The 503780-nt window shown below is 40.7% G+C and overlaps 13 protein-coding genes and 3 long non-coding RNA genes across 27 annotated transcripts in view; 10 read left to right on the forward strand and 6 right to left on the reverse strand.

Annotated features, from left to right (window-relative positions):
• The first annotated feature begins 611 nt into the window (after positions 1 to 611).
• Positions 612 to 40614, forward strand: hdac7a (histone deacetylase 7a). Of its 4 annotated transcripts, none has more exons than XM_088356792.1 (27): positions 626 to 759; positions 9855 to 9991; positions 10672 to 10746; positions 22285 to 22463; positions 23078 to 23165; positions 23672 to 23792; positions 24159 to 24259; positions 24393 to 24515; positions 24602 to 24711; positions 25418 to 25519; positions 26474 to 26645; positions 27103 to 27308; positions 28332 to 28532; positions 29260 to 29491; positions 29610 to 29743; positions 29969 to 30089; positions 30338 to 30387; positions 31118 to 31225; positions 31375 to 31430; positions 31567 to 31654; positions 31730 to 31849; positions 31916 to 32013; positions 33503 to 33621; positions 33947 to 34080; positions 34267 to 34348; positions 34705 to 34843; positions 36440 to 39087. In XM_088356792.1, the coding sequence occupies exons 4-27, from the start codon at positions 22317 to 22319 to the stop codon at positions 36480 to 36482; spliced, it is 2895 nt and encodes a 964-aa protein (XP_088212918.1). In that variant the 5' UTR covers positions 626 to 759; positions 9855 to 9991; positions 10672 to 10746; positions 22285 to 22316; the 3' UTR covers positions 36483 to 39087. The 4 variants fall into 4 exon arrangements, 3 of the variants coding, with proteins under 3 accessions (XP_088212932.1, XP_088212918.1, XP_088212909.1); XR_015853233.1 differs by lacking the exon at positions 626 to 759 and adding an exon at positions 40528 to 40614 and having other exon boundaries at positions 9791 to 9991; positions 36440 to 36947; XM_088356806.1 differs by lacking the exon at positions 9855 to 9991 and having other exon boundaries at positions 612 to 759.
• LOC148402572 (twist-related protein 2-like) lies at positions 39579 to 43267 on the reverse strand. The gene is made up of 2 exons (XM_088356848.1): positions 41796 to 43267; positions 39579 to 40068 (listed from the first exon to the last, which is right to left on the reverse strand). Exon 1 carries the CDS (start codon positions 42772 to 42774, stop codon positions 42145 to 42147), a length of 630 nt encoding a protein of 209 aa, XP_088212974.1. The 5' UTR covers positions 42775 to 43267; the 3' UTR covers positions 39579 to 40068; positions 41796 to 42144.
• Positions 43268 to 47417: 4150 nt separating this feature from the next.
• LOC148402573 (E3 ubiquitin-protein ligase TRIM39) lies at positions 47418 to 54082 on the forward strand. 2 transcript variants are annotated; one of them, XM_088356826.1, is made up of 5 exons: positions 47418 to 47565; positions 48719 to 49147; positions 49912 to 50051; positions 52178 to 52345; positions 52889 to 54082. In XM_088356826.1, the coding sequence occupies exons 2-5, from the start codon at positions 48773 to 48775 to the stop codon at positions 53595 to 53597; spliced, it is 1392 nt and encodes a 463-aa protein (XP_088212952.1). In that variant the 5' UTR covers positions 47418 to 47565; positions 48719 to 48772; the 3' UTR covers positions 53598 to 54082. The 2 variants fall into 2 exon arrangements, with proteins under 2 accessions (XP_088212952.1, XP_088212945.1); XM_088356819.1 differs by lacking the exon at positions 47418 to 47565 and having other exon boundaries at positions 48481 to 49147.
• Positions 54083 to 54303: 221 nt separating this feature from the next.
• LOC148402574 (MICOS complex subunit mic25a-like) lies at positions 54304 to 79675 on the forward strand. Its single transcript, XM_088356838.1, has 8 exons — positions 54304 to 54531; positions 59197 to 59269; positions 59611 to 59734; positions 60361 to 60484; positions 68981 to 69064; positions 70894 to 70964; positions 74873 to 75008; positions 79097 to 79675. The coding sequence occupies exons 1-8, from the start codon at positions 54448 to 54450 to the stop codon at positions 79118 to 79120; spliced, it is 720 nt and encodes a 239-aa protein (XP_088212964.1). The 5' UTR covers positions 54304 to 54447; the 3' UTR covers positions 79121 to 79675.
• A 6924-nt stretch (positions 79676 to 86599) lies between these two features.
• Positions 86600 to 264689, forward strand: LOC148402575 (plexin-A1-like). 4 transcript variants are annotated; one of them, XM_088359936.1, is made up of 34 exons: positions 86600 to 86728; positions 102841 to 102990; positions 127409 to 128701; positions 145613 to 145795; positions 186069 to 186200; positions 197067 to 197167; positions 197269 to 197392; positions 197859 to 198012; positions 198466 to 198565; positions 205291 to 205405; positions 213753 to 213953; positions 222912 to 223008; positions 226395 to 226618; positions 229671 to 229822; positions 230842 to 230962; positions 231403 to 231539; positions 232987 to 233154; positions 235895 to 235988; positions 236454 to 236690; positions 237466 to 237609; positions 242764 to 242998; positions 243900 to 244048; positions 250459 to 250556; positions 250711 to 250869; positions 251680 to 251746; positions 254086 to 254232; positions 254561 to 254720; positions 255280 to 255383; positions 255468 to 255564; positions 257707 to 257897; positions 258584 to 258753; positions 259515 to 259727; positions 261195 to 261345; positions 262256 to 264689. In XM_088359936.1, the coding sequence occupies exons 3-34, from the start codon at positions 127547 to 127549 to the stop codon at positions 262349 to 262351; spliced, it is 5676 nt and encodes a 1891-aa protein (XP_088216062.1). In that variant the 5' UTR covers positions 86600 to 86728; positions 102841 to 102990; positions 127409 to 127546; the 3' UTR covers positions 262352 to 264689. The 4 variants fall into 4 exon arrangements, with proteins under 4 accessions (XP_088216062.1, XP_088216089.1, XP_088216081.1 ...); XM_088359963.1 differs by having other exon boundaries at positions 243900 to 244042; XM_088359955.1 differs by lacking the exon at positions 102841 to 102990 and having other exon boundaries at positions 86633 to 86728.
• An 83523-nt stretch (positions 264690 to 348212) lies between these two features.
• LOC148402576 (carbohydrate sulfotransferase 11-like) lies at positions 348213 to 361184 on the forward strand. Of its 3 annotated transcripts, XM_088369123.1 has the most exons (5): positions 348214 to 348438; positions 348508 to 348763; positions 357373 to 357449; positions 357784 to 357948; positions 358504 to 361184. In XM_088369123.1, exons 2-5 carry the CDS (start codon positions 348601 to 348603, stop codon positions 359182 to 359184), a joined length of 1086 nt encoding a protein of 361 aa, XP_088225249.1. In that variant the 5' UTR covers positions 348214 to 348438; positions 348508 to 348600; the 3' UTR covers positions 359185 to 361184. The 3 variants fall into 3 exon arrangements, with proteins under 3 accessions (XP_088225250.1, XP_088225249.1, XP_088225248.1); XM_088369124.1 differs by having other exon boundaries at positions 348213 to 348763; positions 357787 to 357948; XM_088369122.1 differs by having other exon boundaries at positions 348214 to 348763.
• Positions 349629 to 352758, forward strand: LOC148402577 (uncharacterized). The gene is made up of 2 exons (XR_015857133.1): positions 349629 to 351778; positions 351817 to 352758. It is a non-coding gene; the product is annotated as an uncharacterized LOC148402577 (long non-coding RNA).
• Positions 361185 to 364580: 3396 nt separating the features above from the next.
• On the reverse strand, positions 364581 to 375285 carry tmem201 (transmembrane protein 201). 2 transcript variants are annotated; one of them, XM_088369207.1, is made up of 11 exons: positions 375008 to 375285; positions 374220 to 374340; positions 373946 to 374140; positions 373688 to 373867; positions 372916 to 373256; positions 372647 to 372844; positions 369061 to 369278; positions 368678 to 368740; positions 367652 to 367942; positions 367326 to 367445; positions 364581 to 366536 (listed from the first exon to the last, which is right to left on the reverse strand). In XM_088369207.1, the coding sequence occupies exons 1-11, from the start codon at positions 375106 to 375108 to the stop codon at positions 366364 to 366366; spliced, it is 2001 nt and encodes a 666-aa protein (XP_088225333.1). In that variant the 5' UTR covers positions 375109 to 375285; the 3' UTR covers positions 364581 to 366363. The 2 variants fall into 2 exon arrangements, with proteins under 2 accessions (XP_088225333.1, XP_088225332.1); XM_088369206.1 differs by lacking the exon at positions 375008 to 375285 and adding an exon at positions 374540 to 374799.
• An 8390-nt stretch (positions 375286 to 383675) lies between these two features.
• On the forward strand, positions 383676 to 385641 carry LOC148402579 (uncharacterized). The gene is made up of 3 exons (XR_015853243.1): positions 383676 to 383703; positions 384442 to 384502; positions 385494 to 385641. It is a non-coding gene; the product is annotated as an uncharacterized LOC148402579 (long non-coding RNA).
• Positions 385642 to 398686: 13045 nt separating this feature from the next.
• Positions 398687 to 401110, forward strand: hes4 (hes family bHLH transcription factor 4). Its single transcript, XM_088369613.1, has 4 exons — positions 398687 to 398999; positions 399104 to 399199; positions 399300 to 399387; positions 400122 to 401110. The coding sequence occupies exons 1-4, from the start codon at positions 398892 to 398894 to the stop codon at positions 400694 to 400696; spliced, it is 867 nt and encodes a 288-aa protein (XP_088225739.1). The 5' UTR covers positions 398687 to 398891; the 3' UTR covers positions 400697 to 401110.
• A 34835-nt stretch (positions 401111 to 435945) lies between these two features.
• On the reverse strand, positions 435946 to 447634 carry LOC148402581 (uncharacterized). Its single transcript, XR_015857287.1, has 3 exons — positions 447060 to 447634; positions 437611 to 437755; positions 435946 to 436848 (listed from the first exon to the last, which is right to left on the reverse strand). It is a non-coding gene; the product is annotated as an uncharacterized LOC148402581 (long non-coding RNA).
• On the forward strand, positions 442095 to 447868 carry perm1a (PPARGC1 and ESRR induced regulator, muscle 1a). Its single transcript, XM_088369871.1, has 4 exons — positions 442095 to 442169; positions 442590 to 445381; positions 446196 to 446312; positions 446496 to 447868. Exons 2-4 carry the CDS (start codon positions 442615 to 442617, stop codon positions 446609 to 446611), a joined length of 3000 nt encoding a protein of 999 aa, XP_088225997.1. The 5' UTR covers positions 442095 to 442169; positions 442590 to 442614; the 3' UTR covers positions 446612 to 447868.
• Positions 447869 to 448389: 521 nt separating this feature from the next.
• On the reverse strand, positions 448390 to 461262 carry plekhn1 (pleckstrin homology domain containing N1). Its single transcript, XM_088369486.1, has 16 exons — positions 461061 to 461262; positions 459046 to 459136; positions 458813 to 458974; positions 457710 to 457790; positions 457146 to 457236; positions 455453 to 455586; positions 454948 to 455100; positions 453892 to 453972; positions 453722 to 453797; positions 452965 to 453110; positions 451882 to 452028; positions 451171 to 451377; positions 450706 to 450861; positions 450192 to 450443; positions 449926 to 449983; positions 448390 to 449082 (listed from the first exon to the last, which is right to left on the reverse strand). Exons 1-16 carry the CDS (start codon positions 461132 to 461134, stop codon positions 448898 to 448900), a joined length of 2094 nt encoding a protein of 697 aa, XP_088225612.1. The 5' UTR covers positions 461135 to 461262; the 3' UTR covers positions 448390 to 448897.
• A 4577-nt stretch (positions 461263 to 465839) lies between these two features.
• Positions 465840 to 476445, reverse strand: klhl17 (kelch-like family member 17). Its single transcript, XM_088366710.1, has 12 exons — positions 475965 to 476445; positions 474747 to 475011; positions 473068 to 473189; positions 472767 to 472988; positions 470694 to 470810; positions 470405 to 470618; positions 470166 to 470310; positions 469589 to 469756; positions 469430 to 469518; positions 469258 to 469331; positions 468977 to 469158; positions 465840 to 467821 (listed from the first exon to the last, which is right to left on the reverse strand). Exons 2-12 carry the CDS (start codon positions 474958 to 474960, stop codon positions 467593 to 467595), a joined length of 1776 nt encoding a protein of 591 aa, XP_088222836.1. The 5' UTR covers positions 474961 to 475011; positions 475965 to 476445; the 3' UTR covers positions 465840 to 467592.
• A 235-nt stretch (positions 476446 to 476680) lies between these two features.
• Positions 476681 to 490609, forward strand: noc2l (NOC2-like nucleolar associated transcriptional repressor). The gene is made up of 18 exons (XM_088366697.1): positions 476681 to 476904; positions 477194 to 477325; positions 477402 to 477591; positions 477667 to 477898; positions 478979 to 479069; positions 479174 to 479252; positions 479382 to 479492; positions 479646 to 479759; positions 479845 to 480033; positions 480711 to 480850; positions 480973 to 481084; positions 483355 to 483468; positions 484128 to 484229; positions 484801 to 484944; positions 486373 to 486486; positions 486661 to 486799; positions 488810 to 488893; positions 490340 to 490609. The coding sequence occupies exons 1-18, from the start codon at positions 476891 to 476893 to the stop codon at positions 490474 to 490476; spliced, it is 2238 nt and encodes a 745-aa protein (XP_088222823.1). The 5' UTR covers positions 476681 to 476890; the 3' UTR covers positions 490477 to 490609.
• Positions 490610 to 492012: 1403 nt separating this feature from the next.
• samd11 (sterile alpha motif domain containing 11) overlaps positions 492013 to 503780 on the reverse strand; it is a 45962-nt gene continuing 34194 nt past the window's right edge. Inside the window, exons 8-13 of one of the 2 annotated variants that reach the window (XM_088368858.1) lie at positions 498972 to 499087; positions 497580 to 497658; positions 496676 to 497430; positions 495688 to 495821; positions 494180 to 494290; positions 492013 to 493968 (exon numbers count right to left, since the gene is read on the reverse strand). In XM_088368858.1, coding sequence (XP_088224984.1) covers positions 493708 to 493968; positions 494180 to 494290; positions 495688 to 495821; positions 496676 to 497430; positions 497580 to 497658; positions 498972 to 499087 — 1456 coding nt within the window. In that variant the 3' untranslated portion in view covers positions 492013 to 493707. The remainder of the gene's footprint in view (positions 493969 to 494179; positions 494291 to 495687; positions 495822 to 496675; positions 497431 to 497579; positions 497659 to 498971; positions 499088 to 503780) is intronic. The other variant, XM_088368859.1, reaches the window with a different exon arrangement.

The following is a 503780-nucleotide window of genomic DNA, read 5'->3' on the forward strand; positions in this document are numbered from 1 at the left end:
TGGGTGTGTGGGTGGTGGTGGTGAGACTTGCGTGGGAGTCGAGGCTGACGGGTTGTGCTGGGAATGTGTGTAGGGAATATGACAAGAATTTCTTTTATTTTCTCAATTTTTCACTCTAAACTCATATTGCAATTCTGTGTAAAAAGTCCAATATTATCAGAATGCTGAATAAAAGCTGCCATCACACTCAGCAATGGTAGACCCTTTGTGATTCAAACGCTCGAACAAAACTCTTGAGGGCAAAAGGTGGGGACTACACCAACGTTTAACTTATGTCTAGTAGTTGGGCTGCGAAAATATCACTCTGCGAGCCACAAATGGTCCGCAGGCTACGAGTTTGAGACCTTTCGTCTCTCCAGTATTTCCATCACTTGTGTTTTTTACCCCCTCGTCTCTGCTCTTCTACCTTAACGCACATGCCGGTCAGACGCACACAGCCTGTGTTAGTGATATGACACAACATCTGTCTATGTGTGTGTGTGTGTGTGTGTGTGTGTGTGTGTGTGCGCATATGTGTGAGAGAAAGTGAGAGAGTCCACAAGTCCACTCTGTGGGGTTAATCGCATTCTCTCTTTCTCTTGCTCTACCTCAATTTCTCCCTCCCTCTTACTGCCTTTTGTTGCAGCCCCTTACTTTCTCAACATTTGGACAGAGAGGACTGATGCTGTCCCTTCTCACCTCTGAGGAGCTCCATGGACTGAAGTGTACTGGGATATGGACTGATGGGACCTTCATGTTGAATGACCACACCACACACTGGTAAGGCAACTGGACAGCGATTGACCTTGAGTGTGTTTTGGGTGGAGACCATTTTAATGCAACAGTTTGTTTGGTGTCTTCCACTTGGCAGAGCTCAACTGACATCTTTTTTTGGTCAAAGGCGTCTATAATACACCCCTGGCATCTTTCACTCGTCTTCTCCCCTTCATTCGTGTGTTGCCTCTCACCCCACCCCACAGTCTCTCCCTCTCTCTACCCCGGTCAAAGTTACTCAAGTTACTGGCTTCCTCCTGTTGTTTTGAGCCCTGTGGTTTTATCCACAGAGCTCTGAGGGCGCTCCCACGCTCTCCAAAAGAGAAAGAAAGGAAGGAAAAACAGTAACTATTTAAGAGCCTCAAAAGTAGTGGGAGAAGAATGCATGGTTTCATACCCGGTCCCCACATGCTCACATTTAAGACTGCATGCCTGCTTTGTCACTTTTTTGTTTGTTGTACACATTGCCCCCCCTCACCCCACCCACCCCTTTCTTCTAAGAGGTATTAGGGTGGCTGAGGTGGTGAGAAAATTGGAAACAGAGCCACCCACAGTGGAACTGAGTCAGCTCAATATTTAGTGGTGTGTTTATTTTGGAAATGGCAGAAATTAGACGAGCAATATGTGTGTGTGTGTGTGTGGGGGGGGGGGGGGGGGGTGAAGGGGTCAAATAGGTCCTGAGAAAAACAGAAAACAATGCATTTATGCTAGTATTTGTTTGAAGCATTGCAAAAATGTTTTCTGTTCTTTTTGCTAGAAGTGGGAAATGACGAGAAGCCAGAGGCTGTTTATAAAGGGAGGGAGCGGATTGTGTCCATCTGGGACAATCCTAGCTCAAAGCTTCCTCACCCTGAGCCCAGAAAACTGTCCCCCTCTGCCCCTCCCTCCCTCTTCCTCACTCTCTCCCACCATTGTCCCTTCATCAGGTGCATCTGGACACATTTGGATTGCAACCTGCAAACCTTGCTCAATCTTGCTTTGCACCTGTTGTCTGTTAGCCAGCATGTAACATACAGTCACTGAAAAAAAAAGGACTCTGTCTTTAGGCCCCTTTTCCACTTCACGAAACTTACAAGGCATCTCACTGATCAACTTGATGTTGACAAATTTCCATCGGTCAAACTATACTACCTTTTCCTGTGTCATACTCCGACCATTTGGTACTTGGGCTTTCAGTGTGGACTTTAATCTACCTTTTAATAGCAAATGTAAAGGTGTGATAATAAATCAATCAATTGACCATTGTTAATCAAATCAGTCGACTACGACCCTTGTGAGGATAAGCGCTTTAGAAATTGGATGGCCGGATGGATTACAGCAGCGCGATTCAATTGGTGGCTAATAAGTGCTATTTTAATTTTCACATTTTCCTGTCATCAGTGACCATCCTCATTCTTGAATTATCAATTGGCATCTCATCAATTATTGGTGTGGAGTCATGGGATCTCACTATTTGGCTAATTTTCATTTATCAAGGCTGCTTGACCGCCCTCCCTCTCATATCCCTTCCTCCCTCCCTCCCTCCCTCCCTCTCGGTCTTCCTCCTGATGCGTTGGCTCTGTAACCAGTGATAAGAGACAGCGATGGTAGCACTTCCTCTCACCACAGGAAGCAGGAAGTGTAGATTTCGACTGCAGCCTATCTGAGCAAACCCTGTGCTGGGTCCACTGGGATCATTATCTCTTACCCATATGTGTGCACACTTAAATGCAACCCACCGCCAGCCCACTCCACACACAAGCACGCATGCACGCACACATGCACACACACACACACACGCACGCACGCACGCACGCACGCACGCACGCACGCACGCACGCACGCACGCACGCACACACTGGGGTTGTTTGTGTCACCTGTCTGCATACAAGAAGGCCGCTATATTACTTTGCTAATCTGCCGGATGGTAAACCACCTGGGAACCAGCAAACCCTGTGTCACTTTGACCTCTGGGTTAGCCAGCAGGTCAAAGGATGATTGGCTAATTATTCCCCTAATCATGGCAAATGTTTGGTTATCTTCTGCTATGGCCACGCAGGTCGGGGTAGGCGCTGTTGAGCTTAAAAAAAAAACACAAACAACCATTCATCACTTAATGAATTCCAGTAACACCCAGGGGGGAGGGTTGGGTGGAAGAGAGGGACAGAAGCTGACAAGAAGACGATGTGGAAGAGACAAAGGGTGTCTGGGACTTTTCTTTTGTGCACTTCTTGTTCTCTCAACAGTTTTGGATATTGGGGAAGTAGCTTTTAGCAAAGAAGCAGGGTTATTATATAGTTAACAAAAATTTGGGAAATAATTACAATTAAAATTAAAAAAAATGTGAGTAAGAAAAATGAGTGCTTTAATAAAATCTAACGAAATGAAATGTCATTGTACTGTGAAACTTAAGTAAGGTTCACAGTCAAGATAATCTGAATGATTTTAGTCCTGATTCTCCCGTTCGGACAATCGTGGGTAAACCCGATTCTCATAATGGCGTCAAAGATAATCGTAGCAGATAATTCTGCCGTGTGTGGTGCTCAGACTATGCTTGGCCACTCGGGCGTACGTCCAACCTCAAACATGTTGAATTTCCTTTGGCCCGACTTCTCACCTCCGAGGACGAATAGTCACACAGCTGTTAGACAGTGACATGCAGCCAATCCGACAGCGAAGTGACAAGCACGGTGGGGAATCCAGAATTGTGGTTGCAGTCACGGCACAACAGAAAGTCCGTGCTTGCACCGTATCCACTCCTTTGACCGTCTTTTCTTTTTATGACACTTTCTACGAAGAACAAACCAAAAACAATCACTTCTTGGTTTGTTTGTTTGTTTGTTTGTTTGTTTGTTTGTTTGTTTGTTTGTTTGTTTGTTTGCTCTGAAGTCCTGTTCAATATTAATCTATTGCCGCACAGAAACAAGGTCAGTTTTTCAGGTATTGTAGTTTATGTTCTGTTAATACACAATGCTAAGTGACCTTTTTCACTCTACAAATACTTCATCCATCCTTCCATTCTCTGCACTGCTTATCCTTCATATATGTAAATAACTAAAAGTAAAACTATGCTTTAAAGATAGTTTTGTTTATGGTAGGCTGGAAATGACAAAAATAGTATGGAGGATATAAAGAGAAGGAAGACTTGGACAAAGGCAAAGCGGAAAAACACACTGCCCAGTGAAATAAACCAGAGAGAAAATCACAAAGGGCTATTGCTGAATCGCAAGAAAATGAGATTTGAAGCGATTAGGAATCATTGAAGATGTGAGCGTAAACTCTGAGCAGGTCACGGGTCAAGAGGGGTGAGCAGGTCAGAGTGGGCCCAGCAGCTCTACTTAGAACAGGATATCCTGCGAGGAAAGCCCATCTGTCTCCCTCTTACGCACTCTCGTTCTGCCTCTTAATGTCGCGCAGAGGGCATGGCAGAGAGGCGAGGTGTAGCCTTTCACTGCCAACACCAGTGAAAACACAAGCTGAGAAACTCTACTGTCATCAATCATGAGTGACAGAAACCGACAGACGTAATGTGCACTTGGTGTCCCTTTATGCAGTGGGCTAAGGTGGCCGTGCCATACTTGTAGCGCTTCCCGCGCTGTGGCTTGTTGCGGCAAATCACTTTAGCGGCCAAGATAAATTTCCTCGCTGGGACAACAAAGTAAGCGTATCTTATCTCAGGCAGGCAGACGGCGTGCACTCGCTCTGTAGCGTCCCGCTCGCGGTGGAAAAATACAATCATAGACCGCATGCCATACGCAGTACGAAAAACTGTGTCCATTGCTTTACATAAAATGCAAGACATGATCCTACTTGCATTAGTCTCAGAGAATCAATACAACATACTATTTTTGTTTCTTTAAAATACTACACTACATTAGAGATTCGACTGTCTTATGTGTATTTAAAAACGAACCTTCAGCCCCTGATTATTCATTCAAAGAGTCTAGTGGGCTTGGCTGACATTTTCTATATACAAATTATTTCCTTTGGAGTATGAAACAGGTAGGATTGGGCCCTCTGAATTCTGCCTAGCAACAAGTGGCAAGAGACGTTACATGGAAAAAAGAATCTGAACAATTTGGACCATACATACATACATACATACATACATACATACATACATACATACATACATACATACATACATACATACATACATACATACGTACATACATACATACATACATACATACATACATACTGTCTGCTAACACTGTGAAGTCAAAAATTCAACAAACTTTGATAACATTTTAAGTTGCGAAACAATATATTTTAAGTTTTGGTAATATAAAAATTGTCTTTCCCGCAAAGACTTAAGAGTTTACAGAACAAATTCTCATTTTTTATTGTCCCGCAATTTATTTCTCGTAAACGTTTGGGGGCTTCTTAAAATAGATTTCATAAACCCTAAGCCCAACTTTCAGAAACAGCAAACTTGTTTAAGCAACTAAATAACAGATACCGAATACATTGTCATAAGATCTTCTACAGACCATGAATTTGAAATTATTTGATTAAATTACCTTTTACTGGGAATCTGCCAACATTCATGATGAGAGCAGCCCTTATTTCTAGACTCAATTTTCTCATCCTTGTCTTTGATTTTTTAGTAGGTGATGGTTGCCGGATGGGAACATTCTCTGCTGTTTTTTTCCCCCGGCTGATTGTTTACAGCAATGTGGAGAGAGCGATGAACTGGCGGTGAATGATGGCTAACGAAAGCGGAGAGCTATATTTGGCGAGCATGGGTTTTTCCTACACACACATCACGCACGCACACACACGCACACACACACATACGCACACACATTGTGAGACTTTGTTTTGTGTGAGTGTACTTGTGCGGGCGCTTGATATCCTTGGGATAGTCTTGCGGTCGCTATGGTTTGTGAACAACTTGCCGCAACTCCAAACATCCTGAGGTTGTTGTGGGTCATAATGACTTGGTGAGTGCTGTCGCCGGGGTTGACCTCACTTAGTCTCAGATCAAAGTGTTTCGTCCAAAAGAGCTTGTAAATTGCTCAATATCACCCCCTGTACCTCATATGTGTCCCCTGCTTTCTCTTCTGCGGGATTTGCATGTTCTGTTCCAGTGCGGTTTGTGTTTGGGTGGCCCCTCCTACGCACTAAAGTTAATGTAAATTGTTGCCAGTTGGAATGAATAGATGTCTGTGTGTGCAGAGGTTAGTGCAGATTTGAATCACTTGACCTACAGTGGAGCTGGCCTAGAACACAATCTGCTCCGGGATGCTTTTCCTCTTCAGATTATTTTTCCAAATTCACACTTGGTTCATTGAGGTTGGTCCATTTTTTGAAAATAGTGTCGCTAAGACACCACAAAGGAAGAAGAAATTCCAAAATAGTTTATCTGACGATGCCCTTGGGGGTATTTTATAATGACCAAATTGTTTGGTCATAAGGCGATTTGATTTAGGCTGTTCCACATATATATCTGTTTCATAATTTATGCCGAACACAAATATGGAGAACCTCTTTGTGTTCATCGTTTTTTATCATGTGACATCCTGCTGACTGCTCGGGGTCTTCTTTAGCGATTTATACTCAAGCACCATATCTCATGATCATCAAATGACGAGTATGAGAATTTCGTGCGTGTTTAGTGCTGAGGAAGGAGTTTTTGGGTGGCTATTGCAGGAGTGACTTTCTGCACCAAAGAACAAGCATGGTCAAAAGTGCTTTGAGTTCTGACCACACCCTGAAAGTCATTCATCGTACCGCAAAAAAGGAAACACAGGTGTTCAGATTTCTTATCTCCTCCATTTGAAAAAAAATATTCTCCATGCACTTCTTTCTTCTCAACTTGTTTCCACCTTCCTCCACTTTGTTTCTTTCATATCAACATGCCCATTCTATCTCTCCCCCTGCATTCGGTCCTCTACTTTTCTTCTCAGCAGCATTCTTTACATTCCTGTTGGCTTCTTAAGGGGAAGGACCCCGCTGGCAGGCCAAGGCCAAACATTATTATAGTGCTCTCAACCTCCCTCCGTTTTTTTCCCCCCTGCTCTTCATTTCTTTCTTCCACCCTCTACCCCTACACTCATCACTACATCTCAATGCTTTCACTGTCTTTGTCTCCTCTGTACAATCTTGCCCTTATCCTTCCTACGCATCGGGCATTATAATTTTATTTCACGGACAGAGGCGGTTTGTACCAGCAATTTTGTTTCTAAAAAGTGGAAATGAGGGTCATCCACATACTTCCCATGTGACATGAAACTGGAAATTGAGATCATTATCCAAAGTTGTCTGCATTTAGTTCATTAAAACTAAGTAACAATGATGAGATTGTGGTTGTCTCCTAATGTAATTTAACAAGTGTATATTATTTTAATTTGCTAGCAGTTGTTTAGGCTCACTTATTCTATCAAAAGGCTTGTTGGAGTAGATGGGAGGCGACATTTACAAAACATTTGACCACATCCTGCCCCAAATTGGCCATTAGAATGATGCCACTCACGATCTGGTTCACACAATTTGAAGTAAACTATGTGCAGGGGTAGCAAAAGATAAACTTTGAGACGTGCTCTTATTCTTTGAATTTAGACAAATTTGCCCAAGCAGTTGATTTACAGTCTGTACAATAATGTTTAACTCACAGGTCTTATGGAGGAGCTTATCACATATTTTATTATTACATTTGCCAAAAGTAAGGTGCATTACATCTGTGAAGGAAATTAATAAAATTGATGTTCGTGGAAAATGGGAACTTAGTTGCAGTGTGTATGTATATAGAGTATCTCTCGCTCTCTCTGTGGGCGGTTTGCTTGCTGCACTACTTTTCTGTCACCATGTGGTTTTGTTATTTTCAGCTTGAAACCGGATGTGATTCAGACTTCATGGTAGATTGTGTCATTGAATGGTCTGCGCTTAGAGACTTGCACACTTATGCACGCCGAGCATGCAGCGCCGTACACCCACGCGGGGTGGGGGGGGGTGGGGGGGGTGTCTTCTGAGAAAGGTTCCCCCTCTGCACAGACACCTGATGCCGAGAAAGCGGATGGCGGACCCCCTAGTGACATCGATATATACGCGTCATTTGGTTTCAATATTGCTCTGATGCATCGTTTGGTGAGCCCGCGTACGCTTAGGTTGGAAAATAAGATGACAGGCACATAAATGGTTTTGTTTTGTGGAAACAATGAATCTGTTTAAAATGGGGCAAACATTGAAAAATGTGGGGGAAACTCACATAAATTGCACTGAATGACTGAAAAAAAAAATTCTGATATGATTAAGGGGAAAAAAACGAGAAGCGATGAAAAGATGCGTAATGCAAAAGGAAGACTATAGAATGAAGACAATGACATTTCTTGGATTTACAGTCAAACCTCGGTTTTCGAACGTCCCGGTTCTCAAACAAATCGGAATTCGAACGAAAAATTCAAGATTTTTTGCTTCGGTTGTCGAACAAAATTCGGAGGTCGAACCTTGCGAGATGAGCTGAAAGGACCCGAGAAAACCCGACCGCGCGGCCCGGATGCCGACTGACTCCGTTCGTTATTGTTTTTTCGTTACTTTGAGGATTGTATTAACCCCTAATCATGCCTCCAAAGAAAGCAAGTGGAAGCAGTAAAGCCATTCTAAAACACAAAGACGCGCTTAAAGCAATGCGACAGTGAGCGCCCGGCGCGCTGCGGTTGTGCGATTGGACCAAATTAAGGTCCCTGCGCACTGAGGTCCACTTACATTTAGGAAAGTACATCAGGACTTTAAAAATATTTTCTAAATTTCAGCGACGGCTCTGTCACAATAATGCGACCAGCGCGGTGCAGTTGCGCGGTCGGCGGCGCGCTATGGTTGCCCGTTCGGCGATGCGCTGCAGTTGCGCGATCGGACAAAATTAAGCTCCCTGCGCAATGTGGTCCACTTAAATTTTGTAAAGTACATCAGGACTTTAAAAATATTTTCTAAATTTCAGCGACGGCTCTGTCACAATAACGCGACCAGCGCGGTGCAGTTGCGCGGTCGGCGGCGCGCTACGGTTGCCCGTTCGGCGATGCGCTGCAGTTGCGCGATCGGACAAAAATGCGCAAATAATAACAAAAAAAGCTTAAAAAGGTGTCTTTTTTAGTCTTAGAACTGATTATTTTATTCCCATTATTTGTAATGGGAAGAATAGATTCGGAATTCGACCGATTCACTTCTCGAACCGCCTTCTGGAACGGATTGTGGTCGAAAACCGAGGTTTGACTGTACCGCTCTAGATTTGCTTTCACTGGAACTAATCAATGATAACAGTAAATGATCCAAAATGAGTTGCACAAACAAACATACTCCATCAAAACATCGCTTGATGTAGTGTTGAAAGTTTGTATCAGTATAAAGTTTTTGTCAACTGACAAAGAAGCCTGCATCAGATTATCTCAGCATTACAAGTCATTGCAAAAAGCAGCTTTATTAGGTGACATATAAAGTTTGTTCCAGCATAAATCATGGTGAAACACTGCAATCACAGCTTGTGAAATAGCGATGACTGGAAGAGGGTGTTTAATTTAGTGCCTTTTCTAAACCGAGCAACTACGAGAAATGGCAACATTGATTCAAGCTGTGTGGGGGACTATACGACGAGCTGAATTAATCGAGAATTAATACAGGGGACAGGTAGAAATGTTGAAAACAATTTCATGAAGTAAGAATGTAAAATACCCGTCATCTGTGGGGGAGTCCAAGCATTTTACAGGGGGCCTCCACCAGTCCTGCAGACAAAAGAGCCTTGAGGTCCTGACCTTTTTTATCCAGCTGTTGGGTGTGAATTTGACTGACAGTAGATGGAGCCACAGAGTTGGTTCCGTTGGTAAACTATGCGCTCACCTTTATGTTCATGATAATGATTATGATACACAATTGCACAATATTTCAATTCATGGCACATGGTGGTAGACGCTGATTGGCTGCAGATTGGATTGAATGAAGAAAACAATAATCCAGGTTCAAGTGAAATTGAGGCTATTTTTGGTGGGGCCCGCCTTGCTCGCTTGCTATTTCTGTCAGCAGAGGAGCGACGGCGGAGGAGGAGGAGGACTAGAGGGCGGACTAGAAGGGGGGTGGACTTTCTTTCAGCAACTTCTTCGCGACAACTCTCTTTTCTTCCTCCTCCTCAGCGCCGCTGTAAAGCCTGCTGCTGACCACCGCACCGCCACCTCCGCTTCAAATTCGGATGTCGAAACGTGAGTTGGACGTTCGCTGGATTTATCTCAACGAATTTTGAATCCACGCGGGTCGAACATTGTCTTCCAAGGTAGGGGACTGATGCACCAACAGCTGGAAGTTTGCTCGCCTATTTTTCCCTTTGCACGGTGTGGTACTTTTTGGAGTTGCAACGCTGTTTTAAAAGCGAGGTGTTGAACAGGTGTTTTCACCCGCTGCAGTTTCTCAGTGAGCCGTGAGACATTCAATGACATGTTTATGTGTAATTTTTATAGCTTTTTTAAAAAAAAAAAAAAAAAAAGAATATTCCAGCTTTTAGAGAGTTAACATTACTCAGTCACTTGTCACTTCAAAGCAATGTTTCAAAAACACAGCAACGCATAAGTAGCTCTGACGGATGCATTTCTTTTTATTTTGTATAAAGCGTTTAGAAGCACCCCTCCACTTCTCACCTCCCCATCAGCGCTTAGTTTTGTGTGCACGTGAAGCAACTTTCCTTCTGTTGGCCAAGCCTGCACAGACTTTGTGAAATTCATTCACTCATGTATGGCAAGTTAAATATTAAACTTTCATCATCTACCAAGTTGTATAATGGGGAGCATAACAACACCTCATAAACTTTCAAATACCTTTGTTGGCTGCCTGTCAGCTTTGCAGCAACTTCTCATGATTTTTTTTTTTAAACAGGCCAAATTAGTGAATGACATATTTTAATATTCCTTCTCTGAGTTGATCTACCTTTCAGCTTGTATCTCATGTTTTTCTCTACAGATGGAATCAGCACCTAATACAAACACCCAAAAGATATAAAAAAGGAGCAATCCAGTATATTTCATCCAGTGCCAGGTAAGTTCATAACACCAATGCCTGCGATGTTTCACCTGAACTCATGAAAAATGAGCTAGAACTGGCATCGTTGAAATATTCATGTTCAAAGATGACACCAGTAACTCCCCTCAGGATGACATCTTGTCCTCATAAGTTGTTGTTTTTTAACAGCTCACACATTGCTTATAGTCTCCACACGCCTGTGGTGACAGCACTTTTTCCAGCATGCACAATGATCTAAGTCGTTAGATTGTGACGGGACGGCAGTAAAAGCACAGAACAGGTGTTGGCCTACTTGGAAAGACAAATTCCATGATGTTGTCTTTTTCATTTTTGTATGTGCAGTCTTGTGATCCTATCTGTGATCTATTGTGAGCACAATAATGTGTCACGCTTTACTGTGTTCCAAATTTCCCTTTGTTGCTGTTATAATTTTTTCACATGATGCAGATTATAAACCCAAAATACAGTGGAACCTCCATCTGAACATGTGTTCTGTGATGCTTGATAACTTCCAGTAATCGTTTTTATGACTAACTCAATATGCAATGTTTTAACAAATGTTTTGCATTTGTTGTCACACAAGCATACAGAGAAGTTAACTATAGTGTGATAAAACTATCCATCCACTTTCTATACTTTTCATCCTGTTCAGGGGTTGAAGGCAGACAACAACCTGGACTAGTAATGACTCAATTACAGGGCAAAAACTAAAACTAAAATAAAGTTACATACCACACCTCTAGTTAAATTAAACACACAATTATAGGTTTTATTTAATTCATAAATTTGCAGTTCTCTGACCAGTTGTGTTATTTTTTTGCTTTGCCTCATTTGCCATTACTGGTTCTCCAGTGGCATCACCCAGAACGCCCCAAAAAACAGATCAATAAGCTCACCTCTTGTGATTTGGTGTAGTGTCTGATGATTGTTTGAACCCCAAGTATTGTTTGACTTTGAAACATACAGAATTTGTAGAAAAACTTACTTGAACTTCAAATTTGAGGTGTTCAACTTTGGAGGTTTGTAACATCTGTTTGTAACCATGCATGTCTCAGATCAAAATGTTTTGCTCCGCCCCATCTCAAACCAGCTAGCCAGCTGTTTTGTTTCTTTGTGTGTTCTGCTCCGAGAGGCACATACATGCCTGTGTGATCGCACTGTGTAAGATCACAATGGACCTCTGCCCCAATAAAGGCGCCATGGCTCGTTCTGTGCCAGCCTGCGACAATTGCTAACCCTACACGGCACTGCCTGTGTGTGCGTGTGCATGTGTGCTCCCGTGGAAAAAGTCAGTGAAGTCATGGCCATGCCTTACAGCATCTGGTTACATGTGTGCAATCCACACAGTGCAATTGACACTGGCTCTTTCACCATTGTCTCCCACTTGAATTAATTTTCCTTACACAGTCCATTGTTGGAATAGTTAAGTCATAAGGTTACAACAGTCGAGTCACATGCAAAAAAATGTGAAACCCTACGTACGTCACACATCCGTTCTTTATGGAAGTGCAGTTTTTTGCATTTCCTAGATTAACAGGGTAAATATCTATCTATCTATCTATCTATCTATCTATCTATCTATCTATCTATCTATCTATCTATCTATCTATCTATCTATCTATCTATCTATCTATCTATCTATCTATCTATCTATCTATCTATCTATCTATCTATCTATCTATCTATCTATCTATCTATCTACACGCACACGCGCATACACATTCATGGACTAGGGCATTAAGATTTGTATGTGTTCAATTAACGACATAGTGATGCAAATGGGAAAAGAAAAAAAACAACATTCCTCAATCAGTGCTGCACCAAACATTTTTGGAGTTCCAGAACAACCTAATTAGTATGTTCATCAGTTATTTAGCTTTTACATAATGACTCTAAAACTATCCATCCCATTTTCTATACGCTCGTGCCCATAATTTGCAACTTTGTGTATTGCATTTTCCGTTTAGTACTGCAAGTATCCAGATTTATCAGACTTCTGCCACACCCTCAGCCCAGTAGTTTTATGCTGAATTCTGCTTAGAAGCACACACCTCATGCTTTGCGCTTGACAGAAGTAGCTTTAGTCAGACTCAGAAATAATTTTCAGTACTATCTACGATCAGAAACAAAATGCTGAGTCCCACTGTGCACATATACGTACAATACAATGAGATTTATCTAAGAACCAGTCACTCCTGTCCCTGGAATGTCCACAAAGAGATTTAAAATTCTTGCTATGACCCTGTAACAAAGGAAAGTATGACTTAAATCAGTTCATATTTTGTGGGCGAATGCATAGTATGTTCTCTCTATCCACATACTGTATATCTCTCCACTTGTAGATGCGCATGTTTAGTTCAGGAGAAACTTGGGGCAGCGATAAAAACAGGCACAACTGATGTAGTTTTGGTGGCGCTCATGTTTCTTTTTTCCCCAGTCTTGGTTTTCACACAGTCCGAGTCAGCTGACCAAAATATTGTTCAGGCTCATCTGGTCATCAGCGGCTTATAAACTTTTCGACATTTTTGAGCTGTCCCTTACTTGTTTTAACATTGCGTGTTGCTTTTTGCCTCAAACCTGAGGCAGAATCGTTCAACTTTTGCAGTGTCCACAGGGGGCTCGTTAACCTTTGCTGGTCATTTGGTGCCACTACCTCCCTTGGGCTTTGTGTGCGCAAAAATCTTGCAGGGCTAGGTCTGGTAATGGCTGTAACAGTAGACAGCTATTTTTGACCCGCCGAACAAACGGCTCGATTGTGCTACCTCAAGGTGCATGAAATCACTTGATATGCCCAGGGTAATGTCTATTATACTCTCCAAGGGGCCACCGATTCTTGAGTGTGCCAGTCTTGTGTTTGAGTACAGCATTTGGAGCCTGCCCAGAACGGTTAATATATGGTATGATGTGAAGTAGAGGCGTCAAAAGTCTTTGATTAATTGACTATTAATCGATCATCAAATTTATCGACATCTAATCGTTTAGAGACACTTTTATAACTCAGGTGTCACCAATTTAGTGCCTGTGAGCACCAGGTCGCTCCCAAGGACCACATAAGTAGCCCGTGGGCCCCTTTCAAAGATATCTCACCAGTGTTGGGATGTTTGAATTTCTAGGAATATTGTGATCACAGATGTAAAAGGTGCAAAATGGTATTCATATACTCTGAGTAAATTGAAAAATAGTTATGATTAATAGCAATTTCTCCACGACCATTGACAGTACCGTTAAGGATCGATATGCCAGTTTTTTTAAAAATTAAGTCTGCAGGCACTTTAGTACCAGGGCTCAATAGCCATCATTATTCATCAGTAATGAAAATGAGTGGAAAATTCAGGTGAGTGGCCAATGTGCTCCCCAACTTCGGGAGCAACTTTCACAGAGAGGTGGATAAAAGACAAGCTTGCTGCTATTAAGAACAGCAAGAGACACGTGTTGATAGATATAGCAGTAGCACATGATTATGCCTAAAGGGCCTGTAGACATCATTCAACGCACAACCGCATCACTTCATCAAATCAGAGCAAATACATTGAGTAATTAGTTAGAAACATTTCCTCAGGTTCTTGTGTTTATTTCTACATACATTTGCAGTGTCCCTAACAAGTTCAAATCCTTTTCCCATTATCCTTTTAGTGATTTTGTTTTGTTTTATATGACGCTTTGATGATAATGCTTTACAAATGTTTTGGCACAGCACTGCACCACTTCAATGTGTCGGTTTATTTTGTTTTTTAATGTTGGATCCCAATATAAATCATTGAAATTTACCATCCGTGACACTGCAGTTGTTGTCTCCCATGCACGTTTTCATACAGGATTTGCTTAGCAGCAAATCAATATATCACAGAATGTTAAGCAATAGAAAATCGTCTACGATTACACCAAGGTCTAAAATAGGCAGAGGAAGGCCCTAAATGTCAACACAAAGTACAAGTAATATGGAGGGACTCTTAACAACAGGGAACAAAAGCTGTCCCATCATTGTCATCTCAAAGTTGCTAAGAGATCGTAGCTACTGCCAACATTGACTAAGACACTCAAAACTGGACAGAATGTTCAGTATACATAAATATGACAACATTGGTAAAGTTCAAAGGCTAATGAATGAATTGTCCAGACCCTTTGGACCTGGAATAAATGTGAGTACCGTGAGTATTCATGTGTTGTTCATCATCACTTCACTAGAAAAATGTTGTACTGTGAAAGTAATCAGCTATTTTTTTGTCGGGCATTAAATAAAATCATTAAAATTAAAGAAACACTATATTATGTGTGTGATATATATTTTTTTATATCTCCAGTATTTAGGGCTGATGGAGTTAAATCAAACTGGGCCAGGCCTGCTGGGGAGCTGAGTAGCTAATATGATAAGTTAATTCATAACACTGTGCTTATCTGAAATGCCTTCAGGAGGGGTTGGTTGAGCATATGATGATTTGAAAACAATAGTTTTGGCTTCAACATTCCAGCGATCAGCCTTTTATTAATAAGCAATTGAACCACGATTATGAAACACAACATTTGTTTCTTGGACATGGGTATTTTCGGTTGGTCGTGATAAAGGTTGCCCATCTGTGCTGTCTGTGAGTGTGTCCAAAGATAAAGCGGGGTTATCCTTAGTGTTGGCTGCTGAGTCGAGTGGCTTTATCTGCATTGTGTAATGTGTAGAATTTGTTTGATGTGGAGGGGAGAGAGCGATGAAGCTCAAGAAAGAGCTGTGGACATAGATTAAGGAGACTTAGTCATGATTTTTAATGTAGGGTTTACCTAGGCCAACGGAAGTTTCACTTAATGCCCTGTTGTAAATCTGATAACGATTTTACGTTAGACAGAAATGAACAGGAAGTTACATCGAAGAGCGGGGGCTTTAATATTAACCTAGGTATTTTAGTTTCCCCGCATTCCACTGAGAACTGTATTGTAGCTGGAAAAAATGAAATGTTACTATTAACTTAAAAATTAAGGATAAACTGACCTGTCCCGTATTTTCAATGAAACATTCAGTGACTCAAAAATAAGAAGGCTCTGTTTTTTTGTCTTCCACACAAAAATCAATTTGGTGCTAGTTTTGAAGCAGCATGGTATATGTTAACATACTCTAATTGGTTTTGTGTAATTGTTGTTTGGCTTTACATAATTCGCCGGGCCAATAAACAGTAGCAGTAAAAATGTGTCTAATGTCTGTCTGGCTGTCTGTCTCTGCTGGTTTAAGTTGACTATCAGGTGGACAGTGTACAGTGTTGTGTTACAGACAGCAAGCAGAGCTGACAGTGTCATCATGGCTGTGAGTGTACCACTTGACCGCGTGTGATGTCTGAACAGACGATAGCGTAAAGTGTCATTTGTCAATCCCCGGTTAACACCTGGAGGCTCTGACAGAGGCAGTTTCTTGTATTAGCAGCGGGAATTTAATGCTCCAGAGTTATGTATTGTTTCTACTGGTGTGGAATACATGTCTTTGTTGTTTTATATTAGAGTTATGAAAAATATTTTCCAAGGGTAATTCAATTCTAGCACAACTTGAGGGGTGTCCACTGTCCGGGCTGGTCCACCAATACTGTGTAGACAACTAACAGACAAAACTGTGGTGGCTGTTCACCTTATTACAAGCCAGCATATCACCTCGCTATATAATCACTTCGAGCAAACTGGTCGACTTCAGATTAGTTTGAATCATATGACAATTTCTCTGACAGGAAACAATAGAAATACAAATATTTACTTCCACTGTCAAACTTATGCAACTACTTACTCAAATCAGATTTTTAGCACCTCTTTGCAAAGTTATTTAGTTCTAAGAACTGAGCGCTCCAGCTTAAAGAGCATGTGACATTCACTTCCACTACTAGACTATTCATAGAGATCCTGTATTGTGCAAGACTTGTTAAGCAACCGCGTGTGTGTGTTTGTGGACTCCTTGTACTTTTTCACTAATTAGGTCTTATTTGTCTTTTACCTTGCTCGACAGGTAATGAAGCTTGAGAGAAGTTAGTTTTGGTCAGTCGAGTGAAAAATGAAAACAGGTTTTTTTCTTTTTTTTAGGATGAAGGTTCAATGCGGACGTTTCAGATTTTTCATGAACAGGTGGTCTCTGCAAAGCATCTGCCTGCAAATTTTAAAATGTGCACATGTTGCATTGTAAAACCAGCTGCAGTCAGCTGCAATGACCCACATCTTCTCTTTCATTCTTACAAGGGCTAATTGGAATGTTGCCAACCTAAATATTGAAATTATATAAGGTTATTTAAACCCTCCGTTTTCCCACAGTCGGAATTCTTGAAAATGCTTTTTCACCCCACATTGCTCTGCTGTGAGGACAACTGTTCATGTAACTAAAAGTATTTCATGAAAATACACAGCAAATGATTATGTATTTTTTCACAGCCATCACTGTGACCCAAAATGATTGCAAACCATACATCATATTTTCTAGCTTACTCAAAAGAAAGAGATAACAAAAGGAACCTTCAATAGATTTGTGCAGGTCATCTGTGGAGAAAATCTTTCCGAAGGAAATTCATTTTTAAATGTTATTTCAAATTTAATTCTTGACCAAAGGAACATTTCAGAACCTGAGCCCTAAAGCTGAAAAGCATCCGAACGTAACATTTGGGCGTTAGGATGGATGGGAATGTGGATGCTGTTAGGGACTCTGAAATCAGCATATTAGACTACTGCAGCTAACCGAGTCACTTAGTGGTGAAACTCTTCTTCGTTTGTGTCTGTGTGACTGTTTTAAACTGCCCCCAGTGAGGCCAAGGACGTATATCAGAAGGTTGCATATTCAAAAGCTCACTGGCACTATGGCAGCGGCATGACAACAACAGCTGGGGCTGAAAAAAGGGAGGAAATGTGCATCTAAACTCAGCTCTCAAACAGGAAGCCACCCTGGTGCTCTCATTGTTGTGTTTTTATAGACTTGACTTCCTGCTCGGCTCCACCACCGTCCCCGTTACCGCGGTTACCATGCGTGTTGTTAATGGAATGGATTGTAAAGATTAGGGGGCGAGCATAGTCTGATCTGTGCTTACTGACCAAAGTATGACACATGAGATTATTATCAAACAAATATCCTGCTTCTGTGGACATTCATCGTTGTCTTGTTTTGATGCCCAAATCTCTCTCTAAACTTAAATTCCATATGGCATTTGAATGAGAAAATCACAATACTGTCATTATGTTATTGTGATGATTAAACAGTTTTGGAGCAAGACGTAGGATGAGAAGGAGTTAAAAAAAAAGAGGATGTGGCAGTCTGTAAAAGATGACTAAAGGGGAGTGGCGGATAATTTTAGAGCCAGCTGTTAGTGTGACACCAGTGCTGCTGGCAGTTTACCAGACAAACACATTGTGACTTCTTTATGGTCTTCTTAGGGGTCCATGAAATTCTTGAAAATGCATGAATTTTAAAACCTGTCAAAATTTAATATAATCTATTTGACAACTATTTGAGTAATCGTTTAGAGACATTTTTTTTACCTTAGAATTGTCCGAAACCACCTATAACAGACTCCCAACAGTTATTATTCATTGATTTTTGTAATAATTCATGACTACAAAAGAGATTGTTTTTTGTGTTTAATCAAAACAAGACATTTGCAAACATCTGTTTTGACTTCGAGAAACAATAGCCTCACTTTTAAGTGAGTTTGTGTTCAATTGGCATAAAGAGACTGCATGACCAATTAATTTTTTCATGTCTGGTGTGTGAAGGGTTATGGTGCATATTCTCACATTTGTGAAGCCTGTCATTCTTTTTATTTACAGTATGTGGGCCTCATCAAATTAAAAGTGTTTATTAATGTCATTTGCTGCAGCAGAAAGATAGTGAACAAATTTGAAAATTGTTCTTGAACGCACATGAAAATTACTTGAAATGCTTGTACTGTATATGCATTTCCTGTTGGTCTCATGGCATTTAATGATAAAGTATTTTTTTAATACTACTTTACACTGAATATCATTTAAATTTTACAAATGAAAATGGATACATACCCTTCACTTTATTATGCTCATCACAAGAAAATAAATGACTTATTTTAATGAGAATGATAAAAACAAGCATACATTCATTGTATGTCTTTTTTTTTTGCACAATTGATCCCACTTGAACCTGCCGATTAGATCAAATCAGCATCGCTAGAGCTAGGTGCACACGCACTAATGAATATCCTGTGAGCTAGATAGCATGACGAGTGCCATTCTGCTGCTTCCTTTATAGCACATGAACACACTCGGGTCTCAGTGATTGACATGGATCAGTGTCGAGTCTTCCCTGATGTGTCAGCATGTCCTGTTCTGATTACATAATTGAAAATGGATACATTGAAAACTATTCTTCAATAATTTTGCAATATCTTGGCAAGGTGTCATGATTTCAATATTTGCATTTTCTGTACTGCAAAATATGATGTAAGATGAGTTATTACACAATACACAGCTCTATTGTCTGCCTGGTGGTTGTTGACTAGATGCAGAATAGATGCCTTCGTCGGTTTGCGGGAGTTGACAAGCCTGGCGGACCTGCAGCTTGTCACATTTCTACCCTTTTTGACATAGTTCTGTTCTGCTTTGTAATCTGTACCATCACTTAGTTATTGTATTGTTTTCTTTCCATTTTGTTGTTTTTATTGTATCGTGACAGAGCGAGAGCGAATGCTTTATCTCGGTCTTACCTGCTGAACCGGTTCAAACATCACACAGTGCCAATGTAGAACTAAATAGAGGTTGGGATGAAACTGAGCCAGAATGCTGTGTCATCATAGTATGATGAGCATGCACGTACACTCAACTTGTTGCTCTGTCGCATTATCTTTTCTTTATGATCTCCACTAAACACAAGTAGACGGGTGATTGTTATTTACTAACAATACTGCAATACGTCATGAATGCCCAACACATGCTTGCAAATCATTCCCATAATTATTAATTCCTCATTTCTTGATGTGTCTCGCTTAGGGCAGATTCAAAAGAATGGTTTCCTAAATCTGTAGAACATGCTTGGTGAGATGATAAAAAGGTTGCCTGAGATGTACTTGAACACTGGGCATTTTTCAACTATTCGCCAAATGCTCCAAAGATATTTGCTTATTATATTATATCCCAAATGAGTCGAAACATTTTGTAGGGTGACAAAACCCACATTGGTCTGTATACCCTGTGGCCACTTACCGATTCTAAATTCTAACTTGTCACATACATAGGCTTTAAGGTGACTAACTATCAAGTTTGTACCCAAGGGTGGCATAGTAATTGCAGTACAGACCGATGGAAAATTGAGTGCCACAGGTCTGGAACTTTTTCAAATAAGACAGTTTTAAGAATCACAACCACCCTACTCCCTTCCATGGAATTATTTGTGCTTATTTCTTTGATTTTGTTTCATTTGTTTAACTTCACCCACTCCTTTCTAAAGGCAAATAGGTCACATCAAGTTCCATTGACATAATTACTGTGCTATTTAAATGCAATCAGCACAACTGCGGCAGAATCCGAATATTTTCCTTTTCTTAGCATAATGTAAAAGTGTAATGGACTGTAATCAAATCTCATCCTTAAGCGAATATACTAACATTTTAGCTTTAAATGCCTGGTAGAAAAAAATGACAGCGGAGAAAATAAATGTGGTTGCAGAGGGTCACTGACTGAACAATTACACTGTTGTTTCTAGACTTAAAGTTCTGTTTCCTACATGGGAAGTGTGTTATTATCAGTTATTTTACAAGCTCAAGGACATTGTGTAGCCACTCACTGGGAAGCCTGGCTGCCAAGTGGTTAAAGAGACTATTTCTCCTCTTGAAGATCCAGTTCATGGATTGCGTGTGGTTTTGGTGCATACAGTAGTCAATGAAGGAGAAGTAACAACACCAGCATGTGCTTAATAGCATTATTTTAAAACAGACCTTTTGGCTTCCAAACAGTTCCCAAGTGTTCTAATAAGTCTCATTTCTGTGATATGCTTAGTAAAATACTCCAAGGATGAAGAATGGACACCCTTATGTTTGTAGTCTTGCAGAAATTATCCAGTTTCAGAGGAAGTGGTCTTCTCTGTCTCGCCAAAAACTGATATGCTAGAAAAAAAGGAAAGACATTTTTAAATCATTGCCAAAAATACGTAGGTTTTGTATTTTTGGTATTTCACAATCGCTGATTAAAATATTCTGTTGACCAGCGTTTTTTTTTTTGGACGACAACAGAATTTGGCCGATATAGTACAAACCTGCACTATGAAGTCTAAAGTAATGTTAAAAACCTCAATAGTCATTGCCAAGACAGCAGTCGCACTCCCAAAAATCGTAAAGTAGATGTGACTTGCAGGATTTATCTCTTGTGTGTGTCTACTTGCGTGTGAGGGCATGTTTATTGTTTTCCCCTGTAGACACATAAGACTAACTGTTAGTAAATGTTCGACTAGTGTGTATTTATAACCACTAGGAGTCAGGGAGAGATACTGGTATTCCCAACTGTAATGATCTTTGTGTGCTTCCTCGGAAAGTTTCCTCCTTCTTGATGATAAAGGCCTTATTCCGCATTACCATAAACCGTGTGTGTGTGTGTTTACCAAAGGTTTATTTCATTCTAACCGTGGCCTGTATTTGCAACCGCAAATATGAAGAATTGACACTGCAGCACCCAGGTCACATGAACCTAAAGAGCTCTTTAGTTTCTGTTCCACTCCACCATAACAACCCTCTCAATGAGTGGCATTTACCTCACCCTCTGCAGGTTGACATCTCACTACTGCCACAGCAGCACATCAATGATGTCATACCAAATGGCTTCAAGGCATGTGTGTGTTTTTGTGTGCGGCTTTGCGAACACCCCCGGCATTTTCCCAAACTGTTCCCTTCCTGGATTTTGTTTTCAGTGCCAGATGAGGCAATAGTTCCCATTGACTCAGCCCCGCAATGCAAATATGCCCAACAGCATGCAAAGAACATGGAAATATGTGTGAGTCGATGTCAGAGCCAGACAGCCACAGAGTAAAAAAAGTGTGCAAGAACGACACCAATGAGACTTTGGACTCTAAATTCAGCAGACGCTTAAAATTACAGTGCAACCTCAACAGTTGCAGAGTCGATTCTCTGATGTTCTAAACTTGGGTCTTGCGTGTCATACTGACTTTGTGTTGGCAGCAGTTTTGTACAATTACAGTTGTGTTTTTCAGGATGGCACTGGTAGTTCTATGGTTTATGCAGATGGGGATTGAAATATCTCTTTGTATAAATAACTTTTAGTTGCTACTAAGGGGTATGATACAGTGACAGTGGTTTTGTTAACATATTTGTGTGCTGGCAGCATCTTCGAATGTGAGTTCAATGAAACATGTACGGGCTGAGCTCAGAAAATATGAAAAGATACATACACTATGTGTAATGTGTTTTCACCACCTTCTGTTTTGTTATTGATTGAATCTGGTTCATTTGTGGAGCGGTGGAACAAAAGTTATGTTGCATGTGATTTGTATTATCAGTAATTTTGTCCACTTTAAGATGGAATGAATTGATTATAAAAATATGACAGAATAAATAGGCATCCTTTCTTATGTTACAGATTCCTGTGTATTGTGCGTCGTTTTGGTTCCCATGGACCTCAGAATTGGAGAGCGGGGGATGCGCCCCGGCTCTGACACGGCCCTTCTCACACCATTGCACCCGCCGTTGCTTCTCAGCCCATTTTCCCCACAGACCCGAACCTCCTTCTCCCAGCACCAGCTTCAACAGCACATACGGGTACAGAGAATCAATATTTTCCTCAATACATGTTGGGAATGTTTTTCTGAATTGACACCAAATTTCCTCAAATAGTGGTCCCTTCTCTAATGATTTGAATTCATTTGCTAACCAAATTACTCCTACCAAACCTGCCAACATTTTGAGATGTTAATGAAAACTATGGAGGCTTTCCGCATTTTTGGAAATGAGCTATCTGCACAGTGTTGGGGAGGATGATAAAATAATTCAAATCTATATAGTATGTTAAAAATCTGTTTGTAGTAAAGGTTGAACTGATGAGGCAACGAGCCAATTTTGCATCTTGTCTTTTTCGCGATAACATAACAATGCTGTACTGTGATGGAAACATTTCAATTTCAATGAAATCATCAACTTCAACTTGACGTTCATGTCGTTATGGCTGACTACAGAAAAATCTTTGCTTTTACTTACTTCATACGAATACAGGCCTCCTTGCTAATTAACACCTCCCCCAATCTGTAGTTAAATAAATGCCCCCTAGCCACTTGTGAGGAAATATGGTATTTTAAATTTAAATCAGTAACTGAGTTTTTTAAAAGTATACATTCCAATGGCTGTTTAGAAGTTTAATGAAAATCTTGAATGTTTAGTTTAATATGGAGCGGCGGCGTGAACAGGAACACCATGAGAAGCAACAAGAATTGCAGCAGCTCAAAAACAAGGACAAGAGTCAACAAAGTGAGTCTGTTATTCAAAAACGGACATAACCTCATGCACACACACACACACACACACACTTTAAAATCAGAGCACATCATTTTAATTTCAAGGATATTGCTCATATTAAGTTTGGTCATGTTTGGGCTTCAAGCGGTTATCACGCGGAAAGACTACATATTTACCTGTTATATTTGATTTGCTTTGAGTCAAATATAACCTGACTGGTGGAGCTGCAACACCTAAGTTAAATATAGCTTTGAATATCGGTACAAGCCTCTGGGTCAATATTTACTTGAACACCTTCTGTCACCTCTTTGTACACACATGCACTAATACGCGCACAAACGTACAAGACAAGTCATCTAAGCATGCATCACACATATTCACAAAATGTTGACGCAGAATTAGGAGTTATTTGCACATATTTAACAATTTTTAAGGTAAAATGTGAAGCATCTTCAATGAGGATTTCTTATGCCAACTAAACATCTGCTTTGTTCATGAACACGTCTGACGTTGGACAGGTGCAGTGGCCAGTTCACTGGTTAAACAGAAACTGCAGGAGGTCATCTTGAAGAAGCAGAAGCAAGCGGCACTGGAAAGAACTAGCTCCAATACTTTGACTTCTACGCCGGTGACATACAGGTGATAAAATATGCATACACACAAGTAGCACAGTATCTCTGTAATACTGTTTGGACTGTTTCGATAATCTATATTATAGGTTTTAGTCATTTTTGTGTCGGCCAAGTTTTGTGGTCAGTTTATCCAAGTCAGCAGTCTTTGTTACTGGTAGAGCTTTGTCAAATAATTATATAATAATCATAATTTTTAAATAATTTTCCTGACAGTAGTCTATGCCCTCAATTGGTAAAATGCGTCAAGTATATCAAAATCATAATTTATCCTCAATCCAATGGTTCAAAATAATATTCAGTTTGTCATCTTCAATTAAGATAAGTCACTCAAAAGCCAATTTGCTGAATATGGACTTGTGCTGTGTGTTCACAGAAAACTTGGACTGGATCAGAGTGTTTCCTCCCAACCTCCGGTCACATCTCCCACGCTGCCTTCGTCCGAGGTTTCAGAAGGGACACGTTTACGCAGGGCAGGTAAAATGCACAATAACTGAAGATGTTAGTGAAATGTCATTGGAATCTGAAGATTGTTCTGATTGTTCTGTGTAGCTAACATCTTTGTTACACAACCATATTAATAAAACTCCTCAATTTATTTTTTTATCAGCGTCTGAGCCCAATTTAAAAGTGAAGCACAAGCTGAAGAAACATCTCAACACCCGCCAGAGCCCGCTCACCCGCAAAGAAAGCGCCCCACCCACTATCAGACATCGAGTACCTGACACACTTGGTAAATCATTGATTTAGCACCAAAATAAACCGTCATCATCCGAATATGACTCACTTTTTTTTTTTTTGCCTCTTGTGTCCCAACAGACTCATCGCCCAGCAGCAGCAGCACTCCGGTCTCTGGTTGCAGTTCCCCCAATGACAGTCTTCCCAGTGAAAATGGGCTAGTGCCATCTGCAGGCGGACTTTCACATGAGGTGAGAAACTGTTCACATACATAGATTATAGTCACACACACTTAATTAAGCGGCAGGTTATCAGAGCTTTTCTCTCGATTTGATGCCAAATACAGTTCTAATAGACATTTACAGGTGTAGACAAATCATTTTTATAGAATAAGTGCAATCGTTCACATTGAATGCATCAACATAAGACAATGTATTAAAATGTTGACTGATGTCATTTTAAATTTTTAATATCTCTTGGATTGATGCCATTTTTTTTTACATCTTTGGGGAATTCTATTTTGTTCAGAGGGATGAGATGGAAAATTCAACACGTTTCAAACAAGCAGAGTTGTCTCTTGTGCATGAGACAATGAGTAATGACATGTTTAATGCAGCAGCACACAAGCCTGCTGAAGTGCTGAGTGTCAGCTGTTTATACATAACTGATTTAATCACAGAAAAGTCAAAAACATAGCAACCAGTGTGACATCTGCTCTGTTTGTGTCATTCATGAAATGTCTAATTAATTACATGAATGTTCTTACATTGCTCTAAAGCTGCATTTTTTTTAGGTGGATTTTACAAAGGTGTGAAAATGTTGGGTTACATTACAGTCTGATTATTCTTTCTGTAACAATTGTTTTCACATTGTGGGTCAAACATTTGTCTTTACCCTGCGTGTGTATTATTCTGTGAAAAATATATATGTTTGGGATATATGTTTGGGATTTACTAGGCACAGAAGCTGCTGCTCAGAGATGGCACTCTGGCAAACTTCACCATCCAGAGTCCTTCCACTCTGCCGACTATCACGCTTGGACTACCAGCCAATGCCAGGGTAAGCACAGCACTCAAACAAATGGCATTCATGAGACGCAACAACAAACAAAACAGATATGGGCGAGTACAGACACAAGACAGCCTTATTTCACAGTCTTGTTACTCACAATATTGGCCGATACTAGGATTGTCTTCTCTATCGTGGCTATTTTATGATCCGGAACTAGAAATTAGAAATTTGAGGAATGGCAAATTGCCGTTAATCAATTCAAAATTCATCCAAAATCTATATATTGGGATAAAAAGGTCTTTTGAAAAAATGATCTGTCATTGCTTTTTGGGGAAATTGTATTTATCAACAGTACTCGTGTTATCGATGCTTGGTATCAGTGACTACTCAAGAACTAAGTCCTCATACTGGTACCAGTCAGAAAAAATATGGTATTGAACATCCCTAATATTTAATGTATTTGTTTATTCACCATAGAATCTGTCATTGTATTCAACAATTGTGTAAGCTATGGCAGTCTTTGTTTTCATTAGCTTTTCTTATAATTTATTGTAGTCAAATTGACCTACATTATTAAGACAGGTGTCAGATATCACAAGATATTAATTATTCAATAAAAGTCAAAGGCCATCATTAGACGTGCTGTTTGTACAATTCTTTAATGACCATTAGCAATTCTTCAATTTATCACACAATGTTAATATGATGCTGTTTAAAAACAGTAAAAGAATATGAAATGTGCCTCAGAACCATTCCGACTACTGAATATGGAACCATGACTTAAAAATACTCACAACTACTTCAAAAAATAATTGCACACGAGCATGGAACCTGCTTCTCGAAATGAAACTGAACCTTCATTAAGCTTGTGTTTGTACTACTATGTACTTTTAATCAGTCACAATAGCTTCTGTGGAAAAGGTCTCTGGCAAAATAAAGCCAGTTCCAAATCGATCTGCCATAAATTACCATACAACTCATACGCATATGTCATTTGTGCAGGTTGAAGGAGAGCTGTCCACTCCGAAGCTTGGCCGAGGGCCCTTGGTCGCAACCGGAGCCCCGCAGGTCTTGTTGCCTCTGAGCAGAGAGGATCAAGCGGGGCAGCTCAGCTCACGACTTCCTGTTATCATCCTGGAGCCGTCCGGACTGGTTCATGCTCCACTACTCACTGGTAAGAACGCATACATACAAGATGTTGTTAATATAGAACATCCCACTAGGTCGATTACCAGTTGTAGGGTCTTTGAATTGCTGTCTTTATGCTTCACACAGAAATGTCCACCTTTTTAATATTTGTCAATGTATAAACGTGATATCAGAAAGGATCAGCCTAAACTTACTAAACTAACTGATTTAAAAACTCCAACTGAGTCATACTTTTTAGTTATCTATTGATGTTTTCATATAGTAGTAATTCATTTAAGAAATACAAACAAAAGGAAGTCATTTGTGGGTTACATTTGCCAGAAATCAACCAGGTTAAGTTCCAGCTCCCTGTGACCACATTTAGTTTATTATGGTCAAATCTCTCTGTAATTTATAGTTTGCTAATGTTCTATGTGTTTGCTAAATATACAATATGTTTCTTCTCATGTAATCTTGCCATCTGTCCGTTTGCCTCAAACTAGTTCCAACACTCGACTCAGTGCCACTACAGTTTTCTTCCCACTTGGACCAACTGTCCCCAGGGGGTGCCCAGGCCCACAAGCCCCTTAGCAGAACCCGTTCAGAACCCCTCCCGCAAAGCCCCAGGATGCTTCACTCACACCTCCTCCAACAGCACCACAACACGCAACTACTGGAGCGATTAAAACAACAGACTCACCTCGGAAAGGTAAGCGGGCTCCCTACAATTTTGGGGAAATGTCAGTGTAGTCAAGGTCAATTTCAAATAGAGAAATCATAAAAAAAGTTAGTTTACTCGAAAATGTGCCTCTTTTTTTCTTCCATTCCCAAAAGTGACAATTGTCTGGCCACTAATTGACAGCCTCTTTTTTTCGTCCATTCCCAAAAGGATGATTTAAAGTCAGAATTCCGAGAAAAAAAGTCAGCATTGTCCCTTTAAAATCAAAATTCAGACTTTAACGTGACAATTCTGACTTTATTCTCAGAATTGTGACTTTAAAGTGGGAATTCTGAGAAAGTGAGGATTCCTATTTTAAAGTCAGAATTCTGAGCACAAAGGCAAAATTCCCACTTTAAAGTCAGCATCCTGAGAATAAAGTCAGAATTCTGACTTTAAAGTCAGAATGTGGGAATTCTCACTTTAAAGTTTCTCAGAATTCGGACTTTAAAGTGAGAATTTCTTAGTGCCACCCAATGACAACTAGGCACTTGTGCCACTGGTGTTAGAATCCTGACAAAAGGTGCCAAATAATGGTTAGGTTAGTACATAACTTACAATACTGAACCAAACTGCTCTGATTGGTGAAAATGGGCCAAACCATCATACCAAGAATTTGTCGGTGTAACACTGGAGAATTGAAACTCAATTAATTCTTTGTTGAGCAAAACCCATTTGTACGCTGAGGTAAAGCGCTTAAGATGTGTGTGTAAATAATTTAATGTGTTGCAAAGTGTCCATCTTAGATACAAAATGAATTCAGGTTCTGTGAGACCTTTTTTAGCTGTTAAAATCTTACATGAGCACAGTGAACTGGAACTAGAGTTTATGATATTTACCAAGGACTTTGAACCTGTTCACTGATATCCTCCTTATTAATAACAATAAATGTTACGCAACTTTAATAATGATTTGGCAATTCCTTGAATCACAAAAGACTGATAACTTTGCCAGTCTGTGTGTTTTACGTGTACATGTGTGGGGGTGTGTGGGGATTTTTGTGTTTCCATACAGCTTATGTCCAAGTCCAGTGAGAAACCCAGACTGCATCAGATCCCTTCCGAGGACATGGACTCAGAAGATGGTGGAGCAACGTCGCCTTCGGAGCCAGCCTATCAGAGCAGACTGAGGCCAGATTCTCTAAGGGAGGCGGATCTAGCAACATCCAATAGTCAAGAGCAAATCAACCTGCAACATGCACTCATACTCAATCAGGTTGGTGTGCTAAAGTTGTAGTTATTACAAAACTTACAGTATGTCCTCCAAAGCTGTTATTCAGTTGACTGTCCTCGTGATGGCAGTATTATCCGCCTCTAAGTGGCTTAGATTCAACAGTGGTTGAATGAGGTTTAATTTGGACTCAAATGTAATTCTAATCATTCTACATTTGACTTTACATACAGTACTTATTTTTTCAAATCAGTGTGACTTCTGCTGTTGCCTTTGCAAGACCAGTTCAGATATGCGTTATCGCGAATTTACACGACATTCAGGTGTGTTCGGCCATCCACGGGGGGGAATAGCATACCAGCTCTGCCGAACCCCTGAAGCCGACTCACCAGGTTAAGAACCACTGTTCTATGCAATGTAAAGTGCAATATAAATATAATTTATTATTATTCAAGGCAATTTTAGCACAATTAATTTCTGCAAATAAAAGTTCTACAGGTAACTGTGTGACATTAAAAAAAGCCGTAAAACTCTTAACTGTAATAAATCACATTTTGTTGCATTTTGGCAATTCCGTTCTCGTTAGATCATCGTCACCACCATTTGTCTCGGCCTTGTAGTCATGGATACCCTTGTGAAAAGGAGCACACAAACAAAAATACAAAGACAGGCCAGGAAAATTGGATAACGGCAAATTACTTTGTCTAAAACTTATGTGGGATATACTTCCTCTTACATCTTGTCATGTCTTGACCGCTCTTGTGTTTCATAGTCACTACTGTGGGAACAACAGAAGCAGCTGCAGCAGTTACATCGACAGATGGAGACGCTGGCCGTACCGATGCTTCGTAGCGGCGGAGGCGGCGCGGTCTGTGGCGCGTTGGGTATGCATCGGCCTCTATCACGTACACAGTCGTCCCCGGCCTCTACATCTCTCACTCTGCCCGAAAAACCTCTGAGCCTAACTGGGCAGGAGTCAAGCAGCAAATCCCGCTTCACCACTGGTGAGTGGCACATTCTGTGTGTGACTTTGCCAGCTCTTAAATGTCACAACCAAAGCCTGATCGGAACCGAACCAACCAAAGAGGCGCAGTGATCACTGAGACACTTTTGCCTGTGCAGGTCTGGTGTATGATTCTCAAATGTTGAAGCACCAGTGTGCCTGCGGAGACAACAGCAGCCACCCAGAGCATGCTGGGAGAATACAGAGCATCTGGTCTCGACTACAGGAGAGGGGCCTGAGGGGGCAGTGTGAGGTATGACTCAAGACACACGCATGCACACACACTGACTCATTAGTGCTTGTTGTTGTCCAGAAAGTGATACTTTTTTTTTTTTTCTAGTGATTAACATTAAACCGTTTTGAACGGAGTTGTTTTTTCCCCAGAGATTGAATTATACATTGAAGCTGGCAACATCCTTCATAGTGCAGGACTGAGTTAGTCTTAAGTCTAACAATCGCCCTCCTTGTGTTGTCGCAGAGCATTCGTGGTCGTAAGGCAACTTTGGAAGAGCTGCAGTCCGTCCATACGGAGCGCCATGTTTTGCTCTACGGCACCAACCCGCTCAACAGGCTCAAACTGGACAACCGCAAACTGGCAGGTATGCTACATCTATTCATTTTCTGCTCCTCACGGCGTTTCGACCCAAAACTGTTTGCTGGCCAATCGCAGGACATAAATAAATAAATGACGATTCACACTTGCAAATTATATTTCGCTCATGTTTTTAAATAAACCTATTTTTTGGTGTTATTTCAAGTCAGCATCTGCAATTTCCTACTTGTATGGTTTCCCAAAAATATTGAAAATTGGATGTAATATTTGACTGTTAATTTGTTTTTTTCTCAGGAATTCTCTCTCAAAGGATGTTTGTCATGTTACCGTGTGGAGGTGTTGGAGTAAGTTTAAAACATAGTTGCTCTCACGTTGTACATTCTCTGTGGTGAAATATTTTACATTATTTTGCATGGAATGCACTGCAAAGTCAAAGTCAAAAGATCACTTTTTAGGACTGCAACAAATGTTTCCTTGACAACCTGACCATGAAAACCATGAAAGCAACATGTCACAAGTACAGATAGGTTCTAATATTGAGTTAGGTGGACAATAATTCTATTTAGTGCACAATGATAAGAAAATTAAATTAGAACAAAAACCTAAATTTTTGAACGGCTTTCAAAAACGGCTAGGTATTGTTGTCAGACCTTATGTGCTCATTTTGTCTATATTCAAAGGGAGCATGTTGTATTGCTTCAAGGTTTTTATGTCATTATTGGTTCATTTCTTTTTATACTTGTTAACATTCATAAAAATATTATACACCCAACATGTTTCGAAAATATTACAGTACGTATGTTTGACTCTTTACTGTTAATTTCCTCTCTCTTTGCTATTAAGGAACAAAAATATTTATCATCCTCTTTTTTGAATGTGCTCAACTGAAGCAATCATCTTGTGTATGTGTTTATCATACCTAAAAATGGAAAGTATAGTTTGGCACGACTGAAAAGTACTGCAGGAGCTTGTTAATTGAGGTGCTTGAATTTAACCTTGAGAAGGGTCTAAGAGGTCTGATGGATAGTCGTGCGTGACCATTGATTTGTTATCTTGTTTTCATTTGTGCGCCAGGTTGACAACGACACCATCTGGAATGAGTCGCACACATCCACGGCGGCACGCATGGCCGCCGGCAGTGTTGTCGAGCTGGCTGTCAGAGTGGCCAAGGGTGAGCTGAAGGTGAGCATTTTTTTTTACCTTTGTTGTTATTGTTGTTATTCGTATTATTAGGCAAGCCAGTTTTATTTTTATAGCACATTTCATACACAAGGTACCTCAATGTGCTATTTTTATAACATAATCTGATTCATACCCTCTTTTTCAAACAGAATGGCTTTGCTGTGGTCAGACCACCAGGGCACCATGCGGACCCCTCCAACCCAATGTAAGTGTCTATGGGTTTGAGTCCTCGATTGTTAAGATAAACATTATGAAGACAGTCAGATTTCAGAGTCACGTCAAACCACTGCAATCTTTCCATGTCATTATCTTCAACTCAAGCCGGCAATCTGTTTTCACAGGGGTTTCTGCTACTTCAATTCAGTAGCTATTGCCGCCAAACAACTCCAACAAAAGCTCAGTGTGAGCAAAATCCTTATTGTTGATTGGGTAAGATCACCACCTTTGCTTTATGTTTCACTTCAGAATTTATAAATGGTCTTTAAAAATGATTTTTGTTCCCAGGATGTTCACCATGGTAACGGGACCCAGGAAATTTTTTACAGTGACCCAAGTGTCCTCTACATGTCGCTGCATCGCTATGATCATGGCAATTTCTTTCCTGGCAGTGGATCACCTGCTGAGGTGGGTGGCATATCTTGGCCGATGGTCCATTACATTTCTATTCTGACTAAATCTTTATCACGACAGGTTGGCTTAGGTGCCGGGAAGGGCTTCAACGTGAATGTGGCATGGACAGGAGGTCTGGACCCTCCCATGGGGGATGCAGAGTACCTTGCTGCATTCAGGTAGGAAAAACACTTTTGCTTCACAAGACAATGTGTACTGTATGTACAAACGAAACAAGAACACTTGTTCAGAAAACCAAAACGAAACAGTTAAGTCAGCTGAATGACCTTCTACGGCCTTGTGCTTTTTGTTAGCACATAGGGGTGTGTGTGTGTGTGTGTGTGTGTGTGTGTTTGACTGTTTTTATCACAGTATGGGAATGCACAGTTTATCTCTGTGTCTATGAGCTCATGTTGTTCATCTGCATGCAGTCATGACAGCAGCATGTGTTTATGTGTGTTTGTGCGTGTGTGTGCAAAGATGATGATTGGGGGGGGTCTCCAAAGTCCCCAGGCAGAATAATGAAGGTAAATGGATCCCAGATGGACTGTTTTCCTCTTTTCCTCCATGTTGTCAATGACGTGAGGAGAGTGACAGGGCTCTAATAGGAAACAGACTCGCTCACTGCCTTTGAACTTTGCCGACTGCGCTGAGCTCAAGTCGAGTCTCGCCAACAGCTCTTCTCCAGTCTTACCAAATTGTTCGGTACAATGGAAACCTTCAACCTTTTTCACAAGCACAGAGCAACAATCAAACCTTAGAGTTGCTCTCAGGTACTTGCATTTGCACCATTCTATAGAATGGAACTGTTTTGTCAGCATGGTTTGAAACGCGCTCTTAGGTTATTCACACTGGTCACTCTGACTTGGGACATGGAATGTCACAGCATCGGGCAGAACAAGATGGAAGCTATACAAGCAAGATACAAGGGTTGTGGATTGAGAGGGGATTTCAACAGATTTGGTTACTAAACTTTGGTAAATTCAAAAGAAAGGGAGCCCACTCATGCTCTCAGAGCATACAGCACACACAGGTTGTGTTTATTGTGAAAATGCTGCTGTTCTTAAACATTAATCTTGCACTGTAAAAGTGAAAACATAAACACCAATTGTTTTGTTTTTTACCATTTTATTTATAATTATCTTCATTATTTATAATTCAAGTATTATTCATTTGCTCTTCTCCCAAGACATTTGGGTTGATAAATATTCCTGCTCACCAAAGATAGGGTTCACTTGACAAAGGAAAATGTCATTTTGTGTATTTTAGTGACTTCATATTTGGTAATTTCTTAATTGCTTATTCATAATTTAGTCTTCTCTCATTTCCTTGTTTTCAATGCAATGGTGAGCTGAAGTTCAAGTTATTTGAAAAAGCTTCTATTTTCTCTCAGTCACTATTGCATAAAATGTAGTTCCTGCTTGGACAGCAAGTCAGGAAAACAATTGCCGACTGTAAGCAGTAGCTACTCGGTTCCCTTATGTGCTCAGCGCTTGTATTAATAGACAACCAAGCATTTTGCACATGCACATCTTGGTGGAATAGACTCCAGTTCAGACAATGTAATATTTTTCGTAAGTCACGTGTTAATTCTTGCTAAACGGCACGATGGCTACTTGCCCCTCAACTGATGCCGAGCGAAATTTATGTGACTTTTTGCAACCGCAGGACAGTGATGATGCCCATCGCCCAGGAATTTGCCCCGGATGTCGTTCTGGTCTCTGCTGGGTTCGACGCTGCCGAGGGCAACCCGGCACCTCTTGGAGGGTACAAAGTTTCTGCCAAATGTAAGCAAGGCCTCTCACCACAACACTCTTTGCCAAGCAACTTTACATTCTGGCCTCTTGAGAGGTATTAATAGATTATTATACCTCCTGTCAAGTTTAGTCTGAAAAGCAGGAGTTGTGTGTTCAAGCATCCCTGACTGCATCTCTGATGTGACCATAATTACAGTGACTGCTTTTGGCATCGTGCAGCGGGAGGTCAAAATATATACTTGTCTTAAACAAATATTGGGAAGTGTAGTAAAGTTGACGTAAAGACAGCAAGGCAAACGTCACTTTGGTTTAATTACTGGATCTCATCAATATTTGTGTGTGCTGCATCTCATAGGTTTCAGCTTCCTGACTCGCCAGCTGATGTCTCTAGCAGGGGGCCGTCTGGTTTTGTCCCTGGAAGGAGGTCATGACCTCACAGCCATCTGCGATGCATCAGAAGCCTGTGTCAGTGCGCTTCTCGGTGCACAGGTGAGGCATGCTGGGTAATGGTGTTCTTTAAAAATCTAAAAAAAAAAAAAAAAAAAGAAATTGCCACATCCAACCACTTGACTCTGAATTGTCCGTGAGGTTTTTGCCTAATTTGGATTCCTAAATGTCAGACTAAACACGTTTCTGATGTATTTCCCCGTCTTTTGTGTCCTCTTTGTCCCGTAGGACCCACTATCAGAAGAGGTTCTGCTGCAGAAACCAAATGATAACGCTGTCCGCTCCTTGCAGACGGTCATACAAATTCAAAGTGAGCAATCCTTGTATTCGCAACCTTCAATTGTTAGTGACCTGACTCACGCATTTCATTTTTCGGCGTACAATGTAAATAAGCATCGAAGTGAATGAGGTACATTGTACCTCCAATGTACAATGTAAAATGAATAATTCTTCACTTTTAATTATGACTGTATTACACCGTACAGAAATTTCCTGGTTATAGCCGCTAACAATAATATAAAAAAATAAAGTAATTGTATATAATATAATAATAATAAGCACAAATAAAATAAAATACTATTTATGAATAACATGTGTACTAATGTCTGTCCAGTCACCTTCCACTGCATAATTTAGTCATTTATCTGTGTATGTTGTGTGTTTCAGGTCAGTACTGGCAGAGTGTGAAAGCATACAGTGGCTCCGTGGCTCTGTCCTACCTCGCTGCTCAGAGACGAGACTGCGAGGAAACGGATGCCGTCAATGCTCTGGCCTCGCTCTCTGTGGGAGTTCTTTCCAGTGAGAGGTACTCGACTCATACAACATTTCACAGTCATCAGGCAGTAACATCTAGTATGAGCAAATATTTAACCCACACAATTAACTTCTTCGGTATAACAAGGTACGAAGAAAAAAAACATACACAAGTTGATTTTTTTTTAACATTCTGATGTGAGGATAACAATGTGCAACAATAACGTTGCTCCTTACCAAAGCACAAGTGCATCATTGTTAGAGTTTGCCCAAGTTACAAGACACCGCTTAGTCAAATGCTTTTTAAAGTGTGCTACAATTAACACCAGTGATAGTTTTACTCAAGTAGTATGCAAATTAATCAGTAAGTCAAACTGTGCATTGTGTAATCAAGTAGGGTCTACTTAAAAAAAAAATGCAGTTAAGTACACTTAAGTACAGCGTATAAGCAAACCTCAGATACATCACCACTAGAAGGCAGCAAAGAATGACACAATATCCGCCCAGTATCAGGTCTCACACAGTTTGTAATTTAAAAAAATTGAGCTGCAAGCTTAGTCACAGGCTCACAGCACAAATTAAACTCAACACTTGAATGTATTTCCACCATAAACATCCATTCACCAAACCAATGTTCAATTCTTCCTAAATTGAGTCAACAATATGAATAATTTGGCTTTAACTGTAAATCATTTAGTAGCAATGTGACAAGAGCTCCCAGAAATGACCACCCACTTCAACCCAAGTTCAATACCAAGCATTTGGAAAAAGTGGATGATGACTTCATTATTTCTCAATGAATCTCTTGGACTCTTTCATATGGTCAGCTACTCATGGATGCCCCTTTGTAACAAGTTTCAGTAAAAAATATTCACCACTAAGGTAGCACAGGCTGAAACTCTGAAGACTGCTCCAAGTCGACATGTCAAATTGCAGCGGTTGAACAGTAGTGCGTCACTTGCCCTAGAAAAATTTATTCAAATGGAGTATTAGTCAAGAGAAGAGCAGTCATAATTGCTTTTTTGTGAATTTGCCATGGAGGACTTTAGAAGCGCTTGTCACATTGCCAGTTGTTCTTATCGACTCACAATGGTCAAAATGGCTTTAGATTTGCTTATTCTATACGAGATAGCAGCTCTCTTTTGCAAATGCAAGTGTGAACTCTTTCACCCGATATGCCAAAATCAATGTTTGCGTTCCAAAAAGCCAAATCTTGAAAAACAAGGTGCAGGGGTGATGATATGCGTCGATCGTCATTTGCTCTCAACCGACTCCAGAGATTCCAGGAAAATGTCCCTTAACAGGCTCCAGTATCATCATTTCTTTTTTGTATGAATCATATATTATTCCTGTGTGTGCATCATAAATTCATGTACAGTTTACAGTGAGTGAAAAGGGACTTTCCAAGGATGGATAATCCTCATTTGGAACCACAACAAATTTTATGCATTTACTGTCAAAAAAGTACCAGGAAGTGGGGAAATATCCGGGATCGGCACCTTTGCGTCCTCCCATCATACTGGCTCCTTGCGTTGCTCTTTTTTCCACTTGCCCCCAAAGTAGTGGCATCTCCTTGGCAGAGCTCGCCAATCAAATTTTATGGGAGGAGAAAAAGAGGCTGACCTCCAGTTTTCTGTCTTTCTCGTAGCCTTCCGGATGAGCCAATGGAACATGACAGTGACTCCATGTGAGCGCTGGCCTCACTCAACTCCCCTTCAGGAACTAGACTGGCGCCACTTGTAGCACTGGATCTCCAGCACCGCTCACCAGCATGACAATGGGCGGCAGGGGCAACAAGCAATCCATTCATCCATCCATCTTGCCTTGTGGCCACATAGACACACAAATGCGACATAAGCACCTCAACGCTGAGAACCACTCGGCGCCAACCTTGTGAAACCTCACCAAAGAGCAATACGAGATGTTTTATGAACTTGACTGATAATGAATTGTGCCTTTTGTACAGCTCTGAACACTCACACACGCACCATTCAAGTTTCTCCTTCAAGCACTATTTTGCAGATGCTGGCTTCCTCACCTCAACTTTGCCTTAACATTCGGACCAAGGACTGCGTCCATTGGAGGACTTTGGATTCCTCCCGCTTCATACCACTTTGACTCCCCCCCCCCGGACAAATAGAATGATTATGGAAAAAGTATGTAACATTTTGAGATTTAATAACGTCCTGACTGCAGTTTAACCACTATGTGACACAGCTGCAATTTGGTTGAAAAAGAAAAGGGCAAAAGTCCTTTTTGCTTAATTGCACTGTTTATTCGTTAATGTGAAGTGTGAAAAATTCTAAAGTCTGGGTAGAAAACGATGCTCCGATGCTCTTAAAAATGTTTTTTTTTTTGGGGTAATTGAAAGCTACTTGCATTGATCTTTACCCTCCAATGTCTTATGACCTCCTAATAACACCGATGAACCCAGATACTGTTGAACTTAATATTCTGCAAAGTAAAGCGGCATTTGCTTTGACTGATGTAGCACGAGGGATTGAGTAGTGTTTCTCATTCCATTGCGCCTATATGGGAAATGTCATCCAAGTCGAAGTGCCTGCATGAAAATACCCAGCTTTTGGAAATCAGGGCTTTAATAGGAACAATAATGGGGACCATAATGTATGCAAGGGCTGGGCATTTTTTGACTTCATTTCCCATGGTGAGATTTAAATATTTATTAACTATTAGTTGTTGTTTTTTTTGACAAGAACTGTCAGTTCATTTCCATACCAGTGGTGTTTTGGGCAGACGTGCGCGCTCCATAGCTCCCAGCATCTCTGCTGGTTGCAGTATTATAATTGAATTTAGTCTCATCTATGTTGCAATTTCTTATTTTCATAATCAAACAATTCTTGAAAACTAACTAAATGAATGAATTTACCTTTCCAAATTGTATACTGCGCTTATAATTCCGTGGGTTCAGTGAAGGACATATACCTAGGAAACTGATGTCCACATTTAGATTGGACTTTTGATTGTAAAAATAAAAAAAAAAATTCAGGGCCAGAAAACAGTTTCGTAGTATTGTGTACAAAAAACAATGCACTGTATAAATTTGACTTATTTTTATGCATGTTTGTAAAATCTAAGTCCTAATCTAACAAGTATAACCACTCAAGTCATGTTGGCAAAATGTTGTCTTTTGTGGAGAGAAAGGCTTCTTTGGCACATAATAGAGTGTAGCAAAAATGAATCCTCTTGGTAATCCTCATTTTTCTTCATAAAATTAGAAATCACTTCAACTTGGGGAACAAACATTTACATTGATAATGTGACCTTTAATCAGTATAATTCCACTAAAAAACTGACAATTCTCTGCCGGATTCAAGAATGCACAGTAGGCTGCTTGCAGCACCTCAGGACATAATTGCAATTAGCCTCATTTTGCCAGAAAATCAGTTAGGCAATTAGGATTGTAATATAGAGCCCAACCTTTTTAAAAAAAAAAAAAAAAAAAAACTCATATCAGATTTGTATCCACATTTGGAAGAGGCCTAATTCCAAATTTAAGATCTCCAATTCCATGCATTTTTTTGAAAATATGTCACTTGAATTCTGCAATGTAAATTCAGCCCAAGGCAGTACTTTTTTCTACTAGGGTTCCATTTAGTCTTCAAAGTTCATGAAAAGAACTTAATGCAATGACCAAACATATTGATTATTATACGGTATTTTATTACGAGCTTTTATTGGTTTCACTTCATCTGAGGTTTAATTTGTTTTGACAATTCCACGGTGGGATAAATGCTCTCACGGGCCTTACGTTCGCCAGCCCTGTTTTAAACCAACGACTGCGTTGTTTTAGTGGCTCTTCCACAGCTTGTGGTGTTCATGAAGTAAATGTGTCTGCGTGTGTGTGTCTGCGTGTGTGTGTGTGTGTGTGTCCGTACTGTAATTGCAGTACCGTTGTGTGATCTATTATCAGTGGATGTTGTCTTATGCAGAGGCCAAAATAGCCTCCCTTCTTCTTAACTGCCTCTTTTGCTGATGTCACGTGTACTCTTCTTATAAGAAATACACTGTAAATAGAATCTTCTAAGACCAAAATACACATCAGCTACGTGCCTTGTTGCATTTAGTAGGTTTATGCGTATTGGTAACTGTTTAACTAACTGGACTTGCAGTCATACTGTTGAATTGGATTTTATCCTGTCCTTTCCTAATGACCTATACTGTATGTGTTGTGTTTTCGTCCAATTTCTTACCATATGTATGTATAGAAAGATTTTCTATTTTGTACTTTTGTCTTTTCCTCCTGATTAAAAAGAAATACTTATTGAAAACGAAGAACTTGTTTTTTTCAGACTGTAAAGCTGCATACAATGATCAACTAATTAATAACGCAAAGCTAAAGGGGTTTGTCTTGCTCTTTTATGTTTTTTTTTTATTATTTGGGAAATTAGTTATTGGTGTTAGATAGTTTGAGTCTGAAGGGTTTCAGGCAGTTCTTGTCATTTGTACATTTGGCAGGGTAAGCCAAAGAAAACCCACACAAGAATGGAGACAGGATGCAAACCGCACATAGGAAAGTTGGAGCCAAGATTTGAACCCAAACCTTAGTACTGTGAGGCAACTTGCTTGTCCACTTAGCTGCCTCATGCCTCATTCATTTTGAATACAAATCATAAGTTAGTTTGATTGTTTACTACCTCAGCAAGTGCCCATTTGATAAACCATTGAAAGATACCATTGTGAATTACTCAGTTTGAGCATGTACTGTAGAATTTGTGGAAACCGAAGTGTCTGTCTTTTAAAAGCAACTCAAAAAGGCCCAAACAAGCTATAAATACTTCTGGTGCCTTTAATTGCGTATTAAAGAGCGTTATTTTGGCAGTATTAATTGTTCCTGACTGACCAGGCAAAGGAAGGCGTGCAGACTTCATTAACAGAAGGGGGGGGGGGGCTGTGAGACAGCATTTAACAAGAGGCTGGAGACAAAAAGGGCGGGGTGCCTAGATTAATGCTAGTTGCAACATCACCACCACGGCTGTAACAAAATAAGCCATGAAATGAACTTTATTGGCAGAACACTTCGATTTTGAATAATGTACCGATGTGCAAATATTGAAGCAAAATGCCTCTTTAATACAGATCCTGTTTTGTCATCTCTGTCCAAAATCTAGTTTTAACTGCACATTCTCCAATTCTTTATAGATCCATGTTCTCAATAAGACAGACGGTCCTCTCATGCCTGAAATTGCCAATCCAAGGTCCACATAGCAGGAATCGCAGAAATGGTGTTGCGCAACAGACAATTCCTTTTCCGAGCAGCTGAAAAGACAGAAAGGCAAACGGGTTACTGCTTTGAATACCATTGAAATGTTGATATTCACAGGGTAGTACAGTTACAATTGATGGAATTTCAGAGAGACCCAAAAAAATATGCAATGATTTTGATTCTACTTGTAGTTAGGATGTCAAACTATAAAGTAGCCCTAAAATGTGAAAATCTCTTACTATATTCACTGTTGATTTAATCTGTATGGGAATAAAAAAATAAGATTTGTACTACTTCTGGGCTTCCCTAGAGGTGTAAAGAGAAAATGCATGGACATCGGCAAAATGTTTGAAGTCCTGTTTATGTACTTGTCAGTCCTGAACTGTTTCTGTATTTTATTAACTTGTGCAAGAGGGTTTTATTGGTTTACATGTGTATGCAATAACATTTTTTTCAAGCAATTAATTTATTTGCGTGGTTCGTAGATCTCATTTGTTCTGGTTGTGTTTTAGGTAAACTCTTTGGGTTCGAACTGGGATAGCTGTTCTCTGCAGGAGTCTCAAGTCTAGTCCAGGGATGGGCAACTGGCGGCACCACAGGTGGGATTTGGGAGGACATTTTTTTTAACTGAGATAACTGTCATGAAAAAAAAAAAACCTCAGATAGAGGTCTCATATATGGTCCAAAAATTCAGATTTTGGGTCACCTTTTTCTGCGGTCTGATCATAGTCTTACGCTGCCTTATATATAAGTAGGCCTAATAGTTTTGTGCTGGTTTGGAAATAATGCAAGACAAACATAGTACCTCAATGAATTTGTGAATTTAGTTTTGAGATTTTTTTTTTTTACAAATTTCTGTTGTCTTTGAATAGTTTTTATGCAAGAGAGCACTTTGAGCTGGAACTAAATATTACAATATGTTATTTTGTTGTTTGCTTGGAGTGCTTTGTTAGTGGGCTAGGAGAATGCATCTTTTACATTTCTATACTGTACATCCATTGAAAAATATATTATGAAAACTTGAAAATATTAAGTGGTCAATACATGTTCTAAACCTAACGTTTTGCTTATAATAAATATTATAAGATTGTTTACATGAGCCAATATTAGGAAGCTTCCTGGCTGGTCCACCACAAAAGAACCAGCAGGTCTTAAAATCTTAATCTTAAATCTTTGATCAGGAAAATAGACATTGGTGCGTTTAGGATTGTGTGTGTTGAGGAAAGGGGGGATGTGGTGGGGTTACACCTATGCATGTGTGCTACATAAATCAGTTCTCACCTCCTCCATCACTCCCAGTGGTTTATATTAGCCCAGTGGGAGAGCCCCCACGTGGGCCTACTCCTTTGATGGCACCACATATGATTCATCGCTTTTTCTAAAGCCGTTTGTTTTCATTAGTCCTCGTCGTCAGCTCGCCGCGAATCTATCGCACTCTTTTTGTGCAACGCAAGCACATTTAGGGCCAAACGAGGGGAAAGAATTTGCGAGCGGTTGCAAGGGTTTCTTTGGCACGAGAACAAAGGAGGTCGGTTTGAGTAGAGACTGAAGACTGGCGGGCGGCAATGGGTGCTTTTTCCACTCTTATTGATAATGAGCAAAAAGGATGAGAATTCTAGCCTTCACACTGACGTGAGTTGGTCGGTTTTACCTATCGAACTGACAAATGACCTGTCTGGGATACAACCGCGTCAGCTGGGACCCTGGACACGACCAACAGTGAATATCAAAAATGAAAGGCTGGACATTTTTTTTTACAAGATAACTTAAGGATGCATACCTACGGTGATGGTGGTGATGTTGCAGTGCTCAGGATGAACGTAGAACGAGGGATGAAACTTCAGTTCCAGTGCCCAGGCTTAGTCATGAGACATATCATTTTGGAGGATTGTCAGAAAGATTGGAATTTAGCATCCTTGTTTGAAGGCAACAACAAAAACAAAAGCCCTCGGGATGAATCAATATCTTAAACTCAACAAACTAGAAAAGTGGATGTTTCAAGGAAATGTTCTCATTAAGAGTCATAGTCTTTGCCTCATCATCGAGCCAAAGCAATGATGTAACCTGTGACTGGTCAAAGGGCGATCCATTTGAAATTGAGTGAGAACATTGTTTTGTCAAAGACGAGGCTAGTGACTGGCAGACATAGTGGTCCAGGCCCCCTCCATCCTCCAGACAGAGAAGGCATAGCTTAGTCTCTCATGGGCCAGGTAGTTACAGCCACTCAGCTTTGAATCGATCTCGTCGCTCTGTAGAACCTGGTACAGGAAGTCAATGTAGCGCGACGCCAATTTAAGGGTCTGGATCTTACTCAGTTTGTCTGAAGGGAGCGTTGGGATTATTTTACGTAAGGAGGCGAAGGCTTCATTCAGGGATTGCGTTCGCTGGCGCTCTCGGATGTTGGCGATCACACGTTGGCCATGTGGGTCCTCCAGGGGCGACAACCCACCAGGACTTGGACCAGGAACCGGGGAAAGGGATGGCCCCGAAGAAGCGGGCAGATGTTGCGGACTCCTTTTGAGTTTTTTCAGTCCAGTCAGAGTATCGATGTGGATGTCGTCTCCCGGCTTGTTGTCGGTTGATGCCACGGCAGTGGCGACGCCCGCCTCAGGTGAGGCTGTGTGGCGTTTCCGCCTGCGGAATGCAGGCGTTGCCACGAGGACAGGACAGGCATTTGATGGAGCTTTCTCGATTTTCTCCTCACTGGAAACCACGGCTCCCACCAGATGATCTGCGCCAGTCTGCTCCTCGTCTCTCATACTCAAGTAACACTTCTTTCCTTGACGGCTACTTTCAAGTCCTCTTGTTAAGTCTCTTCTTAGATTGATTTTTAGGAACTGCTGAATCTTTTTCTTTGTCACAAAGGGCGAGAACGCAACATTCAACTATCCTTTTATCACCACGCTTCTTCATCCACATTCCCCGCAAGGCAGCCAGTAATCACCACATTGGTCGTCGTGTCCCGCTGCTCCTCGAGCTGCATGTGATCCAACAGAAACTTGAATCTGACTTTTAAAAAAGGGAGGGGACCTAGACGCTTTCGGCGGTCCGCCCATCGGAATCACTGATTGGTGTGCAAGTCTATTTTTTTTAAGGCTCGGTACAACAGGAACCCTAAACTATGGGGCACTGTGATCAAAGGAACAACGTTTCTGTTACAGCCAACCAAATCAAGCCTCAATGACGTTTTCTCCTCAACATGGAAGCTTTCCAAGTGTATTGGTTCCAGATTTCCTCCTAAACACGTCCTTGTCCCACCAATCCCCCGCCCCCCCCTTTCGCCGTCTCCACAAACTCACTCTCTGCTGCTCTCCCCCTCCCCTGCCTCAACACTGCATCGTTCATCCTATTTTTCTATTAAGTATACACGCACTATGATCTTTTTAACATTTAACGTTCCAGGAGTATGATGTAACAGTGTTGAAAAGTCTTGAGTTGGTCAAAGCAACAAGGCAAACACAATGGTGTGTTTTATTCTAGTTGGCTCTAATCATAGGCCTAGAGGGAGGAAGGAGCTGGCGTTGGCTCGGCACCGCACCACCGAGGTCCAATCAGACACTTAAGAAAAGAAAGAGTCGAGTGGAATGAAAAGAAAGACCTGCGGGACATAATGTTGCTTTCATCCAGAACCAACCTTGGAAATTCGTCCAACGCCAACTTTGCTGTCCAAATCTCTGAGTGACTGGGTGCCCAACCCACCTAACACACCTCCACACAGGAAAAGTCTGTGATTTTATTTTTTGCTCATCATCACCATAAAATATGTTGCTCCATAATAAAACCAAATATTTGGTTTTGGATGTGCTGGCTGCTCATGACTAAGTGGAAAAACTCCTATCAAAAATCCCTCCTTAGTGTGAGTCAACCCAAAGATGGCGCAAGTCCACCACAAGAGAAGAAACCACTTTTGCCAGCCCGCAGATGACGCACAAATAGCTTTCTGTGAATACAGGAATCATCTTAAAAATCAAATATATAATATAAGCAATTTGCCTCCAAGTACAAAAGACTATATCTTTTTTGTCAAATGTGTATTTACAGAACGATTGAGGAACTAGCCAAAGGCCACCACTAGAGAGCTTTTGAAGGTTTTTTTGGTAAGGCAGCCGCAACTCTTCCGGAGTATTTTCCTAACACACATGGATAATTATCCTGCTCTGTAAAAAAGATTTTAAAGTGTTTATTAGCTATGTTGTAACTACAAACTAACTGTCATTATCATCATGTTCGGTCGTGACACACTCTCAACCAAATGTATTGGAGCTGTTAGACCAGTTTTTGGACGGGTAGACTGAAATATTTGAGGAGAGTTATGAGACAATAGAGTCACAGCATTTCTGTTGTTATTTTTAGGTATTTACAGTACATCAACAAATACTTTGGATTGCTTCAAAACCCCTGGTGATTTTGTAACTTTGCTGACTTTCAAAGAAATTTGCACTTTTCATTTCATATTTACATATACCGTATTTTCCAGAGTATATTTCGTACCGGAGTATAAATTGCACCGGAGTATAGTTTGCCCCAGCCATAAAATGCAAAATAAAGGGGAAAAAACCCCACATATAAGTCGCACCCGAGTATAAGTCGGTAAATTTATTTGACAAAATCCAACCCCAAGAACAGAAATTAATAGGCAACAGGCTGACCGATACGGTATGCTAACGTTAATATGCCTGACGTAACATATTAAGAGTTATTCAAATAACTATGACATAAATAAGGTTATCGAACCATCTGTGTCACAACAAATCATTAAATCCATCGAAATCTTCGTCCTCTGTGTCAAACAACTCAGCTGACTCCAGAAGTACATGCAGCGCTGATGTCTGACTCATCGTCAGTTACGGTTCCAGTTATGCCACAGGCCTATATAACTATATAAACTATATATAAAATGACTATAACATGAATAACAAGTTTATCGAACCGTCCGTGTCACTCCAAGTCATTAAATCCATCGAAATCTTCATACACTGTGTCAATTATAAACAACTCAGCTGACTCCGGAAGTAGATGTGGCGCTGACGTCAGACTCATCGTCAGTTGCAGTTCCAATTATTCCACAGGCCTAGAGCGCCCTTATATTCCGGCTCCTTCATGTGTGGAGCTTGCATATTCTCCCCGTGCCTGCACGGATTTCCTCCAAATACCTCCCACATTCTGAAAACATGCATGGTAGGCCGATTGACCACTTCAAATTGCCGGTAGGTGTAGTTGTGAGTGCAAATGGATGTTCGTCTAAGTGCCCTGTGATTGGCTGGTGACCTGTTCAGGATGTCAGCTGGGACAGGCTCCAGCATACCCGCAACACTTGTGAGGAAAAGCAGTTCATAGAATTGATGAATGGATGGAAATCAGTATACAAACTGTTATAGAGTTCCTTTAAAAGTATTTTGCAGAAAAAGAAAACAACCAAAAACTGGAAAATAGAAAATGGGATGTGATCCAAACATTTTTTTTTTTTAGGTGAGCATCCGTCACAGTGCTTATTCATTGTGTTGTATGGGAAGATGATTTATAAATAAATCACAGTATGCTATATAATATTTCCACTGATGTTGAATTTTAGAAGGTGGCATACACTTTTAATGAATGTTTTATTCCTGGCTTCAGGGGAGTGTTGGAAGTTTGTGTGCCGGTTTACTGTTTGGCCACATGGGAGCACAGAACAGCCAGTTCAGGATGATCTGCTTTTAGATTTATGTACTGCACTTTCGTCTGTTGTTGTTTGTTGTCATTTACTAGTTGGCAATACCTGACCTAATATTTCAAAGGACAGTTAGAGATAAACAAGCTGTGACCGACACAAAAAGTCATTGGCTGAATTAAGTTTTCTGGTCTAAAACTAGGAGCACATGGCTCGGCTGGCCTCATGTCACTGGACTTTGTTCCTTGTAAAATTTAAAATAATTTTGTCTGATTGAAGCCAAGTGGTGCACTGGTTAGGAGGGTGGCGGTTCGATTCTACCTCCGACCCTCCCTGTGTGGCGTTTGCATGTTCTCCCCGTGCCCGTGTGGGTTTTCTCCGGGCACTCCAGTTTCCTTCCACATCCCAAAAACATGCTTGGTAGACCGATTGAGCACTCCAAATTGCCCCTAGGTGTGAGTGCGAGTGCAGATGTTTTTTCGTCTCAGTGTGCCCTGCGATCATCTGGCAACCGGTTCAGGATGTCCCCCGCCTACTGCCCGATGACTGCTGAGATAGGCTCCAGCATGTCCGCGACCCCCGTGGGGACAAGCGGTATAGAAAATGGATGGATGGATGGATGGATGGATGGATGGATGGATGGATGGATGGATGGATGGATGGATGGATGGATGGATGGATGGATGGATGGATGGATGGAGCCCTAGTCTGGAACTAGTCTGTAGATGCATGAAAACAATTATAACCCCACCTATTAAAGGGACACCATTCACAAACTAACAAGTAAGCATTCTCTGAAGAATAAACCGTTTTTTTTTTACTCTTTCTATACAACATTGTAAGATCACAAGATGGAGTCAAAGCCCAGTGCGCCACATTATTACTGGTATCCCAGGTTAAGATGTGTTTTTTTTTAAACCCTTAAAATAAATTAATTTTTTATTCTATTATCATTCTCTAACTCTGAATAATGTAGACATTGTTGACCAGACAGAATCAAGCTCCTCTCATTTCCCAGACCTCAACCCCTGTGGCAAAAAAACTGTCGCATGGGCTAAAGAGGAGAGTGCAAAGGACATGACCCAGGTTGCTGGATGGCTTAGAGAGATTGTGCAAAGAGTAATCCTCCAATCTTGTGAAACATTATAAAAGAAGATAAGGTGCACTTTGGTTGGCAACAGTACAAAAATATTAACATTGTCACTTTGCCAATCCCTGCTCTATATTCATCATGTTTTTACGTACCATGAAATGTAGGAGGCAGTTCCAGTATGGCAAAACCGGACTTTTAGTTCTATGGGAACTGTTGGTGAAATTCCACTTTCTATTGACAATGACAGAATTGAACAATATGGGGACGTCAGTTGTTGTATTTTATAAAAGAAAGCATTTCAATCTTGCTTCCTGCTAATCTAGAGCGGTAGGAGGATGATAAAAAAAGGGCCAAGAAAAAGTTGCGATCCTGTCTTACTACATTCCAAGTCTGTCGGTACATACGTGAGAAATTTGACAAGTTTGGAACTGCATCAATATCTGCTCAGTCATAAAGTTGGTGGCAGATGTATCTGGTTGCAGCCACATGACCAGGACGCTTCTTGTAAACAAGCTTCATGTCGCTCAATGAATCCTTTTAATAATTTCAGTGGTTGACAAATACTAAAACCTCCCTCACACATTTCAACAATATCCAATGTTATTGTAGGACTCACCCGGTGAGTCTTCTCCGATGATGTAATGCAAGCACATTAGTACTAAGTTCAATGCGAATGTTGCGATGTGCTTGTTCTATGCACAACGACGAGGTGGTCTTTTCAAACAAATCTCAGACTAATTTGTCTGTGTTCCTCATTCTCTGGTAGAAGCTGGGAAAGCCAGTCAGTTGGTTCAACTTCTTCTGCTTGTGAGTACAACCGACAACAAGCTACCGAGGCGTGCAAGACATTTTTTAATGCAATTATTGCTAAAATACAGTTCCTAAACATCGCTTCTGAAGCGAAATTTATTGTAAACAATGGGAGCATTTGACCAGAAGTCTGCTATCGGAAGTTCCTTCCATAGGTGTTCCTTCAGGACAGACCTCGGGAGTAAGGAGGATACATTGTTTTTGTCTGCTTGCTTAATATGCAGGTATTAATTACTCCATGTGTATTTTTTTAGTCAGCTTAATCAGTCAGAGCAGTCAATCAGAGTTCATTTTTTACTAAAACAAATCTGTGGAATCACATTGGACATTCATGATTGCCTTGCAAGTCGGAACCCTGTTCAGGGTCATGTCCTTGATCCAGTTGTTATTTAAAAAGCATTATCATATCGAGCTAATTCTTCTCTATTTTTATTAGAAGATTTTTCCACTGACACGTGAGCTGACAGTAACTGCTGACAGATTTTTATACAACTGCTCAGTGAAAACAAGAAGGGCTTCTCTGAGCTCTGTTTACCGGCAACATGAGTCATCCAGTCCATGTGATTCAGTTGTGTGCACTAAAGCAGGTTCCCACATTTACTGTTAGCCCAATTCCAAGCAATGCGTAAACGTTTGCTCGTGTAAAAGCATTTGTCTAATAATACAGAAATAAATAAACAACCAACGAAGAGAAAAAAGCTGATTCCACAGCGTAATCAGCAAAAACATAATTTTGTGTACGTGATGTTGTCTCTGACTGGAGACTAGCGGCTATTTACAGCGCATCCAGATTGAGAGAATACAATAAGTGTTGATCTGTGTTGCATATTTTTACCACAAACAACCCTCATTGTGCGGTAGCTCTGGAAAGGAATGTTGTTCTTCTTGGCGCATGTGCACATACTGCCTATCAAAGGAGAACTTAAGGCAACCGACATTTTCTTGTTGGACTTGCGTGCAGCATAGATCATAGTCTGTTGCTGCTGCTGCTGGTGCTGCTGATGCTGCTGCTGGTGGGATCGGGAAGATTACCAATGAGTTTTGAAAAGCTCTAAAAGGCAATCAAGGATAGAACAGCAATTATTCATCATCACCTTCCACCATGAGTTCTTCCATGCGAGAGGAGCTCACTTGTCCCATTTGCCTTCAGCTCTACTTAGACCCTGTGGCTCTCCCCTGCGGACACAACTACTGTCAAGTGTGCATGTTGCAGACCCTCGGCAACACCGATACGAAGCTGAAATGCCCCGAGTGTCGCCTGGAGTTTCCAGGTCTCGAATCCATGCAGAAGAACTTCAAACTAGGTAGTATTATCACTGGCTACCTAGCATCAAATTCCGGCAATCAAGAGGAGAACTTGCAGGGGACAGGCCAAGCGTCTGCACCTCCTGCAGACGAGGCATCCCATCTGGGAAAGGAGTGTAACATACACCATTTTCCCCTTGTGTACTTTTGCTCCACCGACGTTACCTTGCTGTGTTCCAAATGTTTCATGGAGGGGCTACACCAGAACCATGAACTTCTCACCTTCAATATTGCTGAGAGCGAAATGAGGCATGCCCTCGAGGTCCGCAGCAAGGTAAGTCTCTTGAATTTGTCACATTTAATAAGAACTACTAGTAATAAATATTGTTGGTCAAAAATACAGACCGCTTTTAGTGAGTCAGAATCAATGTTTGCATTTCAATGACCTATTCAACCACTTAATCCTTACTTTCACATAATCCTTACTTTCACCTATTCACCCACTTAATCCAAATTTTCACTTGCTTGGGTCATTATCATTGAGCTGCTCGTGAAAGGGAAAATTTATATGTAAAAATATTTTTTTTAATAATAGATAAAGTCTTCAAGAGGCTTTATTACAATTCAAAGGTAATCCGAACACAAACATATATGAGAACATGGCACTATACTAATTACCATGTTGGCTCTCCTCCAAAAACATGATCTCACTGAAGAGTTAATTGCTCATAGGTGAGTGAATGATTGTGAATGATGACCTCATCGATACTTAAAGTGCACTGCATTAGGCTAACAGTCTGTTAAATGAATTAATATTCCCTGATTGCAAAAAGAACACTATATTTTCTGAGTGGATTTCTATATGTGGAAAACACTAGTGCTTATTCTTTCTTTGGACAGTCACGCTATCAGTATACGTACATATAACAAAAATAATGTATGAGGGACTAGTGGTGCAATTTCGTTCCGTTGTGCTCTTTGTGGAAGCCGATTGTTGTCCCCATTTTTTGTAACAGGATTAGCATGCACAAGTCAGTGTGCCATACCTCTGTATATTGTGATTTGTAATTGACATCTGCAATAAATGTGCATTTGCAGGTTGTTTCCAACAGGCTACAGATGACAAATTTCCTGGTGGAGCGCGTCAAGGAGCAACAGGATCATTCTCAAGCCAATGGAGACAAACTAGTAAACAAGGCCATCACAACGGTGGAAGTCATGGCTAGGCTGGTCGAAGGGTAAGTAAACAAAAAAAAAAGGGTTTGTTCTTGCCAAGTTAGGAAAAAAAGAAGCCATACACACTTGGATTGAAAGCGTGCTGGGTTGCTGGTATGGACGATTTGTCTTCGCAAAATGTCACACCACACAAAAATGCCACAAAGTACCGTAATTTCCGGACTATAAGCCGCACCGGACTATCAGCCGCACCAGCTAAAATTCAGGGATATTTTAGTTTTTTTCTTACATAAGCCGCACCGGACTATAAGCTGCACGTGCACATGAGTTTTTTACAAAGAAAGACAGTAGACAGAAAGACGTAAAAATCCATAAATACGCCGCGCCGCCATTTAAGCCTCAGGGTTCAAAGTAACCTTCTGAATAAAATGCATTAAAAGTTCACATTCATTACAACTTGTTTTTGGTGAGCAAAATGTCAGAAGAATTGAATTTAAATGCTGATTGATTGGGTTTTAATACAATGCAGATGGTCCAAACAGCGCCACTGCTTTGTGTAATCTTCGAGTCACATGGCAGAGTAAGAGAAAGGGTTTAGAGCCCTTTGACGCAGGTCACCTAGCGTGCATTCCTACTAAAGCTCATAATAGTTACAAGCAACACAGCCAGAATAAGCAGCAGCCATAGTAGTGTTTCAAAATAGTATTTTTGTTGTTGTGTTTTTCTTCAAGATACCGCACAACAGTGGTCCATAGCCTTTTTACGAGTGTATAAAAGTGATCAAGTCATCACAAAAATCACGAAAAATATCTTCTATAAGCCGCACCTGACTATAAGCCGCAGGGTTCAAAATTTTGGAAAAAAGTCGCGGCTTATAGTCCGGAAATTACGGTATACTGAAATAATGAACTCACAAAATGTATTTACCCAGTGTAAACTGGGCCTGTTTAACTGAACACAAAGTTATTGTTCTGGTAGGTGAAGGCAACTTTCAAACGATGGCATAAATTGCACATCAAAGTCAAAGTCAAAGTCAGCTTTATTGTCGATTTCTCCACATGCCAAAGACACACAAAGAAACTGAAATTTCGTTCCCCGCTATCCCACGGTGACAAGACATGACATACATGACAGTATTTGTCGGGAATGTATGACCATTTTCTGAATTGAATGAAATTGGATAATCTTCCATGACCTCTTATAGCAGCATACAATTGTGTGTGGTGGGAATCATTGGATAAAAAGCAAGATTGTGAGTGGGTACAGTACATTGATGTTACAATATTTTGTGATACAATTAAAAATTTGGAGTTTAGGAAACCTTGCCATAGAAGAAAGGAAAAACTGTGGATCATTTTGACTCTCGTGTTACAAAACTGATGACAAGTATCCGTAATTTAATAGGCCTGTGACCTGCATGTCAAATGAATGTCATCTGTCTACTTGTTGAGTCATGGTCTGGCTCAAGTGCACGGAAGTAGACAACCTGTTTTTCAAAGTTTCAGACCTTTGACCACACGGGTTGATTTTAAGACAGCACAGGCCACTATTCGAGGGCATTGCCAGACATACTTGTCATACATGATTACAACTATCATGTCATGTCATATATTTTCCCATGAAGTACTTTTCAATTATTATTACACTACACTGAAAAAATAATTCCATCAATTGATTTCACGAAATACAAGCATCTGGATGTTTTTGGTAAGTCGAGTAGTAGACCTTTTTAAAATGTATTTGGATTCAAATGAACTTCTCACCCAAGTAGCTATTTGCACATGACTTCAAACTTGAAGAGCAAGACTCGGCACTGTTACCGATAAAAATGCATACCTGACAGTCATTGTAATCTTATCTTGTTTGTCTGCATTTCATTTCACTGATAATATGTCTATTTTCCGCCATGTCAGCACTGTAAAGATGTCTCCAGTCAAGTCACATGGAAAGAAAGAACTCATTGATACTGTTTGTTTGATGATGTATATTTTTAGGACCAATTAAAAGCTCTGGTATGATTGTGACATTTCACAAAAATATGACATCCTGTATGATTTCGCTTTTTAGAAGAAAAAAAACATATCACTATAGGAATAGCAATTCTGTAAGTTTAGAACCGAAGAACATTCTGGCATTATGTTCTCTGGTTAGTACTCAACTTTTCTTTATTTGGGGGGGATGTGCTCAGGTACCGCGAGAGACTACAGACGCTCCTGGATGAGAAGCAAAGCGAGCGTCGAAGCAGCTGGCAGGTGGGCGTGGGCTCACTGGAGGACCAACAGAAGCTGCTAGTGGATGCCCAGCAAAGTGCAACTGAGGCCCTCAACATGACGGATTCATGCAGCTTCATAAACCAGTATAATTATGTTTTTATTTGATGATTTTACATATTTACAGCTACCATCACCTGACCAAATATAGGTTTAGTTTCCACTAAGTGACGGTGTGAATGAATGCTTGTCTGAGCCCTTGACTAACTGGCAACCAGTCGAGGGTGTAGTTTGCCTTTCACATGGAGACACCTGGGATGACTTTATGACCTCGTATAGCATAAGCCATAGTGAATGGAAAAATTGTGGAATCGGATTATCGATCAAAATTGTAACTCAACATACAGTTCATTTTCATTTTTAAAGGGACTATCTCATAGAAACTTTTAACAACATTGACAATTGTGTAAATCTATTTTTATACATTATTTTTACTGAATTAACTTACTTTCAAACACTTAAGCACAAAACCTGTATTACAAAACACCCTATTCCTTTACAAATGTAACTCTTTGAGTTAAAGTCTTGCGAGACGTTTGCATGACAAGCTTGGGCTGTTTGAACAACTTACATACTTTTCTGATAAAACAAGGGACATTTGATAAAGCATTTTTCTACCTATTTTTTAGGTTTATAATGATAGACGAGAAGCTAAGGATGGCTGCCACAATCCCAATTTCCTGCAACATCCCCACAAACGCTCCACTTACCACCAAGCAACTGCAGACAGGCCTCAGGACCGAGGCCTTCCGAGCCGAAATGAGCCGCCTTGCTGAGTACCTTTGCCTCCTCTTCAATCCTTTGGAGCTCACCTTCAACTCGAGCACAGCCCACCCAAGCCTGCAACTGAGCAACGATCTGCGCACGGCAAAGTACAGCGAAACCAAGCAGTCATACGTCGAGAAGAAGGAGCGCTTCACCAGTGCCCCGCAGGTCATGTGCAACGAGGGCTTTTCCAGTGGCGAGCATATTTGGGTGGTGGAGGTGGGCCCAGAAAGCATGTGGTCCCTAGGGTTGTGTTACAAGAGCATCCCCCGACGCGGCGACCACAGCCGACTGGGTCACAACTCAGTGTCCTGGCGGCTCCAGTGGAAAAACGGCAAACTGACGGCGTGCAAGTCCTCATCCACTGTAGCCCTGCGTGAAATGGTAAGGCAGCCGCTGAAGATTGAAGTGGGACTGGACTATGAGAAAGGCACTTTGACGTTCCATAGCATTAAAGGCCAAAGAGAGCATCTCTACACATTCAACGTTGCATTTAAAGAGACTGTTTACCCAGTTTTCAGCATTCACTCCAACACACCAGACTCTTGGATCACACTCCAGTGTGGCTTGTAAGCATATCTGTTGTGTTTCATACGCCATGGTGAATCTGAGTGTCAGTTTATTAAAATGGCACCAAGGTGAAAAATCCTTGGTGTCTGCATTTTAGATTCATTACATTCACTCAAAACTTATATTCTAAAAATATTTATACTCCATCTAGTGCAACTACTGTTGTGTGTCACTGTAATTAAGGAAATACAACCAGAATCAGAATCAGCTTGATTAATTTAGCACGATAACATTAAAGCATCACTTAAAAAGAGCAGTCAAATCATAGTTTGTTTGTTTACAACAGAGACATTGTTCAGTATCATTATTGACTGTTTAGTTGTTTTGAATAATATTCTTGGCTTTCACATTTTTTTGTTTCATTTAAAAAAAATGTATAATGTTGATTGCTAACCCTCAGGAAATCAGCCATATGTTTTTCTTTTACATTATATTTACCAGTATGATCATGCATTGTGATTTATAGATACAAATAAATGATAATGATATTTCTGTGTTCAGTATTATAACTAAATATAAATACAATAATGGCATATTAATTCAACTATATACCCCACTAAAAGCATATATTTTTTATACACAGTTATTAGGACTAATTATTTAAATTGAACATTTTAAACCCCACTTCAATTTTTATTGCATTCACCTTACTTTTTCTCCGTATAACTTTGTAGGGTTAGGTTTAGGGTTAGGTTTATGGTTAGGTTGGATGGGGGATGATTACTACAGTCTGGCAACCCGATCCCATCTATTATTGGGCAGTACACGATTATCATTTAAAGTTAGAAGGCATACGCCTTAACTGTATGAAATAGATATAGAACCGATAAGCCATCAAATCACTCCAGGCGGAATGGGCTCTGGCGAAAGTACTACGAGAAAAGTGTCTTTCGGTGTGGACGACGAGGACAGAGTCAGGATTCTTCGCGGAGTCAAGGTAATGCTAAATCAGCTAGCGTTTGTTGATGAGCTATGCTAACTTGATCCATGACACCACGCGTCAAGCTAATGAACGGAATCGGAGCTATTTAGAGCTCGATCAAATGGACCGTGGGTAAGACTTTAACTAAGCAAGAATGATGCGTGTAGGATGCAGAAGGATGCGAACAAGGACGTACAGGTTGATAGTCTCTACGGACTCGAGGGGCCAAACTTCACTCTGCAGCATTTTGAAATTTGTCCTTCTAATTAAGAGTCAATAGATCATTAATGTCTTGTGAGGCGACAATGTCTTGCTTGCTTATCCATTCTGATAAATTCGGCGTAGTTTTCCGCCCAGTATTTCCCAGGTCTCGCAAGGGGGGGAAGCCGGTGAGTAGCAAACGCTCCTCCGATCGCCCAAACCAAAGTGTTTGCTACTTAAATTACATTTATATTTAAGTGTTCTAAATCAAAACACACATCCAGATGTTTGTTGTTAAAACATGGGGCTGAAATAATGTCCATATATCTAACGGAGGTCTGCTGTTGGGCTTCTGACAGCGGTGCCTTCAAGTGCTGTGAAGTGTCGGAATTTTGTAAACTACCCTGAAGGGCGTCAATGTCATCTCTCTGAGTGATGTCAGGGCGTCAGAGTGCATTTCCCAACACCCCCTGTTGACGGCAGCAAACAAGTTCCCATAAAATTTGCTTTCTTCAACAATATTTTCTTGAGCAGTATTTTCATTCCCGTCTTTCAATGTTTGGAGAGGGCATTTTTTTGTTTCCCCTCCTTGTAACTGCATGCGTCTCTCCTTTTTCTTTTTCAATAAAATTATTTTCTTGAGAAGACATCATCTAGTTGTCAAATTTTAAGAGGAAAAACATCTAAAACTAACCAAACTGTCATTTTACACGAGGTTGCACATTCTAATGTTGTTAGTCTTAGAAATAGTGAGTCACTGGGTTTGACGGTTTTTGGTGGAGCTCGACACAGACACGATCAACAGTAAAGCTCCTGTGATCCGCTAAAGAACTTTTGCTCCCAGATCATTTTCTTTCCAGCATTTGCAAAAAATTAACAGTTTATATTTAATAATAAATCTCTCTAACTGGAATCCATTTTTGAATTTTTTAACCTTATCTAGCAATAAAGTGCCAAAAATAATCCATCCATCCATCCATCCATCCATCCATCCATCCATCCATCCATCCATCCATCCATCCATCCATCCATCCATCCATCCATCCATCCATCCATCCATCCATCCATCCATCCATCCATCCATCCATCCATCCATCCATCCATCCATCCATCCATCCATCCATCCATCCATCCATCCATCTTCTTCCGCTTATCCGGGGTCGGGTCGCGGGGGCAGCAGCTTCAGGAGGGACTCCCAGACTTCCCTCTCCCCAGCCACTTCATCCAGCTCATCCCGGGGAATCCCAAGGCGTTCCCAGGCCAGCTGAGAGACATAGTCTCTCCAGCGCGTCCTGGTTGTCCCCGGGGTCTCCTACTGGTGGGACATGCCCGGAACACCTCCCCAGGGAGGCATCCGGATGAGATGCCCGAGCCACCTCATCTGGCTCCTCTCAACGTGGAGGAGTAGCGACTCTACTCCGAGTCTCTCCCAGATGACCGAGCTTCTCACCCTATCTCTAAGGGAGAGCCCGGACATCCTGCAGAGAAAACTCATTTCGGCCGCTTGTATCCGGGATCTCGTTCTTTCGGTCACAACCCATAGCTCGTGACCATAGATGAGGGTAGGAGCGTTAATCGACCGGTAAATTGAGAGCTTTGCCTTTTGGCTCAGCTCTCTCTTTTCCACAATGGACCGGTACAGAGTCCGCATTACTGCCGACGCTGCACCGATCCGCCTGTCGATCTCACGCTCCAACAAGATCCCAAGGTACTTAAACTCCTCCACTTGGGGCAGGATCTCATCCCCGATCCGGAGAGGGCATTCCACCCTTTTCCGATCTAGGACCATGGACTCGGATTTCCCGACCGCTTCACACTCGGCTGCGAACCGCTCCAGTGAGAGCTTGAGATCACGGCCTGAAGAAGCCAACAGCACCACGTCGTCTGCAAAAAGCAGAGACGCGATGCTGAGGTCCCCAAACCGGACCCCCTCAAGGCCTCGGCTGCGCCTCGAAATTCTGTCCATAAAAGTTATGAACAGAATCGGTGACAAAGGGCAGCCTTGGTGGAGTCCAACCCTCACTGGGAACGAATCCGACTTACTGCCGGAAATGCGGACCAAACTCTGGGATCGGTGATACAGGGACCGGACCGCCCTTATCAGTTGGCTCGGCACCCCGTACTCCCGAAGCACCGTCCACAGAACCTCCTGAGGGACACGATCAAACGCCTTCTCCAAGTCCACGAAACACGTGGACTAGTTGGGCGAACTCCCACGCACCCTCGAGGATCCTGCTGAGGGTGTAGAGCTGGTCCACTGTTCCACGGCCAGGACGAAAGCCACACTGCTCCTCCTGAATCCGAGGTTCGACCTCCCGACGGACCCTCCTCTCCAACACCCCTGAATAGACCTTACCAGGGAGGCTGAGGAGTGTGATTCCCCTGTAATTGGAACACACCCTCCGGTCCCCCTTCTTAAAGAGGGGAAACACCATCCCAGTCTGCCAATCCAGAGGTACTGTCCCCGATGTCCACGCAATGTTGTAGAGGCGTGTCAGCCATGACAGCCCCACAACATCCAGAGCCCTTAAGAACTCCGGGCGGATCTCATCCACCACCGGGGCCTTGCCACCGCGGAGTTTTTTAACTACCTCAGTGACTTCGACCCCAGAGATTGTAGAGTCCGCCTCAGAGTCCCCAGGCCCTGCTTCGACAATGGAAGGCGTGTAGGTGGAATTGAGGAGGTCTTCGAAGTATTCTCCCCACCGACTCACGACGTCCCGAGACGAAGTCAGCAGCACGCCATCCCCACTGTAAACAGTGTTGATGTTGCACTGCTTCCCCCTCCTGAGACGCCGGATGGTGGACCAGAATTTCCTCGAAGCCGTCCGGAAGTCATTCTCCATGGCCTCGCCAAACTCCTCCCACGCCCGGGTTTTTGCCTCAGCCACCGCTGAAGCCGCGTTCCGCTTAGCCATCCGGTACCTGTCAGCTGCCTCCAGAGTCCCGCAGGCCAGAACGGCCCGATAGGACTCCTTCTTCAGCTTGACGGCATCCCTTACCGCCGGTGTCCACCAGCGGGTTCGGGGATTGCCGCCACGACAGGCACCAACGACCTTACGGCCACAGCTCCGGTCGGCCGCCTCAACAATGGAGGCGCGGAACATGGTCCACTCGGACTCAATGTCCCCCGCCTCCTCCGGGACGTGGGAAAAGCTCTGCCGGAGGTGGGAGTTGAAGCTCTTCCTGACAGGGAGTTCTGGCAGATGCTCCCAGCAGGCCCTCACAGAGCGTTTGGGTCTGCCAGGTCGGACCGGCATCTTCCCCCACCATCGGTTGATCAGTTGACAGCTCCGCCCCTCTCTTCACCCGAGTGTCCAAAACATGTGGCCGCAAATCCGATGACACGACTACAAAGTCGATCATCGAACTGCGGCCTAGGGTGTCCTGGTGCCAAGTGCACACATGGACACCCTTATGTTTGAACATGGTGTTCATTGTTGAAAATCCGTGTCGAGCACAGAAGTCCAACAATAGAACACCGCTCGGGTTCAGATCTGGGGGGGGGGGGGGGGGGGCGTTCCTCCTAATCACGCCCTTCCAGGTCTCACTGTCATTGCCCGCGTGAGCATTGATGTCACCCAGTAGAACGATGGAGTCCCCAGAAGGAGCGCTCTCCAGCACTTCCTCCAGGGACTCCAAGAAGGGTGGGTACTCTGAGCTGCCTGACAGTCAGGACCCGTCCCCCCACCCGAAGGTGGAGGGAGGCTACCCTCTCATTCACCGGGGTGAACCCCACTGTGCAGGCGCCCAGACGTAGGGTAATAAGTATACCCACACTAGCTCGACGCCTCTCACCGTGGGCAACTCCAGAGTGGAAGAGAGTCCAGCCCCTCTCGAGAGGGCTTGTACCAGAACCCAAACTGTGCGTGGAGGCAAGTCCAGTCGGAACTTTTCTGCCTCGCACACCAGCTCGGGCTCCTTTCCAGCCAGAGAGGTGACATTCCATGTCCCGAGAGCCAGCTTCTGCAGCCGGGGATCAGACCGCCAAGGTCCCTGCCTTTGGCCGCCGCCCAGCTTACACTGTACCCGACCCCTTTGGCCCCTCCCACAGGTGGTGAGCCCATGGGAAGGGGGACCCACGTTCCCTTTTCGGGCTGTGCCTGGCCGGGCCCCATGGGCGAAGGCCCGGCCACCAGACGCTCGCCTTTGAGCCCCGCCTCCAGGCCTGGCTCCAGAGGGGGGCCCCGGTGACCCGCGTCCGGGCGAGGGAAAACGAAATCCATTTATTTTATTCGTCATAAGGGGCTTGTGTGAGCCGTGGTTTGTCTGGCCCCTCACCTAGGACCCGTTTGCCATGGGTGACCCTACCAGGGGCATGAAGCCCCCGACAACATGGCTCCTAGGATCATAGGGGCACGCAAACCCCTCCACCACGATAAGGTGACAACTCACGGAGGGGAAAAATGAAACAAAAAAGTGATAATAAAACATTCTGTTTTTTGTTTTGGTAAACATGCTTTCTACATCTTCTTCTAGCTTTCAGAAGATGTTCTCCAGAGGATGAGGGGTGTGGCCAACATTCCTCCACAGCCTGCACAGAGAGACACAGGTATAGTTGCCCCCCCCCCACCCCCCACCCCGTTCATGGCTGGCCCATATGTAAACACTATTCTCATTATTTTAACAGTTCAGCAATTTAGCATATGAAAATGAGCCATTGAACATGGCTCTTAATGTGGCTTTTAAATCCTTGTGCAAAGTGAAAGTTAGTTGCCATGACTATGTTGCTGTTTCATCATTTTCTTTGTTGTCATCATCTTCATCCTCTTCTTCTTTTAAAGACAGCAAAGAAGCACTTCCACCGAAATATCATGTAATATTACATAGATGACACTGAAAGTTTTTCAACCATTAACCTTGTATTTGCTATTAACTCTCTCATTACTCCAGGTTCCACTTTCAGTACCAGCTCCAACACCCGACCCCAGCAAAAGCCACAACCCCGGACCCAGTCAAGCACCCACTCCAGAAGCACCGGCAAAACAACTTCAAAAGTCAAGGAAGAATCGCTTAGGTTGGTAACAATCATTGAAATCCATTATTCCTTACTGTTGTTTTAGGGCCTATTCAGGGTGTACTCCGCCTACTGCCCGAAGACAGCTGGGATAGGATAGGGATTATTTCAGTCGTCTGTTCTGCAATGAAAATTTGTGACATTGCTGTGGAAAAAAGGACGTTATTTTGATTTTTCCTCAAATACACCGGTTAGGCTCCGTTTGGAGTCACAAAATAGTAGTATTTTTATTATCTTTATTTATATATATATTTTTACTTTTACTTGCTGATATGAGTACTATTCCCACTGGTCAGTATTCTGAGATTAAGGTCAGAATTCTGACTTTAAAGTATGGATTCTGCCTTTAAAATCTGAATTCTAAGAATTCACTTTAAAATATGGATTCTCCCTTTAATGTTGGAATTTTCTGTAAATACTGCAATGTTTTTTTTTTTTTATTTATTTATGTTTTTTTTAACTTTGAAATCTTATGGTCCACTTCCCCAATGAAATCTGAGTGATGGTCTATGCTGCCCTCTTGAGGTAGCCAGTATTGAGTCATTGTGCATTGAAGGCATCGGAAGTCAGACTTTATAGACGGCCCGTGGGCAATAAAAGCATGATTGTGTGTGTGTGTTTTCCAGGACTGATCGCCAGCAGAGTAAAGTGAGGGAGGACTTGGCCCAGATAAGAGAGGCGGAGACAATTAAGTCAATGAGTCAGGAGAGACAACACAATCGCCAGGAGGCTGAGAAGGCCAAACAGTTGGTACATGCATGCACGCACTTACGCACACACCTACGCACGCACACACGCACACGCGTACACACACACACACACACACACACACACACACACACGGTTCAAATTTATATTTTTTGTCATTACAAATGTAACCAAAACCTGCAACAGTCACACTAAGTTTTTTTTAAACTTGTCCATTATATTTTAGGCTTTTCTTTTTATAATTGTGATGATTATAACTGGCACTTTATGAAAATTCACCATCTCAAGAATTCTGATACTGAATTACACAAGGAGGTCACAACCTAGGTAGGATTTGACCTTATGAAAAGTATTTTTCCGTGACTATTTTATATAAACTTTTCACTTCTCGCATTGAGCTAATTAAATAATTTAATTTCACCACAACCTGTTCTAATGCTTGCAAAGTGAGTCACAGGACATTAGAGCAGTTTTTGGTTCCTTTCAATGATTGCCAACTTGCTTCGAGTATTGTCTAATTTAAACAACACCCTCAATCCTGAATTTGACTGAGTTTACAAATATTAAGATGAAATACTTTATTTTTTATTGACCCTAATATTTCAGTAGTTGTCAGCTTCATGAATATTCTAAACATTAATTTATTTACCCTAATATCTCTCTTAGCTAAAAGCATGTTTGTGTCTGAAAGCTATGGCTTTTTTAGGCACCATCTTGTTGGGAATGCATCACACCATGAAATTATATTCATCCATTCATCTATCCATCCATTTTCTATACCGCTTGTCCCCACGGGGGTCGCGGGAGTGCTGGAGCCTATCCCAGCAGGCATAGGGCAGTAGGCGGGGGACATCCTGAATCGGTTGCCAGCCAATCGCAAGGCACACAGAGACGAACGATGATATTCACGTAGGGGAAATTAAAAAGGAAACCTGTAACAACTTGAAATAAGTTTTATGTTTAGTTTGTATTAAATTATTGATGGGATTTTGTGCACATCTGTATAATAAATAAAAAAAAAAAAATCTGCTCATTTATGTTACTGACAAATAGAGCTGAATAGTTCCTGGTATGGATTTCTTTGAAATCCCATGTAGTGGCTCAAAGTGAGGGTCTGGATGTCATATGTAATTCCATTTAAGTCATCTTTCTGCCTCCTCTCTTTTTTTTTTTTCTTCAACATTTCCACTCATCTTGACTCCTTCCATCTGGAACTTGCTTTGCTGTTTTCTTTCATTCTCCTATTGTTCTACCGTCCCTTTTACTGTATCGCTCCTGGTCTTTCACCCTTTCCATCCCAACCGATCACCTCACGCCTCCTGCCCTGGAGAGACTGCATTATCAGCACAGTGCAAGTGGTAAATTGCAGCCCAAGAGTTTCCTGGGATTGGAGATAGCAGTGGTGTGGCGGTGGGTTGGTTGGAAGCAGAGTGGAGAGGTTGTTTTACACGCCGGCCGTGGCCCATTTCGTTTGACTCTCCTCCTCTCGCACCTGCTTCCCTCCCTCGCTTTGATAAGACGTGCTGTAGTGGCTGCCTTATCTTCACTCCAGCACTCTCCCGCTGTTAATAGAAAGTCACTAGAGGGACATAGTGAGCACAACAACTGGTCCAACAAGACTGGACGTGCTGATGCCAAAGGCGCCTTGTAATTACACTCTCCTGTGCTATGAATACTTATATGCACATGCAAGTCAAGTGTGTGGCAGCTTTGCGTTCATTCATGCGGAACTCAAATTAGATTCCTGTTATCGTGTGAGTGAAGGTAATGGCTCAACATTCACGCGCTGTGAATGCTCAAGCAGTTGAAGGTGCATTGCTTTTACCTTTTTAATTACTTTTTTTTGTTTTAAATGCATCATGGTATGGTCATCATAGCATAATGGTCAATTTCAACTTGCAGTATTAATGGTTTATAATGTCAGGGGCATGTGTTTCAAAAATTCGTTTTGTTCATTTAAATAACAATTTGTTATGGTACAATTATGCAAAAAGTCATTTCCACGCAAAGAGACACTACATTTTGGTTTTAATACTTAAGTAATAATCAAATATCGTTAATGTGCTTGACACAATACTGATGTGAATCTTTCTTGATCTCATTGCAAAATACAGTCAGAAGAGTGGACCTCAGCAAGATTGTACATTGTCCACATTATCCTCCCTCACCATAATGCAATGGGCATGTATATAGCCCATACAATCCTCCATTAATTAGTTTTAGTTTTTATACCTGCTCAAAACTGGGAAAAAAAGTTTTTTGTTCTGATAGAAAAATACGAAAGGAGAAACCTCAGATGTTTTTTATAGCATGCAACAATGCATGAATGACTCACTTTTGGCTCATGAAATGTTTAATGTAGTGAAACAATAACATTCAGGTGATATTTGTCATTAGGCTATAATTTGTCATGAACAGGTGTCGAAACTGTGCGGGGAAACCCCATTAGAATTCGAGTCCAACACATTAACTTGTCTGGCAACATGACTACAATTCTTAGTTGGAAGTGGTTTGGCTAGGCAAAATTTTAAGTCAACAGGTTCACTGTATTGCCTCTCAACTATTGCCCCCACTGTCTAGAAGACTGGGGCGGGGGGAATTGACTTGATGGAAATACAGTTCAAATAATGCATATATCAATAATGCGTAAAAAGCGTTAAATGGGAAGCAAAGTAAAGAATATTGAAATGTGAATATTTTGGAATATGGTCTATGAATGATCATCAGCACCTCTACATGTTTTAATAGCTTTTTGTATACTTAAATGGAAGAAATCATGTTGAAGGAATGTCTAATTTGTTCTTAAATTTGTCTCAATATGTTAACCAAATTCAGCCCTTTGAATATCTGACACAATGTCAAGGATGCCCCCCCCCTCCCCATCCACTTGCCTCGGACGCACACACAACACACGCAATTGACCCTGAGCAGGATGAGCCAAGTGGATTCATGCATGGTTGTATAGATGGCTGCCTTCTCCTCTCTTTGGTTATTCCACATGCTGAATATTAAATTAAATCACGTTAAATACAGTGTGAAATTCTCTCCATGGACAACTCTTTGCTTATCCCCGTGATAATCCAATTTACCTAATCTCTATAACAACTATGACCCTTGTTATCCTTTTTGCTTGAGAAAGTGGCTACAGAGTAACACAATGGTATGGAACATTGGATTCTAATGTGGTAATCAAGACAAACAATCATCACCGAAATAACTTGGAGCTACCGTGGCTGAAATTTGCTGAAATGCATACTGATGAGCTGCAATGCTTTTGGGACAATGTTCTTGTGATGATTCTGGGTTTTTCATTCATTGACAGAAGGGTTCCAACAATTTTGCCAGTGCTTTGTGTACAAAGAAAATTATACAGTACCTTCTATGAAACAAGCATCAGGCCCAATTATGTTTTGGTGCTGCGTTGGTAAATTTGGCACAGGGTATCTTGAACTTGTGCTCGTTGCAAAGATATTTTATATTTTATGTATTTGTGACTGATTTGCACTGCCCAGTTTCAGAAAGATTGGTTACAGATATAAGTCATGGATAGAGACAAATGCATCTTTATTAAAAAAATAATTGATAAGAATAAAAACATCAAATTACAGTATTTTCTGCACTATAAGGCGCACTGTATTATAAGGCACACCTTCATTGATTTTTTTTAATTTTAGAAATTATAAATTACATAAAAAGAACAGCACAACAGAACAACCCATGATATTGTTACACACATTTGTCCAGATATAATAATACAAAAGCTAAATTATACAGTCCAGTGAAGGCACCTTTTAACCTGAAGTGCTTGGGTAATTTTACTCCTAATCAGTGGCCAAAAATACCACAAGAGACATGCTAAAAGTCTCATTGAAAATTACAGAAACCGTTTGATTGCAGCAGTTCACTCAAAACTTTAAAGTTAAGGGTACCAGCATATTTAGCTGGACCATTTTCATTAGTATGTGCAAGATAATTCTTAAAACGATGCCTGATTCAAAAACAATATTCTTTCTTAATTTTGTTCGTTTAAAGAGGCCGCCAACCCCATTTATTTTCTTTACAATAATATAACAGCTCACCTATTTTTTGAGTTTGGACATGTGACATTTGCAAGCTGATCTGTGGTTGGTCGTGGTTGGTTGTGTGGGTCTGAGTTATTTAAAAAAAATCCAAATAAGAAATGTTTTATAATACATACGTATATAATAATGATAATTATTTAATTGGCTAATATAGAAATGTCTTCCTGTATGATATAATGACATGATAAAAAAATTTCTGTTTTACTGGGGCCTTCCATCACTCATCAACCGTAGAGCCTCTCACATCTTCAGATTGTTGTTTTGTTTCTTCTAATCAGGAATTATTTTTGTTCAGTGTTGAAATGTTTTTGTGTTTGCCTTGGCATGCTCAATGCTTCATGCAGCACCACTTCCTCCTACCCCTCCACAGTATATCAGAGCTTCTGTGCAGCAAATGTGTGTTGAGATAGAAATTTCTAACATGACATCTCGTGTCGAAAAAGGGGAAACAAAAAAAGGCATCTATTTTATTGAAGCGGCTGCACCTGGTGATGAATCGGGACACAACTTCTCTTAGAGCGGAGGCTTCTATTTAAAGGAATAAGGTAGTTCCACTTTCACTCTTGTCCATCAATCTGATATTGAAGCCGCACTGGTAAATTGATCCAGATGTTTTCTTTGATTGGACTCACCTACCTACCTTGTTTACACTTAATGACGTGTCATCAGTTGGAGATCTGGCAGCGGCGTCGTATCCATCTGAGTCGGGGAGCGCTTTCAGGCTTTGGTAATGGGTGTGAAAGAAACAGCTGTGTACACGTTTAGCGAAAAGCGAGCGGATGCAGATGGGGACAAGCTTCATTACCATGCTACGTATTAGCCAGTGAATTGCCCCATCTTTTATCATGTACTTCTCCAACTGCTTATTTAGTCTGACATATTTCATCTCGATGATGTTAAGCAATGGGAATGAGTAAGAACAAGTTAAATGCGTGCGACCTCTTGAATTTCAATCGATTTGCCAGCCTTTAGGCAAGCGTTATTGTTGAATGAATATGCTCGTGCATGCTTAGAATATGACATTCTAATTTGCGTTTTTAGTATGAGTTTTATTCCATTTAGCCACAGTGCATACAAGCAGGGGAGGGCATTGGGTAGCAGCAAAGATCAGGTGTCATGAGGAAAAAAAACCCAAAATAAATATCAAGATGAGAGGAAATTCTGAAGAGATAGAGGAGCACCAGGGGGGAAAAAACGGAGTACCGGGAGATAACTGAGGCTATAGTCGAGGGGAAAAGTGAACAAAGGAGCAGACAGGAGAGGAAAAGGCTGAGGTGCTGATAAGGCAACACCTGTATCGGTAATTGTAATCTGCAGGAACTGATACGCTTCTGCATGTTAAGATAGTAGGCTGGCATTACACGCGTGTGCGTGTGTTTTGCGAGCGCTATACCATGCTCCGTACGCCATTTACTAAGTGAGGATCTAACTACATTAGCCTGTGACTTTTCTGATGATGTCTTTTGACAGGACGTGCTTCTGATCCTTTTAGTCACACATTTAATTCTCCCAAATGAATGCTTAACAGTGACACAGATGCTTATAGTAAATGCAGAAATCTTAAAACAAAAAAGGCCTTAATTATTCCTAAAAATTGCACTAATGCTTAAAAAACAGTATTTATATATCTCAAAAGAGATGAAATGTGTTGCGGCTATACTATACTATCTTTGGTAAATAGATCATGTTTAATGTTCTTGAGTGTGCAGATAACCTGCTTTAAGCTGTAATGGATATGGATATGGAAATGTCGATTGTCCCAAAAATCGACCCCACAAAATCACCTCATAGCACCCCCTGAAAATTTAGAGAAATATTTTCCCCCCGACAGTCTGAATCTTAAACAAGCTCACTGAGCTTATGGCGCCTTTATCGTTGTCTCAGCAATAATTATTTAGATGCTGCAAATGTTCTATGTACCTGATTTGATAAAAAAGAAAATACACTTTTAGCGGTGTCTTTATTGAGACAACTTGCACTCATATTTAAAATGTGTTATCTACTGGGGAGCAGTTGTTATATAATGGGCCAAACTGTTAATGGCAAACAAGAGAAGCTGTAAAAAAAAAAAAAAAAAAAATGGCTCACATTGTTCTTCCTTCTCTGTGTAGCTGTCTGGTTGTAATTACCAGTCCAATTATTATTGAGTGCTAATTTATTGTCTAGCTGGAAGCTATGTGTTAAATAAACCCAGTGGACTAAATAATGAGAAGAGGAGAACTGGGAAAGAGGTGAACAGACTGCTGGTTTTATCAGATGGTATTAACACGCGCACGTGCACGCGCACGCTGCCCACTGAGAAGGAGTGAGTCGATAGTCATATATCCTTTGACTGATATCGCAATGCAAGTTCTGTAGTATTTGGCCGTGTGCTGTGGATGGTCCATTAGACCAATGATCTTCAGATTTTCTAGACTCTGTGCTGTATCCTTACACAGCTTTTGCATCGATTTACTGTTAAGATTATGGAAATAAGTAGAGACTGACACTATTGAACAACACTGAGTATTTTTGCCTGGAAAGTATGAATTTTGAACTACATGACCTTAGCAGCCTAATTTTTTTTTTTAGAGGACCGAGACATCCCACCATACACATTACCATGTTAGCACTCAGCGTATAGGTTAACCTGCATTTTGCTATGCCAGCGTAGTTTTAGTGGTATTCTAGATCACAATGAAGTCAACCCCCAATAATGTTTATCTAGATTCTTTTCGTCTTCTTAAGACAAAATGGGTCACTATTTGTGTGTGTGCCCACGCACGTGTGTCTGTAGTTTGGCTCGTGTGGGCTGCGGTGTGTGCCGAGTCTTGCCTGGCTGCCTCTTATCTAGCGTAGACTTGCAGACCCCTGCAGGGACAACAGGGGAGTTGTATGATTCACTCTCATTTTCCTCTCTGGCTGCAAATTAAATCTGGAACAACACAGTCGGCATACAGATAGGAAGAGTGTGCTTACTTTCATTTAAAGGCGCTCGCTTGTAACTCAAACTTTCCAAGCATAAACCCCGTCTTTAATATCAAACAGACAGGTGAACTCAGTTAGGCCCTATTTTTCACGGGTACTCGTCGCATCTGAATTTTTTTTTTTTTTTGCCTCGGTTTGTTTATACTCCACCTCTGATTTGATTTGGTGTTCAGCGGCCGTGATAATTATGATGAATCTTCTTCCTAGTGTGTACATGTGTATCTCTGTTATTGCTCTGATGTTTACACTGTGCCCAAAGTCTACTACGTACCTTAAGAAATCAGAACATTCTTGTGGATGTTGTATAGTTTAGAAAGTTTTGATCAAATATTATTTCATTATTTTTCTTTCCAGGGATAGAACTTTAAGTTATTGTTCTTGCGCAAAATATGGAAGGTGTGGTGTGGTGTCTTGAACCTTCTAAATGTCCCATTTTCAATCTGAAATATGTTTATTTGAATTCATTTTGATGCAGTGGTTACTTGCCTACGGTGGCTTGTTCTAATGGTTATTTTAATAATAAATTAATTTATCCACTATTTTGTCAATTAATCAGAAAATTCCTTTTTTTTTTTTTTTTAATTTTCAACGTTTTTTCCAAGAACAAGAGTAATATTTCAAATTGGCAGTAAGGAAAATGCACAAACAAATTGATTATGATTCCTATACTGATTTGTAGCATTTTAGAAAATGGGCACAAATCTCAATCATTATTTTTCAAAATAAAAGCATTTAGTTGTAAATGTTTTCTTTGGATTAAATGCAAATATAATCAGTCTCTTTCATAGAGGACTGCTAAAATTTAAGAATATTTAATGTTGACAACTACTATTCTGAAGAGTTGGACAATTTTAGGTAAACAAGGTCCCTAAATGATTAATCTATTATCAAAATAATTTTTGATTCATTTCATAGTTGATTAGTTGTCGATTAATTGTCACACCTCTTGCCCACTCCAAACAAGTAATAACGCATCATAAGTATTAAATTTACATTAGTTATGATTTGTGTTATTGATTATATGTACAGTATAATATGCACAGTGCTGGTAAATTCAAGTGAGCATTCAATTTGGTGTTATGCTTTAGTGATATTTTGGTGTTTTTGGTCTCTGACAATTTGACTACAAAGTGTGAGACTCAGCGGTGTTTCTCTGTTTTGTTATTGTTAGGTAGCATAATAGCTGCAGCGCAATAATTACAGCAATTGGTTACAATGCACAATACAAGCATCATTACAGGGGCATTTTTTTTTCCCAATAAATTGAAATCACAGTGTTTCATCATGTTTTTACAGTTTTCACAATGTCATACTGCGTTTCATATTTAATCAAAGAGTTTTCTGTTGAAAGTTTTTCATGTTGAGACTTTTGGTTTTGGTCAAACTGCCTTATTACTGCTTCTGTAGACCTGACTAATCCACCACATAGCATTTTGTGTTTAATCCACCTTCATATTTGTGTGTGTGCTGCATGCGTGTCCTCATGCAGGCTCAAGAGCTCCAAAAGAAAGAGTTACGACTGAAGGCACTGGATGCATTCTACAAGCAGCAAGTAGCTCTCCTGGAAAAGAGGGTACGCTACATAAACATGAACACATCAATACACTTTCAGAGGCGTCACTTTTACACAAACTAAAAACAGAAAAAAATAGAAACTGGTATATTTCGCAAAATCAGTTAAGCAAACATGCACAGCTGATTCTTCAAACAGAAAAGATCAGTGATTTTTAGTAACCGTGGTCCACTGCAGGGAGCCATTTTATTTGTTTTCATTCCCTTTCAACTGTTTGATATTTGCCGGACTGAAAAAAGGTGTATTCTCATTGAAGTCTCAGTCTCACTGGGTGCCAACCAATAAGAACCTTTGCATGGCCTTTTGTTGGCAAGCAGTTCCTCCATGTCCGACACGGAAAGATCCTCTCAAAACATACACAGTAAAAGTCTACACACCCCTGTTCAAATGCCACATATTTGTGATGTACGTAAAACATGACACCAATAGATTTATTAAGTTTTATTTATTAAGATAAAGTAAATTTGTGTTGCCCATCATTAATGCTACCTGTAAGCTGAACAACTCAACAGAAAACCAAGCTGAACTCTTTTAAGGGGAACAATTAAAACTGTACAATAACACCATTGCATAAATATACCCTCAAACTAATACTTTCTTGCAGGTTTGACTTTTATTACAGCACCATTTTTTTGGGGAAGGACCCCATTAATGTACTTTTGTCCACTCTTCTTTGCAAACATGCCCCTTTCTAATAGAAGCTTGAATGTTTTGTGCTAACATTGACTGGTATTTGGAATCGTACTGTAGGTATGGCGTTGTGTTGGCCATGAGCGGTGTTGGGTTTCACTCAAACGTATAAACATGTATGGCACTGTTAATGTTGCTCTTGCTACACCACAAAATTCTGATCTTCAAATTGTTCCTCTTTTTGGTGGCAAAACTCACCCCAAAAATCTGAGAAAACGCTTAGGAGGGTCTAGTCGGTTTATTTGGTTGATTCTAAAGTTGTCTTGCACATTTCAAGTCTTTGGCACGCTATCCCAGTGTCAGACGTGCGACTATTTATGAAAGTCTCATTAGCAACAGGTTTGGTATACAGAGGGCCTAGAAGACTGGCAAGCTGGCATACGGGCTGTGCAAGCTGTGTTTGCTCTTGGGCCTTGGATGTTTGCTGATATACCTCTCCGCGGGTGCGCCTGTGAAGGACAGAAAGATGTAGAGAATGAGCCCCGTCTGCATTTTTCCATGCATTGTATAATCAGGTGCGCTGCCTGCGTACTGTACAAATGTGTGAATTTCTCTGCTTGTATGCAGGGCTCAGTGTGCTTGCTTTACTGTGCTGTGGTTTAGTCTGTTTGACTTTGCAAAATGTTATCAGTACAAGAGTTTGACTGCACTGAATCAAAAATGATGTCAGCCTATTGCAGCTTTGCTTATATTAAAATTGTCTTACTACTTGATTATTCAGGTTTGCCATCCATTTCTAAATATTAAAAGTTGTTTGAAATGTTAGCTTTTTTTTTGCTTTTCCTTTTTCATACAATCATTTCAGGAGTTTTCTCTCATTTTTTTTCTGCCATCCTTCATTCTCAGCTGGTATAGTTTATTGGTTAAATATTTGGAGAGAATGCTGCATGTGTGCAGGATTACGCTAGAAAGCACAGCAGAAGAGAGGTTGCAGTTGTTATGGATTGGCACTGTTTATTTAGTTTTTCCTTAGGAACACTGTCCAATTCTCCATTATTTAACAAAAAGAATGGTGGGAGGGAAAATCATTTGTCTCTTGCACGCAGCTTATATTTACGTTTGGACTTATAATAAAACTTTCAGTAACAAAATAGTTTACCTGACCTTGTCAAATGTTTTCTGTGCTTTTCGGTGTGTAGAATTTGGAAATATATGAACAGAGCAAGGAGCAGTTCCACCAAGCTGCATCCAAGACAGAATCAATTGTGAGGTAAGATATACACGCGCACACACACATAGATGCACCCACACGCATACACACACAATTTCCCTTTCTGTATTAGCCCCTCAGGGCTTTGACACACATACACACAATCTGCATGTACCCTACACAGCAGACTAATAAGTAGTAATAGATAAGGATCTCTTCTTTTCCTCATTTTGTAACCGGTTAAATGCTTGCATTCTCCAGAGCAAACCTGACTAATATGATAAGTGTTTTAATTGGTAACTTTAATTAAGTTGAGTTAAACAATACGCACACTCCCGGTGGTAAGTGTGTCTCACAGCGAACCTTTAATGAGCCACGGTTTGGGAAACAGGCTTCAATTCGAAATACTTGCAGGCGAAGTAGAGACCAAAATTGTGCTTGCAGTGAACGTTTCTGTCAGTGCTTTCTATTACTGAATCACTGTGACTACCAAATAACTTATAAACAAAATTAGCTGTGACTACAATAAAGCCCTCATCCAGGTTGTCTTGATCATTGGGAACCTTTCATGCCATCTCCATTTTACTTGTGCTTACCATGGTCGGTGTGCATCATAGACCGGTTGGCAGCCAATTAAAGGACTTGTGATGCTGGTGTAGGGAAGAATCCTAAATGATGCATGGATATCAAATAATGTATTTCCCTAAACATAGAAATATATACATCTTTTTAAACACACATCTCAAGTTCATACTTTAAAACAAAGAACACAACTTCAAATAGTTTCCCGGTTTATATTTCGATAGCTGGGCTGTGAAACAATTCAAAGTTAAACAGCACAAGCATTGCAGAGTAAAATTTAAGCAATACTAAAGTGATGTCAGAACCACAGCAGCAATTATGCTGGCTGAAACACAACATTTAAATAGTTAAGTAAAGTTAATTTTGCCCATTAAACAATTATTTCTAAACAGTCTGACGATGGTCCGTATTATGGGCTATTCGTTTAGCAGCAAGCTGCAAGCTACTTGCGGCTACACTGCCAACAGGTGCTGTATTAGACAATGTCGGTGCAATTAATTCATTAATTTATTTTTTTCAAATGGCGTCCTTGTTTTCCATTTGAACATCATTTCAGGATGACATAATGTTGATGTTGGTGGCAATAATAATAGCAATCGTAATAGCAATATAAGCTTGAACTGGGCCCCAACTATCCGATTTCCAGGCAGGAAGACAGGTCAAGTGAGCTACCACCTCATCACGTGCTTCAAGGAGCAACTTTAAAATATCACCATACCGAAGCAATTATACCTGTAACTTACTGTATTTGGAAAGATTTTATTTTGAATTTGAGATTCTCACCACATTTGCGGCAGCGTAGCATGCTGTGGCTGATTGACACCAATTAAAAGCGTGCCGGAGGCTGATTTTTTTTTTTTTTTTTTAATCAAAGTACTCGAATTACTTGAGAACTAGTTTCACCCCTTGGGTACATATAGTCTAACAATCATTGGCCATGGATAATCTCGAGTGCACAATTAACCCTCCATGCATGTTGAACCGCTCAAGTGTTTGGGCAGATGTGCTAAATGCCATTGCACTGTGCTACCGCATTCTCATGTTGTCTTATGTTAACTTCTCTTCCAGCCAATATCTTAATTTGACATTTCCCTTGGACACATTTGTTGTCGACGCGGCATTTAACAAAGAAGTTGTCTGTTCAAAGTAATCAAATTAAAGTGTGTTATGGTTGGTGAGGAATGCTGTTTGGGGCTGATAAGAGTATATTATTAATCACACACAAAGCTATAGATATATATTTATGTATAAAAAGAAAAAACTGCTTTTGTGTAGCTGCGATATTTTGTATCTCACCATTTTTTAATTTGCAGCTCTTTTCATTATTTGTTCTCATTTCTCTTTGTGCCGCTTAAGCTCCTCTGTGTGGTCCACAAGTCTGAGGCCTCTGTGTTGTCCGCCTCCACATTACGGGCAGAAATTAAAAATAACAGGCAGCACTGTTAATTAAGTATCTAATCTTACTGTTTATATTTTCGTAGATCAGTCACAGAGAACATTGAATACATACACACAGCAAAACACCACTTTCAAGGCTTGACAGGCTGTCAGCGAATGTACTTTATGCCGGTACAACGAGAAGCCACTTATTTTAGGTCTCCTCTTTGTCATCTAAAGTACATGGAATTATTGCTTGTACGCATTGGCACCCCTTTATCCATAAAAGAAAAACCCACAGTGGTCACAGAAATAATGTGAATTTGAATCGACTCGCTGTTTTTTAGTAAATCTCCTCTGGTGGAAAGCACTGGCATGTAAACAGAATATCATCCGGCCATGTGTGCATTCAAAGGTTATTATAATAATAATAATAATAATAATAATAATTACAACAATAATGATAATAATGCAATTTCATTAAAGGATTGCTTTGTTACTTGATAATAATGATGCAATTTCATGAATGGAACGCTTTGTTACTTGATAACCCAAGATGCAGAATTGTTATTGATTTTTTTTTTGTATTCAACACACCTACCATGTCATCAATAAATTTACACGGCAAAATAACATCAGAAGAATTTGGCTTGAAAAGCTTAGAATAAAATGAAGCCCTTGGACAGCCTTCAGGTTGTTGTGGCTTGTAGACAAAGCTTTACCGGCTCTTTACTCTCTCATTTTATCTTCGGGCGCCATTATTAATAAGCTCCCTCTGCTATCAGGAGGCTTTGGGTCCACAAATGAAGCCCATTTATTTCGAATTAAAAGACGGCTACTTATCTTTGGCAGCTTCATCACTTGCAAGAGATAAAGATAGCGCTTTAGTGTCTCCTTTTTGTTGCAAATATGATGTGAGAGGAAAGTAAGAAAAATGAGGGAACTCAAAAAGCAAAAGATTAAACAGAACAAAAACTCAGATACGCCATAATCTTTAAAAATGTGTAGAATAACACCAATAGATCCATCCTTTGTGACTTCTCATCTTTTATCTTACTTTTGTCGGTTTTTATTTTCCTCTTTCCTTGTGATATCATTAGCACATTGATGAACTCAACTGTTGTTTGTCAGATGATAATGTGCATTGCACACATGGACATGGATGTACTGCAATTAAAATGTTGAGGTCAGCCTCCTCTGGGTATGAAATCTAAAAGAAACCTTTAATTTGTTTTCCAATTAAATTTGTTAACTACTCTTCACAGAGTAGCGGCATGTGTGCGCTAATTGGATGTCTTGGCATGTTGGATGTGTGTGTGCGTGTCTGCGATGTACTTTCACAGGATGTGTGTGTGCTGTGTAGCTACTGTAGGCGTATGTAACTTGTTGGTCGCCGCTTCAGTCAGTCAGACGGATGCACCCAGACATCAAACCTGTCATAGTTAACAATCACAGATAGACGGGCTAAAGCCAATTATTATACAGCCCACATAGCTAATTAAGCATGGCTAATTCAATATCTCAACATAGACTTTTCGGTTGTATTCGATCAGAATGAGCTTTTCCTCGCAATTAAATGTTATTTAGCACTAATTGGGTGATTTGCAACGAAGCATATAGTGTGCTGTCCACACCGTCAGTTGCTAAAGTGGGTTGCCGTGGGTGTAACTGATATATTTCTTTTCATCTTTCTGTGACCTCGATTTACGATGTACTCGCCTCAGTACAAATGTTTTTTTTTTTCACGACATTCTGCCTAGAAAACACAAAAGAAGCTCAGATTGTATTATTGTGAGCTGAATGAAACTTTGAAATTGAAAACTGGGCTCAGACATATTTTGTTCCTAATAGGTGTTTGAAAAAAATAATGGAAGAACACCACGAAATAAAAATAAAATATCCCCTATTTCCACGTAACAATTCATAAAGCAACTGGTCACCAATTATTTCTGATCATTTTCAATTAAAACAACATTTTGAGCATCTTCATTTTTGCGTGTCTGTTGCAGTTCTCGGAACACAGACGGCGTATGTCCCGGCTTGCAGGCTCAGCTGTTCTCATGCTACAAGGTGAATGGAAAACAAACTCTAAGATGTTCCGACCTGGCCAAAGAATACATGCAATGCATCAATGCCGCAAAAAGGGTAAGGACGTCCTTCAATTTAGCCTTTAGAATGAAATACCTCAGTTTTCTGATTAAACTTTCAGCCAACACTCCTCAGACAATCTGATGATCTAAAGAAAGTTTTGAGTTTTGTGAAATATTTATTTTTCTTTAGAATCTTTCTCTCGACACAAGCAAAATAATGGACTGTAAATGAAGACTAAAGTGCATTTTGAAAATTAGCAACTCAAGTTAAATGTAGCATTTGTACGTAAGTTTAATACTACCTACTTGAAATTTATAAAAAGTTAAGTGTGAATATGTTGAGACAAAAACCGAGAATATTGGATAGTTGCTTCCACTTTCTGTCACTTCAGAATTATGTTTCACCAAAAGCTGTCATAAGCCTGAGCTATGGTAGTCCAAAAACGATTTAAAAACAAGAAAAGACCAAAACAAGCATGCTGTCTTTTGAGCCGTTGGCCACTGCATAATTTTAGTATGTCTAAATTTGTTGCGTGTTCCAAATGCAAGCCAAATATGAGAAGTTGTCTTCATCATTTTCTTCTCATGTTTGAAAGTCCAATACGAAAGCATACTTTTTATGATCAGCTTCACAGCACGTTAGGGATCAAGACTGCATGTCAGAGTGGTCTCACTGCGGCATGACACTTCCACCTGTTTCAAGTGTTTTTTTATGGATACTGTGCTGTAGACCAAATGACAGAGACCCTGCAGAGCTGAATGAGACAGAGTCTGACGTGAAATGGTGATATAACTCAAGCGCACTGTCCAGACACTCAGCAGGATTCTCCTGGCATTTATCTACAGCCTTACATGCAAACGAATGCACCACCCTTTGAGCTGTAAAGTCTGATGCTGTCCTCGAGTCATTTGGGGACAATCTCATTATGTCAGAGGCCTGGTTTTCACAGAGGAAGCGAGAAAGAACAGACAGACCAATGGCTTAAAGAAGATCAGGGGAGATGTTAAAAATAAGATTTTAGTTTAAGAAATTAGTTTAAGAAAAGGCAAGAAAATATCTGGCCTGGGCACAAAAAAAACAAATGATATTGAGTGCAAAACTGTAGCAGTTAAAATGTCAGCTTCTATTTTTACAGAAAAAGAATACAATATTGTTTATCAATCACAATTCCTGCCATCTTGTACATTGCTATTTTCTGCTTAGTGAGGTGAAAGTTAGTTTGTTAGATAGCAACCAGGATTATGCAAAAAATACTCAAATCTAAAGAATGTGTTTCATCATCATAAAATGAAGAATACTGTTTGTAATCTAATCTCGGATTGTAAACATAAACTAATTTTCTGGTTTATGTTAAATTTCTCTTAAGTTTGATTCTCCCACACCCTTTTGCTTTTGTTTTAGTGTTACCAAATGATTTTGGTCTTTTAAGTCTGTTATTGCTCCATCCAGCAATGACTCCCCATTAGTCAAATACTCAGTTTTAATTGGAATGAAATTCTATTTAAGGATGCCGAGGGAGTATGTAAAGAGATACTGTTAAAACGGTCTTCCCTTTTTGAGATGCAGTTTGTGTAAAACTTTGATTTCTTGCTGTGTGGAAACCAGGGAATACCATCAAGCTAGAATGCTTATAGCAAGCACAAACAGAAACACTTTCAAAGCAGACTCCAACTGTTTTTACTGATATTGATTTTATATTTCTTAATATCCTGAAGTATTAAAGGGCATGCTGACTTTTACCAAACAACCACTACCATAATTGAGTATTTTACAAAAAAATAATTTAAAAAGTAAATTTTCCCCCTTCCTTTTAAGAGTCGTGCTGTTACTGTGACCACATGAGCATGGCTAGTGTGCTTGTCAATAATGAGGCAATCAAATGAGAATATTAAGAAGACAAAATGGGACTGAGATAGTGGACAAACGTGTTTAATTGAAACTGGTTGGGCAAAAGAACTCAATGATTGCACCTAGAGAAAAATCAGTACATGTGTACGTGACATGTCAAAACTACGATCAATTGAAATGTGCAAAAGCTTACAGGGGCAACACCAAGGAATCAGAAAAAACAAAAGGGAGGAAATAGTGCAAACTTGAGAAAATTATAAAAGAGTAGGCGCTTAACAGTTGGGGAGCAGAAAAAGAAAACTCAACATTGACTTCACATTTGACAAAATTTGCAAATAAATGGTCCGGTACAAAAGTCACATCATCAATCATAAAAGGAGCATAAAAACGTTACATTGGCAAACTTTGTCATATCACATGCTTGATCAGTCATAGTTTGTCACAGTCACTGAAATAACCTGTGGCGAAAGCTAAACTGTGACAGGGTTGTACCTTCTAGACCTCGATTTGAGAACTTTGACTCCAAATACCTTATTGATGCTGGAAAATAACAATTAGGCCATTGCATGACGCCTTTACTTCGACAACTAATCATGTAAATATGGTCTGACGTGCCACAATCTGCATGTACCCTTCTTTCAAATCTGAGTAAAATACCCTGCCTACCTTAATCATTCTAAGCTTGTGTTGTGACACGTGCAGTCTTCATTCTTTTTCATTTTCCATTCCCTTTATCAGCCAACCATCTTTCTGTCCCCATCCACCATTATCACTTCACTTTTCTTCCTCTTTCAGTCCGGCCTTTTGTTGCTCTGCCATGTACTATCAAGCAGTCAAATCTCGAGCCTCTTTTATCTAGCTTGTGGCCTTCAGACACCTCGCAGTTTCCAACCAAGAAAAAAAAAAGTTTGCAGGTGCAGAGACATACTAGAAGGAAGCTTCTCAAAATTACCTCGGTTGTGAGGCATTTTTGTACACCTCACAGAGTGAACCCTGACCTTTCCAGCAGTCGGCTTAACCTCCTTCAACACACTCTGATAGGGGGCCCTGATAATAATTCGACATCTGCTTGTATTGTGTTCAATAGAAAGCCTCATCACCCCTTAACCTAGCACTCATTTCAGTTTGGATTTTGCCGCTCCCACCTTCACACACGGGAAGCGGTATTGTGGAACTCAAGGCCCCCCAGCTGGGATAAAAGAGGCCAACAGGGGGGGTGTTCACTGTTCTTTGTTGCATCCAAGTCACTGTATTATCAAAGCAGTCCATTTTAAACCCACCATCCATTTTCAAGTCCTTTTGTCACGCATTCCATCTGTCTCTTTTGTGATCGCCCTCAGATTCAAACCTGTATTCCCAGAGAGATCAATTTTCTTTTCTTCTCTTGTCTTTTGTCAATAAATAAACAAATACCATTGCATTATTCTTGCCTTTCATAGCTGTTTTGAAGACCTGCATCTGGAACTTTAAAATTGCTCGTTTGCTGCTTTCCAATAGTTTGCCTACAAAGGCTCACTCAGATTTAGATTGTCCTCTCATTTTCCTCATTGATTTTTTTAGTGTTTTGCCAAGTGAAATTGTCATCATCGAACAGATTAAAAAAAAGTTTTTGATTTGGTTGTACATACAAGTTTTTTATTTTATTTTATATCTGACAATTAAACTGATGCTGTGTGAACCACCCTGAGATTTTCTAGTACCTGTCAGCAAGATGTGTGTTTTTTCTATTCTGGCTTTTTTTTTTCTCCAGTAATTAAGCCATGTGTACGTGCAATAGAGTTTACGTGTAAGCAAAATGGGATTTTTCTCAAGCATGCAACCTGTATAATGCATGGCCGCTTGACAACATTGAGTCATAGGGCTCTATTTTCATGACCGCCGCAAATCCTGTGCGTAGTAATTTTGCAAGATGTCCGGAAACTTGCACATTAAAAAAAAAAGGCAGGAGGGGATCGCGCCATTGTGGGCGTGATCACAGCCAATCAAAACTTGTATTTCACTTGAAGACATCTGTGGAAAAAAGCCGCAGTTATCTGTGACCGGAGCATCGTCACTGCTCTTGGCCAATGTGCAGACAGTGAAAGCAATCAGAAATCCAGAATGAGCTCGTCATCACCGTTGATGACAAACCTTGTGTATCCATCCCTTTTACTGTTTGCATGCTGGCCACAAGGGTGACATAAAAACTGTTATAATAATGAAAATAAAAATGTATGCCGCTTTCATCTTTTATTCATAAGATTTTTTTTTTTTAAATCTTATTCTCAATAAACTTTTCATTTTTCTTCTTTTAGAACTACTTGGTCAACCATGGATGAAGATGGAGAATTTCTGACAATGGCTTTTGCTATACCTCTAAGAGCATCACCTTCCATCACAATTTTGTGTTGAATTATGGCAGATTTGAGTTGCTTACCTGTTAGCATGCCTCGTTGCTCAAATGTCCTTGTATGCTATTTATCGGCAGTAATATAAATTCTGCTATTATTATGCACTGCTACAATTTACACAGTACAAGAAAAAAAGTCAATAGTGGCGGGTTCGAGGTCTGACTCAATACAATTTGGAATCAATCTGTTACAAGACCATTAGAGGCCGTTTGCCCGCTTTAAAAAGTAAAGATTCATTCAAGGCTCTTTTATGCGCACATGAACTTCAACTTCACTTTGCGTCCAGATTTCTGCTGCTTGTGCCGTGATAAAAAAGATGAATGTATGGGTACTGTGCTCGGCATTATTATTTATGTAGATAGACCGCTTTGAAAATTTTGTGTTTTTCTATTTCACACAGGAAGTTTTGTTCCGCATCGCCACAAATTGAGTACAACAGGCCTGTACAGTATCATTTGATTTTATTAAACGATTTATAGTTTATTTTTCCTTGTCTGTATTCAATTAGTTAACAGAATCCAACTAAAAAGTTAAAGCAGGACAATGAGATGAAGCTTTCAGTTAAATATCACATATGAAATATATCCTACAAATTAGAATGCTGGAAAAATAATTGAGTTTTAGCTGGAGAAGTGAAAATGTATAATGAGGGGAACATGCAAATTCCAAACAGTAAGGCCAGAGCTGAGAGTCAAACTCACAACTGTCCGGCAGACACCCGACCACTAGTCCAACGTACTGCCCTGCAAGAGAACCCATAGGTGGGAAATGTGTATTTATGTAGTCAATAAAAAACAAACCATAGCTTTCAGCAGTAAGGCAACTCTCCCTTTCTTCTGTCTTCTCAGAAATCTGGACCTCTATTAGCATCCTGATCCTCTGCACTACTGCTCTGCAGCCAGTCATGCTTGTGTGTGTACGCTCTCTGTGGAAGCCACACACACTCCATTCTGTAACCCTTATTGAAGACTTCCACCTCTCTAATGCCATTAGACGGGATGAGAAAAAGAAAGGTGTTTTAGGGAATAGACAGCCTGCTTAACCCCCACCGTTGTGCAGCAAGAGAACAGTTTAATCTTTTTGTCGTAGGCCGGATTAGTGCTGCTTTTTATCACCACTGGCTCTTTTCGCTGGACCTTGCTGTCATTTCCCCCCCCTCCCTTCTCATCCCTCCTTTCACCATGCGCTCTTCTTTCTGTAATGCTTGTTCTGGTACTCAGTGGCCTAATGCATTATAATGCCACTGCTTCTCTTTATCTGTCTATTGTCATTACTCTTTCTTCAGGGTAATACGTTCTTATTGTGAAGGCTCTGTCAAGTTGAAATTGTGCTGCTGTGTGTGCAAACTGGGGTGGGACATCAATTTTCCATGTCCACATTTTGTCGATGATGAAGCAGAATTGGATTTAGAATATATAATAACATAATGGATGTTTGGGGATATTTTATGAGCATCTACTGTTTAAGTTCACGAAACATTTCAGATTCAAGCAGGTGAGTTCATTTGTTCTTTGTACAATAACGTAATAGCAAAGATGTCATTCTCTGGGAGTTTTGTATTGTTTGAATACATTTGGTTTTGTTTCATCGATCAACGTATCAGTGTTCAAAACATTAAACAAAACTCTAAAACCAAATGATCAGACTAGCAAAACATCCTCATCAATTCGATACTGCAGTGATTTATGCCTGCTTGGACGATGCTATTATCTTTGTAAAACCTTCAAAAGAACGCGCTGGCCACTAAGTTGGTGAATATTTCTTCTTTTGGTGATCTTTTTTAGAGCCAACCCCCTTTTTATGGAAAATGCATAGAGGCGGCTTTTGAGTGTTTCTGGAAAGAATTTGGAGTATGTTTTTGTGTTCTTCTTTTTTTTTTTTTATGCATTTCCATTGTCGTCAATTATTCGTGGATAATCTTTACTCACGGGCCAGCCTGTTTCCTATACTTTGCGAACAGCATCAACTGTACACTTTTGCTTAAAAGTTGATATGCCCTGGCAGACTTTATGAAATATTTTTAAATCTTTAAAAATAGGACTGTTTACCAAACGTGGACGTACTATATTCTTTATTGCTTTGTTGAAAAATCCTGCTATACCATAAAACCTTGAAGTTTCATTTGAAAACAAAAAATATGAAAAATATGTTTTGCCCAATCACTCTTTTTTTTAAATTTTATTTTTTTAAGCATAATATACGGTACACATCTTACTAAATAAAGGGTAAATAAACTGATGAGCACAATTGCACTAAATGAAGTGCTGCTGTCTCTGTCTGGCCGTCCGGCAGATATGCCTCAGAAGTTCCTCCTTTTCATTTTGATATTTTATGATAGCTACTGGAGATTTCATATTTTTCAAGGCGACTCCATTCATGTCTGACGCCTGCTGTCAAAGCTTACAAATGCTTTACGTCAACAGCTCTTTTGAAATGACCGTCATCATGTGTCTGGCTCTTGTGGGCATGACCACATCCTTGACTCGTGAGAGAGTAACCCAGCGTGCACTGTCTCCTTGTGAGCAGCACTCTGCTAAAGGTGTCCTAACATTGCCACCGTCATGTGTTCACAGGACTGTGTTCGGAAACACACGGCATGGGTTTTATGTTGAAGATATTTACGAGCTCTGAGGGGCTGTCGGCTCTCTTCGACAATTATCTTGAGTCTACTGGACGAACGTGTGAGCACTGCAATGGCAGGGTTTTGGTGAACTCTGCGTCTTACTGCTGGGTTAGAAAAATAGCTGCCAAAATAACTCATTTTATAAGAAATTAAATCACCATTGTGCAAAAGATCATATAATATACAATTATGTAATCCATAATAGATAATATAACTATGGTTCGCTTAAATTTGCCCGATACAGAGCCTTTAATAGCCTAACAAACAGTTTTGGGATGATACTTTTGGAGATAGGGGCATTCCGCTTAATGCCAACTAACTATTCCAGTGACGTGTCTCCTTTAGCTTGGTACCCACCCCAGAGTGGATCGATGCAGCTCTGATTTGCTCAGGGTCAAATCCATCCACTCGTAGGCATACAGGGTACATTGGCTGATTTACTGATGCAGTTTGCCCATCAGTTTGCCCTTTCCAAACACAGCCATAATGCATAAAGGAGCCTATGAGGTCTGATCTCTGGTCAGCATAGTGTTGACCAATGTGAGCTCTCAAGTGATGCCAATTTTTTTTTTTCTCTGTGGCTACAATTCGCTTTTTTTTTACATGTCGACTAAGAAATATGATATTAGGTGAACAGAAGGTATGTTCTGCACTTTTAGATATGATGGATGCTAATGGTTAAGACATCTGTGTCACAGTTGGAAGGTCTGGGGTTTGAAACTCCACTCAGGGGCTTCCTGTGTTGTTAGCATATCCTTCCCGTGCTTGTGTCGAATTTCTCCTTTGAAGATCCCAAACTGTCCATGGCTGTGAGTGTGCCTTGTGATCTGCTGTCATCCCACGACACTAATGAAGACATGAGCAATATAAAGTGAATGTATAGAAACAGAATCGCACCTTCCCGGAGTCCAGTTGGGGCACTGTGGAATATAATGATGCTTGCACGTGAATGCTGTAATGATTGCAACATCAGCTTTAATTTTTGTGCTGGTGAGCATGCACGGCAGTTTGTTTGATGCTGAAGATTACAAAGTGTGTTTTGAAATACAGTGACAAATCACCTCTGCAATGCTATTGCAACACAACACATTGAGAGTATTTATTACACACCTGGTTTGCTATACACCCCAGTAAAAATGCCCCTTTTTTAAATCCAATTTTATTGTACTGCATTTTCTTTGAATGGATGGGCCAATGTGCATTTTACGTCTATGGAAAGAGAAAACGGATCCATTAAATAACTAATAACATAACTAAATGAATCAACTTTAGCGTGTCATGTGCAAGATGTAAAATCACATATTTTATACATTTACCATTCCAACAAGTCAACCAGGTCAAATTATTTGAGGATTACTAGAATATAGCCACTGCTCGCCTGCAAGTAAAAATGCATTATTTACAATGAGCCAGGGGCAAAACATCAAATTATTTTCGAGAAGCCAGTCTGAGGCTGAAACTGCCCCGTGGACATCATTATTTACCCAACCATAGCAACACTGCATTTTTTATATGGCTCCATCCACAGGTTTGACGCCAAACTCACCTTAATGATGCATGGCACAAATCCTAGTTTGCCTTCCCCTCTGGTCCAGGGATTGACGCACAGGCACTTGACACCAAAAGGAAGAACCCTCGCGCATGTCATCCTCCCACTTTGCAGAGGCTGCATGCAAATCAGCAAGTGTGCACATTTTAAAAAGCATACTATATTCTCTTACTATTTGTATTATCTGCTTCGAAACAGCTGCAAATTGTGTGACTGCTATAAATATACATGGACAGATAAACAATAATGTGATAAGGATAATTATGATAACGTGGCACATAAGGTCGAACATAATCGATTCCAGCTGGACTTTGGAGTACGTTCCTGGATCACCATTTTAAGTGTTTCATGCATCATTTTAACATTCTCCCATACAACAGTTAAAATGACTAACGGTGCGCGAAGAGAGATGAATGACTTACGTTGTGACACATAAAAAAACAACAAAACACAACATACTTTTGTGTTTGAGTATATCTGAGTGTGAGGCCAACCGTTAACTGAGCGTCACGCAAATGATTTTCATGAGTTGCTCTTTTCTGTCTTTGTAATCTCCACTGACGAACAAACATACAAGCTTGAGCTGCCACAACAATCCACTTTTCCTTCACAATTGTGCCATAGTTTTTTGCGATTAAATCAAATAATGGTGGCACTTCAAAACTATGCTAGACTCCCCGGGGTCTCATTTTTTTTGTTGCAATGATTTGGTAGGTCTGCAAGGGTCAGTCGGCAACTGAAATTGGTTTGCGATTATCCAGTTCTGTCAAGTTGCTCTTGTGTGCGCCTGGCTTTATTATGAAACTCCACCAATTTGTAGTACCGTATTTTCCGCACTATAAGGTGCACCTTCATTGAATGGCCTATTTTAGGAATATTTTCATATATAGGGCACACGGTAATATAAAGCGCATAGAGTAGAAGCTACTACAGTCAAACGTTTGACTGGGGTTGCGTTATTTATCCACTAGATGAAGTCGTGCTAAATGGAATGGCAACAAAACAATCAAATAGGTCATTCAGTCTAACTTTATTAATACAATATGATATACAATACAGTAACTGGAGTCTATGAAATTTAAGTTTAAATCAAACGTTAGGGCATTCACAATACGCATTTACGCAATACATCTAGAATATAATAACTCTCAAAATTGTTCAACTTACATTTAAAAGTTAGTGCTTTCGCAATAACTGAGCGATGTTCAAATGTTAATGTGCATATTCACAATATCGAACAGTTGGACGAGTATGGCATCCAATATGCCCGGCTCCCCCTTGTCATGTGTTTACCGCTATTAGTACTTCGGTGACGCCCCTGACCACGGTAGCCGTAATGCTCCAAGCAATGCAACCTTGTATTCTACCAGTTGTACTGAAACATTTTGCTAGAGTGCTGTGTACAACCAGTATGGATCAACCAATTCACCAATTGAGCCATATATAAAGTGCTCCAGATTATCAGGCACACTGTTGTTTTCTTGAGTAAATTAAAGGCTTTTAAGTACGCCTTATAGTGCAGAAAATATGGTACAACATTCACCTTTTTTTAAACTGGCCACAATAGATTTTGCACCTATCCAGATATTTTTTGTGCTTTTTCTGTCACCTTAAAATGCCACAATATACTGCCAAAACAAACTGCTTCATATAAGCACACATACAATGCTACATTTGTTGTGACTTGGCTTGTTCTGGAGTAGGCTGTAACAGATTATTGGCGTTTGAATTAATTTCTATAGGAAGTATTGATTTGATGTACAATACATGTGAATTGACTTGGTCACAGAACAAATTAAACTCATAAGTCAAGGACTTGCTGTATTTGGAAAAATTAGTGTCTTCTGTATTCCTGAGTGAAAAACAGAAAAGAATGGCTAACAAAAGTGACAATCAGTGTTTGGGGTCACTGCACAAGCCTTTATTTCGTCTTCTTTTTTTCTTTTTTATAATGCTATGAAATGTCTTTGAAATTATACTTAAGTGTTTTACGATCATAGTTTGAGGTAAATTAACTCGTTTAAACTATAGGAAATTTCTGTCTAAACATCCTTCAAACTGCCACAAATAGGTTTACTGTGTGTAAGTGTGAATGTAGCAATATAGACTGAAGTTAGAGAAATTTTGACTGCATTTCAGCTCACAAGCATGCCAGGTTTTTGTGGAGGACAAAAGAGGGCAGCCTTGCACTCACTTTCACTTCTTACATGGTCACACTTTGCGGAGCAAATGTGCATTCAAGACAACAGCATTGCTGCAGCACGCTGATTCCCAATGTGACAAAAACACACCAACCACTTAAGTGTGTACGTGTATACAATACGATACACACATGGATGCATGTATGGAAGACTGCTGTCAACTCCCATCCGGCTATTAAAGTGGATCCTGAGCCCCCTAGGCACGTAACTACTAATGGAGCCTTGATTGGCAGGTAGAGACATGGAGGGCATAACTGTGAATCACTCAACCTGTGTGTACGTAAAAGTGTGTGTGTGTGTGTGTGTGTGTGTGTGTGTGTGTGTGTGTGTGTGTGTGTGTGTGTGTGTGTGTGTGTGTGTGTTTTTTGCGTGTATACGACACAATCTCTACTTATCAGTGTCCGTGGCAACAGGTGGAGAGGGAACAAAATGAGAACTGGCAGACAAACTGAAGAAAGAGGGTTATGCAGTAGAGCAACTCTACGGTGCAACACATTTTTGTGATAATGTCGTTCTAAAAACATATTTACAGTATGTATAATTTAGCTACATCTACATATGTTACACACACACACACGCACACACACACACACGCATGTATCATATTTATATTTGTATTATTTATACATTATTTCCTGTATGTCATTTATATGATCAATATCGTATTTACATGTTTGAAATTATTATTTATTTACTGTATGTCATTTATACTATCAATATAGTATTTACCTGTTTGAAATTATTATTTAATGTTCTAATGATAACATATGCACTTATATGGTTTAATATACACTTATTGATACACAAAAAATGAATGTATGTTAAAAATGAGAGGGTGACTACTTTGCGGATTTTCACATATCGCTGGTGGTCCTGGAACTAATTATCCGTCCTGTAATTTTCTGTATTCATTTTAAATCTCTGATTCAATAGACCACATATATTACTAATGAAAAAATAAAAAGAATTGCATCTTTAAGGCCACTTAAAATCTCCGCCCCTAATTGATGATGTCACAACAGGTGGAAGGAGGGAAAAAGTTTTTAGCCACAGGAAACAGGCCGGCTGCCTTTTGGATCACTGCTGATTCACCAGGTGACATTTAAACCAAAGTTGACTGGAAGGAACACATGGAGAGTCGTCATGCATTCAACACAAGAAAGGTCAGAAAAAAAATGCTGTTCTGCTCATGTTGAAGAGGCGATCTTGTAATGGTTCACGTCATTTCTCACCAAAGATGACCATTGATATGTTCTATTGAATGTCTGATAGAGAGGTGGTGGTTTGTTTGGAGTTTGGTGGACTGTTGAAGCACAGTACAAGTTTCCCCTGTTTTGCTTTTACTGGCACATTTCTGTGACAATACAAAGAAAAACCAATACAAAACAGAAAAAGCAAAGCACAAAGCGACATGAGATTTGCCAATGTCTTGTGCTTTCTTTTTTGCCCTCCCCTGCTTCTGGTTTCCTGCACAAGGTTGAACATCACTCTGGTACAAAATGAAGGCATTGTTCCAGAAAGAGAAAGCTGGCTTTGCGAAGAGGATTACATCTCAGTGTTGAGCGGTGGGATTCCGTTCCTTCTGGCTTATGGGCTGCATCACTACGCTTTTATGATTGTTTCCGGCGCAGGACTTCTGAGGGGGAAAAGTAAGCTAAATAGAAGGAAGTAGGAATACAAAATTTAACAGAAATGAAGTTGAACCTAAACTAAAATAACTCAGAAGCAAATGATGCTGTGATTATTTAGTACTGCAAATATAATAATGTCAAGGAACGACCATTTCAATACATCTCTTTATTGCCAATAATTGTATTAATTATTTAAAGGTATGATTAATCACAATAAATTTCACACCTTTAACCAATTTTTGAATGATATATTGATCCATTATAATGCCTATCCCTGATTTAAAGTAGCAGTCATTATTTAATGATGTTAAAAAAGAATAAAAAATGCGTGAAAATAAAATAAAAATGTGATTGGTGCAACAACACCGACAAATAAATAAAACAATATACTGGTAGTTTTATTTCTTTACTTTTGTTGTTTTTACAATTGTCGCATTTTCAAAATTGCAAACCTATTCATTTTTGCTAGCTTTCTGACAAACCTGCCAAAATTCAAGCAGATATGGACAGAAACTCACCTTTTAGAACATCACAAGCATAGTAAATCAGAAAATGCTTGGGGAATACAATAATAGGCACAGCATCTTGGGTCGGATTCACATTGACTCAATATGAGCAGTAGAGTGGGCAGAGCTCCCAAAATATTTGATGACATGTTGTTAAATTATCACGCTGCAAAATGATACTGAGGTAAATGATGTGCATTTGATCGTCGGAGCGGTTGGCCGGTGGACTCGAGTGCTGCTTTATTCCTCCTATTCCCGCTCCAACCTGTCAGCGGTTTGACTGGGGCTGCTTCAGGTACTGTACTGTGCTGACACTGATGGCTGCGCCATGCACCTCCCATCCACTCAGGCTGAAAACACAACCTGGCATTTTCCTGGAGCTGATGGGAGACAAGGAAGACAGAGCTCTTACCTATTTTGACAGGGTGCCTCACTGCCTTACTTCGCAGTGGCAGTAGAAATTGTGAGGGACTCAGTGCTTGGGAAGTTACAGCAACATTTTCATATGTGTGTTGCCCTCAATGTCCCTAGCGTCGGAGAGTGGCTTGGTTTTAATGCCCGGTTGGCATTTTGCTAACCCCTGCTCGCTTCAGTTACTGTTTCTAAGTCCAACTTTCGGAACGAACACTTTCATTGTCCACTCTTTGAAAACTTGAAGAACTGTAGTAGAAAAAAATCAAAGAAAGAAGTGACTCGAGTAGGGCTGTCACTATCGAATATTTTTGGACTCTATTAGTACATCAATTATTCCACCGATTACCTAATCAAATAATTGGATACAATTTGTTTGCATTAAAGTGTAGTAAAAAACACTCCCATGATTGAGCAATTGATCACTAGATGTTAGTCGATTACATTCCCTTGAAATTAGAAAATGTTTATGCACAACTCATTGCATGATGTGGATCTAAATTTCAGGAGCGTCATACTTGATGCAGTTTGCAGTAAGTAAAGTTCAGTAATGATTTTTCTCAGGATCAAAGCAAAAGAGGAAAAGGCCACATATCTCCCCCAGGGCGATCGCCAGCCACATTGAACAAGGTTCAAGATAAAGTTATGAGCGATCTGCTGTAGTGCACTGGAAAAACCTTAAGCCCCGATACTGACCCTGATTCTTTGTCCGTGGAAGAGTTTGATTAAAAAAAAGATCAATGTCAGAATGCTTGTATCGTTCAACTTCTGGACTGGACTCAATCTTCAAACAAGTTATATAGCTTCCCACCAACCCCTCTTTTTTGCGTCTTTCATGTTCATCACCTCTACAACCACATGTCCTCACCTCACCTTCAAGTTTTCTCTATCTTTCCACTTCCTGTCATCTCTCCTACGATCTTGCTCTTGGAGCACACACCCTTGTGTTAATCGTGGCTTTTTCTTCTCGCCATGGGGGAAATGTCCATACTGTAACTCCTCTCTTCATCTGGAATTAATGTGGAGTGTTGCTGAAGGATCGGGGACGTCTAAGAATGGTTATTATAGTCGGTGTAATACAAGGGAGGGCCAATTCTACCTGTGTCCTGGATTCCTGGAACTACAATATTGTTGGGGCTTCACTCTTCGATGAGATGACAAAGTCTTACATAAAAATCTTCCGTGATTGACTGAAGTGAGTAGTAATATTTTTAGAGAGCCATATCATACCAAATCAGCTTTTTGGAACTTTTACACAAGTTTAAAAACATTTATGTTTTTAAAGGCACAAACTATAAGCAATCACACCCAGAAAGTATTTTGCCATCTCTACTTATGCCTACTTCAATCTCTAAAAATATCAGACCGATCTCCCTTATAGTTAGGATATTATAGACAAAACGTTTTTCTCATTCACTTAACATTCACAAAATCAAGAATATTGGGGCAATCGTTCTACTATTTTTAAAGGTTGACGCGCGATAAATGGACATGTCAATATAAATTTGGGTGACGATTGGTAGCAGTTTTTGCACATTAGGTGACATGTTTTTATTACGATAAGTGTTTTAAGATGGTCCCTGGCACTATCACATTTGAGTAGGTAAATGAGTAGTTTACAGTAAAAAGCCAATTGAACCCATTCCATGAAAGAAACAGCAGCTGCTTTTACAAACTCTTTTGACATCTAAATTGCAGATTATAATTATGTTCCTTTTTTCTTGTTTTTATTGCTTCGGCAGACGTTATTGTGTATGCCATATTGGATGTGTCCTTCATATTATCCATAAAATTTGTAAATTATATTCATAAAATTAAGTCATTCATTACAAACTCGGATGGCGAGTCTGGACATGACATGAAGACATTTTATTTGTTCTTCCTCTCCTCTGCTAGTTGAGGCTGATCTTCCTTCTTTGTGTGATATTAGGAGTAGTAGTGGTTTAAACACGCAGGCCAGTTTTTTTTCGGAGAATACAACTTGTACATCTATACATCTAAATTGCAGATTATAATTATGTTCCTTTTTTCTTGTTTTTATTGCTTCGGCAGACGTTATTGTGTATGCCATATTGGATGTGTCCTTCATATTATCCATAAAATTTGTAAATTATATTCATAAAATTAAGTCATTCATTACAAACTCGGATGGCGAGTCTGGACATGACATGAAGACATTTTATTTGTTCTTCCTCTCCTCTGCTAGTTGAGGCTGATCTTCCTTCTTTGTGTGATATTAGGAGTGGTAGTGGTTTAAACACGCAGGGCAGTTTTTTTTCGGAGAATACAACTTGTACAACTTGAGACGATCCACGGTACTACTTGCTTCATTTCCTAAGGTCCCAATCGTCATTTGCGTCTGTCATACTCCTTCCCCATCCACCACCTATGCCATCCTCCCCTCATCTTCCTCATGTGTAAAAAGGGCAAGCCTGTCACAATGCTTTAGCCACAATGCATTGTTTTCTCTAAGGCACAGACTGGGTCAGCTGATCTTGACGCTGCACTCACTGTCAGGCGGAAAAGTCCTGAAACAAAGATCCAACAGTGGGCGACATGAAAGTGGTGGAAAGTTCTGAATGCTTGTTTGAATCTTTTCATGTTTAAACTACAATCAGGAACCATAGAGAGACAAAAAGAAATGAAAAGAAAGCATTGTCAAGAAAGGTTTGAGGAACAAGAGGCAAGGCAGCAAATGTAAGACTTTTAGAGAATGAAATATTTTAAGATGTTTAAAAGCAATGTAAAGAAATCGAGTAGAGTAGATTATTTTTATGAACGTAGTATAATGCAAGAATATAATTTGGGAAAATGTTATTAATAATACAGATGGGAAATAAAAAAAACCATACTTTTTTACACAAATGTCACTTGTGTTGGAAGCTTATTTGATATTTGTGCAGCAGAACAGCTAAATGCTGCTTCACCAAATTTTCTTCGAACTCTGAGCTCCACTAATTGACCCTCTGCACCCTATTGGGTTTACAGTATATTATATAATCATTGCTTTAATGTCTTCAGGACCTAAGCCATTAAGTGATTTTATGGACCAGTAGCCTAATTTCAAAATACATTCTACAGCGGACTGAGAACCAGCATGAAGTCTTTTGGACTGGACTAATATGTTCTAATGTCTTTGTTCTGAAGCCCAGCTACAGTGTTCTGAATGAGCTGCAGCTGTTTGTCTTCCGAGGCAGCCCAATCAGAAGACCACGACAAAAATCAAGTCTAAAAGCATTAATATGCTTCTCCTCGTCTGCTAGAAGCATGCAAGTTTTCAGTCTGGATAAAAGTTTCAGCAGGTAAAAAAAGACTGTTCCAGTGATTGATTGTGACTGCTGAAAGACAGATCCAAATAAATCAGCACACCAAAGTTTGGGACTTGGTCTTTAGTGTTTACTAACAGCAGTCCTCTTTTCTTTATTGCTAAAAAACAATTACCTTAGTTTTGTTTTGGTTTAGTAAGTTCACCTTGGAGTTCACCTTGGCTTGTTTCTGTCCAAGGCTTGGACATCTCAATTGAACTGTTGTCATTGTTGGCAAGATATAAATCAAGTTTATCTGTCAAGGTTATCTTATCTTCTTATGTTCATGAATTTTTGTGAGTAGTGAAAACATCTTGAAAAATGTTTCTGTAATGAGAAGAAGCAAGAGTGTAAGTGTAACTCTGTTCAGTTTGCAACTGATTCAGTGCACTGGGCCGCACTATGGCCTGTGCCAAAGCTCAAATCAAGCTTGTCCTTGTTAAATTGCATAAGAGGCTGAACTGCTTTTTGGCTAAATTAAGTCCCTCTGTTGCGCTGCAGTTGACTGACCCAATCCTTTGCCGCCTTGTTCACACTCAATCCTATGATTCTCTTTCCTTAAGGCACTCTCTAGCCCAGGGGTCACCAACCTTTCTTAAACGGAGAGCTACTTCCTGGGTACTGATTAAAGCAAAGGGCTACCAGTTTGACACATACTTCTGAAATAGTCAATTTGCTCAATTTGGCTTTCACTATGTGTTATTATTGTCATTTCCAGTTCACATGTAAGTGTGATTTTAACAAGAATAGCAAAAATACAGTCAAACCTTGGTTTTTGACCACAATCCGTTCCAGAAGGCGGTTCGAGAAGCAAATCGGTCGAATTCCGAATCTATTTTTACAAATAATGGGAAAAAATATAATCCGTTTCAAGACAAAAACCCCGCCTTTCTTAAGCATGTTTTCATTTGCGCATATTTGTCCGATCGCGCAACATCAGCGCACCGCCGAACGCGTAAACCGTAGCGCGTCGCCCACCGCGCAACTGCACCGCGCCGGTCGCATTATTGTCACAGAGCCGTCGCTGAAATTTAGAAAATATTTCAAAAGTCCTGAGGTACTTTCCAAAATTTAAGTGGACCTAAGTGCGCAGGGAGCTTAATTTTGTCCGATCGCGCAACAGCAGCGCACCGCCGAACACGCAACCGTAGCGCGTCGCCGACCGCGCAACTGCACCGTGCTGGTCGCATTATTGTGACAGAGCGGTCGCTAAAATTTAGAAAATATTTTTAAAGTCCTGATGTACTTTAAAAAATCTAAGTGGACCTCAGTGCGCAGGGAGCTTAATTTAGTCCGATCGCTTAACCGCAGCGCACCGCCGAACGCGCAACGTCGCCCACCCCGCAACTACACCGCGCTGGGCGCGTTACTGTGACAGAGCCGTCGCTAAAATTTGGAAAATATTTTAAAAGTTTTGATGTACTTTCCAAAATTTAAGTGGACCTCAGTGCGCAGGAATCTTAATTTTGTCCGATCACGCATCCGCAGCGCGCCGGGCGCTCACTGTCACATTGCTTTAAGAGCGTCTTTGTTTTTCAGAATTTCTTTACTGCTCCCACTTGCTGTCTTTGGAGGCATGATTAGGGGTTAATACAATCCTCAAAGTAACGAAAATACAATAACAACGGAGTCAGTCGGCATCCGGGCCGCGCGGTCGGGTTTTCTCGGGTCCTCCCGGCTCATCTCGCGAGGTTCGACCTCCGAATTTTGTTCTACAACCGAAGCAAAAAAATCTCGAATTTTTTGTTCGAATTCCGATTATTTCGAGAACAGGGACGTTCAAAAACCGAGGTTTGACTGCAAAATAAATAGATGCAGCTCAGTGACAAGTGCCGCTATTTGAGCTAATTTTAGAACAGTCCTGCGGGCGACTCGTGCGGTCCTCACGGGCGACCGGGTGCCCGCGGGCAACGTGTTGGTGACCCCTGCTCTAGCCCAAATGCCGTTTTTTTCCCTCCCTTCTGGAACAATATGTACTCGCGACGAGCCAAGCAGGGGCTGTCTTGGCCCACCTGCTTGCTGTGATAGTAAGGGCTTTAATGAAAACACAGTTTGAGGAATGTGAATTGAATTTCATACTTGGACGCTTCGACACTACATGTGGTTCTCTTTAATAAAGACAGGAGAGTGAGCGAGAGAGCGTGAGAGAGAGACAGCGCAGAGCCACTCGGGCAACGGAAGATATGCTGAGGCTTTTCTCATTGCTGCTCCCATTCCTGCATCCTTAAGCTCGGCTGTGTGCTTGTTGTTGCATGGACGTAGGCGGGGCTTGTCAATGAGGGGCAATTCTACACCTTTTCAAGATAACGCTGACTGTTCATCCGATTCCAAACATTCCTCTCTCATTTATTTCCTCTGTCCCTGTCTGATACCCTTGGAGTCATCTTAAAATGACTACAGCTTTTACAATCACACTTTGCAAAGTTTGTTCTATTTTAGAGTGATGCGAAGCTTAAGTACGGTTTACTGGGTCTACAACCCAGGCAAAATTGACTCAGCCCAATTCCTTTAGGGCTTATTTGTGTTGTCATGTTACTAGTATTTTTTTGTAATGAACGGAATAGATTTAGTTGTCCCAGTAAACAAAAAACTGAATTTACCTTATTGTCAGCTACATGATAAAAACAGAAAATCCACTTCTCAACCATGTCTGTCTGGGATAACTGCATGTCAAATGTGCTCTTGCTCCTCGCAGCATGGCATTTCTCGGAATGATTGAGGTGGTGGCGGCTCTGGTGAGGTGTTGGAGTGGGATAGATTTGTTTTTGAAAATACAGTTAAAAACAAAACAAAAAACCTTCACTCTTATTCACCCCGGTTCGAGTTTTCAAAAATGTATAAATTCCAGCTTGCATGTCCAGAGAAGGCCAAATTATTTCGAAACAAATAAAATACCTTGATTACTGCTTATGATTTAGAGCTGTATAAAGAAATGATGGATTTTAATTTCAGCACACATTAATCTAATGTTTTTTATTTTTTTATTTAGTAGTTGTCTTTGGTCATCCAAAAAAAGTGAATGAATAAAAGTATATAAAAAATTCAACAGTTAAAAACAATCGAAAGAAACAAACCCAATAGCTGTATTTTTCTTTCTACCTCAAAAGCATTTTTCTTCATCTGAACTTCCCCATACACATTTGTGAAGAAAGTTCATCCCATATTTGAAAATATATCATTTTGATCTAGTTGATTCATCACCACTTGTGAAGGACACAGGAAGCGATTCAATGGATATTTATGAAATAGGGAGTGAATGTAGTCAAAGGGGGCGGCTCGGTGGGGCACTTTTTAGCACGTCCGCCTCACAGTTAAGAGGGTGCGGGTTCGATTCCAACTCCGCGTGTGAAGTTTGCATGTTCTCCCCGTGTCTGCGTGTTTTTTTGCCGGGCACTCCGGTTTCCTCCCACATCCCAAAAACATTGAGCGCGCTAAATTGCCCTTAGGTGCGAGTGCGAGTGCGGATGGTTGTTCGTCTCTCTGTGCTCTGCGATTGGCTGGCAACCAGTTCAGGGTGTCCTCCGCCCACTGCCTGATGACAGCTGGGATAGGCTCCAGCACATCCAAAGCGGTACAGAAAATGGATGGATGGATGTAGCCAAAGGAACTTGAGCATTTTCCATATTTCATGACAGAGGCAGACAAAAAGAGAGTTTGAAGAAAAAAAAAATGCGGCAAAAGAGGTAGGTGTCGACAAATTGCAAATGTTCCCTCGCAGCTCTGACTGACAGAGCAATCATCTTGCCGGCGCATCTTGAGGCGACGCCTGGCTGACTGTTGTTAATTGAAATGTAATTGGAGAAGTGTGTTGCTGGGATGGCCGTGATCCGCACATCTTATCCACGTCAGAGCAATTAATAACACATTCAGTCCTCTACTTGTCTCGCCACTTCCATCTGCATTGATATTTCCAGTGGGCATGAGGAATTAGAATGGAGGAAGAACTAATGGGAAAGGGATTATTCCAAAAAAGGAAGCTAGGGGCAAAGCCTGGAATTGGGCAAAATACCTGTGAGAGGATTTGGTTTAATTGTCTTGGTAGAACTTTGTCTTTACTAGTTTTGTGCACAGGGAAGCATTCTCTTTTCAAAAGTAAGAATATAATACACAATAATTGGCTAAAAACATTGTAGGAGGATGTCACATGATATTTTGTGCCAAAATATGCATCAATTATAGATAGATGGATGGATAGATAGATGGATAGATATGTCATTCTGCTGCTCTGTAATGAAAGACATACATTGTTTATTTCAAACCACCACTGTCAAGTGTCAGGATAATCATCCAGCATCATTAGTTGTCAATGTCGCATAGTGAAGCATTGCTGCAAGCGTAAAGTTGCAATTAAGAATGCACAGCAGGGTGAATAAGTGAGATTAATGGCTGCCAATGACTGAAGCAAATCAATGACTGAGTCTCGGCCCAAGCACACACACACACGCGCGCACGCACGCACACACACACACACTATTGAGTACAACATATCTTAACGTTCCTCAAAGTGGCATTTTACTGAAGTAAGGAAACTAACCTGAGTGAGAGCTCAACTCGGTGATAAATGTTTGGGTTGAAGTCAAGGAGGGGATTTGCCTCTAAAATATATGGCTAAACATATACTGTATGGAAGTGACCCCTAAACATTTTATAGAACACAAATAGACGAGTGACTATTAGCTTTAAAGGACAGTTAAATGTATTGGAGAATAGCTTGTACTTTTATTGTGCATTTTACAATTTTGTCTTTTTATAAAAAATGTAATATGCAGACAAAAAATGATACTGGACCTAAGATAACGTTTTATCATGGCAAATGTGAGCCTCCAAATTATGTATTGCAATGACGGTAACATTTTTCTACACAGTTGACGAGACTGAGAACTCCGTTCCTTCTGGTACTGTGTCATCATTGGATGAATGAGGCTAGGGTTCAAGTGCTTTTGATACCTTGGGAAAACAGAAGTGCTTTTCAAGTGAAAACCCATTTTGTTAGATAATTGTTAGATTAATAATTATTTAAAAACAACATAATGACATGTTTTCATTTGTTCATTTGCTACATAATCTTTACAGGACATGCCACATTATTTCATAAGTGGATTTGCGTCATCAGATGGCAACGGTTGCTTTCTTAGCTAAATAAAAGCACTAAACTAATTTCCACAAGACTGGTAGCTCACAGAAGAGTCACTTAAATATGTTGATTTTAGGGGCTTTAAATACATACAAAAAAAGGATGGGAGGAGCTCTATACGGTATACCTGCACTATAATGGTACCAGTGGTTTTAACTGTACATTTGTTTGAATTCACTATGATTTCCCCAGCGAACCAGTTAATTTCTTACGCTCTGTCCTTTCCTTTTGTCCCCCTGTCTCTCTTAAAGTCTTTGTCCCCACCTCCATCACTTCTCCTGTCTTCTACCCCTCTTCTATTCCCTTTACCTGCCATTTTGCTTTCATTCCTTTTCCTCCCTCCCCCTCCCTTTCTTTCGCTCTTTCGCTCATCTTTGCTTTTCAAAAAAGCCCAATTTTCTCTTTCTCTGTATGTACATGGATCCTATTTCCGTCTCCAGAGACCCCTCCTACCTCCGAATCACCCTTCATCCTCCCCTCCATCTCCGGGTCTTGCCAGGCATTTATGCCTCTTTGGTGCATGCTATTACAGCATCCCTATTACAGCATCACTTTGCATTTAGATAACCATCGCCTCGCCACCCTAAATTGGTCCAGAGCAGGGTGGGGGGGGTGGGGGTGGGGTTAGATTAAGAAAGGAGGATGGAGACAACGAGGTAGAGGAAAAGGAAGAGTAGGATTTGATATCAAAGTTCACCCGAATCCTTTCCAGAGATAATTGCAGATGCTGAGCCTTGACACCTAAGGAAATTTCAGATGAAATACACACCAGCAATTTCACCACAATTATGATCAGCAGTTTCTTTTTTTTTTTTTTTTTGCATTCACATTTTCATTCAACTCATCCACACCCACGCCACCACCAGCTGTGCCAACAACATCTCGAGCGCCACGGTGATGCATTCACTAGTAAACGAGTTGTATCCCAGACCATAGACGTAATTGCTTTCTTAAATTAGTAGCCTCAACTCAAATAAAAACTCTGGTTCGATCGGGTGCCAGTTAGGTCGTTGACTTGAATAAATGATGCTACTGGCTAGCTGGATTGTGTTTACTGTAGCCACGTTTCCACATCATAGGTTTTTTTTTTTTTTGGTACGGTGAAGTGTTAATGTTTGCATTTAAGCTAAAGAACAGTCAACAGTTGCAAAAGTAAGAGGATATTCTGGAAAAACAGCAGGTTTATGAACACAATATAGCCGATTTCAAATATTATTTTACTACTGTTATTTTTTAACGATAAGCCGCACCAGCTAAAATTGTTTGTGTTTTGTTCATATATAAACCGCACTGGACTATAAGCCGCAGGTTTTTTAAATGAAATATCTTCATTTCTATTACCTGTATTACCAAAATAAATCCTCTTACAAAATCACAAAAATTATAAAAAAAAATTAGACAAGCCGCATTGGACCATAAGCCGCAGGCTTGTGCAAAAAGTAGCGGCTTATATTTCTATGCACTACTTGACATAGTGGCGCAATTGATTCTTTGGTTGGTTGTCCAGTTGCATCAACAAACACTGGTCCTCAAATATGCAGATGCCTCATTTAATTATACTCTATAATCCAGAGACATTACCATGTGTCTTTTTTGGGGGGAGGGGGGCTGTCAATCAATCAATTTATATGAAATATAAAATATGTAAAATGTATATTGAGACTTTTGGACATTTTGTCAGAGGTAACAGTATAGTTTTCTTTGTGTACTCAGTAGTTGTTTTTTGTTAGCATAAAATCCTCACTATATGCGCGCACACACACACACACACACACACACACACACACACACACACACACACACACACACACACACACACGCGCACACATACGCACACATACGCACACACACATGCACACACGCTTGCACATTCAAAGGCCAAAAGCCCACAGCACGCTATAAAATTAGGAGCTTCCCCCTGTGGATCATTAAGGGCCGAGCTGTAATTACGGATGCATCCAGAGGAGACGCAAGCAGAGATCTTAAAAGAAGACAGGCCTTTCATCCGTGTGTGTGTGTGTGTCTGTGTGTGTGTGTGTGTGTGTGTGTGTGTGTGTGTGTGTGTGTGTGTGTGTGTGTGTTTGTTGCACCTTTTGTTAGATGTATGACAGAAAACAAGCAGGGACAAAACGAGTTCAGATGACTGGATGTCCCTTTTAAGATGCAAAATAAAAAAAAAGAAACACATAGTTGGCTTTCTTGGTTCTCTTCCAATCATCTGCTCCTGCTTTTTTTCCTCTCTTCCCAGCATTGCTGCTCGTATCAGTAATGGTGGGTTGGGGCAGTTGCTGTCAGAGTTTGCTTCAAAAACACAAAGAACCCTCTGATTTTGCCGTTGAGCCCCCCCCTCCCCCCAAAAAGCTAGTTGTCGCCTTCCTTTAGGGTTTTTGACAAATGCATAATATTGTTTTAAGACCGATATTAAAATTAATTGAGTTTTGAATATCATCAAAATAAATAAATGAATTACCTTTTGGAGTGGTGGGAATTTACAATTATGATTTGGTATCATCAGGTGTTTGTGAGATGGAATGAATGCTGTTGGTTAATATTCTGTCCACCGTCATTTTGGCTAACTCCCCACCACGCACATATGTACACTAATGGAATGGCTGGTTCATGTTTTAGCCAATCAGTAGATTCACCTCCGGAAGGTCATCCCATGCTCACCATTTCGCCTCTTGAGTGTGTAAGTGATCCTCTGTGAGGTGACTTTCTATATATTTAAGGGCAGCTCGTAAAAAAACATGTTATCAAAGTCAAAGTCTGCTTTATTGTCAATTTCTTCACATGCCAAGACACACAAAGAGATCGAAATTACGTTCCCACTATCCCACGGTGACGAGACATAGTTCACAATGTACATACAAGTAAACAACACGTTATGTTAATCAAAAGGGGACTGAATTGTTTTAATTGGTATTAAAGTGTGGTGGGGAGACTTAGTAAGAGGAGAGCTTATTTGTCCCCTCCCCAGATATGTCCCTGCAATCATTACCCTAGCAACGCTCAAACTCTCTTTCTCACATTACATTTTTTTCCTTGCTCAATGCGACAGTGTGAAAAGTGGCCAGACTCTGCGACGCACACAACTCTTATGAAAATATAAAATGAATATTAGTAGTAATATTTAGGCACGGTAGTTTGATTTCCTATTCAGTGACAGTGTGGATTTGGGTGAGAATTGTTTGCCTCTACAAGTGCTGTGTGATTGACTGGCGAAAAGACCATAGTGTCGTTGACTTTTCACTTGTCGGCTGTCAACATGGGGCACAATATCAATATCACAACACACAACATCGCTTACCCCCTTATTCAAAGAAGAAAACTCATTATGCACTAGCAGGCTTGACTTAGCATCCATCCACAAATAACAATAGCAACCTAATGCATATGTATGTTTAACTGTACATGTAAAACTATATGACAAAAGGACATGTATATTACATTAATGATTTGATGCATTACAAGTGTGATTTGGTTTCTAATAAAGAAAAACGCAAAATTATGTCTATTGAAATGCTTGTCTTATGATGCCCACAGTTGATATGACAACACAATGTTGTACCGTATTGTCTGTCTGTAGAACGGTACAGTATTAACAAGATGTTATTGTGCTGGGACTTCCCTTAAGGAATGTGCATGATAGAGAGTGAGCAGCAAGGCTCTGAGACTTTGATTTACTGGAACAAGCTCTTTTCTGTGTGTTTTATTCTTTATTATTTTTAGAGCTGGAAAGGCTGGTAGATGCTATCAGATATTACCTACAGTGTCAAGTGACTGTCACATGGAAAAAATCTCAGTCTACCATTCAGTAAATGATTAAGATGATGCGAGAGCAGATAACCCATTTCTCATGCTGAACAACTGAATGAATTATTTGTACGATTGTAGCTTCAAGGTGCAGATTGGAGTTAATAAAATAGAACACTTCTACTGAAGATGTTCTCGAATAAGACACACAGGTCACACGCCCAGTAATGTAAGCAGTAGGGTATCACCCGCTTACCACATCCTCTCTCTTCTTCCCAAAGAGGAGGAAAACTGTAGAGTCATCACTCTACATCGGGCTTGGATATCAAGATGATATCCACATGGCGGCCTCAAAGGTCATTGCAGGATCACATGATGGGTGAATCTTCGATCAATTCAACACAGTATGCAATTTATGTAATTGTTTGAATAATGTATCACAACACATTATTATGGGTTTAATTCTTTCAGTGAACACGCAAAGAAAGCAAAACACTTCAATCTCAAATTGTCTTTACCCACTGAATGAATGACAATGACATTAATCTGTCCCATCCTTTGTACTTCTTCTGCGGTAGGCACTGTTCCTCGGTATGCGCCCTGGGATTGCCGTGTCGGGACCTGCAGTTACGCCTGTACTGAGTACTTCTCACGTCTGTTGTGTGCCACCGGTCGGTGGTATGAGTCTGACGTACTTTGTGATGCACTTAATACATTTCAAAATGCTCACGGGGCCTGGATTTTCTGAACATAGGAGTATTTATCCCACCCGATGCATGCAGCAAGATCTTTTCTTGCTGCCTTGAGTCCTGATGCTTTGTATGCCCTGAAGGCAGCAGCCCCAGCCTTCACCTCTACATTCAGCCAGGCCTGCTGGTTCTGGTGGATGCTAATGATCTTGGTGTGGCGCCATCATCAACACATATTGGGTTGAAGCCCAGGACGGAGGAGGCGTATTCCTCTATGTCCGCTTCTACTTCCCTGAAGATTTGCCAGTTTGTGCAGTTGAAGCAACCACAAAGGTAGCATGACTGAACCACACCTTGAGACTACCTGACTGTGAGCTTGGACCATTTCCTCATTGGTTTATTGGCTGGGCCCAGTAGTATTGAGATGTGGTCAGAGAAGCCGAGGTGGGGGTGAGGTGTGTTACTATCTCCCGTGTTGGTATAGCAACACGCTGGTGAGAACTTGGGGGAGTGTCCATCAATTCGATGTAGTTAAAATCACAAATCAAGAATTCCTGCCTTTTTAGGGCCAACACATTTCAGGATAGCGCTTGCATTTCACTCTGCGGAAAGGGGTTACCACAATCTAGCTTCTTTTTGTGTGACAAAGGAGTGGCCAGACTGTGAGAATAATATTTGAAACAGCTCCTATTATGATGAAGTGCAGTTGTACACCTCTGCAAACTACAACTACAAAAAATGAACATAGCCTTACATTAATATTTTACGTCTGCTTGGTTTCTTTTTCACATAACCTGAGGCAAAGTCTTTTGTATAATATCTCATGGGAATGTGTGGATATAAAAGTGAAGTGAAGGAAAGCAGTCTTATATCAAGTCTATGGTAGGAGTCAATCAATGTATTTTCTGTTGGGCTTGTCCATGTTAAGGTTGAAAGTGAATTGGAGGTTACCCCCTGCTTTATAAATCTGAACTGGTTGCCGGCGAAACAGTGGGCACACACTTATTGACAAAAACAATCATGCTCACATTCCCCCATATGTAAAATGTTGTCTTAAATGATGCAGGTTTTGATATAATATGGGAACAAAGCATTCTGTGGAGCATCCTTATTACAGAATGGGTGTTGGAGGGGATTTTATATTTTCATACTTTACTGTTTGTATGATCATACATGATTTTTATTAAAGTGGAATGTCCATTTCCTTTTTGATCAGGTCATACTTTAGTTTCCCCCCAAATGGTTGTGATGATTTTGAAGAATATTTTGAAGAACAAGCACATTTGAAATAACCTTATCATGAGGTGAATTATACACACATGCACAATTTCCCATTAATTGGTATTTGAAGATGAACTCAGAAGTCAAAGGAAAATAGTGACAACCAAATTTATATAAAGAAAGGATTTGTTAATAAAGTGTTTGTAATGTCTGGTAATAGTTTCAATTTTGCTACAGATTTTCTCCAAACTGGAGGAAACACCTCTGGTCTGAACTTGCCTGTATTGGCTCCATTCTACCTGCTACCCAAACGAGGACAACCACTGTAGAAAGTAAATAGCTGGGTGAATTATACTAAAATCATACAATTTAACATGCAATTTAAATCTAAAGCAGACAAATGTGGCAAATTGATTCTATGGGTCCAATGCTGCCACTCTCAGGCCTAATCGAGAGGCGCGCCTGGCAATGCGCTGTAACACAATTTTGACGCCAAGGGGCGCCCTTCTCTCTCGCTTTCTCCCTCTTGTTTCTCTCTCTCTCTCTCTCTCTCTCTGGATTATTGGATGTCTGAGCCGAACAGCCTCGCTCTCATTCATGTTGACTGCTGCTCTCCTGTGCGCAGGAAGCCGCGGAGCTGAGCTTTAGGACGGGTGCTGATTCTGCTGCCGCCTGACATCTCGGCCGGGAATTTAAACGACGGCACCACCGCTGCCTCCTTGACACCTTTTAAAGAGTTTTGTCTAGGCAGAAATGATAAGGACTGTGTTAACCAGTAAGTACGAAACTTTTCCCCCGTGCTTGTTCCATCCATAAACCCATCCATGCATTTAAAGTGTGCACGATGGTCATTCAAAATTTCCCGAACCTCTTGTCACATTGTCCGGTTTACACAAATGTCGGGTCTGCGGATGAGCCATCCCTTTTCTTTTCATCCTCCGCATCAAAATGTGTTTGTGTGTGCGCACATGAGAACGCAAAGGCTTATGCATCCGTGTTTCTGCACAAGTTCTTTTAAGGCGGGAGTTGGCTTCAACGCACCAGCGCAAAGGCTGTGTGCAACGTCTCGTACATTGCACTTAGAAATATAAGAATGTGGAATTATTTCATGCACTCCTGCAACGATTTCCACAAAGGTTGCACTGCAAAGTCTCATCTCTCTACGCACCCACCCACTGGCCACGGTATTAGGTACACTTGCACTGTCTCATGTCATCCAATGCAAGTTATGAATAATAATAAATTATTATTATTCATACCTTATAATATTAATTAAAATAATAATAATAAATAATAATAACAGCGCTCGAATATTAATGCTCACTTCTGAATGACACTGCAAAGAGGTAAATGATTTAACAAGCTATTAATGTAGCGCAAGGTGGCCAAAATGCATAGTGACACGTCTGAGTGTGATGCAGTGCAGCAACTTTAACTGGTGGATGTGGTTATTAGGGTTCACTTGCTCATAGGTGTCTAACTCAAGGCTTGCAGGCTGGATCTGTCCTGACATATCGTTCTATATGGCCCCTAAAAGCTTTCCACAGTCTTACTTTGACTTAGAAATTTGTAACTCACCATAAGAAATTGGACTAACAAAATGCAGGGGCAATTATGAAATATGGGGTGAGTATTTGGGTTTGTGGGTGGGCATTTTGGTCCTCTTAAAACAAGTTTGACACCAAAAACACTGGGGTATCTAATGCTATGGCCACTGTGCATATGTAAAGCTTGTTCACGTGAAGAAAAAAACTACGAGTGTTTCCATCACACAGTCACAATTTTTTAAACTTGGAAAGTGAAAATGAGGTAAGTTGGTTGATCACTTTTCATGTGCCAAGCCTGCTCGAAGGTAAGAATGTGTGTGTAAGTTTGTGCTTCGGGAGCTCATTTTGTTCTTTGTGTCTTGTGAGGATGTGTGATATCAGACTGTGGCTTCAATGAGTACAAGCACTTGCAAATGTACACAGAACGCCACCTTGGCATGCAAACTAATGTTGCATAGTGACGTAGTGATGCTGATACGCCGCTGTTAGACTTGCAGTTGTGCGTGCAAAGTGAGTCAGGATCTGACTCTGATGTTGCGTCTGCTTCTGGCAGCCTGTAACCTAATTACCTAATTTAGTCCCGCAGTCTTTATTATTAATTTGATCCCACTCCTTTCTAGTAGTGTGTGTATGTTTGGTGCCATCACAGTTCAGCCTTTAGTTAAAAAAACGGGGCTTTGAGGATTTTGTTGGTGGTCTCTAAATTCAATCAAAGCCCTAAAAAATACATATTTTGCCCTGGTTACACCAAGCAAGCAGTGTTTCCAATTGTATGAGTTTGTTAACAGGATTTTCCCAAGAAGAATTTTTCTTTACACAATTTTGCATAAACGTTTATTGATCTCCCACGCCTTTACACATACATCAAATGCACTTTACTTTCTTGCTAATTGCTTTTACTGTTAGAATTCTGTGATTTGTTTAATTTTTTATTTTGAGTACTGTATTTCATTACACGGTCACGATAAGCAATGTACACGACTGCCTCCTACAAGACAGGAAAGGAAGTGTATGGCCCCTAGCCCTCATGGTCACAGATGACCATTTGTTAATACAGTTTGTGACAAATGTTTACGCTTTGGTCTTCTTGTAAAAGAAGACTGGTCAAAAGCTATTACCCCCTTAGAATACCCAAACATAATATCTTTGTACTATGGCATACTGTATTTGTGGCCAAATTTGACTGCTTCGGTGTGGCATGTGGGGAAATTGAATCAGTGAGTCAGTTATTTGGAACGAGCTCGGAAAACCTCTGAAGGTACTGAATGCTGTATAGAATTGCATCTTTGCCAATGTCGTTGGAGGAGTTTAATTCAGTGTGGATAAAGATAGACTTCCCACAGCTGACGTCATGTTGTTCATCTTCAGAATGCAAAGTAGTTGAGACTGAATTGATTCCTTTCTGGCACAGGTTATGGGCAACAACTGTTTGGCTTTGTGACATTAATGTTTATGGTTTGAGTATTTTGGAATATCATCAACAGTTTCCTTGAATTCCGTTGACAATGACTGAACAAGCACATGGGTCAATGTTGGCTCCTCACCACCTTGCCTAGCAGGAACGTGCCTTGTTTTGACCAAATCACCAACTGCTTCAGCTTTGGTGTGTCTGCTGAAGGAGGAGGGGGGTCGGCGCTCTCTGCTGACAGTCGACCACGCAGCATGCGGTGTGTGTGTGCAGAGCGGCTTCATACTTGAAGTGCCTGCAGCGTGTTGGACGGCAATGTCGCTGCCCGATAAAGCCGTGGCGGCGTGTGCTCCTTGTAACACGTCTCAGGATGTCATAGATGGAACGTTTTCGGATTTGACATTTAAATGCGGTTTTGGTCGCCGCAGTGGCAGCTTGCTCACCATGCGCTTCTACTCTTCAGCTGAGATGTGAACCCACATGGCCCTACAAAACACCAGTTAAGGTCAGAATTGGAATAAGATGTTTGGAGGACATTGTTTAAATCAAAACTTTTATCACTCAGTCTGGGTTGGCCTACACATTCCATTTAAATGTAGGCTAAGGAGGTTAAGAGATGGCTTTTGATTGAGATGTCAGTGGTGGAGTTAAAATGAAGTAATCGCTGCAGACCCATCATTTTCAGGCCCAATTACACAACGTGGTTCTCAACTAAAAACAAAATGAATGTGTTTTTGTGGACTGAAGTCTTGTATATATATTTTCTACATTTTAAAACGGGTCTAAAAAGAGGAGGTCTGCCATTCCTGCATTTATTACTAATTTTTTTATTTTTTGTGAAAACTGTGACTTTTACTTGGTTGTTGTCATGTTAACGTAAGCTGTGGATGGTTAATATAAAAAAAATTGAATTTATTCAGTTTCGTTTAAAGTAGGGTATGTCTGATAAAGATCTTTTGAAACAGATTCCAGTATTTGGCAGGAAAAAAGTCCCATGATTATTTACCAAAATATATTTGGAAACATTTCGTTTTGGTCCATTAATACCTAAAACAAAGGCATGTATTAGGCGAGACCTTTAGTATTTTAGCTTGATATTTGTGCCATAAATATATGCAGCACATAAGCAACATCAGTGATGTCATTGCAAAATGTGATTTCTGCCTGAAGCCCTTTAATGTTAAATCACATTCTTTGAACTCCATCTTTGGCAAAATATAATAATTTCAAACTAAAAACCAGATGAACCTTTGTCATCTTTGAGAATGTTGCATCTGAAATGCATGATGTACACAGAAATCAACTTAAGCGAGAGCCAATTTTATCATCAATAATGCACACCAAGCATGAATATATTATAAACCTTATCAACATGTATACTTACAGACTTTGCATCTTAATGGTCATGTGGAGATTGGAGAAGGATGTTTGGTCTAATTTTTACTGGATGGGACATGATGAGTTTTCAAGGAATGCTGTAGATGTCATCTTTTGAAAATTTGACTACTGGCAGAGATGCATAAATATAATGACATTTGTTGATCATTTTCTTTTTCCTCATTCATGAGAACTTATTAACATGATTGGTGTCATCTCATAAATTAATTCATTATTCACGATAACATTTAATCATATCATCAAAAGGTAATTTGAGTCAATTTATTTCAGAAGGGTGTATCGAATTGCATGGTAGCACTTCACATGAATTTGTGCCCAAGAAGTAGCTGTCACTTTCAAAAATGATAGTGACCCTGCATGGACCCTCCCTTCCTTGGTCTTTTTTTCTTTTTCGTTTCTCCAACGTTACCGATCCTGACAGTAACTACAACGCTCTACTTTAATATGAAATAAACAGGAGGCAAGGTCAAGGATAAAATGAAGTAAAAAGAGTTTTTAAGTTCTTGCTATCATTTTTCTGAAAGGTCGTGCACATCAAACAGAGCGGCCAGATTGAAATAGTTCCTCTTGTAAGAGTAGACGTGTGCTCTGATGTGACGGCTCAGTGCAAGACCCTTTTACTCACTTCCAAAACGCAAACACTTCCCAAGATGAAACCATCAACTTGTAAGGGAACTTTATGATGTTAACACCTGCTCTGTAGTCAGATGAATGGTGCCTAAACTCTTGTCCTTGTGTTTGAGTCTGTTTAGACAGTTCCGCTGTTGTTTAGTCAGCGATTAAAATAATTTTAGCTTCTTTTTTTTCATCTGCTGAGCATAGAGCTTGTGCTGTGAAGTCCCGTAGGACCAATTTAGGCCTTATGCTCTGCGCAGTCTGAACAGTTGAGGCAGCAGAATAATCAGTGCAGCGAGGGTATCTATGCATGTGTGTGTGTGTCAACGCTTGCATAGACAACAGTATAGTGTACCAGTGGTCCCCAACCATTTTTCATGGTAATACTGATTTTTGTGCAAACTGGCAAGCATATTACAGTAGAAATGAATTAATTGGCAAAGGTGATATTGGAAAAAAAACATTTCCCCCCCCAATATATCGATACTGCTTGGTACCAAATGGCTCGAGGAATATACAATAAAAGCCACACATGCGTGTGTTGGGTTTGCAGGGGTGATATGGGGTGGCTCCTCACTTTGTGATGTCACAAAGTGAGAACCTGGTTGGAATGAGCAGGAATACTCCAAGATGTGTGAATGGATGAAAACACCACTCTGAGGGGAGTTTTAGTTAACATTTTAACATGGCTAAAAACTTGATTTAGTATGATATGCCTCCTTTAATGATGTTAATTTTGTTTGACACCGAGATATTAAAATATGTTCATCATCATGGTGGTTATAGTTTGTAGCACTGTACTGCAGTCTTCTGAGAGCTGCGTCTCCTTCGTTGCAGCCAAAAAGTTGTGGCTTTTACAATTTTCTGTCTAGGCCTATTAATATGAGGTTAGGTAGAGATTTTAATGATCTAGCAGGAAATTCTGTTGTCTTTCTTGACATATCTGGCATCACATATGTGATCCAAGATAAGGTCACTAGAGCTTATTTATCCGTTTCAGAGGGAGAGCCCAATTTATTCTAAAAGATAGCTGATCCAGGATTTGCGGTAGCTGAGGTCATACAGTTAACATTTTTGTTGGAGCTCTAGAGGCGTACATTTTCAACACGTACTTCGTCTTAATTCCTCAGCGTTTCCTCTGGTAAGGAGAGAAGCGACGGTAATAATTTTGTCTTGTAAAAATATTAGGCGGAATGTTTTTGAAAACATCTACAAATTATTGGGAAACATGTTCAGTGTAATAATGCGCACACATCTAATTACACAAATGCATGACCTCTAGAAATTATGCAGGTCATGTATTGCTTGTGTCGGTCCTTTCTTCTTCTCCTTCAAGTGCAGGCGTTCAAATAAGTGGCTGGAGAAGTATGAGTTCGTCAAACGAGCAACGTCCTTGTGGAAAACAAATGAGGCGAGAGATGAGGAAAAATGTGAGAAAGTGAATGAAATGACATAGGAGGAGGGGGAAAAAGCAACCGTAAGCAGTGAGGCAAAAATGAGTGTGTTAAGATGAGTGAATGGTTGCACGGTGACAGTGAGATTTGTTGATTTAATCCTGCATAAACCCGTTCTTGTTCCTGTTCTAGTTGTGATGGAGGCCTCTCGGAAGTGAGGACAAGAAGATGCGATGCAATGCAAACATCAACATTGGATTGCATGTCAGTCAAGACTCAAGAGAAACATTTCAGGATTTAGATTGGAGATTTATGATGTGGTGTGCATTAAACATTGGCAATATTAAGTTGCTAATATAATTTACAATTCATACCAATTATCAACTTTCTATCAACATTAAAACCATTTCTCAACTTTTAGTCGTCCAAACTTTCGACCATCTGATTGGTCGCTGGGAGAATAAGATAAAAAGTTATCTCAACGTGAATTAAATCAGCTCCAGTGCACTGCATGCTCTCTGCTTGACTGGTCCTAAATTAGACCAAACATTGAAATGTGGCAACAAGGTTGATGGAGCGAAATAAGTTCTTTTCCTCATGTTGAAAGCCGACAGAAGCTCACTTTGCAGTCAATGTTGTGTTTTAAACATCTGCGAAAAGCCTCCTGGCACTCGCCCACTTGGCTCAGTGTTGAGGATGAAATAAATGAAGGTGCTATCATAACTGCTGAGTCAGAGAGAACAGTGACCCGCCCTCTGATCATCTCACACACAAATTGAGGCTCACCTCATTTTGTTGAGTGCTCACTCAAACAAACGTGTGTGTGTGTGTGTGTGTGTGTGTGTGTGTGTGTGTGTGTGTGTGTGTGTGTGTGTGTGTGCGCGTGCGCGTGCGCGTGCGTGTGTGTGTGTGTGTGTGAGAGAGAGAGAGAGTGCGAGAGAGAGGTGACTGTAAGGTTGTGTCTGACTTTGAGGAACAGGATTAGTGAACCGTGGGGTGCATCCTCTCATCGCTCATGAAAAGTGGAGCGTGTGGGTTCAGCGTATTACACAAGGACAGGCAAGAAGGTATGCTCTCAAACTCCCTGAAGCCGCTGACTGCAGCATGCGGCTTAGGTTCTCTGGTCTGTGGTCAGAGATGGTGATGACTTATGAACTGATTTATCCGTTGGAACATCTTGTCAAAACCAGTAGTTTTATCTTGGCAATCCTTCTTCAGCACATTTGACTTGTACAAAAGTTGCTCAACTCTGTGCACCACCACAGGAGTTGTAGAACATATTGATGACATGAGACCAAGCAAGCCTCGTGATGAAAATAAGTTCATAATGAGCAGCAACTAATGTATGGCCTAGCAGCACTGTGGACAATTGCTTAGCACAGCTGCCTCAAAGTTCTGAAGTTCAGGCTTCAAGTCTTGGCCCCATATCTACACATGCACGAATGCATGAACACACACACACACACACACACATACGCACACACACACACACGTACGCACGCACACACACACACACACACACACACACACACACACACACACACACACACACACGTACACACACACACACACACAGACACACACACATATACGTATATATACATATATATATATCATAAATAATTGTCTATATAGCCTCATACAAATTCCTGTTCCTTTTCCTCTTTTGCCATTGTGTGCGATTCTGTCACCTTCAAATTCCCGAGCACGCAAGGATAAAGGCAAGGATATGGATGATGGAGCACATAAGCGTTGTGCTGTTGATAGTAAATGCTTCCATTTCTACCCCTGAAGCAAAGTGGAACAGTGCAGGGTCAGAAAAATGATGAAACGTATCCAATGCACCTTGAGGTTTTCAGCTTGAAAGTATTGCGACTTGGACGTTGAAATTGGCCCATGAATCACTAACTTTACAAGCCTGTGACGCATGGGGAACCATTGTGAGGTGAGACGGACATGGTGCTTGCAAATGGATCAGAAATTGGAGTGAATGTATTGAGTTTTGTGGAAGTGGTAGCAAAAGCTTTTTTTTTTCCCCAAGTGCAACGAAAGCCTTCAATGAAGTCTGCCTAATGGGGCTTACTGTGATTCCCTTTTTTCTTGTCCCGATTTGTCTTTCTTCTTCCTTTCTCCACACTTGGAATTGAGTGCCATTCTTTGGTGTGGGTTTTCCTCCCTTGTCTCTGTATTCTCTGTCATACTCTGTTATATTTGTCCCTTAGTCTCTATACCCAAAAGAATGAAAGGAATAGCCGTTTAAAGTTTTACTTTGATTTTATTGGTCTCGCTCTTCCCCTCAAGGACGCAATATCAGGGACATTTATGAGACTAATATTTCATGGTAACACATGTTAAGTGATGGGCCTCCACAGGATTTGGGTCTGGACTGCCACGTCAGATTATTGTTCCAGGTTCAAGCAACTGAGGATCAATTCATATCCATTATTGCTCTACCAATCATTTTGAATCGTATTGTTGTGGAAATATAAAGGAAACTTTCCCCCCTGAATAAAATCAAGGAAATATAATAAACATTTTGCAAACTTTATTACTGTATATAATATTCAAAATGATGTTTTAGTGTCTTTACTCTTGAATTCACTCATCCATTTTCTTTAGCGCTTATCCAGTTCAGGTTTGTGGGGAGCTGGATTCTGTCCCACCATGCGCCTTTGGAAAAAGACAGATACACGCTGGGCTGCTAGCCAGTCAATGGCACGGCACATATAGATGAGGACAAACATTTACTTTCACATCCTCACTGTCATTGAATGGGAACGGAATCCACGCTGCCTCCACCAAAAACAGGCAAGCGAACTATGGCACCAAACGTAACCACTGTCAATGAGCACAAATGCCTTTGTTTTAACTTTTAAAGCGTAATGAAATATCCGTGTAATTTTTCCAACTCTCGGAATGGTCAAAGTATGAAAATAAGTTAACCATTTAATTAGTAGTAACAACACTTTTGCTTCACAACATCTTTCACTACGTATTTCTAAATGTCAGATCGAGAAGCTTATAAGTTTGAATATGTGACTGACACAGCTCGGACTACTTTACATCCTGTGTTTATTTGTCTATGTGGACTGTTTGTGTGTGTGCAGAACAGCATGCCCATGCGTGTGTATATAACTGTGAAATTGTTTATGTGACTATAACGTGTTTGAGTCAGCGTGTTTGTGTGTGTAGCCATTGGGGCCACTGGCTTGCTTTAAGCACATTCTTTCTTCTGAGTAAATAGCAGGAAGGGAATTGTTTTAACGTATTTCATTTTTCCTTGTGGACTTGACTGGCTCCTGCAGGAGTTCAAGCCATGTTTTTCTTCAGTAGCATAGATTTACTGTGGAATATCAAACATTCCAGTCATATATTTAAAAAGGGGCAATTTTACTGCCATGAGAGAAATCTGGGTTTGGTTCCGGCGTGATTGTAAGTGGGAATGGTGCATTATGATGGAAAAAAACTATCTGGCCATGATGCCAATAATGAAAATTAAAATTATTCCTCAGTGTGGATCTGAACTTTCTGAAATTCATAGAAGTCAGTAGTTAGGACTTTCCTGGTGAGTTGGGCACATTGTGGCAGCTCGTGCTACCTTCAGGTCCAACAGTGTTGTTTTGGTTGTGACATATGGAATTGTTAATATTATCACATTGAAAATTATTAGAAATGTGTTTTAATGTAATGAGAATGAAGTTGAAATATTTTGATTAAAAAGTTGCAATTTGTTAGAAAAATGTCTCTCCAGTGACTGCCAGGTCTAGATCTAGTAATAGGATCATTTGGTAAAAAAAAAAACAACAACAACATATGATTTAATGATTGAACAAACACAACTAGCGAGAGTTCAGTCGCTTTACTGTAATTCTTTTTCAGCAATAGCCTCAAATGTAAATAAAATAAAATAAGGACACCCGATGTCAAGCGTGTTGTTTTTTTTTATTGTTTGTCAGACTCATGCCAAAATGTAACTTAAGTATGGCATACTCAGCAGTCCTCATCTTAAAGCAGTCATACATTTATTTGTGTAATGTTGCACCTTGCAAATGACATCTTTTTTGTCATTACAATTTTTGTAAGATTTTGACTTCAATACTGTAAGACAAGTGCAGCTTTGCACTTGTGGAGATAAGGGAGCTTTGTTGAAGAGGTTCACCTGTAGGGAACGATAGTGGAGCTACATGATGTACATTTACCTTGACCTATACATCAAACACATTGTCATGAGTGTCGACATGAGCACCTTTAAACCTGGGGATGCGTATTCTGCATGTAATTGTGTATGTGAGTGACCTATAACTACCATGGGGGTGGGAGAGGAGGCAGTTGATGCGATTCTGGCTGCATGCTGATGCTCCAAAGTAAGACAGGAAACATTGCAGAGGGTGGAAATGACCGTCTAGATAGGATGGCAACGCAAACATGGAAAAGTGATGAAGTGCCACTCATTCTGTGATTTAAGAGGGATTTATTGGCAGCACTCTGTGCATGAAACATCATCTGTGACTTTGTGACATTAACATTTTATGCAGTGCGTATAAAGAAAATAAACCAAGTGTACTGTTTGTTTATAGCCAGCCTTGGCTTTCACTTTTATAGTGAACATTTATATTCCCAACTTCCTGACAGAAACACAGGAGTGTGATTTTTATCTTTTCATCTCAACATCACAGAGTCATTTTTTTAGGTAGCCCTGTCTTTATCAGTGGCTCATAACTCTTATCAACTTGGAACCCACATTTTCTGATTGTTGCGGAGTAGTGACCCATTTTGTTAAGAACGATTGCACATTTTCTTTTTTTAAAAATAACATCTGAAAAGACATCTACAGTATGTTACATTTATAAACACAGTTCGAACTGAGATTAACACACTGTCAAATGCATATAGCTCGCTATGACATCTGTTAGCCAAAGGCTGAGATGACCCATAGTATTTGTTTATGGAGTAGCTAGAGCACATTTGTAAAATGGGTCTCCAACCCACTTTTGGGTCTTGATCCACCAGTGGAGAATCACTGGTCTAAAAAATAACCAAGATCGAAAATGATCTGTCCATCTATCCCTCCATCTATCCGTATTGATCATCTCTTATTCACTCTCCACCAGTCTGTATTGTAGCAACATCAAGATTTGGATTTCACACCGTTCACTGTTCAAAATGAAGTTTCACCAAGCTTGTTGAATTTCTGTTTCAATTTCAAGTAGTCAGGCCTGAATTCGTTTAGTAAGCATCAACATGGTGTCTCCATTAGATTGTCTAAGCTGGAGTTTTAACACAGACAGCCTGTGGAACTTCCAAACAATCTCGTTTCTTGAGCGCCATTCGTTCCCCTCCATTCATTCTCAGCGACCCTGTTTGGGTTCTGGAAACGATTACTGTGCCAGACGGCCCAATCAGATAAGGCAGCAGCAACTGCAATGGGTCATGGGCAAGGGTTATGGGTCGAATTCCTCGTTCCCTGATTAAAACCACCCTTTGCTGTGTTACATGCTAAACTGTCACTGCTGTGTGGGAGCGCACAAAACCGAAGTGTTGCACTTGGAGGATGATGTCACATTGACTCATTCACTGTGTTGTCTGTCCTTCACTTTTGTTCAACAGAAACAAGAAGGGATGTTTTGGGTGATTTTACTGAACCACAGAAAATTGCAATTTATTTTCACATTTTCAGGGTTGAGTGATTCTTAATGTACTGCGCCCTGTTGACATCAGTTATTACAAAAGAAATCTCTAGGCTGTAAATGTGTGCCAAAGCAACAGGTGTTGCTAAAACTCTAACCAAAAAGGCTATTTTAGCCCACCAGGATACTGCAGAAAGTCATTTAAGAGACAAAGTGTTATTGCTTGAAGCAGAAAGTCACTTTCATAAAGACTGTGAATTCAAAATCAAGTTCATAAAACAGTAAAAACAAGTTTTAACAAAGGGGGAAATGATGACAAAGAAGGCATGCTCTTCGACAGTTTTTGTTATGCATAATTTTTATATATCAGTTTTTGTGTAGCCATCCTGACTTTGCCTCATATGTAGCTGCTTTGCTCTCAATGTCAAAACTGCAGTTGTAGGTCAAGCCTGAATATTGGTGATGCCTATTTATATAATTCCTGTTTCAATATTTCTGGCATTTTCTTTTACACCGGGATCCACAGCTCTTTTTTTATTTCCATATTTTGTGGCTAGGTAATAGCAGCTCAAGAGAGCCGGGACAAGGAGCACATGCCTCATTCATGTCTGGGCCTCAGGTTGACGGTTTTATCTTAAAGTGTATCACTAAGTGTTCACACACGCAAAACCATTTGTATGTTGATGATGTGTGGACTTTTAAGTCCTGTTTAAAAGAAACATGCCTGTGGTGAAATCTTATATGGGCTACATTGAAGGGGATTACTTCTCAACTGCAATGAGTATATCAACTCTGCTCAAACATCTGTGCGTGTGTGTGCGCTACCCTACTCCAGAAGTCCTTTGGGGAAATGAATTGGGCTGATGCTGAGAGGGGCCAGATTAACTGATTTTATCACCACAAATGGGACTTGTTGTCACAATCTTAGGAGATTTCCTTCTCATTTCACTCACTTGCTCTCAAACACATACACACAAACACATGCACAAACACACACGCCATTATCATGCATGAGTATGATTCTACCTGTTTACACTCTGTCACTGTTTGAGGATGCACCTTTTTAGTTAGATGTTACGAAAACGGTATGTAACATTTGTCCGAGGCAAAGGAAGTCGCTTGTCCATTTTCCCGTCATGAGCAGGTATGCATCTGTTCTAGGTGGTAGGCGATCTATGAGTAATGACATTGAATATCATTCTTCAGCTCCTAAAGGAAAGAATAGTCAGTGAAGAGATATACAAAATTGCCAGGTTGGCCAAAAATTGAAAACTTGACCTATGACTCAAACTGAGATCTGTAAAACTTGCAAAAATACAGGTATGCAATCTCACAAATCCTTCTTGCACACTTGGGACTACTACAATTGCAAGCTTTCATAGGGAATAATGATAGATGGGTAAAATAAGGGAAGAGTGAGTGAGTGAGTGAGTGAGTGAGTGAGTGAGTGAGTGAGTGAGTGAGTGAGTGAGTGAGTGAGTGAGTGAGTGAGTGAGTGAGTGAGTGCGTGCGTGCGTGCGTGCGTGCGTCCGTGCGTACGTGTGTGCGCGTGTTTGAAATGCTCGAAACCAAAAAAACTGGTCAAGATGGAGCTGTTGAGCGCTGTCAATCTTCCCATGTGAAGTGAAGAGTTCAGCATCCTGTGGGGTTTTGTCTCCCGGTTTGAAGTTGACATCATGTTTACAGTATTAGATTGCTGCCTCCGAGCAGACATGCTGAGAGACATTCTCAGTCTTTCTCTTGGCGCGAGGCCTTTGGATGATCTCACGGCCCCGCTGACCTTCAGGCCCACGGGTGCTCTCTCCAAATGCCTGAAGGAAAACCGTTTAGTGGCAGAACTTTTACAAAGACTGAAGCCTTGTGTGACTAAATATTTCTTCAGCGGCAGCAGCAGCAGCAGCAGTGGCAGCAGCAGAAGGTTTTCAACTGTGAATGAATGATATGACATATGATGATGATTCACGGAGGGGCGGTATTTATTTGTTTTCTCGCTTGCCCTTGGCATGAACCACAGAAGCCGGGAAACATCAGCAGCACCTTGGGTGTGTTGATTTTCCCCATCTGTTCATCATCAATATGTTCCAAAATACAGATTTATGCTGAATTCCTGCTGCTCACCTCATTGGACCTGTTATTGCTTTTCTGTACTAAGAAAGTATTGAGACTAGTCTTCATCTTACCAATTGTGCACTTCCTGTTTTGTGGGAGCAGCACGCTTTCATTACAGCATGACTATGATCAAATGCAAAAAGAAGGTCCATAAAGGTGTGCTCAGGAGAGTTTGGTGTGGAAGCATTTGTGAGCCCCGACCTAAATCGTATCAATCAGATGTCAACAAATATTATGCCGACTGACTATTGTCAAAATTTGTACAGACACGCTAAACTTCTTAGAAGAGTGGAATGGTGAAGTTTGACTTTTTTTCCCACTTCCCCAAGCTGGAATGACCAGATGTCCAAATGCTTTTGTGTCCAAAATGATTAACATTTTCTGAGGGATCTCCTATATTTACCAGGACAGCTAAATCACTAAGGTCATAATTTCAGAAACTCTTATAGCCTGCCAAATTCTGGACCACGTTCTTGCCCCCACTCAGCTGAATTATTGCTTGCAAGCATTTGCCTCAAGGTTTACAACAGCAGCGAATGAATATCTGTTACATAAAAAAGATGAGAGGAATAAATTCAATAAGTAACATAACAGAAGGAACTGTTTCATAATATACTGTAATAATTGTCTCCTGTTCTTATTATTAAACATTGATGGGCTTCAGAAATGAAAGTCACAGTTTTAGTTTACTTTTACCTTAGTTGACTTATCTATGTATGTATGTGTTAGGAAAGGCAACTCAGAGAAGGGAAAGATGACTAAAGAAAGCAATGTTTTTACAAGGATAAAGGTACAGAATGTGCTGCATTTGTGGACCAAAGTTGAACTTGTCAAGATTTATTCTCTCTACCCCCCCTCCCTGCTATCTTTATTCCTAACCTCACCTTGAACGTCCATCTTACAAGGATGTTTCATCACACATAAGACACCACATTACAGTGGTGGATGACAGCCATCAACCAATGATGTGAAATATTAATAGATTGTTGTAAAACAAAGTACATTATTAATACAAGTTTAATTTCCATTAAAAATAAAATCCAGCTCTGGTACTAGAAACAGCACCACCCCTGGTCATCAGTTTAATGCAAGCGGTACACATGTTGGCACACACTGCAGGAAACAGTCGAAGAAATTTCTCATTTGCTGATTACACTTTGGTGACACTCTTGTAATAGTTTGTCATTTCTCAGAGGGAAATTGTCTTTGCATTTTTGCTGGCCTACAGGGAGGTCAGAAGTTAGGTTCAACTGCAGGCCGCCTGCACACATAAGAGGCGGGTTAGACCTTCTTCCCCCGCCCACCACCCTCCAAGGCTGGGGCCTTGTATGCTGTCAGTGCTAACACTTGTTAATCACAACCAGAGTCAGCAAGCTGCATCATCCCATCCAACTGCAAATGGTAGGGCCATAACAATCTTCCCTGTTCTACTGTGACCAACCTTGTTTTCACATTGGGTCCAGCTTTTATTAGCTGTGGAGTTACAGCATAGAACCAAAGCATGTTGTTCATTTAGTATCATGTAGCAATTCTAAGTGTCTGTAATGTGTAGAGGAGAGGTTATTGGTGGTATGACGTATGGTGAGACAACTGCTTCAGAAACATTACAACCGGCTTGCATTATGATGAATGATGTGTTTTGTTTTTTAAAAATATACTGCCAAGTCACCTAAAGGTCTTTTTTTTTTTTTTTTTTACCACGGATACGTACAAAGCAGTCATTGTTGGTTAACCAGATCATTTTTTCTTCACAGGGATTTTTTTGGAACTATGTATAAAAAATGATTCTGTGAGGAGATACCAACAGTTCAGCTTTTATTTCCTGACACATATTAGTAGGCATCCTTATGTGCAGACCCAGGAAAAGCAAAGGTGGTTGGTTTTAAAAGCAGCCAAGAAGGAGAGGAGGTGTGATAGGTTAAACACTTTGGATTTAGTCAATCTGATCTTAACATCGGCATGAACTTTAATAAGCACTTTCATTTATATTAAAGATGCAAATGTAGCCTTTGCAAGGAGATTGATATGCATGAAGGAAAGTGCGTGTGTGTGTTTTCATGTGTGTGTGTTTGTGTGTCAGGGTCCTCTGTTCATTAGCCCAGTGTAATTGTGTTAGCAGTGTTGCTTGCAGGCTGGGAAGAAAATATCTGTGTTTAAAGGTCACATCAGAGTAGCTATGACATACGAATAGATGACACATGCATTCAAACCCGGAGATATTGTGGCACATGAGCGTGCACGGGCATACACACACTCGCACGCACGTGCGCTAACACTGGCCCTCCCTGTGATGCACATGAAGACACATTTCACCAAATTTGTGAGGGTGAGTGTGTTGCATATGCCCCATCTTGCCTTAAGGTATGCATATGTATTTGTGTGCATGTGTAGGTGTGCGAGGGCCTGATTGGAGCGACACTGTTTAATCAAGTGTAATATGGCTTGACATCTGTGTTAAGGCCGCTGAAAGAGCAGTTACATTATCTCCTGTGTAGAGTGTGTGCATGTATGTGTGTGTGTGTGTGTGTGTGTGTGTGTGTGTTGACGTTATTGCTGTGCATGTGCTTTGCAGCATTTGATCTTATAACGAGATGAATGCAGGATATGCCAAAGAAAGCTCTCTGACATACAGGCTTTGAAGAGAGATTAGAAATAAATAGCAACATAAAGCACTGCAAAGGTACATAAATACCTAAACTGCAGTTCAACGTCTGCCACACTGGAGGCATGTGAACCGCTTGCTCCTCATTGACAACCAATTTAACTTTCTGGTTTGAAAAACTGTTGACTTGTTGCGGTCATGTCAACCTGTGCTTGTTGTTTTGGGTTAACGTAGGGTACTTGTGATGAGAGCTGCTAATTATAGCCCCCTACTATTGTTACAAATTATTGCATCAATAATCTGATGCTTTATTCATCGTTGCCTCGCAGGCAAATGAACTTTTCCGGGCAGAGTTTGTGGTCAGCTACAGAGTAGGTGCTGAAGGAAGTTCAATTTCCTGCTGCAATAGGGTTCTTTGTGGCTGGAGTTATGTGGTTGAGAATTCATGATCAAAACAATGGGGCCAGGAAACATCAGTCCATTTATTTTCTATAGTGCTTTTCTTCATTTGAGTCGCAGTTGAGCTTGAGCGTAGTCCAGCTGACTTTGGGTGAGAGGCAACCACTCATAAATAAATTGACACTTTACCTGCATCAGGAGAGCATGCAAAATCCACATAGGAATGTCGAAGCGAGATCTGAGGCCCAAACGGCAGGACTGTCAGGCAGACATGAAGACATGTTGCCACTAAGTGTTTGTGGTACTGTACTGTCAAATATGATATTAAAAGGGAATGTAAATGAAATATAAAATAATTTTAAAGATATATAGAATAGGGTAATTAAACTGAACGTCACACTGCCTTTAAATTGTGCGGTCTAATGAGTGATCCCCGTTTGCCATTTGCCGCAGAACAAATACAGTGATGGAATCGCTCCATGTTTCTCTCGTCATTTTGTATTTGTGTTTGACTGTCCCATTATAAACAGCTAAAAGTGCATTGGTGAGTGGGCCGCTTCCTGTTTTTTTTTTTTTTTTTTGGCATATTAGGAGCTTGCTTATAAGTCAAATTTTAGCTCACGACACAAAGCTATAAACTCACAAAAAACTTGCAAACAAATAGAGACTTTTCATGTGTGTGGCAAGACAGCTGAAGAAGCTCTGAGGTCAAAATGGGGTCAAGAATAGCTTCTTGTTTTTTTTAAAGGCTTTATCACAGCAGCAACAATAAGTCTCCTGTAGAGGTGATCACTAAAAAAAGCTGTGCTACTTGTATCGTGTACATATCAGTACATCATCCATTTTATATCTGCAAGATTTTTATTGCTATTTATGTCGCAATATAGCTTGTCCTCATCCGGCTCACGTGATTTAATCTGATGTCGTAAAATGAGAAGGATATTGGTCGTTAAAGGCGGCTTGGCTCCAATGTCTCGCAGATCAGCCGTTGTCAAATTAGTGTGTTTACGTCTTCGCCTTCCTAATGGTGGCTGAACATTTGTACTGACAGCTCACTTTACAGCCAGCGCCGCCGCCGCCACAATAAAACAGGCATCTAATGCAACTCCACTATAAAGATGGATGGGATGCATCGCTAAAGCCTCCAAATAGGTGGCCCTTGATTTTCACGCCGTTTCGGAATTTCAGCAATTTTGTCATTGTGTGTTCTGGTATTGTTATTATTTTTCCGCATTTACAAACATACAAACAAAAACACTGTGGAGTTCTTTTTTTAATGCAGATTTAGAATAATGGACTGTGCCATTTTTTTCCCCACATCATCATCCCCCAATGCCCCCTCCATCTCCCTCCTAGTACATCCTTCATTGTTCCCTCCCTCTCATTTTCTTAAACTGCGAAATTGCTGTTCTGTGGTTAGCAGCCAGCTTCGATTATCTTCGCCAAATTCCCTGATAAAGAAGTGTGGTTTTGGCCTATTCAAGCACTTAAAGCCCCGCTAAATGGCTTTAGCTCCAGGGTCCCTGCTTTGGAGGCTCTACACACACACTCACTCACACATATCCGCACGCACGCACGCACGCACGCACGCACGCACGCACGCACGCACGCACGCACGCACGCACGCACGCACGCACGCACGCACGCACGCACGCACGCACGCACACTATCATGACTGTGGACACATAGACGCACACAAACTCATTTCGACACTCCTCATGGGAGCTATTGCTGTGTTTATGATTTGTCAGCACATATTTAATATACAGTAGTGTCAGTTTTACATGTGCAATGTGTCTAAAAAGCAATATTAACAACAAAATATATCTTGGTCTGCCCCAGGACAGCTTCAATGTTTAATTTACTTTTAGAACAATGACAAAGGTGCACTTGGTTTCAGAATTTGAAGCTTACCTGAAAGAAATGTGCAAGCCCAAATATCAAGTGGCTCGGAAGCACTCTCTAGTACCACAAATGTTTATCCTAACAAAGGGGAGGAAGCACTAACGTGGACAAAAGTTGCTATTGACATTTAGATAAAGGACGCAAACAACACCATCAGCCACTCAACACCACTCGTGAATTTAAGCTCTGAGGCAGTTATTAGACATGTTGTTTTAGCACTGCTGTAATGACTGTAAGCAGTTTATTCCAGAGTGATTCATTTCCTGGCCACATTTTTCACTAAAGTGAGCGAAAAATCATATAAGAAAGCTGCGAAGGACCTGACAAACAAGGACATGTCAAAATCATTCACGTCAAAGCTTGACGCATTGTTTTGTTCCAGTGCTTATTGAGAAGCGCATTTTACGTGTTTAGGTTGCTGAAACAATAAACATAGTTAACCCTTTATCTTCTGCTTGATAATTCCAAACCCCTACACAACAATATCAATTGGAGCAGTTCTTGATCGGTATTAATATAAAATGACAAAAGTCTGAAAACTTCAAATGCAATACATCATACTCACCAGAGATTATTTATAGACACTTTATTTCATTGTCCCTCCCTTTAAGCACGCTGTCTACTCCAAAGTGTCAAATAAATCCTTTTCTGATTGAAACAAGCCTGCCAGCAAGTGTTGGCTGACCTATGCTCACAATGGGCACGGAAATGAGTTTTTAATAAAAGTCTGGCTTACATGTTAAGAGCTCTTACACATATAATTGCTGTCAGGATTGAACTGTATCTATTAAATCCTTAAATCCCTTTCCTGATGGAGGTCTCTGAGACAGAATGAGTATATTGTTGAGGAGACTCGCTCAGATTACAAATGATTAGGACTCAACTACACAGCTCTCTGTGAGCTAATGATGAGTTCACCTATCCTCGTGGGTGTGCGTGAACATTATTGGTCTGGAAACGTTATTACTACTGTGTAGGTATGTCATCTAACTAGAGAATACAGGATCTAACATGAAGGTCTAAAGAGCAGGTGTCCAACTGAAGGCCACAATGTCACAATGTCATGTAATGTCACATGGCTAGCAAACGCTTGCGACATTTTCCCTTGACTTCTGTTAAAAAACCTACAAATCATAAAAATTATATTTATCAAATGCAAGGCCAACAAAACTAGCATTGTAGACAAATTCAGAGCAGCTTTGCTTCTGGCCAGGGAACATACTGAAATGGGTGTATAGAAAATGAGATTTTTGTTTGGATTTTGTTCACTTTCTGCACTGATTTTTGGGGTCCTCTTACACTGCAAGCAATTTTATATTTTTACTGTTACAACAGGTCGTCTGAGGGCCGCCGTAACTACGATATAGCCGATGAAAACAAGTTTGACAGCCCTGTTTTCCTGAGAGCTGCTCTGTCATCACTTCTTCTCTTTAGCCAATACAATGAGTTGCTATAAAAGTGTGGGCGAGTGTGCTGTAAATGTAAAAAGTTCAAATCTGTGTGTTTGTGGGTCGAATGTTAAACTGCTGGTGTATTCGTATGGTGGAATATGACCGTAAAGGCACCACTATGTTTCAGCCTCGTGGTACAGAAGCCCACGCCAACTCAAACACTCCATACCACATTCCCTTTATTACATTGGACAATGGAGGAGTTTATTATTGCTAGTATCGTATGATTACTTTGTCTGTAGCATGGAGGTGAAGTAAAAAGTTGTGAATGTACTGATGGAATTTTCTGTACAATTTTGGTATGACACAGGGATGATTAATTCAATTTTAAGAGAGGTCTACCTCTAGAATGCACCGATCCAATTTAGGATATGTTTTTCCAATGGAAAAGGTCTGCATTCTCCTCAGTGCCATTGCAGTTTATTAAGCTTTCTTTCTAAGTGATGAAATTATGAGACAACAATTTCATCAGTTTTGAGTCAACATAATTTCATCAGCCACAGAGATGTTTTCACTTCACAAGATCACAAAACGGCTGTAGTCATTGCTGCTGAAACAAAGAAAGGACTATTGCAAAGAAGATGCATAGCATTATTTCTGATAAAGACAATTTAAATTTACGTACCTTCTCCTCTTGCCCATTATCCTTCCTGCTTTCAGCAATCAACTGTGGGCTGCTAGCCACACACAAAGGACTCAATTTTTGTAGGCAGCGCAGTGCACTCTGGCTTTAAAAGCTGCCGCATTTTGATTTTTGGACAGGTGCAAGTTTCCTTTAGCATATTTGAGAATTTGTCCCCATGCCAGAGTAAGCGTTTTTGTGGGCCGAGGGTGTTTTCTATTACTGACACCAGCTAAAGGCAGGTCTATGCTGTGGCACAAGCATTGTAGCATGATTTTGGTGGATTTTATTGAGACCTTCACCTCCCAAGTGGCACTGAACAGTATAAGTGGTACAGAAAATGGCTGGTTGGCTAGATGGATGTATCAGTATATCTAATCATGTTGGACAAATGTTCAAATGATGTTTTTGCTGGCAGCTTGTGTGACTATGGAGCTATTCAACAAATTCCCCATCCATTCCGTCTCTCATCCAGAGAACCAGAAGTGGAGGCTGTGAGTGGACTCCATCTAGCCGTATTAGCAGCTAGTCAAAATGCCTTTTGAAAAATGGATTCCAAATCAAAATCTCCTCACGTTCAAGAGTCTGTACGCTTCCAGTGCCTCTTTGCAATCCTCTCCTGACCTGTGCTGTGACTTTAACTTTGATACCATCTGTTACACGGTGCATGATGTTAAATAAAACAGATCAGACTCAGATATTGAGTGGCAGTGCATGTGCATTTTTTTTCAAAGTGATAAAGTGCCCCAAAATGCATAAAATGAGCAGCATATTTCAGAACAAGCGCACCAAGCAAGCATTGAGTCCCACTTGTGTCAACTATTTCTTATGCTGCTGATCATGTGTTGCAAGCTTAAGGGTAACTTCATGTGATTCACATTCCGAATGACCCACGACAGAGCAGTTGCTAAGAGGTAAATACGGTTCAATCCGTGTAGGAATTTCACATTTAAGCCGCAACATCAGAAAAAAAATTGCAATGCATAACATACTACATTTGGTCTTGTTTCGATGTTTTTACAGTTCAATTTGTCAAGACAAAGTGGAAATGTTTGCAATGTAAACTTTTATGCATCATGTGAAATCGTTACTTTAAAAATTCTGCTTTGTGTTGATCAATATCTATGCATGAACTGATATTGAGATGCGCACAGTATAGTAAACAAGATGGTGTGTAACAAAAATTTATTTTGAGTCAAATTGTAACATTTATGATTCACCTCCTTGAATTGTATCGCACCCTGTATATCGAGATACGTATCAAATCGTAATTTATGAGAAATGCGTTGATAATTTGTGGTTTCCTTGAACTGAACTTGAATAGACTGGATTTCGAGACCCTTTACATATTGCTGCATATTAATAACCATGACAAAAGCAACAGTCGTACCATATTGAATCCAATCTTAATCCGGCTGAATCAAACTGAATCAAATGGTTCCATTTTAAAATCTTTCTATCCTTGGGTTATGTGGTACCCCATGTATCGAGAATCATATTGAATCATCTAATGTGGAGAGATGCACAACTCCTAGTAAACACGATTAGATAGAGGCAGGGTGTGCACTCACATGTTCGCCATGATTTTCGGAGGTAATGGATGTTGGCTTCATGCTCAAGAAGTGCTTTGTATAAATTAGTGTTTGGCTAAGGTCAGACACTCGCTGGCAGCTATTAATCAACATTGAACAGACTTCAAGTGTTCCGCAGCTTTATTGAATGTGTCAGATGAGTTGCGGCATGTCCTCGCATGCACAGAAACAATATTTCAAGGTGGAGATCACATCATATAAATTTGATTGATAATGACTTTAAGAAATGTTAACTTCAGGTTCAAGAAAAACTCTAAAACTGATTTTTTTTTTCTTTCTTCATTTTTGAGTCAAACTCGGAACACCTGTGAATGGCAATAATTCTCTCACTTGGAATGTCATATAGCTCTGCAAAATAAATTATTGTTGAAATTGTAAGATTAACGCTATGGCTAACAAACATGAGGGAAATCCACAAATATTCTCATTTATGAAGTCAATGACCAGGGGTTACCATGGCTGGCGCAGGTATTTTATTCTCCTTATCACATGGCCATACTACTATTTCATTTCAAAGCTAGTGCTGAAATGACACTGAAATGATTTAAACTAAGATTAAGAGCAATTACAGTGTATAATGTATCTTCATAAATCACATACAACACACTATTAAGAAATATTCTTTATTATTGACACAAATGAAGCTGTCACTTATCGGGATATCTTGCCCCATTTTCTCTGCAGCAGTGTTCATATAGTAACTACATCTGTAAACTCTGTAAAACCTCGGTCTTATTTGGTCATTAAAGAACAACTTTTAAATTAAAAACTTCTTTTGTTCTACTTCAGACATTTCAGTTTTCTCTTCATCTTCTTGTCCCACTTTTGTCAAATGTTTTACTCACATCTTTTTCCGTACGTGTGCTCCGTTTTCATTTATTTATAGAATTTGTTGAGGACAAGATGATGAAAATAGCTATCCTGTCAAATAATTCTTAAACCTGCTATTTGTTTTTAGTTTTTGTGAACGTGCAGGGGACTTGTGGGCAATAATGACGCATGAGTGAGTGCGCGTGTGTGTCCATGCGTGATTGTGTGCGCGCCTATGTGGGCCGTGTCGTAATGTCACATGTGCATGTGATTGAGTTAGTTCGTGTCAGAGGATTGTGAAGTCAGTGGGATGGGTGCGCGTGATTGTGAAAAGACGCTCCCGACCACATACTTACAGTATGTGTTGTCTCCTCGCATTTTGTCTGTGTGTTTGCCAGGGACTCTAAACAGGGTCTGTATTGTCCTGATAGGGTTGGCAACAGCGCGGTGATCTGGACCACTGTAATCACGGCTGGGCCCGGGATGAAAGACACTATTGACAGAGTGAAGTGTCTGAAGGGAAGCGAGAGAAAGGAATGTGTTGAATTAGAGAATGGGAAGCACCGAGTGAGAGAAGAGACATTAGACTTGAGAAGCGATTGCCTTGTGCACTTTATGAAATTAATTTTGGCTAGCAGGTTTGAAATGATTTTCAGCCAGGTTTCCATCATGTGTTACAAATCTATAAAGATTAGTGTACAACAGTTTGGAATAGTAAAATTTGATTTACTAGCATTATAGCTATTTAATTAGTTTAACATCATAGCGACCTAACAGTGTAATCAATGGATAGTAGTAAAAACATTTTTTGTTTGTCACCTTCCTGGCATAATCGAAATAAGCATGCTGTTTGTTCTTTCCATTCTGCTGCAATTTCTTATCTGTATGCCTCTGCACACATCGATTCATTTTATATAAACACACAATTAATCACAGAGTACAAAATTGAGCAACAGACTAAACATTAAGACAGCCTGTGAATATGCAGAATTTCAGATGATTTAAGTGAAGGGGATGAAAAGTTTCTTGACCTATTGCGGTGGGGACAAAGCAGGTTTTTAAGGTGGAGGGAGATCTGTATATGCAGCAGTTGAAAGGTACACTGATCTAGGTGGGTGGAGTCAGATAAGTTAGTTTATTTATTAATTAATTCATTAATACAAGTGTTTTCCCTCTGGGGATCTAATAATGATTCGTTAAAGTCCTTTTTTTGTTCTTGGTGGTCAGAAAGGTTACATCAGATGGTTATGGAGAGAGTGTAATAGTGTTTCCTAAATGTAGAGAGGGGGAGACACAGTTTTATAAAGGCTAGTTTGAAAATTTCTTGGCTGTTTTGGAGATGATATCTGTGTTAGCGGAACAATTGAGTATCCATTCCCAGCAAGAATGAAATCCTTCGTGCCAAATGAGATAACTATGCTCTGTCAATCTATCAATGGGCGGAAATGTTTATAGTGACATCCCATAAGCTCAAATAACAGCATTATAATTTGGTTGCTACTCAAATGAAAGAAACATAAAAACAGGGTTATAATATGGTATGGATCGTTGGTGAAAAGTATGGTTACTTTGAGTGGCAACTGGAATTCATCAATCACAATTCATTATGTTCTCTTCTTTGACCCAAGAAATGCATCCGTTTACCAAGAAAAGTGTGTGAAAAGTGCATCTCATGATATTTTTGATAACAGTGGTGTTTCTTTCTTTTTCACAGAGCTCGAGGCGGTTGAAGTCAAAGAACAGGCCATGAAGTTGTAAAAAACGACCCATATAAGAAGAGCAGGCCACCTCCGGTTCTATAACGCCTGGAAGAGGCACGAGGAGACTCAAGGCCTCCTTTCCCATTACAGTCATGCCCTCACCTCTCATCTTCCCCATTTGCCTCATGCTCCTCGCCTTGTCCATGAGCTCCTCCTCTTCGTCCTTATCGCATCTCCAATCTTTCTCCCCACCAGAAGGTGGGCTTACACATTTGGTGGTTCATAATAAATCAGGCGAGATTTACCTGGGCGCTGTCAACTGGATCTACAAGCTGTCGAGCAACCTCACCAAGCTACGGAGCCACGTGACCGGCCCAGTGACGGACAATCCTCGCTGTTACCCTCCGCCAGGTGTCCAGTCGTGCCCTCATGAGCTCGTGCAAACTCCCAATATCAATAAACTTCTGCTGCTTGATGATGCCCACAACCGCCTAATTGCCTGTGGGAGTACTTCGCAGGGAATTTGCCAGTTCCTCCGTCTGGATGATTTGTTCAAACTGGGCGAGCCCCACCACCGAAAGGAGCATTATCTATCCAGTGTTGCTGAGGCAAGCACAATGTCCGGGGTAGTGATCTCCCCAGATGCTTTTGGCGGGGGTGGGAAACTTTTTGTTGGGACTCCCATTGATGGCAAGTCAGAGTACTTTCCAACACTGTCCAGCCGCAAATTAATGTCCAACGAGGAGAACGCGGACATGTTCAGCTTTGTCTACCAGGATGAGTTTGTATCGTCGCAGCTGAAGATTCCATCAGACACACTCTCCAAATTCCCGGCATTTGACATCTACTACATCTATGGCTTCAACAGCGAGCAGTTTGTCTATTATTTCACTTTACAGCTGGACACAAAACTCACTTCGCCCGATGCTGGCAGCGAGCAGTTTTTCACCTCCAAGATCGTACGGCTTTGCGTGGACGATCCCAAGTTCTACTCCTACATTGAGTTCCCAATTGGCTGCACCAAGAATGGCGTGGAATATCGCTTGATCCAGGACGCTTATTTGGCTCAACCGGGGTCCCGTTTGGCTCAATCGCTCGGTATTCAAGAGCACGAGGAGGTTCTTTTTGCTGTATTTGCCCAGGGCCAAAAGAACAGAGCCAAGCCACCCAAGGAGACGGCTTTGTGTCTCTTCACAATGAGACAGATAAAGGAGAAGATTAAACTAAGGATTCAGTCGTGCTACAGTGGAGTAGGCATACTCTCCCTGCCCTGGTTGCTCAACAAGGAGCTGTCCTGCATCAACTCGGTAAGTGTGTGATCCTGACTGTTTCAGCGCTGCCTGTTTGCAGCTGTGTCCACATGTGTCTGTTTGATCAAGCTGCTTCTCAGTTCCCGTATCTGCTCAATGGAGGTTCTACAACACCGTTGAAGTGGTCACATGTCCAAGCATAGTGTTTGAAATACTCTTTTAATATAATTGGGCATCTTAAGTGGACGACAAATCACGAGAAACTTACTATAAAGTAAAGTGGGTATAGCAACTATACCACCTAGATCCCTTCATCTTTCACCAATGTTTTTCCAAGTACTAGTAGTTATCTTTAATCTTCTCTAAAATAACTGATGTCAACAACTTCAGTGCTACTTTGTCTACAATTTATCGTTTGTCCAGAACCAGAAAGCCAAGTCCGACTCAACAAAAATAAGTTGTACTTTCACTTCTGGATTGAACTATCAAATGGAATTGTGGCTATGATTGTGAAATTTGACCACTGTTCCATTCCAGTGGTCTAATTTAACAACCATAGCCACAATTCTGTTTAATAGTTCAACCACAAGCCAACAAATGCCTTACATTCCCCATAATATGCTTCAAATAGAAGTAAACATGCAATACAATGTCATATGCAGCAAATATGCTTTTCGGGATCATTTCATATATATATATTGAATGTTTTTCAGTAGTGTCTGTAGTCTCCATGACTCTTGTCTAATTCATGCAGTAACTTGCACAGGACCTGCAAAAAAAAAAAAAAAAAAAAAAATACTAATAGAGTATATTACGGAGAAGAAATTTGGGCCGCTGTAATCCCTACTAGGAATATTTCACACAATCCACAATGTCTTGTCTTGCCCTTTCCTCATAGATGAGCATTATGAGTACCCTGTATCCTCATGAATAATTCAACTGGTTTCACCTCCTGTTATTCAGTCGATTCTCCGTAACAGCCTGCTATAAATCTCTGAACTATTCTCCACCTCTCTGTCCCCATCATATCTTTCCTCCTGTGCTCTTTTTGCCCTCCCATTCTCTTTAGTGTCTTCCAATCCAGCCTCATTATTTGCATGAAGATTTCATTCATTTAACCAGTCTCATTCAACACTTGCCTGTTTTTGACCTCCCCAGTTCATCCTTTGACTTCCTCCATCTTGAATATCGCAAACTTAAACATCATTCATACCGCCTTTTACTCCTTTTGTGCCTGTCTTTGTCGTGCTGCTACCACCGCCTCCCCTCGTTTTATCACCAACTCGCTCTGACCTCGTCTTGACTTTCCGCTGAGTGATGAGGTAAAGAGTGACTTAGTGTGTAAGCCGGCGTGCGAATGTGATCTGAAAACACAATGCAGGGAGAACAGCTGATGCAATGAAAGAGGGGAGTGGGTTGATAGAGACTGATGGAGACTGAAAAGAAGTTGATAGAGAGGGATATCGAAGGGGAAGAGGCTACAACTGCTGAATTATTATTGAGATGGTGCGTGGAGAACAGAGTGAAGGATTGAATGTTAAATAGGTGCATGAGCATGTAAAGACTTTAAAAGACCAGAAAGGACTCCTATTATGCCATTTTTTTAAACGAATTAGAACTGTTTCCAGATGTCTCTCGAGGGGCTCTCCTGTCATGCAAATGAGCCACTGCTTACCCCGCCCTCTTCTACTGCGAGGTGTGCCAGTGCTACTGTATCTTTTTCTTACTGTAACTACTACCAGGCAGGAATCCTAGGAAAAACACTTAAGAGCGTCACATACACAAGAATGTTAGGGAATGTTCAATTACTTTGAACTTTGTCATTTTCCAATTGCTTTTTTGTTGTACGCAAGTAAAATACTCACGCTTTTCTGAGAAAGAAAACACATTACAGCCATAATATATTTGTAATGTTGCAACTGCAAGCTACGGTATAATATATTCATAATATATACATAGCTTGTGTTGGGTGGAATCCTCGTACACTAAAAAGGAGACCCCGAAAATGGCATGTTTGTTAAACTATCAATATTGCCACATCAACGAGAGCAAGTAATTTTTTTTAATACATACAATACAATACAATACAATATACCGTTATTTATGCAGTGCTTTCACACCAACTTTGACTGTAACAAAGCACTTTACAAAAACATTAAATAACAATGCAACCTAAAAATCCCATCGTGCTTAATTTCTGTTTTATTTGCTGCAAAATCTTCCACTATACCCAACAGGTCACATTTGTGTTATGTGTTCAGAATATTCCTGCTGATTTCATTTACATTTGAAGAGTGTCATGGCTGACACAGGGCAATAAATGCTTTACATCTCTGTCACAAGCTCATTGGTGATGTGCAAGCTCCATGTGGCCTTGTAGTCTGAAGCGTACTTGTATGCTTGCAATTATGCAAATAAGCTTACAGTTACATGATTGTCCTTTATGGCCATCTGTCGTTTTGCCTGCAATCGATCAAGGTCGTGTCAGACGCACTCGCTCGGGGACACGGCTGTGACAAATTTATCATCTTAAAGGCATGTTCAGACATTCCTGAAGAGAGATGCTAGCCTGACAGCTCGTTGCCTCTGTCGTCATGCCAGGTGGAAACTTTCAAGCGGGCCTGTTTCAAGAGACAAGGTCGTGCTCAGTCAGACAAAACTCCTCCTTCTTCACAAACTGCTCCCCATCAAATGCAATCAAGATTATACATACTGTAAGACATTTTCTACACAACTCGTTTTATTAGTACCATTTATCTGTTGGCATGAGTATTGGTGTTCTCAATAAGTTTTATACTCCCTCAGCGAAACAAAACAACAATAACAACAACAAAACCAACAAAATAATAAAGATATAATGTAATTTTAACAATTTATTGAGCAGAGCTCCAAACTTAAAATTGAAATTCGGCACTCTTTGGTGTCAAACATAGTTTTGTGATGGGCCACTTAATAGTTATGGCGTCCCTCATTGAGCCCTCATCATGGTGAAACCAAATAAATGTTTAATCATCTCATCCTATTATTACATCTACACAACAAATTGATGGCCTAGTTGTTTTGAAATCAGAAGTCAAGAATAATAGTTTGTTTCTCTAAAAAGGCCAAGAAAAAATCTTTGCAAAATCACAATATCGTTATTTATTACATATAAGAGTTTAATATTTTGAGAACGATTTTAACGTGAGTCACGGGAGTTGACACACACAATTTGCTTTTGCTGGCCACATAAAACGATGTGGTGGGCTCGATCTGGCCCCTTAGCCTCGAGTTTGACACCTGCCTCCAAGAACATGTCAACATGTCAAACTTCCATGATAGACACATATTGTAAATTACATTTTTCAGCTCACCATACAACTTTTTTTTTAAATTGAAAGCCAGGCCAAATCACTGATGCAGCAGCTGCTGGCAGCCACTCCAGCTCCATGGTCATATGTGGTTCGAGCCATTTTCACACTGAGACAGAGACGAAACACGTCATCAACAAGCATGGTCACAATTGAAAAGGCAATATCAGCTATCCCTTTATTTGTCTCTGAAATTCCTGAATCTAGTGTCAGTACATAAATTGGGTACTGTTGCGTACATGCATTTGAAACATAAATTGTCCTGATGATATAACAATATGATATGTAGATTTAGATTTTACTGGATGGAGACAAAAGTTAGTTCAGCAAATTCAACACAGTTTTTGTCCCACAGTCTGACAAAATTAAGAATGGCTTGGTCATATTTTTGGAAATAGCTCACTGAAGATTTACTTGGTTCTAATTGGTTCTAATCAATTAAAAAATAAATTAAGATAGTCTACTAAGGGACTTTGGATATAAATTAGAAACCCTACAGAAAAATATATACCAAATTGGAGACTGGAGAGCCTCTACTTCACTATTGTTGTCCCACCTACACTTAACCGTTCAGAACACACAAACAGTCAAACATGTATGATCTTTAATAATTATCGCGTACTTAACTTTTTTAACCTTAAAATTAATTACATTTCACATCCTAGGGGGAGCCAACCCACAAAACAACCCATTGTCTGTTGCCCTTTCCCGAGGTCTCAACGGACATATTTTTGTAAAAGCTATTTCACAAAGCTATAGGGTTGTGTCTTTCATTTTTCAAGGACAAATAAAGCCATTCACATCACATCGCTCTGAGAAGTAATGATGCTTGTGATGCAGTCGTATTACGCTTCTCAGATTGAAGCCTCTCAGTGTAGCATTATCTTCATTTTGAAGGGCAGCCTGCTCTTGGAACTACTTGCTGACTGTTCGCTGAACTTGTTTTTGAATAGCGGCTCATCTATTGTTTTGTTTTAGTGATGAGTTCCCCATACATGTTCTCTAGTGAGCTGTAACACCTTGATTACACACGGGGGGTCCATTTAATTAATTGCATCCATTCCATGTTGGTGTCCTCACAAATTTAATTAATGTTAGTGGTTATCAATTACCGTATGTTGCTCTCGCTTATAATAGGCTGATTTGTTTTTGTGTTTTTTTTTTAAATATGATGTCATTTACACCACATTATCACATAATTATTGATAATTGATAGATACTTTCTTACACTTTATTTATCATTTGTCTGTTATGTTCCATAAGAACGTTTGCGTAACAATGGCTCAGTAAATTGTGCTCAACATCAATGAGTCAACCCAAACAAATTTGTTGGATAAAAGTTTTCTTTTAAAATCACGAGATACTATATTACAAAATACTCATGCAAACTCCACTGATTGAAATTGGCTATGAGATTTTTTTTTAATGATAAAAATAATTCAAAAAGTTTTCATAAAAATTGTAACATTTGTTATGAAATTATGAAAAGAAGCATGTGCATTCATGTATGTTGAGTTGTTAAAAACATGCTGCAAAAAACATGCAAGCTTACCCCCTAAACATGGTTCCAAATTTGATACAGAAAAATTATGAGAATTTTATTTTAACCAGCTTCTTCTTCTTCCAATACTCTACACAATGAATTACGATTACTCTTGAAAGTATCTCTTGTTTGTCAAGATATACAAACAACAATGATCTGAACAATGTACTAACGACAGTTGTAAGGGCATTGAACTTTAGAGTTTCAGTGAAGTTGGTGCCCTAATAGGTGTGGCTCAAAAGGCAGGTCTGTCCCTTTTGCCTCCTCATGTTGCCTCGTTATTGAAAAGAGGCCAGTGTTGCTCTGCTGGGAGTTAAAGTGCCGGGTGACCTTCTCCGGCTGTGGGCTGCCATCCAGCTCTACAGCTCTTTAAGCGGGCAGACGCGGCTGCAGCGAAACCCACTCAGAATGTCAAATGAGACGTATTCAGAAATGGCGATGCTATCTTTTTTCTACGTATTTGCTAACGGTTGTCTGTACCTCCTATTTTGTGTGCCTTTAAAGAGGCCATGTGCAAGACAAGCAAGAAAACTATCATTGGTTACTTTCTTATTTGCTCTGGATTAGTTTCCTTCTTTTCTACTCCTTCGATTAATATTTGTCAGTGTTGATTACTGTTGTTTAAGATTACCGTCTATTTTAATGGCATTATTTGTATATGCCGCCTTCCTGGCAGCTGACAAGTGTTTATGTGTACAAGTGTGTTCTTTCCATCTGTTTCATGCTTCGTTCTTCCCCTGTAGTTCCTACTTTATCTTCGGTCTCATTAGAGTTGTCTTGTGCCGCAAAGGATGGATCACCCACATTGCATCATGCTTTGGGCCTCCTGGGTGGGGAATATCATGGCTCCAATGGCTGAGTTTACATCATGCGGGCTAATTTTAATTTTGATATATCCCGCTGTGATATTGTGTTTATGAGTTAAGTTACAGTCCAGCTTGTGAAAAAAAAAAAACATAACAGTGGAACACCTTTGAAAGTGACATGTTTTCCATTCGGCATTGTTTTCCCATCATCAGCAGACGGAAGTCAGTAGTCCATGGGCAAGATGGGGAAAAATGCCGAATGGAAATAATGCAGTGCAGACATAAAAAACAAAATTAGGGAAAATAAATGTTTACCTAATTTTTAAACGTGTTGTTATAATTGAACGGAAATTACAAAAAAAAACTTGCAGTCTTTGTTGGGTGAGAGATTGAAATCACCTTTTTGCGCTTCCCATGTGGCACTTCATGCATTTAGATAAAGATTTCAGACAAGATTCCAATTAATTTTCATTGGTCCCATAAACGTAATCTATAATCCATAATTTATCTTGCGTCAGAGTAGGGTTAGATGAATTGTCAAAACATTTCTATAGGGATATACGTTTTAATGAGATGTTGTTTTCTCTTCATTGTCTTGAGGGATATCGCAGCATGACACAGCAAAATGTTACACAACGTGAGGCATTCTAATGATGTCCGCTGTGACATACGTGTGTTTCTCTTGTGATTTGTGTATTTTGCGTGAAATCGCCCCAATTTGTAGGTGATTCTCAATTGGACCATTTATGAGTAGCGCCTGTGAAGCAAATTTATGGCACACTGTTGTCATTTTGTTAACTCAAGCACATGGATTAATGGCCACTGTTGGTTTACAAAAGTCTCAGCTTGTTGTGGATTTTGAGTATTTCAGCACTTTAATTACACACAAAAAATCTCTCTCTCTCTCGAGATTGGTAACTCTGTAAACATAACATTGACCTTTTCTAAACTTCCTAAATTATCGAATAATGTGTGATGACTAATACAGTGCATAAACATTTATTGACAGCTAACAGTATAAAGTGCATTTCATATACAAGCTTACAAACAACATTAAAGGCCATATACAACATTTAAAGGCAAAATAACATAAGATATTTAAAAACCAGAAAGACTTAGGACATTTAAAAGCAAAGTAGAGGACTACTGTGACTAAAAGACCATACAGCGCAAGAACATTTTGGAAAAATAGATTAGAGATATAGCCTCTTTCGTTCAAGGAAATGGCACCTTTCAAGGACTGGCAAGTTCATTCATGTGTATGTAAAATGACAAGACTCCTTGCATCATACTATGTCAAACTCAGCCATATCGAATTTAACTTAATCCCATTGAATCGATCAGAATCGAGTCATTCCATTTTAAAATCAAACCCACCTTGAATCGATTGAAATACGTACCAAATAAGCTTATATTGGTGAGATGCACAGATGCTCTGCTCTGATGTATTACTCAAGAATTAAACTTTTGATATTGTGTAATTGAATCACACTTAATCATGTTTTAAGACTGGTGCAGATGAGGTGTCGTCATCAGCGCTCGGTACCATCAGCCCTTGTCCCCATTGGCCAAATGATGTTCTACAAGGCCCTTCTTATACTGCCCGCAGCCCCTAAGGGGCGTTTTTCTCTACTATCTTGTCATTCTGCTGTGTTGAGGGAAATGTATTTGCGATTTAAAAAAATAAGGCATTTGCCTTTATAAACATAATAAATCCGCTAATCCTTTTTCGTCATAATAAAGTGTGGTCCCAATATAAGAAATAAATAGACTTTCATTCATTAAACATTTTGTGGTTATAGGTGCAAATGTACCAAGCTGCAGAGTTGTATGTACCTGCGTGTTGAGATTTGCTGTGGAAACTCCTCTGTGATGGCAGATTTGAGGCTCACACTTTTGGGTGAGCTCCCGTAGTGGTCTGTTGTAGTTGTAATTGGATTATGGCTGTCAGGAATGGCTTTAGTTGCGATTACACAGATTACGCTCTGCTGTGCTCGGATGGGCAGCACAACTTTAAGAGCATCATCTGGTTTGTGTTACAGTGCATAGAAAGAGCAATTTGGCTTAAGGGAAACTGTAATGCAAGATGGTATGGAGTGTCATTTCTGTTTCTACTCTTTGCATGAGAGAGCGTCTGGCTCAGTTTTTGTTGTTGAATTTATCCCAAAGGTGTTAGATAGGATGGAGGTCAAATTCTTTGACACCAAATTCATTCAAGCATGCCTTTAAGGTTCTTGATTTGTGCGCGGGATCACAGTCGTGCTGGAACAGAAAAAAGACCTTCCATACCTGTTTTTTACAGTTGGAAACTAGTTTCAAATATTATAATGGTATCAAAATATACAGAATAATTATTGATTATGATCTAGTGTATAGTTTCCCATTACTTTTGTCCATATGATTCCATTGTTGCAACTCCAAAGATGATGGCCACGGCTGTTTCTAGGCAAGAGAAAGAAGGAATTCAAACAAATCCAAGGAATTGAAGAGAATAGAAAGGTTGTGAAACAATGAAATAGATAAAATATGTAAACACTTACAACATCACGGCTTGAAAACAGTGGAATACATCAAGCTGCAAAGTAAATGCTGAAATGCTCTCTCGCACTTTTGCCTGCAGCTTTTTATTTCCCACCATAACTCTCCCAATTTGACTCAAAACAAATCAACCAAAACAACTTGCTGAAATGTCATCGTGACTTCCTTTTAGTCTTGAGCTATAATAAATAAATAAATAAATATGTTCTTTCCCAAATTAGATGGCAACACTGAAGTACCTAGTACCTTATTTCACATTTGTCAGCCTCCATGAACCAGGAATTAGCCACCATTTGAGAAAATAAAATAATGTAAATAAAAACTCTCCAGTTGTTTTTCCACTTATCTCCAGTTTGACGAGCACTGCATATTTTGAAACTAGTAGACTTTTAAAATATGCAAGGTATTTTTATGCAACACACCAAGTGAGGGCCCAAAGATTTTGCACAGTACTGTATGTTATGTTGCATGCTTAGTAAATATATACTTCTGCTAATCATGTGCTTTGGATGCCCGGATAGCATTAAAAAGTCAGTCAATTCACTTAATTTGCACGGAACAATGTTTCGCTAATATTAGTTAATTAATACAAATCACTGTTGATGTGCGTTATCCGCTGCTTGTATTCAATATACGAGATGCGCATGTAATGTGTAACGTAGCCTAGTTTTAAGATGAAGGCAAATGTTATGTAGATGTGGATATTAAGTTGAAGCAATACACCTTTGTCTATTTAATTCGACACACTTCTCTTGGACATACTCACAGACACACGTGCACACATGCACACACACACACACACGCACACACGCGCATACATTTTAAAAAGCGTATGTGTGTTGGGAGCTCAAAGCCTCAAGTGCCCCCCATCTGTTAGACAGATGTTTAACATCCCTGCTGCACCTCCTGCCCTGTCACACATGTGCAAACATAGACTTCCTTTACACCGCACACGCACACACGCACGCACGCACGCACGCACGCATGCACGCACGCATGCACGCACAGACTTTCTTCATCAGTAACCAATTAAAGAGCGTGTGTGTGCGTGTGTGTGTGCACGTATGTGTGCATGTGCATACTCATGCATGTGTGTGACGGTGCGTGTAAGTGTATCTGTTGTTGATGTATTTATCCAGTTTGTCAGTACACCCTCTTCTATATTAGAAAGGAGGAATCAACATATACTGAAATGCATCATTCAAAATATAAGTCTCATAAAATATGCGGAAGTCTTGATTTTTTTTTTTTCTTTCTAAAAATAATATTCAAATTCTGATTCGTGTAAATGCAGGTACATTTGACCAGTTCCGGCCCTCAAGGGCGGCCGTCCTGCATTTTTTTATGTACCCTCCTCTAACACAACTGAGTCAAATTATCAGCGCATCAGCAAGCTCTGGAAAAGCCTCATAAAGATCCAGGTCATTTGAATCAGGTGTGTTGGCGGGAGAGACATCTAAAACATGCATGACAGTGGTCCTCGAGGACGGAGCTTGGACACCCCTGCTTTTGAGGGTCTTCTGTACATTAGCCAGATATTTGACATAATACATCGTTTATTTGTTTACTGACGCTCTGCTTTACAAATTACACAATTTCCAAATCCTCTATGGTTGGATTGTGCAAATATTATTGTGCACAGTAATGGCCATAATAGATCTGATGTGTTTTGCACAGAAAACTATAGCAAGGTCAGTGCTGCAGGCAACTCTTAGGACTAAATCGAAACTCTCTTTCTTCATTGAATCTAATTAGCGTCGACAAGTGCACTGTTGGCCCTTCGTCTTATTCCAGGTTTCCCCTCCTTGTTTCCCGTCTTCACCCACTCTCAGTTTATATCGCAACACACATTCATCATTCAAGACTTTGGTAAAGGGTCTGCGCATGTGTGTGTTTGAGTTTGTGTGCGTACGAACTGCATGTGTGTGAGAGAGATGCCCGGGGCTACGCTGTGGCTACATACAGCAGCGGTCTTGGGCAAGGACAACACAAGGGACTCTGTCCTTGTGTCACCCCCCTTACAAAGGTGTTCTTGGTTGTAATGATACTGTGTATGGCTAAAGCTAGAACTAATAATAGCAGTACCAGCCCATGGGGACAAGTGACATAACATAGGTGGACACTACAGTTTTTAATGGGTAACGTCCTTCCACTGGGCGAGGTTGGTGGTCAATTCAGTTTGCATGTGAGTGAACGTGAACATCGATGTTTGCCCAAAGAAAGATCACCTCAAATCTGTCAGCATCTAGACTCTGTTTACAGCAAGCAACCTGATCTTGGGAGTCTGCAAACTTATTAGATAATGAAAAATTATGTAATATTAGTTAAATAGGCAGACTGCCAGTCAAAAAAAAACAAACAAAAAACTTACTCCTCCCTACCTTAGCTTTTGGCCAATTATAGGCTGATATGTACATAATGTCTCATCACATAAATCTAACATCCCTGCATGTACAAAACATTTTTAACTAGTAATGATGAACAAATATTTCATAAAATTCAAATGAATTTGAATTCCCTTTCTATTAAACTGATCATGAATATTGAGGATGAATTAAATAATTCAAATTTATTTCAGTGGCGGCTCGGTACGGCACTTGTTAGCATGTCCGCCTCACAGTTCGGAGGGTGTGGGTTCGATTCCACCTCCGGCCCTCCCTGTGTGGACTTTGCATGTTCTCCTCGTGCCTGCGTGGGTTTCCTCCAGGAACTCCAGTTTTCTCCCACATTCCAAAAACCTGCTTGGTAGGCCAATTGAGCACTCCAAATTGCCCCGAGGTGCGGATGATTGTTCTTCTCTGTGTGCCCTGCGATTGGCTGGCAACCAGTTCAGGGTGTCCCCTGCCCGATGACTGCTGGGATAGGCTCCAGCACGCCCGCGACCCCTGTGGGGACAAGTGTTACAGAAGATGGATGGATGGATGGATGAAAATTCATTGCATTCATTAGTCATTTTTCAAGAGTGAAAAGAAAATGTATATTATTAATATGAAGTGCGTTTGGAGGCATTTAACAACCGGTGCATTATTACTTAAATTCATTTGGGGGGGGAAACAAAAGGTGCTTCTTTGTTTTAATTTTTGGAGGCTAACAATGTCCTTTTCAGAAGAATGTATTGTAATTTTTTTTTTTTTTTGAAAATTGTCAACTTGGTTGTAGAATGTTTTTAGCCTTTTTTTTTTTTTTTTTGCTTATTCCCATGAGAAATATTCAGTTTGGCTCGGAAATATTGGTTAACTTCTATTAATTTTTTTCCTAGTCATCTCCAGATGTTTTTGTTTTTCTTGTTGCTCGACTCCAGTCTCATGACCAAGCCCGCTTGATTACCATGAAATTCTGACAATGGCCTGCTGAGTTCACACATGGGCTTATAGATGTTGAACTATGAAGCTGGCAGGGTAAAGTTTGTTTTATGTCTGATCCTCCCGGTTCTCTTTACTGCCTCAAAGTACAGGCGGATTCTTATCCGTCATCTCATCTCACAACATCAGGGAGACGTTTTACCATGCCAAATTCATTCTGGAGCATGACAATCACACTCCAACAATGCTGCCAGAGTCCTACAGTACGATAATCGGTGAGAAAGAGAGCAAAGGGTCCTGCAGCAGATGGTGGAAACCCCCCCCCCCCCCCCCCCCCCTGAGCCTTGATCTCAACATTGTCCTGCCTGGCAGATTATAGGAGCACTTTTTGGCAAATGGATGTTTTTGTAGGCTTTTTGCACTCTAGAACAAGCATAACTAATATTTCACACATCCATACTTTATTCTACTGATTCAAATGGTTCATGCAAACGTCTTCCAAAATGTTTAAGTCAATTCCTGTTATAGAGGTTCAAGCAAAAAAAGAAAATTCAGTATTCTCAAAGCGTGCCTCAGTAGAAACTGTTAGCAAGGATTGATCACAAGGTTGTGCATTGCCTAATTCTATAGATACCTTCTAACCGTGTCTTTGTTAGCACTATTCTTCATGAAATACCATAAAAACAAGCAAATTAAAATAATGATTATAATATAATTACTGATCATTTTATTTCACGCGTAGAGTTGAATGATTGGTTTAACGAAGGGTGTAGATGGTTTTAGCAGCGAAAATGTATGACTTACGCCATTACTTTAGGAGGGTGACAATGTTTACATTGTGGTCATATTTTAACAGTTTATACTCAAAAGTTGAGTACATGCAGGGGATCTGAAAAGATTTGTGGGGGCTTCTTTCACTGTCTGTTGTTCAAATATTATCTGAGGAGTCAAGTAAGGGCAGCTGCTGTTCGCCATTAGCTTCATTAGCGAAACTGCATTTGGTGTTTTTCCTGTATGTTTTCCCCACTTTGGTTTGCTTTGTGAATAAATGAGAGTGGAATTCAGATTTTCACTTTATTCTCAACAATGAAAACTTCTAATTTCTGCGCAATTGAAAATCTTTTATATTGGAGAGACTAACAAACTGATTTTTTTTTTTTTTTTATGAGCTTGAACTTAATATTACTCCTGACCAAGGTTAAAGCAAATGGAAGACAGTAAAGAGAAACAAAACAAAACAATAAAAGAGAAGCTAGGGCGCAAGTGAACAGATATTGTTTCAGTAATGCAAAGTGTACACCGAGATCCTTCCATTTAATTTCCTTTCCACTCAAATGCTTTTTAAAGCTTGTATCTCACTGAACCGTGAATCTTTGTGCATGTAACAAATGTTGATATTCCTTCAGGGTTCCTAAAAGGTTGATAACAGTTGCAAACAGATTTTGTTGAACTTGCATAAAGATTTTACCAGAATAGTTGGCATCACCATTCAAAATCAGTCATTTTGTTTTTGAAATCCTAAAACGAAAAATCACTCATTTGTTTGAACTTAAATCTACAATCTCTATCCCCAAACAATTACAATAATCAAAGAAATATGACATTTTAATGCACATCATCATACACACAATGATAATTGGTAAAGTGACAGTGGTCTAATGGATTGTTGTGACACATGACATGCATCACATGTAGGATTTGATTTAAAATAATAAATTGACACTGGTGGCTGAAAGTGTTGCAGTATGTCCTCTGTGAGTTAGTGAAGGGCTAATGATAGAGCGGGCTGGCTACAGGAATTACACGTCTACACGGCCCACAACTGTGAGCAGATGTCAGGTCTGTGTGAGGCCACATTTGTCTGCAGACACGATGCCTGAATGCTCCGCTGTGCCTCGGTCTGAGCTGTTGACTCTATGGTAATGATGCAAGTCAGTCTAAACATAACAAACCATTAGCATCCTCAGCATGCCGGCCAAAGTGCTGTGAAGATGGCGATCGCACTCCTGTGTGTGTGTGTGCGCCGTTGTGTGAGTGAGCACGACAGACACCGGGAATGCAGATTAGTTTACATGTCTGGCTCCCTGCATAATTAACTGCAGGGTAAAGTGATTTTATATATGCACATACATAGTAGTTTGGAAAAGAGGTTTGGAAAAAGGAGGCCTGTGTTTAGAGCTGCAGACTCTTTATTTCAATACATATTTGTGTGCATGTAGAGACAAGCTCTCAACATTCAGATATACATCCAACAATGTTAGTCTTGTTGCTGGGATTGTAGGGCACACTAGAACCAGCACCTTGAAGAGCCCTCTGCAATTTCGTTGTACCTCCAGTTTGTTGTTGTACAATGACGATTGACTTTTTGCTTGGGAAAGAGTCTGTGCTGGCCCGTGAAGAGCGCAAATCCTCATATAAATGAAGTGCATTGAAATGCATTTGAGGAACTGAAAATAATGGGAAAATTGGGATGAATTTAGAACTTGGAAAACCTTACCCTAAATAATAATAATAATAATAATAATAATAATAATAATAATAATAATAATAATAATAATAAATAAATAAATACAATTTTTGAAAAGTGATTCCGCTGAATCCTGTGGGCTATGTGGAGTAGGAGACATGACAGCCGTGTGGAGAATACTTTAAGCCATGTGTGGGAATTATAATTGTCAATTATGTTCCCAAAATGGATTATATACTCCGCTCTGGCTGCTAAGGAAGCTGCTGGCCTATGAGTTGTGCTGGAGGGGGCAACCTGCTAGTTTCTTGAGGCCTGTTGCTGGTGACATCACTGCTTGGCTTCGTCTCAGCCAACGGCACTCCCGTCGGGAAGTCGCTACAGCGTAGGACGTTGAGTAAAGTTTTATTTTATAACTTTCCATATCTATTTTTCTTTTTACTCACTTTATTTTGTAGTTTAGACACGGAGATCTGCCATCCAAAGGAAAAAGTCAAATATAAGTGGTTGGAATGAAGGAAAAAAAAAAGCAGTAGTGTGAATGTGAATATACACAATATCTATCCATCCTACTATACCAGTTTAAACTCAGTATTCAATATTAGATCCTCCTTCAGTAGTTAATTCTGTTGGAGACAGCCACAATCATAATAGCACCCATCTATCCATTTTCTTTACTGTTTGTCTTTATTTGTAGCGTGGGTAAGGTCAAAACTACAGGGTCCGGCAAAATGATCTGATACATTTATAGGTTTAATAAAATGCAAATAAATGAAAGAAACAAAAACGTTTTTTTTTTTTTAAGTTGATTTATTTGCATTTTATTAAACCTACAAATGTGTCAGATCATTTTGCCGGACCCTGTATATCAGTGACTGGTTGTAAGTCAATCACATATTGACAAATAACAATTCACATTTGTGCGTATAGGCAATTTGGACTCTTCAATAAACCTAATGTGCATGTTTTAGGAATATGAGAGGAAGACTCAGACTTTAACAAAACCAACACAACCACAGCAGTGAACATACAAATGCCACACAAGAAGGCCGGAAATGAGATTCAAGCCTTGAAGCGCTCATCTGCGAGACAGCTGTGCTAACAATTACCTCAATGTGCTGCCCAGTCCAAATAGCAGCATCATATATGTTTTTCCTTTTGTGAAATGTTACTTATTCATGTCTTGCTATTTATACTTTTACTGTGCATGATGTACATGCGCGCATGCCATGTGTGTATCCACTATAACTACCAGAATAAATCCAATTACCATTGTATCACCGATACAGTTGATTGTCAATTACTCATGTTGGAGTCAAGCAAACATCAACCTATCACCTTCTTTAAATGATATGCCTATTATACAAATGCCCACATGCCAAGGTATACACACACACACACACACACACACACACACACACACACACACACACACACACACACACACACACACACACACACACACACACACACACACACACACACACACACACACACACACACACACTCAGGGTGCAGGGACAACAACCTCCTGCTGAACGTCAATAAGACCAAGGAAATCATTGTTGACTTCCGGAAGGGTCACACAACACACCTGCCGTTGATCATCGACGGTGCTGTGGTGGAGAGGGTGAGCTGCACCAAGTTCCTGGGGGTGCACATCAGTGAGGACCTCTCCTGGTCCGCAAACACCTCGTCACTGGCAAAGAAAGCTCAGCGCCGCCTGTACTTCCTGCGGAAGCTCAGGCGTGCATGTGCTCCTCAGGCAGTCCTGTCTACATTCTACCGTGGCACTATTGAGAGCGTCCTCTCCAGTTGTCTGGGGTGGTAGCTGCACTGACCAGAACTTGAAGGCCCTGCAGCGCATAGTGAATACGGCTGGTAAGATTATTGATGCTTCGCTCCCCTCCCTGAAGGACATTTACACCTCCCATCTCACCCGCAAGGCAACCTCGATTGCGAGAGATGTGAGTCACCCGGCTCACTCTTTGTTTGACCTTCTGCCCTCTGGGAAGAGGTACAGGAGCCTGCGCTCCCGCACCACCAGACTCGCCAACAGCTTCTTTCTCCAGGCTGTTAGGGCCCTGAACTCGCTACCCCCTTCTGCGTAGCGTGCGGCACTGTTGCGCTATTTTCTGGAATGTCTGCTGTACGCGCACTTGCTCCTTTTTTTTTTGCTCCTCTTATTTATTTATTTGTTGTTATTTATTCATTATTTATTCAGCACGCTTTTGTTATACTTGTTTACTTGTTTGTCTGTTGTGGGCCATGTCTTGTCACCATGGGATAGGGGGGAACGAAATTTCGGTTTCTTTGTGTGTCTTTGGCATGTGGAGAAATTGACAATAAAGCTGACTTTGACTTTGACTTTTTGACACACACACACACATACACTCTCTTTCAAGTAAATCACCTGTGACATAGGATCGCACCTCCCCGTCAATGGACATATACATGTCACACTGTGATTGTTCCTGTCATTTGCACCTCTCTCGATTGTGTGTTCACAGTTGCCCTTTTATTTCATGCACTACCAGATTGGCTTGTTTCTTACCGAGAACTACGTTTGCCAATCCAGGGTACAAAGAAATCAATACAACATAAAAAAGTAATTCCTAATGGTACTTCAGTTGTTTTGACATGTTCTTATCACTGACTGCTAAAATACTCAAAAGAAAGCAGGCTAGACTTCCCCCCCATCAATAAATAATCACAAAATTAATTTTCTTCATAATTTTCTTTGTCAATACAAGAAAAAAAATGTTAATTTTACTAGCAATGATTTTTAAATTCACATTGCTCCTCATTAAATTTGCCATGTTTTGCCTTTGTTCAAGTTCTATAAAATGTCTTGACTGAAAGGCTCCTGCATCGTTCACAAAATGTGTCATTTTAGTGAGACAATGAGACAATGGAGTTAAAAGCATTAGTCGTTCATGGGTCTTTGTCTTTATGTCCCACCTAGCCGTTGCAGATTGACGATAATTTCTGCGGCCATGACTTCAACCAGCCTCTAGGGGGCACCACCACCATCGAGGGCGTCCCACTGTACGTGGATAAGGATGATGGCATGACTTCAGTGGCAGCCTACGACTACCGTGGACACACCGTCGCGTTCATGGGCACTCGTAGCGGGCGTATAAAAAAGGTAGGCCCAGTAGGTAGGATACAGTACATGAAATCATCATTTTAAAAAAAAAAACAAACTTTGGGGTAGTACCCAAAATGTGATCCAAGTCAGTTTATATTGGATTCTTGACTGTCGTATGCATGACACTATTTTTATAATAATAACGTTACATGCTGGAGATGCACCAAATTGGTTATTACCATTTTGGCACAGTGTGTGGAACAAGTGATAAGAAGTTTTGTGTGAGGTAACATTATGTTGGGAAAATTGTGGCACGTTGCCAGGTGAGAATGTAAGCACTTTTTGGTATTTTTGCAAGAGTGTTATCATGAAGAGTTTTTGGAGCACTGCAGGTAAGTAGACCTATTTAATGTGTTTGTGCATGTGTGCGATTTGTGCCTCTAAAGCTGTCCTCAATCCCAGGCAAGCAATGACTTTTCATAATAATGCGCACAGTGTGGTACCTTGAAGTTTGTGTAAATCTTGCTCAAATAGCTTTGTTGAGTAGATGTCACGTTGTGAGTGCCAATCAGCATTTTATTTTTTCATCTTATATCCAGCTGAGCTGCCGATGTAATGTTACATTCCTTGGCAGGGCTCATCTATTTTGGTGTCAAGACCGGAAAATTTGTGGGTTAAAATTCCAAAATGTAGCTGCTGTTTTTTGTGAATATGCATTCTTCTGAAAATCTTGAAGGAATTATATGAAAAGTTGAGTCAAGTGCTTTGTGTATAGCTGGGCTGCTTTTGAGAGTGATTCACACCCTTCGCTTGCTGCAATGCGCTGGACAAATAATTGCTTGTCATGCCACAAAAATTGCTATGTTGAAAATGTTTGCCCATAAAAGCATCAACATCTCTATAAGTGCAGGTGTGAAACATCTACCTATTGATGGTAAAGTCACTAGGTTCCCAGAATGCACTTGGCGTAATCCTTGTGAAGGAACACATTCTAAAAAATGTGTCACTTGCCATCTAGCAGTTGGACATGTGTCATATTTAACCATCACATTTGTTTTTGAACTGTTTTCATTTTTTTATTTTTAAATAAACTGTTTGATAAGCGTGTGTGAAAATCCTGACATCCAGGTGAATTCCTACTAAGCATGATACTTAACAGAAATTGCATCAATTGGTGCAATGCCCTAGTCTCATTACTGTGTGGCTGGTTGTTTGTCTGAGTACCCTGCCTTCTGCTTGAAATCAAAACAGGATGTAAATAATGAAATCTTCTTCCGCTTATCCGGGGTCGGGTCGCAGGGGCTGCAGCTTCAGGAGGGACTCCCAGACTTCCCTCTCCCCAGCCACTTCATCCAGCTCATCCCGGGGAATCCCAAGGTGTTCCCAGGCCAGCTGAGAGACAGAGTCTCTCCAGCGCGTCCTGGTTGTCCCCCGGGGTCTCCTACTACTACTCCTACTCCCCAGGGAGGCGTCCAGGAGGCATCCTGATGAGATGCCCGAGCCACCTCATATGGCTCATCTCAACGTGGAGGAGTAGCAACTCTACTCCGAGTCTCTCCCAGATGACCGAGCTTCTCACCCTATCTTTAAGGGAGAGCCCAGACATCCTGCGGAGAAAACTCATTTCGGCCGCTTGTATCCGGGATCTCGTTCTTTCGGTCACGACGAATAGCTCGTGACCATAGGTGAGGGTAGGAGCGTAAATCAACCGGTAAATTGAGAGCTTTGCCTTTTGGCTCAGCTCTCTCTTTACCACAACGGACCGGTACAGAGTCCGCATTACTGCTGACGCTGCACCGATCGGCCTGTCGATCTCGCGCTCCATCCTCCCCTCACTCGTGAACAAGACCCCAAGATACTTAAACTCCTCCACTTGGGGCAGGATCTCATCCCCGATCCGGAGAGGGCATTCCACCCTTTTCCGATCGAGGACCATGGACTCGGATTTGGAGGTGCTGACCCTCATCCCGAGCGCTTCACACTCGGCTGCGAACCGCTCCAGTGAGAGCTGGAGATCACGGCCTGAAGAGGCCAACAGCTCCACGTCATCTGCCAAAAGCAGAGACGCGATGCTGAGGTCCCCAAACTGGACCCCCTCAACGCCTTGGCTGCTCCTAGAAATTTTGTCCATAAAAGTTATGAACAGAATCGGTGACAAAGGGCAGCCTTGGTGGAGTCCAACCCTCACTGGGAACGAATCCGACTTACTGCCGGAAATACGGACCAAACTCTGGCATCGGTGATACAGGGACCGAACCGCCCTTATCAGTTGGCTCGGCACCCCGTACATCCGAAGCACCCTCCACAGAACATCCCGAGGGACACGGTCGAACGCCTTCTCCAAGTTCACAAAACACATGTGGACTGGTTGGGCGAACTCCCATGCACCCTCGAGGATCCTGCTGAGGGTGTAGAGCTGGTCCACTGTTCCACGGCCAGGACGAAAGCCACACTGCTCCTCCTGAATCCGAGGTTCAACCTCCCAACGGACCCTCCTCTCCAGCACCCCTGAATAGACCTTACCAGGGAGGCTGAGGAGTGTGATTCCCCTGTAATTGGAACACACCCTCCGGTCCCACTTCTTAAAGAGGGGAACCACCACCCCAGTGTGCCAATCCAGAGGTACTGTCCCGGATGTCCACGCAATGTTGTAGAGGCGTGTCAGCCATGACAGCCCCACAACATCCAGAGCCCTTAAGAACTCCGGGCGGATCTCTTCCACCCCCGGGGCCTTGCCACCGAGGAGTTTTTTAACTACCTCAGTGACTTCGACCCCAGAGATTGGAGAATCCGCCTCAGAGTCCCCAGGCCCTGCTTCCACAATGGAAGGCGTGTAGGTGGAATTGAGGAGGTCTTCGAAGTATTCTCCCCACCGACTCACGACGTCCCGAGTCGAGGTCAGCTGCACGCCATCCCCACTGTAAACAGTGTTGACGTTGCACTGCTTCCCCCTCCTGAGACGCCGGATGGTGGACCAGAATTTCCTCAAAGCCGTCCGGACGTCATTCTCCATGGCCTCGCCAAACGCCTCCCACGCCTTGGGTTTTTGCCTTAGCAACCGCCGAAGCCGCGTTCTGCTTGGCCATCCGGTACCTGTCAGCTGCCTCCGGAGTCCCGCAGGCCAAAACGGCCCGATAGGACTCCTTCTTCAGCTTGACGGCATCCCTTACCGCCGGTGTCCACCAGCGGGTTCGGGGATTGCCGCCACGACAGGCACCAACGACCTTACGGCCACAGCTCCGGTCGATCGCCTCAACAATGGAGGCGCGGAACATGGTCTACTCGGACTCAATGTCCCCCGCCTCCTCCGGGACGTGGGAAAAGCTCTGCCGGAGGTGGGAGTTGAAGGTCTTCCTGACAGGGGATTCTGCCAGACGTTCCCAGCAGACCCTCACAGAGTGCTTGGGTCTGCCAGGTTGGACCGGCATCTTCCCCCACCATCGGAGCCAACCCACCACCGGGTGGTGATCAGTTGACAGCTCCGCCCCTGTCTTCGCCCGAGTGTCCAATACACGCGGCCGCAAATCCGATGACACGACTACAAAGTCTATCATCGAACTGCGGCCTAGGGTGTCCTAGTTCCAAGTGCACACATGGACACCCTTATGTTTGAACATGGTGTTCATTATTGAAAATCCGTGTCGAGCACAGAAGTCCAACAATAGAAGACCGCTCGGGTTCGGATCGGGGGGGGGGGCGTTCCTCCCAATTACGCCCTTCCAGGTCTCACTGTCATTGCCTACTTGAGCATTGATGTCACCCAGTAGAACGATGGAATCCCCAGAAGGAGCGCTCTCCAGCACTTCCTCCAGGGACTCCAAAAAGGGTGGGTACTCTGAGCTGCCGTTTGGTGCATAGACACAAACAACAGTCAGGACCCGCCCCCCCCCACCCATAGGCGGAGGGAGGCTACTCTCTCGTTCACCGGGGTGAACCCCAATGTGCAGGCGCCCAGCCGTGGGGCAATAAGTATACCCACACCTGCTCGACGCCTCTCACCGTGGGCAACTCCAGAGTGGAAGAGAGTCCAGCACCTCTCGAGAGGGCTTGTACTGGAACCCAAACTGTGCGTGGAAGCAAGTCCGACTATGTCTAGTCGGAACTTTTCTGCCTCGCACACCAGTTCGGGCCCCTTTCCAGCCAGAGAGGTGACATTCCATGTCCCAAGAGCCAGCTTCTGCAGCCTGGGATCAGACCACCAAGGTCCCTGCCTTTAGCTGCCGCCCAGCTTACACTGCACCCGACCCCTTTGGCCCCTCCCACAGGTGGTGAGCCCATGGGAATGGGGACCCACGTTTGCTTTTCGGGCTGTGCCCGGCCGGGCCCTATGGGCGAAGGTCCGGCCACCAGACACTCGCCTTCGAGCCCCGCCTCCAGGCCTGGCTCCAGAGGGGGGCCCCGGTGACCAGCGTCCGGGCGAGGGAAAACGAAATCCATTTCTTCGTCATAAGGCGCTTGTGTGAGCCTTGCTTTGTCTGGCCCCTCACCTAGGACCCGTTTGCCATGGGTGACCCTACCAGGGGCATGAAGCCCCCGACAACATGGCTCTTAGGATCATAGGGGCACGCAAACCCCTCCACCACGATAAGGTGACGACTCACGGAGGGGTGTTTGTTTGGTTCATAATTTAATTAATCTAACCGTCAGTGCCTCAACAACCATGAACCTCACCAAACGTCACCGCACATAACATAGAAAACTAAGTAGACCAAAATATGCCAATTTACTGCTTGTTACATGTTATTGTTTTGATTCGTTATTCAGACACACCTGACAATTTAGTGGTTTGGTTGGTTAATTTTGAGCCCTCTGTGAACTATGGCCTAACTTATTAGCATTTTTATCAGCATTGAACACTGAATTGCCCCCTTCGCCGCACACACACACGCACGCTCGCACACACACGCGCACGCACACACAGACACACACACGCACGCACGCACACACACACACACATTAACACTAACACAAACATATGCTTACAGTGTTTCCTGTCTCACTGGGTTTTGCTAAGTCGACTGAAACCTTGCCCACGAGTCCTTGTGCTTGACCCTTTGGTATGCGTCTTTGTGTCTCGCACATAAACACACCTAAACACACTTATAGATAGACACACACACACAGACATGTATATATATATGCATATGTATATATGTGCGTGTGTTTTTGTATGCAGACAGATGATCTATGTGTCTCTGAAGAGTGAGAGGGGCCAATAGCATGATATTCTATTCATTGGAATCCTATTTCCTCTCATTTGGTGCACGTCATTGCTTGGTGCTAGAGGGATGCAGGAAGTGGTTGCTGACAATGTCTTGACGCACATCAATGCAACTGGATGCACTCACGTGCTGTCATCTATAAAAGAGAACAGAGCTGGCAAGATGGGACACCAAGTACAACAAATCAACAGGGATTCAACCAATATAAGATCACTAAGCATATCAATAGATAAAGAAAAATAGCCCTTACGTATGATAAATTAATAACTTTGACTTAATTTTAAAGAAAATAAGTGTATTGCCATCAAATGTAGGACTAGGAAATAAAAGTAAGATGCAATATGTGGGAGACTCGCTGGGATCACAAAGGAAGTGAGCTCTGCAAAGGCAGAGACAGATTGCATTGGTTGAGTCGTGTACGTTTTAATTGCCATTCATTGGGGGTTAACCTGTGCTGCTAGGCTCATATATGCAGCGCTGCAGTGGATTGATGTCTACACGTACACTAGAATTCATGGTGTGACGAACTGTGCGTTTGACTCCATTTATTGATCAATCTGTGAATACATAATCATGAGTTAATCTTAAACTAGACAGTCCCTTAGAGGCAGGAGGTGTATGCTGCTTAGTGAGGGTGTGAGGAAAAGATTCACTGATACCATAGGAAAATCTCGCAACGTTACATTCTACAACTGGTCGAATCAGAATTCCAAGACTTCACAAATTATATGGATATTAATTATTTGTAAAACAATTATGGGCATTTCGTTTCACGTGCCGTTCCATTTGATACATTTTTCTAACAATTTTCCAACAACATAGCACGTCACTTAGCATAGAAACTAGATTTTGCTAGTGTTCCAATCGTATAAAATTAGCCAATTTGTTGACTTACGAGCCATTTGCCAGAAACATCCTTCGGGGCGAAAAGCCCTCAGATCTTAGTAAAACCCTGAAAATCCTATCATTCGCTTCATTTCATCTACTCTTTGGTCTACCTGGGAGAGCAGGACACTCATGGCACATCAAGCAAGATGAAATGGACCACCTACCAACCAACGGAATTATTTGGGACATTTGGAAAAAAAACAAGGCTGCAAGTAAGAAAGACCAAAACTGATGAACGTGTGCACTTAAGGTGTGTAATGGGTGATGTGAATGGTTTCACACCATTTCATCATTTTCCTGTGAACAGGAACTGAAGTTACTTGGGCTTTTTTTTCTTTCTATTTTCGAAGATAGTTTGAGCGTAATGATTGGCTGGATTACACTGATGGTGAGGTAACCATGGCAATCAGATGATTGATTCCATGCTGGCACTACAATACTCAGCAGCAGGGGCACTATTCAGTGCTCCAGGGTATCAGAGGTGGATGTTCTCCTGTTAGGACCATGACATGTATACCCTTGCTTGACTATTCTGGATCAGGTTAAAACTTATCAAGGATATTCTCTTCCTTTTGTAATCTTGTTCGTTTTTCAAGGTACAATGTCTTATTCATCATGTCAACATTTATGCAATATTCCTCTCATCTTCTCAAAGTGTCAGTTTCCCATTTCAAATCTTTCTCTTTCTAATCGCCTTTGATAGACTCTGAGCTAGTGGGCAATCGTAGCTATAAAACTGGCTGTCAAAATGATTAAGCCTAATCAGGGAACACGGGATGGGAGGTAATTTAGCATGGGAATGCTAATTAGCACTAGCATTTAGAATGGCAGATGATGATTGAAGCAGTGTAACGGCAGCTCAGTCTGCTTAAATGGCAAAAACGCCAGCCGAGCAAAGATGATTGATCATTCTGAGTTGAAACTCTGCTGTTTTCCATGTTGGTATCTTGAGTGGAAGCGACCCATAGTGTCTCTTCCATGTGCAAACTTGTAATGAGCAGATGTGCGCAACACCTGAGCACACTAATTCTACCTTGATTGAAATAACTGATTAGTGGGATGATGTCCTATTACTTTCATGTTTTCAGTATCCCTGTCTCCGCCATTTTCATCAGTAATCACATGATTGGTAGGTATTCTCTTAAGGAGGTTCCCAATAAATGTTTCCATCATGCCATTTAAATACAAGCGTTAATACAAAATGATATGAAGTAGTATTTTTTCTGGCATAAATATTCTTGAGCCCCGATACAGTGATTCCAGTTTCAGAAGCAGGAAACCTCAGGACGGAGGTTAATTGGATGCAGCTACTGTGCCATTGCGGTTGTGGGTTTAACTCCCAAGTGGGCTATCACTTCTTATGTATTACCCCCTGTGTCCTTGAACGAGGCATTATCTCAGATGTCCCAGTGGAAGAATATGGAGCAGTGTTAATGGGGGGTACTGATGTGCATGGAGAACTGGATGGATGTGTTAGGGAACTAATGAATCTTTGATAAGTTGGAAGGCATCCTGGTGTGGCCTGGTGATGGGAGGCAAAAGGAGTTTTCACAGTTTAACCTATCCACTGTTAGGTGGTGGTAATTCACATGATACACATGAGATTTTCCACAGCCTTTTTCACACTATTCGTTTACTGTTTCATCGTGAGTCCCAAATCAACATATACATTTATTTGCTTTTGTCAATTAACCAAAGAAGTCATGCAGGGTGCCATATTTGATTGAATAGTTAAGTAATAATGATAATTTATAAATGACACACTTCTCTTTCAAATAAACTTAGCAAGAGAAACAAAAGAAATACTGTTGCTCTTTTAATTTCATATCATGAGGATATATTATTTACATTATGCATACAAAAATTTGCAAGATGTGTAATGGTTGTGGTTTTCCACAGCCCTGCTGTTCTTTTTAAGCAACTCATATCAACTTCATCATCGTTACTGCAACCAAAAACACCAAACAACCATTTGAGACCATGAGACAAAACAACCTGTATAAGAACAAAACAATATTGTTGGTAACCCGTCCGAATAACTGAAGGAAAACTTCACTGGGGCATTGTCAGGTTTGAGCTTTGTTTCATTGTACATTGAATCACCCTCAATCACAGGTTCCTGTTTTGTGGGCCTGGTCTTTCTAAAATGATACAGGTTTAAAAGTGTTTGTATCATATTTACATGTGTTAAAATACCCTTTTTTTTTTTTTTTAAGTTAATGCTGTATTAACATACCTAGGGTGTATATTGCGGATTTCACTTATTGCAGGGCTGTTCCGGAGGGACTGGGATTTACCACTACTGTAGTTTATTATTGGTTAATTAGTTTTACTATGCAATCTACATTATTCAGTTGTTTTTCCACCCCAGGGACTATGTAAAGCAAAGACCTGCAGCTTATTGTATTATTGTTACAAGACATAAAATGCATGTGTGCAAGCATGTTAGAATATTCAAAATTCCCAGATTTCTATTCCTGCTCATGCTTTCCATGCTACAACTCACAAGACCAATGCGATTTTTTTTTGGGGGGGGTGGGCGAAGGAGTAAAAAATTAAAATACCTTCTGGTGGTTTCTTAAACCATCAACCACATTGACAAACTAGAATTGTTTCTGAGGCAGTGCGTGCGTGCGTGTGTTGCTTAAATAGTACTGAGGGGTCTTGTGGGTTTAACTCACATGACTCTAACTAGCATTCAAGATTAGATTACTGTCAAAACAAACTCGCTATGTCCCTTGGGCTTTTTATCAGTTAACAGTTTATTAATTCTTTGCCATTGTTGTCCTGGATGCGCTATCCTATTTTTATTGGGTTTTGGAGCCCAACATTACTGTTCTCTATATTAGTTCAAAAATGTCCAAAAAAGGTAATGTAAAAAATAAAAAATAAATCTCCTACGACATGGTGACCAAGATAGAAATAAAGATTGTATACTATATGTTGCCAAAAAAGAAGGCGTCAAGCATTCAGGAAAACTGCAGTTCATTTTGTTTGTATGGAATCTCATTGAACCAATGGGAGCAGATGTGTGCAGCATAGCTGTGTGTGATTTTAAAATCCACACGTGGATTGACAGGCTCGGTTTACAAATAAACATGGTGCCAATATAGGTTTTGGTGTGTCTTATTTTGATTGCTGCAGCGGGGAAAAGAAAGGGGCAGCTGCAGTCTAAAGCCTTCCTCAACTGTTCCTCGAGACTGCCCCATCTGTCTACCCATTTATTCCTACACATACACATGGTCCGTCTGTTAAACACACATGGGGTGCTTCAGTCTTTTAGAACAAGTGTGTGGTGTCATTTATTTCTCATCAAGGCTTCAGCCTTCACACAATAGTAATAATAATACATGATAAAAATGTTAAAGGAAGAGAAACTATTTTAAGTTTGTCAAAGAGTTTGTTAGGCAGATAGATTCAATTGATTCTTTGCAATTTTGCATTTGCGTTGTCATGTTAATGACACAAAGACACTCTGGTAATAATGAATGTTCATTCGGATATAATAAAATATACAAAGGGTCAGTGCAATGGCCTTGGTTATGTTTATACGTAGTATTGATTGGTTCATCCCCCGAAGAGATCTACTGTGGACACTAGCGAGAATTGTGATTGCACCAAAGAAGATCTAATGTCTTGAGTGGCCTCTGCAATCAAGGACAACAACACTCAGCGGCACTGTATTGCACAGGCTTCCACTTTCACACACATTTAGTTGTTGGTGTGAAATTGTGGTCTGCAGGATCTAGCATTTAAAAGACAACATGACCATGACCCATCTTGACGTGCTTCAAATCGGGTGATGAAAAATGAGAAGGGAACTACAAGATGAGGGGCACCCCAAAGATTAATTATTATCTCTTCCCAGACAATAATTAACCTGCCGTTTGTTTAGATTTGGATATATTCTTCCCCACAACAAAAAAACATTCAAGTATCAAAACTTTGTATCACAAAACTTTAATAACTTTACAAGTGTATTTCAATTTTCAACTTCAAATCATTTGAATATTCTTATCTATAATATGACTGTAAAAATATGTTAAGCATGGTAACTGGTAAATTGAAATAAGACGGTCGCACTTTAACTACAGTGATGTAAAGGGAACTCTAGTCCACAGATACACGTCAGACTTTTTTCACTAACCCTAACCCTAACCCTAACCCTAGCATTTTAATGTCACAAGTGTAAATGGGAGGTCAACCACTGTTAATACTAGGTGAGTGTTAAACAATAGTACACTTCAGGGGTCACCAAACCTTTAGAAAATCTATCTATGAAGCAGGCCTATGTTACTTAGGTCCTATGTTAATGAACCTTGCTTTACATTGTATGGTGCCTTTATGCTGTTTATTCCTTTTTGTTTCTTCTTTTTTCCTCCTTGTTACTTTTCTTCACCTCTGCTATTCTCATCCCTCATTTTCCTTCCCTTCTTTTGCTGTCCCCAAATCGCAGTACATCAGTCTTTGTCTCTTCAGGCTGTAACTGTCACATCGTCCTTGATATTAGGTGTTCCACATCTACTAATTTTGTTTACTTACTCCTTTGACATCTTGTCGCTTTTAAACTATTCAACTCTTTCTTTCCTCAGGGTCTGCTTTTCCCCAACTTTAACTGATTGGGAACACCGGAAAAATCCTGATTATTGTTTGAGAAATTGCTCGGCTGCATGCCTGGCGGGCAGCTAGCTATCGCAGTAAAAAGTCTGACATTTTGAAAGTGACTTTTTCAGTACTACAACAAATACAACAACTCTATACACACACTCTCTCTCTCTCTCTCTCTCTCTCTCTCACACACACACACACACACACACACACACACACACACACACACACACACACACACACACACACATACACACACACACACAAAATACAACATGAAGGCAAACAGACAAGTGAATACAATGAATGGTGCCAAGCACCCTACTGCAGCTGGCACGTCTGTTGTATGTGAAAGACTTAACTCACCGAGCCTTATATCAAAGTTTTAGTCAAGGACAGGCTCCATTCTCAGGCTTGCACACATATGAGCATGGTTTTAAACATGAAGCCCATGGACAGGCAAATGTGCGTGTTGAGCTAATGTAATTCTAATCGTAATTGACACATGCTCCCAATTGGCAGGATGCCTGATCTTTAGAATCACACAAGGGGGAGAATTTAAGACATTAGGGAGAAATGGGCATACCAAGGTAGAGCTGAATGACTTGCAGAAGCTTATGATGATGGAACTGTGGAGAGAAAAGAAATATGATGATGGAACTATGCAGAAAAAGGAAATGTGAATGTGAGTTACGTGTAGATCTTTGGGAGATGGAGGAGAAAGTGAATAAACTAGTGATGGAGAGAAATTAGTAAACTGAATTAAGCATTGTGCTAATGATTCATAAGGGGGCCCAATTACATTTTTTAAATATGTCAGAATATTATCGTTGAAAATGGCTCAGATATATGTTGGATGTTTTAATTCCTTCTATCATTGTGTCGCAGTTGCTTTTCTGGCCACAATCAAAAATTCTAGCAGGATGGCCAAAGAAGTAGCTTCCTGCATTAAGAATGCTGAGCTGTATAAGATGTGCACCATGTTGTGGGATACATTGACCTTACAACTGAAAGAGCCTGTGATGAAAGCCATGAATGTTAACTGATGATGTAAATGGGTCACATGCTAGATAGGGTCATGTATGAAAGTGAGGAATTCACAACAAAATATTTTTGTGTTCACTTTTTGTCACTTCTGTTCCAATACATTTGCTGTTCGCTGTGATAAGACCACGTACGTTACTTTAGGACAGAGGTGTCAAACTAATTTTTGTTGCGGGCCACATTGCCGTTATGGTTTCCCTCATGGAGCTAATAATGACTTCTATTATCGCATACACGTAGTAAAATTCAATAAAAAAAGTTCACCAATTTTGTAATTCACTTTGAAAGTGTGGTTTTAACAAAAGCCCATTGTAATATCTCACAGTTATTAAAAGAGAAGACAATTTACAGTTTGGGTATTTTAATAAGAAACATTAAGTTGACATATTTGTTGCTTTTGCGGGCCACATAAAATAATGTGGCGGGCCGGATCTGTCTCCCGGGCCTTGACTTTGATACCTGTGATTTAGGAGAAGCCTTCAATTGATAATAACACCCATTTAAAACAGATTTACTCATTTTTTACTGGGTTGATTTGCTAAATTCATAGTTGTTCTCATAATTGTAAGGAGATAAATGAGGTTCTGTTGACCTTTATTTGTCAACAAACAATTTTTGCTAATATACAGTGTTTATGCACAGAAAATTGAGACATGACTTAGGAAAAATACTATTAATAATGAGTAATAATGAGAAGTGTATAATGAAATATATCAGTCTTTAATTAATGCCCAATAAAGGCCAATTCTTGCAGACAGTCGTAATCCTGATCACCTTCTTTGCCAAGCAGGAGTTATTCAGCTGCCAGTGTGAACATGATCTTAATGGCAAGAAACTAAAAGGCTAATTGCACTGCAGAGGGCAGGTGGGCTGACTTCCAATGAGCCCAGCAGAGGAGCGCTAACATAAGAACAGGGCAAACAGAACACCAATATCGAAAGACCACAAAGATGACTTCATAAGTAAAGACCCCAATAAAGATGCCTGATGACCATCTTTCCATTCATTCATGGTCAATTTAATGTTGACCCTCTAAAAATGTTCAAGTTATCATTTTGCTAGGACAAAACACTCTTGGAAAGACTTGGACACCAAAAAATAATATAAACTTAACAAATGTTCTTTTTGCTGAATTGTGACAGACCTTGTAAATGAATACGTTTGAACAGTATGAACAGACAGATTCTGTGACTGTGGGGATAGGAGATTAGAGATGTGAGGGCTGTCCACAACCCCCTGCATCGGCCCAAACACCCTATGCACGGCCGCCAAGAGTCTAAAATTCTCTCCTTTTCCATCTCCTGCCTTCTCTCCCTTTGTCTGACTCTGCCAGACAGATGACAGAATGTGGAGAGAGGGATTATGGAGGAGAGTGAGAGACAGAAGGACAACAGATTCTTGGACAGCATGCATTCGTACTTGTGCCTACGAGCTGGTGCACTTTAGAACCGAAACTCTGTGGACACCCAAACATAACCGCCCACATTCAGTGTATAAAATTTAATTTTAGACCTGGGGACTTTATTATACACAAGTGAGAGCTGATGAAGTTTGGATCGCAGTCCACATTCCAGTTTTTCCCCAAAGGTTCTGCTTAGGGCTGAGGTCAGCGCTCTTTGCTGCAAGCAAGTAGTGCAAGAACCTGATGAATCATTTGTTTTGGGGCTTTGTGCAAAGATCTTAAGAGTACTTTTCAGCGTGTTGTTTATGACTTTGACTTACAATAAGCCTTAATTATGTTCCCATCAAGAGGTGTAGTTGTTAGAAAACACCTTGGCAAACTCATCTGCTTAAGTCAGCGAGTGCGCAGCGAAGTGCTTTTTTGGCTGTGCAGGTCATCCCATCGACTTAAATACCAATGTATCGTATCGACATTTGCACCTTAATGAAATGAGGGAATTCCTTGTCAAATTTGGTGAAGTGTGCAGTCTCTCAGAGATCCAAGAAGTTTTAATAGTGGCGATGATGATTAGTATTTTGAATCTTTTTTTTTAATTTGATCTATTCAAGTCAGGAATGCCGCGACAACCGGGCTAAAGCGCTATCAAGCCCGATGAGAATCATCTTCAATCATCAATTTTGAAAAAAAAAAATATATATACTGAATATAATTCTAAATACGGCATGGTGAGGCACTGGTTAGCACATCCACCTCACAGTTCTGAGGGTGCTGGTTCGATTCCACCTTCAGCCCTCCCCATGTTCTCCCCGTGCCTGAGTGGGTTATCCCCGGGTTTTCTCCCACATCCCAAAAACATGCATGGTAGGCCGATTGAGCACTTCAAATTGTCCGTGAGTATGAGTACGGATGGTTGTTCATCTCTGTGTGCCCTGCGATTGGCTGGCAACCACTTCAGGGTGTCCCCTGCCTACTGCCCAATGAGTGCTGGGACAGGCTCCAGCACACCTGCGACCCCCGTGGGGACAAGCGGTACAGAAGATGGATGGATGGATGGATGGATGGATGGATGGATGGATGGATGGATGGATGGATGGATGGATGGATGGATGGATGGATGGATGGATGGATGTTTCTGAAGACTGAATGGCTCACCATTAAGTTTCCCCCTTGTAGTTGCTAAGTTAATTCTTGGTGTTTGTACATCAACTTACTACATGTTGTTACACTGCAGCACCATTATAATTCTAGTTTGCTTAAGGGGAAGACATTTTATACCAAAGCGCAAATTGGCCGGCAAATCACGGAGTGGAGGAAATGTGACTTCGACTACTTGGCATCAAGCTCTATTAAAGCCCGTAGGGGACAGCAGTGTGTTTGTATGTATAGCTCCCCCGTCTGATTGTTTATTCGGATTGAACCTGCAATTTGCTGTGTCGCTCCCAGGTCGGTCATCATGAGTTGTTTGCCTCTGCAAAGAATGGAAAAAAAAAGGCGTTATATTTTTTACATTGTCAGTTAGCCTTGGGGAAAAAAGCTTTGACTCTGGGTTGAAAAGGGAAAACAAAATCAGCTTTCTCCATTCTTAAGCTCCCGTAGAGCTGGGAAAAACGAGGTCAAAGGGCAACAAAGAGGAAGTTTAATAAAGCAAGAATGGGAGGGAAGAGGGGTCGAGTTTGATTGATTGCTTCCTGTCTTTTCCTTCCTTGCCAACTCACTCCATTCGCTCATAACAGACTGCACCGCTCACTTAACTTGTATTTTTGGCTTGTTTATTACAAGCCATATTGTCACACAGCAAATAAAAAGCAATTGCAACATTTGTCATTCATCACATTCTAGATGTGGATTTCAGGTTGATTGCCATACAAAGAGTCGGGTAAATATTATTTTATGTTATTTTTCTTTTTTCTTTAGTCAGACTTTATTATGCACCGTTGCCGAGTGAAATGATTACAGCTTATCGGATTTTGGATCACTGGATAATAAATAACCTTGTTTGATTTCTACACTCATAGTCTTTAAGTTGATTACTGCTCACCAATGGTGGCAAAGCGTCACATTAAAGCACATTGCATCGCTCTGCAGCTATTTGTATAGTGATGATTGCCAAGGGGATAGATACAGAGATACATTAGCGTGTCACTGTCTCCTACTCTATTTCCGGGGACTCCTGAAAACTTTTTGCAGTAATGTGTGAGAAGGTACTTGCTAATGGAAACATAACGTTGTGTTTTATTCTTATACTTAATTGATTCAAAAAGTCATTTTCCCAGTGCTGTATTTGTTATATTCATTCAATGCCACATCCGTGTGTGTGTGTGTGTATGTCATTGTTGCACCGTTCCAGCCAAAGGGGAAGTGGTGACCCGCAAGAATAAACGACATCATCCCCACTAAGACCTAAAAACACATTCTGTGTGTTTGCATGGCTGTGATATGCACTATCATTGTTTCTCTGACCACGGTGACACTGACCAGATGCTATGACTATCTGTTTGTGTGTGTGTGTGTGTGTGTGTGTGTGTGTGTGTGTGTGTGTGCGTGCGTGTGGGTGTGTGCGCGTGCGCGTGTGTGTGTGTGTTAACGTGTGCAGCAAGTAAATTTTATGTATAGTATCAGTGTGTGATTGTACTGCATATATAAGTAAAGAACATAGGGGTGGCAGGCACTTTCTGAACTCCTGACCTTGTGGTGAACTTAGGCCCATTGCCATTCAGCAAGCATCACTGTGAGCCTGCTAGCAATGTTGGCTAATTACAACTGTGATGCTTGTTGCGCCCTGCACCCCCTCCTCCTGCCCCCGATCTCCTCAGAGCCCTTGTGCAAATGCATGAGTGTGTGCCTGATGCCTTTAGCACGACTCAAAGGAAACAAGGTCTAGACAGACACCATCTCGGATAATCTCATGCACAAACTCTTTCTCAACGGAGAACTAAAACCTTGTCTGGCAAGCACAAGTTTCATGCTCGTCTAACTCCAAAGTTTTCACGTTTAGTTTTTAATCATGCTCGTTCCAGTTCAAGGAAATATGCGTATAATGAGTGTAAATGGTGTCAAGGGATTGTCCTGTCCGGGAAGAACTTCTTTTGTGTGGCCAATAAATACTGTATGGAAACAATTATTTTAACACACAACATGAAAGAAGAGATTAGCATCTACTCTTCTGGTAAGATTTTAGAGTTTCTCTGATTTTCTTTTCTTATTTATTTTTTTGTTTGTTCATCCAGACAAATAGCAATAAGGCACTACACTCTGTTGTACAGGACATAGTTGAGGTCAGGGTCTGCACCTGTGATCTTGTCCAGTATAATACAATGTTGTCAAGGTATTGTCTTTTATCGACTGCTTTTTATTTGTCTTTGGGCCCCTAATATAGTGATAAATATTTTTTGCGTCATTGCACTGGCGAACTGAGTTCAGTAGAAGAATTTTAATTCGCTATGCTGAAAGCACCCTAAGAGCATCAGAAGTATGGTAAACAACCTTGTTGGATGGGGCTGCAAGGCTAACTATGAAAATGAAAGCTCCTTGTTGCCGTCCAAATGGCCACCATTAAAATAACTTAATTAATTAATTTGGTTCATGTGTTCATCATATTCCCTTATGCTAATATTTTGCAAGAGGTTATGTTTTGTTAATGACAATTCTCGCTGTGTCCTATTCTTAAACCTGGCACAAAAACTGTTCATGCATATTGTTTCATTTTTAATCATACAATTTTTCTTTGTGTCACAACCTTTACTTAGAAGCTACTTATACTACATAGTATGTCCAAAATCGTTTTGTGTTTTGGTATGTTTGATGTATTTGAACCTATCAACCCGTCTGCTAACATGATTACCCCTGAGCCTTCATACACACACACATGCCTGGCTCCACTGGCTGGGTGTCCCAATTGGAAGGCCCGACAGGAACAGACAACACCAGAACATCACTGCAGGGTCCCCATGTCAACACTAGCAGATGCAGCATTAATTCAATAAGCCATGCAAAGTCACTAAGCGGAATGGCTGCGAGATGACCAACATAGCAGAGCTGCAGTGACACTTTTTAGGACACTTGAGGCTCTGAAATTTTTTTTGGGGGTAGTAGCCTAAAAAGGGCAGTCATTTTAATAAAAGCAACCAGATACTATGACCAGCATGCGGATTGTTTCGCAGCCCAAACAGTAGTGATGACGTTGCAACATTTTATGTTTGCATTGTCTTCCACAGTGTCTAACTTGAATAATTTTATTACACTGTGATCTGTGAGATATGATCATATTGTGAAATTTATGATCACAAGGGAAGAGCACTTGACAGAAGATCAAAATTTGTCTTTTGCGGAAATTAATATTGCTACAGAATTTTCAGGCATAGTTTTATTCAATGAAGAAATAATATTCTAGCAGTCCTTTTCATACAGCACACTTAGAATTTAAACATTAAGAAATAAAACTGCTGCAAATGATGTAACATTATAAAGTGGGTCAGAGCTAACTCTCATAGTCAACAACTGCAAAAAAAAAAAAAAAAAAAAAAAAAATATATATATATATATATACTTTAGCTTTGTGATTGTCCAGTGGATAATAATCCTTTCTCTGAATTTAATAAGATTTCCATCTTATTGATCTGATACCTGAACAGCTATCTTGATCTTCTTACTTCTGCTCTATTCAAGGAATTGTAATAGTTACAACAGTTTATTGTTGATCAAATCAAAATGGCCCAACAGCAAACATGGCCAAACGTAGACATCTCTGTTAGGTTTATTTCTACATCAGGCCAATTATTGAACAGACATCTGCACCTTAATTTAACTGACAGGGTGGTGCCACATTGCGGAATCTATTCATGCCTACATTGTTTTAAAAATAAAATTAGAAATAAAAAAAAAAATGTCCTGTCTGTCTTATACCAGATGTGACAGTAAAATATTAGTACTAGTAGATTAGAGGGGAAAAAGTAGTTACTGAGCTGACACCAAAACATGTCTCCAGTTTCTCCACCTATTCTTACCCGTTATCTTGCCTTCTCTCAGTGAGTCAAGGGATTCTAACCCTATACTTGCACAGGGAGTATTTGGTGACCCGTGACATAGAAACAGGTTGTTCTGTGTTTGTCCAGCTAATCTGTGGTGGAGACCAATCTAGAAGCAGACTAAACAAAGTGCACAGGCTCTACTCTGCTTTATTTTTAATGTATGAAATGTGCATTGCTGTTTTGTAAAGCTAATGCAAGAACAAGTTCAACTATTGTATGGTTAGCCATTTTATTTCTATTTTATACTACAACCCATCTTGAAAAGTGCTTTACTTGCTCCAAGTATAAAGAAACAAACAATATACAGCTAATAGAAAAGAAACCCAAACAATGACCTCTTCCTGGATGCCTGCCTAAGCAAAATGCCAGCAAGATAGCTCTTAGTTAAAATGGAGGCAAATTCCCTTTCAATTTTTATTTTGTATGAGATTGTAAATTTCATCCCCTAAACCACCATGATCCAAATGACTTTGTAAAGAATATTGTTTGAACAAAAGCATTCATTTTAGAACAAAAACCACCACTAACTGCCGGTATCTCTTAAGCATACAGCATACTGTATTTTGTAATCCCCTTTCATCCTTATGGTGCCATTTACATACAACCAGTAGTGCTGTATACTGAAATTGAGCTGACTTCAGCATATGCTGCCATCTAAGTCCTCTTCTTTACCTCATAGCTCACGACACTGACATGGAATGAACCACTGACATTAGATTTAGTAGCTTTACAAATTTAAACAGAATGGTGTCTTTGCCATTAAATTTGCAGGCTGACATTAAAAAACTGGCAAATTGGTATTACCTCATTCATCAGTTATGATTAATAGTCCAGTGTTAGAAATTTTGAAAATTTCATACAATACCTCTCATGTCCGGCTTTCATTAGAGCAACAATTTAAAATCAATAGACTGCAGCAGCGGCTTCATTTACGTATCAAAATAATTTCAGATAAAAATGGGGCCTTGTAAAGAGTTGACAAGGAACGTACACTAATTTGAGTGTTGACATTTACCTCAGCTACGTTGTGTTGAATATCCCACAAAACTAATCGAGAACATCAGCAAGGAGAATGTTTTATTTAACCTCTGCTTTATCAATCTTAGGTTAGATGTTCCCTTCAAAAATCCATAGAGCCCTTGCCTTGACATTGAGAAATAATCCTTGAGAATTTATAATGTTCTAAACTTCATAAAACATCATTTCAATCTATTATTAAATATCCCTACATTTGAGTAGCTGGTTTTGATCACTACTTGGTCAGTAGTTAGTTTTCTGGAATGTGTGACACACACTCTTTAGCACAGTGGACAATGAAACGTTGCTGATTATCACCGAGCTTCACTCCTCCCAGGGAGAAGGTTGTAATTCCAAGCTGCTGAGCTAAATGCCTACAACGTACAAGGTTGTGATAAGGATAAGTGTAAGGGGATGAGGTCAGAGGGATGAATGGTAAAGTGGAATGAGAACGAGGAATTGAGTGGCAGTAAAAAAGCTCGAGGGAAGATCGGGGGGATAAAGGCACAGATTGAGAGATGAAGGGGGTGAAAGAGGCTGAGGGGAAAGGGGGATGAGGAGGCGAATGGACCACTAAGCTGCAGTGGGATAAGGAGATGGGGGACCAAGAGAGATTCCTGGGGAAAAAAAAAAACTGATTATACAAATCCTCCAGGACCCCCTCATCGTAGATTTGTGCCGGCACAAATGGTTACGCACACACCTTCTGTTGCCCCAACACATGTTGATTTGCCCTGCTCTTTGGCACCCCATGGCCAAAACCAAATCCCACACAGATTGGTCAAAGTCACAGCCAAGACGGGAGACGATTCTGAAGTCACTTTTCTGTTCAAACACAGCTTATTCCGTGATGCAATTTGTCAAAATCTAGTTTGGTTTTTAAATTATATTGGTCATTGCTGCTATAAAAATCACTGCATGCATTGATACCATAATAGTGCTACCGTCAATGAGTATACTGTAGTTGCCTGTCATTGCCATGAGCCACAATATTCTCCACCCCATTCCTTCAGATCAGATTCAAAACCATCAAGATGAAAAAACGTTTGTCGTTGAACACATTTGGATGAAATTTGGTGTGTAGCTCCATGATATGCAATCAGCTGATTTGATCATGATTTTGATGATGTCACCTGGCATGAGATCCATTCCTGCTTAGTGACTGGACTGTACATAGGTGTGATTCATAGCTAGCCAATCCTGGATTTATTCTGTCTTTCTGGAAATATATCTCATCACAGTTGTGACCCAGAACAGGATAAACAGTAGAAATTTGATGAGTGGAGGATTTGGCTCGGAATACAATATCTGGAGCCAAAATATTTCTGCAACTACACATACTAAAATTTGAAAATGAATTTGCACAGTGTGAGACGAATTAAATGCACTTTTGATCATGATCTAAATCTGAGTAGTTTTATGATCTGGAAATTATACACTTCTCAAGATAAAAAATGTAGTGTGTAACCTTTGGGATATAAATAGAGGGCACTGCAAGTCATGGTCCCAGCATGAGAATAAAAGTGTAAAAAACGTTTAACCCTGTGTTACATTTCAAGATGGTAAATTTTACAGCGCCGTGATGCTAAAAATGATTTCACCGCAATACGCTTCATTAACTTGGCAGGCATTCTGTGCAGAAAATGTCTGCGTTCACCTCCAAAACACTTTTTGTTAAAAAAAAAAAAAACGTGATACAGGAATTTTATATGAAGGTGAATTCATTTAAGGAGGCATTTGTTCAGTTTGGTACCCTCCTGTGTTCCTTTCCCAATCTATGCAGTATATCTTTTAAAATGATCCAATATATCCCACCCACTCATCCATGCATCTTACTCCCTCTGTCATCCACGTCATTACTTCAGACCCTGGGCCTGACACTATAACTCACCTGAAACCTTTTTAAATGCAATCACACAGACTGGCTGTTTTGTTACACCAAAAGTGAGGCCACCCCAAAAAACATCTCCCACCATAAGAAAAGGAAGCACAAACCATATAGCTACGCTCATACATACATATGATGCTTACAAGACACATTCAAGGATGGAAATTGTGTATTTATTAATTCATTTATTGTTTGTGTATGTATTCATTCATTTGTTTCAATTATTCATTCATCCATTTAATTTGAGTGATTATTTGGAATCTGTTTTGTTTAATGTGAGGTGATTAAGAGAAACTGGAGTTGCACCCCTTGGCTGTAACCAGCAGAGCCATTGGTCATTTAGTCTAAAATACAAGTACTAGTTGTGACAAAGAGAAACATGACTTGTCAACTTAGAACAACGCACTTTTTGAAGTGTCTTTTCTTATTTGATATGAAATGTTTAGGTTACATTCACTTGGAAAATCGTACCGGAAACCTTAAAAATCAAGAATGAACAATTGACCAAGTAATGGATTACTAATTTTTCCAGTAGTCAACCAAGAAATATAGTCTGGTGCTCGTCCCTACAACCAACCCAAACTGCCAAATTTGTTCTTTCTCCCTCTCTCACTAAATGGCACAGAGCTGGCGTTGTCTCCTATCCAATACACCCCTCCCACTTGCACACTTGAAGGGAGAATAACGATACGTTCCTTGAAAATGTAGGTAAAGGGAGTTTATGGAAATGCATGAAGAGGAGGAGGCAATGATAAAAGGAATGACAGCTCTTCCAAAAATAGCAACAGAATACGTTAAGAGAAAGAAAGGGATGTTATACCTTCCTTTTTTTCATCTTACTCTTCTGTTTAGATTTTGGAAGAAAAGATTCGAGGCACAGTGAGAACTCACGATAAATAAAGTTACGTTTGAATTCACAGAAGTTTACTTAATTTTCTTCATTTTTTATGAGGTGAAAAATATATAATCTCACCAAATTTACTGAAAGTGACCAATGAACAATGTTTGAGCATTGTGCAAATCTATGCGTGTGTGTGTGTGTTTTTTGTTGTGAGGGTCAAAGTACTGAATGTGTGTGTTTGAAGCCTTGGTGTTTTTCACATGCAGATCAGCCACATAAGCCTCTTCACACAAGCATTCATGAGGACCTTCTATAGTCTTCAGTGGCTCAACACAAGCCATTGGCCCAGTACAGCTGGCTGACTGGCCACCAGTTCCTTTCAGTGAAAGCAATGCTAGCGGGTGTGCTTGTTGACTCACCCGATAGCATTGTGTGTGTGAAGCTTCAAACATGTATTCACACTTTTCAAAAAGCCTGAAGCCTATTTACGTCACGTATACCCTCATTTCTGGACTATAAGCCAAACCCGAATAAAATCCTGTTTTCTTCATATATAAGCCACACTGTACTATCAACTGCAGGTGTGTTAATGTCGAATTTCCATATTTAGGAGAATATGCACAAATCATACAATATGATAAAACTCCTGAAAAAAAAAATCTATAGATAAACCGCACTGGACTATAAACCGCAGGGTGCAAAGCTTGTGCAAAAAAAGCAGTTTATAGTCTGGAAAACACGGTATATTTACCTCATGCAGTTTTTTTCACCACTGATTTCTTGATTTTAAAGCAAGTCCACAAAGTTTGAAAAACATTTTCATGTTACTTATAACTAATGAAATGGAACAAAATTAAGTCATTTACTTGCAGTTCAGTATCCAATTAAATTTGCACTTTAAAAATATGACGCAAACTGTACAGGTATATGAATAGTATATCGGATGGCCGCAAATTCTCTCTTCCACAGCCGACTTACGTTTAGTGGGTTTCCACTCAGTGACAATGTATGAGTTGTGAATGGTCCTTTGTCTCTGTATGTGCCCTGTGATTGACCGGCCAGCATCATGCCTTTTGCCTGTTGTCAGCTGGGAAAAGGCTCCAGCTTCCCGTGACACTGAAGAGGATAAGGGGTGTTCAAAATAGACAAATGGCTCATTTTAAATTGATATTATCATTCTTTTCCACGTCATCTCTTATGTATTTTTTGTAGCCGTCATTCATATTGGATAGATTGTACTGTCTGTCCCCTCAAGCCACAGGCTGCAAGTGGGGCTTGTGACATTCCGCTGGTGAGTTTGTTTTGGTTGGACCACATGACTAGGCTTTAGATAAAGTAAGCTTTTGCGCTGACTTTGGCTTGATAAAGTCCAGGGAAATTTAGATCAACTTTGAAGTAACCCAGAAGAATAATGGCTTTTGATTTTTGGGTTCATTTTTTTTTCTCATATTTTCAGCATGTTGAAAAGCCAATAGTTTACTGCCCATACTGGTGACCAAGCATGATTATTCATCATTAGCTCACTTCATAAATGTGCTTATTTTATGTTGCCAGTTGATCTGAGCCTCATTAAATTCCTTTACAGGGTCATGCTGGATGTGTTGGCAAGAAGAAAAGTATAATACAGCCTAATATGACGACTACAATATTTTTCAACTAGAAACTAAACTTTCAGCTAGACTCCTGTGGACTCCTTAGATTGAGGTCTCCCTCCTCTTCCTCTCATCTCATTAAGTTGCTGTGCCCGAGCTGTCCTTCCAGAAGTATAATTGAAAGCAGGGAGAAAGGCAAATGTTGCTTTAATCTCATTTGCAGGGGAACAATGGGCCGGGGACTATGCGAGATTCATAAAAGTGGCTTTAATGCAGTGGAATTTAATGAGGTAATTTGCGACAGAGCGAGGTGGTGTCCTGCTGCTTGGGATGGCATACACAAACATATACACACACACACACACACATGCACGCTCACACGGACGCACGCAGATACACACAACCACACGTAAATATCTGTTGTAGAGGAACATTATTACACCCAAAAGAAATAATATTTAGTGGGTTAATGGTGTAAATTTCAAGGGCAGACTTGTTTATGTTATTCACGTCACAATGGTGTCATGGCATGTCTTTATTATAAGCTTAATACATTCAATCCACTTAATTACTGAAACCTATCGCAAATAAAATGTGGATTCAGTATTTAAGCACTTCACTGCATGTCATTACTCCATTTTCTGTACAGCTTAATCTTACTCTGGAGTCTTTAGGAAAAGAAGCCTGTATCCTAAAGGCAAACTACCAACTAGACAGTTCGCTAGGCAATCACAGGGCTATCCTTGACTCATCTTTCCTATGTCGTGGCTACCAAAATATATGGTTTTATGACACACTCAGAGCAATTTAATTTGGATGGATAGATATTAGTTCATCAAAATGCTTGTTGTGATTTTAGTCTGCAGTGGTGTAAAATCGCACTACATCATACTGTGAGCTGATTATACAGTAAGTGTGTTTGTTATGATGATGACACAATTCATCCTCTTTAACTGAATGAATGGTTTTATTTCCCTACTGTGTCAGTGTTTATAGCCAAAATCCCTGGCACACTCCTCCTATAATAAATGCTGAAATCTTAACAACTGCATTAGCCAATGGCGGCCTCCGTTGGTGGAGTCATATGACTTAATTGTGATTGACTTTATAGAACAGCAAGACAATGGGTCTCCTGTGTGGAACATGTGCCCACGTCCATGAGGGGTAGGTCTAGCGACAAAGAATGGAGTTACTACAGTTGTGTTTGCAATCTGGCTTCTATGTGTCATGGTTAGATTCTTCAACCCGTAAATAAAGGCTTTAAATTGAGGTTATGGGTTCTCCTCTCTAGACTTTTGTGGCACAATCACCAACAGAAACTGCTTTACAGAGGCGGTGCTGCTTCGCTTCCTGTGCAGAAGCCAATAAGAGTTTAACTGTGCTGTCACTCAGCCTTGGCCAGCTGGAGGGAGGGATAAAAGTGAACACTGACTGGGAGAGAACACAAGGAAAAGAGGGAGAGATTAAAAGCAGACGGATGGATGAGACAGCGAGGAGAGGCATGGGAATGAAGTAGATGAGAATGCCGGAAGAGAGACAGGTGTGTGTGTGTGTGTGTTTGTGTTTGAGAGAGCGAGAGAGACCTCTAGCTATGTAGCAGTGCAGCTTTACATTAACAGGTTTAGTTAGCTCTTGAAGTGTGGCAGTTATCCTTGCGTTGCAAGGCACCGCTGGCGAAAAGTACCTTGCATGAGGTTCAGCTAACTCCCAAAATCCATTTGGATGGTAGAAACTTATTGATGTTAGGTCTTATATGCATCTTCCTCAAGTATGACCAATCATTATTATAAGTAAGTTTTTATTGAGCTAGAATTCAAGTAGGTCATCTGATAAAGAGGGATTTTTATTCCTCAGATTTAATATCCAGTCGTGCATCAAGTGGGCGGGGCCTCACGGTTTTATTAGCTCAGAGGTGAGCTGACATTAGCTTGATGGAGGTGACTCACACTTCCCGCCAGATCCATGGGGTTAACGATACTCCCGTCTTTCCAATAGCATGATGTACATCGTCTGAGCACACAGATATGATATTTGTGTGTTCATGGACGGTGCACCATCAGTTGGAGTCACTCTGGGGAGCAACCGAGCAGTAATTGAAACCCTGTGCGGTAAATTTATATCGCGCAGTGGGGCGTCGTGTCAGTTTCATAAATGAGGATTTGATTTTGTGATACATGCAATCAGTCTGTTCATGTTATTGTAAGATTTTCAAATCGATCACTTTTGTGGAGAGATAATTGACAATTACAAGAATATGATTAGGTGGATATAATTACTTAATTAAACAAAAGAAAACTCAGAAAACATGCTTCTGTTAATAATTAAAAACCTATTATATTACAGTTCCCATTGAATTAAAAAAACTAAGTGTGATCATGAATAGTGTCTGAAAGAAAATAGACCAAAAGCGTGACTTGGATGGGTGTAAATTTGGCCTAACTGTCAAGAGATTATCGAACATTTAGCACATTTGATTGTCATGTATGTACTGTAAGTGCGAACATTTTTACCCAATACCCAATCACTTCAAAATTAGAACCAATCTAATCTTTACTGACTACTGATTCTTTGATCAGTTCCTTTATTGAGTCTAATAGTAGTCCAAAACATGTTCGTATAAATATATAACCTTTGTCTTTCACTGTAAACTTGACTACCTGACAAAAAGTTGCCTGCACTTCCCTCTTCAACATCCCCAGTCGAAATCCTTGCAGTCCTGCTCTGCCATCAGCGCTGAGGCCCGGTTTGTTCCAGACACCTTTTTCCCATTTAACTGACTCCGCTGCTGATCTCCCCCACTGATATAAAGTGAAGCTAATGGAGCGTTCCATAATCTGCTCCATCCATCTATCTATAGGTAATAAGATGTGCTATCAATCCAGAGCAGTTGAGAGGAAGTGATGGGAGAGAAGAGGGTGGGGCCGATGAGAGCACCTCAAGTCATTTTCCCGCTCACAATTCCTCATAAGGATTGGTAATAACCATTGGCATGAGTGTAATCTTTGCCGTGATGAGACAGCCTACAGCTAGCCTTGACCCCTGCGACCCTGCCGCTGCCACTGCTGATGATGTCATTTCCTCAAATAGGCCTTTTGTCTTTAAGTGGATGTGTGGGTTTGGTGAGTTGGAGGTCAGAGCTCGGATCTCATCTGTCTCTCAGTACACTGATTGAATCCAATGAACGAAGTGTGTTACAAGCAGTCTTCAAAGTTGGGTGAGCCTTCAGTGTGCGTGTGCATGTGTGTGTGTGTGTGTGTGTGTATGTGCGTGTGTGTGTGTGTGTGTGTGTGTGTGTGAGTGTGTGTGAGTGTGTGTGTTAGCAGGAGATTTCAGCTCCTTCCAGGTTTTTGGTATTAATGAGCGGGCTCCCGCGGGGAGTGCCAGCAGTGTTGGCCAGTTCGTTTTTGACTGCAGTATTTTATCATCTCAATAATGCAGACGGCATCCCTTCATCGCTCAGTACACAAGCTTTTGTCTGCTTGCTTCATTGGGTAATATGTGCCTCAAGAAACTCTGAGTAAAGAAATATAAGATGACATCCTTGAACTTTGCCTTTTTTTTCTCTGCATATAGTATGAGGAACCACAAGCTATGTTCCCTAAACACATTAGTGCTGGATGTATAATCTCCCACTGTCCTTTTTAATATATTTACCAACATGAGTAGAACAAATATTTGAAGCAACAGTCAGTGTGATGTAGTGGCGGTGTTCAGCCTTGTTTAAGGATGATACTGCAGATATGTCTGAAAGTAAACATTGCTCAAGCGCTGTTATGGTTGGAAAGTGATGAGACAGTGGAGATATTCCTGGAAGTTAAAATTAAACAACTCCTTTTTCTTTTTTTTTTAAGTATGAGTCACTGTGAGCTCTCAGTTTAATATTCAGTTATGTTAAATCAGTTATAAAGTTGCTGACTGAAAGATGATATATAATGACAGTGTTAATGTGCTCACTCTAGCTTTAAAGGATTTTCCGCCTTCTGCGCAGTTTATAAATTGAATGCAATCCAAAGTCTAAATACACTTAAGACATACTATGAGATGTGTTAAATAATAATGATGTTTTTGTTTAACAATCAGTGCTTTTCAACTTTTTGGTCTTTAGTTTTGCCCAATTTCACAACCTTGGGGTCATTTGAATTTTTAGGCTCCACTACATGGTATATTTATGTTCTGCAATTTTGGACACACACTCATAGTGGAGGCAACGAGTGACAATAAACACAATGTTCCCTGCAGCAGCGGTGATTATTTATTTAAAGTAGAGAAAGGGCTTTTTTGCGTGTGTGCGTGCTCACCACTGGCGTCTACATGGTGCCAGTGAGAGTGCTGGATGGTCGCACCTCACTAATCATGACATCATGGTTTCCACGAGGTTGTTTCCATCTTATCCTTGTTCAAGCTTTTGTCCTCCTTCCCCTGTCTCCATATTGCTCCGCTTGATTTCTGGTGACTCTAGAGTCAGATGGGGAAAAAGTAGCTGCACACTTTTTTCTTGCTTAATTAGTTTTTTTGTCACAACAAAACAAGGAGAAAAGGGAGGGTCGAAGTGAAAAAAACAAATGGATGATGGAGAGATTAGAGCAAAGTCCTGAGAGCAGGATTGGTGTCTGCTGATGCCAGGCACAGCACATGCTACGGGGCCCACCCACAGCAAAACATACCCACATTCCTTCCAAGCTTACTAAACAAATTAAAGCTGTCGTGTTATTGCGGTGTTTACCAATATGTGTGCACACATGTACATTTTAACAAGCATATTTGTTTCTGAGAAACTCTCGAAACATTAAGGCTTATGACACAAAACTCATGAATTAACCGACGGTACAAAAACAGCTGCAGTTAATTGTTGAGACTGGTCACGTGTAAGTCTTCAAGTGGTTTGCTACCAACCCCTCATTTGCAAGTTCAATCCCCAGACTTTGTTTCCTGTTTGTTTCATCCTCTTACCGACTTTGCATTCCACCCACTAAATATCCTTTTCTGTTTTCTGCTAGCTCACGATCTGGCACATTAAACGCTGCAGCTTTAAGACTCTTAGTGCAGCTTGTCTTTTAAAGTAACCAAATGTATCTGTTTCAAAGCTTTCCACACAAATTTAACATTGAATTAGAAATGTGAAGGAGAGAGTTTTTGGAAGTCACACTCGGGTGACATTCATTTCATTTGAGTTGGACTATTTGACAAGAAATATTGCAGTGATTTTTTTCCCCTCCTTTTCATAGTTCTTTATTCCTTCACTCAGTCAGTCTTCTTGTTGGCATTTTCTCTGGTAACTTGCAGTAATAGGGTCCTATCTGGGGCTACATTCTGTTTAGATTTTCCCATCAAGTGTTTTAGGAGTCAGAATGTTCTATGAAAACATCATGTCGAAGCTAAAACTGTTTTGCCATTATGGGGTTTATGATGCTTTTATTGTGTGTGAAGCCGATTAACAGTGCTGAGAACACATTTAACTGCACTGAAAGCGAGTGGCGGTGAACATTCTGCAGAGCCGCACATGGCATAGGCAGCGACCAATAAAAAGCTGTCAAAAATGAGCAATGGTTTGTACTCGTTTCAGACAACCGCACTGCATCTGGTATTTGTGCACAATTCACAACAGAGTGCGGCAACAGTTTACTGTATCTCATTTATAGAGCACATATTCACTCCTTCATTTGGAATGGGTCTATAATTTCAGTTGTTTGCCTCCAACATGCATTTATTCTCATGTTTCATGAGTGCATGATGGCAAATTCAACTAATAATTAAACCATCACTATCTTTAAAGTCATATTTAGAGACAAATTCAAGAGCTTATCTGTCTCGCTTAATTCCATTGATTAAAACAAAACTTTCGGTTTGGGTTCCTCAAGGTTTGTTTATTTGCTCACGGCTAACAGGGCGCATCCAGTATTGCGTCTGCCGAATAAAATGGTGCATAGCTTATTTTGCGCATCTCTGGTGAGTAAATGATGGACTCTATTAGAACAATAATGCTAAAATATAGAACATATAATGAGACTGATTAAACCTGAGATGAATTACAATGATTTTGCATCTTTAAATTGTGAATATGAAAGGTGCAGATGGAATGAATGATTTCTGCTCATGTGCACATTTTTAAAATGCCACAAACAAAAATTATGATATCTTGTCTATCAGAGAGCCTTGTCTGAGTCACTTGCGGGCTCAAAATTAACAATTGCATGAGGCTCATATTCATCTGAACATATTTTTGAAACAAGACAAAACTCACCTTTATTCCAAATCCCGCCAGAGTGTGAGCAGTAATAGTCCAAAATAGTTACACAAATCTATGAAAGAAAATCAATGCAAGGTATCCATAAATAGCATTACAGTGTCACACTGATGGCCCACCTTTAATAGCATCACTTTATGTCCATTCCTGAGGTTTAGAGTTACTCATAATCTGCAACGATGTTGCAGTGAATCAAAAAAAAAGATAATAAACTATTGCAGATGGCTGCAGTATAAACAGGAATCAATTTTCACAGAAACATAGATTTTATGTTGCCTCTAAACATATTTGTCCTCAAATAGCTTGCGTCAGCTTCTGCTTGAATTTTGTTTCATAGCGATTTTTTAGGTAGTTAAAGGTTGCTAACACCCATGTGTGCATTAGGAAAATTAAAAAAAAAGGAGAAGAAGAACAAGAAGTGGGCGCTTTGTTTGATAGGGTTAACGCTGTAGGAAACATTGTTGTGGCTAGAGTCTCTGGGACCATAAAACTTTACAACAGAGTTGGAAAGTATTCTGGCTGTATTCACTATTGCTTAACTGGAAAGTTTTGAACGTGGGTGGGAACTCAATGCTTCGTGAAAGCTAAGAGTCGAGCATTCGTAGTACAATGATGTGCCAATATTGTCATTTTCTTCTAGTTTTGTCTTTGGGTACTTATTTTCTTACAGTAAGAATTACTATATGTTGCAAAGTGTCCCATACCTTTCTGCCAAAAAGAGAAATTATCTCCTGGGACCTAATAAATAAACTTTCATAATTTGTGGCTTAACTGGACACTAGGGTTAAATATCATAAGTACATTCATTACAACAAATATGAAGTCTTGAATCAGTTACATAAATTTTGATGATCAGTTTCATCAGAAAGTTGCATTTCTTATTTAACATGGTTGTTTGTTGCATTAGGGGCTGAATTCACACTGACACAACATAATGTAGATTTCTATGCATGCAATTTTCCCAGCATGCAAATGGTTGTGTTCTGAGTGCTACCTGCTGTTGGTTACAGATACAACTGGTGGCCTGTTACCTCCTCTGTTACACACTTTACATTGATGGACTGAAGTCCATCCCACACTTGCCCACATTCATGTCTATCTCTTCATCCATCCATACATCCATTCATTATCTGAACCGCTTATCTGATCCATGATGGTGTTTAATTAACAAAAGTTCCGGGTTATGTGTACCCAGAGGGTGCCTTTTCAAGGAACAGACTCAAAGTCGGGGGCAGAGGAAGGATAACAAACACGCACGCACGCACACACACACTCGGAAGCAGTTAGGAGGGAAAAGGAAGCAAATGAAACAATGGTATTTTGAGAGCATTTACTATTTACTTGGTGATTTTGAATAACAAATTTCTAATTGTGTGAAGCCCCAAGGAAGTGCACAAGAACTGACTTTACACCTAAAGTCGTGCTGTGATGGAGATGATTTTAACATACTGTCTGTACAATTTTCTAAAAACATAACACTCCATTTTATAGCATAAGTGTCTCATGGCAAGCCATCTTTGTTTTAGGGGAAAAGAGAGGACAATGAGCCCCCTCGGTGTGTTTAAAGTTTAATTCCTGTGTGTGTTGGCAGCAACCCTTCTGTCAAAGCACATTCCACCACAGGCCACAAAATCGCTTCTTGTCCTTTCTCTAGCCTTTCCTTGGACTTTCTCTCATCATATTCTTTTGCCTTTACGAACATTTCTCTTTTATAACCAGCCAGTCTCCACTTCCCAGCATCAACCTTCTTAAACACAGTCTCTCAGCCTTCACATTGCCTTCTGTTTTAAAAGTAGAAAATGTATCTGACTGACTTGCAATAATTGTGTTTGCTTTAAGAATGAAAATGGGGGTTTCAAAAACTTTTTGATGGATGTTTATTTAAATTTAACATCGAGGCTGCCTTTCTTCTCTGAGCTTTTTTCATTAGAGTATTTGGGTTGCCAGGTAAATAAAAGCACTGCTACTTGTGGAAACTGATTAACCTCAACAGTGTACTATTAATATGACTCACATGAACAACATAATACATATAACTCAACAAAAAGCAATGTCAGTGAAATCAGTTATCTTAGTCAATCAAATGGATGGATGGATGGATGGATGGATGGATGGATGGATGGATGGATGGATGGATGGATGGATGGATGGATGGATGGATGGATGTTTTAGAAGCAGACACACATGCAAATGTTGTGTTTCCTGTACTGTGAGACTTCTTTGCGGTCACACTTTCTGCACAGCAATGACACCACCAAGGGAGTTTGTTATTGTCTTCCACCGTATGGCTGTTTAAATGGCAATTTGAAGCTCGGCTGACTCTATAATTAGCTGTGAGCTCCCACAGGATAAGAGTATAAAAAAAAAGTCTTATCATATACCCCTTGTAATTACATATCCACAGTAGGATGGCAGACTGCACAGACAAACTGTAGGATGGTTGTTAATGCCTTGGCATCTACGTGTACTGCTGTAGTTACACACCACCTGTGACTCCTCAGACAACGTCAAAGATAAATAACAGCGCAGCAGAAAAGAAAGTCCAAAATATGAGTTCTCTAATTTGTTCTCTCTCCGTGATTCATCCCACACTGCTGACATGAAGCTCCAATAAAGCAGCAGACTGATGTTCAGAGGGAAACGGTGTGCGTTCGAGGGTGAGCGAGATCATAAATCTAACTGGCCGTTCTTTGTTCTCTTTGCACCAGACACAGCAGAATGTTGAGAGGGAGCTGCTGTCCCAGAGAGACCCTCTTGTACTTATCAATGGACGGCTTTCTTAAAAAAGGTTTCTTGATTCAAGTTGTTTTGGTCCTGTGCAGCATTTGTCAGGCTTATTAACAACACACTCCATGATCTTTAAAGGTATTGCTAACAAAACAACAAAACATTAAACTCTTATTAAAATGAGCTTCAGGGAGAAAAAAAAACCCACCCCTCATTGGCCTCATCTCATGCCTCTAATTTAGTTTGATAAATTGTCACAGTGTGACAAAACTATCCAAGAAGAGACTGAAGGGACAGAGGTCATGACCCAAGAGTGTGTCTATCATTGCTTCCCGTGTGTGCACAAGAAGTCATGCTGTCTGCTAGCTTCTGCCGCAAAGCGCAGTCGTGCAGATTGTTCTCTTGGCTGACTTTGTTTAATCCCTTGTTAGCAGCTATTAGTTAGCTGTTAGTTAAAAAGAAAAAAAATGTACAATGTATGTGGACATGTTTGTCAGGGCTGAGTTTTAAACCTTGCTAGGATCTTGAGCAATCCATCAGTCATTGCAAAGTATTGACTGCATTCGAATTTCAATTGTGATTTTACTGCAAGCTTGCAAAATATGATACTATCATGTCATTTGGAAGTCATAGGATCTCTGTTCTCCAAACAGGTCATCTAGTGTTTTTCTGTTCCCTCTCTTTCATAAGGCCAAATGGAGCAACATGATTATTTGATGCCTTCACTCATACAGCTATTGTTAGCAGATGAATGAATAGAGCGTGAGTGATGTCCCGGCATAAATATCGCGTGTGTGTTGTTGTCTTACGCTTGTGGCCTTTGACGCGAGGCTGTCCAAAATGTGTCCCGTTCATCAGTCTCTTGCCCTCCCCTCTGCAGCCAAGAATTAATAAACAGCGGCAATTCGCGAGACATTTATCATTCACTCAGTAAACGTTCAAACTGTCGGCCGCGCCAAGACATTGTTTTCTTGATCTGGCTCGTCCGGGTCAGGTTGCGATCATTCTGAGGCAGAGCATCTTTATTAATGACTCGTCGTCCGGTGGGGCGTTGCCCTTGTTTACTGACACACACATTAATTGCTGAGTCAACACAGAGGTCTTGACTGCACTTTATCAACACTCACGCACACTGAAGGAGCATCATTCCATTCTCATATTTGCTTTAATCAACTGCATAATGGGACAGTATTGACCGAGTGTGTGTATGTGTGCCTGTGAATTCCCCTTCTTTTCCTTTTAAACCTTCTCTTGTCGCCTTGTCGACAGCTGTCCGTGAGCCCTCGAGGGCCGCACCTTTCTGCTCTTGACAAATTGAACTCGTTTAGTTGTACTTTCACCACTCACTGCAGGGCAAAGGAAGGAAAACACACAAACGTACAGGGGGAGTACACGAGCTGCAACGCTGCACTATACACAGCCAGTGTGTTCTGCTTGGCTGCTCATGTGTGTCAGCTGTGGTGGTGCATCAAGGAATGCAAAAGAGCAAGTGACAAGTAGAGATGGATAAAGGAGTACAAGAAGAGAGAAAGAGAAAGGAAATAGATTTACACAAAAGGAATTAGAGAGATGACCATTTTCTTCTAATAGTCCTCATTCATCTCAGCTCTGTCAGCAAAAAGCCGCTATGGCGGCACTTTGAAAACAATAGCTCAGGGCTTTAGGTCCAAGTGCCTATCATGTCATTCACTTTGCGTTACCCTTGAACTTTTCAGCCGAACACACTGCAGTGTATGATTTTCTACATTGTCGAGGATATTTGGTGCCGTATTGGATGCCTCATATGTAAGACTGTCACTGTGGAATATTTTTAAAGCTATTATTCTATTAATTATTTCATTGATTAATCAAATAGTTTGATACGATTTTGATTCCATTAGTCTCTTTAAAAAATCAGATTACTGATTATTAACAGCATTTTGTTTATTTGGTATTATTTGTGATTAAGAAAAAAAAACAATTAACCAGTAGATAAGCAATATCCCACAAAAGTATAGATGGTCATTTTTTTTCAAAGTAGATGTTTGCAAATGCCTTATTTTGATTAAACACAAAAGATAAATCAGTCTTCTATCACAAAGGATCTGAGAAATCCGCAAATTATTACTTTTGAGAACTAAGAATCAGAAAATTTTGGACAACTTTTAGTTAAAAAAAATATATGTGACGTGTGTTTGTGTTTAATAAAGGGGCATTATTATTGTTGAGATGATTGCTCTTGACAAATGCAAAGAGTACCCTGTAATGTACACACAGAAAGATGTTTTTCTGAGACGTAGGCTACCTTTTCCCAGAAACTTTCTCACCAACTTCCAAACAATTACATGAAATTTTGCCGCAAGTGTGTGGATTTCATTATGGCCACACTGCAGATTCTGTCTGTGGGAAGACTATAGAGCGGCTGTTTTAGCGCTGTCTGCCTTAGTTGTATCTCCACACTGATGGGTGGAAGGAAGAGGAGCCTTAAAAAAAGACTTAATTGAATTTAGTCTCAACCCTAACATGTGACAGTTCCACTTGATTTAAATTCAAATCTACCAATATCAAGACGTGAGTGATTTTTCTGTTTTGTCACTTAATTAAGTAGCACATTATGCAAATGTGGTCTCTATGTAGGAGCCCCCAAAGATCCCACTACTCAATTGTAAATGGTTAAAACTTGTGAAATGATAATAACTGATTAACATACAGCACAAAAATTGGCAAGTTTTAGGAACAATTAATTGTAGGAAATGAAGGAGTCGCTATACTTTAGTAGTCTTTTACACAAACAGATATCAAAGCAACGTTTACATTTTTTTAACCAATTGCAAACATAACCCAGATTCTTACAGCACATTTTAGTGTGCAATACAAGGAGAAAAGAAAACAAACATTTTATTAATCCCAGTCTCGAAATTTCCATCTGCGGTAAATTGTTTTCCTCAAGCATGAGTGACAATACTGGAGTTGTCTGTCATATAGCTTCATTTGAAAATCCTAAAAGAAACTTCTGTCACTGTGCCTCTGAGTCAAATATAAATGCATCTTTCCCATTAATCGACTCTGTTGGGAAAGTGTCATCCCGTGCATGATAGTTAAGGGACTATATAAAGGGATAATGACTTAAGCTCCCTTAAATTTAAGTGACAAACTTTAACAGCGCTAATAGTCTGAGTAAGGCATGCAACAAAAGGATAAAAACATCCTGCCAGTGTAATTGTATCACCTTGAAACTGAAGCAAAACATTTTTCCTCATCAATAAAATCAGTGAGTATTTACAGTTTGTTTTGATGCTACAGTTTTGAAGTTTTTAATTGTTGTCCCAAAATTATTCTTGCCCAAAATCATCAAGATTTGTTTCTGCAAAGCAGATTATTAACTGTTGTCACGGGCCAGCTGTTTGCTTGTCACTCTTTTGACTTGAAAAAATGTGTGCGCATTTGTGTGCGTGCAGGTGTGTGTCTCGCCGTAGGCTATCTTCTTGTGAGAGCGGTGGTGCGGCAGAGGAACAATGATTAATTTCACTACATGTCACCTGTGTGGCCAGTGCGTGCGTGTGTGTGTGTGTGTGAGAGAGAGAGGGGTGTGCAGACATGTAGTCAGCAGGTATGCTGTGATACTTTGGATGCCCTCCAGTCAGGGTTAGACACATGCGCACTTGCACACACACTTGAGCATTCAGACAGATCTCTGGCTTTTGATTCCAACTTTCTTCATCCAACCATTTTCAATAGTGCTCACCATGGTTGGACTAGAGCCTACTCCTGCTAATGGACAAGTGGCAGGTTATACCCTGGACTGGTCACCATTCAAATGCAGTTCACACAGGCAACCATTCTCATTTCCACACTGGCAATTTAGAGCAGTGTGTAAAACTCATTTTTGTTGCAGGCCACACTGTAGTTACAAGTTTCCCTCTGTGGACTGATATGTCTATGAAATCATATAAACGTTTGATTGCTATTTCATGACAATTGGAATTGTGGTAGATTTTAGCAAACATTGTGGAAGTTGATGCACAAGATTTCACAGCACATGCTCATAGAATGGTGTGGCAGGTGCGATCTGGCCTGTGATTTAGTCTTCAATTCTTCAAACTGTCTTCAAACAACATGCATGTTTTTTAAATTCGGTTTTGTTTGTCGTATTTTCATAGATCACCATTGTGTGTGTGTGTGTGTGTGTGTATGTGTGTGTGTGTGTGTGTGTGTGTGTGTGTGCGTGTGCGTGCGCGTGCGCGTGCGTGTGTGTGTGTGTGTGTGAGTATTTACCAAAACCCTCATCAATGGATGAGTGCAAAATCAATTTTAACAGAGATCACGCATGCATGCACGCACACACACAACACACACACGCACACACACACTCACACACACAAACACACAAACACACACACACACACACACAAACAGCAAATTTCATTAAGCAAGTGCCTCCTTTTGTTCGCTCCATCATCAAAGAGCTACTTGAATATTTTGGACTCTGCATCATTACTCTTCTTCACTGGACAGTTTAAACATTGGTTTCCATGAGAAACGCTAATAAGGTTAACAAATACTGCGGCTCCTATATTACCTTCCCCACTTTTCCCTATTCGCCATCACAATCCCTTCACTGCGCTTTTCTACCCTCTACTTGTCCAGTCACGTAATTAAGTGCATAGTTAACTGATAAGGTCACGAACATAAGCGGGACAAAGAAGTGTATGACTAACGGGGGAAAAAACAGATGAGGAGATATTGAAAATCAGGCGTCAGTGACGCCACAAAATGGGCTATGAAGCGTGGGCTATTGATTGATACTGTTGAATATGAATAGGTATATTATGAAATATTTATTTGGCTACAAAACGTTTTATTAGTTTCAAAAATGAAAGAAATGAAATCAGCATGTTTTGATGATTTACAGAGAGGAAGTTCAGGTGTTTGGAAGTTGCAAAAGCAGAAACAGAGCAGATTGCTTAAATAATGATTAAAAAAATGGAACAGAATAAAACTACATTGTAAAAAAAGTGGTATATGCAGTGACTCACCTCAATGTTTTGCGGTTGGTAGTTCGAATCTGGGCATCGATTTCCCTGTTTGAATTTTGTATGTCCTCTTTATGCTCTGGTTTCCTGCTGCATTTAAAAAAACATGCATGATTAAATTTCTAAAATTAAATTTAAGATTGTAAAATTGAGAATGAATGTGAATGCGGCTAGTTGCTTGTCTTGCCTCTCTGGGCCTTGTACGTTATACCTTGTTATGCCCAAAATCATTTGGGCTAGGCTCCAGCACACCCTAAAATGGATAGAGGAAGTCGTGTTGTAACAAAATTTCAAGCACAAACAAACGCAGATTGCTGACCATAATGTAGTGTTTCTTTTTCATAATTTTTCATCCCACATTCTCACTGTCGCATTAATGAAACTCCTGCAGGTATTGCGACCAGATTTAAAAGTATGCCAACCCTGTCAGGCTGGATTTGGTTGCCTTTGATAATGGCCCTCAAAATAGAATGCTCGAAAGATCCACATATCATTTGTAGTCTCTTTTTGGCTGCAAGCAGAAAAATAAGCTCTCTTGATGACATGCAGCATGGCTCGTACATGAGTGGTGAGACGGTTCTCACGCGGCTGCTTCAGTATGTTAAGGTGAACATGAAAAAAAAAAAATCGTCAAAACTCGTCAAGACTTCTTACATGTTCTCTAATAATTTACTTACCTTACCTAATATCCCCAGACCTGTGAAGGTATGGAAGCATCTCGGGGAGATGTGGTTGTGGAGTTTTTGACCAGAGTCCAAAATAGAATTCTACAGGGTGAGAAGCCTGATGAATATAAGAAAGGTGTACTGGTGCCCATTTACAAGAACATGGGTAAGATGCAGAGTTGTTGGAGCTACGGGGCAATTAAAGGCATGAGCCACACAATAATATTATGAGAAAGAGTAGTGTAAGCTAGACTCAGAACAGAAGTGAGTATTTGTCAACAACAGTAAGGTTCAATGCAGATGCAGATGCAGATTTTGTCAGATGGAACTGCATCATATCTGTCTATCTGGAGAAAGCCAACAAGAGTGTTCAAGGAGGCAGAGAAGTGTTAAAATAGTCCAGGACATGTGTCACGATAGTATAGCAGTAATGCGGCGTACTCTAGGTGTGACTGAAGAGTTTAAGGTGGATGTGGGACTGCATCAGGGGTCAACTCTAAGCCCCTTCTGCTTTGCAATGGTGATGGATAGGCTGACAGATGAGGTTAGACTGGAATCTCCATGGACCATGTTTGTAGATGACCTTGTGATATGCAGTGAAAGCAGGGAGCAGGTAGAAGAATATTTAGATAGGTGGAAGCATGCAATGGAAAGGAGTGCAATGAAAATGAGCAGAAGTACTGCGCGGGTTTTCTCCAGATTCTGCGGCTGGTACACCCCACATTCCAAAAACATGCATGTTACATTTGATGAGGATTCAATATCTTCCCTAAATGTGATCTCTGGGTGACCAGTCCCAGATGAACATTATCTCTTGCTCAATGTCAGCTGTGCTTCAGCTCATCCACAACCCTAAGAAAGTAAAAGCATTATAGCAAATTGTCGGACCTAAATTCATTAAAAACTGAAAAAGAAAGATGAACAAAATAAAGAGTATTACAGTTTGATGGAAATGGAGCTTAACTAGATTTCACAGGTCGCAAGATGAGAGCAGAAACCTGCAGGCCATTGGAAGCGATGAGAGCGTACACTCACCTGTGCCCCTCTGCGTCCCTTCCGTGCCAGCTGACCTAAATCCCCCTCCAACTGCCCTCTGCCCGGAGCTGTAGGGCAACTTGGCTGTCGGTGAACATCGTTCCCACATAACTTCACTTCACATAACTTTGTTTTACCTTTTTTGTTCATTGTACGTCTCTCTAGAATGTTTGAGTATTCCATCCAAAAACATTCCAAATCACCTTCAACACAATAGGTAGTTTAGTCACCAATGAACCTGCGAATTTCCATAATGGCCATCTTAAAAATGTCTGAAAGTAAGGTCAACTTCTCTGCCCCTCCCCTCATTCTTTCAAACCGATTTATTTAAAGAACAAAAGTGAAGTGAGTACCGGTCCTTGTTCAAGCTTTTCTTCACACAAGGCATTTGATTTCATTTTGTTGTGAACTCAGAGGCAAGACATGTTCCTTTATAGAGCAAATCCTGAAATTATTTTGATAAAACATCCCGCTGAGAATCTTCTCAAGGCTGATTCATCATCAATGCAGTTCTTATCTTTTATACAAAAGTGGATTTCTGCTCTCAAGAAAGATGCTCACCGACTGTGTTGACAGGCCAAAGCTTCTGTTGAAAAATATAAAGGCAATGCTGTTGTTGAGTTGACAGATAAAAACTACCCAGAAAGGGAAATACTGAAATATTTGAACGTGGTAAAAGTTTTGAAAGGCCTTGGGAAAGGTTTACGTGATAGATCAATTTCACATGCTTTGGAGCTCTGTTTTCACCTCTATCAAGTTAAATAAAATGTAGCTCACTTTAAACATGAATATGTATGACACACATTTTTTGGTTGAAAGTAATTAAATAAATAAACAAATCCAACTGTATTGGTAGAGAAATCTTTAAATTTACCATAAAATATTTTGTGCATCACTGTTTTTGATTGAATTTTGGTTCATTTGTTGTTTATTGCTGACTCACAATTAGGTGTCTGAATTCCGTGATTGGGGACAGTGACACATTTTTGCTAGAGTCAAATACTAGTTTGATTGTGGCAATCATGCCTGATGGAAATGTTTTCTGAGTGTTTGTTGAACATTGAGATGGCATTTCAAAATGTAAAATACATTGTCTTTTTCTGCTTAACCCCTCCTAGATCCTTGTCAACTCAGTTTCCCAGCCGGCTTTGCTGTATGAAAACGTCCTTGTGAACGAAGGCAGCCCCATCCTGAAAGATTTGCTCTTCAGCCCAGATCACCAATACTTGTACACTCTCACTGATCAACAGGTAAAGTGTGAACATACTTACACTGTCAAACATTTAACAGCTTTTTAAGTAGCTTATCGACATTAGAATACAGTTGCCACTGACAACACACAAGTCATGAATAAATATCAATATCGGCCAATGATGCATATGATCCAAGGATCCGCCTGTTTATAAACAGTGCCAAATACATGCAACATACATATTTTCAGAAAGAATGACGCAAAGCAAATAGGAGGAAACGCACAAAAAATAGGAATATATTTGACCTTTTGAGCATGAACATGAATACATTACACCCGTATATTTTCATCGGATCATATTAATATCATTAAAATACCTGCCTCAAATGTCTTCAAAGACCACCCCTACCCCCAAAGAACTTCAAACAAGAACGATGCATGTCTGTATGCGCTCAAACAAGACTGTTGAAATCATTTAAAAAAACAATGTGAAAAAGTTTCTGCTCAAAGTGTCTGCTTTGTGGAGGATTTAAAACTCCTACGCACATTCCTACATGTCTGTAAAGACACAGAATTTCACCATGTTTCACCCCCAACATTAAAAAAACAGAGCAATCATTGATTGAAACACTTGATTTTTCCTATCTGACTTGATGTCAAACCACACAATTGCTCAAGTGTATCAGAGCATTATCATCACTACGTATCACATAAAGTATGACCCTTTGCGTTGCTCTACTTTTTGTCCTCTTCTCATTTCTTACCTGCAAGACTCTTATCTCATAGCAGCTAATGACCACACTGTGATAACCTTCAGTGAGATGTTCCCGGCGCCTTGTGAGTGCTGTGTAATTTACCAAAGATTAGACATAATTGACTTCCATGTGTCTGGATGAGCACAGTGAAGAAGTCTCGTGTAATTGATACAAATGGACAGTGTTGGCCTGACTGGGGAATTAAGCTTGTCCGTCAAGGACGGCAGTGCCAAAAAAGGGGCTTAGACTATACCAAAGAGGAGATCCATGAATACAAAGTCAGTACAAAGGGAAGACTACACGAGGAGGTATTGCATAAAAATGACCTTCAACTGATCAAAAGCACATCTCCAAAGATGTTTCATATGAAACATATCAACGAAAAAGCAATTTTTAATTGATAGCCACACAGCACAAACCTTTTTCTCACTCAAATTTCCATAAGCAATAAAAACACAAATGAGCTAAAACAACTTATAAAAACAGTGATTAGAGATTCTAAGGCTCATCATTATCATTCCTTTTGTTTCCAAGAAGCATCCTGTAATGCGAAGCTAGTATTGCGCAGCACTTTTCTCAGCAATGTTAAAAGCTGTCAAGTCATTCATGTTTCAAGTGTTCCCATAGGTTCCCTCTCATTTGCTGTTATCTACATTAAAGAGATTCGTTCTTGGCACCAGAAAAGTCGTTCTCAATTATTCAAGCCAAGTGTTTTATTTTTTGATGAGCACCAATATGTCTGTGAGGGTTAGCGCCGCGACTGTAGGGAAAACAGGATAAAAGCCTTGTAAAAACCACAATGATGGGCCCCAGTGATACTCTTATGTGAGGGTCAATATGCCTAAGTAGGAAGTACATGTATGATCCTATTCATCGCGTCCTAGAAGAGACACAGTAAAAGGATTTTATTTGGGGAGCACGTAATTGCAGTTCCCCTCTAAAGCTGGAACACTGACGATTTTCACAACCATTCTCAGAATCTGTCAGAAATCGAGGTGTGAGTACGTGTGCCAGAAAGGTGGAACACTATAATTGCTTGGTTGGATTTATCCTGTTTCCTTTTGTAAATCATCTTGTGGTATTTCTTCATTTTGTTTTGAATCTACACGAGAGTCCAAGAAGAACAAGTGCTCTCATGGGAGGGGCTTCAGATAGCAGAAGATCTCACTCTCCTACTTAATGCATTCATCATGAAAGGGCACCAGAAGCCTCTCTGGAGCATTGTCTGCACCCGAGGCTTTTGGATTACAGTGTTAAATAATTTGTCCTAGTTTGACAGTGGTGACCAAGCCTATTGGTGATGACAATATTTCAGTTTCTGAAGCCGTACACATTTGAACTTTGCAAAAAGCAATTTCCTTCTGCAGTCCGTGTTTAGTTTAAGTAGCAGAATGACCTGACTGTATTCGGCTTACTTTAGCATTTAGAGTTCATTTGATGTTTTTTTTCAAATCAATCTACCCAATACTTGATATCGAACTTAGATTATGCATGATTTAGCACACATTTTGAAAATTGACATTCAGCCAGCGTTTTTCAAGCTTATCCCACATGTCTTTGAGTGAGAGGTGGGGAACACTAAATCCTATACAGGAAGGCCAGAGCCCAGATTCAAACCCCCAACCTCAAACTGTAAGTTGGATGTGCCAACTACTCTGCCATTCAATTAAAAGTAAAATCTAGCATTCCCATTCCTATCTGATACTTTATTGTACACAAACATCATGTATTTATTACATTTTAAAAAAGCTAAACTAAACATCCATCACTGAATGGACATTTAATAACATTGTATTGCCACCTTGACAGCTATCTTTGCCTATATGGAATACATAAAAAATAGATGAAACAGTGACTTTTGACTTCAATGTTTCTCATCATTACATATGAAAACATTTGGCTGTATTAAAATGCAGATTTCAATCATTCATAGCCCATTGCAAAATTTGTATCTGGTCTGAAATCAAATAAATAGAGCTGAGCTGGATTTGCAAAGCCACTGGTACAGATAGTGATTTTGACTTTATTCAAGCACCAAAAGACTCTTTGATATCTGTCACTCTTATCTCTTGCAACAATCAGAGTGCCTACACATGGACCATGCAAGTGTTTGCCAAAGACATTTACTTCGCTCTTCTTATCTCCCTTTTGTATTCGAACAAAAACCAACCATGTTCTACTTTGGAGGTAGTTAAATAATTTATAATGACCTCAATTTCCTTGAGTTAAATTAATAAATCAGTGTTATTTCAGACGATGTGCCATTTTTCATGATTAGCTGGTCAAATCTGATTGGACTCATACCCCTAGTATAGACCTACCAGACAACACTAGAAATAGGCAAACTTACTGCTAAAAATCAAACTACACTTACAACAAGTTCATCGCTGGTCATTCTAAGACTAGTGGGATAGGGGGGAACGGAATTTCGGTTTCTTTGTGTGTCTTTGGCATGTGGAGAAATTGACAATAAAGCTGACTTTGACTTTGACTAGAGGTCAGTTGAGAGGAATCTTGTCAGCTCTGCCAAAGAGTCCTAGCAGCTGCTTTTACGTTGTTTATTCAGCACTTCTTTTATTATTGTACATTGTACTGAACGGGGGGTTTGCATGTTCTCCCCGTGCCCACGTGGGTTTTCTTCAGGCACTCCGGTTTCCTCCCACATCCCAAAAGCATGCATGGTGGGCTGATTGAGCACTCCAAATTGACCCTAGGTGTGAGTGCGAGTGCGGATGGTTTTTCGTCTCTGTGTGCCCTGCGATTGGCTGGCAACTGGTGTCCCCCGCCTACTGCCCGTTGACCGCTGGGATAGGCTCCAGCAGGCCCGCAACCCCTGTGGAGACAAGAGCTACAGAAAATGGATGGATGGATGGATGGATGGATGGATGGATGGATGGATGGATGGATGGATGGATGGATGGATGGATGGATGGATGGATGGATGGATGGATGGATGGATGGATGGATGGATGGATGGATGGATGGATGGATGGATGGATGGATGGACTGAACAGCCAAAACAGACACATACACAGAAGTTTCATTCTTGCTGCTAGCGTAATAATCACTTGTGGTCATCTTTTACAAGCTCGCTCAGACGAAATGTCACAAAACAGCAACTCATAGTCTCTATTTTTATGTGACCTTAAAGGATCTTCTCCCCTTAAAATGTTGGTAGTGTTGTATTACAGGAGTTCTTCTGTGCTTCGTTGTAGTGACAATATATAGAAAGTGGTCCTTTCAATCCCGCCTCAAGAGTGAATCTTTAGTGTCTCAACATGCACTTGCCAAAGTCCTGTACATACAATCATCTTTTTTTTCTCCTCCGCCCTCCTCCCCATTCTAGCCTTCCTCTCTCCGTGTTGAATAATAGAAATGCCAAGTGATGAGAGCTCAAACATAAAAAAAACCATTTCCCAGCTTGACAGAGCAATTTACCTTTCCCCATATTCACTCGCTCTCGTAATTAAAAGTGTTAGATTGCACTATCTTTGTCCCAGAGGTGACTCTCCTATCCTACACAGGCACCCATGCACAGACACACATCGACATACAGACACAGACACACACATTCTCGCGCGCACACACACACAATGAGATAATGTAAGAGTGCCTGCTTTGTGATGAGAAGTGAATTTTTGATTAGCTAATGCAAGATTTACATATGGCTATCTTTGTTTTATACATATGTATACTGTGCTGTCTACACACACAAGCACGCGCACACACGCACACACACACACACACACACACACACACACACTCACTCACACAATGCTTAAACAATGTTTATTGGTCACTTCCAGTAAATTCAGTGAGATCACATATTTTTCACCTCATAAAAAATGAACAAATGCCTAAGTCAATTTTGCCACTCTAGTCATTTTACCATTACATGTTCCAGTTGTCCCTAACAAAATACATTTTTCATCATGTCATCATGACCCTCTGTAGTTAATGTTGCTGATGTAGCAGTTTCCTCAGACTCTATAAATGCTCCCATGAATGACATCATGCAATTTGTCATGATCCAGGAATCTTGCTATGTATTGATTTCCGGTGTAAATTACCCTCTTCTCATATAATCGCTGGTCACGATGCCCCTCTTACTTGATGTGTTTTCATGAAAAAAATGGAAAATGTTAAAAAATATAAACAAAAAAAGAGGGCAATTTTTCATCAATGAGAGTGCTGCTCTCCTTGCATGAGCACAAGTGTGGCATCACTCTCCAATGAAAATACAGGTACAAAATACACAGTCACAGATTGATGATATGATATATCATGTGTAAGGAAAACATTATCGAGACATTTTTTACAATTATTCTCCTCTTAATTACAATATATTGTGTCTTGCAAATGCTTTAATTTTTTTCAATTTCTATTTTAATGTAATAGATTCAAGATTCAAAGCATTCATTGTCATATGTACAATGAAAGCACTTTCTTTGTACAATGAAATTATTTCGCTGTCCATTAGGATGCCAGTGAAAAAGATAGAATTGCAGAATAAATAATTAAATAAAATAGAATAAAAAAAAGTAAAATAAAATAGGGGCAATAATCTGTGCAAAAAACTCTAAATACAAAAAAATAAAGATAGGTTTAAAACTGTAAATAAACTATTCATATTATATTCACTTTCTAAAAAAAGACTATACAGCCATCGTTAACTAATTAACACAAAGGGAAAGGTCATGCTTCTTTTCTTGTAAAACAGATTCATGAGACAACCTCTTGGCAGCTAATGGCTTCACCTCTGCCTCCATGGAGATGCTCAGACAGTGACATAACGGGCTGATGATGCACCTCTGTCTATCGATTCGACTAGTCTTCAGAAACATTTGGAGACGTGCACTACTGCACAATGGAGAAATGGCAAGCCTGGCACCATATTAGAGGGTCTTCGTATTCAATTAACTCAGCATTTACTGCCTTTAGAGATCAGTGGGAAAAACTACGCTATATTTCTTAATAAAATCATCTTTGGTATTTCGTCAACTTTGAAGTTGTTTTTAAAAAGCTGACAAAGGCAGTATACAAGCGGAAAGATGTGAGGATATTGAATTTTGTCCCCTTGGTCCTCCTGGCTAATTAGTGTTTTGAGTTTTGAAAATACCATCTCAGACAGTGTGGGCAAGCAGAATTCTATACAGCAGTGGTCGTCAACTGTTGGCCCATGGGCCGAACCCGGCTCGCAGAACTTTTAAGTCCGGTCTGCGACTGGATTCTATAATTATGAGGATTAAAGAGAAAATATCTGTTTCAAGAAAAGCTTGACGAATAAAAGCCAAACATGCCTTCAGTTTTTTTAATGAAATGCAGAAAAATAAATATCAAAAAATAAATTTTGATTTTTTTTTTTTTTTTTGAGGGTTCGGTCCCCAAGGCGACTCTCCAGTAAAATTCTGTTCCTCTGACAAATCGTATATTTGGTTACCCCTGGTGTAGCAACAACCAGCCTAAAGATATCACTGTTGAAGCTGATAGTAACATAATTTATATAATAATCTTCATATCATAATCTTCTCACAGTAGCCATCAAGGCTTCTTCTACTTAGTTGTGACTATTCTATGCAAAGCTGATTTTCAACTTGCTGCATGAAACAACATGAATGGTGTCCAGGAGATGAAAACAAGAGTCAGTGCAAAACGGAAGGAGTGTCAAGGTTACCAGCATTAAAACCAATGGTGATAAAAAGTCAGTTCAAGTCAACTAAACTAATTATAACATTTAATATTGCAGCCTTTTATTATTTGTTGTTGTTCTCTTCTGTTTGCTGTGTCAACAGTTATGCACATGCAGGTTATAGTGTTTATGATAGGTCAACTTTAATCATTTTAATAACGTCTATAGCACATATCATAGTGCACACTTCACTTCCGGGCAAATGGCTCTGTGGTTGCTGTACGTCTGGTAAAGTACAGAGAGAATTATGAGAGTTGATCAGAATTTGATTTGTGAGACAGTCAAAGAAACAGACTGAGAGAACAAGATGTCTTCATAGTGTTGAGAGTAATGACGTGACTAGGATAGGAAAAAGAAAACGTGCTCAAGTGTGTGAATGAAACAAGCAGAGAAAGAACACAGAGATCGAGTAATTGCATTGCTTTTATATACTTAATAATACAGTAGAATTGATGTTATTTCTGCCAAGCAAAGGGTGTTTATTGGATTTGGTCACAATCTGCTAAGTCTGTAGAGGATTTGTTTTCAAAAGCTTTTCAGGTGGCAATTTTTCTTCAATATTTCTACTACTGTAAGGATCAGAACACATTAGCATCTTAGAAGCCCAGTTCTGCCTCATTTATGGTAAAAATAAAACTCCCAAACTTTCCCTGCTGTGGGTTTAATGGGCAGACATAACTAATACCTGATTAGATGTCGGCCTTGGGTGGAATAATGATTGAGAGATCCTCTCGTTAAGTGGCAGCCATTTCTTGTTTGTCTACCTACACCAAGGTTGACTCTGCCTGTGTCTACCTTTGATCTATGGCTGCATTTGCAGTGTTTTTCTGTGTAACTGGACAAATTTAAGATAGATGGTCACAGAACATAAACACAAAGAAAGAGGCGATGAAAAGACATTGTACTGAATAAAGGAAACATTAACAATTCTATTTGTGATCTATTTTGTTGTCTATTATATTTATGAGGCATCCTTGGTTCAGTAAGTTATGTGGATGCTCAAAATAGACCCAACACATGTAAGGCCAAAGGTCAACATTATGTTAATCAGACAGTTTGTGAAGACAGTTTAATGACACAGACATATTACGTATGATCCCCCTCACCTTTACGAGGTGCCTTGTCACATACAGTTGACTAAATGAACATGCTGGCCTCTATTTGGAAAATGCACTATACAATACATTGCTAAATAAACCTTTAATGGCATTTGTTGTGGAGAGTTGCTTTTCTGCATTACAAAAAACAGTCCAACCAGTCTGTTTTTTTTTTTTTTTGGGGGGGGGGGGGATGAAAGTGTTGATTTTGGTGTTACCTCACAGAAGCCATTCATCGGTTTGTTGTGGGTTAGATGATGAAGTTATTTTTTTGGCCAATAATTGTACAGCACCGACCATGGCACATTCATGTAGAGTAAGTCATTAAACGCAATCTCTCATGTGTTCTCCATCCATCTACTGCTGCATTTGTTCATCACTCCTCCCCTTTTTTTTCCATCTACCACTGCAACACTTACCATCGCAAACAAAAAAGGCTCATTGAAGCTGTTTTGTATTTCAAATACCTAATTATCACAGATCTCAAGCTGTTCTTGGACGTGTCTCGCACCGGTGGTGTCATTCCCTGTATCCACGGCTACCTGATCTTCTAATCCTCATTTTCTTTCCACTCCCCTTCTTCCGCTATCCACAAATGAATGTCTTTGCTGTGGCAAATAGACCTGGGATGGAAATGCCATATTTGATTCAACAACGGTGGTTCATATTTACTCTGTAAGACACAAGGCTCGTGCTTTCCCATCCTATTATGTGTTTTCTCAAACTCAATGAAAGAACCATTTCATCATCCACCACCCGGTCACTAAATCTCATTGTATTCCATTCTCTTTCTTTTGCTATTGTGCTTGAGTGTGACATGTTTTTTTCCTCCTCCCATCCTTTTATCAGACTGTAATACTAACATGGTGTTTGTCCAGGCACCAAATAATGACAGTAATCTGGTGCTATTTGGTGTGCTGTGAAAAGGGACATGTTGGTAATGGTTGTATTATAATAGTTATCAGGCAAGGGTCACTATGAATCTACTGTAAACTAGTGAGTTCACACTGTTCAGTCTGAGAATGAAGAGAAAGATGCATTAGTGGCATTTAGTTGAGATATGTGTTGTTTGTGTGAAAGCCATGTGAAATAGCATAATGCAGTATTTGGAAAATACTATTTGTTTCTCACAAAAGGTTTTCTTTTTTGCTTCGATTGTAATGGAATTAAGCTATAGAAAATCACAGATTTTAAAACTGCTATCACTTTGCTTTTATCGATTGCCGTTGCACAATTCTAGGCAAATATTGAAACCTGACATTTCAGATTTGTATATAACTGTTGAAAATTACGGACACCAACATTAACTGGACAATTTATTAGATTAACGTTCACAAACTAATCAGACTACAAATTATCCAAATATGTACACTTTTGTGGCAACGGTGTAGAAATGCAGGGCATCTTCCAGACAGCTATTTGTTTTATGTTTTTTTTTCAAATGTATGTGCAAATAAAAATGGCTGCTTATTTACAAGAAACAGGTCTAAGTATACACACTATTTGATTATTTTCTGACTTCTGTTTTTGCTTGGTTTTTTTTTTTTAATCTTTTTTGATACAGCTCTAGAGTGTGGTGGCAACTAGTAGTAACATATCACCACCAATATTATCAATAGGTAAAGTGCGAGAAATGTCGACTGAGATTTTCAAATAAAAGTTTTTTCAATACATAAGTTCTCTACGTATTTTGTCTGTTTTTATCCTTTTTATTTATTTTTCATATAGGGCTCGAATGTTTGATCATTGTCATAGTCGTGCACAATACTAACCTTCATGCAGCAGATTCCTTGACGATGTCATTGATACATTTTTAATCTGACTTTGCTCATAAAACCACAAATTAACCAACAGAAGGATGAAGACAATTGAAAGCTCATAGAATTAAAGAAGAGCTGTTGTAAAATTTGCTGTATAAATAATGTTGTATTGTATTGTATTGTATTGTATCAAGATGAAGACTACATGAAGAAACAGACTCCGCTCAAAGCATAGTCTTTTATTGTTTCTCCCTTAGGGCACATTTATTTGGCTGCTGTTTGAGAGGCAAGTCTATTTCCACAGGTTTATATGATGTCCTTGTTAATATCCAAGATCTCAGGGCTCCTCGCAGAAATCGTTCAAGCTTCATCTTATCGTAGACTTGCAGACACACAGATGCCAGACTGTCAAGATCTGCTTGACAAAATGAGTAATCTGAGATGTCTATCTGAATGGAGCATTGTTTTGTATGGCATCCATGTATGTTGAGTAAACATTTTCTTCTTGCTGTGCTTGTGTTCAGATGATGGCCTTATCGAAGTGTAGGATTCATTTAAATAACTGGCTGCAGGGCAAATGCTTGCCCGTACTGCATTTATATGTTGCATATGGTGTTCAAGGTTTACTAGGCTAATGACATCTTGACCTCTGACCCATAGTTAAATTCAGCCGGACTAACAGGAGTAAAAAGGATTACTACTACGAAAAATACTGCCACTGTGACCTCAGTAGACAGATTTCGTGGCCAACCAATGCTAGTAATAATTCGGTTCTGTAAACGTTCCCAGTGCAAGTCTGGCGTGAAATGCGCACTAACTGTGTGCAGGGGTGAGCTGCACCAACTGTTGGTATTTTCGCTAACGCACACAGCTTGGCGCAGTTAGAAATGGGAATTTTGCACCACTGTGGACGTGAAAGCAACCGACTTGATTCGCAGCCAAATGAAGCAGCTCGTTTACTCTTTTTAAAATCAGCGCTTGTGAGGCGCACGGTCCTTAGTATAGTGGAAACAGAAGCTGAGTTGTTGGAGTTCACGCGGGAGGTTGAAGCGCCAAAGTCCTGCAAGCAGACTTCCAGGGACAGATGATGTAAAGTTGGCCAGATCACTGCCATGAAGAGGGCATTTGGAAACAGCCCTCCACCCTGATGGCCAAATTCTGTGTTTGCATCCTGAATTTTGATAGTGATTTAAGTAAAAACTGATGGACCTCAGTCGAGGTCTGCACCTTACCAAGTTTGTTATCAGCTTCACTGGTGTAACAGTCTAGCACATCTGAAAGCCAAATGTGTTCCTGGATCTTTAAAATGAGTTATTAGTTGCAGAATACGACAGAGAGATATCCGTGTAAGCATATGATTTTAATCAGTGTGTGTGTGTTTACATAAGTTGGAGTCAGCAGGTCTCCCCCTCTAGCTTACATTACAAATATGCAGTGGTAAGACATTGCAAGCGGCCGCCTCCACAACCATTTAACTCATATAGTCACAGTGGACTTGTTCCTTAATCTCAGTTTTCAGGCACAGACCCCTGGTGGGCATATCCTTTCCCACTTAATATTAACAACTCTAAGTTTTGTATTTTACATCAGGAATTGTTAACCAAGTATGTATCTTACTCCTAGGTTACTCGAGTACCAGTCGAGAACTGTGAGCAGTACACTTCCTGCGGAGCTTGTTTGGGATCAGGAGACCCTCACTGTGGCTGGTGTGTGCTGCACAATCTGTAAGTATATGCATCCACAATTTTTCGTAATGGAATCTACCAATTGAGCTATCCTATTTTTCTTATGAAGGTGACACATGCATTTCATTCTGCTTTGATAGATGTTCGAGGAAGGATCGCTGCGAGCGTGCAGAGGAACCACAGCGTTTCACCACTCGAGTGGATCAGTGTGTCCGACTCTCTGTCCAGCCTGACACCATCTCGGTCACTGTGTCACAAGTGCAGGTATAATGTTGTGTTGCAGTAATTGTGGGGTTTTGAAAGCTGGGGTGAGGACATATATATATGTATTTACATATATTGTTGCCGCAGAAACGCTTTTATTTGAAGTGTAAGAAAACATACAAGCAAAGCACAATATTGCATTCAAGAAAACAGCGTTGTAGTCCAGACGAGCCAATAGGACAAATTCTAAATCAACTGTCAACAAAGAAAAAACTAACTAACTAACTAACCCTAATACCATCAAGCTGAAAAAGATCTTATGTCTTCCTGCAGACTGTTTTGTGTTTATTATTGTTTTAACAAACCAGCATTGCAGACAATGGTTAGGATCACAAGGCTAGGTCTGTAAAGTAACAAAAAGACTCTAATCTGTCCGGGGGGAATCTGGAACTCTTCCATCTTCAAAGGTGATGTTGCTCTATGGTTGTTTAATTGTATTTAATTACCTAACCTCTCTTCCTCCCAGTTGATACTTCAGACCCAGAATGTGCCCAGTCTGTCTGCCGGTGTGAACTGCTCTTTTGGAGACTACGTAGAAACGGAAGGGCGTATCTATGGTGGTCGGATCTTCTGCTTGTCTCCCACTGCGAAAGAAGTGGCTCCCATCACGCACAACCAAGGTAAGACAGCATTCTGTTGACAGGTGGTATGAGGAAAGTTTCTAGGGCCGCGCCTGTGGAATAGGTTTTAAGAAACATTGTTTTTATAAGTATTTTTGTATAAAGGGAGACAATCTGTCAGGTTTCTTGCTTCAAGTTCTTTTGTTTTGTAGAAAACTAATCACTAACCATAGAAATATAGACAGGTAACCTGGAAGTCTGCTAATTCAGTTGAAGTCTTTGGAGCAGAAATATTCTGTATGTGAAAATGTCAACTGTACAAAAGTGGACACATACTGTGCAATGAGGCAGTTAACATTTCTGAATATATTGACTTGGATTTGACATTAATGAAAGGCTCATGAAACAAATTGCGCATGCTTGCTGAATTGCAAATGTCAAATGTAAGAAAGGAAAACTGTTGATTAAACATGTCACAAAACGCACGGCTATTTCTCTAACTTTGACCCATAGGTGACCAGCGTGTGATAAAACTGTATCTGAGGTCAAAGGAGACTGGGAAGACATTTGCTAGTGTGGACTTCATCTTCTACAATTGCAGTGTGCACCGATCGTAAGTTGACTATTGATTGTTTGTTTTTTGTTTTTTTTTACTCAATTTGTTCGGGTATGAACAAAGTAAACCAACCTTGATCAGCTCCAAATGACAAACAAATCAATCAAGTTAGACTATAAATGAACAGTGGTACTCGTCTGATGAAACTGTTTCCCTTCCCCTACATGTCGAAGCAACACATTTTAATTGGGCCAAGATTGCTAAAATACATGCCGATTTAGAAAATGAAATATTAACGTTAAAAACCCTCAGTGAAAAAATCCCAACCTAATGACACATTTCAGGAATTTGCTGGAGGTAGGTAACCATGAAGGTGCACAATGACTCAAATTAGGATTATTGGCCTTTGTGGCGATCTGGCAAGAAGGTGAGTTGTGAAAGACATTGATCCAAGTCCATTGAAAATCTTTATTAGAGCCTGCACATCATGGAGTATGATAACGAGTGAATGGAACAGTTTGTGTGGAACCTTTGCTTATTCATTATTGGTATTCGGGTCATTTCGACAAATCAATGAGTTAATTACATTTCATGCAATGATAAGATTACTAATGGGTGAAGTGATAAATCAATTGCAGAAACATGCAAAACTAAGATGTGTAATCAAGCTTGGGTAACACATTATTTGGCAATAAATGCACCCTAATCTGAATGCCATCTGAATCTAAATGCATTATTTTATTTGTTTACTGCTATTTGAGAGTGCCAGACATTAGTGTAGTGTTATTTTAGGTCTCTTTGCATACATAAGGATTTCTACTTACTATTGCCTTAATTATCGATGGCAGTCTTGGTACACTTACAAGTTGATCCCAGTTAAGACTAACAGTGACATGACCTAGGCAGAGTCACTCCACTGTCACGGCGGGGCTAAGATTGTATTGACTTTCTTCCACATGTACTTCATTTTTTTGGTATTATTTAAATAGCTCAGGTGGACCCAAGCATTCCAAGCCTGAATGCCAACTAAGTAAATTTGCTCGCAAGTTTACTTGATATAAACTAATAAAAAGCATCTGAAGTGACTTATTTTTGTGTTTGAGAAACCCTGACGTGAATAGTAGATGAGGAAAGACAGTTAGATCATAAATGTTCATGGTCTTAATTTGAACTGACCTGCTAGGTAAAGGGTAAATAAATATGAATAACAATTCATGAAGCATTGCCTCCAGGCTGCCCCCATGTGTGACTTCCACTGTGGTGTAGTTATTGCATCCTTCAATGCGTAATGAATCAATGCTTGAATTAGTATGTGCAGCTCATTTTTGTTTCCCAACAATAGAAAAGATACATCATTCATCTGACAACGTAGGGTGAGCGAATTTTGTCTTTGACAGCGCTCACACACACACATTTGCTAGGCATAAATATTATTAGCATGATCATTATATATCCTTCAAATCCGGGGGTGGGGGGGTCTTGGTTTTGGGGATCAGACAAGAACACAAATGGTGGATGAAAGGCAGTCCCCAAGTACCCACTTCCCAGATCTGTCATCTCCCCAGCCAAATTTACATTAGCAGCCTGTAAAGGTCTCTTTGCAGTTCCTTGTATACATACTTGAGCGTCTCAACCTTCCCCAGTGGATTGTGTTCATACCCACAAAGGCACAAAACACCCTTTTATAAATTGGCCACGCTTCACACACTTAAATGTGTCTGTGAAAATACCAACATTTCCAACCTGCCTGTGTGCCGAATTAGACCATACGAAAGTAAAGACTTATACTATATTATATCACACTGATAGACTTGATCAATCAAAACAAAAGAAAAGCAAAAAAACTAATTGTTAATAGCACTCCCCACAAAAATGAACACACATATATACCGTTTTTGTATGTATGATATTTTGGAAGTCATTTCTAGTTATTAAATTGCATAGGTATATTAATCTTGTGACAGGCAGTATCCTACCCATCCACAATAGCACACTTCTTCTCTTGTGCGGCTCCAAGACAGCAAGTGAAAAGCGTCCTGTTCTCCTTCTTCTCCATCTCACCATTCCCTTCCAGACACCCATTATTTCCTTCCTGCCTTTTCCACCTTTCCCTCATCTCACCCCTCCTTTTCCTGACCACGACCCCTCTTAGCCATCCCCTCCATCCTACCCACACTTCATTTTTTGTGTCCCTCTCTCGTTCATCAAGCCTATTTCATTGCCTGCACTCTGCTCTTGGCCCTGCATATATCTGCATAGTAATTGCCCGTTAATTAGCTCTAGCTGGTCTGTCTTTGCAGCATAATGGAGTGAGCTTGGTGAGAGGGCTCACCTGGGCCTCTCGTCGGGGCTTCTCGGCCAAGCTGAATCTTTGATCCATTATGTCAATGTGTAGTGTTTTGTTGTTTGGTGCAGCTAAACTGTATGGTGCTTTTTTTCCCTTCCTTTGACGCTGCTCCCCTGAGGACTCCCATGGCATTGTTAACCTACAGTGAAGTCACTACCACAGCAGCTGTAACATAAAACCACATATTATACACCCCCACAGCCACTCCCCTCCCTCTAGTATCATCTTGCTACTTTTAATCTTTGACCTCGCCTGTAGGAAGCCTGGCACAGAGGCCACAGCTCTCAGTGGTGGATAATGGAGTTGCCCCCCATGGGCATGTTGGAGGATGAGAGCGCACAGGCTCACAAAAGCAGACACACAACAGCTGACGCACAACGGCAGGCGCACGCGTGCGTGCGGCAGGCTCAGATGCGGAGCAGCCCGCAGGCAAGCAACCTGGTGGGGCTCGTGCGTGGACTCACACAAGGCAAAGCACACACTCGCCAGTGTGTGATGCATTTCACATTGCGCACAAACAGGTGCGCTCTCAGTCAGTCAGAAGGCCCTCAAAGAGACAGAAGGCACAAAGTTGGCACAGCAAAGGAGGCTGCTGGCTATTTACACAGTCTTTTACCATATTAGACATTTGTATTAACAAGAGGCTTTGTGTAGTTTAATTTAGCATGCAGAAGGAAGAATACTGCATGTTTAAAAAGGAAGAGGAAAAAACAATAACGAGTCCTGAAGGAGAAAGACTGGAGCGAGCAGGAAATTACCCCTTTGAGAATCAGACAGTTTGCTGTGAATGATTCTAGTCCTTTGGCTTTGGGAAGGCTATGTCTAAAAACCTCAGACAAGAAAATTCAATATCAATTCAAATTTAAATAGCTTTATTGTCTGTTTAAAGAAACATTCATTTTTCTTTGGCGTGCTCCATAAAGCCTTACTGTCACAATCACACACATACTATACAACAACAGATGTCTAAAAAATCTCAATAAATAAGTAGCTAAAATTTAGTTTGTTGAAACAGTTAAAGCAGAAGGAACAAAATCATTTTTGTAGACGGTTTTCCTGGCACGAGGGTCCCTGTAGCGAATAGTACGTACATAGTTGGTAAAATGCTTGTCTGCTTATTGACTACTGTCAGGTTGGCTTTGAGCAAGGCACCAAACCACCCTTATGTTATGTCAAGGAGCCTTCACACTGGCAACTCATGGATGCCTGCTTGCATGTAATCTGCTTCTGGGGCTGTGCAACAAAATTATGCATCCATATATTCATCCATGCCTGATACAAGGGTTTCTAATTAGGGTCATCGGTGAGCTGTAACTCACACCAGATGAGTTAAATATGACTCCTCATTTTTTTATTCAGAATTAAAAGGGGGAACAAATGCGAATGGAATCCGTCAGGGTCAAACTATCATTAAATATATGCGTATTTAGCCAACAGGCATTAAGAATAAAAATACATTAAAGCATTTTCAATGGTCATAAAAGTGTAAAGTGCATCACTATTAATATTACAGTGTAACGTGCTAAACTTCAATGCTGAGTTAAAAAAGAGAAGATCCAATACGGTTTTTTAAATTTTTTAATGTCAGAAAAGTATAGAAAGATGTTATGCATTAAAGCAAAAAAGTTTGACAACCAGTCAGGCAGTGATGTACTTCGAGTATGAGTTTGCTCAACACTTTTTGTTCAAATTCCTTCTTCATTTGAAATTTATAGTACAAAATAGCACCCCCTCAAATGTTTGGTGCAACTGTATTAGAATATGAAAAAGCTGAAAAGTGAAAAGGATCACTCACGCCACCCAACATGGGCTCGTATGTGAAGAGTAGCCCAATGTTGGGAGGATGCCCCTTAGAACGATACAAGTGTCTACATCATTGGAAACTGTTTATGGAGTTTCCTGTATAGCCATCAAGTCATTTTTGTTTGCTAGCGCTCCAGTTTCCAATATCTGCGACCTGGCATAATTAAACTGGGGTTTGAGACCTTCATACTTGCTGGTTTTGGACTTCACCGTGACAAGATGCAATATCTTCTAATGAGTCTCAGTCCCCTGCTGAGAATCTTCTCATTTTCTTCTATAGCTGAAGAGCTGAGAGCCCAATGCACCATTTCATGACCGCTTTGGATCCTCATTAGACAATGTCAAGTTTTACTGTGTATTACACCGATTTGCCTGTCTTTCTCAGGAGACTTTTGTAGCGTTTCCTTCATAAAGAAATGAGCTCAACGCAATGGCACTTTTGACCTTTACCAAGAAAGTCACAGTTTAACACTTACTATTGACTATAAGAAGTCATCATTTAGTGCTTAATTTACTACAGTGACTCATGATAAGGAATTACATCTTCATAACTCTATTCATAATCTAACTTCATAATTAAAAAACACAATTAGCTCAGAGAGGATGGAAATGTGTTTGACTTGACTCTGTTGCTGAGGCCTTGTAAAGAGCGCTGGTAATATTGGCCCGGTGTGTGTGTCTGTGTGTGTCTGTATTTGTGTGTGTCTGTATGTGTGTGTGTATTGAGGGGGGCGGGTGGTATTGACTCTAGTAGTTTAGCAGTGCACTTATCCAGGCCAGTTGTCCAAATCATTGACAGCTCCACTCTCGGATGCCAATATCCCGGTGACCCAGAGGAATACAGTTATGCCAATGGAGGTGCATCAAATCATGTCCCTGTGTTCTGTGTATTTGTCGCTTGCCACACACACTGCGTACAAGCAGACGAACAGCGATGCAAGGAGAAATCGATACAGCCTGTGGTTAATAGTGAGAAGCTTCTGAGTCACCAGCTCAACTATAACAAACCTCCGAATGTTAGCATAACCTCGGTGCACCTCTCACCCACCCTATGGTAATCCGCGACAATCGATTGTGCATCTCAAGCAGCAGCTCAGTCGGGCCTCAAGAACTTTTTGCTGCTTGTGTCTATCCTGCGATAGCTACTGTTTCTTTAGCTCAGCTAGGTATTTTTTAATCCTCCAAAATAAGATGAGTTAAAAACTCAATATTGTTCTTAGGTGCCAATGTGAGTATTAATAGTTCTTTGTCTATATACGTACGTATGCCCCGCTATTGGCTTGTACCCACCTTTAGCCCAAAGTCCACTGGGATATAAAAACATATTCAACAATAGAAAAGTTTGCTATCATTTCACTTTGCTTTCACCTCATAGCATTTAGTACATCAAATTGTTTAAAATCCTTGTTTACAACACCACTTTAATAGTTTTGCACAGATTTCTCTCACATTATCAAGCAGTGGGAGCCATGATGTTTTTTTGTCAACTAATCAGCTTCTGAATACTGTATGTATTTTTATGCGCTTTCCTTCCTGATTTTTTGCAAAAGAAGGACAAGAGGCATTCTGGAGAAAACGGCTTATCTTCGACTGCCAGCTTATTGCACTTAAAGCCTCCAAGAATGGAGCATAAGGAGAGAAGAGTGGATTCCTCTGGTTCTTCTCTCCCTGTGATGTTTTCATCCTCCACTCTGGTCTTGCTGACAGCCTGGATAAAGTCTTAATACGCAAGACCACAGTCACACTTGTCATTTCAATGTCATTGCTACTTCTGCAGTGATGCACATCCACACATTCATCACTAAATGATTATTTTTTTAGGCTCAAACTTGAATCATTGTAGAAATCAATTGTTATTATTATTAATTACTTTTAATTTTGCTATGAATAGGGCCACATAGTTTGGTACTGTTTCTGTAGCGGTTCAATTGGTATAAAGTGTGAAGACAAGGAAGCTGAACAGAGACACTTGGAGAAAGAATGCTTCCTCATGCGTCAGAACACGTGACAAAGACTTAGTCTGAGTCTGATAGTGGTTAGCACATCCGCATCACAGTTCAGAGGTGCATGTTCAATTGTGGCTCCCGCCTTCCTGTGTGGAGTTGTCTTCGTGTCTGCGTGGGTTTCCACCCACATTCCAAAAACATGGATGATAGGCCGATTAACCACTCCAAGTTGCCCGTAGGTGTGTGTATGTTTGTTTATCTATGTGTGCTCTGCGATTAGCTGGCAACCAGTTTGCGGTGTTCCCTGCCATCCACTGTCCAATGACTGCTGGGATGAGCAGTTTGGGAGATCAATGGGTGAATTTTTTCAATCAAATCTTCAATCAGTTTCTTGCACTGGGCACAAAAATAGAGGCCAAAAGGTCAACCCTTTATAGAGCACTTTTTGAAAAATTTTTATTTTGCAAAATTGTTCAGTGTTTATCATCAGATGACAATACATTTCATGATAATTGTTTGAGAAAGATCCTTCTGCTTTCCACAAATATAAAATATGAGCCAAACAATATGACAGTGTACTTAACAGAATTATTTGATGGATATTGTTTTGTTCTGAAATGTGCTCTTATGTGTTGGCTTTATTTGTTTATTCCATCAAGACTGCCCACTTTGTGTCACACATGCAGGTGCCTCTCCTGTGTGGATGGAAAGTTTCCCTGTCACTGGTGCAAATATCGCCACATGTGCACACAGGATGCCAGTGACTGCTCCTTCCAGGAGGGACGCGTCAACACCTCACAGGTTGGTAGTCTCCTTTTTCACATGCAAACAAGAACCAAATAGGTCTATCATCATGTTGTATGTATTCTAATCCAAATGCAAAAATATTCAACTAGCTTACCGTCTGTCCATGTGAATGATTCCTCCGTTTTTCTGGATTTGCCATTGATGTTGCTGTGCCTTTTCTTGACAGCCTTATTGGCCAAATTTTTGAGGGGTTATACGGACACCTGTTGCTTGTGTTGATGCAAATGTTGCCATGACTACCAAGACACTTGGACTACCACTTGATACACATAACATATAATCTACAGCTGCGTATTGTTGCTGGAATTCTACTTGACAACTTGACATAGAAGGAAAGAGGAAAATGCAGTATAGTATATGAAAAAGATGACGCATTCTATTATGCATGTATGTGTTGAAGGCAAAGCACACACTAGTGCGGCAACAAGAATACTACCTCTGCAGCGTGGTCTTTTTAAGTGGTTAAAGAAAGATGTAAAAAATAAATGACTTTTTGCACAAAATCAATAAGTACCACATTGTTAGCTCCCACGATGTTGTGCACATGTGCCATTGTGTGGCCATTAATAAAAGTCACATACAGTACACACATAATGCCTGGAAAAGTTTCCCCATATGTCATTAGTCATCACATGCCAGGGTGATTGAAGTCACACTACACTGCTTGTCCTCCCAAAGGCATCTGTTGATGTTTCTCAGACTGACTTCAAATCATACCCTTGTTAAAAGAGAAAGAAATGCATTTATCTAAGCCACAGGAAATTAGTAATTGTACTAGTACGCTAACCTCACAGATGCGCTTGGCCCCTTAAATTTAATTCTTCCCTGTCTCTTCCTGGATCTGTAAATGTATATAAATCCACAATGTTGTGACAGCCGATAAAGAGCGAAGCACATGAGAGGCGACCAGGCAGAAAATTGCTAGTTGGAGAAACACTCGAGCAGGCCATCAACAACAAATGTGCATAAACACAAACAGCGAGAGAAACAAACACCAGAAGGACAAACAAACACAGAAACAAACAAATTGTCTTCGCTCCACTGATTCCAACATTTAGTTGGTGGATCCGACTCGGCCTGGGGGTTGCTCGCTATGACTGCATTCCCATTCTGAGATATTAGCGCAATAGGGAAATCATATGAACAAAACCATACATAACATTTCCTTTCTTGGTGGGGTCGGGCCGGGTGGATGCGGCGATGCTTCCATCATGGCTCCACAGGCAAATGAAAAATAAATCCTTCTATTAGCATTTTTATCCTTACAGGTTCTCCCCAAAAGTTACTGAAAATCAAATGTAGTTTATGCTGAAATCTGCTCACCAAAAAAAAAAAACAACCTACAAACTTTATGCTTGGCAAGGAAAATTGTTACTCAATGGGGTGCACATTGAGCCTGTTAAAATGTGAGATGCGCCACACGTGTGGGCTTCCCTAAAGTGACCAGCATGCGCAGAAGAAATTTTAAGACTCAAGATAAAACAAATCCTAAAGTGAGATTCTGAGTGGTTGTTTGTTTCTTTGATTGAATGGTGACCAGTTCAATGTGTCTTTTCTTGCTTTAGTAAGTCAGCTAGGATTCCCTCTGTCACTCCTGTGACCGTAATGAGGATGAACACTATAGAAAACAGGTGGATGAGTTTTCACTGTCATACCATTAAAAAACGTGTTAAACCATAAAATATACGAATCACTCGTGCAATAATGTCTTGTCACACAAGTAAATGACAACAACTGGGGAAAAGCACACAGTTAATCCTTTATTCATACTGACTGAGGTAATCGTACAGAATGCTGACGTTTGACAGCAATATTTTTAAGGAAATTTTGGTTTAATGTAATATTGTAATATTACTGGGAAATTCAATTTTCAATGTTTCTCTGTAATTTGTGTAAAATACTGACATAACTGTCTCTTTTTTTAAATTAAGTTTTTATCAACAACAGGCATTGAGGCACATTCCAAGAGCCTGACCTAATTCCAAATTATAAATAGACTACAAATCAGTCTATAATGCATACACATGCACAGTGGCTGCTCCATGGGGAGTTGAACCTGCGGCCTCATTGATAATCAAAAGAAGGCCATGTTGGGCTCCAGACGAACAGCAGGTGAACACGAGATATGTGCGCCAGTGCTCCTCTCCGTCTTAATTACAGACTATATCAGTATGATGAGTGAGCTGGCTCTGCGTTCATATGTTTATGTCACCTTACTGCTGCAGTCGACACAAAAGTATGCATGCGTGTGTGTGTGTGTGTGTGTGTGCCTGCATGTGTGTATGTACTATGATGTGCATCACAGCTCATAGTGTGCCATGCCAGCACCCGGTTTTGATCCCTAGCAACCCCCTTCGCCTCTATCCTCTTGTTCCCGCCATTAGCGGCAACATGTCAATTAGAAAGAGGCAGGCATCCTCTTTTTTGTCTATTTGCTTCACAGCTTTTTTAAAATTATTATTGTGTGTGTCTGCTGGTGCTCAGGCTGCCACACAGCATTGGGCAGCCTGACTCAGAGGCTGTGTGTCTGAGGCTGGCACCGGGTGAGCTTCCCTTCTCCCCCTGGGTCCGTCTGCCACTGATAGACTCACTCTGTGTGCGTCCCGTGTGTGTATGTGTGTGTCTGTTAATTATTCAAAGTGTATTAAAGCTTAAAGATGCATCTCCAGATGCTTCTCTGATCGTCGTCGTGTTAAATGGAGAGAGACAGATGAGATGAGAAGCGAAAGGTGGAGCATCCGCCGTAAAACATACGGGGGAGGAGTTGCAACGGTGGCCTAGTTGCAAACTCATACAAACCGCCAGGGGACTCCTTTATATAAATGTGCAAGAATTCTTTCTGCAAATTAATAAAAACAAGATAATGATAACCCTAACCGTCACAATTTCTAGTCGTCCAGCACACCTTTAAAATGGCTATGGTCAGTTTTCTCTCTGCATGGTAAATTAATTTGGAGTTAGTGGTAGTCTTAATGGTAATCTCAAACATGACACATTTTTCAAACTTATTGTCATACTTTCACATTTATTTTCCATAAATCAAACTAAAAATTCACAAAATCCAGCTTTGAATTTCTATACTAATTATGTTCAGAGTCACGGCAAACTGGAGCCTATCCCGGTGGACTTTGGGCCAATTTAGCAGACAATATTCTGAACTAGCCAGCAGGGTTATACAATTTTTTTTTTATTATTGGCTATATTATTTTAATTTTCATTAACTATAATAACCTTGTTACCCAGTCAACCACATGGGACATTTTAAGACAGACAATGATTCACACATATACACTGTCACTGAACAAAGTCTGGCGAGCGAACCACCAAAGTGGCACAAATCACAATAATGTACTGAATCCTTAGGAACCGTTTGATCTTCAAAATAGTTTCATAAACAATATCATTACCTAAATTGCCATAGATACTGTGTAGATATTTCAGGTTTTAAGAGAATATAAGCAGCGTGGAAGTCACAACATTTGGTGGAAGACAGGTGTGACAGAGGACTCAACAAGTTCAAACAAATATCAGAAGAAATACCTCAAAATGGTAAGAACAAGATTGGTGTTGAGGAGATGGATGAGTGGGAGGCAGATGTGAGGCATGTTTAAGATTGCAGGAGTTGAAACCTGACATTATGGTCATGACAAAACCTGTGCCTTCGATTCCTCAATAACCGCTTAATTATTCTGTTATTTACCTGGCTTACTTTCTTCCTTCTCTGCGAATGCTGATGATTTGAATCAGAGTACTGTATCTGCTGAGACTGAAATTATTCATTTCTACATTCTTACTGATCATATAAGTAAATTGCTTTTTTTGTTAAGTGTTTTCAGGAAGTTTGTTGGAATCACTGGATCCTTTCATGACTTCTAATTAGCCACGCATTTTAAGTGTCAGCCTCTCAGCCTCAGATGGTGTGAACTTTTTATGTTTTATCTTGACTGCTTTACTGCCTTTTCCACCTCACTCTCTATCCCCCATCGTCAGGGACCGAGATGAGTGGGTGGACTGTGTAAAAGAGTTCTTACAGTTCAAAGTGTCTTTCATTGAATGCAAGTGCTCCTCGTCTGGTGCGATGGGGCCTGGCCTCCTTACACCTGACACCAGTCGAGGGAATCGCTTCATTTGAGCAAAGTAGATGAAAACTTTTCTTATTGAAATGGAGCACAGGGGTAAGTCTCAGAGCTAAAATGAAAGGGAACCAATAACTTTGTTACATTCCCCGGTAGATATTCCTATTAGATACAACCGTTCCACTCTGGCCGCTGCTGCATAGTATGTATTAAGAATTTGGTTGTGATCTGCACAACCAAAAGGTTAGAGGCTAAAGTTCACATTGACTAATATCACACTCACTAAATGATGGCAATCATTGATGGAGGTCATTTTTTACAGTAAAAATGTGAATAGGTCAGTTTTGTTAGCACATGTTCTTGTTAACCCACTGCATATTTTGAGTGGCTCCTATTGATCCACTAGCTGATGGCAATCCCCAACATCCTATTCTTTGACTATCTGGGCTTTGATAGCATCCAGATAGACATGCAGTCACACTTGCTCATCAGAGATACCACACAGAACTGCAGCATTCTAATGGAGATGTGTGTGAAGAGGTCTGTACAATCAGCACTGTAGAGGTCAGATGCATTATCTTTTCTCCAGCCTTGTTGTGAACCACCTCATCCAGAGACCACTATGCAAAAGATAATGGTCTTGGATCAGGATCTTTGAACCCAGAACATCCCAATATTTCAGCAGCCATTAAGTGTTTCACAGTCGTAATTAACATGTGGCGTTACATGCAAGTAATAATATTAATACTACTAATAATAATAATTTGGATGGTGTCCAGAAAACATTAATCAATCGGCAGGCATAGTTGTGTTGTTAGCACCAACCCAACTCTGGGGTCTCTGGCAGCGTTTTCGCTACGGGTTTTCCCCCCACAGATAAATGCACGTACTGGAAATACAGCTCTATACTATATATGTCCACTGTTCATCCAGTAAATCTGCAGATCAGATTAAAAATCACATGTGCTGAGGGAAAGATCTATATAGGTAGAATATTTAAGGGGCTTTGTGGAAATACAACACAGAACTGCTCTATGTATATTAAATGGCTTCATCTGTTGGGATTAGAACCACACATTGTCGCAGTTTCTTGAGATATTATGTGTTGAGCATATTGTTACTTTCAGTTCCACCTTGTCTCTAATGATGTCTGGTTCTCCCTCTCTCTTGGGAGATGTGGTCATCATATTGCTACCTTTTCCTTTCCGTGTGTGTGTAAAATAAAGGAACTGGTCGATGGGGTCTTGTCCCCTCCTTTCTGAAACAGTTCATTGGACTGTAACACTAATCCATGGGGACCCTCTTCACTATGGTGACCCGGTGACATGCACGCACGCACACACACACACACACACACACACGCACACACACACGCACACACACACACACACACACATACACAGAGATACATCCTCATCTATCATACTCACAGAGTGTCAGTGCTGCTGGAAGGTGGCCCCCTGGGTGATGGCCAGGAGCCAATCTGTGCTCTTGCCTCATCTCTGACATCATCATGGTCAGGACATCTCCTTGCTGATAGTAAATGTAAATTGGGAAGACAGCAAGGAGATGATCTGATAGTTTTAGATTTATCAATTACACGAAAATTAAGTAACTGTTGTTTTTTTCCTGCTCCACATTCTTCCACTTACTATTTTCTTGTGTGCTGGGATAAAAGTCCACTGTTTGATTCATTTATTTATAAAGCTGTATATATGTTTTATATTATACAGTATATATACGGTGATAGGACACTACACAGCTGCTCTAAGAGGATACCGGCCAATGCAGAAACAAACAGTTGGCAGGATTCTCACTACTATCTCTGAATTCAGAGTTTGCAGTGAGAACTTTAATCCTCTTCTGTAGCTCTTAAATATTAGAAGAAAAATTACCAAAATAATGACTCCGTTAAAATAGAGCTATTATGCATAAAACTTTGATACACATTGATTTTCGAACTTTATAAAGATCAAATGCTTTTTCAAAACTTAAATTAAATTTAAATAAAAACATAGAACTAAGCTTTACGTAAAAATATATATTGTTGGAAATATTGTACATAATGTAAATAATGTACCCTACATGAAAACTTCTGTACTGATTTAAAATAACGTTTTCAACTGGCTGAATTTATCGTTAAAACGCTTCATTTGAATATGTATTTCATCTTGCGACACAAACGTGAGTCTGGTTTTCAATGTGCAGTGGTAGACAAACTCAATTCTGCTGAGGTCTCACCTTCACAACTTTGATCAGAGTGTCAGTAGTTTGCCCTGTGGCTAATGTAAAACATTCCCCACAACTAAGAGTGTGTTCACTGACTTCACAGTGCCAGAGGGCAAGATTAACTTTAGCATGAGATGAATATGTGTGTGCAGGTAGTAAATGTGGTTGTGCGAGTTGACCGTGTGAGAATTAGTTTAGCTCAAAGCAATGTGATTGACTGCCATGTAGCAGCGCTCCAACTTGCCCTCTTCGGGTCTCATCTCCCACTTTAATAAATGAGTCAATTGCTCCCATGAAGACAACCTTGCTTTCCCCCCCCCCTCTTCTTCCCTCTTGCTTCACCTCTCCTCACATTTTGCTCACCCACTGGTTTAGTTCTACTATCCCATAGTCGATCTTTTACTATAATTAAATCTGGAATTATTTGATGATTATGATACGATTTTCCAGGATTTTTCCAATCGTCCAGGACCGTGTTTGTTTCACCTGTGACAGTGACCGAAATGTCTGTCAAAGCTAAACACAGGGAATCTGCTGCACTTTTTGGGAGCAGTAAGACAAAGGTCATCATCATCATCCAAAAGTAAAAAGGATTGAGATTACTTTAAGGGCAAAAGTGAAAAGAACAAGTGGGGGGACATCCACAGAACTGAGAATTGCCCCATGAGGAATACCCCAGTCAGAGGAGAATTCTGTGTCTTTGCGTGCTCCACTACGCTCGGACACCTGTCACCACTCCTAATGAAAAAGGCCCCCACAATCCTCTGCTGCCAGCACTTTTTTGTTTTGTTTATGAATGTGTGTTTGTGTGTGTGTGTGTGTGTGTGTGTGTGTGTGTGTCTACCGTGCAGGATTTCCGTGTTGTAATTGGAACAGATGTTTGAACATGCTCCTTCAACGTTAACAATAGCTTCTACTTCAGAAGAGACACTTCACCGTCAAACCTACGTATTTGGTCATGTGCATTCACACCAACCAAACACAAACACGCACACACACGTGCACACAATCCTTTTTTTTTTTATTCTATTAGAGCCTTGAGGCAGAGCGGCAGTCCATTCCTGTTCTATCACCACCTGTGAATACTTCAGACCCGAACAGTCGGCCATTCTTGTTGACAATCTGCTTCACTTCAGCTACCGCATCAATTTGTTCTCCTTTCTCTTTTTTCTCAACTTCCTCTACTCTCCATCAAATACAGGTTATCAATCAGTTGAGCTAAACCTCTTATAAAAGTTACAAGGAGCAATTGAAGCAGTTAAAGATACGTATTTGAAGGTAAAACACGTGTCTAGTAATTTTGAAGACAATTGTTATGTAGCAGAGTGGAAGAATCAGTTCATTATCCATTTAAGATGGCATCTCACTCAGTAAATAAAGCAAAGTTTTGATTGTTATACCAAAAAAATTATATTAGAGAGTCATATTTTTCTCCTAAAAAAGGTCGAGATCAACAAACTAAACGCACATTTGCACCTTTCTCCAGTATAATGGTGGTCTCTTCTATTTCAACTATGTTGAAGACCTGGTAAAGCTCTAAGTAACTACTCTTAGGACTCGATTTGTCCTTTTATCTACTTATATGTGGGAATGTATAGGGTGACCATTGGGTCACATTAAATGTTGATTTACACTGTAAATTTCTGTAAATTTTACAGCAATGTTTTCTTTCATTTAGGCCTATACTTTTAGAGGAAATACCATTATATATGCAATGCAATACAAGATAGCAAATTTATTTATTTATTTATTTATTCATGATTAAGGGCTGTATAAAATAACTTTACTGTTGGCAAAAAGATGTTTGAATGAATGAACGGTCTCAGAAAACATGACAGACTTCCCGTTTTAAGTGATGCATGAATGTCCTCAGAAAGTACATTTTGCGACTATCAGCTCTGCATTTGAATGTAGCACCATTACTTAGCATTATGTCCAGAACACTTTGTCCATCCCGATTTGTATCTTCACTTAGAGTGCTTCCTACTTTTCCGGTCACATCTCAACCTCTTTCTTCTCAATTTTCTTATCTGCAGGAGTGTCCTCAAATCCTGCCCTCCACTCAGATCTATATCCCTGCTGGAGTTATGAGGCCAATCACGCTGCTGGCACAGAACCTGCCCCAGCCACAGTCTGGACAGAGGAACTACGAGTGTATTTTTCACATTCAAGGCAACACGCTCAGTGTCCCAGCCCTGAGGTTCAACAGCACAAGCATCCAGTGTCAGAAGAGCACAGTAAGGCACCACACATCATTTTATGTAGACATGCCAAAATCCACAAATCTATTCAATTTAATAGAGACAGCTTCCAAAGTATGTTGAACTGATTAATGGCAGCTTCTTTATTGGCTGTGGAGTTTGGGGATGGTGTTTTTCAGGCGACTGAGTGATCATTTTTCCAAATCAAGGTCACACATTTGATAGCTGGTTTCGTTTTTAGTGCCCTTGAGAAAGTTACTAAAACCACAGTTGCCTTTGATGGTGTGGATGATGTATTATACGTAGAATTTTGTTTGTTTATGGACCACATCTGGAGCATTTTTGTTTAGTTGTAACTGTGTGAATGTGTATCATTAATAGAAGCTATTTCTACCAAATCTTACCAAGGTTAAACATATTTGTATATTCTGGTAGGCTGATCGAACAAACATTTTAAAACAGTCTATCTGAAGCTGATCAAGTCATTTGACAGCAGGAACTTCTTTATCCACTTTGCAGTGTTACAGCTGTGAGATGCGTGCATGTGAAGCCGCGTGTGTTTATGTGTGGCCGCAGGGAATTCATGTTTCAAATGCCACTCTTTCTTTTCATTCCCACTTCTCCATCTTTGCTTTCAGTCAAACTGTCAGGGGGTAGCAAGTAATAGGCGCAAACGCTTTAAATTTCAAGTTGATTTCCTGTGCTCTAATCGGGGTGTGAAGCAGACGCCACACCAATTATGACATATTAACGCCAAGGCACTGAATAGCAGATAGTGAGTGCTTTAAGTCCTGAATGTGGCAGATGTCTTTTCTTGTTCTTGTCACACTTTTCCCCAGCTAACTGTACTCCCACCGCATTCTTTTGCATGTGCTTGATTTACAGCCACTCCTTTTCCTTACTTTTTGTCACCTATAATCATACTTTATAACAAGAATATGTATTTATTTATTCTTATCAGGCAAATGGAATCATGCCCCCAGGTGTTTTTAGCCTACAAGAATTTAAACATTTTTTAAAAATTAAGAAACAGAAGAGGAAGCCTGTAATGTCTTGCGCCTGCAGAATAAAACCAGCAGGTTAATGACAACATGGACAGAATGCAAATTGCATTTTGTCTGACCCTCTCAGACCCATTGGAGTTTTGTATTCCTCGCTGTAGAAGTGTGCACATTCAAAAGAAGCAGGGAGCAAGCAATTCCAGATTCTATAGCGCTAAAGATGTAAGTTGAGGAATGAACAGATGTTTGGATTTGATAAATTTGGGTGAATCCATCTTTCAAACCTGTTTGTTCAACCTAATCAAATATATAACGACAAAGACAGTTGCATATTTGTTTCATTCATACAAGATTTACCAGACTGTGGGACCCAATATTATCACTTTAGTAATTAATTTCATTTTGCTTCTTTTAATAGTTTGTTTGATTCTCTAGCACCTGGTTTAGACAGCAAAATAGTCATTTGTAGCCCTTTACAAGTTACTACCAATATGTGACATCCTTTAAGCTTTGCCCAATGTTGTAAACCAAAGTTTTTATTTATCTATCAGTCTCATGTGATTTTACAATAGAAATGATTTCATAAATACAAAAAAAAAAAAGTCTGAACACAGGGTATCAAATAATGTTTTATTGATGGGCTTATCTTTTTTTATGTACATGCGCGTGTGTACATAGACCACATGAGACCAGCAATGTGGTTTTATGAGCCTCCTCGTCAGGTGGGACTGTGATAGTATCCAATTCAGAGAGCTGTAGATGAAATGATGATGAATTGTGGCGCTGTTGTCGACTGACGGAAGCACACACGCACACACACAGGACAGAAAAGCAGCGAGATGGAGCAAACGATGACAAAGCAACAAGGGCTGTGATGGAGGAGGTTGAATGAGTACAGACAGACAGAATTAAAACAAAATAACCAAAGATTTAACCTCAGCAAGCAGATGTGCAGAAACAAACAAATGAGGCAGGAACGTTTTGGATGATTGGGCAGATACGTCTTCAAATGAAAGATGTGCACGCTTGAGAAAGTCATGCTGAAGGAATAAGGAATCATGAACGGTGGAAAAGATGAATGAGCTTTATTTGCTGTATTCATACAAATATTGAGGAATGGCATGTTGTCCCACCATTAAAGGCATATTTTCGTCTTGGTTTTTAAGCTATAGGGCGGCACGGTGGTGCACTGGTTAGCATGTCCGCCTCACAGTTAGGAGGGTGTGGGTTCAATTCCACCTCCAGCCCTCCCTGTGTGGAGTTTGTATGTTCTCCCCGTGCGCGTGTGTTTTTTTTCCGAGCACTCCGGTTTCCTCCCACATCCCAGAAACATGCTTGGTAGGCTGACTGAGCATTGCATATTGCCCCTAGGTGTGAGTGCGGATGGTTGTTTGTCTCTGTGTGCCCTGCAATTGGCTGGCAACCGGTTCAGGGTGTCCCCCACCTACTGCCCGATGAGTGTTAGGAGAGGTCCGCAAACCCCGTGGGGACAAGCGGTATACAGTAGAAGATGGATGGATGCAAATGAAACTAATGCGGATGCTGTGGGAGTTGGTGTGTCTTCCACTTTCTAATTCCATTTTTTATAATGTGTGTGTGCATATTAAAAGGCAAAATGAAAGTGAAATATTTGTTATGCAGAGCACTAAACAGGCGGTATATAATATCCATTATGATTGATAACCTGCTCGCTTTTACCATTGTGTTTAGTATTCTCGTGAGGAAAGTGTATGTATATGTATGGCAGCAGGCTGTGTCTGGGGGAGTCACGTGCAATAAATCATTGCAAAAATTAGCCGGCAGTGGATGTTCCCCTGTCCATTCAATCTTTCTGTCTCATTGTGCATTACTTAACCCGTTGCCAACACTCAGGCGTCCAATCTACATGTACACTGGGGATCCAGACGATGCTTCCATGCACACAAACAGGGAAATCATGTGCACACTGAGAGATAGGGTGCACACTTGTTGTTTAGGTATTTCAGAGGCCAACATAGCACATGGCTGATTCGCCACCTGACCCCCCCCCCAATTATGCAGAATCGATCGAGACTATGCTATCAGTAATGACCAGTGACCTGCTTTACATGATTTATTATACATACACCTACTCTGTGCATGTATGTGCATGCGGGCTTGTATGCGTGTGTTTATATTTGAATGTTGGCTTTGTTAAATGGAGCTGAAGCAGTGGCTGTTCCCGACTTAATATTTATGCTTATATTTCATAATTTCCATCAAATTATATCGATAGTTGAATGTTGTCAAAAATATTATGTCCACTCCATCATAAAGAAATCCAGTTCCAGTCATGGAAATCTTTCTGAAATTTGAAATATTTTTGTGAAACAGTCCACTGTCACCATTCTAACTTAATCGTGTTGTGAAGTGTGAAGGGATGCCGTCAAGCTGAAGAAGGAGTCCTATCGGGCCGTTTTGGCCTGCGGGACTCCGGAGGCAGCTGACAGGTACCGGATGGCCAAGCGGAACGCGGCTTCGGCGGTTGCTGAGGCAAAAACCCAGGCGTGGGAGGAGTTTGGCGAGGCCATGGAGAATGACTTCCGGACGGCTTCGAGGAAATTCTGGTCTACCATCCGGCGTCTCAGGAGGGGGAAGCAGTGCAATGTCAACTCCCCACCGACTCACAACATCCCGAGTTGAGGTCAGCAGCACGCCATCTCCACTGTAAACAGTGTTGACTGTGCACTGCTTCCCCCTCCTGAGACGCCGGATGGTGGACCAGAATTTCCTCGAAGCCGTCCGGAAGTCATTTTCATGGCCTCGCCAAACTCCTCCCACGCCCGGGTTTTTGCCTCAGCAACCGCTGAAGCCGCGTTCCGCTTGGCCATCCAGTACCTGTCAGCTGCCTCCGGAGTCCCGCAGGCCAAAAAGGCCCGATAGGACTCCTTCTTCAGCTTGACGGCATCCCTTACCGCCGGTGTCCACCAGCGGATTCGGGGATTGCCGCCACGACAGGCACCAACGACCTTACGGCCACAGCTCCGGTCGGCTGCCTCAACAATGGAGTCGCGGAACATGGTCCACTCGGACTCAATGTCCCCCGCCTCCCCCGGGACGTGGGAAAAGCTCTGCCGGAGGTGGGAGTTGAAGCTCTTCCTGACAGGGAATTCTGCCAGACGTTCCCAGCAGACCCTCACAGAGCGTTTGGGTCTGCCAGGTCGGACCGGCATCTTCCCCCACCATCGGAGCCAACCCACCACCAGGTGGTGATCAGTTGACAGCTCCGCCCCTCTCTTCGCCCGAGTGTCCAAAACATGCGGCCGCAAATCCGATGACATGACTACAAAGTCGATCAGCAAACTGCGGCCTAGAGTGCCCTGGTGCCAAGTGCAAACATGGACACCCTTATGCTTGAACATGGTGTTCATTATAGAAAATCTGTGTCAAGCACAGAAGTCCAACAATAGAACACCGCTCGGGTTCAGATCAAGGGGGCCGTTCCTCCCAATCACGCCCTTCCAGGTCTCACTGTCATTGCCCACGTGAGCATTGAAGTCACCCAGTAGAACGATGGAGTCCCCAGAAGGAGCGCTCTCCAGCACTTCTTCCAGGGACTCCAAGAAGGGTGGGTACTCTGAGCTGCCGTTTGGTGCATAGACACAAACAACAGTCAGGACCCGTCTCCCCACCCGAAAGCGGAGAGAGGCTACCCTCTCGTTCACCGGGGTGAACCCCAATGTGCAGGCGCCCAGCCGGGGGGCAATAAGTATGCCCACACCACCTCAACGCCTCTCACCGTGGGCAACTCCAGAGTGGAAGAGAGTCCAGCCCCTCTCGAGAGGGCTTGTACCAGAGCACAAACTATGTAGAGGCAAATCCGACTATGTCTAGTCGGAACTTTTCTGCCTCACACACCAGCTCGGGCTCCTTTCCAGCCAGAGAGGTGACATTCCATGTCCCAAGAGCCAGCCTCTGCAGCCTGGGATTGGACCGCCAAGGTCCCCGCCTTTGGCCGCCGCCCAGCTCACTTTGCACCTGACCCCTTTGGCCCCTCCCACAGGTGGTGAGCCCATGGGAAGGGGGACCCACATTTTCTTTTCGGGCTGTGCCTGGCCGGGCCCCATGGGTGAAGGCCCGGCCACCAGGCGCTTGTCTTCGAGCCCCACCTCCAGGCCTGGCTCCAGAGGAGGGCCCCGGTGACCCGCGTCCGGGCGAGGGAAAACTAGGTCCAATTTTCTTAATCGTCATAAGGGGTTTTGTGAGCCGTGCTTTGTCTGGCCCCTCACCTAGGACCCTTTTGCCATGGGTGACCCTACCAGGGGCATGAAGCCCCAGACAACATGGCTCCTTGGATCATAGGGGCACGCAAACCCTTCCACCACGGTAAGGTGACGACTCACAGATGTGTGCTTGCAGTTCATTTATCAAAAACATTTATGGAAGCCTGAGCAATATGCATTTCTAAGAGCATAACATCTACTTCATGCAATGGATATGGAGAACAATGAGAAATCACATATTTTTTTTCGGGTGAAATGAGGAACTAGAATATGCATTACGGTGACACTTATACTGAATGTATACAGTGTGTGTTTAGACACGGATTGATTTCGTGGATCTGTTAGTGTCAAACTGTCACCATCATGAAGCCTTTAATAATTGTAGAGATGTTTTTGAAGTAATATTTTAACATCCTCAACCACCATACAAGTGCAAAAAACAGTTATCTACTGTTATTTGTAAAAACTATGAAATAAAAAAAAAGAAATGTATCTTAACCTGTTTACAGTCTATACTCAGTGCAAAAATAATAATTGAAAAAATAAACACAAAAAGGACCCATTCTCTAAAATAAATTAAAAACGAAACTCATTATGAATTGATCATTTCAGATTCGCATTGTAACTCTTTGAACTTGAAAGTAAATAAATCAATAAATCAATAAATAAGTAAATAAATAAATAAATAAATAAATAAAATTAAAATAATCTTCCAATATAATATACTAATCTACTAATCATGTCATCATAATCTGTCATTGCATTAAATGACCTACAGGGATATTATGCAATCATGAACAAATGGCATGATTGCAGGTACAAAATGCCATATTTATAACAAAATCTCAGTAAGTAACTGTCAAATTAAAGAGGCAAAAAGTCCCTGTGAAGTAAAGAGACACAAACACTACTTGAAGTCTATTTCGAACATACTCTCTAGATATCTGCCAAGATGACTAATTACGTGGGGGCAACCTGAGCATGCACACAAACTCAGCTTTTTTTCTTTTACCCTCCTCATCACACAGGCAGCCTTGGTAAAAATCTGCAGTTATTCGTAATCGACCAGATATACACACACATGCACGCACACAAAAATACACACAATATCTATCCCCACATTCTGCAGAGACATGCAATCCATAGAGACGATTCATGTCGCGAGAAAGTAAACGAGTGCAGGAGCAGATAACGAATGAACCCGAGCCAACTTGCAGTGTTACTGTAATGAGGCCGGCGAATGTTTTCTGCTCACCTCGTACTTTGGGTGTCCCAACGTAACCTCTCCTGCCTCCTCCTTCCCAGTCCTCCTGTCACCTCTAAATGACTACTCGCCTCTCTACTATACTTTGCTTCCTCTGCCTTTAAACACTTCATACTTTTTGGGACAGTCCCCGTGGTCGTTGTTCACTTTGTACCCGTTTTCCATGTTTTTGTCCTTTGTTGCCGTCCTCATCGTTTTAATGTCCTCTCTGCCTAATTCGTATTCCGCAATAATTTGCTCTTTCAGCCGTCCCTAAGCTTGCCTCACATTTCGCCACATTTCTTTCCCGCCACCCCGCTCTCCTCGAGTCTTTTCCCTCAGGAGCCTGGCTACTGTATATGTTGGCTCAGGTAGATTAATTACATGTAGTGACATGCAGGCGCTGGCCAGAGGCTCCGGTAATGAGTTTGATTACTCATCTCCAGCAGCACTGGGGACTCAGGGGAGTGGAGGAAGGACATATTGCCGGGCAGAGGAGGCTTTCATTTGGGAGGGACGGGGTTCAGAACTGCAACTTTTGCCTCGCTGGGTTCCGCCACTCGAAAACTTTTAACAGAATTGACACCGACACTCGAGATCAAAGATTAACCACGTCCAGTCAGTGACCTGCTGATAGCCGATAGCGGCGTACGAGGCTAAGTTGATAATAGGTTTTATAGTGAACAAATGGAAACAATAATGTTAAATCAACTGTAACATAATTGTGAGTGTGACTATATACACACACACATATATATATATATATATATATATATATATATATATATATATATAGAGAGAGAGAGAGAGAGAGAGAGAGAGAGAGAGAGAGAGAGAGATATTCACACTCATATATAAATGAGATAACAGCCATCCCTTCTTGTTCAAATAAGAATACGAAGAAAATTCCCTTTTAAAATGAAACATGCTTTTTCTATCAATATTTTCTAAAAGTGAGTAAGTCCAATCTTAGTGAGTAGAGCCGCATCATTGAGCATTTATTGGGTACATCAAGAAGACTTATCTTTGTTATAAATATTGAAAAATATCGCATTTTGAATAATGTGTTTTTAAGATGTGAAATTAAATAAGACAAACATATGCATCAGCTTGCAACCTGTTTTACAAGTACATTAACAGTGGAATCTCACAGTTTACAACATTTTAGCTGTTTCTTCTCTTACATGACAATTACATATGCTAAGTGCATCATACATAAGTGCCATTACAAACTTTCCCCCCACTTTATTTCAACATATTGAAAAAGTTCAGTTACAACCAGGCATGAATTAATGAATATTAATAAGATGGAATGAATGAAGGGTGAAGAGCCACTTTGAACAGATTGTGTTCAGTTGTGCCAATCCATTGTACTTCCACAATAATTATTATCATCAGCTTTAATGCAAACCTGCACATCATAAATTTGCTTTTACTTCCTTTTATGCCTATTTTTATCCTCATAAGTACCCTCGAGAAAGCCGATTAGACCTTGGGTGATTGCGGCCGTGTGAGAGGGTGTCACGGTGTGGTCTGGGTTGGCATTTTAAAGCATGTGACCGTATGAATAAAGCATGATGTGGCGGGTTGCCGGGATGGGCAGGAGCCGACTGGAGAACAAGTCCACCCAGTGTTTTGGTGACAGCAAACAAGTGAAACCCCTTAAAGTTTAATGGGGGCCTGGCCTCAGAGGGTCCTATTGTTTCACTGCTGGCTGTCAGTATTTAGGCAAGTATTTAACTAGTGGGACATTGTGGCAATGCTAATAAAAGCATCCCGCCTCGTGTGAGTGTCCTGGATGAGGGTCTCCACTGGATAAGGTTAAAGAGGATATGGGCACAAAGGCAGATAGTGTGTGCTGGAGGAGAGACACTTTTAGTCTGCATCATAAATGTGCTACAAGCCCCACCGCACGCGCGCACATTTGAGGTGGTCAAGTTCGGTCTACCAAATCAAGTATGTCAGTGAGCAAATGGAAAATGCCAATTTCACTTTGCAATTTCCCTCCCTATCGCATCTCTCACTCCTCTCTCATGCGGCCGCTGTATCGTGTGAGTGAATATATCTCACACGTTTACCACTGTTTGAGTCTTGTCTTCAACTTCTTTTTCCTCTTCTATCATTTTGCTGTTGTCTATGGCCCTTTCCTTCATTTCCCATGACAGTCGCACATGCCCATCCAGCTAAACCCCTTCTGTCATTTCCTTATGTGTGTGTGTGTGTGTGTGTGTGTGTGTGTGTGTGTGTGTGTGTGTGTGCGTGCGTGCGTGAGTGCGTGCGTGCGTGCGTGCGTGCGTGCGTGCGTGCGGACGGGCGGGCGGGCGGGCGGGCGGGCGTGCGTGTGTGAGAGTGAGAGTGAGAGTGAGAGTGTGTACTATTTTGGTCACTCTGCATGGTCATGCTGGATGACTCGTGCTCTGCCACAACAAGCCAGGATGAATCACAATGGAATTAGTTTTTTTATTCACCTGTTTAGGTGACTCACTCTGTCTATCTTTTCTGTTTTTAGTATGACTACGAAGGCGGTGATATCAGTGACCTCCCAGTTGACCTTTCTGTGCTTTGGAATGGAAATTTTGTCATCGACAATCCTTTCAATATCCAAGGTAGAATGGCAATTTTTTTCTTGAAATTTGTGTGATTTGTTTTTTGTGATTTGGTGAGAAACAATGGCAGGTAAGTGACTCTTAAATTGATGTTGAATTGTTCTTTGCAAATTTCCATGGTAGTCATTTTGTTTTATAATGGTTAGGTAATCTGCAGATATTCACTTTATATAATACAGCGTGATTAAAAAAAGAATTCCCTATTTGAATGTTCATATTTTAACATTCTTACAAGAAATTGAAATGATAAAGTGTAGTGCATGAAGTTTTTATGATTCTGTATTCCTCAGCTTTTCAAGTATTGACTCACAAGGAACTCTCGCAGAATGGAAATTAGCTTTTTGTAGTCACTCTTCAAGATCTTGTTAAGTTGTTCGTATGGTAGCTTCCTTAACCAACTTCAAAGAAAAAGTAAATGGTTGTTTAGTCAGGACTTTTGACTAGCCCCTCATGGAGTTTGCATGTTCTCTCTGTGCCTGCGTGGGTTTCCTCCGCATACCTCAGTTTCCTCACACATTCGTGTGATTGTGAGAGTGAATGAATATGATAATGATGACAATCAGTTTAGGGTGTGCCCTGCTTACTTCCCCAAGAACACTTGGCTAGCGCACTTTCGTGAGGATAAGCGGTTTGGAAGAAGACAAAGAACAACAACACATTTAACCAGATATATGTGACACAGACAGATCTACAAATGAAGAAACCTGTGAATAGTAGAACAAATGATGGGTGAGCATGATGGGTGGACAGCAACCTAATGAATATGCTGTGCAATGGCAGACGGGGAAGATGAGGATAAAGGAGTTGAGAAAGGAAAAGGAAAAGTAACACACAAAGATGACATTTATTATTTTAATGACTCTGCGCATGGAGTGGAAAACAATTATGCATTCAAAATTTTTTCTCAAGTGTAATATATTGAGCTGGGGAAACTAATGAATTCCTACATCCCATTACACAAGATAACATAAGTCGACCTCTCAAGTGTGTCCCATGGAAATTTGCTTAAAATTTGCATACAGATTCAGGTTTACAAACATTTCTGTTGCTTTTTTCTGTCATTTCCTTCTTCTAGTCATTATTCATTTTCTATTTTTAGATGAAAAAGTGCCCACTATGCGTTGTGTCTGATCCACTTCTGAGAGAAGTCAAACATGCAGTTCGTCTTCCAGATAATTTGCAAATGAGTTGCTTAGAGGTTACAACCTAATTATTCTGCCTGCACAATTTCATTGAAAACATGCTCCTCCGAGGTTTGCTTCTGTTGTCAAATCTTAATTGGTTTAAAGTCTTGAATTGGACATGTGCTCATCAATAATTCCATCCATCCATCTATTTTCCGAAACCGTTTCTTCTGATGAGGTTCACAGGCGTGCTGGAGCCTATCCGAGCCAACTACGGGCGGTAGGAGATAGACACCCTGAACTGGTTGCCAGCCAATCGCGGAGCACACAGAGAGCAACAACCATTCGCACTCACAATCACACAAACGGACAATTTGGAGTGGCCAACCAGCCTACCATGCATGTCTTTGGACTGACACGCAAGCACAGGGAGAACATGCAAATTCCACACAGGAAGGGTGGAGCTAGAACTGAACCCCACATCTCTGAACTGTGAAGTGGCACGCTAACCAGAGCTCCACCGTGCCACTGTAACTAAATGAATAGTGACAATTTCTACACTATCAGCCACATGTTAAACTTCACAAAGCTGTTTTGCCAAGACTTTTGTAGGACTATGACATGTACAAAATTGTCATACAGTACTTATGTAGTCGGGCTTCTTGAAAATCAAATTCCCTCATTATCATTACATAAACCTGTCGGAAAAAAAAACATGAAATAATTGTCCTTGCTCGCACAAAGCTTGCATAAAGACTTTCTCCTCCTTGTCTCCTCATTTTTTCTACCCATCCTCCATTAATCCCTCACCACTCCATTCCCTCTCTTTCTCTTTCAACATCCAACCCGCATTATTGTATTATCCATTTAAGGAGGAGCATTATGGCGCTTGCCCAGCTTTGCCCTAGTGTGAAGTGGAGATGTTAATTAAATCATTCATTTGCTTCAGATTAATTAGTGTTATGCTACTTTTAAGATAAACCATTGCTAATCAGATTAGGGTGTGCTAAGGCCAAGGCTGAGGCAGATGGATTCAAAAAGAGCTCACTTTGAAGTCTTGCACTGTTTGCGAGGAACAGACGGGGAAGGAAGGATGACTTTCTTCAATGCTCAGGGCCACTTTTTCTTTCCTTTTTCAATGCGTTTTTAAAACACCACAAAATGTTCAATTTAATAGTGTTTGTATCCAATATAATTAGCTCACTCACTCACTCACTTACTCGCACACACACTCACACACACACACACAAAGGAGTTAATGGAATACATTTTTACTCAATAAATAACCAATTTACCTTTTTCGTTAAAAACAATTAATTTACTTTCATCATCACAACTGCTTTAGGCGTGATTAACATTAAATTTATATAAATAAGCATTAAATATAGTATTTATTCACACCATCTCGTGTAACTGGATAATTCAGAAATGTTGTTACCACTGAATGTTTTAAACTAATCATTCAACAACCCTAAATTAATTTAAAATAAACCCTACAACAACCAGTACTTCACTGATGAAACAAGGATTGGAAACGTTTTGTGATGAGACGTTGCCTAATAGTAACTGAATGACTGATGGATGTAACAAATCAATGCAATTGAGAGTCCAATTATCTGTTTCAATTAATGATCAATCACAAATAATTTTCTGTCATCACTTATCAATGAAGTTATGTTGTTGTTTTTTTTGTCAAATTTAAAAATGTTCTTTCATTGAACAAATCTATTTGCAATGTTCTATGTGACCAAACTGGAAGTACGTCATTGTTTTAGATGCCAGAGATTAACAAATCCATTTTACTCGTCAATAACTGTAAACTAGTTATCCTGCTCATCAAAAACCAGATATACATAAAAAAGTTATATTATTATTATTATGATGATTACTTTCATTATTTATTTAGTGTGCCTTCCAGCAACACCCTCCTGCCTTCTATCGACAAGCAAATTCCTTGGATAATTGACTTTTACTAACTCTAAGTTACCAAAGTAAAACTTCAAAGTGACTAAAAGTGAATTTGAAACAGAACAGTCTTGTATGAAAGCAGGCACAAGAAACATCTGACATCTGTTTGCTGAGTTAGACTATTAGGCAAGATACTTTACTAATGACCAACAATCTGAAGTAGTGTTTTCTATTGAATCAGATGAATGTAACGATTTTTTTAAAGCATGATTTACAGCACACGACAAAATAGAAATGTATCTCTTAATAACTGTTATTTGTAATGTTTGTCTTTCACTCTGTTTTGCTATCCAGCCCATCTGTATAAGTGCAGGGCACTGCGAGACAGCTGTGGCATGTGTCTGAAGGCAGACCCCCGGTTCGAGTGTGGCTGGTGTGTCCAGGAAAAGAAGTGCTCTCTACGGCAGGAATGTACTATTGGCTTCAATTCCCACCTCCCCCTGCAGTTGGTTGATGGAGGAGGCTGGATGCACGCTGCATCAGGAAACAGCCGGTGTACCCACCCCAAGATCACGAAGGTAAAATATAAATATGCAAAGGATATGACTACAAATTCAAAACCTTGAAAAAAAGTCATGCACTTTTTTTTGCATTAGTTACTTACTAAATCCTCTTGAGACCTACACAGAGTGCAGCATTTTGAATTGCCTAAACTTGTGTGGCCCTTTATTCAGTATATACATAATAGGAATAAAAAAACTCATTGAAAGACATAAAAGCCAGGCTCATTCAGCGCCCCATCTTAATCCCATCTTCATCGTTTGAAGGGTGTATGGTTACCTGCAGAGATCCAAGGCTGGGCAACATTGATGGGCCATTGCATCATCTCTCTTTGGTGAAGCCCTTAGGTTACAAAAACTCCTCTTGGTGTCCTTCACAGAAGAATAAAAACTGTTCTGTTTTAACTTGTTGCTATTAAAACAAGTGCATGTTAGCTCCTTGGCTTTGCCCTTGGAACAGAAGATGTATCATTACTCAGTGTTACGTCAAAATGGCACTGCCAAGGGAAAGACCGGTTTCTTTCTTTCTTTTTGTTTACAATATTCTTCCTTTTTGGAATGGTATGGCATTTTTTTGTCTATTTACTTGGCATTCCAGTCACAGTACAGCAATAAGGAGGAGCAAAAAACACCCCTGTCTGTTGATTGGTTGAATCATCTGTGTTTTAATAGAATAGAAGAACAGAATCAGAAGAAAAGTACAATGGGTTGCGAAAGAGAGGATAGAGAGGTATCTGTCCTAGATGTAAAGCTAAAGCACACGGCAATGTACTATCGTAGTGTCCACTTGCTAAAATTACAATTGAATTATACTGTGCATTGTACCCAATGTAGAATTTACTGATAAGATCTAAATCTCTTTTAACAAGCTCAGGGCACCCAAGGGATAGAAATGACAATAGGCTTATTTTTTTATAATCTAGTTTAGGTAGGTACACTGGTGGCGTAGGTATAGGTAAGGTACAGTGTGTAGGTACTGAAGTGTAAGTGTACTACCCGGCTTTGTTTGGGGGCTTGCTGTCTTGCCATTCGTCCACCGCCCTCACCTCTTTTTTGCACCGTCAGGATGCTTTTATGTTCTGGTTATTGAGCATAGACTGCATCCTCAGCATACAAGCTGCATATGATGACGGCTTTGGCTGAAGAGTACCCGTGATTCCATGAAACAAGAGTAATGTGTTTTTATTTGCTCGTAATAGTGCAAGTAGAGTGAAACTAGGGGCGATAAATGCCTTGAAGAGTTATGACGGCAAAAAGTAACAGACCTTTTGCTAAGGGAGTAGTAAATATGTTCTTGATGTATTGTTTCTTATGAAAACCTTTGTTCAAGAAGTAGTACTGTAAAATACTGTCAATGTTTTAGATTATCTCGTGATTTTTATGTCTTCGATGAATGACAGACTGTCATCTAATGATGACAGGTATATGTTCAGATTGTTTACATATAATGTAAGACTCAAATATGCAAATCAAGCAATGAGTCGTGTGCTTGTCCTATACATGTTCTTTTTCATGGTGGTCAATTCCTCTGGAAATGTCACTTTGACCTCGGCTGTAAGCTTTTATCACCGATCTATAGTGTATAAAATAATAATGTGTTTATTCCGTTTATTTCTTAAAACTGTTAGCATTTTAAAAGGATACATTATAAACATGATGTTTTTGAGACAAAGCAAAATCATACTTAATTTCACTTCCGCCACATCATCTGACATTTGTCTGTGCCAAAATTAGCATCGCCAGTCTGCAGTCTGTTCTGCCAAGCAAGAGTGGCATACAAGACAATGTACAGATAACACATAATTACCTTTTGATGCTTGTTAAGGATGAGGCATGTGTAAACATGCTCCTGGTTTAAAGTGTGTATGTGTTGGCGATAACCACCATGTATCCGTCACTCTATTTGTTTTGTCACGCCACACCTGTCCCCGTTACGCATCATAATCTGGCGTGATAAATCACATTATGGTTTCAGGAAGCATCACCGAGTGTTATCCCACTACAGCCCGACCATGTAGACCGAGGCTTCCTAATAACTTTCACTGAAGCCCTGAGATGTCACTTTGGGTTTGTTTTGCGTTGTATGCCATAGACTTGTTTTGTCTCTCTATTATAAGTTGAGAGTTTTATTAATAGCATCTTCTTTTCTTTTTTGCAAAATGTTTTTGTAGTTTTCAATTGACATATACTAATAATACACACAAATAAACAGTATAAAACAACAACACATCGAAACTGACTTAGATAATCAATAGAGACCTAAAAAAAAAAAAACATAAACAAGGCGCACGTAATGGCGATTGTAAAGATAATCAAATGACAGGTGACAATTCCATTTCACAGTTCCAGACCAGGTAAATTGTCCACATAGTATGTTATTAGAGAGTCCTAGGTTTCATGGAATTTGTTGATGGATCCAATAATGGTGCATCTGATCTTTTTCAATTTGAGATTGTACATAACAGCTCTAATCCAGTAACGATGAGAAGGTGAGGTGGCAGCCTTCCAGATGAGCAAAATTAAACATCTGACTAATAAAGAGCAAAAGGCAACGACAACAACCTTCTGCAAATGAGCAGGGGGAGCTGATTCCCTAGTGTCAGAAAATCACCCAAATACAGCAACTAATGGAGATGGTGAAATGTGACAAGCATAGACATTGGAAATCACTTTGGATATGAAGGACCAAAAAGGAACCAGATCGCATTCTCATTGTTCACAAATATGCACGATGGAATAGGCACGGCAGCCCATAATATGAGAATAAATAAATGATATCCTGCCTTTTGTCTTTTTATTTAACAAGTAGCATCTTCTATCAGGTATTTCCAATCATTTATGGTGTGTGTGCTTGGGATCGATGGGTCAGTCTAGAGTGTGCTTAATATGTGTGGCCGTGGGTGAATTACTTGAAAGGTTATCTTACAGGCATAATTGGAGACTAAATTGGAGTATTTTAACACTGAATTAAGAGATGAGAATGAAATACAATGAGTTAATCTTGCTCTCGCTCTCTCCCTCTCTGTCTCTCTCTCTCTCTCTCTCTCGCTCTCTCTCTCTCTCTCTACAGTTGTTTCCTGACACAGGACCCCGCCAAGGGGGAACCAGGGTGACCATCCTCGGAGAAAACCTGGGTCTACACTTCAGAGACATACAGATGGGTGTCAGGTTAGGCAAGGTGCCCTGCGTCCCCATCGAGACAGAATACCTGAGTGCCGAGAGGTAAATTGGAGGATAGATCCCTACAATGTATGTATTCAGGTACAATCTTGAAGGTGTATTTGTCGAGGCTTAATTTTGAATTTGTCATAAGTCATTGCATTTTCCTAATGGATTCATCTGTATAGATATACCTACCTGCAGGGCTGGAGCGCTATCCTAAACTACTATACGTAGATCTGGTCTCCAGGAAATCAGAGGATACAAATACACAAACAACCATTCATACTCACATTTGCTCCTATTAGCAATTAGGGGTTTTCAGCATGTTTTGCGAATGTGTTCCAAACAACAATGAGCCGGATGCAGACTCCACATTGGAAGGCCTTGAACCCAGACACCACAAGGCAGATGTGCTAAAAATGTCTGTATCTAACTGTGCTTCTCTGATCCTTGATTTAGAATGATCTATGTTTTTAAAACCTGCATAATGTAAAATTGGACAATATAAATCCTACAATTCCCCCTTCAATTCATAACAATTTATTAGTTGACCAGACCGGGACATATGCTATGCGATACATCCGATTCTTGTATGTGACGATAATAGGAGTCCATCTGTTGTTCCCCTCCATTACTCCCTACATATGTGCTTCCCCTTACTTTGCCATCCTTTTATCCTGACATTTACTCCTCTGCAGGGTCCTGCACGGTTGAGGAATTGAGTTCAGGCAAATCAAACCATCTCTCGCTGGTACAGTTAGTTGAGAAAGCATGTGGAGATAGCAGAGCGCGTTTCAATTTGAATAGAACACACACTTGAGTTAATCTCCATATCTTGACATTCTGCCACCTCTTCACATACACAGTATGTTTTTGTCTTATTGTCCCTTCAGTCGCACAGTTTGATTTTCTTTGTGCACACATCCTCAAACATTGCAGAAGTAATTTACTATATCAAGTGTTTTGGTACAGTGATATAATGTGATCGGCTCTTTATTGTGCATACAAATGTGTAAATCTTGATTCTTAATTTCACTGTGAGCTCTTTCTCCCTCTTGCTGTCATCCCTCCACCAACAGAATCGTGTGTCTGCTGAATGATGCAACAGGATACAGAGTACAAGAGGCTCAGGTGGAAGTGTGTGTGAGAAACTGTGTAAATGACTACAGGGCCCTTTCCCCGAGGCCATTCACGTTTGTGGTAAGGACCGCACAATAGACATTGAGACGGCTTTACCATGAACACCTTTATTAAACCTTAACCCTTTAAACCTTCATTAATCTTCTTATGTCTCAGCCTGTTCCTCTTTTTGAAGACACTCTCCAAACTCATTTGTTTTGTCTCTCTTTTTGGAGGTGTATATGTGTGCTTTTTCCAAATTGAGCATTTCAATAGAAGCACAAGTGGCAGTAGCTTTTTAGGTTGTTTTTCTTTTTTGGTTACTCTTTACATCTATGCACCAAACAACCTACAGTGTCATACCGGTCCACAGTCTGGTGGTGGCGCACACCTGATCAATGTAGTGGAGGAATGATGTGTTGATTTTTTTATTGTTTTATTTTCTTGTTAAAATAAATTTTCTAGGTCTAAAAAAAAAAAAAAAATACTCTGTGTTTGTTTGTTACGTGTCTCTTCTCCAGACACCATTCTTTACCGGCATCCAGCCTTCTCAGGGCCCGATATCTGGGGGCACCCGTGTTACCATAGAGGGAAGCTACCTCAATGCAGGCAGCTCTGTCTCTGTCAGCATTGGACCACAACCCTGCCACTTTAAAAAGTAAGACTATATCTGTCACTCACAATGATACAGACATTTTTGCTTCTTTGCAACAAATGTTTCCCTGTTTGATGTTCAACAAAAGTGATTTTGACATTTGTTGACCCAAGAAAACCTCACTGGAGATGATACTTTTGGAAAGCCTGGGAAGAGAGCAGAAAGAATGTAACAGCCAACACGTCTGTTTAAGTAGTTGTTCATGTGTGAGAAACAGCAGTATCAGCACCATGAAGGATGAGCCGTGCCTGTGTACCTTTGCTGTCAGTTCTTTCAGGTGTATGTCATATGTGCATGCACAAGTATTCTTCACAGGAACACAGCAGCACTTGCCCTGAACTCACGTAGGTTTTTTCTTAATCTCAGGCAAGAAGAACATTCCTGGCTATCACAACAGTGGCATGCATGTCAAACGTGGGGATTAGCCCCTGGCTGCTAATCTGTGTTGAAGCAACTACTGTGTGTTAGCTTTGATGTTGCTGCAGTCATTTCTGTCGCAGCCCCCTCACAGTAAATCCAGTTGATTCCACTTCACTGTAACTCCGTCTTTATCTGTCAGACCTGAACTCTGCCTCCGAGTTTGTAGCATCTTGTCAAGGTTGCTGATGTACGCTTTTAAAAGGGGTTGCTATGGTGACAAGACGACAAGGACATTATATATTATTTCGCCACAAAGGTAAATGGGGAGCGGGAGGGTCTTAGAGATAGAAAAACAGGAATACAAATTCCACAACTTGCATCACCAAGGTATGTACACCAGCCTCATTTCAATGACGGTGACTGAGAGTCAACTCACTGAGATTGAAAACATACATAGACAGATGCATGTCCATACCGCATTACTGTTGTGTAGTCATGTCCTAGAAAAGCAGCCTAGACGTAGCTGTAGCAAATATATATTTGATTATGTTAGCTTGACAGAACTCAGCACTCATGTTAACAACATAAATAGTTATTAACCATCCACAGTCCACACACGGTATTCACACTCGCACACACTTAACACTTTAGCCGTCTGCATCATAGCTGCAGCAATTGAATATGGACCCATAGTAGAATGGATATACTCTGTTCTCTGCGCTCATTAGTACATTTTAGCTTATTATGTTCACATATTTCCAATACTTTTTGAAGGCATTGACATTGAATATTTTTACCTCACTTCAATTCAACATGTTCTTCACTTACTGATGACAAAACTGAATGCAGTTTGACCCACATAGAAGCCCCTGGGAAGGAACTAAGAGTTTGGTGTTGCCTATGACCTCCAAGCTAAAACTGACTTTTACTTTTAAGTATTACAATTAATGATTATACTTTAAGGACAGTCATGTAAATTGTTTGGTATTTGATTAAGTCCTAGAATGTAAATTGTACTTTTTTTGGTGGGAATTGTCCATCAACTTTTGTACATAACAGTCCAAACAGAAAATGTTGTTTTTCCATCCAGGAGGAACGCCCATGAGATAGTATGCATAACACCAGCTGGCCTGGCTCCAGGAAGTACACCTGTCTTGGTAGACATAGATGACGCTGAGCTCAGAAATCCAGAGGTCAAGTTTAATTATACCGAAGACCCCACTGTGCTGAGGATTGAACCGGACTGGAGCATTGCCAGGTAAACTTTTGTTTCATGAAATCAATTGACTACATTTTATTTAGCTACAGTTTGCTATACCTATCACACAAAGCAACAAGGCAAGCAAAGACTGCCGGGAAAAAGCATTACGCACTAGATTGTTTTTCATTTCATCCAATTGTTGCAATAGCTCGACAACACAATTATAAAGAAAAACATGTAGTTAGGCTTTGACAGTTTTTACCCTTTCCCACCAAGATGGCAGTGATACAGTCATAGTGTTAGCACTTGAACAAATTGAATGGTTAAGTTGCTTAGAGACAGACAGCTATTCAAACTTGTATTCACACCTAGAAGCAGTAAATGGTCTCAAATTAGCTTAACGAACAGCAAATCTTATCTCTTAATTCAATCATTGCCATTAAAATTGACTACAGGTTACATTATCACTTTGGTAGAGTGTTAAAATTTGATTTTTTTTAGTTTTGTATTGACTAAGTAGCTACATAAATTTTCAAAGTCAGGGAATCTTTCTGCCTGTTATATCTGGACAGGGCCAGATGTAAATTCCAAATCAGAGCTGACACTGGCTTCAGACAGAGATAAATTGCTGGTACCTTCAGAGATTTTTCATCATGGTGAAGTCAGTTTTTACTCTGAAAGAGATCAATGTTAGAGAGTGGGGTTGTCATAGTCAATTGGTCATTCATGCTTTTACTCTGAGTGTTAATTAAAGAGTCGGCTAACGACAATCAAGTTTCTAAGTTTCCACCTCAGCAAATTCTTATTGCACAACTTTATATAATGGACTACTGCAGTGCATGTCAGCTAGTAATTAAATAAAGATATACTCAATACGCCACATTGAACATGAGTAAAGCATTACCTGAAGAGCACAGTAAAAAACTTAACCCTAGTTTAAAACCCTAACCCTAATTTGAAACCCAGGTTTTAAACCCGTTTGAAACCCTACCTCTAGTTTTGAACCCTAGTTTGAATCCCTAAACCTAGTTTGAAACCCTCACTCTAGTTTAAACCCTAGTTTGAAACCCTAACCCAAGTTTGAATCCCTAGTTCAAACCCTAGATTGAAACCCTAACCCTAGTTTGAAACCCTCACCCCAGTTTGAAACCCTAGTTTGAAACCCTAATCCTAGTTTGAAACCCTAGTTTGAAACCCTTACCCTAATTTGAAACCCTCACCCTAGTTTGAAACCCTAGTTTGAAACTCTAACCCTAGTTGTAAACGCGAGTTTGAAACCCTGACTCGAGTTTTAACCCTTAGATGCATACGTGGGGAAAAAAAATGAAGTGGGTAGGGTACAGTCACTTGAGCATCTAAGGGTTAAGACATGGGTTAACATCATATTATATAGATTATTATTATATAAGAATAAGATAATTTGTTTATATACTGTGTCATTTTATAATTCTTATTAAATGAAGAGAATAAAGGTGTAATCTTATTGAGGCTCTCTTTCTAGAGAGCCGGCACATTAATTGGGTAATATCATTAAACCTAGTATTTATTAAGCTTCTTGTTGCTTTGCCATATTAATTGTGTAATATCATCGGACATATTTGTTGAACTTCTTGTTGCTTCGTATTTGAAAATATCCAACAGGAGAGTCAAATTTAGCTTGTTTTTATTTTTGGAAGAGATACAAATATTGATAAAATTATATTAAACTACTCATGGAGAAAATCAGGAAAAACATTAAAACAAAATGTTTAATTGTCTGTTAAACTGAAGACAGCACAAGAAAAAAACCCACCAACATTAACCTGAAGGTAGAAAATTACAGAACACTTTCATTTGTCTGGCATGTTACTGACAATGTCACCGTCACACCTCAGCTCAAACAGAAAGTATGACGAGATGATTAGACGTGAAATCTCATTTGATCATCTCGGCCTCATTGTCTGCCTTTGCGTGCCATCAGAGAATTGGCACTTTAACTCAAGCGGTGGTAAGTGAGGGAAGGCATTTAAAGGGAGTATTAGGGCATCACCATTGTACAAGTCCGATGACGATCAATTTGGATGAAGGCAAAGCACTTAAAATGAGTCAATGACAAGTGCTCATCTGGGATCCAAAAAAGAGACCAAGCTAATGGTGGAGGTTAGAAAAGTCTCATATAGTCTCATATCAGAGAAATTCATGGAATGTGTTGGTGCTATCAGGAAGTGTCCATTTATTTTCTACACTTGAATTAAATGCAACGTCAGTAGCTTCTATTTGATCGAGTCATCCGTAGTGGCAGTGCCAATGGAGCAGCTGAATGCATTATCAATTATAATTGAGTGTAGAGACATAAGTGATGGATGCAAGTGAGTGTATAGTTTGTAAAGCAGATGAATTACAGCCAAGGCAACCGCCGGTGGAGGACTGGATCATTTAGCAAACTCAATCAATAATGGGACATCCTCCATGATTTTTACTCCAAAACAATCTTAGTGGAAACAGTTTAAAATGTATGGAAATACATCACACTTAGTATGCAACAATATGGACAACAATATTCTCCATTGTGATTTATTCTTCACATATATACACGTACCTACAGTATACGCACACATAAACGTAATGAGGAGGAGTAGAGGAAGAAAATTACAGCAGTCTGAGATCTCATAGTGCTAAACTGAAAACGTGGAATCTGTTATATGTAACTAAAAAGGGGGAAGAACTCAAAAGCCTAATTTCTTTTCAGCGTAATAATCCGTTTTATTTGAGGTTGTTCTTGCTGCTGAAGTATAATTGACATTTTTCTTCTCTGCAGTGGTGGAACTCTTCTGACAGTGAGTGGGACCAATCTTGCGACAATCCAGGAACCAAAGATAAGGGCCAAGTATGGGCAGGCAGAGTCTTTTCATGTAAGTATTATTTGGACACACACAAACTCTGACTCTTTAGAGTTGACCATTTTAGTATTTTTCTTTTTAGATATTTATTTAAAAGATTAGCAGCAATGGGATGGTTACTGCTTTGCTGCATAACAAGGGAAGCTACTTTGAAAATACTGTGAATGTTGAAAATGAACAAGTCTATGTGGCTGCAATTATTGACTTTATCCTACATTCTAACAAAAGTTTGAATTCGGAATTACAATTGAAACGTACACAATCCGTAAGATTCCCATAGCACAAACATCATTCTCCAACGTCTTCTGCTTAAAGTGACAGAAAGTGTGTTGATTGCTTGTCTACTTCTGTCTAAACCTCTGACAAAATTTCAAAGGTCAGTGAGCCACGCGACTGTCACAAAGAAATGGACAGAACAGCAATGTTATCATGGTTCGACTCACTTAACCTTTTGTATCCTCATGCTCTCATTTACAGAACTGCACAGTATACAACAACTCAATCATGGTCTGCCTCGCTCCATCTGTGGCAGACTCTGAGCTGGGTTTTTCCGAAACCGGCACCGGTCCCGATGAGATTGGATTTTACATGGACAATGTGAACTCCTTGGTAGTGGTCAATGAGACTTTCAGCTATTATCCGGACCCCGTGTTTGAACCCCTCAGTTCATCTGGCATAATGGAGCTTAAACCGACATCGCCGCTGATACTTAAGGTCAGGAATGCAGTGCTTGTGTTTGCCCTTTTTGCTTATTGTTTTTTTTTTCAGTCACATGCACTCAGCCTTTGTAATTAATTTGGCTTTAATTTGGTTGTCTTAGTTTTTGATGCACATATTTAAATGTGCATGTCATTTTGCATTGCAGAGTAGTAGATAGATCTAGGTTGTTTTTTTAATGATGCATGTGCGTGCATAAGTGTGTGCATGTGAGTGTTTTCCTGGATGTTTACAAAGTTGTGAAGTGGGTTATAGTCTCCTGCAGGGACAATCGAATTACAAAGGGGGGGTAGTGTCTTTGTGTCGCACTTCCAACGCAACAAGAGACACAGAAGCCATCACCTCTCACTCACTTCTCTTAACTCCCACATATTTCTTTTATAGACTCTCTTCACTTACTTTCCTGAAGTTGCCAAGTTTCATGTTGTTTTGCAATCATCTTCCTCCAGTTTGTCTGTTTCACATAGCTCACTTCCCTCGTTCCATCAGAGTGCAAATTTCAAACAAGAAATAAGTGAGACTTCTCAGCCCACTCGTGTTGTGTTCATAGAAGTGGTGTGAAACTAAAGCCCTAATGTTTCATTTGTTGATGGGAACACGAAAATAGTGGATAGTCCTTGTTAGGTTCATTGAAGACCCCAAATCGTGTTCACTGTTTGTGCATTTGAATTGGTTTATATGTTGCCTGTGATTAGTCAAATGATGTCAATGATGTTCATGACTGCAATTGGCTGTTTTTTTCCTCAATGTAGTTGTCCTTGCTTTCGTTTAGGGTCGCAACCTGATCCCAGCAGCCCCGGGTAACAGTCGTCTGAACTATACGGTGCTCATCGGAGAAACCCCCTGCGTTCTCACCTTGTCTGAGAGCCAATTACTGTGCGAGTGGCCCAACCTCACTGGACAACATAAAGTCACGGTCAGTGCAACTTTCAAGAATAACGTAAATATGCATTTTTGTGTGGCCAAAGAAAAAATACAGAATGTTGAAAAACCGGGTTTTCATGTCTTCCGTCCACTTTCCTGGAACCTTTGGGTTTGATTTTTAAAACAATTACAGTACTGTAATTTTCTTTTATTTTCTATGCTGAAATAATAATGATCTTGAGTCAATATAATCACAAAATGATTTAGCATTAAATCTGGATCAGTTTAGCTGAACAAAAAGCGGATATACTCGCAGGAACTCTTGGCTGGTTCTGTTTTTTTGAATGTCGCAGTTTACAGGATTTCTTTATTTATTTATCTATTTATTTATTATTACTTGTAAATATCGACTATTCTAATGATTTACGTCAGATGGGGCTCGTATCAGAGGCAACAAGTTCACTACATTTTGTGCAAAATCTCTACATTGTACCATACTTTAGTGTCCTCTATTACTTCATCGCTGTTCTTCTCTGTGACACCTGCTTGAGGTAAGGTATGTTAAAAGTGACCTCATTCATGTTTATGCATTTGGAAATATTCCCATCTGACAATCTCAGCAAATAATTTGACTCTAACCTTCCTTGCTGTTGAATTATGGGACTAAACCCTTGTGGCTTTCCTCTGACAGATCCAGGTTACGCTTCATTGAGCTTGCACACCAAGATGGCTGTTAATGCTTAATTAATATGTTTAAATTCACAGGTTATCTCCTCGCCTGTTGATGAGCATCACGTCAGCCTTGTGGAAGTCTTGTGTTTTCACAGACAAAATAACTTTTCACTTGGTCTTGAAAGGAGAAAAGTGCCACCGTGCCGCTGTACACATTTAACGTTGAGTTTAATCTGTTAGGGCTGAAGTGTGTGACATGTCTCATTGAATGAACCTTTCTTCACGCAGGTGAAATTTTTTTTTTTTCTTTTCTTTTCAGTGAGGCGTACTCACATCATCAACAGTGCACGCATCAGCAATTCTTTGCTGCAGGTGCTGCTTGTTGTTAAGTCCCTCGCTGCGCTCTGTTATTACAACATTTGTATTAGTTTTAGCCCATGTTTAATAGCATGGTAGATGGAATAAAATGGTCATAACCCTAAAGAAGTTTTTTTTTTTTATTTCTATTCAAATTGCTCCGGCACATTCTGTAGCTTTGCTTTGTACCCAGACTGCCGTTTTATCACTTTGATAGATTCCAGCAAACTGGCCCTTTAAGCTCCTTGCCCCACACAGTACTTTGAAACCCTACTTTGAAACCTTGACCCTAATTTCAAACCCTACTTTGAAACCCTATCTCGAGTTTGAAACCCAATCCCGAGTTTAAAACTCTTGTGAAACCTTAACCATAGTTTGATGGTTGCAGTAAATGTATAACCCTACTCATACTTTTAAACCCCAGTTTAAATTGTTGAACCTAATTTGAAACCCTAACCCCGAATGCAATTTGAAACCTTACTGTGAAACCCTAATTTTACTTCGAAACCCTATTTTTTTATTTTAAACCCAAATTCCAAATCCTAACCCGAGTTTGAAGCCCTAATTTGAAACCCTATACCTAATTTCAAATCCTAACCCTGGTTTGAAACAGTGACTAAGCCAGTCAAGGGTGTGGAGAAATTCTGCTGCAGTGGTACAAGAGAGATTGTCCACATGAATAAGGGTGTTTTATAAACGGTTGACAGAAGACAACTTAGCAACGTCTTTTGTATATTGTCATTTTGTTCTCTTCGCATCCCTTAAGGTTGGCCTTGCTTGTAGAGTTTGTTCTTTAAAAAGTTGGGAAAAGGAACTCAGAAATGTACAAAAACAATTTCACTAGATGCTATAGTCTATCCTACTGGAAAGGTAACCTGGTGCTGTGGGTCATTTCAGTGATAATGAATGACATACTGCGTAGAATAATTAATACAAGCACTGGTAAGTACCCAAGACTGGGTGATGGAATTTGACTATCAGGTTGCTGTCTCTATTGATCGATATGTAGTTCGGCCAATGGCTTGAGCAGTGAGTGAGATGCCAATCAATGATGGTATAGACTCTCTTCCATACTATAGAGTTTTTACATTCAGAGACTACAAGTGGCCTGGAAGTCTGAGTCATAGCATAGCATAGCATAGTATGAATGACATATTTGTAGAAAATGAATAAATGCTTTGGGGGGGATCCAAACTGATATGATGTGATGGAGGAATTATCAATCAACATGTCATCATTTTCACACATTCATGTTGAATCTGAACAGTTATTTCTGTGTCAAAAACCAATGCACCATTTTTTCCCCAAGCATCCAACGGTGTGAATGATGTCAATGCCACTTTCGTCATGTTAGTATCAGAAAGCCAACATAAACAAGCTTAGTAAGTGCAGCCCACAGCAAGCTTTGAGCGCTACTTGTTTCAAAGTGTCACCAGACTGCAGAGGGACATCTCTGATTCGCTCTGACTGCAGCAGACTTTTAAAATCACCACATCTCGCACTGGAGAAGGTCAACCTCAGGCAGACGACACAGCTCTCGCTCTGAATATATTTGGATGTATGTCTGAATATTTGTTCCAGTGCACCCACTCAAAATCCTCTTTAAACTTATAGCCAATGTCCTCTCACGATGGCCTTGCTTTATCTTTTTGACATTTGTTCCCTGGCAGCGACAGCCAATATGACTCCGAATTCAATGACAGCACATCCGTTTAATTCAGCATGATAGCTCTCAATGGCATCAACCAGCTAGCTTCAAGGTGGAACAACTTATTAAAACCCTTACACGGCACACCATTGCATTAAATCAAAAAATGTCACGCTGAATAGAATAAATGATGCAATATGTTTGAGTTGAGTTTGACAGTTTTTGACAGTGCCCAAACCCCCCCAAAAAAGCTGCTCCTTCACTTATTTGCATATAAGCATCAACGTTTCAGGTGCTTATGTGCACTCATGAGTACTTATGTATATGTATTATAAGTGCATATTTATATCCATGTGTTGCATGTGATACTTCAGAGAGGGACGCAGCTGTTGATGTTCCCCATGTAGAATGACCTACATACAGGGGACCCCAATGGGTGTCCAGAAAATACACAGTTTGTGTGGGTGTTGAGAGGGCCCTACAATATGTGTGTGTGTGTGGGGGGGGTATGTCAGCCAGCCTTTGCGTGTCCCCTCTGACGCTCAGCTGCGTGTTGGCAGCTGCACGCCTCCCTCGAGTTTTTCGAAGAAACTCGTTTGTTGTTTTGGCCTACAGCTTTTTAGTTCTTCCATCAGTCCTTCAGTCTGTCACAAGGGTAAAAATAGACACTCACTTTGAAAATGTGTCACCAACTTCTTTGAGATGCCGGCGCTCACACGGTACTCGTATCTTCTGAGCATGGACAGTATTGTCAACCACTTTTAATCGTGAAACGATAAAATGCTACTTTAATGTTTCTTTGTGAGAAGACATTTGCTTCAACTCCCATTGCATTGTCCTCTCTTTCCACTTCCCTCTAACACCCCTTGACGAGGGTGCTCCCTTATTTGGCATACGTGTAGCAAAAAGGACAACAAACACTTAATTGCTCACTCAACTGTAGTCTCTGAAAATTGAGCTCAACATTTCATACAGCGACAACATTTTAGATTGCCAATTGTGCGATGTGAAAATTAGTTTTATCGGGTGGTCATCATTTGCTGATATTATTCTATTTTAAATCGGTTGTGCTCATCTAAGATCTCAAATGTGTTCTCTTGGAAACTTTGCATCCCTTAAATGGTTCCAAGAGTTCTAAAAGGATTTCATTGTGTGCAAATTTGGAGCTTAATTTTCCCATAGTAATGAGTATTGCTCAAGAATGGGCCTTCGTCCTGCAATCAGTCCACTTTTTTTTTTTTTTTACCGCAGGACTTGAACCCTGGCCCACATGCTTACAGTGACTACTTCCACTCAATATTTATATTTATATTTGTATATTTTTATTTATCCATTGGGTAATTCTACATCAAAGTTCACTTCAAAGTGTGTAATCATTATTCATTTGAGTCGGGTAGCAACCCCCCTGGTGCATCGCTTGATGTGATGGATTCCCACGCTGTGTGTCTTTATTTACTGAGATAAACTTCCTATGCAAATGTATTTACTGAGTGCTAAAACAAATACATGTGTTTCACTTTTCTTAATTGCCACGGCTGCTTGGGGAGATTTGTAGAAATGTAGCTAATTACTCTGCTTTATGCAGCATATGTGTGTGTGTTTTTTTTTTTTTTTACAACTCCATACTTAACATCTAAATTATTGCTAATGACAGAGAGGAATGTCAGGTTGAAATTTAACATTATCCATGGAATACATGTCTGCAATATTTTTTGTACTTTTTGCAGCCATATGTGTAAAACACATCAATAGCATTGTTTATTTATTAATTGTGTTTGCAACATTGATCATTCTTCCAAAGCCGGCTGCTGGAGGACTTAGTTCATCCTTCAACAGCTCAGATGATAGAAAAGGAAGAGATGTTTCTGCAACTAATAAACTACATTATCTGGATCATTATCATTTTGGTTTTTACATATGGTCCAACGTATAAGCAGTGGTATATTCTGTCATCAATAGCGTAACAGTTCACGATGGGCTTTCTAATTAATATATCTCCAGACAAGAGATCATAACAAAGCACCGAAAGTAATCTTTGAGGTCTTCATCTACCACAGCCTGAAGCATCTACCTTGCAGGCAAAACAAAAAAATCAAAACCTTCTTGGGAAAAAAAGAGTTCTCAGTAATTAAGGTGATGTAAGGCTCCCCAAGTGCACCTGTCAACGATGACTATAGAGGAGATAAAAATTTCATGATTCTTGAGCTAGAAATGGGTCAAACAACTTCACTTTCATCAGACCACCAAGTTTCGATCTCCTAAGACCAACATTTTTTCTCCTTCAACCATCTGCTGCTGTCAGATGAACTAGTGCCTGGCACTGTTTATTTCAATCTCGATTAATTCGAATCCCAAGAGAAACATAAAATACACCCATGGAAAAGTAAATATTGAGCGATATGCTTTCTCCTAATCATCCTTTGAGCATTACCCTGAAAATTCAGCTCTGAGAAGTTAGCATAACATGGAAATTTGGCTAGACTTCTGCGAACATTTCAATCATTAAAAATACTTTCTGTGTGTTTTCAGATCCGAGCCGGTGGGTTTGAGTACTCCCCAGGTACTCTTCAAATCTACTCGGATAGTTTGCTGACACTGCCTGCCATCATCGGGATTGGAGGTGGCGGTGGTATGCTGTTATTAGTCATCATTGCTGTGCTCATAGCTTATAAGAGAAAGTCAAGAGACGCTGACCGAACCCTCAAACGTCTTCAGCTACAGATGGACAATTTGGAGTCCAGAGTGGCCCTGGAATGTAAAGAAGGTATAGCACACAATACAGCTTTGCTTAAAGTGGAATTGTCTTCATTTGTAGTTTCAATCAATTCATTATACCGTAGCGTGAAACGTGAGATGCATTAAATTCTGGGAGGTTCGCTTTAGATTTCAGAGGGGAAAAAAATACCCATAGAAAATAATGGAAAAAGAAAATGCTGATAAGTAAAAATTATGGAAAACTTAACTCGAACTAAAGTTATTGATTACAAGTAATAAACAGCATGGACTTGCTGTAGTCTTACAGCTATAACTGCGGGTCTTCTTATTGTACATACATATATTCTTTATTTCTACTCATTTAAGCTGATCCTTCTTCTTGAATAAGTGTTCCAAAAAAGACAAAACATTTGGGGCAATGGGAAAACAAATGTCTGTGCACTTATTCCCACATCCTAAAGAGCCCATGCTGCCTTCTGCTCTCCCAGCTGTCCTTTAGAAATGTAAGAGTATGTGTGGGCGAAGCATATAAAAGAGGCGACATGGGTGCTGAGGGGGCGGGGCAAACAGGGTGTGTAGTTCAATCATCAGCCAGACATTATTAGAGGCAGACATCACAACATTGACCATGTACAAGTAGCATATGAATAGACATGAATAAATAGTTACACATTAGAAATGACAAAGGCAGACCATAAATTACCATATTCAAGCAAAGGTAATGCAGATGGCTGTTTAAATTCGTTCATCATCCAGCAGATGTAACAAACTACTGTCAATGCATAACACATGAAATGACTACAAAACCACTTCAGAGACAAAATATTTATGCATTACACTTGTTCATTAATCATTGATTGAATTTACCATTTATGGTGTTTAAAATGCATACAACCCACTGCAACAATTTACTGACAATGTTTTCCTTTTTTTTCTTTTTTACTCTGAAGCTTTTGCCGAACTCCAGACAGATATTCATGAGCTAACCCAAGAACTGGATGGAGCCGGAATTCCCTTCTTGGACTATCGGACGTACGCCATGAGGGTGTTGTTCCCGGGTATTGAGGACCACCCTGTGCTTAAGGAGATGGAGGTACGGGTCAGTACACCACCATCTGATCTTCAAATAAAACCATACTAACATGGGATGGAAACAAATTATAGGCTGCTGCACAGATTAACTAACAAACTGATTAGCATCATTTAGCAATATGCTCGCTGCACGCATAATAAAATACACTTTTTTTAAAGATGATGTGCATAGTAGCAATTATCCAATAAGTATATAGCAGAGAAGGGCAAATCTGAGATTTGATGCAAGATGAAAAGTCACAATTTGTTCATCTTAATCACATATCGTCTACTTCATCTTAATGTATTCAGTTTCCTCTGTGAATGCAAATATGTAATCTCATCATTAGTAGGATCTCATGGGACAGACGCACACCATATACTGCCGCCAGCAAGGGTTGCCAGCATCTGACAGAAAAGAAAAATCAATAAAACTATTGGGGGAGAAAAAAATAGAGTATACACTTTAAAATTCGAGGTGTAATGTGCATGATAAATCACACTGTCGTTATTAATCAAGTCATTATGTACACTCTAACTAGCTCACTGAACATAGAACGGTGCATGCTATCCAATCCACGTATTACTTCATTTACGGAATGCTTTGTGGATAGACTCAAGAGTTTGTAATCAGTGGCATGATGAAGATATGAAATCTTGCACTGCTTCATCAACACTGCCACATGTTGCAATTTTCCAATCAACTGTGAAAACGCTTTTTTTATTTGTTGGTTCGGCGGTGATAATAGAGAAAAATGTTTCACTATGCAAGGCAAATCTACAAACATACATATGTGGAAGCACAGATAATGTACGCAAGTAGGCCTACCATGACCTCGAGCTGAAGCCTGACACGGCTGTTGAAAGACTTAATGACTTGATTTATTAATGTATTTGTGTCAATCATGTAAAGCACTAAAGCTCTTGGCAAAATTAATTTTCTCAAAGCTGGTCTCAGAGTGAAAAGGTTTTAGAACTCTGGTCGCATTCATTGAGTTCACTTCATCGTCTTACTCTGTCATCACTCGCTTTTCTCTCTTCAATAGTCAACAGATGTGGGCTTCTTAATTATTGAATGAGACATAAATATGCAGTAAAAAGCATTGTGCCTCATTGTATTGTTTTCACTTTGAAGAGGCCAGGAAAAAAATAATTGCTAACAAAGCAGCTTTATCTTTGGCTGCTGAGCACCAAATACGGTATCTATCTATCGTCCAACTATAATAACCACGGATCACTTTGGAAATAGTGGCTCGAGTGGGTGTTTAGCCATATTGAATATGCATTTCTAAGAGAAACGGCACCAGAAACAGACCATTTGGCAACTTGCTTGTCTGTTTAAAAATGCTGTCTGGTTGTAAAATTGAACGGTGGTTCATTGTAATTTATAGTCTTCCACTCCAATGCTGTAGCTGTATTGTGTATTAATGAGTACATTTGAATTGACAACTGAAAGAAAAGGCCTGCTAAACTAAACTTGGAAACATTTATCTTCTAAATTGATGTGTTGGTATGTCTCAAATCACATCCTGCTTTTCAAATGAGAAAAAAATTCCAATAAAAACAAATCTAATAAGTAAAAAAATCTGGCAACAGTTACAACAAAGATAAATGTTTTACATCTGTCTAAATATAATTTCATTGATAGAGCTGTGGTGAATTTAATACGGTTAGTAATACGGTTACAATTTCAATTCCCAGTCATGCTCAAATCTTAAACATTCCGCTTATCTTTTTGTTTTACTTCCTCCAAAATGTATACGAGACCACCACACTTGTACTAATCTCCGCCCAAATAACAACTGTCGGCACAGATACCAATTTTAAGTAACGTCAAATACGAGCCACGTGCCCGAGGTGATGGCTGCTCGAAGTGAAAGGTACAATTACTGAATTGATAAGAAATACAGCAAATATTTTGCACACGCAGAGCCCGGAATGGTCTGAAGTAAACAACCATCAGCATTTTTGTACACAGCTTGACAGGCGCTAAATCCCTCGATTCAAACGTAAAAGTAGACAAGTAGCTATTAAGTTGAGGTATAAAGGAATGCTACATGCTTTCCACTTATGTCTAGACTTGCTTTCCTATGTATTTTCCTATGTATTTCCCAATGGGTTACGTGCGTAATCCGGTGGCCTGTGGAAACCAATGCCATCGGCTTTATTGCTGTGTGGCGTACTCCTCCACAAAGACACACCAGCTACCTACATTACACCCATACGCAGATAAACACAAACCTTTTCATGCTCAAGTTAATTTCTTTTTGTTGCTAAAACACACCTCACTTCTCAGTCAATACTTACAATACACACCGTCGAGGGCCAGAAATCTCATTTAGCGCTTTGGAGACAGGCCTCGACACTTCATTATAGCACATCGCGGGAGAGAATGCGGCGTCAACAGGATGGCGATAAAGGTAGAAAGAGTGAAAAATGCACAATAAGTGAGAAATTAAAACAGATGACCAAAGAGACCGGCAGTGAGAGAGGAGGAGCCGGTGGTTGACAGACAGCCGTCTTTGGGGTGTTTAGTGTGTTGTGCCTGAGTGGTGACAGGTGCAGGCCAGAGGGACGAGTGAGCGTGTCACCATCTCTGACACAAACACGTACAATCACGTTACGCCTCAATGCCTTTTCACTCCTTTTTGCTTTCCTTCATGGGAAGCTGGTGGGACTGTTGATGCGTTATCAAAATTCAACAGTTTTTTCAGTCATGCCATTTCAGAAAAAAAGATTGCTCATTCCTCGCTTATATTTTTCAGCACATTAGAGTTGCCCGGCAGTCTTTTTTCTCTATTTTCTTGACCCTACTGTATTTACCACCGCGATTTACTCTCTCCCATCTCCCGTCTTCTGCATCTTCTGCTTCAACTCCAGCTACAGTATCTGCTCGTCTACCCCGCCTCAACACATTCATAAATCTCTTCTTTGGTCTTTGCCTACTACCTGACAGCTCCATTTCCAGCATCCTTCCACCGATAAATCCAGTGTCCTTCCTCTGTAGAAACATGTCCTTCCCCTCTGTCCAAACCATCTCAATCTGACCTCTCTCGCTTTGTCTCGAAACTTTCCAGTCAGTGCTAACCCTCTGATGAGCTCATTCCCGATCCTGTCCATTCTCATCCCAAGAGAATCTCAGCATCCTCATTTCTGCCACCTCCAGCTCTGGCTCCCGTCTTCTGCCCATTGCTACTCTCTCCAGACCATGTGACATGGCTGGTCTCACTGCCATCCTTTAAAACCTTTCCTTTCACTTTAGCTGGTGCTCTTCTGTCACGCTTGACACTTTCCTCCACCCGCTCCCTTCTGCCAAATACTCTCTTCTTTGCCTGTCTTCTACACTGTAATTTACTTTGAAAGGATGATCCCAATTATATATTGTATATGATAGTGCTCTAGAGCCCAACAGTGTTCAGGAATAAAAAATGTCCACAGACACGGACACAGTCCTTTGCAAGCTTGCATTTTTTTCAAATTTTGAAAAATCATCTTTGAGACTTTCCAAATGGTTGTTTTACATTTACAAGGCCTTGACATTTATTCTGTCTTGTTTATATGATGTCATTGTGTACAATCTTACCCTTTAACAGGGAATTTTACAAATAGGTTTTGTTAAATCGTTTATTAAGATGCGGTATGAGTCTGCTACAAAAACATTTACTATATTTCTGAGTCCTCTCTATCTTGATTCTCTGTTGCTGTAATCAATATGTTTCCAAAAGTGACTGTCGGCAAGCTTCTGGTTTAATTGATTAGCTGCTTGTTTGTTGCTTGGCATGCGCCTGGCAGCTTGTGAGTGCATTTCTCTGTGTTTTGAATTATCTGTGTAGCGAGAGATCTGTTTTACACAGAGAGTGGTCAAAATTGTGCAGGTACAGATATAGCTCGGTTTCGACATACAGTGCCGTGAAAAAGTTTGTGAACCCTTAGGATTTTACAATATATTTGCACTTTTTTTAAAGAAATGACGGTGACAAGTTTACAAAAGTGTTACAGGATATTGACACAAGGCTAGTTAGCATTGACACAAATCTGCAAAACCCTGTTTTAACAGGAAGCATAAGAAAATAGCAAAAAAATCAAAACACAGGTGTGAATAAGTTTGTGAACCTTTCCACCTATAGAAGTTAAAACTGACTGTGTGACATGTCTTTCAATACTAGATGACTTCGGGTAATTTCATGTGACTTGACAGACCTTAAAGCCACACTTGTTGTATACGCACCTGAATGTACTTGTCATTTAGTAGAGCTATACCTGCGTGGACACAAACATTACAAATCTAGCAATGGGAAGATCTAAAGAGCTGTCTCCAGACCACAGAGGAGCAATAATTGCAGCTCACAAATCTGGAAAAGGTTACAAAACCATAGCCAAAGATCTGCAGCTACATGTTTCAACTGTAAGACAAGTGATTTACAAGTACCAAGAACATGGAGTAACTACTTCACTTCGAAGATCTGGTCGTCCAAGGAAGATAACAGGCAGAGCAGAAAGAGAGATGGTGAGAGAAGTCACTGATAACCCCAGACTTACCTCTAGAGACCTTCAGAAATCTCTCTCAAGCAAAGGAATTGAAGTTCATGACAGCACCATCAGAAAAAGACTGGCTCAGAATAACCTTCATGGAAGGGTAGCAAGGAAGAAGCCATTACTATCAAAAAAGAATATTGCAGCTCGGTTAAAATTTGCTCAAGAGCACATAGGAAAGCCTCAAGAATTTTGGAACAACATTTTATGGACTGATGAATCTAAAATAGAACTTTTTGGCCAAAATCAAAACAGATTTGTTTGGAGACGACCAAACACAGCTTATCAACAAAAGCACCTCATCCCTACTGTAAAACATGGAGGAGGACGAGTACTCGTATGGGGCTGCTTTGCAGCAGCAGGACCAGGGCAACTTACCATCATAGAAGGAATCATGAATTCCGAGGTTTACCAAAATATTCTGGAAGAAAACGTTAAACCGTCTGTAAAGAAGCTCAAGTTAGGAAGAAACTGGATGCTGCAACAGGACAATGATCCAAAGCATGCAAGTAAATCAACATCGGAATGGCTCAAAAAGAAAAAATTCAATGTTCTGGAGTGGCCCAGTCAAAGTCCAGACTTAAATCCGATAGAAATGTTGTGGTCGGACCTGAAAAAAGCAGTGCACCAAAGAAAACCATCAAACCTTGGACAACTGAAGCAGTTCTGCAGGGAGGAGTGGCCCAAAATCTCCCCAGCTCGATGTGAGAGACTCGTCAGTACTTACAAGAAAAGATTGCAAGAAGTCATTGCTGCTAAAGGAGGTGCAACAAGCTATTAACTCTGACTGTTGGCAAGGGTTCACAAACTTATTCACAACTGCGTTTTCATTATTTTGTTATTCTTGTGTGTTTATAGTTAAAATATAGTCCTATTAATTTGTATTCAGCCATAATGGCAATGTGTCACCATTCTGTAACACTATTGTGAACTTGTCTCCGTTATTTCTTTAAAAAAATGCAAATATATTGTAAAATCCTAAGGGTTCACAAACTTTTTCACGGCACTGTACATACATACTACATATATGATCAGGACACCAGCAGTGTTTCCCACTCTATTTAACATCTACAAAATCTCACGGCACACTACCAATAAAAGCTCTGTTTACTCACAAAATTTCTGAAATATGTTCCTGTTTAGTTGAACTCAAAGCTGTTCTGTTGGATGAATGCCAATAGGTGGTTAATTGCATCTTCTGCTATCTAGTAGAAGAGAATGTAATTGTTCTCAATAAATGAACAATGATACATGAGTTGGACCGCAGAGTATATCGACACTAATTTTCAGACCAAATGACTGAAATGAGATGTTTGGACATCACTACCCTACAGAAAATTCATTGATGCAGGAGATGTTGAAGTTGGGTTGCTCAAGGCTGCTGAGCAGGTAAATTGGCATTTCTCCAGCAACTAGTCTTGAGTTGAAGCTTACTGTCAGCGTGTGTTCAGGTTTCTCGACACTGGTGACAACCATTCTTTTCTTGACAATTTTCTAACAGGAGCCATCCACCCTGTGATGCAGGAAAGGCAATTATGTCAAATTGTCTGCTAAAATCATTTATCTGGTAGAGGAAAAAAACATCAGCACAGCAAGAGATTCACCATCACTGTTTTTGGGAAAAAAATCAAAAGTGGTTTCTCTATGTTCATTGCTCATTGCTCTTCTTCTTTTGAATTTTCTTTGCACGCGTTTATGCAGAATGTTATTCATGGACTGACACAAGTCAAACATTTAGATTGTATTACTTAATGAGTTAACAGTCAAACATTTAATTTGGTTTGTTTGTTGTTTTCAAAAGTCTTTGGGACAGGACAGAAATGACAGAAAGGTCTGTGTGGTCTGGTTGCTCATCTCTGCAATGATTCAAGTAATGAATCAGCTTCTCTCTCCTTTTTTCTTCAGGTCCAGGCAAATGTTGAAAAGGCTCTGACTTTGTTTGGCCAACTGCTCACAAAGAAGCACTTCCTGTTGACATTCATAAGAACGCTGGAAGCACAGAGGTCTGTTTACTTGTTTTACTTGTTATTTATCCAGTATTTTAATTGAGTGTAATGGTGAGTTAAATAGAAGATTGTTGAGGATGTTGCACTAGCATGACAGCCAAAATCTAAATATTTGTATATAATATTATCAACACTCACACTGTATTTCCAGGTCGTTTTCGATGCGGGACCGAGGGAATGTGGCGTCCTTGATCATGACTGCCCTGCAGGGTGAAATGGAGTACGCCACAGGAGTCCTGAAGCAGCTTTTGTCTGACCTGATTGACAGAAACCTGGAGAGTAAAAACCATCCCAAGCTGCTTCTCAGGAGGTGAGTAAATCCATCAACTGGATAGATCGTGAAGCTGGAAGATTGTGAGAATAAAGGAGAAAATTGAAAATGTCCCTGAGTAAGGTTCAGCCAAGCAAATAACGGATTTCCTGATTACAAAAGATCTACATCTAGATCCAGATCTAGATCTACATCTAGATAGATGAGCTCTATCTAGATGTATATATATATATAAATCTAGCTATAGCTATAGATCTAAGTCAAAGTCTGCTTTATTGTCAATTTCTTCACATGCCAAGACACACAAAGAGATTGAAATTACGTTCCCACTATCCCACGGTGACAAGACATAGTTCACAATGTACATACAAGTAAACAACACAAGAAAATAAAACAAGAAGGCACAAACAATGAATAAATAAGAGTGATGAATAAATAATAAATAAAGAAATAACACAACAAATAAGTACAGGACGCTACGCAGAAGGGGGAAGAGAGTTCAGGATCCTAACAGCCTGGAGAATGAAGCTGTTGGTGAGTCTGGCTGTGCGGGAGCGCAGGCTCCTGTACCTCTTCCCAGAGGGCAGAAGATCAAACAAAGAGTGAGCTTGTAGATATAGATAGAGTGTTTGTATCTAGATGTAGATCTATATCTACATCTAGACATAGATCTATCTGTAGTTGTAGATATAGATAGAGCGTTTGTCATGGTAGTAAACTTCGTTTCTTCTTTTCACAGCCCTCCAAAAATAATATGGAAACGTCTTGTGTAATGCAAACATGCTTATTGTTAGTGACAGCTGAGGTATTAATTTTTACTTTGTCTAATATGTTTGTTTTGTTTGCCAGAACGGAGTCTGTTGCAGAGAAAATGCTGACCAACTGGTTTACATTCCTTCTGTATAAATTCCTCAAGGTAAGGCCAACAACTTTTTACTTTTTTTTGCAGGATTACAGATTGAAGTTGTTGTACTTTCACTTTATTTTCACTCCAATTTCACTCTTATAGCTTAAAGGCCACCATCTGTTGCCGACATATTTTGGTCCTTAAAACATTCTCAAATAATTTCTGTTATGTTGTGCCCAGCGTCAGATGTGGCTCGATGATTCTACAGTGCCAATCAATACGTTCACACTAAGCTTTTCAGTCTCTATTTTAGTAGGAATTTAAGTGTCTTCATGTTTTACTTTAATCCTATCACATTATTATGCATAGATGCCTATTCAGCAAAAACAAGTCTGTGTCTTTTATGTGGGGAAAAACACATCAAATTGCCTCAAGTAGAAGGAGATAGATTATTAAGATTTTTTTTAAATGTACGTAAACTGTAAAGTGTGACCAAAATGATATAAATTGGTGATGGTATTGCTGCCGCTGGTTGTTAACAACATGAGGGAACTTCTTTCACGCTCGCATTTGATAGAGCTGCCACCATCATTATACCACTAAATTGTAAATGTCAGCGTACAACGTAATGAGGGCAGCATGTGCAGCAAAGGCAAATCATGTGGCGAGTCATGGAAGTGTAGGGAGACAAATGCTGAAAGGACAACATAACAGTGATATGTGGTTCTTCTCGTTACCAGCTGCAGTCATAATTACCTCAGATGCTAATGAGGTTCTTTAAGCACATGACAGGAGGTAGTTTGGGAGATGAGAGATTATTGGCCAAAGAGCAAGAAAGGAAGAGACAGACGGGTTTTCATGTCCATCGTAGCTGGAGAACAGAAGGAGGCATGACAATTAGGATGTCTTTTTGAAACTTGCTTTGTGCACTAGGGCACAGTCACAAAGCTGTACTCATAAAATAGTTCAAAGGGTCTTGGAAGAATGAACTGTTAAGAGTTAGATCAACAAAATGTTGATTGTTTGCCACTAGCTGTAACTTAATTTCTACAGAGGATTTCGTCTTCTTTATCAATAGACCAGTACTTGGAACTTTCTTTGACCCCATGATTGCTTACGTAATGGTTGCACTCATTAAACAAGCATGCAACACTTCCATAACACTTCCCATCAATGTGAAAGAGACGCTGACTTCACAAAACACTCAATAAACTTGTGTATGTGTATGGAACAATTTGTGTGGTGCTAACCTCCAGGTGGCCAAATCAGACAGGTAGGCCACAAAATTTGTTACGAACCATTTTCAACTGTACAGAAGCTGGGTCAAAATGTTATAGAAAATACACAGAGTATATAAACTGAGGCAATCAATATTGGAAAGGTATCCAGAATGTATGTTAGGATTCTAGGTCAGAACTGTCAAGAGGATTCGTTACATATAAAATAAGGTTCATGCTGTGACCATGAATGATCATGACATGTCCTCTCCTTTCATGTCCTTCCTGCATGTTTTAATAATGACAGAGTCGATGAGCAATTTTCTATCATTAAAAGAAAGTGTGACTCACCTCAGATATTGAAATGATGGGGAATAATAATGTATACTACATCTTTAGTTGTACAAATCTGGTACTTTAAACTGCTTATAGTCACAGTTTGATTAAAATCATGTCAGCGCAAGTAATGATAGATAGCAAACATCACAGTTAATTGCTGTCGAAATGAGTATAGTGTATAGTTTTTTTTGCTAACTTCATTTGCTTTGTTCTTGCAAGTTAGAAGTTTGATTGAGCCTAGGTGAGAACAAAAGGAAAACAGAAAAATAGAGCACTTTTGTTCACAGTGCACACACAGATGAGATGTGAAAAACGCTGTTTTGTTTGGATGTCACAGGCTTTTTCAAAGACTCTTTAAATAGTCTCATCACTCATAACTGCACACTAATAAAATGTAAAACAAATTCTAATGTGGGCCTTCACAGAATGGTCACACATTTAGACCCTAATTAAAATGACAAATCTGACTGTGGTGTTATTCACAGCCATTAGGTCTTAACCAATGTCATGCTAATAGAGCTTCAACAGGCATCGTGAAATAGAAAGAGGTTTGATGTAACTTCAAGTCTTGGAAGGTTAAAACTCCTTTAAGTCACGTAATGCTTCCACAAGACCGTTTTGTACTACACATGTAAAAAATTAAATTTTGAGCTTCTGTGAACAGTTCGTGGTAATTGAAAGCAGATTTGTATTACGCTAGCAATGTAAAAGTCAAAGGTCAAATAATCTATAATTTAATGTGAAGTGAACTGAAGGTTGCTTTCCTAGCAAACTGTCGTTTTTCCTGACTATTGCTTTTGCAAGTTTAATTACGCTGTATATTCTCTTTATCTGTGTTCTCCCCTTGACCAGGAGTGTGCAGGCGAGCCTCTTTTCATGCTTCACTGTGCCATCAAGCAACAGATGGAGAAAGGACCGATAGACGCCATCACAGGAGAGGCTCGTTATTCTCTTAGCGAGGACAAGCTCATCAGGCAACAGATTGACTACAAAACGTTGGTCAGTAAACTTAATGTGCCTGTGTATTTTGGGCTTGAAACACCACCATTGGGGTTTCATCGGCGTAAAAGTTGACAAATCAACAAACATGGGAAGAATAATTTCTTTATTTCACCAGTCATTTACAATGGGATCATTTGTCTCGTGTAATCTTGAGGGGTCCATATGGTCCGAAAATGTTTTCAAATGCTAAATTATGTGATTTATGGTTGCCTTGGCAACCAAAACGGTATCTGTCTCCCCCTCTAATCAAACATTTACATGATTTTGAAGCTGTTATTTTATGCATCTTGTGACTGTTTCCCCCTTCCTTCGTTTCATCTGCCAGACGTTGCACTGTGTAAACCCAGAGAACGAGAACGCTTCTGAGGTGACCGTTAAGTGTTTAAATTGTGACACGGTCACTCAGGTCAAAGAGAAGCTGCTCGATGCCGTCTATAAGGGCAGCCCCTACTCTCTCAGGCCCAAGGCTTCGGATATGGACTTGGGTAAGACAAAAGAGCAAATTATGTACCTATTAAATACACAAGATGTCCAGTGCTGATTGTTTTTATCAAGAAATTCCCAAAGGTGAGGCTCCGGATTTGCAATAATGTGAAATCCAAGCAAGAAAATTGTTTTCTCTCTAATCTAATATCGTAGCTTGGCCAAAGTGTTTTGATAATGCTTATTTACAGGGATACACGTTTCCCTTTGGATATAATAATGTAATAATTGAAATATTGCATCCGTCAGAACCAACATAAAGTCTTATATCTTTCCATTGCACAGCCTTTGTATATTTTTTGTGTATACCGGAAATGTTTCGTCGTTTGTTGATATGCTTTAATGTACTTTAGAAAGCAGTCATTCATTACATGTTAAATTTGAAGGGAACTTTAAATGATGTCCCCTTTGCGCCATTATGACATCATCGGCCTTGCAATGCAACCCACACTTTATGTAATTGTTTTGCAAGTCTGGTTTGAAAGTCGTTTTCACAAAACTTGACAAAGAAACCTTGTTCTAACTCCATATTTTCTTCCATTTCCATTGAAAAATCTGAAGAATGGCGTCAAGGCCGCATGGCCCGAATTATTCTACAGGATGAGGACGTCACAACAAAAATAGACAATGACTGGAAAAGACTCAACACTCTGGCTCACTATCAGGTACATAAGCATAAAAATTGGCATAAAATGCAGCTTTTCTCATGGAGGAGTAATAACATTTTGGTGGTTCCATTTAATGTGTAGGTTACAGATGGCTCAGTGATCGCACTGGTGCCAAAGCAGAACTCAGCCTATAACATCTCCAACTCATCCACCTTCACCAAGAGCCTAAGCAGATACGGTACTCGCCTTCTTATTGACTTGATCCCCATCTCTGCCTCCAACTCATCTCTCTTGGGCTGCCTCTATTTATGATGGCTGCAATCATAGCCTCCATTCTTCTTTTTCCTCTCAATGGCAATCCTTTTCATCCAGCGCCATCACCTCAGGCCAAGGCTGTTTAATGGCTATTTCCAAGCAGTCTGTAATGAAAGGCATAAAAGAAGACAGCTGACAAAAAAAGTGAAGGCGAGTGGGGATGAGTGGCAGTGATGGACAGAAGCTCCACATCAGTATGGTGTAAAAATGAAAAGACAGATAAAGGGAGTGATTACTCTTACGATAAAATACAAGGATAGTTAAGTGTAGTAGCTATTAGAACCTGGTCTCACGCCCAAATTCCTGCTGGTGTTCATGTTGAAATTGACAATATCCAAAACAATTCATAATGTTTGCACGCGCACACACCCCCACAGAGAAAACACCCTATAGATAAATAGAGTATATACTAGCACATGATACGGTGAGTGCCCACTTATCACAATCAGTCTACTGAGCTCAAAAGTACGACGGCAGGCAGCTACCAATGATCAGTAAGCTGGTGGCTAACTCCTGCTGGTTTAAAATGTCAAAACCTTGTACTTTTTATTTTCAACTGGCTTATTTTAGCCAGAATCCTGTTGCGTAACGGGGACCAAAGACTGCAGATCTGTTACTGAGCCTACTAGTGTCGTTCAAAAGAAATCCTTCGCACTGGCGGGAATCAGCGGAATCCTAAAGCTAAGCTAACTAGTTGATGAGCCCTTCTGTCCGGGGCATATGCTTTTCATTTTTTTGCCGTGTGTGACAACATGAGACAGGCTAACGACGGAGGCGTTGCTACACTGCTGAGAAGGGCTTCATTGAGCTTACTGCTGAAGAGTTGATTTAAAGCTCATTTGTTGACAAACTATTCACATACACGTGCATCCACTTCCGGGTGAAGGGCATGAATTCATGCTCAGCCTTATTATCCTTTATGCTCCAACACATTGCTGTGCCTTACATTTTTTACCGCACCTATGTAGAAAACTCATCATTGTGCCAAGCAGTTATATTTGTTTGAGAAGCACTTTAAAACCACTGAAAGCAAATTCTGGGGACAGTTGTGATAGCATGACTGAGAGCTCCACTTTGTGCTGTAATCATTTTAGAAAGCTGTGAGAAAAATAGGTCATTATCCATTTTCATAATTTAATATTTTATCTCATTAGGGGTGAGGTCGATGATGGAGTGTGAATAAGAGCAAAATAGTTTTTTTCATCTACCAACCAACTCATCAGAATGACCTCCATAGTAGAAGTATGAACCATTCATGCAAATAATCAAGATCAATATGTCCTACTATTTGGACTTTTTTAATTACTCCTGTATTTCAGAATGTGGTAACCAAGAGTTCACTTTGCATCACAAATTAAATAATAACTTTAAGACAAAACTGTTGGAAATATTTCCTCACGAGTAGGGTTATGATTTGCTCATTTCTTACTATTTTATGGTGATGCTGTGGAATGGTTTATTTCATGTTCTGAGTGTGCATGACAGATAAATATGATGGCTTTGGAATTAAAGTCTCTCCACCCTGCTGACAGAAAGAACAACAGACACCACACCAGCAAGCATCTATCTCTTTTTGAGCTTGTGCCCTGCTATTACTCTGTTACACCCCACCCACATCCCTCTAACATACATTACTCTCTCATCTCCAGCATCCCCATGCATCTATCCCCATCCTTTTTGTCCGATATAAGATCAGCAGCATCCTCTGCAGATCGTCATCTCTCCCTTGTGCACTTCACCTCTCCATTTCCGTCTCCCTCGCTATCTTTCTAAACAGAACAGTCGCAGATGCACATCTCCTTGCTTAGCACTAATCAACTTTGACACTCTTACCATGAATAATAAAACACACACAGAGGACAGACAATGAAGGAGGGAGAGTGCCATACTATAAAAAGAAGATGAAACGAAACCACTATGCTTTCTGGGTGGAGTTCAAGATACCCATCAGGGAATGGTTATCTATTCTCTTTAAAACCTTTATGCATAATGTGCAAAGTAGAAGATTGAACTGGAATGAATGAAAGGTCCCTAATATCCTTTGTATTTGCATGTGTGGTTCTAGAGAGCATGTTGAGAACAGCCAGTAGTCCAGACAGCCTTCGATCCCGAACACCCATGATCACCCCTGACCTGGAGAGTGGAACTAAATTGTGGCATCTGGTCAAGAACCACGACCATTCGGACCAAAGGGAGGGCGACCGGGGAAGCAAGATGGTGTCTGAGATCTACCTGACCAGGCTCTTGGCTACTAAAGTAAGCGACAGCACAGCAAATGCAAAGTACACTTGGTTTTGGTTCTGTCAAAACCTCTGGTGCAGTTCATTAGCTCAAATGTAAGTATGGGATTTGGCATAGCTGTGGGAAAGGGAGCCTTATGATGATGCGATGCACAGTCATTGATCTGTAATCTTAAAGTTCATTCAAATCAACACATATCCTATTCGTATCTGGTTGTCAGCCACAAATACATACAGATTGATCTGAGAATATCCAATTACCATAACCGATTGGGAACAAATTGGGCACCACGTGATTTAAAAATGGACTCTGGAACCATATTATGTAAATGAATAAAAATAATCAACCCAAGACAACACCAGAATGGTATCATGACCTGCTTCAGCTAGTTAACGGTTGAGGAAACATGTCTCTGAAGTCAGCAGGAAGCATAAAGCAGCTTTAATATCACATCCTCAAAATTATCGTCTTCTTGAAAGCATCATTTGCCAATGTCTTTTTGCTTGACTTTGTTGAATGCTCAGATCAAAGAGGGTGCAAAGAGGATGCTGCTTCCCAAAATTTCAGGAGATGTTATTTGTTGTAAAACAGATGATTTGGTCATGCATGCAGGGCAATAAAAGTGGATGACATAGGCTCATCTCAGCTGAGTGCATTTTTTGGTTTTCATAGCTTATCAGCGTATTGACCTTCTTCTTCAGGGCACATTACAGAAGTTTGTAGATGACCTCTTTGAGACCATCTTCAGCACAGCCCACAGAGGTAGTGCTCTGCCGCTGGCCATCAAGTACATGTTTGACTTTTTGGATGAGCAGGCAGACAAACACTCCATCACAGACTACGATGTACGACACACCTGGAAAAGCAATTGGTAATTGTCAATTATTGTTTTGTTTTTTTGCATGTCCTATTTCTAATCTTCTTCATGGATGTCAAGTGAAAGAATGTGGTACGAAAGCAAAAGGAAATATTTTCTATAAATGTCCAATATCAATAAATAGGAACGGCAATGAAAATTGCCATACATTTGTTTTTGTTAGAGAATATTACGCATATGTTCGAGCGGAACTCTTCCAATATTTATTTGTTTCTTAAACATGTCTCGGTATGCACATTAGCTACAATACAGTCATATTAATCAACTTAATGATTACATGATGGTAAAAAAATATTCCCAACGGAATTAAATGTTGATTAATGAAGGCGAGGTATAGGACTACTTGGCAGGCGGCAGTTGAGGTGCTGTTGTTTCTGTCTCAACTAGTTATCTCAGTAATTCTCCACTTTTATCCACCAAGCACCACTAAAACAATACTGAACTCTCCAAGTGCCACCATCATGATCAGCATTAAGTGGCCGAAAGTGTTGTTTCAGACCTGAGAAATATTGAATATTTTTGTAAGCCACTGGAATATTTATGCGCAACATGAACATGAACGCTGCAAAAATATAGGATCTTATACAAAATAATTAAATAATAGTTTCTTTAAACTGTATTGCACATGAAAGTTAAATAAAAAAAAAAACTTTACTTTACTCAACATTTTGGGATGATGACATAAAAGGCAATAGATTGGGTCATTATTTCCATGTTAATGTTTCTTTGTTTGTCTTTCTCTTGCTTACACGCAGCCTCCCTCTGAGGTTCTGGGTGAATGTGATCAAGAACCCCCAATTTGTGTTTGACATCCAAAAGAACAGCATCACGGACGCCTGTCTGTCTGTGGTGGCCCAGACCTTCATGGACTCCTGTTCAACATCTGAACATAAACTGGGAAAAGATTCACCATCCAACAAGCTCCTCTACGCTAAAGACATCCCCAACTACAAGAATTGGGTAGAGAGGTAAATCTTTAGTAGCATTCAGTCCAAGTGGGTATGAAAGCTGCAATATAAATTCATATGCCACCTGGTGATCAAATGCTGTCTTAAATTTTGAGTGAAAAGTTGTTTGTGAGCTGCTGGGTGAGAGAAAAAATGGTCCTCAAAGAGATTGAAATTGTTTGTTTGTGGAAGTGCAAACAGGTAGCTTGAAGTCAGACTACAAAGTCGGCGAGAATAAATGGCGAAAACATTTTCTGCTTTCTTGCATCTTTTCAAATCAGCATCTTGCCTCCCAGCTCATTAATATACAATATGCAAAAGGCCAATTCCCTCAGATTTTTTTTGTGATCCTTCTCATCAAGTGATGGAAACGACAAAGGTGATAGGATGATTTGAGGCAACCGTGACATTATTTACCGCTCACTGAAAACAGCCCCTGGTTCACCCTTCATCTTTTATTCAGCACCGAAATGTTACTCGGCGTCAGATAAGTTATGCACCACCGATGCTCGCTGTAGTTGCCTTTCATGGGTGAGTCTATTAATCTCTAAGTAGCTTTTCAAGGCTGCCTCCTCCTTAACTCCAGGCGAGACAGTGTGAAGTATTGTGCGGTTAAATTTTTTGAGCACAACCAAGTCAATCTATGGCAGCCCAGTTAGTATGGTAACATTGATACTGTTCATAGTTAATAGGCAAATTACAAGACCATAAAACCATAAACACACAGCCAAGGCCTTCAGAGATGAGGTAAGATGTACTGGAGAGGGTTAATTCAGCTGCACTGTCTATTGCTGCAGTTAACCTTCTACAAAGTTGAAACGGCGACCCTGAAAACAGTTATGTCTGAATGTTCAAATAAATGTATTTGTCATATTGACATGGAATTATTTCAAGCTCCCCATGACCCTGAACAAGATTGGATGGATGTTGAGCATGTGTTTAAAGCAAACCCACTTTGAGAAAGTGCAAGCAGTCACGGTTAAAGCAACTCTTTTCCGTCAATTTACCAGTGAATAACAGATCTTGTTCATAACAGGACTACACTGTCTTGTTATGAGGATAACATACAATGTGTGCTCGAGTCACAAGGAACTTGAGTTTGAGTACACAATGGTAGACACCTGCCAATAATTTTTTGGTTACCTGCAACTTTAGGCCTGAGGCCAGGCCTCTAATAAAGCCTGAGAAAGTTACATTGGAGTCTCTGGATTCAATTTAACACAACTTCTTTGCCTCTTTTGCAACTTCAGCTCAAAATTTGGCCAGGGTTCCAATACCTTTAGGCTTAATCGGATGTAAAATCCAATTAAGTTTGATAATTCCTTTTTGCCGTTGAAGTAGCCAAATTTGGGTTAGTGGTTTTGAAAACAATATTTTCCCCTATTGATCTGAAGATGCTGCATACGCTTGTTAATTTTCTTCCTTTCTTTTCTCTCAAGCAAAGTGAAACCAGATGACAATAATGACTGTGCTGATCCCATCCTCCAGGTATTACTCGGATATCTCTCGTATGCCAGCCATCAGCGATCAGGACATGAGTGCCTACCTAGCAGAGCAGTCCCGCCTGCACCTCAGCCAGTTCAACAGCATGTCTGCACTACACGAAATCTACTCTTACATCATCAAATACAAAGACGAGGTGAGGTTCCACTCTATTACATTTGCAATTCATTCAACTACACGGGCAAACTCTCTTCATCACGACAGCCTTGGTAGCCTGTTAAAACAGCACTTCATTAAACCCGCAGAGCTTCACATCACACATTTATCAGATGAACGGTGTAATATGAAAACCCCCAAAGCTACGTCTCACAGTATTGTTTTGCAATCACAGATGGTCAACAACATTTTTCCATGGTATATATTTTTTAAATGTTTCTCTCTTGTCCTCTGCTGATTATCACCGTGTCGTTTTTTTCCCTCTCGCATGAGAGATTCAAGCACTCGACTTTTACTTGCCTCCCGTGGCTCGTGACGGACAGCTATTTATATTCTCATCAACCTTTGATTTCCTCCACTTTATCACAGTTTTATGATGAGATGTCTCCTTCCTTCCTTCCTCTCCATCCCCCTATTGAAATGACTGTAGCTGTGTTGGCTGCTTGCAGCTGGCTGCATTCAAACATTTGCTCCCCTTCATTACGGTCTATTATCAAGGCGAAGGTGGCTGTACAAGTCCCACTTAAGATGCATTTTAAGAGCATGTTCCACACAATAACATGAATGTAGATGCAGAATGACGCATATGCATCCCAAATCACCCTTATTCATTACACAAGTTGTTAACATCAGTTTCCCAACATAATCATTAGCAGGGAGCTTTTTATAAGCATTAGCTCATGCCTGGGTTAAGGAAGATCACAATTGTTCTATATCTTTGGGCAAGTAGTGTTTTATAAATAAAATTTAAAATGTGTCTAAAATTAAGTAACCTTCTCACATGACGGACCCTTCTTCTGAGTCCACTTAGGTAACGCTAAACTTGTATGTTTTCAGGACAAGAGTGCAGCAGGCAATAACAACAATAATATTTTGTCTCTCTTCATCAGATCCTGTCAGCGTTACAGAAAGACGAGCAGTCGCGAAGACAGCGGCTACGTGGCAAGTTGGAGCAGGTCATCGACACCATGGCATTGGCTAGCTGAGGGTTAAAACGCTCACTCGGCCAGGCAAGAAGCCTTCCCGTAGACAGCTTTGCGCTCCCAGACATGTGAAAACTGAGCTTGGCACCATTTTGAACAACAAAAGACAGGCAAAGGAAACTACAAGCTCATGAAGTGACAGCAAAGGCTGGAATTAATTGATGACATTTTGTTTCTTTTTTACTGAGCTGCAAACCAAGCCTGGAACAACCAAATTGAGCAGTTACTCGTAGAGGACAGTGGTTGACTTCTCTAGACGCAATCAGGACTACGACCGAGGTGCAAATTCAACAGGCTCAAACGTAAAGACAAAAGGAACCAGGATACCTGATCCCAATTGGGGATTTTCCTTTCCTGTTGCCATTTTCCAGTGGGAGGTCATGCAGATCCAGTGTGACTCCTCATCAGGGTGGACACTGAGGAGCTTTTGCTGTGGGAAAAATCTTCCTCTGGCAAACTCCAATACCTACCGACAAGGAGTCATTATAGTCAAACAGTTTTATTTTTAAGTTTTAAAACTCTGCTTTTGGTCCAATGTCGCATTTTATTCCATCCCCACCAAACTGCCTCCTCTCCTTAGTGCTGTACGCCACTCGTGTTTCTGCTGAATTTGCACAAGCTAAATCAAAAGAGAGCAAAGGATATATGAACACATTTATAGCTATATAAATACAGACCTTGTTGTTTGAATTGACAGAGTTGTTTTGCATTTAATGTACAAATGATAGGTTTGACAGGATTTGATATTTCAAAGTGAACAAAACAATAGCAAGGAAAAGTCGTTACGTGCCATGTTTTACTTTGAATGTTGTTCAGTGCAAAGAGACTTCTTTTCTTTAGATGAAATGTGTTATGAAATGTTGTCATGGTAGTGAGACTTATAAAAATAGGTACTTGGAAAAATAGATATATAACTTGCAGAAACGTTCTATATTTCATCAGGTTTCCATCGAAATGCCAAACTTGGTATTTTTAGGATCCAATTTGTTTTACACATCCTGCATACGAGTCGACTCGCCCCACCCTTCCCCAGTCAGAATGTTGGCGGGATGACTTGGTTTCCCATTCTGCGACCGTCTAAACAAAATAGTGGTACGGCAAAAGGTGGATAAAACTCACCTTGAACAGGCTGTCAAAGAGCTTTTTCATTTTGGTGCGCTTGTTTTCCTAAAGCGGATTAGTGACAGGAATTTGGAGGGAATCCTGGCGGTCTTGGCCAAACCCTCCAAAACATTAGAGGTACATTTCAGTTCAGTTCCTTATATGCCTTTTATTGTGTTTCCATTGTAACCACCCAAAATTTCAGATCGTTTTAGTGAGCTGGGTGGAGCTATAAACGCTAAAACTGTGACTTGCAACAGACGCTGGAGTCCCAGTCGCATTTTAAAGTGTTGCACACTGCACTGTAAACCTTCCATGTTGCTAGTATTGGATTTATTTATTTATTTTTTTCAATTAAAAGTTCATTCATCAACAGAAGCCGACACCCAGTGTTGGGAACGCAAGCCTCATCAAAGTTTACTGAATCTGAACTGTACCGTGTTGGACTGAACTCAAGTGTACCACTTGGTAGACGTCGTATGGATCTCCCCTTTCTTTTAAAACATTTGACCAAGTTTCATTGAAAAACAGACCTGTTTTGATGAGCTGAAAAGGTTAGAGAGCTGTGTAATTTTTGTACTTTTATTCCAATCTGCAGTCAAAAAAAAGGAACACTATGATTCCATTCTTAAAATGTGAATGTGCTTCGTGCTTTCTAAATTGTATTTGATTTTATTTATTTTTGTGAGGTTTGTTTTCAATGTACTGAAGGCCTTTCTCTTGCTTCATTTTGTGGTTTTATGAGGGTTAAAAAGAAAATGTCCTAATGAATTTTCTGCATGAGGCCACTTCTCTGTGGAATTTAGTGGGATTTAATTTGAAAAAAAAACAAAGAGAATTGTAATGATTAGAAACCTGTTACTTTAAAACCACTGTTACTTAAGATATCATATCAAGTTCATATCAAAATCTAGTGTTTTCAGTGCAGCATGTTCTTCATGACAATCATGTTGCTAACAATTGTCCAGTTCAAACTTTTGTCCTACTAAATTTTGCTGAGAACACAGCTGTTTGGTCTGGTTATGGAGGGGAAGAGGCTACAAAAAAAGATAAACGTGAAATAATTTATGTAAAAAGGGCCAATGTAAATCCTATGATTGTTTTGCTGAATAGAGCACAAGACCAGACTGCATCAACAACCACGTCTGATGAATTTTTGAACCAATGGAGAAATCCTCAGAATGTTTAACTTGATCAAAGGCACAGTTCTTAAAATGACTTTGAAGAAAATGAGAAATGCTGCAGTGGATTCTTGTTCTTATTTTATAATGTGTCTTTTTCCATCACTATGGCAAAGCAAAATAGAAGTTCTATAGAAAACAACTTTGTCAGATGTATCGGGAACCTTGAGCAAAGCGCTAGTCCAAAATGTGGCTTTTATCGTTCAAAATGTGTTTTTTAATACGTATCAGAGTGACCTTTTCTCCTATTCAAGACACAACACTGTCAGAAGCTGAGGGGGAGGCGATATCTTGGCAAAAGTGCTTTATTGGGAGATAGCTGCCTTCGAATTACATTGGTGATAATGCTTTAGATATTCCAATACACAGTTACACATTAGGGTTACTGAAAACACAAACCGTTCCAGACTCAATTCAATTATCACGTTTTAAAATTAGACAAGCGATAGGTGTTAGTCCTTATTATATCTTTGGTGAAAATAGTGTGTATCTCAAGTAACACACAAGAAAAAAATAGCTCAGTTTATTGGGATGAAAGTTCCATGTTTTTTTTTCCTCCTTTGCTAAATACACTTAAGCGATTTAATCCATAAAAGTTAAATTAAGAAAGCCGGGCTCTTCTTGGTTGTTAAAAACGTGAACAGTTGAATTTCAAATTCCCCGATTTCCTGCTCCAATAGATGTGTCTCATGGGGGTGGTTATGTGGAGGTTGTTGTTGAGTCCAGATGTGGCTGTTGAATGACTGTTTTTCCATAATGATAAAACATGATGGACATTGTTATCCTCACAGAATGGTTATGTGTGTGCATGTGTGTGTGCGTGCGTGCGTGTGTGTGTGTATGTATGTATGTCATTTCCTCAAAAGGTTGCCTCAACCCTAATAGACCCCATACCTCAATGAAACACGGGATGCATCATTCATATGAACGAGCACAGTACAGATATGCTGCAAAGCTGGACTTCCCAGTCAAGTTTAAAGATAAAGGGCTCTATTTTCATGCCCTTTGTAAATCCAGCTGTCTAACTGCATGAAGGAGCACTCAACAAAGTTTTGATGTGTTTGCAGACGTGCGGAGCTTGTCACTGTTGGAGACGGGCTGTTTGCGTTGTTGTGGGCGTAAAGACAACCAACTTGATTCACCACTAATCAAAGCTGCTCCTTTAAACCCTTTAAAATCAGCATGTGAGAGAGAGCCACAGCCCTTGACATGGTAGAAGGAGAAACTGATTTGCTGGAGCCCATGAAAGAAGTCAGGGAGCACAAGCAGGAACTACAAGCAGTTTTCCACTGTAAACAAGTAAAGTTGAGCACGGCGATCACAAATGTATAAAATGGGCACTTGTAAACCGCCTTTAACCCCAATCGCATGCTTATCAACTTATGATCTTAGCCATCCGTAAAAATGTCGTATAAATCATTAATTTGATCTTGGGTTTTTTTACGCTATACACAAATGATTCCTCTAAACTAAATGTGAATTCTCACCATATCCAAATGTCCATCTCAGATGCTCTCTATTACCAGCTGGAAAATGTAACATTCAAAAACCCTCAGCCTTTTGGGATCAGGTTTATTTGACAGGCAAGCCATCAATCAAAATAAAAAATCCCATCATGAAAATATTAAGGAAAGAGAAGGACAGATTCAGACCTCCGGAGGGAATTTGGCCTGGATATCATAAACTGTATTCTCAATCGAAATGACCTGTCTTCACAATCATCTGTGCTTGTCTTTAAGACCCAGTTGAGATTCACTCTACCATTTTTATAATCTTTTCTACAAAGTTTCTTTGAAATTATCAAATATACAGAAATGATCATAGCCAATTGTGGCTCCTCTCCCTTAAGTGTTGGTGGGTGGGTGAGAGTGAGTGAGTGAGTGAGTGAGTGAGTGAGTGAGTGAGTGAGTGAGTGAGTGAGTGAGTGAGTGAGTGAGTGAGTGAGTGAGTGAGTGAGTGAGTGAGTGAGTGAGTGAGTGAGTGAGTGAGTGAGGGAGGGAGGGAGCGAGGGAGCGAGTGAGTGAGTGATTGGTTAATTGATTGATTGATTCTTAATTTTAAACATCTCAAAAAGATAAAGAGATCAAGCAAACAAAAAAAACAGACAAATAAAAGTAATGCACAAATTAAGTTAGATTAAGAAATGAGAAGGAGTAAGTTGAAGTAAAAACGGATTCACCCCTGGCCTCTCTCTGCTGAGCATATTTCTTAAGAGTCAGCTTGAGAATACCAAGCTGTATACTTCATTCTCAGACAGAAGTGTCTGTGTGGTCCAGTAAAGTTCAGATGTCCTCATCTACCTTATAAACAGACCCCTAGATATAACCTTTCACACTTCTTAGGGCTGAAAGCAGCTTGAAATCTTCCTTTTTTCCACAACTATTCTATGCTAAAAGGTCAGGTTTTGAGAAATTTTCTTTCTATTTGGTGGACAGATGATGGGGGACCGTACACAGGAGTATGAAATATTACGAATATAAGCATTTCACTCACCTGTTGTGCTTTTAATGACCTGGCATTATTACTTACATAGGGTTACCCTTCTTTGTCTTCATTCGAATTACTTTTTGCTTATTATCTACTAGTTGGAAGCGCAGCAGCTTTACGCTGTCTCCCATCGCTTGGAGCGGTGGCTAGGCCTTCAAATATCTCAAGGCATCAGATTACCCCGTTCATCTTGCACTCGTGAAAAATCACTCTCTCTCTCTTTTATTTTCCTCTTTGCTTTTCTGCGCCTGAGGGCTTTTCTGGCAGTTCAATCAACCTGATCGCGCTCAACACAAACACTCACTCTGTCCTCCGCTATGCCCTGACTTAGAATAAACGACAAAGTCTGGATTTGGCTCCGGTGCTGCAAGCTCTCAGCTGGAGATTAAACTGTGCTAAGACTCCCTCTGTTACTCCGGAGACGAGGAGCGGATGACATGGGGGAAGAGGAGAGAAAAGATGAGAGATAATGAGAGAAAAGAGGGAGAGGCTGTCGGTGAGATAAGCCAAATGCAGGAAAGCAAGTTGGCCATTGGCCGAGATCTTGCTTATTCTGTCTTCGTGCAGCTTCAATAAATGATGGCCAGCAGGGGAAATAAGATGGCACTCACTTTCAGCCTGCCTGGTTCCTCACCGTCAGCTGCATCAGGTGCTGCAGTGCTAAATTGCTGCTGATAAAAACTGTTGGTGTCCAGGAGGTCTCTCACACTCAAAGGAAGTTGTACAATAAATAGTGATTAAAATAGATTTACATGAATTTCAGAGGCATTCATCATTTATTTATTTCCTTTAAGAACTGGCCTAATTTGAGGTACATTTATTTTTGTTACGTAGGTATCTTTTAGCTGGAAATTGAACTTGAGACAACCATGAAATAGAGCAGTGGTGTCCAAAGTTTGACCCGGGGGTCATTTGTGGCCTGCCATCAATTTTTAGCAGCCACAGCATATACTACTTTGGATAAATCGCAATTGGCACGACCCATATCATTTTCCTGGATTGAACTATGTAATGTGACTCAGTGGCAAAGCAGGAGAAGGGAAAATCCATCCATCCATTTTCTGAACTGCTTAGTCTCCACGGGGGGAGAAGGGAAAATAAAACTGAAAAAAAATCATTCTCATCTTTTATTTTCTTATTTTAAACACAACACTTAAAGAGTGTTTGTAACAATGGGCTGGTTTTATCAAGTGAAATTAATTAAAGGTAAAGAATAATGTGGCCGTTGCATCCTTTGATTTTTCTGTATGTGGCACTTGGAAGAAAGTTTTGGCCATCCAGCTCTTTGGCAATAATGTTTCAGTAACTGTAAGTCTTAAAGCACTAAAAATTAAATGTGTCATTTTTAACAAATTACCATTTTAAAAACTATGTCAAATTGCTAAAATCCAACAAAAGATAGTAAAGACTTTTGTCATTTTTTGCTTTGAATTAGTTTGATTTATAAGACTTTACAAGACCTGTTGCATAGCAACCTCATTAGCTGCAATTGACAGTTGTGCTTTATGAGAAGTGAGAATGCAGTCTTTCTGTTACCATTTCTCTCCTTAGCTAGTTGATTCAGACGAATGCTTACATTTAAATTCATGCTTCATGGGCTCGATAGCAAATCCTCTATTTTTTTTTGGGGTGGGCGTCATCAGGGCTAGTAGTAAGCCCCCCTGCTTCACTGTTATGAGGTTTGTGGTCCTAATCTTGGCTCCAGCTTTCCTGTGTGGAGTTTGCTTGTTCTCAGCATGCTTGCCTTGGTCTTTTCAGGGTATTTTGACTTCCTACCACTTTGTTCAATTGAAAACTCTAAACCCTTGAATCAGGACAGATTCTACATGTTTTATCTGGCAGATCTTGTGACATGTCTACATTTGTATGATGAACTCAGAGACGCCACAGTAACCTTAATAAAGTAACTTACTTTACTGACTACTTGCTGTTAAAAGTAACTTTACTGTTTATGTGATTTTAAAAGTAAGGCAGATATCCAATTACATCAATATCTAGTACATTCGGTATCTGTTGACAACACCGCTCAAAATAAAAATAGCTCTCGGTTTGGCCACTTTACTTACCGTACGTGGAAGTGCATTAGCAGCAATGTTTAGGAATGAATTGTGTTTTTATGTTTTTATTATATAAAATAATGGCTGTCTTTCTAGACATCATTTCACCAAATATTATTTAGAACATCTGGCTTCAGAGCTGTTTTCAGGGACCTGGTTGAGAACTTAAGTAGAGACCATAAGGGAGTTTTTGAAATACATATAAGTTGGCTTATAAAGAGTCATATGAAATACGTAACTGTCGAGTCAGCGAGAAGCAAATCGGTCATTAGAAATTCCGCTTTGGGACCATCTGAGGCAATTTTCACCAACTCAATCTGGGGTAGCTGCTCTGCTTCTCACTGCCTCAACAGGACCTCACCTCACCTTTGCCTGCACAGTCGCCGCACTTTCATCTCTCCCTGTGGCTCAGCAAGTGGAGAGATGCACTGGAAAGCTGGAAGATGAGAACAAACCTGAGGAGATATAATATACAGTGCTAGTCATCTTTGAGGTGTAAATGTTCAACACACACACACACTGACGCACGCACACATCCATCCCCATCTTTTGCTACTCTGCTCCACCTGTCATCCTCTTATCTCTTCCGACCTCACATGGTCACCCTTCCTCTCGCCTAGTCTTCCCGCTCCCCTTGCTCCTACTCGCTCTCTGTATTACTTTTGGCTTAGCTCCAGGCAGCACTGACGTATTGAAATCAGCATGGGGCTAGAAGAGTCATCTGGTGCTAAGCGGAAGATGCTCCGAGCTTTGGAAAAGCGTCTTAACATTTGGTCTGGAGAGGCTGACAAAGACGATCAGGTGATAGAGCAGTCAAGCTGAGCACTGGGCCTCGATTGCCTCTCGGTCAAATACGGTGAGATAACGAAGCAAACTTGAATCCAATGCCAGCCGTTTGATCTTAAGTTAAAAAGCTATTTTCTTCCGGAACCTCAATGAAACCTGCCGCTGTACCGCTGTAGTACAGTTTGGAATTCAACCAGGTTTCTCAGTATGTTTATGCCATTAAAGCGAACATAAACCTCTGCAACATCATGCCAACACAAGATGTTAGCCCAGAATTTTAGCTTCTTACCGTAATAATAATTTAAGGTAATTTAGTTTCTCAGCTTGACAGCAGAAGCACAAGACCCTTCAACTAAAGTTTTACAAACTGAAGGTTTTCTGCAGAAATAATATTGGGAGAAAAGTTAATGTGGTGCCTTGTACTTCCACTTGCCACCGTTTGCATTTAAAAAGCATTCGATTTCACACTAGAAGGCTGCGTCCTATCTGTTAGAAAAACGTTCAATAGGATGTCCACTCACAATTTCATCTAGTGAAACATTTTACATTTTTAAAACCAAATACTCCTAAAATGACACTGCACCCTAATGCAAGAAGGTTAATACAAAAATATAGCCACATGAAATCCACTGAAAGTTTAGCCTGCCCAAAGACCTTGTTTCTACCCACTTTATGGAGTTAAAACATTTACATATATGCATAGTTTCGTATCCAGCTCACAATGACAATGCATATTTGTGCATATCCGATTTGTATCTGAATTTTATCCAGACGTCAAAGATGCCCAAATCTGAGCTAAGGATGTCAAATTGTATGCACTCTCTTTCCACAGCCATGACCTAGTATATTGTAATTGGGCCAGGTAGAAGGAAAGAAATGAATTGTGTCAGTTGAACCATGTAATAATGTAAATCCTGTCAATGAACAGGAAAGATTTGGGACTTTGGGACCTCAAAATAGACTATGTAGGTCAAAGATTGGTTTTAGCTAGTCTTATGCAATTTTAAAAATAAATCAGACAAATCTGTGTCTCAGAATCTTCAAACATAATTTTTCATGAGGGAATAATATTTTTAAAATATGTTTATAATAACATCATGGAGAACTGAGTGATATGTTGAAACATAAAATTTACAGTTCTGAAGTTCAAATCTCGGACCTGGCGTATGTGTTTTCTTGTTTTAGTAGGTTAACACCAGTCAGTGTATTTAAAAACTAAAGAAATAGAGAACTTATAAATGGAAATGCTGAGGACAAACACTGTAATTCTTGCTGAACAATCAAATTCTGTTTTGATTATTTTTGACATAGTATTTGACAAAATGTCTTACTCAGCCTAATTATTTCCGGAATGCTTGAGCATGTTCACATTAGAAGCCAGAATGGGTAAAGCAGGACAAAATCTTGTTGGAGATGACTTTAGTGTAGCAGACAAGGTCAAGGCTTTGAGGGCCTGCATGTGTCATGATGATTATCAGTCAGCAGATGCAGATACGGCATCACGGCTGACAAGAACACCAACCAGCGGACAACCTACATGTATGGACAGGAACTTAGTCCATACCAATGGTGTTTTTGCGTGTGTATCTCGCTCCCTCTCTTTCTTTTGTTTTTCATCTTGAAAATACATTCACTGAGTATCAAGCACATGTCAATGCAACTGGTAGCACTTTAACCAACAGCCAAAAAAGAGCCCACCCAAAATGGCCCTGTTAAAATGATGCACATCAAAGAAAAGAGTCATTAAATCAATTTGGATCACATTCTTGAAACTAAAAATTCAGTATCAGTAAATAAAAAAAACCAACACTCTAAACATCTAAATGAAGCCAACAAGAAGATCAAATTGTGTCAATATAATCCTTTGTTCAATATCAATACATGTTCTTGTAAATGTACTTACATTCATAATACAGGGCAAAGTTAAGTCCAGGTAATTATTTTTTGTTATAATTGGATTTACTAAATTTGGATAAGTGGAGGCACACATTTCCATTCCAAAGACTTGTCTTTCATCTAATAACTATAACAGTACAGTTTGCATGACAATGTGCCAAAAAGAGGTATTTTTGTAGCGCCAACCCCTCAGTGACACCTAAAAGGAATATCAAGTAGAAGAAGATGTTCCCTTGGAGAAATTTGCAATCAAATTGTCAGAACAAATGTACAGGTTTTGGCATCAAAGTACATACAGTTTGGGATACGGACAGCCAGATTAATAAAGTTAGCTGCAACTGTAGAAAAGGCAGCAGCTGGTTGGGTGAGTGAGGGTACCGACAGCGAGCACTCCGAAAAACCTCGTCTGTGCTCTTTTGCTGCAGCAAACTGACACCACAACCTCCATGCATTTTTCATGAATCATGTTGGCTGACAAGGCTCTCCCGCATTCTCTTTGCCTTCAATAACACGCACGCACGCACACACACACACACACACACACACACACACATGCACACAAAACATGCAAGCATCATCTCCACACTCTACTACTCTCCACGTAGCTTTCTACCAAAATTTAATAGTCCTCTTCAACATTCTCTCTAATTTCCTCACTAATACAAAATTACTTTTCATAATGAATATACAGAGAGGTCAGATGACCCACTGTATTAAAAGTTAATACTGGAGAGGCATTAACTAGTAATATATTCATGCTTTGCATTATAATAATAATCGATGTTAGGATACTATTTGAGATGACTAACACTAATTGAGGTTACAATCATACGAGTTTTCAAGTTTTCAAAGATATATATATATATATATATATATATACATATATATAATATATATATTCTATATATAAAGACGTAAAGTTCTATTCCTATATATGTATGGAGAGTCGAATAATTGAATACAAATAAATACTAAATATTCTTTAAATTGTATTTCTTTTGTAATTGAAAGTGACAGTTATTGAAAAAAGCTTAAGGAATAAACTATTGAAAGTGATTGTGATCAAAATCCAAAAAAATCAATATGTTTTACACCACCTCTATAAAATATTGCAACATTAAGAACAAAGTCACTTTTAAAGACGCACTGCTGTTCTGACAGCGGCTGAGTGGCTATCACAGTCAAGGTGTCTCGACTTGACTGTGTATTTTACGTTGGTGAAATATCCAAGCCATTTGGGCTCCTAAAGTGATTCGTTCTTTTTTCAGTTCATATGACTTCAACCAGTAAGTGTCGGTAATGCGCATTGAAGCTGGTGCCACCACGCCGTAAATCAAAACGAAGAAGAAAATGACGTAACTTTCCGTTCACGAACGAGTCGTGGATTGCATTTCCCGTTCACCAACTGAACGGTGTGAACGAGTCAGTGAGTGAGTGATTTGCATTTCCAGTTGATCGCCTGAACGGATCAGGGAGGGAGCGAATCCTGACTTTCCCGTTCGCGAACGAGTTAATGGGTGAACTGCCTTCCCGTGCATCAACGAATCAGTCAGTGAATGTGTTGCGTCTCCTGGCGTAAACTATGTAAGACAGAATGTCGATTTACGATTTGCCAAGGAAAGAAAGAACCACTCACTGAAACACCACTTCTTTTATGCACGTTTTCTCCAAGCGAACGGCTAACTTTATTGCATGAAGGGATGCGCCGTTATGCAACAACGGGGAGATTATGCTTCTCTTTGGGTAATCTTGATTTTATAACACATGTAGTAGTTTTTAAATGATGTATATGCATATGTACGCCTAAATATTGTTATCCAATATATCTACTACAATTTCACATTGGATTGCTGGTTTGAAATTTACTTTTATTATTATTATTATTATTATTTGAATAAACATTTATGTTCAAACTTGTCTGGTGTTTTATTCCTTGTTTTTATATTCGTCAATTAAAACATAAAAATACGACATTTGGTTAAATGCTTTATACGACAACATTTGTAGGTACACCTCATGGACACTTCAATAGGTACACTACACGAGGTAAAAAAAAAAAAAAAAGAATAAATAAAGGGTTAATTGCACAATAAAAGCACATTCAAGCAGTTTTTCCCACCTGGGATCGAACCAAGATCTTACCGAGCAAGAACCCGCATCCCTAACCAGTCAGCTGTTTTGACATGACAGGACACAGTTGAATGCACTGTTTTGTACTAGTGATGTGCATCACAGGCCAATAGAGAAAAAGCTTAAGTGACAGTGAAAAGTGCCACACCCGCCCTCACCCCCACCTCCTGATTGGCTGTTTGAGCTGTGACGTCACTTGGACACTCCATTAGGTACACCGCCATTTTCAAGTGTACCTAATAACAGGTCACTTTATTAGGGAAATATCATGGTCAAAGGTCACAGGTGTCAAGCTCTAGTCCTCGGGGCCGCGTTCCAACATGTTTTCCAAGTGACTCTCGTTAAGCGCACCTGCGTGAAAAGTTTTAGCCACTTTCACGTTCAAAAGGAGCTAAAAGTTTTCACGCACCTGCACTTAACGAGGGAATCACACGGACACTCCATTAGGTACACCACCATTTTCAAGTGTACATAATAACAGGCCACTTTATTAGGGAACTATCATGGTCAAAGGTCACAGGTGTCAAGCTCTAGTCCTCTGGGCCGCGTTCCAACATGTTTTCCAAGTGACCCTCGTTAAGTGCAGGTGCGTGAAAACTTTTAGCCTCTTTCATGTTCAAAAGGAGCTAAAAGTTTTCACGCACCTGCACTTAACGAGGGAATCACACGGACACTCCATTAGGTACACCGCCATTTTCAAGTGTACCTAATAACAGGCCACTTTATTAGGGAAATATCATGGTCAAAGGTCACAAGTGTCAAGCTCTAGTCCTCGGGGCCGCGTTCCAACATGTTTTCCAAGTGACTCTCGTTAAGCGCACCTGCGGGAAAAGTTTTTGGTCACTTTCACGTTCAGCAGGAGCTGAAACTTTTCACGCAGGTGCACTTAACGAGGGAATCACACGGACACTCCATTAGGTACACCGCCATTTTCAAGTGTACCTAATAACAGGCCACTTTATTAGGGAAATATCATGGTCAAAGGTCACGGGTGTCAAGCTCTAGTCCTCGGGGCCGCGTTCCAACATGTTTTCCTAATGACCCTCGTTAAGTGCACCTGCGTGAAAAGTTTTTGGTCACTTTCACGTTCCGCAGGAGCTAAAACTTTTCACGCAGGTGCACTTAACGAGGGAATCACACGGACACTCCATTAGGTACACTGCCATTTTCAAGTGTACCGAAGAACAGGCCCCAAGGACTAGAGCTTGACACCTGTGACCTTTGACCATGATATTTCCCTAATAAAGTGGCCTGATATTAGGTACACTTGAAAATGGCGGTGTGTACCTAATGGAGTGTCCAAGTGACGTCACAGCTCAAACAGCCAAGCAGGAGGTGGGGGTGAGTGCGGGTGTGGCACTTTTCACTTTCACTTAAGCTTTTTCCCGTGGCCTGTGATGCACATCACTAGTACAAAACAGTGCATTCAAGTGCATCCTGTCATGTCGAAACAGCTGACTGGTTAGTGAAACTGGCTCTTGCTTGGTAAGATCTTGGTTCGATCCCAGGTGTGAGAAAATGCTTAAATGTGCTTTTATTGTGCAATTAACCCTTTATTTATTTATTCTTTTTTTTTATCTCGTGTAGTACCTATTGAAGTGTCCATGAGGTGTACCTACAAATGTTGTCATATAAAGCAGTTAACAAAATGTCTGATTTTTATGTTTTAATTGGGGAATATCAAAACAAGGAATAAAACATCAGACAAGTTTTAACATAAATGTTTATTAAAATAATAAAAGTAAATTTCAAACCAGCAATCCAATGTGAAATTGCAGTAGATATATTGGATAACAATATTTAGGCGTACATATGCATACAAGTTATTTAAAAACTACTACAAGTGTTATAAAATCAAGATTACCCAAAGAGAAGCATAATCTCTCCGTTGTTGCATAACGGCGCATCCCTTCATGCAATAAAGTTAGCCGTTAGCTTGGAGAAAACGTGCATAAAAGAAGTGGTGTTTCAGTGAGTGGTTCTTTCTTTCCTTGGCAAATCGACATTCTGTCTTACATAGTTTACGCCAGGAGACGCAACACATTCACTGACTGATCCGTTGATGCACGGGAAGGCAGTTGACCCATTAACTCGTTCGCGAACGGGAAAGTCAGGATTCGCTCCCTCCCTGATCCGTTCACGCGATCAACTGGAAATGCAAATCACTCACTCACTGACTCGTTCACACCGTTCAGTTGGTGAACGGGAAATGCAATTCACGACTCGTTCGTGAACGGGAAGTTACGTCATTTTCTTCTTCGTTTTGATTTACGGCGTGGTGGCACCAGCTTCAATGCGCATTACTGACACCTACTGGTTGAAGTAATATGAGCTGAAAAAAGAACCAATCACTTTAGGGAGTGATTCGTTCACTCTCGTTCACTGAAGAAAATCGTTCTTTTGAACGAATCATTCACTCACGAGCCAACACTATTTTGTACTTACCCAACGCGCTGGTACTTGTATTGTTTGATGTACATGGTGTTCCCACGGGATGTTGTAATATAGAGAAAAATGTGTGCGTTGGCGTTGTCGACATTACCGTGTTTACTTGATTATTTTTTTGTCTGGTGTATGGCTTAGTTGTGTGTGTTATTGAAGTAAAAAAAACAAAAAACGGATCAGTGTGTGTGTGTGTGTACCTCACCGCACGTCAGTAAAGTTACATATTTTTGAAAAATCATCAACTAATATTTTTTTTTCATATTTCCAAAAAAGACCACACAAATTGAAAATTGAGGTAGAAGAAGATGGATGCAAGACAAGAAGGATCAGTCAGAAAACACAAACGAAATTCTCATCCAAAGTTTAATTCCAAACTCCTTGGCAGGAAAGGGATAAAAACAAAGACCAGACTCCCCCAGGAAGAGGGCAGGGTGGATTACACCTAGTGAAACAAACAACCAGACAAGAGTGTGCAAATAGAACTTGGAACAAATTCCACAACAGGGATCTCTGAAAAAAAATGGCACCAACATCATTTGAAAAAAAATCAAATGTGCAAAATGAGTACAACAAATCGCAACTTTCCACTTTGAAATATCAAACCATCTTTTACTGGAGATATATCTTTGAAGCAAATGCCACATTTAAACTACTGACAAGTTCATTTATCTGAATGTAAAATGATAACACGAAAGTGACCAAATACCATATCAAATGAATGTACATGTTCAAAATAATGATAATTGATAATACAAAGGATCTGTGTGTGAACGTGACCTGCGATTGGGCACACATAACCCTAACCCCTTACCCTACACTAACCTCTAACTTACATTACCTTAAATTTTAAACCCTACTTTGAAACGCAAACCCTAGTTTTAAACCCTACCTTGAAACCCTAACCCTACATTGAAAAGCTAGAATGTAACCATTACCCTCAGCCTAAACCCAACCCTAGCCCAAATTTAAACCATAACCCTACTTTTAAGCCAGTGACCCTAGTTTAAAACCCAACTTCTAACCCTAACCCTAGTTTGAAAAGCTAACACTATACATATTATCACATTTAACCAATAACCCTAACTTCTTGCCCTAACCCATTATCGTAACCCTAACCTAACCCAATTTAAAAACCTAACTTTAATTTGAAACCCTACTTTGAAATCCTAACCCTAAATTCGAACATTAACCCTAGTTTTAAGAAGGTCATTTAGTAGTTTATTTCAATGCAATTCACTTCGCTACAAGGTTGGAATTGAAGAGATGGAGCAAATGGAAAAGATAAATGCTGCAGAGGACTCTCACTCTAGTTGCACATATACAATCATACATCTAGGGCACATATAGACAACAATTTGCACTCACACCTACGGGTTTGGAGTGATCAGTCGGCCTACCATGCATGAAACCTACACAGGCACGGAGAGAACATACGAACTCCACACAGGAAGGGCGGCGCCAAAATGAAATCCTCGCATCTCTGAACTGTGAGGTGACGTGCTTCACTGTTTTGTTGTAACTAACTAAATAAGGACAATTTTCTTAATGTTGGCCATAAATGTGTAGTTATTTTGGGGCCTGACCAAGAATAAATATTGAATTGACCACATTTGGACAAACAGTAGAAGATTGTTCAAATTGTCTATGCTGGTTGTCCATGATGCTATAGAATTTGTGAATGCTTCTTTCCATCACGACTCAGTTTCAATCAGGAAAGGTATTAACAATATTTCATTATCATGCTGAAAGCATGTTTTGCTACCGGGCATTTGCATTATGACAATGCTGCACCGCTTTGTCGTAGTGTATCAAACCGTACCAATTTCTACCTGAATGACTCCCATAAATTACTTGTGGACACTCATTAGACATTAGAGAGCGTTCAACAATTGTGTCTTTTACTTATGGGTGCACAGATGTTTGTTTGATTGGTGTTTTGTGGTCTAGCCCGCCTGCAGACATTGTCATCTGCAAATGCTTTGTGTCTGGCTTTCACAGACTTAATTATGATCGTCTTTGTATTAACCGCCTCCTCCTGATAGCACCTGAGGTGTTTTGTTAATTGGGTAAACACAATTTGCTAGCATCAACCACTACATATCACATTTCTCTTTTTTTTTTTTTCTTTTCAAATCAAATTTTGGAATGCGCCGCATCTTCATCCAGAGTGGGCTTTGTTAAAGCCTTCTCACGTGCTGTGTAGCCCACAAGGCACATCAAAGTTAATCTATTTAGGCATCTGGAGCTAACACCGAGTGCTTTCAGTTTTCCAACTCCAATCAATAGCACAACCTTGGTTCATTTGAATCATTCATAGTCTAATCTAGAAAGTAATGGTTGCTTCAGGGCATGATATGCCGTTCACACTTTGTCTATAAATGATGGTGCGGCATTCATGAGTGACAGGGAATCAATGCAGAGGCCGCCGTCTCAAATGAAATAGGATATTTGACCGCTTCACTTTAAATTAATGAGAATGTTAACGCTCATGATGACATGACACATGATTTACGAAGTTCCACTCCAAAGAAAAAACTCACTTATTAATTAAGTAGGAAATAAATGTAATCTTATAAAGTTCATTGACAAGCTTGTACAAACCACTGGATACAAATGAAACATTGTGGTGAATACTTCACATATGAAACATGCTAGTCTAAAAACAGGAACATTTTGCATTTTTTGGTACAGTGTTGAATTAATAAATACATAAGATAGTGTAGAGGATTCAAGTATATTATTTTCTAAGTACTGTATGTTTAAAACCCTAACTCTAATTTGAAACCCCAGTATGAAACCCTAAACCCTAGTTTAAAACCGTAGTTTGAAATCCTAACCCTATTTTGAAACTCTAACCCTAGTTTGAAACCCTAGTTTGAAAGCCTAACCCTAGTTTGAAACCCTAACCCTAATTTGAAATTATAGTTTGAATCCCTAACCCTAGTTTCAAACCCCAATCCTAGTTTGAAACCCTTACCCTAGTTTGAAACACTTGTTTGACACCCTAGTTTGAAACCCTGACCCTAGTTTTAAGCAAATCATGAAAACTTGTATTGCCCAATGCATAACATGTTTTTCTCATTTAAACACATTTTTGGGGTTTGAAAAAATACAGCAAAGACCTTAATCATTGGTATCAAAATGCATAGGAGGAGAAATATTTTTCCTTGTATAGTCAGGTGAGCGGCATCTACTCTGAACATTGATTAGTAAATTCAAAGGATTAGTGCCCAATAAAGTATTCAATAGGTATGTATTAATAGAAAAAATGAGGTTGCTAAACATTTGTACCATGTACAAAAAAACACTCTAAAGTCTTGCAAGAAAAGCACCCGCACAGTACATATACAGAAAGAACTTCTATCCTATAGATGAGTAGAAGTGAAGCAGACGCATTCACTTCCAAAGTTCCACCTTGGAATAATCCTTCATCAGCTATTCTCCTCCTCTGTAATGTATAGTGCATGGGGAGAGAAGTCATGAAAGACTTTTCATGTATTATTGAACAAATCAGCTGCCACTGTGTGGATATGCTACAATTCAGTGGGAGAGCGTGTGTGTGTGTGTGTGTGTCCCCACTTGCGTTAACCTACTGGACGACCAGCGCTTCTGTCAGCTTGTGATGCCCTGTTTTTTGCCTGAGAGCAAAGAGTGGGTTATTAAATACGACTCCCAAGCAAACTCACACATTCGCACACACACACACACACACACACACACACACACACACACACACACACACACACACACACGCACACACACATGCACGCATGCACACGCGCGCGCGCACACACACACACACACACGCATACACTTTTTGGACAGCTCATCTCGGTAATTAGTCTCTGGATAGGTCCATGGTGCACAAAGAAAAAAAAATTCAAAGAGATAAATCAGTTTCACAGGGAAAAGTGGGCAATGTTTGGATGTTGGACTCTCTGTTTTGCGTTTTTGTTCTATTGATGCATTAAAAATTTGTTTTAAATATCCAACCAGAACAATTTTCAAAACAGGATCTCCAAAATGATTGTCCACAAACATCAATGTTTCACAAAAGTGGAAGCAAAGACAAGGTAAAATATTGACGATGTCTCTTCCCATCCCTATATTTAAGGTCTTTTAAAGCATTTCTATGATATTTTTTTCCAAAATCATGTTCTAGTTCTGCACAGATTTTGTAATTTTATTAACTTACTTTTTTTATTTCTTTACTTTGATGAGAAATGTCTTAAATTCTTCTTTTTGTAAATTATTTTAAATGTATTTTTAACTGTGTGAACCCCGTTGCGTGTTTGTTTAGACTTTTAGACCTATTGTTTCTTTATGTAGCGCTGGCCAGCCGAGAGAATGAATGGGCCCGGGGTACACCACAACAATGCAATGATGGATGAGGGCAGCCATTGTAATTATATGAGGACCAACAGGTAACGCAGAAAAGAGACAGAGAGCCCTAGCCTGCCAGGGCATGATAGCACATATAGGCTCCGCTCTGTTTTTTTTCTTTTGTCGTATTTAAAGAGCAGCTTGGCTTTAGAAAAAAATGCATTGCCATGCAAAATAGGTAATTTTTTTTAATGAGTATCAAACGATCCATTTTGGTTTTAGATCTCTGTAAACTTTCTGAAGGTGAAAAACAAACGGTGAAGGTTTTTACAAAGTGTTTTGCAAAAGTGTGGGTTCTATACTTGGGCACATTTTTATTTGTTTTTTGTTTTCTTTTGTATCTCCACAAAAGGTTAAAGGTGTTTGATGAGACATCTTGATTGCTGTTTGTTGGTTGGTTTGACTGAAATCCTTGCAAGACTTTGTAAATTGCGTATTGACTTGAGCACGCTGTTGGTGATCTATTAAAACTAAGAATTCAATCTTTTACTAAAATCTCAAATAGTGGACACTAAATTTTGTGTTCTCTCACTAACAGATTGTGTGTGCTGTTAGAAACAAGTGGAAAAGTGGTGGAGGCCACCATATTAAAAGGAGCAATGCTAGACCACTGTTAAATTTTTACTTTGGATTACAAGGTGAGAGAAACAGAGTGTGGAGTATGAAAAAAACGTCTTTTTAATACTGACCTGTGCGACTGTCCGATTCCACCAAACAAGGTTGTCTCTTGAGTGCAGTTTATCATCACGCTTATAATCTACAAATCAAGCAGTAACATAATAAATGAGCTGGATAGCCTCACCTTGTATCTGGTTGTGTGTTTAAGTACGAATTAGGGAAAGACAGAAATGGCAACGGGAAAAGGTGTATAAAGGGGAACCGACTCCTCATGCATCATACGGTAGCAGGTGGGTACACCCACCGTTTCCCGCACAAGAACACCATCCACTGGGGAAGCAGTAAGAGGTCAGCCACCACAACCCATCCTCCCTCAAACACCCAAGAGTCAGCGGGACTCACATACATACACACACAAGTACACGTTGGAGGACGACAACCCCTGGAGCGTGCGACCTACATTGTGTGTCCTCCTGCCGCAGATCAATTCATCACCACATGGCAGAGGCCCCCTCCGTGGTAAGGATGTGGGGGAGCATTGGCTTGAGAAACCCTGTGGATCCTATACACCTGGGAGAACAATACTAGTTCACTCAATGTTACAATTACAGATTTTGTACATTAGCGAAATGAAAAGTTATTCAAATAGGGCTAAGTAAAGCATACGGTGTAATGGTGCACACCTCATTTCAAATACAGGTTCTGTTTAGCCAGTAGATTTTTTAGAACTTGGATCTATTTTTTGTTATTAATTTGGAATTTTATATTATTTTTCTTTTTTAACGTGGCATATTGCTCCACTCTCAACACGTAACCGGTACAGGAAATTTAAGTTTCATTCTTCCAAGGTGCTACGAAGAACGTCTGAATATGTAACACACAAGAAATTAAATAACAAAAGAGGATCCTGGTTGTACATTAAAATGCTTGCTAAAATGATTGAATGAATGAATTTCCAGTCTACAACCAAAATGAAAGAAATGGCTTCACTGTTCAAATACTTTTGGAGCAGAGTGTGTTATTTCTCTTTTGGTGCCAGACACAATCCCTCTCCTCCTGCTCCCTCTGGATGTGAAGAGGAAAAAGGAGAACAGAAAAGATTTTAATTGCTCTCCTCTCATCCACATCTGCCCCAGCTCATTCATCAGTTCAGCTCACCCCATACAGAAAAGGGCTTGGGATATATAGATATTTTTCTCTATTTTCAGGGGGGACTCTCTCATGGGATGGGGGACGCGGTTGCTGAATAAAGGGTTGAGGTAGAGCTATCGCCATCGTGTCTGTGTTTGAGCCTGCGTATCCTCATGGGGGCATGAATGGCCTCAAAGCCTTTGGGAGTCTGTGATTGGGAGGGAAATGGGAAATTGGGACTCAAGGAATAAGAAGAAAAGGATGGGTGAAGGTGGGACGGCTGTGAGGCATAAAAACCTACAGAAAGACAAAAAAGGAGAGAACTGGACCAATACAAGGACAAGTTATTTTGCAAAGTTGGAGGAAACAAACGAGTCGCTGAATGTTCTAAAAAGTACGGCAAAGTTAGTCAAATTAACTTTCAGACTCTTTGAGCAATACTTAAAATAACTTCTTGAACCACTTTTAAGCAAGCAAAATAATACGATGAAACCTCTGAAGTTTAATGTTCCTGCCATCAGACAAGTTGAAAAATAATATATATTTTTTTATAAACAAACGGATGCCTCTGAATACTTTGGCGTTGTCAAACTGTTTGATATGCAGCACCTGCACCGTCACATAATCTCTTTGTTTTGCTTTTTCACTTTGTGCAAGGCCTTTGTGCTTTGTCATCACTGTATTTTTGTTAACAGTGTAGTGCTACTAAGATGAAAACTGAATAATGACAAAAAGTTGTTTGAAACAGTTCACACAGGTGCATGAAAGTCTGACAAATATTTCAAATCAAAAGTCTCTTTCAACTTTCAATGCTCAACTTAACAATTTACCTGTTAGAATATGAACTATTATTTGTTTTTAAAATTGCAGGGTGAGCCACATCAAATTTGAATAATAAATGCAGTATGTTTTCCACCACTGCTTTGACCAAGTCAGATTTAATTTGCACCTCAAAAGTATAACAGTTAGGACAACCGCGAAAACCATGTATTCGGATACATTACTATATACTATATGATACAATTCAGAATCATCCAATATGTGGATCCACCTGACACTAATATGAATTTTAAGGTCAAGTGCTTTCAACAACTGTTCAATGACAAGTGATACATTATATATGATGTATGGTATAATATACAAAAGAGGTCCATTGTATATACCAGGAGGAGGAGAGGAATGAGAGAAGAGGGAAAGAAAAGGAGCCAGGGTCCCAGAGGTGGAGTCCCGGATGCTGAGAGGCCTCAGAGGGACCGTGGGATGATTGTCTGTGACCTCCCCCCAACCTGAGCACTGTTCAATGTCACAGTCTGTGTGTGATTGTGTGTGGTTTAAACCACTTCATTGTTTCAATTCCCCATGTATCTGTATTTGTTGGGAGGGTTCACTCCTTCATTTTTATTCTTTCATCTTACAACTAGCAACAGTGGGTTTTATAACTTTGAGAGCCACCCTGATATGTATACATTTTTAAATATTGCCTGTTCAATATATAACAGTTATCTGCAAATAGACATTTCAAGATCCAGATTAAAACATTGATGGCGATGGGCAGAAACCTTCCTTCAAACTAAAAAAAAAAAGCGCTATTTCCAATCCGGCTCCAGCCAGTCTGAATGGCTCCCGCCTCTGGTGGGATTTTACCCCATCCAATTTGGCCGCCATGTAGCTGTTGCTTCATTTTATTTATTGTTTTTTTGTATCACACACACACACTGACACCGTCATATGCAGGAATCGAACTCACGGTGTCGGCACACAAGACAGGCAAGTGTACTCCTACACCATCAGCGACTCCTGCAGCTGTTGCTTGTCATCTAGTCTTTCTCTTCATTCTCAACTCAGTGCATATTTTGAAAGGAGAGCGAGGAGCATTGATGATACGAAAAAAGCCACTTTATTTAGCCAAATTATTATACATTGGTCATTCGCTAATTTTAATCGGAGATGGCTTTAACCCTATGCTTGACACTCATTTACCTTTTTCAGATTTCTGAGATATTTTTATTTTTCATTATTACAATTCATAATTAAATCCAATGCTAATTTTTCAATTATTGTTTTTTAATCAATTATTCTACCATTCAAATTTGTTTTCATTCCTTCCTTAGTATATACCCTTCGTATAAATTTTGTGTATAGGTACAACATTTTGCGTGTCTTGGGAAAGATAGCATTAAAGACAAATCAAAACTTTAAAACCATCCTCTGCTGTTCAAGGCCCAAAGCACTGCTATATTGCTCATCAGCACAGCCTCCATATTTGTGAGCACTTCACTTTGTCAGCCCAAGGTCCATGTAAAAGTGCAGTAGTAGTTATCGGTGTCCAACACCTTACTAAAACCTTGTTTTTGTCAAACATGTGTATGTGTGTGTGTGCGTGCGTGTGCACGCGTGTATATAAAATGTGCCTGTAAATGCTAATAATTAGTCCATGTCCGGATTTCTCGTCCCGCTCTGGATTTTTCTTAATTTCATTGAACTAACATCTCATAAATACTTTTGCAGCTGCACCTCGAGGCAGATGAGTCATCCAGCAATGGGGCTTGTTAAATCTTCCCCTGATTTTTGCTCATGCGACTTATAATCAGGTGTGTCTTGCAGTCCAGAAATGATGGTATTTCTCATTATGAAGCATTCATTCTCTTTAATCTGCTGTTAATCCAATACCTTTACTAAACCTCAATAACGGGCAAAATGTCAGGGCTGGATTAGTGTGCAAATTCTGGCAGCAAATCACTGAGGGGAAAAAAGAAATGGGTGCTAAAAATCACAAGTAAACATACATGTCATCTCCTTCTTTTGACAGTTTTTTTATTTTAAGGTTTGCCTTTCTCCAAATTATGGCAAACAAGAATATTTGTATGTCATCAAAAATAATCCTATTGTACCAAATGTACCAAATTTACCAAATTAAAAGATATGTAATTGCGTTTATGGGCTTGATTAATTACATCGGCTCAATCTTTGTGATAATAGCTGCAGTGTAAGTGAACCAAGAGTTGTTGATTCTCTATGAAGTGATAAAAATTGCAGACTAAATGAAATATTTAATTTACAGACTCTGTAACCTCTTCTATCACAAAGTGCATTAATGATGTGACCTACACAAAATACATCATCACTCACTAACTGGAAGCCATGACTGACAGGGGATGTCCTCATGCTGCTGAGGGCCAGAGACAAAGCCTACAGAGCTGGGGATGAAGTTGGCATGAGAACAGCGAGGGCCAACCTGTCCCGTAGCATCAAGGAAGCGATAAAGGCATTCACTTGCAAGATTACCTCCCACTTCAAAGACAGCAGGAACGCACGAAGCCTATGGCAGGGCATTCAGACCATCACGGACGCGCCGCAGAGCTGTGAGGGCAACATCCCTCTGCTCAACGATCTGAACCGCTTCTTTGCTCGCTTTGACGCTCAGAACAGCACTTGCCCGCTGAAGACCCCTCCCCCTCCACACGAGCAGCCCCTGTGCCTCTCTGCCGATAGCGTGAGGAGGACACTTGCTGCTATCAACATCCGTACGGCAGCAGGCCCAGACAACATCCCAGGTCGAGCGCTGAAGGACTGCGCTGAGGAGCCTAAGGGTGTCTTCACAGACATCTTTAACACTTCCCTGCAGCAAGCCATCGTCCCATCATGTTTCAAGGCTGCCACCATCATACCTGTGCCGAAGAAAACTGCTCGCACCTCTTCAATGACTACCGCCCCGTGGCACTGACACCCATCATCATGAAGTGCCTGTAGTGGCTTGTCATGACACACATCAGATCGATTCTCTCCCCCACCCTTGACCCCTCCCAGTTTGCATACCGAGCCAAACGGTCCTTTGAGGATGCAATCTGCTCTGCCCTCCACTCAGCCCTCACCCACCTGGAAAAAAGAGACTCGTATGTGAGATTGCTGTTTGTGGACTTCAGTTCTGTTTTATTTACTTACTTTACTTTCTCATGTGTGTTTCCTGCTAGTTTTATCATGTGTGTATGTGTGTGTGTGTGTGTGTGTGTGCGCGCGCGTGCATGTGTGTGTGCGCGTGTGTGTGTGCGTGTGTGCGCGCGCACATACAGACCTTTGCAAAAAAAAAATGTGCCAATGGCTGTGGTTAAATGCCAATTTGCACATTCTAATGCTCCTCTGTCTTTAGCCACATTTGAACCTCCTCCAGGCAATGAACGTGACTGCTGGCACTATTAATGTTGTTTACCGTAAAGTCTAATGATATTAAATCAACTCAGATTCTCTAACATAATAAAAAAACATGCTGAAGTACGTGCACGGAATTTTAAAAACAAAGTATAACCATAACAATCAGGATGTATAGGAATAAGCAAAAAAAATTAATACATAGACGTCATTAAAACACCATCCATACACACATTTAGGAAGCAGCATCAAGTGATTGGAACCTGAAGGTGTTGCCAAGGCAACCTTGTTATTGAGGAAGAAAAGTCCTGCAAAGTCTCCATAATCAAGACTGGAAAGTCAGTTAGACTCTGACTTTTATGCTTTTTGAAATTCAGTGACAGCATTTGTGAAGGGAAAAATGGGGGGGGTCCATAAATTATTCTGTGATTTCGGAAAAATAATTGGGACTGAGATTTCCTTTTCTTTGCGTGTGCTCCAAGAGGGAGTGAAAAAGTGAGCCAACATACTCTTTATGCACTAAGAACAAAGATGCACAAAGAATAGGCCACTCAATAAATTAAGCGGTTGACTGGATTTCTTTCTTTGTTATTTCCTCATGCTACCAAGGTATTTTGTATGCTTCCAACTTTTGTTGCCATCTCTGTGCCAGCATGGCCGCAAAGAAAACTCAATATATTGCGGAGCTGTAAAAATAATGTTTATGCCTGGATTTTTCAAAAAAGGAAACAATCATTGGTGGGCATTGTTTTTAAATGAGCTCAGAGTTATCCATCCATCCATCCATCCATCCATCCATCCATCCATCCATCCATCCATCCATCCATCCATCCATCCATCCATCCATCCATCCATCCATCCATCCATCCATCCATTTTCATCACCTCTTATCCATTTAAAACCTTTTCGACCCTATCCGAGCTGACTTTGAGCAGATTAATTTTTGTGTCTTTAAAAATACTGTAACTTCACATAATACATCGGGATTTGTACTGACTGATATGCCGTTATACAGATGCATAAAGCTATTTGGTGAAATGTAGCATATGCGTTGAGATTTGTAAATTAATGAAAGTTATGAAGGTTTGCTGGAGGTCCACATGTGTTGTGCTGAACGAGAACAACATACAAAAATCAATTAGAATCATCCATCTTTTCTGTTTACATTAGTCTCAAACGCTTTGAGGTTTGAAACTGGTAAAATCCAAGTGGGATAAATTCTACTTCCCACCTTAGTCGAATGCAACATGAGAAAGGCATTGGCTTGGTATTGTGTACCATGATTGTAAAGCGTTTGACTAATTCCCATGGCTTTATTAGTGAATTAGTTAGTCGGTGATGATTTCACTGAGTCGAGTCCCAGCTGGAGTAACGTGTGTCTGTTTTTGACTTTAAAAAAAGAATCTTTCTTAAATTGAGTGCCCTGTAATAATTTAGGTAAAACTCATTTTTTATTTATGTAACGATGGCTGTAAGAAAGTGGTACACATAAATGATTAGAGACAATAATTAAAATTAAAATATAACCAAAAGTAACTAATTAAAATGCTATCTTCTATTTAAAATATACAGTACCTCCCTCAAGCATTAACTCTCATTGTATACCAGCATGTTATATATTTTTCACACATGTTAGTAAATCTGTATGTAAATGTGAATGCAAAATGAGGTGAGAGTGATTTTACAAACCGCAACAAGCTTATGAAATGTGCTTCTTTCCCAACCTGCACTTTGGAAGGAGCAACCCATTGATGCATTTTCATCGATGCAATGTCCTCTGTACCTACCGCGAGTTTCACAGTGTTGAGTGTGGGTGTCAAAGAGGTGGCAATTTAGCAGAACCAAAGCAGAAAAAGAAGAGGCTGCATAAAGGTTGTGTGTAAAGAGATAAAAAAAAAAAAAAAAAATCTCAATGTGGCCACAGCAGTCCGCCAGTAATAAGCAGGTTTTAACTCAAAGATGAAGACAAGAGGAGCAGGCAGGGAGGAGAGCAGCCAGAGATGCATGCTTTTGACAAGGCAACCAAGGGACAGAGTGAGTCTTAAACTGTGATAAACTGCACACTGTCATAACATTAGCATAGTACGGAGACTTAATGTTTGCTCCATTAACATGAGAACGATGAAAAATGGCGATGGATTAATGTAAATATTGGAATTGCATGCATCCCAAAATTTGGCACCCTGATATTTAGAAGGTGCATTCAGTGGCTGCATAGTTGTTTGAATTTGTAAAAAAGCCAGGGATCGTCATTTACAATTCGGACGGGTAGGGTAGCAAGGGATTTCTCAGGAGAAAAGTCTGGACCGCAAAACGATTCATAATTTGCATAGCCAACTGATCCAGCCATCCTCCGTACCGTTTATGCTCATTAGGGTCTTGGGTTTGCTACAGCCAATCCCAGCTGACTTTGCAGGAGAGGCGGGGTGCAGTCTGAACAGCATGACACATATAGTCACACTTACATCCACGCCAAGGGACAATTTTGTGTTTCCAATTGATATGTTTTCAGAATGTACAAGGAAAGAAAAGTTCCTGAAGAAAGCCCACTCCAGCATATAGAATCTCCACATAGGAAGGCCGGTGTTATGACTATCATGGGGTCCCTCAGGTTGTCAGATGCTATGGTCCTTTCACAGAGTTGTGCATGGCCTGGTTTAAGCTCTGGTTGCCCAATCACACGTTGCCATATCTTGTATCATCTCATCCCGCTCCTTCGGATGCTCTATACTGCCACATCCAAGCCTGTTCTGTTACTTTGGTTGTGCTGAATGGGTAGCACTCACTGAAAAAGATAAAACAACTCTAAGCATGAGTGTTAAAAATTATGTTGATGATTTAGGTTGTTGCACCATTTTTCCATCCATCCATCCATCCATCCATCCATCCATCCATCCATCCATCCATCCATCCATCCATCCATCCATCCATCCATCCATCCATCCATCCATCCATCCATCATCTGAACCACAAAACATCCCCAAACCCAAAATTCTACAAAGCCTCAAACGTCATGCTTTATTTTGTTTCGTATGCCTGGCCTTTAACAAGCCAATTAATTGCAGCACATATGTAACTGGAATGTCAAAATGGAGACATGTCCACCAGACAGCTGAAGATCATAAAAAAAAGTAAGCACGTAGAGTTTATGCTGAAGCTTATTTTCTTAACCGCTCAAAAGATGACATAGAGAGCCTACTTAGGAGGGAACTGCTAAGAGTTCACGGACAGCAGATCGAGAGGAGGCGCAAGGTCTTAGCTTTTGTTGAGAAAGTTATCAGGGGTCTAAGCTAGAGAGGAAGAGAATGAGGCTGCTTTTACTTTGGAGGACAATGGCGTTGGCCTTGATTATTCTTTGGAAATGTTCACTTTTTGGGAGAAATGTGATCACAAGTGTTTTTTTATTTGTGCTCTGCTAACTAAGAGGGGCCAGTCTCGTCATAAAATGCCATGGCTGTTTATTTGTTCAAGTTCGGCCTTGCCTACAACGAACTTTTACTCAGACACATTTCTCACACACATACACACGCGCAATACAATTGAGAAATCTCCACTGCAGATGGCATTGATCACCTCTTTCAATTCCCAAAAACACCGTTTGTGACGCATGGAGAGTGGGGCTGGGATGCGTTGGTGCTGCATCCTTTGAAGGACTGTGACAAGATATCATGGCCACCAGTCTGTCCGTCTGGCACCCCACCTGCTTTGTCCAAGTGTCCATCTGCACATCACACATGTACCATCCAGCAACGCTCCCTTTACAGTAAAGGACACTCACTCCATTAGTGATTTGCACGGTGAAATGACAAAGTAAGAATGACTTCGCTAGTTTGAGTACTGCTCATATTGCTTCAGGCATATCGTCAAAAAAATATTTATAAATTTGCTCTACACATCTCATCCATAACAAATATTTAATACTGTTGAATACTTGCAGACACCAAACTGCCACTTTCAATACTTTCTGATTCAACTCTTTGATGCCTGTAGACACTTTGGGGATCACAATGTCAATTCCAAGTATTGATTAGGTTATCAGGGCCGCAGAGTCTAAGAGGTTATATTCAACTATTTTTGTCTAATTTACTTCTACGCTACATCCAGCTTGAATGCACTGGCCTTGTCTTCCCACAATCTCAGTGGGTGGATGCACCCACGGTCATGTTTGCAGCGTCGACATGACCTTGGTGTTGTCTCCATTCAGATACTGTCAAAGCACAGAAAGTCTCGAGGCAATTGGAGCCGCCACACCTCATAAAATATGATGGGGAATGAAAGGGCCAAGCAAGAAAATGAGTTACTCTCTGCAAGAAGTCTATACGCTGACTTATGTCAACTATTGATTGAGTTTACTTTTTCACTAAGCAAGCTAAATCATACACTAAACTGTCTGTCTGTGTTACTGAGGATTGTGTTCTCACTGCAACTAAATCCTAATTTACAAAAATTTCAAAGCACTTCTGGCAATGCGGGTGGAACCATTTCAAACACTAAATGCTAATGTTTTAGTTTTAAATCAATACAGAATTTAATGGGAAATCATATTTTTAAATTACAGTATGCTCTAGGTGACTTTGTCACATGGCACAAAAAAAAAAATCAGTTAGCTCAGTTTTGCTTGTTGGCTTGTGGCCATTTTTCTTTTGTATCACTTTTCAGTAGGGATCAGATCTGGAAGATAGGATAGACTGGCTTTGCTGTCCTACATCCACGTCTCATTTGGCTATTGTCCTGCTGGAAAAAAACATACTTAGACTTAGGGAATACTGTCAAAACTGAAGGAAGCCAGATGTCTTCCAGGACAACTTGACATGTACATATATGGCTGGAGTTGTGCATTCTTCACAAAGACGCTTTGCTGAAGGACTCCTGGAACATCTGTACAGCATATAAATTCAGGTAAAGATCTAACGTATATGTATACGGTACATAGTTTAAAAGGCATAACTATCAAATAGTTCAGTGTACTGCATTGCCCTTATTATGTTTGTCATCTTGTTTTGAAAAAAACTATATTTCCTACCAAATCCCTCCATAAATGAAGGGAGGTCTCTTGTTTTCTTTTCTCAGCTAGTGACACTCCTTTCCGAGCAGATTGCAACGGTTCATTCTCCAGGATGGGAATCAGATGGGAAGGGATACATGTCAAACAACTATAATCTGTCTCTATTTGCATCTTCAGCTTCCATCCTGCTCACTGTGTGTTTACCTTGGCAGGGGCTGTTTTGGATCAGATTTGTGTTGGCTTGGCCTCTGCCCCTTCCTCAACTCTGCCCACTCAGGTTGTTTTCCAGCTTGTCAGCCACAGAGAAAAAAAAACAGAAAGGGATAAATGGAAGCAGGAGCCTAGAAACGCCTCAAGATCCAACTAGCATGAAGTACCATGATAGCAGTACTGAAATGATACCCCTGCAAAAGTATGAAACAGCAGCAGTGAAATGAAAAATGGGAAAAAAAATAAGCTAAAAGTAGACTTGTATCTATTCATTCAATTGATGATATCTTTGATTCAACATTAAAACAGCTGTGTACACTAGTGCAACCACATTAACTCAGTTACTTACTTTTTTCCCATCTCTAAAATATTCTTTTTTCCAATTTGAATTGTACAGGTTATGTTACATTAATGGTAGAAAGTGTATTAAAATAATAGATCTCTCATTTTTTCAATATCTAAAAAAATAGTGATATTTGAAGAGGCTGTGTGTAGGCTTTTTATATCCACTATATAGATAGAGAGAGAGATCGTATATATATATATATATATATATATATATATATATATATATATATATATATATATATATATATATATATATATATACAGAGAGAGAGAGAGAGAGAGAGAGCATACATACACAGACACAGACACACAGACAAATATCACGTTGCTCACTTTCCCCCAAAACTAAACTTTTTTGCGGCAGTGAAACAGCAATGCTGTCAAATGCTTGTCAAGTGTAAGTAAGTACACATTTGCATTTGTTTGTATCTGCATGCATGCTGTTACAGCAGGTTTAACATTCAACACATGCCTGCCATCTTCATCACAGAAGCTCTCAGCCACATCCCGTTTCCATACAAGGCTGAAAATTGACTCGACTCCAGCCGAGTTCCTTTGAGAGTACACTCCGCAGGAGGTATATTTCAACACTCCACATGAATGATAGCACCACTTTGTACACCACTGAGGGAAATATTTTTCTCACCCTTTATGATGGGCTCTCCAGAGTTGCTGGCTTGGTCACAACAGGACAACCTTTCTTTAAAGCAAACACTCTGATCCTACCTCGACAGTGTTTTGAGTGACTCATTAGGCTATCAAGGATTTCTCATCATCTTTGCACTAGTATTTCCCACAAGAAACAGTACCGGTATATACTATTTTACTCTTGTGTGAAAATATTTATTTGATGCCTGCTTATACAAAAAGGCATTGCTTAAACAGAAAATGTTTTGACTGTTATTTTTAAACTTGCTGAACTTATGTCTGTTGGTATGATATGCATGTCAAGGTGTAAAGAAAAAAAGCTAAAAAGTTCTGGGAGACTGTAGCCAGTCATTTGTTAAATGCTCGCATTATTACACTGACAATAAGTAGTATACAGTTAAACTGTATATTCTCAATTGAACTATTAAATGGATGCCAGAAAAATCCGAATACAGTTTATTCTGCAAGATACAGAATAAAATATATTCCCAGAATGGTTATCACTCTTGCAGTGTATTTATTGGCTGGCCCCTCACAGGAGGGTGACTTTGCTTGGCCCGTGTGACTTTGTGGGACTCGATGGTCTTAACTGGATTTAGATGTGTGCCACAGAGTGCCATAGTTAAGAAAGCCAAGCGAGAGAGAGAGAGAGAGAGAGAGAGAGAGAGAGACAGAGAGACAGCGAGAGCGAGAGTGAGAGTGAGAGCGAGAGAGAGAGGTCAGAGCGATACAACGGCCTCGCTCAAGTCACCTATCTTCACCTATCTAATCCAACACGCTATTGAATTGAACACAATTACCTGATTAAAAAAACAGGACCAAAGATACTTAAGGGGACACAGGATGATAGAACTGCAAGAATTAAAAGCAGATAAAAGTGTTTGTACAATGTTGGCTCAACAATCGTTCCTTAATACAGCAAGAATATAAAAGAGAAATCATCAGAAGCATCATTGTTATCTGATTTTGGAGGTAATTTGGCAAGTGATAATGGAAAACAGCAATCATCTGTGTTGTTTTCAAATGTTGTGGATACACTACGTCCGTCTTCTATTACTATTCCACTTTCATGCACTTTAATTTCCTCACCTCGCTGGCCGTGCTATAGTAACAGTTAAAAGGGGCAATGGTTGAAAAAGACTACACGAATACAGACATCTTCCGAGACATTGTAAACGATGACATACAGCAGCAAAACTGACACAAAATGCCTCCTTTCTATCTCAATCGACACGCTATACCGTAAGACCACATCTATCACAATATCTGACGGTTGTGCGATCTCCTGTATACTACCATAGCTGTCATCCTAATATGATGGATTTTAATGAAATGTCTCCCACATCGGGAAGATAGGAAAGCTGTCAAACATCTTAAATCGATGATGTCAACGCGAATTAGTGGTCACATTCACCCCGCCCCCTTTGGCATAAAAACAAATTCAAGTTCATGTTGATGAATCTTGACATGACCATAACACATACACTTAAGTCACTCAACGTTGCCTCTAAAACTTTTAACTTCCTCAGAGAAGGGCAGCTGAGGTACAGTTGGTGTTGGGGAGAGTCACCTCACCCCAGGGCCAATCTTGGGGTTAGTGTGAGGACCCCTGCTACTGACAGGGTGTCAATACAAAGCAATTTACAAGACCTCGATGAAGAATCGACCCCCCAGCTAACAGGCAATTTCTCTGCTCTGCTGGCCACTGCAACCTGCTGACGACCAAATCAGAGCACAGAAGTAAACAGAGACTGAGAGATTAGAGGACAGAAGAGAAGACTTTAGGCTCTGGACTGCATGTTGTGTAACAACAGCACATGCCTCCAAATGCTTTGAAAGAAAACGGACCGATGCAAATGCCGTTGCATTACGCATGAGACCCACAGACGCACTAGCTGGAGACCAACAGAGAATCATTCATCATTCTTTTGATACTGCTGATGTAAAAAGGACAAAATAAGTTGGGAATTCAACAATAAAACATTCAAGATGATGAGGAATCAACAAAAGCTAAATTAATACTGCCACTTATCAGGAAAAAGATGCTAAATGGAAAAAAAGGCAACGAAAAAACTGATTGGCTATGACCTAGACAAGAGAAAGAATATCTGACAAGATTAGAAAAAACTACTAAATGCCAACCACCTTGACAAAGGAAAAATAAGAATCCAAAATACACCCTAACACCTCTGAAAATGCTTAAATAAATAAATAAATAAATAAATAAATAAATAAATAAATAAATCCTTATTGTACTTGCTAATTTTCAAAATGAAAGCCTCGCTTTACATGGTTATTTTCAATGCTCTAAGTGCAAAAGGTTTTACCAATATAATTAAATATAATTAAGTGTCCATTCTAAATAATTTCATATCAAATTCATTTACATTCTGCAGCGGTCAATGTGATGGTAACACAATCTCTCTGCTACATAATGTCATTCCCAGTAAGCCCTTTTTAAATCCATATTTTAAGCAGGACTCCAGAAATTTTCTTTTTCAAAAATAAATTCTTACTCATTTTTGCTAGCTTTGCGGGCTCGATTGGGGAAACTTGTCACGTGACCGGGACGAGCGTCTTGACCTGAATTAATTGATCGTCAATAAAAAAAAATTAAAAAAAAAATTCGGTGCGGCTTGGCGGCCCAGTACCAAGTGATCCACGGACCGGTACTGGTCCGCGGACCGCAGGTTGGGTACCACTGGTGTAGATAACCTATACTTGAAAGATGCTGGTTTGATTCCTGCCTCGGACAGATATAAGTCCATTATTATTACAATTTAAAAGTTTGAACACAAAAGTTAACGTGTCATTAATACAAAATAATGCCACGCCTACTTTTTTATCACAGCATTGTTGGATTGTGTATTTCCTAAGGCTGCAAAACCGAACCTAACTATGGAAAACTTGCCAAAAATAAAGGTTTAGTTGCAGAAACTGACAAGTGTCATACACATTATTCTGCTGTTACGGTCATCTCTATTATTGAAGCCAATCAATCACGTGCACCTACATCACGTCATCACAAATTCACATCAATCGTCATATACGTCTTTAAAGGTATCTGCGCCTGTTATTTCTCATTTATTAGCCTCCCCAAGCTATGTGCACGTATTGCCTTAGATGGTAACATTGCCATTGCCAACATTGATGCGTGTTTTAAACTGCGAAGTGTGATTTTCTATGATACAATTGGGCACCATGGCGGGAGCCTCACTTATAATTAATTTCCATTTTCCCCTAGAATCTGATTGCAGGAAAAGAGGGATACGATGCAGGCTGCCCTCTTCCAAAAATCCAAATGAGCTTAATCGACCGCACTGCACAATCTCATTTAAGCCTCTCCTTGCTCATGAATTAAACTATTGCAGAAACCTGCTACAGTCCAACTGCCGCCTACTAAATCACAGCAAATCGCTCTAATCCCTGTACGTAAGAGGGGTCTTGCAAATGCTCCCCCCAGCCTGATCCTAAATCAACGCATGGCTTAACATTGTGTTTAGTGCCGCGTGATCATTGCAAATAAAAGGAGTTTCAACTTCCATCTTCCAGATTGCATTGCTTTTACCTTTGGGGGGTACACAGTGTTTCACTCTAATGTTCACATCACTCCATTCACCTGCTTCCCTTCTGACGCCCCCAGCTAGCTTTGTCTCAAACAAAGCCTTCTTGGCTCATTATTCAATTTTCTGCTCTGCTCTTCACTGAAGGAAATATTGAACATCCCCGACAAATGTGGATCCAAATGGTTTGGTGTTGAAAAGTTTTTAAAAGTAAAGTGAAAGTTGGTTTAAAGGGTCAAGGAATTTACTGAATGCGTTTTTATGAGTGCTTGTGCTGACTTTTCATAAGAGGCTGATGATGAATCCCCACTTCCTTCCAACAAACAAAACGAAAGGCCAAATTCAATTGCAGTATATGTGGTAAATTATACCGAAGTTGGGTGCATAGTTAAGATCAGTCTAATTCACTTGCTAGTTGATCTTCTCGTTGCATTATTTCTCCATGATATGGACATAATTTCCACCCAGCCAGTGCGTGTGTGTGCGTGCGTGTGTGTGTTTGCGTGCATGTGTTTGTGTGCATGTGCATGCATGAGCGTGTGTGTGCGTGGTTAATTACAATACAGTTTCATTTCCCCCACTCCCTTCATCTCGCATTCGTCCCACCCTTTTTTACATTTGTCCCCATCTCTTCATCACCTTCATTTCCAAGTTGCCCTTTCTTGTACTACATTCCTCCTTTGCCCTTCCCTTCTTTACATTCCTAACTACATCCCAGGTCCACTGAAGCTCGGTTCCCCAAGCTCCTTGTTAGGACGGGCTCAGGTGGCTGCAAATAAGTTGAGATGAATGAGGTGTTATTGCAACATGTGCCCTACGTGGCATCATCAAGGACCAGAGCCTGAGGCGAACCTCCCATCGGTTTTTCAGGTCAGACCAAGACCACAACAGTGCCATCCCATTGCTTGGCTTTGAGTCATTTAGTTTTTATTTGACTTTTTAAAAGACAGTTTTTATCCAAATTTTAATTGCCTGTGACCTGACATGGGAAGAGCAACTAGCCTCAAAATATTCACCCTTTTTAGATAATATTAGAGTCACGTCAGAACCACAACAAAGGCAGAATACCGATGCTATTTTGCAGTATCAATCATAACACCACTGCTGGAGTGGCTTCATTCTGTTTTAGTTATGGGCCTTAGCAATAGTTAAATCACTGCTTTTAAGGTTGGAGGAGTCCAGCATCTAACAATAAAGCTGTGTTATTATAGAATAACCTTGATTTTCCATTATGATACTGGAGTAGAGTCAGCACAGTGCAGTGCAGTGCAAAAGAGGGCAAAACTTTACTGTTTAGTGTAAATTAGGGTTAAGGAACAAATAAAACTGACAGATGACCCAAAAAAAAAACAGTTCGAGCTTCAAAAGTTGATCCCATAATTCTTCTACTGTTTGCTTGAATAATTACTGTACTTTTACCCATCTAGATATTTTAAATAAGTGCCCTGATACAAACAAAATCAATGTTCCATTTTCCACTGCAGTGCTTTTGAAAGCATGGTTGAATTGTATTGTTAATTAGCACGAGCAAAAAAGAAAGAAGAAAGAACAGAACAGAAAAAAAGTTCGATACTTGTGCTAAGAATATAGCAGAAACAATGCTGCCATCCTCACTTGGAAAATAATGACGTTTAACCTCCCAAGAAACCACCAGCTCTAAACAGCTATCGATTGGCTAATTGCGTTCACTTTTGATTCTATTGTTGCCTAGAGTCGTATTTAACCCCTGTGACATGGTGTATTAATAGGAAAATCAAAGATGACTGTCGGCTGGAGTCAAAGCCAGACTAATTGGAGAGAAATAAGAACATATACTTTATGTTGATTTCCTGTAAACAGTACAACTGTAAAGTATTCTTTATTTCTCGGTTGTTAACTTATCTAAAAAATGCAGAATCGTTTTTGCAAAACCACAGTGCCAGTGAACAAAGCGAAATCATTTTTGTTTCTCCTACAAGCTATCGAAGCAATGTCGATGTAAATATGATTTAACCAAGGGCAGGCTCCAACACCTAGTAAAGCAAATTTATGGAGATTAATGTTGTCTTGAATTCACCTTTTTGACTTTCATATAATTACACCTTTAAATGACTTGTTAAGGTTATAGTATACAGATTAAACTGTTTTTCTTGTTTTCTTTTTAGATGGGCAACCTTCAACTCTCCTGATCAAATAATTTGAGCAGCGTTAGCTCACAGAGATGCTGAAGCAGGGGGAAAGGTGTCTCCCTGAACACATTAAGATGAATGCCATTACAACAACTCATTTAAAGGCTAAGACCTAATCAATAATCACTCTTTAGTACGAGGCTTTATTCACCTGCAGGTAATTCTAGTCTTTGTATAACATTATGTTTGATTGGCAAATCCTAACTTTACTCTTAGGTCGCATTTAAAATCATTAAGAGAGGAATGCGGGGGCGGAATATATAAATACATAATTTGGAAATTGCCATCTTCTCACTGAGAATAAATTCAAAACACATAAGCCTGTGGAGACTCATTTTGAACCACAAATTGGGCGTGATGTATTAATAATTATTTTTTGGAGCATAATTTTTATGTCGCACTCACAAAGGTAGCTTGCTGAACTCTAAAATGCTCACAGTGTGTCGACTTTGATGTCTTAATGTTTGCTTTTTGGACCCCCATTTTTCAGTTTAGTTCAGGTTTAGTTTCCAAGCATAAAAATAAACCGAAACATTGACTTTGATAAACACAACTGGCGATAGACTAGTTTTTATGATTCACATGATGATTATTCTTTATTTATGGCAAAACGTAAAATGAAATGTCACTCAAGTAGTTTTGTTTGTAATTTGAGCACAATTTTCTGAAAAACTATATTTCAAATGTTGGACATAACTGCAATCTAACGCAGGGCACCAACATTTTGTGCTTGGAGCACTGTAGCCCCTAACCTTAAAGATTTAGGAGGGCTGGAAGAATATTTAGAGGCACATATGATCAATTTAATTGCAAAGTAAATATTTTCACCGTTTGACTGATAAGTGCTGCAATGTTTTCAATTGACATATTGTTGACTAATATACATAGGGAGGCTGAGAAAATAATTCATAAATGTATTTTAGAATATCAGATAAAGTGCTGGAGGGTCTAAACTGGGGCTAAAAAGATTTCTGACGTACATAGCCCCCCCTCAGCCCCAATGTAGCGCCACCCCTGGTCCCGACTTTGCCCCTCCCTGACCAAGGACGTCAAACACCCAGTTATCTTCTGTCTTATCAGATTGACTAACATTAGTATCCTTCTCTCTGAGGTGTGTTAATAGTTCTCAGAATAAAAGGCTATCTTGTCTACTACTGGACAAAGTTGAATGTTTTTGGTGTGTGTCTACATATTGCAATGTCATCTGCTCAAAACAATCCAGGTGCATATTTACCCACACAAACACCAAAAAATCTCAACTTTAACATGCTTCATTCTTAGTTTAACATTACATTACAATTTAGATCAGATTGGACTGCAACTTGGAGCTCATTGATCCCGAACAACGTAGAGGCCACCCAGAGGCTACTGTACCAATATGGGACTTTTCTCTCCCCACACTGCAGTTGAAATCAGTGTCCCTCGGTGTTGATACCTCTAGCATGAACCTCAGAGTGACCCATCTCTGCAAGCAGCTGAGGTTATCGCTCATACCCCCACCGAGAGACACTGTGTGCATGCGTTGGTAGGTTCAAGTATGCTCTGATCCTGCAGGCTTGAGATGGATCCAGAGCCTTATACCAGGGCTGGTGCAGATGTTAGCTGGCTATCAAAAGTATGTGGATGTTATCACTGTGAATACACAGTGAGACCAAATCATCAGAGCCACTATAAGCACATCAAATGACTGAGGTCTGGCCAGGTAGTAAGTGAAAACAACACCATGGAACAGCAGTCAATCAAATGACAATCACCTCTTGATGTGATCCTTATTACCCATAATAATCATATACACAACGGGCTTTTGTAATGAAAGTGAAGAGTAATATTTTGTCTCCACCTAATAAATGATAGAACAGTTTTGGTCCTCAATCACACCTATGATGAACATTTTACAGTAAAATAAAAATGAGTTAGGAGACACTTTGTGAAAAGCAGAGGTGCGACCAAAATCTATTGCAAAATATTAATTATGTTATAAAGTAGCCAGTTCACTTCCTGTGAAAGGTCCTTTTTTTTTTTATCTTTGAACATCAAACAGTTTTTATTTCTGTCATAAAACCAAGTGTGAGACTCAAGAAGAGAGCTACAGCAGGTTGCTCTGATGTCTCAAAAATGTAAAACTGTTTTAATGATCAACATAAGATCGTTTATGTGTTGGACATCATTCAAAATCATTACATAACTTATGTGTTGGACATCATTCAAAATCATTAACTTTCTTACATCTATTAATTCACTCCTGAAAATGTGACGGAAGAGTAATTCACGTTTGTCAGGCGAAGTGTCAAAAAGTAAGTAAGGCAACTTTAGGGGTGAGTTTAGCCCAATAAGCAGGTTTTCCGCAAGTAGGACTCATCCTGAAAACAGTGGATACTGTTCCAGGCAGGACGGTTGGTCTACAACTAGTTTTAGTATATACACAGTATATGGCGTATATTAGCGTTGTGTAATAAGCAAACTATGATTTGCAAATAACTCCTTGACCTTCTTTCTTCTGTACAAATGCACAGCAATACCAAAATAAATACATTTCAAATGAGACCTGAAAAGCTCACGTATGATATTAGTGACAAAGACAAAAACGAGCATTTTTGCTTGAAAGTTCTAGTAAATTTAGTAAACGTAACATGAAGTTTCAGTTTTCATTTTTAAGTTACGAAAATGTTTTCTCAATTGTAGTTTTAGTTATTTTGTGAGTTTTCAATGACTATAATAACCTTTATGCACACGCCAGTAAATCCCATTCATTCAAGCATGTGACTGTGCACACGCTGCTTCTGTATTTGTGAACATACAAATGCAGCATGTGCAAAGTGTAATGGAATGCTAATGAATGCAAAGCCCTTGATGTTGTGGCCAGCAGACGGCCAGAGGAGGAGCGCCACAGGGCTGACAGGTACATGCACACACACCTTCTCAACATACCTTGTAAAGTGCATTCCGTCTTTTATATTCTGTGCCTTTTTTTATCTATTTCTTTACACATTTCCATTCATGTTATGCTCTTTTAGAAGTTTAAATGTCTTCCCTCCCTTTCCCTTGTTGAATCTCACCATTTCCCACTCTTTCATCACCATGCCTTTTTGCTTTATTTTTCCTTTTTTTCCATTCTTGAATTTATAAACCATCAACACCATGTATGGTTCTAAGAAGCGAACAGCGTGAACTCAACGGATTTGACGGGAGGGGGATAAAAGGGGCAACCTCAAGGCAATAGCTGCAATGAATAAGATTAGTTTTGTTTTTGCCTGAAAACAACTTCTTCAATCAATGCACATGTTTTTCAAACAAGGTAGCAACACATTTACTTTGCAATCTTGACAATGCATGGCATGATTCATCTCAAGACTGATCAATACAGAGTGACTCAACTAAATAGCTGATACAGTGTAATGACTGTATAGCATTGCACCAAACCAGAGACAAGGCAAGAAGGAGGGATCTAGATACACAATCTAAAAACCAAAGTAACAATAGGAAATCTCATGCAGAATCATTCTAATTATAAAAAAAAAAGATTTTCAAGCAAGGGCACATACGGACCCTTCTGAGTTTCTGCTCCTTAACTTTACATGCGTGTGTACGTGGCATTTTCATGGTCGTACTTTATGATCCCATCTGAATGATAGACTATAGCATATCTCGGCGCCCTATAAGCAGAAGGAATGTGCTCTTCACCATGCTACAGAGTTGAATGCACATTTAACAAAAGATATCAACATCACTCCAAGCAAATACGCCACTAGCATCGACTCTTAAATTTTCATCAGATTTGATACAAATCCATTACAAGCTTTTTGACTTTTATCACCACATTTTGCATTACCTTTGTAGTCCTATTTTAAAAATGATAAAATGAAGTACGTCATTGCATGGAACACTAGCCATGAAACAGTGGTGACAGGTGAGTCAAATGTGCCGCTGAAAAGTGATTATCAACCGATAAATAAACAAATCAAATTAAAGCACACTACACAAGTAAGCCTGGTCATTAAACATTAACATCATGGGGGAATATAATTTGCATCTCTCATATACCCCATAGAACGTGCCAGATTATGATATCAACCATACAGATGGGAAGAGTTGCCAAAAGAAAAGCATTATTTGTTATTTGGTAGGCAGGAACCGTCTTCATTAAATGTCCAGGATATGGTATTAAAAAAATAATAATAATGAATAATTAAATAGAGGTAGTAGTGATTTAGGGCAGCACGGTGATGCACTGGTTAGCATGTCGCCTCACAGTTCAGAGGTGGTGGTTTTGATTCTAGCGCCAGCCTTTCTGTGAGAGTACTTCGATTTCCTCCCACATTCCAAAAACATTCACTCAACTGGGATCACATTCACACTAACAGTAGGAACATTTTACAGTCTTTGGTGAACCCAACATGAATGTTTTCTATCCCGAACTGGTTGCCAATCAATTGTAAATGAATGAGATATAGATTATAATACATTTTTCTATGTTTAGGGAGCCTGAGCTAACTTGAGTAAGATGTAGATTTTCTGTATGACAGTAAATGTAACCTCTCTTGGTCAAATAAGGCCAAAATCTACAATAATGTTGCTGTAGCAGCAAGTCAGATATGCACAGAGCATGCATATAAATATAATTGATATGGTATACGTATTACCCTTATAGCTTTCTGCTGCATTGCAATTTTCATATTTCCCCATGTGAGCAGAGGTTTCCTCATACACTTAAGCTACATTATGACATTTCCATTTAAGCGGCAGTCTCGTTACCACAGCGGTTAAGTATCTAATGCGTTGCGTAATTGCATAAAATAGCATAAGAGTAGCAATGAGGTGTCTCGGTGGTTAATTCCCTTTTATCGACTGTTATAGGGGCATAGCTCCTTCTCCATCTTCGCCTAACCAGTCAACTTGAAGACCTGAGATGATGATGATTATGACTATTGATGAATATTATTATTCTTATGATTAATTTCATTAGTTGGGGAAACATTAAATAAACAATCCAAAAAGCCATTATTTGTTGGTTGTATTTCGTCCTGCAAAAGCACAAACGACAGTTCTACCTGTGTCCATGAAAGAAAATACTAAAAGAAAGAAAACTCCACCCACGAGCACAATTAGACTGCACTTTATGCTGGAGTGGCACTGGACACAAAACAGGGTCTTTTTGTGTAATTTTAAAGCTTTCACTTAGTATTAAATCAATCAGCAGTGCGCATTTCTTTCCATCTATGCTGCCTCCTAATATGAGGTTGAGTCACAAGGCGCTCTGCAGGTATATAATGTAATGTCAGAGCTCGTCTGTGTAGGCAAAGTAACGTGTGCCGTTGTGACGAAGCTTACTGCCGAGCACCATTGCAAATGCACACCAAAAAGACATTAGAATGACCCAGGAATGTTTGCACATAAAGTAAACCCTCCAAATGTATACAAAATCTGTTGCCAGGTGTTTAATCAAACTTTATTATCAAATGTGGTGTTCATGCATCCAAGCAATAAAATGCACCATGCTATTTTTTTTTAAATTAGGGACAACTGGATCAGTGTTCCACGAGATGTAACAGGTGGCGCTGTAATTCCAAAATGGTTTGTACAATTAGTACTGAGAATTGCGTCATATGTCTCAGAATTCTCATTGTGCTGTTACTATTATCTAATCTAATGTCATTATTTTCTAGTTTTTATTTTTCATTTTCTTGCTCTTCTTTGCCTTTTTTTTTACTAATTGCCCCTTCCTTGGTTATTGATAAATAAAGTTTTACTTGACCCACCGGACATTGTCATCCATTATCTTAACAGAATCCTATTTGGCTGGTGTTAATTAAACAGCGGTGGCTGACTAAAGAGCCGAAACGGCATTCACCGTAATTTGACTAAGGCACATTCACTTAAGCGCTGGTAACTTTTAATCATTCACAGGACAATAGAGTCAACCTCAGCCGGTTAATTATCATTTAGTTCACAAAATTAGCTCTTTCTTAGGGTTACAAATGAAAGAAAACAGCTAATTAAATCTAACCAAACAAAACTGACTTCAATTCACTTGCAAGCCACTAAGATACGCACCAAGTTGTGGAGAAAATGGATGACTGCATGAATGGTAACAAAAATTCACATGATTCTCTGAAATAAAAGACATTAAAAATCAGATTGATATCAAATTAAAATAAACTGGATATCAATTATCAGGAGTAGGTCACTATCAGGCATGTTATTTATTATTACGGCGGACTGGCAACTGATTGTTTTCCTTTATAAAATATTCACTTAATATTTTCTAACAAATTTTTTGTTTTGTTTATAAAATGATTTTGTTTCATTGATCCAGGCTATCAGTTTAAAAAAACAAATTGTGATATTGTCCTCATTTTGGTTAAGTTTGGTATACCTGCAACGGAAAACAATTCTTCCAAGTCCACAGGGGTCTGAGACTTTGATATTTCACTGCGCATTTTGGAGAATGACTGAATGCCACTCAACTGCTAAACATTCTGATCTAGCTTTAAAAGGTTATCAGATATTGATTACCATGGGAGCCGACATTTCCTGGGTGAACCAGTACCTACATGTGATGTGACTATATCCGTCAGTGGTGTATTTATGATGTAAATTCCATATTTATTGTGTGAGGACTCCTCATAGAGGGACAGGTAGTATAGTTGAGCCTCACTTTTTGTGCCTTGGGCGTTAGCATTGCAGTTAAAAGGGCAAACTGCTTTTTTTAAGATTTGATATTTTGAAGAATTTTGCTGTTGCTAGGTAACACAGACACGAGTGGATCTCACTGAGTTAGTAAGTAAAGAATATCTGATGTCAATTATGTGAATTATGAATTCAAAAAGTAAATAAAAAAGCTTACTATATACCTTAAGAGAGATGCTTTAGTTATTCTGTAACTTTTGTTTAATTTCTATTGTGTCTATGAAAACAAAACTCTCAAAGGTCTCAAGTAAATGACCTTGACATAAGCTCCTCACTACTTGAGATAGAGAGGAATTCAATAGAGAACACTTCAGAACCATCAGTCATTAAACATTTGACTTTGCCATTCAGGGGAATCAAGGATGTAATCAAAATATAGTTCAGCAACACCATAGTCAAGCTTGTCAAATTGTCATCATTTCCAAAGTGACACAGGACACAAGAGCCATCTCAGAATGTAGAGTGCTTCACATCATCTCAAATTTGCCAACACTACTGCCCTTTGTCTGTTTCTTGAAAGGAGCATTTGGAGATGAGTCAATGCAGTGGCCAGAATTTAAAAACTGTAAAATAAGCACAATTATGATTGTTTGACTGAACATTCAAAACTTTTCCAATGTTACAGAGAAAAAATATGAAGAATTACCATTTCTACACTGGTCATCAGTCACACTTGCATAATGGGCAATTTAGAGTCTTTGATGAACATACAATGTGTCATGTTTTCAGATTAAAAAGAAAGCTAGAGAACCCAAACAAAAGCCTCTAAAGAACTAAGATGAGAAATTCACCTGAGGTAAGATTTGAACTGAGAAATTCTCAGATGTGAGGCAGACAAACGTGAAACCACCGTGCTGCCTTAAAAATCCTTGTGGCAGAATCTGTTGCAAGTACAGTCAAAGTCTGAAGTCACACTGCAACCACTGCCAAATCATAGCATAATACATTTATGGCAAAAGGATAATGTTCATTTGAAAAATACAGTGCTTTGCTTTTCACATAATTTAGTAAATTCTTGATTCTTAAATTCTTACAATGGGCGGCTCGGTGATGCACTGGTTAGCACGTCCGTCTCTCAGTTAGCAGGGTGCGGATTCGATTCCACCTCCGGCCCTCCCTGTGTGGAGTTTGCATGTTCTCCCCTTGTCCGCGTGGATTTTCTCCGGGCACTCCAAACATGCTTGGTAGGCCGATTGAGCGCTCCAAATTGCCCCTAGGTGTGAGTGCGAGTGCGAATGGTTGTTGGTCTTTGTGTGCCCTGTGATCGGCTGGCAACCAGTTCAGGGTGTCCCCTGCCTACTGCCCAATGACAGATGGGATAGGCTCCAGCACGCCCGCGACCCCCATGAGGACAAAGCGGTACAGAAAATGGATGGACGGATAGATGGATTCTTACAATGAAGTTCGCGCTCCATTGAATGATACAAAATTGTTAATGAATTAATTTTGTCCATGCCGCTTATCAGTTGGAGCTTACGCGACACGGGAAATGTGGTGGTAAAGTTTACAAACTGCAACGGTTTTGACATCTGACAATGAGCTCTGTCAGTTTTAATACCAATCGTACGTGTTTGCTCTTGCTTAAATGGTCATTAGGTTTGATTTGGAAGCGAGAAGCCCTTGGCTGCACCTGACCTCATGCATGAGATTGACTGTGCAAGGGAAGCCAGGATGATTGTGTCTTCCTTTTAGCCAGCTCTAATGAGAAGCTTTTAAGAAGGATGAGACACTGATTAGTGAAGGGCTGAGGTTGAGCAGTGAGATGAAGATGGGCATACAGATGATGGGGAGGGAAGGAATTGAGAGGAGGAACAAATACGTTTAAGCGGAAAGAGGCAGAGAAACATGAAGGCTTTAAAGATGATGTGTGGGTTGAAGTGGAGATGTGAGGTGAAATCAAATCAGAATGAAGAGCAGATATGAGGAGGAGGAGATGGAGGAAGGATTTAGAGTGGTCTGGATGGACAAAAAATCCAAAGCAAAGATTGATGAACCATGTATGTGATAATTAAGTTTAAACAAATATCCAGGTGGTCACTAATTTAATTTATAAAAGACTTTTAGCGGTTTATTGTGTGAAGGAAAACAGGATTACAGGAAGTGGATTGAAATCATTTAGGTAGGCTACACAACTTTGGAATTACACAGTTTATGTTTACAATTGCACAATCCAGCCATAAATCCCTGTTTAAAAGATGGTACAATGGCTTGTGGACTCGATCTTACCATTAATCCATGGAATGCACAAGTATTTTCCATTTGTGGTACTTCAGCTTGACGTGTGGATAGTGTTTACTTTGGCGTTTGTTTATTTCAGAGCTCCTTCATATATATTTTTTTTGTTCCTGGATAGAGTTTTTTTTTAGAGTTTGTTTCAAACTATAATTTGCCAAGGCTTTGTGTTAACATGCAGAAAAAACTTGGTGGTGTGCCTTTCGAGTTAGTTATTTGAGTTGTCCAGGTAACAACAGGAAAAAAAAATTCTGGCAGCAGATCAACCGAAGTGCCTGGACTCATTTTGCTTTCTTGATTCTGACATTTTTTAGACCACCTGTTGCTTGGCAGAGCAAGTAAGTTAAGGTACGTAAGTGCTAACATAACATCAGTAAACAAATGGGAACAAAAGCCTTATATCACAATGGAAACAAAAATATTAAAAACAAATTCAGCTTTATCTGACTCCACAGCTGCTATGGCATTTTTTGTTTTGCATTAGTAGTTTTTGTGTACTCCTGCTAACTATCAACAATCATAACATAGTGAAAACATGGTCCTTAGCAAATGTTATTAATGCTACAGAAACGGGTTTTCTCAAGTACTGTGCTGTGTTTAATTACTTCACTGCCAGGCGTACTGAGCATCTTATCTGACAGTGGTGACTATTTGATTTATTCATTCATGTAAACGTCACAAATGATGGGCTCCAAATTAGAGGAAGGTAGTTTTTGACAACACACAGTGAATAACAAGGTAACAAGGCAAGTATAGAATACTAATTTCATGAAGTTGAACGGCAGTAGAAAAGATGAAGTTAACTAAATATGTAAGTAAATCAATGATAAAGATCGTCCTTATTAATTAGAAAATTGAAGTCGAGTGCAGAAAAATTCCCATGTTTCAATATGGTAGTAATTTGCATATCTTGCCAGCCAACCACATGCAAATTTGCATCCAGAACACGCACAGCAGCATATTATTATCATCTCTAAGGCAACAGACTCAATGGACAATGCAAGTTCTACCTTGACCTTCTGGAGTGCTTCCCTCTTCTTCTCTGCCTACCTGGTTGTGTCAAGCTGTCACTCATAAACCAATCATAAGCTAACATCTCCCTTCTCGAGTCGTCGCTCACCTTTGACCCAGCCCTTGAACCCGGGTCCAGTCCAATAATGCTCCATGTCACACTGAGGCACTCACCCGTGGCACGCAGACAGAGCCGCCAATCATCCAGGATAATCTGAAATGGGCTGGCCCGTCCTTGCGGAGGCACGGACAGGATGAGGGGTGATGGAGTGTAACTTACGGGGTATTGTCATGTTGTCGCAAACACACACAGACACTTTTATAGTGAGAGCATATTAGAGTGTGAAAATACTTGTAAAACTTTTTTCAAGCAGATAGCAATGGGTAGTTATCACCAATAGTCGTTTAACTCTGAAGAGTTTATCTCAGGGGTGTCACAGTGTTTACAAAGTGGCTTACTCAGTATTTTTTATTTGCACTCCGCAGTTGAAGTGTTTCTTGTGATCAGTTTGCCCTTGAGAAACAGCAAGCACTGTGATGATGAGATTATTTTGTTTTTTTTTATATGATGTGCAACAGTGGAGCCATTGGCTTGCTCCATTAACCTTTAACATGCTGCCGCGTGCATCATTCAGTCATGCCACCGGAGGCTACTTGGAAGAAATAAGTAAGAGGCGATACAATAGAAAATAGGGTACACTCTTAGTATTTGCAAATCACCGGTGGAAAACTCACATTACATCTAAGCTGTTTCAATCTTTCAGAATAGCTGCTCCTCCATGCAATGAAATGTAAGTGGAAGTTGAATGGGACCTGATCATTTTCTATTGTGACTTCAAACATGTGGAACAAAATTTGCACGTTTGTTTTTTTATCTAACACTTACAAGATTGGCTCATGGGGAATGTAGTCTGATTAAAGGTGCTATTTGTAAGATTCATTAATCATTTCACAATGTAAAAAGAGGCTTGATCAGTAAGCTCATCCCTGGAACCAGGTCATGGTTGTTAAATGTTAAAGGTCACTTACAATCTTTTTGAAATAATATCCCTTTTGTCTCTGAACTAATACTGGAAGGTTTGTTAAGGATTAGTGTAACCTTTTATGAATGTAACAAATATGTTTTCTCTCCACTCGCATAACCAGACAATAACACTCATTTTCTGACAGTAAGTAGACTTTCTAGCGATTTTCATACACAAGATAACAAATGTGCATTACATAAAAGTACCACATTTAAAAGCAGTAAAAATAAAAGAACTAAAGACATTTTAAAATGAATTGCAGAAATCAAATAAGGTTTACTAAGACTTTTAAAAGAACACAGTGCCACAAAAGGGTTTTCAAAAAAGCTTCAAGAGTTCTCAATCACAGGCATGGGGGAAAAAAAGCATAGTTATTAACCTGGATTTCTGACTGCAGCATAACAGCAAAATGTTGCTTCACCATCTGTGCTTTGAACTCAGAGCTCCACTAATTGACCCAGGTCTGCAGACCTCAGGGCCATACTGGGCTTAAATGACATTAGCCTTTCTTTTATGTATCCAGGACCTAAACTATTCAGTGTATAGTCCAGTAGCAACTATTTTTGCCATACTGAAACTGGCTACCTAGTAACTGTCCTGCTAGTTCAATTAGAAGATGGACACGCAATGTATTTTTTCTTTGCCACACTAGCAGGATGAATTACAAGTTGCAAAAAGTATAAGAGTCGTTGCTAATAACAAGTATCCCATCCTCTTTGTTTTGAATGCTGCATTAGCAAAAATGAAAATTAAATTATTCATCCCGCAGAAATAATAAACAACCATTGCGATCCTAATGGGAATGTCTTCCATCTATATTTCATAAGCGAGCAAAAGATTTAAAACAAACTGCTTCATTATAAAAACACACGCACAATAATTGGTATGATTGCCTCCCCAAACACCCGCAGTCAAAATCTTCAAACAGAAGTCCATGAAGTATCTTATCCTAACAAATATATTCCAGCTACACAAATGATGCTGTTGTCTTCCTCCCTTTCTGTCTGCTGAAGTGATGCTATGCATATTCGTAAAGGCTAATTTTCTGGCATTCCCTTCCAAGTCACCCTTGTGTGATGTCTGTTCACTGCAGGGAGCAACCTGTCTGCATGCCAAGAGCAAGCACATACACAACAGAAAAGGGTGACAGCAAGCAGCACAGTGGAGCGAGATTCCAACTGTGTTTCAAATGAATCAGAGATGGTGATCAGGGATGAGAAACTCAAATTTCAATTATTTTGTTAAAGCTAAAGAGACCCGCACTATGGATAAAATGCCATTTATTCTATCTAGGACTTATTTGAATCATTTCGTCATGTCCTCACTAAGGTTCTGACTCCGAACCCGATCCATCCAAATTGCACCATTGATACCGGACAGACATGCAATGATGGGAAATTACACTTCAAATTTGCTTCATGAACCAGTTGTATTTTTTTACGGCACTTTCTGTTCAATATTTGGCTGAAAGTACACCGACTTGTCATTTGTTAAACCCCATTCAATCCCAATCAGACAAAAAATACAATAACTGGTTCATAAAGCAAATTTGAAGCAAACACAGTTTGACTGATTTGAAAGAGTTTCTGTATGCAACCGAATATTTGAGAGCAAAGTATCTTCACATTTCAACACATTACAAAAAACAAAAGCACAATCTGAAGTGGACAAGGAGAGTGTGCCAAATTCATTTTCATCCCCTCCAACAAGAAAAAAAAGGTTGCATTGACCACGCTTTTGGCTTTGCGAGGATTATATCAATGAAATGAGAACTAATTATACTTTGTGTAGATAGATTAGTATCCATCCATATATTCATCCATCCATCCATCCCTTTATCAAGTTATGCCCCCACACCCTCATTTCTTTGGCCAAATTTTTTACTTTTTACTTCTATCTGCATCATCATCTCTCCCTCCATCCAGCAACTTTCACACGCCAACTTTTCCACCCACTTTCATTTATTTCAATTTGTCATGCTTTCCTCTCATCCTTGCTTTCGAGCGGCCTGAAAAGGAGCACGCCAATCAGAGCATGCCGATGAAATTTTGGTGTCTCCGGCCTTGCAGTAATGAAACATTTAGATGCAGGCTCAGCGATGACTTTGCATTAATGTCTTGTGTTGGTAGAGAAGACGGAAAGAGTGCAGAAGAGAGGGGACACTTCACCTTAATAACCCTTGCAAATCCAGGTCACATACCAGGACGCCCAGATAATCGGTTTCCTCAATGAGTTGCTATCATGGCTTCAAAAATGTTCAACAGTATGCACATTGGCATTTGTGTGCATGTGTGTGTCTAGATCATGTGGGCACCAAGAATTCTGATGTCATGTTCTGTATCCAGTATATGAAATGAATGACGACTGACATGTTTCATCTGAAACCAAGAGTGTCAAGGAAAGTTCTTTAGTATTGTTCCATATTTGATGTCATACTAGACATCCAAAATATAATATGGCTAAGACATTATGTGAAAATGATGATTGACTGGCTGAATTAGCCTCCTTGCGTCACTCAGCTTCCATTTTAATGCATTCGCAAGAGAGAGAAAATGGAATCATCATTGCGGAATAAAGCAGGCCTTGAGAACTGGAGGCAAAAAGCTTTTGCCCAATACATGCTTTCTCTTTATTACCTCCACCAAGGTTATATTTTCATTAGCGTAGGTTTGTCAGTTTGTATGCTTTGATTTGTGTGCAACTTTTCTCCCAAGGCAGGCATCACAAACCTTTTTTAAAAAGTGGGAGCCATTTCTACGGTAATCGCGATCAATGTGAAGGGCTACCAGTTTGATACACATATGAAACAGCAAATGAATAATTTTGATATTATTATAGGTTTTTAAACATTCTAATTTCCCCATAATGCCGATTAAGGTCTTCCAAACATTCCAAAATCGTTTTGTTTTTTGCTTTATATAATTCTGATGAGCTACTTTTGTTTTCTTTGGTTTGCTTTTGAACGTCATTGGTGGTTTGTGCTTGTAAATGCTTTTAGGTGCTGTCATTGCTTGTGCGAAGCATATTGAGTTGCCTTGGGTATGAAATGTGCTATTGCTATAAAAAAAAAAACAGCTTTGCCTTGCCTATTGCTAAACCTATTTCTCCCATTATAGTGTGCAGTTCACGAGCCAGCTATGCTTTCACCCCAGATACGTACTATGAACATCTTGATGCTCTTATTTCAATTCTTAAAGAAAGGGGTGACAGAGGAGATATTGTGGTCAAGCCTGCCGTCCATGCACTGATCTAGAAGAGTCCCAGAAATCTATTTGCTAATAAGTTAGGTCATGAGCCACCTGATGACTAAGGTGTCTGCATTTCTGGAAAGCACCAATATAACATGGTGGAATACATTCCCATTTTAAGCAGTTATACTTAAACACAGATTTATGTGTAAGCAGAAGAAAGTTGCTACATAAAGTAACATCTATTTTTAGCAGGGGCGTAGTTTCAATCAGTCAACAGACAAATTTGGCAGGATTGTTAAAAGTACTCATCTCTGTGCTGTTTCAATCAGAGGCAAGAATCTGGCAGAATATCACGATTGATTTTCATGATCGTTATATTATTGAATGTAATTTACCTATATGATATTTCAGTTTATTGGTAGCCTCCTATGTAGTATTTCACGAAAGAGAAGTGGCCAAATTTGGTTGTCTGCCCGATGCCGCAGAGAGTCCCAACTTTGGTGCTTTTGCACCTTCTAGGGGTGTGAGATAACATTTCAAGGAGTGTGAAATTGTTCAATTTAATATAAACATATATTGTTTTCTCATCTCTCATTTGAATTTTCCTATTTGTCTTTGCACACTTCTAAGCTGGGAGCAGGTTTTTGGCACTAGTCTCAAGGCATCCCACAGCCGCATGGAGACAATTTAAGTTAGCACCACTTTTTCACAGCTCAGATGTTGCACATTTTAGGAGGGCTATTGGCATTTACATAGGCCATTTGTTAGCTTTGTTGTCTTTTGAGATGCCTTTGCCTAACTCCTGCTGTCTTTTGTCTGTAAATTTGCAACAATGAGCCCGCTGACTGTCATACAAGTGCACTTACCAGGAATCTGTCCTCAACACTTGTCACTTCACATCAATCGCTTCATGTATGCTGGTGCCGCTTGGAGGCTGTGCGCTATTATTCATCCCCAGTCAGTAAGTGAGTATGACATGGCGAGATAAAGGCTTATACCCTTATGCAGGTCCGTGCGCAGATGGAGGCACTTGCTTAGCCCGATTACACAAGAATCTAATATAGTCATGGGTTTAAAAATTAAAAAAAACTAAAAAATTATATCTGTCCAGACCCAAAGTCAGCTGGGATATGCTCCCTCACACCTTCGACATTATAAGGATGAGCAGTAGTGGAAATTTCATCAGCAATAAACCTATGGTACAGGAGTCCCAACTGACATATGTAATTGAAGGATTGGTTCTTAGAGACTGAACCAAGTAAATCATTTTGTGCGTCATGTCGATTAAGTTGAAAGACAAACACTGGAGAGATTTCGTTGAAATTGCTCATCAGCTTTTTCATGAACATTTTTGGGGTTTGCAAAATATATATATATATTTTGTGGACCGCCCCTGAGATAGCAAACCCCCAAGGAATAAAAGTCTAAAAGCAACAGGATGATCTTAATACTCATTTTTCATTAGTATTATTATTGTTTCTGGCTACCAATGTCCAGATATTTAAAGAGTAATGGCAGTTGTGCAAGTAATGGTAGTTAGGGTTTACCTCATTACTGTTTGATTGCAAAAGTTTTCTTATTTGAAATGACCTTGCTTTCTATCTTCTTTTGTTATTGCCTCCATTCAGCCTACCACCTAGAGAATTCAAAGCTAATAGTAATGTTATCATAGTGGCATAGTATTGCTTTCATCATTTCGAATTCAGTACGATATAAGAACATTATACACAGGCACAAAATACTGATTCGTCATAAAAGACAGAGGAAGAAAGACAAAACTTTTTTGTGGCAAGACTCCATTTAGAGTGAAAGCAATGGCCCAAGATGCGCCTGTGTTATGCCTGAAAATGGGCTTTTTCTAAGTAAATGCTGTTTTAACTCATCCCAGTTTTGCCATCTTTTGTCACATGCTAGCTATAAGCCAGAGCTCAAATGTCTACATAACTTTTCAACATAAGCCATAATATTGTGCAGGCAAGATCTTATTAATTCCCCATCCCCAAATCAATGCCATACCGTTATATCACTATGAAATTCTTGGACATTGTATTTATTCTTCTTGTAGTATCTCATCATCACTTTCTCTCTCGCTCCATCTATAACTTCCTCATCTTTTCCTGGTCTGTCCTTAGGGAATGCGATGAAGATGAATGACAACAGGGTCATTTTACCACCAGCGGAAAATGTCCCACTGATAATAGAAACAGTCAGTGTGTGTGTGTGTGTGTGTGTGTGTGTGTGTGTGCGTGCGTGCGTGCGTGCGTGCATGCGTGCGTGCGTGCGTGCGTGTGTGTGTGTGTGTGTGCGTGCGTGCATGCGTGCGCGTGCGAAATATGCACATTACACAAGAAAAACTAATGCACGTACATATTTTCAACATCCCCAAGATTATAATATATGTGGAATGTATACAGCCGTCAAGGAATTATTAGAATGTAGGGCAACATCTCCACAAATAGTGGCACAGCCTTCAACCTTGTGCTGGCACTTTGAATTAAAATCACTAGTTGCGACATCAGAAAGGAATAGTTCACTGCTGGAATTTCCCAAGACCTTTAGACTAAAATGTTATTTAATCTTATATAATTTGGTGGAAATTACTGATACATACCATATTTTCCTGACTATAAGCCGCTACTTATTGCATTAACTCTGAATCCTGCGGTTTATAGTCCATATTTTAAGGATTTGGGGGAATAACATGGTATTTGGCTTTGTCAAGCTAACAAAAAAAAGTCAATTTTCTTGTATGCTTGATCATGGTTTGTTGTACATTAGTATGTCTAATTAGCATGACTATAACACTACATAACTGCGTTCCACAAAGAATTGCAAAGTGGCACAAATAGAAGCAAGGATATATCCGAACTGACTTTGGGTGGAGAGGCAGGGTGCTCACCAGTCAATCACATGGCAGGTGAGATCAAAAAGGAAAGGCCACGATAAAAATGCCACTTGAAAAAAATCCCCTTAAAAGTGCAGGCGCATTCTCAGGAGAGTTGTCTCTTCAAAAGCAATACGGACAGTAAACACAAAATGATGAAGGAGGTTGGTTATTGCTATCAAAGTGTATTTGGGGATGATAATCTTGTGTGGAGCAATAGCACCTGCAGTTGAACTTTATGGCATGGTTATTAGATCCTCTCCACACGAGAGCGACTTGGAAGTCTGGAGGTTCTTGCTGTCTACTTTCACACATTCATAAATTGCTTTCTCCAATTCTCAAACCATTTTTTAAGCTTGAGCCCAGTCTTGAAAGGGACATACAGTTGTATCAGATAGAAAAAAATGCTTATTTGGCTGATTAGATTTTTTCACTGCAATGTTATCACTGAAGTCAGTGGGAGGTTCTAAGTTAAAGACAACAGAACCTCTAAAGCCAAATGCCGAATGAAAGGTTAAATAGACAAGACAGACTTGCATCTTCCCCAATTCCCTTAAAAGCATTATTTTTGCTTGCTTTGTTTAGTGCTCCTGAATACTCTAACTATTACGGTAAGCTAGTATGCATATTAGTCAGCTATATTGTCATATTTTCTATGGTATGTAAGTGTAAAGTTTAGTTTCTGTTAACTATGTCAAACTCAGCCTCTCTTTTGTAATGAGCAAGTTGGAAAACTTGCTGGGAAACTTGTCAAATCTATGTAAGTTTTCCTCATTAAAGTGGTGACTTCTCCAAAACTGCACACACTGTGCCCAACACTGGCAACATTTACTAACTACACAGCACCCCAATTAATATATTTATAGCACTTTATGTGTCATCCATTCAACTGCCTCTTCCTGACTCTGACCTGGTGGCTCACCAATGTCATCGTCATAATTACCATGATCACATCCATGGTTTAATTGGTCTTATCTCCTCGTTTGCTGCTCGTTACCTCATTGACTCACTTCACGCAGTGAAGCAAAAGACAACAGACGGAGATCAAGAGCAGACATGTGCCCCTGTAGAGCAGAGGAAAATAGCGACAGCTCATCTGTCACGGCAACGATTTTCTCAACAACTGTATGAGGGAGAAACCCTTCTGCTGCTTGCAGTGACGTGCAGTTACACACATGGTAGCACACAGATATAAAACAAAAATTATTCTACCGTTCATGCCGCCACAAGGCATGGCCGAAATCAATGTCATTTAATTTTTTAGCACAAAATAACAAAGACATTAGACTTAAACATACGGGCATTTCTTGGAAACTCCACAGGAAAGCACAAAAATCATCATACACATCGTCCATCAATCCATGTTCAAAAAACAGTAAGAGATCATTATTACTCCACTATAACAATGCTCATTTCTTTCTTGGTCTGCTGTTTTTAATGCCCCCTCCATTTCATTGTCTTTACCATAAAATGGTCATTTTTTGTTAGATTTTTCGTATCGACCATTGCTTTTTGTCTCTGTATCATTGCTCTAATGCACTCACTCCCTCTGTCATTTGGCAAGTCGAGCCTAGTGGTGGTGTCACTGGTAATAGGGTCCCATGGGTGCTTGCTGGCTGTGGTCTGAGAACTGACTGCATAATATGTAATGGGGTCTGCTTTTAAAACGGTCCATGGGTGGGTGCTTTGATGCAACCCTGTGCGAGGGGAAAAATCTTCAAGGGAACACAAAGCCCCCAAGAGATGTTTGCAATTGAAGTTGAATATTGTTACATGGCTGAAAAGGGTCTAAAAATTAAGAGGTCTTAATTAGCCCATTACCTCTTGGTTAAACGGTTTTAGGAGGGACCAGAACAATTCGTCAGAACATTTTGTTAGCTTTCACACTGTCAAACTTTACACCTGAGTGAGGATTGATTTGAACACGAGATCTATAAACCTTAGGGCTTACGTGGTTAGCCTCAAACAAATGCAAAATTAACAACCATTTCATGATATAAATAAACATGTCATAATCCAAAACTCTGCATTTCCAACAAATATTGGAGGTATCCCAAAATTTTTAAATCTGGGGATAAAAAAAAAAAAAAAAGGTATGATTGGGGCAAATCAAGTAAATAGTGAGGGTGAAAAAGGTTTTGGTGCCCACAGTCACCTGCATTATCATGCAACCACATCCAAGTTTCCTGTGATGGTTAAAAGTTCTGACATGTTGATCCCTGGTGATTGAGCAGTACCTTGCTGGTCACGCAAAACTGGCCGGTCTGGTGGATAAAGATAGCTGCGCTCTGTATATTTGTTTTGCAAGGTGAGGTTGGAAACTCAAGCCTTTACAGGCTATCGGCAAGGAAAATGCGCCTGGCTGAGGGCCGCCATGCCCCGAGGCGTGGGTCACCCCGGCACACTGCACCCGCCAATTGAATACCCCGTACGGACTGCGCGCATGCGGTTTTGCGCCGTCGCAGGTCTTGCGACAACATTTCCTGAGATTTTACACTGTAAAATATACAGGAAGTACATTTCACGAGCTGGGATGTTATGACAATGAACGCCTCAAAAGCGAAACATTCTTCAATGGAAACGCCAACTTGTCGCAATAGCACTTAAGTGAAATTCTACAAATATTGCTTTAATTTAGCAAAGTCTGACATTTTTTATGCTAAATTGAAGCCACTCCTAGCATATCTACAGCATACACAAAGGACAGAAAACCAAGAGACCACTTTATAAGTGATGACATAAACATTTCAAAGAGAATTTTCAGCCTTTGATAGCCCCAACAGGATTCATCCAAACTGCCAATATTTGGATGACAGCCCGAAGGTAATTTGATCATCATCATCATCATCATCATCATCATCGGTTTAAAGTCCGTTTTCCAGGCGCCGCTGGGTTGGATCTACTATACATTTCAGTCAGAATTAATGATGCACCACATAAATTGTGCTAAAGTGAAAATCTGAACATCTTTCTGGATCAATTAAATTCACAATGTATGCAGCTCTTAGGTTGCAAGACAAAGTTGTAATTCATTAGGTTATTGGCTACATCTGACATATCCAAATAAACTTATCACAACTCTCTATCTGTCTATGGTTTACATTTATAATACATTTTGAGTGACCTTTTTGAACACAGCAGCAGCCGCTCTTCAATGGATCAATATCATGCTTCATGAGGTAAATGGGTAAACTGTGTCACCGCATGACTGTCCCTTGAATGTGCCTTAAACATTTGGTGCAACAGGTATGTCATAGTGATGTTTTTTTTTTTTTAGTAGACTCCGATCCACTGACACTTACAAGTTCTGTATTGCAAAGAATCAAAAGGACCTGCCTTCTTACCGGCAGACCAAAACAGAATGAAATTACCAGCTCTGTGAACAGGAAAACCTCAGGGCTATGCATTAAGGCCCCCAAAGTTAATGTTGGTCAAATTCATGGTTATGACTTCATATATTAAGACTTCAATCATATACTGTATGCATCAATAACTTGAGTTTTTGTCAAGGTTCATGGTTTGCGTGGTGGTGGCAAAAAAGGAGGGCACAACTGTAGGGAAGCAGAGAGGCAAAACCGGTGAGCACGAGTAATTGGAATAAAAGAGAAATTAATTTCAAACAAACGGAAATGCAAACAAGATACTGAGATCAAACAAATAACTAAATTAACAAAGTCCAGGGCAATCAGGGAACAAACTCAGAACAAATGGAATCGGGATTATTAATACTCAGGCAATAGCAATATACAACAACAGAAACAATGAACCAATAAAGCCAGAAAGAAAGGGTACTCATTTATTAAAAAGTGTGGAGAGTACTAGGTATTTTGTATGTGTGTAAAAATTTGCATGGTCAGAGTTGTGACAATTTTACACACATCCTCACACACAAGTTCAAATCCATAGAAAGTTTAAAAAAAAAAAAGATTTAAAAGAAGAGAAAATGCTAAAATAGCCATTATTAAGCACAATTCAAAAGTGTGTGGGAAGGCGTGGCCGTACCCCTTACTGGTACAGATTATCCATAGTGTATCTTAAATGGAAGGGAAAAAAATGTACCCCCACAGATGATCATATTCATATACAGTTTCAGCGTATAAATTGACACATATATAATACAATTGCACCAGTGCTTGTGCATACATATGCCGACAGCATGTGTACATTTGATGCATTATGCAAACACACATTAATGAATCATGTCAAATTTTATTTCTGACATGAGCATACTGAATGGTAATCCAGTAAGTAGAGTCTATAAATGCGAACACTGTGGTGAGGTTTCATTGGGGAAGGCCGGGAGTCAAGGATATTTACCTTTCAGAATTGAAAAGGATGTTGCAGAATAGTTTGTGCTTAGTTTCATGAAGGGCTACTATACAATGGAATGGATGTTTTCTCAGTTTGAGTGAAGGTAGGTGAGAACTGTGTGCCTTTAGCAATGTAGAAATGTTATACAATATATGGCATCTGTCATAGGTAAGGGCCTAGAAATATAATTGGAATTGGATTCTATCTCTAACGGCATTTTCCTTCTTCCTCACTCATTCATTCCCACAGGTTCGACTTTTCCGCACATTTATCTTGAAGTTAGTCAGTCAGCCTTGACTTTGGATCTTATCTTCAGGAAAGTTGGCTATGATTGGCAATTTATTTTTTAACACCTGCAACCACATATACACAGATATTGCCATTTGCTTCCTCTCACACTTGTCCCCACACAAACGCAAGCTGTGAACGTGTTTGAGGGGGTGTGATTACTAGCGAGTGTGTGCCTGCATCTGAGTCACTCTTTATGCATGCATCGGTACATTTTTGTTTATATCTTGGAAAGCAAATGTGCCTGTATGTGGTGATTCTATGTCTGCCCAGTGCACAAGATGGTAAGCAGTGATTACAAAGTAATGCCTGGGTTGTCAGGAAGTCAGCAGGCATCCAGCTTTTAGCCACAGTGGGAGGTGGTATGATCATCACTATTATATAAGCCTCACTTTCCTGAAATGCAGACTTGGAATGGGTACACTCTACCAGACAATTATTAACAAAGAAAGCAAGCAAGCAAGAAGACAAGAAAGAAAAAAAGGAGCATGAACAAAAAATCTCAGTAATTCATCTGGCCCCTGTGCACACATACCTGCTTTAACTGGCACAAATTCAAACTAAAGCTGTTTAAACAGTTTTACTAACGTGAACCCTTGTTATCATCGCACTTGAGAGATGTTGTGGTGCACAAAAATAATGTTACTCGAAGGGAAGGCAGCATTGTGCTAGCTGCGAGATACATTATAGCGCCAAGTAGCGGGCAAATTTAAAATTAAATAGGATGCATGAGTTCATTGCATTCCGAAACATTATCTGTGGCTTTTGTTATCTTCTCACTTCATTCTTACATTCCATAGCGACAGAGAAAGAATAAAATACAGCAATTCTCCATTTTATTCTTTGAAAGCATCTTTTACAAAGAAAATGAAAAGTTCCCTGTGACTGAGATGACTAGAACAGGTTATAGTCTATTTTTTGTTCAGAGTTAGCTGGGATAAACTCCAGTTTGCCGTGATGTAGGACAGGATGAATGGTAGAGAAAATGGATGAGTAAAATGAAAGCAGCAGGAATAAAAATGGCCAGACAGCTGAGTTGTTCTCTGCTAGGAGTTGAAATTATCAGTGAAGAAAAAGCAGAGGCTACTATAGCAGATCATTAATAGTCAACCAGGATGTACCGCAGGGGGATCGGAGGCAGCTTGATAATTCAATCTGTCAAGTCGCCAGCTACAAGCCAGGCCAATTAACTGCAGAAGAGGCAGAACCGACCCTAACATTCTTTACTTGCCTCATCCTTTCTCAACATTTCTGGCACATGTTATGTTACAGGAGCAGTGGGGGAAGAAGAACTGTTCACCCATGTTCAATTGCCAGTTTTATAGATAGATAGATAGATAGATAGATAGATAGATAGATAGATAGATAGATAGATAGATAGATAGATAGATAGATAGATAGAGAGAGAGAGAGAGAGAGAGAGAGAGAGAGAGAGAGAGAGAGAGAGAGAGAGAGAGAGATAGCTATATAGATATATAGATATATAGACATGTATGTAATACTATATATAGCTTTTTCCATCACTAATGTGACCCATAAGATTATTCACCGGAGAAAAGACACTAAAGTATTATAATGAGACAAACTTCGTACATTATGTTTCAATAGAAGTATTTATTCGTATATATTTATAATTACATATACCATAAAGGGAATGGCTATTGCCTGCATTCAAAAAATCCCATGGTGAAAGGAGTCTAGGTTTAGTGGAATGTTTCTGATTTAAGTTTTTCTTCTTTTTTTAAGGCTTGTAATGAAAAGTAATGGTTTACAGTTAAGTACAATACTTAAAAAGGTTGGTTTTTTTTCCAATTCAAAATGTTTTTCAAAAAACAAATAAAAAATTGCTGTCCCTTGCTTTCATGGCACTGGTGTATGACTGGTAGAAACATTTTATTTTGGAAAACTGATGTATCCCTTCAAACATATTGGCAAGGTAAGGCAGTTTTGTTTTAAGCACATTTCATACACAAGGCATTTCAATGTGCTTGGGAAAAGAAGTGATGGGAGGCATGGCCGTTTTGAAAATGATACAGCAAATCTGCAACTTCTCTTCATATGCTGACAATTTGGATAATCAGCAAGTGATTTCATGTGAGAATTTAACGTGTACCAGCAGTGCTCCCAGTTTGATGGGTAAAGTCAGCAATATTGATAAAGTTTGATAAATGTCCCCATTTTTGTGTCTGGTTTTATAGTGGCCAATATAATCCCCCTGGTTTACGTATATTAATGACGGTGCCATGTTGGGAACGAATGTGACATCAAGTCATTGACCACTTGCTACCGAGTGATACGCCAGATTGCTTGCCTATGGCTGTAAGTCCGTCTTATTTTTTTCTAATTGCGAGGTGACCCTAATAAGCCGCTGTAGGGGAGGAGGGGAAGAAAAAAAGGCAAGCCAAGGACAGCGCATCAGTCTCGCCTGCTTCCTAATTTGACAGCTGGAATCTGATATAACTATTTATTTACCTTCCATCAATATTGATGCTGGAAAATCACAAGTGACTCAGATTTATCAGAATCTGACCAAGAAGATGCCAGGTTGTACTCAGATTGGTCGGAATCAAACCAAGAAAAGCTGTGCTGTTTTGAGGAGGCAGCCAAGCCAAGACGGCTGTCAACGCTGCTGCGTCGAGGCTCTCCATCAGCTCCCCTTCTTTCAGGCAATATAAGTGTGCCCAAGGCGTCACGACGAATAGGCTTGCTTTAATACAACCGGTGTAACCATGTGCGTGTTTGGATACAGTTTTTTTTTTAGGGGGCATGGAGGGGTAAACCTGATACCTGTGGGACTCCACCGGTGACATTACAATACTCAGAGGTCACATTGCCATGGATTATACACAGTACCAGTACAACGCCAGAGGAGAGCAATATTTCAAATAGATGTGCCCTACGACTAGTTCGGCATGTAGTCTGCTTTCGCCCGATGTGACCTGGTATAGGCTCCAGCAACACCTGCAGCAACTGTACAGGATAAGCGATGTTGAGAATATCCCAAACGGGTGTTTTGTTTTGCGGTTTTTTGGGGGTTTTTTTTGCATACCTCAACTTTTCCATTCTTTGATTCCACTTGTCCCAGCCTTTTTGTAACATGTCATAGAAGAAATTAATGAACAATAAATATCTTGTAGTGTAATCAACTGATTATATGAATAGGATTTGCAAATCAATGAATTCTATTTTTGTTTACTTTATACACAACCTCCCATTTTCATTGGAATTGGGTTTGTCTGGCAGCGCAGGAAATTACCACATTGTGTTGCATCAGCATCTGCCTGTACGAGGCGAGAAGATGCTGTTTATGGACAGATGGTGAAACAACAGCGCTGATAATTGACAGCTAATTGCAAACACTCAACGGCTGTTCAAGCTTTCGAATAAATGAAACCTGAGTGATATTTCACTTTCACTTTTCACTGTGAAGGCGATAAACAAAAGATAAGCAGTCCTGTCTTGTTGCCCCATCCCACACACCCTTTTAATGTTCAGCTGCAAATGAATGCTTTCACCACATATTAAAAATCCACTCATCAAAGCATCTAAAGGAAGCCAAAGCAAATGCAAAAACTGTGTGTGCATTTGTACTCGTGTGCACGTATGTGTGCCGAGCATGATGAAGGCGGCAAATCAATTGCGGCACAATGTTGGAGAAGCAACTCTTCATGCTTGTGAAAATGATAGAAAATGGAAGAGTTTGAAAAGAGTGATTGGAAGCAAGGTCACACTGAATTATAATGAATAGCATTGCAGCAAGCCACAAAGAAACAGTGAATTATAAAGAAAAGCATCAGCGTGAGCCACAAAATCTTTGTCTGGTCTTTGTGCAACATTTATTAGATTTTAATCAGGATTCGGTTACAGTAACAAGCTGAGAGAGCATCTCACCGACTCTCAGCGAGCCAACAAAAGATCAATTTTCACTCACCCGCTAATCCATCAATTTAATCAGCAATCATTTGACATCCATCAGTATTCTTAAGAATGTTTCTCAATACACCTATTCAACATTCATCCTTCCGCACACGCATCAATTTACCATTCATCCATCGATCCATCCAACCAACCACCAGTTTCCCATGCATCCATCCATTCAACCACCCACTGATTATCAACGGGCCCATCAGAAATGTCCCCTTTATTCTCTATGCGACTATCTTGTTTGAGCACAATGCATGCCGTCTCATCTAAGAGAGATTTCAAGTTTCTGTATGCGTGTAAATTCTAGCTGTAATCATATATTTATTTGAAACATTTCGCTTTGATAATCCTCCACTGAACAGCCCTCCCCAGTGAGATCTTCTCATAACTCCAGACTACTTCTATGAAAGTTTACTGTAACTCTGTGTGAAGGGAGGGGGAGATAAAAAGGCATCATCTGGCATCACAGAGACTCCCCGTTTTCCCCTGACCATATGAGAAATTGTGGGAACTCTCTGATGAACATTTCTTCACAGGAATAAAACAAGACCAACATGGTGTGCGAGAGTGAGAGCTGGAATGTGTGGAGTGGAGGAGATGGAGAGAAGAGCTAGAGGTGGAGATGGGAAAGGGAGCGGGTGAGATTAAGAGAATGAAGCAAAAGACTGGTGGTGTGGAACCAAATCTAGCTCTTCGTCATTGGGAGAAGCTGCCTTAGTGATGATGACTTTTTGGGGTTAGTACAGAAGGGACCTGTAACTGGTGCACACATGCGCACCGACGTGTGTGCACAACCGCTTACAGCCGAGGGAGGATTAAATTGTAAAGAACATGCACACAAACAAGCTCCCTGAAACACAACACAAAATATCAAACAGTAATCGCATCAAAAAAGTCTTGAGCCTGCGTCTCCCGGTGAAGACGTGCTTTTTTCTTTTTAATAAATTGTCAGAGGGCAAAGGGAGCGTTGTTTGATTGTGACGGCTTTACGGCATGTTTGCTTTCTCTCTGACTCCAAACAAGTCTAGAGTGTCAATTAGTGCCAGCAGATCAGGAATGCCTGGCAGTGAGAAAAACAAACGGTTGTCTTTGTGCGTGCAGGATTAAAAAGAATGCGAGGTGGCGACAAAGGGACATGTGTGTTGTATTAACACTGCAAACTCATGATTTGTTTGTTAGCAGCATCACTGTCAACTGGTTCGGAAAAGTTTGGAAAATGTGTCAGTATGTGCTGCGTATGTGTGTTTATGCAATCAAGCCCCAAATTATTCGTATCCCAGCACTGTGCATAATTGTGAGTGTCACTCTATTGAGCCTAATTGCAATAGGGATTGGCCAACAGTCAAAATTTTGAATTTGGACGGACGGACGGACGGACGGACGGACGGACGGACGGACGGATGGATGGATGGATGGATGGATGGATGGATGGATGGATGGATGGATGGATGGATGGATGGATGGATGGATGGATGGATGGATGGATGGATGGATGGATGGATGGATGGATGGATGGATGACTGGATGGATGGATGGATGGACGGACGGACGGACGGATAGCAGAGAAATGGCGGGCGCAAGAGTTGTCCTCCCAAATTCTTTGGACATTTAATAGAATAAAACAACAATGTGACATACTAGGGCTGCAACCACCAGACTCAGACACAGAATCGTCAGCTTATTTATTAGCAAGAGGGCTTGAGCTTAAAATCAAACATGCACACATCGACTAGAACTTCTCTGGAAGACCAGCTGAAGCTGAACACCACAGCGATCTAATTAACAAGTGCCTCCTGAGACACGTGGGTGTACTGTTGCGTTGTGCGTGTGTGTCACTGTGGGTGTAGTACATTTTATATATCAATATAAAGACGCAAGAGTGTGGGCATAGACACTACATGTGCACCCAATCTGTAGCATTTCATTTTACATGTCTTTGAACACGTTTGCACCAGGATACTTTGTGATCTCATAATGAACCTGTGCACTGCCAAGTACTCATCACGAGTCACACCATGGAGACGTGCCCAGCATCTAACCTCGAACATCAAAACACAAAGGACAGCAAAAGTGTGGTAGCCGAGGAAATGGCATGAAGAAAAACTCTCACTATCTACCCGCTGACAGCTCACGGGAACGCTGCAGGTAACAAATCAAACAAGGAAGTCAAAGCTCCCAAACATTTAAATGGAAGTGAGGCACAGTCTCACAATGGTCCTCCCCTTATCTCCCCTCAAACACCTGCCATGTCGCCTGCTACTTATCCTCTGATTAGAGCTGTAGTCATTTTACTGTAATTCACACACACACACAAATGATTCCTGAAATAAAAAGATTTTATGCTGCAAGTGAGTGTGGGAGAGTGTTGAAGCTTGAAGAGAGGAAATGAAACATTCAAGTTGTAGGTGAACATGGTGTTCTGAGATTGGGATAACGAAGTAGACATGGAGCAAAGGGAAGAGAAAAACTGGGGGAAGTCCAAAAGGAGGTTGGATGAGATCTCTGCTGCATAGTCGCCTTTGTGACACTGCTGATCTCTACTTCACACACAACTCGGTCTTGAGTCTCTAGACGACACCTCATTGTTTCTTTTAAATCTGCCAAAACATTGTCAGTGCCTAAATAACCACTTGGATTCCACTTCATGACATTATTTGGCTTATACTTTCTTTCTTTAGAACTAATGCATGATAAATGCTTACTCCAAAAGGTTGGCAAGTACATGTGATGTTACGAGAAGACTTTTTGAGGTTCATCTAAGAGGTACTGTTCATAATTTTGTGCATCTTGGTCATAATTGTCGTGGTATTAGATTTTGGGCTCCAGAGAAAAAGGGCGAAGATATAATTATTTTCAACAGCATCTATTCAAGTAAAGATTTGGCGCATAACTAAAAGTTTACTATGAGAGGAGCGCACCCATAGCTTTCCTCCTGATGGTCATGATGCACAGATAATGAAACACAGTGACTGTGAATGTAACACAAATTAAATCAGGCATTTCAATTTTAATCTTGTGACTCCCCGAACAGTCGTGAATCACAATGTTTCAGTCTCTCGCCCACCCCCTTCCCATCTGTCAGTCATTTTATTGTCTTTCTTCCGGTTATCCTCCTGTCACTCTTTCTCCTCATTAAGACAGCCCCAGACCCCCCATCTACCCAAACTCTGAGGCTCGGAAGTGCTAAATCACGTTGAGCTCAGACAGTTAGAAATTACGTCAAAGAGAAAGCAATGCTGACCTCTGGTGGCCATTCATATGGGTCAAGGTGTGTTTCAGCATCATATGGCGGTGTAAATCCAAGTTAGGGTGTTGTTGAAAAACGTCAATTAAATGGCTTTTCTGACTGTGGCACACAAAAGCATACAGTAATCATTTTTAAGCTCTTAAAACAAGAATTGCATTTTGTAGAATGCAAGCCATTGCCAAGGCCAAACAATCTCAGCCTCGCTTTCTCTTTGATTTGTTAAAAATGTAAAAAATTCATTAAAAATGTTCCTTGCAGCATACATTCAAGCTTGTGTATTACTGGGACTGTAGTGACTGTGTGATTTGTTCCAAATGTTTCTGTTTATTCTTTAAGCAAGGTTATTCATTATTACTTGGGTGCTTTGGCTGTGTGAATTATCTGGATGCCTGGTTATTTTTATTTTGTATTAAAGAGGAATTTGGGAATGACAAATTGATGGATTATACAAGATGTCCAGCAGGTCTATAATAGTTTTGGATTTTTTATTCAGTTTGACATTTGGTTTTTAAATTCTGCTAGTTTTAACTAGTTTTTCCAAAATGCTTTGTTTTATTTTAGTTTTTAATTTGTTTTAGTATTAGTTTTACTTTTTATATATAGCAAGTATTTGTCGAGTGCAAGATAAAAAAAAAAAAAAGGTCAGCAAGTATTGTGTAATAAATGTAGCTATGGATGAACGGCAATACAGAAATAAAAATGTTTAAAATTAAGCACGGAAAATTATATGTTTTTCATTGAGCTTTGCAAAGATAAGATGTAGTTTCAGTTATTTTATTGTGTTATTATTTTTTATTTCATTTCATTTATTTATGTTTTTAATTTTCATTAGCTTTAATAACCTTGATGTCCGGGCTGGCACACATGAACAAGCGGAATAAGCCCACCTCTTCCAACTGTGCTGGAGACCGAGAAGTATACGTTGCTTGAGCATGGCCCAGACTGCTCACACGAGCCAAACTAGACTTTGACTGGGTCTAGAATGCGCCCCAAGCAAGGTGCAACTTGCCAAATATATGCTAGCGCTTAGGGGGGCAAAGTGTTTATTGCGTGGGTGAAGACATCCACAATCACACGAAAGGGCCACAGCTATCCATAGTCTGCCTGAAACTGCACATCAATATTCACATTGCCAATCAGACATAAAGATCTACATGGAATAAAGAATCCACCATGGGGAAAAAAATTCTAGTCAAATCTAAAGAAACTATCACCTGTCTTGATTTTTGACCTGCTGCCATCGTCGGGCTCATTTGATATCTCTTTGTGCATCTGTTGCTAATACTTGGAGCACATGGAGGCAGAGTAGCCTTTTGAGAGACCTGTGAAGACAGATGGGTAGAATCTACAAATGGAGGGAGAGCCAGCAGCTGAGTTGGCAGTGGCACACCTCACAGAGATTCCCATTCTCTGAGGCCTTCTTGTCTTCATCAAGGTTGGCATCATGGCATGAGATTGTTGAGAGAGGCAATATTACAACATCTGCTCTGACTGCAAGCTCTATAGACAGCTATCAACATCAAACCACTATTGATTAGCCAATTCGCAATTTCTTTTTATTTGGTATATACGGGGCTTTTTTATGCATCAACTTCCACATTAAAATAGATTAACGTTTATGTTGTCCCATCCTTTTCTCCTCTCACGGTGAGAGGCGGGGGTGTTTGTCGAGAGGTAAAAGGCTGTAATTCCACAACTGAATGGCTTCCTAATCACATATTACTGATCTGGCTTCACTCTCCTAACACTCATCCAGCTCGCCCTTTTGTTTGCTAACGCATTAGAGGCCTTGTGGATAATAACGTGGACCATTGCTCCAGTCACAATGAGTAAACGGATCCCAGCTCAAATCTCATAACCTGAACGTAGCAACTCACTATTGATTTCTTTCATAACCCACGCTTGGTATCCCCCTCCCGTCCTTTCCTCGCCGTCGCGACCCGTCAGGCTGTCGTCACCCACAAAACAGCACGCAATGTGCCCCCCCCCCCCCCCCCTAAAGAGCAATTACTCACTCTTTTATTGTCTCCTACGTGGCTCCGTATCAGGCTACTCATCTCTGACAGTGGTGCAGCTCAAATTAAATTCCCCCATCTGATAATGAAAGTCATTAGGTCCCTCTGGAGCCTTTTGGAGGGCCGAACAAAACATGGTGAAGGTCCATGTAATAACCTCAGAACTGAACAAAAAAAAAAACTTCTCAAAAGTAAAATATATATACGTTGGTGGGCAGAGACTTTCTGGTGTTTGTTATTCTCAAAAAGTCTGATTTTTCATTAAAGTAGTATGACATATTGAGCTGAATTTTCATGACAATTAGAGTCAGCACTATATCACAGCACAAATCTTACAGCGTCACTAAAAATGCAACAGAGACATGACGGATATGTTGAAAACATTATACTAGGTTCTCTTGAAATGGTAGACAATGAAAACCCTCTTAAGTGGAATGCAATCAAAATCAAAGTTTCCAAAATCATGTTCTTGTGCTGTCCTGCATGTTTGAGATGTTTTCTTCCTCCAACTGTTTAACCCTGATCATTTGAATCTGGATGTTGGAGGAGTTAAACATCTAAAACATGCAAGATAGCAGCCCTTAAGGACTGGAGGTTGGCACCTGTGCTTTATCCCAAGTAAGCTTGTGAATTTTGGTGAGATCATGTATCTCCAACATGTGGCAAGGTAACCACCTGGCACTGTAGCAGAACTGGCATAAGCTTAGTGGGGACATTTTGGGAGCATCTCAAAACCTTAGTATAAAGATGTCAAACTCAATGCCTGAGGGCCAGATCTGGTCCGCCATGACATTTAATGTGGCCCGCAAAAAGAAATTTGACTTCCTGTGTGTTGCTAAAATACAAAACTTGGAAATCGTTTTTACGTTGGAAAACATTTGGATATTGCAAGCATTTATTTTGACCAATCCCGCTTTTACAATAAATGTAAGAGTTTTTATATCCTTTGATTGTAAAACTAGCTATGCCAATTTGTTGTGTATATTATGTAGTTGGGTTCATAAACACCATCCAAAGGAAACACCTACAATGTGGCTCCCAACAAAAATGAGTTTGCCTCCCCTGCCTTAGTGGTTTGTGGTTGTGTTCACGGGTACAGTATGTTCAGTAATGCTATCTATATCATTAGCTGCTAACGTTGTAAAACATTAATATAAGTAGCACATGAACGTGATGCTTGCCAACTTAGCGGCACTGTGCATGCTTCAGTGAGTGGCAGAAGTAAAATGAGCGCAGGACATAATAGTTTTATAAATGACTTTATTGTGCACAAAGTCCCCCAGAGTGCGGGATGAATAATTTAACACATTTCTACTGTTTCACACATTTAACACCTTCCACACAAGATACGTGTGAAAACCACTTCGGCATACATTTTAATTAGCAGGGTTACATGCTTCAAAGTGACCCTACTGTACTGCATGTGTTCAGTATGATAAAAGAACCAGTATGCCTATCTTGGTGCACATCTTGAGAGATTCTGTAGATCTGGAGATGGTGGTTTGAAGCTGTAATGAATAAAAACAATGCAAATGGCTGTCAAGCATATTCGCCAGCCCAGGTGGTGGCTTGCTCTGTTAGAACACTTAAACCATTATGCTGATTATCCCCACAATTACACATTCATGAATTTGCTGTTAAAATGGCATTTGCTGCGCTGAGTGCACCAGCTCCTGTCAAACTACAGCGCCGGGTAAAACACTTTTAATTGGACCCGGTCTTTCCAGCCTGCTTGATTATTGGGGCTGGTTCACTGTGAGTACAGTTGAAAAGTGGAGCCTAAAAGGCTCCGAGACAGGCAGTGGGTGTGGATGGGGTGGGTGAACGGGACGGAAATGTCAGAGTAATCACCTCAAAGGTCACCATGGAAATAATTATAGAGAGAATAATTTTCTGAGATTTGTTTACTGTATGTGCGACTGTGTCTGTATGTGGGTCGTACGTGTGACTTGAAATTATTCACTGGTTAAGAAATCAATTTTTTTAGATGCCATGATAAATTTTGCCTAACTTTTTTGACAATTGTCCACCCAAACTGCTAACAAAAGTGGGGAAAAGAAAGATGGAAGATGATAAACAAATGAGCAGTACCTACGTAATTCTGAGGGGTGATCAGTTCCGTTTTTGTTATAGAAACTCAAAACAAAAGGGTTCCAGGAGCGTATTTTATTTAATTCCCCCAGTACACCTGACAATTTGGTGAGAGGAAGTAGACGAGAATTTAGAATAGCTAAAAGCAGGTCTAAATGGTGGCGCAGGTGGTGCAACGCAATTTTTGTGGGTTTTATCGAGGCACAGGCAGACCGATTCTGAGCGTCACAGTATTTCATTCATAAATATGACATCACCTGTCATAGTATTTCATTCATAAATATGACAACAGTGTGGGATAAACCCTCCGAATCATTATAGAAATTAGTTCATTTATTTCAAGTAAGTAATTCACGTGCAAAATCTGTAAGTCCATCCACAGATACATTAAAATGGAAAATGAAATACAACCAGTGAAACCGAGAAATGCTTGATGTTTCTGAACTTGGCTCTTGAATACAAGATGAGACCAGCCAGAGAGAAAAACACACGCACGGCTTCCACTCCTTATAACCACTACCTGCAGCATATTGCTGAGTTGCATTTTGAATTCTGCCAGTTTGCCAAAATATGTCTTTCAGTAAAACCAGTCAGTGGTGTTAAATAGGTATGGGATCACTGTACTACTCTGAAAATACGGCAATAATTTCATCTATTAATCATCTCGGACTCATCTTTAATCACGTGGAAGTTCATCAACCCTTACAGCGCACATACCACAAGTTTGACTGAATATCAATAATCTGTCCGACTTCAAGAAGTTTTCTTTCCTTCCTATCAAAGGACATTATCTGATGTCTCCATAAAAAGATACTGAATGATACTCTTGTTATGTGGCCTATGCTAAGAGTGATTATTTTACTCTTCTCTGAAAACGGTTGTGGTCAACAAGGGTAAATGACCTGTAACATATTTACAATCATAAATGCTTAGTTATGTGGTCACTGGTCAACTTGGCTAGGGCACAGACACCTTGGTTGTGAGAGGTTACAAACAATAGCCAATTAGGAAGCAAGCTTTCGATGTTGCTGTACACATATAGAGAAAGAACTGGGGGAGTGTTTATTAAATTTGTCAATAATACTGAAAATATAGCAAAGAGATGGGTTTTCAACAATATTTTTGTCAAATAAGCACACTGTTAGTCTTACTTGTTTTTATTCTTTTTGGGTTTTTCAGCAATCTGGGTGCCCCTGGGGCACCGTGATGTCTCTCACAGGTCAGTCTTAACGGTGTAACAGATTACCTGCTTTGCGTGAAAAAACACGCCATTGTCAGTGGCGATATGAATATATGTGTGTTGTGTTGTGTCAGATACTACACATTTTATAAGTCATGAGTGACATTTTTTTTCTCATGTGTGGTGTCCCTTACATTTTCAAAACATGGTTAAAATGATAAAAATCTGACTGGTTTTACACCTTCAGCTGGTGCTTTATGTATGAAAATGAATTGGTTCTTATTGGAATTTTAGAGCTGTATCTAAATATACTGCATGTGCTATGCAAGGCTCTTTGGAAGAATGACACATTTAGTGTACTAAAGAGGAACAATAACACAGTGCCCTAACACCCCCACAATACATGCTACAATAACTCGCTTTATGAGATTGGAATCAGGGGCATGCTAATGGTTGAAGGCAATCAATATCCATGTGGCATTTAGTCAATTCCAAACAGAGAAGCACACTGAAAACCAAATGCTATAAGGTCACAGTGTTGGAGTTAATTGTTGGATACTTGTGCTAAATTTTGAAGGCCTAATTAGCCCACAGTGTCTAGACAGAGATCAGAGGTTGGATCAATATTAACCAATGGAAAGTATGGTGATATACGACATACATACGCTGGTTGTTTTCTCCCCTCTATGAGTGGATATGAATTAATTAGATGTGTCTCCTTTGTAGTTACCAGTTATAGTAACAGCAACCTAGTGATCAAAAGCCTCTCTATCACTCACTGATGGGTTCTTTTAAAAGTAAAGTTTATCTTCCAACAATATTCTGTACTCATTAAAAAGAAGTACAAGAAGGTTTCTAGCTTGGTATATAGATATAACATTTCTTCTATCAGGCATGGGGCAATAGTTACTGAAATACAAATAAGTTCTTGTGTTAACTAAAACTAATTATTCATCCAGAATAATTTAATGTTTGAGTCTATTTTTTTTCTTGTTTATTGTTAAGTCGTTGGTACACAAATAATCAGGGATGGGGTAGAGAATGGAAGGAGCCACTTTGATTAGCCATGGTTAAGGTCGGCCGTGACCACTCCCACAGTGGCGCAATTGTGCCTCTCGCAGAACCTGTGCTTGTCTGCGATATTCCAACAACATTTGATCACAGAAGAGCCTCTGCAATCTGCAAGTCATGGGTCAGTTTCGTGCTCATCTGGTCATTTTTAAGTTATTTCTGCCCTCGGGAGGGGGCTATAACTGCTGTGATTTTATTTCTGGCATTTTGCACAGGTTAAAATAAAATAAAGTTAATGTTTGTAGCGCTAAATATATGGACCAGACTATTTATCCACCAGCACTGCAGGACAATTCCCATCTGTTGTCAAAAAGAATGGCACTCACAGATAATGTCTATAATCAGCCTACTTAATGCTCTCAACAGAGCAGCAGATATGAAGCAGATGGTGAATCTGCAGGCACGATGTGCTCCACATTAATTGAGTTCGGCTGCTGTTGGAGGACCGCTGCATTGAAACGTTTGTACCCTGGAGGGGCTGTGGATGCCTGCATTGGTTAAGAAGGCCAACTGACATCCTAGGCACTCCAATAAATCATTTTTTCCCTGACATGCGAGGTTGACCAACCATGTCATGTTCTTTCTTACAATCATTCTCAGACATGTGGGCCTTAATATGTAAGATGCAAGACTGCAAGCTTTGCGGTTCTTTTCAGGCTAGCTGAATGGAAACCTCCCACCACCACCACCATCACCAAGCATGCTGCAGCATAGATTTGATCATCGGCCCCTGTTGTGAGTCATGGTAATAGTCCTGCTGAACACACGGCAAACACAAACACTCCATCGTCTGCAGGGAAGCCGGTGGTTTGGTGAAAAGTCTTTAAAAGCCTAGCACAAAAGTAATAGCAGGAGCTTTAAAAAAATGGCGCTGGCTACAGACATTTCCGGTGAAAATGCTGCTGTGAGCAGTTTGTCAGTGGAAGTGCACACTAGGGAGCTGACAAACATACAGAAAATGTTCTCCTCGGATGCTCATAGAGAGGTTATAGCTGCAATCAGAGCTCCTGGTGGAAATTGAAATAAAGCACCCATTTAGAGCTGTGATCGGTCACAATGCATCCAGGCAGTTTTTGGCCATGATAGCATCTGGAAATGTGTGTAATTCCTTTCCTGGGTGTCATTTCATCAGCTTAAAATGGAACATGGCCACCCTGGATGTTCTTTGATAAATTGCAATCTTATTTCGGGACACCAGTTGACCTTCTTTGTTCAATTTGGAAGCAACTCCAGGGTCGAATCCTTTCAGCGTTTTAACAGTTCTTACAAAGTCATACAAAGGTATGTTAATTATTGTGATAGAAACGATTGTTAAAGAAATACCAGAAATTGTGTGTGTGTGTGTGTTTAGGGTCTTTGTAGAAAGTTACAAAGTAACCTCGAATTTATGTTAGTTGGAACACACCACAATCTACACACAGCCTGAAATAATGAACTAATGATGATGGACTGGCTGGCCGGGCACTGGCGATTGATAAAAGAGGGACCGGCAAAATTTACTGACCGGCCCACTGGCAAACAGTAAGGAAGTAATTGAGGGTGCGGTGTAGTGCTGTGTGATGACTTATTCTTACATCGCTGCACAAACTATGTAGTTCAGTGTTCAGCCATTCGTAACCATGAACCATTGTCTGTCATTGCCATTGTAACCCCAACACCTCCTGTAAAACTCTCAATACTATTGTCATGGACTTAGATGTATGATGTGAGCATGTGACAATCACAATTTCAGATCAGTGCTTGTAGCCAACATTGGTGCTTGACCACTGATAAAGTAATAATCCAAAGGTGAGGTGGGTCGCAGATATGTCACAAACACAATACTTTGCAGTACTAGCATGATTTTTAGTTTGACCATTTTCAGAGCATGACGCAGCAGCAAGGTTAGACCAATGAATGCAAGACCAAAGTTGCCAAAATGTATTTAGTGAGTGAGTGAGTGAGTGAGTGAGTGAGTGAGTGAGTGAGTGAGTGAGTGAGTGAGTGAGTGAGTGAGTGAGTGAGTGAGTGAGTGAGTGAGTGAGATAGAGATAGATAGATCAATAAAACAATTGGCATTGCGTTAATAATACATCCTCAAGCAAACCTCTCAGCCTTTTCAAGTTCAGACAAGCTAAAATCAGAAACTGACTTTGAAAATATGAGACCATGCGACCCCAGAATCATATTGGCCATGTCTGTCCATCAATAACCAAATTGCAGTCTACTCACTGAAAAGTAAAACGGCAAATACAAAGCCCTATGAAATTGTTTTCACTGGTTGTTGAAATGTTTTTATTAACAGTTAAGCCTTGGCAAAGGTCTGTGTTCTTTTTGTTGGCCTTCTATATGTGACTGTAATGGCATTGTGAAAAAAGATTTCTAGGCAATTTTTACTTGCCACACAAATGTTCAATGAAATGACAGTAAAATATGTACACAATCTCAGTATAGTGTATCGTACACAATAATTGATGCAATTACTTCCTATAGTCAGTCGGCTTTAGGTCATGGTATTTGATCTTCAGAGTTACAGGAAACCTGTCATTGAAAATGTCCTTTAAGGTGACAAGCTGTCATTTATAATAAATGGGATCTAGCCTTGTGTTGGCAATCTCTCTCAACTGTGCGCACAGCCCAACATGCACAGCGGGGGGGAAAGATAAAATACAGGCAAAAAAAAAAAAAAACACTATTGTAATTAACATCCCCAGTGACCCGAAAATAAACATTTATTTTCTCATCTCGTGCACACAGCGCCGGATTTTTGACGCTGTCCTTTGATAGCTTGATTTCCATTTTCATCTGGGTTTTTCTTCGCCATGCCTCAACTGTAATTTATGCATCAAATTCATGCATAATTAAATTTGAATTTGCCACTGTATAAATATTGAGGCACCCAAACAAATTCTCTAATAATTGAGGTGGTTGAGGTCTCTGCCTTTTTGAATTAATAACTCCCGCTTTACCCATCTCCTCTTTCTTTGACCGTAAACTCACGAAAAGAAAGTTTAAATAATCATATGAGGGCAAGAGTTATGATGCACCAGAAGCACGCTGAAGAAAAAAAACCATTGTGGGCTGTCAAAATGTGAAACACTGCAAAAAATGTGAGCACAAGGCCACATGAATGACATTACTGAATATTATATGTTTGCATTTCAGAACATAGTCAGGCTATCAGATGGCGTGTCTTCGAGCTGACTATGGACAAAGAGAAACTACATCTACCCCAAGACTGGTTAGTAGTCAATTACAGGACACTTATGTATGGTGATAACTAGCCATTCACACTACTGAACCAATGCCAACAGCCCGGAAGTCAGGCAAGTGAATCTACATCATCAGTTACCATTATCTGAACCTTCTCCTCACGAGTGTCACGGGCACTATCCCAGCAGTCTTCGGGCGGTAGGCGGGCACAAATAGACGAACAATCATTCACACTCACAATCACACCTACGGACAAATCAGAGTGGTCAATCGGCCTAACATGCAGGTTTTTGGAATGTGGGAGGAAACCACATGGGGAGACGATATAAACCCCGCATAGGAAGGCCAGAGCCAGAGTCAAATCCGCACCTCTGTATTGTGATGTGGACATGCTAACCAGTGTTACACTGTTCTGCCTACCATCAGTTACTTCAAAATAAAATTGGTAATAATTTGTATTGTGCAAAGATCAGGAAATGTTTTTGTTACCAATCTTTATCATTGTCGTGAGCTTGAATGCTTGAGTGAGGCTGTGTTCACATTTGCAGAAGGGAGGAAAAGCTTGAGTCATGAGTTTCGGCAATATGTTGTATTTCTTTATACGGCAGCTTCCAAAGGGAAGTAATTTGCAAACACTAGCAAAAGCAATTACAAATACAAAGCAAATACATTTTTTAATCATATTCAGATCCCAAACCGGCATCAGGAGTCATTTGAGGTGTTCCTGTTATGGAGGTTGAAACCTTCTATGACCAACTTGTGCTGTTGAAAAAAAGTACTGAATAGCACTTCAAGAAAAAAAACTCAAAATTATGTCATGTTCCCAAAACGTCTCCATCACAAGGAAAAAGATAATTATAATAAATGAAAAACAATCAAACAGTGAAGCTTATTTTCCGCATGACAACTCTCTTCCGAATGAGCTTTTGGAACACTTCTGAAGGAAAGACACTAAAAAGTACACAGACGGATCATAATTAGGTAAGGGAAAAAGCTTCAAATGTCGGTTCCACTAGCTTAGTCTTCCAGCACATCACGCAATCTGCTTTTGTAATTCCCCAAAGCCCTCCAGGCCAATTTTCTGCAATGCTCGCATTATCCTTCGAAGGAATTGCTTATGTTAATGTGTGGTTGAAAGCAATTAAACAATTAATGTGTCAGACATTTACTGTTGTTGTTTACCACCTTTAAATATTGACATTTTCATGCCTCCTCAACCATATCAGTGATTACATAAACAATTAAAAACCAATTCTTTTTCTGAGAATCACACTCAAGGCAACTGGAGCAGGGGGAAAGGGATGTTTGAGTTCCTCCAAGATTTCGCTAAATCCGTTTTTCGTTTTTTTTTTATAACGTATGCAAGTGATTGCTGGTGGGAAAAACTTTTTTTTTCTGCTTCAACACTAAAACAAGAAAAAAAAATCCTGCAGAAATGTTATATGAGCATTTGTTTACATACAACCTCACATTTTGCAGTTATACCCAACAGGTCATTATGATTGGAAGAATTATCAATGAGGTAATGCAGTTACAGGGTGGCCTCTGCTCCTGTTGTATACTGTAAGACATTTTTGGTGAAAAGCGCACTCACTTCTCAATTGTTCTCCCTTGAAAAACAACCAAGAAGCGTTTTTTGAGCGTATTGTGAAATGTGTACCTTTTGTGGCTTTGAATACAGCATATGGCATTTTATATTATAAGGCAACACCTGTATGCAATTTGTACGCACACATCAATGTTTCTTTCTTGTCCTCAGTGTCGCAGCTGAAAAAGCAAGGATGGCGATAAGGGAGGAGGAGGGGAAGCATATTGAAGATGAAAGACCACCGACTGTAGAATGGGCATGAGAGCGAGAAGGACTATTGCTCATCATAATAAAACCCTTGCAGAGCCGAGGACAGGGATAGAAAATGACAGAGGCCACTAAGTGCACTTTGTGATACTGAAAGCAAAAAGGTAAGGCTCTTTGGAATCAGTGTGTGTATGAGGTTTTTTTTTTTGCTTTTACATTGCCGCATGCACGATCATGCAGGCATGGGTAAATAAAACCTGCACTACTAATGTACAAAAACTCCTACAGTACATCAGATAGTTGTAATGTTTGTGCTCATTCGATCTCAGAATGTTAAGCTGCTGAAGTTTTACTTTGAGCAAGCAAGCAACCAAGCAACAAAGCTTCAACATTTAGCATCCTCAGTTACCAAACACATACAGAGTATTGTTAAAAGGAAAGGTAATATACAACAGTGGTAAACATCTCTCTGTGCCTGGACCACTGTTTTTGTGCAGGCATCAAATTCCAAATACGTGAATATTCAAATAAATAAATTAATTAATAAAATAATAAATAAAACATTTTCTTTGTATTCAACTGAATATAGTTTGAAAAGGATATGCAAATTATTGTCTTTCATATATGTGTTGTACAACCTCCCAAATTCATTGGGATTGGGGTTTGTACAATTAGCCCCTACACACCAAGATAGGACCCTAAAGAGAAATAAAAACTCAGCGTGGAATAATTGTACCCAGAATTAAGCATACATTGTTGAAGGCTGTCACAGTTTGTTGTCATGGTTGGTAACTTTCTAATTCTCTACAGGCTTCTCCCGATAACACATACTGTTTCAGTTGAGAATCAGACTGACAAGCTACAACTGGGGTAATTTATGGTCAATAGGCTTTCTCTAAATTGCTGGAAAGATTGTTCTTTAAGGGCAAATATGTCTGTATAAAGACTGCTGATGAATTTTATTTTATTTTTTTACCATTTTATTTTAAAACATCTGGCTGTTAATTTAATGGCACATCCAGTCCATCACTCTGATTGGCTCATCAATTTTTAAATTTGATTCTAATTTGAACGCCTCACTAGCCACGAACCAACGGCTCTTCTCAGTCTTTCATACGCTCTTTTGCTTAAAAATTCCTTGAGCTGCTCTTTCTTAACTTTCTCTCATATTATCTCTGCGGGTATAATTTTTTCTTTCCACTCCTGCCACGTTATAGCACTCAACATTAACGATCAATTTGACAATGCACTTTACATCCAGCATTATTGCCCAGGAGAGACTAGTAGTCAAACACCATATTGATCCAGAGTGTAATTCTCCTGCTTGCTTTGAGTGTTGGAGCTATCAACACAGAAGTGTTACTTTTGTGCAAAATGTGGATCCTGTGGACCAGAATGACCAAATCACAGGACTGTTGCATGCATCTTGTTCATTCACTTGCAGTATATACCTGAACACTCATTCACCGTACATGTCTATAGGTAAGAATGTATGGGCGTATGCAAAAAGACCCGAACCAGGTTTGACGCAATGCCTCATCAAGGTTTTTTGTTTTCATGACCGTATATTTGGACATTGCGAGCATGTGGGATAACAAGATTCATCACATAAGGTCTGGAATCTCTCCTGATAGAAAGTTTTTCGTCACATGATCAGTATTTGTGTGCATCTTGTTAGAGGGTCAGATTAGGAGGATAAAGACTGAGTCGTGTTTGTCCTCATTTGGTCGTTTTATTAACACCATTTAATATCAGCTATGGTATAAATTTTCAATCATATATATGTATATCAGGGATTGTCAGCCGTTGGCCGGTGCAGATAAATAGCCTGTATAGGTCTAGCCTCCTTCAGTGCTAAATAATATAATATTCCACCAAAGCGGTGGTCTCCGAGTTGCTTCTTGGTCCCTTGGAAAAAAACAGTTGAAAACCCCTGATTTAGATACACACATAATGAAAATGTCAATGTGTCCAATCACCTACATACTGCAAGTCTGTCCATGAAAAATTAGAGGTCTGGACCTTGGTAACCATATAGAGCTGGCTTTCGTCAATACCACAAACAAACAAACAAACAAACAAACAACCACAACTGGCAGGGTTAAAAAATCAACTGAGACTCCATGACGGCACTAATGGAGCATGCATCGCATTCATATTTACATTGGGGACTATTTAATTCGTTTATTTCCGTGTAATTGTGTCTCAGAAGACCTGCGTGTGATGTGGATGCGTGTGCATCTCTGCATGACGGGTTTGTTTGTTCTCTAGTGAATGCAATCACAGAGGACTTGTGTATACAACACACATTGGATATTTTTTGCAGTGTTGTTACTCCAGTAGCCAAGCCCCCATTGTGAAGGCATGGCAGGAGTTGAACTGCTCGTCACACGCATGCAATATTTTGATCACAAGATTAGTCAACCGAGACTTGAAAGTGAAGCTTGTTGACTAAAAGCAATGTTGAAGGTATTTGTTTATGATTGTTATTTTCTATTTCTTTAAGTATACATCAAAAACCTGAGCTACAGCTTGCAATTTATGGATTTGAGCTGAGCATGTAGTAACTATATTCCACCGACACACTCCTCTTAAAGACACCTGGTTGTCTATTTTTGTACCCATGTCCAAAATGCTTTAATTTTCTTATGTAAATAGATCATTATAAAACACAGAGGCTCAACAAATGGCAATGTCTTGCTCGATTAAACCTAGACATTAAAAAAATGAATATTTTAATATATGTGTCATCTCTCTGGCAGTAAAACTGGAGAATCTCTGGAGGATCACCACACTTCCCAGGTGGCTTCACCATTCCCGCCTGCCAAGCTACAAGACCTCGAATCCCAGTTCCTTCACCATAACAGCTTGAATAAACAGTGGCACTGATTCAAAATTATTTTGTATCGAGTGGACTTAGCTTACATCAAGCTCCTTTTTACGTGTTTTATATTTTCATCTTCCTCCTGATTGCGGTCTTTTACTCTGACTGAAAAGACTTTGTTTTTGGACCTTGACAGATTAGCTTCTCGTGTTTGTCTTTCAAAGCGTAGTGAAAAAAGGCAATCCGTGTTTGAGGCAACATGATGCTTAGTTTCAGTAGTTGGCCAGTTTGGTTGCTTTGATTCCTACTCACAATAGACACGCTTCACCCAGCACAGTTCGTCATGCACACACAAGCAATATACGTAGATGTGTCATACAATTACTGTAATACGATCATTCCGAGCCATATCAATTCATTTTCTGTATTGCTTTTCTCAACCGAATCACGATTGAGCTGAAGTCAACCATGACATTGTCTGCGTCATCTGGGACGTGAGAGACCTTGATGAGAACGTAAGAAATGTAAGGGACCCCATCAGAATGCAGAGATGTTTCTAGTTTCTATCACTTTTTCAACCTCACCCAGCCAAACGCAGTCGAGAGCGGACTTACAGGTATTGCGTCATACGCAGGTTCTGCTCACCTAACATACATTAAATAATGAAATAAAGGAGTTGTATACCTTTTGGTTCCACAGTAGGATGAATGCCAAGAAGACTGCTACACGGCTGTGAATCATTTTCTGCCAGATACGGAAGGTCTGCCTTGCCCAAGATAAGGGCTGACTTTACCTCTAGCCCATGCAGCAATTTGCGACTCCAAGTTTTTGACTGGATTCAACTAATAAGCGCGCTAAAGAGCAATAGCAAGAGAGGTCACTGCGATACGATGACCTATCTCAAGTCACCTATCAAATTATGTGTGCCAGAGAGGCCTAAACTAATATAGTTATGAACCGCAAACACCTCGTTGATTTTCCAGCGGTGACGTCCTAACCACAACGTCACCATGCTGTCCAGTAACTACTAATATGTTTATTACATTTTTCTCCGATTATTTTTTTCTTACATGGGTAATCATTGCGGATAATGCAGCACTTGGAATAGAAATTGAAGCAGTTTCTTCAGAGACAGGCGCTCCCCAAAGTATGAATAGCTTTCAAACTGAAACCTCATTCCTTGTTTGCCTTAAGGCTCATGAATAACCAAGAATTCAATAGCAACCGATTCATTGACAATGAATCGGTTGCAGAACAACCTTGAGCTATCGCATCACTTTGAAATGTATTGACCTGATACTAAATGGAAAAAAGAAAGGGGAAAAAAACAGTTTAACGTGTACTATGTGTATTTGGTAGTGAAGACAAATGTCAATATATGAACCTGAGACCTCTTGATTGTCAGGCAGACATGGTAACCATTAGACACCATGGTACTCATCAAAACTGCAACACAACCTAAATTAAAGTGGTGAACGCTGCATTGTTTCGATATCCTTAAGCCCACTACCCAAATACGTTCAATGCGACCTATGAATGTCCACTTGAGATTGAAAAGATGGAGGGCACGATCTGGCTTCTCATAATCTTCCCGGCAACACAGCGTTGATTTATATAAACCTCAATGTTCCTTCTGCTGCTGAAAGGGGAGTGTTTCAAAAGAGGTCACACTCGGTGCAAGGCAATCAGATAAGAGGAGAGTTTTAAACAAGCTGAAGGTTCCACTTCTTTTGCCAGTATGTTCTTATCTTCATTGCTCTCTCTTCTGGATCTTGTTCATTGCAACAAGTTGAGGTGCCAAGATAGCCTTGTCCATCCTTTCTTTGCACCAATGTGAATTTCAACATGAATTCCCTCATCTTAGGCTCCACACAGGAAGCCAGGCAAACTTTGTAAACTAAGTACAATGGAACGTGAATGAAAAGTTGAATTTCAACTACCTTAATGCCCGATGTCAAATGAGATGGCAGCATATTGCAAACATGTCTGCATCTGAAGGCATGAATCGGACATTCATGAATTGTCCCAAATTGACTAGATTCCAGATAAAAAGGTCATCAAATAATTTTGACATGATGCATTTATCGCACCAACAGTGGGCTTTTATTGGTTGTTTTGGTTGTAATCTTATGTGATTCTTGTATCTGTTATGCAATATTTTTGTCCATATTTGAGACAACTATTTCACTGTAGTCATAGAATGGAAATCAAATGATGATCCAGATCAGCAGCATGATAAATGGGCAAAAAATGAACCGTTAAAATCTGGAAATTGCTATCCAGTGTTTAATTACATCGCACACACCTCAATAAATTTGAATGTCGTTGTAAAGGTCATTTAATCCAGTAATTCAATTTAAAAAGTGAGTCTTGTTCATTGCATATGTTCATTGAGCAGACGAGGAAGAAGAAATTGCAACTAATTTCTGTATTAGAAATCAATTACTGTTTCTAAGGTGGTATTCAAATTCCTTCAGATGGTGATATTTGGCTTTTTAAGTGGCATTACGTAATTACTTTTTGAAATAACTTGAAATATTTTTCCCATCATTTTCCAATTAAATGCACCTGTATGTATTGACATTATTCCATTAGGTTCTTTTCTTTTTCTTTTTTTAGTGAGACACTATGCCCGTCAACTCAATTATATTTGCGAATTGTGACATGTCCGTTCTCATGCAGCTCCAGCCAATGTTTCCATTACAAAGGAGTGCAGACATGCTTTGATAGTGTGTTTTCTCTCTCACTGGCACACTATTAAATCCCAAATAATGATACCCGCTTCCAGAGTCTGTTTCATGCACATCAAACGGCTCAGCTTGTGCATGCTGAAGTCTGGTTGGAGGTTAACTCCCAATATTACTAGGCACAGGTCAGAAGAGTGTTGTTATTTATTTATTTTTTCTGCGCCGAGGTTTGACTTATTGGACTACAGGTGGTTTGCAGCACCTGAAGAAATGGCGCCATCATAAGGACATAAAAGTCAAAGTCAAAGTCAGCTTTAAATGGTACAAAGCAGGTCAGGAATATAATTTATCAGCATTAAAAAAAATAAAAATAAACAACAGGTGATAGCCAGTCAAACAGGCAAAAACAAAGCCATGCATTTGTTGTTATTGTTAAACAATAAAACCTGTAATTGGAGCAATTAGAATTACATGCTTCCATCGACAAACAGAACAATTAAAATAAATGGTCATATATAAATATGCTCAAGTTACTCACACCGAAAGTAAAGAAATAAACGCAATTGCCCGCAAACACTTGAGAAATTGTTGACTTGCCGAGTGGGTCAATAACGAGTTTGTGTAAAACCATCTTGCGAGGCTCCATCCCTGCAGGAAGGCCAAAGTGTTTTATCTGTTGCCAAGCAACCACTTTTATTTACATATATACGTATACATATATATATACATATATATACATACATATACATACATATACATACACACATACACACATATACACACATATACACACATATTCACACACACACACACATATACACACATATACACACATATTCACACACACACACACACACACATATACATATATATATATATATATATATATATATATATATATATATATATATATATATATATATATATACATATATATATATATACATATATATATATATACATACACATACATACATATATAGTACTTCATTGAACAACATTAAACCGTTTTGTTTATTGTGGACGATGCTGCCCTCATGCGGTAAAAATGGAGACCTGCGTCTCGGATTATCATCTACCATTACCATCGACCACAATAAAACAAAAATCTAGTACCATGTGGCAATATTCTTCTAAAAACGTTGTATGGTTTCACGTGTACGTAATATCCTACTTTTGTTCACTTAATAGCCAGCTGTGGTTATAAAGAGTCTTGGTTACCAAAGGTGTTTGTAAAACGTTTTCCGCCTGACCTCATTGATGTAACTTGCATTGTTTGATGAAGACGTGTGAAAAGCTTCAAATCTAGCATCATCGCAACATGAACATGGCTGTAAAAAAGTTGAGGTCATCTCTTCGCACCTTGTTGGAGTGATTCACCAATTCAAGAAGGCTGGCTATTTAAGAAGGCTGGCATAGCATGTCATCACTATTCTAACTATTTTCCGTCATTTATTACATCAGTCCAACAATACGTTTGCTTGTGTTTGTTAAGCAATATAACACCATGTATAATAAAATGCAAGGGATGCAAAAGAAGGTGAACTGTAGTGCAACATCAGTGAATTAAGTGAATTTATATGATTAAATTTTTAGCAGTGTAACAGACTAAAACAGTACTAACCGAATAGAAGAGTCATAAATGTGTGTGTCCTTTCTTCTTGCTCTTACTTTGACACTGTCAGAGCAGGGCAGGGCCATTGTCATTTCTTTTTCAAATGCCTTTTCTGAAGACTTTTAAAGAAGTTCTTATAAAATGTGATGAATCAACTGCAAATACAGTTTACTCATTTGAGACCTTTTGATATGATGCAGTCAGTGTATTACAGCCTGGAGTCACAGGCTTGTGATTAAACGCTGAGATTTAAAAATAGTCTTGTTTCATTTACGGGAAAGACTCCCTTCATGTTAGTCAGTATGTTTGAAGGCCCTATCATTGTCCTCCAGCTTTGCCGGTCGCGTCTAAACACTGGGCCAGCCATCTCGGCCCATCCCGGAACCACAAATAGAAAACCATATGAGATCAGAGGGTTGTGCTGGAGTGAACCGCTAACTGCTGCGTACAACCTGTGCATCCCACAGGAGAAACTGCACATTACCAGCCGAAAATTCCATCACTCACAAATGACTTAAAGGCTCCTCATACTACATGTCTTGAAACGGAATCACGTCACTAGTATCGGCTTGCTAAGACCTGCCTATGTTTACTTGACTTCTGACCTTATTATAAATAAAATTTAATTCTTTTGATTGTAGAGATGACAAATAATCTTCTAACAGTCATACAGGGCATACTCCCAGTCTGGAATCATGTCCAAACCACATTTCTATGTCAATATGTACATGTTTTTGTGGTTTTACATTATCATAGTCTTAGAATTTTCCTCATTATCACTACAAATCAAAATACCGTAAACAAAGCGCAAAGACTGGGCAAACGATGTCTAACATTTGTAGTGTGGTCACAAAATATTGCTGAGGACAATTGAAGGGCTTAGATTGTTACTTAGGATGCATTTACAGTTATTTAATGAAGTGCTCAGTATGCATCATGCCGGTTAGGTGATGAAATATGAAATGATAGTGACCTTCCTTCTGGAAGTAACTTAAAAACGTGGCTGACATGCATCTTTCTCTTTCTGTCTCTACTACGATTACGTCACAGTGTACGTTATGGTTACGATGGTATTTATGTTGTGAAATTTATGAATCACAAATTATATGTGGTATTCATAAGATACTTTAATAAACAAAGCATACAGGAGGAGTCGATATACATCGCTTACTGTAGTTGTAAAGTTTCACCAGTACGCCATGTAAAAATAGATTTTTTTTTTCCTGTGCCACAGTTAATAGTACAACTGTGCCTTTCAGACAAAACTCACCAAAGCGGGACATTGCTATGTCTGAAGTGTGCATTCACACAGCTGTTGCGGGTTGCCATATTTACATAATTAGATGTGGGTCAGGAGAACCACACTTGCTTTCAACACAAAGGGGACAGTCAGTCTTGTGCATTTACGCTCACACTCTGGGCGTGCCTGACAGCGTTTCATCTCTATTTGGAAAACAACTGGCAAATTAGACTTCAACATCACAACCTTTGGTGATGTATCCCCCCCGCTCCCGATTTTTTCGAAGGGGAGGGCGTGCTTATTTTGGTAGGGGGCACCTCCATTTGCCATGGAACAAATGCATTTCAATGGATATCAATTACACATAGATTTTTTTTGCTATTCATGGGCCAGCGCTTACAGTATTTTGTCTATATTTAGATTGTCCTTTTTGTCATACATCTGGGAAGTGTATTATTGTCAGCATCATTATATTTGGCTATGCTTGAAGTCAACTGTGATCACTCCCACAGAGGCGCAGACCTTCCTCTTGCAGATCCCCCTGCATGCTGTTGTCTGCGAAATTATCCGACCTCACGCCTCAATTACATTATACCGCCTCTGAGGGCTGTTGGTCACAAAAATAGCACCTCTAGGGTTATCCTGTTGTTGTTCTTATTAATATTATCTTTTCTTTTTTAACTTTTTTCATATTTTGTCAACATTAGTTGGATGTTGAAAAGAAAAACGTTACTAAACTGCTTGCAAATTTTATCATGGTCAGTGTGGGACCTTGGAATTTGGTGGATTTATTTTGCCCCTATAAAGTCAAATTAAGTAGCGGTCAACGGAAACAAATTGGGTTCATTCAGCCTCGGGGGTCCTGCCTAATTTCTGTCTGTTATGGTTATGAAAAACGAAATTACACAACTGTATATAATAAAGACACACACTGAATGGGGGGGGGGGGGGGGGGGGGTGTAAGGGTTGTTTGGACACTTGTGCATCAGTAAGCTAATATTCGGTGCAATGAGACTTGCAAAGATCAGAAAGTTTCCTAAAGGGGCGTTACGCGCAACATTTGCTGTGACGTCAACTCCCTGAGCCCCTCCATCTTTGGCGAAGAAGAAGTTCGTAAAACTTGGACAAACTACTCCAAGTTCCGATTCGGCGTTTGAAATTGTGGATACGAAGAAGGGTTGTGCTTCTAACCATCTGGGTTCATCACACTAGTAAACCGATGTCTTCTGAAAAGGGGGTTTAGCTTGACGTCTTTGACATCGACACAGCGTCAGCGGGTGGGTGAGTCACTCATGTCCCACACTGGAGGCTCAACAGTTAAAAAGCGATGCCCACACTTGTCTCAGATGGCCGCTCGTAGACGTTCTTCGCACCATTTAATTCCCCGAAAGGCTGCCGGTTCCTCGGCGAGTTGCGCCCTCTTTTTATGAACGGGGCCAATGCCGGTGGACAGAGGCGAGGGGTCGCGACGAAGAGCCCACCAGCAGCTGAGCCGGTCGGGCGTCAGAATGAGGATGCCCCGAGGAGGACGCTTGTTTCTGGCGACGTGCCTGGGATCTCTCCTGGTCCTAGTGCTTTACTTCCAGAGTATCGGCAAGCCTGGTAAGTCAGCCCCAGACACTTTTATTCGGAATAGAACTTAATTGTCTTATTCTCACACTCAATGCAACTACAACGAATCGTCGCCTTGCGATCGAGTAGGAAAGTAAAAAAAAGAAGAAAAGAACGAACGAAGTCTTTTGAGGCAAATAATTTATGTGAACATCGGATAGTTTACAATTCATGTCAAAGTATTAAAATTATATTTCCTTGGTAAGATGTTGTATTAGGAGTAAAATATCGGATCTTTTGTCTGCTATATGAATTGATTGACAGAAAAGCTGTATCATGAACTATTCATTCTAATATTGAAGTATGACAATATTACTCGTGGTAATAATATAAGTACAGATGGAGTTGCATATGAGCCATTGCACAAAAGGCATGCATGCATTTGTACGTTGTACATATGCCAAAGAACAAGTCTAAATATTGTACTTAAATTCTTATCTGATAGGAGACCTCTGTCAAGGTTATGCAATCGTAGTTTGGACTTCCTTTATCTTGCATATGACTTCATATTGTACCATTAAGATTTGTGCATTTGCTAGGGGAATTGGGTCACTATCTTGTGTCATGGTTTTAAGATAGTGTTGTGATTGACTTTCAGTAGGATGTGGTCAATCTGCAGAGTGCCGTTTAAATGAAGTATATGTGAAATGGAATGAATGTGCATCAAGTATGAATAAGAGCAATGTGGAAAGTGAAAACCTTTGAGACCCCCTGCATTCCTCTGTGTTCCCTTCCCCTCTTTTGTTTCCTGGGCTTAGGCCATCACGGACTTTAGAAGGCAGATATTACTTCCCTATGGAACAGCAGGTTTCTCTGGGAGAGGAATCAGTACCAAAAGACAAAGCCTCAGTAAGTAGGCTCTGATTGATTGGTGCTAAGCAAGCATGTGAGCCTGGACAAAATTTCCCCCCATTGACTGTAGAGCTTGTGGATCTTATAAACCTTGCGCTCCTCGAGCTTCCATCTGAGGGTGCCCGACAGACGCTCTGTAGGGTTTAAGTTTGGTGAAAGTGTTGGCCAGTTGGCCTTTACCTTCAGTTTTTGTTACCATGTCTTGGTCTCATCAGAGCATAAAACATTGTTCCCATAATCCATGTCTTAATCCATGTTTATCTTCAACTATGCTTTCTTGTGCATCATCATTAGAAGAGGCTTCCTTGTGGGACGACAGCCATGCTTGATCAGTTTGATACATTGTGCATTGTATGGTCTGAGCACAAAGAGGCTGACAAGACCACCTGGATATGATGCTGAGCACGCCTGTTCTGAGCAGAAGCGGTCCTGTTAAACCCACTGTATGTTCTCGGGCCACAGTGTTCCAGCTCAGTTTCAGGGTGTGGGCAGGCTTCAATATAGCTACTAAAGCAACTGTTAATTTTTTTTTCCGCTTCTGTTTTGCGACAAGGTGCTACTTTGAACTTCCAGTGAGCAGCATGAGAGAGTGTTAAAAGGATAACATCAAATTGAACACACCATCTCCCCGTAACCCGAGACCTTGTAAAACTAACATGTCACATGAAAATGACGAATTTGGACCTATTCACTTTGGCGTGTACACTGACTACTTGTAGCAAAATGTTATTTTCTGAACGTTTATCCTATAGAATAATTTTAAAAGTCAGTCTACAGTACAGAATATAAAATGTTATGACAGAAATTCCCATTTTAATTGTAATCACAGCCGACATGTTAAGTCAACCACTGTCACAAAATATGCATTCTGAATTTGAGCAACATTTCACACATGAAGCAACACACCTGAATAGCCTACAGTGCCCACGCAACATCACGCATGCTGCTTGTCCTGTCTGGGCTTGCTGCACAGGCTCACCAGTAGCCACTTTAGGCCCAGTGAAGTTCATGATGAATGTCAACACACAAGCTGTCATTTTTTTTTATGTCCGGATCTGACTGTACAAGGAAAAAACTTGTCTGCTTTCTAAAATTGCAAGCAGGCATGTTTGATGTGTGATAGTCACTGTTGCAAATGTTTTATGAAGAAAAAATGAATGGGGTAAAAAAATCACTGAGTTACCCTCGGGTTTTAAACATGGACATACAACATACACATTAAAGAAATACACTTTTGCACTTCAGAATGCGCTTGGATCATAACATTACCTTCACCATGACAACTAACGATTTATCTTAGGAAAGCCAATTATCTGGCTGAGCCATACTGTACATCCTGCATTGCTGTACAGGAAGCTTGTTGCATATTATTGTTTTGCATTCATTGTCTGACTTCCTGTGCCAACACCCTCAGGGTGGCTCTCAGGAAAGAAATACAAGCTCTATCCATTGTGCCAATATAAACTCATCAGTCTTGTCATCGTTATTGCTTTAATGGTTATTTTATCAATAAATGTCAGTCTACCAATGTGTCTCGGGTGGTGGCTGATCCGCTCAAACAAGAATTTCGTGCGACAGTCAATCAGGAAAAACATATCTGAGCTTGAGAATGAAACTGGTAATAGATGGGGTCATGGGTTTAACTCCTTACATGATCACTCATCTATACGTTCACGCTACAATGCATGGTGCCCAGTTCGGACTTTTGTTGTTAATTTTTTGTAAAGTCCCTATCCCACTGAGGGGCGAACTATTGCGAGTGTCTTCAAATGCAGCGAATTTTGCAATCTCAGCAAGATTTGACAGGGTTCATTAAAGATAGCAAATGTTTGCCAAACTGTTGGCAGACGTTCGCCTGTAAGTTTTCTTGTCACAATTGTATTTTCATTGTATGTTTTCATGCAAGGAAATATTGAACTTGCATGAAAACAAAATCACTAAAATAAGTTAGCGAACATCTGGCAAACATTTTGCAAACATTTGTGACCATGAACCAACAAAGGCGTAAGACCATTTTTCACAGCAGTCATTTTTAAATTCATTAATAACACAAATATATTATTCTCCTTGCTGAATTATTATAAAACTATGGATTTTCACAGAACTTTTTGAGGGTTACTGGTGCATATGTTCAGGATCTGGATATGGGTGCAGGTATGGTGCATATGTTCAGGATCTGGATATGGGTGCAGGTATAGATGTGTATTCATTTTCATTCAATATGGAATCAATGAAACTTTTGAGAAGCATAATGGCACCACCCTTATCTTGGTCATCCTCTATGAATCAAAGTAGATTGCAAACTTAAAAGGCTTGACAAATAAACAGTCCAGTCTTAGTGTCTTTGTGCTCCACTGAATGAAACTCTAGTTTAATACCTTTATCAAATGCTAAAACAATAAATGAAAAGGTACAGAAGAAAAAGTGTACCACTCGAGTTTTTTTATTTGACTAAACGGAGTCAGCAACTCACACGTCACGTAGTTGTGCAGTGTGTCAATTGAGTTTGCGACCCTGCCAAGTATCATCACAGTGTGAAGCACTACAATTTGCTGTGTATGCACTTGTGGAAAACAAAGCAAAGTCGTGAGTGTTTACTAAAGTCAAACCCATTCCCATGTGCTAATTTGCTAACAGCTCCATCGGAATCACCATAAGTCTACAGTGCATCTCGTTTATAAAAAGTCAGGACCAGACAAGTTTCTCACCACAGTGCCACAGTTGACTCAAAGAGGTAAAGTTGGTTCTCCTGAGTTGTGACAGTGATGGATTCCTCCTCATAGCTTTAAGCTGAAGACATTAAGGCCTTCTGAGTGAGTCAGTCCACCACAGCTAATTTTAGCTCACACTTACTGTAGGCGTGAAAGAGACACACACTTATTTGAAACTGGACACGTAACCAGAAATGTGTAAGTCTGTAAGACCTGTGCTCGACCTTTTATCATTCACCTGCTCAACACTGCATTAGGGTAGACATCACTTTAATAGGTCAGGACTTATTTTTCTGCTCAATGGTGTTTAACAATGTTTATCTTTGCTTATGTGTTAACAAGTATTGCTTTAAAATGTTATTTTCTGATGAAGCATATTCTAACATTTTGAATTGATAATAATAATAAAAGAAAATAAAGCTCTCGTCAGTTTTATTCTTGCAATATTTTCAAATTTTCTTCAAAGTACCGTTTTGGTACCAGTATCGAGGTCCTCTATGCAAGTTTAGTATCGAAGCCAAAATCTTGGTATTGTGACAACACTATTCCTCCAAATGCTCTCTGAAGCTAAACATAAATACAATTCCACACCATTTCAATTTATTGCACATCTTTGTGATACACATATTGCACGTGGAAATGTCACAATGATATTCTTTCCTCCTATATTGCTCCGCCCTAGTGTATTGCAGTTTCGAGCCATATGAAAGTCCAGTACTTATAATCAAACGGCTAAGCGCTAACTGACACTAGACAACGCATAAAATTGCTTCATGACACTTGACTAAAAGTGGTTTAAATAGTAATCAGTGTGAATTCCACGAGCTTTGTTCAGGCATGCTGAATTTCTTTGGCCCCCAACACAGCTGAAAGACATAGACAGGTGCTCAATATCTAAGCATATCAGACAATGGGTGCAATCGTTCCACTGGTGAGTTACTGCCATCTTACATAATAAAAAATAAAAAGCAGAATGACCAGAAATAAGTGACAAAGTCAAGTGTCCTGTCTCAACGTGATACCCTGTGTAAATGCAGCCAGCCTGCCTTAAGCACAGTCTGAGTACAAACCAGCAGGGAACTTTATTATATAAATATTTCATCCTGGTACTGGACAACTACCCCAGTTTATACCCTATCATTAAAAGGAACTTTTAAAAGCAAGTGTCTGCACAACCTTACAAAGGATATCACCTATTGTAAACTCACATCATCTTGCCGGTGTAATTGCAACCGTGTGTCGCGCTTAAGCATGCTCATGTGTCTGCCCCGTGTAAAGGAGGCTCCTTGTTTTTCTTGTTTGGCGTTAGTTTCCTTTTCAGGATCAAATTGTACTTTGCGTGTATACTTGAGCTGGATGAAATAATCAACCACAGCTTAGCTGGTCTATTTGGATTCTCAAGAATATTAATGCTTCATTATACCAAGACATTTTAGACAATTAATGTGTCCAAATTTGTGGGGACCTTTCTGTTCGAGCGTGACTGTGTCCCATTTTACTGAGCTAAACCCCAAATCTAACAAATACTTTCAGGTTGGTACTCGAATACAAATATCGAGCTAGCACTGACTTCATACGCTCTTCTACTTTCACTTTTAATATGTCGACTATTACTTTTCTGCTGTACATGGCCTTGCTAAAAAGAGGATTTAGTAAGTGAAAGCTTTTTACTTCTCAAAGTAAATATTTACTCAGTCAATGTCGCATAATGTTCTCAGATCTTTATCTTGATCACTGAGAGGAAGAGCTTTTTAAACAGGGAAGCTAATTTGCTCACAAAGCAGGACCCTGATTTTGTGCTGATTGAAGATTAAAGAACTGGCCCACACATTAAGGAACATCCTTCTCCCACCAATTGTTTTAAGCTCGTGCTGTCCTGTTTATAATGTCACGTTGACTGAGTGGACTCGTGTTTATTCGGGAATAAAATATTAATACCACTGCATAGACTTTAAGCACTTAACAGACACTGAACCCTGACCCTGAACACTGGCCTGTTTGTGTGGGGGCTCAGCTTCAACCGCCTGCATTGCCTCACTTCCTGGGTTTGAGAGGAAGCTGTGGCTTTCTGGTGTGTCAGAGCGTATGACACAGAAAAAGATGGTTATACAGAAACAAAATATGAACCTTTTACGTGAATAGATTGCAGACACGAGATTATGGTATGGAATTTTCAAATCTACATTGTTGTGACCAAAACAAACATGATGGTGCTTAAATAAAACAAAAGACAGATGCATAAAAGAATGCCAAGAGTATCAATTTATTAGACTCGACACCAAACTTCCCTCTCAGACAGTATCAAGCTGAACAGGGCACCGGTGGAGGAAATCAGACAGACACAGGAATGTCATGCTGCAGATGGAATGTGGTGCACGATCAGTGGAAGAATTTAATTGAAGAGGGAGGGCAAGGCTAAACAAAGTGAGATTCAGATGCACTCCAGTGTAGGCAGAAGTGACATTACAGCAAGTCAAGTGTTTTGCGATAGCCCTTAATCACAAAAGTCTCAAAGAACTGGAATTGGGAATGGAAGGGGCAAACCACAGACAACATAAATAGGTGCCAGAGCTGGTGATTACAACTGACCACTTGAATCTGTCCTTGGACCTCATGTGTCCATCCCCACCACTGATTGTTCCTATGCCCCCTCCATAGCTGCGTTTGTGCCAGTGGGATGATTTAAAAAGTAAAATGATGATGACATTAATGTGCTCAATAAATTGATTTCTAAAAAATTTAGGATGCTCGCTGTTGACATATTGATGACTGAAATAGGATGACATTCATACACACAAGTCGGTGTGCCTTAGAATCTGACCTGTGCCCTGATCAAATTCACCATAATTGGGTTGGATCAATGATCTTTCTTTTTCAACAAGACACTTATCTGCCCCACATTACGGCAACTTGCACAAGTGACAAAGCCAGGTCATTTCTTCAACATACAATCATAAGAAAGTCTATCTATCAATACTTCACATTCTCATCATCAGCAAGCGGCCTCAGGTAATTATCTGCAGTGTGAAGGAGGATTAAGTCATCTTAAACCACGGAGTTAATCATTTTAACGATGGAGCAAATTCAGTAACCGTGTTCACGACAAAGGCGAGCTGAGGTGCAAGTAGGCATTTCTAATGTGATTATTGCTGAAGGAACTGCATTGCAAATGAGGTGGCGAGCACCGCCAGCCTAGAAAAAGACACATCTGGTGGACACAGGCTTCTTTCACTCTCATTTACAGGCCTGTTTGGCTTTCAGACTTTCCATCAACCGCTGGTGACCTACCTTGTCTCTAGCTATTAAATGCATCCTGTGCACTTGAAAAGCAATGAGTTAAGAAAGCTGTAAATCTGAGAACTAAATAATGATTTAAATATGAATTGCTGAGTTACTATGAATTCATGATACATTTGATGCATTGATTTATTGCAATTATTAATCACAGCACAGTCTTTGTTCAAGAAGCAGTGTACAAGCCAATACACATGGACCATCCCTTTGCTAGTCACATGAGATGGTGTTGCAATTTAAAAAAAATATATATATATATATATATTTTAGTGCATTCATTGGATTTACAGTCTCAGTTCCTCATAGTCATATCCTGAGTACTGTCACATGGTGACAGGAAAGGTTTGGAACTGCTAAAATGTGAGCTGTAACTTTAAGGTGTAATACATTTATTTTGAGTGTGCCTGTAGTTTTGTTTTATTGTACAAGCAACTTAATTTGTATCATTTTCCCGAGCAATCCTAAAGAATGTGGTAGGAGTGGTGAATTCTGAACCAGCGATGAGCGATGTTGTTCCACTCCAAATATATCGTGGTAAAAAAAAAAAAAAATCGGCAGATTTGAAAAACAATCATTCGATTTATCTTTTGTGTATAACTAAAATAAGACATTTGCAATGATGTGATTTTTCTTTGGAAATGCAATGACCATCAATCCTACTCATGTGATATTGCTTAACTGATTTTTATTTGTTTCTTTTAATCACTAAATAATACCAAATAAACGAAAATAATTGATGTATAAACAGTAATCGTAGAAAATATCTTTTTAAATACACCTTAACGCAAATAAAATTGTATCCAGTTATATGAATGGAATAACCGATAGAATAAATTATTCGAATGAAGATTCAATAGTGACAGTCTAAATGGTATTAAATAAGTTTTTTATTTTTTTTATCAACGCCCTTGTGTATGAGACAAGATGTCACTTAGTAAGATAAAGATATACCGCTAAACTGTAAATTGAGATTCCCAGTCTCACAGACACCGTAAATTCCAGGTTCTCATATACTGTAAAGACTGCCATCCAATGTAGATTTTACCTTTAATACCTGTAAGAGCTTTTTAGAGAACTTTTCTCGTGTTATAAATCATGAAGTCCATTCTCCTCCTCGTACGAAGGCTTTGTGTGAAGTTGTGAAGCAGACCTATACATTGTTTCAGCCACATATGCAAAACTAATCACTTCTCAGCTTTTTTAGCCAGACCTCAATACCATAGCCAGTCTTGGGTGGATGGGGGATGGGAGTGGGAAAAGGGACAGTGAAAAGAAGAATGCTTAGATGAAAAACAATACAGGACATTTGCAACTTTTCTATCAGTTCTGTAAGGACTGGTCCTACTGGCAAATTTGTTTATGGAATGTAAAAGAAAAGATCCCCTTAAAGGTTAAACAAGTCTACATAATAGGCATTGGATAGGACATGAAGTTCCTATAAAATGATGGAGGAGAAACTAGAGTAGGAGCCAACCCTGGGGGCGGAGCAATGAGGTATTCTGGTCACCCTCTGGCCACCTCATATCTAGAGTAAAATTTTAATACCTGTGACTTTCCTGCCATTTTCACAGTGATTAAAAAACAAATGGACAAACTTAAGATATTGTTTTTATAAAAGCAAGAAAGGATGCCAGCGGGAAGAGTGGAGATCAAGGTGGAACAAAGATATATATCCACGAGCAGCGTTCATGCATCAGGCATAAACCAAGCTTGAGAATATGACCCAAAAATGTCTGATTGCAGAACCCAGTGTTGGGACCAGTAGCACGCCAAAGAAAAGCAGGAGAAGTCCACTGCAGACCCTCTATAGTGGAGACCAGGTAAGAACACACACATCAAATACAGTTTGCTTCTCTTTGGTACAATGTACATTTTGTTGTCCAAATTTGTCAAGCCCACCAAAACCAATCATTTTATACCTTAACATTTTTTGTCATCCTTCTGCTGCGGTATTAAAATAACGACGAAACACAACTGATAACTTTGCTGTAAGTTGTTTACTATTATGGAAAAGAAAATCTTAAAAAAACTACGGCTTGGAGATCATGGCTTTCCTACAAAATTGTATTCTACAGCTGTTCATGTCATCCCGCAACTAGTCGGCACTTTTAGAAGTTGCCCCTGTTTATGTTATTTTAACCCTTGTCCTTCAAGCAGCGGCAGCTGTTGGCTGATCAGAAGTCACTTCAAGGTCGCAGGGAGCTGCTGGAGCAGGCTTGTCTGAGTCATACGAAGAAGCGGCAGGTTCTTTCCCCAGAAGATCTTAAACACCTCATTGTGGATGACAAACACAGCCTCATTTACTGCTATGTACCCAAGGTTGGTAAATATGACCTTTCCGAACACAGTTAATTCGTTCCATGGCCAAGCTTCTAACGCAGAACACTTGTATGAAAATACAAGCCTCTAATATTGTAACATAATAAATGCATACAGAAATGAAAACCGTAAAGAATGAACATTTTGCCACATTTTTTGCTTCATTTCAGTGGACATTGTGCCACTCCTTCGGTGTGTACACTTTGGCCACCTGGTTGCAATAAGATACAGATGTAGAGACACATGAAGAAGAGTTTTGCAATGGGTGCAGTAAGCTTCATGTTGAAGTCACATACGTATTTCAACACAAGCAAGCTTTTTATTTGAGGGAGTAGATCAGTTTAGTCTGAGGTGTAAGTGGAATTTACGGAGAATTTGGGGTAGTTGTGCATCAACTTTTGCACTCAGTGGTACAGAAAAGGAATATCTTATCATATTCAAATCATCTGTAATCCAAATATTCTTAATCGTAATGTTCTAAGATGAAGTTAAAATGGCATTAAACAAATTGTTATGCTGGTATGTCTGGGTCATGTAATGCGGCCTCCCTTCCAGGTGGCCTGCACCAACTGGAAGCGCATCCTCATGGTCCTCACCAGCGACGGCCGTTACACCGAACCCCTTGCTATCCCTGCCAATGAGGCCCACGTATCAGGCAACCTGCGCACACTGTCCGAGTTCTCGGCCCCCGAGATCAACCGCCGCCTCCGCAGTTACCTCAAGTTCATCTTCGTGAGGGAGCCTTTTGAGCGCCTGGTGTCGGCTTACCGCAACAAGTTCACGCGTAGCTACAACACAGCTTTCCACAAGCGCTACGGGACGAAGATCATCCGGCGGCACCGGAAAAACCCAGACCCGGAGGCTCTGGAGAATGGGAATGACGTGTCTTTCCACGAGTTTGTCCAGTATCTGGTAGACCCTCGGACCCAACGAGAGGAGCTTTTCAATGAGCATTGGGAGAGGGTGCACTCCCTTTGCCATCCGTGTATGATCCACTACGACGTGGTGGGCAAGTATGAGACGCTGGAGCGAGACGCCCATGCTGTGCTTTCGTTGGCGGGAGTGGAGGACACGGTTGAGTTCCCAACGTCCAGTAAAAGCACCAGGACGGATGGCAACATGGCGGCACGCTTCTTTAAACACATTAGTCCTTTTTACCAGAAGAGACTGTTCAACCTTTATCGTATGGACTTCTTGCTCTTCAACTACTCGACTCCGGAGTATCTGAGAACTTGATGAGAAGGGCTTGATCTTGTAATTTAGATGTAGTTTTCTTTGGGTTGGGGAATTTGCACTTTTTCATCACTGTGGACTGATTCCTCCTCCTCCTCCTTGCTGTGTGATGAGCCTCATATGCAGAGAATTTTTTAAATTTCTGGTGAGATTTACTTGATCAAGAGCTGCACGATATAGCCTTAAAATAAAATCCTGATCGTTTATACGCAAGGGGAAGAAAAAAAAGTCTGATTTCTGATAATAGATTTTTTTTCCCTGGTCAATTTAATTCAAAGTAAAGTACAATGACGTAATTAAAAGGTTGGAGAAAATGGATTTTTAAACATACTGTGATGGGAAAATGAAGCTTAAATTTGCTTCATGAATCAGTTTTACTTTTTGACTTCTCCAGATGGGACACTCAGTTTAACATTTGGCTGAAAGCACACTGACTTTTCATTTCTTATACCCCTTTATAGAAACCAACGGTGCCATCTAGAGGAGTCAAAAATACAATTGTTTTATAAAGCAAATTTGAAGCTTCATTTTGACATCACCGAATATAACCCTTAGTACATTTTCATAAATAATTAACAAAAATATTACCTTCTGAATTAATATGGTATGCAACAACAAAACTGTCACTAAACACTATGAATTAATGGTGTGGCTTAACAATGAACCATGAAGATATTCACAAGATCCCACATACAGTCCATTCTTAGACAAGGAAAAGAAGCCTGTCTACAAAATGAGGCTATAGGCATGACCTGTTACAATTTACAATGTAACAAATAATCTCTGAGTGGGCGCTTGCGCAATGGAGAGGTATTTCTGGCCTTCATGTAATTATTCAACTGTGGAAAGGTTACTTCATGCTGCTGTAAAGTTTGGTGAACTTCCAGACGCTCTTATTGTGAAGACACACCACCAGAAGTAGTCGGGTAAAAAGTGAAACACTGACTTGATTGGATTTAACCCGGATGAAGTTTGTAATGCTTTTACATGAGCTGTCGTGCATATTGTCTGAAGTTGATCACAAAAGCCACTTCACCGTTGAAGTGGATCAGTGTGTGGCTACATGACTGCTTCTTCTGCAACATATAAAGGTGCACTATGTCTTTGACAATGTTCAGTGTGATGAGTGACTACTGGCCAGGCTCCATGTGAAATAATTGTGCTCATGTTGTCTGTTTCTTAGCAGTAGTTCGAACTTTCTTTTAGGCTTTAAACATATTTTGCAGCAGAATGTTCGTCTGACGCCGCATTTCCAAAGTACTGATGAAACAATGTCTTATGAGTCAACTAGCTCCACTGTGTTTCCGAAAAATGCCACATGGAGTTTGGGGTGGGTGTAACCCCTGAAAAGAATGACGCATCGATATAATCGATTAAACAACCAGCAAGGAGCTGTATCTTACATGAAACGAGCATGGCTCTTTGAGCCTGGGACCAATGAGTGAAGCCTTATTCTTGTGGAGCTGGTTCTCCTTTTGCAGGTACTAACTGTGAACATGAAAATTCAGTCCAAAGCTCCTCTGGTATCTGGAAAAATGTTAAATTATACATATCGATGCATTAGATATTTATTGTTTTACAGTGATGTATGTCGTCTTAGTAGCTAGGGGGGAGAAATATGCAAGTTGATATCATTGAGATATTTAGCCACCAAGAGCAACATTACATGGATTATGCAACATCATTGGATGAAAACCACCTATGATTGATGACAATATCTATGTAACTGAAAGAGGGAAAAGCTGTCATTTTGCATCATAGAAAAATTGTAAATAAATTACATTTACATTTCATCTATTAATCAACTAGAGATAAGATTGTTGCAATGTCCGTAATAATTCTAGTGTACCGCAAGGGTTAACAATGTCTATATTTGCTCCCACCCCTACTATTAATAGACTTTGTATGCAGAGTTTGAGTGACTAGGGATTAGATAGTCTGTTACTTGTTTTTTTGCACATAAAGCGATGCCAAATAAAAATCCAAAGTTTATTTGTTACAAACCGACTACTTGTTTCTTTCAGTTCACAGTGTTTTACCAATCTGAATGGTTTTCATTTCAGCTTACAGTCACTGCCCAATTCCAGTAAACTTGCCATCCCTCCACTATTGCCGCCTGTTTCGTTCGCACTGGGCAGCAATACTGTATAAACAACGGCATGACTGTGGTCGAAACTTGAGTGAAACCCAGCTCGGGTCAGAGCTTCCCTTGTTAGGGCTCACCGGGGACATGAAGCGGTGGAATCCACCAACATCAACATTGCATAGGCTTGCAGTCATGAACAGCAAAAAAAGGATGTTTTATAAAAGGGGTAGTGCTTGGGTACAGCTTTTCAGGATAAGATTACCAATTCGTATTCATATATGCAGATCAATACAAGTATTGATAAAATGGAGACTAATCAGTATTCCAAACCTTTCCTCTTGTGTTCTCTCTGATTGGCAGTACTAGGCCAACAGTAAGTAAACCAAAGCAATAGTAAATATGGTTGAACTTATTATCTTCAAATCAAAACAAGCTAGGTGTGTGGATTGAAGGAATTTAAAGGACAACAACCCTCCTCTAGGCGCCGTACTACTGTATCAAAACACTTTCTTTACAAAATTTTGTAGAGTTACACGCTCTATCAAGAAGGTCGACTGTTGGCCTAGCACTGAATGAGTGGATTTTGATGTTTTTTTTTGTTCATTGTTCAACATGCTTCTGTTCACATCGACTCTTTCACTCAAACAAGCGTATCTGACCACGACACAGCCTAGCCTGCCTGAGATATGGTATCGGCACAACTGCTCTACAGTGAGGCCAAGATGCCCCCGCCAGCCACAACCGACCGCCCTCCCATAGAACCCACAGGGCGTCAGCTGCAGCAGCCCGCACCCCAGCTTAACTGAGGCCTGCTTGGGCCGTGACTGCCCCGCCGGCTAGCATCAATGTTACATCAACCGGGCAACAATGGTAACAAAGGTAACAATGCAAAGTGAAGGAATGGGGTCGAAATACAAAAAGCCCTATCTAGCTACAAAAACAGATATGCTCAAACCTCATTGAATAAAGTACATAAGCAGAAAAGTATATTCGCATATTAAATCAATAAAAGGAACACTTTAAGCTTATAATTATACCTACACACATAATCAATAAAGAAGACATAACTAGACATTTTTGATAAATGGTAATGAGAAAGGTTTTTATAACTTTATGATCTGATATATATTTCTGAGCACTTTGAAATAACAAATTACTTTTGATATATTGCCTAAATAGCTTAATGACCCTTAAGGAACTGTGTAATGCATGCCTGATGTTTTTTCTCTAAATCATGGACACGGCCAGAGTCGTCTTGACCGTTCAGTACTTGATTGTATCTTGTTTTGACTAATGCTAGACGCCAGTTTTTGATTACTACTGAACGCTCTGCACAGAGGGAAATATTTTGCCTAACAAAGAAAAGATACGGTTGGAACCATGATTAAACTAAGAATAAGCAAAGACATGAAGTATCAAAAGAACAGCAATAGATTAATGATGTCACAGCCAAAAGCTAACATAATTTCATACAAAATGACAAAATTGAAAGAATGAAGTACGACAGTGTATGGCCAAGATTGGAGAAGAATGTTCACAGGAAGGTCACGTGGAGATAAAACCAGCAGGTGCCAGGGGGAGCCAGCCAAGGACTCGGCCAAAGACGGGATGGAAGACAACAGCCCCCACACACACCAAATCGCCTATAACCAGCACCCACTCCCATGGCGAACTTGCCCCACCCCAAATACTCATCACCCATCAAACTCGGCCCACACTAGCATGTGCAACTGATATAAGCTAACCAAAGAACCTTGAACGTTGCCTTTTCTGAATGGAGACTTTCCGCTCTTGAAGAGCCCAGCGCTGTATTGTACTTTCCTGAAAACAGAGCTTTTTGAACAAGAATTGTGATTGAACTCAACCAACCTGTGTAAATCTAATTTCTGCTTCAGTGTCTTTCCTAAATCTGAAGAAATCAAACGAGCACGCAGTGAGTAAATTGGATAACAGGTGATTGGCAATGGCTTGTGCCGTGAGGCGCAGATAACACGCTCCCTAAATTGGGGACAAAATCCAAAAAAAGAAAGCCACAATATATCACTGAAGGAAGCAACTCCAAAAATAGACTTGAACAGGGTTACTTACTGTTCCAGAGAGTTGGTATCAATCCCAGGGAAAGTGAAAGATGTTCTGCTAATCCACAGTTGTATTGTCCCAAATTGCTCAAGAAGTCACCCTTAAACTGTTTCCCGTAAATTAACGTGTTTTGGGAGTTGCATATTTGATGCATAAAGTCCAATTACTAGACTTTCTGTGGCCCAGATGTAGGAAGAAGAAAGAAAGATATTGTTCTCCTGCCACACCTGTATTAGTTGGAGTTCAAACAGGGATGTGTATAAATGGTAAGGCTGGGTTTAACGACGTCTCAAGATGAAAAGGCGGGGTTAGTAACGTCACAAACCAATCTAGAGTCAAGCCCATTTAGAGTGCTGTTTGTGCTATGTTGAACAGCCATAGGCAAGACAAACATGGGTCATTCTTCTCACAACTTTGGGGACTTAGCCAGGCTGGGGGATGCATATTTACGATTTGAAGAAAAAAAAGTTGAGAATTTCATGTCAGGGTTGCTTTAAGAGAGGCAGTTGCCTAAGGTTATGCAGATTTGTACTACTTGACAAGTTTGAGAAGTGTTATTTAATAGGAAAAGCAATTTAAAATTTTATCATTTTTAACCTAAAAATATTGGCGATACTGGCACCGGTATTTGCTTGGTATCATCAATACCAAGTCATGAGGATGCTTCCAGCAAGAACTATGTAGTTTATATTTCAGATGATACTTCTGCAGAGGCTGTGCAGTTAAAGAATGAGATTTATTCAGTGCGATCAGGTTGATCATAAGTTTGACAAAATATGACGACAGGTGGTCTCAATAAAAATTCCATGGACTACTCCCCCCCCGCCACCCCCCGACCCCAGGTGAAACAATTCATTAAACACATGGAAGTGCTTTTGAAAAGGAAGGTTCCAAGCATATTTATATAAAAAAATATTGTAATTTTCTTTTTGTCAGAAAGCGAACTTTGCGTTTCTACTAGCTGTACACAATGAATCCACTCAGAAGACAAATATTTCATTGAGTTGTGACTACTATATGTAATGAATTTACTTTTTCAATTAACAAAGTTCTCTACTCTATTTTAAATAATTGATGCACTTGAATCTTGGCACATAGTAACCACATACTTAAGCTTGACTCTTTGGTGCCAGAGTCTAGGTTTAGTTTTTTCCAGAGGTGAGTGATTGAACCAAATAAAAGATAAATTTTCTTTATAAGTTTCTGTATTAAGCAGATACGAAATTAATACTGGTACAGTTAGAAAAATAGATTTTATTCACCTGCAAAAATGTACAGTTCACTTTGCTCTGTGATAAAAGATATTCGCACAACACTCTACATACAAATCAGCCCAAAGCCTTTAAAAGTTTAAAAAGTCTTTTTTTTTACAACAAAAATGTCCAAATAAATTAAGATCATCATTAATCATTGTAACATGATTAGGCTTCTTCCAAGACATGGTTGCCACTACATTTGCACACTATGAAAATTGCATCCAAAAAAACCTCATGGGAATAAACGCACACAGGGACAAGGCTGACAGTGTTGAATCATCATTTTTTGTGTGCAATATTGCATTTCTATAATTTCTGTTTAGGCCATCATTCTTTTTCAATGAAACACATCAAAAACAATAATTAAGTGCAACAACATTCACAACAGGAAATTCCAAACATGGTGATTTTAAGGTATCTCAGCTTTTGTGTTTTAATCGCTTCAAAGAGAGACAACTCTTGCCAAAATGGGTGCTGAGAGAATACAAAAAGAGTTCCTTGCACTCAACTTAAGTTAGAGCTTGGCAACACTTGACAGACACTACAGGGAAAACACAAAGCAAAGACATACTGATAGTGTTTCTACATTTAAAAATAATATAAAATAGTGGCAAAGCCTTGCTGTCTAAATGAAACACCTGTCACTTCGAGTTTCATAGCACCAAAATACCACAAGAGCGCACCAAAAAAAAAATCCTGTACACTTCATTTGTATTAGACAGGGCCTAAAAACAGTTAATAGTTACATTTTTCAAGTGAATTATGGATGACAGAGTCCATAAAAATATCAACAAATAGGTGAATCTGCAAGTATTGTATTGCGGAAAGGCAGGAAAACACCTGTAAGATGCAATATATAAATTAAGTATGCACTACAACCAGGGGTGCAAATAAACAACAAAAAAACTGCCATGGTCCTCCAATGAACACCAGACAATATTTGGAGCTGATTTTTTTTTCCGACCCAATGACCTTGTGCATAACTTAGACTGACAGCACATATGGGCTGTTTGGTGTAAATACTACGTCATTTAAATATAACTGAATCATCCCCTCCCATATTCGTAATTACAAAAAAAAAAACAAATATACCAGGTCTACAAAATGCTATCTAAAACAATGCAATTTACCGTTTTGTTAAAGGGCATTGAATTAATAATTAACACAATTGAGTTGCCTGGCCCGTTCCAAAACCTATTTGAAAACTCTCCTGCATGTATTCAGCCATAGTCAGTCTCATGGCGAACGTAGTCATTAGCGGGTGGCCGGCCGAGTCAAGCCAGCTGCCACAGCGGACATTCATAGGCCACTTTGCAAAGCACCGCAAGAAAATCGAACAAAGTAATGCTGCATGCGAAGATCAATGCCTTATCCAGATTTGAAGTTGGCCCTCGGAAATAACCGAAATGGCTGGCGACAGACTTGACTGCAAAACTGAGGCTGTTATGACCTATTCTTATCGTGTGCAAAAAAACAGAGATTTGAACTAAAGCGCAATATTCAATTTCCATTTCTTTGCTCGTCTGCATTCCAAATAAACCAGAGTAGTGGAAGCCTGCACAAGAGGCGACCATGACATTGCAACCAGACACCTTAAACTCTAATAAAAAGGTGACGGTCCATAAGGGAGCAATGGTGTCACACGTGGTAAGGTCCAGTGAACAGCACATTATTGCACATCTCAACACCGGCGGCCATACATTTCAAGCAAACACTTGTACGCAAAAGACGATTTTCATCCCAATTCCTAAAACAGGGGTGTTAGATATTCTTGAGTCTTTCTAACAAAGTAGAGACAACCTCATGGAACAGGGGAATGGGAGAGCCATCGTCCACCATTCGCGTCCAGTTGTAAGACATCCAGAGAGCAGCAAACAGCAGGTTGGTGCTCAGGCTGAAGAATAAAAGCACCATCCAGAGCCGCCGTGTCTTATCTGTGCAAAACCAAGAAAATCAGTCTTTGCCTTTATTAAGCATTGACATTTTTATCAGGTCGCAAAACATTCTAAGTCTTTAACAAGAACAGGAGCTATTTAAATTTGCTTCCTGCGAATGCATCCATCTCAATTGACATTTTTAGCTAAGGGGAAAATGACCAGTGGTTGGAATCTTAATAAATTACAAAAACACTGATCGACCTCCATCAACTAATCAACATTCAAAGGGCCCACCGTATACTCTATACTGTACATAAAAGAGGCTTACAGAATAGATGCCATTGTGATCAAGTTGGACAGTACTCCAGGAGATCTTGCCAACAACTTTACCACGATTTGTGACCATTGAAAATGCAGAATGACAGCATCCTGTGCACTACTTACACATTAGAATTTCAAGCTAACTCTATAGGAAAACAGCACACTTTTCTTTTTCAACAAATGAAAATAGCTTACAAAAAATGTATTTGTTATTTGTCACTATGTATAGTTAAGACTAAAGGTTTGTGTGCTTTTCAGTTTTAAACAAGATTCACTTGACTCACTTGTTTATATTTCATCCTAGAATGCTTTATTTCTACTTGGAAACCTTGTTTCCCGAAGAGACCCTATTCGACCTTTAGAAGGTTCCACTATGAAATAAAAAGTCAATTGAAGACTCAAGCAAAAGCCTCAATTTCAAACTTTCATAAAACCAAAAGGTGCAAAAGGTCATCAATTCAAATTAATCAATATCCATATACAGTATAATAAATAAATAAAGATGCTGGATGCTTAAAAGCTTACTTTGTGAGGAGGGGCTGTTTTTTGCTAACCCTGTCGTCGTGCCAACCAGTGAAGTTAAAGACTCAGACGAGCTGCTCGCTTTCTCCTTCACACTGTCGTCTTCGTGTATTGAAGTCAAATCTGTCATAGAAAATCACTTGTCTTTAAATGTGAATTTGTTAGCAGGCAGTCATTGTCATGAGGTAAATCACAGGAAAGGGGAAAAAAAAAAAAGAAAAAAAAAAACTGTGAAAATGTGCGATGAACATGCCCTCATAGCCATATGTGCCAGTGAAGGCACACCAATGAAGACATTTAGCTGTGTTGCTGCTGCACTCACGACTCACCACTCTGGCTCGAGAAAAGTGGCATGTCTGGTGAGTTGCGACCGCTGTAAAAGGAGGCCTGGTCGGAGTGGAGCATATTTGTCGAGGACACTGGCGGAGACCTGCATGTGGACTGCATCTTGTTGGAGTACATCTTGAGTTTGGGGCTGCCCAGGTTGAGACGCGCAGGGCTGATGAGAGGACGACTCTGTCTGTCCGAACCCGAGCTAGACGTCGCGGAGCCGTCCACCGAGGGAGTCGGCGAGAGCCCGGGCGATGATGGGCGACTCCATGACTTCATTGAGAAGTAGTCTATGGAAAACAAGAGGTGACAGACAGCCCAAATGAATGCTTACGCTAAAACCTGCACCGGTCCTACTTAATGTTTCTTTCTGTCAAATTGACTATTAAGTGGAGTTAATGTGGTGTTAAGCCGATTGCACACAGAGTGATGTGGCCCAACGCGACCGAACTGGACAATTGCCAAAAAGTTGGTAACCCAGTTACACTCGCACACCTGGCGATTAAGCCCCGCACACATCACTTCACTGAAATAGAAATACAATGCCCCCTGGTGTTCAAATTGGTCTGTAAAATACTACAGAAAAAATATTCTAAAATAAAACAAGTTGTATGGGAATGTGGTTTTTGTTTCAGTGTTTTTATGTTATTAATTTATTGCTTTAACTGTGCTTTCATGTCTTATTTTTATTCTGTGCAGGATGCAGCAATGGTTGTTTTCAAAGAGCTCTAGAGGAAAAAAATGAGCTGAGAATAAGCACTGCCCTCAAGAAAATAAAGATAAGGCGCTTGTCACTGGCATTTATAAAATGACAGATTTAAGGATTACAGACTGCTTTGAAGGAGAAGTACGGGAAATCAAATTCAAGACAGGCCTGTATTATCATCATCAGACAGTCGACATTGCTTAAAAAATGAATCAAGGCTTGTTTGATTAGGCATAACTAAACTTTGCATTATTTTTAGGGGAACATTTGTTTCAAAAGCAAATTGCGGTCGACCTTTAAGGTTTTTGCATTTAAATACCTGAAGGAGGCGAGTCTTTGTAGACCGAGGCCGGTCTGCTTCCACTGAACAAGTAGCCTGAATCTGGAAAAACAAGAGTGATACATTAGTAATCCCTTATCCCTTTCTGTTACTGTAACAATAATGTTCCATGGTCAGGACATGCTGGTCAAGCAAAATTTAATCGTTCACGCCCCCTAGTGGCATGAAAATATGAATGCAGCTTTAGGAGCCCCCTCTGAACAAAGCAAATTTCAGTGAGTTATGATTCTAATGCATGTTAATAATCAAGACTTTGATTTCCTGGTACAGACGGACGAGGCGGTGAACCGTTTCAGTTCTTCCATCCCACACATCTACAAATCTGCTGTGGGAATCAAACCCAAAGGAGTCATTAGTGCTACCTGTCGTCGTGAAGGTGGAGATGGTGCCAAGGCAGAGGACGTTCTTGAGTCGGCACGGCAGAGAGGAGAGCGAGCCCTTGGGTTTTGGGGCAGTCTTATGGTGGTTTATAAGCTTGAAGATGTTGGGAGGAGGTGTGGGGATGAAGGAGCGGATCATTTCGGGAGTAAGCAAAGCGGGCTGGTTGCTTAGGGGGCGCATGGAGGAATCCGTGAAGTTTCTGCAAAACAAGAGCAGTGACAGTCTACTAACCTGCAACTGAAAGGGTAAACAAAAAAGAAGACAGAATAAAGTGTTGGAACGTCATTGATTTTATTTTGAATGTGCAGTATGCATAACCCTTGCGTGGAAAGCCGTTTGATAATTCATTCACTACCCGTAATATTGCACACAAAGTCCATGTACTCGTACACTCACAGTCTTCACTACCAAGATATTTTTTAGTAGAACCGTCTTAATAGTCATGTTTTTCCCCACTATTGTGTGAAATTGGTGCACACCAAGACTAAGACAACTCTGGCATAGTCCTGAGGATCAGGCTGTACCAGGATATGAACATTAAGTTTGATATAAAAAAAATACTGAATAAATGAACTGGCGGCTTTTCGTACTCTACAAGTATGAGATTACTTCATGGTGTGCGACTATTAGTGGGACAAGAGTGGCGTAGTGACCAATGTAATACTCTAAGAGTCGACACATGGTGCGCTGCATAGTAGCACAAATGTTAAGGCCAAGTGTCAGCGCTTTGTGAACGGTGCCAGAGATGCCATGACAGCTGTCAACCAGCAAGCGACAGCTGCCTGTGCATGCACTTCAAAACAGCTTGGACAAATTGAGGCCGTTTAAACCACGTTTGATGGTTATACAGTGGCGGTTAAGCTCGAGGTCAAGTAAATTAGTCCAATTGGCGTTTTGGGTCAACAGAGCAACTTTGCATTTATCGTACATAAAAAAGGACAAATGCTTATTTAAGCTGTTTATTATATATACAGAGCAAAACTATGACAGTCTTAAATAACAGTAGACTAACAGGTAATAAAAGTTAGATTTCAGCATGCAGACAGCTTTCAAACAGATGAAAAACAAAAGCCATGGCAAAAGGTTGCACCACATTCAAGCAAGATGTTGAGACCAGGGATCACCAACCAAGAGTGACTTCTGCAAAGGGCGAGTTTCTGGATTAACTACCTTTCATTATATTATTGTTAATAATTAATGATATTCATTGATGTGAACTCGAATTAATAATTTACTCATGTGATTCTTGATGGCACCTGATGCAGGCACTATATTGATGACTCCTGGTTTAGACTTTGTGGACACCTTTCACTGCTATGCTGTCTATTGACTCCCATTTGAGCTTGTCAATCAACAACAATGCTACGTCATTGCTACTTTAACACTAGTATAAAAGCAACACAGAAAAAAATAAATATTCTGCAAAAGTTGTAATTTACACGAATAAATATTACTATTTGTGGATTCAATTATAATACTACAAGGGATAAAACAAGAATAAGTTAGTTTATAATGTGAATAATATCTTCAGAATATAAAGTCAAAATTATCAATGAATGTAATGCAGGCCACGGGAGACAGCAGCCGCAGTATTATCGTACTTCCTTTTCTATGTGGAAGCTTGACACATAATGATAACTTTATTTTCAGCATGTCTAAAAGACTTCACAATGTTCAGGATTATAAACGCTATTAAAAAAACTTTCACTACATTAGTATAATACATACGTTTAGCATATGAAACTGTAGCTACATTCGAAATAAGTTGAAACATCAAAAAAAGTAGTGCTTAGAAAGACACATGCTTATCACATACAGCATCACAACTAAAAGTGGCATTAGACCTCAGATCACTGGTTCCCAACCTTCAAGGCACCCATTAAAAAAAGAAAAATCTCACAACACAACACCCCCCCACAAAACCACTAAAATGATGATCTCATCTCCTTACCCCCAAACTGATCGACTCAGGGTAAAATCTGGGTCAGTTTAACTGAACACAAAGCTGAGATAGAAATGACTAGTAGGATACACAGTCTTATTGTACCTCGTGCCATCCAATCGAACGGCATTTCATTGTTCTGTCTTTCACCATGTCACTGGCACAGCTAATTCATTTTGTCATTTCCTGCGACAGCCCTGGTTGGGAATCATTGTATGCACCGGGAAGAGTTGGACACTTGACAGGATAAAATCAAGCAAGAGGACAGTGACGAGGGCTGAAGTAAAGGCACACACCAGCCAAGTGAGCCACTGGTGTAAAATGAATGTGTGTACACTGCAAGTTGTAAGAGTTGGTTGAAATTGACACTATACTTCCACAGAACACTTGATTCGGAAAGCTCGCAATATTGGTTTGGGGTTACAGCACTTTCTGCTCCATTTTGTCAGCCACAATGATGGAACATTCTAGAGATGCTGGTTCATCCTGATTCGCTACATCCCAGTGTTGCAAGTGCATTCATTTTTACATCTACTGTATGAACAGATATGGGAAGAAAAGTGGCGACAACACATTGGCTGGTACGTGGAGGACAAAATGAACAAGACAGTAATGGTTTTACATTCAAACATTATATAGTACAGAGAGGAGGAAAAAAGAAAAGAAAAAGAAACTGCTATTAGAGATGGTAAAATGAAGGTTCAAATTTGATTCATAAACCAGTTGTATTTCTTTGGCTCCCCTAGATGGCACTGTTGGTTTAAATAAAGGTGTTTAAGAAACGTAAAGTCAGTGTGCTTTTCGCTAAATGTCAAACAGTGTGCCATCTGGAGAAGTGAAAAAATACAACTGGTTTATGAAGCAAATTTAAGCTTAATTTCCCCATCACTACAGTTTAGGCTGCCGGCTCAAATCACAAAGGAAAGTGTGTGCGGGTGGGTAATTTTTATGCTCAACTTGTGCATTGGCTGTTGTGGACCCAGTTACAGGGTAAACCGGTTACAGGGTAAACCTTTGATTGTTGGATCAAGTGAGGTGTGTCAATCCAACACAGGAAACCTGGCCTCTGCTTTGGTATCTTGCGTGGCTAGTCCGTGATAGTCATAATATCATTTTTGACGGGGTATGAAATTGTTTTGGACGTCTTAAAATGTTAGGCATTATTCAAATCTCCAAGAATTCCGTTTTTTAACAGTGTATCATATGAGCGGGTAAGTGGCCACGCGATGATGCAATTCTCCCAGATAGCGACTGACTGGGACGATGGAACGTTAAGCGGTTGAAGGAAAAAAAAAAAAAAAATCTTTTACTATAACGACAATCACTTTTAGCATTTTACAAATATTGAAGACGGTTAATAATGTGTGGGAGCACATTTAGTGTTTCACACAGTTGTGATGAGCAGAAACTCTGTAACTTCTCTATATTAGCTTGACTAGTGATTTATTGTTGTAATATTACCAATGAGGCTGGTGAAATGTCTTGCTTGAGTGGCGATACAAGAAGACGGCAAAAGTGTGCCTCAAAACTACACATATTTTTGCATGATTCTGGTTTTGTTAAAAATGAAGAATGAAAGGGAAGCAGCAACAACAGCTCAAGTACATCTGTGCTGAGATTCTGACCTTCTATATCTGCCTCCTCGTTGACTCAGAGGGTTGTGCGTCGCTACGGCGGCGGCAAAGCTGACGATGCAACAGAGCACTGTGGTGACGTGTGTGGGGGTCCAGCTGGAGGCGTCATCCTCAACGTACACTGCCAGCAGGTGCCAACACAAAACCACGAACCACAGCACTGAAGACACTACGTCGATTCTCCTCAACCTGATAATCAGACCAGATGACTTATTGCCTACCCCTCTTCAACCAGACATCCACAGAGAAGCGAGACTTACCTGGCGGCTCCTGCTAAAAAGAGACCAACAAGACACGATGACAGACCGACACAAACGACCGTTATTTGATTAGCTTGTCCAAAGAGCCACAAGAACTTGGCGTAGTCTACAAGTATAACTGGAAGGAGCTCCAGCAGGCTCTGCCATGACTGTGCGCCGCCATCGCTGGTGCCATTGTTGGTGGTCGACACATTGCGGCCGTCAGATTGGAGACGATTCCGCTCTTCGTTTGACGCCTGCAGATCGACCGAGAAAGACATGGCGAGCAGGACGGCGCAAATGACGAAGGAGAGGCATCTGAGCAGTACGACTGCCATAGGAAGCGATGCAGAGAGGGAGCCCTGTGGAGAAATAGAACAATGGATTATAAGCATTTAAGGCTTTAGAAAAGTTGTCAAAAATAAAGGGACGAAAGTCACAAAAGCATTTGGAACTTGCCCCTATTTTCCACGATAAGTGAAAACTTTAATTAGTTTGAACTAAAATTGAAGGACAATTTTAAAATAACCGTAGCATACTTTTGATGGCCACATGGGCTGAATAGGACTGACAGATCTTTAATTTGACAAATCCTAAATGGGGCTCTACATTAATAAGTGGCCACTATGAACACCGGTATTATGACTTGGACCCCTTGAAATGTGTTGAAATAGAGCCAAAAGAATTGTGTACTGCATAGGCAGTGGACACTTGGATATGGCGTGTTAATCCAGCCTTAGTCACACATTAATTTTTCAAATGACATTTAATGGCAGTTCTGCACATACTGTACCTTTATGAAGCCCCTCAGCGAATCTTTTGTGCGTCTGAGGTGATTGCTCAGCAGCACAGTCCTAAGCTGGCGGTTCTGATACTTGATGTAATAGTCGACAGCTGCCTGACAGGGCCTGCACAGCTTGTAGTGCTCCTCCAAGTGACACTTGTAAGCGTCAATCTCGTCATCGTAGTTCCCCTAGAGAATGAAAAAGAAACGATTATTTCCCTCTTCAGGCTTGACAATGGCAAAGCAAGCATTTTAATTAATACACACATCATCCTTTGGTATAAAAGAGGCCAGCAGCTTGATCTTAGTTGACTGGTTGTGATTGCACTTCCTGCAAAGCAGCATCTTTGAGTTCACCCACTGCATGGTACCAAGAGTGACTTGAGTGGGAATGCTGCCAAACACGCCATGGTTCAGGTCTTCTGTGTACTGGGCCGGAATTGGCTTGTTATAGTCCCCATTCTGATATCAGGACAAACAAATGTTTAGACACATAACAAGGACTTGCACCATGAGTTATAAACAGTGAGGGGAAACTTACATCCTGAAAACCATTGTACTGGTCACAGCTGGGACAGTCCCAACAGTTCCTGTTGCCATACGGAACGACTGTGTCCTGGTTGCAGAACCAGCAATTTACAGTCGCATTCAGGGGCTTTTTCCTGTCAATCAATCAAAGTCGGTGTTTTAAATAACTATACTTGCATCATGACTGCACATTTCATCATCAATAATTAAACAGCTAATGCTATCCTAATAATGTGGGGAATTTTCAATAGATGTAGAATTGACCCACTTTGCAAAGTGCCAATGTAATTGTTATATTATACCGCGACAGAATGTGTGCTTTCGGTCAGCTACCTATATTGGATGCAGGTAGCCGATGTCTGCAGTGCTTCATCAGCTCTGCTGCCTGTGTTGGACGCAAGTGACCGCCTGGCCGACCACCGGTGTGCTGCACCCTCTTCCTTACAGCTCCGCGCCCATGCCCTCTTTCTAGTCTGACCCTGGTTGTGGCCGACCTGTACCGCACACCATCTGCTGAGTACCCTGGACGCTGTCGACACGTAAGCCTGTTTAAGTGAGGCTCGACACTCACGCTCCATCAGCTCGCACCGTTGTCTGTGACTCCCCCGACGAACCGCGCCGATTCGTTGAGGGTTTTATTTTTCTGTGGGTGTGCGTTTTTAGAGTGAGTATTTTTCTGGATGTTTGGGGTGGCCGCGCAATATAGACAGCAGTTTAAGACTCATTATTTAGTTGCAATAACGATACTTCACGCACCCTTAAATCGTTTGATTTGCCGGTTCGCCCATGCCATTTTGTTACCTGTTAGCAAGCTTGTAGATGAGCGCACCGCCTGCCACAAACGCTGTAGTGCTGTACAAAAACTGAGGATAGAGTCGCAGAAGGTCATTGAACGTCTCCATTGCATGAACCGAAAAGCTGATGGTGGAATAAATTGGAAATGGGTCTTTTTTTTTCTTTTTCTTTTTTTTTTTTAAAGCTTCTGCTTATCCATGTTGCACGCCGAGTTGGAACTAGCAAAGGAGCCTGTCTTTTTTCCAGGCCCACGTGCCGGAAACGGAAACTACGTCAACACTGGATGCCCCGTTAGTGCTGCATTTGGAAAAGATTTGGAGATTTATACAGTATATTGTGTAAAACAAATTACAGGATTACATTGAATCGGAGAAAAAAATATCATTCATTTTTAATTCAAAGACAGAAAAATGTATATATTTTGCTAAGAAAGTTTCATATCCATAAAAAAGATAGATGAGCAAAGATATCTCTCTCTCACCCTCTCTCTCTCTCTGGTGGGATTAAATAAATCCTATTTATTACCACTCCTTTTCAGACATGTAAACGTTGCTCATTATGTGCTGTATATTGTATTCTGTTTGTATCTAGCACTCATACAAAGTCATAATTTTCATGACTTTCACTTTATTTATTTATTGATGTATTGTTTACATGTTTGAGACAATTAAAATTAATTCATTCATTCATTCTGTCTGTCCGTCCGTTCGTCCGTCGAGGATTTGAGGATACAACACAAGTAGTTTTCAGATGTATTTATTACTGACCACCAGAGGGCAGCAGACTGACAATGATCAGGCTTTCACTGGCCACACGTCTCACAATGATCTTTAGAACTAAAAATCATCAGAGATAAAGTTAGCTAGTTTTAGACACAAAGCTCTCCCTTTAGTTTATTCATAAAACACAAATATAGTAGGTTAGTGCAATGTTTTGGGCATTTCCCTGATGAATTCATGGCATGCATTATAGGAAACTATTTCAGTTAATCTTTCACTGATTCATTCTCAGGTGGGACTCTGTGAGTGGTTTTTCTTTGGGGGGGGGAAGACTCATTCCCTTTTAGTCATGGGAAAAATAACATATTCCCTGCGGTGGCTTTATAGTTAAAGTTGGTAAACAACTTCTAAACACTGGCCCCTGTGACTCCACTGTTCATTCTGACATGTCCCATTACTAACTTTGAAGTCCAAAACAAAAAGAGCAAAATGTTTCCTGGGGGTCTATAGAATTTGTGTGAGGAGCTATAAAAACAACACTTCATCAGAGACGCCATTCAAGAATGGTGATCTGCAATATATTCAAATGAGAAGTATTGTGTGAGGGGCAAGCCAAAGAACTTTGTTTTATCCACGGCCCCTTTCCGTCTTTTTGCTGGCCTCTCCTGAGTGACTTGGATGTGCACGAAATGACTGAAAAACAAAGCAGCGTTGATTCCAGCACAAATGGACTGGAGGGATGAGTGTGTGTGTGTGTGCGCACGTTGCATGTGTGTGGAGTATGTATTGGTAAGACACAAGAACATTTAGACCGGCGTATCAATCTGCTGAGGAAAAGGAAAATGAGGTTTTGTGGAGAGAAGGGGTGTGAGAAGGCGAAATACACAACATGAACGGGCTGTGAGAAAAGAGAGCTCCAGTTGGTCGCTCTTTGTAAAAGGCCCCTCAACTCTCCTGCTGGGCCTTACTCGGCTCTTGTCCTCCTGCCACAATGCTACGCACCCTTCCCCACATGTGTCCCCCAACTGCCCTCCACATGCCGGAGCTCTGCGCTGACAGGCTGCGGCCCAAACCTCAGCATATGGAGGGCTGCTCTCCAATGTGCTCCACAGCTGGGACCCTGCTGGAAAGGGCACACGGCCTTCACACCAACACACGCTGCCTGCTGGAAGCACGCTTCGAGCACATGGGACAACTTCAAAATGGCAATTGGGCAGGGAAACGACCTGCATCTTACAGTCTTCACATCAAACCAATCAAGACATTTCATGCACTTTACAGTCAAGCTACACAGTGTTAGGTATAAGTTACTTCCATAGTGCAATTAATTAAGTGAGCTCAGTGTTGGGTCAATCCGCTCTTCACTACTGACTACTGAACCAATGTTGACTCACGACCAGAATATTTTGCCATTCTGATGCTAATCAGAGATTTAACCATCTACTTAACCACATCGGCTTTACTCTCTATACATGTCCACTCAACCACATCATTTGTGAGAGTGGAAGAAAGAAACAAAGAGGTGAGAAGCAAGGAACATTTTCGTTTCTTTTTCTGTCTTGCGGTTCAATATAAAACTCAAGAGTCTTTTGTTTGCTAATGACAACCAGAACATGCACCACTACCAAGGTAGACCAAGCCAATTTTGGATAAGCATAAAAGTTTGGTCTTTACGTATGCCCTGAATGTTGAGAGATATGAACATTATTCACTTAGAAAATAAGGAAAGCACTAGAAAGAAAAAACAAACAATGAAAGCAACAATGGAAAATCTGGTGGAGTAACGCATAATCAATCACAGCAGAATATGTTTTGGATCATATTGTATTGTTCTTTAGTCAATTCAAAGTGCTTGCAGGTGGGTTGGAGTTGGGAGGTGCCAAAGCCACCTGTCTGGGTGGTTTTGGCAGTCAGACTTGTCCTGTTGGAGACAGGGGTCAGCAGTTATCATTATGACCTTTTAATACCTGAAAGGTAGCAGCCTTACTGCTTGGCCTGGCATGCCACAATACAGTGCCGGTCCAAAGACAGGTGGTCATTAAAAAGGGCCGTAATCCCCGGCCCCCCGCCCTCAATGAATAGCTCATGGCCAGGAGGACGGTCAAAGAAAAAGTGGAATGAGGGAGAGATGGAAAGGGAAAGACAAAAAGGGGGCAGATAGAGCTCCCTCCCGTGGGCTACGTTTTTGGATGCTGGGACGGCGACGCTCTTTCACTTGAGACTGCAGGCCGCGCTTCAGAGCGGATGTGTTAACAGTTTCAGGCTCAATGGAGGGAGAAATCCTCACAAAGGGAGGTGTACAAATATTGTGGGAATCCGTCTGCTCTTTAATATTTCATGAAGGCTCACAATCTATTCATGGGACTCCATTCCTTTGGAGGGGCCAGCATTCAGGCTCACTCTGCAGGCTCAATGGGTAGCCCTTAATTGAGTGCCCGCTCATTCTTGGTCTCCCTGGTAGATTGTTCCCCCGTGAATGCCCTCGCCTCTTCATCCCCCTCTTCTTCTCCCTGAGAGTGGCCCAAAGAAAATGGGGGCATGCCTTGCTGGTGGTGCTTGTGGGAGAGTGATGAAGGAGATGGAGGTGGTGTTGTGCGTGTGTGTGAGAGGGGGGGGATGAAATATCATAATGGGGGCAATAGGGGATGGTAGTGCGTACAGATCTTGGGGCAGGGGGCTAATTCTCAGGGCGATGCTGCACTTCCCCTAGATGGCAGGAGCGTGTGGGCTTGCATGTCAGGATGATTCTAAGGTAGGCGGGGAGCACCGTGTGAATTTGTTTAATGACTGAGAGTTCCTCAAAAGCACCAAAGCTAAGATAAATCACCCGAGAGCATTTTCTTCTTTGGGCATTTTATAGTACATGCGTGTGCAGAGTTCAGGGTGGTCAAATTTTGGAACACATGAGATGGCTACAAGGATAGCTGGCTACAAGGAATGGAACACCAGGACATGTTTCATTATTTGTATTCATATTCAAGAGCTACCTGTCAAGAGTCTTTGGACATTATTTATAGCAGCAGTATTAATTTGAATCCTAACCCCAAGAATTATGTGACTTTGTTAACACCTGTCAGGAGACCAAGGAGACATGGTAATACTAATTGAATAATAATAATAACAATAACAATGATAATAATAATAATAAGTGGACTTTAATACAGCACTGAATGTGCTCAAGTGATGCTGCAGGCCTCCAGCTGGAGCCTGCGCTCCTGATCCTGAGATTAAAGGTCATCCTGCGCTTTCTAAGGGCCTGTAAGACCCGGGGAGCCTTAGTCAGTCCCACTGACTCGCCTTTAATGCTCCAAACTGTGTCCAACAGGCTTATGTGCCTGCCAGAGAGCCCACAGAGAGGAAAATCTTCCGCATCCAACACTCACAAGTGAATGTACACACACAAATGGTGGATGCATGATTTATCCAAGCCCTAGCACACCCGCTATCCAGCATGGGACCCCCTAGGTGGAGTGTGGCAAAGCCATGCTAAATGGATTTTGCAGAGGAAGAGATTTAAAGCTTTTCATTGGCTTCACTTTGTTTCACTCGAGTGCATCTCGGGTCTTTGATGGATGCGCTCAGGCTCTCTTTCATTCTTTGTCTTTGAACAGTACTGTATAAATAAATACTAAATAAATATATCAGTTTCAAACCTCACATAAAAGTAATATGATTGTGCTTTGCTTGGTAAACCATCAAGTTCAGACAAATGTATTCTCTGATTTAATCCCTGGCGAACCACCGGCTCAGGAGGACGAAGTCCAGGAACAGTCTAATCCAAGCATCCCCGGATATGGAGCACTCTCACCATGTTGCTCTGCCGGGCTTTTGTGCTATTTGGTATTAACACCACAAGTGTCGTCTGAGCCTCAGACTGACTCATGATTAGGTTTTCTTTTAGCTGTTCACAATTACGTAACCGCTCCAAGCACCCGATAAAAATGTAGTTAATTGGAGTCTGTTAATCAATTACAAATGTTTAAAAGGAATTTAATAACATGTCATGTTTTGTGTGAACTTGGGTGCAAGAATATATTTCATCCAAAATGTTTATTCGCCATCAGGCAAATTAACTAAAGTGAAGAATTGTAGGAATATGATTTCAAGATTTGTTTACACTTTTGAAAATCATTGGCCAGAAATTCGGACACTGACAAAAGTTCCGCATTGCCTGGCATGCAGAAGTAGAACAATGCCATTAAATTGTTTTTTTTCTTTAATTAATCAAAAATGAACTCTAAGTTTCTCACCATTTAATTAATTTTCAAGAGAGGAGCATCATAAAATCTCCTTGTATTGTCAAACGCTGCTCGATTTTAGTAATTCTGCTAAGTGGACACCCAAGCCTCCATATTATTTATATTTTTACTATAGGCAACGGTGTCACTTAGATAAACAGCACAGAAGTTCATCTCATCGGGCACACAAAAAGCCAGAGTGTGCCGCTTGCAATGGCTCTGCTGAACTTTGACCCGCGCGGGTCACAGAGAGCATTTGTCCCTCGATAATTGGACAGAAGGGCCCTTTCGCTCTTCATTTAACCTTTGGGGTTCCAGAGCTTTCTTCCGAGGCTACCATAAAGCTTGCGGTCCCGACCGAGTGTTTTCAGGCCTGTTTTTCCACCCCCATCGCAGGCCTTTGAAAGCCAGAGAAAAGCTGAAGTGTGCTTGCCCTGTTGGACACAATGGTAGAGTTAGTGACCCCTGACCTGACCATCCTGGGCCTTTCTTCCTGGATCAGGGGCTGCCTTTCGCCACGCTGGGTTATTGCTGCACAGCTTGGCAACGGAGTCAGTGTAAACACTTCTTTACTTCACTTTAGACTCCCCCACAACTTGTTGTCTCTCACGGGCGCACCGCTTCGAGATTTGTCTCTTGTTCGGGGGGTCTGTTTGAGTACTTCCAGCAGCAGCTTTATCATCCATCACTCTGACGGCTCTTTGTCACTGCTCCAATGGGCCGCGCAGTTGCTCAAACAGTTAAAGTCATCAATGTATTGGACATGCACATGCTTTGTTTAGAAGGTGTTGCAAACATCACGTGTACCACGAGAAGCTCACTATGCCATTAGCTCTGTTTCTTACTTGATATTTTTAACCAAAATGCAGAAATTGTCTGTGTTTGGTCCATTGATTATCACAAGGCATAGTTTTTGTAGACAAGGAGGCTCCCTGTTTTTGTAGACAAGGAGGCTCCTTGTCTACAAAAACTATGCCCGGTGAAGTACAATTTTGGTCTTCAGTTAAACGGACTTGCATGTTTTTGGACTGTGACGATAAACAAAAACTGCAAGCCAAGATTCAAAAAGACCAACGCTGACAGTGAGGTAGGCAAATTAGCCAGATGCACCACCATGGTTCGTATTTATAATGTACTTACACATTATCATTTCGGCAGGGCATTCCGAGTGATTTAATCTTATCATTGTGTGATTCCAGTCTGGTATGTTAAGCATCTGTTTTCACAATCCGGTTGTTGTGTCATTTCTGTGACTCTAAATCCTACCTAATTGGGAGCCCACTACATTTAAAACGACTTCCTTTCCTTAATCTCTCAAGTGCTGCCCTGAATCTTTGTGTATCGTTGCGCTGTTGTCACGGCGACTGCCCATCCACGTGGTGCGGCCGGTCAGATGCTGAGCATGCGGCCACGGTACGTGGAGCATCCTGTGAGGTGGCCACAAACATATGGGCGGAGAAAGGAGAGCTCCCCTGGAGCTGCCTGCCTTTTTCCTCAGGGACACAAGGCTTTTGTCCCGAGCCTGGACTCCATACCACTTAATGGTCCACAACAGCAGTGTACAGTATTGTCAACTGCGCTCTGCTTCTGTGGTGCCGTCAGCCACTCAATAGCCGGGCCCGCTCCCTTCTTGCCTCTCATTCCCAGTGGGTGTTTTAGTGTCCTCTTCTTTCATCTCTTTCTCCAGCCGCCTTCTCCCTTTGCTACTTTTGCTCACTTGTTCTCCTGAGTGATGGGCTAATTGTCTGAGAACAATTAAGCCATCTGATTTCTCCAATACTCCGTTGTCATGTGTGTTTTGTTTTAAAACAGGGTCGCCAAAATGCAGGAGAAGGCCTGGAGGTCACTTTGGTATCTGGATGTGTGAAGCTCTCAGCTAAAAATCGGTTGAGGGCTAAATCTGATGTGTCACTTTCAAATGTGTTCACATAAGTGTCACATAAGTATATTGTAAACTTAATTTTACTATTAGGAAAACAATACATTTTTACACGCTTAAAACTGTGAGGTTCAAAATTGGACAAACCCAGGAAGATGTGTTATGTACAAAAAAATGTTTTTTTTGCAAAACAACCCAGGAAAATGGGTCAATTTAACGGTCCAATTTTTTAAGTCTAATTGGGTTGTTTTTAACGCAGCATTTTCAATGGTGCACTCAACATAAATTTTAAAAGCTAAATGAGGCGATATAAAACATTGGAGGAGAACCTGGCTGAAACACATGCTGAAATGAAAAATCATATAAGAGCATGGGAGTTTTTAAATAAATGTTTAGGTCAGGATTAAGATGACTATGGATAGCCTGCACTCTGATTTCTCTTATTGAGACGTTCGTAAACAATTTTTGTTGCACTGACATGTTTCTATTTTGCGTGTATGTGTGTGTGTGTACATGGGTTTCTGTAGTTAGATTGATTGTTTGTTTTATTTTTTTGTTTTTGATTTTATGGACGTTACTGTTTTTGCTTTTTCATCTATGTCAATTTCCATAAGAAACAAAAAGAAGTAGCGCTGCTTAAGTCAAAATTAGAATTAATTCCCAGGAATTCAATTATAGAAATGGCAACTTTAAACAGTTCTAGTTAGTCTCTAACGAAAAAACTAAAATAGATTTCAATATATAACCTTGAAACAAACGGTAAAAAAAGTGCAGTACTGTGTGGGAATCAACAGGAATATGCGTGATTTGATAGGAGTCCACTGAAATAAATGGGAATCTGTAATCTGTAACCAAACTTCCTTAATCAAACTTTCTAGGAAATCACCTCAACTCATGGCTAGCAAGCATTTTCCAGTTAATAGTTAGCCAAAACAAAAGGAAAAGTGATTTATTAGGCCTAGTTAAATAATGAAACTTCTTAAAGGCCTCCCCCTTGTCAGCCCAATAAATGTGTCTGTGCCCTTTTAGGCCTCAAGAAATATGTCCCCTCTTAATAGACAGGTGACCCAAACAGCTGGAAGACTGCTTTGCCCAAGATGTCTGCACATTTTCCCCCCTGCCGCCCACATTGTTAGCATAATGTCACATCTGTGACCCTGTCTGCTCCCGCTGTCATTAAAGTTGTTCATCCTCTTCTCCGCTCATACCTTCCGCTACATTACATCCTGTCTGGCTCCCTCACCGCACGTGAGAGTGAAAGCCCTGCGATTTAGTGTTGAAATAAGCCGCTATCCTCCTTGTGTCTAATCCGGTTTTAATTTGACACTCCTCGCTGGACACGCGGGGCTGCTTCCCACAAATGAATGACACGGAATGTCATCGAAAGTCTCGCACAATTCCGTTGTGTAGGGGTCAGGATTCAGGAAGTGTTCATGTTTTATTTTTGGCTCCTACCCTTCTTGACTACTTTGGTACCGTTGCTTTCCAAGTCATCTCAAAAGTTATCACACATGCACGCACGCACACACACGCACACACACGCGCACACACATACACTCACACACATTCACACACATTGAGCGTGGTGTGTGCGATCCAGCCGAGAACACCCAGTTTTCCACATCTCAGCTTGTGGTTAATGATCTGCCTGTGCGGCCTGGCTGTGTGACAGCAGAGGCAAGCTCTGTGGTGTTAATGAGAGAAGAGGACGGACGAGCCTCCTCCTCTCACACACACAGCCCTTTGTCTCTGGTGCTCCCCCCCCCCCATCATTAGTCTAATGTGGCCCTCTCCCGCCACTAAAAAGGCCACTGCCAGTTTGCCAGTAGGTTCACAGATGCAAATGCCAGCCCTGTGCTAATAGAGGTAAATGAAAATTAATTGATTCTCATTCAAAGGTCTTTTCATTTGCCTGTTCTCCCTCTGTGTTTTCTTAATATGCAGACCTTGTCCCCACAACAATACACGCTCTCACTGAACCTTAACTTCTTAAAACTGATGCAACGTGGTGAACATTGCTATGCAGAGTGGATGACTCAAAAGCGAGCACAGGAAAAAGCGCCCTGTAACGTAGCTATGTATGAAATGTGTATCTTTGCTCACTAACCCTGGCCAAAGCGCAGACGCATGTTCTACTAAAAGTCTACTAAAGACAACTTCAGAGGTCGAAGAATTGTTGCCTCCATACTTGTTGCTAAGTTCAACAAGCTTTTAACCTGACACTTCCATTGTCTATGCTTCTGGAGGAATAGAGTTTTTTTTTATTTTGAAAGTTGTTTTCACCATTAGCTTTTTGAGCAATGAGTTAGCCACTGCATATCATTATCCTGAGGGTTTCTTGATCTACGCAATTCCAGTCTGTTTGTTGGAATTTCCTGAATAATCTCATGATTAACAATCTATATCGGAGGAAAAAATTCTCTTCTACCGCATGATGCAGCCATAATAATGACGATGGCCAAGTCACAAGTTGAAGATAAGGCTGCGCGGCTCCCTGGCTGCTGTTCAGTTCTACCGCTACCTGTTTGTTTAGCAATCAATTGATCACCCTCTGTTTGCCTTTTGTCATTAACCAAGACTCCTCTTTCGTTTTTCTCTTTCTAGCCTAACTCCTGCGGGCATGGAAGCAAGGATTGCTGCTTGGTGAAACATTAACCAGAAGAAGGTGTGGTGACAGCGATGAAAAGGGCCTGCGGGGATGATGCTGTTTTTATCTACCAATAGCACGATTGTTCTTGGGCCTGTAAACTGTTACCGAGGGGTCAGCTGAGGGGTCAGGTTGGCTTTTCAGCCAGTTTTGTTGAGACAGAAGCTCATTATGCTGATATACAAGCACGTGCTACTCTAGCAAACTTTATGGCTACGGGCCTACATATAGTTTGAAGCAGCGTGACAGTCCAGTTTGAACAAGCCTTATGAAATACAGAAGATATTTGTGAAAGTTGCACACAAGGTGTTGATGTCACTCAGTGAAAGCATATTTACCCCCCAGATTGTCTAGAAAAGTGAATCACATTCCCTCCTTTTAGCCAAAACCGGCTAGCATTACAGCATTCCAAAAACCGTACCGTGAGAGCCAATCAAGACAACGAGCACAAACACGCAAAAATAACCGCCTCTCTATGCTCTCGCGCAGAAAACGCGACACGTTGTGGAATCTCAAACCAATCAAAGCCAATAAACGCAACAAAGCTGAGTGCATTTATGAAAGAAAAAGGAGAGATGGCCCTTCAATGGAAGCTGGTGAAAGGACGGCCATTTGCTAAGCTATCATTCATTGCGCTATGGCTCCCATGCCCGTACAAGCTTGCTCCCAGCTCCATACACTTGTTGTCATTGTGACACGCCGGCAGAGTGAAGCCTCTGTAGTGTCGCGATCAATTGAGGGCCTGACAACACCACACTGAACCGGGGTGCCATTTGTTAGGGACCACCACCCCTAACCCACCCCACATGGAAACCCCCTTCTCTCCCCATCTGTCAGGAGGCCTCCGAGGCACTTTTTGTGTCCTTCGTGGACATGTGAATGTAAGTGGGTGGGAAAGCGGAGGTTAATCAAGATCTGGATGTGGACGGGGGTACGGGGGTGCACATATGAGAAATTGAATGTGTGCTAAGTCATTATGTTGATTTCCTTTTTTCTCTCTCGCCACAAGACACTGAAAGAATACTTTCTTCAACGGTCCTTTCTTCTCAGCCGGACAATCTTCTACCTCCTGTGCTGCCCATTTTCGTGCCCAGAGGGACGGATATCTGGGAATCGGGTCAATTAAGGATGACGGCATGCTGATAAGGGAAAGGGGAGCAAAGGTGCTGTTATTACAGAACTCTGCTAGCCATGCATCCACGCATCTATGGTCCTCGCTGTTCTTCCAGACCAACTTCCCACAACCCCAGCATACAGCTACACCATTATGAAAGCCCCTCACAACCAAATGCCGACACCCCATGCCTACAGACTAGGGGCATATTTACAGTAGGTTATTGGAAACACACCTGCCTATCGCTTTGTTGTACACACTGTTTGCTTGACAGCAATAAAAAAAAACAAAAAAAAAAACACCACAGTAAATGTCATTCTTGCATTGTGAAATTTGATGAGCTTTCCTAACGCGCCACCCATAAAAGGAAATTATTTGCAATAGCTTATTGTGAACAAGTGCTACAAATTTGTGTAATCCTCACACACAGGTAGGTTCCTGGAAAAACAGGCCATATTGAGGCTCATCAACATCAATAATTATGCACAGTAATTGCTTCAAAGCAATTGTAAAAAAACTTTGTCTGATTATTTACTTGATGATTGTCCGAAAAAAAGTAGGAGTTGATAACTTTATACCAGGAGAGAATTACTGACTCCTTTCATTTCAGTAGAAAGGTTATTGCCACTATCCGGTGCATAGCTCCGTTGGGAACTTTTTTCATCCCTCTTCACGCACCTGCAAAGTCTTAAACCTACAGTGCTCACTTGGAAATGTCTGCGCTATTGATGATTCACAAAACACTGAACAACTATTTGTTCTTCTTTTCTCGGGCTCAATTCACGAGTTGGTGGCCTTTAAAACAAACTCTTTCCTGCTGACCGCAGCCTTAGATTGGGGTTCATGTTGGTTCTAGCTCACAATGAAACACGTGGTGACCTTTGAGCCATGGTACTGACCCCACTTTCTTCCAGGGGTTAGGTGGAGAAACAGATGTGGCTCAACTTCCCCCATGAACAACAGAATGAGGCCCTCTTGTCAAAGAACTGTTTTCTCCTTCATGTGGGTGAAAATGAAGCTCAAAGTGGATGAAGGTGGGTCTAATTGGGATGCTGCATTCGGCTTGTGTCCCTAATTGCTGCATGCTCGTCCACGCTTTTGTACACAGCCAAACAGAATACAAAGTAGGCATTTCCTTGTGGCTAAGATGTTCAATGCTGATGAGGTCCGTTTTGCACCAGTAGGTGGCACTCCAGGCCTGAAGGCTGACGCTTCTGGTCTGGTCTTCTGCTGTGTGGGAATGTCATACCCACCGGACTCAACCCACTCAATCCAAAAAACCTTTGAGTCATTCATGTCATGGATTGAGGAACACTGATTGAGGGACACTGAGTTCCATTAAATACGATATTTGCTTTTTTAATTGAATCATGGAGTTAGTACTGCATTTCATATCTGATGATATTGATTATTATTTCTCTTTTTTGACCTAAATGAATTAAATATCAAATAAAATCAGACACAACTATCCAGAGGAAAACACATCTAGGAGTAAAAACTATTTCTTTGTTTGCGAATAATGTATGAACCATTGTTACACTTATGAGCGCATGTTGACCCACCATCTAAAGTAAAATTTATCTTGTTAGCGGGCTCATTGTTGACGTTATACATGTTACTGTTTTAATTGTCTGAATGTCACTTTGATGCAATGCTAAGGCTGAGCATCAGAGCCAATTAACACACGATCAAGTTTCTAGAACATCAAGAGGGAACCAGGGAAAACTTACAACGAATGCCAGTACATTAAATTAGGATGCAGAACCGTCACAAAAAAATTAACTTGTATTAAATATTTTTTGTTTTTCTAGCTATTGCATTGTTGAAGAGTGTCAAATTGATTGAAGCATGATTAAAAGATTTGAAACCCATCCATCCATCATCCATCCGTCCATCCATCCGTCCATCCGTCCGTCTGTCCGTCTGTCCGTCTGTCCGTCCGTCCGTCCATCCATCCATCCATCCATCCATCCATCCATCCATCCATCCATCCATCCATCCATCCATCCATCCATCCATCCATCCATCCATCCATCCATCCACGCATGTTTATTGTATTAACAAGGGAAACAAAACAAAGTTGGCTCTCACTCTGTGTGCGATCACATAGTCGAACGAGTCATTTGATAGAACATAAGGACTGAAAATCATAAGTATTTTTGTTACATATAATTATCATATGTAAATGAATTTAGAATTTTATATTTTTCTGACAAGAAACAATGAAAGCACAAAGTTTAAATACTGGTTACCCGGGTTATGGCCGCAAATGTTTAACATGCCATCGAAACACCACGCTTCACTTCCAGTGGCTCATGTCTGATGAGCGCTGGTCCTGCTCATAATTAAAAGCATCACGAGACTGGAAAACCAGTCAAGGGACAATGGCTAGGAAAGGTAATAACAGCCCATTTAAATCACCCCAAATGGGACACATGCTTGGACGTAGGGAAGACCTTTTCTTTTGCCTTTCAGGCGCTGCCCGAAAATGTAAGATCCCGGGGCGGCATCTCTCTCTCCCAGCATGCCGCCAGGGCTATGAGGCCCATGAGCATCCTCAGCGTGAACCCTTTCTATTTTTTTTCCAAGGCCAGAAGAGTCATAAATGTCTTGTTCCTATTGTGTGGGAACTCATCTTGGACATTGTCTCTGTAACTCTGCCCACCAGTTGCCAATAAGTGGAACATGATCTCCTATCGAGCGGCAGTCTAGCATTCCTGACATTTCCAGTCGGCTGTCTGCCGTAAGGTCGCAAGAGACGGCATCAAACACCGAGACACCTTGTTGTGGTTTCGTTCCCTGGCGAGCTTGTCTCCATGCTGGAATGCTATTGTCTTGAGAGGAGGAGCAACCGACATCTAAATAACTAAACAGTATCTAAACAACAGACTGACATTTGGGATTCATAGGGCCACAAAAGTGGAGTTCCATCATGATGAAAGGCATTTTTAAAAAAATTGTTACGCGATTCATCTATGGTAGAGAGACAAAAATACTAGGATTAGCATGGTGAATAATTCACTATATTTCTATTTGTTAAGGTGGCAATTGGATGCATCTTCTCTATTGCTTTGTCCGGATGTGCCTGATGTGATTTAGTCGTGCATCTGAACAGATAAAGCACATTTCCTGGCGATTCCCCTCACGTTAGTTGCTGCGATTCCATCCATTGAGGTCTCCTTCAGTTTCTCTATGCTCTGAGATGAGGAGAAAGTTGATGGGAGAATTGAACTTTTACTTGTGGTCCTACAATAAAGTGTAAAAAAAGGATAACGGCATGTATTGCAGCCTCTTAGCCCCCGGGGTCTGGTGTTTTACCGCTCCGGATTTAAAGTCTCGTTACTGGCAAATTATTAGACTTAATCTAGTCAAGTAGCGTAGCATTCCAATCACCCTGAAGGCTCCTGGTAGCCTCCTGGAACAGTAGGGGGATTCATCTGAGGCAGCCATATGCTGCCTCCCGCTCTTAGGGGGGCTGGGGGTGACTCATGTGAAGTCTATTCAAACATCACTTGAGGCACTTTGCCGGCAGGTAGCGCCTCGGCTAGCAGTTTCATGCGTTGCAAAATGGCTGCGGTGTTGGTGATGGAGCACCAACATCCCGCGGTGTGCAGACAGATCAGGGAGGTGACGGTTAAGCTTTGCCTCAGGGCATGTGGTGCCTGGTAAGCCGTGGGGCAGTGAGGTGCGGGGAGAAATCCTCTTTGAACCGTGGGATGCAGGTGGAATGTGCTGAGTCACCAGGTCACTTTTACGCACATGCTTAAAAGGATGAGCCTGGAGAGTCAAGCTAATGCTAATTATCCTTGATGTGATGTACTGCTCTGTGACCGAGGTTTACCAGTCATCATGACCTATCCATTGTCCTCATTCAATGCAACAAAGCTGCATTTTTTTGCCTTCAGCTTTTATTTTTACCTCAAGACTCAAGAGAATAGGTTGTTTACTTGAAAATGTTTAAGACTTGCTGGGCTGGATACATGCACTTTAAAGTGGAGCAACATTCGTTCTGTTGTCACCTTTTTATTGAGGTATCTGTAATTAACCTGCTAAAAGCATCCGAAAATTAAAAGGTTGCTCTTCAAATTAAGTCATTGATTAGCAAAACTGTTCCATAATATTATGACATTCTTCGTCTTGATTTGTGAACAAATTCTTGAAAAGATTTATTTTGAGTCCCATTAGACCTACATTATTCTTTGTAGTTTATGATCATTACGGATGTATTGCAGTTATCAATGTAAAGTGCTTTGGGCACCATATGGTGTAGATAAAGCGCTATATAAGTGAAGTCCATCCATCCATCATGCTTGGCATGTTTTGTTTTTTGACCACCTGGGGCTCCAGACCATCTTTGGCGTGACAGAGACTCTCACAGAGGCACACCCTGACTCATGAGTTGTATCCTCCACTACCCTGGTTCAGGCTTCAATCGTTTACTCGACAGCGCAGATGTGCTTCCACTATGTCAAGACTTTAGTGTGCAACTAGTACATCACATGTAAATGAACTTAAAAGGTGTCACATGATTAAAGTCAGCTGTGATCACTCGCACGGCCCTCCATCTCGTTGATCCATCACCCGGTGCTTGTCTGCATCAGCTCTAACCTGCCTCCGAACAGATTACACCTCAAGCCCAGGATTTACGCTGGGCATGAAGCATGAGCCCTCCGACAGAACTTTATCAACTGCCGTTGCAGTCTACCCCTCAACAAATCAAGGCCCAGCGAAACCCTGTTAGCCCCCAGCCTACCTCCAGGTGGGCACTCCTAATGAGCTCTCATCATCGATTTGGCGTGGGCCTCTTCTTCCCAGGATTGGAGGGGGCCACAGAAGGGGTGTTGGGGGGGTCTAAGGCTGGGTCAGTACCAGGCAGGGGGCTATGGATGGGACAAGAGCAGGGAAGGGTAGTTGGGACACATGCACTGTTCAGACCTTATTAATGGTGAGTTGCTGAACGAGTGTGGGAAGAGCGAGTGTGATTAAAAAAAGGTTGCCACATGGCACATTCTAAGACACAAGTCTGTTTTCTGTCCTTTCTGTTGTTTTGGTTGGAAGTAAGCTTATCGTAGGCCACTTGTTTCCTTGCTTGTTGAATGAGCCAGGCGGTAGGTCCTCCTTTCCCCGCTCTGCTTTTACAGTGGCACATGTTCCAAAGTAAATAGATCCACGTGAAAGAGAACGCCAGTGACTAATGGGATTGTTTGTCTGATGCTGCCAGTGTCTGCGGTTATTTCCTGAGCTTTTGAAGGGATTGATGCACATGCACAAATCTCCTCTGTAGTGTTTGGCCCAAAATACGAGTTAGAGGAAGGGAATGCAATGAATCTCCCCAATAGAGGGGACAGGAAAGCTGGCCCGTTTTGGGTAAAAGGAGGAACTTTCATGATGGTATGATGGTTCCTGGGACCGTAAACATAGTCTTTGTTTCAACTATTGTCCATGCTGCTCCACAATCTTGATTAGACAATCTTGTTTGGTTTATAAAGTCATTGATTCAAATTTAAATTTGATTCAAAGAAAAAGTTCAACACTCTTTATATGCATCTCCAGAAGAGTCCCATTCACGTTTTGTCAGATTTTAAATTCGATGATCAATGATTTGACATGGTAAAACAGTTGTACGATTATAAGATAATCATGGCACAAAAGAATAAAAACATGGAATACAATTTAAGTTTAAGAAAAATCTTCAGACCAAGGATAAAATATTTGAAGCTTTTGGTTTGTTATTTTTATGCTGGCGAGCTCTGCGTGTGCTGGGTCTCCTGTGGTGCTGGTCACTCGGAGTGGATTGCCCTGCCTCATGGGTTCAAGGCAATGCCATTAAGACCTTTTTGTCACCCGTGAGTGAGGTCATTTCTCTTCTCCACTGGCCAATGAATGTCTCCTCTTATGATTTTGTTTAGCTCCCACAAACAAAAGTGCAAAGCTTTGAATTGTTCAGAGAAAGGAATAAAGGATTAATTTGCATTGATTTTTTTAGATCAACAACAAAGACTATCTTTTATGTCCCAAAAAATAAAGGCATATGATCCCCCCCACAAAAAAAAAAAGAATAAAACCAACAATGGTACCATTTAAAAGGGCCGTCTAAGAGGGAAATTATGAACTTTGCGGTTTTCGTAAATTAACGTAAATTAAGTTAGAGGATTTCTTCCTCAGAGTTAGGGTCAATGCTATTTTTTTGTGATTTTTTTTGCCCTTATGACAAAACTAATCATGATCGTAAATGTGAATAATTTAGCCTGTGAATCCATCCATCTTCCTAACCCCTTATCCTCATGCTTGCCAAAATGGAAATTGCTTTATTTATTTTTGGAGGCCACAATAATGTACTGTTGAGATAAAAAGTCCATGAATCATGCTTTGGGTCTGATTTTCTTCATCTGGAACTTTGGCCTTACTCAAGGTGGAAGGACTTATGATCAGTTTCAAACAGCAGTCAACGTTAGCACAAAGCTTCAGAGAGCAACGGGGAACCACACAAGTATTGCTAACGGAACAAAATAGCATAGAAGCAAATGCATTTAGTATACTGGCCTCAAGACAATTTTCAGATCTATTGTTTTAGTACAGCACGTTTGATCCTTTGTCTTGTGAGTGCCCACCCTGTGGCTTAAATCCAGGCGCTTATAAGCAAAGGTCTGAGGGTGGGGCGAGGGCAGTGGGGTTGCCCGTCCCATGGAGTGCAACCTTGTTCCAAAGTGGCCAAGAGGGCCATATCTGTCACAGCACATTGCGCTGTGCAGCTAGAATATGAATGAATTAAGCAAAGTGGTGAGTCCAAGCTGCAAGCGTGGAGCTCAAAGGGTTGCTGAAATGCTGTAATGTAATTATGTGGACATTCTCTCATGTTCATTTGCTTCAATTGGTCCTGCAGCCCCCATTCAGCCAGTGGGACTGCCGTGTCTTTTCTCAGGGGGGGCTCTGAAGTCATCTGAAAAGGCCTTCTACTCATTGTGCTCATTGTCTTTGTAAGCCTGTTATTAGAGGGGGCATCACGTTACGGCACACTAACCTCACAGACTTTACGGTTACATGTGGCATGGACATTCGGTCGATATGGCATTGTCCACCGGACATCTGTGCGTATTAATTAGGTTAATTTGGAGGGGGAAGTCATTACTTTTACTTAACAAAGCATGCTATTTAGATAAATTCTTTCACTAAACTTCACATAACTAATTTCAATTTATTTATATAGTTATTCGTTCATTCATCTTCTCAAGGGTCGCAGGTATCCTGAAGTCTATCCCTGAAATGTTAGAACCTGAACTAAGTCGCAAGCCAATCGAAGGGCACACGCAGACCAGCAACCATTTCCACTCAACAATCACGCCTAAAGACAGTTTAGAGTGCCCAATTAACAGGGAGAACATGCAAACGCTGTGTACGTATAATTCTCTCTCTTTCTCTCTCTGTCTCTCTCTCTCTCTCTCTCTCTCTCCTGAAAGTTGCAAAACAGTGTTACACATTTGATGTTGTATTCTTTGAATTGTACAATCAATTAAAATAGAGGGGTAAAAAAAGAGTTAGTGGATGTATCTGATCTGATAACCCCGTGACCACAGTGATTTTGGCGGTGGTTTTCCGGACCAAACAATGCAGCCATTCGCCAAGGAAATCACCATTAGCCAATTTAGCCTACATATACAGTATTTGTCTCAAGGGCTGTTCAAATCCTTCTGGATTTCAATAACTGCCCAAGGAAGCTTTTAGCACTACAGTGCTGTGCGCTGCAGTCAGACCAGCAGACATGAGCTAAAAATGAAACGTAAAAATTAAAGGCGCTTTTGCCTTTAATTTTTACGTTTTTACGTGGCCAAAGAGTGGTGATTTTTCAGAAGAATGTTCTAAAAATATTCCACTGTCAAGTCATACAATTTTAGCATTTAATGACAAAAAGACAAACTCCACTTTTAATTGATGAGCATAGTATGCCGCACAGCTTGAGCAAACTTAATCACATTTTATTTTTATCATAGACTGTACAAAAACACACACCCACTGGTAGAAAAAAAAATAGTGATACATGGAGTGCATGTATATATAACACTTTATCATTATTATGTATTTAATAGAAAGAGAATAATAGAATAGAGGACAATTACTTTACAATTAAGACCTGAGAGCAAAGACTGCTCTGGTCAGTGTGACAAAAAAGCAAAGTCACCTTAATTGAAATGACAACTTGAATGGGTGTTTAATGATTAAACCAACATGCAAATGCCTATGCGAACAGCAATTAAAAACAACTTAACAAGTTGCCCTGGCTCCCAAACAAGCGCACTAACAACGATGCAGATTGCATTAGCTTTGCGCTTTATCAAACAAATCGCCGACGTCCATCTGAGAATCGAGTTAAGGGTTCCAGCAATTTGCCGAATTTGATTTTGTGAGTTCCAGCGCTTTGTGTTGACCTAATCTCCGGCATTCACACAGACAACCAGTGGAAATGTCCAAATGCGTCACTGCACAACTTTAAAGGCTCTTCCCATGTATTGCAGCCTAGTGACCCATTCTAAATAACCTATATCATTGGGGATCTGCGGTTGATAAAGGAGTCTATTAGGGCCCGTGGTGAAAGGGTTTTTTTTTTTTTTTTCTTTTTTTGCGGTTCAGGCTTGGATAAAAAGTGCAAAGAGGAGTATAAAGGAAAAGTATAGGAGACGTCAGGACGGCTTTGGAAGGAAAACAAACTGCAAAAAGCAATGTGAGTTGACTTAATCTGATTAGACTAACCTCATCAACAGCCTACTTAAAAGGGAGAAGAAAGAGTTGAATTGGGGCGAGAAGCAAGAGAAAAGGCTCTCTCGCCGTGTTGAGAAAGCCAAAGGGGCTGTGTGAATACATCACATTGTACTGAGCATGCTGGTCTGCAGATGGCAAAATGACAACAAGCCATTTGAAAAGTGAGGCAAATATAATTGATCACAGTTTTTTTTTTTTCTTTTGCGCCCTCATCTTCATGCAAATATGAAAACAGCTGAGAGAGGAATCAGCTTTAAGAAGAATAAAAACGTGTGGAAAAATAACACTTTTACTTCCATTTGGGGTGCCACCCAAATATAGTCCCACATTCTTCAAGACTGATGTTTTAGAAAAAAAAATCCAAGAAGAGGAAACTGCTTTTTTAACACAGATGTTAGCTCACGAGACCCGAATTAAACAAATTCTTATCGCAGCAACACATATTCTCATGTCATTCCCTTCATCTAATGACAGCTAATGATTGAAGGGCATTAGTGATCCCATGGCTTCATTATGATTAACGCATTTTGTGTGCCCTCTATTTTCTCTGTACTCCTTCAAATCAAAGCAGTGCTGTGTTGCAGCCTGCTAATTCCTCAAGTGGGACTTCAGCAGCCACAGGTGGCCCCTCACTCCTGTGCACAGATCAGCAACTCTGGGTGCAAGTAACCGCTAACGAGACTTTAAGAAGCCGAAAATAACAGAACCTCAACCACAAAATCTTTTACATTGCACAATACCCACTGCAGGCACTACAAGGTACTATTTCTAGTACTAAATCAGGTTTGGCTCCAAATACCAAGATGATGTCCATGTTCCTGCATCTCACACTGGCTGGTAAAGCTAACACACTGCATGTACAGTACTTTGGTCAAGAGTTGTACCGTAATTGTAAACAATGCAGGCTGCATGGCAAGGTGATACTATGGTAACCTGATTTGCTACTTTGAATGAAACGTCCTCACTTTTCAGAGGCAACCAGAGGAACATGTGAAAACTGCATTGGTTGCTGTCAACATCACTGTGCACCTAATTGGGGACTGCATGCAAAGATTGGCCAGATGATACTGGCGAACGCAGACTGAATCCGACCCCCATTCTGCATTCTGCACGTGGATTTCAAGAGGTACAAATTAAGCAGGGGGCAGAAAAAAGGAATTGCCGAGCACAGAGCAAACCACTGAAGTCGGCTAAATCTGCCAACACGATGTGGGGCTTTTCATCTCCCCTGACATGTCTTGTATAGCTTCCAAGACTGAGTCAAAAAGCAAGTACTTTTGGGGTTTTTTTTCTGCTGAATGTTGGCGCAATTTCTATTCTCTTTATTCCTCAGCAAAGCCGTGTCTGTATATCAGCTTTCATGATGTTCTAACAACCGAGTCACTCCAAAAGTGTCCTTGTCGTTGAATGAGAAATCCTCTCGGCCTTTGTTGCCTCAGCCGGTGGACCTTTTGATATGCACAAGTGAGGAAGGGGTGGATTTGGTTTGAAATAGTAAGCGTTGCTCGACTTCTTCAGGTTCAACAGATGCGACTTTACCTAGATAAAATTATTCAAGCCTGTTAACTCCAATGTGGTGCTAGACAGTTGTGTAATATTTGCGGAGCGCTGTCGAATGAGATCCGCATCATTTGAGGCCGATCCAAAAGTAAATAAAGCAAACATGGGTCCGAGCACACACAGCTGGCCCTTGAGACTCGGAATCCTGGGTAAACAAGCGCACGGCATGCCTCGGCACAGCTCAGCGTTGGGGGCACATGAACCGCCCAACAATGGCTGATACACTCCACTATAGCGGGGCTTAGCGCAATTTTATTACATTTGGCCCCTTTCAATAGACTGTGGACCAAAAGAGGATCACAGAATTTGTCATCAAATGGAGACAGCCGGCATTTGATGGCACACACCTGCGCATTACGATAGAACCAAAACCTAGTATTCACAGTTAAACTCAGCCACAATATGGCAATATTAATATTCCAGCTGGTTATCAACACTTTTGGGCAGTCAAAGACACAGAAATACTGTTTGAATATCAACCAATTGAAAACGAAGCATATTTTCAAATAGACGAGATAAACACATTTTTTCACGAGACATACCTTTAGGTTTTCCCATATTTAAGGGCAAGTCTGTAAACCGTTCCAACAGTGTACACCATTTCCATCCATTTGTAAAGCGGGTTAGAAAAAAAATCATGAAGCATGTTCTGTACTTGTAACTGCCTTGCAAGTGGATTTTTTTTCATATATATATATATACATATAAACATATATATATATATATATATATATACACATATATACATACATATAAACATATATATATATATATATATATATATATATATTTATATATATATATATATATATATATATACATACATATATATATAAAACAAAAACAAATTTGAGATCTCTCAGTAATCTTGAATGCAGCGCATGACCACAAAACAATGGTGCTTCAAGTGCAATTGTATACTATTCAGGTAGTTTCAGTGTTGCAAAACTAGTCCAGAGTACTCATTCTTAGAATTTTGTATTGTGGAACATCATGTAACATGGGCATACATATGTGTGCAGTTGGTACACGGCTCATATCTACGGCGTACTGTTCATATGTGCATCTCTGTGCATGTTCCTGCAGGGCCGAGGGGTTAGGAGAAGATAACGGGAGCAGACATTATTTGCTTCTGTCATGTCGGCTTATCATCAGGTCCCCCACATTGTGGTCGAGTCACACATGGATGCCGAGTGGGTGTACCTGAACACATCTCTCTCTCACAAACACACACACACACACACACACACACACACACACACACACACACACGCACGCACACACACACACACACACGCACGCACGCACGCATGCACGGACGCACACACACGTATATGTATACAAATCCTCCTTCTTGGAGTTCACATGCAAGCATGCGCATGTACGCACACAAACACGTCCATAAACGTGCATGATTTAAAAGACTGACAGAGTTTTTAAATAAGATCCGACGTCCAACCAAACAGTGGAGTCAACGTGTAAATTAACGGTTACTATGCAATGAGCACTGTCAGTCGTGGTATGTAACGTGCAAAATGGACGCTAGGTGGGGACCTTCTCCCTCCTCAAACCCTGCAGCATTGGCAAGTGTGTCGGGTTTTCTTCGATGCACTGGCTGGCTGCTTGGATGGATGGATGAACGGACGGACGGACGGACGGGCGGACGGACGGGCGGGCGGACGGGAGGACGGGCGGGCGGACGCACGGGCGGGCGGACGCACGGGCGGGCGGACGCACGGGCGGGCGGACGCACGGGCGGGCGGACGCACGGGCGGGCGGGCGGACGGACGCACGGGCGGGCGGGCGGACGGACGAGCGGGCGGACGGACGGACGGGCGGGCGGACGGACGGACGGACGGACGGATGGAAAGACGGACGGTGGCTGGATAGTTTATTTATACGATGAGGAAAGTGAATATCACAGCAACAATATTCAATATTTTAAGTACGTATTAAAACCACGCAGTAACTGAAATGGAGTGTGGATAGAGTTAAAATGAACACATCCTGTTATACATACTGTGCATCAATCTTATGCGCTCCGAGGAGTAACCAAATTTTAACCCGGCACTACTGGCACGCGGACAGATGTGCTCCGCCCCTTCCCTCCACTCCAGCGCCCCTTAAACCGACCTGCCCGAACTGCTCCCCGAGTCGAAATGATTGACACGGAGCCATTCAGGCAGCCAATCGGAGAAAGAAGCGCCTTGTTTGCATAAAGCGGGCGCGCGCCATTGGCTGGCTGCGTGCTACTGCGAAAATTCCCTCGCGTGCCATGATCCCGCAGGCGGCGCACGTCCGGAAATTGACATAAAAATAGAAGTTTATTTATACCTAAACGTCGTTCATGTTTACGTCTATTCTGTATTCTAACACCAGGAAGTTGATTATTGCCGAAGAGGAAAAAAGTGAAAACGTCAGAAACAAAATGATATATACTTCGTTTGTGTTAGAGATGTTCGCAGAAAACAGACGACAATTTTCTTTTTTTTTCACGAGCACCGACTAAAGTTGGAAGCAAACATCCAAACGCATTCCCCCGCGTCTCACCTCCTCCCGACCCAGCCGCCCGCTCGACCGGCTTTGTTGTTCCTCGCTGCGGGTTGATTGAACAGCGCGTGACTGACGGTGCGCGGGGGTGTTGGCCAATCAGTGTCCGGGCTTGCGCCCACTTGGCGAGACGGTTCTGCCATTGGTTGAGGCGAGTGTGGGAAAGAATGCAGAGAAGCTTTCACACGATGTGGGAGCACGCGAGCTGGTATAAGTACTGTGGCGCGTGTCGGCCACAGAAGTCGAGACGCCGCCACTCGTGACTTAGTGGTGACACAATACTGACGACGGGAGTAGTTTTTCTTTTCTTTATTTAAACAGGGCCGTTCGGTGGACGAACTTTTTTTTTTTTTTAAAAATCTTGTCAACATCTATTTTCCCCAAGAAAGGATTTATCGATTTGATTCGTGTGGCCAAAACTGAGTAACGATGCCAGCCGACACCATGGAGAAGCAGACGGGGTCCCCGATGGCTGGTGCCCCTGCAAACGGATCCCACACGCCGGACAAGCCCAAAAATGCCAGTGAGCATAGAAAGGTAATTGTCGGCCTATGCAAGTGAATGAGTTTTATGATGCAGGATGTGCCGTGAATTCTGTATCATAAATTAACTGAACGGTGTCTCGACTATTATTCCTTCAGTCATCCAAGCCCATTATGGAAAAAAGACGCAGAGCAAGAATCAACGAAAGTCTCGGCCAACTTAAGACGCTCATCCTGGACGCGCTAAAAAAAGATGTAGGTCAACTTTAGTATTTTCACCTCTATGCTTCTTTTAAGATAAATTACACTTTAAATGGGTGAAATTTCCATTAAAGTTGAAATGCGTTCTCTCTAGAGCTCCAGACACTCCAAGCTGGAGAAGGCAGACATCCTAGAGATGACAGTGAAGCACTTGAGAAACCTGCAGCGAGTGCAGATGAGTGGTAAGTCGATTCCCCGCTCACACACTTTTATTTAGCAAAGGCGTCTATTTTACATTCCATAACAGCGACGGCACACCACCAAACACAAAATTCTCACAAACATGTATACTGAAAGGACGAAGCAGGTATTGTGTGATGGTCGTGGAAGAGAATTGTTCTTTTTTGTAAATCAGCAGCTATTCTTGGCAATAGCATTTTAGATAAAACCACAAAGAGATAAACAATTACAATGCTTATTTCATATTGGAATTAACAAGGAATTCATTTAAAAAAAAGAGTAAGAATAATGCCTGGAAATGAGCAGGAAGAAGAAAATCTTATCGGAACCCCCCTCTTTCTCACCAATATTGTAAACTTTGGCGTTCCCAAATGTGGCCTATGCATCGAAAATAATATAGCGATGTCCAAATTTTGTATTCAAGAGTTTTTTTTTTCCAAGAGTTTTTTTTTGGCTACCTAATGGCAAATGTAGTACACCAATGAAATGTTAGAAAGAAAGTGAAAGAAAAATCCAATTCCCTACCCAAGAAACCATATAGTTGGTCTGACTGTCACTGTATGAAACTTTATTTAATCTATATTAATAATTCTAACCATTTAAATGAAATTGGATCGTTTCCAGCACAATAACATGGGCATTTGGTCATAACACAGAGGCATTAAAAGCAAGTGATGAGACACAGGCCAGTGAGAAAGCATCACTAACATCAGTCTGTCTCCTCCTTTTTCTCCAGCGGCCGCTCTCTCCCCTGACGCCGCCGTGCTGAGCAAGTTCAGAGCCGGCTTCAACGAGTGCATGAACGAAGTTACGCGCTTCTTGTCCACTTCGGAGGGGGTGAACGTGGAGGTGAGGTCGAGGCTGCTCACCCACCTGTCGGGCTGCTTGAGCCAGATGATGGCCATCAACTACTCGCAGCAGACCGCGTCCCAGCAAGCTCACCTCGCCCAGCCCCTGCACGTCCAGCTGCCCTCCACCCTGCCCATCAGCCCCGGCGCCGCCATGGCCTCCAAACTCAGCCCGGCCGAGGTCGCTTCCCCCAAGGTGTTTGGCGGCTTCCAGCTGGTACCCGCCTCCGATGGACAGTTTGCTTTCTTGATCCCCAACCCGGCCTTTGCAGCACCCACAGCCCCAGTGATCCCACTTTATGCGAACGCCGGGCTGCCCATGGCGGTCAACGGGCCCTCGGCGGGCACCGCCACCTCACCCGTACACGGCATGACCTCCTTCTCTGGGGGATCCCAGGCGGTCAGCCCGGTAGGAGTGAGTCCCGGTCCGGACGGCGGCGAGGTTGTGTGGCGGCCTTGGTAGCGCCTCGCCACCAAAAGCCAGCGTGGGGAACACAACCATGGAACTGTGGGACTGCCACTACGTTTGAATTCAGACCTGCAGCTGTTACGAGGATCTAACCTGTGACATTTCTGTTACGCCACCCCGAAAATCTTCATGTGGCACTTTTTGTTTTGTTTCGTTTTATGGAACAGAAGCCTTTGATGGATCGTTATCATTTATGACCAGTTCCAATTGGATCTTGGTGATAAATAACCTGTACATGCAGATGTGTTGATTTATAGGATTTTTGCTATAAAGTACTTTTTATAAAAAGGTTTAGTTTTGTACAGAGTGATGATTGTTACACCAAAGCTGTTTTCTATTGTTTTGCTGTTTGTTAAAGAAAGAACTGGTATTCTTCCAATGTTTGAATAAATACTGTTGAAAAATACAGTATCTGTGTTAAGTCCATTTTTGCCTGTCTTTTAAATCCAAATTAGAACTTTACGCACGCACGCACACACACACATACGCACGCACACACACACGCTCAATCATTGACTTACATACCTGTCTCCAAGTCAAAATTCCAACATTAATATTTTGTGTGGGGATTTGTCCTTGTGTGTAACTTGAATTGGCAACTTTTCAGTTAAGCTTGGCGAGATTTCTTCACATCTGGCTGTAGGTGGGACAAAGGATTCTATTTTTTTCTCTTTCTCACTCGCCTGTTTTGAAAAAAATACAAGTTCTATGGGGCATCTCATCCAAAATGCAGCGGGAGCTCGCAAAAGTCTATTCATGAGCTGGGGAAATGTGCTTGGGGGTTAATGTCACAAACAAATTGAATTCAATCAAGAACATGAGAATCCTCTCTTCCTTTTGTCTGCCAAATGTTCAATTCCATCCCCCTCTAGTGGGCTTGTGACGCATCTTGAATGGGGAAAGTAAGGGAATTTGGCCAAGCAGTTGCATGAACTCGTTAAATGTGACTAAAATCTTACGTTTACACTGCACATCCGTTGCACACAGCACTCCATTATGTCAACTCCCATCGTCCTTAGACGTAACCCCTCCCTGCAGTGAAATGGGCTCCAAATCCGGGTGATGTATTTCTGTATGGTGGCGTGGTGCTTGCCGTGTGTCAGCAATCGGTGATTTGCAGCCCCCCCCCTCCACCCGCACACACACACGCACGCACGCACGCACGCACACACACACACACACACACACGCACACACACACACACACACGAGATTAGATTACCGCAGCTCCGTTTTATAGCCAAGTATGCATGTGTCTGTTGCAGAGAATTTTAATTTTATTTTAATATAAATTTTATTCACGCGGAATTTCTGTGCGTGTGTAAATAACTTTTTTTTAATGGTTATATCGTCATTGCGTGCGAGTCTGATTCACCTCATCCGGTGCAATGCCCTGCGGATGACACGGTGTCTAAACGACACACTGAAGTCTCCTTTGCATAGAGCCGCAGCCAAACAGCAGTTGGCAGCGTGTCTGGCCTCTGCGGTTTTTCTTACTGCCTGCGCGTCTGAGTCAATAGTTCAGCGATGCCTTTGAGGAGTTGAGGTCGTGAGAAGCGAACGAACTAGTCCGCCTGTGGTCGGGCACGGGGCCAGCCATTAAAATCCCCGCCCGCAGGCCGCGAGCGCAGCCGCAAGCGCAAAGGTGTGGAGGCGGACACCCGCGAGTGAGCCTCACGGTCCGGTGGAAATGAATAAATAAAGAGACTCGGGTGGGTCGAAATGTTTATCCAAGAGTCAACGGTTAAAACAAGTCGAGCGAGTCTATTTTGATAGATATTATTGGGAGCACTTAAGCAGTACACGGGCTCGTGTTGCATTTGAATGATTTGACTCACATTCAGATTTTGTTTCACGAGAGGGAATTTGGTTAAACGAAACGGGCGGGAAAACCCCTTTCCCGATGATGAAAAGGATTCCTATGGAAGGTTGAATGTCCCTCGGGGACGTGGCCGTCACATCCCATGGGAGCAGCGGCTTTTGAGGGGGTCGGGGTCGTCCGAGGAGCCACAATCTATCACTCTCATTAGCGACTCAATGGGCTGAACGCGCGCAACACGTTGCCGCCAAATGTTCACCATCAAATTTCCCTCCAAATTTACAATTGCCATTGTGTATAGACGCGGCTGTGTTTACAGCCAGCACTTGAGTGCTTTTCGTATGCAAGTTGAGCTGCGACAATGACAAGTGCGTCTCTCTCACGCCCGAATATTGCGCTTCTCAACGAGAAGCGGGGCATGGCACCCATTTTACATAAGAAACAAATATTTACGGCACACCATTAAACAGCACAAAAACGATGAGTAATGATGAGCCCTATCAATTTTGGCATTCATTTATATCATTTATTTAGCACTTTGACATTTCTCTGAAATGTAAAGTGTATTATGATCACGATTATGATGATTATTATTATTATTATTATTATTATTGAATGTGAAAGCAGTTATTCTGTGTGGCATGAATTCTAACAGATTTAGTTTCGCTTCAGCATGCATGGGTGAAATGTGTGCAAGTGTGTGTTCTAGCTAGATGGTTTCCCACCTGTTTTCCTGAGAAGCAAAGGGGGGGGTGACATGTTAAAAAGCTGTTGAAGCTCAGGAAAAATACAATTTGATTCCTCACCCTGAGTGTTTGCGGGCAACAACTATGAGGGAACTTAATCTTCCTCACTTCACATTTCCTGTCTGTCTTTGTATTTATAGCGTACAGTGCGGAACGTGGAGGTTATCCCGGGTGGCCTGTGGCATCAAGCCTTATCAAGTATCACAGCGTCCGTGTGCCACTTGGGCTTCGGTCTTTCCCACAAGTTGTTTACAAGGCAAGTGTCTGAGGTTAGGTTTGGCTTTTCAGCGCCTTCTCCGCTTTCACTGCGCGAGGTCTGCAAGCCATTGCAGCTAGTGCAGATTCCAATAAAGAAAGTAGAAAAGTTCCCCTGAGAACGGGTCATTCTGATGACTAGATTTAAGAGCGCATTTGATTTATGTACTGTCTTTATCTATCGTGGGGTCATCCCTGGCTATCCTCTGCAATGTGCAGCTGTTATTCTATTTTAGTTCTAGATTGCCGCAGCGATAAATGCTTGACTAATGGCATTCACATTGGCAATATGATAATTAAATGGCTTTTAATTGTGATGAAGTTAGAGCAACTGTGAAATTATTTTTAGTTATAAATGAAAAATCAAGGTAGCATTGCGTTAGGCTTTATAACTAAAATGGCTGCCACCTGCATCATAATGGAAAAATCTCTGCCGACGTGGCATATTTGCAACAATCCCCGACTATATTGCAATTCCTGTTTCTGATTTTTTTGTAAATGTTCTTGCAACAGTCTGTATTTGTCTGTATTGTTTGATCAATATGTTTGTGTTAAACATTGCGCTTGTTCCCTCAATATGGTTTAAGGGGTTTGTGTTGTTTTAAAAGTGTGTTTAAAGACCATGAAAAAACTTCTACAAATGTCATGGACATATTGTAGAAGAAAGGAAATTAAATGCTGGATGTCCTCATGTCATGTCTTTTGTTTACTTTAATGCACCATTTCTTTGCTGAATGGAATGTCTAGTAATCTACTGAACGTCTGATCAGGATTTACTCTTAGAAACTGTAGCTGGTGATCCGATCTAATGTTCAGTGGCACCTAATTGTTTTGGGTGTGTAGGTGTGTGCACGTTTGTGTGTCCGTGTGTCGCATTGTCCGAGCACATGTATAACAAACATTTCAGGACAACGAGGAAAATAAAGATTATTTAATGACGGCTGAAAGCTCGCTTGAAACAATATCTTTACAAGTTTTACGTTTTACATATACTATGTAGTTGAGACATCATTGGGCCTCCACAAGCGGACGGAATAGCAGTAGCGGAAGTTTACTTTTGGGGTGGAAAAATAGGCTGATATTTCAGCATTTTATTTGGTATCAAGTTCCTGATTTGGGAATGGACAAAACATAGCTAATGAATACTGTAATTATCATACAAAACTGCTATCACACTTAATGTCTAGTAGTGCACGCAATAGTACGAGTTTGAGCACCCCGGTATAGACAATCCAATTCCAGCCTGCCACGCAATTCCTCACCTTCCAAATCAGACAATAATGGAGAGTATAAGTGTTTGATTTGACAGATACAATTCTGGCACTTCAGTGAGGTGTGATAAACCGGTTCTTTCCTGAACAGCCATCCCAGAGCACCGAGTCCTTGCCATGCCGCTTAAATCAGGTGGTGACAGCTGCACTGTCTCTTTAGCACTGTGGGAGGAGGGTGAGTGGGTTGGGAGTGAGCATTGACTCTCAAACAGGATGTCCTGGTTACTGGTCCCATCTCACAGACTGTCCCTTTGTGTGTGCTTTAACATTTGGGAAAATCTTTCAAGCAGATGTGGCCAGGTTTTGTTATGGTTCCATCCGCCTTTTAATCCCTATGCTCTTCCTTCCCTTCGCTTCCACACAACCAACAACCAGCAATTTGACATTGTATTTATTGAACCAAGAGAGCTCTGGGAAGTGAGCATAAACAAAACAAAACAAACAATGACACAAGATAGTGAGTGCAAATGCGAGTAAGCGTGAAAGCGAGTACGTGCGCAAACACGCGCTGACGTCAGCACACAATTGCACGAAGGCGTGATTATAAGCACCCATAGCCACTCTGTACCTAAAAAGTCATTGTTTGCCACATAATTCCATAAAACTAAATTCATACATATGAGCTCAGCTCCGCCTGAGACAGATCATCCAACCGTCATGCAGAAGCCAAGCATCCGGGTGGGCCCACTGCCCCATACACCTCCAGAGACGCGGAGCATCCGATAGACGTGATAAAGCAGCCCAGCATTTATGCAATGACTGTCCAGTTTGGTGCAGTGGAACAACCCACTCTATCAAACAGTAGGCACTCAGTATCTGACTGTATAATAAAATTAAAGTGCTGTGGCGCTGCGACGAAAGAATGACAAGGAAGTTACTTGAGAGAAGTAGCAGATTCGGCGCATATTTAGTCAATGAACATTTCAATGTTTTTTTTTCATTTGGTGGGTGGGGCATTTTAGGGGAACCTGAGTTTCCTTTGCCATCTCAGAGCAATCGGCACTGCAGTCCAGCCCTGGCTACTACAAACAAACGGAAAAGAATGGCAGCTAACTGCAGTTCGCATACCGAAGAGAGGCTGAAACAACTCCAAAAGGAGCCACACAAGAAAAAATCAAAACCACTTAGACAAGACGGAGAAGCAAAGAATGGAAAGACCAGAATAATACTCAACAAGAAAATCAAGAAGGAAGGAACTGGTGAGAGTAGGATAATAGTCCAAAATCTGTTTCCAGAAACGTAATTGGCCGTTTGATGGCAATGCAGGCATGGTGCGTACAGGAGGCTCTGCCTTTTCTTGATAGCAACTGAAAAAATATAGACACACCAGGCAGGATCATAGACTCATCACGGTTGCTTTAGTGAAAGTAACCAAGCCCGTAAAGTAAAAATGGACACTGTACAAATGTGAATTAAACAACTGCTTGTCATAAAAAGCGCAATGTCTATTGTGAAACTGACCACGCTAGGCTTACTTATGCAATAAGACCAGCTTTTTCTTTCTTTTTGCTGCTACTTTTATCATACCCTGGGAAGGTAAACACTCTTTGTCTCTGCTCATGTTGTTCTTGTAGCAACTGTTGAACAGTGTGTGCCCCACTTGTGGTTTCATTGCATGGATTGTCATGCAGGAGGAACAGGAGACAAGTGTCAATAAGGCCATGGGCCCTTGCCAAATAAATGTGGCCAAAGAATTGGAAAGAATGCAGCTGGGTACACACGTCGACACACACGCACTCACGTACACACGCACTCGCGCTCACACACTCAGATTGTTGGAATAAAATGAAATAAAACATTAAATAACATAAAATTGAAATTTGTATCAATATAATTGGTTCTCTGTTTGAATACTTCTTAGACTAATGTGGCACAAAATAATAAAATAGATTTTTAATAGTTTATGGGTGCCATAATTACTAATGAATTAATTGACAACTATTTCATCAAATAAATAGCTATGTGTATGTGTGTGTGTGTGTGTGTGTGTGTGTGTGTGTGCGTGTGTGTGTGTGTGTGTGTGTGTGCGCACATGTGCGCGTTTTGATCTTTGCAGGGTGGATCACTCTTCCAGAACAACCACTCATCTCTGATCATCGTCTGCTCTTGAGGTTTAAGAGACTGGGCCTCATGATGAATACGTGATAAGATTCGTGATGGGCACACGCACACACACACGCACATGAAGACATGCGCGTATACTAACACACACACACACGCACACAGTCTTGCGTGTTTTTCTCAGCACATTCACAAGGGGAATCCCACCTTGTGTTAATGTCTAGTTGTATGTCTGTACACCTCACCACAATATACTTTTTTATGAATGAATCACTTGTCAAAGTGAAATAAAGTTGTTGTTTTTCACCCGCTTCGTCATAGTGCAGTCAAGGTTTCAACCAGCCGTCAGATTTGTTGGATCTGTACAGTGGGAGTTGGTGACTTGAAAACACTGAGCCATGCATGTTATTAAAGCATTGGAGTAGTCATAAACCTTCAGATTAGAATGAGATTAGAATATGTGTATTTATACTCAAAAATTGGTTTTCGCTGTCAGAAAGTTGGCCATTTTTAATACCGTACATTTTAGTAGTGTATCTTGGTTGTATAATTATAAACGCTGTTCCTAACATTTTCCCATCAAATTCTACTTATGAATTAGGTAACCAAAACACTTAGTTCTGCAGCTATACAACTCTTTTGATCCTTTAAGATTGTGTAGAGCAGGGAAAGTGTGGTGAAAGCAGGTTACCGCTCATGTACAAGTCTACACAAGTAAAAATACAATTATTTAGTGCGTAAGAGTAAAATTATGTCTAATATAATAAAAAGTTCTTTTTTTAATGGGAAGGTCCTGGAAATTGCTGGAAAAAATGAGGTGCTCAAGCACAGCCTTTAGAAATGAACCTTATGCAAGAGAACATCAGAATGTCCTCTCAAATAAAATTTTCAACTGTGATCATTGAGGGCAGATTGCAATAGTATTATGAAAAATAGGTCTACAATGGAAACACTGCAATAGTTTCTAGGATATTTTTTGTTCTGGATGTTTTCCTACTCTATAACAGATTCAACATAAAATGTAGCATACAGAAACAATACTTAAAATAGAACCCACAAAACAACAGCAAAGTCAAAACAATGACTCTCTCATGCACTTACACTCATATTTGTCCCACTAGCATTTTTTGCAATTGTTTAGGCATTGTTGTGTTCTTAATTGAATACAGTAGTCAATATCACATTTTAGAATTCTGTATATTTGTTTTGTGATGAAAGTCAAAATTAGTTCACAAGTAAAGCTTTCCGATGGAGAGAAAGTATTATTGTGATTTAAACAAATACAGTACCCGGTAATAGATAATAGATTATGTATTTGCAAACAAGCAACTATTCACAAGGGGATTTTAAAGAAAAACTCAAAGGCAGAATATATATGTTGGAAAACAGCATACACCATTACCACTACAAGCAGGACTACAATTTCAACAACAATTCATTTGTGCACTTGCAGCACAAATCCTTCCACCACGATATGAATGAATCTGATCGCTTCATGGTACAAAGTCTGCTGTCGACAATCATTCCAGCCTGGCTCTGTCATCCGTGAATGCGTCTGGGAACGCCTGATGTGTGCGTCACGGTTAACGTTTGTATATTTGTGCGGAGCGTACAGGGTCACGCCCCCCTGCCGTGCGGCCGCGCGCTGACTGACAGCCCCAGTTCGTCTGTACAATAGCTGATCTTTGCTGCGCCTCTGACTGTATCAACACAAAGTGGGATGGCTCCCCCGTGCAGAACTCACAGTATTGATTACTCGGCCAAGACCCCACAGCCGCACTCTTTGTCCCGCGCTCTTTTCTTGGCTGCCAATCAATACCTCTTTGTGTTGATTTATACCCATTGACAAATCACTCTGCCCCAATGCCTTTGTAAGGTTGTCAATCAAGAGGAAGGTGTTGGCTTATTGGTTCCTCCTTTAGTGCAAACTTTCACATTCCAAGCTTCAAGAGTAGCTTAGAATAGCACTACCGGGCAGAATGCACCACAAGGCTTTAATGAATCAGTGTGAATTAGTCGATCAAGAAAATCAAAAAAGTCAAAGCGACTTTCTCTTCTCCTTTAAGTCTATTATTATTTTTGTAGACATCAGAATTGCTTTTATTGTCATTATAATTTTCATTACAACAAAATTACCTTGCAGGTGCATAAAAATGACAACCAAATAGACCAAATGTAAATTTGTGCAATACAGTACTGATCTATCTAAATAATATAAATAAGGAAAAAATATACGTGTGAGCAAGGGTTTTATAAACTGGAAAATATATTATTATCATTATTATTATTATTATTATTATTATTGCATAGGCCTTGGTGAAAAATAGCTCAACAATAGACATTGAAGAACTCAAAAACTGGTCCTGGACTTTTGAACAGTGTTTATAACCAATTAGATTCTTATTCAAACCCCAGACACTAATAATCTATGGGTAAACTTGAACCAATTTGAATATATACAATCACCACAAAACACCAAAATAATCGCATTCCAAAGTTGTGTACAGCCCATGCTGGAATGCCTGTCTTGACATCACAACTCTTCACACACAAAGCTGATTGCAAATTAATTGCCTGTAGCATTATCTTCATCCTTTGGATCAGACAGTGTGGGCGCCCATCAAGCTTTCAGCTGAGATGTCTTGTGAAGTCATTTAAAGCTTATTCGAGTCCAGGAAGGACGCGACCGCCGTCATCAGCTGTTCATGAAGCTCAAGTGTATTAGTGAGCATTGGGACAACAAATCTTTGGCTTCTGCAACTGTAAGCAGATGCAAACCGATGTGTTTATCAACGAACAACAATTCAGTGCATCCTTTCATTTGTGGCCTGTTGCCATAAGTCAGCGGTGGTGGTCAGAGGTTTCCACCTCTAGACACAACAGTCTGTACAGGAAAAATAACTCTCTGATGCTTCAGTCTTCCTATATTGTCTGGGAGGATTCCTAGTTGCGAGAGCCTCATTGTTCCAGCGTCTTTGTAGTGCAGGTCCATTGCAATTGAGGGGATTTCCTCTTTCGTGGCTATTTTTAAATCTGTGTGTGAATTCAAGGGAGCTCTATGTATTGCTGCGGCACACGTGTCGGGTCACTTGGTCCCAGATGATGCACGCATGTCGGGTAGCCATTCGGTAATATCAAAGGCGGGCTTTGTTGAAATAAGATTCATATGTCATACTCACAGCGTGCTTAATTGAGATGGACGCTAGGCGCGTATCTCAAATTTCACGGCGCCTTTCCGGTTTGACAGCTCCAGTGGGGTCGTTTAAGACAGATCTACATGGAGTGTCGCTCGCTCAAGTGTTTCAGGGAGCTTCAGCAAGCCACCTGGGGGTCTCTGACCTCTCAGGAAAATAGTCTCCTCGAATCCCTCCCCCTGACAGCATCAATGGAGGCGTCCGTGCATCGGACGGGCGGCTGGGTGACCGGGGTGAGATGACAGGTCATATCCAGAAGGGCCTGTCACCTCTGGATCAAATCATCAGTAAAGTCTTCTTCCGGATCACTCCCACCCTGTCACCTTAGTTGACGTCACATGACACTACCCGATGACCTTTTGTTATGTTTGCTCTGTCCAAAGATGTCAGTGTTAGCATGTGTATTCCCCAAATATAACATCTAGTTTTCAAAAATTACGTTCAGAACCCAAAACTGGTCCGGATTCTGTTTTTATTGGCTAGTTGTCTGTAAGCTGTTAGCTTGTTAAGTTATTGTTTTGTATCTTATACACTGACTAGTCACAACATTGGGCACACGTTGATGCTTAAGTCACAATTTCTGCTTCCCATATGGTGCATCACATCCTTCTCGGCATACAAAGGCAGCATGACATCACCACATAGCTTAGTGGTGAGTCATGAAGCAGGTCAATTCTTCAATGTCTTTTTCACACACAACTTAACTTACTAATAGAATCAGACCCTCTCTGGCCCAGAGGGATTTACACTTTACATTTCTATGTCTACTATCTGCATTTTATCTTCATACTGATAATCGCAAGGTCTTTAATGTACTCATTTTGGAAACCATCAAGACTCATCAAAAACGGGCTGTGACACGACTGCCATAAACATCACCTTCATCATCACCACATACATCACCATTTAAGTTATATTTAAAATAAAAAAAAAAAATACTAAATACGTAAACACAATATATCCTATTCACAAACCATGCTGATGATAAAACAAAGAGTGCAGATTGTAACTGATGTGTTTTGACCAGCTGGCCTGGAGAAGATGAATTATTTAAAATCTGTTTGTTCAAAGTAACAAAAATGCTCCCATTGCTAATATTCGGTTTCTGTTCTAGATTAGATTGTCACGGCAACACAAAGGATGAAATCTGATTGGCCAAAAAAGCTAACATCCACATACAGAACTGAAAGTAGCTCTGTCAACGAAAAAGCAAAGCAAATGAAGACAAAAAAACTGTTGGGAATAAACTAAGGCAATTTCATGGAACAATTATTAGAAATTAGGTCAATGCTTCTAATAGTGTTTGGGGCAGAAGAGAAGTACATAAAATACAATACAGTTCACTTCCTGCGGAGTCACAGGCCTTATCTTTTCTAAAAATGTTCGTTTATCCACTACTAGTCATACACAGTTGTGTGTATGTGTATGTGTGTGTGTGTGTGTGTGTGTGTGTGTGAGACCGAACCTAAAAGAAATAATATTAATTGGGCCTTAGAATGTTTCATCAGGAGTGCTTTTTCCACCCGCTTCTGGGTATTTGGGATGCTTTCCTTCTTTTCCACACTTCCAAGCCAGCACATCAAACAATTCACAAGATGGAATGTGGTGGATTAGCATCATTGCAAATAAAAGCTCTTCTAGGTATTTAAGTTATGTCCTTGTACTCTTTATTTTAAACATGACTCTGATGTGCATATGAATGTAGAAGCAGGTGGAAAGAAAGCCTTTGTTAATGACTTCATGATGAATTCTCCCACTTTACACAGCGGCTTTTTCACCAGCCGTTTACTTCTTGTGCAGGGCTATGGAAACTTGATAAAAAAGTTTATCTTACCATGAAGTGAGTAGGCACAGATAAATGGCTAATGTGGGGCTTTGTCCATCAATGCAGTCAGCCTTTTGGGCGTCCAGCGACTGGGCAGGTTCAGACCATATGTCATCATTCCAAGCCTTTGTGTGGGCGTGTCTCTGTGGCAACCGCATCAGCTGTGGGCATTGTGTGGGACGATTCAATGGCCCATATATTCATTGCGGGGCGAGAGTGGGCCCTGCAACAGAAACAAATTGATACATACAAGGCTTCAGCCCCATTTGGCTCGCATGACGCATTTCAAATGGTTAAAAAAGAACATTTGAGTCTGTTAGAAACGTTGAGAAAGCTCGGTCACCATAGTGACCGAGTCGCCAAAGCAGGCCATGGGCCATTAAACTCCAATCAGATGTAAATTTGGGCTGCTCCTATAGCTGACACAAATTAAACAGTTTGTTTGACAATTCACATGTCATCTTAATGGCTTTTTATTCCCGTGGCCTTTGTTTGAATGAAGAGACTTACAAACCCTCATTGCTTTATTATTACAGGTCACTTAGGAAGCCGGTGGATTGCTTGTTTATTACTGTCTGATGGATATAAGGATTATAAAGCACACCGGAGACCCTTATAAGTCAAGGAACCAAGCCTGGTAACTCTAGTTGAAGTAGACTGCACTGTAATAATAATACGTATAACAATAAAATAATATATAAGTATACAAAATAAGACTATGTGAAGGAGACAAGGAATGTTTTGAAAAGAAAAAAGTCGGCACCAAATTGTTGCATATGGTAACTGTTGGTGGTGTTTTGAGTGTAGAGCTGTGATGACTTGTGGGAGGAAGGTGTCTTTGGCTCTTTTGGTTCTGGTCCCATAGACCTGACAGAAGGCAGAAAGTCAAAGAGGTGGTGGGCACGGTGCGTGTGACACCGCTGATTGTCTGATCACCTTTGCTGTGTTCTCAAATTTTGGGATGGGTAATTTTTTGTCAATATTTTTTTTTCATTTCTTTACAACAATATTGTGCTAAAAGAACAGTTTGGACTTAAGACAAGTCTGTAAATGGTACAAATTGTGTTTGTTCAGAAAACTGGCTTCAAATTGTCATTGAGCAAACATGAATTCTTGCCAGAACATAAAAGTACATAAGCCTTGCAAAATAGGGTGTCCCTCCCCGCCCTAAAAACAAAGAGTGGAAATTAAATTTTGTAAAGGAACCAGCCATATGTTGAAGTTGTGTCTGTCCTAGAAAATAATTTATTTTGAATGGGCAGGGAAAATTAATTTGCTTGATTGGAACATGCCTGTTCCACAGTTTGCATTGGATATTTCTGTAAGAGCTGTTGTTAAAGTCAAACAAACAGACCTGCTCAATGATTAGTAGCCATTTAGCAATCAAACACACCCCTCAAACATGATCACTCATTAAGAGGGTTGAATTCGGTTTCACAACAGAGAGTCCTACTGGGACAAACAAGTGCTGCATTGTTGCACATTTTGTTTGTTGTTGCGCCAAGTGTGTGAGTATGAGAGCAGTCTTGCGACAGGACAAGTGTGTGCATACCGTCCTCAGGAAGCTACACACATTCTCGGTACAGTAAAAAAAAATTCTGTTGTGTGCAGACCAGGCGCAGCGTGAGCTTTGTACTGGCTCAAGCCCAAGATGACCTGCGACCCGACAGTACCAGTAAGCAGCTGCCTCTCTATTGCTAGTTTTTTTTTTTTTGCACAGAACAGCTAACCAGGCCAACGCGCCGCGTTCTTTCATGCAGAGCAGTTCAGCTAATTTGACACTGGGGTGATTAACAACCGCAGCCAGAAGAGCAAACTGTCATTTACATGAAGCTTTGTTTTCAGTACATGGCTCACCCCTCCCAGAAGGATTTGACTGCTCAATTAATGTACTGTCACTGTAAAGGGGGGCCATCGGTTGTTTGCCCTTGAAAACTATATCCATGTCAACATTTCTGGATGAGTTCATTTTGTAAAGCAGGGGTGAAGAACCTTCCTATCTGAGACCTTTTCAATCTGTCTCAGAAGACCATGAAAGTAAAGATTGAGTATTGGGTGTATATGTATGTTTTTTGACAGTTCCCCTGTGGATTTATCCATTTTTAGAAGTGAGCTGCAGACCAGATCATCAGATAGCTTGCTCCTTTTGAAAAGATAATTTGTAAATAAGAATGTGGAGCAAAATATAGAATATAGATATCGAAATTTGTATTGGTTTTGGTAAGATATCTGCTTCTTTGGCATTGTTCACGTGCTCTTCAGCAAATCATCACCAATCTGCAGAGCTATGAGCAGCAACATCATTAAGCTGTCCCATCAGGTTTAGGTTTGAAGTCGTGCTGGATGGTTGGATGGATGGATGGATGGATGGATGGATGGATGGATGGATGGATGGATGGATGGATGGATGGATGGATGGATGGATGGATGGATGGATGGATGGATGGATGGATGGATGGATGGATGGATGGATGGATGGATGGATGGATGGATGGATGGATGGATGGATGGATGGATGGATGGATGGATGGATGGGCGGACGGACGGACGGACGGACGGACGGATGGCTGGATGGATTATAAATTGATGGATAACTAGATGAATGTCATACTGCTTCACTCCATACCCTACAATAGGTCTATACAACAAAACAATATCCGACTGACCATCTTAGCAGCACTGACAAAATTCTGACAAAATGCACCATATCAATCACCATATCAACATATTTTGCGGTAGTTAACATTGCAGATAGAAGTGACATTTTGGAAAAATGCAAATACGCATTTCTAGTAAAAGTCCAGATCCAGTCAAACCTGACACCAAAGGAACATTTAATTTTTAAATAAAAATGTTGGTGTATTGTACTTCCCCTGACACTTTTGAGTGAAACTAGATTCTATTATTCAAGTGATTGTTTTATTTTTCAGCCTAGTCGACTAAATTGTCAGGCCGCAGTCGTAAATAAGAATGTGTTCTTAATTGTTTGCCTGGGTAAATAAAGGTTAAATAAAAATAAATAAAAATAAAAAAATGCTGTCTTGGACTCAGGCCAAATGACAGAGGCCATGAAAAAGAGTGAAAGGAAGGCAGGAGGAAGTGCACACTGTCTGGAGGTCTGGTGTCCACACAGAGCTGCCACTTGTCCACTGGTGGCTGTGGAGGATGCATTAAGCTCTACATTGAGCAGCTCGTATGTGAGTGACAGGTCTCTAGAGCCGGTGTCAGCCCTCTCCTAAAAGGCCTCACAGATCATCCCACTCCTCTTTCGCCCATCTGGCTGCCTGAGCCTAACAAGGCCTGTCCTTTGCCTTCAGGAGGAGCATAAAGGGAAGAAGAGAGGGCGAGAAAAAGTTAAAGACTCAAATATCCCATCAGATTCTCCGTGGTCTTTGGGCTCCAATTATTCACAGCTTATCTTTTCAGCTCGGCTGATCTCCAAATGAATAAAGCGCGGGCCATATTACTGACGGCCGGGTGCACCTCTAAAGAGGCTGAAGGAGGATCAGGGCTGTGGGTTAGGGTGTCAATCTGCTCCTGACCCTCAGGGTTAGGGAGGTGGCGTTATGTAGTGACAGCACCTAGGCGTCCCCTTGTAGCACCTCCATTTACAGGCCATGTGGATAAATGGAAAAGGGCAATCACATTAGAGGAGACTCCTGTCCATAGCAAACCGAAAGAAGAGGGAAAGAAAAAAAAAATCTCTAATGACCAGCTCTTGACTTTCAAGAGAGCTCCAGCAATGAAATGAAGGAAGTCAAACTGTTAAATTAGCACAGTGAGGTGTCATCCATAGCTGGCTCCTTTCAGTTTACCGACACAGTGAAAGCAAGTGAAAGAAAATGCCTCAGTATTTTTAACTAACAGAGCCGTAAAGTAGCTATCTGTATAATACGTAATTAAAGTGTTCAGTTTTCATTGACACTGCTAGAAATACAACAGAATGATCATTGTGCTGCATCAAACAGATAACTGTATTTCCTTAGAAATGAGATAATATTAACCTCTTAGTCTTATTTAGCTGATTTGGAGGTGCATTAAACTGTAATACTAAAAGTGGTGTTGAATTTGATGAATCTTATGAGATGCAAGTACCAAATGTGGCCATTTTTGCATCAACTCACGAGAGGTCAATCTATGCATTTATTTCTAAAGTTTGTGATTGGGTTGAAAACTTGTATGGATAACAATCACACTATTGTAAGTGCCCCCTAACATATTGCTGCGTACTGTAGTGTATAAGGCTAAGTGAAGTGAACGCCCTCCCACCCCTAGTCCGTTTGCCGCGGTACAACAATATGACACTGGTGATTTTTGGTTTTGGGGGTCCATTTCAACCTGAGAGCTTCCAATAACTCTCAGATCTCACCACAAGTGTTGCCCATGATTCTCATCTCTGCAGATACTTATGAAAGCGCACAATGCTGAGACAAGCTGCTGTCTAATTCAATAAATGTATTTAGTGTATGATGAGTGAGCAGAAAGGAAGGGAGGGAGGGGACATCTGTGTAAGAGGCATACTTGGACTCATTCTATAGTTTACACTTCATTCTTTGTGGAGGCATCCATCCATCCATCCATCCATCCATCCATCCATCCATCCATCCATCCATCCATCCATCCATCCATCCATCCATCCATCCATCCATCCACCCATCCATCCACCCATCCATCCATCCATCCATCCATCCATCCATCCATCCATCCATCCATCCATCCATCCATCCATCCATCCACAATTTTGTCTTTAAAAAAAAAAAAACGAATGTTTTTTCTTGTAATTGTCGCAAAAACATTTATTTTCAAAGACTAGTATTTACATGGAGGTCATTTTTACACATTTTTTTCTGAAGATGATAGTCTCAGAATCCGACAATTTTTGGAGCTGTACACAAAAGTCAGTAATGCTATTCAACACGCCTTCAGTGACAGCCTTGTTCTCCACATACTTAGCCTGTGTCACAGCTGCTAAATAGCAAAGCAGTCACGGCTGACAAGAAAATAGATATTGTTTGAGAAAAGCTGTCTTTCTGCTTTTTCAACACTTGTGACTTCAGCTGTGAAGTATCTCAGAGCGATGAGGCCTTTAGTTTCACCCAAGCTCCCAAAAGGCCTCCCGCTGCTCTTCCAAGGACCCTCGTCTCGAGCAGCACAAAAAAAGCGCCTCAAACATTTGACTTTCTCACAGAAACAGCTCGCTAAATGGTATTTCTCTAATGGACTCCTGCTAGGGTTCATATGCCTTGTATAGCCACATTGCCCAAAGTTGAGTCAACACAATTACCATGAGAATGCTCAAAAAGAAAGGCCCAAAAAGGTTGTTTTTGAATAAAAATCGGAAACCATAGAATTCTTTGTTTTCTGTGGAGAAAAAAAGAAAAAGAAAAAAAAAAACAGACATTGATGGTCATTTTTTCTATTGGAAACGTGCTGCCGGACGAATGTCTTATTTACATGCCAAAGGGAAGGATGGTGATTTTAAAAGGATGGGAAAGCAGAGCCTCCTTTATGGAGGGGCTGCTTGCTCGCACAGGCCGTAGCTCAGCTCGCATCCTCCCTGCTGGGGCGCAGTTAACAAGGCCTGTGCTAAATTAAAGAATGGCAACGAGTTTCTAATTGGTGACACATTAAATTTATCAAGCTGACAGCAGAGCCGGTGCACAGCAGCCTTTCTTGTTTTGATCTTGTGGCTCCACTACTTCCCTTTAAGTGCCCCCTGCACGATAGCCACCCACGCCCCCATCTTCTTGAGATCCCTCACGTGTGAAACCAGAAGAAAAACATAATAATCGTGCATGGAGTTGAATGATAACACTGAATTATTCATAAGGCTCTCTCCAAGTGTTGGATAAATCCACCCCCTCCGTCTCCCGTTTCAACAAAAGCTTCTCTTTGTGACTCAGGCCAATCAAGCTTAGCATAAAGACAAATACTTTTCAGATCTTTTTATGCACGGTGACAGAAGTTGTGCCAGAATCTGAAAAGTTATTAAGAAGTGTTTAATATTTAGATGAGAGTGTTTTCTACTTGCCACTTATGTGTGGCCCTCCCATACAAGGGAGCAGCTTGTGGTTTAACACTTCATCATGGCACTCAATGTTGCTCATGTGACCTTATGTCATGAATAGATTTGCATTTCAATATAGATTAATACTAACCGGCCACGGCAGCATTAGTACTTGCTCAAGTGTTTTGTCTTTAATTATATAGGAATAGATAATAATAATAATAATAATAATAATAATAATAATAATAATAATAATAATGCATCTGCACTAGTGGGAAAAACTACAACCACAATACTGAATCATATGTTGCAGGTCAAATTAACTCATTGCAAAGTATTTTTAAATTTGTGAGGATAATTGTGTTCGAAACTTTAAAATATTGATTGAACTTGACAATTATGGAGTTAAACACACACATGCTCACACTCAAAATGACAAAGTAACATTATTGCAGTTCTGGTGAAATGGTCACATCTGGCGGGTTAATGCAATCAGAACTGAGTGGATCTCATTAGATTGAACAGACTATTGTCGCCAGTCAGCATATAATGTGTCGAATTCAGCTAAATATCATCTACAGATATGAGCGGTTATCGCTCTGTAAAATAAATTTGTCTCTGAGCATAATGACCAAAAGCATAAGCAGCGATTCGTGCAGAATATAGCAAGTTTCCATTGACTGATTGAATCTTTCCAAGGTACTCTCAAAAGAGCCCCCACGTAATCGACAATTCCCACGACCCATATTCTGTGATAGACATTTAAAGTAGTGCTTGTTTTTGTATAACATCCCGTTATAAACAGTTTAGGAAGAAAGCATCGTTGCCCTTGGGGCGTCACTTCAAGCAAAGTGGGGGTAAAGTGCACCGCTCTTGAAAATGCCAATGAAAGGAAGGGAGCTCGGCGAAGGAGGTCTAATGAAATATTTAAGATTGAGGCTAAAAAGGGACTCTGAATAAAGTTTGCAACAAAAGGAGTCTGCCGAGGGCCTCCATTGTGCGCGGGGCTGAGCGGAAGCAGGGGCCAAGCTGCTACAGATGTGAGGAGGGCCCATATTGAGGCGAGATGTGTCGGCTCTGCTCACAGCTGTGTTGCCGCCATCCCGCCCCAGCCACCAGCCCCCTGCTTTTGTGCCCCTTTGTGTGGACCACAGAGCGGCGATTTTACACCGAGCTGATTGCACAGCAACGCCTTTGTGTCGCCGACAAGAAGGCCCCGCCTATTCTAGACCGTCCAGGCGCACGCATATGCCTTTTACGTCTCGGACACTCAAATGCACAAACCTGCACTTACTACCCATGGCTGGAAATTCTGTTCTCAAAGCTTTTTTTTTTTTTATTTTTTATTTTTTTTTTTAATAGCACAAAAACGATGAGGCAATGAATCCACTTCCTTTGGGTTGATGGGAACTAAATGAAACGCTCGGATGAGGGGGCGGGTCCCTCTCATCCCGAAGCGCCTAACTGCTTTTGATTAATAGCGGGCCCATTCTATGCAACATATGCCGTTTGCAAGGCTCAATAAGGGCAGCACATTTGCCCATGTTTGTGAGTAATGATGTCACAAGGTCAGAGGGAGCGGTTTTCACACATAATGAGTGAAATGAAGGAAGAAATTGTCTTGCAAAAGAGCAGTCCAACACACATCTGCGAGTAAATGTGTTTAAGACACTGCCTATGTGTTTAAGCTGACGAGATGAGAATGAGAGTCACGTCGAGTTAAATCTGTTAAATTTACAGGCAAATTAAGGGTTTTCCTCTTGCTTTTATATTGACCGAGGCTATTCGTAGTGAATGTCCAGCTGTAATACGAATCTTGGAGTAAAAACAGAAAGCAGATTTGAAGTAGTTGTTGATCAAAGTGCACTGTTTTAGATAGACAAGACACAAGGTTGTGAGTTAAAACACTTGCAGAGGACACCTACACCTATTTTATAAATATTCATGTAAAAATCATTCATCCATTTTCGATGGGGGTCTGAGATGAACAAATACTTATTTTTAAATGTTTTATTTTGAAATGACTTTGAGGTGGAAAAATACATGTCAAGTGATGATACCAGATCAGCATTATTGTTTTTTTGCGTCACCTTTTATCATGTAGCTTACACTCGATTAAACTTTGTGAAAATTTCATTTGGAAGATTCTACTTTCCCAACAGATCACATGATGCCACTGATGCAATTTTGTGCCTGTTGCAGGTGTGAGCTGCCAGATTTATGTCTAACAGTATACACAGTCGCCAACGGGACTAAATACGCCTTAATGGCTCTGAGACTATGGCGGCAAGCCCAGCTGCAAGGTGGGCTTGATACAAACCAGACAAATGACCAGCTAACCTGTTCAGTTAACCCCCAGCCTCCCTTTTTTGTTTTTAAAGCATGGTTTTGCTGGCTGCACTTTCCTGGGAGCTTGTGTCTGCGTGTGTGTGTTCTTCACAAAGACCTGTCAGCTTTAATGGCCTGTCGGCTGAGTGGGCTGCTGCAGCCCTCTCTAGAAGGGAGCTCCACCAAGAAAAGCTCATGCTCAGATAATGCTGCTTAATGTTCTTTAAAAAAGCTCGGGGGGGACAATTAAGAGAGCGTTTCCCATGGTTCTCCCCCCCAGCGGTGCGTGGCTGCCTGTGCAGTAGCTCATCTGTTTGATGGACTCTGAATGCGTCTTATTGATGAGGGTCAGAGATTAGAAGCAGCAATGCAGGGGGAGGTGGGTGAAGAGAGAGGGTCCCACACGGTGGCCACAATGTGGTCCCGACACACATGCAAACACACAAACACGTAGCAAACAGATCCTCTCCTTGGCCTTTCTGTGAATGGAATTCATTCACGTCCAACGAGTGATTGAGCTGCATAACCTTCTAAATTTGCAGGGAAATATCAAAAGACAATTCTCACTTTTCCCATTTGTTTGCTTTCTCTGATTCACCGATGTATGTTATTTTTAGTTTGTTCGGGAGTTCCCACCTGTGGAAGTACCTGCCCTTAATTGTCATGTCCCTTTGTGACATTGTTTCATTATCTGTGCTTTGTGCTTGGCACATGAAACAGCATTCTTATATACGAGTGGAAAAAACTCTCAATTTTTGCTTTACTGTCATTGAGTATTACACTGGTGTAAAATATGTTGTTTGTATGTACATATCGTAAATATGAACAAATTGTCAACTGAATTGCATTCACGGTTTACTATGATGTGTCATTGTGTTTTATCACAGTGGGTCCAAGGATTCTTTGCTATATAGGCTATCCATCTACAGTTGTAAGGTGACCTTCCGAGTGGTTCAGGTCAAGGAGAGAGTGTGGGTTTTGTTTGCTTCCATCATATGATTGAATGGTCGTATATAGGAAGAGGAAAGAAAAGAAGCCAATTAAGTATGGGCTGGTTTTATTTTGTATTTTTGTCCAGTGTTGCAATTAGTACCGGGCTCAAAAAACTTCCTCAAGTACCTTTTGGGTTGTTTTGTTGTCAGGCCATACTATTAGGGCCAAAATGATCTGCCCAGGTGCTTAGCGCCTCAATAGGTTGAGTAGGGATGTAAAATCAGCCAACCACCAGCCTTGTGCTTGTAACACACTGTGTAGATCATTGAGCACCACGAGTGGCTTTAATCAAGCCACCTCCTACAAGTCCTAATATTTGAGTGATTGAGTTGAAAAATAATATATATATATATATATACACCAATGATTGTTAGCAAATGTGAGTCATGTGATCCTTTATCAAACTAATTCAGTCCTATAGCCCCCTTTCCGATTCAGATTTTTTTATCTGAGCCAAAACTTATCATAAAATCATTTGTTCTGATATCATTCGTTCTCAATATCATTTGTTCTTTCCATTTGCCATTAATTTTCTACAATGGAAAATGGAAAGAACAAATGAGACACGGATTAACGTGGCTGACAAATATATCAGCCGGTGACCCCCTAAACTCTCCACCCTAACAGTGCAGACAAACACGTGATGGCACACGCCCCAACTCTAGGAATCTGAGAGTGGAGCAGCTGCTGTCAAACTAGTTGGGAGGAGTGATGAGTGGAGCATGGGAAGGACTCAGGTTCACCCCGTTAATAACGCACAAGCGGCCCGGGACTATGCGGTCACTCCGTTATTAATGTGCCAGCGCACACTCCTGGCATCTGACCCCAGGATACATTCTTGGTGTAATGGGCAGCAGCTGAGCCGGGGTTTCCGGCTGGGGTGTGTGCGGGGGACAGCTGACAACAAGCAGACATGCTCCAATGCCATTATCGGTATCAGCCCCCCTGAGAGAAATGACTGCTCACTTCCCTCTTAACTGGTGTTCCCCAACCACGGAATAAGACCATGATGTCTGCCCAATGTGATTGCGGGATTGCAACGTGATTGCAACATATCACGCGTGGATTGGCCTCAAACAACTCTGATTTACTATTGTTTGATGTTTATAGGTTTATTCACATTTTGAAAACTTAATCCCAACATGGACCCAGCACCTTCCACACAATTCTTAATACTGCAATAATATTCTATCATCACAAGTGTTTCCGTGATGTAATAATAGGACTGAAGTCAGCAAGCCAATCTCCTTTAATTGTGTTGTAGTGGTTGCTTCCCTAAATTAATTCTTTTTTTAAAGCAAAATTGCGTAAACTTAGACAACCCCTCCACCCCTCCCTCCCCCAAGACACTCAGTCTATGTTCTTTTGAGTCAGTTTGGAAAAGCCCACTGAGGTCAACTCTACTGGCAGGAAGAGTTTTTCTTTTTTTTTTTTAAAATTTATTTAAAGCACCCTCTTCACCAGTGCGTATGCACAGCAAAAGTAAGGGCTGACACACAGACCTCAGCCTTGGCAGACGACCAGTGGCTGGAGTGGCGTTGGCAGAAGACCGTGAGAAACAAGGGGGCGACACCCAAATGTCATCACAGCTGCAAAAAGTGCTGAGCAGAAAAGTCAAATTAGAGAAATATGCACCTCCAGGGCCCCCAACAATGAAAACAGAGCTGCTGTTGACTGGCTGCTGCTTGGGGACTGCAGTGGAAGTTTCTCCAGCTGCTGCCAGACATCATCAGCGTGCACGTGTCTGACTGGGGAGGAAATCATTCTGATTTAGCCTCTGTGCATGGCCATACCCAGTTAATCAGCAAAAAAAGTTGATTTGGGGTGAGTACCCCTCTTTCGTTAAACTAATAGTGCTATCTAGAAAATACAAGTGGTTCACAAATCAAATTTGAAGCTTCATTTCCCATCAATAAAAAAATGTTTATCATTTTTTTTCAAGAAAAGTAATGTGGTGAGTACCATCCGTGGTGGGGCAGCAAACTGAATGTAAAAAAGTATCATCAGAGCATTTCACTCCTTGAAATTACCTAACTGCAACATCCTTTGCAACTCTCAGACTTTTTGCCTGTAATCCAACTATTATTATTATTATTTCTTGCTCTTGTCAAGCTCTGTGCAATATTTGCATTGCAACTGCTATGGTTTGCATAAAAATGCTTTCTTGAATGGAACTAAGACATCTGCTATAAAGTGTGTTACTATGTAGGGTATATCTCTGTGTATTTATGTGCACAGGTGTGCACCTGTTTGTATAAGCGAGTGCACGGCACGAACAAGTCTTGTGCATGAGCGTGACGCTGGGAAAGTTAGAGTGGCAGTCGGATGGCGGGTGGCCACGAGGGAGGTAGTTTGCGGGCTGGGGTGGGTGGAGGGTGTGTGAGCCAGCCGTGTGCGCTTAAGAAGGCAGATGAAGAGAAGGGGTGTGCAAAGAGTGCGAGAGGGCTTGTGCTTGTGCCTTTCAAGGTGTGTTATTTGTTCAAGGCTGTCCAAACATTTACAGAGCGCTGGCAGCCCAGGAATGCAGAGGCAGGGCCGAGGCGGAGAGCAGCAGCCGTGGGAAACTGCTGCTCTCCTCAACCTCTGCACACTCGTTCGCCCTCAGGCAGAGTATCAACACAGACAGCGCCAAAGATGTGTGGGCCTGATAGGGACTGGTCCCGCCAGCAGCTGCACGCACGCACGCACGTACGCATGCACACGCGCACACACACAACACACGTGGTTCCACCCGTCAGGCACACTGCCGGCAGGCTGCCTTCGCATGCAGACCGATGCATATTAACAGGGAAGGGCAGCCCGTGTGACACACGCGTGTCCAACTAATCACTCGCATGCAGGTATATGTGCGTATATTATTTTTAGACTTTAAATGTATGCAAGCTGAGTCGATTGTGCGGTCAGACATGGTTAAATAATTTGAATACATTATTGTTATGTTTCTAAATGACTTGAGTCGTCAATTCGTCACACCATTCAAAATGTCTTCAGCTTTTTCCAGTACAGTAATGACAGTTGAATTTGAAAAAATGGTCAGCTCACTTCCTGGAATAATTTCAGTCTTAACTGGCTGTCTATCACATGTTAGTTCAAAGAATTTTCTTTGTGAATATTGCTGATTAAAAACATCCTAATTCAAGAGCCCAAAAAAATAAGAAATGGAACAAGTCTTTTCCACTATCAGTATAATCAGTATAATAGAGATTCGTTCACCATATCATGTTTTAGTAATACTCAAATTAAATGCAACCCTTTTGGAGCTGAAATGGATGACATTAGAATAATCTGAATAGACTTTGTAAAAATGTTTGCAGCTGTACAGAACAGCATTGACATTAAGGAAAGGGATACATGCTGACAGTTAAGTTATTATATAGCTGGCGTGACTGTAAACCAATTGCAGGAACTCAGCTGTCAGGACGTGTTGACGTGATAAGAGCAACTTGGGGAAGCAGTCTAAGAGTTCTCGTGTGCAGGTGCACAAGTATGCGCATATCTTGGTCTACCACTTGTTATCCATTCGGCGATAATGCATGGCTGACTTTTTGAACCTTTCACCTAAAACTGACCTAGCATCTTTCTAAAGTCTAGAAAAAGACGTTTGGCTTTAATGTGGTTGACTTTATTCCGAGTTAAATGTAGCCATTGCCGTCCTTTTATTTGATCTTGTACATTTGATTGAGACCTTGAAACTGCTTTAATGTGGCTTTTCTTTCTGAAACTGACACCTCACAGTTAGTAGGATTTGAATGTGGGCTGTATTTGCACATGATATTCACATTGCAAATTTATGAGGTCTAAGTCAAGATTTTGTTTCCTTCTGTTATAAGTCCCTGTAGCATTTCAATATGACTTCTTGGGAACTTGTTGGTGGCTGTACTAACAACCAGAAGAAGTTGTCTCAGTGGAGAAGAGAGTGTGGCCTGGACGTGGAGAATTTATGTTGTGACACTCTTTCCTACACCTACTCGAGGATAAGGCACACAGAATTTTAGGTACTAGTTAATATAGTGTAGTTTAGTAGTTTAGGGCAGTATTATTTACTTTAGTATTATTTAATATAATTAGTTTTTGTAAGTCTACATGAACAATAATGTTTTATATAATTTAAAAATTTAAAGGTAATGCTAAAAAAGTGATCACTGCACACATGAGCCCAAACTATGGATTGGCCATGGGGGTCTGCACACGAGATGTTAGTCACTACTTGCTGTGTTTTAGACATTCCTTCTGTCACCCATCCCGCCGGTTAAATGATTGTTTTCAGAATCCGAAAGAATCATTGATCTTTTTCCCAATTGAGAAGCATGTTGCAATCACATATGAACACTTACACCCAAGATAGTGAGCAAAAAAAAAAAAAAAAAAAACCACAAAGCGGAAGTCTAAAAAAAATGCCCGGTTATGAACACCTGCAGTCAAGTTGGTGGAGCAGCTGCTGAACACTAACAAATGTGTTGAAAACTACAGGTCATGTTAAACACCTTATGAGTCTGAAGACATGACAAAGCTAAGTCAAACCTGCCCATCAACCCTCCACCTCATCCTCCTTTTGTTTGTCCTCGAGTCTAACGGCACATCGTCAGACACGCTCCCCGGGACTTAGGACGAGTGTACCTGCCTAGACGGCTGTAGCAGTGTCGCCTTTCAGCCATGACGCAATGTTCCACCAATCAAGTGCTGTGAGAACGGTTAGGGAGCGTGGTGAGAACTCTACTCTCATGTCTGCTCTCTCCCACCTGGGAACCAGTGCTGCCTCAGGGAGGGGCTTGCCACCGAACCGGCCGCTTTCTGAATGAGGGTTAAACAAAAAGCCTTACCACCATGCGAGTTACACGAGTCTCTCTGACTCACAAACACACACACGAGCGCGTGCACACACACACACTCACGCACACACACACACTAACACGCGCACACACACAGGCACACGTCATTCATAGCTTGATTGCCAGCTTTACATTTTGGCGGGGAGAAACAAAACGGACGAGTGTGGGAACGCTTTCCCTGTTCCTTTTTTCTTCTTCAGGAGTCTTTATCGGTATTAACTCTGCTTACATAGGTATTTGTGCACCTGTGGCAGTGGATTAGTGGATCACGTTCTTCATTGTGTGCAAAAATAGGCACTATGAGCTATTTTTCCAGTTTATTCTCCATTTCTGACCTTTAACCATATTTAAATGGTCAGTACTGACTTTTTTTTTTTTAACGATAGATCAATGTCATTATGAAGGCATCTTATCTTTGCTGGGTTACATGACCTCAACATGTACAACAGTGCCTCCTTCAGCACATTTGAGCCCACACAGAATATGACTGATGGCGACTCTAGGCACTCCAACAAATTTGCACAATGCAGTTTTGAACATGTTAGTTTGTTGTAGTCATCAAGTTGGCTGCTGGTTAGATGTGTGGCTTGCATTTGTGTGATTATTTTTTCACATTATTTAATTTTAGGGGTAATTCTAATGATACATGGCAACATGCATTAGTACCACAGCCTAACTGAATCACCTAGAAAATGAGCAATAAATGTATTTTAAAATTGACAACCTAAACTAGAAATGCCAACCAAGAAACAGTTCTTAAGACATGGAAAAAGTGAAAATATTTCTGGCCTTCATACAAGATGAACTACATAAAGTTCATTTCAGCAGCATACATTAGGAGCAATTATTTTAAAGTAATAGCTACTTCAAAGACTTGGTTGAGAAATGAGAAATATTTACACATGGCATTAGAGGTCTTGAAGCGTTTTAATAAAACAGGGTTAATGAAAGACCAGGTGGTGTTGTCGAGTTAGCGGGAAGTCTACTTTTGGATTTTCTCCATCACACTTGTTTACATAAATACTAAATATAGACCAAATGCATTTAAATAAACATATCATGTATTTGCTGTCAAAATGGACTGTTTAAACACTTCATTATTATAGTGTTTTTTTTCTATCCATGAATAAAAATAAACAAAAGAATAAATAAATAAATAAATAAATAAATAAATAAATAAATAAATAAATAAATAAATAAATAAATAAAACACTGTGGAGGAAATTGTGAATATAGTTTAATGATTTTGTTTGGTTTTTATTTTTGTTATGATTTCCTTTAGTCACTTTGGCTAATTTCTCAGAACAGAATTAAAATTTTCTGTCTATGCATTTCTCAACATAATTCATAGCAATAGCGGAACATCACGGTCCCCCTGCAAAATCCATTTTCTTTCTCAAAACCCATCGTACAGTTCTCAAAAGTAAATATTTGTGTCACTGAACATGTCAATGCCATCATGTTGACAAGTCTGTGGCATTGTGTACGGATAACACAGTCAAATTGCTTATTCATGTTGTCAAGATAAGAGTGAAGTCTGGAGGGATGTTCTGTTCCTCCAAATGGAAAGTTGCATCTTTGTGTATGAAGAAGCTCAATTGTAAGAGAGTGGCCATGACTCACATTTCACTTTTACACTTTGCACTGTAATTTGTTGACAAACCATCACATTGTGATGCAGAAAGAAAGGACAGATCTACATAGCACAACGGGGGGTGATTAATTGGGGGGTATAAAATGTAGAAATGGGAACATGAAACGACCTCAGGAAAATAAGCCATTCATTCACTCGTATTATGTCACAATATGGGTTTTTTTTGCATCAAAATACTATTTGGGTAGTTTGTATTACCGTATTTGCCGGTGTATAAGTCGACTCGGTGTATAAGTCGACTCCCTAAAATTCGACGGAAATTTACGATTTTATGATATATCCTTTGTATAAGTCGAGCTCAATTGTTGCATTATATTAAACTTCAAAATTCAATCAGAAATATGCGAAATTTATTGACGAAATGTGTTCAAATTCCGGGAGGCCGTGCGCATGTGCAGTGGCCGGAAACTGCTCCAGCCGAGCGGATCGGCTGTTTATAAGCACCGCGGAGGAGATCGCGGAGCCTCATTCGACTTCCAGCGGCCGGCGAGCTTGCGCACACCGCCCGGCACATCCGGGAGGCCGTGCGCACGCGCCAAGTGGCCGAAAATAGCTCCCGCCGAGCGGATCGGCACTTTATAAGCACCGCGGATGAAATCGCGGAGCCTCATTCGACTTCCAGCGGGCCGCGCACTCGCGCACACCGCCCGGTTCAAATTTTCTAAGTGCCAACGCACAATGAGATGCATGAGAAACGGCCTTGGTTACCATCACATTTGAAGCGATGAATACGAAGTTAAATTTTATGACTCGGTGTATAAGTCGAGGTCGATTTTTTTCGGTCGATTTTGGATCAAAAAAGGTCGACCAATACACCGGCAAATACGGTATTCTGTCTTTTTCAAATGAATTACGTCTTAAGCAAAACCCATCATTATTATAGTTTATACAGTATATTTAAGTTTGAACACACTTCTGCATTCTCTTTCTCGCATTCTCTTTCGTGATTTTTTCCATTTTTGTTAGAACAACTTCTAAAATGGCTTCCTATGGGATTTTGTCAGGAAAAGTATTAGATGCGTAAAATACTGAGCTGATCATGTTTTATTTTGTCAAATTGGACGTGGATACTGCACAGTCACATTATTAGTGGGCTCATGACTTGCGGCATGGGTGAAATAAAAACAAAACTACTTTGTTGCCCTGATCTTTTAGGTCTGTAATCAATCTTTGGTGGCATGATGGTCACTGAGCATGGAGAATGGGGACAAACTTGCATCAGATGATCATGATCCTTGACATTCAAAGAACAGTAGCTTACTGATGTCTCAGCTGATTAGCTTTCCGATGACTGAATGACGTACACATTTGAAATAAAGTCGGATTCTTGTGTTTTGCTGATCCAACAATGCAGCAGGTTTGTGTTGTTTCAAACAGTGTCGAAGTCTAATAGATGCTAAAAAAAAAACATCCACCAATCTCTCAGCATAAAGAATATAGCTGTCTTCACACCTGCATTTTGTGCTTATTTCTCCTCTTTTCTGATGGCTTGGCTCTTTTCCTCTCCATGTACAATAAGTTTCACTTTATTTCCCATCAGACCCGCTTGCCCCACCCCAACCCACATCTACTCACCAGACAGCGTCAACACAAGGGGTACAAATTCCTCAAACAAACAGCAACGTTTGTCATGTCATGATGTCATGACAGAATAAATATTTATTTCACGTAGTGATTTGTTGTATTTTTCTTGTTTAACTTGAGTTTAGAACCGACGCACGGATCCTCACTAAGCCTAATTAATCTCCATTACTGACGCTCTTGCTAGCCACAACAGCAGCACTTACCAAGTCACTCTCTCAGGTGATGCGCTTATGGTGTCCAATAGTCACCAAGAAAATATTACAGTATTATCTTGAGGACAATTCAAGTTTTCTGTATTGTGAGTCAGCAGATGGCTTTAGACTGCATGCGAAACACAGACATGCACCGGGTTCCAAACATAGCAAACCCACAAAAGCGAAAAGAAGCAAAGCTCATTTGTCTCTTGTATTTGGCCGTAGAAGAGGAAACAGTAAAACGAAGCTACAGTATGTGACCAAAAAATGTGAACTGGAGAAAGGATAGGGAATTCAGCACAATGGTCCAAAAAATGAGACCTATCGACCAGAAGCATCATCACTGCGCTTTGGTTCTTTCGTTTGTTGCACTGACGCATACACTATGGTTCTATATTAAAAGAAAATAACAATTTATACAAATGCAAATAATGCATTTTCATTTACAGGCCTGATTGGCCACTGAGCATGAAAGAACAATCCCTTCACTTTCAACTGCAGCCCCTGCTGAGCTGCACATCCACTTGACTGCCCAATAAAAACAAGTAAAAGGTTGACATTGGACTTCATTTAACCTGGTATTCCTCCTCATACTTAGAGCATTGTCATCTGCCAGGACGTGTCTTTGTTGACAAGTTGATGATGTCCATAAACCAAAACTCCAGACAGCAATGAATGAGCAGCTGTTTCCTTGGCAAACACTTTGTTTTATGTCCTCCATACAGTTGTGTTCTCATAATGTCAACTTGCTGGCTGTTGATGGACACCGTGTTGAACGAGCGACAATCTCTATTGATTTGATCTTTTGGGATTCCTTGTGAATGATCTTTTTGCAAAATTAATATAAATCACCTCACTCAATGGGAACCTTGAGCTTGGTTCGCATCAAAATAACCAATCCTGATAAATGTGTAATTGCATTTGGCTGGCAAAAGCTGAGAAACACAGTTGTCTACTATCCAGTTTTGTGCACAAAGATCACATTTTCATTTGGTACACATTCCAATTCAGTTTGTCTTGAGACTGGATTTTCCCACATTCACCAATCTGGATATGGGTCGAGACAATGTGAGAAAAAATGAAATGTATCTTTCAATCGCAATCTGGCCTTTTCCAAATGTGGATAAAATTGTGTTGCTGTGAGGGGGGGGTAAAGATATCTCAGGGAGTCTGCGAAACAAAAATAATGTTTTATTACAAACCCAAAAATCTATCAAGAAAGGCTGATAAAGATTCATTCTAGGTTAAATACGAGGGACGGGCGAAAATGAGAACAAACAAATCGAAGAAAAATCTGAAAATACCCCTTAGTCAAATATCTGGCCTGGCACCCCCCTGTCCCATCTAGCCAGTGTCTGTTCATTAAAAGTAAACACAATGGCGTTGGATGTTATTCACTTACTATGCAAATTGACAAGGTGCACTTAGACCCGCAGTCAATTTAACCGCAGTGAGGAGGAAGTGCACTCTGTAAGATTATTCACAGAGAAGTGTCAAGTGTAGTTGAAAGCCCAACACTGACGGCTTCATTCATTCAACTAGGTGAAGTCTCCAATGACGGAAGGAAACCGGGAGGGAAAAGCCACAACGAGAAACATTTGGACACCCCTCGGTTAGTCTGGCCAAGAAAGAAGGTCTTTTATTAGCAAGTAATTCCATGAAGCAGCAACTGATTTTTATGTTGGAGCTATTTTTGAAGCTTGCTTTCACCAGGCTGTTGTACGTAAACACTGTATCCCTAGCAGCTGTAGCCTGGGAGACAAACATGATTTATTACTCCTCACTAAGTGTGATGCTTACAAATGCCACTGTGCCTTTTATTGTGATTTTCCTCTCCTTTTGTGCTTATCCTCAGAGCAGGTACAGAGAGTGGCTCGCTCTCACTACAGTAGGCAAGTCATTATGTTCACCGACCGAAAGAAACTGTGGGGGGGTGTTGGTGTATTGCAGCAACGAATGACACATTTGGAGCCTGTCGCTACACATGTGATCCCTTTTCACAACTGTAGTGTTTCTTGAGCATGCAGAACATACGCGCACGTTGGTGGCAGAAGGTTACTCTTTGTGTCAACTGGAGACTTTTGTCACGGGAATTTTAAGTACATAAAATTCCACTCGGGCACTGCGTCATCACTACATCATCAGTCATTCACCATTCTGGGGGCTACGGTGAATAAAAACAAAGCCTTAATGTAGACTAATATAAAAGTTGTGTATTTGTGTGGTTTCTTTGAGAGTCCAAAAAAAAAGTTAACATGCAAGAAAGTTGTGAGATTTTAGATTTTTTTACCTTGCAAAACAAAAATACCCTATAAATGATTTGCATTTCAATGAAATTCTAAATACAGAGTGGAGCAGTGACCTGGACCTACTGCCGCCAGTGCGTGCAATGGATATTTTCGCTAACCTCGTGTGGTGTGAGTGCCTACATTTTAAGAATCATAAACCTTTTGCCTCTCTTGTGAAGTGTACCGACAGATGTGTGCAAGACTTCCACATGATGAAGCTGGGAAAAGAACAAACAACCTTCAAGCTATAAACATGACATGTAAATTTGTATTCCTGCACTATTGCTGACACATTTTGACGTTTACGCTTATGGACAAGTTGATGATGACATGACAATGAGTATTGCACGTTCCCCATCATCTGTTTGCTTGTCTAATGTTGTGCATGGCATTAGTGAGCAACTCCGCTAACCTCATGACTTGCCCTGTCGGTCTACAAGTATGCGAGTTCCAGGTGTTCTTTTTACATTTATGGATCTTTTACCACCTCTAAATTTAATCCTCTCATCCTAAAAATAGCAGTACCAATAATGGTTTTATCATTAAAATCCAAGATTGCCTTCAAATAGTTTTGACTGCATCTTTCCTTTGTATTCATTGTCTAACTAAAGAGTCCAAAGTAAAGAGGTTTATTGTTGCGTGTTAAATATGACAATACCATTAGCAATATCTTGCAAACTCTCAGGTTGATGAGATGTGTGTTGCCTTGCAACAATGTGTGACTGACAAGCTTACTTTGTGTTTGAGCTCTTGTGTGCTAAGTAATCCATTAGCAGTGCTATAGCATAACACACCAGGGTCATAAGAGCATTACATTATCCAAGATGTTTAGGCAACTTAAGTCAAAATACAAACATTAATTTCTCACTTTTCATTGAACGCATCGCAGACTTTTTGGGCCTTTTCATGGCTCTTTCCACATTCCCTCCCTGACTCTATGTCTGCCTATGAAGGAAATGACATGTGATAGCACAATAACCTTCCCTAATAAAGTTTGGGAGGGCAAACAGGAGCATGAAAGCAGGGATGACTGGCGGAGCAAGCACAGAGGATCAGGAATTAAAAACAGTCAGGGAGAACCACTTTATGGCTTTGTGGTTATTGAGGCCATTTTAGAAAGGATCACATATTCCTGAAAGGCTGAAACAGACGGGAAAGCACAGAAAGCAAAAGGAAGAGGGCTCTACCACTATAAAACAGCAGGTCTTTCTCTGACCTTACCAAAAGACAGTCATAAGTGACTTGATTTGCAAATGGCATTATTTGTGTGTGTGTGTGGGTGGGTGCGTGTGTGTGTGTGCGTGCGAGTGCATGTGTGTGCGCGTGTGTGCGCGTGAGTGCGTGTGCGCGTGTGTGCGTGTGTATGCGTGTGTATGCTTGTGTGTGTGCGTGTGTGTGTGTGTGTGTGTGTGTGTGTGTGTGTGTGTGTGGAGTGGGGTGGTTCAGGTAAAATCCAGCTTTTAAGAGCAAATAATAATACTAATCATCTCACAATGAGCTGCCCATATAGGCCAAAGAACTACATTGAATATAAAAAAAAATCTACACACCCATGTTAAAAATGTTATCGTTCTGTGACATTTTAAAAAATGTGTTACAAATCAAAGAATACCTTTTGGGATTATGACCTCCCTCCAAAAAAATAGTTTCCTCAACCCATAACATGTTACCTCTTGTCACATGTGCTTGCTTGGGAGATTGTATTTCTGTTTATCAAACTAGGTTTGAGAATTTTGTGGAAGTTTTTATATCAGGAGACGTCATACACATGGACCACATAGTAAATAAATAAATGAATAAATACGAATGTGATCATATGCATTATGCAAATACCAGTTTTTGTGTCTATTTGCAATATGTAGTGTATTTTTTTTTTAGATTAAAGTTCGCCTCATCTCTACAGCTGGGCTATTCTGAAGCCAGATCAGACCTTATATCTGCAGTCTTTGCCGTCTGAGTGTCCTCCTGGAAGCTGAGCCAAGACAAAGCCCTGTTTACACTAATGGCCCACTAGGCTCCCCCCCTTTTTTTTGCCACAGAAACAAATACCAGTGGGAGGACATCAATAGAATTTAACATTTGGACATTTTTCCTCAAGCACTCAAAACCAATATTGACCCAGCACCCCTGCCTGGTTGGCTTTAGAGCAAGACCTTGGCATACAAATCAAGCTGGTGCAACCAGAACCACATGCCGCCAGCTGAAGGGTGAGGCCAACAATAGCCAGCCCATGATGGGGCTCTCCCACTGGGTAGGCAGTGTGACCACTGCGCCTGGTTTCAAGCTGGTCCACAGAAGCTTGAGGTATAAAGAGCCCAAGCTCTCCCGCCTGCTTTAATGATTACATCTGAGAGCGCCAATTGTGTGTGTACTCGCGACCCTGCTGCTGAGTGAGGTGGACAAGCACAAGGGACAGTGGGGGCGCTCACATGTGCAGAACAACCCCATAGTGGGCCACTACTTCTCAAAGGCTGGATTACAATCAGTTAGAGCCTAATGAGTGAGAAGTTGGACTTGTAACCTGTTGCAGCAGGGTGGTTGTTTTCAATGCTCGCAGTCAGCACACACATCAATAACCTACAAAATAGCTCGCCACTGAAGCGGCAAACAGCAGGAAGCGGCTGAGTCTCGCGTCTGTCGCCTTGCCACTGTTGTGCCTCAACTCTTGACAGGAATATTAAAGCATATTTCATTCTTGATTATGTGTGTTTCTTTTATGTCTTGGGAGTTCTTCAGGGCTTGGTGGTTTACTCGGGTCACTAATTTGGTGATCTTAAGATAATAAATGGGACATTTTAGAGATAGCAGACGGCATCTCCCTTTTTTTTTTTCCTCATGTATTTTTTTTTTCAATTTTATGGAGCGGTAACTAAATTGCAAAATCCACATTTTATGTTCATCTGATTTCTACTTGGTCATTTAAAAAACATATACGTTTTGTTTCAGGCCCATTGACACTGCCAAGATAAAAAATCCAAGTGAAAAACTCTGCATCAAAACTGTGTTACTCCATCTGTGTATTACGTGTGTTACATTCTCTTTTTGCTGTTTTTTTAAAACAAGGAGCGCTGACTAAATATTTAGACATGAGCTGCTAACTCATTAGCTATTGAATGGCTTTCTGCAATAAACTGATGATTGCTGCTGGTAGATTATTTTACTGTTTTAATGATTTACATAAGTGGCTGTCTGACTTGACTTTGCCGTCCTCCAATATGCCTCGCGCGCAGTTTAAACAGAACTCTATGAATCTGCCCAGCAAAAAGTACTCTCAAATAACCTACATTAATAATAGTGTATAGCAACACTATGTTGCTTCTTCCTCGTTGGAAATCCTTTTCCCCTTCAAGTACCAAGTTGTGTTTGTGAGATCCATCTCTACTGCATAAAGACGTAGACCAAAACTTTGCCTGCGAGCTAAATAGTTGAGCGCTAGTCGCTCTTTGCTTGTCACTTATTATAACAGTAGCATTTAATACTAATGATTTAAACTTCAATGGTTTTCTGACCTCCTTCCCTACTTTGCCATTCAACGTAACTCTGCAATATATTAGTGGTTGAATTATTTAGTGAAAAATGAGATGTGTGACATTTTACGCAAAAACACCAATGAGGCTCTCATGTTAAAAGCTTTCTTGAGCAGGTTGTGCTCTTTCAAAACGTGTGGGTATGTGCGCATGTTCACGCCTGCATGTTTGTGTGTTAAGAAGGACGCTTTCTCCACCCACAGAAAAGACAGTGTGCGAGCACGTGCCGCAGCTCTGCAGGAGAGCTGGTCCTCAGGCCGCTCTCACCTGGGAAAGCTGATCTGCAGTGCCGAGGTTCTTTACAAGGCCCCCGGCAGGGGAGCAAGTAGAGAAGGTGAAGCAACAGGAGCAAAAGAAACAATCTGGCCTGAGGTGAGATCGGGAGGAAGGTGGGGGCCAAGTGAAAGCAGAGGTCTTAACTGTTCCAATTGCCTAGAAGCTGTTAATGATAAAAGGTTTGTGCAAACCCACATATTGTACTTGCAAGTGGTCTGGCAGAACTGCCTTGTGTGAATGCTCCTTTTAACGCCCTAAAAAACGTTTTTTCTAGTTTTGCAAAATACACATCGCCTACTCATTTCAAATGTGATCTAAAATCACCAAAGACACAAATTATGAATATTGGTCAGTTAAATCAGTGCTTCACCAATATTTATTTAGCCGAGGTCATGAAAAGTATGCATTCTGAAATAACCATGTTCTTGACTCAATTTTATTTGACGTTACTTATAAACAAACTGCTATTCACTTCATTTAGAAAAAAAAATCACACTACACGAGGACACAAACTGCTATTCACTTCATAAAAAAAAAAGAAAGCACATTAAAGTGAGGACACAAACCAGCCACATCATTATGACCAAGTGAGATACAATGTAGGTTGTATTAAACAAACATCTGATATATTTTTTGTTGTTTTGGTATTTAATATTAGATTTGAGCCTCATAACGATATTGGCCAGTCAGTGTGAATGCTGCACTTCTAAGGACAGCTAATATTAAAAAGACCTCCGGTGTTTAATTCTACCTCACCACATGCTCAAGCGGCGCCTCATTTTGTGGTAGTTGTGGGAACACACTCCGAGCTGATGGTTGTAATATATGTTGCTGTTATGCAAGCAGTTGGGTACCACCACTCACCACTGTGTTGGAACCCTTTTAATCAAGCAGTACCTACTGTGAAATCCTGACTCCCTGCCTACCAAAAGCAAGCATTTCTCCTCAGCAACCCCAAAATGGCAGCTAGTATTTAGTAATATTGCAAGGCCATGCGACAGCATCTACTATAGCGTACCAACTGACGGCGCCGGCCTCCGTGCCCTCTTCTCAAGTTATATTGGAGCACAGCAGGAGATATGTGGAGAAGGATGGAGGTTCTCAACACAATTTGGCATTTTCTTTGAGTGGGGGTAGACTTTCCATGCATTCCATGCTCTGTGTCGGTTCATTAAATTGTTATTGACTCAATACATGGTCTGGGCTGACCCTCTAGTACCAATGTCATCAGTCAAAATATTTGACGTAGCCGTGGTGATCCAAATGTGATCCAAATGTGGAAAATGGACTGATTACCTGTCAGTCACAGAAAACAACAAAACATCGATCCAGACAAACATTCAAATCCAATATCAGTCGTAAGCATAACATGTTTTCTCTTGCAATGATCAATCAATCAATCAATCAATCAATAAGTTGTGAAATGCAAAGTAAAGCACTGGCATGCACTGCATGGCTTGACTACGCTCATTCTAGCCATTCTAACAGCAGCCCCACTACAAGGGCCGATTATTGTGCTGAGTGAAAAGGTCGGAGCCCTGAGAAGTTTTGGGCGCTGACGACATCGGTAATGACGACCTCTGACCGTTTGCTTTTTGTTTTGCCCCATCAAACAAGAGGGAACACATGCTACTTAAAAGCCTTTATGTTATGGCAACCAACAAGTAAATAAGCTCCAGCTTGCTTCCTTTATTTCGCCCTCCATTTGGCCTCTAGCATCACGCAAGTGAAGAGTCTCTTTCCTGGAGTGCTGTGCTCCCCCAAAAGCTAGACAAGCACTTGTGAGGGACCAACAGCATTGTTGTATGAATGGTCCCCCACCCCCACACACACAAATTCTTCCATAGTCACAGTGGGCAGAGGCCAGCATTGACTGTGGTCGTGTTAATTTAGTTGCCTTTCAGAGCTTATGGACCTTCACGGAAAAGGAGTTAAAACCATCTGTGTCAGAACAAGAATGTCTCCTTCAGCTTGATAGTGACATGTCATTAGCAAATGTGGCACCACAATCAACTAATGTGGATTGAACCCGACACATTAAATGGCAATGAAACTCACCTGTTATGGATGCACACTAGAACCTCCTCATCACGCGGGTCGCTCTTTCGCTTTTTTGTCGCTCGAAGGCAAGTCCGTGTGATTTTCTAGAATTTGCCTGTCAAAGTTGCATGCTCACCGCTTGAATGTGGTTTCAGCCAAACATCTGTGAAAACAGTGTACGCAATCAACCAAGCACATCATTCCAGTGTTAAACAAGGTACTAGATGTGTCAATATTAGGTTAGTTTTACAATTAGTATTACTTCCTTGTCTTTCCTCATCATAACTTTGTGAGAAGAATAGTTGTCATAAATTTTGTTTATTTGCGGCCACAGATGGTGGATGCAACTCTGCAAAGTGTTTAGTCGAAGCAGTTGCTAGCTAGCTGGTGTGGCATAAGTCGCACCAAGCTTACAGTTTGCCTCATCTGTCTACTTTCACACGTAGATGAAGTTTAACATGCGTGCTTCCATCCCATTGAAGCTTTTGGCTCAGTTTCAGCGATTGATTCTCAAATTTGCTATTCAATGTGTTATTAAAATGCAAATTTATCCCCACACATTACAATGCAAAATCACTTATTTGCAGCCATTCAAATAAGTTGATCAGTGTCTGTCTCTAGAATTTACAGATAACGCCTGTACCTGCGTACAGTCATTCTAGCCAGTGGTGATGCAGATGACGCCTACACCCACCCAACGGCTGAGTAACATCAAGAGGGCACCTAGGGTACCGCATAGGAAGGCAGCCATTGAACAGGCACAGAACTCTTCTCACAGACCGTTTGTGACAAAGTTATGGAAAGAAAGAGCGGGTCATATCTAGGAAATGATCGTGTTGCAGACACAAGTAAGCTCAGACAACATAAAGGTGGCTTAATAAGATCATGTTGTGTCCATGTATTTTTCTGGTCTAAGTTGGAGCTCAAGAAAGCTCAAAAAAGTTAAATTGTCTGAAACCCATGCAGAAGTTATATAAAAAGATTCATTTGAGAAGTAAACGTGCGTGTGCTGCTAGTGAAACGATGAGTGTCGCAACGTGATTGGCCAAAGCACTTCCTATTGATCGCTATGTCCCTGATAACCTGGGTGACCCATGCCCATGGAAGGAAGCCCGTCGTTCAGTTTGCCACGAAAGAATCGCCATCCCTTTGTTTGGAGATAACTGATTAACCTGTCAAGTCCACTGAGAGAAGAATGATTTGTCTCATGGCTCAAGGTATGGTTAACCCAGAGTAAACAGGAGTACGTCTGCACAGAAGAATAGCATTCTCAAGGAAGAAAGTTTCATGTAAACATGATTTGGTGAAAAAAGTACAATTTACTAAATTCTCCTGTCAACAAGAATTTGCTGACATAAATTCGATTTCAGATGAGACCAGATCAGATTAATAAAATTGTTTTATTTTGACGTTTTAACCCAACAAATGAAATTCATCCGGGTTCAGCATGCACCTCAGGCTTAGGCATGTGACAGTGTCATGCATTTGCAAGTTGTGCTTACAATCACTGCAACTGTTCTACTTAAAGGGAGGAAGTGGGCAAAATGGCCTGAATTGCTTTTACTGGTATCAGGAGTCAGGCGAGAGACGGCTGGAAGAATCTCAACCCGTTGTCTGCCGGGCTAAAAATACTCTGTTAATGTGAAACGATGTGGTTGTATGCCTGATGATGACATAGAAGGAAGCAGCGGAGGCGGACGGACCGGTTGCAGCAGGCGTTAAGCGTGTGATGCACGAGTCTCAACACAATGAAGCAATCTGTTCCTTGCAATAAGTGTCTTCAGTCATAAACATGACTAATTCCGCAAAACTCAAGAATCTATTGTGTTAAGAAATCAATCTATGTTAGTGGTGGGGCTCAGTGACGAGACCTAATTTAATGCATTTTTGTGTGCAGATTGATTGTTCTCAATTTGAACAAGAAAAGTCATTGTTAGGCTACTAAAAGGACTACCACTATTTTTTTTCCCAAGCGCACTTGGAAAAAAAATATGCTTTAAAATACACAGATTAGATTGCACATTAGATTGGAAGGTGACCAGGTCAAAGATAAATAGGGTTACATTGGGATTAAGTAAAAGCACCCAACTTTATCCATTCGCATGCTTAATAGTCTAAGAAAATTACATTACTAAAAATTACCCTAATGAAAAAAATCCATGGTATTGTTCATTTGCACAAACCAGTTAAAACAATCATCAGAGAAAAAAAAAAAAGGTATAGATAGAGAATAATAATCCACTATATGGACCAGGCATGGGCAGATGTCCCACCAATGAATTGCATTATGCAGAGTTTATCCAGCTGACTTTAAACTACACAGGTAGAAGAAAAACATGCAAACTCCACACATAAAGATTTAAAACCACCACCTCTGAAATGTGAGGTGGATGCATTGAGAGCTGTTATACTTTTTTTTTTTTTGCATTCTTTTAGACATTTTTCCTCAATTGACATTTTACAATTAACAAGATTCAACCCCAAAGCCAGAACGCAGGCAGTTTGTAAAACCAGGCCCACTTCATTAGAGCTCTCAAACAATGGTTGTTATGCGCCATCAAGCGGTTTATTCGAAGTAATGCGCCATGTACATTTCATCTATTAGTGAGTAAAACGACGAATGGGAAAATAAACTTCCACGTTAATCACGGTGTCTGTCCGTGCAGGTTGATCGTTAAAGGAGTCAAACATCTTTGTCAGTTGCATTATCAGTGACGGTTGAGACAAAGATGCTTTTGTCAGCGTACACCTGATCCAATCTCATTATTATCAAGAGACCCGCAGGCACATTTGGCGGCAGTCCTGTTTAAACTGTTGAGAGGAACCAATTATCAACTATAATGAACCAAACGCCACCATCGAGATTCCCGTGTTGTTTTAAACACAAATAGTCCACCCTCTTGGAATTGCGGGTTAGGGTTAGGCGCATTAAACTTATTAGACCCGGAGATTTTAATAATTGCAGTAGATCAGAATTTTTAAATATATGTGAAGAATATCCAATTTTAGCAGTAGGCCACAATTTACTGTCCCGGATAATCAATATTCTGCTTAATTTTGAAATTTTGTGGCAGGTTATATTATTAAGGGTAGATCTGAACGAGGAAAAAAAAAGGAAATCAAAATGTGACGAACAGCTCTCAATATAATTAGTGGGGTACTAACTTGACCCATGTGATAGCAACAAACTCAATGTTTAGTATATTGCTGTTTTGTTTTTATATCTATTTGTATAAATTAAACTTCTGACATTTATATTTAATGTTACATAAAACAAATTATGAAATGACCCAGATATATCAGCAGGATGTCTGTTCTGTGTCAAGAATTCAACTAGTTATGAGTTTAGGAGCCAAACAGTTGAAGCTTGAGTATATTAATTAGGCAAAAAAAGATGACTCTTATAGCCCTTTAAAGTTTTATGTAGTGTTATGCAAGATAGAGACGTTAAAGGACAAGACGAAATGCTGTAATCCCATTTAATTCTTTCATTTTCTTGATTGAAAGATCATAATTGACTACAGTATATAAGGTTGTATTTTCTGCCAACTGACCAAGTGACACAAGAGGAACATCCGTGATGAATTGACACATGCTGCTGCAATCAAGGTGCATTAGGCATCAACTAAATACAGTTAAGCAGTTAATAATGAGATCAGGATAGGTTATAGGGAGATAGGTTATCTCTGTATCTTTTAGTGTCAGTGACATTAAGACAGCAAGGATGGGCCCTGTAATCACATTGTCCTCACTGATAGGTATAAACAAAGGCTCATCCACCCCCATAGAGGGACAAACCTGCCTAAAGGTGCATTTTACAAGAGACTAGCAACCCAAATATTGCTTTTAGCATGACAGATTAGATTTAACTGAAAAGTGCCTATTTATGCCCCATCACTGATCAAATAATTTGTAATGATTAAAATTCACGGATTCTTCCGACACGGATCATTACATAGTGGCTGCAAAATTCAAAAAGTATAATTTTTCAGTTAAACATTTCAATGTGTGTATACCTGAGTGCCAATGACGCAAATGAGACACACTTGTTGCACCTACTGTCAACCCCTCCACATGCATCCCCACCCCTCAGCCTCGACTCCCATTTCAAACACGCGAGTGGATTAGAATCCAGCGCCTCTCCATTGCATCACACCCATGAGATGTCAGCTGACTGTCACAAATCCCCCATGACTCACAACCAATGAGCGACGTGACGCTGGTCAAACGCAAGAATGCATGATAGTAATTATTTTCCATCAGGTCGTTTCTAAGATCTGTAACAATGTGACTATAAATGTTGTGGGATCAATTCAAATACTGGACAACAAAGTTGAGCAGCTTCCCAGTTTAAAGTTGTGAAATGTTACTTTAAATAGACGCTACGGCTCTGTTGGAGATGCAGGCACGCCGCGCATAACGTGATCAGAAGCATGGCTCTATATTTATCAAACCATGAGGCTTGTTGTGACGGGTGCAAAAAAAAAACGACGCCCACCTCAAGAAGTACAACATGGTGCCGTACAAACTGCAGACCTGCGGACCTTCAGAACCTCCCAAGGATCCTAGCAAGTCAGGTAGGAAGCGGGCACATATACTTTATTTATTCTGCTTTTAATTAACCAGGTTCGACCCATTGAAAGCAAAGATCTCTTTTCCCAAGGGAGACTTGACCTACAATGGCTGCAACACTTTTTTTCATTGGCTCTCTTCATTTTGGTGGATGCAATCATTGCTCTCCATGTCGCATTGCATGATGTGATGTAGTTGTTGCAAGATAAGAAATTTAATCGAGCCTTCTCTCGGGCAGACAAGCAGTAGAGAAAACGGATGGATGGATGGATTGTCTTTTAATTGCCACCAAGACTCCCCATTAATATACTTTCACAGTTCTTCGAAATCATGTTTAAAATGCCAATGCACTGACTGTCATTCTATTGCCGCTAATGTTTTTTATAGTGCTGTTAAATTGTTGCACCTTCAATCTCAATTTTCAGGTTGCACTGATTGCCCCAAGTTTAAATGGAGGACTTGGAGTTCAGTGTGGAAATCTGCAACCGCGACTGGCAATGCTTTTTTGAGATGTGCGAGGAGTGCGACTTGCATCCTCCATCGCTGGCGACAGCGGACGACTCTGGGCTGAGTGATGGCGATCACACAAAGTCAGCACCGCTAGAACGTGCCCCAGAAGCCCATCTGACCGGATGCTACTCAGAGGCTGAATGCTCTTTGGACAACATACATGACTGCAAGGGCTTGGACGTGAAGACCCAACTTGGTGAACCGGCCACCAGTGGAATGGAGAGCATCCTGTCGGGAAGTGAGGAAGATATCCACCTGCAGTCCGTCAATATGTTCTTTGAAGGGGTGACAAAGCGGGCAATCGCTGGCAAAAACAAAGCCTCAAAGCAGCAGGAGGATGGACTTTGCAGCAATGGGATGGAAGCCAGCTCCGAGCTGGCTGCCAGGGATGAAACAATAGTTGTCAAAAAGAACGACCTTGACAAAATGAACACTCTAAAAAAAGCCCAGCTTGTTTCTTATACTTTACAAGAGCCTCCATCCTGCAGCTCAGAGCTCAAGACTGGCAGGTCAACTCATACTGAATCTCTTCATAAACTTGAGGCGTCCTTCAGCCTTCATGTGTCACAAATAACCACAGTCAGCACAAAAGAAGTCCTTAGCCCATCATCATCACCGGCCACCATGAAGAGGAAGAGAAGGAAGAAGAGATCGCACAGCATGCCCTCATCCCAGAGTAGACTTGAGCGAAGGACAGATGACGAACAGAGTTTTTCTCCATCCTATCGTGACATCAAGGTATTATCCTCAAATGAGTTGCAAAAAACAGAGGAGTTCGCCACAACCGCGTTCCCGTGTGGAGGTACCTGTCAACATGGAAGTAATCTAGTGAGCTTTATTCACCCATGTTGTGAAGACCAATTCAATCTAGAAGACAGTAGATCAAAAGTCCAAGCACCTACTAGAGGAGCACACTTGGATAATGATGGGGATGATGTGGATGGTGGCCAAGGTGACACCCTATCTGCTGCTAAGTCCGTCCTGGCCGCGGAGGCTTTACATTCTGGCAAAGACGAGTGTCAAAGACAGACTGAGCACCAGCAACAGCTGGAGATGGAAACTCACCATCAGGACCAAAATAGCCATGACGTTTTGTCCGTAGCTCAAACGCAGAAGTCAACCTTTCCCAATGCAGGACTCCAGAAGGGCGAAATCACTCGCTCTCCAGTAGATGAGATGGTAACCAAAGTCACCTGTGCTGAATTAACATCCGACTCCATGGAATTATCAGATCATAAAAGGATTTCATCAGAAAGACCTTTGGGTTTAGCTCTCAAGGAAACAGAACATCACATCGAAAGGAATAAATGCGATAATGAAGACTGTGAGATTAGCTCTTTTGCTGATCATTTTACACATACAAAAGAAATAACTCCAGTGTTTGAAAACAAAAGGCCCGTACAGTCACCATCCGATAAAAATATTGCTGGCCCATGTTCACGTCCCTGTCAAGATCCTGATCCAGTTGATAGATGTGCCTCAGTCATGGTCACACATGAAGAAAGAGCTCACGGCACAGGACAAATGAGAAGAGATTTAAAGGCCGGAGACGAGGCTGTGCTCTCAACGTCGTGTGCGCCTGAAGATACGCCAAATTCCAAACATCCGATTTTTGTCATGTCTTCTTTTTGGAGTGAGATGGAAAAGCTGACAATTAATGACATCATGGGTCTAAGGAAGACGAATAAGGAGACAGACGAGAGCAATTCCGGTCTTTCCTCCCAATGTGTTAAGTCCAAGGCACTGCCAGCTGGTGAGAACACTTGTGGCCATCTTGATTCCACTTCTTCAAAGCTGCTGTGGGAGAACGAACCTGTTGACGTGTATACCGACAAAGCGGAGGAGACTTCATTCATTGGCTCACTCAGACAAGGAAGCCCACCAAAGAACCTCCGAAAGATATCGAAAAATGCAAGCGTGTACAATCTGCGCGCTTTAGATCCTCTCGAACCGCACAGTCAAGCAAAGAAAGGACAAACTTTACAAACATTAAAAGAAGTTGAGGTGAAAGAAGTAGACGAACACAATCTAGCTTCGACGCGCAGCTATAGTTTCTCTCTTTCTGATATATTTCAGTTCCTGCTTGGTGGAAAACAACAAATCCACAGTGGATCAGTGAAAGATGACAACATGGATGGAAATTCACTACCAGAAACTTACGATCATTTCTTTGCAGAGTTTGGTATAGAAAACTTCTTCTACCCTTTTGTTACAGAAGAAGAGCACACAAAGGCGCTAGAGCTAACGTCCGCACAGACAAATTTACACTTGCCAGACGCCTATGAGTATTTCTTTGCATCCTCTTCTTCCGACGATTCTGCAGGCGAGGAGGAGGAGGAGGATGAAAGATGCGGTCCAGTGAGGGTGGTAAGCAGGTTTACCCAAAAACTAAACACCACTCAAACCTTGACGGACATTTATGAGAATTTCTTTTGTGACAGTGACATGCGAGAGAATTTCTTTAGGACAGCGACATTCTCCTTCAGGAATTTTCATCTCACTGGAGGAGCGGTACAAAGCAAGAGGTCACTCCCATCATCAGTTGTAGACGTGGGACAAAATATGCAAAGGGCGCATCCTTCTCATGATTTAGGGCACATTGACTTTCCTGATTTGCTCATCCAACAAAGAGAAAATATGATCACCACACAGATGTTGCCACCACAACTACAATATGAAGATATACGAAGAGCTGTTCCAAATCCAAGTAAGTTCATAAAAGGTTCATTTGAATTTTGCAACAAGAGGATTTAGATATTCAATATTTTTTTCCTTTTTTCTAATGCAATTGGTACCTAACTCGGCTTGAAGTGCTTCTACTCACTGTTGTGTGGACTTTGCTTTTTTTTTTTTTTTTTTTTTTTTTTTTTACTATGCTTGCTTGGGATCTCTCTTCAGCTTCCTTTTGCCAAATTACAAAAACATGCATGCTATCATAATCGAAGACTAAACCGTCAGTAGGTGTCCCGTGTGAATGATTGTTTTTCTCTATGCGCCCAGTAGCAACAAGTCCACAGTACAACTCCTGTAAAAAGTCATCTGCGATATAATCTAGCTCACAACAAAGCCTTACAGAAACTGACTGAGGTTAAAAACGTCCCACCATGCTGAATGGGAGCCAGTAGGCGCTGACATTCATAGTGAACACATACAGATTTGAAAAACAAAGAAAATTAAAATATTGGGATGATTTGCAGCAGAAAACGATTAGATAAAACTAATGCTTAGCTAACTTGACTTAAAGAGTGTCCCGTGTCAGCGGAAAGACTTTCTCTATTGGTTATTTAGTTTAGGCAGGTGAATAGGGAGACCGACTGTTTTATCCCACCATGGTCAGGGAGGATTGTATTGCAGTTATTTTTGCAGAACATGTTGGAGATGTGTGATTTTAACTGGGTCATTGTGTGACATGACAGGAAGTGCCAACATATTAGAGTGCTCTAATTCTCAGCTGTTGTTGTACATTTGCCACTGATGGTGGCCAGCTTCCACAATGGAAAACTTTTTTACTTTGTTTACAGGGACAGATGTAGGCCTGCTGCCTCTCAGACAATCAGATATGTGTCTGGTCTGTATTGCGTTCGCTTCCTGGGTGCTGAAAACAGCAAATCCGCAAGTTGGAGACACGTGGAAGGCTGGTATGTATTCGCAAACTGTGTTTGGATTTGTCTATTTAGTGTTAACCTTGATTTTTTTTTTTTGTTTACTTAAATTTATATTATTTGAAACTGAACACGGCTCATGAATGCGTGGTTATTATTGAAGTACAGTTTTGATATCAGTCGCGTGCTGACTGGTTTGTCATTTGTCCTTTCCAACAGTTCTGCTGGCTAATGTAAGCGCTTTGTCAGCCATTCGATACCTGCGGAAGAACGTCAAGGTGGAGGTGGAAGACGCTCAGAAGAAAGAGCATCTTACCACACACGGGGGTACATGATCGCTTTACTAAGTCTTTTCCTTTTGGGAAAAAAGTAAGCAAGTAGAAGTGACAGACTGACACTATGCTTTGAAGTTTGCTTTTACTGTATCATACTGACACAAGAAAATAATGCAAAAGTTGATGGAAGGCAATTCATGCAGCAAAAAAGTCAAACGCTTCTCCTGAAGATTGAAAGGACAAAAGGATATGAAGAAGCAACACTGTTCCTGATAAGCTGGCTGGTTCTAAATTTGCTAGTTCAATCATTCAAAAGTTGGAAGCAACAATTGCTGTCACCAAGAGCACCTCAATAGCTTAGCTGACTAATATTGCTAGCACCATTGAGAGAAATTAAACTTCATATTAACAGATCTTTGTATTTTTGTTAAGCAGCTAACAAAGGCATGCCAATGTTCTACAGCTCATACAAGTATACATGATTATCTTGGAGCAGAAAAAGATGTACCTGTGTATTTTGAGGAATTCAGCTGATGATGACATACTCCATCCTGCATGTCCCAAGTGGCAACAAGTCCCTGCATGCTGCAAATCTCCATTTGGGCCAGAAAGTATTTTCCTTTGTATATTGTGTGTCTTCTGGCCCTGGTTAGAAACAGGTGCAGGTGAACAAAATCTTCTTTCTCCCTCCCACTTGAACTGTTCCACGCAAGGATTGCACAGCAAGTCATCATTGTTTTATTTGAGGCTGGCTGTCAATCAAATTTTTTTAGTCACCGAAGCATAATGCAACTCCGAGATGGCGAGCACTGAGGTGTTTGAAATCATGGTAAAACATCCATTAAATTGGGAAGCCAAGAATGTGGCAGGCAACTTGCTGTGAAGTGATTTGCCTCGCTGCATTTGGGGTGTGGCATAGCGTGTGGTGAGTTAATTCGATAACTAAATGCCACTTTGCACAAAAAGTAAATGCAGAATTGCAAACTACTTTTGTTGACTACTGATTTAAATATTTTAATGCACAAACAAAAAGGACCAAATCCAGTTTTTGGTACGCGCGTGCGTCTTTTTGCAGTGACTTGTTTTAATTGGTCACTAAACATGCCCGGGAAAACGCCTATATATTTTGCTTAAATGTTGTAATGAATGTTGTGTACTATTCAAGCGCTAGAGGGCAGCATATGATCACGAGACATGCAGGAAAATGCATACGTTGACAGAAAAATATTGAAAAAGCATCTTATGCAGTTCTTTCATGATTTAATTCTGCAGGTGAAAATGTAGAAAAATAAAATGTCTTATTTGATTTTTGTTATGAAACTGTTGTATTTGAGTTGTTCTTGTTGTTGTTGTTGACCCCCCCCCCTCTAAATAAATAAATAAATAAACAAATAAATAAATAATGGAAACTCCAGAAAGGCCGAAAATGTTGTTAGAGTGGAATATGCACTATCCACCCATGTCATATCCATAGTTCAGTGATTCAGTGAATTTTATTGTAAAATTTACAATTAAAAAAAAAAAAAACGTTTACAATGCCAATGGTAGTTTCCGCTGTCAAATTGTGTAAATGGCCAGGGACTTGTTTTGTCCACCATAGGTCAGCAAGCGCTCAGGACCATTCGTTTTTCAAAGTGAAATATTCCACGTTAACTTAAAAGATAACAGGACACAAATAGGACCTTCAAAGTAACTTTGAGAGGCAGACTTTTTTTTTTTAATATATATAGTGCTTCTGCTTGCATTGGATATCACTAGATTGTGGAGATGTCCAGTAAAAAAAAATCCAAATATCCATGCAGGTATAATAGAATTAGAAGACACAATTTACCAATAACTCATTTTATCAGTTTATTTTTTGAAAATATAAATAAACAAAAATAATAGACACCACACATGTTTCAGAATGAATGATGCAGTAATAATATTACACTTACATATAAAATAAACCTCTATTTACAATACAAAAAATGTACAGTATTTACAAAAATAATACAATAGATTCATGAGGAAGAGCCTGTGGAATGATTTTCTTGTTTGTTTTAATGAAGACCCCCCCCCCACCCAAAAAAAACCCCTACTCTTTTGAACCAAACACAGCCCAAGCAAAAAGTACAATCATTTTACATTATTGTCAAACTAGTTTTCAAACTTATTTGGACTTTTGTATGCCTTAGTGTTTTTAGATACACACCCCCCCTTCACATGCCTGCCACCACTAATACTTCTTACTCTACTGTACGCTTACTGGACAACACAGCCTTGCACTTGTTGGCTTTTATGATCCCTCTGATAGAGATCCGTTGTTTGCACACGTCCAGACAAGTGCCGGCCAATTGTTTTGCTTTATGACCATCTCTGGTCCGTTGCCATGGCACCAAGGCCCCTGGCCCCGCTGTTTAATCCACTCCAGTGTGTCGGAATTCCAGACGTTAGCTGATTCACTCCAGTGTGGCAATCACCCTCCCAAATGTTGTCATAGTCTATTTCCTGGTCATCTGGTTCTGTGGGTCTAAGGTATGAATGAAGATCTGTCAGAGTGAGAAAGGATAAGATTTTAGAAATTATTCAAACATGAGGCACAACTCACTCATATCTGGTAAACATTGTCAACTGTTTTCATACTTGACAAACGTCAATTTTTTTTTTCAGAAAGCAGAGCATCACAAAAACTTGCAGCCACTTGCTTGAAGTACGTTCTCTTGCAATATATCAACCAAGGACAAAACCAGTCAAACATAAGTTCCTGTCACTACAAATTCCAATTTCAATAAAGTTGGGATGTTGCGTGAAATGTGAATAAAAACAGATTATTTAATTATTTGTAAATTATTTTCAAAGAGAAAACATTTTGCAAATATTCACTCATTTTGAATTTGATGCCCTCATGTTCAACACATTCCAACACAAAGCTGGGACAGGGACAAGTAACGTTTACAAGTTACATCACCTTACCTTTGAACAACACTCAAAAAACTTTTGGGAAGGGAGGACACTAATTTTTGAAGCTTTGTAGGGAGAAATAGAACGCTCTACTACACACTCCTTAACTATGAAGCCATGCTGTTTTAATGTGCAGAATGTTGCTTCTGTCTCCCTTTTTTTTTTTTTTTTTTTAACTTGCCCCAAGTGCTGGCAAACCCAAACTGTGCCACAGGCTTAAGGTCAGGCTCTAGATTTTCTTAAGCACAAAACCCATCTAAACACAGCTTTGTGGACCTTGTTTTATGCACTGAGAAAAGGGAAATACCCAAAATGTTCCCACAAAGTTAGAAGCAAAATGACAAATTTGATTACTTTTGTCCATGGCATATTGTGGCTTTAAGTAAAAGAATGGTTTTTCACACTCATGATCGCATTCCATCAGTCCTTACCTGGTGAGTAACGATACATCTGAGCTGTGTTGATCCCACAGTTGGAGCGGAGGTGTGCCTGTCAACAGATGAGAAAACACAAGAATGTCACTTCCCGCTGTCAGCAACAACAAATATTCTCTTTCATCTGCAGCAAACAATAATATAAGACATCCACAAGAAATATATGCACACATTTATCATTAAGCGAGCCTCCCTTGCATGTTGTCCCACAGCATTCCAGAAACTGGAGCGCCCTGGGAGACGAGCAGCGCTTTCTTTCTCACCTGCTCTTGTCCTTTTGACGGTGCAGTCAGAAGCTTGAGCTTCGACACGGCCTCGACTCTCTGCTCCACTTGTCTCCGGGGGCTCTCAATCGCTAGGCCTGGAGTATGCCCCTGCGAGTTGGTCAGCACCAGGCTTCTCTTCTGGCTGTGCCTGCCCATTGGTGGGGTGCGGAGCTTGAAGGAAGAGGGTCGAACCCAAGAGCTTTGCTGCTGCTCCTGGTGGTACAGATGAGTGGGCTCCTGCCAGCTCTCCTGTTGACGGAGATGATTTGGGTTCTATGAGCACGATTGGTCATATCAATAAAAGTTTTACATGCTTTGGAAAAATTGTGCAGCAGTCAACAAATTCAATTCAAGTTGCCTAAAATTAATTTAATGAACAATGATTTTGGTTATAAAAGACTGACCAATTCACTTGCCCGTTGCTAATCATTTCCAGACATGCACAGTTCACGTCTTGTTTACATTGATGAAGTTGTGTTGCTGTAAATTGAATCATCAATGACCCACTTACCACTGGCCTTGCTTCATCCAAGGTAAAGATTTCGGGGCTACACGGCACATCGTAGAGTGGGGACAGGGGCTGGCGAGGAGCGCACATGTCTGAGTGTCGCTGCGGGACATTCAAGGAGTAGCCCAAAGATGTCTGAGTTGTGTTCCAGCTGTTTGACTGATCAGAAAAGACCCAGGCATTATGTTTGATGCAGGAACGTGTTTGTTTTTATTTTCATGCATTTTGACACACTCTCTAAGATCCAAAGTATCATGTAACTGTTGTTTTGCTCATTGAGGTTCATAGGGCTAAAGGTTAACTGTTTTCTACTCATTCATCTGTTGTCACGTCTAATCTTTGCTTGCCACTACGACCGAGCTCGACTTCATGCACTGTTTGTACAGTGACATGTAAGATAAGTCGATAGCTTCAAGGGGGAAACACTGTGAGGACTTATCAAGTTTAGAGGCTAGGCTGACTTATTACCTTGACAAGCAGGCCTTTCTCGAGGCGATGTGGACCAGGGTACGGCGTGCTGTAAAGCTGAGGCAGGCCTCCAGAGCTCTCCACAGGCTGGAAGTAGGAGCTGCGCAGTGGTAAAGCTCGTGAGTCACGCTCAAGCTTGGTGTGGGAAGAGAAGCTGCTGGTCCTGCTTCCCAGGCGGGTGGTCTCGGTTGAGGAGGGTCGGCTGTACTGTAGGCAATAAGCGGGGTAGTTGTCAGCAGTGTAATGACACCGACTGTCATTTTAATTAGATGTGTGTGTTTGTGTGTGTGTGTGTGTGTGTGTGTGTGTCAGCGGCTGAGAAACAAGTCTTCTAATTGGAAGTTTTCTCTGCACTGCCTTTCTCTTGGAGGAATGTCACAAAACATTCTGATGTGCTTCATTATTTCGTCAGTGTGTGTGTGTGTGAGGGAGAGATTAAAAATAAAGCTTCTACTACTGCTGAATAATCAGTTCCTGCATAAATGGGATCTTGTTTAGGAAAAAATCCCATCGTAATGGTGTTTTCTTTCCTCATCGGCCTTGAGGCGTACCACCTGAGACTATAACAGAAACAGGACTCGTGACCTTGCTTAATCATTAACTTGATGAGCGGGAAAAAAGGTGTTGCTTGGCTCCAGTAAAACAACCAAGAGGGTTTTTCTTATTGTTGACAATTTATGTCCTAAAATTCATTCAATGATGGCAACTTACACAGAGAGGTTCCGAGTATCCTGGTGAGAGTGGGTTTTCTTCATGAGTGGGGAACTGACGGCTCTGGGATCCACGTCCGCTCTGACTGAACTTGAGAGACTCGGGGTAGCCTTGACTGTTTCCACTCCATCTGTCAAACTGTGGTGCCTACATGGGACACAAGTTTCCACACATTAGAAACAATCACTGAATAGCAATTCATATTGGTTGCAGCTAAGTAGTGCACTGGACTTTGCCTCAATCTCCTCAAGATGGGACAATTGTTTCCACACAATTGACATAACTGTAAAAAATCCATTAAGTCACTATTCAATGAGCTTTCAACCTCCCAAGTGCACATTCAAAAGACGCATCACAGAGTAAGATTTCTCTGAAAACAAGTACAGGTCCTGTCCTAACTCAGTAAAAATAAACAGAATAATCATGCAGTCATTTTCCTCCATTCATTCGTTTTCTGGAGTGCTCATCCATATTGGGTTCACGTATGAGCTGGAGCCTATCCCAGCTGACACATTTACACCAATGGAAATTTTAGAGTCTTCACCGTACAATTTTAGGATGTGGGAGGAAGCCAAAGTACCCAGAGAAAACCCACGCAAGCATAGGAAGAACATACAAGGAAGGCCAGAGCCAAGAATCAAAATTCAACCCTCAGATCGTGAGGTTGACCACAAGACTATCGTGTTGCTCACAGTTTTATTTTTCCCGGTATGGATTTCATATTTAATAGAGAGCAATTTAATTCATAACCCTTCCAATGGAGCATAATGGCTTGCTGTCTTTATATTAACCAGTTTCAACTGAGCATTTGGAACTCTGCCAAAATGACAAGCGGTCATAAGAAAATATGACCCATAAACATACCTAAAATACAGCACTGTACACACAATTGATGAATGTCAAATGGAAGGAAGAAAAAAGATTTATGTCTTTTTGAAGTCGGGTAATTGCTAGTATCATTGATTGAGTCAACCTGGAGACTCGCAAAACAGGTGTAGATAGATCTACTGCTTTGCTCATCAGCAGCTGTGAATAAGGTGATTGTTTGGGCCTGTAAAAAAGAAAAAAGAGACCAAGTCTCACCTCAGTGTGTGTTGGTGTGTAGATGATGTCATAGACCGGGGGCGGTGGGCTGAGAACGGGCACGTCAGCGACTTTAAAATGTTGGATCCAGTCGCAGAACTCTCTTCTATCCAGACAGGTCACCACTATGGGGTTGATGAGCTTCCCTAGCAACAGAAAAAGGAGAAAGGGGGTGGTGGTGGGGGGGAACAAAGCGTGTCATTCGATTCAGTCGTTCAGTGGAATGCGCCACGCTCAGATTGTCATTCATTGCGGATCAAACCAATTCATTCATGGAGGGTTGCACTTTGTGACGTTAGCGCATTCCTGCAAAAGTCCACTTGGGGTAAAATATGCATAACACTTGAGTGGAACACAATGTCAATATGTATATGCAGTTTTGCAGTTAATGAGGAGTTCAACTTTTTAATAAGTTGTGAATCTGGGTATTCTCCTCCATGTGCTGTCAACACCGCACACGAAACAGATAAAAGCCTGTTTTGTTAGGTCGTGTTTTTAACATTAGGCTACTCCCCTACTTTCATTTTGTTTTGACAGAGAACAGAGAGAAAATTAAGCAGATCTTTTAAGAAACCAAATGTTTTTCTAAACCAAACAAATTCATGCACACGCTCTTCAGCTACATAAATATCACAATATCCCAAACATTCTTTCCTCGGTTTACTGATCAATCTGTGTATTGAGATGATTGATATTGATATTGTTGCCACGGTTCCACACTTGTGCATCGTACTGACCCGACTGTGTGTTTATCTACCTTCAATCATAAAGGTGTTGGGCTTCACGTCTTGGCAGGGTGTGGTCACAGTGATCATGTTGAGTGGAAGCTTCCCCTGACAAAAATAACCATGAAACGTTTGATTAAACAAGGCATGCACACAACTCAGGAGATGGATGGATAGTTATTATTATTATTCTTGTGAATACCTTGTAGAAGAGACCGTGCTCCTCTTCCGATAAGATGATCAGTGTTGACGTGTACATAACCAGTAGTCGGTCACTTTGTTGCTGTCAACAAGAATAGCACCATGTTTCCATCAAGTTGCAGAATTTGGTTCATCTCATTATATGTTTACCAGCAGACTAAACATAGTAGTCAAATGTTCTGTGGACTGAATGTTCTTGACCTACAGTGTATAAACAAGTCTATTTTTCCACAGCTTTGAAGTTGCACAGGGCATAACGGCATTAAATTGTTTTGCTTTAAAGCTAATGAAACCTGATAACATTTTGCGAACAGATAAGACTGAATGAGAAAAAGCACAGAGGTCATCTTGAGATCTAATCCAACCCTTTTTAAAACATTTTAGACACTTTAATGGTGTGCAGTGAGGCCTCGTGGTAAATTTGAGGCATTTAAAGGTCCTGAAAGCGTAGGTTATGTTTCCTCAACCTTGCATAGGGTGTGTCCACAGACAGCTGACATTCCAGCTGAGAGGTGAGTATAGTTCCTTCCCACACCCTAAATCTCGCGAGTTCCCACAGTGAATGATACGCAACAATCCTGGCACGTTGTGGCTTGACTACTGTTTTTTTTTTTTTTTGCCCCGCCCCCACCTGATACTGTACAACTTGCTACCTACCACCAAACTCCAACATAGAGCAGTGATTCTTAAACTTGGGCCTGGGGACCTTTAGAGGGCTGAGTCATCAAAATGATTGCGGTATTTTATTTTTATGTGCAAACTTGGAGATGAGGAGTTGTGCGGTGGTAATAAAATAAACATACTCGACCAGCTACTCCTTCCTATCGCCGCGTTGGGCCAATGAAAGCTCTGATGGGATTGTGACATATTACATAAATCTGACTGCCGTGATATTGTGTGGCGAAAGTAAAACACGTTACACAATTTGAACAGTGACTCATCTCCTAAATTATTCAAGTCCTGTCAAAAATTCTATGATCCTAAACACATGTGACGCAACACCTTTGTATTTTCCCAGGAGGTTGGAAAAGAAAGATCGTGTATGCTCTGTTTGTACCTGACAGGGCAGGTGCTGCAAACGGACTTTGGTGACGTAAGTTATGGGGCCCAGGCTGTCCCGCTGCGAGCCCTCCCACTCATAGATGGGCTCCTTGTTGATGGAGTTTCTTAGCTCCTCTCTGCCTGCCGGTGTCTTCTCCTCATGGTTTTGCTACACAAAATGCATCGGGAAAGTTAAACAACAAAGAAAACTCAAGCACCAATAAAAGTGTGACACACTTGTGAGTGGTTAGGATTTAGATGATGATGCGGTCAAGGCCATTCCCTGCTATTCAGCCCTGAGGGAGAGCCTGAAATGACCTACTTGAGTCACTACACACACATCCTGTTTCTTTAGTGCTTGGAGAAAGATTTTCTTCTCCACCAGCACAATTAAAAAAAAAAGTTATTTCTATATAAAACTTGAGAACTTGAGTTAGACTACACACACACACACGCCATTCTAGAATACCATTACAATTCCCATCAGGGCCAAATGTGACAGGCTGTTTGTGAGAACTTACTTTGACTCTGGTGTAGTTTTCCGGTGCGATAGCATTGCCGCCATTGGCTTCAATGTTTTCTTTAAGGAGGCCAAACCATCGGTCCATTTCTTCTTGGTTGGCACAATAGACAATGATGGGGTTCAGGCTGACACCTGTGAGGAACAAATGGGGGTGGGGGTTGTCATTGCCCAGATAGCTTAGGACTCAAGAGGCTCCCACTTTTCTCCACGTGTTGTGTCTACAATGCAATAAGTGTTAACATATGTGCAAGACCACACGTCACACGGTTTTCCTGAAGATCCCCACAAGAATTTCAAATCATAGCGATCTTGGCCTCCCACACACTGAGAGCCCGGAAGGAATGAGAAAAACTTTCCCTCTATCAGTTGAGTACATACCAGAGATAAACAGCAAAGAAGTTTTATTTAATTGTGCTGGTGATGAAACCTTTTGAAAACGATTATATATCTCACTATGTCAAAACTGAGCATTATTATCTTCTTGATTTGACTCATTAGATTGTGCAAGTTTGGATGGAGCGTGGATTAAAGCAGGCTTTGGGACTAAAACGCATTGCTAAAGCTAATAAATTACTCTTAAGCATCTTTCAGACCGCTGTTAACAGTTCCTGGAAGTTTTCTCTCATGCGCCGTTTGCTTCATCATGCTCTTTACCCGCTGCCACTGTCGTTGACATTGATTTGTGTTTTCAGCAGTAGGGAAAGGAAATGTCTCACATTCATCGCTACATCAGCTCTCTCACTTGACTCAGATTTTCGTCACACTTCCTCCACATGTGTGCTGTTGTCGATGCCTCACATGAAGTAAATAAAGTTTCAGAGCGAGTGGGAACAATGACTAAAATTTAGAATTGTAAAATAACAAGCTTGTTCTCGGAAGCCAAGGGCAATATGAATGTGAATAGAAATATGCCAAATATGTGAGAGCATTTTTTTTTGTTTCAATGACCCACTGATATGCCCGCAATGGATTAAATTCCCCTGATTTCTAGCATTGCTGTCCCTTTATTCAATTCAGGTTGTAACCTGCGAGCTTATTATCGTTTGGTAGAAGATGCATTCACAGAGATGTAAGTCATTAAGATTTGTCTAATTCATTACCCAGTATGGAATTGAATTGTTTACGTTAGAGATGACGTATGCTGTGTAACAGCTGAGTAAGCAGACATGCATGGATTGTATAACAGTGAGAGTGAGACATTATGGAAGTGACACTGACAAATTCATTTCAATACATTAGACTTGCTCTGTACTTTGGAATACATTACAAGTTAACATGTTTGTATACCGTTTCCCAACTAAAATTCAAGTGGTATTAGTTTGCGGAATGTATGGTAGATTGGTGCCAGAAGTCAGAGTGGTAGCTGGGCTTTTCTGTGCGACAGCTGGCCTCTGTGAACTGCACCTGTTGTCTAACAAGTGAGGCAGCTTTAGGCCCCTGACCAAGGTTAAAGGGGACCCTGCTCTAGTTAGTCTGGGGGTTGAGTAGAGGTGATGAGGGTCACGGCACCTTTGAATTACCAGAATGTGACAACTGGAAATCATTCCAGCATGAATCTTGTGAGTGCAAATCCCGCAATCGCAGTAATAGAAAAAGTTACTTTGCAATTTGTATTGTATTAAAAAAAAAAAAAAAACAATAACTGCAATGGTGTGATACAAAAATGTGACAACAAAACATAGCATGCTCACCATTTATTTGAAAGGCGTATTCAATGGGTTGGCTGTGGTTGCAGTTCTGTTGCAGGTTGCAGATGGTGAGCTCCTTCAGTGGAAGAGTTCCCTGCACACAAAACAGAAAAAAAGAGGACTCATTCGTCATTTTCTGTTCCGTTTTTCCTTCAGTTTTACACATAACATTTGTTGGTAAAACCAAATATGAATGGTTGTCTGCTTTGTATTTTAACTTTCGATCAATCAGTAACCCCTTAACATGTTCTGACAAGAAGGCTTCATTTTCCAAACTGAAGCGGAGTTTCACCAAGCCCGCCTTGTAAATGCCGTCATGTATGTACGACTAGACGAGCACTTTGACGAAGCGTTCGGATGATTAATGACTGCTCATGCTTCAGTAGACAGGTGAGGAAACATAATCATACTTTCTGTTTACCAACACACCGTCGGTTGATAAGATAAGTACGTCAAAAGCAGTGACGGCATGACTTCGACCTCTGATTCCAGTGAACATGAAACCTCATAAAAATTCAAGCATGGATTTGAAGGAATGAATGATACTGAAGGGAAAACAAAACTTACCTGGTATGTCAATCCAGGAGTGTTGTTGGACACAAAGTGAAGGTGTGTCTGGAAGAGATCCAGGTAGCAATCGTGGATATCCTGCAGAGGCAACATGAGAAGCTTAAAGTCAAGTTGGACTTGCCACTGTCATTGGCCTTTTTGTGATTACGTTACAGGTGGCGAGCCTGCCGAGCAATATGAGACTTTGAAGACATCAAGATTGCATTGACGAACCACATCATGCAACGCAAAAAATATATACGTATATCGTTAAAATAATAACCCTGTAAAGATGTTAGACAAACTGTAAAAATATAGTGATAATGATAAAATAGTGATAGTGATTAAAAAAAAAAAAGTCCCTTGCAACTTTTTCGTTTTTTCTGAGAAGAATCATATCGCAGTGTCATGCGCTAGACAAAGAAAAACTTTGTTTTAAATCTGGCTTGTCGTGTCAGCTGCTTATTCATCAATGGCTTCAAGGAAATTAGGTTGTGTAACGTTTGGCTTCTGAGAAATAGTAGGAATTATTTGAGTCTCACAATGTGATTACAGAAACATTCTTGGATGGTTTCTTCTAGTCTCTTTCAATGTTTCATTGATTGGCCAGAGCGTAAGAAACATGATTACCTTATGTGTTTTTTTTTGGTTTTTTTCAATTATTGCGTCCAGTTTTCCATCCTTTACCTCATTTTTTTTGTTGTTGTTCTGCACAGAATTGTGTCACAGTGCTGATAAATTAAACTTTGCACAAGTTGTCCTCTATCAGGATGTGGGATCAGAAGAGCAAGCTTGTACCCTGAGGTTTTTTTTTCTCCCAGAGATGTTTCACAATTATGACTCGGCAAAGCATGTCCAAACATAAGCTGCAGAACCGATTGAATTGTTCACAGCGAACCACCATGTCAGTTGCATCACCGAGTTTCTGTGTTTTAATGTTCGCCAGTAACTTCCTGCGAGGCTGCACCTGCACCTTCCTTTTGACACTTTCCTGTTTGCTACAGATGCGTCATCGGAAGCTCGAGCCCTGTTTTAGTCTTCTTTTGAAGCACCTAATTAAAGTGGATAATTTATGATCATAAAGTTTCATAACAAGAGAATTAGTTATCAGTTCTACTCACCTGGCAGTGCAAGAAGCGGAAACGAACTTTGGAGCTGTGAATCAGCCGCCCATAATTCTTCACGTTGATGCTGCTCTTTTTCCAGCCACTGGCCGGGTCGTAGGGGAAGGGGGGATCCCATTTGATGTTCTCGATGGTCTGCAGGTCTTTAGAGGACATTTCCTGCAACCAGAGCTCTGATTAAAACCGACATTGCATGAGCACACGGTAGGGACGGTGGATTGAGTTTTTACCTTCCTCGGGGTGACGGTGCAGAGGATATTGATGATGCTGTTGGACTTCTCCTGACCCTCTTGGGGGTTCTTCTTGCGAAATAGGCGACTGCTGCTCAAGAGGGAGAAATTCTTGTCAGCGCTTTTTCCTCTAGAGTTTATTATTTTGTTTCCCAAGTGCATTTTGTCGAGGCATTTCCTGTTTACAGGCGTTGCCTGTCATCCACTGCTGTCCTCGGGAGATACAGTCAAGATTCTAAGCGTTAATGATCACATTTACACTTGATTTTATTGTTTCAAATTCCAAGTCATGTGCAGACAATGAGAGGTGGGTTGTAACGTGCTATATTTACCCCATTGCATTTTTAAAGCAACTTTTGGAATTTGGATGCAACATATGTTTTACTTCGACTTGATGTGTTTCTTAAGAATAATTTCTATTTTTACTGTTACACTGAGCAATTCATGGTAGCTTTTATTTTAAAGGATTATTGCTCTTGCGTAGTCTATTTGTTTTGATTCGTCAGACTCGGGCGCTGTCACATGACTCATCATGCCAACATAACCCTTTGTGACGGTTGACTCCATTTCACCAATCAAACAAAGCCAGGCAGTCACGACAGCGTGAAATTTCACGTGAAATATGGCAGAAACAATGGCGTGTAACTAATATTTAGAACATCACCCGGCGGACTCCCAGCCAAAAGTACCTAGAGTTGCACAAGGCAACAGGAATGCAAATTTTGGGCTACTCTACCCACCTCCGCGGACAACACATCCTAATTATACCTCCGTCTTCATTCCATCAATGCCAGACATTTACCTAATTAGAACAATTGACCCCTGGGCTGCTGATATGCAGAAGAAAATCAGCATTCAATGATCCTCTTTGTTTTGCATGACCCTCGCCTGTTACCATTAGTGTCTTCATGAGGAAGCACCCTCACTGCCTGATAAAGCACTCAAGCACGGCTGGTTCAGTCTCACATTGAAGTTGATCTGCTTATCTGTGCGTATATATCTATAAACAGCGGTGTGCAACAATGTGGGCCTTTGTCTGCGTGGTGGAAATCAAGTTCTGTCTAATCAGGAAGTCACTGACCAGCGTCAATCATTTAAGGCCACTGGTGCTTGGTCGCTACGCTTTTTCGCTTTGTTTCAACATAGACAAAAGTATGTTAATGATACTCCCAGATGCAATTTGTGGGCATGGCATATAAAAAGAATGTGCATACTGTGCTAAGCGAGCAGTGAATTTACACACCTAACATCCTCAAGCCATTGCTGTGGCATTTAACCACCACGGAACAGGAATTTACTGTGCATACTTAGGGCATTGATCCATCTTGGAAAGTGTGTTGCTGCTCTGTGTGTGCGTGTGCGCCAGCCCGGTTGTTTACAAAGACAAACCACATGAAGAGCTTCTGTGCAAAATGGTGAAAACCAGAACTTGAATCATCACACAATGCAGGCTACGAGAATTGGTGCTAATAGGAATCAGATGTGTGGATCCAACACTGACTACTGGGGCATGTCCAGACATATAATCCATTGGGATTGAGCAGAACTACTCGATAAACCATCGATTAAGGTTAAATTGATGACAAGCTGATTTTGCTCCATTGGGATCACATATTTTTCCTTAATAAGAATAACTGGCCCCATGTCAACGGGACCATAATAAGGGGGTCATGGCCTGATTTTGTTGTTGGGTCACTAGAATCTCTGACAGCTGGCAGATCATCTTCACACTCACAGAGATGTGCGGAGGAAGCAAATAGTAACCGTATCGTTGACATACAGGGCCAGACGGCCACCAATCAGGCACGCCTCGGAACTAAAGCCACTGCTGGCACTATCCCGTGTTACTATGTGATCCTGAAAATGAACAAGTCCTTATTCTCAAAGCCTGACAAATGCCAAGAATTCTTTCCATCTAAGATCATGGGCAAAAATAAAAACAGAATAAAGGGAATTTGCACAGCGTACCTCGGTTACCTAAAGACTCAAATAAATTCCTTGATGATAGTACTCACCTGTTCCTGCGGATAAAACTTTTGCCAGAGAAGGTGAAGTTGTCCTGGGGCACACATGAAATGCTGCTCCCCATGATGCCACTCTTCGTGTGCTCCTGCGAGTGTCTTGGGTGGAAAAAGTGTGTGATGTTCCGAAATAGTCCGGCGGGGCAGCGTAGTGCACGCCGTGCTCAAGTCAGACTAAATAAAAAACTGCGCGTAGGCTGACTGTATAGTGAGCGTGTCTGCGAAAAGGGGCGGGGCTTGGGGGTGCGTCATGTGTGTGAATAATCAGCTCGGCTCACAACCTCACACCTTTTGAGACTTGCCTCTGTCTGTTAAATCTATCCTGGCAGCTACAAAGACAAGTCTCGGGGGGTACGACACAAGTGTGCCGTTTCACACCTCCAAGAAGACAAATGGGGCTCATTGAAGGTCTCCATTGAAAAAATTGGTGGTCACTGCAAACGGGCTGGATAGTTAGTGTGAAGATGGGAGTGATTCTTCAGTGGCATACCCAGATATGAACACAGCCGTCCACTTTGAGAAATCCGTTCTTTATTGATGTTTTCTAGGAATTCCTATGTGACACAATTCAGCTTCACAATATCAATGGCAGAAAAAGGCAGGTAGTTGGAGCAGGTTATGTGACATGACACCCTCCTATCATGTTCTAGCCTCGGGCAGGCAGTCGTCTGTCTGTTAGTGTGTAATGTGAGGCAAGGATTTTTAAACAGGACTCTTGTGTATTTTAAAGGTTCTATTTGCATATGATGGAAGTTGGGTATGCAAAGAGCTGCTACCCAGTTTGCATATAAGGAGTTCGCACCTGAGAAATAAATACAAAATGAAGACCATAATGGTACATTAAAAGACTCTCGTCTTTTAATAGAATGTCTCAACATTTAATGCAAAATAAGACCAAATTTAATTCAGATTCTGGTCAAATGCAGATTGTAAGTGAATTTGTATAGCTCCTTGTTGATTTTGGTGTATAAATCTGAACCCAGGTAGCCAAGTTCTGAATGATTTGGTACTTGGAACAGAATATAAGCATTCTTCTCTATTTTATTTTCCTCATGGAACTTTCAAATAAAGTTATAAATGATTCAGCATACGACTAACAATATGTTCCTATGTTCCTTTCCAGAGAAAGACTTGATAAACAGGGTATGTCTCGTCTTATCAGTCAGACAGGTATGAAACGTGATCCAACTATTTTGTTTGTTTTTAAATCACACACACACCACCATATACGGGAATCGAACTCATGGTACCTGCACACAAGACAGGCGAGTGTACCACTATGCCATCAGCCATCCCCTACGCGTTCCTAGTTATTTTGGTGTTTGCAGCCATCTGAGACATCAAATCAAACGTGCAGCTCATTGGCAGCTAACCTGTTGAACTGGTTATAAAACCCATGCACCTGAGGCACCAACAGTCTTAGCAGTTGTTATCACTTTGACATAAACCACAAGTTTATTGTTCCCTGGATCTTTGATGGGCTCCGCAACCGGCTGGTGACAAAGTCAACAAAATTAGATTCAACGAACAAGGTATAGCCGACTGATTGAGCTGTTTGTGTGCTAATATGACATAATATTGGGTTGGATAAGATTAACACGAATCAAGAAGTCTTTAAACTCATCATCAGATAATTAGCACATAGAAGGCTTTGTTATGGATGGAGGTACACATTAATAAATAAGGAACATCTTAGAAAAGCAGCTATTCCAGAAACAGGTCCAAAGAGGTCTTTAAATTAATGGCAACATCTGGATTGTTTCCTCATGAGTTTCAATTATACGTACATTCAGCAACTATAACAAATATCAGGTGAGATGAATTATAAGAGGATGATGTGGAATGTGACAGTAGGCTTGATAACATACGCAGCCAGCACGGTGACTCATACATCTCCAACAGTATTCCTCAGGAGCACAAGGAAGTCAACATCTTGCAAAATATTCCCGGGGTTTTCTGCATTATGTCATTTCAGTTTTCCATCCAAAGTTTCAAGTAGGCTTCATCATCCAGCCAAAAAAAGACTCCAGTAAGGGCAAGAAACTTACTCATATGACGTCATCACAGTCGATCAGTGATTCTTAAGCAAATGAGTGTGTTGTGTGTGATTTGTTTTGCAAAATGATCCAATTTCACTTAACTGGTCCAAAAATATATTACTACAAGAAAAGGAGGCACAGTAGTTAGCTAATCTGCATCATGTTTCAGAGGTTGCAGGTTCGAATTGTGACTCCGGCCTTCCAGTGCGGAGTTTCATGCTCTATTCCAAAACATTGAAGGCTCTCTATTCTTTCTCTTTCTTTCTTTCTTTCTTTCTTTCTTTCTTTCTTTCTTTCTTTCTTTCTTTCTTTCTTTCTTTCTTTCTTTCTTTCTTTCTTTCTTTCTTTCTTTCTTTCTTTCCTCACTCACTCACTCACTCACTCACTCACTCACTCACTCACTCACTCACTCACGCACTCACTCACTCACTCACTCACTTACAATTGAGAAAATGCATTTAAACTACGATACAATTCTTGATTCATAATTGTCGTCTGGAACTCTTCCTGCTATACCAAGAAATACACATCGGATGTTGATAATTTTATTTCCGTTTTAAGAAAGATTTCTCTTTTACAGTTTTGACCAGCAATGAGGAATTTCTATCCAAATTTACAGTTTTAAACCCAGAATTGAGCTCGCCTACTGAGAAGTCAATAACAGTCTTGCTCACACATAATGTTAAAAAACATAGAGAGCCCATAATGTCACAATCATGATTTTATGGTATTCGTTTTCCTTTAAAGGTGTAGTAGCTTTTCTGACACTGTGGAGATACACTAAAGTGGTTTCCAAAAAACATGCCAAGTGTTTTTGACCAAGAGATCTTCATTTATCTTAACTGACTTTGCATTTCATTGCATCACTGATTGTGCGTTGACAAATGTGAAACTGGCAAGACGAAACATGCTTGTTTCATATTGCTCAATAGGGCCGGCAACATGAACAAGGTGTTTTAGTAATATATTGCATGAGTTTGTTTCGTTACGTGTCAAACCCTTTTTATTCATCTTTTCCAATAGAGACCAAGCGATGCAATCTTAATCTTCCTCCCTCCATGTGTGGTGGCTTCCACTGAGAACTCACTCCCTGTTGTTTATCTAGACTCAGCGGGTGAGAGAGACGGTGCTAAAGTCACACCTTGGCCCACTTAAACGGAGCCATGGTATGAGAGTCCAAACATCAGGTGTCCAGTAGAAACCGCAACGTGCCAAAGTTCTCACACGGGACGGGCATAAAGGAATCTTAATTGCACCCTGGCCCTCCTTTGAAGGCAAGATCACTCACTGCCAGTTCAAGCACTTCATTCCTTAAATTTTGTTTGTATGTGATAAGCACCAAACTGGAGAATGAACTAAAGGTGCACTCTAATTTGTCTCAGCCAACCATCAATATTCGGACAGGAAGTCGCATATTCCAATAACTGAGTGGAAATTTTGAATATTCAAGTATATCAGAGAGTGAGGTATACTATAAAGCACCAGCTAAAAAGACAATTATCATATTTTTCCCTCCAAAATAGTATTGCTGAGCCAACACAAATAGAAGCTGGGTAGTCTCTGAATTTAGTGTGAACAAAAATTTCATTTTTAATTACAAATCAGAAATTGTAACCTCTTCTGTGGAGGTCAATGAAGTGTATTACATAATATACTTCAATCACCTCAATGCTTTTATGACACAAAAATACTTTTTTTTCTACTCATGCTAATTTAAGACTATAAATTTTGCTCTTTATTTCTTAAACATGACATTTTCTGTTGCTCTTACAGAAAATTGTGTATTCGTTCACAAGCTGAACCAAAATATTTTGAGATTTTTTTTCTCCTATAGTTTACACAGTGTGATAAACTCAGTTAACGTCCATGCACACGCAAACATTTGCTTACACATGTACATAATATACAATGTTACTTGTCTGCAGGCTTATCTTTCTGTGTCTATTACCTTGAGGAACTATTTGGAGTCTAAACACACCAGGAGCATGCATGAGTCATAAAACGCTGGGACGGACGGACAGATGGACGGATGGATAGGTAGATAGATAGCCTACTGTCCAGTGACAGCTGGGATAGGCTCCAGCACGCCCGCGACCCTTGTGAAGATAAGCGGTTCCGAAAATGGATGGATGCCCAAAGTCGAAGTATACAAATGACCAACATGTCTTGATGAAAACTACTTCAACTTCTTTTTAGTTATTGTGTCTGAGTTTGTTGTTGTAAATGGATTGAACATTGAGGTTGTTGTCTGTCTACAGAAAACTGATAGGAACATTATAAGTTTTGCCATCTCTCTGCAATGCAGTGTCACAAATAGTTTTTCCAATACTGTTTTTCAACTTATTTAGCCATTAACACAATAATGGAGTTAAATACCTCTGACTAACATCGGTATCATCTTTTTACAAGCAGAATGTCACACACAGCTTTTGCAATGGATATATATATTGTGCAAGTGGTCGTAGTGTTTGTGACGGGCTGGAGTGTGATGTCACTATCATCAAAAACTATTCCGTGGGTTGCCCATCTTTTTGTTTATGGCTGATTCATCTTAATAGGGTTAAAATGGTGTGTGCAGAGGAACCGGTGTGGTGGCCATTTGACGTGTGGTTTCAGAAAGGGTAAAGTGAGAGTGCTCAGCTGTCTGAATAGCTCACAGTGAAAGGAGAGCATATTGGGACACTACCAAGCAATGCTGTCGCAAATTCGCCTAGCAACACAAGTTACCCTAGCGTACATTTGGAACATCTTTATTTCATTTTTTTTGTATTGCTCCATTTGCAAGAGTGCAAAATTCAATATTGTAAAGTTCAAATAAATAAACATCCACCACATACAAGCAAAGCACAAACTTAAAAAAAATGCTACAGTCACATTCACATTGAACAACATGGATTCATTGAGCTTTCTTCCTATTTACAATATATTTTGATCTACATGCCATATGTGGTCCTTGGTTCTTCCCTGATGGATTGGATCTAATAGCATCTCCATTATTTGAGGGCAGGTTGATTCTACTGGGTCCTCTCTGGCAAACAGTGGAAAGTGAAAAATGAGGTAGAAACTGAAAACCTTAAATTCCATCCGGATGATATAAGTTCAATGCTGGAAATAAAAAAATTCTACACAGAAATGTACGGGTTATATTTCAATACTTATTCTTGTTTAGTACCAATAAGTAATAGAAGTAGGGTTGATTCTACTATGACAGAAAATACGGGGAGAGTAGAATGACTACCATATAGCAGTTGCATTGTACTTGAGTGCTGCAATTACTTTTTGCATGAATTATGAAGACGTCCTTCATGTGCCCTTGTGGTATTTGAATCACATCATACAAGTTAAACTGGAGAAACTCTTGGACACTAGACATGGGCCTCATAAAAAATTTAATTACTTGAATGTACGAGTTTGCTTTAACTCAAAGAGCCACAGGTGAGTAGACCTAAACTAGTTTGCAGTCTTTAGAAGTTTGATTTCAATTACGGAAAAGTGCGTTTCATCAAATCAATGACAACTCCTCTGAGTAGCATTCTGTGCAATGTGACACGAACAAACAGGGCAATACCTATGGGAAAAAACCGATAGTATTGCTAACTTTAGTTATTGTCTATTAAAGGAAGTAATCAAGTGCCCATCTCTAATGGAAACAAATGGAATTCTGCATAACAACTATCTAAGATACACTCCAAACGCAACCACACTACCCCTCTCGCACATCATGAAGTCCACTGACAGTATATATTTCACATATAAATAAATAAATTAAAACACTTTTAAATAGGCATCTCATATATTTCTTTCTCAATAGCTTACAGTTAAACATATTAATATTTAAATAGGCATCTCTTTTTTCCTTCTCTGAACATCTTACGGTCAAACATATTAATATTTACACATCTTTATAAATACTTCCTCACTTCATCACGTTTCCAACTCATTTAGCCACGAGGGCTTGGCTGGTACTATGTTGCGTCCATGCTGTCTCACAGCGTGAGTTGGTGGGCGATGGGGAATACCGTTGCGTGTTACTGCCACCTAGAGTGACATTAGCAGCACTACCTCATTTAGCCTCTTTGTTTGGGAGTCGATGCAAGCACGCAGCTTGTTCTCACCAGCCAATGAGCTACTTTCTAATTTCATTCGGTCTCTCCTGTGAGACTGCACATACATTTTGGGGTGGGGGCAATTAAAGTGAGGTTTGAGCAAAGCCTGGTCATCCTTCATGACTACGACTATATGTCGGTACTCTTGAGGAGAGAGAACTTTGATATGAATAGGGCAGCCTAGCTGCACAGAGGTGCAAAATATTCAATTTTTGATGGCCAATCTGTACCAAAAGTGCCAATATTAACGACCAGGAGCCTAATTCACACCCTCACTCCTCATCTTCATACTACTCCTCAAAACGAACAGTTACGTCTCTTCCCAGAGCCGGTCTGGGGCGTAGCAGTGGAGGCTGAGGTCAGCCAAGAGATGACCCCGTGTCAAAGGCTAGTGGAGGACACAGACAGGGTGGGCGAGGATGGCGGCGGGAAGTTGAGCAGCTCCAGCACAGCCACGCCCACACTGCTGCGGCGCGTGAACATACAGGAGGCCGCCACCCACTTGTTGCTGCGCGGGTTGTACTTCTCGATAGAGTTGAGACTGGAGCTGCCGTCGTTGCCTCCCACGGCGTATAGCCATCCATCCATGGCCACTAAGTCGTGAGTGCTCCTGTGATGATCAAACAAAATGAACCAAAAGGTAAACCCAGATGATTTGCAGGCGATCTGAAGTCTTCAGATAGTGAAAATCCAAGATCAACCGATGTCCCGAAATGTTTGTCTGTATTAATAGTTTAAACTATGAATATACCACAGACTGTGATCCCAAAACACTTTAAGATCATTTCAAACCCAACTTACTCAAATTACGCTTATAAAATTACTCCTCCCTGACACACAAAGCTTGTCTTTCAGTCAAGATGTATCACTTCAATACATTTCCTTGACACAAATGATTATTCTTAAACATTACTAATACAAATGCTCTTCTAATACAGAGTTGATATGGCTGCTGGTCATTTTCATGTTAAGCAGAGTTGTTGGGAGGGTTGTCGTCATAATTTGAAGTTAATAAACGAACTTGTAATTGTTTACTTAGTTCGTTCTTTTAATATCAAGTAATCAGTGTAGTAACTTAGTCACTTTTTCAAGATAACTGGCAACACTGATGTTGGGGTAGACAAAGGAAAACACACCCTGCGAATGTCACACAAAACCTGAAAAAACCCTGCCTTTTAGGCATGGTGATGTTTTTTTTTTTTTTCTTGACACTGGTACATGTTTGGGGCAAGAGACAGATTAGAGGTCAGCACAGGGTGACATTGCTTAAACTGTAAATTGAGCCTCCCAGCAACTGGATAATAAAAGCACCGCACACCATGGTTTATTCATGGCGCTGCACTTGCTGCCACCACATTCTGACTCACACAAAAGCAAGTGGGTGTCTGAGCGTGTGCGTATGTTGCGTGTCTAAGGCATTTGAGCTGACACATTCATGAATCCAAGATGGCTACTGTACCTTAAAACCCCGCTGCTGATCTGCAACTGTGGGGATCAGCCCCCATAGATCAAGTGCGGAACAATCCCTTAGGTTCGGAGCTTTAAGTGAAAATCGTCAAATAAAATGTCCAAACGATGTCGTCATTATATCATAGCTATAAAATTATATATTTGAATAGTCACATAAAACTATCATTATTGCTGTAAAATGTGAAGGTAAAGTTATAATTTAGGAAGAAAAGAGGTAATTTTACAATTCTTCCTAAACTTGCCACACGTAATATTATGAGGAAAAATACTTGACTATGTAGTAAAACAGACAAACCTGCGGATGTTCATGGCAGACACTCCCTCCCACGTGTTGGTCTTGGGGTTGAACCTTTCCACGGAGTTGAGGCAGCTGGTTCCGTCATTGCCTCCTGCTACATACAACATCCCGTCCAGGACGGCCACGCCGGCGCTGCTGCGCCGACTCAGCATATTGGCAATGGGTGTCCACGTGTTGCTCTTTTCATCCAATCCAACAATTAAGAAACGACAATTACTAAATATTTATCTCATAAAGCAACACTTTACCGTGGTCATGGCAAAAAGCTTCAAATGTACCTGGGGATCGTACTTCTCTACTGTTGCAAGATGTGAGGAACTGTCGTAACCACCCACAGCATATAAATTTCCATCTGGAGGGGGAAACAAAGGGAAAAACAATCAAAACACAGACTTAAGCAGTTGAGCAGCAACCCATCTTGAGGTCATTCTCAGAAACACGAGTTGCTACCTAGTGTTGCGACTCGAACATATCGCCTGCGTGTGCTCATTGCAGCAATTGAGGTCCATGTGCCGGTCAGAGGGTCAAAACGCTCTGCACTGTAAAAAAAGCAAAGACATTAATGAATACCATATCTCAAGAACAAATGCTCTGTACCACTGTGCATACCTGTTGAGACAGGAAGCTCCATCATAACCCCCAGCCGCATACAACAGTCCGTGTAAGACGGCCACACCTAAACAGCTCCGTCGCGTTCCCATGGAAACCTCAGGTTGCCAGGAGTTACTGATGGGGTCATATGATTCCACAGTTGCCAGGTCCGAGGTCCCATCATACCTGAATGACATGAGCAAGTAGACACGAGTCCCTTTTCGTATTGTAGCGCGAGGGTTTCCAAACTTTTATAATCAAAAGATGCAGGGGCCACTTTGGCATTCTTCACCTTGAATTTATTCAACAAACTCATACCACCTACCCCATCATGCAATTACAGTATAAATTGTTTTTGTGTATATTGCAGTTATTTTAGAAAATGTCCATCTTACTTACATATTTACTTATTTTTCAGGATTTATGGGTGGCTAGAGCCTATTAAACTAAATGATCCATTGATATGAATGCCAAAGTAAATTACTGATTGTCTTTATGTGCCCTGCTACCACAACGCTCACCCAAAGTCAGTTGATGAATGGATGTTTGAGTGATAAGAGGAGTGGCACCAGCAAAGATTATTGTCGTCACTGACCCGCCAACAGCATACAGTCTGTTCCCAATAGCTGCCACGCCCACCCGGGCCCGCCGAGTGGACATGGACGCCACCATGTGCCAGCGGTCTGTCCTGGTATCGTATGCTTCGCAGTCTCCGTGAATGGCGAATAGGCTGCCTCCACCTGGGAAAAAAGCGCACACACATACCCACAACATTCAAACTGGACCATTTTGGCCATTTTAAATTCACTTAACTGTCCCCAGTTTGTCACTGACCAACAGCGAAGAGCACGGGACTGGCGCCCTCGCAGCGGCGAGGTCGCGTCCTGCTGTTGCTGAGGACGCCTCTCTGCTCGGGCATCAGGTGATACTTGAGCGCTTCGATCAGCAGATCCTTGCACTCAGAGTGGTGGCGCACCAGTAGCTCCGTGTCCACATTGCTCATCAGGAAGTCTCGCCTCAGCAGTGGCAGCCGCACGCACTTCATCAACTGACATTGTTTGGAGGAGTTGAGTTTTAAGAGTGTCGTCGTCAATCATCTCAGGTGAGACAAAATGAGGCCTACCCATGGAACATGTGGCCGGCGCCCATCTATGTCATGTTTCACCCAGCTCAGCACAGCTCGATACACTTCCTCTTCAGATGGTACGTTCAGGTTGTCACTGGAAATCAGATCCAGAACCTGCGAGGACAGTGCCAAATGTAAGGAAACATGAGATCAAACATAGCTTTATAAGTCACCCTATCCCAGACATAGTATATTGTAGTGTGATTGTTATTTCCACAATATTAAAGATAAACAATTTTCCAGTTTTTTTTTTTTTTTTAATTAACTATAGTAACTATATGCAGTATACTGTATATATGGTCCTCTTTAGTCTATGTCCTGCTCTTCTGCAGAATGAGCCCAAAAATATATTTTGGGTGACAATAAACCCTTCCTGTCTGCTCTCCTGCTAGCTTTGTTTTCTAGCTTCATCCCAATGATGCCTTTCGCTCCTCAACATACATAAATGCCACAATATCAATCCTGGCACCGAGAATATAACATACAGCGTTCACTTGCATATTAATTCTAAGGCTTGCTAAGCCATACTAAAATCCAAGGCACATCTGCGGTACACAGAGTGCTGCAGTCTGAGTGGCTGGCTGGCACCGTTCCCACAATGAGATGAGGCTGAGTGGGTTTGTTGGGCCGGCCCAGAGCGGACAGCTGCTGTCTGCTCGGATGAGGGCAGCAGCCTACAGCGAACACTTATTCACTGTATTAGCCGGGCCTGGAGGAAGGCAAACTTAATGGGATATTTTACAATAATACCTTTTATCCTTGCTGGTTTCATGAGTCATACAGTGGTTGCTACAGTGTGTCAGCGGTTCCACAGAAACAACTTCAAGGTCACTTTTTTTATACTGCAAAAAGACCACCCATTGCCATTCTTCTATTGCTATGCATCCGCTTTAACATCCCGGCAGACCCTGATAAAATTAGAATCAAACATCGCACCCACAAGTTAAGTGTACTGGCTACACCATGGGATCTTAATTCTGATGAATGGCAGTTATGTGTGTTTGGAAAAACTACTATATTTTTAAAAATGTTCAATTTTGGGATCAATCTTATGTTTTACAGGAAAAAAAAAAGGCTTATATTTAACATTTGTATTTTGTGAAAGAAACGGTATAATGAGAAAATCTGGCCACTCCAAGCGACACTCTACAGATCCCATACATCCATCTCAAGTTGCTGCCATTTGTGATAAACACACAGAATGGATAAAGAAGAGAACACATATCTGTTCTTAATCCACCATGCTGCAGTTTAAACTCAATAATTTTCATGAACTTGAGTGACACTTCCACTGCTCTTTAAATGTCATGGGGGCTGGACTGAGAGAAATTGTCACTTCTTACAGAGAAATCCAGTTACAAAAAAAAAATTACATAAAATCACACCTTCTTTGGCTTTACATTCTATCGGAACAGTCGCTTTTTCCCTTTTGTGTGCCTGATGTTGACAGTGGGACCTCCATTTCAGATGGACATGACATTATTAAAACCTTGAAAATCTTTAGAATACACCCAAAACAATGTAAACTCAGCTAATTACCAAACGATTTATAGCATTTATAGGAAGAAGATGCCAGTATAATATCTGTCATTACATTTCTGTATGACTCATGTCATTGTTATTAGCTTTCTTTGTTGACCCACTGGGAGAAAATGCATAGTCAGTGAGGTGAACTTAATAGAAGGCTTAAGTGACCACCACACTTTAGTTGATACTGTCCAATTGGTGAGAGTATTTTAGAAATGGGAACAGCAAAAATCTATTCTTTGCATTTTTCATGTATAAATTAAGGCGACATTAAAGGGTTCTCATACTGAAACATTGATGCCTTAGCAATGCAATCATTCTGTCGGCTAAACAGGAAATGTAGACTGGAACTTTAAAAGCTGGAAACCATCCTGCAGAGAGCAGTGGCTGATTAAGCAATAGCTCGGCTGACTTGACGTGCCAGATAAAATAGTCTACGGCAACTCGGCGGGAGTATAAAACTAATAGGGACTGTGATGGATGAACTGAGCTGATAGATGACAGCCAATGCTCATTTGGATGCGTTACTGCACACGCACACACCTGTTTCAACGGCAGCAGCATGAACTCCTCTGTCTTGGACACCTCCACAAAGTGCTGCAGGACGTACTTGTGCGCTGACTTGAGAAGGTCGCTGCAGGAGTGCGTGTCAGCAAAGCCTCGGATACCCAGACAGTTGGAGGGGTCCAGCTGGCTGAGGAGGAACTTGCAGCAGGCGTCTCGCACCCCATTGAGTTGCAGCAGGCTAGCTGCCGGAAGCAATGTCTAGGAAAGTATTGCGGGTGGAAGTACCCCGGTTACATTCAATGCAGAGGGATGATGGATGATCTAATTTGTAGCTTACCTGAACGTTACCCTCCCCGACCACGATCTCAGCTGTGTAGGTGTACTGAATGAGCTGCTCCAATGCCTGGGGATCGATGTCATGTAGCGTCACATGGGTCTGACGACTCTCTGACATCTCATCTACATAAGAGTACACAATATGAGTAGTTAACAACCATCCATTTTCGATACCATTTATTCTGGTTAGGTCACAGGAAAGCTGGAGCCAGCTGGCTTGGGATGGTGAGGCTTAGATGATAGGACTCAAGTGTGTGTTGTGAAGTTCATTTGTAGCAATCTTTAGAATACTGTGAAATATACTACAACAAATCTAACCCAATGAGAAAAGTTTGTTATCACTGTTGTATATTTTTTTCACTAGACGCATTTCACCACACAAACAACTCACACACGTAGAGGCGGGGGCCTAATTCAGAATCGTAGGATGACTGAAAAAGGTGACTTGGGTCAATTTGGAGGTGCTCACCTCATTTGAGGACCACTCTTTCAAATTAGTAATTTAATCAAAAAGTATTTGTTATCATTTTTGATTTTTTTTTTTTTTTTTACCATTATGTCACCTTTTGCAGAAAGCTAAAACAAAAACTAACCAAATAAGTAAACTAGAACTAAAATTGAAAAGTCATTTTCATTGACAAATAAACTTTTAAAAAGTGCTTTTAAAAACACATTTTAAATTCATAAAACATGTTACGGTAAAACCAATAAATAATTATAGGAAAAATGTGCTTCATTTTTGTCTTTCTCGATTAATTTAAAAAATGGGCAGGGACAGCTCCAGGATTTTTTTGTTTTATCTTCAAGGGCTAAAGGGAAGAATAGACCAATGAATTGGGGAGCTGAAACCAATTATTTATAACAAATGAATATATTTTGATATATCAAAAAAAAATGTTGGAGGGGCTTCGCTGGAGTTACGCCGACGGGGTTACAGCCCACGCTACCTCTGGCATAGCACCATTCGTACAGCTTTTGAGGCTCATTTTAAAAGCATTTGTTACCAAAATACTGTATAGCCATACAGAAAAAGGAAGGTTGAACGGTTTAGGGATTGTAGTTTATTTTTAATTGCTATTTTGCACGTGATTGATATTGGACTTCATTATATAAAAAACTAAAACTAACACTACAACATAAAAATACTAATAAAACAAACTAAAACAAATAATGATCATACAATTGAAAACTAATAAAAACAAAGAACCACAAACATAAAAAATAAATGAGGTCAATAAATGAACAAAAGTCAAAACAATAAAAATGACAAAAAATCCATAACTATGATAATCCTGGCTGCCATCCAAACGTTTCAAACAACAGCTGCACTAGCATAATAAGGAAAAAAGCTAAATAGACTAAAAAAATGGGCTCATTAGCTTGGTGGCTGGAAGTCTGGAGGTGGTTTACAAGCACAATGGTCTGGCATGGAGAGGAAATGTGAGACACACAGCGACACTGACTACCTGTGCCCCAGACAGGAAGAGGTAGGGAAACAATGATGCTGGAAAAGCACAAGGTGCAGTACACTCATGTTGTTTTTGACATTAAACTCCAGATCTTAAAATATCCCAAGGCACACTGAAAAGTGTGTTACAATGGCCTGAAGGGGATTGAAAGCACAAAGAAAAATAGGTGTAGGCTGCTTTTGGGAGATGACGTGCGCTGTGCTGAACTTACTGGTAAACATGGCGTGGAAGTAAGGGCTGCAAGACGCCAGCACAACTTTGTGCGCCTTGATCTCTTTGTTGGAGACGTGGAGCACTATATCACACAGCAGCCCACGCTGACGCATCCTGTTCATCGACACGAAGGAGTCGTGGTAATGGCGCTTGGAGTTGTGCGAGATGCTGTGGCCATCGCGGTTCAGCAGCTGCATGCCTCCTTCCATCATGGTGCCGGGTGTGGTGGTCGCCGGCTCGTGCCTGTGCCGCACTCTGGGCAACTGAAAGATTGATTGTCATTACCTATAAAACTACAGTATAAAATATTCTTTGTCATCAGTCCTGCGCCTGAAAGAACTTAGTTCATCGGCAGGTGTTATGACAGGTGTCCAGAGCAATCACCCCTCTTTTTGTTACTGCTCTATTTCTCATGGTGACAGCTACGACAGGACGCCTGTCAGCACAACAGAGATCCAAGAAACTGGATTATTTATTGCAGGCTGGCTGGGCACTTGGCGTCTACACTGATTAAAACCCAAAGCAACAAAATCTTAAGTCTATAATGCGGTATACAGTATGTACATGATTACTTCACTTATAACTTGACAAGAGAACACACATGAATTAACTAACTAACAACTTGAGATAATTAAACTAACACCACGCATCATTCGGTACATCGGGAAAGCTATGATTTCTTTGCAAAGTGAATAATTTGATTGACACAATCAGATTCACCATTATTATGATTATCTTGATTATTATTGTGGTTGATGGCAACATGCGCATCATATTGAGGCAGCTTCTAATATTTCGAACCCTCCAATGTGTTTGTGTTCAAAGTCCAGAGCGCATATTATTCTTGTGTAAAAAGTAGATTTGGTTTCTTCTGTTTTCCCCCAAATATGACACTGTGTGCTATCATACCACAGTTGTCTGGCGTTTAGGTTTACCTTGTTAAATTTCATAAGCATGATAACGCCGCGCATCACACACTAATCACGCTCTACTGTTGGGCACAATCTCGTTTATTTATTCTTATTTAGTTTGTCTCCGAAGCTTTAGCTGACATCCGCAAAGCTGTCAGCTTTGCTCCGAGAGCATGCCCTAAAGCTGACCATGCTGCTGTGCTACAACACATCTATAATTCTATGACTGTACAATTTTTACAACCTAATCCCTTATTATACATAGAGAACATATGCAGCAACAGAGATAAAAATATTCTCTTTACCGGTAGCTTTGTTGCGGTTATATTTGCAATTCGTGTCTCTCCCGAAGTGATGTAAGATGTGCCTGCAGCTGTCGCAGTCAAGATGGTTTGGAAATCGGCTCCAGCGAAGCTATTTGTCCATATTCGTCTCAAGCATATGACACATTTAAGGAAAAAAAAGGCAGGTTTGTGTCTTGTATACGACTGACGTCAGTGCGTGCACACACAAAAATGTATGGACGCTGACACGGGACTGTTAAGGTAGAACAGAGACAGTTCCCGTTTCGCGTGAATACGGCTCACGGAGGCGAACTAAAATTTGCGTGGAAGATTTGAATAATATTACGGCCAACATAAGATATTTTTGCATCAAATACATATCTAGTCAAACAATCCACGGTGTATGTTAAACTTGATTTCCGAGGCCTGAATAGAAGCAATAGGTAAATACGACCTTAAGAAGTCCGCCTCTGACTGACGTCTCTGAGTCCGGAAGTAAATTAAAATGATACGACTGCGCTTGCGCGATAAGTGGGGCTCATTTGAAGTGTCGTGATTGGTTGGTCAAGTCCCAATTTTGTTGAGATGACATTAACCAAAATATAGACATTGTACAAGCTGGTGTATGAGAAATTACTTGTAAACAAGGAATACAACCGCTCTGATGCATGTCTCGTGAATTAAATTTAAAGCTCGAATGCAGCGTCACAACACAATTCGAGAGATGTTTCGGTTGTCTTGCTCGCCGAATAATATATATTTTTAAATGAACATATTCACGACTAATACGTGCAGTTACTGCATATATTTGCGGTAATGACATGCATATTTCATAAGATAAACAAAATTCATTGAGCCAGCATCCGCGGGTGTTCGCGGAACACAAAACCAACACCACCCGGTGCATTGTGGGTAATCGAGCTTTGGCGTCACATGTTGAATCCAGCATGGCAGAGAAACGGTGTGTTCTCTTTCATAATCTTTTTTTTAGTTTGTCTTCTATATCTTTGACACTCTTCGCTCAATCGCAATAGCACCTGATTTTATGGTTTGGTAATGTTGGACAGCGAAAATGAATTAGTTTAAGGTGATTTGTGTGCGAAGTGTTCTGTAATGTGCTAGCTTGAGGGAGTCCTTGCTAGCTGTTGCTATCAACAAACCGTAGGGCATGCTACCTGCACTGCATATGAAATTTGCTGAAATCGTTTCTTTTCGATGTCGATACTTGAAACTATTTTTATTTGTCGTAGAAAACTAGAGGACCTCACTTTGGATGAGTTCTTGCGGACGGGCTTGGATTCAGATGATGAAGAGGAGACTGAAGATGAAACCCCCAAACAAAATGGACAGAAGATAGAGGACAAAAACAAAGATAACAATAAGTAATTATCATGTTTATTGTTTCAAATACCCAAATTCAAATCTTACAAGTTTAACAATGCGTATTTTCGTCTCTAGGGGTGAAGTGAAGCAGGGTAAAGCGTCTCAACACAAGGAACAGCTGTCCAGATTAAAAAATAAAGATCCAGAGTTTTACCAGTTTCTACAGGAAAATGACAAAACCCTCCTCAATTTTGATGACACTGATAGCTCAGAGGATGAGGACAAGGATGAGGACCAGTACCACAGATTGCCATCCACGCTGGAGGTGGGACCAACATCATTATATTACACATTTATTTGTAAACTATTCTCCATCAAATAAATCATCCTTAACATATAGGAGGCCAGTGATGAGGAGGCGCAAGAGGCTCAGCAAGGTTCTAATAAATCCAAGAAGACAGACAAAACCATTAAAGTAACTGAAAAAATGATCCGGGAATGGAAAGCTTCTGTAAAAAAGGAACCTACCCCTCGCCTCATCAGAACGATCACCCAAGCCTTCAAGGCTGCTGTTGCTACGACTAAGGGTGAAGGAGCTATTCAGTGCAAATACACGGTGGATGACAGTTCAGGTAAGATCACTGAATCTTTCTGCTCTTGCTCATGTAATATTATTAACACTCTAATTCTAGTTTCTAGAACTAATCTATCTTGTGATTTGTATCCCCTCTAACTTCATGGAAAACGATTCTCAATGAAAGTATTCTTAGGCAGATTACGCAAGACATGGTAGTCACAATACCAAAATTTGAGTACCATACCATACTATACTGCATAGAGTACCTCATTTCTGGTACCGAACCGGGACCTCCCCAAAAATCTAAACATCAGAAATTGCAAAATTCAAACTGTCATTATAACTTGTTCAAAATATTAGGATCTACTTTACAAGAAAATAACATTTTGAACATAAAAACTTATTAACATGAGCACATATTAATATTGTGAAAGACTGTTGAACACAAAAATAATGCCTGGGTTATGTGTTTATATAAACGCACTGAATACATGTATGTACATGTATGCAGTTTCTGTGTCAGCTTTTACATTGCATGCCATATTCTTGACCTGTGCTTTGACGTCATCCATTGTTAATATTGACAAAACATTTTCACTGTTACTGTCAAGCAAATATTTTAATTTAATTGCCAACGAGCCAGGAGCTAATGTTGCTTTGAGTGTCTGTCCATGCATTTGTTGTCTGTTCCCAACAAGTCGAATGCCCTGTCAAATTCTACAATTTGGGGACAAAATAATTCACAGCTTCGCTTTTAACGGTGAATGTGGTGCTGACAACAAAAGAGGACAGCTCAAACCAATGGGAAAAAAATATATGAATCCAACACCAACTACAATGTTCCACCAGATGGCGCCAAAGTTTAACTTTACTATTGGAAATAAAACTAGCCATTATCCTAATGAAATATACGAATATAGTCCATTTCACAACAACTGTAGCTGTAACAAACCACTTTATATATAAAATAATAGTACAATCAGAAAACGTCCAAAAAAAAAAACCTGAATATGTGAGTTTGTGAATGCTGAACAGTCTATTTGTGGGAGTTCACTGTTAGCATCCGTTCACTGCCTTTGATATGCTTTTATTGGTGTAACAGTAACAACAACACGTTCCCCATCTCTCTCTGCAGTGTTTAACTCGCTGGTCCTCTTCTGCATCCGAGACATTCATGGCGCCTTTCAGCAGATGCTTAACTTAAAGGCTGATCCAGACACAAAACAGTATGCCAGATGTCTCATATCAGTCAAATCCTACCAGTGTCTGTGTACATAAGTGTCAATAGAAATAAATCCTTAACTTTCACTTCTGTTGCTTTTGTTATTAGGCTGGTGCTGCCACAAACTAGTAGAAAATGGCAGAAGAATCAATTAGACATCAAGATGTATCTCAACGGCGTCATTCAGGTTTGTTTGCCGCCATAATTGTGTCATGTCGTTCACAGAGAATCAACTTCTTTTGTGGCATTTATTCAAAAGTTTCTAACTTTACTAAAGCACTTGTGTGTTGTTTTCATTGATGCTCTCCTTCCACAGTTGTTATCCTGTCTAACTGAGGCCACAGTCACCAGCGCTGTCCTGCGACACATCAATCAACTCGTACCTTATTTTCTTTGTCTTTCCAAACAGTGTCGGTATCTGGTTAAGGTAGGTTCGATGCGAGATGGAAGTCACATCGCAATAGTTTGTTCATCTCCAAAAGGAAATGACCAATGTGTCACCACCACCATCATTGCCTCGTCGTTGTCATGTCATAATTGCAATGTTTTTGTTCATTTGTGTCACATCTGTCGTATTCAGCAATTGATAAAGCAATGGAGCACCGGAGAGGAGACAAGTCGGGTCCTTGCCTTTTTGACCCTCAACAAAATCTGCAGACACAAGCAAGAACGTTATCTTATCGACATTCTGAAGGTGAGTAACAAAACAGATATGATGAGTCATTATTTCAACAAGGATTCTTCTTAAAAAAAAATTATGTAACTTTGTCTCTCCCCAGCAAATGTACATTTCATATGTGCAAAACTGCAAATTCACATCTCCCAATGTGCTGCCCATGATCAACTTTATGCAACGCACGCTAACAGAGATGTACGCCCTGGACACGCAGGCAACTTACCAGCATGCCTTTATCTACATCCGACAACTCGCCATTCACCTTAGGAATGCCATGACCATGAAGAAAAAGGTTGGTGATCATGTGAAAGGGGTCATGGGAAAGTATCCTACCAGACCAAAGGAATATTTGAAATGTTTTCCGAAAAAGAAAGGGGTTCCTAGTTAAGCAGTACCTTTTGTTTTAGGCCACTCTGAGGTCACATTGGCTCCATCAAAACATTAGATCATTTTCCTGCTCTTGGTTGTGTTGTCCTAAATGTTTTTACCAATGGCAATTCAGCCCTTCTGTAACCACAAAAAATATAATTTAGAGAAAAGATTTGATTAAGGATAATTAATCTGAAGTTTTGATTTGAAATTAAAGACTCATTCAATGTTAAAGGGGATTGTGTTTGAGTGATTATGTGGTATGTATATATGTATGTATGTATGTATGTATGTATGTATGTATGTATGTATGTATGTATGTATGTATGTATGTATGTATGTATGTATGTATATAAATAAAGATGGAGGCTGACGTGTTTAAATATTTAACTTTTTATCATTTGTGGTCCACCATATGCTACCATCAAAGAGTTATAACAATTCCGTAGGTCCTTCGATTTAAGTCTGTGGAACCTCCTCATTGTGTGATTCTCACTCTTTGATGCATGTTTAAAAGATGCTCCTTACAATAGTGGCATGGCATCAACTCCCAAGTGGTACCGTCAAGAGATGAGTCCTCTGAAAGTCTGTGTTCCTTAGGAAACCTACCAGTCAGTCTACAACTGGCAGTACATACACTGTCTCTCCCTGTGGTGTCGTGTCCTCAGCACCCTGCACCCCAGTGATGTCCTCCAACCTCTCATCTATCCACTTTGCCAAGTCATCACTGGTACCATCAAGTAAGTACCTTTAGTTTATCGCACTTATTTCATCCAATGTTCCCCTTTGGATTTTTTTGCCCTGCTGTAAGTTTTACCAACAGCAGGTGGCAACATTGATCACTGTCGCGTCCCATCAACAGGTTGGTGCCCACATCAAGATATTATCCTGTGAGGATGCATTGTTGCCGAGCCCTCACGCAGCTATCAAGCAGCACCAATACATTTGTTCCGGTTCTCCCTTTCCTCCTTGAGGTGAGACTCCTTTCTACTGTCGTGCCTCATTTGTCTCCTTCAAACGTGTGTGTGGCCAAAGTTGCCTGCACAATATTTTATAGTGTATTGAATTTAAGTATTATTTTTGACACCTCAAAATAAGGTCCAAGTATGTCATATTTTTGACTGTCGCAGATAAATGTATACAAGAGTAAGGCCCTTTTGGTGAAGGTGAATTTTAGTGTTTTGTACAAAACTGGTCTGCTCTAAAACGCCCTCCAATGCTTCGCAGGTGTTCACCAACACACACACACATGCACACACTTTTTGAGTCACATATCGTTACTGTAAATTGAGACAGTGTCGAGGTTGATTTGCCAGAATGTTTTGTTGACTGTATGTAAAGTTTCCATCCTGAAGAGGAGTGTGTTTGCTTAAGCTATGTTGCCTTACAAATAGAACGTCACCAACTGACAACGTCGTCACAGGGCCTGTGCCTTGTTTGAGAGAAGGACGGATTTTTTGGGCTCCCAGCAACGACTAGCTTCCCCCTATAGGAGTGGTCTTTGTGTGGTTTTGTGCTTTGGCTTTGTAGCAGTTTGACAGAAGCGATAAAGTCATGGTTGTAGTTCACACACTGGTCTGAACATGCTGTGCAAACCACATCCTGTCTGCCTATGCCCTACTCCCCCCCTCATCTTTCATGCACAGGCCATGCCCCATTTAACTAATTCACCCACCTCCATCCCCAACATTAAAACCATTTGTGATGCACTTTTTTTTTTTCCTTTGCTGTTTCTCTTGTTAAAGGTAAACTGAAGTGCACTGCTACTGATTTAATTAGCGCAACAGTGGCGTAAGCCCCCCTCCCACACCCACACACCCATATCCATCTCTGCTGTGTCTGTGCATTCTTGCTTCTCCACAGGGGGGTGTACAAGTTGGGGCTTTCGCATTACCAGTGTGTGCGTGCTGGCCTGTGTGTGTCTGCACGTGCGTGCCTGCATCAGGGTTGGTCCATGCTGTCCCACTTCCCCCTGGTTCCCCCGTCAGACCGCCACCACATCCTCTGTTTATAGAGACAGCAGCGGCCAGCGACGCCGCTCTGCTTCGCACATACTGAGCGCATTAACGACCACACAGGCGCACAGAACCACACAATGATAAGCGGGTGTCAGAAATAGCTTCAAACACGTACACAGCAGTTTTTCACTTGTGCGCCATGAGCCAAAAGCTAAAGCATGTGGACGAATAGTCAACACGCTGCCTGGAATGTTCTTTCACATCCTAAGAAATGTGGCGCATAACCGTTGCATAAAGTGACAAACTGAATGTTAGGCTGCACTTCACTATGTTATATATTGTCGGTCGTTAACACATTACAACGAATGACTATTTCATGGTCTACTATTTGTTTTTTAACTTTATTCCATACCACTTACCCTTGTTAGGGTCGCGGGTGTGCTGAAAGTTATCCCAGTTGACTTCTGGCTGGGTACACCCTGGCCTGGTCCGATCGCCAGTCAATCGTAGAACGCATAGAGACAAATCACACTTGCATTCGCACTAAAGGACAATTTTGTCTTCAGGTAACCCAAGATGGATGTTTTTTTTTTTATATGTGAGGGGAGCTCTTGTACGTGCACAAAACTTACTTAAAGTCCACATAGGAAAGTCGGCGCCCAGATTTGCATCCTGTACATCAGAATTGCGACGTTCTGGTAACTACACTGTACTGCCTCATTTTAATAAATCAAAGGGGAATTAAATTTAGGATCATAATAAAATCCAACCTGATACAAAATTCAATGCAGATTTATGCTCAACATATGACATATCTTCTGTTGTTAAAGTGGTTTCTTTTTTGTATGATACAATTTTAATCTGTTAAAAATAATTACCTTATTTTTATAATCGTAACAGTTTATCGTCTTAATTATAACGCGAGTCTACCACTTTTAGTTTTGCAGAGTATTTTAAAATCTGTGGAATTGTACAGTGCAGTATTTCAAATTTGGAAACAGTGGTATTCCCAGCAGTAAACTTTTACAGATGTCCGCTCTATGACACAGTGCAAAGAACAGAACAAACAACACAAGAAGATGAGGCTAGAACTAGCTAGTTTTCTTGTCTTAGTTTTGTTTCTGGAAATGAGAAAGCAACTAGTCACATTTGGTCTACTTTTTAACGTAGTAGCATTTGAAGAGCTTAATAAATTGGTAGAGATCTGAAATTCCACAGTGGCATTCTTGCGCACAATGGCATCGATGCTGCTGGTTCACAATTCATGTTAATGCTTTCCTTCACAGATCTTTCAGCAAGTGGACTTCAATAAGAAACCAGCTCGGATGAGTAAGAAGCCCATCAACTTTGCAGTCATCCTTAAGCTTAACAAAGTCAACCTGATGGAGAAAGCATACAAGGTATCAAAGTGTCCTTGAAGGTCACATGCAATAACAGCGTATCGTATTTAGGCTAGTTGGGTTGCATAGAACATATTGTAAAAAGATTTTTTAAAAAATTGGGATTGACTTGTCTTATAAAAAAAAAAAAATAGTGTAACTGATGGATTTCAAATACAATAATCACATATGCACTGTACAGTATAAGATAGATTGTCACATTGGTGTAAATTGAAAGATGACCACGGTTGGACCTGTGCATCTGATCTTTGTTGCACTGAGGAAGAACAGCTGAGCTGATGAGTGATTCAGGCCTTGGCTAATGCTTTCATGTCACACATCTGAAACTATGTGGCAAGTGCGTGTGTGCTTGCGCACATAAGGGGATTGAGCACTTAAACCCTTCCAGACCTCTAAAACTGTCCCTAAATCACCACACTCAATGTTGTGGCCAAGAGGATTGCAGCACGGTCCTCTGGGATTATTCCCGCACGGCTTGTAATGGCCCTTTTTTCACACCCGGCTGTCACCTGGCACACAAAGACTATTGTCGTTTACAAATGTAGATTGCATTTTTTGTAAATTGGATTGTTTAAAAAAATAAAATAAAATAAATATTTAGCTTGTCATGATGTCACGCTTGACTCTGTATGTGATTTTTTTTTTTTATCCTGTTGTAGGACGGACTGATCGACCAACTTTATGATCTGATGTTGGAATATTTCCACACTCAGGCCAGTTCCATAGGCTTCCCAGAGCTCACTCTGCCCACTGTCCTTCAGGTAACAGACTAATTGTTCCTATCATCACCAAGTGTCCATGTCCTCTGCAGTGACGTTACACTCTCTTCAAGTAAATATGTTGATCAACATGTTCAGAAATGTATATTTTTTCTTTCCAATCAATGGTTACTAATTTGTTCACTTCAGGAGGACGTCTTTGATTGTTTACTTAGGTTTTTCTGTGCCGCTGTTTTGTGTCGACCACACTAACACAAAATGGGCAGGCACTTTTCGACCTCCTGTGTGTCAGGGTATTTCGCACGGTGGGAGGCGGGTGTTAAGTTTAACACGCACACGTAGAAACTGTTCAGAGAGTAACTACACTAATTGTGCGTTAACCCGCTCGTCTGTGGGGAATGGGATTCATGAAAAAAAAAAGATCAGTCTTAATGGATACACCTTGATAGTATTTCCATTGCGAGTGGACACATGTTTTTTTTTTTTTATGTGAACTAATAAACATGCTCTGGTAATGCCTATAATTTAAAATGTTCCCAAATTGATCCTCCAAACTGTGTCCAAGTGCTGTTTTTCTCACCACCGCTCAACACGAACCTGCTTCCTCTTCCAGCTGAAAGCGTTCCTGAAAGAATGCAAAGTGGCCAATTACTGCAAGTCGGTGCGCCAGCTGCTTGAGAAGGTGCAAGAGAACAGCAACTACATCACAGCAAAACGACAAAACGCCAACTTCGGAGTGGCCGATGCGAGCGCTGTGGTGAGTTGAGAAAACCATAGGGCTACTGGGTTCTTCTTGTTATTTGAAGTAACTCTTGTCTCACTCAATTTGGCCTCAGCGTGCAGATGCTTCACGTCAGTCCTCTCAAGCAGCAGTCCCCAACCTTTTTTGAGACACGAACCGGTTACGTGTCAGACATATTTTCACAGACCGGCCCTTAAAGTCCGGGGGGTAAATATGACGAAATAAAACGATACTACTGGCATAAAAACAAATAGAAACCACATTAATTAAGTGTCATGTATGGCCTGGGGTTTTTAGCTCTTTGTCCCTTGTGGACTGCCATAGATTTTTATTAGGTTTTTTTTTTGTAGATGCTGCATTTATTTATATATTTTTTTTCTGTGGGACTCGGTACCAAATGACCCACTGACTGGTACCGCTTCGCGACCCAGTGGTTGGGGACCTCTGCTCTCAAGGATACAAGTTTATGCAATCTGTGTGAGCGAAATGAGCCTACTCGTTTTGGATGATATCTATCTGATGCATGATACATAATGGGATTAAGGGTCACATTATTCCTTTATCATCGCTCAGTTAAACAGCAATCGCATGCCAGGTTTGTAGCACACTATGTATTTCAAATTCCACCCGTACAACAGTATTTTTGTATGTCACAAATCATCAGCGGGCCCTAAGTGGTCATGAAAAGCTCGTAGACGAGGCAATAAGATGTGCAAACACTTCAGTGTGCTAAATGAGTAGACAGCTTGGCTCCTGCAGCGGTTTCAACGCCGCCGCCACTGCTGTCTCAGTGGATACTGTCACCATGGTGGTCTCTTCCTGGCAGAAGAGCAGCAGTGGAGGTGTCCCTGCAGGCAGAGGAAAGGGGACGTCACCCTGCTGCTGCTGCTGCGCAAAAGGCCACGGCCCCCTTCTGGCCAGCAGTTCCCTCTGCTACCATGCCCCTTTTGCAAGGCTCAGAGCCAACACAATTAAGAATTTAAGGCTGATGTCTCCATTCCGTTTTTTTTTAATTTGTTACCAACAAGGCTAAATACACAACTTGTTTTGTAGACAGCCACTAAAAACACCATTAATTTAGTTTAAAATACTTAACTACTGTAATGCTCCTACAGGATTACTAATGTTCACTGCATTACTTCTTATCATCGATCAAACGCAAAGGATCTGCGTGTTTGAGTTGCCGCTCTTTTTGTTTTTCATGAAAGTACAGTCGAAACAAGAGAAGTTTGGAGTCCGAGTGAATAAGCAGACTCAATTTCTTAGCAGAATGGACTTCAGTGGTGTCCATGTACTTTTGTCTGACATAAGCGATAGTTGGAGATGATCACCAGCAGCCATCTGGATGACTAAGCAGGAGTGCTGTTTGTTTGTTTGTTTGTTTGTTTGTTTGTTTGTTTGTGTAGTTAATGTAGAGCATCTCTTGATCCTTTCTCTCCTTAGGTGGCATGGGAGAATGAGATTAAGAAAGAGGGAACTCCTCTAAGCAAATACTACATCCACTGGAAGAAGTTAAGAGAAAAGGAAATTCTCTTGGAGATCTCAGGCAAAGAAAGGGTGACTATCCATCATAGTACATTTTTTCTTCAGCTTTCTCATAAATCTATCAAAGCTTTTACTTTGACTGGTAGCATTGCCCAGTGTTGATCATACAAAGAAGGAAACACATTTTTTATTCATATAGTAAAATGTAAATCAATAAAGACTAACACTGTTTTTCGTTATGTGAAGATGGAAGATCTGAATTTGCCGGAGATTAAACGTAAGAAGATTCAAGAGAGGAAAGCAGAGGACAGGAAGGAGTTTAAGGGTTTGTTTGAAAGCGACTCTGAGGATGAGGATGACGACGACACAGGGCTCAAAATCAAAGGTAAGGGGGTACATTTACAAATACAGCGACACCTTGAAAATTAAGATGTCAGTTTCACGCCTGAGCCCACATGCGCTGAGCTGAGCTTTAATTGATTATCAAAATAATCAACTATTTTAGGAATTGAATAATTATTTAAAGCCATTGTTTAACTTAAAATTTTCCAAAGCATCTGATTTCAGCCTCGCAACACTAAATCTTCTCTGAGGTCTGATTATCTTTTGTGCTTAATCAAAATAAGACTTTTGCAAACATCTGCTTTGATTTAGGAAACTAAAAAACGAACCAGTAACAAAATCAATTTCAGAAAGCTTATCGAGTAAATCATTCCCTTTTGTGTGATATTGCTGAATTGTCATTTTTTAATCCATAAACAACAGATGAAAAAAATGTTTTTTTATAATACACTTAAATGCAATATAACAATTTAGCCAATCAATGCAATAATCTATGAAATTGAGCATTCTAAAAATATTTGCTATTGACAATGCTAAATTATGATAAACTTATAAATCAATGGGTCGGTCATTGTCCCAGAACAGATTGTGTTCAACCTTCGAGGTTCTACAGTATGGTGAGGCAGTAAGAGATGTATTACCCGTGTTGGCCTCTGGAGGGCGGTGTTTTGCTACATTTTAATTCGTAGAGAAAAAGCAAGAAGTTTGAAAAGATGATGCCGGCTGAAGTCGAGTTTTTGCCGTGGAGTCCTTTTTTGTTATGATCCTTTGTTTTACTTCAGTGTTATGCAAATGAATCAACCTGTAAATGTTCACTTTAGATTAGAGTAGGGCCAAAAAACTTGTTTTTGTTTCATTAGCTCCCTTTGTTCATTTGTACCTTGTTCTTTTGGTGTGGTTGTCCACAGACTATACATCAGAACACATCAACAAAATGCAAAGGGGGGGTGTTGTTCTTCTCTGGGGTCACAGAGGAAAAGAGGAGTAGGCAGCAGGGTTTTTTTTTTTCCCTTTAATGCATCTGGACTTGATTGTTGGGAGAGTCCCCGCAAACGCACGTGCAGACATCCCCCTCCGTACCTCCCACCCTCCTTTTGGTTGCTCTTTCCTCCGCCCAGTACAAACACAAACTGACCTCCGTCGACAGGAAGTACGGGCTCGGCTCCCTGCGGGAGTTCCTAATTCGAACCAGACCAGTGGAACAGCCAGAGGTGGCGGCTTCCTCTCTTGCTTTCATTGGCGCGCACACGCACAGATGACGGCACACGAATACAAACTTCGTTGTCCAGTTTTGAGTCTTCAGAAGCCTCTTTGTTGAGGCGCGGAGCCTTGGAACTTGCAGGAGTGGCTGATGATGTGTGTAGAATGTGGGGTAGATGTCCACCAGGTCATTTCGGGCAAACCTTAAAAGTAGTAACAGTAGAAATGTGAGGAAATCAGAGTGAGTAGGACTAAGCCATTGAACTTAGACGTTGAGAGAAGTGCCTGATGATCTTTTTTATTTTATTATTTTTATTATCTGTTTGTGCCTGCATTTAAGTTGTGCATACGTGTGTGTGCGTGTAGCAGACAGGAGGAAGCCGCTCTGTAGTGTGTGCGTGCGTCTACTCCCTCAGCCTCTCATCACACCTCAACTTCAAAGCCTGTGAAAACCCCGTTGTCCCTTTGGCTATTCCGCACGCACACACACAGAACCTCCATCATAAGTGTTGCTATGAAACCTGCCTGCAATCTCCATTTGCTATATTTAGGCCGTGAGCCGAAGACGTCTGAAATTGCCAGTAGTAAACTGTCACGGGTGTTTGTGCGGTGCAGGCGGCGGCAGGCGACGGCGGTAATCGACTTTGGGTTCCATCTGTTGGAGGAGGGGGAAGCACGCGCACACACACACAGCATGCACGCTTTGCAGCTGCCTCTGATGCTTGGCCCACATTGAGGTGTCTCCAAAGAACGTCAGCCATGTAGCAACGCAAACTTGGAGAAAGTCTACAGAGAAGGGAAAATGTGGTTTTATCTGCTTGTAATGTTCTCTGTCTTTCTCTATTTTGTCTAGATAAAAAGGGCAGCCATGGGTCAGATGATGATGATGACGCCGAAGATCTTAAAGGACAGTCTGATAAGAGCGATGGAGACTCAGGTGGGTGTAAAATGATGTGCACAGTTTACATATGTATTGATTTATTCGGATGCTTTTACCCTATTCTTTAAAATTTTACATAATCCAAGTGTAAGCTTGAGCATTGTGTGGTGGAAATTTACTCAACTCACTTCACAACAAACAGCAGTTTGGTAAATAGTTCTTATTTCTTTCAAAAAGAGGCTTCAAGCTATGTACCGCCGCTCCCAGTTGAAGTTTACTGTCAAATTAGACATAAAATGAGGAGAATTGCCTTAGAATGCTCCTGCTAGCTTAGTGCTGACACACAATGGAAAACCCCATTGATGCGCTCACGCTGAGCTTTGAATTTTATGTTGCTATGCTCCTTTATGCACCTATATTTGAACACAACGGAAGAGCAAGACGGAAACAGACAATAGCACAATACACGAGCGTCACATGATTAAACCCAGTAAGCAGGTGAGCCGTGATGGTCCTTACCTGAACGCTGGCTGTCATCTTCAGCCTTGGCAAAATGTATTTTTCTGCTTTGTTCATATTCCACAAATGCGATATTAACATACCATGTTTAGACCAAGACGGTCGTATAAGTTTTATGGTGAGCAATTCTGGACTTCCCCATTATAAAGCACCAAAACGCAATGATTATTGCCTCGGAGAGTAGGCGTCGGCCGTCTGTTCCCGTGTTGCCGTCTCCAAGCTCTGTTAGCTTTGCAGTAATGGTCCTTTTCTAGTTTAAAGCAATCCCAAAGCTTGAGCGTCTTTTTAATTTTTGAGTATTCATCCATGAAAGTCGGACAGACATTGTGTGAGCCACAACTGACACGTGCGCACCCCGCAATCATACATCACACATATTGAGGCATGAGTGTTTCCATTCAAAATTCCTCTGCGTCAATCCTTTCAATAATATGCTGTATGAGTCATTCTATGGGTGCAACAGTTCGCCATACCTACAGTTCGTTTCAAGTTTTGTTTAAGTGACTGTAAATATGTTTTTAGAACTCTTTTATTAACTTTTTATAACAAGGTATAAGTGTTCATACTCATGAACTCTTTTATTATTATAACATTTTTTGTATAAAAAGGTACAATACTGTAAATATGTTTTTAGAACTTTTTTATAACAAGATACAAGTGTACGTACTGCAATTGTGTGGGCATTCCCTGCCTTCTGTTGACGTTCGGGCAACTTTCGTGCCATAATTCCTCAATTTAGAACTTTTATTTTAAATTTTTGATATTTTTTGGAGTGGAAAAAAGCCGCGATAAACGAACTGCGATATAGCTAGGGATTATTGTATGAACTATTATGTCATTTCTTGTAAAAAATCATTGTATTTTCCCCACAGATTTATAAATGAATCCTCAATCCAGTCAATAGTTCAGCAAGACAAAACTAGGCTGACTATTTATGTGTTGTCATATCTAAACGTTAAAGTCCAATTCTGTACTATATTCTAGATGACGAAGAGGAGGATGGAGGAGATGAGGAAGTGTCAAAGGCCGCTCAACCGCTGTCGACCTCTGCTCTCATGAAGCTGGCCGAAGGAGATGAGGATTTGGTGGAGGACCTGACACTGTCTGATGACGATGACTGAGTGTCTCATTCCGAAAACCGTTACGTTTTAACGTGCAATAGATGTCTTTTGCGTTTGGAAGTTGGATTGACTTCTCTATACAGTACAAACATTGTAACGTCTTTTTAAAGAGCATATAAACATGCATAAACAATCCTATGTGTCCACGTTTGCCTTTTTTTAAAAGTGTAACCCGTTTTTGAAACCCCAACGTTGCGTTACTTCAAACCCTTAACTGAGATCCAGACTTGGTCTTGGAACCCAAACATTTGATGGTCCACTTGCCTTTTTTAAGTATGCAAATCTGCAGTGGTAGTACGCTTGCATGTCCGTGTTGCACACCTCCCTCAGGCCAGCGCGTAGGGAGGGAGAAAGAGGGGGGGTCATGCTGGGCAGGAGGCAGGCGTCGAGGCCCGAGGCAGCGGAGGCGTGCCGGCCTGGCGGGGTGACGTCTGATGCCGTGCCAAGAAGCCGGGCCCAGGTGGGAGAGCGGCAACACAGGCTGCTGTGTTTCTGTGCCAAGTTCTTGCTGGGACCGCTGTCTTCCTGCCTGTCTGCTCACCGCATGGCTTTCCTCGTCCAAACACCAAGCCTGGAAAAAAGGTTTGTCCTCAGTGTTATATGAACACAAACATGTCATGCTTAGCTGTTGTGATTATGAAATAAGTAATGCTGTGAAGAGTTTGTCTTCATTTGCAAACACCTTTGAAGCTCTAAGAAATAAAATCACCTTTTTTTTTTTTTATAAATATAGTGACCTTTTTTTTTAACATTACATTTTGTTAAAGATTTTTTTACCCCTCTAAATACAACTAAAGAATTCTGACTGATTAAATTATATGAAAACCTGAAAAAGTTTTTCTACAGTACAACCTATTTCAAATTGCTCCTATTTTTCCCCTCTTAATGTTCCTGCTGGGCGGGCACTGAGATGCACTGTTGAGCATGTCTGCTTCGCAGAGAGTTGAGGTGTAGGATTTGATTGAAATCCACGACTTAGTTTGAAAACATGATACAGACTTAAATCCAGTTTGCATCCTTAACATGAAATCCCAACCTATGTTTTAAAACCTATCGTGACTTGAAGCCCAATTTTGAAACCCAAACCCTGACTTGAAACCCTAACTTGTCTCTATAAACCTAATTTGAAAGCCTGACCTCATCTTAAAACTTTCATGTTGACACCCTAACCCAGTGTTAGTATCCGTCCATCCATTGTCAACATCACTTATCCTGGTCAGGGTTGCTGCGGGCGCTGGGGCCTCTCTCAGTTGACATCGGGCGAAAAGCAGACTATTGTAGAACTTGAATTGGTCGCCAGCCAGCTGCTGGGTACATATGGAGACGAACAAACAATGCACACTGAGTGGGAATCAATCCCACGCAAGTCTAATCTAAATGCTGTACTGCTCTGGTGTAACCCCAACCCTTGTTGAAATCCAAATTCAGGCTTTAAACCCATTTGAACCCATCTGCCTTGAGACTCAATGTTGAAGCATCCGAAAACCAAAAGACGTCCACAGTGAACAAGGCAATCACCACAAGAGACAAAAGGCGTCATTTCTGTATTATTTATTTCACCCGTGCGGTGAATAGAAAAATAGGATGAAGAAAAAACCTTTAAAGGGACCACTTGAATCAATTGCTTGCGTAGATTTAAAAAAAAAAAATGCAATAAGAGCTCTGTGCCTTTCTTTTCCCTGCAACCAAAATAAAAATAAAAGTATCTTTGGAATCCGTCTCAGGGGTTAATTATAATACATATAATTTGCTTCATTTACTAAGTCCTATAAATACTTTGTCCTCGTTTATATGCTGAAGTAGCATTCAAGATTGGAGCGCCTTTTAATATTAGTTTAAAAAATGTCCAAAAAAAGGGAGAGAAAAATATATGAACAAAAGTACCACAAAAGTCCAGCGAGTCACATTAATATTATTATTACTTTAGTAAAGAAAACTTTTTTTTTTCTCGTGCATCTACATTTAGCAAAAAATTGAAAGTACCACGTATGCAACCGTCAGGATATTTTCATCTCAAGCATGACTGTACATTTTTGCACGATTCATCATTCTTATTATTATTCTCATTATTATTATTTCAAACCCTCCCACAGTAGTCAACACAAGTGTCCAAAGACGTGAGCTATTGTTTCCAGCAACACACGTCTTTTACTAGCAAGACTATTAGGACCACACTGAGGGAAAAATCAATCAATCAATTGAAGACACACAGATTGGCCATATATTTTGCAGAAGGAAATGTTTTATATTTGTTGAAATGCCGGCGCATTCAACTATTCATCTGTATTTTCCTTATTGGCATTTTTTTTCTTGTAATTGTCAGACTTTCTTTCACTCAACTATTCAATCACGTAATGTTTGACTTTATTCTTTCTTAATATTCAGTGTATTTTTTTTTTTACTATTCTTGTAACGGTTGACTTATTCTGTTATAAAAAAAGATGTACACTATTCTCAAAATATACTAATATTATTCTCATCTTGTTGTTTTTTTCTCTCAATACAAAAAGGTTACTTCTGTAAAATTCAGAGCTAGTTCTTGCAAAACTAAGATGTGTTTTTTGCAGTTAGTTTTTCTTGTCAGTGTGGTCCAAATACTTCTCAATACCATGGAGTGCTTCATGTTGAGGCACTATCATTATTTATTCCCCACTCTCGCTTTCTCTCTGTCCGTCAGCCTTCATGCAAACAAAAGCAGAAACATGGTTTCAATTCCACTCATCCGGTCATCTTTGGTATCGGGACAGTGGAATGCATAGTTGCTGTGATAAGACGGAGCTTGTTTTAGCGTGGCGCCGCTCCAGCCTCAGAGACCACGACGACAGCTTCCCCAAGGCCGGACAAGGACGAGAAGGAAGGATATGAGTCTTATTCCTGGATTGTGCAGGGCTTGCAGTGAACAAGTACAGAAAGAAAGGTGGACAAAAAAAGCCAGCACGGAAAGGAAGGAAGGAAAGAAAGAAGGACGGACGGCTTTCCGCTGCCGTTGGCTGGTCTGACTTGCAAGAATGTGGCGTTTGTGGCCTCTTTTTTGGCATGCTGTCTGTGACCAGCTGTCTCTTTTTTGCGCCTCGTGCGTCTCCCGAGCCACTTTCTTTGGATTCCGCTCAGACTCAGCCACTGGCCAGGATCCAGTCCACATTGTCCTTTACGTCGCCTTCTTTATTCCTGTCCCTTCCATTTCTGTTTTAAGGCCCGGAAGTTCAAGCGAACCCTGTGATGAGGGAGCCCTTATCTTCCCACCGCTGTAGAGCCGTTGGCCTTCTCCTGCTTGGGTGAAGAGCAGCCCGGCGTGGGCCCACGGTAAGGAGAAGAGCTTTCACTCGTGGAGGCGGGTCTTTGAAGCAGGGTAAGGGGCAAGGAGAGGGTTTCGGCGGGTACACCCGGGGGCTCCCCATCCCGCTCCGAGGGGCGCAAGCTGGCTGAGGGCGGAAAGGGGAACGCCAGAGGGAATCCGGTCATGTAGAAAAGTCTGCCGATGCGCCGTGCCACCTGAGAGGAGGAAACAAGACTCAGCAAAGACTAGATGGCAGCTACATGCTGCATACACTTTGATTCCAACAGAGAGAGAGAGACAAAGAGAGCGTGAGAGAGAAGGCTTGTTTTTTGGGGCAGGCTACTGGTAGGGAGTCTACACTACGCTGACTTTCTCGGATCTACTCCCTGGCGCACACAAACACACGCACGGCTGCAGTCTGTGTACCTGCGAGCGAATCCTGAGGGCAGGGCCCAACTTTAGTGCCATGATGCCAAGCAGATGCTCCTCAGTGAGCAGAGCTAATGTCTCCCCATCAATGACCTGCTCCCGGAAAACCTGGCGGAGACACAGCCACTTCAGCCGCAAACACTCACGCATCCACACAACGCATCCACACACAAGCTCGACATACGACTAACACCACAGGTTCATTCCTAACTTTTTTTAAAAAAAAATTTATTGATTTTTTTTATTTTTTTTATCACCGTCGCTCTTGAAGGCTGGTGTGGCTATTTTATCTCAATAGCAAAGTCTTCATGTGGTATTACTATTTCATGTTGGAATCTGATGACTGTTTAACTATTTACGAAATTAAGAAATACAATTTGGAAATGTTCCTTCACTTAAAACACTTGTATGTCAAATTATCTTTCCCCATTGAAATGAATGGAAATACATTAATCTGTTCCAGCCCCTGGACACTTTCTAAAGTAAAACCTCATAATGCTGCCAATTCAACAAAAAACTATTTTAAGTCCTATAAAATGTGACTTAGTAAGCTGCAGTAACATTATTATCTTTTTATTTTTTACGTAAAGATTAAAAAATATCTCCAAGTATTTTTACATTGTCTGTCTACATGTGTCGTTGCACTGTTTGCGTTGAGTTGGCTGCTACCACTTAGCTTCTGCCCTAAGATGCTGCCAAAGTCACATTTGAATAGGAAAGTATTACAATCAGTGGTGTCAAGGACAAATGTTGGAGTAATATACATATTGACCCTTTGCCAAGGTATAGGTCTGCATGTCCAAATACACCTGGGTCCAGATTTCAAAAGTTACAATTAATGTTATATAAATCAAGTCTTTATTTCCATCCATCCATCCATCCATCCATCCATCCATCCATCCATCCATCCATCCATCCATCCATCCATCCATCCATCCATCCATCCATCCATCCATCCATCCATCCATCCATCCATCCATCCATCCATCCATCCATCCATCCATCCATCCATCCATCCATCCATCCATCCATCCATCCATCCATCCATCCATCCATCCATCCATCCATCCATCCATCCATCCATCCATCCATCCATCCATCCATTTTCTATACTGTTTATCCCCACGGGGGTTGCGGGCGTGCTGGAGCCTAACCCAGCAGTCATCGGGCAGTAGGTGATAAAAATAAACAATTTTATTTGTTTGTTAAAATTGTAATGGGGTTATTTTCAGCAGCCATGAACCGGGGAACAAAACATAAATAAGAGGTCTACACTTCCACAAGTGAACACATACATACACAAAAATGTGCACACATACAGTATGTACACACACATACACATGCGCACACTTCTCAATAAACCTGACTCATTGGGCATAAGGCCCATAAGGCGACGCTATGGTGATGACTGCACACTTCTGTGGTTATTGGTCAGCCTGCCCCTGGCCTCCATTTGTCCTCCTTTTTCTCTCTCTCCTCTTATCTTGTTGTCCGACCGGTCTCACCTGAGCGTATTCAGCACATCCGGCCAGACTGCTTATGAAGCCACATACGTCCTCCACACTCCACTTGCTTAAGTCCTCCATGGGGTTGGCTGGAAGCGAGTCCTCCCCATCCATGAAAAGACCTCCCACAGAGCCTGAGGGCAGCAGTCATTGGGGGGAATCAATTAAAACACGAGAGACTGAGGACTGTTCTGTTTCTTCACAATTGGTACAGACTCATACAAGATATTCTTGGAAATAACATGTTCAGCGTTGCCTTGACCTATTTCTTTCTGTGGCGCTCTTATCACAAATGATTTGACCTCAGTGAAATGACTAGAACTGCCATTAGATCATTCCAGCCTAGCATTTAATACCAACAGTATTTTTGCAAGGTGCCCTTTTCAAATGAGCTCAACAGCATTTTAGGATACATTAAAATAATTAAATACAAAGGAAAACAAACAGATTACAACATGACACAAGATAAACAAATGTTTTTTAATCCCCAAAATTTAGCTGATTTTGTTATTTGTTACACAGTTAAACAAATACTAAAGGACAAGGTATAAAGCAGTCAAACTTTCAGACTGGAATTCAAATATTTTTTGTTAAGGGGAAAAGTTATTTTCTAGTTGATGTTCAGTTTGACAAAAAACTTCAAATGTATACTGCAAACAATATTTTTTGTTAAGGGGAAAAGTTATTTTCTAGTTGATGTTCAGTTTGACAAAAAACTTCAAATGTATACTGCAAACCTTTGGCCTATTTTTTGGAAGTCTGCAGCCACTATCTAAACGGTCTCATTGAAAATTTTGCTCTGAAACAAAAAAAAAAAATGCAAATTCCCACGTGGCTGTGCTATTGGCATGCTGTGTCAGGGTCAAAGGCAGGCCCTCAATTGGGTAGCCAGATACGCACACAAAGTGACGCTAATGGGTTTCACATGCTGCCTTTTAGTCTTGTGTGTCTGTGCGTGTGAGCGTGTATGTGTGTGCGAACAGCTCACCCATGTGAAAGTAAGGGTTGATGTAGGGGAATCCGAAGGGCAATGACTGTCCTTGAAGAGTGGGCAGAGGTGGCACAAATCCAGGCGGAAGCTGGAGCTTGACATCTGATTTTCCCAGCGCTGAGGTGAACAGGTGGTGACTGGGCGAGTCGCTGCCGGCTGAACTACAAGGTGCGTTGAGCCGGCCTGAGCTTTCATGGCTGTCCTTGGTGCCGTCACGCGCCCCTTTGCCGTCTCTTTCTCTACTCCCTCTGTCCTTGTGTTTACTCCTCGACTTAACACCGTCGACTCCCCGCCTCTCGTCACACGTTTCTGTTTCGCTGTCCGAGTCCTTCATGTCCTCGTCTCCCTCGCTTCCTCTGTCCTCTCTTCTTCTTTTACGATGGCCAGCGCGGAGCTCACTCTGAGGGCCCCGGCGGAGGGCCTTCCTGGAATTATCAGCGTCCGAGCCAGTGGTGGAGCTCTGCGCTTCGGCGTCTTTGTGGGTGGACGACGTCTTGGGCTGCTCCTGCTGGTTGGCGCTTAGCAGGGGCGCCGTCGCCCCGTGTCGAAGCAACAGCATGGCATTGGAGCTGCGGGCCAGTTCCTCTCGGAGCGGATGACCCTCGGGGATGTCTTGAAGGCTCCGCAGGGCCGGGTGGTCCGAGGGCAGGCCGGCGGGGAGAACGGCAAGCGGGTCGGAACTCAGCAGTTGCTGTCGCTGGTGAAGACTCTCCAACTCCTTCTGTCTCAGTAACTCGGCTGACATCTCAAGTCTGACGCAGACAAACACACAGAGTCTCATCAAGTCAGATGTCAACATTTTACAATGCACTTTCCGTAGGAATGACTTATCCGAAAAAAAATCAAGACTCTCAAATCCACAAACAACTTTTAGCTATGACATTGACAAACATCCACACACCTGGCTAGATTCTGCTTCCTCAGTATCTCCTGCTGCCGCACAAAAATTTCAGCTTGAGCCGGTTGCAGGAAACTGTAACCTGATGTAGAGGAAAATAAATCATGAAAATATAATTAATTATGTACATTTCAGATTGTTTCTCAAATCTGTTATTTTTTACTGTTGGCGTTTATCTATTTATTTTATTGTTATTTTTTTTGTATTTATTCATTCATTCATTCATTTATTTATTCATTTACTTTTTATTTTTACAAATTATTGACCAATCAAAGGTGATGTTGAAGATGGCTTGCTCTCTTTCACAATGCAATGTTATGAATCAACAAACGTGAAATTATCACGACTCCCCCCCGGTCAGTCCATTGTGTGTAGCTTGTCATTAGTTCTGTCAGTGTCTGTGTGCTCGCTCCTCCCTTCCTGTGTCTACTCTCAATCTATGTTCTAATCACAGTCACCTGCCTCTCGTTACCTGTCGCGTATATAAGTCCAGTCTGCGTGTCACACCTCTGTCGGATTGTTCTTGTCTCGTCTGTTGTTGTCGTTCTTGTCTTTATCGTGTCTTTTTGTTGTTGTTCTTGTCCTTAGTCGAGCTTCTTATGGTCTGTCTTTTGAGTTCTCCAATAAACCCTGGTCCAAGCTGCATTTGGTTGCGCAGCCCCAATCACTTTATGACAGAAATGAGGATTCCACCCGACACCAGCAATTTTATATAAGACTTCAACTTTGTAAGTGTCTCGGATTAACAAATGTTTTTATTTTCATCCATTCATAGAGTGTATTTGCAATGGCAAAGCGTTAAAAATGTAAGGAAATTCAGCTCATTGTGATGGAGAAAAGCAATACTTGCTTTTGTTCAGGCTGATCCCTCCATTATGGCTGACAAGAAGAAGAAAGGCAATGTATACAAAGTAGCTTGCTTGACTTTCATCGTCTAACTCAACAGACCTGCCATTTCATCAGAGTTACTGATGAATACAAATATTTTCATAATTGATAAACATGTATGATTGGTAAGAATCTTAAATTATTACTTAAATGTAGACTTTAGCAGAGGTAGTGTGGCAATAAACAGCATGGGTTTGTGTCTGCAGTGTACGCAGCCACTGCCGGTTCTAAACCAGATGAAAATAATGTGCGAGTGCATGAGGATGGTTATCCGGTGTAAAAACTGTGCTGATAAATTGTGGAAGTGACTCACCGTGGAAATAACTAACAACTTAAAGGTATATTTTCTAATAGCGAGAGTTTGAGTTTGAGCAAACTGACTTTGAAATTGGAATACTGGAATGTTGTGTGTGACATTCGAGACAACTCTGTGTATTAACAACCACACATTGAAAACAAATGCACGCATTTGCAAAAAAGGTGTTAAACTGTCAAATGAGGACTCACCGGGGGCCTGGCAGAGAGCTGAGGGCAAGCCAAGGAAAGGAGCCCGCAAGTGAGGTCCTAACGCGATGTGAGGGGCTGTCGCAGGTGATAGGAGGGGTGGAGGTTGGGACAGTTCCCTGTGGAGGCAAATAAGAAAAGAAAATTTGTTTGAATTTAAGGGCCTTGCGTTCATTCCAACAACCATGTTATTGTTTTTCTCGCTTTGTCGTGCGCCTCAACCCTTCTCGTGCGTGTGCGTCCTGCCACATCGATGTGTACGGTGTATTTTTATCAGCCGTGTTCCAGAGGCCCCGACGTCGCCCAAGTGCCTCATCAGTCTTGTCAGGCTGCAGCAAGCACCGCTGGCCATTGCTGTACCCTCCATTGCCCGCTCACACACAAACACACACACGCACACACACAAATGCGCACACATAATGAGAGCTGAATGCACAATGCCAGTGTGTCATGCTCTGACAGCTGGGGCGGCCCCTGCATCTTGACCGGGGCCACGGGCTGAAGGACCTTCTAATTAACACTCATCCCGCCTCTATTCGTTCCATCACCCCCCTTCCCCTCCCCTTTTGATGCCCCCATTCACTCCCTCCCGCTTTCCAGGCCAGCATTGATGCTGCTAAAAAGATGGCGCGTCCCGCAACCTCAACTTTTGAAAAGGCCTCTCCATTATCCCCCTCGTCCTTTGTCCTCGTCAAGGGGGGGAAGGCGCCTCTCACCTTTCTCCCACTCAGTGTCTCTCTCTTTTTTTTTTTTAACCAAACCACCTCTTTTTGTTCTCTATGTCCTCTATGAAAAATGGGTGTTGTTTGTGCCCTTCTTTTCGCCTGCTCTTCCCTCCCCTCTTCATCACCGCCCATTTCATCAAGTTATGCTCTCCTGCATTCATTTTCCCAGTTATTTGTACATCTAACAGTTAGATTTTTTTTTTTTTAAAAAACTGAAAGAATAATGAGGCTTCTGCACCTTGACCTCTTGACAATGTCAAAATGTGTATTTAACTTGAGGAAGACAAAGTGGAGAAGATCACTTGCAGCCTACAAGGTGGCAAAGGATATGCCTTTTTCCATTGGGGGCTTTCAACTGGGACTACCATGAACGACTATTTTGCTAGTCGACTAGTATCCGATAGCACAAGTTGACTAATCTGAACAAATGCCTATGGCAGCATATTGCAACAGCTGCTCTTATATGACATCATCATTAGATTATAACCTGAGTTATTTTAGGTATTTGCAAATTAAAGATAAGATTCAGAACCATGCTTCAACCAGTATTATGGGTGGACTCCACCCTAACTCTTGGACTCTGTTGCAAACGCCACGACACTGTTTAGCCATAGTGCTTCTGTTTGGATGACCTAGATTACCACTTCTGTGCAATGTTCGTCAGGAAAAACAAAATAGTAAAAATAATAATGACGAAGTCGACTATTAAATTAACCATAGCCAGGTCTGGTCAACTAATTTGGGAAGTGCTACTTTCAAACTCTCTCGATATAGTAACATTGGTCTCCGCTGCCTTTCTGTCCTCGCGCCACTCAGCTGTGTGTGAGCCCGTCGCCACACACAGACACATATGGGAATGGAACAGAGGAAAACAAAGTGGGAACCAATGACGGGACGCGTGCAACCGCAAATATTGTTTTGTAACCATGTTCGAATTAGCTAGCGCCTGCTTGTCTCTTGCTTGGCTTAGTGGCGAGAGAGCGGAACAGCTTGGACGGAACACTCGCATGCAGGGATGAGGGTCTGTGATGGTTGTGAGCTATTGGTCTGAGTGTGCGTGCGTGTGTGCGTGCGTGCATGTGTGTGTGCGTGTGCGTGTGTGTGTGTAGGGGAGGGAGTGAAAAGCATTCATCGATCGCCTGTGCCGCTGAAATGTTAATGCTAATCGTATAACCGCTCTCTCCGGCGGCGCCTTGCACTCCTGTGGCAGCTCCAATTAATCTTGGGTGAGGGCTGTGGCGCGTGACCCCAGGGCCGCGGGCTGGGGGCCCCACTAGCCGCTTCTTATGTAATTACACCACCCAGTGTGTAATCACCTGGTTTAATCCCTCAGGGTAAGCAATTAGCCTCGCGACGCGCAGCTCCACGAGGCCACGCCGCGGCTCACGCAAAAACCGCCATCAACCCCCACCCGCGGTCAGCTCCCCCGCACGCCAAACTGCCTCAACTGCCGCCTCTCAGATGTTCCCTTTTCTTTCTTCCGTCTCTTTGCGCCGCCCACCGTTGCCTAGCGTTAGGCCACAGATGAATAACGGTCAATTAAAGCTGCATGACTGGGGCTGCCAGGCGTCTGCGCCACCATAATTAGGCCTAATCACGGAGGGCGAGGGAGGGAAGGCGGGAAAGCAGCGCGCCCGACACTCCCTTCCTCCATCTCTCATTCTTTCGTTCCCTCTTTAGAGCACAATTTGGACAGACAAGTAGCGTGCCTTGGTATGTTTTCTTTTTGGCCTTTCCATACATTCCTATTGTACAAATGCAAGGTGAACTCATAAGAACGCAAAGCTCCATGGTTAGCCTGTGTGTGCGCGTGCATGTGTGTGTTTGTGTGTGTGTGTGTGTGTGTGTGTGTGTGTGTGTGTCTCGCTGTGCCGCCAGTGAGGCCAAGGGCTTCTGGGAAATTCACTCGTGTGTGACGACCTGTCAGAGTGGCGACAGCGTTCTTGTCCTGAAGCAGCCCAGGCGAGGTGTGTGCGTATGTGTGTTTTGTGAGATTGTGTGTGTGTGTGTGTGTGTGTGTGTGTGTGTGTGTGTGTGTGTGTGTGTGCGCGTGTGTGTGCGTGCGTGCGTGTGTGTGTGTGTGTGTGTGTGTGTGTGTGTGTGTGACAGGACTGCCCTTAATGACGGGAGCGTGGGGGGATTAGGAGCGCCGCGCGGCCGCCTTCGGCTCCTTCTCCGCAGGAACACATTTACACAGGAAGCTCATTAAAATGGATGAGGCTCCCTCCTCACTCGCCGCCCGCCTGCCCTCCCTCCCTCTTTCCCTTATCTCACATTCTCTCCATCGCCTCACTCCCTATCTTGCTTCATCTCTCTCTCTCCGTCACATCGTCCTCTCGCCTTCTCCGCTTTTTCGCTTTTTTGCTCTGGCTTCCTTCTCTTCATCCCCATTTTAAGCCCCCATGTTTTCGACTTCCTTCCTCTCTTTATTTTTCTCCATCCCTCCCTATTTGCCTGGCAGATGCTCGGCGAGCTTAGCGCCATTTAAGGCCAGACAAATGGAGCGCCAGGCTCTAAGCCCATTGAGCGGCCCTAATGATTTGTTTTTAACAATGGGCCCTAATGGGCCCAAGATAATCAATGATGAGGGGTCGAAGGAAAGGTGAGCCATAGAAAGAGTTAGGGAGGGAGTTTGCCGCCTCGACTCGCTTCCTTAGCCACGGCTTTTCATTCCACCAATTATCTCTATTTGAATTCTCTCTTCACTTTGCTCTTATTCCACTTTGGGTTGCTCTAGAATTTGGTTCCTGTTCTTTCTTTGTCCTGGTTTAACACCGTACGGTCCAAGAGTACTCACGTGTACTCTACTTAGAGAAAAGGATGATGGGAATGTTCACACCCATCTACCACTCGGCTTGTATTTGACATTGCTAAGAGTAGGTTTGCCTCATCCTAATAATTGTCAGATGTACACATGTATGGAAGCTGACTTAACTGCAGACAAAACCAAGCCTTTATCTGAAGAATACAGATTTGGACAACTGCTAATACTCATACTTGAGTTTTAACCATCACGTTGCTTAAGATGTGAGAAGGATTGCACTTGGTGCATGGATGCAAGACCGCGCACGATAGACTGCCAAAAGGGTGCAAAGTTTGTCGTAATCTGACCATCGGCAACTAGTTTGTAGTAAAGGACCCAAAAGTCCGACTTTGTCTGTCTCAGCACTTAGTGGTTCTCCTCTAAGTTTGGCTGAAAAGTGAGCAGAGGTCAACTGCCACAGGAAGTAAATAAAATTGAGTTAACTGGGGAAATCGATCATTGCCAAAAGCCTTTCAAAAAAGCCTTGCACTCTCTCTCTCTCCTTTGTTTCTTGTGTTGTGGCAATGTACTTCTTCCATGACTATCACACCACCATTTTGTGGTTCATTAAAAAGCAGGCCAGTAAACTGAATGTAAAAACCCAAAACCCAAAACAGGGTGGCCGTTTTTCAGTTGTAACACATCAGTACGTACGTGTGCGATGTCGCTTTTGGACACTTCACTCCATGTCCAGCAAATTTAAGATTCCCAATTGCATCTTTTTGCAATCTTTTGTTTAATTATTGGATGATCATAGCTGTCATTTTGAAAAGTGGCCAACAGTATTGGAGCACAGGTGGACTTCTGCTCCTAAGTAAATAAAGGCCTTGCATTGCACACTTACCGAGACACTTTATTTTCTCCTTGCTTCTTTCATTCTCTCATTTGGACAAAGGTACAATTAATGCCATGTGCCCTTGAGCCCATTTTGTCCATTTTGTAGTTCGTGAAGAGGTTAAAGAGGAGACAGGCGGGAGGCTTTTGGTTGTGGGGTGAGGCCTATCCGAGCCTTCCTGGTGCTGTGTGGCTAATTACATTGCTCTGTATACACTAGCGGCGCATAGCCGCAGCTTGCTGACCACATTTGCACTGCACCATGTGCCAAAAACACACACACAAATCGTATTCACACAAACAAAGCCAAATTCAATCCACATATGCGGCGTACATAACGTTTGAATAAGTAGCATGCGCAGACACACATGCACGCACACACACGGATGCACCCCCCCGCAAAAGCGCACCAGGAGGCCGCTCCGCTTCCTGCTTATCCCCACCCCCTTC

Source organism: Syngnathus floridae, chromosome 2, assembly GCF_059516105.1.
Source record: "Syngnathus floridae isolate MCC-2025c chromosome 2, RoL_Sflo_1.0, whole genome shotgun sequence".
Lineage (NCBI taxonomy): Eukaryota > Metazoa > Chordata > Actinopteri > Syngnathiformes > Syngnathidae > Syngnathus > Syngnathus floridae.

Bases quoted from the DNA above. Each gene is read 5' to 3' on its own strand.
- hdac7a (XM_088356806.1), top strand. From the start codon at position 22,317: ATGGACCTCAGAATTGGAGAGCGGGGGATGCGCCCCGGCTCTGACACG. The intron at 24,712-25,417 runs GTGAGAAACTGT...GGGATTTACTAG, and splicing joins CAGGCGGACTTTCACATGAG to GCACAGAAGCTGCTGCTCAG. The intron at 26,646-27,102 runs GTAAGAACGCAT...GCCTCAAACTAG, and splicing joins TCATGCTCCACTACTCACTG to TTCCAACACTCGACTCAGTG.
- LOC148402572 (XM_088356848.1), bottom strand. From the start codon at position 42,774: ATGAGAGACGAGGAGCAGACTGGCGCAGATCATCTGGTGGGAGCCGTG.
- LOC148402573 (XM_088356819.1), top strand. From the start codon at position 48,671: ATGAGTTCTTCCATGCGAGAGGAGCTCACTTGTCCCATTTGCCTTCAG. The intron at 49,148-49,911 runs GTAAGTCTCTTG...GTGCATTTGCAG, and splicing joins CCCTCGAGGTCCGCAGCAAG to GTTGTTTCCAACAGGCTACA. The intron at 52,346-52,888 runs GTATAATTATGT...CCTATTTTTTAG, and splicing joins TCATGCAGCTTCATAAACCA to GTTTATAATGATAGACGAGA.
- LOC148402574 (XM_088356838.1), top strand. From the start codon at position 54,448: ATGGGCTCTGGCGAAAGTACTACGAGAAAAGTGTCTTTCGGTGTGGAC. The intron at 59,735-60,360 runs GTTGGTAACAAT...TGTGTTTTCCAG, and splicing joins GTCAAGGAAGAATCGCTTAG to GACTGATCGCCAGCAGAGTA. The intron at 70,965-74,872 runs GTAAGATATACA...TGTCTGTTGCAG, and splicing joins AAGACAGAATCAATTGTGAG to TTCTCGGAACACAGACGGCG.
- LOC148402575 (XM_088359936.1), top strand. From the start codon at position 127,547: ATGCCCTCACCTCTCATCTTCCCCATTTGCCTCATGCTCCTCGCCTTG. The intron at 231,540-232,986 runs GTAAGACTATAT...TTTTCCATCCAG, and splicing joins CAACCCTGCCACTTTAAAAA to GAGGAACGCCCATGAGATAG. The intron at 237,610-242,763 runs GTCAGTGCAACT...GTGTGTTTTCAG, and splicing joins CTGGACAACATAAAGTCACG to ATCCGAGCCGGTGGGTTTGA.
- LOC148402576 (XM_088369122.1), top strand. From the start codon at position 348,601: ATGCCGGTGGACAGAGGCGAGGGGTCGCGACGAAGAGCCCACCAGCAG. The intron at 357,450-357,783 runs GTAAGAACACAC...TTGTCCTTCAAG, and splicing joins CCCTCTATAGTGGAGACCAG to CAGCGGCAGCTGTTGGCTGA. The intron at 357,949-358,503 runs GTTGGTAAATAT...CCTCCCTTCCAG, and splicing joins TTTACTGCTATGTACCCAAG to GTGGCCTGCACCAACTGGAA.
- tmem201 (XM_088369206.1), bottom strand. From the start codon at position 374,784: ATGGAGCGTGAGTGTCGAGCCTCACTTAAACAGGCTTACGTGTCGACA. The intron at 372,845-372,915 runs GTAAGTCTCGCT...TCTGATTATCAG, and splicing joins TTTTTAGCAGGAGCCGCCAG to GTTGAGGAGAATCGACGTAG. The intron at 369,279-372,646 runs GTCAGAATCTCA...CTTGTTTTGCAG, and splicing joins CGAGGAGGCAGATATAGAAG to AAACTTCACGGATTCCTCCA.
- hes4 (XM_088369613.1), top strand. From the start codon at position 398,892: ATGCCAGCCGACACCATGGAGAAGCAGACGGGGTCCCCGATGGCTGGT. The intron at 399,000-399,103 runs GTAATTGTCGGC...TTATTCCTTCAG, and splicing joins ATGCCAGTGAGCATAGAAAG to TCATCCAAGCCCATTATGGA. The intron at 399,200-399,299 runs GTAGGTCAACTT...CGTTCTCTCTAG, and splicing joins TGGACGCGCTAAAAAAAGAT to AGCTCCAGACACTCCAAGCT.
- perm1a (XM_088369871.1), top strand. From the start codon at position 442,615: ATGGAGGACTTGGAGTTCAGTGTGGAAATCTGCAACCGCGACTGGCAA. The intron at 445,382-446,195 runs GTAAGTTCATAA...CTTTGTTTACAG, and splicing joins AAGAGCTGTTCCAAATCCAA to GGACAGATGTAGGCCTGCTG. The intron at 446,313-446,495 runs GTATGTATTCGC...CCTTTCCAACAG, and splicing joins TGGAGACACGTGGAAGGCTG to TTCTGCTGGCTAATGTAAGC.
- plekhn1 (XM_088369486.1), bottom strand. From the start codon at position 461,134: ATGGGGAGCAGCATTTCATGTGTGCCCCAGGACAACTTCACCTTCTCT. The intron at 455,587-457,145 runs GTGAGCATGCTA...TGTTCCTCACAG, and splicing joins ATACGCCTTTCAAATAAATG to GTGTCAGCCTGAACCCCATC. The intron at 455,101-455,452 runs GTAAGTTCTCAC...CATTTTGTGTAG, and splicing joins AAAACTACACCAGAGTCAAA to CAAAACCATGAGGAGAAGAC.
- klhl17 (XM_088366710.1), bottom strand. From the start codon at position 474,960: ATGATGGAAGGAGGCATGCAGCTGCTGAACCGCGATGGCCACAGCATC. The intron at 470,811-472,766 runs GTGTGTGCGTGT...CTGTCCTCGCAG, and splicing joins TGCTGCTGCCGTTGAAACAG to GTTCTGGATCTGATTTCCAG. The intron at 469,757-470,165 runs GTCAGTGACGAC...CATGTCATTCAG, and splicing joins AGACTGTATGCTGTTGGCGG to GTATGATGGGACCTCGGACC.
- noc2l (XM_088366697.1), top strand. The intron at 477,899-478,978 runs GTAAGATCACTG...CTCTCTCTGCAG, and splicing joins CACGGTGGATGACAGTTCAG to TGTTTAACTCGCTGGTCCTC. The intron at 479,493-479,645 runs GTAGGTTCGATG...TGTCGTATTCAG, and splicing joins AGTGTCGGTATCTGGTTAAG to CAATTGATAAAGCAATGGAG.